Source organism: Struthio camelus, chromosome 9, assembly GCF_040807025.1.
Source record: "Struthio camelus isolate bStrCam1 chromosome 9, bStrCam1.hap1, whole genome shotgun sequence".
Classification (NCBI taxonomy): domain Eukaryota; kingdom Metazoa; phylum Chordata; class Aves; order Struthioniformes; family Struthionidae; genus Struthio; species Struthio camelus.
In genome coordinates, this window is record NC_090950.1 from 5301408 (window position 1) to 5872136 (window position 570729).

At 43.4% G+C, this 570729-nt stretch overlaps 13 protein-coding genes, 1 long non-coding RNA gene and 44 other non-coding genes across 110 annotated transcripts in view; 5 read left to right on the forward strand and 53 right to left on the reverse strand.

Moving 5' to 3' along the window:
* Positions 1-221: 221 nt before the first annotated feature.
* On the reverse strand, positions 222-86281 carry VPS8 (VPS8 subunit of CORVET complex). 3 transcript variants are annotated; one of them, XM_068955027.1, is made up of 45 exons: positions 86061-86281; positions 84786-84854; positions 83618-83748; positions 81743-81836; positions 80771-80803; positions 80403-80457; positions 72212-72336; positions 70502-70588; positions 69403-69470; positions 68621-68774; positions 68463-68522; positions 67548-67655; positions 65991-66071; positions 64772-64942; positions 62062-62136; positions 61013-61048; positions 59025-59094; positions 57843-57889; positions 56858-56947; positions 55112-55158; positions 54447-54669; positions 53405-53494; positions 51718-51769; positions 51452-51494; positions 50542-50614; positions 45765-45884; positions 45048-45119; positions 42740-42859; positions 41962-42018; positions 41443-41525; positions 39675-39759; positions 39339-39437; positions 35248-35337; positions 34708-34754; positions 29628-29769; positions 28781-28870; positions 28320-28362; positions 27449-27552; positions 25950-26028; positions 24448-24530; positions 16882-16962; positions 15346-15515; positions 14242-14410; positions 3112-3192; positions 222-1638 (listed from the first exon to the last, which is right to left on the reverse strand). In XM_068955027.1, the coding sequence occupies exons 1-45, from the start codon at positions 86211-86213 to the stop codon at positions 1489-1491; spliced, it is 4200 nt and encodes a 1399-aa protein (XP_068811128.1). In that variant the 5' UTR covers positions 86214-86281; the 3' UTR covers positions 222-1488. The 3 variants fall into 3 exon arrangements, with proteins under 3 accessions (XP_068811128.1, XP_068811127.1, XP_068811129.1); XM_068955026.1 differs by having other exon boundaries at positions 59004-59094; XM_068955028.1 differs by lacking the exon at positions 86061-86281 and adding an exon at positions 85466-85756 and having other exon boundaries at positions 59004-59094.
* A 387-nt stretch (positions 86282-86668) lies between these two features.
* Positions 86669-95995, reverse strand: NME9 (NME/NM23 family member 9). 2 transcript variants are annotated; one of them, XM_068954353.1, is made up of 6 exons: positions 95915-95995; positions 95456-95580; positions 91732-91789; positions 90765-90868; positions 88534-88605; positions 86669-87762 (listed from the first exon to the last, which is right to left on the reverse strand). In XM_068954353.1, the coding sequence occupies exons 2-6, from the start codon at positions 95486-95488 to the stop codon at positions 87631-87633; spliced, it is 399 nt and encodes a 132-aa protein (XP_068810454.1). In that variant the 5' UTR covers positions 95489-95580; positions 95915-95995; the 3' UTR covers positions 86669-87630. The 2 variants fall into 2 exon arrangements, with proteins under 2 accessions (XP_068810454.1, XP_009688777.2); XM_009690482.2 differs by lacking the exon at positions 95915-95995 and having other exon boundaries at positions 95456-95653.
* A 1788-nt stretch (positions 95996-97783) lies between these two features.
* Positions 97784-174486, reverse strand: ARMC8 (armadillo repeat containing 8). 14 transcript variants are annotated; one of them, XM_068955241.1, is made up of 23 exons: positions 174201-174364; positions 172168-172244; positions 156565-156636; positions 144737-144970; positions 139432-139574; positions 139233-139330; positions 133972-134064; positions 129236-129316; positions 126332-126407; positions 126149-126239; positions 123466-123526; positions 118536-118736; positions 115566-115661; positions 113922-114004; positions 113511-113592; positions 110014-110100; positions 107680-107772; positions 107043-107192; positions 105096-105191; positions 102773-102868; positions 102205-102277; positions 100843-100936; positions 97784-100386 (listed from the first exon to the last, which is right to left on the reverse strand). In XM_068955241.1, the coding sequence occupies exons 4-23, from the start codon at positions 144811-144813 to the stop codon at positions 100353-100355; spliced, it is 1905 nt and encodes a 634-aa protein (XP_068811342.1). In that variant the 5' UTR covers positions 144814-144970; positions 156565-156636; positions 172168-172244; positions 174201-174364; the 3' UTR covers positions 97784-100352. The 14 variants fall into 14 exon arrangements, with proteins under 14 accessions (XP_068811342.1, XP_068811329.1, XP_068811328.1 ...); XM_068955228.1 differs by lacking the exon at positions 144737-144970 and adding an exon at positions 130586-130645 and having other exon boundaries at positions 174201-174342; XM_068955227.1 differs by lacking the exons at positions 144737-144970; positions 174201-174364 and adding exons at positions 130586-130645; positions 172745-172955.
* A 984-nt stretch (positions 174487-175470) lies between these two features.
* DBR1 (debranching RNA lariats 1) lies at positions 175471-187006 on the reverse strand. Of its 2 annotated transcripts, none has more exons than XM_068955242.1 (8): positions 186732-187006; positions 186514-186638; positions 186325-186405; positions 184501-184586; positions 183040-183264; positions 182079-182159; positions 179598-179743; positions 175471-179041 (listed from the first exon to the last, which is right to left on the reverse strand). In XM_068955242.1, the coding sequence occupies exons 1-8, from the start codon at positions 186926-186928 to the stop codon at positions 178363-178365; spliced, it is 1620 nt and encodes a 539-aa protein (XP_068811343.1). In that variant the 5' UTR covers positions 186929-187006; the 3' UTR covers positions 175471-178362. The 2 variants fall into 2 exon arrangements, with proteins under 2 accessions (XP_068811343.1, XP_068811344.1); XM_068955243.1 differs by having other exon boundaries at positions 186543-186638; positions 186732-186994.
* Positions 187007-187065: 59 nt separating this feature from the next.
* Positions 187066-245313, forward strand: LOC104154201 (serine/threonine-protein phosphatase 2A regulatory subunit B'' subunit alpha). Of its 8 annotated transcripts, XM_068954121.1 has the most exons (16): positions 187066-188790; positions 198256-198456; positions 200988-201056; positions 203006-205463; positions 220120-220380; positions 220979-221082; positions 223608-223710; positions 225580-225654; positions 231546-231632; positions 234058-234214; positions 235917-235965; positions 236535-236624; positions 237977-238152; positions 238531-238649; positions 240364-240470; positions 244902-245305. In XM_068954121.1, exons 4-16 carry the CDS (start codon positions 203472-203474, stop codon positions 244996-244998), a joined length of 3417 nt encoding a protein of 1138 aa, XP_068810222.1. In that variant the 5' UTR covers positions 187066-188790; positions 198256-198456; positions 200988-201056; positions 203006-203471; the 3' UTR covers positions 244999-245305. The 8 variants fall into 8 exon arrangements, 6 of the variants coding, with proteins under 6 accessions (XP_068810222.1, XP_068810219.1, XP_068810220.1 ...); XM_068954118.1 differs by lacking the exons at positions 187066-188790; positions 198256-198456 and adding an exon at positions 190553-190636 and having other exon boundaries at positions 200988-201152; positions 244902-245313; XM_068954120.1 differs by lacking the exons at positions 187066-188790; positions 198256-198456 and adding an exon at positions 190562-190636.
* On the reverse strand, positions 187194-189825 carry LOC104154202 (uncharacterized). The gene is made up of 3 exons (XR_696401.2): positions 189745-189825; positions 188482-188588; positions 187194-187301 (listed from the first exon to the last, which is right to left on the reverse strand). It is a non-coding gene; the product is annotated as an uncharacterized lncRNA (long non-coding RNA).
* A 6888-nt stretch (positions 245314-252201) lies between the features above and the next one.
* Positions 252202-271752, reverse strand: MSL2 (MSL complex subunit 2). Of its 2 annotated transcripts, XM_068954514.1 has the most exons (3): positions 271347-271485; positions 258262-258333; positions 252202-256339 (listed from the first exon to the last, which is right to left on the reverse strand). In XM_068954514.1, the coding sequence occupies exon 3, from the start codon at positions 256257-256259 to the stop codon at positions 254742-254744; it is 1518 nt and encodes a 505-aa protein (XP_068810615.1). In that variant the 5' UTR covers positions 256260-256339; positions 258262-258333; positions 271347-271485; the 3' UTR covers positions 252202-254741. The 2 variants fall into 2 exon arrangements, with proteins under 2 accessions (XP_068810615.1, XP_068810614.1); XM_068954513.1 differs by lacking the exon at positions 258262-258333 and having other exon boundaries at positions 271347-271752.
* A 12534-nt stretch (positions 271753-284286) lies between these two features.
* On the forward strand, positions 284287-316013 carry PCCB (propionyl-CoA carboxylase subunit beta). 2 transcript variants are annotated; one of them, XM_068954522.1, is made up of 15 exons: positions 284287-284477; positions 286244-286363; positions 288763-288831; positions 290771-290827; positions 293549-293662; positions 298056-298166; positions 299594-299702; positions 300812-300932; positions 304884-304965; positions 307017-307140; positions 308656-308763; positions 312910-313010; positions 314368-314466; positions 314703-314796; positions 315731-316013. In XM_068954522.1, the coding sequence occupies exons 1-15, from the start codon at positions 284313-284315 to the stop codon at positions 315850-315852; spliced, it is 1596 nt and encodes a 531-aa protein (XP_068810623.1). In that variant the 5' UTR covers positions 284287-284312; the 3' UTR covers positions 315853-316013. The 2 variants fall into 2 exon arrangements, with proteins under 2 accessions (XP_068810623.1, XP_068810624.1); XM_068954523.1 differs by lacking the exon at positions 314703-314796 and having other exon boundaries at positions 284289-284477.
* Positions 316014-319281: 3268 nt separating this feature from the next.
* STAG1 (STAG1 cohesin complex component) lies at positions 319282-518917 on the reverse strand. Of its 9 annotated transcripts, none has more exons than XM_068954517.1 (35): positions 518828-518845; positions 510251-510619; positions 476146-476279; positions 469793-469897; positions 457891-458068; positions 443515-443611; positions 416038-416114; positions 409609-409813; positions 406520-406671; positions 401751-401824; positions 391928-392051; positions 384933-385031; positions 379764-379843; positions 377181-377288; positions 374898-375012; positions 371857-371974; positions 370722-370825; positions 367598-367690; positions 367388-367477; positions 366996-367199; positions 362894-362964; positions 357683-357770; positions 356044-356124; positions 347620-347712; positions 344356-344530; positions 340501-340640; positions 338551-338652; positions 336878-337026; positions 333640-333768; positions 328991-329196; positions 327347-327518; positions 324088-324198; positions 322983-323097; positions 321112-321192; positions 319282-321016 (listed from the first exon to the last, which is right to left on the reverse strand). In XM_068954517.1, the coding sequence occupies exons 3-35, from the start codon at positions 476172-476174 to the stop codon at positions 320993-320995; spliced, it is 3789 nt and encodes a 1262-aa protein (XP_068810618.1). In that variant the 5' UTR covers positions 476175-476279; positions 510251-510619; positions 518828-518845; the 3' UTR covers positions 319282-320992. The 9 variants fall into 9 exon arrangements, with proteins under 9 accessions (XP_068810618.1, XP_068810616.1, XP_068810620.1 ...); XM_068954515.1 differs by lacking the exon at positions 518828-518845 and adding an exon at positions 517561-518202; XM_068954519.1 differs by lacking the exon at positions 510251-510619 and having other exon boundaries at positions 457891-458055; positions 469795-469897; positions 518828-518917.
* Positions 518918-519292: 375 nt separating this feature from the next.
* Positions 519293-527529, forward strand: SLC35G2 (solute carrier family 35 member G2). 2 transcript variants are annotated; one of them, XM_068954528.1, is made up of 3 exons: positions 519293-519520; positions 519950-520160; positions 525725-527529. In XM_068954528.1, exons 2-3 carry the CDS (start codon positions 520087-520089, stop codon positions 526980-526982), a joined length of 1332 nt encoding a protein of 443 aa, XP_068810629.1. In that variant the 5' UTR covers positions 519293-519520; positions 519950-520086; the 3' UTR covers positions 526983-527529. The 2 variants fall into 2 exon arrangements, with proteins under 2 accessions (XP_068810629.1, XP_068810630.1); XM_068954529.1 differs by lacking the exon at positions 519950-520160 and having other exon boundaries at positions 519330-519520.
* On the reverse strand, positions 526895-535603 carry LOC104154196 (coiled-coil domain-containing protein 81-like). Its single transcript, XM_009690462.2, has 10 exons — positions 534733-535603; positions 534136-534227; positions 533452-533573; positions 532520-532616; positions 532159-532270; positions 531555-531692; positions 530810-530917; positions 530130-530290; positions 528195-529536; positions 526895-527279 (listed from the first exon to the last, which is right to left on the reverse strand). The coding sequence occupies exons 1-9, from the start codon at positions 534979-534981 to the stop codon at positions 529461-529463; spliced, it is 1155 nt and encodes a 384-aa protein (XP_009688757.2). The 5' UTR covers positions 534982-535603; the 3' UTR covers positions 526895-527279; positions 528195-529460.
* An 18-nt stretch (positions 535604-535621) lies between these two features.
* Positions 535622-545594, reverse strand: SCLY (selenocysteine lyase). 14 transcript variants are annotated; one of them, XR_011142856.1, is made up of 14 exons: positions 544858-545246; positions 544539-544654; positions 543866-543966; positions 543423-543606; positions 542918-543045; positions 542607-542771; positions 541510-541616; positions 541382-541418; positions 540948-541031; positions 540272-540374; positions 539976-540051; positions 539099-539290; positions 535913-535974; positions 535622-535777 (listed from the first exon to the last, which is right to left on the reverse strand). XR_011142856.1 is itself a non-coding variant. In XM_068954531.1 (13 exons), exons 1-12 carry the CDS (start codon positions 544878-544880, stop codon positions 539131-539133), a joined length of 1284 nt encoding a protein of 427 aa, XP_068810632.1. In that variant the 5' UTR covers positions 544881-545310; the 3' UTR covers positions 537853-538113; positions 539099-539130. The 14 variants fall into 14 exon arrangements, 13 of the variants coding, with proteins under 13 accessions (XP_068810632.1, XP_068810634.1, XP_068810639.1 ...); XM_068954531.1 differs by lacking the exons at positions 535622-535777; positions 535913-535974 and adding an exon at positions 537853-538113 and having other exon boundaries at positions 544858-545310; XM_068954533.1 differs by lacking the exons at positions 535622-535777; positions 535913-535974 and adding an exon at positions 537853-538113 and having other exon boundaries at positions 544539-544651.
* On the forward strand, positions 545478-549870 carry LOC104154193 (uncharacterized). 2 transcript variants are annotated; one of them, XM_068954544.1, is made up of 2 exons: positions 545478-545651; positions 546225-549870. In XM_068954544.1, exon 2 carries the CDS (start codon positions 546258-546260, stop codon positions 547122-547124), a length of 867 nt encoding a protein of 288 aa, XP_068810645.1. In that variant the 5' UTR covers positions 545478-545651; positions 546225-546257; the 3' UTR covers positions 547125-549870. The 2 variants fall into 2 exon arrangements, with proteins under 2 accessions (XP_068810645.1, XP_068810644.1); XM_068954543.1 differs by having other exon boundaries at positions 545644-545832.
* Positions 549871-552046: 2176 nt separating this feature from the next.
* Positions 552047-555177, forward strand: AIRE (autoimmune regulator). 4 transcript variants are annotated; one of them, XM_068954526.1, is made up of 11 exons: positions 552047-552190; positions 552289-552463; positions 552570-552722; positions 552816-552887; positions 553155-553246; positions 553325-553437; positions 553552-553642; positions 553774-553898; positions 554046-554142; positions 554584-554649; positions 554788-555177. In XM_068954526.1, the coding sequence occupies exons 1-11, from the start codon at positions 552050-552052 to the stop codon at positions 554866-554868; spliced, it is 1206 nt and encodes a 401-aa protein (XP_068810627.1). In that variant the 5' UTR covers positions 552047-552049; the 3' UTR covers positions 554869-555177. The 4 variants fall into 4 exon arrangements, with proteins under 4 accessions (XP_068810627.1, XP_068810628.1, XP_068810625.1 ...); XM_068954527.1 differs by having other exon boundaries at positions 553777-553898; XM_068954524.1 differs by having other exon boundaries at positions 554584-555177.
* Positions 555178-555269: 92 nt separating this feature from the next.
* LOC138068346 (5S ribosomal RNA) lies at positions 555270-555388 on the reverse strand. The gene has a single exon (XR_011143077.1). It is a non-coding gene; the product is annotated as a 5S ribosomal RNA (ribosomal RNA).
* A 241-nt stretch (positions 555389-555629) lies between these two features.
* On the reverse strand, positions 555630-555748 carry LOC138068250 (5S ribosomal RNA). The gene has a single exon (XR_011142979.1). It is a non-coding gene; the product is annotated as a 5S ribosomal RNA (ribosomal RNA).
* Positions 555749-555989: 241 nt separating this feature from the next.
* Positions 555990-556108, reverse strand: LOC138068272 (5S ribosomal RNA). The gene has a single exon (XR_011143001.1). It is a non-coding gene; the product is annotated as a 5S ribosomal RNA (ribosomal RNA).
* Positions 556109-556351: 243 nt separating this feature from the next.
* On the reverse strand, positions 556352-556470 carry LOC138068300 (5S ribosomal RNA). The gene has a single exon (XR_011143030.1). It is a non-coding gene; the product is annotated as a 5S ribosomal RNA (ribosomal RNA).
* Positions 556471-556711: 241 nt separating this feature from the next.
* LOC138068233 (5S ribosomal RNA) lies at positions 556712-556830 on the reverse strand. The gene has a single exon (XR_011142961.1). It is a non-coding gene; the product is annotated as a 5S ribosomal RNA (ribosomal RNA).
* Positions 556831-557069: 239 nt separating this feature from the next.
* LOC138068283 (5S ribosomal RNA) lies at positions 557070-557188 on the reverse strand. Its single transcript, XR_011143012.1, has one exon. It is a non-coding gene; the product is annotated as a 5S ribosomal RNA (ribosomal RNA).
* A 241-nt stretch (positions 557189-557429) lies between these two features.
* LOC138068294 (5S ribosomal RNA) lies at positions 557430-557548 on the reverse strand. The gene has a single exon (XR_011143024.1). It is a non-coding gene; the product is annotated as a 5S ribosomal RNA (ribosomal RNA).
* Positions 557549-557789: 241 nt separating this feature from the next.
* On the reverse strand, positions 557790-557908 carry LOC138068261 (5S ribosomal RNA). Its single transcript, XR_011142990.1, has one exon. It is a non-coding gene; the product is annotated as a 5S ribosomal RNA (ribosomal RNA).
* A 240-nt stretch (positions 557909-558148) lies between these two features.
* LOC138068305 (5S ribosomal RNA) lies at positions 558149-558267 on the reverse strand. The gene has a single exon (XR_011143035.1). It is a non-coding gene; the product is annotated as a 5S ribosomal RNA (ribosomal RNA).
* Positions 558268-558508: 241 nt separating this feature from the next.
* LOC138068316 (5S ribosomal RNA) lies at positions 558509-558627 on the reverse strand. The gene has a single exon (XR_011143046.1). It is a non-coding gene; the product is annotated as a 5S ribosomal RNA (ribosomal RNA).
* Positions 558628-558868: 241 nt separating this feature from the next.
* LOC138068327 (5S ribosomal RNA) lies at positions 558869-558987 on the reverse strand. Its single transcript, XR_011143058.1, has one exon. It is a non-coding gene; the product is annotated as a 5S ribosomal RNA (ribosomal RNA).
* A 240-nt stretch (positions 558988-559227) lies between these two features.
* On the reverse strand, positions 559228-559346 carry LOC138068334 (5S ribosomal RNA). The gene has a single exon (XR_011143065.1). It is a non-coding gene; the product is annotated as a 5S ribosomal RNA (ribosomal RNA).
* Positions 559347-559585: 239 nt separating this feature from the next.
* LOC138068312 (5S ribosomal RNA) lies at positions 559586-559704 on the reverse strand. The gene has a single exon (XR_011143042.1). It is a non-coding gene; the product is annotated as a 5S ribosomal RNA (ribosomal RNA).
* A 240-nt stretch (positions 559705-559944) lies between these two features.
* Positions 559945-560063, reverse strand: LOC138068336 (5S ribosomal RNA). Its single transcript, XR_011143067.1, has one exon. It is a non-coding gene; the product is annotated as a 5S ribosomal RNA (ribosomal RNA).
* A 241-nt stretch (positions 560064-560304) lies between these two features.
* Positions 560305-560423, reverse strand: LOC138068337 (5S ribosomal RNA). Its single transcript, XR_011143068.1, has one exon. It is a non-coding gene; the product is annotated as a 5S ribosomal RNA (ribosomal RNA).
* Positions 560424-560663: 240 nt separating this feature from the next.
* Positions 560664-560782, reverse strand: LOC138068338 (5S ribosomal RNA). Its single transcript, XR_011143069.1, has one exon. It is a non-coding gene; the product is annotated as a 5S ribosomal RNA (ribosomal RNA).
* Positions 560783-561023: 241 nt separating this feature from the next.
* Positions 561024-561142, reverse strand: LOC138068339 (5S ribosomal RNA). The gene has a single exon (XR_011143070.1). It is a non-coding gene; the product is annotated as a 5S ribosomal RNA (ribosomal RNA).
* Positions 561143-561382: 240 nt separating this feature from the next.
* On the reverse strand, positions 561383-561501 carry LOC138068340 (5S ribosomal RNA). Its single transcript, XR_011143071.1, has one exon. It is a non-coding gene; the product is annotated as a 5S ribosomal RNA (ribosomal RNA).
* A 240-nt stretch (positions 561502-561741) lies between these two features.
* On the reverse strand, positions 561742-561860 carry LOC138068341 (5S ribosomal RNA). Its single transcript, XR_011143072.1, has one exon. It is a non-coding gene; the product is annotated as a 5S ribosomal RNA (ribosomal RNA).
* A 240-nt stretch (positions 561861-562100) lies between these two features.
* Positions 562101-562219, reverse strand: LOC138068342 (5S ribosomal RNA). The gene has a single exon (XR_011143073.1). It is a non-coding gene; the product is annotated as a 5S ribosomal RNA (ribosomal RNA).
* A 240-nt stretch (positions 562220-562459) lies between these two features.
* On the reverse strand, positions 562460-562578 carry LOC138068343 (5S ribosomal RNA). Its single transcript, XR_011143074.1, has one exon. It is a non-coding gene; the product is annotated as a 5S ribosomal RNA (ribosomal RNA).
* A 240-nt stretch (positions 562579-562818) lies between these two features.
* Positions 562819-562937, reverse strand: LOC138068313 (5S ribosomal RNA). Its single transcript, XR_011143043.1, has one exon. It is a non-coding gene; the product is annotated as a 5S ribosomal RNA (ribosomal RNA).
* A 240-nt stretch (positions 562938-563177) lies between these two features.
* LOC138068344 (5S ribosomal RNA) lies at positions 563178-563296 on the reverse strand. Its single transcript, XR_011143075.1, has one exon. It is a non-coding gene; the product is annotated as a 5S ribosomal RNA (ribosomal RNA).
* A 240-nt stretch (positions 563297-563536) lies between these two features.
* On the reverse strand, positions 563537-563655 carry LOC138068345 (5S ribosomal RNA). Its single transcript, XR_011143076.1, has one exon. It is a non-coding gene; the product is annotated as a 5S ribosomal RNA (ribosomal RNA).
* Positions 563656-563896: 241 nt separating this feature from the next.
* On the reverse strand, positions 563897-564015 carry LOC138068347 (5S ribosomal RNA). Its single transcript, XR_011143078.1, has one exon. It is a non-coding gene; the product is annotated as a 5S ribosomal RNA (ribosomal RNA).
* Positions 564016-564254: 239 nt separating this feature from the next.
* LOC138068348 (5S ribosomal RNA) lies at positions 564255-564373 on the reverse strand. The gene has a single exon (XR_011143079.1). It is a non-coding gene; the product is annotated as a 5S ribosomal RNA (ribosomal RNA).
* A 239-nt stretch (positions 564374-564612) lies between these two features.
* LOC138068349 (5S ribosomal RNA) lies at positions 564613-564731 on the reverse strand. Its single transcript, XR_011143080.1, has one exon. It is a non-coding gene; the product is annotated as a 5S ribosomal RNA (ribosomal RNA).
* Positions 564732-564973: 242 nt separating this feature from the next.
* LOC138068311 (5S ribosomal RNA) lies at positions 564974-565092 on the reverse strand. Its single transcript, XR_011143041.1, has one exon. It is a non-coding gene; the product is annotated as a 5S ribosomal RNA (ribosomal RNA).
* A 240-nt stretch (positions 565093-565332) lies between these two features.
* On the reverse strand, positions 565333-565451 carry LOC138068314 (5S ribosomal RNA). Its single transcript, XR_011143044.1, has one exon. It is a non-coding gene; the product is annotated as a 5S ribosomal RNA (ribosomal RNA).
* Positions 565452-565692: 241 nt separating this feature from the next.
* LOC138068350 (5S ribosomal RNA) lies at positions 565693-565811 on the reverse strand. The gene has a single exon (XR_011143081.1). It is a non-coding gene; the product is annotated as a 5S ribosomal RNA (ribosomal RNA).
* A 240-nt stretch (positions 565812-566051) lies between these two features.
* On the reverse strand, positions 566052-566170 carry LOC138068315 (5S ribosomal RNA). The gene has a single exon (XR_011143045.1). It is a non-coding gene; the product is annotated as a 5S ribosomal RNA (ribosomal RNA).
* Positions 566171-566411: 241 nt separating this feature from the next.
* On the reverse strand, positions 566412-566530 carry LOC138068351 (5S ribosomal RNA). The gene has a single exon (XR_011143082.1). It is a non-coding gene; the product is annotated as a 5S ribosomal RNA (ribosomal RNA).
* Positions 566531-566770: 240 nt separating this feature from the next.
* LOC138068352 (5S ribosomal RNA) lies at positions 566771-566889 on the reverse strand. The gene has a single exon (XR_011143083.1). It is a non-coding gene; the product is annotated as a 5S ribosomal RNA (ribosomal RNA).
* A 241-nt stretch (positions 566890-567130) lies between these two features.
* LOC138068353 (5S ribosomal RNA) lies at positions 567131-567249 on the reverse strand. The gene has a single exon (XR_011143084.1). It is a non-coding gene; the product is annotated as a 5S ribosomal RNA (ribosomal RNA).
* A 240-nt stretch (positions 567250-567489) lies between these two features.
* Positions 567490-567608, reverse strand: LOC138068354 (5S ribosomal RNA). The gene has a single exon (XR_011143085.1). It is a non-coding gene; the product is annotated as a 5S ribosomal RNA (ribosomal RNA).
* A 240-nt stretch (positions 567609-567848) lies between these two features.
* LOC138068355 (5S ribosomal RNA) lies at positions 567849-567967 on the reverse strand. The gene has a single exon (XR_011143086.1). It is a non-coding gene; the product is annotated as a 5S ribosomal RNA (ribosomal RNA).
* Positions 567968-568207: 240 nt separating this feature from the next.
* On the reverse strand, positions 568208-568326 carry LOC138068356 (5S ribosomal RNA). Its single transcript, XR_011143087.1, has one exon. It is a non-coding gene; the product is annotated as a 5S ribosomal RNA (ribosomal RNA).
* Positions 568327-568566: 240 nt separating this feature from the next.
* On the reverse strand, positions 568567-568685 carry LOC138068358 (5S ribosomal RNA). The gene has a single exon (XR_011143089.1). It is a non-coding gene; the product is annotated as a 5S ribosomal RNA (ribosomal RNA).
* Positions 568686-568925: 240 nt separating this feature from the next.
* LOC138068359 (5S ribosomal RNA) lies at positions 568926-569044 on the reverse strand. The gene has a single exon (XR_011143090.1). It is a non-coding gene; the product is annotated as a 5S ribosomal RNA (ribosomal RNA).
* A 240-nt stretch (positions 569045-569284) lies between these two features.
* On the reverse strand, positions 569285-569403 carry LOC138068360 (5S ribosomal RNA). The gene has a single exon (XR_011143091.1). It is a non-coding gene; the product is annotated as a 5S ribosomal RNA (ribosomal RNA).
* A 241-nt stretch (positions 569404-569644) lies between these two features.
* LOC138068361 (5S ribosomal RNA) lies at positions 569645-569763 on the reverse strand. The gene has a single exon (XR_011143092.1). It is a non-coding gene; the product is annotated as a 5S ribosomal RNA (ribosomal RNA).
* A 240-nt stretch (positions 569764-570003) lies between these two features.
* LOC138068362 (5S ribosomal RNA) lies at positions 570004-570122 on the reverse strand. Its single transcript, XR_011143093.1, has one exon. It is a non-coding gene; the product is annotated as a 5S ribosomal RNA (ribosomal RNA).
* Positions 570123-570362: 240 nt separating this feature from the next.
* LOC138068363 (5S ribosomal RNA) lies at positions 570363-570481 on the reverse strand. The gene has a single exon (XR_011143094.1). It is a non-coding gene; the product is annotated as a 5S ribosomal RNA (ribosomal RNA).
* Positions 570482-570721: 240 nt separating this feature from the next.
* Positions 570722-570729, reverse strand: part of LOC138068364 (5S ribosomal RNA) — a 119-nt gene continuing 111 nt past the window's right edge. The window contains exon 1 of the ribosomal RNA XR_011143095.1: positions 570722-570729. This exon is cut by the window's right edge and continues 111 nt beyond it. This is a non-coding gene — a ribosomal RNA (5S ribosomal RNA).

Here is a 570729-nt window from a genome sequence, read left to right on the forward strand (position 1 = left end):
CGCATGGAAAGCGCCACCCACCTGGTGCTGCGCTAGTCCTGCCCAAAGCACTGGCTTTGGGACCACTTTGGAAAAGAGAGGGGAGGCAGTTGGGCCAAGCTGCAAGGTATTTTGAAGAGCTTTTTGCAGCTCATATGAGTGTGCTGGTTGGGACCCTGAGGGTATCGTACCCCAAAACATCCAAGAGCTCGTGCCAAAACAAACATGGGAAAGAGATGAGATAACGATTACCAAAGCAGTAACACACATTGTTCACAAGCCAGAGATGACATTATAAAAACATTTGTCACTGTTGCTATTAGGTTGCAGTTCTGCGAGTTAGTCTGCTAAAGGTACTAGATGGGGAAGAGCATACTGAGTCTTGCTCTTTGGCAATCCCTAGTTTGGTAGCGCAAAACAGCGAATTGAGCTTAGTAGTGGCAAACCTCTTTGACCGCCAGCACCAATGAGGCCGGTCCTCTACCCCCTGCAGCCCCCAAGAGCCTGCAAAGCCCTGCGGATGATCCGGACTGCGCCAAACCATCCCCGCTGTCCTTTTGGACCAGCCAGGGCTGCAGCAGTGCAAAAGGCAGAAGCCAAAGGTGTTCAGCAGGGCTTGTAGGTCTTGCTTTGTGACTGGTGGCTCCTGTGCCACTTTTACCCCCGCCCCCAGAACTAGCATGTGTACAACCATGGGAGGGAGGGGGAGGTTTGTGCTTCATCCACAGGGAAAAGACATATCCTTTCGCTACCAGAATTCAGTGGCAGCGGTACCAAAAAATGGCAGCCAGCAATGCTGCCAGACCAGCAGCCCTCTTACCACTGTCTTTGCGCACAAGCTCATACAGCCAAATTCAACCAAGGGCCCTTTTTAATGAAAGTTTGTAGGAACACACTGCCCAGGTTAGCTTGCTCACGCTACCCTTGTCTTATTTCATTTTCTTGCATTCTTCAGCCTTTTCCAGGTCCAACCATTCCATGCCATCAAACCACCCACGGCTCGCTCTGTAAGGCAGTGGGCCAGGCCCTGGCAAAATGACAGCTTTTACTTGTGCTAAAATTAAACCTCAAGTATGGTACCCATCAGCAAACTCAACACAGCGTTTTGAGACACACAGGCGCTGGGCACACGCAAGCTGCACTCCTCTAGCCTGCGGAGGAGGCTCCAGTTATTTGGCAAAGTTACCCCTGCTGCCATTAGCTTCAGGGTTAGTGCAGGTAGCCCACAGCGCTGCATGTTGCTTCTGCAAATGAGCTTGGACACCAGAGTTGACAACTTCCAGTCCCACCAGCTACCCTGCAGTTGCTGTTCTGTTCAGTAAGAAGTGGCAGCAGAGCTGGAAAAGTAACTGCTGCTACAAACCTAGAACTACCCAACACGGCAAAGGGTTCTGGGAAAGGCGCGGAGGAAGAGAAGAAAAAGTCCAGTGTCATCATGGAGAAGCTTCCCAGCACCAAGACCTAAAACCAACCATGGTTCCTTGCAGCCAGGGCAGAAGGGAAGAAGCATTAGTCTTCAGCGAGTGGAGGGGGGACCAGATGGAGCTGGAAATTCTCGTTCTGGAAGACGCTGCTCGTGGCAGGGTCACCGTGGGAAATGCTGAGCAGCCCATGCTTTTCACCGCCGTGGTTGCGAGACAGTTCAGTCAGGAGAGCTAACTGCAAGACAAAACCCACACAGCTCACCATCCTGAGGCCTGGGCAGACCGCCTAGAAGCATTTAACGTAAAGTGCCGAAGGACCTGGAGAGCTCATACAGAGCTCTTCTTCCCGCAGCAATTAGAAAAGCCTTAACATATGTAAAGGAAAGGAAGTACCATGTGCAGTGAGCTTACAGAACTCACTGCCGCAGGACAGTCCTGAACTGAAACAACTCCTCAAGTTTCTTTCAGTTGTTTTTAAAATTACATGATTAAAAAACATACCCAGAAAGAACTGAAAAGTTGCAGTAACAGCTGCAGCCAGAACAGGCAGGAGGCACAAGGTCAACACAGACAACAGTAGGAGCTATGCTCTCCTTAGGACAAGCAGTGCTGCCAGGGCAGCATGGAGGGACAGGGGGTCCTCTGTGCAAGCACAGGCACCACATAGTGTTTGGAACAGAAATTATTTGCAAAAGTAAAAAGAAATTGAGAAAAGTCTTAGAAAACAGAGCGACTTCTCTGAATGGAGTACAGGGACTGCGGCTACACTGGCAGGCAGTCAGCAGCTCGCAGCGGGTGGGCTCTGGCCCAGCCGGCCTTTCCCTACCTTTTGCTGTTAGCATGTACAGCCACACACGGGCATTTGTTCTCGCTGCCCTCCATCTGCCTGCTTGGTCCCAGAGCCACTGGTGTCCCTCACCTCCAGTCTGACTGCTACTCAAGGACCAGGAGAGCGCCAGCAGGCAGCCATGCCTCCAGGCTGGGCTGAAGCAGCCACTGTATCGATCCTGTCCTCAGCCACCTCGGAGGTGTGAGACACCAGAGAAGCATGCGCTGAGAAAGTGCCACCCCTGCTACAGCTTCACTCTGAACACGCTGACGGAGCCTGAAGGCCCACGTTAGCCCTGCACCCAGCACCCTGCTAAGGATCTGCCCGCAATAACATCTTCCTCTTCTCTCACCAGCACCACCAGGGCTCTGGTTTGCTGCGTTATTTATATTCCACTAAAATTATGTTTGTACGTTGCGAAGAATGCAAGTAACGGGGACTATGTCCTCCCAGGCCCTCTCTGAAAGGTGCCAGCCCCACCACCACCACCACCCTAGCAAAGCCATCAGCAGGTCATCTGACTGAGGCTACCTGGGGAAGCTGTAAAAACAGCAAAGAGGTTTCTGGGAAAAAAATCTCTCTTCTTTTTTTTTTTGCCCCACCCTGAGCAGTTTTCAGGCTCAGCCTCAGAGAGCCAGAGGCATTTCCACTGTTTCACTGCCAGTGAATTCCCCCAGCTCTGTCAGAAGCCAGAAGCAGCATGGCCACCTCGTGATGTGATACAGCCAGCTCTACGCATAGCAAATTGCCACTGAACAAAACCCAACAGAAAAGTCAAAGCCCCCTCTGCCAGTTCTAGTGCCTGGCCTGGCCTGGCCCGGCCCCAAGTAAAATCGCTTTTACCAATTTAAAGCCAGAACGAAAACAAGCGGTACATACCCTGGAGGTTCCTCGGTTGAGTCGGCAGAGCTGGTCAAAAGCTTGGATTTGCTGAGGATCCAACGGAGACTCTGAACCTGCCTGATAAAGAGAGTAAGAAGGTTACAGAAACAACATACAGGATTAAGTGAGAGTCAAGTTGATCTACCTAGAAGTTCATCTGTGCTCCTGAGAGCGTGCCTGGAGCAGTCAGTGTGCAGTCTGGTAAGAGGAGAAAAAGGCCATCTTTCCTCTGGCTTAAGTCACTCTCCTGCGCACTCTGTAGGGAAGGGAAAACTCTCTCCTGCGACCAGCTGGGAAGAAAAGCGATGAGGCTCGCCCAGTGAGCTGCCTCTCCTGGGCTCGTCTCCAGGACAGCAGCTCAGGCTTCCACCAGCACTCTTCCCCGTGATTCCTTGATGGTTTCCCCAGGCCCTGCTCAGTCTCCCTACTGGCTTATGACACAGCGCTGATTGCAGCATGCTGTGATCAGGCACAGATGGCTCATGGCTATTACTGGGGAATGCTTACTATTTAATTACAATTATCTACTAATGTTATCTCCTAAGGTCTAATTTTTTCCCCACAGTACAAAGTTATAAACTAAAAGTTAGGAAGTGATAGGTGAAAAGGATAGAGGAGAAAGGGCAATTCACACATCAGTGGCAATCACATCCCATGAGAAACCGGGCAAGACAGACATAGCGCTATTGCCCAACAGTTTCAACGCTGGCGGCTGTGAGGCCACGGAAGAGCAGGATGGATACAAGGGTAAAAGCACCACCCCAGCTGCTCAGAGGTGCTGTTAAAGAGCTGCAAGTGAAAGGCAACAGAATTGCAAAAAGAAGGCCCTTAGCATTACAAAGGTTAAGGCACTATGCAGCAAAAGCTTTACTACAACAAGGGCTTGATACATACTCAAACTGCTTGCAAAGGAATTATTTAAATATGCCAGGGAGGGAGGATAAAGTATCACATTCTTGTAGGTTTGATCCATTTTATCACATCACAATATTTCTATTTTGAATGTTTCTGCTCATATTCCAAGACAAAAGCATCATGAAGAAACTGCATCAGGAGCCAGGGAGAACAGCCTCACTCATGAGCAGCAATCTGGCATCTGCGGTCTCTGGGGATCTATTTTTAAGGGAACGCTCAATATTCGTTCTTAAACATTTTCTCAAAAAGACATTTCCCAAGGGCTGTTAACCCAAAACGTTACAGTCCTACAACAAGTGGTTGCTTATTGAAGTTGAATTTACCTCAGCTCTCTTTGGCTGTGGATCAAGCCCAATTAGAAGAACTAGTATCACTGCCTTCAAGGAGTGCGTCAACTGGCATGAAGAATGAAATCCTGGCCTTGCAAATACAAAAGCAGTTCCAGCCCTGGTTTGGAGTTAGAGTCGCCTCCTTTTGGGATTGTTACCAGTTAGGCACAAACTTGTCACCCACTGTGGCTGTTACAAGCAGCAACCAGCAGCAAGGCCCTTCTCCCCAGGGAGGCGTTCTCCTCCTTTGGCGTTACAGCGCGTTCAACGCAACGTGAGGCTTGATTTGTATTTCTAATACTTTTCTGTCTTTAAAGAACACGTTTAAAAATTTAGGAAGATGACTTCCAGCGCTACTTGGGAAAACAAGCACATGCTGCTGTGGCATGGTACTGTGCCTACACGTGGCTGTGTGGGGCACAGCCCTTTGGCGGCTCCTGCTCCCAAGCTTCCCTCCTGCTCCAACTACACTTGTCTCCAGAAGAGCGCGCTGCCAGGTCTTCACGCAGTCAGTAAGTCGCGGCAAACACCCTAGAAAGCACAGGTTGTTCGCCTTGTCACAAACACAGCACCCTGGGCTCGTGGTTGCAGCCCGTGGGCTGCCCAAGTGGGCCTGCATTAGAGCTCTGGCTTCACGGCCCCAGAGAAGCCCCCGTGCCCCTGCAAAGCAAAGGGCCTTTCAGGCCTGTAGGGGATGATGGGAGGGTCCGGGGATGGAGGCATGGGGAGAATGACGTTTTACCAGAGATCACATATCATCTTAGTCTCTGACTCAATTTTCAATCGCTACCCAAGGAAAGAGGGAAATTGTGCTGGCAACTGTGCAATGAAAATTGCTTTCGAGACATTCATCAAGCAGTCAGAAAGGAATGTCCAGAGCGCAGATCGCTCATGCTAGGCGCAGATGCTGACACGTACTTCTTCCCCCTCCAAGATATTATTTATATTGTAAATACCTATTTGCTAGTCACCGATCAAGGGGCCAAATGCCTGTATCCACTGCACACGCTGCACAGGCTTTGAACCAGGAAGCCTAAGACAGTGAGGGTCACATACCTGCTGCTGACAGGTAAGACAGACATTTCCAAGGGACCCCCGAGGTCATTCTCACTTGGAAAAAACTGAGAAACAAGGAAAAACTGCCCTCCACAGTTGCTGTGGCCGCAGGCATTCAAGGACAAGGAAAACGCAACATAATTGGCCTGCCCTCTTCTGCTCTCTCTCTACTGCACGTACGTAACCATCAATCAGATTGTTCTCCAGGCTGATGAGCTGAAATATTGCAGGCAAGTCTCTCTGTCGTCATGGCAACAACTGCTGTCAGGCCTTTTCCTTTTTTAACCGTGTCACTAAAGGCATGTTTTCATTCAGGAGCTACAGGCGGGCTCTCGGAGCCCGGCATCGGCGCCCAGGCGTTAGGGGAACCTACGGGGCCCGCTCGCTCACCTCGCACCACAACCGCTGCCTCCGGTGCCGCGGGAGGGCCGCCCAGCCCGGTATCGTCTACATCGGTACGAATCGTTTCAGCACCTCAGAGCCACTTCCAGCCAAATCCTCCCAGCCCTTTAAAAAGGTTTCAGACTAGATGCAGAGTCCAACAGACTCGATTTATCCCCTGGAGAACGTGGGCCAGCAACGAGAAAGCTTCCTTTACTTTTTTTTTACAGTTCTCATCGATCCCACCGTTACAATGCTAATTTCTGTAGCACGTTTCGCTTGCATGTATTCCACCCCCCTCTGGTGGTCACCACACCACCCTCTGAAGCCTGCAATTATCTTTAATTTCACAGCTACAAACTCCATCATCAGCCGGAGCCTAAGCAAAGCAGATCATGCAGCAGTTGGAAGCAGAGGCACTTTCAACAGTCACACCAAGAGATTCGTTTAAATGCTGCCTCTCAGAGCCATACGTACCTTCCACGAAGGATACGGCTACATCACGTAAGCAGTGTGTCACAGCACCACGTTACCCACTTTGAGTTAGGTGCTCCATAACACAGGGCAGCCGCAGCCACAAGCCCGGGGGGAGGTTTGGGGATCCCGAGGAACAAAAGCGACACCCTCCTTCCTCATTTAAAGAGCTGAATGCACAGGTATCGGCACAAAGTCCAGCTTCTGCCGTTCCTCTCCGGCAGCCTGCTGCAGCTGGCCACACATTCGACCACAGCATAAGTAGCCTTCCAGAAAGACATTCTCCTTTCAGTTTTGCAATGTGGTCGAAGCCAGTTCGGGCAAAATAAGTAAATCTACCTCTCTTCCCCTGGATTAGGGCCCACGGTGCTCCCAAGAACATGGAAGAATCAACCCAAAAAGGAGCAAAGCGGCTGCTCTGACCCACAGACACTAGAGTGACACTAACATGAAAATATGGTTAATGAATTTCAGAAAACCTCAGGACGTCCCTCCTAGAACAGAAGTCGGCTGCTGCTGATCACTGCAGCTGGATGCACTACCATAGGGGAGGGACACACAGCCCAGCTGATCCTCACAAAATAGGATACGTAGTCTTCGCAAGCCGCGCCGGGCATGGCCGCGGCAAGCAAACCATTGCTGGGAGGAAGTCCCAGAGTGACACAGCTATGCTATGGAGGCGGCAGAACCCGCTGCTTCAAGACCAGCGGCCACAGCGTTCCGCGTTTAGCCTTTCGCCAGCGCACACAGTGGACTGAAACCGCTGGCAGCGGGCCAGGACCAGCCTTGCTCCTGTTTGGAGGCAGCAGCAGCCAGCCCCACTCGGGCTGGCAGCGACAGGCAAACCAGTACCCGCCGTCTGCAAGTAAACGGAGAAGCACTGACTCGCCATTGCCCATCTCGGAGCAACCTCTCCTGGGCACTGGTGCTGCAGAAGCAACCTGTCACGCAGTTCTTCACTAGGGCTCTGTCCTTCCCTGATCTCTTCAGGAACAGGATGGAAAAGGTCCCCCCCCCCCCAGTTCCATTTAGTAGAACCTAAAGAGCAAACCTCCCACTCAAGGCAAGGGAGAGCATGGGCTTCTTTCTGCTGTAATGGACCCACCGCTGCAGCAATGTGAGATACTGCAAGGACTGAGGAGAGAGGAGGAAGAACTGTCTGTATGAAACATCTAAAAGCACACTGGCAGTTCTCCATTCTCCCTCTGCTAGCTGATCTGTTTAGCAGCTGGTGGTCACACTGGGCACTGCTGAAATATTTCCTTGGACCTCTGCTGCTGCCTTGAGCCAAAAGAGCAATAGTGCTGTCCAGGATTCATTAGATAAACCCCAAAACCCACTATCTTCACCATGAGCATCCTCGCTGGACACTAAGCCAAGCGGAGGAGATATCTATTTATAACGCAGCAGGCTTTGAGGGATGCATGGCAGGCACATGGATTAAACATTACATAAAGATAATACAGAACAGGCCTGCGCTCAAGCTCATCTCCGTTCCGTGCCTGAACCCAAGATGACAGAAGCATCACACATGAAAACAAATAATTCATTTTCTGAACATGAGTTAAGGAGGCTGCTAAACAGCATCCCACAAAAGCTAACCACAGAAGACAAAAGAGGTACAGCATTCTCCAAAGGCCAGGACTTTGAGGCGAGAGAGAGAACGTAAAGACATGCAGAAGAAGTAAGAAGTCCTACTTGGTGAACCCAAACATAAGCTATCAGAGATGCTACGATCTTAGTGTTCCTCTGTGAGGAGGACTAGTGACCCTCCAGTCACATACTCATTCCTAATGTGACCCCAGACCTCTCGGAAAACCCAAGCAGGGGCGTCTGCCAATTGTTCCCTTTGTAGCTCCCCGCACCCATGCAGCACCCATGCCCTGCTGCTTACAAGGTGCTTATAACATGTTTAGGAACAACGCTGGTCCTGGGAGCTGGGTGGCAGCTGTGCAAACCTTTCTATGCTCAAGTCACACATGAGACAACAAAAATGCTGTTTCTATTGTGTAACATGAGGGCAAAAGGAATGGGGAGAAAGGTGGGACATGGAAACTGCAGCTTTCCATTTGAGGGACTTACAAGCGACAGATGCTCGTCTGCCACCTGCCCTTCTGAAAGCTGCTCTGCAGAGCAGCCAGCGATGCCATCAGTTACAGCAGTCACCGCTGAACAAGCCACAGTTCCATCCCATCTGGGGACTAGAAACGGAAAAAAAGAAACCTGCTTCTACTTATTTTGCTCCCCTCCTCCAGAGTGGCATCTGGAGAAAAAAAAAAAAAAAAAAAAAGGACATTTTTCTTAACCCTTTTGGTCATTTCTCAGCTTGGAACGAGTACAAACCCTGGAGGGGAGCGGCAGATGCCCTCTCCAGCACCACCAGCAGAGCGGCAACTACAGCACCACAAACCAAAGCTTATTCACAGCGCCAGCTGAGCTGCACACACAGCGTGCTGAATCCCCAGCCTGGATCGTGCCTGCAAAACGAGCCAGCGCAGCCTCTGCTAGCAGATGGAAAGGCACACTGAGTTTCTTTCCTGCCTATGCTTCAAGGCAGATCTGCAAAGATAGACTGAAAGACTGCAATTTCACACTGAAGACGTATGTAACGAGCGGTGCTGGTTCCTTGGAGATCAGAGATGTGACTGTCAAGCCCGGTGCTAAACTACACATAACTCCTGGCAACTGGGACTGAGGCAGTTTGCGAAACTACCAACAGGTTGCAACAGGCCAGCATCTGTCACTGTATTTGAATAAGTCTGCTGTTCCACAGATCCTCCTAGATCTGAAGTGTTTTATTAAAAGGGAACAATTTTCATCTATCCACAGGAATATTTTGAATGAAGGAGAGATTTAAAGTAAAGCAAAAAAGGAGACTGAAGAACCAACAATCAAAGAAACTAAACCCCCCAGTAAGAAAGGTCCAAGCAAACATTCAGTTATGATTTAAAAGCTGCTAAAGGATAACAGCCAATTTCAAAAACACAGGTTATAACTTAAATCTGCCTTTAATTTTTGGCTTTAACTTTGTCGTCACCCCTCTAGCTACTAGTTAAGACTCAGTTTTCTTCTTACTAGATCACTTCTGTTCCCAAAATACTGCAAGAAATCTTAAAATGCACATGTTTTGCTGATGAGAAGCCAATGGTACCAAGTGGCTCCAATTCCTTCCTCGCATGGATTTCACTCCTTCAGCAAGGGGGAGGAAGGACTCTACCACCAGAACCAACTCCAGAGCTAAGGGACTGGGCATTTTCCCAGTTAATACTGTCTGTGAGAGCATTTGCTACATAGCAGAACGCACAATCTTGTAACTATATAAAACGTTAATTACCTGCTTGGTGACATTTGGGGGAAAAAAAAAAAAAAAATCAAGCCTGGATATTTTCAAAGTTATAAAGCCCTCGGGAAGCTCTGGCATTGCTGGGAGTGGGAGTCAAGATAATAACTCATGGCCACTGTTACACCGAATACAGTAAAATTCACCGTCTATTGATTGACAGAGGTCACACAACACTTGTCTAGCTCTAAAAAAAAGCATTGAGGAAAAAATGTTCTAGTCCTCATCGTTACCCCACAGAAAGCACACAGAACTGTTGCAGAGGAACGTCTACCATCTCTGGCTGAACGATACAGCGTGGTACCACCGCCTCGTCAGGCAGAAGTCAAGAGCCTCCGGGTCGGGGGGAAGGAAGCACGGCAAAGAGGGGCGCTGGCGGCAGGCTGGGCTGCAGGAGCGGGTAGAGGTGGGCTCCAGAGCTCAGACGGAGCGTCGATCAAACTGCATTAACTACAGGTCACGCTCACTGTCCGTCCTAGCATGACTTGACAGGATTAAAGACCTGAATAAAACATGTTTGCCATCTGGACAGCTCTAACAGTAGTGTCCTTAGAATATGCCTTCTCAACCATGGAATTACCAGAGCGTTTCAGCTGGAGGGTTTCGTGGTGTTTGCTGCAGAATTGATGCCCCAGGAACCAAGACTGCACTGTGCTCCCCGACCCCTAGTATGTAGGCTGGCAGATTAATTGGAAAGTATTTTAAAAAAGCTATGGAAGATTTGAAGACCAATGACTAAGATATCAAGAGTAACTATTTCACTTAGGTAAGGCCAGCTATTGTGCCAGCTATTACCTAGCCTGCCTCAGTTAACTCCCATCACAACACAAGAAAACCACCGCAAGTCTTAAAGCAGCGAACACACACACACACACAACACACTTTCATTCCTTCTAACGTTCATTTATGGAAGGCTGTAAGGTAAGGAGAACAGGAAAGACGATCGTTCTGGACACAGAGGATGACCCTTGGGAAGACAGCAAGGGTCTGTCTTTAGGGGACAACACAGACAACACAAACTTTTGATAACAAAATCGGAGGAAAGAGACCCTTCTCTTCGTATTCCCCTTAGCCAGGGGCAGAGCGTCTCAAGCTCGCACCACAGTAAGGCTCCCTTTAAGTAAGTGCTATCACCAGATTCGATAATGGTTCAGTGTTGCTTCGTGGCATGCCTCCACCTCCCTCCCTCCAACTTCAAGGCAATTGCTATAGGAGCCATGCATGCAAAGCAGGAACAGAAAAAAACACTGTCTGTTGGGCTGTCGTTTCGCATATAAATCTCAACAGCGTTGCAAAATTCAAACTGACAGCCTTTGTTTCAGCAGAGCAGAATTGGTACTAGGAAATGCACTCCAGATGCTCAGTGGCATTTGTCAGTATGACCTATTCCTAATTCAAAGCTTGCTAAAAAAAAAAAAAAAAAAAAAAAAAAACCACACTAAACTGAAGATTTCGCCATGGGAAAAAAACAGCACTAGACTGCACCAAGAGACAGAATAAGTATTCAGGGTCTTCAAAACGGTTACAAAGAAATACCTGGGAACAGCTCTCCACAGATCTATAAGCTGAAGAGCTAGCTCTCCAGGGTCTAGAGAAGGCAGAGCTGAAAGCAGCACCTGTATTACTGTAGCCTCCTCCTTGGATTTCCTGTTCATTATCTGCGCAAATGCCAGGCGTGGAGAAGCAAGAACAGGAGGAAGAACAGCTTGACCAGCCCAGGCCTCCCAGGCTGCCTGGTGCCAGCTGAGTTAAGAGGAAACGCAGAGAACCGCGGTGCCAGAAAGCTGAGCGGACCTCGTGGCAAACACAGGAGTCAGCCTTCTCCCGGCCGGGGGGTCACCCCACAGACCAGTGACCACGGCCATCTCGGACCCAAGGCTGAGAAGGCCTCATGGGAACGCGTGGCCGTGGCTGAAGGGGCCAACCGCGCGGGTCTCTCCTTTCGGTCCCTTTGCGTGGCCTCACCTCCTCTCTCCAACACCTTGCAGGGCAGGCCAGGCTCCGGACTTTTGCCGCGGACAGGACACGTGACACGAGTTAAATAACTAGCTGAGACAAAAACGCCACAGCTCTTCCCGTAGCTGGAACCTCTCTACGCTCCCAGCACCAGACAAGTTATAACACACACATATGCATGTGTGTTATACACATTATGAACATGCCTGTACGAACACGAGCCAACGGCGGCTGGCAGGCCGCTGGGGAAAACGCACCTTTCTGACAAGCAAGGATTCTGCACAGAGCGACGTCGCGTCAAAACGAGCGCGGGGATCACGTGCCGCTGAGTTAAGAATTAAGCCGTTTTCGTGCTTAATTCCCTAAGAACCTCTGCTTCAGTTCACTTGAGGCTGCGCGAGACCCAAACCTGCAGGACCGGCGCGCGCCAGGCTGCCTCCAGCGCGAGCCTCTGCGCTCCCGGTAACCCTCCTTGCCCTTCCTGCTTCTGGCTGCCCTGGAGGCCAGCGAACAGGGACAACCGCGCATTGCCAGGATTTCCCCCAGAGAAACAAGCGGTCTGCTCTGCAACTCAGACTACCGGCTGGCCAGACGAACCGTTGCCTCGCAGGGTTAATTAACACTACTGAGCGAGAATCGTTAAGCAAACAAGCTTCCTGGAGGAGCTAGAGATTTTACAGCCTTTTGGCAAGTCTAAATATACGCAGCTTTTTAAAGCTCTGGCTGCGCAACAGCAAGTACAACAGTTAAATATTATAATTTAAATACAGGACGAACATCACAAACTTGGAGCGGATCTGGGACATCAGGAGCAGGAGGCGGGGGGGCTCGAAGCAGCGCTTGGGCTCGGAGGAGCCGGAGCCAAACTCTGCCGGGCCGGGCTGCGCGTGAACAGGAAGCACCGGGTCTCCCTGCCAAGAGCACATGACTGAGGCAGCGGGGAAGCATCCGACGCTCTCGCATCACCTGCCACGTACGTTTTCCAGCTGGCACTAGACGATCCTTGCCGTAACCCCTTTTCCTCCCCGCTCAGTCCCTCCGCACGTCTCCCTTGAAGGCCTGAGCCCCAGCCAGCCCCTCGCTTCTGAGCACACATCAGTTAAATTCCGGGTAGCACACTCTCCTCCACGCTCCGATCACTCCCTTGTCATCTGGACCACTTTCTACCTCCTTCTGCCAGTGGGTACGTCCAGACTGGTATTCAAGGGAAGGAAAAGAAGTTCTCTGACTGCCTAGCTGCTTGCTGAGAAGCCCAGCGATAATCAGATCGCAAGGCACTGCTATAAAGTACCAGGCACTTTAACGACTACCATCTTTTTAGTACTTAGTTTTGCTGTTAGCTTCTGAAGCTAAACCTGGCCTGTCGCCCTCAGTTGAACACATTCCTTCAGATCAGAAGTTTGGAGGCTAAAACTGTGGGCTGTCGATCCTGCCTAACTCTAGAGCCAGTATTAGTATTTCATTACAACAGGGCGGTACATGAAACGCAGAGAATTTGTAAGTAGAAAGGCTGGACCATAGTTGATTCACGATCTCCACTGGGGAAGCTTTTCTTTCTGTCATCATATATGAAACTAATACAATTTGACTGCAAAGATTGCATTGTGCTCCAAACGGTCCTCAGAGATTACTTTTCTCCAAAGTCTCCCTTCAAGCAGGAAGCTTCTTTTTTGGTTAATACAGAAGCTGATTGAAGTTGACTAATGCTGTTAGCTATCTTTTGATCAGAATTGATTTGATAGAAATTGAAATAATCTACTGGAAGAGCACTGAAGCAATACTATAAAAATACACTCCAAGACTGGCTGACTTTTGCTTTCAGAAGTGGAAATGCTTTACATCGCACACATGTGGGTGGTGACAAATGCACAAAGTGAGGAACGTAGGAGCAGACCCTCATCAGTGACCACCTCCTCTGAAACACGCTACAGCAGACTTCAGTTCCCCCAGGAGCAACATTCCTAGAAGACATCCCAACAAGCTGCCCTTTATTGTCGCTTACAATTCCTAGTACCACGCCAGTGACAAGACAGAAGCATGCATATTGAGCTTGGACCCCTGTTTGAATTAAGGATGGTAAAGCTTCTTGCACACTAACACGGACAATAAAATATAAACCAACAATCTGTTCTTTCCCCCTCTGTCCAGCTGTAGTCGCCTTGTTTACATGCAAGCTCCTTAAAGCATTTCACTAGCATTTAGCAAGTCAAGTCCATTTCGGATCTTTTACCCAGAGCCAGGCTATCTGCTAGGAAGGTAGAACGGAGAATCTATGATCCGGCCAAGAGAAAACACCAGCTTTTACTACAAGTTTTGTATAAAGCACAGCTACATATAATTTGAATGTAGCCACCCCCAGAGGCCCTGTCACAAGCAACACAGAGCAGTGGATGCATCTAACAGGCATGCAGCTACAAGCACCCAGCTTCCTTTCACACAGGTGAGCAGTTCCAAGACCTTTGGGATGAAAATACCCCATTTCTTGCACAGCTCTGAATATCCACACCAAAACAAAATGACATTCATAACTTTGACTAGTTAACTGCAGATACTGTTTGAGAGCTACTGATCATGGCCCTGTCCAGAAGCAAAATAAGACGACGTGAGAACAAAGTGACGGAACTCATGAGCGCTTAGCTGAGTTCACTTGGAGAGAAACCGTCTCACAAACCTTACCTGTGCCAAGGATGTTCCACTTCCTTTTTTCAGCTCTGAGAAGTTCTCACTCAGTTTTCCTCCCTTGTTGCCTGAGTTGCACTTATAGCACGTCCATCTCATCAGGCCTTTGGTTACTAACCCACACTCTTTACTCAGCAGACACAGGGAATGGTACAAGTGGCCACAGCTGCAAAGACGAGAGAAGAATTCTGCTAGATGCTTGAAGGCAGGCTAATGCAGCCCACAGCATTACACTTCAGAAGGGAAATCTCTGGTCAGTGGAAAATAAGGCTGCTCATCTGTAACTACACATCAGCAGCGCGTACACTCCCGTCATACCTTCGCGCTCTCCGACAGTATTTCTAGACTTCCAAAAACAACAGCAGATGCCCAGCTGCTGACACAGCTACAGATCACAATACCAAGTAACAATGATCTCGTCCTCTTATTTTACAGCCACCTGCCCACAGATAGGAGTAGCAGAGATGTCAATAGGGTATGTAGCCAGGGCCGCAATAGACTTGAGAAGTACAAGTACAGTCAAATAACCCCAGGATGCTGAGATTGTCTATTGGGGCTTGATGGATATCTGCTATCCCAAACTTCACCAACCCAAAGCACTGTATTTGGGACAGACCGAACAGTGCGTCAGCTGGCAGCAAGACAAAGTGCTTCTACTTGTACTTGCTGCATCCAGTTTCCAGCCCATTTAAGCTTCACGAAGCTCCATAAAGAGCTTCCATTGTTCCAGACTTGCAGTGTCGTTTAGCAAGGGCGCTTAGGCAGCTAAGGGCATCAGTTAGGACTATGCTGTCCAATTCCACCAGGGAATCACCTTCTGCTAATTCAGGCATTGCTGGGAAAGATGACAGACAAACTGAGAGCTTACTGAACTGCTCTCTCAAAATTGCCAGACAACCCTTTTCTGCTGAGACAGAGCTGGCTGCATGCAAAGAAAGCCAGCTCCTATCAGTTTGATTAGCCAGTCCATTTATACTGCAAAGCAGCAGGAATACTTGATTACCGACATATAGACGATTACTTGTGTAAGCCAAAGACTAGTATTTTTCTTTTTTAGACTACTAACACGATCACACTCGTGAGCCTGCCCCTTCACTTTACCTGAAAATGATGATTTCATCAGCAGTTTCTTGCCTTCTTTTGTACTGCTGTAGACAAATGCAGCAGTAATCCTGCTTTGGGGTAAGCCCTCTAGTGACAGAAGCTCTTAGGTTACACAGGGACCAGTGGAGATCGTGGTTTAAAAGATTCGTAGTTGTCTCTAAAAGGGTCTGTGTGAAAGACAATACACAGAATAACCAGGTCATTTTGTCATCTCCAGACTGCAGAAATTCCACCCTGATCAATTCATCATAACAAGCAGCTTAGCAGATTACTAAAAGCAAAAACAAAGAAAATCGATTCTCTTTATGTTTTGTAGCCACTACCTCAAAATACTTATCCTTTTATCATACATTAACGGAGACAGTATCTCTTCACTCTTAAATAAGCACTTCATTGATTTTTGTCCAAGAGCACTAAAAGAGATGTGGTAGGCTCATTTTGTGGTCTTCCATACTTCTGATTCCCCTTGTTGTCTCTACCTGCTAAGCTGCTGCCTATTTCCCCCATTTTACCAGATATGGGCAGATAAAAATCAAAGCCCAAATGCACTATCACAATTAAACTATGGCGGGGTAGGGGGAACCAACCCTCTCATTTGCTAGTTCTCCCCAGCTGAGATTTCGTTTCTGAAAAGGCAAAAGTGGAATCTCTTTAGTTCGTAGAGGTTACTGCTTCCTTCAGCAGCAACAGAACAGGCAATAGGGATAAATGCTCTGGTCCATGACTGCTTACGGCAATTTTCAGAGGTTGCACCTGTGGTTCCTTAGAAAGGCAAAGACCAAAGGGCACAGCCTGGTCCAGATATGACATGCAGCCTGTACCAGACAACCGCTAGGCCAGATCTAGACAGACTAGAGGGCTGTGCTGCTAAAAGCAAACCTTCCCCAAGAGCCCAAAAGACAGATGACCTCTCTTTACATTCAACCCTCTACAATAAAGCTATTTTCCATTTTATTTCTAAATTGGATGATGATGCCACACTGAGTCCTGAGCAGCAGCCAAGATGGCAGCGCCATATGGTAGGAAGAGTTGAGGAAGGGTTTGGAGAAAGACTATGTATTCTGTTTTAGGAATAAGGAGTTTAGAAAACAGCTGAAGGTGCCACCATCAGGTGGCAAAGTATAGCATTACTATGGGGAAGTAGCAGAACAGCATAATTTAAAATATACTTATTTAAAATCTTGTAAAAAGGCAAACCATTATTGTTTTTGTGCCTTTGAATCCCTAACTGGAAGATGAGTTGGAGAAAAACCAGGTGTTTATGCTTGCAGCGCATGTTAGCGTAAAACTCAACTACAGAGGTGTCCACATCACGATGTACCTGCCAATCCCTTCACCTGCAATCTTGTGAGTAATACAGACTCATCCTCCCTTTTGCCCATGTCTTCCTGATCACATGAATATATATCACCTGCATGTCCATTTACTTTGCTGTGCAGAGAGAAATGGCAAATGAGAGAAGGCAGAAATCTAGATAGCTAAAAATAATCTCTTTATGCCGCAGCGGACAGCAAAGAAATGCATGCAACTTACTTGTTCATAATTAAAAGTGTCCAACATGCCCAGGACAAGTCCTTGAATTTCTCCAAGTTTCCCTTTTCCATAAATGGGATCCTGTGCAAAGAAATGAAAAGTTGTAGGTGAATCACACATGACCATACATTCTGGCTTTTTAATTTGCAGATGGGCATCACAAATTTAAGTCATGATTCCAGATTTAAAGACATGCTGTACATGCACAAGGACAGCAGAATAATCCTACGTATTGGTGGGAAAAACAGTAATTAGCAAATACGATTAGCTGACAACATCAACGCTAATGACTGCGTTTGGGTCACGAGACTTCAAAAGTGACCTTGTAAACTTCACTTAGAAGATGCAAGAGCTGAATGGAGAACACATTTGAGGAATATCAAAGGACACAGCAAAAGGAACCCTTGCAGCAACGGAGGAGATCTCAGCCCTGGCCACGTTGCCACCTGACACTGAGTGCTAAGGGCATCTGCTGGTTAGCGGGCTCCGGGGCGCCTGGTAGGGCCCCGGCCCCACACTGCGAGTACACCCTTGTCTGAGTCAGTCAGTCATCCACTCCTGCATCTCCGCTCATCCACAGATCACCCCCAAACTCATTCAACACCCGCTCCGCTGCAGGTTGTAAGAACACAGATCCAACAGGCAGTGCTTGGTGTTCAGGAATCTTGGGCAATTTTTGGTCTCATATCATAAAAGGCAGAAAATTTAGGGAACACAGGGCCGCTGAAGGGGCGCAGGGCTTTTTTCCTGCTGCAGGGATGGTTTCTGCGTGCCCCAGTAGCCCATCTCCGTGTCCCAGCAGCAGGAGCAAAGGGTTGTGGTACAAGTCGTTGCCCTGGTACAGCTCAATTAGCTTCTTCAGGCCTGCTCCAAAACCAAGCATCCCCTTCTCTTCCCTGGCACCCTCAGAGGCGCCGCTCAGCACAGGACAGGAATCCTGCTCAAGGGTGCAGCTCTCTTTGCCTGGGGTGAACTTGGTAAGCTGCCCTTTGGGAGCTGCTCTCCATGACAGGATGCAGCCCCTCAAGCAGACAGAGAGGGGCAAGGCGCTGGAGGAGGGGAGAGCTTCTGCAGCACCCTCCTGGCCTGCCAGGCCCCGCTGCACAAAGGGAGAGCGAGCTCTGACTTGGCATCATCCCTGCCCTGCTCACGGGCAACTGCACCAAGCCAGGAGATCCCTCTGCGCAACCACCAGTTGGCTGACAGCTCCTAGTGGCCACAAGCATTAGCACCCACTTGGACTAGTGTCTCCTGGGCAAAACCGGCCCTGAACGGCCTCTCCACACAGCTGCATGGGTGCCTACCCCTACCAACACGCAACCCAGCACCACTTCCGGCACGCACCCGCCAGGAACGCAACCTCCTCCTGCTCCTCTTTGCAGCAGCAACGCCATCAGACTAAAACACAACACAGTGATATTTTTGCTAAAGAACAGGCCCTACAAGCTGCTGGCTAAGCAGCCCAGTAAACGTAAAGGGGAAGCAAGAAAGAGCAGGCAGGTTAGTAGCAGGATCTACCGCTGCAGTGGTGCGATCCGTTTGGTGCAGCCTGACTTCGTTTCTGTCTCTTTGGCCCAGGCAGTCTGATCCGCAAAAGAGCGAACCCAGCCCCAGCCTCCACGCACACACATGCCAACCACTTGGCACCAGCGGGGCTCACAACGCGCCTGTAAGCAGAAGAAGCAAGGATGCAGCAGTGGTCAGGGGCATCCGTTCTGTATAGCATACGGATCCCAGAGACTGACAGTCATTGAACCGGACCTAGAGAAAAGCATTTTGCCTTGCCTAACAGAAGGCACACGGGGGAAACCCTGCTGAAAGCACCAAGTAGAGGCTGACTGGTGGAATGGGCATGAGACCAGCAAAAAAAATAGGGAAGATGGCAAGATGTGAGCAGGAAACTAACCCAGACACTGGAAAAGTGAGGGAGGCCCAATGGAAACAGGAGTGGAAGGAGCTGGATAAGCAAACTCAGGCTAAGATGAATGAAAAAGGAGAAGGGTCAAGGTTGACTCAATGCTGGGACTGAGAGTGAAGGAGAGAAAGAAGAATCAACAGGTAAAAAGTCAGCCAGCAAAGAAGGGTAAAGGAGCAAGGAAGTTACACGGTGAGATACCTAGAGAGCTCACCAAAACTGCTACAGAAAGCAGGTCAGGCAATTATGAACAGCAACCACCTCACTAAATGCGACAGGCAGAAATGCCAATGTTCAGGCCCAAATAAAAACAGCAGTGAGTAATATCACTTGAGTCAGAAACAGCTGTAGATTTGGAATACACAGAAGAGCTCAAGATGCTGCCAAAGCTACTTTTTTTGCTCAAAAGACACTAAGTTTTCTTTCTGTATGCATAATTTAAAAGCAACCGCATGGAAAGGACACTACACTGAGTCACCGCATGAATTATAGGGAGCAACAGGGAACTCAGGACTTCCAGCACGGCTTATGCGTGAGCCACGACATACAGCAAGTTATTTTTGTATGCACCAGCTATTCACTTTTCTAAAGCACTTAAGTATACAGACAGGTAACTCGCAAACTACAGATGCAACCGTTTATATACAGCAAGTCAGGCTTTCCAAAGCTGTGAGTAAAGATTTTCAATGCAACTCGTTTCCTCTGTTGGTAAGAGCAGAAGAGGAAGAGAAGACAGGAAGGAGAGAGAGGAATGAGCCACCTACAGCTGGGCAGATAAGGAACGTGAGTCCGAGGGCCAACTTCCAGTTGTTCAGTCTTTCTCACGTCATGTTTGACAATCTCTAAAAAAAATGGCAGGCAGGAAGAGCCTTATCTCCACCAGGGAGCTGTTTGTTTCAGTAAAGCCTAATACCTAGTCTAGCAGTCAAGCGCAAGTGGTGAAGTTCATCCACGTTTCCTGTTGGCAGCCACAAAACACAGTGCTGCACCAGCCTGCATTGCAGTTGTTTACCTGCCTTGAGTATGAAACGCAGAGCTATACCTTCAGGTTTCTGGCAAGTTATAATCCTCTCTGCCAGTTTGCTGGTTTCAACCCCCACAAAAATCTACAGTCACAAGAGCCTTTCGGGATCAGGTGTTTTTTCATGGAGGAATATGTTTCATTAATTCCACCTTATAACATTTGTCTTCGTTTGTGACTTATGCATGCTCCAAATACACTGTACTGGATGGCACATTAATACAGTAAGATGCACCAAGTCAAGAACAGATCACAGCTACTGTTTCAGGGCTGATCTTTCCCTGGATACATGGGAACCCTCAGCATGGCGCGCCAAAGCCACATCAGCTGCCCAGCACGGCTACTGACAAACACGTCAGGAAAAGCTGGCAAGCATCCACATCCAAGCCAGAGCTGCACGTGCAGCCTTCCAGCCAGCTCTGCCTCCTTCTTTGCTAATCGGTTTGGATGGAGGTCCCTCAGCCCTCGCAGAGCTGTGCTCATAAATGCATTACGAACCCGGAAGATGCATCGCTTGCAGCTGAAGCTCCATCCCATTTGCAAGGGGAGAGAGCAACTATTGGACATAAGCTAATCCCAATCCTAATCCTGCACTTTCAGTAGAAAAGAAAAAAAGAGGCAAGAGGCGAGAGCAGAGAGCCAGGAAGAGAGGGGAAAACAGGAAGAAGGCAGAACCCCAGGCAGGGATGGAGAAAATTCAAGCAGAGCCTTTTTGGTCTTTTTGCTTCTACTTTGTGGCAACTTGTAGAGATTCCTTCCTTCCTTCCTTCCTTCCCCCCCCAGTTTGGGGGTCCTACTGGTAGAATTTAAATTTCCACCTTCTCCAGTTCTTCATTTTGTAGGAGGCATCAGCTGCATCTGCTTACAAAACACTCATGAAGGATCACAACTTTCTAAGGGAATGAACACTCAGTCTTTCCACCCTTTTCAGACAGTATTCACATCCTTAATGACACGACATTTCTCTTTATGCTCAAGGGGATTCCTCTAGTATCTCTCCCAATCCAGTTATTTCAGACTTCCTATTTAACAAATAATCTTCTAGCATTATAAAGGACAAGCAAGAACATAAATATATCAATCATTATTTCATAAAATTTCAATTATATAAAGTTGAGTCAACGTGCGATAAGAAGCAGATGCCAAGAACCTACCTACTTCCTGTGACAGCAGCAGAGTCTGGTTGTAGCCCTTTGCAAGGTGCCCTTGAGCACAGCATTCTGCTTGCAAACCAAAGTTAACATTTGCATAAGGTATAATCTCTGAGCAGTTAAGCCCAGAAGAGGAAGAAAAACAGTCCACTAAAATTGGAATACTCTAATTCCTTTTCCGAAAAAGGAAGATAATCTACCTCAGTTTATTGATGTCATTCACCTTAACAAATAAAAAAAAAAAAAACCCAGTTAATTCCTGGGCAGCTGTTCTACTTTCCAGACCCGCAGCTCCAGTGCATCTATGCTCTACCACAAGGACTTGACCTCTGCTGGAACAGCTTTTGAGGGCATTTCTGAGACTTCTCAGGCACCCCTGCTAATTTGGAGTTTCACAGAAATGGGTTCAAAATGGGTTTCACACGGGTTCAAAAAGCAAGCACGCAACTTTGCAGAAGGGGTGCCTGCCCAGGGCTAATAAGAGAGAGACGCCAACGTCTAGCTCAGAAAGCTGCTCAGAAGAGCCATTCAGCAGAGCGTTCTGGGGAACGCCGCCGCGTATGCGTGCCACGTTGTCACTCTTCCCCGCAGGGCGCTCAAACGGCACTCCCAGATAATCCAAAGGAGCAGATGACAGGTCACGCTACACAGGAAGGTAAGAAGCCCACAGTGCTCCCTGCTGCCTGACACATGCGAAGTTTCTTTCCTGATCCGAAACACGGCAAGCGTTCAGAACCCATCACCCTTCCCAACATCCTCTTCCAAGCTGAATTCAAAGCAACCTTCTTCCAAGGGCCAAGCTACACACCAAAAGAAAACTGTCCCACAGGCAGCCAGTACAAGCCCTGGAGCAGGAGTTTAATGCAATGCAGCTACAACACAAGCAAAAATGACCCAAAGTAGCGTTGTCTTTCAGTTGTATGCAACCCCATCTAGAGACTTGCAGCAAAAATAAAAGCTGGTATAAACACAGTGCGAGTGGAAACGTATGTTTTCTAAGTGCAAGAAACAGCAGAAAAAAGGGTTAAAAGAATGGTCTGCACTCGTAACAAAGGACACTGTTCCCAGCAGCAAAGCTGAGGAAGGTGCTGTGTCAAGCACAGAAGCTCCAGGCTGGTAAGACCCCAGCACAAACAAGTTATCAGTGGAAGAGCCTAGATCCCAACGTGAGGAGAACAGCAGGGCTGCATATCACACAGAGCATCTCCCTTTCTGTTAGCCCAGCAAGAGGACTGACTACAGACATGTATTTCAAACCCATATTCCAAACGAGGTAAAACAGAAAACGGCAGCGATCCGGCCTGTGATTTACGGCAGCCAAAGTAAGCTAGATTCCGAGGCAAAAACCACCCTGTAACAGCCAGCAACTTCTGAAGGATGCAACTAACCCGTCCAAAACTAATCTGCCATCACAAATCAGAGGAATTCCAGAGATGCGGTGAGGAGTTGACAGCTGACATCCTTTGTCCTCTGTGCTACACACAAACGATCCTGGTGAGATCACTTGTTCGCATGCATCTTGGTGCTTGCAAATATGCAAGTGCGTGAATGATTGAATGAAATCTAGAGAGAGTAAGTGTTAGGAGGCAAAATCAACTTTTTTTAGAGATTTTGTAAATAAATATCACCTTCCCCTTCCATAAGGGCTTGTACTGAGTTTTATTACACTTACTTCCCTACACCTGTTTCCAAACTACAAGGTACCAATTACTACTTCTGTTTTGTGAAGTTCTGGTACTAGTATTCTTTACCTTGAATTCACTCTTTCTCCCCAAATGCATTTATAAGAAGTCATCATCTCTCCCCATCTCTCGCACTTGTAAAAAAACGTTTACTTTAACAATCTCTGTTTTGTCAGACCAAATCTGTCAGGCTGACCAGGGAAACAGAATGAGTAAGGGTAATTCCCCTCCCGCAGCACAGACGGCCAGAGCTGCACGTGCTACTTTAAATGATGCCTTGCGCATTTCTGTCCCTAGTAAAAGCCCTTCAGCTCACGCACCTTAAGGCATCCCATTCTCCTTTGCAACAGTGCCATCACACCTACCAGTTAACGCCACAACTGACAAATACTTTTCACTCTTCTACTGCCTCCAGGACATGAATGTTGGCCTCTAGCAAAGGGATTTTTTGTATTACTGCCTAAGAGAGTGACTTTGTAATAACAGAAAAGGGATGAAATATTTGAAGACTGCAAAGAAGAGCTTTTAAATCTTCCCAAGAGCGAATGAGGTCTTCCTCCACATTGTAATACCTCTCAGCTATGTTATCGTCACTGTAGTCACTGGTTTGCCTCCCTCCTCATTCTGGTAATTCTCAGTCTAACCCAGGAAAGCCCCTCTCTTTCAGCCCCCCCCCCCCCCCCCCCAAATTATCCCTTCACAACTTCTGTAGCATTTCCTGCCTATGGGAAGCTTCAAACAAAGCTAGAGGAAACTGTATCTAATGCCACAGTTAAAACTAGATGAAATTGGTTATTGAAGAGTCATTAAGCTTGCTCAACACTTTGCACTTTTGATAAAACCATATTTCATTTGATCTCACTTCCTACCCACTCATTTACAACATCATTCAATGTCCTTAATCATATTTTTTCTAAAATCCAAGAGCGTACATAATATTAAGATCAAACTAATACGCTGCTAGAGGTGTTTGTTCACCCCGAGAAGTCCGTAGCCCTTCTCTGCTATTTTTCTCCTCTCATTTGGCATAGAAACTCTAAGGAGTAACTCAACGCCTTCTCAAGCTTGCGATCCTTCCACCCTAAAATTCAGACAATTTCTAGAACTCATTTTTTGCTTTTCTCAGGGGGTGTGCTTTACTCCCAACCTCACCTTTTGTCTGTTTTGCAACTTAACAAATGAAACCTGCTTGTGATCACTTGACCTGAGACCCCTTTCTTAAGTCATCTCTTTTACAAGATGCTTCCTACTCACTAAAACACTCTAAAATAATATATCACCTGATCAATCAAAACGGTCCAGTCTTGACTTCTGTCCCCAAAGCCTACAAACTTTGATTTGGTCTTTCCACAGCCTTAGCTACACGGCTTTCAACAAATTTAGTTCAAAGTTGTGAGAAATTTGTCATGGTTTGACCTCTGCAGCAGCCTCCAGAACAGCTAGGTTTCAGCTCCAAGTAATTGCATCCTTTGAGATAATATTATATTTGGTTTGCAGAAATTACCTCAATTTTACTCACTGTACTCACTCAATTACTTCAAATTACTCACAAGTCCAGGCGTTCCCACACGTCTCCTCAGAGAGACAAATCTTACAGGTCATTCTGTAGGCTTTTCCAAACTACAGCTCGACAACTCAACGTTCACTGAAATGCTTGGAACTACACAGTTAGCTAATCTGGTCTTCAATTACATGGAAATTGCTATTAAATCAAGAACGCGTTCAGCTCTACTCAATAACTGAAAGACAGTTTGGTAAAAGTTTGTCTGTAATGTTTTCTCCTCTTCAGAGACTCACCTGTAGAATTCGCTGCAGGATTGAAGGAAGAGCAATAAACGCAGCCATGTTGTTCAGCACTTGCATGGTCAAACTCTTCAAAGCTGAAATATCAAGTGTAAGAATCACCAGCAGCTTGTTTGGATTTGAGGAGTAAAGAGAGGCTCATCTTTCAAATTAGGACAGTTTCATTTTACTTCATGTTTTCTCATTTGAAAACCATTTTAGAAATTCTTTCTTCTGTCCATCTTTTACACTAAGCACAGATAGCTTTTTGGTATCAGGAAGCAGATTTAAAAGATTTCAATGTCAGGATGCTTCTCCCCACTCCTCCTTCTCCCTGCCCGCATTAAATTTTCTCACATTTTGCGACTGTCTTGGTAGCATCATCATTCACTTTTCTTATTGCTACCAAAAGCCAATCTGCAGCCCTTGCTCATGTCATAGTCACGACTAAAGCACCTAGAATTAACCTTTGCATGCTACTTTTTTCCCTTCATTCCCAACATTAAGAGCCTATATTCACCTACATTCAACTCACACACCCCAGCAACTCAACTTCCTCATAGGGACAATTAGGGTTGCTTGGGAAGTATGCATGATCCAAGTGTATTATACTCTGTTATACCGTTACATCATCATTTCTGGTATCACTTAAGATAATCACTTCTCTGCAGGCATCAGATAATCTACTAGATTATCTATAGATAGATCATCTAGATAATCTAGATAATCTGAGTTTAGAGGAAAAGATGAGTTGAAGAAAGAGGGGCGATGTTTGGATTTGGGTTACTGATCTCTGCAATACTATTCCCACGAGTCCGGGTACAGTTACCAGTTATTGGAGGGAGAGAAGTAGAGGGAGGCCAGACAGAATGTTAACCATAGCACTTTCTTGAAATTTGTTGTGATCCTTAATCATGCAAAACTACCATCACTGTGGAAAACAGGCCTGGAACAGACTTTAACTGCTCTTAAGTCTCTCAAAATGGGAGGCCAATGGGAGGATTCCAGATACGCTACTGTCACCCACACAGATTCAGTGGGATGGAGCTAGAGTGGAGAGCTTAGCTGGCGTATTTGACTTCTACCAATTTTACATATAATAGATAGATGCAGGGATAAGAGTACAAAAAGGCTAGACATGCAAGATGATAGCGTATTATGTCAGAAGTTCCCAGAGCGCAGACTGCAACCTACTTACAGCCCGGAACGCCTTTGTACATGCTGTGCATACTGGCTTTTTAACTGAGACCATTCTCAGTGGACCCCGTTGAGCAGAGGAGACTGTGGTAGGGCATCTCTTCCACTGAAGATCAGAAAAAGTACCTGGCTGACAGCTGCAGCCTACCAAAAGCCCAGCTTGAGCTCTTAGTCCTGTAACCACTACGGTTCAGATCTACAGCAGCGAATTTAGGACTCGAGTGACAAAACTGCTTTCTGCCTCTGCGATCAGTAGAGAAGGAGAGACAGCACGCAGATTTTGATTAGTATTTGGGGCCACAAAATGTCAAAATACTTACATTCGGAGTATCGACACTGTGAAGAACCAGACAGTTTCTGTGGGGACATCATAGCCTCCAGCAGAGGAAACCAGAGGGCCTAAAGTAATCGAACACAGCACAAAAGCAGTTTAAAAAAAAAAAAAAAAAAGCAAAACTAAAAATCAGGTGTGACCAATATCACAGTTTGACTTCCAAAGACTCACTTTCATATACTGAAAAACAGAATTACATTTCTCACATTATGACTGCAGTGGAAACGACCTGAAGCACGTTAAAACAGTCTCAGAGCAAAGCATTCCTGGATCTGCTTTCAGTCTAACTCACTCATATTTTAGACCAACATACCACTTGACTGGGATCAGAGCATAGGGGAACTTTGGCTCCTGCTGTCCCCCCCCCAATTTCTCCTTCATTTAAGATGCAAACTTTCTGGGGTGGAAACTACCTATATAAAAGACAGCACAGCGAATGGATCCTGACTTGAATAGAGCATCTAAATTCTCCAGGAAGTATGCATGTCTACGATACAGAAGTCAAGTAAATAAAAAACATCATGTAATTAGTTCAATGCATGTACCAAACTAGGGGAGTTGTGAAAAATCGTATGTTATTGTACTTGGGAAGCTCATCCTTCACCTGGCGGCCAGAGTCAAATCTTATCTGGGCATCGACAAAGCAATTAGCCATCAGGTGGAACAGGGACCAGAGTGACAGCAAACACCAGTTCAAACCTACCCAATTAGGCAGGCTGGCCATAAGCACTCTGTGTGTGCATGTAGATACCTCCTCTTTGATAAAACACAGTAACCGTCTGTAGCACAGCAAAATCCTCTGAGAAAAGAACCTGAGCTGGTCACCTTGTACACTGGACAGCGCCCAGAAGAAATTACAGATTTTTTGACTTCTAGCCATGCTGCCTCTTCAGATACACGAACACTGTTCTTGGTTTGAGTTCAGCTATGTAAGCTATGTGTAACCGTAGGAGTAACGATGCCTTCAATGTCACTGACACTGGCAAAATGCAAACACAGCCTCAATACAACGCAGTAAGTTCTCTGCAAGAACTCAAGCAAGCTGTATTGTCTCTACCTCTCAAAGACTAGGCTGACGTTAAACTCAATTCGGAATAGCAAAATTCTCCAGCTGCAGCGACAGTAACACCTAACTATGTCAGCTGCTTAATGCAAGGGTACAAAGTTGGGACCCATTGCCTTCTTTAGCGTCTGATGGACATTCAAGCCAAAAATTTCAACTGAAGCTAAGAACGGAGGAAAGGATGTTGTCTCAGCTGCTTCTCCACTGCTGATACGCGCTTCATTCTGTACCTCGCTCTTATGAGTGAGCACACGCTAGAGAATTTCTCTCTTATGGGGTTAAAACCTTGACCTTTGCGAGAAGAACATGAGGCAGAGCAACATAATGACTGATAGATGGGGAAAGGAAGGGGCATGAGAGGAGAGTTTCTAGGGATGCAGAGACCTTCGTTAGTTCTAATGACATGCTTTTTATTCCCTTACCTCTCGTTGTTGCTGGTTTAAACTGTGTGAATTCCTCTGGCAAAGAGCAATTGTTTTCATTAAGGTATCTTCGATATTTTCTAGCAGGGGGAGTTCTGCTGAACCTAAGTTTCGGGGGGAAAAAACAAACTGTAATTATAAAAAAGATTAGATATATTAACTCCCAATCATCCTGCAAAATAAAATGACACTTTTCATCTGTTCCCTACAGCATGCAACTACACTCTAAAGACAGGCCCTGATTTTTGGCATTTTTCCTGACTAATAGAATAAATTGAGCCTATAAAACATTTCACACAATCTAATAAGGAAGATCTTAGTTGTGGTATAGGATATAGCTAAGCAACAAATATGACCACTGCATTTGAGTAGGTGCCCTTAAGTCCTGGTGCTAGCACACGGGGCAGGCATGCATATGCTCACTTTCTGTAGGCAGAATAGTATCACTTCTCTGAGATTTTTGCTTCAGAGAAGCTACTTTCAGATGCCTCTCATCACTGTTTCATATATGACTGATAAAGCTCTGTAACGAGTCTGAACGGATTCTAACAAGGGAAACATTTCTGGTAAGCCAGTAAGAGTAACAGTCACAACCAAAAGAACTAACAACAGGCCGGGTTACCAAACACAGACAATCCATCATATAAAGTTTGTTTGCAAGCCTTGCTAGAGATCCGAGCAGCAGAGTGAGGCAGTCTCATTGCAATTACTGCCACAGCCACGTGAATATAAAAAATGTCACTGTAATACCTAGAAACCTGAATCATGAAAGAGGATCTCATTATGCCAAGTGTCAAACATACACATTTTACATTCTTGTATTTGCTGCTTCTTTTTAATAGAAAATGGAATCTAAATTTATAACTCTTACTTTCATCATCTTGCGTAAGCTTCAGCAACTTGCTCTGCAATCGCTAAAACAAAAGAGAGAATCCAGAACGTTAAACCTGAAGAATCTTGATGTGTTTTTAAAAGGTATGTTTACAAAGGCTCTCCCTCATTTAGTTCCTCAATATGAACAACGCAGTACAAATTCCTTTCCAAATACAGAAAGGAAAACAAAAGCTCAAAAACGGATTGTGTTTTAAGAAAAATTCCAGCATCTATCTGTTATGCTTGGAAAGACAATCTTCAAATCATGCCAGAAAAACATACTGATGTGCTGAGTCTGCAGACAACCTAAAACATAGCTCTCTGACAGAAGGTAAATGCTTCCATGCGTTCAAGTGGGAAACAAACTGAGAAGCAGTGACAGTATCAAGCCTTAGCACAAGCCATCATGCTGATGAGGAGCCTGGCAAAAATGCCACATTCAGGATCTCCGCACCATACCTCGAGCATAACCAGAAAGGCGCCATGGATATCTCCCTTCTTCTCCAGTAAATACGAGGATGCTTCATGGAGCTGATGCTTCTGCGTTATCTGAGTTAAAATAAAAAGTGAATTTCTATCTTAAGAAATTGGCCAGCATTTGCTTTGTTTACTTGATAAGACAATGACAACTGGATGGTCAGAGAGGATTTGTCCCCACATGTTTACAGATACACGTCACCCAGTCCGAGCACCCCTACTTTTCCCCATACAGGCTACATTGCATTTGTTTCTAAATATTATTGCTACCACCAGCATCTTAAAATATATATACAAATCAAGATCAAGGACAGGCTATTAGTCAAAATTTTTGTAAACACAAGAGACAGGCAAGCCTCCAGCACGAGTCAAATTTTGGTGGTGTTTTCCAAAAAAACTGGTTCCTATCATTTCAGATGCCTTCAACACATCAACCAACATTCCCAGCACAATAAGGAACTCTAATCCTGTATTCTAATCAAATCGGAAAGCATGGTTTTCTTTTCCTATGCACCTGTTTTCATACAAAACAAAACCATCAGAAGCCAATCTGTATTCTGCAGTTACTCAGTAGATTCAGTACATTAATGGCCTTTTCTTATTAGCCCCGAGACTAAATTTTGAATCAGTATATTAAGTATAGCTAACCATGCTGCAAGAGAGCAGTTTTGGAGCTTGAGAGGACCAGCAGTGTTGGAATTGGATTTGGAGAGCATCTAGGAAGTAACCCACACCCTAAGCTAAAACTACTTTTACAGTACTTTAAAGAGGTGGGAGCTGATTTGAAGGCTTTCCCTATAGCCTCTGTCCTCATTCATCTCCCTCCTACCTGGATGGTTTCTTCCAGCCTGCAGAATTCCAAAACTTTCAGCGTCTCCAAAACCTGGTCTGGGCTGTAGTGACACAGCAGCTCAACAAACTGCTCCGTGATGCAGGGCGGTAAGTGTATCAGGTCCTGATTTATGCCTTCTCTGGAATACAAAAGGCATAGGAGACCCGTGTCAAACTCTACCCTGGCCAGAAGCCTGGCTGAAAAGCAGAGTTTCTTATTGAGCTCTACTTTGTCTTTCACACTTAATACAGAGGGGGGGGGGGGGGGGGGAACAGTGCTTTTAAGGGAAAAATTATGCTGTCTCCACTAGGTACTGGAAATCAGTTAATAGGCATTCTGTTTGTTCCACGACAACTTCCACTGATTCCTCAGTATTACCCAAGACCCTGGGAAGAAACATTCCAGCCCAGACGCTGCTCCAGCAATTCTATGGAAAACAGATGCAAGGAATTCACCTAGTTCTTTGCTGCAGCCTTAAGGCGGCTGAATGGTCTTTTTAGATTCTGATCATCTGTTTGTCCTGCAGACCTGCCCTGCATGTGTTTGAAGAAAAAGTTTGTTGATTTTTGCTCATTAATCCTGAAGCTCTTCTTTGACCTGCTTCATCCTTTTTTAATGTCTCATCTGCTAGAATACAATCCCTTGTATCGACTTCATTTAGATACGACTTTGTGCTTTTTTCTGGAAACAGCCTCATTTATTTAGTTCCCCCTTCTCAAACTGAACAAAACTGTGGTGAAGTGGTTTCTGTTCTTGCAGAGACAATGACTCTATGCACATTATGATCATTAGTTCAGCAGATCTCCAGCTGAAAGGTTTTGAACCAGGTGCTGCGTATTGCTCAGGACCAAGCCAAAGGCTGCATCCTCTCAAGGGTTTGCAACCAGCTGCGCCATTTGTTTCCAATTAGAACCAAAAATGTCCGTCTTGTCTCTCATCACATAACCTGCTCATTCAATATGGGTAGGTGAAGTCTCCAATCTCTGCTGTGTTTCCAGCCCTTGCTGTCTCCCTGACCCCCTCTGGCTTGACACAAGCAACGCTGCCAGGCTAGTCAGAGGCACTCAGCAGCGCAGACATGACATTATTCTCTTCTGCTTAAGGCCGTGGCTGATGCTGCTTGGCATGAGCTCCTCCGAAGGCCAGACTAGGGTTTCCCTTCTGATTTTAGGCTATGCGATTTCTGCAGGTGAAGCTCCAAATACAAGTAATAAATTCATTTAATAAAGGTGTACTTTAAAAAGGATTCTTCCAGGTCCTTTCCAGTAACAGCTGTTGGCACTACAATATTCTGCGCAGTGGCCATTTTCCAGTCCCTTGGCTTATTAAATATCCTTCTAATGTGGCAGCAGAACTCACAGCACAACTGTGCACTGTGCCTGTCACTAGCCATGTGTACTGATTGCTTTCCACTCATCTTGTTTCTAAGAGCAACCACAAAGCATGAGATTTCCAAGATTTAGGATAACGAGGATGACCCTTTCCTGGAGAGAGGGATAACACCTACAACCCTGCAAACTGAACAGCAATTCATGACCACTGTAGATTAAATTCCTCGTGCGGAGAAAGAGCAAAAGTTCATCTTCCGTAGGAAACAGGGCTCTTAAGCCTATTCTGAAGCCATAGCCAGAAAAGAAAACAGACCAAGGTATATATTTAGTTCTCTTACCTTTCTGAACAGAAATTCCTAATCAGGAGGTGATATGTTGATGGGCAAACCGTACAGCCATGGCATGGAAGAGGTCTAATATACAATCCGAAACTATCATCTTCTGGGAGCTACAAAGGCTACCAGGATTATTATCCAATAAAGGGCAGCAGAGCACTGAGCCCCTAGCACACCAGAAGCAGCTTATCATGATTACAGTGTGAATTGCTTGATTATAAATGATATTTGCCTAGAAATGAAAGCCTCGCAGGTACCGATGAGAGTGTCCAAAGTATCCAAAGTGTCCAAAGACTTTTGCAGGGCCAAATAAACAACCCTAAAACCTAAAGAAATCAGCTACCCTCCTGCATTTACCATCCACTCCCACAAATCAAATCCTAAACTCCACCCACACATAGAAGGGAGCAAGCGTTCTCCTTTTTGGTACTAGACCAAAAAAAAAAAGTGCTTTCTGTCTTAAATGTCCGTCTACTCAAATAAATTTCTGTCTACTCAAATATAAAAAATGGCCAGTCTTACATTTTTAATATGAGAACAAAGATTTAGTGTGGGAATAACCCTGTCACCTAAAATTCATGGCTTCATGGGCAAGCCAACCTTTTCCTTAACTGTTTCACTTAAGACATCCAGAGAAGAAAGAAAGGAAAAATTGCTGAACTTCAAGAATGTCAAAAACTAACCAAGAGCCTTGAGACTTGCAGGTCCTGCTCAGTTCAATGTGATCAAGAACCTCTTCAACATAGCCACGCCAGACATCTCCCCTGCCATAACCTACAGACTCTTTTCAGGAAGGAAGAGATCATTACTGACTTCTCACAAACCCTGGCACAGGGGAGTTTTGCCATGCCATGGCTAGCTGATCAATCAGAAGAGCCACTGTAACAGAACCTAAAAGTTTAGGCATCTGTTAATATGTGTATAGACCCAAAACACCATGTTGCTAAATACATTAATATTGTGGGAACACAACTCACAAATTATATTGCAAACACATACGTTTCAATGCATTGGTTTACGGAGGAAAAAACTGAGAAAGAGTTTAAAAATGAAAACAAAGCAAAGGCTATGATGAATGAACCTCAGTTCATTGCGTACGTGACATACGCGTTGGCATATGCTACATTCTCCGCTTTCTGTGGCTGTTTATAAGATATGGACATACGGACATTTGGTTTTAATTTCCCTAGACGGTTTCTATTAACCCTGTTCCCTCTCTTCCTTACCCCCCCCCTCCTGCCTTCACTTCTTTCCAATGCCTTTAAAATAAATCTCTAGCTAAATTAAATGGGCCAAAATAATCCCTAACGCAATTCCACCGAATCAGTACAGTTACACTAGCATCATGAGTCTTGTTCCCCATGTGATCAAGCAGTCCTTCGTATCCGAGACATTAAAAGATCATTTGCTACACCAAGAGTCCCTCTCTTTATAAGAACTTTGCTCAGAAAAAGCCTATAAACATTTTAACTAATTGAAAAGAGACAGATGTTTTCAGAAAAACCTAATCATAATTTTATGTATTGATACACTACAAAGTATAGGTACATCTGCGGATTAGGCCTTGCACAGTAAGATTTCTCCCTCCTCCTTCCCTCTGGACATTGTTCAGCTCATTTTCATATGTCTCAGAAGGAGACAACCTTATTGCACTGGTAACAGACCACAGGATCTTGGCTGCTACAAAGAAGTCATTCCAGTCATCTGGCATCCCTACAGAGCACTTCTTACCGCAGTTTAATATTGACAGGTTAAACCTTGGGCTTCTAGTCCTTTTGCTTTAAGGGCAATCACTGCTACAAGGGAATTCAAAGTATTCAGTAGTACTTGTTTCATTTTTCTGCACAAAAGCCCCACTTATCTTTTATTTATTGAGTAGTCTGGGATCTGCAATCCAGTCAGTATGAGGTTTACCTTCTTTACTGGGGATGCTGAAAATCATACTGCAGTGCAGAGAACTGCTGGACTTTGGAACACAGAATAGCAACTGTTCACATAAACTTTGCTACAACGCACAGGGCACGACAAGACAAGCCACGCAGCCTGATGCAGCTTGCTGAATGTCAGCCTTGGAGGGAAGAGCAGAGATCTTTTTAAAGATCAGATACAGAAAGTTGTTTCCTTTTGCTGGTTTGAACATCTGATGCGTTGCTTTTGATTAGAAGACAACTACATGAGAAATGGCTGCATTTGGCTCTAATTATGGTGGAGCTAGATTAGATAGGTTCATTACTCAGAGATTATGGAAGACATTCTATGCGTAAGATTAAAATCCAGGTTAATTGCTACCTTCATCGGGTCTCACTTGCTGTAAATGAAGTGATATCATAGCATAAACAACAGTCCTACTTAACATCCAGCTTGATATAATTTCTGCTTAACTAAATCATACAATTTCTCTACCTACAAAACCCAACCAGGATATTTGCTTGTCAAAATTCTGATTTTATATTCTGACTTCTAAGAAACATGATACATGTGAGAGCTAACCCCTTCCATACCAACATGATTCTAACACTTCGGGAAATAGCAAGGTAAGTCTTTTTTTTTTTTTTTTATTTACATCCTAACAAAACTCAAAAGAGTGATTATTCCCAAGTTCTAGCTTCCGAAACATGTTTTTTTTCATTCAATTCAAATTAGAACCAAAACATTGACACTTGAGTTTAGATAATATTACCTTTTCTTACTACTCCTCCTGATAAAGCACAATAATTAATTTGTAGCTAATTGATAAAACAAGATCTCTCCAGAAAAATCTTAAAGTGAATTGCATTAACAATTGCTGGAGGGCAACTGGAGCTGTGCAGATATAAATCTCTTACAAAATAAATAAGTAAAATCAGGGGCTTGTAGCATTTGAAACTGATTCAACAGAAAGAGAACACTCAGTGCTGAAATACTGAAAGAACAGGAGCAGATGGAGCAAACAACTAGTTAAAGAGAAGTTTGCAATGAAATATGGCAGCAGATCTGAAATTAGAGATAAATGAAAAATGCCAATAGACCAAAGCATCTTTCTATTTATGTTAAATTTTGGGCACCTCAGTGAAGTAATTAAACCAGTGGGTGCCTGAGAACAGAAACGGCAGATCAGTCACAGGGTAACCATTTCACAGCCTTCCCAAAAGAGCTGGTGCTGCAATGCCCAAACTCCCACCAACGTGGGGGAAGCATCACACTGCACGTCCTGGAACCCACACCACTTCCCATTTAGGAAACCAGACGTGGGCTCTGCTCAAGAATGCGCCACAGAGCAGCGTTATTTTTCCTTTCCTTGGGCAGTTTGAAGGGCAAGTCTCCTTTTCTAAGCCCTAAACTTGCATGTAGACCACATACTGTTTCAGAGGAATATATTTTAACTCGTATTTTAAAGCAACGGTTTATAAATGGTCCAATTTTCTTACGTACCTTGGGTCAAGAAGACTCCTCAGAAACTGGAAGAGTAAGAACTGGTCCTACATAATAGGAGGAGACAAAGCATTACTACTTTAAGCAGCGTGTTATAAACCAGCGATTCCTGCACTATATCTATTGAAGGAAATACTGTTCATGGCTGGCGTTCGCTCAAGAAGTCGGTTTAGGCACTTGCCTTAAGTAAACCCTTATACACCACTTTCTTTGAGAATCTGTTTGCTGACACCGGGTCTGCCCGACCTCTGCGCGCAAGCCATACTGCACTCCAAACTGAAAACTGCGCTATCAAGTGACACAATTAGCAACTTGGTGATCATACATTTTTATGGCCAGACCTTCCCAAACAGGCCAAATAATTTAACACAGCAATTCTTGCAGCTGAATAGCTATAAACCTAGTTTATGACACAGTGGCAAACTCACCACTACTCTTGGCAACCTGGGAAGAGAATGAATGCACCAAAGGGTGTCACGTGTCTCTTACAAGCATGGCAACCCCACTGCAAAGAAGCACCAAAGAACTTTTACACTTTACCTGAAGGTTTGTAATGATGCGCTCAATCTGCTCACTGAAGTGAATGGCTACCAAGTCGGCTGCTTTACATGGGCTCAGCGACAACAACTCCTTTGGAGGGAATCACAACAAAAATGATTACCATTAGTTTTATAGGCGATGTAACTACATAGCCTCACTGAGTCCATTCATATTGAAGTCCATGCATACCAACTGCATCTTTACCTAGATGAAAGCTCTAAAATAATAAACACCGTCACCCAAAAAAGGATTTGGAAAAAAAAAATTAGAAGGAAGGCAGTTTGGAAAAAGACACTTTTGAAAGTCAATGATTTAAGTCTGCAACAGTAAGAACGCAAAACTCTTCACACCAGTCAGACAGCATCTCTGTCCTAAGGCAAGGGAATGATTTCATGAGGTTTTCTGACAATGGCCTTTACTCCGTGCTGACGGGACCAGCTAGTGCCAGCTGGGAAGAGTGCCCAGCGGTAAAGAGGAAACAAAGCCATCAGCTGACTCTACAGGGCATTTCTCAGTCAAATGGAAACAGTTTTTAAAGACTACTGGCCTGAACTAAACTGTAATCAAAGGTTTAGAACAAGTTTCCTGAAATTGCTAATTCCCCTGATATCCGTCCAGAACTGAAAAAGCATCCTTGAATAATCTCTTTACTGTCATCAAAGGAAAAAGAAAAACTTTAAGATGCCTGTTGTTCGTCTCCTGCCAAGCTTGATCTAAAAGATCGTACAAGATTACACAAGTTCACACAGCTCAGAATGAGTTTTCAGCTCCTAATGCTTTCGTACTTCCAATTGAGAAGCAACTGCTTCAAACATATTTTTGGTAAACAATAACCCTTCCCAAAACCCCCTGCTAAGCCTACAAAGGAGAAAGTATTGCCTTACAAAACAAAAACAACTGTTAAAAAGTGATACAGAAAGAAAAGCTTCATAAACACATAACGGAAAGAAGAAATTTCTGGAAAAGCTCCCTAGCAGTAACTTGGTCTCCAAACACATGTTGCAGCCACCGATTCAGCTGGTAAGAGTACCAGACCAGGGTGAAGGGAAGTAAGGAAGCAACAAGGCAAAGTGTTACTGTTCTTTTCCAAGGTGAAGGACCTAGCCACAAGCTCTCTAAAGAAGATATACATCAGAAGAGGTATTCTGTGAATTTGGCAAAGGAAAATTTGCTCGTTGTATGTAACCCAGAACATGAGAACATGGAACTACACCGCTTCTAGAGTAGGCAAGACAAAGCAGATCTGCAGTGTTTGACCCCAGAGCTTTACTGCATGAGCCACAGCTCTTCATTGTTTCCTTAGTACCAAGGAGCATGACTCATTCACCTAACAAGCCAAGGAAATACCATGGATGCAAAAGGTCTCAATAACAGCAGCACAGTTAGAGGAACACAGGAAGGATGTAGTGGTCACTGCCTTAAGTTGCCTGGACAGTGGCTGGAGTCAGATGGACCAGCCTCCCTATGACTGTCACTTCTGGATCAGCGGTGAGCTTCACAGCCTCCTCCACGCAAACTGTCTTGGAGCTTGGGTTCTCATCTTAACCCAGGCTTGAATAATTTGCAAATATAGTACTTCTTGAGCAGACAGCCCTCGAGGAGGCAGTAGTAACACAAGGCACGTGGGTCTGAGGATAGAAAGTGACCCTCACAAACAACATTATGATTGAAAAGCAGCTTTAGACTTTACTTTGAAGATGATAAACATCAAAGAACCATCACTGTGTAGAATGATGGAGAGAATAAGAAATGGCATTGACCACAAACTCTACTGTGTGTGTCATACGTCCACCAGGAAGAACACTGCTAGTTCCCACTGAAAAGGCTGCTTTCCTGTTTTCATACCTCAGCAGATGAAAGGACAGTTGTTCAAAGCCCTGAAATCACAGCATCACTCCAGTAAAACTCTATTGTTTTAAGTCTTGTGAAAGTTTGAGAGCAGGATTAATACACTGGAAGAGAACAAAAGCCAATGAGTTGCTAAGCCACATGACATTGCACAATACTGTTCATTGATGCTGCAAAAGGAAATATGCCAAAAGGAAAGAGGAAGTTGATCTCAGTGACAGCACTCAAAAAAGGTGACCTACAGAACTGGTCATCTTCCCAGTAGCTTTTCCAGGGAAAGCAGCAAAAACCAGCAGAGATAAAAGTAGCAGGCTCCTTTCGGCAAAGATAGTGGGACAGTGCAAGAAATCTTATGTCTAAGGATGACCATGGACAAGTTGAGAGGAAGATCTGCAATGCTGCCATTGCTTGTCAGCATCAGAAAAATATGCAGCTCTGACAAGCAGGACACTGGGCAATAATCAAGAAGTGGCTCCATCAGACTGGGGAAAACAAAAACAAACAACACAATATGAAAACTTGGCAATCTTGGCCTATGATAACCTTATCAAAACTGGTGCAACACAACGAGAGACATCAGGAAGGGCAACCCAGGACACTTCTGATCTGTCCTGAGACACCAAAGCATGGAGCAGCAATTGTCAAAGCCCTCAGGCCGAAGACACCCAGCAAGCAGACACATCTGTGACTTGAAAAAGAGACAAACTAGCGCTTACCAAGTGAGACTTACTCAGCCATAAGGCCAACCAACTTGGGCTGTATATACCAATACAAGCAGAGGCAAGCGTATTCAGCAGGAGAGAAGAACCAGACAGACACAAGGAAGCAGCAAAGGGGACAACACACTGTGCTCAACTCAGAAAGGCCAGCATGGAAGCACAGTTGTTCTGATGAGGCAGTAATGAGTCAGATCTGTTCAGACAAAGCACAGCCATCGCCACCACCAGCAGCACTTTTTGTAGGCTCCACAAGTCACCTGGAAAGTGGATGTGAGCTCAGCAAGGTGCATGTCATACAGCTGAATTCAGAGTAATTTTTTGTTTACTGTCTTTTGAATCATCTTCCTCTTGGTGCAGTTTCCCATTAGCCATCTGCTACTTTCAGATACTAGCAGAGACCGGAAGTATTCCGCATCTTTCAAATGGTCCCTAGTACTTCTTTGTCCACCTTGCAGGATATGGATTTCTGTGGCTGTTTCTGGGCAGGTGTATGACTGCTTGCTTTATAGACAAAACTATTTTCCTGGCTCATCCGGGAGGAGGATGACACCACCTTGAAAAAAACTAAACGTAATGGATTCCTCAGGTCTGACCGGACAATTATTTTAGATACATCTTCATCTCCTGAAGCAGAGGAAGACTGAGGAGATGGGAAAGATTATTAAACAGAGAAATTTAGCAACAGTTGTGTCTCAGGGTAGAAGTTAGGTCTCCATCTTCCTGCAGGATGGAAGTGCCCAGGGTACCAATACTGAATGTTACTAACACAGTAGTACGCCTTCACAGATATCACAGATTGTGAGGCCAGCGATGTCAGTGTCCTGACCTTGCTGCTGCAGGCTCAGGAGATGAAAGATCTGCTAATAGATCACTTCCCTATTATACAGTGTGCGCTAGCCATCACCTCCTGATACGGTTGCAATATCCAAAGAGCAATGCTTAAAACCAAGGAAAAACCAGCCTGAATCCATGAGACACACTTTCACTAACGTATGACATTACTAAAACCATACAAGCATGCTGAAAAAAGTCAGAGCAAGCTGCTTTGTTCAAACCAAAGGCTCAACAGAAATAACAACAAGTTTTGCCCTTTGTATTCCAAGATTTTCAAGATCCTGCTAACTGGAGGTCCAAGCTAAGACCCGTTAAGCACACAGATGCATACTGAAGGATTTCTTGAGCAGTTATCTGATTTTGTCAGCCATGTTCTGAGCAGTTCTGACTTAACCTTTGCTTGCCTCAGTTTCTCCATCAAGGCACTCCCCTCCACACAAGACAAAAGCAACCAGCACTCTGTGCAGAGTGAAGTGAGAGTAAACGTGTGCTAGACATCACCCACTGTAAGGCAACGTTTGTAGCTATTTTTGACTTCCTGTTTGTAACAATACCAAAATCTCCTTTTCTTAAGGCTTACCAAACAGCTGTCACTCAACATAGAGACACTTCTGCTTACAGAGCAACACTAGGCAGATCCAGGATGAGTTAGCAGTAGCTCAGATACGCTGGGTTTAGGCCACATTGTACCTCTATATGGTCCAAAGCTTTCTGCCACACTGACTGCTTCTCTTCAGCACTGTACCCAGGCATAGACAGGATGTTGTGTATGTAGTTGTATACTTCTTCCTGTACGGCATAAAGACATAAACGGTAAAGTATGTTCCACACCCACATTAACAGCATTAGGTTTTATCAAGGCGTTTCACACACGCACACGAGAAGCCTTGACTACAGCTAAGAAAAGGCAGGACGGTCTTAAGGTAGAAAACTAAAGACCAGAGTTGCTGTGCCCATTCACACCCATCACCAGCAGGGTGGACTGCACTGCTGTGAAGCAAGGTCAGAAGCACCAAATTTACTCACCTTCCTTACTGGATCACGCAGGTAACAGCCAATGATTTTGTCATAGCGAAGCTCTCGTTCATACATGAACTCACAAATCTGATAGCTAAAACGAAAAAGATATTTTCTGCATTAGGAAAAACACGCTCACTCAGCTGGCTCAGCAGAATGCAAGCACATAGGCCAGACACAACACAGGCTGGCAGGATACCTCTGACTGTGATGCCCCAATAGATCTATGCAAAATCCCAGAGGAACATTCCTCCACGTTAGCTCTTCCAGAAGCTCTCTCACATCCTCTGGACACGTTCTAGTCCTTAGCCACCATCTTTATGATGCTCCCCCAATCATTTTTTAGTTTCAACAAGGACCAGAAGATTTAACTCCGTAACTGTTGCTGCAAGACCAGCACTTAAGAGAACATACAGCATGTTTTACAAAAAGCATTCAGAAGTGTCTTATATTAAGGCTTTTAGTTTTGTAAAAATCACACAGGTTAATACAGGAGCTCCCCTCCCCAAATAAGCATCTCCTTGGGGGCTCCTACTTACATATCCCACTTAATATCAGCCGCAGGCCAACCAGCTTATGACCTCCCCCTTTTTGGGAAGTCATCCTACAGAACAGAGAGACCAGCATTTTTAAGGTGAGAGGCAAGGGACACATGACAAAAATCTTTAAAGAAATCAGGTTTCACGGGTTCACAGATCACCTTGCTTATTTCCATAACACATTCAGCTCTAAGCTAGGCCAACGTACAATACTAGCTCCAAGAAATACACTGAACATGGCTCAGCAGTGTCTTATGACACAGTAGGCTAGCTTCAATTCTTAAGAAACATCTTTAATATTTTGAACCAGGAAGATATCAGATAAAAACAGCGTGTGACTGAAGCAAAACAAGTCAAAAATCTGCTAAATAACTTCACACCGCAAGTCTTTTAGCTCTGACAGCAGTGGCTGAACTGGTGCTGCTGCCTGTCATACTCTCTCAAGCAAGGAGAAAAAAAATCCATACGGATAGTTACGTGATCAACGTGCTTGTGACTCTGGTTCTCAGGTACTTGTGATGCGTTTCTAAGTCCTACTGGGGCTGAAAAATTTGGTCGAGTAATTCCTTCTAGGACACACAGGAAAACAGGCAAGGCACGCCTCATCCTTTCGCTTCTATCCCTCTAGTCCTTTGTAGCACGATGGTAACTCACATAACATCCAAATTCAAGACTTGGATGAAGATGCCCGGGCTGACTCAGTCCAGGCATGACAGACACTTTCCAGAAAGGTAAAGCAGCTAAAGGAGATGGTGGAAATTTTCAGTTTTTTCCAGACACTGCATTTGTCTCTCCTACTCAATTCTAAAATGAGTAGCATGGGGGTGGCTCCAGACCCTAGCGTGCTTATAAATCCACCTGTTGGCCTCACCCCAACCAATCACCTCCATCTGTCAGTGGTAGAGCATTCGAAAAATACAACTGCACCTTTGAGCAAAGCCTTGGCTCTAGGATAGGAAGTGCCAAAGCTCATCAAGCTCCACAAAGTTTCACTCTAAAAGGTTCCCACAACTCTACACAAGCATCGTTAAGGTAAGAGGAGGTGTGAACACCCAGTGAGACAAAAGAGAGAGACTGGAACAGATTAAATATGAACTGATAAATGACACACACATGAACGCACAGGGAAAATAATCCCAATCACTACCGCAAAACAGGAACAGGATATCTGGGGGAAAAAAAGCTTTGGAAAAACTTTTAAAGGCAATATTTATATACTGTGCACACACACAACTTACAATTCAGCTTTTTCTGCCATTTGGATAAGGCGGTTCTCTTCAAACTGTACTATCCCTCCTGCCTGGAGCAACTCTAAAAGGACCTGCAGATATTGAAAAACAGTTAATTATATAGCACTGATACCTGGACAGCCAATGCTGTTTTAGAGCACATTGCTCCTGCTCCAAAGAACTTTGTATTAACATGGGGTTTATTTTACTTTTTTTTTTTTTTTTTTTTTTAAATCAGTTGTCCACTGTGAAGGTCATTGGTTTCCCCAGGACTTTTTCTGCCTCTGTTCTTAGCACTGTCAAACCTCTCCTACAGGCAGTGGGAGGAAGGACCCCGCTCCACTCTTGCTGCACACAGCACTGCCCAAGTTTTCCACGCTGACCACCACTCCTATGCTAGGCGACTGCTTTGGCAGACGATCTTCACTGTGCCTTTCAGCCAGCACCCATTCCTCAATGAGGCTGAACTCAGCTCTAGAGTCTGGCCATTCAACGTACCTAAAGAAATGTTCCTTTAAAGGCCGTTACCTGTTGCCTCTCCGAATGGCGAGAGTCATCATCAGGACTGCACAGAAATTCAAGGACCTGTGCAAGGATGCAGAAGTTAGCATGAGCTAGGCCTAGTTAGCATAACCGTTGCTCTAAGCCCGTGAGCTTTAACCCACTTTTTGCTGTAGCATAAGTAGACAATATATGATCAACCACCTGTCCCAAATAAGAGAATAGTTTCAGTGTGCTTAAAGGAAATAGATAGGCAAACTATGCAAACAACCTCTTCATCATCAAGAAGTGCAAAAGTGCCCAGAGGTGTCAGGAACAAGTAAATCGTGAGCACTAACAGCAAGAGCAAATCAGAACATGAGCACACAATTTGCATGGACTATTCATCAACAAGGTATTCTCTTTTGAATTCTATAACTAAGGACACCTAAGAATACTGGGGTAAACAAGAGGTCCCAAAAGATTCTGGGGAGGGACATGGCACAGTCCTGCAACAGGAGTGACCAAAGGAACCTGCCTTTGCATGGAGAAGTGCTTTAATGCTGGTGGCTCTCTCCATCCCCTGGGACCTGATCCCATTTCTCACACAATTCCAACAAGCAGGCTGAAAAAAGGGCCTTATTGTGCTTCTGTGGTCTCTCCTATACCCCTGTTCTGAAGTCACACCACAGTCCTAGCAAGACGCTTCTAGTCATATGACGCACTAATTCTTCCAGAATTGCTTGGGTTTACAGCACCAGCCACGCTTTCTGTGGCACAGCACTCTATCTAGATTTTTTTCTGTTCCTGGCAAAGAAACACTTGCCTGGTCGAAAAGCGTCCTGTTCACAAACAACGTGTTGTTGGGCTTGGCGAGCTGACGGGCAAGGAAGGTAAAGAGACAGCCAACCTGCGACGGGGTGAAGTCGGAATTCTCTACCATGACCTGAGAAGCATGAGGGAGAAAGGACAGAAATAAAACCAACACAAATTATTCATTCTGCAGTTGCCTTTGGGATAACAATCAGGATGCTGCAACAAGAAATCACTGTATGGCCATCATGCCTCCTCCTACCCGAGACACCTACGCAGTCTCTGTTGCAAGTTCATCCAGTAAGTCAAAATAAGATCCACCCTCTCTGATACTCATCTCTGGCCTGAAGACACAGACAGCAAGTATATCCTGCTCTAAAGCTGAAGAGATAGGGCTTCTCTTCTCTATACTGAAGGGAAGTGCTCTGACTTTGGGGGGTAAAGGGGCCCAAACAGCAGTGAGGAAACCTATGCTTATCTCCATCTCTGTAGTCTGTGCTGATGACTGGACATGCAACAGTGCTCCTGAGCAGAGAAATATCATCACAGGAGGAAAAAAGACAAAATGAATAACTGTGGGAGGAAAAAATAAATTTGACTTGTTGACTTCAAGCCCCAGGCACTGACCACTTCAACTGTGGTACACAGAAGAACTGATCAAACGACTAAGTAATAATTGTGGGTTTGGCAAAAAGTTTGTTTTCTCACATTCAATTAGCTGCAAGTTTATGAATAGTTTGAGAAACCTATAGCTGTGCTGATTTGACTTCAAGTTACAGAAAAGCTAAATATCTAAGAGTTACCACAAAAGAGGTTTGAAACCTGAGGAGCACTTGTCACCTGTCTGGCATGTTTAAAAAAAAAAAAAAAAAAAGGAAAAAAGAAAAAACAGAAAGAGTATGATGTCTCCCAACTTGATGGTCTTAGGCTTCTAAATAGACTAAAATAAAAAACTGCTCCCAAACACTTAGAGAACGTGAAATGCCCCTGCTTGGAGAATCCCCTGTAAGAGCAAGGGGCTTCAACCAGCGTTAGTGGAAGGTCTGCATCAGCCAGGCCACTGTAAGCATACGGCTATTTTCTAAATGCTTTTATTGCCAACGATAAGTTTCTTTTAAATAAAAAGCTCCAAGATTTTTTAATTCTTATTCAAAAAGAGAGCAGATTCAAGACCATTTCTTGAATGGTCTTGAGCCGTTCATGACCAGAATTCTCATAGCACTGAATCCTTTGCCTGCAGATGCATCTAATGCTGCAGCATTTCTCACAGTCACCATCCTTTTCCCCTCCAAGAGCAGGGCTGAGTTGGGTTGCAGGTGGACAGAACTTGCTTGCCGTGCGGCCAGCAGCACATAGTAGAGCTGCTAACCAGGTAGATACAACCTAAGCTTGCCCCAGGAACACATCCCACAGCAGCTCCAGAAGAGCGTGACGCCTCCTGCTGGCAAGCAGCTACAGACGCAACGAGCACGCAACCCAGCACAGGGTTAACTAACATCGTTACAGCAAAGTCTGACTCAACCAGACTAGCAAAGGTTCCCCCACAGTGGCATTATCTCAGCCCCCCACTGCAGCCTACTGCAGCAGCTCTGTCACCGAATTCACTCGCTGGTGCCCTTGCTCTCATCTATCAAGGATGACAGTGACAGGGGAACACTACTTATGATATGTTTATGTATAAACAGCTTCCAAGTGGAGTTACTCATTATTAATGCTGACAGCTTTAAAGAGGAAAGCGAACGGCATTTGGCAGCAAGAACTTTTAATGAGAACATTGTTAAGGAACACGGTCTCCAAATGACAAGTGATTTCTAGAGCACCAGAATGACAGCTCTGACACTCCTCTTTTCTCCCATCTACTAAAGATAGGCCTGTCGATCGGGGTATGTTACATCCCAAACACAGCATTTACAGACACAGGAGCAGGGTTTAAGCAGAAGAACGCTGGCATCCTGCCAAGCCCTATGTTCCCAGGATGGTTTTCTGCTGAGATGGAAACAAGGAGTAGAACGGATGAGAAGCAGACAAAAAAGGAACTTAACAGGGCAGAAAGGAGGAATTTGACATCAAAGTACAAAGCAGGTGAAATCACAGAAACAGAGACCTCGCTATCTCCATGCTTTACGTGCACGAAACTTTGCTTCTAAATATTCAACTGACTGCCTGGGCTGAGGTGAATCCAGGCTCCAGCACATCATCTCAGAGGTGGCATCCAGCACAGGACTGGAAACACCTCACCTAAATTACAGGCTTTACTGCACAGTGATACATATAATCACAGTCAGACACATATACGGAGGCTAATTTTTAGGCATACTCACTTTCAGAAGTATGTCCACAATTCTCTGCTGATATTCCACAGCTTGCTTGTCATTCTTAAAATCTTCAAAAGTCTGCAGGAGGCAAAACACTGACACTTTGAGAAGAATGCCCTCCAGCCCTAGCTCCAGGAATAAAAGAAAACATGAGCAAGCAGCCATATCACAAGGCTGACAACCCTTTAAAGTCCTTTCTGTGCATGTTACCTAAGCCAGGTTCCAAGACAACAATCTGCTCTTTTGTAACTACCAGAACAGTTCTTACATATCCAGGTAAAAGTAGCAGGTCCCAAACAGACAGAGGAAATTGCAGAAACTTAGAAAGAAAGAAAGGAAGATGCCTCTTTACGCAGAAAAGAGATGCAGGTATTGAAACACACTCTACAAGCATGCTATTATTTTATCTGTGCTTTTAAAGATGGACTCTGTTAACAGAGCATTCTACTGCATAATGGCACATGTTCATCAACTTATACTGATTGCCCTATATAAGGTCATAAGGTCAATTTATGACCTTTTATACGGTCATAAAGGACCGTTATGATCTCCTCTGATATCTTATAAGACACAGGTCAAAACTGTTCCTGCATCAAGCCAGTAACCACTGGTTTAGCTACAGCATGAACCTTTAAAGGCATCTTGGAGGCCACACAACCATGACACCCTGATGAAGCAACTGGTGCTGCATTTTTCTCTTGGAGGAGTTTAATGGCTTCTTACCAGAGCAAGAACATTAAGGAATTCCCGAGTGTCAAAGTGCAGCAAGGTACGAACATAAGGATACACCTCTTCATCCACAGATCCCTCGGTTGAATGCAGCCGGATGAGAAATTCGAAAACCTACAATGAACATTCAAACAAACATAGCAGATTTCCTACAGGTTTCAGATAACTGAGAGCACAAGCACATGCGAAAGCAGTATCACGACCTGCTTTGCGTTAAGTTTTAAAACATCTCAGGAGTTCATCAGCGTTCTAACATGAGTGATGTTTCTTGCGGCTTACTGGTAGTAGAAAAATCTTCCCCTCAAGGCGCTCTAACCAATTTCAGATCAATGAATGATCAATGACGGCTGGTAAGACTTGCCAGCTGGAAGATGAAGAGTTAGTCTGGCCTCAAAAGTGCTGAAGGACCCTCAGATGGATGGGAAGCAAGAAGGGTCCCACTGGAGAGATGTCTCAACAAGTCCAGGCTATTCCGACTTCACAGATATGGTCATGGAAAAAGTGATCAAACCCAAACCCAAGAGAGATCTCTAGAAAAGAGCTGGCTCTGTAAACTATGACCATGAATAATACCATCCCAGCACTGGAGACTGAAGGGTCAAAAATGTACCCTAGTCACACCTAGGGAAAAGGAGAGGGAAGGGCAAGGGCATTTCTGCTGCACATGTAGTCTTACAGTAAAAATAAACAGCTGGGAAAACCTCCCCTGGATGCCATCCTGGTGGATGAAGACAAAGGACGCGGTGCTAAACTAAACAGGGCAAGTATTGAAAATCCTTTTTCTCCTCCTGTTATCTCAGTCAGTACAAACATAGAAATCATTGCCATGGACTGGCCAAGAAAGGACCACTCACCATACAAACTGTGAACCAGTAGTCAGGGAGCTTCTTCAGATGCTCCTCGCTGCAGACCCTACCAAACGCGCTGTTGCTGGTACCTCCGAGATGTGAGATGACCCACAGTCAGCTCTCCTCAGAGAGCTATCCAGGGCACAGCTCTTCCGCTTGTCAGTAGTTCGCTTGGGAAGAGCCAGTCAAACTGCTCCAGCACTCTGAGGCACAAAATCCCCACAGCTGCTGGCTCTGCAGAGATTGATTTAAGTGCTACTCAACTCTGCAGCTCCTCCGCTGACTTTCTACCCTCTGAAAGTTGAGCAGGTCTTTCAAAATGAAAGCAACTCCCTTTACTGAGCCACTGACAGGGAAGTCCAGGCCTTCCCAGTGCAAAGAACAGGGCACTGCGCCAGCTGTCTCAGATGTGCTGTTGTCAAAGCTCACAACAGATCTGGCTTCCAGAAGACAGACTGCAGACTGGTGCAGCGAAGGTACTAGCTAGCACTTGCGAGGATGTGTTAAGACACACAGTGGGCTTCCGTGGAGAGCTGAGTGACAGGCAATATGCTCTCCGAGGACAGACCAAATATCCCACCCTCAGGAAATGCCACGTTCTCTCACTTACTCCTATTCCGAGTTAATTTTCCTCTCACCACAGCGGTGATGAAGCCAGGAGGAGTTAGCAGCTTGACTCTCAGATCCACAGCCCCCTTCGGCCTGATCCCCACCTGCCAGCCTGCAACTCGTAAAGCCAGATTGTAACCAGCGTGCTGGATTCAAGTTTCCAGACAGACAGGTGTTATTTAAACCAAACTCAAAGGCTACATTATCAGAGATCACAACAAGGAGATGCTGATGGCTCCTCTCCAGCGCTACTATTGCTGATTATACTTTCATGCTGCCTCAGACCTTGAGCTGCATGCTGTTGCTGTGCCAGTTCTAGAGTGTGTGCAGGAGACAAATGGATTAGGACTGTGGGAGAGGGCAGCAATCCAGTGCTTGACCCAGCACAGGGGAGCAAACCGGTTCGCACGCCCTATGAGGAAAGGCTTCCAAACCACCCAGAGCTACCACATACCTTTACTGCTACGAGCTTTGGATTGGCAACAAAAACCATCTGCTCCTCTGTACTGCACAGAGAAAGCATGAAAAGGAAAGCATTGTCTCTTAGAACCCGAAAACAAAAGTGAAATGCTAGAGACCAAAGGGAAAATGATTTTAGCAGCAGAACTAGCTAGAAACTCAGGAAGGAAAGTTTTTTTATGAGCACAAAGCCATGACCAGCAGCAACTGCCACTTTAAAACAGTCTAGGAGATGTCACCAAAGGGGTTAAGCCTTGCCTTAGGTGAAGCTCCTTAAATAGAAAGGAATAAACATCTTGAAGGCTGATAGAAATAAAGAATAAGGAAAAGAGGTTTATTTGGCAGTGACAAAGCTAACTGTCAGGACATGCAACCTGTGTGTCCAGTCACACTTTTGGGCATAAATTCACTGTGATTTTGGCTAGGCACTCTCTGCCTTTGAAGAAAGCATCACGATACGCTCACACCTGCGCCTCGTACAAATGTGACAATATACGTGCAATGGCACTTGCTGCCTTGACACAGCCTGCTGACCTCTTGAGCAATCCCTGCGGAAGAGGCCATGTCTTCATATCTGAAAGCTACATTCACAGGCTCAGAAGAACGTGACGAATCTGGTCAGCCAGAGATGATCCACTGGATGAGGCTGCAGAGATGCAGCTAGAATCAACCTCGCCCCTAAGGAGGAAAGTAAGATAAGCCTGCACTCTCATGCCACCAAGATCTGCCCAGGATAAGAGCAGCACTTAGAAGTCTTGAGGCAGCAACTGCTGTTTCTAAAGTGCCCTGGGAATATGACCTGGATGTTAGGTGACACAGCTCTTCCTACAGGGACCAGGCAGAAGAGCAAAAGACTGAGAGTACGTTTGTGTTTAGCTCAGGGCGCGAAAACAAGCGGGTGATCCTTGAGAGCCCATAAACAGAGTTTTCTGAAGCATCTAAGAACCTGTCCTATAAACAGGATGGCAGGCCCTGCTCAGGCACAACTCTCTAAAACTAAGGCTGGACAAGACAGGTGGGTCAAGAGAAATGTAGTGCCAGCCCAGTGCCTCCTAGCCAGAGCTTAAACAGACCGAGTAAGCAGACAGTCTTAACAGACTATGGCACAGCCTTCCTCAGGGAAGAGCCACGACAAGGCTGGAGAATATCCACAAGCCACGAGTTGCTTTGGCCTCTTTCCTCAAGAGAAGGAAGAAACCGGCATACCTTTTAAGGTCTCTCAAAGCAACACTGACCATTGGGAAAGGGAGAATGTCTTCCTAGACATCATCATCCCACTGTCGAACAGCGGGTCAGGAAAGCCTCTTCCCTTCGGTGTTGCGGGCAGGGCAAAGTAATAAGGCCATGAGGGAAGGAGCTGTCAGACAGCCTGAATCACAGACCTCAGAACTATCACAGATTCATCTCAGCTCCAAACCTTGGATACAGTCATAGACACTAGCGATAAAAGGAAAGTAAGCCATAGGCGAGACCAATTCGCCCCCTGAAAAAACAGGGGATCACATTAACTGGAACCAAATGCTAGGGTACAGAAGTTTAAGTTCAGAACTGACTACATCCTCTTTTCTTTCCAAGTACCAAAATGCATCTAATGTTAAGTGTTTTCCCAGTTCTGTGACTCCCCAGAACCTCCTTCCTGCAAGCTCTCAAGAGGAGTTCCTGAGATATGCCCAAGGAGAGATGCACTGCAGCGTGTTAAATCTGTTAAGCAGCGGTGGCAAACAATTTCTCAAATATCCTTGTGTGGAGTCAGACGGGTAGCCATCGTTGAGACCGGTAGCTAGTCAACCCCACGGGCCAAGGGTACAACGATGCAGTTAGGAGCACTTGATTAAAATGTGTTCTTCACCATAGTGGAATACTTGCAGTTTCCACAAGGCTGGAAAACTATCTTCAGGAAACACAAGGTCTGGACGAGCAGAGGCGAGCACAAATGCACACTACTATAATTATGACCAAGAAATCAAAAGCCTCAGAGAAACCTGCAACCAAGACCTACACTGCAGAGACATTTCTACCTACTGAACACTACCTAACACCGTCTGCAGTCAGGGCATACTCCACCTCATCCACCCATATACTAAGTATCTGTGGATATGACAGAAGCTAAAGGGTGATCCAGTTTTAAGTGACAGGGCAGAAATGCTCACCCTGCACATGAGAACTATAGCTAAAGGACAGACACATGGCTGTCTTGAATAACTGAGGCTGGATAAACCTCAGTGGTGAAAACATGGTAACAGCACACTAGGATAAGAGCTGACAGAAATGTATCTAACAGGATCTTCATCAGGGAAAATGACCACACTGAAAATGTAATGCTCAGCTGTGCAGCAGAGAGGTCTGGGGAGATAAACGTAGTATCTGACAGTATATAGTATCTGTCCGACACAAACTGATGCTTTAGTAACAGCGAAACAGTAGAAGGAATATTCAAGTGCCACGTTCTTAGACGTTATTTCAGATTCTACTCCGATCAACCTTGCGTTACATTTGAGAATACAGAAAATGTGTATTTGACACGTTTTATGTAATCAAGTTTAGAAAGAAGAGGCAGCAACACATCTCTAGCAACTCTGTCATAAAGAATAAGTTGCCAAAAATAAAAAATAAAAAAAAAAATCAAAATCTGTGCCTTTAAGAACTGCATGCTCCCACCCCACAACTTACAAATGAAGGACATCCATGATTTCATTTTTTAAGCATTTCTTTAGTATTTGCAGTGGCATATATTCATATTGCAAGGATACAGCTATCAGATCGTTAATAGTTTTCTACAAGAAATCCATGAAATGAATACAGGGTTTCTTGCAAAAGCCTCAGATGGGAAAGGGTCCTTCCAAAAGGCTGCTCACCTGATTTTTAACCAAAGGTACCAGATCTTCAGGAATATCACCCAACGGATACGCACGGCCTGCCAAGCAGCAGCTGTGGAAAAGCAGGGGAGAGGCATTTTTTAAATACAGTCTGACATTAAATGGATTGAGGCAAATATTTTATTTTCTGAGCTAGTTTTCAGGATGCTTTTAAAACAGGTCCAATCAATTTATTTCGTAAATAGCAAATCACTTGAGAGTAGGTAAGCAAACACTGCCGACAGCAATGCTGTTAATACACGATAAGACAATGCACTGCATGAATTTGCATGCAAAGTATGCCAGTTCTGCAGCAGAAATGCAACAGGGGAAACTCAGGATTTCTCACAAACATGCATTTTAGGAATCAGGAGTAACGCAGATTCTAACGTCCGCAATCTTGAATAGATTCCAGAAAGAGGAATTTGCTAAATAATCACATTAAATAAAATATTTTATTTTCTGAGCTAGTTTTCAGGATGCAATCTAAGTATGACCTCCTGCAAATGAGAGGCGATACAGTAAGCAACAACTGAGTACAGCTATCCCAAAAGGCATTACAGAAAGGATTAAAATACAGCTTTTCACACTACTGAGTCCTTGGCCAAGGCGCACTGTGTTGCGGATTAGGATGGAGAAGGAACTCTAATCAAATTCTAAAGACAAAAACGTGGTCTTGGGGAATCAGCTGCAACCCGAGCTATGAATATCCAAGTTTATCCTGCCTATCCACTCACACGATGTATAACAACAAGCCATTGTAACATTAAGTCAGTTGTACAAAGCAGTCATTGCTGTTTTACATACTCTTAGACCTTAAAATATGCTGTAAGTTTTTGCAACTCTAATGAAATAAAATCTGATGCCACCATTAGGAAGCACCACACATACCCTTGCTGAAGTACCTTACCTTATATATACAAGCAGCTTGTTGCCCATTACCACCTGCTCATCTACAAAACAAAAATCCTTTATCAGATTTTCTTCACAATATCTCATTTGACGTGTGTGTGTGCAGTTGCACACAAAGTAGTAATAAAGCACTTTTCTGTTCTCCAAGATCCTTATATTTGGGGCATATATTTCCCTTTCACCTCCCTTTGTTGGAAGGGACCAGGAATGTTTGAAACATCAAATATCAAAATTAGAAATCCCTAAAAAGAAAGAATTCTGTACCTGTGAGAGATTTCCCAGCATTCAGTGGAGGAGCAATGGCTTTGAACAGTTTCTGTAACAATAAAGAGAGTAAAGTTGCTGTCTCTGCTTGTGAACACCTTTCAGCACTATGCCAAGAAGAGGCAGTACTGCACACACTAGCCAAGGGAACTCCTGAACTCCTTTCTGCTTGTCACCTCTATAGTGCAGGGCTCAAGCAGTTGTAAAAACTCAAAGCAAAGATTCTGTTCGGTTTTAAAACAGAGATCACTGGAGCGTATTCCCCACAGAAACTCTGCTTTCTCACCATATCTTAAAACTAGTAGGAGCAGAGTACATCCAGATGTGGCAAAAGATACTTTCCCCAGCTGATGTTACGGCATACAAGAAAACAGCTTTAGTCCATCCAGATCTAACCCCAGGCGAGGGCCATGCTTACTGAAGCAACAGTTAGTGCACAACTGACCAGCCCCATTTCCTATTCCTGCGTCTTCTGCCATCGGATTTTGCAAACCTTCACGCTGTCCTACCTACTAGCAGGCTCACCAGCAAGCCTCTGGTTCAGGAACCTAGAGTGAAGACTACTTTGACTTTTGAGCTCCAGAAAGCAGAAAACAAAATGATCTGTGCTTATATAGTTAGGTTTCCAGAAGTCCTTCCTAAAATCACTGACACCTAAAAAGTCTCCTTTCTGAGATAATCAACCTAGATTATAACTTGTATAAATTGGACAATATAAGATTCACATTCAAAAGGATACAGCTCTCAATTTTAGAATGGCGATGTAAACGCAAGCAGTTCCTCCACAGTGAAATGTTTTTGCATTACAGCTTTAGGCTTCAAAAGAATTTGAGGTATCAAGCACATCTTCAGGCTTAGCAGCAGCAACGACCGAACCTTCAGTCACAACACTCTATGGAGCCCTATGCTCACACTGTTGATACATCTTGCCCAAGTGCTACGAATAAGGCCTGCCTCAACATGGGAACAGCTTCTCTCCCTTTCTTCCCAAGTCCTCTACACAGCTAAGTTCATTCTTTCTTTCCACTGTTCTCCAATATGTATTAATACAGTACTGTGCCAGCAGACGAAGGACCTCATGAAAGGAAAAAAGCATGAGATGCTCACAGAATATCTCACTCCTACACCGGCGTTAAGCTCACTGTGCAAAAAGCTGATACCTTCTCAGCACCCCATCTGGTATAGGCTAGACCAGCCATCAGCAACAGGCTTTTAGCAGACAGTTTTACAATGCAGTTTCCTTAATCTATCAAATGTTATTCTCTTCTGCTGCTTTTATTTTACATTTTCTATTAAAAGGACTTTAAATTTCCTGCCCTAACTTTGCAGAGCATTGCTACTTAAACTTCCCTTTGACAATTTGGCTGATGTTCTAAAGAGTACAGCAATTATAAATCACTTTTCTCCTCTACTGCAGCTAGTCAAATAAACTGCATATATCATACGTTATTTCCCCCTCAGAATCAAAAGAACAAACAGCATATAAACATCGAATGAGAAGATAATGTGTCATTTTCAAATGCTGATTCTCAGAAAGGCTGTCTGCCGAACATGCAAACAGTATCTCAGTGCACTTCAGTGACAGCATTCATACTGTTCAAGTTCTGCAGAAAGTGTGGCAATACCTACCAAAGGAAAGGGTTAAGAGCAACTTGGTACCATGACACACCACGAGCATCTTTCCTACCTCCATGGGACTAATGAAGTCATTCATCCCACTGTTGTACACATAAATCATGGCATCGTAGAGATGGTTTTCCCAGCACAGAAGAACTACCTGCACAGAAACAGCACAATGTAGATACACAGCTCTTCTCAGCCCACTATTTTTTTTTTGTTCCTCCTCCTTTTCTCAAATACAATCTCTGTTCTTGCACTTGCATCATCCGACAGGATAACTTAAAGTAGACTAAGAATTTCCATTAGCAGAACTACATGCCCTACAAGGACCCCAAATCCCCAAAGGGAGCATCTAGTTTATTGCTCACGGACCACACATGAAATCTAAATGTCTAGATTCTAGCCTTCCTAACCTGCATAAAGTTACAAAATAAAAATACAGCTCTTCAAAACCCTTGACTGCACTAGCTTGTCTTTTGTCTGGGCTAGTGAATCATTCTGTCAAGTTTGCAAGCAGCTCCCTCCTTGGGATGGGAAGCCAAGCTGAGGGATAAAAACTGGCTAAGGAAAACAGGACTACCTAGGGGGAAACATATACTTGCTCCACTAATTTTGCTATGCAAGAGCAAGCACCTGGGCAGAGCAGGCTGGCAGGCACTGAATTGGTAAACTCAACTCTAATTTTTTGTGTCCCTGCAGTCTTTAATGCTAGGTAAGGTACTGAAAACAGGAAAGACTTTAGCCTAACCAACCCTGACTGCCTGGTATTTTCCAACATATCCAGCTGTTGATACACAATTTATTCTGGGACACAAACTGGGGGACTGACACATGTTTAGAGGAGTACGCGCCTAACAAGTTGGACCCAGCCACTCTGATCAACGCCTATATTTGGGGAATTTGATTCCAGAGAGGCAGGGCTAAGTTCTGTTACAAATTAGTGACCAAAAGGCAGCAATGGTTTGGGCTACATAAGTTTTGTCCATTGAAAGGTGGCCCTTTATTTTCCACATGCTATGCTGTGCTTAAAAGCACAAGAAGCTTGCCTCAATGACTAGGGGATGTTGCCACTTATTCAGAGGAGCTCAATGCTGTTGTTAGCAGCTCACCTGCTGTATGTCTAAGCTGGTGATATCCATATGCACAATGCAGGCTTCCATATTTTCCAATCTGTTCTTGTCTTGGAAGTGAAGGAGCAAGTCTTTCATCACTTGAGCTGTGATTCCCATCAACTTATCACTTAAGATGTATGGCTCCAAGCACTCCAGAAAGATGCCTTTAGCCACAGAATTCTCACTCATCTTATCATATATCTGGCTAAATAATAGATCCCTGGGAAGGAAAGAAGTTTTAGTTATCAAATAATCTTACTCACATTGAAATCTTACTTATCTACTTTCTAAGGGCTTCAAATTAAACTTCATTTTCTCAGCAGCCAAATGCCCTGTTCAGCTCGTACGCTGATGCAGGTTACAGGCAGCTTCACAGGGTTTGTTGCAGTAAAAAAAATTGCTGTTAGAGGAGAAACAATGAGGACGAAATCTGTCAAAACACCTTCTCTGTTCAGGGGACAGCAGGGGGAAAGGGTTTGAATTAAACTTTTATTCCTCAATACATTAGTGAAAATTTCTTAGAGTACCAAGTACCCTGACTTCAGTATCATTTTTTAAGCCTTCCTCTAACCTAACTGCCTGTGATATTAAAGGAGATAGCACTCAGGACTACATGGGTTAGTGGTCTGCCTTGGGGGACAGGCTTGCAAACTCAGACTTACGTGCGCTGGAGTAAGAGACAGTAGTCAACTATGACAGGCACCATGTCCTGCGGAAGAACCATAAAAGAGCTTTAGGAACTGGCAAAGATCCTGCCAAACAGCACATCCTCCACAGCACAAAATGAAGCGTGGCCAATGCAGCGCAGAATCAGCGAGTTACTCGAGTCAGCTGGTAGTTGGCACAGTTACAGCTTTTCCACAAACCAGAGTTCACTGGGAAAGGGGAGCAAAGCCACTTACAGACTTGTCACTTCCACACCCAGCACATAAGCCTCTCCCCACTCCACCATATGAATTCTGATCAAGACCAAGTGGTACAGTTACAGGTCAAAGCTGTGTCCTACTGGACAGCCCAAGCATCACAAATCTGAGTGGAAGAACCACAAGCAAACATAAGCTTTTCAGCAAAGAAAAAGTGATAACAGGAGCTCATCCACGATCTCTGGGCCATTCTGTTCAAATTCAGGACTTCTTAGGATCTCTCTTAGAGGTAGGGCCAGAGACAGAAATGTGTGTTTTACCACGTCCAGCAGCACAAGCAGGTAAGGGGAAGAAGTCTCCCAGCTCTGTGCAAATGCTTTGGGGCACTCCATTTTCTTTACTCCTTAGAAAGACTTTCCCCCTTTTTCACCTACAGCTAACAAAGCAACACTTTCCCAGGCCTGGGACAAAAAGACCAAAAGAATTTTGACCCCTAGGGCTGTTGCAGCACTCAACAGTCCAGATAAAGCAACGGTATGTGAGGAAAAACTACACTTAGTCTCATGCAATTGTGTGAGCAAACTAGATCTATCAAGGGCTCTGAAACTTTTAGTTTTAGTAAAGATCTATTTCACAGCATCGTAATGTCTAAAGAAACACGTTGGATGCAAAGACAAAAGACAGCCTACTCTAATTTTCTTTCCACCAGATTTAAGCTTTCAAAAGGTTCTTGTAGTCAATGGTAATTTAAGCCTCCAAGGCTCTGTCGCCACCATCCTGAAGAGCACGCAGTCACCGCTGGCTACATTACACTTCATTTGTCTAGCTCGAACAGGGTGAAGGGATCATTATGTCACTGCTCAGAGGTTTCTGACCAGCACGCAGAAGTTAAGAGCTCTGAAGACAAACTTGAACAAAGGCTTCCAAAAGCAGTGACAGCTCACGATATGCAAACAGGCACACTGTGAGGTATGTCACCACTCCTGCAAATCCTAGGGGCACAGATCTCAGATCCAGCATGCAGTGCGAGTTAAACAAGGTACATTAGGGAAACTGAATATGGCTTTCAGAAAGGGAAATACTATTTCACATCTACTATAGGCCTGTGAAGCAGTGAGGTCTATGGACAAGGGAAAGCTAGTCAACAGATAACTCAGTTTCCAAAATGCACATGACAAGGAACACCCATGCCCAAACATAGACACACACAAAAAACAGAAGAAAGAAAGAAGGCTCCTAAAAAGTTAGGCAGCCACAAAGGCAGGCAGATACTGGAGTAAGTCATCTTTGGTCTGAATGAGTATGCTGGTTCATATCAGAAGATCTCTAGTCCCACTTCTGCAGAGAACAGAGGGGATACAGGTTCTGCTCTGCCACCTAGGAGCAACTACATCCTTATTTTAACAACGCACACAAGGTAGGCGAGAGTTCAGTAGCCCTGCAGCACAAGCTTCCAAAAATACACAAGTAACTTGCACAGCAACGCAAACGTTTGGTTCAAAACTTCAAAAGATCTGTACATCAGAGTCCTCTGAAGCACCATACCTGAAAATGTTGCTCCATAACCTGGATTTTCCCTTGGTCAGGGCATTTCTTCAAAGTCCGATCAGCATAATGGAGAAGGATTTCAACCATCTGAATTGCAATAAACAAGAAAATGCACTCACATGCTACACTGCAGGCTCTACTAGCACATTTTGTAGGCTGACTTGGGTGGTTGGCAGCACTGCAAACTCTGTTGTCTCAGTTTGGATATGAACTACCAAGGGCAGGAGGAAGAAGAGGCGGGAAGAGGGTACCAAGAGCACTCAGAACAGAGCTGCCAAGAGATAAATGCATGACACGGCACAGAGGTGATTAAGATTAATCACCACACACAATATTGCAGGCCTACGCTAACTTTAACCGACTGAGACGTTGGGCAGCCAATTTGACAGCAAATTTTTAGGCAGATGAACACATCCTGAACATAAGTCTCATGTGGGCCATGTTTTTACCCAAGGCTTAAGTTTTAGTGTCTTAAATAGCAAAATGTATTTACCTGCAAATAAAACATGCATAAAGAACAAAGTATGGCCAAATAATTATTGCAATAATTACGTATTTTAAACACACCTTTGCCAGAATACAGGTTCTGGTGACAACTGAACATCAACAGCCAAAGAGTTTATTCTACGTGTAGAACAGTTGGCATGTTACGTACTGATGGGTGTCTGCCAGCCAAAGGGTGGAAACTCAAGAGTTGGCTACAGAATAGGTTTCTGTCCACTATGAGGGGGCCAGAGACTGGACTGAGAGATCTGTTGCATGTTTTGCTACTGCTGCAGATTTTATCCCCACCTCTATCTGAAAGGTATTTCCAAGTCTCTGCTAGAATTTTGTTCACAATATTAGCAAGTGAGGCAACACATACACTTTCTAGAGTTAGTTGGACTAACTTCTGGAGGACAGAAGCCACTCCTTTCAGCAATACAGCTAGCATCACAGTAGTATGCATGAAAATTCAGCTAGGAAGAAATCAGCGACTCACTCTGTCCGCAATGACTGCTTTCCGCTTGCTTGTGTCCCCAGACAAGCCTAGAAAGAATGAGGAAAAAAAAGAAAGCTTTTCTCATCCAAGCTACAAGCGGAAGTATAAAGGACATTATAAATCCCACAATTGAGAGGCTAGCACCGTTACCCCTGGAGGTGCAGAGGTTAAGATATCTAAATACATGACCTCATGAAATATTTTTAGGCCACTCTTCTGAAGAGCTCATTCTCTCAATGTAATGGCTGTTCCAGCACAACAGCAATGGAAAGACTTGCTCTGAGTGCTGCTTGACAGAAGAGAATGAGTTCAGAGAAATGCTAACGAAGGGCTATCACAGACTGTGTATATGGGACTAATTGCTGGAGGATGCCCTGATGCAAAGGAGCTGAATTTAGTGCACTATAAGGGAGAAAAGCTCTTAAATGCCAATTCAAAAATAAAGCAGTTCTCTTGAATACTACCTACTGGCTAAAGTGTATTATATCCATATGTTAAAACAAGACACATCTTCATATACTGATTATTCCACAGCAGGAGGATCTTATCCTGAGGACTTGAGAGTCATCTGTCAAAATCATCAAAAGTTATTTGCTGCAAAGTGTCCAGTCCAAATTAGTTCAAGTGGCAGTTTCTGGCACGATTAACAAGCTTTCTCACTGCTCATCCTTCTGCACAGGAAACATGGTGCAAAAAGCTAGCAGGTCTTTCGATCAGTTGTAAAAATCAGAGGAGACCTCAGTGAAAGTACCTACTTGGCAGAGCTGACAGAGTATCGCACTGAGGATTATCTTGACCTTCTCATGAAGGTGCAGCTGACCTACAGCCTATAGGTCAAGCACGGCCCACCAGAATATTCTAGCAGACTAGTTATTCAACATCTGTATCCATCTCTTTTGTGGCCAAGTGATAGCAGGTAGCAGTCAAAACACAGACCAGGTCTGATTTTCACTTGAAAATAGCAAGCTGCTAAAGGCGCTATGACTCTAAAAAAAAGCTAAATCAACCTAAAAAGAGCATTGTTTCTGCCAAGCCCAAAGCAGCACACCCTCCTTTCCCTTCTTCAATAAAATGGTCTTCCATTTTTTCTGGAACAGTGATTTCAGTACACGCATAGGTTTAAAACCTTTCCTTGTGGTTTCAATAAAAAAGAAAACTTACCTACTACAGCCTTTGCTTTACCTTCATAAAAAGACCAAGCTAGAGCCAAGGCATCAGTGAGACGCTCTTGTTTCAGAAGGTGGTCAACTCTCTAAAACAACAAGTAATACTGAACTTTAGCATTCCAGAAGACATGATGCCCCACCTGTTTAAGACCAGCATTCCCCCATTAGTTGGTTGCGACTCCTGACAGCCAGGGGACAGAGGAACCTCAAAAGCTCTCAAAACATTGCAATTAAGGATATTAACTCACAAAGATTCTCCCATATGCAAATTTACTCCTGGACAGTTAGAAGGGACAAGAAACGTCAGGCCTCAGTACACCAAGTCCCTGTGGACTCCTCTGTAGGTTAAATGCTTGATGAATGGAGACTCACAGCACCAGGGAGTGTTGGCAAACACAAAGAATCAAAGTTTTCCATCCCCTATCCTTGCCTCATAATTTAAAACACAGTAAAATTCTGCCATGTTTTCAACGTACAGACATGCTCATTCCGCTTTTTATTTTCCTTTAAGCTCAAAATCAACAAAGACTGAAGTAGGTCACAAGTATTTTCTATTTAAAGGAACCGCCAACACAAAAGGTCAGGCAACATTAGTCTGGATCTGCTAGGTCAAACATTTTCATAAGTGTTGCTTGAGAGAAGGGAGATTCTGCAGCTCAGACCAGTATTCTGTACTGCAGCCAAGAACTAACTCCCAGATTCACGTCTTAATACCTCACGGACTTGATAACTCTCAAGTAAATCCTACAATAAAGGAACATCATCCTATCATCTAGCATGAGAGCAGCTATACAGCAATTTAGGAGGAACTTGGCTCAGAGCATGCCAGTTGTGACCGACTTCCGAATTCTAGGAAAACTAGTACATGAAATCATAGGTTAAAGCAAAACTTTTCATTAACAGTTTACCAAACCAGAGGCGTTAGTAAATGGCTGGAAGGAAAACTAGGCAAAGGAAAGTGATCTTGGTAGCCAAAAGCAGAGACTGTTCCAGACAAAGTTTAGTAGAGCTGAACTGTTTATAGTTCATTAAAGACCTTGATACAGATTGCATGAAGGAGCTTGTAATCATGGATGAGTATAAGAGTCCTAAAGCAGGTAAGGGGAAAAATGACGACCGTCATTGCTTAAAAGAGAAGCATGAGACTGAAGGGAAGCGACTATTGGAATTCCTTGAAGATCAGCCTTGAAGATCCCTCTCACATAACGATTTGATACAAGTAGAGTTTATTAATGAAGTTTGCTGATGACCAAGCTGGCAGAGGAAAGGAACGGAAAGCTAATCTTTTAAGAGGGTGATGAAAGAGCTTTGCTTAGCCTTGCAAAACAAAGTCTGGAAGAGAATATGCTTAAACTGAATAACCATATTGAGAAGTCAGCATTTTTTGCTTTCTAGATGATATTTAACTCAAGTGAAAAGAACAGAATGGGAACAGATGGACATAAACAGATCATAACAATTTTAGGATGGAAGCTGATAGGGCTTCAGCTGTTAGAGAAACAATGTTCTGAAACAGCTTCCAGCAACAGAAAAAAGGGTTTAAAATCCAATGAGCTTTCTAGGTAGGTAGGTAGCCTTTGATAAATTTTATCAGGTAGCTGCCTGCAGTAGCTGAAGATAAAATACAGTGAAATAGGTTTCCTTCCATTCTTGTGTCCTTATCTGGCTGATAGAAGGCTTACGTTTATACAGTCCTCAGCAGCTGTTCGGTGCAGTAACTACGCCTTGTTAGCAGAAGCTGAAACATGGTGGGACGTTGTGTCTTGGTTGAGCAGATAAGGTAGAGAACAAGTTCCCTATTTAGTCTTCAAGTTTATGCAACAGCATCTCACTGTGGAAAGCAGTGTACCTACAGTGCTGACAGTGTGTAGCAATTACAAGTCCTGAACACAGGGCTCAGAACATGCTTCACAAGTGCTGTAGGCCCAGAGCTCCCTCCCTCCTATCGAGCTATATTTGAGCAACTCAAGTTTACTAAGCTGTACCTGTTTCCTTTCAACCTACCTCTCTCCAGCTCCTCAACGTCATGACATGAACAGACTAGAAAAGGAAAAAAAAAGAGGTTACTCATTTACTGGCAATTGCTCACGCAGCCTGTGGAATCCCACAGGCCCATCAGAATATTCTGGTATAGATGAAGCTAAATAAAATAACCCTCAAGTTTGGCAGGGCAGAAATAACGTGACTATTTTGCATGGCCTTATAATCCTTCTGCTCCAAGATACAATCCCTACACTTCATACCCTAAATCCCAAATGACACCCTATAACCCACCTCTCTCTCTTTCCCTTTCCACACCGTCATCACTGGACTTCTTTGAGTGTAGGTCTCTGTACAACTGCATGACAAATAGCTGCTAAAGCTGGCTCATTGCAGTCAAAGCTCTAGCAACGGTCACAGATGTGTTACACTCCCATCCTTAGCATCCTCCCTAGGAGGCTATAGTTCCTCCAGCTGGAAGCAGGCCCCAGAAATGCTGTCTCTACTCATGCTTCTTTCAAGACCATCAAATATCAGTGGCCAAGCAAGGCCAGTAGATCAGAGCCAGGCAAAAAGTCCACTGACACAGGCAGAATTTCAGACAAAATCAATATATGACTTAAAAACTGAATATCTTTCTTAGATTTGGATCATGATATTAGCACTAAGCGCAAAAAAAAGGCTACAGTTACACTCCAAGAAAATAGAAATGTGTCTCACAGAAGTCCCTACACAGGTCTAGTCGGCCCTCTTATTTCTTTCCGTTTACTCACTAGCACATTTAGGACAGGGGAACTGATGGTTAGCACGGAGCAGATGTCAGTAAATTAATGTTACATTTACCCTGCAGCAGTATGAACCAGGAAACCGTGAAATTATGACAGTACCTTACTTAGCCCATACCTCGGCTAGAATTAGATTGCTGCATGTTTCTTTAATCCAATAACATAAAGGCACAAAGAGTCCATCCTTGGTCTACATCTCCATAGAATAAAAACTTGCCTTTATCCAGAAGATGTGCTACCAACAACAATGGATGCCCTGTATTTCCATTAAAAGCTCCCCACATTTACCTTAGTTCCAAGGTAAAAGATCTGACCACCACAACTGCTGATGGACTGATAACAAGCCTTCTCTCCAACCAATGCCTACAGGGAGCAAAAAAAGACATGTACATCAAACTGCTTTTTGTTTTTGTAAAACATCCCAGGAAACATATCTACACTCGCACTTTAGAGACACTTTGTAATTGAGAAATTAAAATGAGAACTGGGAGAGAAGAGCACAGACCGCTGGGCAGCAGTAAGTAACAAAATACTGCCTTCAGGCATTCCTGCTTATGGAATGCAACTTCAAGCGCTGCTGAGCCCAGAAAACACGAAGGAGTCGTGAAAACCCACAAGCAGTGCTCTGCATCTGTCCTCGGATGCAAACAAGCTACAGTGACTCTATCCTTCCCTTCTGCTCCCTCACAGATCTTTTCCAAGAGGAAATGTGCAGAAGGGACAGATGGAAGCAATGCTGTTGAAGTGAGAGTTGCTACAGCAGAAATTTGAATGCCAGTTACTGGTGCTCAAAAGGCTAGCTATAGGCACATTCACAACTGTGGGAGATGGAGCATCACACTCAAAATTAGAGATGTTACCCCTACCAGAACGCACAGGCAGTGCTTGCTTGCCACTCTGCTCCACAGTTATACAGGGCAGAGCTGTTTGTCCTCTACTTCTTTCAGTTTGGCCAGATAGACAAGCTTCCCTCTACTGAAAAATGCATCCACCCCAGGGAGTGCTGCAAGAAGAGCAACACTCCAACCTGTTCAGCACAAAACCTAAGGCTGAAATAGCAGATGCTCCCTGCATCTTTCTTTAGATGCTGCAGCAGGAGAATGGGGCCTGCCATCCTCAGCCACAATCCAGGCATCTCTGCAACCAGAATATTCCTCACAGGAGCAGCAGCCTTAGCGATGATTTGCCTTCTAGAGCATCTGGGGAACTAACACAGGGAGAAGTATCTTCCTGACCCTCTGAGCCATGAAAACAAAGCTCCCCATTAGAAGTGGTCCTTGCCTCAGAATTGCTCTGGAATAGATGTTCTCATAATTCCTATTGAAATGCAAAGAAAGGGACTGACTACTGTATCCATAGTCTCTTAAAATGGCAATAATAGACTTGAGCTCTCATCTCCCTCTCATAGCCTTGTGAATTAAGTAGAGGTCTTTTCTAGAACCACAGTAGCATTTTAATATACAGAATCTATTTAGGCCCAGCAGTTTCAGTCTACATACCTCTGGCTTTAACTGCAATCATCAGACATCTCCATGAGACCATGAAGAATCTCTGGAATTGAGTGAAAGGCCCTAAATAGTAACAAAGCCTAGCAAGAAGAGCTCGGATACCACCTTAGTGCCAGTCTCTAGCTACATTTGGCGAGGTTGTGTTCGGCAATTCCAAATCACGTGGCCTGCAGCACGTGAGCTAACTTCTAAGGCTACATTTCCCACTCTTCCTTCCTCAGCAGACACCTGCTGCGGAAAGAATGACAGCAACACTAGCAGCATGAAGTAGATACAGTAAAGAAAGCTAGTTCAGCAGCAGTTATATAGATCCAAAGGCAGTAAAGATCTTAATAGCATCTGGCTAGTCAGGCTGAAAGAAGCACTCTGCTCTTTGGTGCTCAAAGGAAACTAGGACAGATAGGTTTCTTGTGAAACCCTGCTATCCTGCACGGAAGGTGCTTCTCCTTGGGATTCCGGAGCCGAGTCATGACTGTTATGCTGGGCTTGGAATTGGGAATCCAAACTGTAGACCCACAAGAGCCTTCTAATAGCTGTTTGGGCAGCAAGTCTCAGAGGGCTATAGCAGAAGCTGGATAACAGAAACAGTGGCTCTGTGAACTTTCAGAGCCACTGGACTATCTCTGGCACAGCATAGGGAGGCTACAGTCCTCCCAATGCTGGGATATACCATAGCTGTCTTCAGTGCAAGCATGGACACAAGGTCCTCTCCTCTGCATGCTCTTGGATAACTGCTTCAAAAACAGAGAAACTGACTTCCTACTGAAAGCAATACCTTCTCCCACAGCCATAGCTTTAAAAAAACCTCCACAGCACTAAGGCAACACAAATACCGCATCAAAGTGTGTCTTCTGCAGAAGGCATAGATAGATTACAGGAGCCATCTGGAGCCACTGAAATTAACATGCACTTCGTGAATAAAACAGCCACATGCCCAGACACCACATGGGCTAGTGTCTAACAAAAATAAGTCACAGTCACGAAAGTAATAAAATCAAAATAAAGTCAGATAAAGAAAAGAGGGAAAGTAGAAAGTGCAATGGTGTATGTGTTGCAACTTCCATTAGCGTTTTTCTTACTTCAGGCAAGAAAGGGTACAAGTATGTGTGCTACTCTCTAACCATCCACAAGAACCCATCCGAGAAGGGTGGGGGGAATGCACATATCGTACAGGTACTGCTTCGGCAGAGTACCCATAGCATACAATTGCCCAAAGCAGAAATGCCTTTACGAATCTCTCGAAGAGTAAAGTTAGTAAGTTTTTTCCTGTACAGAATATTCCGAAGCTCAGCAACTTAAGAGCAGTCCCCAATAACAGTCATGCACAAAAGAAAACATGATCTATCTGTTATGTGGCTAAAACAACATCACATATGATACTTGAGATACTTCATAAAAGCCTTTTTTCCAAAGCTCCAGGCTCCCCCGACTATGGCATGTTTGAAACAAAGTCAGCTAACACAAGCAGGCTACAGGTCATTTGTGTCTACCAGTGCTTCGCTGACATTGCCCCCCGTTGCCAGCGATTTGAAGTGGCTGCTGTTGTAGACTAGCTGAACTTCTGAGATCTCTACGGTCTCCAGTTCCTCTTGCGTCTGGCGATCTATCACATGCAGCTTCTCCACACTGTCCAGAAGCACTGCTGTCCGTGAGTTTATCCACTGAAAAGGCAACAAATGGCAGATTTCAGCCCTGCACACACGATTAGAGGCTGACTGAACATTCCGGAGTACCCATATCTTAAGTTCTAGGACGGCTAGTAGCTTTGTTACTATGCATGATCACTTCACAGCAGCAGCCATGCATAACTGCAAAGGTAAAGACAGGAGACTCCTCCTGGAATATCAGCTTAACACTGGGAAATATCATAAGGAATCTTCTTCACACAAAAACACACACAAATGGTAATCCACCAGAGTTGTTCTTTTGGTGCACTATTTATGCTCTAGCACACCTTTTATTAAAGGTCTCAAAAACTTGACAACTACACCAATCTGTTCTCAAATCCTTTAAGAGGTAAATATGGCATCAAGAGACATGCTGGCATTAAAGTACATCTAAGTATAACTCAAAGCCTGTCACGCATATTCTATAATTTACATTTTCATGACCAAAGCACTGCAAACAGAAAAGCTTTTTCCCTTTTCTTTCAGATTTTTTTTAAACACTCAAACACATTTGTTAACAATCTTCAAATTCCAGCTAAGGTGGATGTTCACCTTTGCATTTTGGCCTTCAACGTTTTATTATCTGTATTCTTTAACTGTGTTTCAGAAGTAGCAAACAGAACGATCGTGGTTTAGCAGGCACACACCTATGGAAACATACTAGAATTTTACTGAGACAATGACACAAAAGTTTGCATTCTTTTAGTAAGGACTTAGAATAAAAATCTTTCTTACCAGATTCTCTCCGGCTCTTGAAAACAATTTCCTTAATAAGGGTCCTCCTATCCCAAGGAAGGCCAGTAGGTTGCCTACACGCTACATGTTTCACTCAGTAGATACTACTTACCTTGTTATTTCACTTATGCTAGTTTTCCACTGAGTCCCAGTTTAAGATTATTTTCAATTAGTGAACTCCAGATAAATATAACCAGTTCTTACGCCAGATGTGTAAAGCTAATAGTATAGAACTAAGGGCTATTAAGATCCATTTACCAGCAAGTCAGCACAAAAAATTTAATCATTCAATAGCATTGAGACTTACAGAAAAATTGATGAGGTCATAGTGCAGATGAAGCTGCTTCTGCTTTGTGACGTGTATTGCACCAGTATCATCTCTCTTTACCTAAAAGAGAAATCAGACAAGACCAACTGAAGTTCAAAGACTTTTTTTCTTAACTCAAGCTCTGTTCCCAGAGGGCATATCACACCAACTCCAGGATTCGGCGCTCTCCTCAGACAAGCAGGCTGAGCGGGCACTAGCAGGGCATGTGGTTCCGTTCTGACACAGAACGCAATTCCCTCACTTTCAAAGGCAGTAATACAAGTGAGAAAGCAGCAGAGGACTGGCTCTGAGCAAGGGGAAAAAAATACATATCCTCTGTTGGATTAACTTTTAATCATTTATTTGCACTACAGCAGCTGCAGGAGATAAATGTCACAAGCAGGCACCATGTGTTCAAGGAATTCTTTCTTTTCCCTCTGCGTATTATGTAAGGCAATTCAGTTTCCAGGAGAGATGCAAACCTTCAGCACTCAGAGGGCCCCGAAGGAGGACTGATTTTTATTCACCGACCCTCCAGGGGCCGAACTGAAGGGAGATGCTGCAAGACAACTCTCAGTCAAGGGCCCTTTTTTTCCTGTACTCTTTGCTCGTAAAAGTCAGCGCAACAGAACGCTAATGCTAAACTGGCTTTGATTCATCCTCTGGAAAAATAAAATATTTCACAACAAAAAATAAGGTTTTTTACACTTGGACAATTTGAAACATAGCAAGAGGGTTCTGAATTTGCGTAACATGGCTGTTGTTTAATAGCCTATAAGTAGGGCCACACCAATGGCCGCAGCTGAGCACAGTGCACAGGCCTGGTGATACTGTGCACACGCACATCTCCAGCAAGACAGGTTCCACTTAAATATGCATCCTTTTCTTTCTCCCCAAGAGTATCATGAGAGAGAATATAGATGAGAAAGAGGATTTAATCGCATTGTACAGAGAGAAACCTGAAATCAGACAGGACAGGACAGTGTCTGGGTGCTTGAGTACAGCTCAAGGTCCAAGACTATAGCAGAGCTGGGAACTAAACCCAGCGCTCCAAAGCCAAAACGCTAGATTTTCTGAAGCCTATGCACTTGTTCTCATACTGAAATCAGACATGAACACCTACAAACAACTTTGTGTGCGTGAATAACTTCTACAGGTCTAAACAGGAAGAAGGGCATGCTTAAAGTCACATGCCAGCAGGACTTCCCAGCAGTTGCTTCTTAGTGGTTTATACAAGTTCTCCAGACCTACAGGTTAAAAGGAAAAATAAAATAACATCTCAAATTCAGGTGCTCTCTTGGAAATAATCTAGCTTCTTCCAGCTCCAGTGGAAATCAGATGAGCCCCAGATCAACACTTCCCTCATGAACACAAAGTCCAAGCCTCTAGATTCTCACGGAAGGGCACCAGTGTTTGCTAAAGGGCAATGACCAACCAGTTTCTTTTCCCAAGTCAGTCACAAGCTGCAGAGGTCCCTAGCATTCAGGTACAGTTCCATTGAGCCAAAGGCTCAATGAACTGAATATCTGAAAAGCAGCAGATAACGTCCAAGCTTACCAGAAGAAAATGAACAACATCTCCTCGACAAAAGGCAAGCATGGGGTTCACGGAGTTCTGCACAGCCACAAAGTGCCACGCCAGAAGCGGGACACTAGAAGGGTCCATCTGAAAGACGAAAAGCACAGATTGTATTTAAGGCAGGTAGGACGGAGCCTTAGTTCCAGGACATGTGTTGCTCATCAGCTTCTACTCACCAACTTTGCTATGTACACACAGGCCATAAAACAATTTCTTGGACTGTTGGCATTTGAGCTGTAGCTTGTGCTGCTTGGTCCCACCACACGGTTTAGAGGCAACATGTGTCTCTTGGCAAAGTGGCCTGGCTACTTAAAGTGGATCCAGCCTCACGTGGCTGGATGGACCGTTACAAGCTGCAACTTGCTAACAGTGCCCGCTCCTCCATTCTCCCACTCTAACATAGCCCATGCTTCCCCTTGCTGCTTTTCTCTCAGGAATTTTATCAGTTAATAGAGCTCAGAAGATAGGTTTAGTGCTCTAACTCTAGCACTAACTCCACTCCGCTTCCGTCCATACAATCAGGGGTTTTATTATTTATTATTATTTATATATGTGGCAATTGCGGCCACATCCAGGTCAACGTCCCATCTGTGGGAGCTTCAAGGCCACAACAGGGAAGGGGTGAAGCTGAGGGGCTCCTGAGTTCCTCTCTCCCTACTTACTGGAAGAAGTCAGCATCGCTGCAGAGGTACAACTTAAAGTAGCCTTTTCACCTCCTCTCCGTTCACAGTCTGAGCACATCAGATTATCCCCGCGATCCCACAATGCTAAGTTTACCGTGTGCTGACAAAAAGTAGCAACATCTAACTCCTGGTCCTAATCTCATCCTCTTCACTGTAAAAATTGTTTGTGGCTGTAACCCAAAAAAAGCAAGCACTTGGCTTCATTACTCACACGACCATAGGGGAAAGTCATCCACACTTTCAGAGATGGCTTCAAGCCAATGACTAGTATCTTCAAGAAAAACAAAAAGGCAAAATAAAATATTTGAGTATATGCCAGAAAACTTCTCCTTTTTAACTCCTCAAAGCCCTCCGCAAGCTACAAATTACCTTTGTCAGGGAAGCCATGGCCAGCAGTGAATACTGGGTAATAGGGTGGTCTCTCAGCTCAACTTTCGCATGTAGTGGTTCAATACAGCAAACTTCTCCCTTTGAGCCGCTGAAGAGACATCGAGATTCACACGTCCTCACTCCCATTACCCTTCTGGAAAGGAGGCAAATCATCTTGGTGACCAGCTATCGAGAGGAGATCAGCCTGACAGTCTCAAGAAATCTGAAGCATGATCCTTCCTAAATATTATTTTTAAAAAGTCCTTGTCATTAGAGGCAGTCCAAAACAGCTTCAGGTACAGACAGGTACAAACAAGAACTCCTTAGAATTTTATTCAACAATAAACTCTTGACCATTCCTGGACATGATTAGTTTTCTTAGACTGTCAGGACCAATCCTTCCTCCTTGTCCCACATCCTCCTCTTCCTGAAGAGGCTCAAGAAGAGAACAAGCAGTTACTGCAGGACAGCTCTCACTAATGAAAAATATGGGAAAACTAAGAGGCAGCACTTTTATGACAACCACCTGGAGCCAACAAGGAATGCCAAGATCCTGGACCAATACATATATACCTTAATAACTTTGGCTATTCTTTGACTTACACAGGCAGACAGCATCTTGCTTCAGCTGTGAAATTATACTGCAGCCCTAAACTATATATTCAACATTCAGACAGTAGCTTTATTGGTTCAAATACTTTTTTGTTTTGGCTTTAGAACCTATGACCCAGCACTAGCTGCTTGTATTGCCACTTTCTACGAGTTAAGAGTTATTGCCTTACTTAAATGACAGTTCAAACACGGAGCCTCCGCTGTCATTGCAAATTGCAAGCGTCGGGTCATCTGTAAACTGAGCACATAATTAGATTAAAATTTGCACGATGAAATAACTACCATAAAAAATATCTAGAAGAAGGTATGCTTTTGCACTATTAACAGAACACAAATTTACATTCCTTGTATCTACCATAAAAACACCTTTAACGTGTATCGTGGAGACAATTATCGGCTTTTTTATTTTGTGGAAGAGATGCAAGGCTTTGTGTTTTACCCTCGTACCTCCAACAGGCTTTATTGCTAGATTTTATTACCAAAGTCCTATTACTTTCTAGTCCAGCTCAGAACTATAGCATACAAAAACCTGTGTTACCACTAGAGTAGCTCAACTCTCTGATGGGAGGGGTCCACACAAAGCAAAGCCACACGCAAAATCAGAAATGAGTAAATACTCATTTCTAGGTGAAAACAATATTATGGTGAACAAGAAGTCATACGAAGAGAAGATGAGTGTTGACTTACACTAAGTGTAGATACCCAGCGCTCATTTGCTGGCTTATCTTGAGTTGGTGAGAACGAATGCATCTGCCTTGTGTTGTTAAGCAGAGTCTTGCATTTCACGATTGCCATCTATCACTCCATACCTAATAGACGAATTCTCTTTCGGCTCAAACCCTCCCCAAAAAGTTATTTGAAAAACTGCAGAAAGAAGCTACTTTATACACTTCATACTCACTTAACTCTAAGGTGGTCAAGCCAAGTATCCAGTTCAAATCACTGCAAGTTTTAGAGAAATGATACTTTAAAGTAACTAATTCTTCATAGATTTTTGGCATGCGAGAGGGGAGTTACAACAAACTCGGTTGTCCCCTATAACTCACAGCCAATACTGTGATTTCAGCTCTCGAAGCATTCAGTTTCTTTTCTTAAACAGAATTTCTGTTAATTTTTCTCACCTCTGGATATTACGGCCATATAGGTCCCAGGTAGCTGTTCTTATCTGTAAATCTAAAAGTACTTTACAAAAAAGAGTAATAAATCTGACAGAACACAAGCCATTGAAAAGAAAAAAGGGCTAGTCAAGGAGTACACAGTGTTTGTTACCTTGATGTGCAAAATGGCTGTTCCTGGGGGATGAGCATCTGTTATTGATCGCAGCAGCTTCCCACTGGCCAGATCCCACATTGTGATCTGCAAATAGATTTTTCTCCATACAAATGTTTGCTGCCAAGAAGTTCTCTCCATCACCTTGTGCACTGGCACAGTAGTAAGTTCCTATATCCTCAACAATATCCTCAACATCCTCCTGGCTTTGTGGGTCTTCACATCAAAGAAAAGTGATCTGTGACTTGTCCCTAACTTATGTTTATAAGCTATTTATTTTGCCTGCCTGTACTCTCATTGAGAAACCATCTCAGCTCTGAATTACAACAGCTCTGAATTACTTCCTTTTGTCAAAGCTCTCAGCATCTGCCCAAGCATATTCGCTTCATAGCCATTTGTCTGAGAACCCAATTAAAGAGCGCAGGATAACTTTGCCACAGCATACCACCGTTCAAAGCGGTTCAACATATTTTTTTTTCCTCTCAGAAGCAGTGAACAATTAAACATTCCGTGCTAATAACCATTAGTGACGCTCAAGCATCTCCAAGGCTACCACGAACCTGTGAACCCTCTGCTCCTGCATTTGCTCAGCATGACAGGTTATCAGGAGTATACAACCTGGTTTTCTTGGCTTGCTCTTAGAAATTAAATCCAAGCAATTTCTTAGTTAAGAAGCAAGAAGCCCCAAACTACTTATTGCAGTACTGAGGAATATTTGGCCCAGAAAAGTTGAAATTACAATTTGAATCAAACTTTTTACTGGAAATATCATTTCATATGGTTCCATGAATTATCTGTGAAAGTGTCACAGACCAGCCAGTTCAGAACTGTTGCTCTAAAATATTTTATCTGAGTACCATTTTAAAGTGGCCACTGACTGCCCTGCTTGGATCAAATCTGTATTTCTACATGCGCTAGAGCAGTCTGTCATTTAGCCCTATCACAGGCACTGGAGTGTGTTTTATCCAATATAAAAGTGAAAGCTGAAGGAGCAAAGGGAAATGAAACTAGAAAGAAACATGAAGCAGCCTTCTTTCTATTTCATGGATCTAAATTTTACCAAGTTAACTTCTATCCAGTTGGTTTTAGTCCCATAACTTTTGTTCAGGAATTGCTATCTTTCTTTAGGTCCAGAGAAGGGGCATAAAATGATAACAGAATATTCAAACTCTTTTTCCTGAAGTTCAATAAGCTACATTGCTTCACTAATACAAAAGAATTAAGGTTTCAGTAGCCTTGAACTTTGGAGCTAGATCTGAACTTGAATAAATGCCTTTCAAGTCATCACTACAGTAAAAATTAGCTTTAATTATAAAGCATAGATCTTATAAACTGATCTAGAAAGACTAAGGTGGTTGTACCGATGGGAACGTTTTATTTTATCAGGAGCGGGACTTTGTTATGCCATGACCAGCAATGACCAATTAATTCCTTCACCCCATTCTGTATCACCCTCTTCCTTCACAGAAACCTACCCTAACCCATTTATTCGGTCAGCTCGCTGTATGCAGGAATCAACTGGCCAAAAAAGCCCTGGGCAGGTCAAGACATGCACGCTGCTTCTCAGCACGAAAATAATCACCAAAGAGCCACATACTGTGCGCACTCAGCTTGGCTCTGTTGTCACCTCTGGACCATATATAGATAATCCCCCAGTAGGATTCTGCAGAAGGACACAGCACGAGATAAGTCTCATCCTCTAGGAATTACCTGTCCTTTTGCAAAGCCACACAGCAGCCTCGAACAGTCATTGTTGATACTGAGAGCAGAGATAGCCCCGTACTGAGCCCCAATAGCAGTGCTGCCCAGACAAAGTCGAAGAGCCTGGTTTTGATCTAGAATAGAAGAATTAGTGAGAAATTAAGGAGAAAGAAAGAGTAACGATTAAAACCAGTAATATGCAGTGATTTGCAGATACAATTCACTTGGGGTACATTTACTATTCATAGGCTTACAGTCAAGCTCCTAAAGAAGAGTTTGCAGGATCAGGGAACAAATTAGCACAGAGATAGTGTGACACTGTCTCATGTGGAAGTAAAAAATTAGTTTAGAAAATACAAAACAGGCATAGGGAATATGGAAACACAGGGGCATTACACACTGAATGAGAAACTGCTATAAAAAACATCAAAGCAATATCTAGCTTTCCTTTTACTATTCTACAGTGGCGCTTATTTAAGTGGTAGCAAGGAAGACAACAACAAATTAATTCTACTTTCGAAGTCTTGTACTTCTTTATGTTGATTTGAACATCACCTGCAGATTCCCAACACAGGGTTTGGGTAAGTACAGCTTTATATAACTTTTATTTCTTGGGTTCGCTGAAAAAGCTGGAGTGAAAATGGAACTAGTGTCCCCAAAGCAATGGCACAGTTAAAACACTCTACCGGTTCTGGTTCATATACTTCTTATTTTAAAAGGAAACAGCAATGACCAACACAGTGACAAAACTTCCTTGTATGAGACACAAGCTACTGCAAACCAGGTGGTAGTGCCTGCCGAGACTCCTATGAGACAGGAATGCTGCAAGGAGACATATCCCGTCTGCCACGGTGCACAAGAGGCACCTCTGTTCTCAACTATTAAAACCTCACCACAAGGGACTGAAAATGGCTTTGTACAAACATTACACTTAAGATACTATAAATGATAATAATCCTTTGGCACACTGCTCGTGAACAGCTCAGAAAACAAACACTCAAGAGCTGCTTTTCCACACCTCTTTTCATTTTCTTGCTGCTTTTGAGTGGCCGAGGAAGGAGAGAAGATGCTTTGTGAGCACGCCTGCAATATGAACCAGGAAAAGGAACACATTTTGGAAGCATCATCATAACACTGGGTGCATGCATTGCACCTCGAGCATGGAAGGGGAATGACAGAGCCCAGGGGAACAGACAGCGGTTGAAGAGCAGAAATCCCCTGGAGGAAGTGCCCAAGGCAGGGAGCACACTTCTCCATAGAAGTTGCAGCTTGGTTAGCAACATGCAAGATGTGAAACAGAGGACATAGGTATCTCCTATTTTCTCAATACAGATGCATTTCTGTAGAACGGACAAACTCATGGCTGAACACACAGCAGGGTTCACCTTTACAATTCTGACAGCATCAAGAGACACTAGCGGGAACGATGAAAGAAACCTTGGCAAGAAGAGGAGTATCTGAACCCAAGGACTGTTGAGGAGAAACAAGCTAGGGCCAATGTAAAATACTTTTTCCACTCTTTTCCTTGTTTTTCTTTATCCATCTTGATAAACTTCTCTGATGTACTAAGTACTAGAGCACAGAAGAAAGAAAAAAAATTATCTTATCCTGCAAAATCTAGATAGTGGTAGCAGAGGGGTGGGAACAGAAAGGGCGTAACAAACAGCACTCATTCTGCACACCAAATGAGACATGCTTCTGTAGCAGAGACAGAAACACCCTGCTCTGTGCTGCAAATGCAAAAGGAAGGCTCAAATATGGAAAACAATGCTAGCTTTGATTTAAAACATGATGAAAGTAGTGGTCAGGAGGATACCATACGTTAGAGGTGCTCAGAGGCATCAGTATTGTTGCAATTTCTGAAGAACTCTACTCTTGAAATCTGAGGGAGGAAAAGAAAGGGGTCTTTGCTTGACGATATCAATGAGAACTGTCATTTTCTCATCAGATGACAGCCCAGGCAGTTCTGGGAGAGGCCATCTGTCCTACAAGCACTCCTGCCCTGCTGAGGCCCTCAGCAAGCTTACCAGCATGGCAGCTGATGCTGCAAGGAGAGGGGGAGCACCTCCCCCTTCTTCCTTCACAATGTGGCTTATGCCAAACACAGAGCAAGGGGCTTCCGTTTTCAAATGGGAACAGGCATTTGCTTGTTTGGGCTTAAAAGCCTTCCATAAAGATACCACTTCTGCTGCAAGAAATATTCAGTTAAGTTACAGGTCGGTGAAGATTTTTCACAGTCAGTCAGAAACTATGTAAAATACTACTTTTCATCAGCTTTCCAAATTAACATGACATTCTTAAGACAAAGTCCTCTGGAAGCCGAACAACACGTGAGGGTTCAGGCTGGCTGTTCATGCGTGTACAGAAGCAGCCCCGGAAGCTGTGACAGTCACACGTGTCACTGTTTAAACAGATCTAAGTTTTACAAGCCTTAACACTGACGTTTAATTAGGCAAAAGACATAGACAATTCAAGGGACTATATCGCTCACTACTGCCCTCGTTAAAAACGTAAGAAGAATATGGAGCCAAAACTACTTCAGTATCACTACAGTGAGAAATTACAGGAGAAGGATGTAACTCATTACACCTGCCACTCAAGCACAATGCAGAGCCATCCCAGGGGCCAGTCTAACACTACGGAGCCACTGCAACCCAAAACTCCTTCTCCAGGGGGCCTGGTGTACTCACTCCTTCAGCCACCACCTATCTTAGAAAGCACAAGGCATTGTAAACACTTCAAAGACAAGACCATTGCTCTGCATGCAGTTCTCCTTATTGGGATAAGATGAAAGCAAGAGCCACGTGATGGAAACGAAAATCATCTTTTGCCATATTAGTAGAAAATGCCTTGACACTACTGTGATAAAGACATACACGGAACAGAGTAGAACAGGTAAAGAAGCTCATGGAAGATCTCTGTGGAAGCTCAGAGAGTACAGAGCTACAGCGGCAAAACAAACTCCCCAGAGAAATATGCTCCAAATGGCTCCAATCTTTCCAGCCCCAAAGAAATACTTCTGTTCCAAGAGCAGATATCTAAGTGGTACTGCGCGAGGTCTGGAAATACAGTTTGTTTATAAACAGACCACCTACCAACCATAGAAATATATATATACATATATGTACATATGTGTGTATAGATATATATGTATGTGAAAAGTTGAATACTGCAGCTCTTGTTATTAAGTGTGAATTGGATTCTCTTCCCTCCAATTCACCATAATGACAGAGATACAGTCAGTAAATTAGCACATTTTATATTTGGTTAATGAATCAACAACCTCTTTCTTGTAAGACAGAAGAAAGGAGCATCTTTCACAGCTTTCTCTCTGAAAAGGGCAGGAGCTCCAGAATCACTACTACTTTCAATCCAACCTTGCATCTTTGCATGCACGCCACAAGAACTTTCAAATCCACTTTCTTCTTCCCTCCCCCACGATATAAATTAAATTAAACAAGATACACATACGCACAATGCTTTGTATGACTCTAGTTACTCTTTCCTAAGGAGGAAGTGCCCATTGTATTCCTGAGCTGCATTTTCAGAGTGGAGAAATAACAACTTGGGAAGCTAACCCCAGAGAAACATGTGCCAATACTTATTCATGTTTATAGCCAGTGAAGAGATGATGCACACTCAGGAGTGGTTAGATTTTTTTTTTTGAAACTACCTACAAATAAGATCAGATGAAATTGCTTCCGAAGACAAAGCAGGGTGCCTGAATCAATCAGCTCCCATTAATGAGATGGTAGAGCGATAAAAACAAATTAAGGAAAAAGGCTATAAATGCTTCACTGAGGATTTTCAAGACTAATATCATCAGCTTTGAATTAAGGCACATTTAGGATTAAACATAAAATATTGGGGCACATACTTGAAACTTGGGTGGCTATCAGTTATCAGAAAATATGTTTAAATTTGTGACTTAACTAAAACAGTTCCTCATCTTTAAAATTTCCAGCTGTAACTACTGGCGTTACGCTCAACGGTCTGAAGGTAAAACTAGCTGGCATTGTGATATAGCTCTACCAAAAAAGAATAAAATCAAGTACATGAATAAGTCACCTCTACAGAATAACAGAACACTGGAGCAACCATAACAGTCCAGAAGTGATTACTTCTTTGCAAAAGTGTTATCCCACACTAAATTGTAAGAACCACTATATATCGTTTGAATGGGCTCTAAAACATCTACTTTTAAGTCCTTTATTCAAAGCAAGGCAGAGGTAGGCACACATGCCAATACTGAAGTTTTCTTCCAGATTACTTTCTTAAATCAAGGTATTCCTGAATTTAAAATACTTGCTGTATTTCCTGCAGAACTGCTCAAATATTACAGTGTTTAAGATTAAAGCCTTTCCTCCCACCTATATTAAACATAGCAGTAGTGAACACTCTCCCAGGAAGCACGCTCCTTTGCGCCTGGGGAATAGACAACAGACAGCACCCAGCCACAGGGAGCTAATGGATCAGGCTACAGAGGCCATCACTCTCAGTAACAGAACAGCTGTCCCCAAACCAGGGCTTGCTGAACCTCCGCCCTAGCCCTGCCCTCAGGTTGAGCCAGCAGAAGTGATTACTCAGAGCCAGGGTTAAGTCATACCACCTGCAGCCATCCGTAACAGAAACCCCCTGCTCCCTCCTCAGATGCAGGACTGGGACACAAGCAGGGATTTCAGAAGCATGCTGTCTACTTGCAGGGGTCTCCCAGAGTTTCTGGCCCATGGCGCTCTGAACTGGTATCTCTCGCCAGGCTGAAGAATCACGTTGCTCCTCTGCAACGCGATTATTTTTCAGCTCTCAGGGAGAGATAGCTGGATGCTGATCTCATGGAAAAGCCTTACTTTGTCCTGCCCTGAAACATCACCTTTGCAAATAGCTACACAGCTGTCCTGCCCTAAAACATTATAAACAGCATATTTACCTGTTCCTCTGCTGTCCTGGCAGGAGAATTTGGAAGAGTATAGTATATGTGCATTCAAAAACCAATTCCCAGATTGGTCAGCGCTGTTTATTCATTCACTGGTTACAGCACAGCACTGCCTCACAGGCTGCCTATCTGGCATCTTCAGCTCGGACAGAGTAACCTAGCACATCAACATGCAAACTGGGCAAGACAAGAGCTGCTCATGCAGGGGACGTGCACAGTGCAGTATTACTGTACCTTTTCCTTTTCAGTCCACACAGAAAGGGTCAAAAGAGAAAAGAAAAAGGCAGAAATCAATATAAAGGAAAGGAATCAAGAACGGCACATGTAATAATCTTCAAAGTCCAAGAGAATCTCCAGATTTTGCTGACAGTGTTTTCTTTTGTTAACACTTCATCTTTTGATTTATTCAAGCAACTGAGAGAATGCTGTGAGAGCTATCATTGTAAAAACAAGCAGTTTAAAAAGTGTATCGAGTCACCACAGAAAAATGAGTTTTTACATTTTGACCTCATTGTACTGAAGACAAAAAAAAAAAAAAAAAAAAGAGGAAACAATACTGGAAGTCTACAGTGACACAGCTAGTACAATTATTGTCAACAGTTGTCACTAGACAGACAGCCAATTCCACGTTAACTTTAAAAAACATCAGTGACAACGGTCCCCAAAATTGAGTTTTAATGATAACATTAGGTACCTACAGTACCCATTTTCTCAAGATATCATGCTATCCCTCCACCCTTACAAAGACTCAGGACACTAACCATAAGCTTTAAGGTGAACAGAGAAAATAAATGGTTCACACTAATCAAAAACAAGTTTAGCTATACAGAAATTTTCTGTCCAGAAGGTAAAATATCCATGCAGAGTGGTACATTTCAGTGCGTTCTGTCTAAGGGCTAGGTTTCGAGTAGGGTAACGTCCCCTTAGGTCTTCTAGAAAGATGGAGGAAAAACAGTCTAAACAAATTCTAAACGTTATTTGCTTATTGTTACACACTTGCTAGGAAGAGCACTTCTCACACTCTAGCTATTAAGGCTCAAAGAAAAGTCATGGCATAGATTAACTGTTCAATTTCATCATATTCAACCTCCAAATATGGTTTCTCTCATTTATATAAGTAATCCTCCAAATGAGTATAGTAATGAGCTAACGGTCATGTTCCTAAGGCACAGAAAACTGCCGCTACCCCAATGTGCTAACAAAGCATGAAGCAGAATTAAAGTACCTGAAAGAGAGGTAAAAGACAAGAGAGCCAAACTCCCCTCAGAAATGCCACGTGATCAATATAATATGGATTATATTGATCAGGGCAAATACCACAAACTGCAAATCGAGGTGTTTAGACAGGCTGCTGGGAAAATCTTCTCCCCCCAAAAGGTTGTGCAGACCTGAAACAGATTACCAGCAGAGCGTGTGCATGCCCATGCGTGTGTTGGGGGATGTTTCCCATCCTCATGAGCTTTTCAAGATTTGGTAGACAAAGCCAGGGCTGCCCTGCTCCAGTGTTGGTGATAGTCCTGCTCTGAACAGGAGGTGTGACTGGAGACCTCCAGACATCCCTTCTCATCAGCAATCCCTTCCTGAAAGGAATGGGATTCCTTTCTGAATGCATTCATGATAACACAACCCAGTACATAGTTGTATAAGCATTATCTTTATATATTTCAATAGATCAGAAAGCTTCAAGTCCCTGTTGCAAGTACTCAGAGAAGAGCTTCAAAGCATTCACATTTATTTTAATAAAAGCCATGGAACTTTCAAATACGGAAAAGCTGGCATTGCGTCAAACTTCTAACAGCGTAAGATGAACTGGGTAACTACAGGCTATACAGCCTAAAAGAGGCCAGAACAATAGCAAATCCAAAACTAACCAACAGTGTCACAGAGAAAATTGTGTTTAAACACGCCTGTGTTCTGCAATTAAAAAATAACTTTTTAAAACTTTACAAAATGCATCAACTGACATATAGAATATTAAGCATCTTGGACATGTAGGCATTCAGTTGCCTATCCTCTTAAGCTGGGCTTGATGCAGACAAACATCACTCCATAAAGACCATTAAGAATGATCTCAAGACGTATACATTTCCCTTTACATGTTCATGCAGATTCCTGGAGCCCCTTCTGGAGCAGAAAATACTAAAACAATACCTGTTTAGTATGACACTTGCAGAGAACAGTTCAAAAGCATACAAACTTCTTTAAGTGTCTGCATATAAAGACATCAACGTGAAATCTTAATCGTTGCAAAAATGTGTTTTAAAGATATCTCCACATATTGGACAAATCTTAGAAAAAGCACAAAGGTCTACCAGTAACAAAATCAGTAAGATCATTAGTTGACTGTAGCAGATAAGAACTTATCTATATTCAGATTTAGCACATCCTGTCAATATTTCAACACCGGAGTGAGCAAATGCCAGGAAATAGTTTAATATCTAGGTTCTGTGGAAGTGAGGCTTACACTGTCAGGCCTTCCCATTCTTCTGCTGTGCCCTCTCACTCCATAACTTTTGGTCTGTTGAATAACTTTAGCCAACTTTGAGAGAAAACTGAAGACGATAATGAAGTTTCTAAAACTGTTACAAACTCGTTAGAGCATAGACAAAAGGGACACAAACTAGATGCTCATGGGAGCACTCCAAGAGCAGTTCTCATGAAGTGGGTTAGCCAGACAATCAGATGACAGAGGCATAGCTCAAAAACTTTTTAAAGGTAGTTTGGTGATACAGGAAAAAGAAAAGAATAACGGGGTGAAGGGACATGCAAGTGATTGGGGCAGCGGAGGGCCAGGGAAGAAGAAACCTATGATCGAAGGCCACAGGCAGCCATGCTTCAGAAGTTCTGCTTCCCAAGAAACACATTTTAATTCAACTAATCCTTATAGCTATTAGGGCAGAGGGAGGAAGACTGTTAACACTGTACAAGATGAACGAATACTGATTCTGGTTTCTGCTACATGAAAACAAAGTAGTTTATATTTAAACACAGAAAGGCCTCTCTGTATGACTGCCAATGAGGTATGGATCATTTCAAAAGGGCTAAATTTCTTCATATCCACGTGCCAAACTCCAACAAAGCAGAAGTAAAAACTACACAAATAAGAACAACTGAAACTATTTGTTGCACTTAACTTTCTTACTGAAACAAAATCACATTTAGTGCAAACAGAGTATTTTAAAAACCCATCCTGAAGCTCTTTCTTTAGCTATTTTTTTTTAAAAGACCATTAAAATGCAAAACCTAAAACCTTTTTTTGTTACTTACCAAAAATTAGTGCTAATCCATGGGAAGTCCCCACTGCTATCAGATTTGATGCTGCCTTAAAAAGTCAAGCAGAAAGATTCAAAGTTTAGAAATGTCAGTCACAAATCCACCATTGAAACTCTCTCAGTACATTCACCCAAAGATTCCAGAAGTGGAAGATTTAGGTGGTTATACATATAACCATGTTCTCTGCCCCCAGAAGCCAGATTTTTCATGCTGCTCCTCCCACCCTTCATAACTGAAGATTCTTAGCGAGGACAAGAAGAGAGACGCGTTTATCAGCTGTATTACATTATTGCTTAAACAAGTTTAAACATACTTAGATGAAGACTAACTATATAATATTTGAAAATTGTCTGAGTACTTACTATTGCAGTGGGCAAGCCTGCATCCACTTTGTCCTAGAAAGACAGGACAAGTTATGAGGAAGAAGGACAAGTTACAAGTAAGAGAGGCAGAGTTCCCAGGTCTCTAATAATTAGAGCTACAAAATGCAAAAAAAAAAAAAACAAACAACACAAGTGGCATTTTAACAGTTTCACCAGGAACAGAAAGTACAGAGGGAACTGCTGACTAGAAACACCCAGATGAGATGAGAAAGTACACAGAAATAGAGAAGTAATAACAGTCTTCAGTGTTTGCTGTACATAGCACAGACACCTAACACAACTACTTTGCTCTTCTCCCCTCTCAAGCATACCTCATCACCTTTCCATTCCAGTGGCTCACCCGCACCTCCAACAACACAATTAACAACTAACTACAGCACAGTAACTTTTAGACTACAGTCATATAACCATCATAGAAACACTCACTGATGAGTCACTTCCATTTTATTTTAACAAATGTGCCTTGCATGCTTTGGAAATCACATGCTTTAGAAATCCTCACCTTAACTCTGACAGTCAGTGTCCCCCTGGCAGTACAATCTACAGACAGGCTCTATTCTATTCTCATTCCATGTCAGAGTCACAGATCCAGGCCTGTGCAAGCATGGTTCCCACTGAGCTCAGAAGGATGGATTTCCTCTATACCTGATGCAGGCATTAGACAAACTTGTTTCCAGCATCTTTAAGTAAGCAGACCAATAGCACTGTTGTTATTTTATATTAATATTTCCCACCAAGTTTAATGATATTTAACTGCTGCAAGAAGCCAGCTAATACTTGAGTCACTGCTAGTTAGAGATCATTAGTAGCAAGTAGGTTATGTAACATGCTAATGTGAACCAGAACTAATAGCAGGGGGAGGGAAATCACACAGACACACACACCCCCCTCCACACCACAACACGTACAGATTTTACTTAATGAACACGACCGGGAAATAGAGACACTTACTGCTGCAGATACTATTTGGGCAGAAATTCCTTTCAGAAGTGAGAGCCGTATAACTGATCCATGGAGAGAGAGAGAATCAGGGAGTTTTTTCTTTCTAAGGAAAGAAAATAAACCAGACACATTAGAGCAGAATAAAAGTTTAGAACCTTGTTTAAACCACAGCTAAACCAGAAAGTAAATTCTGCAGGCACCCATATAACCCACACAGCTTCTGTTCTTCTGCCTGAGGCCCACATACATAGAGCCAAGTAGGGACATGAAATTATTAGCAGTCTGCTATGCACCAAACTCCTTCTTTGGGGGGGGGGGGGGGATGGGGGGGAGAAACAGTCCTTCAAACAAATTGTCAGTTTCAAGCATGTATCTGCAAACCTTAGAGTTTATTAATAAAGTCTGGGGTAGTCTTATTAATAAAGTCTGAAAGCAATACTTCTGCTCATTAATTCATCCTCCAGCAAGTCAGGAAGTTTCAGCCTTTATAAGTGAAAGTCTAAGGAAAACACGCAATTGAACAAGGCTTGTTAGCAGAACACAGAGCACTGGGAAAACTACAGACGTTTACTTAAGAATAACATTTAATTAAAACACAGCTGATTTGATACAAAAATTAAATGCTTCCATTTATGGAGAAAATGCCTTTAAAAAATGAACTAGTGTCCAGGGGGCAGTTACTCTTTTAAAAAAAAAAAAAAAAAAAAAAGTATATTGTATATTGTAGCACAGACACAGTAGAGGGAAATTTCCCAGGGAAACTGCAATTTTCTTGCCAAGTACACAGCACCAGAAAGCCAAATTTGCAAAACAGTGAGAATCATTTGGTTCCTATCTCCACAGGCACACAAATATGTGCTTCACATAGAGGCTGCAAGAACATGTCATTCACAGTTTGTACTATGGCTAAGGACCCATAAACACCGCCACTAGCTTCACCCAAACATGACAACAATATGTCCTGGTTTCTCTGACCCCTCTGTACAAAAGCCTGGAGAACACTCCAATGACCCCAGGTTACATTTCATTCAACATAAACCATCTTATTTGAAAAAGAAAGGGCAGTGGGTCTGTACACCATCATATGCCAACATACACTGTCACACTTAGAGTGCGTTATATCCTATGCAATTACTCATGACAAAACAATCGCAGCTTAAGAGATGCCAAAGGCCACTCATAGCACAAAAAAGGCCATGGGAGAGCTCAGAGCGTAGGATCAGGTCACAGTTTGAGTAACTAATGAGACGAGTCAGCAGCATTAAGGCTAACTACCAGGTTCCAGGCTGCTTTTAAATTAGAAGACTCAAATTCCATTTACAGGAACGACAGCAATTCACGTGCCTTTTAAAAACACTATCAACTGCTTGCAGGCTCTTGAAGTCATCAGATACATCTCTGAAAAATTTTCTTAAAGCCAATCTGGTTCAGGGTTTTAAAGACCCCATTAAAAAAAAAAATAGAGAAATTTTAATAACACTTCCCCCTGAAACGCACTTATTGCTCCAACAGGCTAGCCTTCCGTGCAAAAATGAATCCCATCTTTGTCTACTTGGTCCTACAGAAATAAACATTGTTCTATCAAAAGCAGCTTCACTGGAGTCCCTGCAGAATCCCCCTTGAACTCCAGCGCTGTGATGTAACAGAGGGAGATAAAATCCACATGCACAACGAGAGCATTGCTGCTCAGGTGACAACAGACTGCACGCTCGGAGGAAAGCTCAGGGAGAAGGGAGTAGAAGGTTGCCTTAACAGGAGTTTCAACTGTTCTTGACTTTGGATGGTCCCTTTACCCACTCAAAATAGGAGATTTCCTTTTTAACCTCTATAAAGAGACCTTCTTCAGAAATCATCTAGCCTCCTAGGGTATCAGTCCTGTGGTACCTTTTCAGGTGTGTCCGGTCCCCACTATCAGAGCTTGCTACAGAAGATGTGTCGTAGGAGTGTGTATCTGTGTTATCAATGTTCAAGAGAAAGGGATCCTCCAAAATGAAAGACTCTTCTTCGTCATCAGTCTGAAGGAAGAGAACCACCACAGCTTGCTAAGCAGTCACATTACACAACACCCTAACTGAAACATTAGCAAAACAGTGTATCAGGAAAACAGAATAATCAAGAGGGGGAGGACAAAGAGATAGTCTCAAATACCAAAATAGAACTATTTACTACTTTACTGAACTGCTACCGTGGAAAATCTAGAACTCACAATAATCACAGAAGTACGTTGGAAGGAAAGTTACTCAATCAATCTTTCTTTGCCAGATATGATCTATTTTTATCATACCTTTAACAGACCTCTATCTAAGGTGTTCTCAAAGTCTACTCAAAAGTCTACTGTCAAGAGAAGGCATAGAATTTTTATTATCTACTCCAGCACTTTGCTAAATGGTGGCTAAGGGTCTAGCAGTTCCTCATGCTGCTATGTGAGACCACACTAGCCTCAGCTCAGGAGAATGCTGCTAACAGGAGGGCTGATTGTGCTCTTCTCCAAGGCTGACTTCTTCTGACGGATTTTCCTCTCCTCGGACTTTTCCTAGATTTGTTTTTATGTTTCTGAACAGTCACTCTCCCTGCTATCTTCTGAATTCAGTACAATTCACATTTTCATTGAAGCACAGAGCCAGAGAGGGAAAACACAATACTCCACCTAACACCAAGCGTGCGGAGAATAGAGCAGATGCAGCTCACTGCCTTACAGGTGGCAGTCCCATGTGCATTAACTGTGTTTTCTTCGGTACAATAGTACGCACTCTTGGCTCAGTTAGGCTATGATCCACTAAAATTCTTTTCTGAAGGTGTTTAGCCAGTCATTCCCATCCAGTACTCACCAAGATGAGCAGCACTAGAGTAAGTATTTGTCTGCACTGAACTGCATTTTCTTCAGATTGCCTCTCCAGTTTAAGACTCCCAGGATTCTACACTCGCCCTCTAACGTGGATCCGATCACACCTCCTCCCAGTTTGATCTCACTCAAACTTAGTAAGTTCACTCTACCTTCAACCGAGGCACCAGAAGCAGGACGTACCCAAATACATCAGCATAGGCCACTCACCTCATTTAAGATGCTTTCCAGCGTTGGTGGGGTATCAACTTGAGGAATGTCAAACTCTTTGTCATCGATCTGGACAACAAAAACCATAGACTGAACTTAGGCTCCCTACCCCGCCTTCCAAACTTCTTTCTAACTAAAGAAAAAAGCAACTACGTGCATACTCCTTCCAAACTACCCTCTTACCCAAAAGTTACCACTATATACTAAAGGTTCTCTTATTCAAAACATGTCCTCTGAAATTTGACATTGCAAGAGAGAACAAGAGGTGTAAGCTTCGAAAACATAAAATGGTTCCTTGACCTCCACCCAGACCTGATGTTTCAAACGCCTTTTTTTATTTTCAAGAAAGATCCCTGCAATTAATATTACATTGCCTTTCTAATACAGACAGGCATCAATACGCTAGATCTTCTCTCTGAATGGTTAGTAGTAGGAGAAAAAAAACAGGTTTCTTAAACGTAAAGGTACTTTTATCTGACATGTGCATTATCTGAACTCTGATTTTATTATAGTAGAAATGCCGGTCTCAGCACTTCAGTCCTAACTGCTTAAGTAACTACCACTTATTCCGTCCCCATGTGTCTTAGGTAACCCAACTGCTTTAGAAACTGGCAGAGTACACGACTAACACCTGATATGGTATCTTCCAAAAATTAGATTATTTTAACTTCTTAACTTACCTGCTGCTGCAGCAATTTATAGTACGAGCTTTATTGTTGCTTGTTTTTTGCCCAACACCAAGCGTTGCGTGTCTGCGATTTCTTAACCGTGAATTAAACTCAGGGAAAGCGCCCTCTAAAATTAATTTCCAGCAATAAGCGCTCCTTACACCCGGCCTAACTCCCGGGCGGGGGGGCACACACGCAATTTAGCCGCGTCGCCAAACTGCAAACGCATGCCGGCTGGCTGAACCGCCTTCCTTCGGCCACCACGGCTTGCAGCCCCCAACCTAGCCCCCCTCCCGACGACGACGGCGGCTGCGCGAGGGGGTTTTACCTCACGTTCACGCCGCGGACACCGGCAGCGGCACCAACGGTCGCCGCGCGAGGGCGCCAACGGTCGCCGCGCGCGCCCGCCCCGCCGCGGCGCTGAGGGGAGGCGCTCGCCCCGGCGGGGTTGGGGGGGGGGGGGGAGTCCGCCGCGGGCCCCACCCGTTTCGGTGCCCCACCTGAAGGCACCGAGCCCCACGGAGCGGGCCCGGCGCCGCAGTACGCTGAGGAAGGACTTGGGGGGGGGGGGCGGGGACACACGGCCGCACCGAGGCTCGCCACGCACCAGCTCGCTGCGGGAGTCCAGCTCGCGGTCGAGCTCCGCCGCGCTCAGCCTGGGCGCGGGCGGCTCCGGGCACAGCACTTTGCTCAGCTCGGCCTCCGCCCCTTGCGCGGGGCAGGCTGCCTGCTCCGCCGCCGCCGCCGCCGCCGCCTCCATCGCGGCAGCCGGAGCAGGCCAGCAGCACCGGGACTCGAACCGGCGGCCGGCGACGGCCCCGCCCCTTGCGCGCAGGCGCGGTGCGGCGGCGGCGCCACGGCGGCGCCCCCTGGTGGCGCGGCGCGGGGCAGCGCAGCGCGGGGCCCGGCCGCTGCAAGGGCCCGGCCGCCCCGGGAGGGCAGCGCTGAGCGGCAAAGGAGACACAGCGGGGGCCGCGATGGGTTCTTCTTTTTTCCACCCCCCCCCCGCTTGCTTCGATATTGCTGGGCTGAACCTGGTGGCGGGAGCAGCCCTTCGCTCCTGCGCTCAGACAGAGCCCTCGGGAAAAGGCTGCACCTGCCCAGCCGCAGCCCGGAGAAGGCGGCAGCCATCCCGAGCTACCAAAAGCTCCCAGCCGCTTCGGGGAAGGGCAGCGGGGGGCTCAATACTGAGAAATGCAGAAAAACAAAACCACACACCGGGAAGAAACACGTTTACAGATGTCCAAACGACCCTGGTCTGCCAGCTCCTACGGGTGCCAACCTACTGGGAGCCCTGGGAGCCTGGGGGAAAAGGCCGTGTTGTGACCCCTTGGGAGGGGGTGCAGCAGCTCAAGCGCTCAGGGGGCCAGTTTTGACCCAGACGTGCACAAAGAGCATCCTACAGCCGCGCCTGCCTTACCCCTTTGGCCTTCCTGTTCTGCTTCGGGAGCAGCAGGCGCGTTTTGCCTCCTCTGGGGAGCAGGCTCCGTCCCGCACCTAGCAGCGGGAACACGAGGAAGAGCCGGGACCACGCGGCCCTAAGGGTCCCGTTGGCGCCCGGTGAGCGTCTGCCAGGCGGGTCCCCGCTTTGCGCCCCCCCACCTGCGCGGGAACGACGGTTCTTCCCGCTGTCCTTGGGGCCCAACTCAGCTCAGCGGTGACAAGAAAGATGACGCACGGCTCTGGAAGGGGCTCTAGGCAGAAAGAGTCCAGCCACTGAATCAATCATTGCGAGGGACAAAAACGACCAAGATCACCGCGGACTGTCCAGCCTCAGAGAAATGCCATCACAAACAGGGGCCTGCTAGAGATCCTGCACTTACAAGTTGAGCAGGAAGGTAGGTTTAAAAAAAAATAAAAGCTTGGGGTGGGCAAACAGGTGAAGAGAAAGCACAGTAGTTCCTCTTTCATCAAGCAGGGCAGGATACCTTGTGCCACTTTTCCTCTTTCCCAGCGGACAGAGGTTTTGAGGAACACAAACACCCTCCTCTCCAGTTTTTCTCCTTCTAGGTAGGCTCTGTGGCCCTATGGATGCTTACGTGGTGCATTAACCAGGCTTGAGAGTCACTCAGGTGGAAGGACAGAATTTTTGCAAGGAATGAACCTGCTGTAGAAGCGCGTTGGCACTGGGGAGCTGAACCTTTCCTCTGGCACGCACTCCTCCAGTAGCTAGGGGTTCAGCGCCCGATCACCACCGCGCGCTCTCCTCCACGTTCCAAAGCCTCCTTTTCCGCTGCCAGCCGTTCCAGGATGGTTTTCTGCAGCAACGGTGCATTTGCTCCTCTTACAACAGCGACTAGTTCTCCTCTCTGAAAGTTATGAGACGCGAGTCAGTCAGTAAGTTCTCAGGTGGGCCTCTCAAAATCACCAGAGCAGCACATGCCTGTGACAGCAGCGAGCTCCTGCAGTAGCAGGAGGCTGAACCTGAAGACCCTGCAGGACAACACGTACGCCCACATGGTGGGAACACTATTCACATGGACTCACCTGTCACAAGACCCTGTGGGCACGCGTGTGTTTCAGTATGCCACAGGGATCCCTGAGCGCAATCACGGATTTTCATGACTAGGACACTGGCTCAGGGAGGGGAAAAGGTCCAAGAAATACAGCCCTCCAACAGAGGCTACACAGACTTGCCCACAGACAAAGAAAACAAAACAAACAAAAAAAAAAAACCCAAACCCATTTGACAACCTCTAGTTGGAGAAAGCCTTCCTGTAACTTTGTGCCTTCTGCCTGCCTTTCATCCACCTGTGCAGTTACCTTAAATTACTTTACTTCATCCATATGGTGTATCTTCATCTCTCCCTTGTTATTTATTAATAAAGCAAAGTCATATAATAAAGCAAAGTTCTTGTTGCCTGGGGGCAAGGCAGAAGGTATTTAAAGATAAAGCCTGGCTGTACATTCTTATGCACGCAGCACTTGACCACCAGCAGATACTAGCAGATATTGGCAGATACAAATACAGAGCAAACAACACTGGTGAAAACATGAAAAGAGCATCTAAGAGGACAATCGTTCCCATGGGCAGGTCAGGCTTATTGCTATACAACTATTGTAAAAGCATTTTCACTCACTGCGTAAAACAGGAAGACAGGCTCGCATTTTCCTCTGTATTTCTCCAGAGCATCAATGGAATCAACTTCAGCCTAAAAGGAATGTAAAATTAAAAAAAGTGTTTCTAGAAAAATGATTCTGCTTCAGAGGAATATATATACATGTGAAATGGCATGAAGAAATATCAGATGTGGTTGGCTTTGTTCATTTGAAGGTTTGGAAAGGGTTTTTGACCTTTTTTTTTTAATTATACGTCACCATTAGTGACGTTAAAGTGGCAAGACTGTAACATGCATAAGCTGGGCCCTAGACATAGGTAGCTGCTGTGGGCAGCAGATCTGCTGCAGAAGAGCTGCAGGCCTCTGGCCTGGCTCACACCTCCGTCCTGGCGAAACACCACTTGGTTTGACTTGAGCCTGTGTATGTGTATGAGTAGGCATAGCCTGTATTCTTCGCCCTTAACGAGCCAGGGTTGAGCAGCGTCACTGCAAAATGGTGTCTTGCACCCGTGCAACCAAACCCCCAAAAGCCTGATTTAAATTACTTCGAAACACTGATGGCTGGAGGAGAGTTGCGGACGGGCAGAGCTGTCTCAGCGCGTCGCTGGCACGCCTGTGCTTGGATGGTAGAAGTACTGTGGTGGCCCTAGGACAGCTAACAGCCCCCCCGGCCCCTAGTGATAGCTTTGTCCCCACATTGCCTCCACCCTTGCAAGCCTCTGCTCTGCCAGAGGGACCAGGAGTTAGGCCAGTCAGCCGGGAGATGTTGCATCCACGGTCGGGATGAGCAGATGACCTGCTGCCTTGTGGTCAGTTGTTTCATACGGCCAGGCAAGCTTTCTTGTCCTATTATGGCCCAGGTTAGCTTTAGCAGCCACATTTCTACAGTCTCAAACAGGAGAGTGACATGCTGTTATCACTGATGCTACTGCCTAAGTGGGAGGCCAGGAAAGCCTGTTGTTCTCATGTATCCAAGACACGGACAGTGACGGGCCCAACTCATCCAACTTCTTCTACAGCTTCCTCCTGGGGTGAGAGATGACCTCAAAGACAAAAGGCAGGTGTAGCATGGGAGTCTTCCCCCTTCCTCAAAGTCATTGGGGCAGAACTAGCATCTGGCAACATACAGGGAACACGACGCACAAAACAACGTAAGATACCAGGTAGCACACAGAGGCTTACGGGAGTCCAGATTCACTGCTATTTGATCTTGCTGATTCGGAGGCTGACATCTCTTCCAGCAGGCGATCGGTGTCACCGCTCATTAATTCAGACCCCATTTTCAAAGACTGATACTTTTTCTGACAGGCCTCCGCTAGAAACCTCACTGCCCACAGCTCATTTAGCAATTGCCCTTCGAGAGCTGGCATTCAGCCTGCTAAGGCATTTAGCACAGAATCACAGCATGACTGAAGTAGGAAGGGACCTCCGAAGGGCTCTAGGCCAAGCCTCTGCCCAAGCAGGGCTAGCCTCAGTGTTACAGGAGGTTGCTCAAGGCTGTGCGCAATTGAGTTCTGAACGTCTCCAAGAATCAATATTTCAGTGTCTGGGAACCTCTTCCAGTTTTTGACCACTGTTGGTGAACACTTTTTCCCTTATATCTACCTGGAATTTTCCTTGCTGCAACTTGTGCCTGTTGTCTCTTGTTGTTCTGCTGTGCACCACTGAGAAGAGTCTGGCTCTGTGTTGTCTATAACCCCCCGTAAGACAGTTGAAGACAGCAATTAGAGCTGCCCCTTAGTCTTCTCTTCCCCTGGCCAAACAAACCCATCTCCTTCAGCCTTTTCCTGTACATGAGATGAGCACGTGTGCTGCAGCTTAGATAGTTTGCTGAATGCTGCAGAAACAAATACCTTGAAAAAGTTTGTGTCACTGAACGCACATCTGCCAACAAACTTGTCATCTTGCCAAAGAACAAGAACCAGTTTATGGCAGGGTTAGAGCAAGATCTGGAACGTGGTAAAATAGGAAACAAATGAAGAACAATGATCAGTTGTCTTCAAACCTCCTCTTTGGAGAAGGAAACTGAAAAGTGCAGAAAAATACAAGCCAAAAAATTCTCACTGATATCAGCTCTGTCTTACCCCAGTAACTAACTGCCTGCCTGCGTTCAGCAGGCTTACTCGCACAAGCTTTAAGTCCTAGCTTGTTACCATTTTGGCTCAATATTGTAAAGATAAATGACTTCAACCTTTAGTTACCCGCTATTTCAGGGGAAAGGATATTTGAAGCAGTGCCACATTTTATCTTACCACAGCAAAATGCAGGAGGTCACTGCCAACTTCATTCCTTATTTTTTGGAAAAGGTCCACCACTGTTTTGCATGGACCACACCAGGCTTGAAATGCATCAACAACTGCAAACAGGAAAATCAGTAAGAACAAGGTTAACACGGTTCAGCGTAGAGATTATATTCCAATAGGTTAGTTTGTGCAGTTTTCCACTTTGCAACCTAACCATTTGGAAGGGGACTGCAAAAGGCTGTTAGTGCAATAACAGGAATCGCCAAAACCTTTAAGGACTGAGACCCCTCTTCTCTGGAGACCTGTGGTCTGGAGACCCAGTGCTGCACCATCCTCCTGGGGAAAGAGATTTTCCTAATGCCCAGCCTGAACCTCCCAAGCTGCAACCTGTGGCTGTTGCCCCATAGATCTGTTTGAAGTACGGCACAGTTCTTGTTGAACACCGAAAAGTGCTACGGATTCAATTCTGAAGTACAAACTGTCATATTCTTTCAAAGTTTCAGTCACTAGATCACGGAGGGTGAAATCACATGGCACATAACAAGGTAATAACAACACTATGGAGGAGCCTTTGGAAGAAACATTTACACTGCTGTGACCTCGGGAGCATCAGATCTTCTAGGGAAAATTGCTGCACAGAGGAAGAGCGCTTGTGGCCTACTTAGTCATCCCTCCATCCTTGAGAGCCAGGGCTCTTCCCTGCACTGGGGACAGTCCTGCTCTGAGCAGGTGGCTGGACTAGAGACTCCTCCAACAGCACTGCTGTGACCGTTTGATAACTGTCCTGCGTAAGCCAGGAAGACAGTGGGACTTCCAGCTAGTCTCTCCTCTGCTAGGATGTTTCCTATTTCCATTCAGGGCAAGAGGAATGGAAGGACCAACTGAACCTTCATGTCAGCAGCAACCGATTCCTAACAGCACTGGAGTCCTCTTAACATCGAACAAAAGCAATCTCATATGCTGGCCCAACCCTTACCAATGAGTCCTTTGAGACACAGCATTTCTTCCCAAAGCTCCTGGTTATTGATGTTAATCTGTGTGAAAATTAAAAAACAGAGTAAGAGCAACAGTGAGTCATTAGGTTATCCAGTTGCTGTAAAGAAACGTGCATCGAGCTGAACTCAGGGAGCCCCCACACCCGAGCTCTCGCTCCTTCCCTCCCTCCCACAGGCTCTTACTCCTCCCCGACGCCAGCTCTCTCACAGAGACCCACCGGCGAGCCAGCTAACTCTGAAGAAAAGTCTAGTGGATTAGGACTTGGTTAGGCTCACAAGAAGCTAGGGAAGGCATACGGAAAGAGCAAGCCTTCCCCTTTTTAGTAGCTGCGACTGTTTGGACAGCCCAGCTGCTTGGGGACCCCAGCCCCAGTTCGCAGAGAGACTGAATTCTTCTGAGTGGGGTGACTGGGTAGTTGGCCCCCTGCATCTTAGCAGGCCATCAATGTCACGGCTGACTGGCCAGAGTCCTCGCTGAACCCACCAGTCCGTGCTGGGTATGGTGCAAGAGGGAAGACCGGCGAAACACCCCTACAACCTCAGGTTTTTCCTGGCGCCCTCCTGCAGTTATGGCAACACAACTCCTTCTGGGGCTATGCAGCAATAGCAGAGAGCAGGGAAAGCTCCAGCTGTTCCTCCTGTGCCTCGACTGAGCTTGCAGCCTGGTAGCTGTGTCAGCACTGGAAACAGCAGCAGGGATGAATGACTGAGGGACCCTGAGCCCCCTACCTCACACTCTTGCCACAGAAGAGACGCAAAGAATTTCTTTGCTGTGACCTAAATGGGAGTCTGTGATCTACAAAAGGTGTCTTAACACAGTCTTACAGCCAGAAGCAGTAGGAGCTGCTGGCAGATGACTGACCGGTCCTCCACAGGCTGCTCGATCACAGTGCGAGAACTGTGGACTTGGAGGACACAAGCACACCCCCTGCGAGGCCACAGCACAGTGTTGTTCCCATGGGCTTCTTCCCCATCAGTGCAACCTTGTGGCTCAAAAGCAGCAGTGAGAAGGTAGCCATTCAGTACTCCTTTCGATCTTAGTGGGACAAAAGATGGCTTGCCAGCCAAACTAAAGCCCTGGACACATTGCCTAACAAATGACTAGTGAAATACCCACCTTTCCAGGCCAGGCACTCCCTCTGCTTGCCCTGGTCTGGTCCTGGCTCTCATCAGGGCTCCTCCGTGAGCTGATCTAACTCACTAGTCCAGAGGAAAAATATCCCAGAAAAAGCCCTGAGTAGTTTTTCCCCAGCGTAAGTAAGTTATTTAAATGACCGATTACAATTGACAATATTGCTTCGTTATTGCTACGCTATTGCTACTGAGATAGAAGCTGTGGTTTGTAATACTAGAAACGATTCGATTCTTGTGCTCTTTGCAGGCCTGCGTGATCTAGGAGGCTCCAGGATGACTCTGTGCACCCTCAACGTTTCTCTGCCTGGTCTGGAGCGTGGGCTGAACTTCCAGCATCCCGTGTGCTGCTTCAACGTGCTTGCTTCCAGCACGCCTTCTCCATTCCGTGCTCCTATTTTGGACCTGGGCCTCATCAAATTTATAAGCCAGATGGTTCCCCACCAGCATTTTCTCAATGTGCCTCCATACAAGCTACACTACTTTGTTGAGATGTTTGAGCCTTGAAGCAAAAAACAACTAGTAAATACATGACTTTGGTCTTCCTGGTGTCTGGGCGCTAGAGGGTAGGCAGAGCGCAGGACATCCTTACCTGAATTTGAAGCCAGTGGCTATTTAAAGACTCCCAAAGCATAGCAAACAAAGATCTAGGTTGGAAGGGATCTCTGGAGCCTCTAGTCCAAACCCCTCCTCAAAGGTCAGCATTGTATCAGGTTGCTCAGGGCACTGTCCAGTCAAAGATGTCCTAGACAATTCCTTATGCTGGGCTAAGTACTATTTTTATCCTACAGTTCCTATGCTGTTATTAGAAATGAGAAAATCTTTGGTCTTCTCCCCAGCTTACAGCACTTACCCCTCAGCTTGCACTCAGAAATACAAAGTGCAAGAGAAGGCTTCTCAAAACATTTAAGATCCATTTGGTTCATCCTGAGCAATGAAGATTCGTAATAGCTTTCCCAATTGATATAATTAATCCTAATTGCATGTAGTCCACACTGAAAGACAGTAAGTTGCAATAAGGCTAGCTATTATTCAATAGCTATTAACACCAACATGCATTAAGGACTGCTAAAATTGCAAAGTCAGGATTTCCCAAGACTGGAAATTCCAGTGCAAACTTAACCGCCTTTCTTACAGATTCTCTTTCAGAAATGTCACTGGAGATCATATAGTACAGTTTCTCCAGGACCTTGCCTCATTTAGAGAGCGAGGAGTTATTAAAACGCCTCCATCTGTTTTCCTGTTCAGCACGTAACCCCCAGCCTAATTTCTTCCAGAGAACACCTGCAGAATTAAGACATTTATTTCAGGTGTTCCTGGTGCTAGGACCACCCTAGGAGTGTTTCACAAAAGCTTAATCAGTGTTCACTGATTTATGACGATGATAATTTGTGATAATGAGTTCAGCTGGGAGTTCAACTGATGGACTCAAAGTAATGCCTACACTGATCAAAGTGCTCTGCTAATTTGGATGCCCAGAGGCAGCTGGGACCTGGCTTTTCTCTCACATTCCCAGAACTTTTCGCATCACCTTCTTCATGAGGCTCAGCTTTCATCTGCACCTGCAAACAGTCACCCTTTTGCAGATCTAGACCCAGCCCTCCCATACTGGGTGCACACTTAGTTGCCAAAGGTGCAAATTCTGCTTGAATCAACTTTCCCATCAAACGGGGACATAGTGGGATGTGCAGCAGCAGAAAGGCATTTCTACCTTAACAAAGCGACCATCTTTCTCTTCTTACACAAACGTTCACCTTTTTCACCCCATGCTTTCCAATTTTTGCAGTGAACGACCAGGGTCATAGAACCAAGAATCACCTTCAGTGTTTTTCTCTCTTGAGAAGACTGGACTTGTTTCAAAATTTGATGCAAGCTTCCATGACCTACTTTGGCTTTTTTGCTTCTGCTTATTGACTCTCCCTGTTAGCCACTTGCATCTTGTTTTCAATTTGTTTAACTTCAATCAATTTTTTTGCTTACTAAACTGCCTTCAGAAATCCTTTCCCTATGCAGGTAGTTATAAGGCACCATCAAGTCACGTCCATGATGTAAATAGAGGAAAATCCCTATGAAATAGTTTTTTCAGCCTTTTAATTGTTTTTGCATCTCAAACTTTCTCCAACTTCCCAGTGACCTTTCTTAAGTATTTGAACTGGTCAGATACATTCCATGACAGGCATCAAATTTTCAGGAGCAAGCCCCCAGATCCCTACACTTCTAAATGTCCTCTGAACAAGTCTCTTGTGAAACACGGGTGGCATTTTGATTTCTGAAAACAGCCAGACCACGTGACAGTACCAGCATGTAACACCTCCGAGATCAGAGTTTGCCTAGAAGTAAACTCTGCACCCTTGATTCTGACTTTGGCAAAGCATCGCTTCTAGGGACAGGTTTGACCTGCCAGGTCTTCCCATGCTTCCTACCTGCCTTCAGGAGCACATTTCCAGCACTGGCACCTCTCAGTAGAGCTTGACCAGCAGAGTGTGGGACACCCAGAGTTTTATTCTTTGCACTTGTTGTAAGTTTAAAAGACGCTTTAAAAGGCACTTCCCACCACAGCTGGTTCCTACTGACCTGAAGCACCACCTCCTTTCTCTTTGCAGCCATTCCTCCCCAGCAACGGGGTCCTTCGAGCAGCAGTCCCGAACCCAAAACACGTCAGTCCTCTTCTACCTACGTGAATCCAACTGCTGGCCGACCTGCACCACAGAGAGAGTCTTCTTACCCCTCTTTCCTCCTCCATCCGGCACCGACCACCTTGGGCAGGTCCCTGCCTGTCGGAGGGAACGGTATTGGTTTGGCAGGACCCGAGGCCCACCTGTGGCCCTGCTCAGGTCCTTTTTACGGAGACAGGGGGCTACGGCGGGGCCTGAAACGCGGCACGCTTCCAGAAACGCAGCAGCCCCGGCTGGAAGATGCCCTCGTGCCTCCCTCGGGCTGGCGCAGCTGGACCCTAGAGGCAGCGAGGGAACGGCTGGGTGACCCGAGAGGCCCCCAGCCCTCCGAGGAGCCGGGGCCCGGTGCCAGCAGTACCTACACGGCGCCGGCAGCCCCAGCGCGGCCCTGGCAACGGCGGGGCGGAGCGGCCGCCGGCCGGCCCCGCTCCCCTTTCCCGGAGCCTCCCCGCCGCCGCGGGAGTTCGGCTCCATCGCCTTTGTGACTCCCCTTTCCAGCAGCTGCAGCCAGGGCCCCTCCGCCTCCTCTTCGCCGCCCAAACCAGCCCTCCCGGCTCTCTGGAGCTGGGGGCCTGGAGCAGGGTGCAGGATCCGGACACGGTCTCCCCAGCACCAAGTGGAGGGAGACCCGCTGGCCCCACTCCAAGCAGCCCAATTTTAAAGATTTTGTGTTGTTTCCCTTGCTTACTTGCAACGAGGACGCGCTGCTAGCTCGCGTTCAGCCGGTGCCACCACCCCCCCAGGCTGGTGCCACTCACCCCGTCCGCCCCCCGTGCTCAGAGTCACCCCGACGCTGGCGCCTCTCCTTGCCGTGCCATGCTGGCTGGTCACGGTCCCTCCTGGCTGAGCATCTGGCACTCAGCCCACTGCTGACCTGCCGGCGGGGACGCTGCCCGGTGGCAGGACAGGGCCAGGGCAGGGGCTCCCCCAGGCACCCCAGCAGCCTGCTCTGGGAGCAGGGCCCGACCAAGTCAAAGCTCTGACTCAAAGACACCGCAAGGATTTTTGGTTTGGACAGCACAGCTTTACACTGAACTTGTCAGCATTTACCTTCCTGCTCAGATCCTCTCCTTTGGCTGGCGGAGCAGCTCCCTGGCATCTCCGTCTAGGCAGCCTGGCTTGAGCTGCTGCGTTTGCTCTCAGCTTCTGCAGGGAGTTCTCAACTACAGGAAAAGCACAGGCTACCAACCCACCCTGCCAGCTCCACGCTTTGGCTTTTAACTTCCTCCCTCCTACTCAATTCACCACTGTGGAATTGAGGGAGCTTATACTAAAGCATTGTATACAGAAAGAAAAAAAAATATTTTTAAATTCAAAAGCTAAAACATTCAATATTTTGTAAAAATAAGCCTTCGGTAAAGTCTTGAAAATTTTAACCAAAACTCGAGTTTTGCACGTTTACACTCATCACGTGCTTACAAATTTTAGGCTTGCTAGAAACAGTCTCGTTAGTAAGCCCATTTTTTTATGTCTTTCTTCAAGCACTCCATCTCACGCACCTTGAATGAACAATGATTCTGCCGCCTGCTGCTTCACTGTTTCAGCAGAGTTTCACGGAGGCGCAGCATCTACTACATGGCTGAAGTCTTAGGCTCAGGACTAAAACTTCTGCAGGCTGAAAAGGGCTGTAAATACCTAAGAAATAAATATCTGAAATCTAAAAACAACAGATGCTTCCCTAAGAATACAGTGACATGACATGCTTTTGAGCAGGTCACGTAGTTCCTTTCACTACACGATATGAATCTGTGATTGTCACAACAGCCAAATTGTAAGTCTTATTCGACTTTCAGAGTGGGAGAAACTACACTAAGCGTGGCGGGGAGGGAGAGCAACCAGGGCACCAGTCGTCTGATAACTAGCATGCCGAACTCCACGCCATAGCCGATCACTTTTTGGCACATGTAACCTTCGAAAGAAAGGCCACCGTTACTGAACACTCTGATTAGAAGTACAGAGTGGAGCTATTTACCAAAATGGATTAGGACTGGTTTTCATAGAGAGGACAGAAGAAATCCTGATGATCACGTCCAAACAAGTCAACATATGCTTTTGTTCTGAAGGCAACTCTATAATTTACAAGACACCTCTACCCAAATAAAGCTTGTAAAGATGTGATCGGCCAGCAAACGAGTTTGTTCCCACCGTAAATCTCAGACTAGAAACTGTTGGTCTGTACAGAAATGGTACAAAAAATTTCTCCATGAAGTTCAGTAAAACCTAGATGTTCTGGTAAAGTTCTTTTTATTTACAGTATTCACTGTCTTCTTTTTGTACATACCTATAGCAACATCAAAAATTATTCACAAAGCTTAACTGAACGTAAAAATGCTCTCATCCAACAGTCTGTCCTATCAACGTATTATCTGCGGAAAATGCCACCTGTTCTCACGCAGCAACCAGATTGTCTGAGCATTTTTTTTTTTTTCGTTTTTCTGGTAGGATTTTAGGCAGCAACCCTCAAAACACGTATACAGGAATTTACTCACCTTTTTCGGAGCACTTTTAGGCACAAAAGTTTTTTAGGATAAAATTCAGATTTGATTTTAGAAACGTGAATTGGGAGGCAGGGGGCAGAAGAGATATGTAAAAACTTGAACTCCTAAGGTACACAGCAGGAATACAAATTTAGAAGCCAGATGCAGACTACAGGCAGTTTTATTTTTATGATACTTGCCTCAGAAGCCTTTCCTCAATTCAAGCAAAAGTACAGTTGATTGAATTCTATAAGAAAGACTTCACTTCTGAGGTACTGATATTTATCAAGTCCTCACATATTTTTACTTTCCTTTTTGTTCAGCCCCCAAAATCCATCCTGAAAAAACTTGCAGAAGGACATTAAAAAATGGCCAGTCGCTTACTGCAATGCCTGGGGAAAAAGTGTCAGGTGCTCACTTTTATTTGTCTTTCAAGATTGGAAGCAGTTACATTTAATGTATATATTCTCCTTTGCAACCAAGTGATAGCAGTTATCTGATACACAGAACATTCAAATTCCAGGCCAAACTGTGGTCACATTTTCTGACACAAGGAGTTACCTTTGAAATAAAGTAAGGCTATCACAATTTGACCCTCCGATTAGAAATAAAAGATTAAGATACTTATCAAAATTGGTTAGCAAAGTTACAGACCTCTCTTCTTGCTGCAGCCTTCCTGAAGCTCAATGTAACAAAAGGAAGATTTGGTTTTAAGACAGCGGCTGCAGTCTTTAGTGTGCCTGTTAGTGCTAGTAAATATAGTGTTTGGAGAGTCCGACTGTTAAAACTATGCTCTAAACTGAAATCAGAGAGACGACACACAAAGAAAGCAAGAACCCTGAACTGCATGAAGGAGAGCTCCCTGCTGCTCTCTCTTGTTTCTATGCATATTTGACTCCTGAAGCCCCTGGCATCTTACTTTCCAGCCTAACCTTACACAGTCGTCTTCATCTGTAGCCACACTTTTTCCTCCACAATTACAGGCACAATCTCAGGAACTTGGGCTAGGGACAACGTGTGGACAACCCAGGCCTCTGAATACAGTAAAATCCCATCTCTGTTATCCAGGCGTCCAAATCCACGCAAGTGCGTGTATGCGCACAGACACGCACACAAAGTTGGTAGCGACATTACTGAGAAGAAATCCTAACAATTTTTCATCCCTCCCCCGACCTAATGTAGCCAGCTGATCTTTCATGGAAATATTCTGCGAGCTGCTTAACTATTACCTGCAGGTAAAAGGTGCAAAACTAAAGCAGTCCCTTAACCACTGCTTGTCAGGTCCTTCTGGTCTCTTGAAAGCATACATTTTGCAACGTACTGTTTGCTCTATTGGTATTAAGTGATTAACAAATACTTATCAGTGAAATAAGCTAATCCCTCAGCAATTATCTGAGTAAGTTCTTGGCTTCTAAAGCAATAGGCATATGCTTGCTGATATCGCAGCCATTTGTTCCTTTCCAGAAAAGGCAACAGTCATACTAACTCAAGTACGACCCTTTCCTCTCAAAAACGTACAGAAGCCCAAAACAATCCAGCTGACCCTTTCTAGGGAGTTGCGTAGGTCATCAGTACCAGCTGACCTTGTTTGGCAGTAAAATGCTAACTCTTGGATCGTCTCACAGTACAGAATAAGCTGCTTATAATTTTGGGTCTACTGTCTCCCTCTACTTTCCTCTTTAAAAATGAAGTATAATGTAAGTTAAGCTGAAGTTCAGAAATGCATATATTTTACTTAAAAACATTCATCTGTTCAAAATTCAAAATAAACTTTATGGGATACAACAGTTTGGTTTTCTTTTTAAATAACATTTCATTCAAACTGTATATAATTCATTGAAGTATTCGTACAGCAAACAATGGTTAACCCTTGAAAACCTGTAGAAAAAGATTTTCACACAAAAAAAAGGAAAAACAAAATTGAGGTATCACACCCACACACATACACCCAAGCACGCGCACACACCCAAGCACACACACATCCACACACGCAGGCTGCAGCAAAAGCAGAAAATTGTATGCCCAAAGGAAAATGATGACTGATTGTTCTATTCAAAAGTCCAGGTAGCTCAGGAAAAAAAAAAAAACCCAAAAAAAACAAAACAACCCCCCAAGAGTCCTCTGAGTAAAGAAACTACCTCAAGAAAATTCTCAAGTGCACTGGAGACCTGATCATTTAAACTGTTTCTGCAAAGCAGCTCCCTGCACCTGAGAAAAATGCAGCCCAAGGTGACTTGTGCAAATATAAGGAGTCAGGAGTATCTCCTGCTTTTCCTTAAGTAGACATGAGGGGTGTCCATAGATTCAATTAGTCTTTGATCATGCAAGATACTGCTGGAGTGCTGTCTTCGCCCTGCAATAAAGCAGCAACTGGTTAATTGTTGTTGTTTTTTAAATCATCAACAGCTTTGTATGTACAAGGCTCTACACACAATTCCAGCTAGAGAGAGAGGACAAACTAGTGAGGTTAAAAGCAGCAGGGGTAAAAAGTTCCAGAGGACTGGAACAACTATAAAGTCATGTAACACTATGAATTAGAAAGATTAAACAGGGTCTCCACTGTTGTTAATTTTTAGCATTGAGAACTTAAGTATAAATTGTTATTCCTAGGCAATACATAGGACCTGTTACTCAAATAAGCGTACATTACAACTTCCTTATGCACACAGTAGTACTCAGTGCAATTGTAGACGGTTTTTCTCAGATGGAGATATTTAAATAACCAAAAGGTTATTAAAAAGATGCACTGTTATGAGCAAAGAATTCCCTCTAATCTTGTTTGTGGCTTTTTTTTTTTTTTAATACTCACTTGTCACACAGATTTGGATCTGATGACTGACTCAATTTATGTAGAATATCTACTATTCCCATGTCTCGTAGTTTATCTTGTCGTTCTTGTGAACCTACAAAAATAAATCATATTGTTGGGAATACCACCAAAAATAAATGCATTGAGAGCAGAAGAAAGGAGTGGCAGCAAAAACTACCCTGAAGAGGGGTATGGAACACGGTTTGGCTAAAAAAACAACACTGCAGAACTCCCTCACTTATGGCTATTTCACAAGGCACCTTGAGTTTCTTTTTTTGGATTTTAGTGGGCACATGTTTCAAGAACAGAAAATTTAAAAGGCAGAATTCTAAACACGTTTTATCCCAAAGAAAGAAGCTTAACTTTACTTGCTTTGTTCTCATCTCTCTTTGATTTGGAGGCAGAGAACATTTAACTGGAGGTTTGTGCTCGAGTCTGACTTGTAGCACTCCCCATAAAACGCATGTGAACAGGAAAGCATCAAGAGCACAACCAAGTGTCATAGGCTGAATGCAGTTTTGGGATCTGAAATAAGTTACACAGTAGGAGGAGGGGGGGGAAAAAAAAAAACCCTACAGACACTCTTCTCTTTGCTGAAGGGCAGCACGGTTAATCTGAAGACTTGTAAACAATCCATACAAAAAAGCTCGTGTCCCAGTCCCACTGTTCCTCAAAGCACACCACCTCCCAGCCCTTCCCATGTCACTCCTTCCAGCTCCACACTGCTGCCTCTATCTGCCCTCTCCACCACTCGGCTCTGCTACATGCACACACACACTTTTCTGTGCTGCAGCATCCTTCAGCTCCCTCCCAGTTAGCTTCCATTGTTCCAGCCCACAGCTTTTCTTACTGAATGCCTTCCCTGTTCCTTCCAGCTCAACCCACAAGTCCTTCCACTCGATTCAAACTCCTCCTGTCCAACCCATTCAAGCCCTCCGTGCTGGGGAAACTTTCTTTGCAATAATTTCACTTTCTAACCCTTTGCCATTTTTGCCTTTCTGATGAACCTGTTCCCTCCAATGATGTTTCCAAAACCTCCTTAGACTTGGAAGCCCTCTTATTAGGATTTTCTTTTACTCCAATTTTTTCACGTTTTGCAGGTACGTCGCAGGTGGAAACTCCCACTGTGCGACTCATCAACTTCTCTGCTTTACAGACGCAGTCTTCCCACGCCTCCCCTTCCCGCCCCAGAACAGTCTCCTCCTGACCACAATCGCTTGTTCCATCTTATGCCTATATGGAAGTCTCCCTTTATGCTTTGGATCCCAACGTGCTGTGCGCTGCGAATATTGATTACTCCGTAACATTAGTCTTTTGACTGGGTAATAACTTGTCTATATGTTAATAATGAGGCTTCCTTACCTTCTTCTTCATTCCATATGAGATTAGATATGCAGAACATGGCAGCAAGCTGAAGTTTAGCATTTGAATGACTCTAAATATAGAAAAATAGTACTCAGATTTAGAAGAGAAGATTCAGAATTTTCTCAGACTTACATTTTGGCATTCATCCTGTAATAAGTGAGGCAGTGAAGTCAGGACCAGTTCTTATCTACAGCTTCTCTCACAGACAATAGCATAATATAAGGCACTTGAGTACAATGTTCAATTTCTTCCAAACATTTAGTAAAAGGTCTACAAAAAAAGTCCCTTTCCTAAGGGAAAGCATGAAACTTTTTCCAAGTAGGACTGTCACATGCATTGCTTAATTCACAGTACAATTCTTATGCAAAGTAACCTTTTAAGCAGATCCTCAACCTCACCATACCACCGCCATACAGAACTGCAATGCGTGCTTTCTTAACTCCTGTGCATCCACTTATGTTTAAGTGCATGATTCTGAATAATAATTTACATAAAATATGCTAGAGAAACCTCTTTCATTTCTACAAATGACCAAAATAAGACCTTTAAGAGAAATTCCCCATACCATGTAGTATTTGATTTTCTGCAGGATGTCATCATTGGTCATAATTAATTCTTTTGCTGTCGTTCCATCTGCTATATTGGCAAGTATACATAATGTCTGAAAGAGAGAAACACTGTTAGTTATTTGGCTACAGATCACATTCCATGAATTACACACTTTTCCTGACAGCTTTGAGCTTCTGACAAACAATTTCTTTAATTAGTTTTAATAACAGTAATCTAGAGTTTGTAGCTTGCTTACAACTGGGGCCAATGCCAAAGAGTTAACAACTGTGGCTGAACCGCTCTGTCAAAAAAACAGTCATTGCCATTTTAAAATAAAAGCAACATTAATTCATGTCAATGTGTAAAGTCTGAAGTCTTTCATGGAAACATGCAGCATATAGACAAGGTTAAATACACTGGAAAAATAAAGCAGTCTATTCAGTATCAGCAGCTAGAAAAAAAGCCTATCCACCTACGTCAAGTCAGGAAAGGAAGAGACTGAGGCCCATCTGCTGATCTGACAGAGATATAACATTTTTTCCACAAGTCTAATCACACATCTTACTTGCAGAGGTAACTGAAATTACTCAACTACATCTGGTTATTTCTTGCAAGTTAGAGAAGCCATCCTACAAAATAACCTTGAAGCAACTAAGCCCCTGTTGGCACTACACGTATGTGGCTTCAAGAGTTGCAGAGGCAACTCTCCTAGTTCTCAGGAAGCACAGGGAGATGCCCGAAGAATTCTTTCCCAACTAGCTGTGGAAGGACTCATCTGTCTTTTCTGGACACGCAGGGAGGACTACAGGAGGACACTGGAGAAGGATCAGCAGCTGCATGTTCCCTGTGTCTAAGCTGCACAGCACTCATATTAGCAGGCGCAGAGATTTATTACTTCCAAGTTGCTGATTACATACTGATGTGACAGCTAAAAGCATTGTCCTGCTAGAAGTACAGGCTCTTGTGTATAGATACAGTACTGGATGCATGATCTGATTCTCAAATGAAAAACAACCTGTTCACCTCCTCATAGGTAAGAAGAAAGTACACTGTACATGAAGGCTCCAAATCTTAAAAGCTCTGTTCTCCAGCCCTTTCTGAGAGTACTTCCCAGGTACATTGATTCTTCTCCAGACGACTTCTTAGCAGGCTTGGAGATCTAAATAAGCTATTATTGTAATGAGGACCATTCCAGTGACCGGTGGTTTACCAAGAGACAGCTGGTTATCCTCAGCTGTTTCAGAATCATGGTGTCACTAGACTTCTGTTCTACCTATCTATTCTATCTCTTCCCTCCCACACACCATTCTGCTCAAAGCTTGTTTGCCTTCAGCCCATTCTTCGCTGAAGAGAGATACAGACCCATCAGGATTTAACTATATCGCTACAGCCATTTGTCATGCTGCTTTGCCACCAGTTTGCCAATCTGCTCCGAAGCAACGTCAATGCTCTGGCACCTTCCACATCTTCTTGCTGCCCCTGTTCTTCCTCACCGCGGACCCTGCGTGAGGAACAAACATTGCTCTCCGAGAAACCTTGCCTCCCCTGTCGCACCAGCTCATCAACCAGATCTAACCCATCACTCTGAGGGGACTGTCCATCTACCCTCTTCTGCTGCAGCATCCCTCCAGCAAGCATATCCATATCCTGACCCCCTAACGCTATCACAAAGACAGAGATGCTTTCCCTAGTGGCCATCTCATTTTTCCTTTTCCCTACCTTTTCTTAAAGCTGTAATTGTTCAGCACATGACCCTTATCACCTTTTCCTGGGCTAGCCCAACATGCTCTTTTTCCCTGCTACTGCCTCCCCTCCTCTAATCACCACTGGCTCCCAAGAACAGGTGAGATACCATATCTCCCAGCAGAACAGTCGCCAGTGCAGGTAATCAACACGTACTTCTACCAGCAAGGAAAGCGATGATGATATTCTTAGTATTCTTCATTACTGACTGCTCCTGTGGCAGCCATGACAACAAATAATCACGAAGCTTCTCCCAGTGTGAAATACTAGCTTCTTCCTGTTCTCTTATTCCCGCTGTCCCCTTTCTGCCTTCCCATAGCCTGAGATTCAATTATTCTGCTGTCCTGTAAAGCGTCTTTATCTTTGCCACACATACATTTGAAAACATTTTGAATTCAGTTCAAACATGTTTGTAATAGTCCGTAGGCTTAGAAAATGGAGCATTCCTGTAGGTACTAGAGTTGTTAATCTGACAGATCTCTTAGTAAAATATTCACAGCACAATATAATCCTAAACAAAGCTGACACGTTGAGAAGAGTAAGCACTCTCAGCTATTGCTTTATTCTGCCATGACAACATGAAACAAAAAAGGTACCTGCTCTTTGACTTCTATATTGTGCTCCCCTTCCAAAATGAGGGTCACTGCTTGCATGATTTGCTTCCCGTGAGTGCTCATTATATGGTCTATGTGCTGCCAAAACAATGATGAAAAAGTCAGTGTAATTTTCCAGACAAAGAAGCAGCATTCCTAATTGAATTACTGCAAATAAAGAATAGCAACACTGCACAAAGACCCTAGCCTCTAGAGAGGTCTCCCAAACCCACAAATCCACCACAGCTGAAACTCTTTGTATTATTCCCCTTCATCTGAAGCCTGGTCTTGTTCGAGAGAGCATCACAGGCCTTGCTTTTAACTTGTCTAAAGCCTGTAAGAGAGATACTGGTTTCCCATTCGCGTGGAGGCCACAGGGTGAAGACTGGATCCCGTGGACACAGGCTCTCAGTACGATGCTGCACTTAGAACCACTTTCTCTCCTCCTCTGTTAACAGGAGGATATCGGAGATGGGTAAGAAGAGTGAGGTCTCTTATCATTTGGAACTTTCGTGACTCTTACTGGAACACTGTAACCACAGGTCTGACATCCACACTTCAAAAGTCAGAGAGAGTTCAGAGAGAGAAGTCGTATAAATTACTTGTAGTCTAGGAAACCTCTCTCAAGGTAAGACACTTGCAGGCAAGAGGTCATTTGATCATGGACTATAAACGCCTACACCAGAATATACTTGATAATGAGGAACAACAGATAAAAATGGGAAACAAGGTCTACAGCATAAACTGATGTCAAAACTCAAGAGTGACAGTAAACAGCCACCAGGGGAGATTACCAACACACGGCAAGCTCTACAATTATTTAAGATGCTAGAGTTTCTTCAAAAGAGATTTCTCCTAAATTGCTAGCAATGAGACTTCATTCAAAAGCTGCTGGAGTAAATTTGGAGTAAGTTATTCTGGAGTAAGTTTGGAGTATAGAATTAAAATGGCTGGTTCTGGCTCTGCAATGTACTAAAAGTAGGTGAAACTGGGGAAAAGCTTCAGCTGAGAAGCACCTTAGTGATATTAGACGGCTGTAAGAGCTCACGGTGAATTTACATGACTGGTTGTTAAAATATTTTTTTGCCCTAAGACAGAGCTAATTTTCTAGGAAGCTTATTGAGATTCAATGTGTATAAGAATCGGAAGATTTTTTGCGGTGACCTTTTTATGGTAGAAGCACAATATGTGATATATGCACTGTAGAGGCTTTGTGTTCCCCCCACAACACACACGCACCCACACACAAATCCAGCTGCCAAGTGTTTCATCGTCTTTTCCCTGTTCTTCACAGGGGATTACCCCTTGTTCTTCCTTCACCAGTTATCTTAAGCTCTTTCTCCCTGTTAAAAGCAATTCATGGGCTTACGTTTTTAAACGATTTTATTTCACTAGGTAAAATGAACGTATGCATTTTGTAAGCACACAATCTCAAAGTCAAATTCAGAAAGCCAATACTCTCTATATAGTTGGAGAAGAACTCAAGTATTTCAGATGTTAAGAAATACAGGTATCCTCAAGACATGCACCTTTCTACAGGCTGACTCAAAAGTGAAACCCTCTTATTCAGTGTCCTTGACAAGTTTCACAGAAAGCCCATTATCTTTCAGCAAAAAATATTTTCCAAAACGCAATGGAACTGAACACCAAACATAACTCCTAGCTCTATTTTTGTGTGAAAATAATTACCATGTTTCAACGCAGAATTCTTTTAAACTTTTTCTTACAACAACTTGTACGTTTCATTACAGATACCTGGATAAAAGCATATAGCAGAGGCCTCAGTTTTGGCAATATATCAAACAGCAATCTCAAATGGAAAAATAAGTTGCATTCTCAGCCAAAACCTTTGTCCTACTAGAAAGTGTAACAATCAGTTTGTATTTCCAGTGTACCGTCTGCATGCTTGATCAGCCTTCCGAAAAAAAGTCTGTTTGCAGCTCTACTTACTGGGCGAGTAGAGAGGAGGTTCCTGAGCAGTCCCAAAGTTTTCATCAGAACATTTACATCTGAATCAGAAAGTAACTGGAATAACTGCTCTGTACTCAGACCTCGTAAGATATCAGATTTGATCTTCTGTTCTGCTTGAAAAGCCATATTCTGAAAGACAGAAAACTTTTGCTCAATTTTTAACCTTAAACTTGGTTTTTTGTTCTCTTAGCAGACTGACTACTACTACCTACAAGCATATAGCCTTGCTAAATTAATCCTGCAAACAATACAATCTATGAGGAACTGCTATGCAGTAGTTTAACTTTCCTCACAGTCTTGCGACTGACCTGATTATTATCTGTTTTTAGAGTCCCCAGCCATGCTAGTGACATTGCTTAACTGTTTCCCAAGCGATCAGAGCAACCACAATTGATATGCGAATTGAGGCTTCTTTTCTCTCCCCCTCTCAATTTTTATCAACTAAGTGATAAAATGCTCCAGGTTGATCCTTTTTCTCCTGTGGTTAAGTGGAAAGGCAAGCCAGATTTTATCTGTGTTACTCATAACAATTGACAATTTCTTAAAGCTACATTTGCAAACTCCTTCTCTTTAAGGAGTGCAACTGCAAATAGGATTTCACCAGTGTTTTACTTACCATTAAAGCCCAAATGCCGTTCACTCGCAAGGCAAGATTTTCACTCTGTGTTAAACTACATAGAAGTTCTATGGCTCCCGATTCTAAAATAGGCTACAACCAACAGGGGAAAAAAAATCTTTAAAATACTGCACAGAATAATTAGATATATATACAAATATAATATGACAATACAATACAAATATAATACATTAAAAGTGGTGCTTATGTCTTATTCTCGTATTTACAAGATGTCTAGTCCACTCAGAAGAACCGTCCAAGCCTTACCCTATTTTCACGAGCACTTAAAGGCAGGTTCTTATGAAGAAAATCTCAGGTCAACGTGACATTATTCTTGTGTGCCTCTGCGTACGTGTGTATACATATATACACACATAGGAATACACACATACTGCTGATACTATACATGCGTCTGCCATAGACATACAAGCAAATGTTTTCCCCAACAACTTTCAGTTTGAGACTCCTCTCTGAAAACACCATCTTCCTTTGAGCAACCAATTTTTGTTTGGGATCAAGTAGGACACGCGATCTTTACAAAAGAGGTTATGGACAATGAAAGCTATGTAATGTTGTTCTTTACATTTAATCTTATTTGCTAATGAGACCAAACTAAAATGCAACAGGAAAACTTTGGCACAAAAGTGTGTCGCCTTTTAGCGCAATAAAGAAAATTTAAGATTGCCCTTGACATGTAAAACCTTCTAATATCACTTCAATAAGTGACAGGAAAAGTACCAATACACGCACTTTTTCTTTCAAACTAATTGATTAATGTAATGCAAGTTCAATTTGGAACTGCTTTCAGCCTGGACTGAATTTTAAGGTTACTAGCTTTAAGACCAGACGAGCTCATGCGCTAGAAGGATGTAGCTGATGCTATAGGCTGCTCTAATACATGAGGTATTTCTTTCTTCCTGAAGGTTCTACTTTAGCAGCTGTGAATAATTTAACATATCTGAGCTTTTGGGTAGTTCTGCTCCCCTCTGCCCCCCCAAGATCCCATTTTTATCAGAAAACAGAATTGCGCGGAAGGGACTGTGCTCTGTAGGAACAGGTCTGTCTCACCGAACAGCAGGGAGGCTGTACCAGAACTGGGGAAGAGCTTGTGCCAAAGCTCACCCGGCCCCAGGAGCTTGGGCACTGCAATAAGCCGCCAGGGAACTGTGATTTCTCAGGGTACCAGGGAGCGGGCCGACTCCTAGGGACTTCTCCGCAGAGGCAACAGAGAGAGTCCATTTCAAAATTGTTTTGTATTCAGCTAGAGACTTTTTTTTTTTTTTTTTGGCAGGGAATATAGAGCTGTTCAGCTTGGCTAAAAGCGGGGCAGGGGGCTTGTTTTGTTTTGGTTGGTTGTTTTAACAAGACTGGCATTTTTGATACAATTTTCAAAATACAACGAAGAATCAAAATACAGTGCATCAAATTAAAAAAAATCAGATTGTCTATTGTTTTCAAATCTAACGTTTCAAATAGCTCTTCATTTTTCACAAGCGTTATTTTGTTTTGGCAACGGTATTTTTGTGCAAGATGTGTCCTGATAGAAAATGCAGTATTTCAATCCAACTTAAAGTGAAGACACTACACTGGCTGTGGCTGAATAAGAAAGTGTATGGGCCAATGAACTCTCTGATTTTATTTCAGTTAATTTGCCACCCCAGACATGACTAAAAGTAGTAAGGTCAAATGATCGAAACAGAGCCGCACAAACTGCCCCGTATGAGCCCTCTTATACCATATACTTGCTCTTGCAAACATTTTCTGTAATTTAGAAGGATTTAAGACTGAGAGAATTATTCTATTTATATAAAGTACTGATACGTATGTATGAACTGTATGAAACAGAAGTATATCGAAGGGCTCAAGGACAGCCATCCTACATCAGTCAGCCAAGAATGATTTAAAAAAAAGAATACAGGAAAAGAGCTTGAGCTTGAGCTATGCCAGCATTTTCAAGATTATAGCAGTAATTCTGTAAGGTAACAGATCATATTGCCTACAATGACCAGTCTGTTTTCTTGTTGTTTCTGAGTCTTTTAGATATAATAATCATGTTTTACAAGTATAAATGCAATGTCTGCATTTCTTTTTAAAAAAATTTTAGAAACTACATTTAACTATTTGACTACATCTTACTCTCACAGCACTGTAAATAGTTTTTTTTTTTTTTTTTTTAATTTATAGACTATCAAGTGATTACATTCTGCCAAACGTTACAGCTATAATGCTTCCCAAGGAGTGGCTACTAATTAAGTTACCTTTATGCTTCCTGAAGTATTTGCATAATGCAGCTTTTATCCAAAAGTAAGAAGAGATAACAGACAAAATACTGACCTCTTTGCTTGGAGAGAATTCCAGAAGAAGATTGCATAGTGTGGAAGATGCTACTACTAGGATCTCATTTGGAGCGTTCTGTAAAACCTGCAGTGACAAAGGGAAGAGCGAGGAATCCCTGTTAGCTAGTAGGATTAAGAAGGGACCGTTTCGAAACGACATACTTGTAATTACGTCTGTTCTTGATGCTCTGTACATTCGGAGTTGTTCTGATGCTAGCAAGGTAGATCCAGACAGTACTTACTCAATTCAATGTGATGGTACAGAATTCACGATAAGCTGCAGCAATGCAGTTATTTCACAAAAACCAAGTTTAAGAACTTTCAGGTCAGGCTTAACAAAAGAAATCTGTGGGAACAGAGCCCTGTAACGCAAAGCATGGATGTGCTGGCAATTGTAAATCAGCTCAATGGCCGTTCTGACAATATAGAACAGGCTGCTTATTGCAGCACAGCTCTTGTGATGTGCTCTTCAGGAAAGAGGCCGACTCCATGGGGAGCCCCCTCAATACTTTTGTACCTTGTTCAAAGCACACGGCAGCAAGTTTCCCCCGATTGTTGATTCAGGGAAGCAAGCAGCCTTGCTGACCAAGTTACACCCTCTTCTCTGTGCCTGGCATCCCAGGCGAGAACAATCCATGCTGTCCTGAAAGAGACCACATCTGCCTTGCATACTCTGAAAAGCTCAGCAAGGAAATAGGCATGGAGGATGCAAGCACTCCTCCAGCCAGGAAAGGTGGAAAGGAGGGGTTGTTCTGTACCACCTTCTCTTTTTGTTAGCTGTCATCTAACAACTATAGCATTTACAGAGGGTTGCGCAAAAGCATGGTCATGTAAGTCCTGGAGATTTAAACATTCTTCTTCAGTGCTTACAAAAACGCACGTGCTAGACGAGAGAGAAAGGATATCTAAATGTAGTCAGTATTAACCTAGACTGAAAATTGTCTTCTCTTTATTAAATATTACTTTTATTTTTCTCTTAAGATAATTCCAGGTGCTTTGGCATGAATACACAACTTTCTGATTACAGCTTATTTAATAAAATTGCAATGAACAACCGCCAAAGTTGTATTTATGTAGAAGTCTCTGACAATCTTCATTAACTTCATCACATGGTTCTCCTATGATACTAGCTATGTTTCTTCAAAACAGTTAGAAATGTAAACCACAGAAATGACAGGACTGCTTGATGTTTGTCCTTTCACAAACTCTTAAAACGTTCAAACCATTCTCTACAAGCCCCTTCAGGTGAAGATCAGGAGTCCTGGATCATAGAATTATTACACTATAGTGATAGTACAAAACTTGGGTGATCAAATCCCCCCCCCCCCCCACCTTGACCTCCCAGTAAGACTAATAAATTAGACATCCATGGATTAATAGCACAACTCACGCTCCCAGTTCAAGTATCAATGCTTAGCATGCTGTAAGTATATTGTATATGCCGACAGAAGATAATTTCCCCATCATTTCTATTGCGAAACTGTAGAAAGAGAGGGCCCGTACTCCATGGCCACTGCTTTACACAAACATGAATAGCTGAGAAAGTTCCTTGGCCTGCAGCCAAAAAGGTGGCCAGAGAGCACAGGGACACTAGTGAATCAGAAATTTTCTGTAGCCCATGACTTCTGCTAATTAGAATATAAGCAAAATAGTGGAATTCAGGCCTGAATATAATGTCAGAGAAGCATGTCCAGCAGACATCTTTCTTGTATTAAAAAATCTGGACCACTAGAAATATCTGAAGGCTTTATTTTTCCCTTTTCTGGTAATGATTTCCTGTTTTTCTGAGGTTCATTGGTAATACTGAATTGCTTTTTGGGATACAGTCCAGCTTCTGGAAAGATATCAGATCTAGAAAGCATATACAATATCTTTGTCCAAATAATCTCTCACTGTCAGACCAACACTGAAGAGCTGACAACTGTTGAACAGCGGACCTCTTCTCCGCTTTCACTTCAAGTGAGAGAACAGAATTCCCCAGTGCAAAATGAAGCCTGGCAGCTATTGGACACGTTGGATACACTGTCGCACAGATTTTAGAATAGGTTTAGCTCTCTTCCAACTTTCTGCTCAGTTGGGTTTAGCTTCCCTTTTCCCATCCTAAATCTCCTAGATAACTGAGCCTACCAAATCAGTCACTGCATCAGGAGTGCTCAATAACTTGTATTCCCTGGCTGTTACATCAGAGAAATCCATTCTTTTAAGATGGGAATCTTAAAAGATTCTGCCCCCTCGGCCCCTGAGGATTATATTACCAATCAATCCAGTGAAAGAGAGTCTGTTCCGACCAACTTTTTGCGACTTCGGCATCTCTGCAGGCCCCACAGCCATGCACTGCTTGGAAGTAAGTTCTCAGAAAATGCTCAACTTTACTGTCTGCTTATGACTCACTCACAACCCGTGAACCTTTACTCTCTCCAGGGTCTGGAGTGAAGCTCTGGACACTCAACTCACATTACTGTGCCTCGTCACCAGGTTCACCTCCTCATCTTTGTTGACGAGGCTTCCTCCGGTCTGGCTACTTCATTTCTGAAGAGGGAGCTGGGCTCATTTCAGGTGATTCTTTTGCTGATTCTTATGGACATCTATATCGCCTAAGCTTGTAGGTTTCTTGCTGTCAGACTTGCAGAATCACAGAACAGCTGCGGTTGGAAGGGACCTCTGGAGATCATCCAGTCCAACCCCGCTGCTCAAGCAGGGTCCTCTAGAGCACATTGCCCAGGACCGTGTCCAGATGGCTTTTGAGTATCTCCAGCAAAGGAGACTCCACAACCTCTCTGGGCAACCTGTCCCAGTGCTCAGTCACCCTTACAGTAACAAAGTCTTTCCTCATGTTCAGAGGGAACTTCCTGTGTTTCAGATCGTGCTTGTTGCCTCTTGTCCTATCACTGGGCACCACGGAAAAGAGTCTGGCCCCTTCCTCTGGGGCCAGACTCCTCCCACACTCTGCCTGCTCCCCATTTTTAAGGCCTCAAAGACATTGAAACTGAGACAGTGGTTCATTTATCTGCACTTAGTGACAGTCATATCACAAGACATGAGATGCTATATATTTATACGTTGTGATCCCATTTAATTTTGCTCTGGATAACTGCATTCTATAAAAATGTGTCTTTTAAAAATCTTTCGTTTCAGTTATAATATCTGCAATGAGATTTAGAAAGTGGAGGACTACAGAAATAAACGTAAATATAAATTCCCTCATAGGGCTTAGGGTCGAAGTCTGAACCATGCCACCTAATTTGAGCTAAAAAGTAAAGGAGGAGACATAGTCCCCCTAATGTCCACCAAGAACGGACCACAGCGTTCTTCATACTGCTTGGTTTTGTTCATTTATGACTCTTAAGAAAAGGTCGTGAAGTTTTGATTTCTAGGTAATTTCTATTATGATTCTACCGAAAGATATGCAAACTGAACAGACTTCATACCCTTGCTGTTACTATTTTAACTGACCGGAACACCTTAGAAACTGAAACTTGACGTTTCTTTACTTACCTTCATTAAAGGTTTCCATACAGCATGATCCTGAAAACTTGTCCTGAGCTGCTGTACAGAACGGGACAAACTGTGCAAACATCTATAATGGAAAAGAAGCCATCACTGTAAAATATACGTATATGTATGTGTATATACACACACACATACATACACTTATATGCTTCTATAACATACACATTGCTTCTACACATACAGAAACAGGTTATAATTTGATAATTAATAGCCTGTAAATAGCAAGAGGAGAACATTCTACTAGTCCAAAATATTTTTTTCCCCAATACATTTTCCAACAGTGGAAAAGGCTTCAAATTTGTTTTAGCTTTTGAAAGATTAGCAGAAGTTCTATCAAGTGCAGCATCAGACTTCAGCATGACAGAACTATTTGTACACATCAGAAAAGCCTCCTACCTGACTGCAGCTAATCGCACCTTGATACTAGATTCAGACAAGCCATTAACAATACGGTCCATCATATTTTCAGTCTCAATGATCTGGAGCAAAAAGGAATTAACGTTATAAGAATAAAACAGTATAGGCATTTATGAGCTGTTGGGTTTTTTGCCTGTAACATTTTAAACGCTGCATATAAAAAAAACTCTATGAAAAAAACTCCATCAAGCTGCGTTATCTTCCCAGACTGAGTGGAATGAAGTGTGTAACCGTATATCATTTAGAAAACAACATCTACACGCTTTGCTCAACTACTGCTTTTAAAATTGTTTTATTAATCATCAGACAAGACGACAGTTATGTATATGCTTTACCCTTAATGCCATACCAAAATAAAAGACAGCATGTTCAAGTGCACACAGTATATACAATACAGATTGGAGGCATGCTGTGAAACCATCTGGAAAAAACACACAGCAGTTCATCTTCCACATTTAGACATGGCCAGCCCCAGCATTTAAGACTAGAATAAAAGGCAGTTAATATCAGGGTGAAAGATGGCTTTTCCGTAATAAATGAACCCCCCCCCCCCCCCCAAATACACACCGTCACTTGGTGAAAGAAATATGCTTTAGTTAGGAGTCACTGTTATTCTGAATTTCTGCTAGCCCTTACTCCTCCTTTTAGTAGTAATTGGATATAGAAGTAAGGGTGGCCCTATTATTAACTAAAGAAGTTCATTCTGCAGCAAAAGATAAATTTATGGATTTGAATTTGGGAGATCCTGAATCATTCCCCACTGATAAATCCTCCTGCTAGTCGTCTTTTCTGTGTCATGTTTTCCTGCCTCCTTTCTGTTGATATCTTTCTTCCTTCTGTTTTTCCCCTTTAACCAGCAAGTAAACTCAAAAAGTTCTCCTGCCTCCCGATCCTGCTATTTGTTTGATACAGCAACTCCACGCTTCTTTTAAAATAATGTTTCTGATCATTAATTTCGCTCCACTTCTCACAGAGGTCAAGTTCTTAACTACACGAGAGCACCAACCATCCACGCAGACCCTCTCCTGCGCTGTTTGAGTAGAATTTGTTCTCCTTCAGCTCAATCGCTGATTTGTTCCTACAGCGCAAGTCAAGCCCCACAGTCACTTCAGAATCATGGAGCAAACTATGATTCTCTTTGTCAATATGATTACAGTTTCCAGGGTTTATTTTCAAGAAAAGGTTTGGTTTATGGAAGGATACATGACAACATAGGTATATTCCGTGTCTCAGAACACAGGCTTCAGAAATGTTAAGACTCACGCACCACAACAATATCGCTGCACAGTTATGTGCAGAAAAAACATGTTAAAAACACAGTACATTGCAATAACCTAGCTCAATCATCACTGTGAAGATTTATACATAAACTTCAATCTTATGTATTTTGTTACGTTAATTTTCTTTTAGATCCCATACAAGAATTGCAATGCAAAAGTCTATATGAACATAACTGAAAGAAAGCTTTGTCATTTCAACTTAATTTATACCACAGTGAAGAAAAAGGCCGGGGGGGGGGGAGGGGGGGAGCACACAACACATGCGTCCAAACTCTGGCACTGCCCTTCAGCACAGCTTTCAGCTGTGTCTTTGCATGACTGCTAATGCTTTTCACAGGCTCACCTTTTTCCGGATATCTTCATCATTTGCTCCAAGGGAGGCATAGAGCTTGAAAGCAGCCTGGCGCAGCTCATGAGCATGCTTCAAGTCATGGTCGAGCTATTTAAATAAAGCATAAATATCAAATTTATAAACTTTAGAAAAACTACAAGTGATATTTTCTTAATAGTTGTAAGCTAGTGCACGTTCACTGGGAGGTCAAGAGGGATTTGATCATACACATTTTGTGCTGCCACAACATTTTTGAACTGATAAAATAGAAGGTGACTGGGAACAGCCAGCATGGATTTATCAAGGGTAAGTTCAGGCCTGACCAACTTGAGTACCTTCCCATAATAAAATGACTCTTCTGTAGATGAGGGCAGAACAGCAGATGTCACCTACCTTGACTTTAGGAAGGCTTTCAGCATGGTCCCCCACAGCATCCCTGCACTCAGTTTGAAACTTTATGGTCAGGATAGGTGAAAAACTAAGCTGGACCATCAGGGTCAGAGGGCAGCGGTTAATGGTTCACACTACTTACAGATGCACTACAAGCAGAGTTCCTTGTGCCTTATTCTGGGACCTATTCTGTTTAATATCTTTAACAATGACCTGGAGGAGATGGAGTGCACCCTGATCAAGCTTGTGGATGACACCAATTTGGGGGGGGGAGGGGGGGGAGGGTTTGCAGTCAGTAATCTTGAGGGCAGGGCTGCCATTCAGAGCAATCTTCACAGGCTGGAGGAATGGGCCATCAGGAACCCCAACAAGGAGAAACGCAGAGACCTGCACCTACCCTCTGCAATGGTACAGGCTCTGCTGAAAAGGACCTGGGGGTAAGCTAAACATGAGCCAGCAGTTGGCTGGAAGCCAAGAAGGCTAACAGCATCCTTGGCTGTAACTAACAGGAGTGCAGCCAGTAGATCAGAGCAAGCGAATACTCTCCTTTACCTGACGTTCATTAGACCACACCTGGAAAACTGTGCCCAGGTTTGCCCTCTCTCCAACCCCCAAGCACAAAAAGCACGTTGATGAACTTGAACAAGTCTAGTAGAGGGTCATCAAGACGGTCAGAGGGCTGGAGCACCTGCCCTGCGAGGAGAGCCTGAGGGAGCTGGGCTTATTCAGCCGAGAGAGGAGAAGGCTGAGGGGGGACCTGAGAGCAGCCCTTCAATACCTATAACAAGACTACGAAGAACGTAGTCTTCGTAGGAGGAGACTCCTCATGGAGTTGCACAGCTAGGAGAAGGAGAGACAGCAGTCAAATTGAAAGGGGAGAGATTATCACTGGATATAAGGAAAATTTTTCACCCAGAAGAGAATCAAATATTGGAACAGATTACTTTGATTGTTTAATCTCCATTCCTAGCAGTTTTCAAGAGCAAGCTGGAAAAGCAACCTTGAGCAATCTCAGCTCAGCTCAGCATTGACCCTGCTTTGAACCGAAGAGTAGGACTACAGACCTCCTAATGTCCCTTCCACTCAGACTTGTTCCAGGATTCTAACTGCCCTCAAAACTCTGTATCAAAGGGAACCATAAAATGAAGTGATATTTAAATTCTACATAAAACGTTTGCCAGAAAAATAAAAGTATTATACAGCAAAGTGCTGAAATAAAAGATCTGTCAAAAGTTAAGCTGTACGAGTAATTCTTTGGTGCAGCTATATTAAAACAAAATGTATTATGTCGTTGTTGAAAATATTTGAAACAGAAGACCATAATCTATTCAGCAGCGTCCTCACTTATCTAGTTTTTACCTTATAGGGTGTAATTCAATGCATTTCTTACAAGGTAAGCACCCTGGCTTCACAGCTGACTATTTTTAGAGACTTTTTGAACACTCAAAGCAATGTCATAATATTTATAGCTGTTCCACTCATGCTTGGAACCTAATGCCGCTCTGCATGCTATAGCCAATGACCATTACTTCCCAACCAGCTACTAAACTTCCTTCTGCTTATGTAGTTTTATGCTGCAACTAACAGTTTTTTATACTTCATCTGCATTTTTATATAGAATTTCAATCATCGGTATAAGCACAATCAATCCCATTCTACAGAAGCCCAAGGAGCAAGTCTCTCTCTCAAGTTAGCCCAAGGAGCAAAGAAAAAAAAAAAAAGAAAGAAAGAAAAAAAGGCTCTTTAAGGCAGGTCTTTGGGATACTTCCAAAAAATCAGCAGACTCTGTGACAGTGGAAGGGAATAGACAATGGATGCTTTCCATGTGGACTATCAAAAGCAATCTTGCTTCTGAAGTTGACTGATCCAGCAGCGCTTTGGAAACCATATGCAAATCTGGAAACAGGTTCACAGATGAAAGCTCTGCATATGACACCTACAGAAGTAATAGTCTCTGATATCTATTTGGTCTCTGTTTATCCAATCCGCTTGCAAGTGCGGATAACTTGTAACATGAAACACTACATGACATCCAGATGTTTTTCTGCTTAACCAAACAGAACAGTCTCTGAACTTAATATTTTTCACAAACCTGACCTAAGAACTGAAATCAGTCTCTCATCACATGGGCTATTATCTCTTATGAAGCTGAAATGCACTGGTTCCTGAAGATAAGCCTTTTAATCTCTGCAAAGGAGAAACATGACAGGTGTCTCAGTCTGGTACCTTCTTACTATCTCTGGAAAACGTCATGAAACTCCTATAGTAAAGCTATGTTAAAGAAGCCAGAGCCCATCTCCCTATGTTTGGCAAAGAAGAACAGCAGTATCCTGCTTACAGGATGGGAAGACCAGCTTTACACAAAGATCTTAGCTTGGATATTACAGGCTCCAGAAAGAGCAATGAGCGGGGAAAGACCTGGGGACTACGTGCATCAGGAACCCAGTCCTGCTGGACCTTTGTCACCTTTCTGATGAGGAACTTGGATGCTAGGTTTACAAAGAATAACATCCTGGGCGTTTAAGTCATCGTTTGTTAATGCCATTGTTTTTGCACACTTTCAGAGGTTTCAAACCAGATGAGGAAACATACCCTTTTGATATCAGTGATTGCACTCACTGAGCTGGGATATTTGAAGTAGTCAGCAAGCATGACAATGAGGTGGTCGGTAATGCTGGCAATCCTCTGGAGTTCCACATCTGTTTCAATCAGATAGGCCAGTGTTTCTGCTCCTTCTACTCGCTCCTCGAGCAGTCTCTCCTTACTACACATCCGAACCAAACATGGCAGAGTCTAAAAAAGTTTAAAAAAAAAAAAGTTAAAAAAAAAAAAAACACACTCCACTTTTTTTTAGTGCAACTATGATCAGAAAGATGCTCACAAACTCAAATAGAAATCCTAGCAATTTTCACCAATGTTTAAATTGGTACCTTCAGAAAAAAATGTTTTTAAAGACTACAGACAGAAACTGCTCAGATATTAAGGATATTGCGGGCTACTTTTATCCAACTTCTTATATGATCAAAATAGTCCATATGAAAGTCATGTTTCAAAGTGACCACGGTCAGAAGTTTAATAAAACTTAAAAAAACCCACCACTTGATAACTGATATTTGCACAGGTTTATTAAACAAAAAACACAAAAGTACCCGAGTTGCCATCAGGAAGTACTCAATGCCTCCTGCCATTTTATGATCAGGGACTGAGTGAAGACAGCCTAGCCAAGAACAATTTCAATGCTTCTTTGACCCACACTGGCTGCCAAGAGCCCTAAGAAGTAGTTTTGAAAAACCAGAAGTGAGGCCCACTTGGAATTCAGGTCCATTATTCTGCCTTAGCCCTGACATACCTCCTACCTTGGTTACAGTCACATGGCAACATTTTTGTCATACCTTCTCTACTGTAAACTCTAAAAATAATAAAATATTTCTTTGTGTGAAACTCAGGGAAAGACACTTAACTCCATAAAGACCAATTCGCCAATGGTTGGGACTCAACTTTGCTCACTCGACCCTCACCGCATAAAAGTATTAAAAAATTTTTCATGAAAGCCCATCGGGAATAATAGAGCCAAGGCTTTTGCTTGTATAACTCCACTAACTTCAACAGAATTATACTAGCAGTGAAACTTTTTCAGAGTTATGTTTTTGGGGACTGAAACAACATTCATCAGCAACTGTTCAAATGATTAAATAAATATCTTCTCTTCATTCCGCAGATAAAGAAACAGTTAGGTGACTTGCCTGCATTTATTTCAGTGTTACCACAAGGATTACCGTTCATATTGTGAATCTTCTAGCTAATCCAATGAACCAAAACACCTCCTCTTTGCATAGCTTTCACTGAGGATATCACATAACCAAGATGAAGAGTTTAAGCCTAAAGAGTTAAAAATCAAGTCTAATAACACAAGCACACCTAAGGCCCTTCTATATCCTTAGCAAATTAGTCAGAACTCTTTAAAATAGAGGAGACAGTTGCTGAGGACTGCAAGATTTAGACAGCCCTCAAACATCACCTCCTTTCCAGGAGTGAGATTTCTAGGACCTCCGCGAGCTTGTTCCAAGCCCTTCAAGTCTTCAGGCGTTGCATTATTATGCTACTTTGTCTGTACCAATTCAGAACTGCACCATAATGATTCAATATCATTAGTTTCAATTACCAAGCTGGCATAAGGGATGTTAAAAACTAAGTCTGGCATAAACATAATAATAAAAGCTGATTGATTATGATGAACATAAGCTTTCATCACAAGCAACATTCAGGTTGACTGAAAAAAGAATAGAAGCGTAATTCCATTATAGATTGAACCAGAAAGGTATCATATTTCCCAATTCTCTCTGATATCTAATAGTTTGAAAGGAACAATTCTTATTCCTTAAAAACTGTTAATGCCCAAGAGATAACGAGGAAAGGCAACAGTATTTAAGTAGACACTCCACAATACACTTTCAAACTATGTCATAAGCATGTATGAAGAAAGATGAAGACGGTAACAAAACAGAAGTTAAGCCACTGAAAGCAAAACCTCCTTTGGAATCCAAATGCTTGATATTGCTCAGTCACGGGCTACAAGCACCCAAGAAACATGAATCTCAATACCTTTCAACTTCGCACAATGCCATCAGTTTAAAATTAAGCAAAATCAGGAATTGCAAAGAATGCATTAACTGTTGCATTAGACCAAAAGGGCTGTACAACATAATTAACGTAGAGGACTATGTTAGCGGTGTAAGAGGAACAGTCGTAAAGCACACCTGACCTTTCCTGGCCACCAGATAAAGTCTGAAAGGATGTCTGAAAACAGACTGTAAAGACGGAACGTTTAATTCACACAGTCTCACTGGGATGAGTCATGGTATCCGGACAGATGGTCACTTCCATTATTAGGATTTCAGAGAAATAACTTCCATTCCAAGCAAATCTCCATTAATGATCAACCATCTTCTTGCTCCCCTCCTCACCCCAACAGACTTGTTTATCCACGTTTTACAGGCGCAACCCACTACTCAGAAACTGAGCAATGAAAAATATATCAAACCCAATTTGGGAACACATATGCCTCATCTTTCTGCAACTGAAGAAGTTTTGATTGCAAAGGGTCAAAATTCTCTTCAGCAATTTCTGAAAACTAAAGGAGGCATTTTTTGTTGTAGTTCACAGGAGGTCAAACAATTTGCGACTGGATTTACCACAGACTGAGACAAAGTGGTACTCTCAAAGTATGAGCTTCTAGAATGACCACCAGAGGGGAAAGGGGAATTAAATAAGCTATTTGAACAATCAGAATAAGAGGATAAGGTTCTGTGCCCTCCTTCTTTCCCCACTCTTCCACCTACTCTCACATTTTTCAGCAATTTTTAGTCCAAAGTTCAAAATGTTTATTCGTGCAGAAGACGTTTCCACAAAAAAAGAAAATTTCCCTATTGCTGTGGAGCAAAAGTCTATAAACTGGCAGGGAAAGCAACTCAGAATGGTTTGCACAGACTGCAGTTACCAGTCCTGCCTATGTGGCATAACATATGGAGCTCCATGCAGATATTTAGTGGTCAACTATCAGCAGTAATTTGCCTTTGCCTACAGGAGTAGTCCCCTATTTCTTCCCCCCAGAGGAGAGCAGTTCTGCAGTCCATATTTCCTCATCAGGATACAGCACCGGGGTTAAACATGCAGCGGGGGATTTCTGAAGGGAAGAAATTATTGAAGGAGAAGTTAAGAACGACGCTTGTGAGAGAGAGAGAGAGCGTGCGCCAGGCTGGAAGCATGAAGTTGTGACCTCTGTACTTATGTTGTAGGGGAAGGGAAGAGGGACTGGAAAGGTGTTAGGTTTGAGAACGAGGGAGAGCAGTGCAGCTGGGCTTTCCCATTCAAGGTCAGACCACACACCTGTGCAAAACAGATGCTGCTGTCCCCACTAGCTGGAGTAACTGCGCTCTGGACCTCCTTGCTTAAAAAGGCTAGAGGGAGGGGCTTTTGACTCAGCCGACAGGGGTTTTCATCTGTATGACGTTATCTGGAATGACGGACACCAAAATCCCACTAATGCAAGCTTTAGATATGTCAGACTCTGCTGCTACTATCATTGAAAGGGGAAAAAATACATTTTCTCACCACAGTATCTTACCTACAACCTACTCCTTTGCCAACATTTCCTGAAAGTGGGCCTTAGGGACAGTTTTAGACAGACACTTTGGTGACAGTTCTCCAGTTTAAAGTGTAAGCTTGCAGGAGCCTTCAGGAGTTTGCACCAAACCACAATCAGAAGACACTCATCAGTATTTTCTGTAGCCTTTAGCAGTGAGAACTATTTGTTGCTTTAAGCAGCAAGCGCAGCTATCTGCAGTGCCATGGCCTCGCAGCACACTTATCGGCTGTCTGTTCGCATGAGAACTGAACACCATAGAGAAGCCTTCACAGCCAAAGACAAATGACTGCTGTCAAAAATGACTGGGTTTCAGATCTCAGATCACCAAATACTGTCAGTAACTGCTTTGCTGACTGCTGGTTAGACCCTTCAGTTGCTAGATTCATTCCAGGAACACGTTACCTTACCCATTTCAGAATAGCGGCACATACGGAGAAAAAAAATTTAGCTTTCATGCATTTAAACTGTGTTTTTAACTCTGCACTGTGTATTACTCTCTGGAACAATGGCTTCTAAAAAACATACTGACGAAAGCTTCGAGTCTGCCAGCCTCCTCTTCGGTAACTACTGAAGGAAGCGAACATCTTTTCTTACTTTAGTATTACAGTAATATTTCAATATAACATGGAGAAACAAGCAGTGCTAGTGTTTTCTGATCTCTGGCTGATATGTTTGCTCAACAGCAGCTTTTTCTGACCAGCTATAGAAGTATGACTATCAAGGGAAATATGACATTCCGATGGTGCTTAATGAAGTTAACTTTATGAGGAAGTTAATTAAGAAAAATAAGAGTATACAAACCAAATCCACTCTTTCAGCGTGAGAGTGTTCTTTTTTGTTTATAAGAAATTTAGCCAAAGTAGCCAAAGTATGAAGCAACAATGCCCAGATAAATCTACAAAAATATTGTGAAAGCTGAGACATCATCTGCCCATATGACAGACTCCATTTATAGATTGTGCAAGCATTATGACTAATCCTGTGAAATAAACTGGTGAAAGACAAATTAGTGCTCCATCTGTACACAGAGACCAAGCCAGTAATGTTGTTTCCAGGTTACTTGCATATGACGACTGATGCAACTACAAACATCAAATGGGGGTGTGTGTCAAACGCTGGGATATTTATACCTGGATACAGACTTCCTAGTACGATTCTTAAAGTTTCTTAAAAGAGCCATATTGCTGTAAAAGCTCAAAGACGAAGGGAAATTAGGGATCTGATTTTTGCATAAACATCTGGAGAACTTGGTGCATTTGAAATCTGCAGTATAACAAACTTTTTTGTAACTTTTTATACGGGACATACAAATAAAAGCAAGGACAGACCCACAAGAGAGTTTTCTATGTTACACAGAAAACTGTTTTACCTACTCACCTTGAGAACGATGCAGGAATCGTCTGTTCGTATTGCTCCAGCTCTGCACATGGAAGTAAGGCTGCAACAGGATAATAAAATATGCATTCACCTGTCACCTTTTTATGCACTTCAGAAAGACACTGCAAAATAAATGACTGTACCAGTGAAGCGCACTTCACTGTTCTACTGTTCAATACATTTATGCTTACTAGACTTAGGATTTGGGCACACGAACAAATTTCTACATGCACACTTTTAAGCAAATTTATAGTACGGTACATCTTGCTGGATCGCTGATCGATACATCCACTGCAAACTGGTCAAAACAGGTCTCACCAGCAAACCTCACTGATACAAAACAAAGCAAACAACCTTCGTTAAGATACAGGTGCAGTATACACCAGCCTGTCCTTTGCTGCACACAGGGCAGGCCAGCACTTATATGGTAAGGAGCTGACGGATATAGGGTTGGAAGCTGACAACAGAGCTCAGTCAGAAACTGTGCAAGCTTTGCGCTAGCCTAGGATTTGTGGTTTTGTTCTAATACTTTTCCACAGGTGTGTCTTAAAACCCTGTTGGAATGAGCACATCCTTGCTAACGATGCAGCTGATTGAGCCTCTACCACCGAACCAAACCTATGGTTGTTCTTTGTTAGACGTTTGTGGTAAAGTTACAGACAGTGAATATGACAACTCCAGAGTCTCAGACTACAATGTTGATACACACAGCAGACAAGTACATTAGTAGCTTTGGGTAACTCCCTGTGCAAGTAGATCATCCACCAATAAAGGTATAGTTAAGTGGTGTATATTTATATTTTAGGATGCAAGTAGGTTACCTCTGTCAAAGCCAGGAGAAAACAGTTCACTGGACTGTTACCTGCTCAGCTGCGAGGAAGCAGAATGAGGCTGGAGGATGACTGCTCTACACTCAGTGCAGAAACACAGCCAAGTACCTTTTCTTGTAGCATTTGAACTAAGCCATTGTATCTGGCGTTTAGCATGCCCAGTCGTGAGGTTTAAAAAACAAAACTACTCCACTGAATTTCCGTGAAGGTGACTTCAAACTAACATGTTTCAACTCTCAGCTGGATAGGTTAAAAGCACACACAGGGTCGATTATAATTGCTCAGTTAAAGAGCAGAAATATGCTAATATGCCATAACCACATCCTCTTTCACTGCATTCCTGTGCTCTTTCCAAGTGCCTAAGGAGAGTGCTTTCACCCATAAGAACATAACATCAATCCTGTTCCAAACACCTACCAATGACAGACCCAGCTAAAATCCCTTAATCAAAAATCTTTTTACGTTCTTTCTCAGAAGTGAACAGATGAGACTTGATCATTAGCCCAGAGATCGTTCTGTGAACGTTACTGTCCAGTCCTTGGGAGTGACAGTAGGAGATGCTCATTTTCATGCCTGAACAATCAGGAGGAAAGCACCAGTCTGGCAGCTGACATTTAGTCCAGTTAGACCTGTCTACCAGACAGTGTTGTGATTTAAGCATGAAATAAGTTAAAGTAGTTTTTCTTTACTGAACGCAAAAAAAACATTCCTGACTTATCAACTGCCTCATATGTTGAGATCAGCAGAAAAGATGCATCTCTACTAGTTTTATTTTTATTTTTAATTCTAATTCTCCATCTCTTCTCTGGATTGTCAAAGAAACACATAATCAACCAAAACTGAGAATGCAGAATCTCAGGACTGCGTTGGCAAGTGTCAGAGAAATTGTTTGGTGAACTGAATCAGAGAATTGATCCAGATCAAAAATAAGCCAGCAAAATCTAAAAGGAGAGTCTTAAATGCAGAGAATTAAATTAAAGGAGTCTAAATCAATCAATACATTAGTGATCATCATCTTGAGTTATGCTCGATTATAGCAGTTTATAGTGACAGATTATTTTTTTCCTTCTTCAACCATCTGAAGTCATTTATTCCACCATTATCAACACAACAGAAGGAAAGAGGCCTTAAAAGGAGTCAGCTCCTAGCTTATGAAATCAATAACCCTAGTGTTACTGTCATGGAACGTGGTCACACTGTCACGTATTAGGTATGTGCCCATGCCAAAACGTGTGCGTACTAAAAGGCAAAGTCCTAACTGAACTATAATATTATTTAGCAACATTAATTCTACTGTACCAACACAAGAAGCTTAAATAATAATCTATTTTAATTCAAAATCTTGGGCAGAAAGTCTAGCTCTTCTCCCTGTTCTCACCTTGGTGCACACAACACTCAACACATCCCAGCCCACGTCCACGAAGTGAGTCCTTGGGATGCTGCTTTAACAATGACGTTATCTTATGTTACAAGATAATATTTTATTGTTTGACTCGTTAAGAACATAAATTTGCCCATAACCTTTTCACAGTTAAACTTGTCATAAAATCCAAGATATTACTGAAAGCTGCAGTTCAGCTTATGAAAATCCACATGGTTGAGTACACATTCCTGAAAAAATTGCTGCCCAGCAATATTTTTACCTGTTTATGTATAGAAAAGAGTGAACGTTATGCTCTGAAGACTATTAGGCAAGAATCATTTCTTCAAGAATTTAGATAATGCAGATAATATCTTTCTTCTTAAGGTTTTAGATCATATTTATATTAATTTACAACAAGAAAAAAAGGAAACGGTTAAAAAAGAAGTAAGAAACCGCAAGGTATTTCATCCTAACTCCTGATGAAAATTACCATTTGGCTGATGTGAGCTGCATTTCAATAGGCTTGTCCCTTTGTAACATCTTCACAAAAATTTGTGGTAACAATTCTCCATCAACCAACACTGCAAACAATGAAAGAGAATTCAGAAGATAATTCTAATTCAACCAGTCAATAAAATGAATGTCAAATCAGCAACCATAGCTTTATGCTTACCATTTACAAGAGTCATTGATACCTGTGGGTTTTCAAAGGCTAGAACTGAGAAGCATTTCAATGCTTGCATTCGAACCTGTGTGAAAACATAACACAGGTGAAGCAGAAATGTAAATACTGCAAATTAAAAGCAATCAGATCAGACCACTGTATAGGCATATAGAAAGTAATTCTGTACAATCAATAAGAAATTTAGAAGACAGTTAAAAGGCAGGTGCTGATGCTGCCCAGCTCCTCTGATCTCCCTGCTAGAACTGCCCTTCTACACCGCACGCTGTTAACTACTTGTGAAAAAGAGAAAGCGAGGAACAGCAGGTAGGAACCAGAGGTTCAGAGATACCAGTCTCATTTGCGATACTTCACAGACTTGCCAACAGCAACGGCAATGGGAGTATCACAACCGTAATACATATTATTGCAAGGAGCGTCTCAAAGCATCCAGGGGAATCAAAAACTCGGGCCATTGGGACCTACACTTTAGAAGTCTTTAAAGGTTAGTTTAATAAAACGTCTAATGAGAACAATCTAGCCGAACTGATTCCAAGCTAATCTTACAAGGAATAGATACTATAAACCTCACTGCAACTATGCAGCCTCTGCTATCACCTACACACAAACAACTCAACTCTCTTCATGCTGGATCTTCCTCCTCCAGGCCAAAATGACACGCTAGTTTGTCTGACAAACTTTCATGGTTGCCTAGCCAACCTAGGCTATGAAGTCTACGTAATGTCTTTTTTGATGCAGGGAAGAGCGTTATCATCTTCCCAGCTACAGAATCTAATTCAGTTCAGATATCGGTCTTCGACCTCCTCCTCTGTAATTCCACATATGTAAACTGCGTCCATGTCTTCTCACATTTCTGCTACCACTATGCTTTTGGTGTGACAGGAAAGTAAAATGAGCAAATTTTTAACCTAAAATACCTGTCTCTGAAGAAAACACTTGATGTCACTGTAAGCTAGGTTTAGGTCCCCTGCCTATAAAGTCCAAGGGTAGACAATAACTATAAAGATCAAACTTCTGTTTATTAATTCTATATCATAGCTGTGATTAGATATTAAGTTCTCTCTCATCAGTAGCAATGAAGTCTTAGTCAGGAGAAACGGACAGCAGGCCATCTGGCTTCGGAACCAAAAAATTCTCATTTGACAACTCCTCCATTTACTTTTCACGCAAGATCTAATGAATTTAGTGTACTTTTCAAAGCAACAGAAAGCAGAGATTCTATATTGAAAAGCACAGAAAAGAGTCAAACCACAGCTGAAGAGCTACATTCCTGCCAGAAGTAAGCAAGCTGGGAGGAGAGTGGGATAAGGGCAAAAATTTTCTAATGAGAACAACTGAAGTCTAGCTATCTATGTCTAGCTATGAAGTCTAGTTAACTATTTTAAAAGACATTGTTCTAGTAATGGCAGTTATGAGAATTACTAAGGTGACTACTTTCTTTGCTGGCACTGTCCTGGTACTGGTACTTTATTGAGCTCCGACTTCTTTATTTTAAAATAGCTGTTCAAAAAATTAGGAAAGGTTTAAACTGACACCTGGTTTGGAAAATTCACCTTACAGCACAAGTTGGAAAAGGTCAGCTACTTTGCTAAAGGAAGAAAGAACAGGATGTTGCCTGATCATTATAAAAAAAAAAAAAAAAAACTTGCTAATACAGGAAAATAAAAACCAGAAATCAGTCTCGCCGACAAAATGCTGAGGACATCCTACTTTCTATTGGATGCTTCCCTCTCTGCCAAACCATGAAGATAACTACCCACTGGAACAGAGTACCAGACTTCCCTTCACTTGAAATGCTCATTTAAAGACTAGCTTTTGTTCTGTAAGATATTCTAATTATCAAGAATGTTCTTCATTAAGCAGAAGATCAAACTAGACAAGCACAATTATCTCATCTAGTCTTAACCAACCAGTGAACAGCCTATTTTCAAGAAAATAAAAAAGTACAAAAACATATATTAGCTATATTAGACTTTGTATTAGGTATTGCAAGAAAAGTAATTCAGAATAAGATAAGTTTTGATATTTTAAGATGTTTCTTATTTTCAGAATGATGACATTCATACTTTTGAGGGGATAATATAGGAAAGTCCATGAAAGCTCAACTGCTTGTGGTCACAGGTTTGGCTTCAGACAGATTTGAAAAAGCTTTTTGCACTTTTGTTAGCCCCAAATAACCAACTACACAGAAGAGCGTCAGAAAGGACATGCACTTTTTTACGTGCTCAAACATTTTAACAGTTAATTTACAGAAGACTCCTAAGGGTCTGCTTAGGATCTGGAATTTTGGCCTTAACGCTGAAGAGAGCTAGCTGACCCTCCTTGCCACCAAGTTATACATACAATACAGTGCTTTTTCAGAGGTGGTACTTGGAGAGAGCGCTACATTAGAGAAGGCCTTTTTCCTGATGGTACCCTACCCGTCCAGAAGGGGCTTCCAAAACATAACACAGGATGGAGCCGAGACTCAGAAAATTCAGTGAGCACACTACACCAGTAGCTGGCTGCCTCCCCACATGCCACCATCCAGGTTTTCAAAAGTTTGACTTCTGTTTAGGACATCTCCCCTTTGCTTCTTTTCTGCTCAATTTCTTTTTATCATGTATTTTTCAACAAATTAGACCATTTTTATTGGTTTGTCAGGTGTTTGTTCTCGTTTAGATTAATGAATACCAGTTCTATTTTAATTAACGGTGTTTTGACTTTACAAAACACTCCTAAACAGTAAGTCTCATTTTGATAAAAAAATCATACGGCACATAAAAACCGGTTGGTATTCTAGAAATATACACTACGCAGATCTACAATTTTAGTCCATACACATAGTTTCTATCACCTTCATTTAGATCACTCTCATAAACTGACATAAAACACCAAATAATTTGAATGCCTTACTTTGTAGGAGGTGGAGACTAACAGATGGGCGATATTCTGAACTGCGCCGTGGTTAAACAAGATTGTCTGGTGATCTGGACCCTACAAAGGAAAATATACAAGGTGATTTTTTTTTTTTTTTTAAGAACATGTAAAGATTCCACTACCTCTAATTTTTATAAGTACTAACAGGTAGATGTAATTACCTTTTTGTTTTTACAAACTACCTTTGCTTTTACTAACAACTACTTTTGCAATCAGTTGGCATACTTTTTTTTTTTTTTTAAATAAGGACATCCAACTATGTTATTTTTAGAGCATATGTTGTTTTCTGGTAACCATTTTCACTCTTTTTCTCAACAGGAAACTATGGAGCAGGAGTAGGTAGATCAGCAATAGAATGAGTGAAATTAGTTTTCACAAAGGAAGGAACACTGATAGAGTGCCTAAGTTTCTATTCTCCATATTGGAGGCAATTACTGGAAAAGTCCCAATTTTCTCTGCAAATCATGTAAAAGATGCCCAGTGATTTTAATGCCTTTTTCATTTCAACAACCCTAGCTCCAAAAGGGAGACAATAAATTCTAAAATCGTTTCCAGACAGCATGTGACAGTGCTTTGAGAACAGATTCACATTTTCCTCCTACAGAGTATTTTGGTTTCAGATATATTTAACCATAAATCTAGTCAGCTATCACCCATTTATTGACTTTAAGATTTAATAAAACAATGTCTGATACGTCAGTATTTTTCAAAAAAAGCATTTGGAATCAACACAAATACTGAATTTTGCAGAAGAGAGGGCTCAGAGCTTCTATCGTATGACAAGGCTCCATGAGGTCAGAAAAAACACAGAAAATCCCAATGGGCCCTGCAACCCTCAATAGTCTTATGAGATCTGACCTGATCTTACTTACAAACATCGCTTTAGAAAGAGATTCATGACTCTAGTCCTTCTGGCACTAAAACATGGGCCACTTGCAATCTCTAAATTCAGCTTTTGGAATGCCACAGCATTAATCGCACCTTGATGCGTTTTCTTGACTAATCTGCAAGCAAAGAAAATATCTTTGCGCCTTAATTTTCTGCTCAAACCCAGCTGAGTCTATGGGCGACCCTAAACACCCTAGTATACATTACGTTGCTTTATTTTCACATTTCTGAGGTACAGCTGAAATCAGATTCCCTTTAAATTCAAAAGGACATCCATTGACCATTCTTTACCTCTACAGACCAAAAAAAGCATGAAAACTACTTTTAGCTGTAACATATCTGGTGCTTTAAGAGATGCTTCAGCTGCTACTGCCACCAAGAGCTTTCTACCAAAAAACGCAATTAAAATAGCATGGTTGAAGGAGGAAAACAACTTACATTGGCACACAGAAGTGGCTGAGGCAATGATTTAAAGCCGCAGCTATGCCAGTGTTGGAGCTGAAGAACAGATATTAAAATACGTGAAAAAAATGAATAAAATGAAAGTAAAAAAATCATTTTGACCTAGATTGTTTTAGTCATTCACAGATATTACTTAGCTAGACATTCAGGGCCAAATCTTCAATGAGATGCAAAGGGTATACTATGTGCAAAGAGCACAGAGGTGACGTTTGGGTGTACTCATACTGCATAACTAGAAGTACATACAAATATCCAGGCTGCACACACAAGTCCAGCTTGCTTATTATATGATCTGATTGAGAATTAACCCACAAATAGGGATAGCTTCAAATATAAAGACTTGAGAATATAATGCATCCTTCCTCGTCAATCCCAAATATCGCTGACACCGGTTAACAGCAAGGCATTTTGGTTTTGTTTTACTTCCGCTACATTGACAGAGTTCGAGGAGCCAGTTCTATTATAGTGACATTTTTCTCCAAAGGTGATTGAGAGCTGTAATACCTCAGGAAGAGAAATCACAGTTCTTGCATGATTTGCATCATAAGAAGCCCATTTTCAAGAAAGCAGTAGGATCGAAAAATGTAACGATTCATTCAGTAACGAGATTTTCAAAACAGATTTCTAAATACAAATGTACCTTTCTTCAGGCATCCAGCACCAGGCCTAGGATCACATACGAAAACTTTCTCAGAACAGGACTTAGGAGGAACTGCCTTGATTACAGGCTTTATCCTGGACCTTTCCCAGAAAGAAGTTTTTAATTTTCAGTTGGTGGTGAAAGTATTAGTTATGCAGAGATATCACCATATTCAAATATAATATCCAGCACTATCTCTGCAAATTATTCATACTACCGTTTGTTTCCAAATGCATGTCTCACCTTCTTAATTTGACTATTAAAATAGTAAAGCTTACCTACTCACGTCACTTTCTCTGGAAATAAGTCAACTGTGACAGAGAGAATCTTAAAAAGTAAATTTTGACTTGCATTTTAAAATGCATTGCACATTAACCTGATTTCAGTTTACTCAGTGTTGCTTATGGGGAGAGAGAGAGTCCTGGCTGGGTACATTATGAACTGCACCCACTTCCCCCGTAAATCACCACTTTTCCTTGCTTAGGCATGGCCCTTCTCCAGGGTCAACACTTTCCACCAGTCAACTTTAACTCTAAAAATGCAGGGAAAAGCAGTAAAAGCATGCAGTACAAACAGAAAGCAACAGTAAGATGCTAATAACTTGAATAAAGGATTTCCTAGCTGTGGAAAACAGGCTGAGGTTTTTCACTGAAATTCGAGCAGGAGAGAGAGAGAGAGAGAGAGAAAGAGAGAGAGAGAGAGAGAGAGAAAGAGAGAGAGAAAGGAACCCAAGAAGCCGAACCCAACCGAAACTCTCAGGCCAGGAAAAGAGAAAGTATATGCACAAGAACTAAGCAGAGAACAGTATGTAGGAATACTGCTCATTAGTTTAACGAAAAATCTATTCAGAGGAGGGAAAAGAAAATAAAAGCTTGCACACCTCCTATATGCTAAGGCTTACCTAAAAACTAAAACTTATAACCACCCATTTCTGCAGGAAAAAATCAGAAAGGTTCTCTCAGTCTTTTGAGGACAGAGTCTTCATTAAACGTGCTGTCAATACTGAAATTTTCAGGAGTATTTGTATGATAAAAATATAGTTTGTCTGAGATGTATTTTGTTATATCTGAACATATAGCAATTGACCTTTTGTTTTGGTTACCAGATCTGAAACCCCAAATTTAAGCAACATAAAGGAGGGGACATTTTAGGGTTTCTCTCAGCTACATTTGCCTGGAAAAGACAAAAACGAGTTCTTGATCAATTTTGGATTTCTGATGATATTTACTCAACCTCAAATATTTTTCTTTGCTTTGCTGCTAATACTTAGTCTATAAATGTAACTATTTCCTATTATTCAGATCCATGCAGTTTCCTTTTCCTGTGCATTCATGTTTCTGTCTGTTCACACTAGCAGTGCTTTTTTCCCCCCAGAAGTTTGCATTCCTCAAAACATTCACTGTAAATTTTCTTTGATGATGCAGGCGCTTAAGATAGCATCATGAGTTTGTAAGACCTTTCCTTTTTGCTCTCATTAAGCGAGCAGGCTTTTGTTTTGCTAACTATCTATTTCATACACAAGTCAGCAGGAGTTAATATAGCTACAAGGAAAAAGATAACAATATCCCTTTTCAGGTTGGGCGAGTTACCTGACGCAACTCAGCAGTTTCCATACAGCCAACCTGGTCCACACTGCCGCTGAGCTAGCCTCTAGTTGTAGAAACAGACTTCTAAACGTTTGTAGACCTCAGTCCTGTGTTATTTTTTTGTACACCAATATGGCCCAATTTTTCAACTGTTCAAGCTACCCAGCCTAATATGGAGATTATCAAAGGCCACACAAACATGAACAAATTGTTCTCATCAAGTTGTAGATGCTTATTTTATGCCTGTCGTGAGATCCCTGTAGGTTGTCACCAGGCAGGAAGGATTCACTCGTGTGTCAGAGAAGGAGAACACTAGGGAACAACCAGCCCAAACACCTGACTTGACTGTTTTCCCACTGCCTGCTCCACATCTTTACATCACCTCTCCTCATCCCAGGACATGGGCATGCTGGATGGACGACTCACGGAAATTAATGGAATTTTTCCTTTTTCAGTTACATCAGGTAATGAAACACAGCTTCAATGTCTTAGTCGCTTTAATTTTCAACTTAAAAAGAGGTCCTAGAGAAGTAGACAACGTTTTAATTCAAATCCCATTAGCTTTGCATTCTTCTTTATGATAATGCTGTTGGCATGAGACTTTGCATAAAATAGGGGGTTGCTGTTTTTAAATTAGAAAAAGTTTTCCCATATCAGGAGATTTGTGCTATATAGCAGGGATTTACACGTATCCGGATAAACCTGTGGAGTTGGACCGAGAAGAGCACTTTTCTCCCTCCTAACCTACAATACCTCTTAGAAAATATCCTCTGGGTTTAAAATAACTGGCTTGAAAGCAGATGCAAGATATCTGCAAAGACATGCTCAAACCATTCTGAGGCTTCCAAAGAAAAAATGAAGTCTTCCTAAAATTACACTGATAATAGTGAGGATTGATCTTTGCCTAGATTGTTGAGTCGGTTTAGCAGCCAAAGACATACACCCTATACAGTCATTTGCATATTTTGCTTTACTGTAGAGAAACTTCTCCCATCCCCAATAAAGCTGTCAGGAAATCCAGGACAATAACAATTCAATCATCACTGTCTTAATGTTCCAGCCACAAAAGGCAACATCATCTTACACAGTTTCTTATACACTGGAAACGCATAGGGAACAAGCATTCTCTTTCTTACTTTGCAGCAATGTGAGAAGATCTGACATATGTATTCTTGTGTATATCGAGACCTACTGAGCAGTGCCATGAGGTGGGAGATAACTGTAGCGTCCTGGAAACAAGTCAGAAAAGAAAACAAGATTAACGCTGTATTTCAGCGCAGTTTGTTAAGAGTTCGTTACTTAAAAGAGTACTCCCCATTCTGTGCTCCATATTCTTAGCAGAAAATGTGTTTCAGAATGAAATAGAGTTCTCCCTTCTACCGAGACTTGCATGGACACAGGACAAGACCATGAAAGTAGTGCAGGAGGGACTAAAAGAAGAAAGTGACAGTTCTGAGACCAACTCTCATGGAAAAAAAATCAATGCGAGTTAGGTACAGAACTTCAAGTTTTTGCCTCTGAAAGGCTTACTTCGTTAGAAAACAAAAACATGAAGAAAAACCTATACTAAATGCAAATGTGGTCACGGAAAGCAACGACTCAAGGAATTTCCTTAATATTTTCTTACTAGAATTGGGCTTTACTTACCTGCTCATTCATCTCAGAGCAGAAGGGATGAGGGAGGGGAGCAAGATGCCAGATGGCACAATGCACAGTCTGCCTTGAATCGGGTGGCACAACTTTCTAGCTGAGTAGGACAAGAGTTTCCCTTGTTTTTAAGTCAAATCCACACTGTTACAGTGTGTGACGCTAACCACAGAGAATGCAAAATAGAGAACAGCAGGAGAAACTCATTACACCATAGTTTCCTCATTACAGCATTTCCAGTTACTACTTAAGCTCCATGATAAGTTAGAAAAAGACAACATTTTAAAGCTTTCAGTTACTTTTAACAGTACACTTTAGTGGGAGCAACAGCAGTGCAGGGAAGGAACACTTGCAACTTTATCGAGTCTGGAAAGGCAGACAACTAAATTATTTACATGAGGCAAAGGGAGCTGAACAGAGGAGATCAAAAACTAAATGAATCTTCCTTTCCAAAGGACTTATGCTATATTGACAAACGTAAACCAGGTTGTTTAACCTGCAGGAGAACGGACGGATGAATTGCAATCCTCTTCTACAGAGAGGTGGCTACTTTTATGGTAGTGAAAGCAACAGCAGCCAGAGAGATGGACCTAATGACTACAGCTTCAGTGGTACGCAGCTTTTAATGAAAAATTTTATTTCTCCAATTAAAACATCACGCTTCATATATAAAAAAAAAATAAACATATGCCTAAGCCTCTCCTAGTCTATCTGTATCATTACATATAACATTTGAGATTAAGCAAAGCTAGTTAATATTTATAAATAGCTATGTTTGGACTATAGCGGACTTATTTTATAAGATTTTGGTGCCAACAATCCAGGCTTGTCCTTCTCAACAGAAAACAAAAGGGCCACAGAGCCAAGAATCACACTGAGAATTAAAAGCAACTTCTGTTTCTACTGCTCATTTTTCAGTCGCTGGAAAGGATCAACATGGAACAGACTCATTTGCCATTTCACAATCTTATAGAAAGTTACTTATTAGAAACTGGAGTTTTTCCAGATACATCGGCCATATGTACATGCTCGTTGCATGCCTATGTGCATAGGAAAAGTAAGGCTCAGAGACTGCATTTTAAGCAGTTTTCTTAGCATCTGGTCTGCAGGAGCTCCATCTGATCTCGTGCCTTTACACGTAGCATATATGCAAGTTGAGATTTCTTCTCAACTCCAGAAACCCAATGGTCTACAAGGAATCGGTTTGGTTGTAGGGCAATATTAGATATTAAATCCTCAAGTACATTGCGATAATGCTCATGGTCGTAATCATAAGGAAGGGTCACCTGATTCTCCACAACTCAGGTAAAACTTGCGGCATGTATTAAATTTCCATGAGAAACCAAACAGAAGCAGCAGATAGTCCAACCTTGCTCTCAAGAGAAATATATGTCACGATCCTAAAAAAAAACTCTGATTGTCAAAACTTCTGAGAGTCTCCTTCCTCAAGTCAAAGGCAAAACAAGGTGAGGTAACGCCCAGGATTCCTCAGTGGCTTAACATATTTGACCAGTTATAAGTATCTTGTCATTTTCCATTAGTCTTGGACAGCTGAAGATACCAAACCAGGTTGGCGCTCAACACAACATACATACACTGCATGCTAAGGGGCTTTTCAGTGATAAAGGATACCTTGCAGAAAACAGCCAAGAAGCCTTGGAGGGCCGGGGAGGATGATGATGAGGGCACCTCAGGAGGAGGCAGTACCGCTTAAAACAAACAAAGCTTCAAAACAAAAGATGCAAGACCTGAAGCCTCCTGCAGGGAGATCACTGACCAGGTAATGTGGCTCATTTTTAAAATTGCAACTAAAAGGATGCAAACGTTAGTCTAAACGTTAAAAAGGCTAATTACATCCATAGAGACACTGCTCTTGCCAGAGACTGGAGGTAAATCCACAGCTGAAGTGGGGGAATGAAGCTGAGAGGAAAATATCTGCATCTGTCATCTTAACAGGGGCCGGGACAGGACTCTGTTTTTGTAAAATTGTCAAAGAGAAACATAAATATCACCATTCCAAATAAGTGCTAACTATTCTCAAAACAACTTACACAATTATTAAATCAAATATAAATATCCACCTCCCATAACGTTACCCGTTTTGCAATTCTATTTGGGACGACATTCCACAAGTTGCACAATTAGTTTACATTTCTTTAATTTTGGGGTATATTACATAAATCAGAGACAACGCTGACCCTGCAGATAAGCTGGCTCCATCCCCATTCAGAACTCATAAACCCCCTCTATATTCTGAGTTTTATTTCCCTGCTGCAATAAGCACATATGAGGCAGAGGCCAGTATCAAGCCCGGCACCCCAACACATCAGAGGAGGAAGTAAAAACTGAAATAGGAAGGATATTGCACCTGTACTCTAATCCTTAGACGGGGGGAATCCCATGAGCCAAAAATATTATAACTGCCACAGTTAATAAAGTATAGACACTATGTTCCTTAATGTTACTAACGCGAACCACCGTTGCTCTAGAAAACCACCGAACACCACAAAGGTTTTGGGACTACAAGCCTGCAAGCAGAAAACCCAGATTTAACTGTTTTTTCTGGGTTTTCATTTGTCCTGTTATGTTCCCTTCTCCAAAGAGGTGGGATTTTAACTTACAAGCATCCACTGTTATATATTGCTTTATAACCATATTTTGCCCTTACCTCAAATTTGGTTTCCTTTCTGCTAACCAGGAAACTCTATGTAAGAATTTATAGATGTGAGTATCCATTCAGGTTCTTAAGGGCAAAAAAGAAAGCCAGAAGAGTAACAACTAATTTATTTGCCAGTTGATGGATGCTGGATGACCAGCTTACAACCATACCTAACCCTTGGGCAATCTTATGGTCTGCTTTGTGCAATTCTCTTTTCTTCAATCAGATATTTGCAGGAACAGATCTGCATTTTTGTCAAGCAATGACTACAACTCACTCGCATGATCCACCACCCCTATTGTGTGACTGATGCACATCTGGATACAGAATAACGCTGGGAAGTCTGAAGTGGTCCCATAAAAGGCTACATGACTTTCCCTGCTTCCCTCAATCTAGGTGAAAGGTTCTGCAGTATCTCTCTACTTGCATCTAACACAAGCAAAGGAATTACCATAAACTTTCATTTCATATCCTAGGCAGCGACCTAGCAATTCAGTAGTTCAGCTTTATCTGAACTTCAGCAACACAGACCACGCACATGAGCATTCTTCACCATAGTTTGGTAGACTGGAAAGTTTTGGCAAAGATGCAAGTAGACAGAAATTGAGCCCCTAACTGGAAGCTCTACCATATAAAAGAGATGGCTGTAGTATGATACACATAGCGATACTGACCCACACGGCACCACGGCCCAGAGGCAAGTTCTTGGATAAGAACGCGCTCATAGCGGATGATGAGAAACATTTTAATTCAGCATTTACGAGAGTGTGCTGTTCTGATTCGAAACACCCTGATAAGGCACTTGTAGAATCGCTGTGACCCTCGACTCTGCCAAAATATGTCTGTGATTTTTATAGTAATTTTGGCATGCTTATCAGAATCTAGGAAGCATATAATTATCTGTGGACATTATGGACCCCGAATTAAATGCTAATAACAACTATATGTGTCAGTATAAGTCTACATAATGTCATATTTTATATACATATATTTTTATATATTTTTAAGTGTACATATATACACAGATATATATAAATAACTTAGATGATCTTTCTAGCAACCGTAATAAGCCATGTTATCAAGTTTAAACTCATAATTTGCAGTTAAAACAATTAAAGATCCACCAATCCATTACAGCGTTGTCTATTTAGTGAGACATATTCAAGACAAATTTCTGACAAATATTTACACCACATTACACGTACTATTACAAAGTTGCTGCTCATCCAAACAGAATTCAGAAGGAAAGAATTAACAAATGGAGCTGCCTTCATCTACGTTACCACTTTGTAAACTGCCTGTTTCTAACAGCAACTGTTTGCAGCACTACTCTCAAAGTGACAGTTACTTTCCAAGGAAATGAGAGCTGTTAAATTAAGAATGCACTTGGATCCCAGTGCTTATCTATTTTCCTCATATTCCTTTTTAACTTTCAAATGATATCTGCAAGATCTATTTTTAAGATATTTCTTTGTAACAGGGGACTATATTCATTTTCCCAAGTTGGAACGGATATAAGAATATCAGCTCTCTAACTAACAACTTCAATTCTCATCCAAGCTTGCATGCTGCAAGCTGAACTAGAGACTATGGTAATGGTGGAGGACAATTTCTACCCTCCAGTCAGTTAACCGTAAACTACAGGTATATAACAAAAAGCAGAGAAATCTTGGAGGTGAAACTCTTCTACAGGAAGTAGAAAAAGCATTCTCACAGTTCGAGTGGGAAGACAGTGTTGGATAAAATTTTACATTTCAGTAACTTCTGTTAGTATAACCGTGATAACAGTAAATAAGATCTATAAATATAATTTAGAGACTATTATTTATTCCTTAAGCTTACATATATAAGCCTGTGCACTTTTGATGTGCTACCTTGTAGCTAGGATGACTTCATATCAAAAAATACTATAAACATTATGCGATGCAGATGCCTTAAATCTAGGCGAGAAACGCTCACATTGTTGGTCAAACAAGCTCTCATTACTACTACAAACTGACAGCAAGACCTTTCACTCCCACCCACTCTATAGGCTTTACTGCATAAACAGCAGTACAAATAAAAGGCCAGAATGATCTGCTTACAACTTACTGCGTATAGTAGATCCTCTGGAGTTACAGGACTGATGAAAATGGTACGGAGACATCGGAGGCAAGCTTCAATAAACTTCAAATCCGGCGACAGCAATCCTATGAATATATACCAAAAATACTATTCAGTTTTGTTATCTTTGCTTGTTTGCGTATTTTAGAAACATTTACTAAAATAGATTGCAATAAGTGAGAAGTACCTTGCAATAAGGCAGGGATAATATGACAGTCTAGTAGGGATTTGACATTGTTCTCTGTACCCATCGCAAGGCTCCCGAGGACCACTGCACATTCTGTTCTCAGTTCTGTGCTGGAGGTTTCTTGCTGAAGTAAGTACAGCAACCTGGAAACAAAATTATTTTTAGAGGAAAATTCAAATGGAAGAAAACCTGTCAGTCAAGTAAAGTAACCTTAAATCCTGCTATGTAAAGAGGATGAAGTCCTTAATCGAAGGACAGAGCCCAAACAAAAGAGAAAGATGAACATTTTTCTTCATAAGAACATGACTGCACAGGTTTGACTTACCATTACGATAAAAAAAAAAGATAACGCCACATTGATTTTTCTAGAAATGTAATATCACATTGCTGACATCCGGGAAGATGCCTTTCAGGGTACCTGGGAGATCCCAAATTTTAATTAAAGGAAATGAGTCTGCAGTCTGATGTCAAAGGGAAAGGGAACCTCATGCATCTCCCCTAACACCTAGGGGCACGATTACCACAACTGCGATGGCTGTTCTCTTTGGGAGTGACTTCTTCTGCATCAGGGCTGCAAAATAATTCCATCATCAAGCACAAACATAGGGCTGAGGGTGACCCGAGTTTTGAACACCGAGAAACAATCATACACTAACATTAAAAAAAAAAAAAAAAAAAACAGATAAGTTTTATGGGCAGGAAGGCAGCTGAATCGTAACTAAACAGGATCATTTCAAGCCTAAAAGAGGAAAAACCTTGCCAAATGCATGTCTTAGGTCTCAAAACTGATTCTTTATACAATATCAAGATGCCTAGGAACCCTTTTTGAACATACCTCAGATTACATCAGTAGCACCTCAATCACAGTAGATGTTACCAAACTTTTTCAGTCTAAACTTGAGTCACATGCAGAGCCCAGAGAGGAACCACGCACTATCTCTCGTAAGCGTATAGCTTAAGTAAGCGTATAGCTTATAACCCTAAGATGACAACCAACTAACTAAGGGCTCCCTAATTACAAGTCTCAGCAAAACCAGAACAGGTAAGATGACTTAGACATACACAACTTATACGTTTTCCTCGATTTTATTGAGCTGAGGTAGAAATATTCTCAATTTAGTAACTCATTACTTTGACTAGTGTAAATTGGTCTCTCTGAAAACCAGCCAATATACTCCAGCCTTCTTCTGGGAAGAAGAGCCAAAACTCAGTATCTAACCCATACCTGCAGGAGACAGCAGCGGAAGTTACTCAGATGAACAGATCACTGAAGTAGTTCACTTCAATCAAAGGAAAGTGAAAAAACAACATGAAACATAGGAGTTGAACACAGTTTAGGAACATGGAACTGGACAAGGCCACCAGGGGAAGTGTGAGCAGCCCCACCAACAGAGACATGGAAGAGTACACACAGCACACTCCAAATGCCTCCTGCTTACATAAGCCAGAAATTGTTCAACATCTCATAAGCTTGAAACCTAAAGTAAAAGGCCAATAGCCATAACTACAGCATGCCAGAGGAAGAGACCTGTGAGATCAAAGACTTCTCTCAATAGCTATAAGCAGGACATTAACTGAAATACACAGACTATCCCAGAAAGATAACAACGTCTTGAGCTCTGGGAGAAAGGCAAAATCATCCCCCAATATTCCTTATCAATTTATTTCAATGAAAAATTATCAAACCTGCAATAAAAAAAGCAACGTGCTGTGCTCTAAATGCACGATAGATGGCAACCAGACCCCTGAGGCGTTCTAGTATCACCTGAAGTGCAAGTTCATCCCTTTTCAGATGCAGCCATCTTCACGGTGGAAAAAAGCTCCAAAAGGTGAACCTATACTCAGGAGATGAAGAAATAATTCCTTCCTGAACACAAAACAGCTGCAGTCCGCTGGCATGAAATTAGTGCTTGTGACAAGTGACACACAAGGCACAGTTATCGTCTCTCCTTTCAACTTCCTTGGGATTGAGAGGTTCAGCAAGTTGATTGGCACAACTTTTCAGAATCATTTCTGTTCTCTTAGATCCCTCCTTCCACAAACGGATCAGGCATAAGGGCACAAAGGTTTCTTCTCCCTACTGTTTTATCTGGAAGGCCATTTTAGAAATTTAATCCTCTGATGTTTAGCAACTTCTAACTTCTAATATAAATCTAGTCCTGACTCACTTGCATCAGTTGGTCTTGTACATGTATTATCCTTCAATTTATATAAGCCTTCTCATTTCTTACAGCGACCACCTAACAGTTACTTCTCCTGAGACGCTCTGGTCCAGACTGTCCATGTGGTTCACTGGAGTTGATGTGCCACAGGCTTTTCATTTTACTGCCGGCCCCTTTCGCGTCGATGGAATAAAGTGCATAAAAAAGGCTCATATTACCAGATGTTCCATAAAAGCATACCTCGCGCATCACTTGTGCAAAATCAAAACTAACTGCACCTATATGATCTGCTTCTGGAAAAAGAACTAAAAATATACTTAAGGCAATTAAATTACATGTTTCTAAAGCTACAAATTCTGGTAGTGTCTCTTTGAAGTATCAGCTGCACTATGTTCAAAGTAACGATTAGTGCTGTTTCTGAAAGACTACAAGAGCAGCAAAACATATAATCAGTGTTATGCAAAATTATTATAAAGAAAAAAAGCACTTCCAATCCTAACGGGACAGAACCACCTTCCATTACTATTACTCATCCACAGAGAGCTGCTTTTGTTCTCTGCTTTCCAGATCAGGCAAGAAGGGACACAAAGCAGAAGCTTCTTCGGTAACGTACAAATGGATCAAGTGATCCTGGCTGAAGTCCATCCTTAAAAAGATGTTCTGCTTGCTTTTTTGGACACTGTGCTATTATATGGAAAGTGCAAGCCCCTCTTCTAACGCTGACTGATATTCGCAGCAAGTCTGTAAGAAAAGCCCCTTACTGTAGAAAATAATTCAACAAGCATTACCATGAGTATATCAGAAGAGAATTCACTTATTGCAGTATACTGTATACCTGTTTTGTCTCAACACCAAGCACTTGCCTTTACTTAATCCTTCTAATTTACGTTGCCCGTTTATGTTCTGTAAACTAACACATTCCAGAGCAGCTTCCAACCCATTCTAACTATACTGCTAGAAACAGTTATGCCTCTTTTGCATCGTGGAGTGTAGTGCTTTATGACACAATTTGGCAAATGTAAACGTTTTTTGCCGATCCTATTTAGAAAGCAAACTGAAAGATTTAACTTCACGCAGCTGGGAACTCAGAAAACATTCGGCTAACAACCCAGCCCAGCCAACGACAGAAACCAGTAACAGCATACACACAATGTTTGATCTCTGCAAAAGGGGTAAAGAATAACAAGAAAAAAGTCTGTTAACTGAAAACAGAGCGGCTTCAGGTATCACAATTTTATAAAGTATTACTTTTAACACTTATTTTAAATGATTCAATATATGAGATAATAATTGTAGTAGAAGTAAAACACTTAATTCCTGCTCTTTTCACCGGGCCTTCTCAATCTTCTCCTTCAAGTGCATTGGGTAGAACCAGTCACTGAATTTCTTTGGACATACCCAAGCTCATTTAGCCTGCACTGAGGTAGGCATATATATTTATAATGCTTGAAACACACAATTGACTCTCCTGTTTGTCTGTTCAGTAGATGCCAAATTCAACCATGCCATCAAGCAACATAAAACTTCTTCAAAAATGGGAATAAAAGCTCCATTCTCCTTAAATCCACAACCATACTTCAAAACAAAAGTTTTCACAGCATGTTTAAAGTTGGGTTCTGGATTTTATTTATTTATTTTTTTTTTCAGTGTAACGTCCTGAAAATCTGCTCTGAGATGCATTCTCCCTGAACATATCACACCAATAACATTTTTGAATTATTCAGGGCTTCGATAAATAACCTGTTCCTTGTATCCAGAAATGTTAAGTCAGGTCCTGAAAAATGTACTTTTTTTTTTTTTTTTTTTAAAAAAAAAGGAAGCTTTCATAAAATTCTAAAAGCATCCTAAATTTTAAAGGTTATTCTCTTCCAAAGAAAATAATTGCTGTTTTCTTTCCCTTTAACATGCAACACTTGGAACAAGATGTTACTGCTATGTTAATGCAGAAGAGTGAAAATGAAACACACTATAATCTACAATCTTTCTATACGTTTAAAATAGAAGTACTCAACTAAGCTTTATAATTAGCAAAGATGAAAACTCTTCAAGTTCAGTTTTACAGACAATAAGTTTCTGAAATATTCATAATATCCTTTTCTACATCTTTAAAATACGCTTGTGCATCAACCTAGCTTTTCCACAAAACCAGACAACTGCATTGTAACAGTTTTACTTTAATTTTCAATGTCATTTGATGTCCTTCACTCTGTAAGTTAAATGACAAACTATATGAAAAGTTAGAAGTGAGGAGAATCCATATAATTTTGACAAACATTACACTGTGCATAACTATTGTTAAACACTAAGAACAAAGACCACGTGCTTTTATTGCCACAAGAAACGCAGGGATCACACACTACCATATCTACTGGTTTAATGTTTCCAGAATCGGCATAGGCAAATTCAGCAGAGATCTGTGTGATACACTCCTTCCATGTATTAAAAGGGTAAAAGATAGAAGAATGCCATGTACATGCAGGGGAGAAAGAAAAAGGTTATCATTTGGAATTTGGAAATGTAGAAAAAAAGGGGAAAAAATTGGAAAAATACTAAGATCCTTGTTCAGAGCCTGCATTTAAGAACAAGATGCTCCTGATTAACCTGGCTCCCTTATCTCCGGCTCCAGGTGTTGGTAGAAAGCCTGTTCCGAACAGCTGTTGAAGTAGCTGGCCGTTCCGCTTCTACCATCACCGGAACGAGGCTTTGCTAGAACCACCAGAGCTCACCTTTGCAGAGCCTGGTAGCTTCAGAAAAACATCAAAAGCATAGAACAGAGAGTCTACAACAGCAAAAAAGTGCCAATGTTCTTGTTCGCTCACTCTTCAACCAGCAATCCTCCAGTAAAGCTTGTCACAATGGGACAGAAAATGAAATAAAGCCTAACAGCAAGATCTTGCAACATCTCCGTGAACACTAATCCAAGTGTAGGTAGTCTAGAAATGCAATATTTGGGCTCTTTCAAGCTTTTGGAAGGTTTCTTTACAAACAACTATGCCTAAAAACCACAAATAAGGTCAGCAGGAGACATTATGTATTTTGAACAACTGACAGGTGAACAACTGACAGGGCTTCAACAAGGAAAATCCTGTAATGCGCACTGAAGAGCAAAATTCAAGGCAAGTAGCTGCTGAACAAATACTAACCAGAGCAGCTTAGCAAGGAAGATAAGTAGTTTAGATTTTCCTTTCTTTTGAATATTGTTGAGGTGGGTGTGTTGCATCAGAGTTGTGCACTGTCAGAGAGACTTGTGATTTAGATCTCATCAATCTGGTCTGAACTTAGGCATCACATAGAAAAACAACGGAACTTCACTCTTTTTTTCGGCATTCCTTCCCACTTGAAAGTTGTCACAAAAATCTCTGAAGTTCTTAACCTACCTAGGGAGAGAGATGGTGAAACTCAGCTGTTAATAATGAATAACGGAGAGCACATTTTCAGGACTTCATCAAGCTCCATAATCAGGCATGGGGAAAAACACCTCAGGGTAACTGTTCAAATTATAGTACCTTGTACTCTGAGGTCTTCTGTTTCAAGTAACTGTTTACCACTGCTAGACTATTTCTGGTGAAGTGCCACTTTGGTAGCTTCTTAACATCATCCTTTGCAGATGTTTGGCTTCTGCAAACGGTCGTGATTACTTTGTCTTCATCCAGAAACTAAACAGTTGTCTTGTCCCACCTGATGATCTATCATTGCTCCATCTCAATTATAGATTGCTTGGACCTCCTTCACAAAACACCCCATAAGCTAAAAATGCTAAAGATCAGCTTTTGTTCCCATCTGCAAGTCAGCCAGCCCTGTAAAGCTACTGCAACGAGCAAGAAAAGGAAAGCTTAAAAACTGAGCAATTGGTTGCAACCTGTTCAAAGGTTCAACACTGATATATACCAAGGTATATAAATAGATAAGCACTTTAACTGAATTAAGATTAGCTGGAAATTTATTATTAACCTCCAATAAACAGATGGATGCATTGCTTGCTGGGATGACCATGACTCCTTATTCTACTTTGGAAGACACCTGTCTTCCAGTCCACTGCAAGAAGGCTTGATAACAATGCCATGGAATCATATGCAATGAATATACAGAGGAAGGTACTACTAAGGCGTAATATTTACTGTTTGCTTGCACAATATTGAATAATTAATGCATTTGTAGACATTGACCTCTGAACATGTGGAAAGTCCCAGCGAGAATCAGCCCCAAATTCTGAATTGAATTAAATCATAAGAATAAATGAAACAAGGGTAGAACAACATACAATATAATAAAACCAAAAACTACACCAACACCGCCACCACCACAAGCACAGCTTTCCAAGTGAAAAAGTACATGGAGCACTGGCAGAAACCAACATCCAGGTGCTTCTCTTTCCTCCAAGAGGTCAGAAACTGGTAGCTGTTGCCACAGCACATCCTGAAGCCAACACCAAGTCCCATGACTTATCTTCAGCAGACAAAAAATGAAAGCCACTACACTTTCATGGCTATAACATGTCCTCTTTATTGCCTAGACAGCAGCCAAATCTACTACATTTGCATGCAAAGTCAGACTGACAAGTCTGAATATTATGCTGAAATGTGAGTTCTCTGGTACCTTCTGAAACACTATTACAGGCCTATAAGAACTGTATATTAATCCTGCAATCGCTAACCAGCAACACTTTTCAAACAGCGTAATAGGAAGCAATCACTGACCACAGATTGTTCCAAGCAGAGAGCTAAGTATCAACTGTAAAAGTACATGAAATAATTTCAGTAAAGTGTCTGAAGTGACAAATGCAATTAAATATTTTTAGATTCTTGCACATAATGACTCAAAAGCACGAGCAATCTTTTTGACTTTAGTCAAAGAAATTAAATAGTGAAAACAACCTCTAAAAATCCTCAACCAATAAAGAGATTGCCAGCTCAGCTACATTCTAAGTTAGGGCAAGTCGCTCAGGGCCTAGTCCAGCTGAACTTTGAACGTCTCCAAGAATTGAGACTGCACAGCCCTTCTGGGTACCTGTCCCAGGACTACACCACTTGCATAGGCAAGAATTTTTTCCTCATGTTCAACCGGAAATTTTCCTGTTGCCTGTGACCTGTTGTCCGCTCACTGCACACCTCCGTGAAGAGCCTGCTTCCATCTTCCCTGTGACCCCCACCTTGTCCTTTCAGTAGCAGGAGACTGCAATTAGATGCCCTCTTAGTTTTCTTTTCCAGACTAAAACAAACTCTTAGCCTCCTTCATCAATTATTCTGTTGTCTGATATTCTGATGTCTCGATCTTACTTCTGAAAAAAAACTCAAGTTCAGAAATGTTACTCCAGTTTTCTTATTCTTACCTTTAAAACAATACATAAGCTTTAGGTGTTATGAAATAAAGTACAGATTTCAAGGATCCTCCTCTTATCTAGCATATTAGCCAAATTTAAATTGCAGCTTTAAAAATCGTGACCAATAATCAATGTAAAATTGTAAATGTTTTTCTCAGGCTTCAAGTTATTAAACACTTAAAACGCACATGAATCCTAAACGGAGATGTCACTATCTCCCTCCTGGAAGCGAGAGGTTAATTCAGAAATTCTAACACTGGTAGCCTGGGCTAAGACTACTGCCAAGCTGAAAAACTATGAAGAAAAGATGCAGCTTCTGAAAACATCATACAAAGCAAAAAGTACTCATGCAAGTGTAAATCAGGACCAGGATCAAGTTATTCTCACTCTTCTCTTTAATGATGACTTTCATTTCAAAAGTGATTCTTGCTCCTCTATGCTGAGCCAGTGCAGTTCTAATTCACCTTTTTATAACACGCAATACTTTTACTGAGCATATGTATCTCTGCTAAATCTCTTCCCAGTTCTTATCCCAAGATGCTACCAGTTCTCTACTGTTGTTTAGGTACAATGATTTTTTTTTTTTCCCTCAAAAGAGTAACTTGGGATTTCAAGTTACTATAACATGAGCTCTCCTCCTCTTTGCAAGTTAAAAAGCTTATGCTCAAGGGCTTTAACACTTCAAATCTGCAATCTGTATGAGCCAAATTTGCTCTGTGGCTCCCTTTCTTTTCTTTTTTTTCCTCTCCTAGACCACTCTGCAAGCCATTGATCAAAAGACTAACTACATCCTTTCTCTACAGCCATTTTAATGGTAGAAAACATGGGATCAATGTACAACCCTTGAAGCCCCATACAGATAAATTTATGGTAAGGGAACGCAGAGCTTTTTAAACTTACAGAGCAAATTATATTGATTCCATCTAGTATTATTTTCAATGTATGACACAGGCTCAAATATTTTACAGGACTAAGCCAGTTACTTTAATCAAAGTAACACAACGTTTGTGAGGTGAAACAAGCTTTTCGATTTATAAAAATTATGTTAATCGGCACTAGATAAGGGAGCGTCTTCATCCAGGCTTGCTTCAACCATTTTACTGCTTTGCCCAAGACTGACGTCTTGTGAACAAGCCTATTGTTGCCATGCTCATTCCACCTACTTTTTTTTAAAAAATCAGCGTGCAAACTTTATTCCAAATCTTCTAGAGATTCCTGTGTAGAAACATTTTTCAGTGTTAAAATATCAGTGATTCAGACAGTTTTATGAGCATCTGAAAAACTAGTAGTTACTTTGCTCAGATCAACCAAATTTAAAAGGTTTTTGTCTGAGGACACAAAGTGCCCATTATCATGGTTGAATTACATTCCCATATCACCACCCATCGTTTAGTATCTGCATATCATCCATGTGAAAGACACTGTCAAGAAAACATTTTTGAATACTTTTTGCAGCTTTTGACTCTTACAGCTCCTTAACTTCGAAATAACATAAAGTTATCTTCCGCATGACTTTTTTTAAATTGGAACTTAAAATGTTAACTGAAAAGCACAACTTAAAGGGTGGCATGAGAGGTACAACTCACATTTACTACTTCCTTTTTGTTAACGCAAATTGCGCTTCAGTGATAGGAGGCTGTACAGCTTTTAAACAAAAGTTGCTTTAACGCAGTTTTGCTGACTATGAATATTTGCCTTGATTCATGCGCGCATCCAAGCAGGTTTAGCAAAATACCTAGCTCCAGTAACACATAATCCTCATGGTGTTTCACAGAGAGAAGTATAATTACGTAGATAGGCTCCGATTCCTGAATTGCTTGGAAGAAAAAAGCAAGGACGTCAAGAGGAACCCTATTAAGGCCTCTACTCTCCACCTCTTTCACCACCCTGAGCAGCATCGTAGCCAAAGCTCCTTCACCCAGGTGCACAGGTCACTAGGACTGGGCACAGATCCCCACCTCGAGTCCTTTATGTGGAGTACATAACACACAAAACTGCAACACTACACACAACCAAGAACAGAACGAGGAATCTGGAAACAACAGTACCTTGCCCTTGTAAGGGTGTCCAAGAAGCGTGGACAAAACACCTTATTAATATATAGAACAGACCTAGTAATAATACAGCCAAACACACTGCCTGAGTTCTTGAAAGAAAGCCGATAACATACCGGAGATCACGAATGTTCTAAGAGATGTGCATAATTGATGCCTAGTACGCTTAATTTTACCACCACCATTGGTCCCGCAGCACAAGTTCATCTGAACACCCTGCAACTTCTGCACGGTCAGCAGGCCATTGCGGGGTGGGGGAATCAGGGCTGAAGGGAACCTTGAGAGATCGTCTGCTCACTGTCCTTGTTCCAAGGCAGGATCACAGATCATTTGAAAGTTACCATCTTGCCTCTTCTTTGATAATTTCACTGGGGGAGACTCATCATACTGCCACCCACAGCAGCCTTTCAGCGCTGAAAAGTGTAGAGGTACAGTACATTACTGCTACGGTGCAGTCTTGCTCTCTCCTATGTCCATGCTCATCTGTCACTCCAATTTATTTACTCAATAAAACAACATTTGCTTTTTGTGAAGGCTAGTTTTCCTGTCGTTAGTGAGCTGAAGCAGCTTCCTGCGCAGTCATACAAACATCAGGGCAAGAGAAGCAGGCGTAGGATATGAGCAGAAGCACAGAGGGTTGGTTCTGGGGGATAACCCTCTTTCAGCAGCAGAGACCTCTTAGGCCAGCTCAGCTTTTCAACTGCCCCCCCCGATATTCTGCCAGCATCAGAGCCACCAAAGACATTTTCGTTAGTACAAGAAAGTCCTATTCCCAAGGCAACAGAGGAAGGAGATGCAACAAGACACGAAAGCTGCATTTCTATTGACAAAGGAGATTTTGGACAAAGGAAGAGAAGAAAAAAGTTGCAACTGAGCACTGAGGGATTAGAGGCAAGGCCATCCACTAATATTAATTTCAGAGAAGAAAAATGCCAGGCAAAAAAGTAAGAAAGAGAAGCTCAAAACACAGGCATGAAGCACAAAGGCCCATTTTAACTTAAGCCGTCACCTCAGCAGATTACGTTTAAAATGGAGGGCAGCACTCAGGACAACGAGGTGCTAACACATACTCTGGACCGATGCCACCATAACGGGCAGGGTCTGTTAGGCAGTTCCAGCGCAGAGCAAAGCAGGCAGCTAAAATCATATCCATTTGATCCATGCTTCTTGTCAAGTTGCTGTAGGTCAGTATGTAGGAGAAGAATAGCAAATGCCACCTGCTGAGGAAGAGCACCCCCTCCTGTAGCCCTATCCGGCAACCCTCCTCTTAGAAATAAGCCAACCAAAAAAAAAAACTCAACTCCAACTCTGAGCAGACTTCGTGACACGTATCATGTTTATGTTGGGTAGCTAAATGGTTTCCCACTAAACCAAACCAAGTTTAAGAGGTGTCAACATTGTCTGGCAAACTGGAGGTCAGAACTTGAGTAGATCCTACTATTTCCTGGCTTTAGATACGGTCTTGCCAAAAATTACTTTATAAATGATGTAACAAGATAAAGGCTCATAAATATTTTTGTGCATCACTAAACAAACCTGGTCTCTCTTCCAGAGAAAACATAACTGCACAAAAAAGTGTAATGTGTAAGAGACATCTTCTAGCAAAAATAATTCCTATATAAAATTAGTGAGCTTATGGATTTGTTAAAACAATCAAACCAACACTTCTCCAGAAATATTAGTTTCTAGCTTCAAAATATTTTTTTGTTCCCTAGAAAATAAAGGCAAGGGCAGCTTAAGAGATTCCTATCCTTCTGCTACAATAGTGAAACTGCTTTTAAAGAAGATTTGGATCCAGTGATTTTTGGGCTGTTTTATCTATAAGTATTTAGAAGTCGGGGGGGGGGGGAGAAGCAAGAGAGAGTTAAAACTGCCAAATCTAATACTGAAAATTGGCTTAATTTTTTGAGCTTAAATTATTTAGCTTAGGAGCTAAATTCAGGAGCTTAAAATCATTTAAATGTTTTAAAATTTCATCTCCCCCCTCCCAGCTTGATTTCTTAACTCTGTTCATTCCTATTAGAAACAAAGATCCTATTAGACATATTAAGATAGGTTATCTGGTGTATGAAAATGTAATTTATCATTCAAAAAATATTAATATTGCCAGCTTCAATCTGCTGTTTCACTAACATTTCTGGAGTCAGCTTTTCTTTAGGCCTCTATCTGGCAATCTTTCTTCCTAGATGCGCAGGAGAGACTTGCAACACACATCATGTCCTCGTGCTTAAGAGCAGCTCAGACTTTTTTCCCCTCTTTCAGAAATGGTGTTGCATAAACAAAAGAGATGGGAAAGAGATGTAGTGTCTCTTTTCCGTAAATGGGGTAAACCTTCAGGGCTGAGATTTCTTCTCCCTCTTCCATCTCATGAAAGTAAGTGGCTGCTCAAAGTAGGGGAAGAAAAAAAAAAAACACCACTAGAAATCCCCCAAAGATGCATTTCTTTAACATGCAATATGTTTGCAAAGATATAATAAGGATATATTAATCAGAATTAGCAATCCTGCAACATTCTTCATCTTTTAGCAAGGAACACACTCCCCAACAAAAGAGGATTTCTTTTTTAATTCTTTGTTTAACAAAGAATTTGAGAAAACAAACTGTCAGATACAAAAAACAGCCAGCAGCATTTGACACCAATTATCATCAGGCATTCAGACACTGAAGAAAAGACAGAGTTCAATTATTCCCTATACCTGTTTCCACTATTCATTGGCCCTTTCCACTTTATAATATTAGAACTTTTCCAGTGAAAGAACTTCTCCTTTTTCGGTGGCTAATTTAAGATTAGAAACTAGAAAACATTCAAAAAAAATCAACTGCCAGCATTGCTAAACTTACTCGCCTAACGAAAAACTCTAAAATCTCTCTGGCAACCCAACCTGGGACAGTACTGAAAACCGAAGGTTAAGTTTGTTCTCTGAAGTAGTTCAATGGTTTTCCTGCCCTAGCTATACAGAAGAAAAAGTAATGCCAGGTCTATGCACATTAATTCCTAAACCACTGCTGTGTAATAAAGCTGTGTTTTCCCTTCTTTACTGAAATTTAGCAGTATCGGTCCGTGGATCTCAGCATACCTCAAAAAAGGGTTTAGAGAACCTTCACCTAAAATCATTTTGGGATAGCACTGGGTTCAAGACTTCTGTATCTAATCATAATCAGCCAATAATTAAACAGATTTATGTGACCACAAGATGTGACCACAAGAACCAAGTACAACATATCTTTGTGTGAATACATATTTCATTTATAATCCCAGCATATAAAATCATGAATTAAAGAATTAAGACTTCAATTGAAGCCATATCCATCATTCAGAAAAGAATGTTTCCTTATACTAGCTAATGATGGGTTTAGAGCTGAACACTCAGGCAAGTGCTAACCCATCCTGTCTGGGCAGGAGATGCTTCTGTCAAGCAGATAATCAGCATTCCTCCAGTTAAGGGATGCGCAATCCTTTAGGAGTTACGTTATCAGAAACACTGATTAGAAGAACTCCTAGAGCGAGCGCCTGAATTCAAGGAACTGAACATTATCTGATGTTTCTCCGAGTAACTCCAAGAAAAGCGGTGAGCCACAGAACGTGCTTTCACTACGCCGTTCTGCAACTACTCTCACAATGCTCGGCGTCCCAGGGCGAAAGTACTCAAGATGCAGAGGGTGCTCTTCTGCTAAGCTCCACACGGCAGGAAGTATCAGTGTCAGGGGTCACCCAGGAATTTGTAATAACATGCCTCTAAAGAAAGAATTCATCAGGATACTTGTGCAAGCCATGCAAAAGCATCCTGCCTAAATTTTATTTTTAAGTGTTGAAACAGGAGAAGGGAAAAAAAAACACACTCTTAAAGAGTTCAAATGCTATCACAGATACGCGATGTCCTGTACTTAAATTTATCAGTTCAATTCTAATTTTCCAGTATTTGCCAGCTGATACCTCATACAAAATCATCTTTTGAGACACTTTTCTTGGGTTTAAAGTAGACATTAGCCTATATATAATGCTTTTTCTTTGCTGACAGACTTTGGTACGTAACAGAATTTTCCAGTTATTAGATGCATCTTATCTTATTAGGTTACACAATTATCAAAAGAAGCAGTCTTATTTTTTGCAAACCCCAGAAGAACATTGCCTGAGCTGAAGGACCTTGATTATGTTTAGCAGTAAATTGAACAAAACGTCACAGGAATGAGTTCTTACTAGTTTTCACTTCCACAGACAATTTAACAGTGCTCCTCGCAGAGCTCACTAATTTCAAGCGGTGGAATGGATAAAAGATCATTAGCTGTCCAGATGTCACATAACTGTCCCACAAACAAATTTAGAAATCAACAATTAACCAGAACCCTGGATAAATGAGTTCGGGAAAGGTTAAGAGCAACTCTACAAAGTTTTCTGAGGTGCCCCTACATCGAGACAGGCCTTTAGCTTTGGGAAGAAGTACACTACCACATTACAGCTCCAAACAAGTGCTTTCTACTATAACACTCCAGAGAGCAACAGGGAGCTGGAAATTGGAACATTTTTGGTATGTGTAGAGAATGATTTAGTGTTTTTATTATCAGTACCGGATGATTAGGTTTAATATTTGACTTTAAAAATTCTGTCTTTGTTTGGAGTAAGGGAATGACTAAACTCAGTGAGGAACTAGCTCTGAAGTTTAACAGATTTTTAACATTAAACTTTCACTAATGATTAGATAAACAATAGCTTGATTCAGGTAACACTTTCGACAAAATAGTATAGGCCAGGGCTTTAATATGTAGCTACAAGGTGCTGGAAGACAAAGCTACATTCGTGACTCAAATGTAGCATTACTTTCTCTGCCCTCTACCATCGAGCAGAAAAAAAGAAGAGAAGAGGAAAAAATACACCAGAGACTTGCAAGGCCCAATTCTTAACTGGATTCCAAATCACTGAATGTCTTATCTTTCAGGGCATCAAAAGTTTAACTGCCCACTTCCTAGAAACCAAAGCCAAAAAATTGCATAGGATCTTCTGCAATATAGCAAAGCAGTCCAGAGGTTTGCAAAACCCTGAATTATCAAAATAACCTATTTTCATGGTCATTTATTTTAATGTTTTATCCAATTCCATCTCTGTACGCCACAGAGTTCAGATTCTTTGCTGTGGAATTCGACAGTACCCTAACCAGTTCATTAATTCAGTGGCCTTACATCTAGCTGCTATCCAGTTTGTAGGTAAGTATATCAGGGAGGCCACAACTTGCCACAGGGGCGGGAGAGAAGGACTACTCAGCTTCCAAAGCTATGTCAAAGAACAGCAAGAGATTCGGATGGCCCTGTTTACCTACTTAAGAGCGAATCTTCAGTTTCCCTATGCCTCAAGTTTTATTAAACTGGAAACGGATATGGGGACAATACGATGATCAGCCTGGAATCCACTGGAAGTTAATTTCTTTTTCCAGCCTCTTCACTCCACCAGAAAGGGGCTTTGATATAACGGGGGCCAGCAGACACTACGGACTGAATGCTACTAAGTGATTATTGTTTCACTGAAAGGCAAAAGTGGTATCAAGATGACTTAGAAAAAACAATCTACGTTTGAGTACTTGGGATTTAGACTTATTTTCTGTTAAGGAAGGAGAGAAAAGCAGCTGACAAAAAGCTTGAATAGGGAATTACGATTCTGAAGAGGTGCCCTATGTTGATAGGCACAAAAGCTGAAGTAGTTGTTTTTATAAAATTGTTAAGTGAAAGAGCACACCAATAATTGCCAGACTTCCTCAGTCTCCGCTGGCATTTACGTGGGGTAGAAGGAAAAAGAAAATTATAACAATTGAAGGACAGTGCAAGAAGTGAACTTTAGGGAAAGCTGACTTACTGTTTTAAGTCAGCCTCTCACTGGAATAACTTGACCTTGTGGTATTAAAATATATTTCGCTGAGCAGACTCAAAACAAAGGATGCTTGCCTACTCCTGCTCTTACGGGGGAAAGATTTGACATTGCAAACTGGAATTACAAAGGTGCTTGTACTCCTAAGGTTTCAGGGGCCATCTCCTGAATTAGAAGGTATGTCAAAAAAGCCAAAGAATTCCCCCCAGCTTGCTAGAGAACAACAGAAGGAGTTCTCCAGCGCAAACTATCTGTAATCTACTCAAGTCTGATTGCAGGAATTCTGAGGAAACTCTAGAGCCTTCAGAAAAGCACCTATGGGCACATGTTGCCACATAAGGTTTAGCCAGTGGGAACTGTCTTTTCTCACGACAACCCAGTCAATTTACCAACATCTGGTCTGAAAAGCATTGACATTAGGTTTCCTGTCATTTGAGGATAACTTGCATTGAAGACAAGCATGATCGTTTACCTTTCAAGATCCTCCCCATACAGTGATTTCTTGGCAGTTAGAGGTTAGCCATATAATTTACTCAGACAGCCAGAAGGTATTAACAGCAGAAAAAAAAAACCATCTGAATTCTCACAGTTGCGCACAGAACAAGTAACAGCAGAAAGCAGGATGAATGAAGGAGCATGAAGTCCTACAACATTTCAGAAAAGGTAGAATCAAGTATTTGGAAGCTAGAGATTCTCTGGCACTTTTAAAATGGAAATCACAAGGATCAATGGGAGTCAAAAATCTCTCTTCTGTTGTAGGAAAAAAAAAAATCTATAAATTCTGCATAAACTTGCAAATGTCCACTTCAATCTTTCAGTCTTAACTGAGGTCTTTTCTTTGTCCTGCTTACGTTTGGTCAGAACAGAAGATAATCCATCATATTTTGGAGGGTTCCCCTCTCCCCAGCTAATCCCTAGAGAATTTAGGTGATTAGCCTTGACACAGAGCTCAATTTGCCAATGAAAAGAAGATACGACCTGCAAGCAAAATGTATTTCTTGATAAGGCAGTAGAAGTTGCCCTCAGGCAGGACAATTTGGGACCAAGTTGCTATTTAAGCAAAAGGATCATGGTGAGGTCCCATACTGCTAATGCAAGTAATGGTCAATGTTTTCCCTTCTCCCTTGCTGCAAATTGTGGCTGAAGGAAAGCTGGAGAAGAGGGGTGAAATGAAAGCTTTACTGAGCAATCCAGTAGCTATAGTTACCTGTTAAATTTGTACTAGTGGAACCAGGATCCAGAAAATGTTAACATCAGCTGAAGCAATATTTCAGCAACAAAGTATGATCAATGATTTTTATCTTCTGAAGCAGGTGGAGAAAAGAAGCAGATTATCTCAGATGTTTATTAATGTTTTCCAATTAAACTTTTAACATAACCTTACACATTTGCACTTGTAAACTCACCAGGCAATTGGCTGGAGGATTAAGATACAACCACTGTCATCCATCATTAATACTGGTAATATTGGAAAATAGAATTCATTCCTGGGCTCATAAAGTTTAATACAAATCACCAAGACTACTTTAAAGAATTTCATGAAATTCCAAATTAAAAGCATTACTCAACAGCCTGTTCTGTAATATATGAGTTTAACAGATATTTCAAGTCTCTCAGTTACATTAAAGAAAGTAAGCAGCAAACTACAATTGTCAAAGATAAAACAGAAACGGCCTGTGATCTACGGATCACTATTCCAGGCCTGTTCTGAATCAGTGAAAAGGAGAGTAGCAAAGGACATACCTTGGAACTGCTCCCAAAACAATCAAGTTGGCTTTTTGTTTGTTGTTTCCAATTACAGCATTTTTCATATCTCTGTAAATCCAGAAAGAAAAACAAACCCTGGTAAATTATGCTGAGGTACTGAGGGCTTAATCTATAGAATTTACTATTTCCATGAAGGCTTATCAAGTAGTCTTTCACATCTCCATGCTGCACCTACAGGTCTGAATACTGCTTCCAGTCCATGGTTAAATATCCCACAACTTCCAGGATTACATTATGCCCCAGCTTATTCAAGTAAGGCAAAACCCAAGCTCTCTCCCATGCAACACTAGACATGAAGAAGTCTCACTACTGAGGAAAACCAGAGTGGTTCATTATGCCCATATATTCAATAGACTTCTAAAAGAAAAAAAAAAAATCCATTGGTTGGGGAATCAAATGCTGACAATATAAAGTATTAACTGAATACTCCAGTGGATGCAGGAAAAGACAAGTTAAAAGATAAAGAAGAACGAACAAGGAACTTTCTCCAGTTTCCAGGAACCAGGCGTTCATTCTCTTCTTCACCACAGGCTTCCTTTGTGATTTCAGGCAGGACACCAAAGCTTCTGTATCTCAGATGCCTTTGTTCCCACTTTATTCCTGGGTATTTTCCTATCTCAGAGTTACTGTAGGGGTAAATACATTAAAGGCATTCATACGCTGGTAACTGAACAAGGGGAGCATTTTGGAAAGAGAACAATGGTTCTACATACCACTAAGCTCTATTAAAATGCATGGTTTGCTATCTTATTGTTCATAAAATTGCTGCTGTATTCTAAAAAGCACCACCTTGCTTTTATTATTTTTTTATTCCAGTCATATTGAGCACATATGAATAACCAGGAAATCTGAAAGAAAACCAACAACTTGTGACCAGTTTCAGAAAATCAAGACGATATAGGAAATGCTCCAAGTTGTAAGAACCTTTATAAGGTTCAAGGAACAAAACCAGTTTGAAATCAGGTCATTTTTACCAATAAAAAACAAAAATACATGACCCTGATGAACTTACTAATTTCACAACTCTTAACAATATGATTGTTGGCCGTGTCCCTAATTTCTTCAAATCATTTAGGAACTGTAATATTTGCTTTAGTTGGTGTATTTTCTAATAACCATATGCAATTTGCCATTTCATCCCTTTCACCTGCTGTCTGCTTTTTCAAAGGTTCCCTTCATACCTAACATTACTTCTATATTTGTGTCTTTTCAACAGTTAAGATGAAAAACACATATTTTTCTAAGCTAAAGAAGAATGCTTTGAAAGCTCAAACTTGGGGTAAGATCCAGCTGCCCAAACATAAGTTTAGTAGCACTTCAGCTGCCCTAAGGTATCCAAGGGATTTGCAGAGAGCTAGCAAACTGATACAGGATCTATGGGGGGGATCTACATTTTTTTTGGAGCAGCTGTTGGAGATCAGATACAGTACCACAGGGAATTTAAAACACTACTAAATACTTATTTTAGGCAAATGAATCCTACCTTAAATATTTAATTCTAGTAAAAGGTTGGTCTCAACATAAAGACAAGCATCTGAAGTACAGCTCCTGATGCACTTCTTTGCCCATGTGCAATACACAATTTCCACTAAACTTGAGTTGTAACGTAATCCAGTTAATTCCTATAATTAAGAACGTCGATTTCTGTTCTTCTCTGCAAAGAAATTCAACCACATCACAACTGATGTTCATGCATCCTCTCTCCTTCATTTACCTCTCTCCCATTGAAACAGAGAAGAAAAAGTTATGAGCTCAGCTACCAGCTCCACTTTACAAGTTAGGTGGCCTAACATTTTCCATAATAAGATTTTTTGGTTATTTTTGGTCAAACTATCTACTTGGTAGTGTTTTTTAAAGCTAATTTTTGTAAAAAATAATTTGGACACTGTCTAGAATTGGTCAGCAATTTTCAAGAGCATAATGGAAATTAAATTTAAAGTAGCATTCACACACATACACCCCTCTCATTAAATAGCATTAGTACCTCTACATTCTGATGCACAGACTTGAAGTTCTAACACTCCTACCTTTGCCAACGTTGCATCTTTCTTTTCTTGTGAAAGCTTGCCCAAGTTTAGTTAATTATGAGCAAAAAAGGGCTTTAGTCTAGCAGTGCTGTTCTTTAAGACCCACCTGCCCTGCATAAACGTAATACTACGCAATTCTTACGCACTACTGAACGCACAAACTCCACTGTAACAAGCAGTTGACCCAAGCGTTTCACTCCAGCTATTAAGAAAATTTCTTAGGCAAGAAGGCAAGCAATATCTGGACTGATGCAGACCAGGACCTTCATAAACCTCAATCAGTAAAAGGTAATTGCCAGCTCTTCCTTACGTATTTTTCCAAGTGACTCACCCTCCAGTTGCATGCAGTTACCTAGCCACGGAAGGGTACTCTAGGGTTTTTAACTGAATAGCGCCTGGCTAATTCCACAAGTTTGGCTACAGATCTTAGAGCTCCAAGAAGGGAGCTCCATTAAAAGCAGACTGAATCCCAAACAGCAGTTCTGTGCATCTCTTAAGAGAGGCAGTCAGGAAGCCACTTGACAAGTCAAGTGATCCATTACTTGATAGGAATTTGCCTACTTAGCTCAGCAGTTTTAACAGCTGGATATCAGTAGAAAATGTGGGACCATCCTGTTATGCCTGCCCTAATTTTGGTGACTTTATATTGTGTAGACAGCACAAGACAGGAGGTACAGGAGAAAAATCAAGGTCAAAAGACTGGCTAAGCTGGAAATCCAAGAAAATGTAAGGAACGGACTTGAAAGTTTCACTAAACTCAGAAACTGTATTCTAGTGGTTTCTACACTGAAGACTGGATATAAAAATATCCCAGAAGTCTTAAAAGGTTGGCAAGATACAAGAGTTAGTCCAGGGGCTAAAACAGGGGCTGAAACAATGTTCTGGATGTTTCAAGGGAATGGAAATTGTACCAACAGGTGAGCTAGATGCAGGTATTGAACCACTCAGGCTACTCCAGGACTAGTAACAAGGCTACCTCTCTCCGTTATCCTCGGACTCCAGGTCTCAAAGTCATCAGAAAGGCAATGCCACGTCACAGAGACATGAAGGCAAGAAGGCATCTGATGAGAGTTCAGCCTTGTACCTCTTGAGAAACAAAAGAGGAGGCACTTGCAAAGCCCACTGAAGAATTAATGAAAGGTTTACGGTCATGTTTTAATGCTCTGCTCAGATGATTTTATACATTTAGACGTCGAAAGGACCTTTTGTGCCACCTGAACCAACTCCAAAATAGAACGGCTTCCTAACTTTATACCCATTTAATATGTGACAAGTACTGTCTATTAGAATTTGATTTCAAGATCCTTTTAGAAGTGGCAGAAACACAGTGAAGTTCCACAATACTCGAGTTGAGCGGCTTAGAGAGCAGGATCATGACCTCACTAAGGGATTCAGATGAACTTCTCCATCCTATTTCATAAAGTTCCTCAAAAAGATCACACTGCAAGCCATAGTGGCTTGCAAGCTTGAGACATTTGACAAATCCAACACAGACACATTCAAGCAGTTCAACTTACTGGTTAATATAATACCCTCAAATTGGTAAGCTGACCTGAGACGGTCAGACGTAGGACTCAGCAAGGATGTTTGTATGCACTACGGGTCTTGATACCCCATAGGTTCTGTGCCAAGGTTATCTCATCAGATTTGCCACTAACAGACAAGAACAGGACACAAGAGAATGCCAATGCACAGGACACAAGAGAATGTGGAAACCAAAAGTATCCCTGAAATTCTGTAATCTGAAGTTGAATAGTAGCGTTTTATTTGGTTTATTATGAAGTACTTGACAAAGAACAGAAAAAGTCTAATGATTCCACATCACATTTTATGGATTTTTTCCTGATCAACAGCTTGTGTGTGTAAGAAGTAAATAAGTGCCCTGTGGTGTCTTCAGCTACCAGGACCCTGCTAAATCATATACATTGAAAAAAGACAGGGCAACTCCCTTATTTGAAAACATCATCTCCCACAAGAAGTTTGTGCTTGACAGATTTCAGATCCAGGAAGACATGAGAGTTGGCCAAGGAGGAAAAAAATCAGTAAGGATCACTATTTCAGAAATATCAGAAATTCGTAGTGCCAAACTGGATACCCTTTTACTTCTGCACGTCATGCCCACTGCTCTCATTTTCTATAGTGAAAAGAGAGTCCCTGATACGAGGAAGAAGGAAATAGCAGCAAAAACACCATGAGGAAGAGATGAGAACTTCGAAAGAACCACAAGTCTATGGTGGTTCTAGGCCTGACCTCCACAAAGACAGTGATTCCAGAAGAGGGAGATGCATGGGTCCAGTTTTTCAATAATCAGTCCCAAGTTCCCAGGTAGGTTGCCAATCCTACTGCCAGGCAATGGCACAGCATAAGCATCTGCAGAAGAAAAATCTGGATCTTACACAGCTACCTAGTGCTACCTGTTTTCTCAGCATCATAAACGTAGCTTTCTACACAGCCAGAAGACAAACCATGAAGCTTCCCTACAGAGAGCGCTCTTAAGATGTTTCTTTGTGTTTTCTTTTAGCAGACAAATAACATTCTGTACATTAAAATGTGATTCAAATTAATTTCAAAGAAGTTTAACAAAATAACTTGAATTACTAGTCTTAAATTTAATGCACCAACTCAAAATCTGTTATCTGATATTTGTGCCTACATTTGTAGTAATGCAATAAAATAATTTACATAACAAACACTCAAGCAGGACATGTAGGTTGCCGACAGTGAAAAACGGAGAAGATATCCTAACCGAGCACTTGGAAATATGGTTTCCTGAAGTGCTAAACCAGCTTTTTTCCCATCTCTTATTGCTTTCTGAAGAAATAAGAATAGAGTCTCATTAGTTCCACCCTGTAACCATTCAGCTTAAAGTTATGAAACTCACTAGAAACCAGGAAGGCAGAAAGATTTATTTTCTTCTTCCAAACTCTAGATAGGGAGGGGAGAAAAGGTTATGAGCAAGTGAGGTTTACTAGCTCTAACAATCTTTTGGAACATAGTAATGCAGAAGCAATCAGTTCAATTATTTAGATATAAATATTGATTTTTAAAATGCAAGGCATGCTAGTTTTGCTAGAGTGTTAACACCATACGGATGCTTAAGAGAAAACATTTTAGAAATACACTTACAAATGCAGATGGACAAAAGTTACGAGACCATCTAACCAACTTTTTTTTTTTTTTTTAAAAACAAAGTTAATGTGCTTTTATTCTGACTCTTTGCACACATTTGTCTAAAAGTACCAGAAATAGCTCACTCTAGATAAGCAAGCAACAACATGAAATACAACAATTTGCAAGTAAAAAATGGTCTTTTAAGTTTTAATGATTCCTAGCCAACGAAAATGAATACTGTGAAAGGTACAAGTACTGAGAAAATGAGCATTTTGGTCTACCGATGTAAATTATTACTGTAGAAGCAATTTAAGTTGCCAAACCATGCCATAAGCAGAAAATAAAGTTCAACACCTTCATGAAGTTGAGTCTAAGTTTGGGATTCCTCTCACAAAAACACCAGAAGTGACCAGTAGTTAGTGTGCAGATCTCAGTACTGCCATGACCTCTTAGCTGAGAGACAGCAGACTTCTAAGCACTCCTAGCAAGCCCTGATATCTGCATCTCTTCTCCAAAACAGATCCTGAGAAAGTAACACGGACACACGGGCTCCTTAGTGAGATTCTATTTTTACTTATGTTTTTAAATATAGTAAACCAAGCACAAATGCAAGAAACTTCAAAAATCTGATAGGAAAGACTGGAGCTTCCCTAAGTCTCGTTCCAACAGCGCATCACAAAAGATCTTGGAACAAGATAGAGTGATGTCATGAGAAAGAAGCAGTAGGAATTACAGACAAGAGGAATGAACAGCCCGCAAGGTATTTTCTGATCTTAAGTCTTTTGAAAATAGAGTTGGCAACATATTTAAGAGGTTGCTACACAGGGAAGGATATCAAACATGAGATGAACAATCACGCGAGGAAAAGTAGTTCCAGACGCTTTAGGCCAGTTCTTTGACTTCGTAAGCCATAGTCACAAAAGACTGTGAGAGGCTTAAGCATGCAGAGAAAGCATCCAAAAAATGAACTGTCAGACTAGAACATTTATCTGTCAGAGGCTGATACAAAATATAAGAAGAAAACAAGACAAAGCATCACTCTGGAAAGGCTTTTAAAACCCAAATGCAAATATCTAAAAGGCTGAGGTAGTGATAACTGATGCAAGGGCATAGCTAAAACAAAAACTGAGTGTCCTGGCTTCTAAGTTTCAGTACCATACAAGCAAATGGTACCTGGAATGGCTGGACTTGAGTCCGAAGCTGATTGTACAGCTAAGGATTTGGCAACTATGCTTTCCATAGCTTTTGTCTCCTCTTCTTTTTCCCCTATTGCCCCTCTCCTGTTTTAATGCGCAGATGAAAAACAAAGCACAACAGGAATTAACTGAAAATGTTACATGTTAAAATATCTCCAGAGTAAGCGTCTTATGTGGACACTGGTACAGCCTTGAGTACATGTTAATTACCCCATATGGAAGGAGTTTTCTGTCCCTTTAGCAGGAAATATTTGTACTAATATGATTACTAATTATGTTCTGAAATGACTCACCAAATGAATGAAACGTTAAAAATTTTGCCAACTCAAGCAAACCACAGAAATAATAAATCAGCTTATTTTTAAAGTTAATCATCAAGTCTGGAAGAAAAGCTTCAAGACTTCTAATCATCCCTTTCAAGGTATCAGTGGATGTGAAGAAGATAATTCTACTAAGAACAAAGTAACAGATAAAGATAACGTACCGTTACTAACTTGCTTGAGCTTTAACACTTAAAGTGTTACAAAATTAATATACTGTGCAAACTAAAAAAAACACCTAACATTTCAACCAGGAACCCCCTAATCTATGCTTGTTCCCAATCTTAACTCTGCTATCTCCCCACTGCATAAAATGAAAGCGCTGTAGAAAACTAGCATATGTCTATGATTACATTTTACTGTGTTGCACAGCTGTAACGTAGATAACACAAAGTTATCATTTAATCTAACCTTCTTCGTATCACAATGCCACAGGGACTCCTTGAACTCCTGTCCGAACTGAAGTATCCCATTTGGGAAGGCAACCTACCTTGTCAGAAAGGTAAGCTGTTTCATAAATCCATACCTTTAGTTAGAAATATTCATACCCGATTCCTGCCCTGAATCTGTCCTCAGGTGCCAGCACTGAACTTGGTACATTTGTATGCAACAGAAGGAAGAGTCCTCTCACCTCAAATCTTTATTTCTATATAGATGTTTAAAGCAGTCCATTCACATGCTAGCCTTCTATATTAAACTTATATTGGAGGGCTTAAGCCCTCCAAGTCTTTGGTTGCAGTTTCAGCTCTTGCTCCTTCCAATTCTCTATGGTTTACTGCCAAAATGGAAGGTGCTGCTTTTCCCACCTATCTCAAGCTTGCTTTCTTTGTCCTTTGTGCAGGGTCTGGCAATTGTACTCCAAGTTGGATGCAATCACTAATCAGCAGAAAAATTGTCTACAGAACCTTAAGAACGACGTTCCACAAATCTCAGATGCTTGAATTCAGCAGAATAGAGAAGTTTAGCTATTTTTATTAGGTAAACATTTGAAACTAAAAAAAAAAAAATGGTTAGAGCTCTGCATCATCAGCATTTCAGCATCAATCTCCACTACTTAAATAATACTAGGTCATAACAGGAACAAATTAGAGAGAGGAATGGAGAAACTACTGCAAAAACCGACTGTTCAGTGGAACTCTTGGAAACTAAGAGATTTCTTACTTTACGAGGGAAGAACCAGAACAGCAAATTATTTTTTTCACAGCTATTCCAAAGCACCCAGACTATAAAAAAAGAATAGACTGTCCTTGTTGCTTCAGACAAATGACCCAGATCAAATGCAAGTATTTATGTCGCCCTTTTTTTGTCATCATCTTCCTCCCACCCCTCCAAGTATTTTTTTTCCAAGATGAAGCACTGCTAAAAACCGAAGGCGCTATCTCCCACAGTCTTTGCTTAATGAAATTTCATTTAGTTTTGCTAAGAGGTGTTTTGCAACACTACATCCTTCTAGCATGATTTTTCATTCATTGTCTCTAAATTCTAGTAATTAGTTCCAGGCCACTCTCCCATTTTAAACCCTCCATTCATTACCAAAAGGACTTTGTCCACCACGAGTCATTCACACAGGGAAACATTAAGTTCTATTGAGTACAGGAAAACACCTTAAAAAAGGCCTTGCAGCAGCTGCCTAGCTGTTCTCTGATGTGAACTCATAAATGGTATATGGCACTCTGTCCACACAAGCTTGGGCCAGCAGTCACTGAAGGAACATTGAAAGCTGTTTATCTGACATAACTACTATACATTAGGTTACAAAGTTTTCTCTATATGAAAGTAGAGCCTCAGATTTTTAGCTCCAAATAACTATCCACTGAGATGATGTACTGGCCTCCACGCTCCATAGTCATGCCTGAATTTCCTTCTTCAGAGCGCTCATTAGGACAAACTCTGTAATTTATCAATAGTCGAAACAACTCCCCCATTCTCTATATGGGAGAGAGTTACTGAAGATTTCAGACAATGCACGTCTGAAGTATGTTATAGTGAGTAATTTCACCATCTAGCCCTCCTGTCACCTTCCCATTCCCGAAGAAACTTAAATCTCTGTGAGATTTTTTGTGATCTGATCAGCTCTAGCAATTCAGTATACATATTGAAACTATTTTAAGCATGGAGTAGAGAAATAAACAGAAACAGAAATTAGTGCTTTGAATGTTACTAGAAACATTAAGCTTTCCCAGGGAGGTAGCTTAAAAGAATTAGCACCTAGCTCTATACTGCAAATTCAAAGTGAACTGGTTTTGAAAAGAAAGTAAGTAAACTTAATTTTTGTATGCTGATTCTGATCAGTTTGAACTGGCAGCTTAAAAAAAATAAATAAATAAAACTCTGAATATTAAGAATCACAGACTCAGTGGCATTACTGATTTTATGGCACACTATTCTCACAGGCCCAATCTCAATAACTCCCCCACTCCAACCATAACAACTATTTCTCCCTCCTCTGCCTGCTACATTCCTCTCTCCCTTAGAGAGAACAACCTCTCCTCCTCAGTTGTTTAACAGATTAACATATTAAATTCTGAATAACTGTTTTCAACCTGTGCTGAGCTTGAAGTTTGCTACCTCTATCAGACCTCAAGACCTGTGCGATCAATACTTTGCTTTTCTCCAGCTATGTCAGCCAGCCTGATAAAAGCTGTTTCTCCCTTCTTTATCCTGCTTACAGCCTGAAATAATCACAGTAACAGTATTACTACTCTGAAGCTGGCATCAGGACAAGGTTTTCAGAGAAAACTAGTTTCACAGCCTCCTGAAAAGAGGCACTAACAAACAATTTCATTAATTACCAAACCTCTGACTGTCACAGGCTCAGAGGGGAAACTGCAAGGCTTGAAGTATTAAACAATCCTATCAGCCTGAAGACTTCTAGCCAAATACAATAGGTATACCTCATTTCCTAAAACGTAGCCCCACCTCTAAATTTTAGTACGATACATATCGGTCTACTTGCAAAAGCAGTGTTATGCGTTTGTACCTTTTGCTGCATCATAAAGAAAGGGACAAAAGGGAGAGAAGTTCTGATTCTGTAACAGGAGTACACATTTATTTCTTCTCCTTCCTCTCTTCCCTCTGTATCTACTCTCTCTTCTTCTATCTTACTCTACAAAATCTATTATAATGAACATCACTCTTTACAGAGCAGTACCTGATTCTCTGATGATGTCTGAAGCCCCCAAATTTCACTTTCATTCTTTACCATTCTGAAATACTCATCTAGCTATTATGTTCCTCAGTTTACCTCTTGAAAGGGAGAAATCAAATACAGCACCACTCCCAGCTCCCTCTCAGCCTCACCTAAACCTGCTCAAATTCCTCTGTCAGATTCTCCAACCTGAAGAAAAGGCTTTCACTTTACAAGCCACAGAAAAGCCTATCCTGCAGCTCAAGAAGTATCACCAGGGAGAGAGTCAGGAGCCTCTGCCCTCAACACATGAATGATACTACACAAAAACAACACTTCAGTAAACTACATCACTTCTTAGCCAACTAGAACTGGAAATTCCCTATTGCATCTGAAAGACTATGTATTTACTAGGAAGTACCAAGCCTAGGAGGTAACAGAATGGATCAAAAATATACAAAGCGCAACAGCAACTATCCTCTAAAAACTGTTCTGTTTCCACAGGGCCCTTCTGGTGGAAGCTGAGACAAGGGAATAGTCTAAGAACAAGGCACGGCTCCTGCAGAAAATTTAGGTCTGTAAGTGTCCATTACAAGACTGAATATGTGACTGTAATGTTCTGGATGCATAATATGAAAACAAGTGCTGTTCATTATTTAGTCTTAAAGTAGGTTTGTTTGACAGGACACGAAGAACAAGAGGCAGAAGCAGCCTCTGTGTAACTGTCTGAAGGGGGTACCTGTTGCTCCATTAGAACTGAGATGGGAATTTCTCCTCTTCCCACTCCATGAAGCTGCCTCTTATATTTCACGCAGCTTTCCCTGCAGACATGTGTGGAACACTGCACTGATGCTCTCATTCCAATTGCCATAGCTGAGAAATACAAGATACTATTATACAATCATCTAAACATGAGCCTGGAACATTTTTTCAAATCCAAGATTACACAAATGAAAAAACTGCATGTAACAAATGCACACAGTTTGAGACGTTCCCAACTAATTTCAAAGCAACCAACTACAAAAGAGATACAAGATAAATGCTGGGAAAGTAGTTTACTACTTGAACACGAAAACATATTTTTTTCTCGTTTGTCACTACCCTTCTAGTATCGTCTATTTGAGGAAGACAGAAACCAGCAAGCAGCACAGAACATCCTCAGTCAAATGCAAGTACAAATTCATTGCCCCTTTAAAGAACTTTTAACACATACATAACTTCACATTCAAAACCTACAAAAGGATATCCTGTGAAGTCCCAATTCTATCTCGGCTGTACCAAAATATCATTTTCATTTTAAAAAGTTTTCAAAACACTTGAACATAACCACTGCAAAGCTGTCAATCTGAGTCTGCAGAGACTCTAAAACAGTAGCTGTCAGATGCTAAACGGTCCACATGTTCTGACCTATATTACTATTACACTATTACACTTTTCATATCAACATTAAATCTCAAACACTGAAAATCATAGAAAGCACATACAAAACAAATTAAGTGTACTGTATAGATCTATACCAGTATTCCCACCACAGCACTTGGGCACGCTCAGTGGGAAAAGGGAAAATGTAAACATATACTTTAAAATTGGTTCCTCGGTGACAAGTGCCATTTCTATAGGATGTGTCTTTCGTTTTCCTGAAAAAGAAAATAGCCTACCCACTTTTGGAAAATGCGGATCTAGTAACTCTAGCTGACTGGAGTAAGCTGATCCAAAAAGGACAGAAGCAACAGTAGCATGGGAATCCTCAGTGCACCATGATGCTGACTAATTGCAAGCCTTAAAAGATGACACCCTTTGACTGCTGAGGAACAGCATGATGAGAAGCAGTTGGGACCTTGTGCAAGCCAGATTTGTCTGGAAAAATACTCCTTTCAAAAACAGCCCTTGAGATGAAATTACATAGCTCTCTGTAAAGTGATAGATCACCTCTTGGAAGACACCAGGCTGACTGTAAGCCTGACAAACTGTCTCTCAAAAAAGCCTTCGACCAGCAAGTAAATTGGCAGACAAAAATAGGTATTGGTCTTGCATGTAAACAAAGTGGCCCTGAGCTTCAGGGCGTGTGGAAAGCAAATGGCAGTCTAAAGATCACCACCTAGAATTATTTAACAAAAAAAAAAAAAAAAATTACTGCTATGCTGCAAAACACAGGATTTTGTTGCAGCAACAAGCTTGGGATAGATTAAGCTTTTACAACACTAGATAAATTTACAAAGTTATTTATATTCTGTTCTTCTGCCAATAACTGCAAAACAATTAAGAGAACTTCTGAGAGAACACAGTATCTAATCCCCTACAATAGTCATATGAGGTAGTCTTCTATGCACTAGCAACACCGAATATATTCAATAGCCGCACACCTGACATTATTGCTGACCTTGCAGAGTGCAGTCTTCAAAGTGTATTTTGAGAAAATTTGAACTGTAGAACAGTATACGGAAGATGAAAGGTTTAGAAGCACACCTAGGTAGACACAAAGCACACTCGTAAGACCTCTCAAGTATAAGCATGATGTACCGTTTAGGTTTACAGAAGGAAACTATGACTACACGAAGCTAGCTCAATTACAAGGACAGTAAATAGAAAGATAGATATGCACACTTCCATACAGATGTGGAGATGCAGAAATGGCATACATTTTAAAGAGCTCTTAATCAGGTACAGTAAAAGCCAGTAGTCATCCTTCTAAGAATCTCAAAATTTCAAGATCTGAACTGAAATTAATCATTTACTGGTGGGTACAAGCACTTACTTCTTCCTTGTGTATCTACTACTAAAGCTCAAATGAATATGACGATAGAAATGATGTGAAAAGAAATACTGCAGGGAACTTGGGACTTTGAAAGAAGATCAGTGGAGCTACATACAGCAATACCAGCCAAAAAGGAAATGCTTTCTCAGTTTTCCTATAAGGAGGAAAAGGAAAAAGCTCCTCAGCAGGTAAGACTTCATTGTCTGGCAAAAGAAAAAGAGAAGGAAAGGAAATAAGAGATTTGATAATTCAGATCCTTTCAGCATATGTAACCCTGAGCTTTCTCAAGTTACAAAATGTCAACTGCATTGACATGATTTTCAAGTTCAAGAAATACTTAGCTCCATTTTACCTTTATCAAGCCTAATTCAGAAGTTAGATTTCATTAAAATGTACAAGAGTGCAATAAAAGAAAAGGCCCAAACTCAAGTTATTCTTCCAGGTTTCCTTAATACCAGGTGAAGAACAGAACTACTGCACCTGAAGACAATCTGCAGAAACAAACCCTCTCAAGACAGCCTATTTCCTGGTCCTCGATATTCATACAGTTCCATCAATCAAAATAAAAATCTAGGTCATCAGTATTTTCAGCCAAGATGCAGGAAAAACAGCACATCTTAGGAACCAAAGATTTTCAGTGAATTATGCAGAACACTTGGCAAAGCTTCTGACAGACACTTCTGATGGGACTTTAATCCCCTTCTCCCCACCTCCCCCTAGCATCAGTTCATTCCAGGTTGAATACCTTTTTCAGATACCCTGAAGTCAAAGGAAGAAGGGCAAAGTAGTTCTTGTCTGCCTGAGGAGAATCTTGGACTGACAGAATTTGTTAGAGACTATATACACTATTCTGAACTGGACTGTATCACATCCATCCACCCATATTCAGGAAAAAACAAATCCATCACGCAGGATTTGCTTAGTGTCAAGAAAGATAGATTCTCAGAATTAGGATCTTAGCCAGAGTGTCACGGATCGGTCCTGTAACTTTTTCCTCCTTTTCCCCTGTACCCTTCAGGGGCACTAATCCTGTCAGATCTGTAACTTTCAAAGGTCTGAGTCTAAAGGGAAGGCATCTTCTGTGCAACTCCTTCAGCAGTTTCAAAGTAGCAGCATCTGTTACTCCAACAACTAGAATAACTCGGATCCATTCTTAAAAGACACCTCCTTCTTCAAATCTGTTCTTACTCACACCCCTTATAATCTCTCCAAACCTCAGAGCATTTGTTTGAGAAGAAATGTCTCCTCCACCAAGCTCAGCCTCAAAGATACTGCCACATGGTCTTCATGGTAGCAAAATTCAAACGGTAGCAAGAGCAGAATCCAAAAGAAGTGGATCCAAAGTGGATCCGTAAAGGACATGTCCAAGTACCACAGGAAAAGGATGATCTGAAAAAGCTACATGATAAAACGACCAAAATAGTGAGCTACGAAAAATTCATGAGGCAAAGCAGCAAAACATCTCTTATATTGGAAGCCAGGAACCAAGCTGGCAAACAAAAAAGAAAGTTATTGTAAAATATATTGGTATTCTGTTGTCTTTAAATGGATAGCTTATGATCTCTAACTGCAGAGACATATTCTGCAGTTACATAGTTGCCCCTTATCAATTTATCTGTTCTTAGACCACATTAAAACTGAAAGGCAGCTCAGCATAAAATCAATTGACATTGCAGATGCTAGCTGAGACAAAGAGACCGCTTAAGATTTTTGTTTCTGGGAAAACTCTTTGCTTAAACTTCAGAAGATGCGAATAACAACTCAAAAGATAGGGAAGGGATTCCCAAGGGTTGGGGTTCCACAGTTCTTTGAAAAGAAAGGACCGCAGGGAGGGAGCACCACCCAGCGCTCAGAGCATCTGCCGAGGAGAAAAGAGGGGGCTCAGTCAGCCCACTTGCACACAGGATGAGACACATCCTTGCCCCTGGGAACATCCAACTCACTTTTGTGAGCAGTGGACTAAGAAGGCCAAGAAGCAGAAACAAAGCCAAACTTTTCCACAGGGAACAGTTAAGAACCTGTAAATATTTACACTGGAGGACCAGAAGGTTTTATACAGGTAACAAAAGGATATTTCAACAACAACAACAAAAAAATCCAAGATAGTTTTATACAGGCTGGGTTTTTCAGGCATTTCAAAGGGATACTTGACTCTGATATGTTCCCTACTCCCTCCCTGGGACGCTTTCCAGAGTGACTTTGCTCATCTGCTATTGGAAACACCTCAGACTGTCCATGAGCAATGAAACCCAACATTCTTGGCTTTTTCATCCACTTAGGGCTTCAATGTCTTCTAGCACTTTGCTAGTTAGCCACTGCTAGCAAGTTACACGTAAGCCTGAGAAAGCCTGGTTTCACCACTAAAAGTCAGTCCTAGGCAAGGACTTGTGTGCCACATCCCCGTGTGAATATAACGGAAAGCTTATAGCTCAAGGACAGTAAGGAAACAACTAGATCTTTGCACCAATTTTACTATGCGCTCACTAGCGAGAGTCTTCTACTGAATTTTTCAGCCATTACCTCCTGTCACTGGTATGCAACAGACATACTGAAACATAAGTTATATCTAAATTAATTTCTATAGAAGCATTTTCTTTCAGCTCTCAATTCCCTTTGATGAGACAGAAGTCATATCCAAAAAAATCAACACTCCAGGCATGATGGCAGGGGAAACAGCTGAAGAGGCAAGTATGCTGACTTGGCAGTGAAATAAGAGAAAAAATTCTCATCAGACCTGGAAACGGAACAAAAGGAAAAGGCCAGAAGGAAGAAAAGTATCAAAAATAAATTTGAATGCTCACAGAATGTTTTACCTCATTTCTAGCAACTGGGAGGCTGGGGTACTAACCCTATGCACCACAAAGTGATAGTATGCTAAAACAACATTCTCATGTTTGCAGGAAAATTCACATAGCGAGTTTTCCAACAAGATTTATCTAAAAAGATGGGAAGAATCTCTTTCCACTGACATATCACACTACTAGAATTCAAGCAAACTTAGCCTAGGTACAACAACAGTTTGAATTTGTTTCATATGACTTACATGACACCTTGCAGGACTTTCTGGGGATCGAGGTCAAATAATCTGTCAACATAGTGGCGGCTACTGGCCGTTACTTCCTGCAGAGAAATAAATATATATATATATATATTTTTTAATAATTTACATCAACTCATATAATGGCAGACAAAAAGGAATGACTAAAAAAGCAGCAAGTCTACAAAACCTACCAGGCAAGATATCAGCAAAAACACAGAATCATATTTACGTGCAGTATGTTACTGCTGGGCAACACCCACACAAGGAATTAACCTTGTGTTTAAATGTGATTTAAAGAATAAGATTTACCTAAATGTGGATATCCATGTTATGAGTCAAAGCAAGTTAATGGAGCACCTCCACGTATTTAAATATTTATGAATAGGTCATGCAAGAAGGGGTCTACTTGAGGCATCAGTCCTGTCTTCACTTCAATTTTATTGTGTGTAATTACTACATAAGCAGAAAATCCCTTACAGAAAAAGTTCTTAAGAACAGTTAACGTTGCTCAAGAAGCATACCCACAAGCGAACTCTCAAAAATAAGGAAGCTTGTATTGAGACATTTTTCTGAAACTTACCTTATTGGAAATATTTACATGTTTCAGAGACTCTGTCCTTCTATAAACTGGTCCCCACAATTCCAACACGGACAGCAGCACAACACCCTCCATAACATTCCCCTAGCTACTCTATAACACAAAGTGAACTAACTCTCCTCTCGGCAACAGGACCGTGCTTGCAAGTTAAACGCTTATGCACCAGTGATCTGTCATTCTCTCTGAGAAGCTCCAAAGTTGGAGAAGGAAAGCATTCCAGAAGAGAAGGGTGGGAAAAGGCAAGGGAATTTTCCCTCCAGGTTCTCATGAACACGTGCCAGAGCGCCTCTCCGCTGTCTCAGTTCTTTTTGCCTGCTCAACCTTCTACGAGCCTTCTCCTGTTTTCCCCTTACGAGTTTTCCTTGAAAGGAGCTATAAGGAAGCTGTAAAGTCCTCCTCGCTTTCGGGAGCATCTACACTTGGACTAAGCCTGCTCCTGCCTCCCCCTCCAGATGCTGGAGGTGCCAGCAGCTTCTTGCCTGTAGTCCCACACAAGTCTGAGAGAAAAAGAATCATCTAGAGACTGCAGGCGTCTTGCCTCCAAGAGTACTACTACGTTCTGCCAAATAAATTTGCTTTCAGTTCAGCTTTCACCACGTAACCAAGGACAGCGTTTTTGAGAACAGCAGCGGGCTTTCACCTGCCAGGTCTATATGTTTATACGCAAAAAAAATATTTTGGACTTCAGACCTCCTGCTTCTAACACATCCCGGCTTTCACCCTACTGACTATTAGATCTGTAGCCTGGTGAAGAAGGTCGGTCATATGCAGCCAAACAAGTTTTTCCAAAAAAAAAAAAAAAAGTATCGGGGAAAAAAGAAATTTATTGACGTTATCATAGTCTCAGGGTCCTCTTAGCTAGCAGCAAACCGCAGCCAGAGAAGCCCTTAAGCTCTCCGAGGAGCAGCCACGCTGCAGCCCTGGGCGCTGTGCCTCCCCGCGGCGCCGGCGGCCGTGGGAGGCGGGCACCGGGCACCGGCGCCCTCCCCGCAGCGGGGGCCGCGGCAGCGCGGCCAGGAGGGCACACGACCGGCGTTTCGGCCCCGGACAGCCCCCCGCCCCCCCACACCGCCGCCGTTCCCCCACGCGGCCGCTCGGCGCTGCGGCTCCGCTCGCCGGCCGCGAGTTGCCGCGGGCCCGGGAGGTTCACGGCGGGGCGCCTGCAGACGCCGAGCCGCCCCCCCCCCCACCCAAAAGGGAGGTGAAAACCCCTTCGTTAAAGGTTAAATCCGGGCGCGTTTCACTGTCAGACGAGCCGAACTCTCCAGGAAGCGGCCGGGGGCCGCCCCGGCAGGGCGGCACGGCAGCGGCCCGGGGGAAAGCCGCCCGCCCGGCCCGCGGCCCCCCCCTTCACCCCGCACACAAAGCGGGGCCGCCGCGAAGGCCAAGGTCAGGCCGGGCCCGGGGGCGGGGGCGGGGCGGGCCGCGCGGCACTCACCGAGAGGACGCTCATGCGGAGCGGCGCCTCCAGCACGCACGCCATCTTGGCGGACGCAGCAACTCCGGCGGCGGCGCCCTCAAGCCCGCGCGCGCGCCGCCGCTGCCGCCGCCACCACCGCCGCCGCCGGCGGGCACGGCCACATCGCGGAGCGCGGCGCCGCCGGGGCGGGGGGGGCGGGGGGGGGGGGAGAAGAGGGGAGGGGCGGGGCGCCGCGGACCTCGCGCCCAGCGAATCGGCCGACGCCGAAACCCCGCTACCTTCCGCGAGCCCGCGCCGCCGCGCCTGCGCCGCCAGCGCGCCACGGCAAGCCGCAGGGCGGGCACCTTCCCCCCGCCACACCTCCGCCCGCGCATGCGCCCGCCGCCGCCACCACAGCCGCCTCTCCCGCGCCGGCCCGTGAGTCAGGCGGGCGGAGCGCGCAGGCGCGGCGCGCCGTTACGGGGGCCCAAAGGAGGGGGAGAGGGGAGGGGCGGGCCCCGCGCAGCACGATAACGCCGGGCGAGAGGCGCTGCTGCAGCAGCTCGCCGGGGGCCTCGGTCCCGCAGCCGCTCAGCGCCAGGGCAAAGCTTACCTACCCGCCGAGCCGCTCGGGAAGGCACCTGGGCGGCAACGGGGGCCCTGCCGCTGCTCCTCCTCTCGCTGGGGGAGGCGGCGGCGGCTGAGCTCTTAGCTGAGGCAGCCCCCGCTGCCGTCTTCCTCATCCGCGGGGCAGGAACGGCAGCGGGACTTTCGAGGGAGCCCCTCGGTCTCCTCCTGCGCGGCCCTAAGGCCCCGAGGGCAACGCCAGCACTCGGCAGCCTGACTAAACCCCCGTCCTCGCTCCACGAGGGCCCAGGTAATCCGGTGAGGTGCCTTCCTGACTGCCGCCGCTCTGCAACAAGCAACGAGGCTTCGCTTTATCTGCCTCTGCTCTGACTGGCCTGGGGGAAAGTCATGGCTTCTTCTGACATAATCTTGTTGCGGTTTTGGGGGGGGGGGGGGGAGTTGTAGTGAAAACCTCAAGAAAAAGCAGGAATTTATCCAGTTTGGCTGTAGCTTTCCGTAAGAGCTGATATTTTGGTATTAGTCCTCCTGTATTTCGTTCCTTGAGATGTGGGGACGTCATTACTCCTGAAGACAGCACTGAATGGGGGCGGGAAGGTAAAACCACCCCAGGTCAGGGTTCACTTAAGTCTTCATTTTTGCTATTGTAAGGTAACTGTTAAACCCAAGTTTGCCAGCTGTTAGCAGAGATTCTGCAGAGGATAACAGGGGAGCACAATAAACGTTTTAAGATGCTTTCAGAAGTTAACTTTAATAGCAGCTGATGTTTGCTTTAACTTGAAAAATATTCCACTTCTCAAGAAAAAGTAGTTATACCCCTTTTCTTAGTTTGTTGCTCTTTGCGTAGATTTAATATAACATGCTCTGAACAAAATACTTGTGTTAGCCACTTTTCTCAAGCACTTTATAGATAACAGTAAAAACGTTTTCAAACTAAAGGCAAGTCTCATATACTGAACAATGTGATTATGGCCTGTACCACAGTCTCATGGAGATGAGCATTTTCCAGATATTTCTCACTAAAATCAAAGAGAGTCAAAAAATTGCAAAGACTTTTAAAACTTTTTAAAGAGGGATGAAGACTCTGGATCTTAAGAGCCAATTGAACTGATTATCAGCCTTTCCTACTCTTCTACATACTTGTTGGAATTTATGGTCGTCTTTACTGGAGAGGCTTCAAATTCAGTACTGCAATTGAGTTCTACATGCAGCAGAGAACCCTGCTGACAGGGAAAATCCATAGTGGATGAGAGCACAGTTAGAGATGGGTACTTTAAATTGCAAAGAGGATGCAACTGAAAGAAAGAGCATAGCAACTCTATAAAGATCAGACACAGGTTGTACTCCAACATTTTTTATGGTAAGTACATTTACCATCTGCACCCTGCTCAGTGGGTGCTGAAAAACTTCATTAAAAGAAAAATAAAATCTTTGAAGATTTAAAAACCAGCATTCTACCTTGGCAAAACCTCCTGCTTTCTAGAGAGCCAAAATACATTTATCAGAAAGGAAAAGACATTTACTTTAAAAATCATATGGAATCAGACTAAAAGTCTATCAAATATAACCAACATCTTCCACTCCAGTTCATGTAGAATTAGACAGTTGAATATCAGGCTCAGATTTTTTCAGAGGCTATTCAGGCTCCTTCCAGAATTTACGCTTAAAATTTCCTCTGCCCCCTCAGAAAGATGAAATAAAGTATTTCCATGATAGTCCCAGATCACGCGAAAACATAGGTATAGTTAAGATCTTAGGAACAGACCCAGGACCCTTAAAGATATCCCTCAGCTATCTTCAGTAACCTAGCTGACAGTTCACAGCTATTTGGGATAAGCTGAAGGTTATACTAAGTTTCCACTTTTTTTTTTTTTTTTTTTAAATCACATCTTACAACTCTTCAGTGAGTGTTCTGACAGATGAGCAGGTATAGAGAGATACAAGAGCAGTATTAACAAAGCCCAGCTAATCATTTAATACACAAGATAGTGTTCCCTGGAAAAAAAAAACAAACAAAAAACCCAGGATGCTAAAGCTGGTAATCAAGACTGTGGAGAACTTTAATTTTGGCATTTCCTAGCTCTTGAATACTTGTATGCATTTAGGTTTCATAGTTAAGTGCTGACAGGAGAGAAACAGAGGCTAGATGAATGCCAGAATCTGAAACTGATTCTGACCTGGACCTATGATCTAATAGGTTCTATTAGTTTCCCTGCTACAGCTCATTCTCACTAATCCGTGACAGTTGTGGCTCCTTGTCCAAATCCCTGTTCCAATAAAGATGCTATCTTCTCCACAGTGCCTAGGCCTTAGAGGGGTAAGAGCACATGGGAGTTGCTTCTTGTCTCAAAAGCAGACCTAGCAGCACAGTCATGAGGAAGGCCTGCTCTATCCAGACTCCTAGAAAGTGCAGCACAGACTGCCTGCAGAACTTGGCTGTAAGACTAATGACTATGACTACTTCTATGCTATACTTATTGAAAACATTGGCATGTTCATGAATTCGGCAAGTTTTATCATCTTAACAACCTTTTAGACCCAAAGGAGCGTAGTCTGCTTGCTAATAATTTGGGGCAAACAAGAAGAGTGAAAAGAACATTTGCTGCTTCAGAGAGGACCAGTTTCCTGGCAGCTCCTGTTCTCCTCAGCTGAAGTTTATGAAGATGCTTTAGGAGACTCCAGACCAAGTTATAAGAATTAGGCAAGTTATTCACCAGAGAAAAGTGAAACAGGCTAACGGTATCCATTGCTTTCTCAAGCAATTTATAAACATCAATCCTGTTATATGAAAATGGAACATAGCCCTACTTAGTAAGGATTGAGACAATGATGGTGTTCACATGTAAGAAGCTGTTCATCCTAACTAGTTACATTTTAGTTTTGAGAGATGTTTCTGAAGTTTTGAGACACGGCACACAAGTGAATTTTTAAGAGATGATTTCTTCCATGGTCCCAATAAAACTGTCATGCTTGGAATTAAGAGATTAGGTTTTCTGCCAGAACTGTAATTAAAAGCCAGTATTGGATATGCACTGTTGTTTATGATTCCTAAGTTTTTCTATGGCATATGGAATATCACCAGTTCCAGAGACAAAAACAAAAGAATTCTTCACTCTTCTTCTACTGCCATTTTGTTATCCCAAAAAGTCTACCTCCAAATTTAGTTCAGAGTCATTGCTTACGCTACTTGGTATTAAAACTTAGGTGTAAAACAAAAACAAAGGCAATAAAATAGACCATTCAGTCTCATAAGTCAGACATCCTCTCACTTCAACGTGACTTAGTTTAAAAGTTTTCCTCTTGTTAAAGAAATATGGTAAATCTTGTACTGCAGAAGTAGTAATATACACCAATAACCAAGAATTGAAGCAAAATCAACTGATTATACACAAGCTTTAAATCCTTTGACAAGGTACTTCGTTGGAAAAGGTTGCTTCCAACTTAGATGTTTAATCCAGCTAAGTATTCTTCCCTGCGAGAGGTACCTACAGCCCATTGCAGCTTAAAGTAACATGACTAAGATCAAATACTGTTAAAAGCATAAGAAGTTCACTGCAGCTCTCACCATCGTCCCATAAAAAGGGTAGGGAGAGAACTTAGTTATACAGCATATGAATTATTCTGTTTTATCTTCATCCTCTGCAGCATAGATAGCTTGATTCCTTCTCTTAATTTTTTTCATGCCACTGTTCCCATTTTCATTACAACCAATGCGCTTTAAAGATCTCTCATTCAAGCTCTTCTCTTCCATCTGCTTATTTGCCCCAGATTTCTCCAGTTCCTCGTTATTGGAGTCCATAGCATCATCAGATGATACCACCATGGAATCTGGCATGATCCTGATGTCAGAAAAACTTGCAGAGAAGTCAGGAGGATGATCAGGGGAAGGATCTACAGAACATGTACTCAAGTCCTCATCACCACCTTCTTCATCCAGCATTATTTCATCTGGGTTAATGGATGAAAGCCCAGAATTATCTGTATTATATTCGCTGGGTTCCTCTGCTGACCCAGTACTGTCCATCTCCTCCTCCTCCTCCTCCTCTTCATATTCTCCACGTACTGAGCCCTCTTCTTTCGCTTGCTGGATCCTGCCATTGATGTCAGTGAGGCCAAACTGGGCACAAAATTCAGTGGTCTGTGGATTGATGGTATGAACTGGTTCCATGTGTTTTTGGGGCTTACTGGGATCATAACAAGCAGCTGTCAGTGTGAAGTTGCAGGGAATTTTGAGGTTATGATTCAGCTCTTCTAACACTTCTTTGATGGCTTCTTCTGTCACACTGTAATCCCACCTAAATAAGTGTATGAAGTTACCACAAGTGCAGTTAGGCAATATTTTCTGTTCCTACTGCAAAGAGAAACTTTTATGACAGTGAATTCATCTAGCCACAGATACCAAACTCCTCAAGTGCTTTTTCAGGAACATATGTTACCTTTGGTTAATGCTGACATTTCCCTCTCCTCTAAGGATTTGTATATTATGTCAACATACCCAATAAACATTTACTATCCTAATCTAGGAATCCAGCCAGATTTTCAGCTCACAGTGCAACTGACAAGATTATCCACATATTTTTTTTAAATAACTGCAGCCACGTATTCCCCACTGCAAAATGGTCATATCCACTTTTTTTTTTTTTTTTTTTTTTTAGAAAAATGTAACTGCCCATACAGAGCAGTAAAGAAGTTTTATTCTCCAGAGTACAGCTCTTGTCACCAGCCCCTTTGTTTTCCAAGGCATTTGTCTAGTCCTGTAGACAGTCTGCAGAACAGACAAATATAACAATAAGATAAGCATAATTCCAGCCCAGGAAAAGCATATTTCACTCTACTTTGCCTCCTACTTACTTTGCATGGAGGCCATTATTTTCAGGCATATTCCAGGAACTCTGAGTCACGTTAATGAGACTGTTGGTAGCCTTGAGGACTGCAATCCACTCCGCATCATACTCAAGTGAGCCACTTGCATTAGGATCATGTTCTATGTCTATTATCTTTAAGGAAAAAAAAAGGCAAAACAGATGAAGTGAATTATTTTATCATTTCTGTCAAAAGAAAAGTTTGAAGTGCTACTTTCATGGTACAGTTTTAAGTAAGTTTGAGGTATACCGAGCTAATGGTCTCAAATAAGTCCTCTCAAGGCAGCTCTACATATAAATTTATAGCAATAATGGAATAAGGAAAGACAGTCAACAATGGTAAAAAAAAAAAAAAAAAAATGCAACCTCTGTAACCCTTCTGTACTTTAGCTTACAGCAATTAAAAAGCTGAACACCCTTCTCTTTCTGCTGACAAATACTGGACAGTTACTCAACTTAGAAAACAATTTGCTACCCATGAGTTCATTCCCTTTTCTTAAGCAGCAGCACATCAAGAACTGGTAGCAACACAGTTATTCCACTGTGTAAACACATGCTCTTAATATAGCAATGAGGATAAAATAAAATTATTTTAAACTCTTTCAGCAGCTGATGAACCAAATCACTGTCCTCAGTGACATTTACCCAATTCAACCTATTCAGATTAGCCACAACTGAGCTAGTCAGCTCTGATTTTAAAAAATTCATAAAGCAATTTAACCTTTTAAAGTAGTTTTTAAAAGTGTCCCAGACACAGTTTAAACCAGAGCTACAAAGTTGGATCACCATGCTGGTGGAAGGAAGAAAGGTAGCATTCCTCCAGGCCAGTTTCGCTACAGGATTTTAAATGCAGACCAGCACCCCAGCATATCTTTTCATAGCAAAGGTCTACCTTCAGACTCTCCCAACTTCAAAGACATCTAGGGCAAATGGATCCTACCACACATCCCAAAAAACAGATGATGAATCATCTTTCCTTTAAGTTGATAAATAAAAGCTACTTTAAAGGAAGACTACTAAAACGCTCAACAGCCTTTGAAGAATATGCTGCGTCAGCACCTCCCTCTTAAAGCAAAGGATGTTAATTTTAGCACCTTTACAGATGGCGGTGCAGGCAGCACATGCAGGCCATGCACATAAACACCGCTCTGCACTTGGCAAATCGTCTCCTAAGCCAGTTCCAGCTTCGGTTCACGTTCTTAACATAGCCTTTTTCAGAGCACATTAGAATAGCCTAACCTTGAAGCAAAGGCACAGCTAGTATACCCGACAGGCACATCCGAAAGGCCAGGCATCAACAGCAAGACATTTTTGGATCACTGCTGGTTTTGATCTTTCAATACCTGGACAAAAAACTGTAGACAACCTGACCTATGTTTTGGGGGTTACCATAATCCATACTAATTTGACCCTCAGGAGGCAGGAGCATTAGACTGCCTGGGACTTTATGGGTTGTTGAATCCAAACAGGCATTACTTGAGCTGATGAATTGGGCTGTGGGAAAGACTTTGCCATCTTACTGTTTCCAAATGTTATTCCTCACGGGTTAGGAGCTTCTGTCTTAACTTCTAGGCTAAAGCCTCATTCGCAACCTACCTTACCCATCCATTCTAGTCCTTTACTTGTACAGATTCCCTTCCCCTTGCATGCTGATGGCTTAATGCTTCCCATAAGTAAAACCTAAATAATGGCCTTCTGGCATTTGCAAAAGAAAGGCTCTTCCCCTTGTACACGTATCTCTCCTCTAGACCACCTCAAGCTTTAAATCCAGTCTCTTAAAGAGAACTGTGCAGTGTTTCACAAGGGGTCTCAGCCTGACCTTGTCTACGTGAAATTTCACCCGTCTCTCAGTCCCCACAGATTGACCTATGAATTGTTCTTCATCAGTGAAGATACCATAAGGACACACCCTTTGACACCTACCGTTGAAAATCCCCATAACCTAGATCTAGCCGCTGCCCTTCCTAGCCAAGATATACACCAAACAAGGAAGTATGGCCATGCTTCTAGGAAGTTGCATCAATTCCTGCTGGAATCCACAGGACTGAAAGCAAGTTATAGTACTCAACCCTATCTGAATCGGTCAGTCCAGATCCCTACGTGACCCTAAGTGGTATAGGAAAGGAGCAGAAGAGCCTCAAGACAGTCTTTCTTCTTAGATTTCTTCTTAGATACGTTTGTCAAAAGAGCTTGAGAGGAGATTCAGTTCAGGATAAAGTTGAGCTACTTCTCCAGTTAAGTCAGCTACTCGTTCTAAGGCAAAAGAAGATGGTAGGAATAAGCAAACACCACCCCTGCTTGGTTCAAGGCAATATTATAGAAAGACCATTCCACACGTGCACCATTCCTAGTTGCTTTCCAAATACCCCATTTATCAGAACCATTCCTCAGCTTTTATCTGAGCACACACTTTGCAGTCCAGACAAGTGAAGCACTTAGAAAGTAAAAACACACTGTACGTGGTCATCACCTGCAGAAAGTCTCTGTGAGGCAGACATTTATCCAGAGCAAGAAATTTTGTTGCTTTTGGTAGCTCTTCTTTGGAGGTTGCCTAGGAAACAAGCAGCATTAACACTGCCATTAATACTTATTGAAATATGTATAACTTGATTAAAATGGTCAGAGAGAATTAAAGGCATGATTTAGACAGAAAAAGAGCTTCTGAAGTAGAGAAGCATCATGTGATATTACAGAGGGATGAAGAGAAAGAGGAAAAGACTTCAGCAGCATTCTAAGAGGAAGTTGGATGTAGACGTTAACAAGATTAAGCAAGAGCCACAGGTCTCCCTCAACCAAGGCAGCTGAGCATACTTAACCTTGATGCCAAAAGAAAAGCTTTAACATAATTAGAAAAAGACTGGTTGCGTTAGGAAGGGCTAGAGTTACATTTTAGCAAATAAATAGCTTGCAAATAGGAGTAGCAGGTGATGCCACTTTCAGGAACAACTTAAATCAACCAAAAGAAGTCTGAACCTATGGGAGCTTTTTGGTTTTATCTAAATAGCCTGGATAACTTCATCTCCCAAGCTTTGTTTCAGGCACCCTCCCATTCCAGTTAACCCACTGTCTTCCTTTGAGTCACTTGCTGCCCTTCTCTATCACTTTACTTCAAAACTTGTCTCCTTTCCCAATAAAGCGTTTACAAGGGTACCTTTGCTATAAATTTAAAAATCAAGAAGTTTCAAGTTCAGCAGTTAGCCATTTCGTGCTGTCTCTGAAGATTAGGTAGTCACCCCACTGATTTAACACATCTGTTCTACTTACATAAGGTAGTAGTCTTAAGACTACTTAATGTCTTGGGGCTTACCTCAGCTGAGTTTTAATAACTGAGTGAAAACATTAAGAACAGTTACTTTTCTGGACATGACTACCTGCACTAGAATTCTTAAATGCACTTGGGATACATACTTTCTTGACTTTTTTCTCCTTACCTGGTGTTGCATGAAAGCTGCAAATTTCACATGAAGATGTGCTGAAAACCAATAGGTGGGTTTCAGATGCTGCAGAAGCTCTGAAGCAGCAGGGCTTCCTAGCGTGTTGCTCTCCACTTCTTGACGGAAGAAGGATTTCATTTTAAGAAGCTGTTTCTTGTTCCCATAGTGATATATGCTCCTTGGCCAATCATGTGACATAAATATATCCATTGGACGTTTTAACTATCAAGCCAAAAATGCATATAAGTAAAACACATATTTAGAACAAGTTTCAAATTTACACAGCACAAAATACCACTTGTGTAACAGCAGGTGTTCTATCTCAGATCAGATAGCTAACTGTGACTTACAGCCTCACTTTTTAAAGCAATGAAGTTACACCAGTAAGCACAATCTTCCAGGTGGCCTTTGAAGTTATCAAAGGACTCCAGTCCCCACAGTCTGCGCTACACTTTCTCAAGACAGCAAGCTGTGCTTTATATATACTGCCTTATAAGAGATACCAGAACATCTCTATACGTGTCAGACACTCAGAATAAACGCTTGAAATTACAGCTGTGGAGAAAGTTCTTGCCACACCAAAGTCGTCATCTTCCCCACAAAATTTAAGAGCTTTGTTTAAAAGGGATAATGGCTGTGTGTGATACTCCTCCTCAAAGGAAGCACCAGTCTCAATGAAACAAGTACATCTTGGTTCAATATTCAGCATATTTTCATCAGTTGTATCAGACCACACCTCTAGCAGAAACCTGAGTCCAGCTAGTATGAAACTCACAGAAAAACGCATCATATCCTTCACAGGAAGAGCAAACCTTTATCCTTGCATCTACTGAACAGGTAAGTGCACAACTGCAACCTGAAGAATCATTCACAAGATGCTTATAAAAGCATGCATTCACACCACAATCTCGGACAAACAGTGTGATCCCTTGTGACAAAGCAGGGAGTAGTCCATGGCTCAATAGTAAAGTTAATCTGGCCTTTGGGCTGCTAGCCCTGGGTCAAAAATGCTTTAACCACAGGAATTTGGCATCAGCTCACTCTACTGGTTCAACTTCTGCATATTTTGACTAGTTAACTTTGTACCAACCAGGCTTTAAGTTAGACAAGGTAGCACCCATCTTCCTACACCTAACATAAACCTAGAACAAATGCATGTAGCTGAAGCACCTCCCACACTGTGAGATTTGTTTTTTAATAGGTTAAAACAACAAAAAAAACGCACACATGCCGCCTGTGCCCGATTCGAATCAGATTTGTACTGCTAAGCAAAACAGTGGAGCAGACACGTAGCAGGAACAACTGCAGAATCACAGCCAGCATAAATGGGTCTGTCAACATTATATAATGTTGCAGAAGAGTCTCAGCTATATAATAGTATACTGTTCAGAATAGCTTTAATATCTATTTCTCAATTAATGAAAATCATTTTTTACTTTTGTTAAAATTTTCACTAACCTGCTTGAGTTTGAAGACTTCAATATTCCTCACGTGGTAAGCACTTCTTATTGTTTGCTGGTTGTAAGGTGGACACTCAAAGTGGCCTGAAACATAGAAGAAAGAATACTTGCCTGCATCAACAATTGCCTCCTAACACTGTTTGCAAGCTAACCTCTTGGGGTCATACAGACATCTAGAGCAACGTCAAACACAAGGCTCCTAGTCACTGAAGGAGATGCTGCATTTCCTCTACAGAAGGCTTACACCAACAGTCTGCTAACTCCTTTCATGCACGCAGCAAGTATATTCTAAAAATGTGTCCACAACAATGTACACTTCTTCCAGTCGCTCTCTTACTTTTCCAAATGTAGAGAATACAGTAATCTTGTTTCCACAACTGGAAGCTAGGAGTTTGACTCCAACGCTTAAAACTCAGGAACTGTCTGAAACAAGTAACTTCAGTAGAAAGACTCGAGTGCTTTATTCCTGAATGAGGCTTTGTACCACTCAGGTGAGATAACACCTCCCATTACTTCACCACAGCCCTTACCTTCACAGTTACGCCAGCATAGCCACATGCCATCGCGTATGTGGAGAGCTGTTCACTGCATAGCCACGCGACATAGATAGCTATTACTTGAGCCAGTTCCCATGGCCACACATCCCATGATACTGGCACAGCCAAAGAACATATGATGAACAAGAAAAAGACTGGCATTACCTTAGAGAAGGGACAGTGCACCTCTCTATAGGAGGGGTCAATAGGCAGAACATAGGTCACAAGAGTTTATTGAAAAGAGGTGTAAGCTAAAAAGGTCATGAGGCACTGCATCAGATCTGACTCCCAGACTCAGGCCACTGATGCTATGATTTCATGTGTTTCTTCAAGAACCAACTATGAAAGCACAGCTTGCCAGATTCAGCAGCAGCTTAGAGTGTCACGTCTGGTACTGTCCCAGGTACCGCAGACTCTGGAAAGGCAAAAATGTTCCCTTACCAAGGGGAATCTAGTCTACAAGAAAAATAAGTATCCGGCAGAGCTCCAACATAGTCTGAAGGATGAACAGCAGGATTACATTTTTAGTAGCTAGCACTATTACGAAAGAGCCTAATATCCCATGAGCAATATTCAGGTAAGCAAGCTGTCTGCTCGACAATGACATTTAATTAGCATTAATATATTAAACAGAATCATCAACTGTCTCAGAAGAGTAGTTTATTACTTTGCAGCATGAAAGCCACCTGCAAAGCTTCTCTGAAGCAGTATCTTATGAAAGACAGCATTCACAGTACAGTAATTACAAATAAGAAACCGTTATCCCATGTGTCAAGGGGATCAGAAAGACTAATCATCTTCTACCATTTGCTGACAGCACCTAACATTTGTGATCGGATCTCTGACCACCCAGGGAGACCCTTCAAGGGAGGGCTCTTGAATGCACATACACATATCTGGAGGAAACAATCTGACACTAAGCCTCAGCTCAGGACAGCACATTTGTATGATATCCCACTTATAAATTGCCTGTTTTACACAAGAAAAACCAAGAAGTCTTACATTAGATGCTAAAAGGGCCCTGCCAAGGAAGAATCAAGACTGTCCCAACCATAACACTCAAAGGGAGCGTTTGCTTCCTAACATGGTCAGCAGGCAGCTACCATAGTACCGCCCACCTCCAGAAAGCCACAGAAATCCACATGTAAAGCCAAGGGAGGCTTCCAGTGTCAGAAGTCAGTTCCCAAGTTATGAGGGGGGTGAGCCAGAGCCTCCTGCCGCGGCTGGGAGCTGCTTCTGTGGCCGCTCGTGCGCCGGGCCACTCCACCACGGCCTCCCCACTGTACCTTTCCGGTAGTCGTGAGACTTGAAGATGCCCGAGATGCCGCCGATCCTCACACCGCGGAACCGCACCACACCTGCGTAACCTAGGGGAGACGGGAGGGTAGCTCGTCACGACGGGGGCCAGCCGGGGCCCGGGCCAGGGGCAGGGGCGCCCGCGGCCAGCACGGCAGGAGCAGGCAGCCGAGCCCTACCGAGGTAGTAGATGTTGGGCGCCACCCACCCGCCGTACGGCAGCTCCTGCAGGTGGTTGGACGCCTCATGGTTGCCGCCGATGAAGATGGTGAGCACCGGGGCCTTCCTCTCGCCGGAGTAGTACCTGCGGGGAGAGGACACCGCTGGAGCGGGCGGGCCGGGCCAGGTGCAGCGGGGCGGGGCCGGGCCGGGCCGGGCCGGGCGCGGCGGCACTCACCGGTGGAAGGTCTGCATGTGGCGGTACTTGGCGGGCACGGCCATGCAGCGCAGGTCCGCCTCGTTGCGCACGGCCTGGAAGTCGCCGCAGCAGAGCAGCAGGTCGGGTCGCACGTTGTGCCGCCGCTGCAGCAGCTCCAACGTCTCGTACATCTTGTCCAGGGCGCCATGGCAGCAGCCAGCCACCGCCACCTTCATGGCGGCCGCTCCACCGTGCGCAGGCGCCGCGCGCGCCTTCCGCGTCACCGCGCGCCCGCCCGCCCTGCGGCGCCGAGCCCGCGCAGGCGCGCTGCGGGCCGCGGGGGCGGGGCGCGCGCGCCAGCGGGGCGGGCGGCGGCCCGGGGCTGCGCGGTGCGGCGGGGCGGCTGCGGGCGGCGGCGCGGGCTTCGCGCGCCGGCTGCCCGTGGGCCTGGGCACAGCTCGCGCGTGCAGTCACAGCCGCACATCCCGGCTGCGCCGAGCGCCTGAGGGGACGAGCCGCAGCGCTGAAAGCGACCGTGCTGCTAGCGGGGCACGCCGTTGCAGCGGGGATGTCTCGTGCCGTACGCGGTGGTCCTCCAGGGAGGGAAACCTTCGAGAGGGCAATGAATAAGCGAGGAAAAACTGAGAAATGCAACTGCAAGCATGCGTCCCGATAACTGGGTGTAACGTTGGGCCCTTTGGTAAAGGGATTATCTTTTCACCCAGTGTTTGTACAGCAGCTAGCACACTGGTCCCCAATAAAAAAAGGCCTATCTCCAAATAGGCAGTAGAGTTCTATGAAGTTTTGATGTCTTGTGCAGCGGGGCCCAGCAGAGGGTATGTAAACTGCGTAAGGGGATTCTACGCGCTCCCTGTACACCGCAGAGACCGTTAAGGTGCGTGTCTCCGTGGGCACAGCCAGAGCTAGTGCAGTACTGGCTTTGCCTCTTCCGCAAGCTTCGCGGCCTCAGCCAGGAAGCTGCAGAAGCTTTACTTGTTTCTCATTGTGTGGCACAAAGACTGCAAACTAAGCCACAGTGGAGCAGTTGTAGTACAGAAAGAGTAGTAGCTGTGCATGCTTTTGTATGATACTCATGCCAATAAAAGAGTGGCTATGGGTTTGCAAAGGACACATCAGCCCTACAGTAATACTTTTGTCCCACCAGTTCAGCGTCAAACAAGCATATTTTTAGCATATTCAAGCATTTGTTTCTCATACCTTCCTAAAAAGCAAGGACAGAAACAGACCGTGGCTTTTCCAGTACAACGGCATATGGGACATGGGGAAACCGGACCTCTGTCCTTTAACTTACAGAATGTCAGACGCCCTGCTTTGCAAAGCACCAATTTCCTCATTTTGAAGGGCTGCAAATTGGATCATAGGGTGGTATTTGCGTGTCATGTAATAAAACCACTCCAGACTTTTTCCACTGTTTTTTTTTAAGAGTCTTGAGGGATGGAACAAAATTACAACAACATAGTTAAACATTAACTTGCTACTACTTACCCTGTAATCATGAACTAAGCAGACATTCCCGTTCCCCTACAGTAGCAAGTATTACATAACGGCTTCTCTTTTGATACTAAGAAAATATGAGTATTCTGTAACGTATTTCATAATTTCACCATGTTGGATTACTGTGTATTTCTTGGGGCTTTCATCCAAGACCAGCTGAAGTCAAGGGAAAAGTTCCCCTGCCTTTAGATCCCCACAGGTCTTCAGAGTAGAAATGCACACAGAAGTATTCTTAGAAATAGTCAGCTCTTCCACTAACTTTGCTGAGACATACCTGAGCATACTGTGAGAATTCAGTTTGCCAAATCATCTCTTGGGAAGGTCTTCTACCGTCTGTGGGAAAGTGTAGCTGTCCCTGGCATCTGCCTTGCCTCAGACTTCCTGGAGGGGTGGGGATGGAAAACAGAGGCCCATGAGTCTCTAGAAGATCCCATCCTACCTTCTGGCCATCTTCGGTGGCTTTCCAAGACTGCCAGCAGCTGCCTCCTTGCTCTGCTTCTTCCAGCTGGCCAGGACTTCACTTTTTCCTTCCTGAGACAGCCGTACTGCTCCCCCCCCCAGCCAGCTTTGTCCCCAGAGTCAGGTAAGGTATGCTTGTACTGTAATTGTAAATCCTGGGCTTGTTTCGCACACCCCATGTGCCACTTATCCCTACTGGTGCACAGGTGAGGCTGTATGTTTTCTTTATGTTGTAGCATTTTAATATTTGTACGCTATTCATTATGTGTCTTCATATCCCTAATTTAACTGTGGGTGTTCACTGAGCTCTGAAAATCTGCTCTGAACTTTCCACAGCAGTCAGATCGCTAAGCCCCCGTGGAGGCAGCTGTGGTCTGTGATATGACCGACGTGCAGCTGTCTTCCAGCGCGTGACTAACGCACGTTTGGTCATTAATTGGGCTCTGTGGTCCCCAGTCCCTTGCTCTGATGTGCTTGTGCACGTCTGTGCATGTGACTGGATGCGCAGTCCTACAACAGGGGACCTGCACTTCTCTGAAGTGATTGAACGCACATCCTGTCCTTCGTGACAGGGGAAACAATCGTGAGGCCATGAAGGGAGGGAGAGTCTCAAGAAACAGGCTTGGATCAGTGGATTGTTCTGGTGGGAGGTATTTGGCCTTTTGGCTGTTGCCTGCCCAGTCCAATCAGTAAGGTTTTTTTCCTGATCTGACTGCGATAATGTATAGCCGTGGAAGTAGTTCAGTTTTTCTCTCCAGGGGAATGAAGAATGAAAGGCATCCTGGCTGAGGACGACTGGGTTGCTTCCCTCACCTCTGAAAATGGAATGAGAGAAGCTTTTGGTGACTTTTCCTGCCAAGTGCTTCCTGGCTCCCAAGGAGATGCTAAAATGAGGAGGAGCAGCAGAAGAGAGCCAGTGGGAAACATCTGTAGCTAACTTTTGGGGAGAGATGGAGTAGCTGAGAAGAGAGGTATAAGGGAGAAGTGGTGGAAAGTTTGTGAAGGAGGTGTGTTTGTAAGTGAGGTGTGAAGGACAAATCAAATGCGTCCAGCTGAGAGCTTGAATCACAAGACTCACCTGCAACTCGATGTTTTTGTGCCTCTGGGCACCTTCTCCCTCAGTTTCACGTCTGATAATTGCAGCACAAAAAAACAACCTGCAATGCAACAAAACATGCTCTGTCAATGTAAGGCCCGCTCCAGGCCTAGCTACAGTGGTCTGGCAGCCGCCTTCCCCCTCCCATTGCACTTTGGCTGTCCTCCCTCTCACTTTTTACCTTTTCCTGGAGGCGCCCATCACGCTGTTTTGCTGGAGGACGCTAACGGCCTTAACGCCCAAGAGGGCTGCAAACCTGCCAAAGCCAACAAGCGAGGCAACCTACCCGCCGAACTTCACGAGCGGCTGAGGAAAAACAAAAACCACCCTTCCCCCCCTCCAGAGACGCCGTGCGGTGAACCACAACCCCGCCGAGCCCGGCTGCAGCCCAGAACACGGTCAAGGACCCGCCAGCATTGCTTGTCCCCAGGACGCCTCGGGGCTGAAGCCGGACCTGGCCGGCCGCCGCCTCACGCCGCGGTCGCCTCAGAGCCGAGGGGGCGCGGCCGTTAGGGCGGGGCGCGGCCGTTGGGGCGGGGCGCGGCCGTTGGGGCGGGGCGCGGCGGCCGGCGCGGGTGGGGGGCGGGGCGGGCACGCGCGGCGGGCGCGCGCGGGGTCCTTCCCCCCCCCCCTTCCCCTCACACCTCCCACCCTTCCCCACACCGCGGGCAGCGCCATCGCGGCGGCCGTGGCCTCCCGCTCCGCTCCGAGCCGGGCCTCGAGCTGAGCGCCGCCGCCGCCGCGCTCGGCGGGGCGGGGCGCGGTGCGGCGCGGCGCGGAAGGGGCCGGCCGGCCGGCCGGGGCGGGCGGCAGTGCGCGGCCGGCGGCGGGAGCGGCGGCGGCGGCATGGCACGACGGGGCGCTGCCCCCGCGGGTAGGTGTGGCGCTACCCCGCGGCGGCGCTCGGGGCCGTTTTGGGGAGGGGGGGAGGCCCGCGGGGGCAGGTGCCGGGCGGGCGGCGGCGGCGCTGACAGGGCCCCGCGGCGGCGGCGGCTCCGGAGCGGCGGTTGCGGCACGGCCCTGCCTCCCCCTCCCCGCCGCCCGCCTTTGAGCTGTGAGGAGAGACCCGGGGGCCGCTGCGGGAGCGTGTGACGGGCCGGGGGGCGGTCGCAGCCTCGGAGGGCGGCGGTCTCGGGGGTCGGGGTGGCCCTGCTCCGTTGGCTGCCGTGAAACGGGAGGCTTGACGCTGGGCAAGGCTCACCCCGCGCTTGTCTCGCGTTCGTTATCCTTTCGGTGAACGCCAACCCCGGGCCCCGGGGGGAGCCGGAAACCTTTGGCCTTGCTCCATGCAGCTGCTCCTACCTTGTCGCGAAGGTAGGATACTTCTTTAGGAAGTGTTTCCTAGGTAGCCAGGGAACGTAAATTCCCAAGCAAGAGAGGGAACAGCTTTGGCTAGGCGATCTCCTTGTTTCGCTGGCAGGCAAACCCAAGATTAAGGTGGGCGTAAGCTTGTAAAACCGAGGTTGAATAGCTGATGGAATAACTTACTGAAGGACGTGTTTTACTGGAGCAAGTCCCTCTGAAGGTCATCACAGACTGTACTGGTATCGAGTAATGTAAATATTTTTTAGGCCCAGGACTAATTTTGCTACCTCTGTTCTTCGTACTGAAGGAGGAAGCCCTGGAAGAGGTGCTGTTTTATGCCACCGTCTTTCCTGTAACAGCAGGCTAGTGGAGCAAAGGGAAGATCTAAAGAGACGAGGCAGGTAGTCCCCAAGCTGTCTGCTGCTGAGGTGCTGCCTTTGGTGGTGGTCTCATGGCTTTGCCTTGTACGATCTGATGCCTGCTTCAGGAAATAAGTTTTCCAGTCATTTATGTAAAATAGCCTCCTCCTCTCTTGGCCATTCCCTGTGATTCTCTCAAACGTGGTAGGTCTGTTCTCACAGTTTAGGTAGAGAGAAAGAAAAGTTATTGGAGAGCTTTGAGGAGTTTGTCAGTACTGTTAGACTTCTCTCAGTTTTGTAAAAAACTTTTGGTGCCTGCTGGATTCTGAGGAGCTGCATCGAGAGACACTGTATTTGTTCTTTTTTTTTTTTTTTTAAATGTACCTGAATACAAGCTATTAACATTGCATGTAAGTTCAGATAATCTACGTTTCACGTTGCCATCAGGGAGCTTTAGCTTTATGATTTTATACCGAGAGTCTGTTTCCATTGCCTAGACCTCTGTAACCGCTGTCATGCGTGATACTATGTTGTACTTGTCGTTTGTACAAAGGTGCAGCATTAAAGGTAGCTATGGCTAGGGTGCCTTGAGTGCAAGTTGACTGACGCATGACCAATAAATACGTGAGAGCTTCTCTGGTAAAGCATCTGTTTCATCTCCCTCTGCTACAGCCTGCGGAGGAGCGGGTGATGAGTAGTGTTGCTCAGACAGTTCAGAGGTCTGTGTAGTGGAGCCCTGTGGTCTAACACTGTCGGTAGCCCCAGCGGTGTAAATAGATGCTGCGCAGTGCAATTTGTTTTTTCTCCAAAGTTATGTAAGGACCGTTCCCCATCCTTCCCGCAGTTGCCCTCTTTCTCCTCTTCCCTCTCCCCTGCAAATTGCACAGAACCGATAACTCGGCATCTATGATATCTTGGCACAGTACAGAGGTTGCTGTGCAGTCTTAATTCACTTCCTTGTGTACAAAGTTTTACAACACTGTCTTTACTTTAATTATTGTATGCTGCTCTTCCCCCATGAGGCTGGGTTTTCTCCTGTTACACAGGATTGAACTTTTTTTCTGGAATAAGAGCTTAGAACTGTGCTTCAGTTCTGTCAGAATTTGGCCAGTGAAGTGGGACTGTGGGAGTGAAGGAATCTTCTCATTCATAATTAAGGCAGTTAAGTCCGGTCTTACAGAAACAGGTTCCTGTGTGTTGCTAGGCAAGCCTCTTCCACCAGACTTTCCACTGTTGTATTTTCACGACTGCTTAGGTCCCCTCGATCAGATTTGCAGAATTTCTGACTAACAACTGGAAGGGAAGTGAGCAGGAGCTGTGCTTTGAGCATATAACCCGTTGTGTAACGTCACATACTTCAAAAAGTCAGGCCTCAGGCATTTCAAAATAGGCACCAAAAATTGAGATATTCTGTTCTTTTCTTTGCCACACCTCTTGACATGTAAAGTGAGGGTAACATCCCCTTGCTGATGGAAAGTTGTGGAAATAACTTAGACTTTAAGAGGCAATGTAAATGCTGTAGTAAAGGTGAAACTAATAATTCTAGTTTTAGAATAGTGTATGAATAGGATGCAGTAAGCAATATATGAGGTCACATGTTAACAACAAGCATGTTAAAGATGACTTCATTTTTTGGAATATTCATTTATATTTATGGCTATGAATATGAGCGGATTACTCTTGACTGAAATTAGGAACATATAGGAGACGTTACACTTGTGAGGATTTCTGCTTTGTGTGTGTATCACTTGTCATTTTAATCCACTTATGTTTAAATAAGTTGAGAAGGAAAAAGAAGTGAATGGATGTTCCTTCTTGTTTTGTGAAGTTCTCCGAGTTAGTAAAGATACAGCGAAAATAAACTTCCTCTTTCTTACTGAGATGTCAGGCTAAAACAGCCTTAATTTTCCTTGATGGAAGAAAGGGGATAGAAAAATTACCCCTCCTTAAATTGTTTGTTGCTTGGATCATACTGCTCACTTGGTGCTCTGGTGTGGTTTATCCGAGTCATAAGCAGGAGAAGCTGTAGCAATGCCAGACTCTCTGAATGCTAGAACATGCTGCACCTTTTGGCATAATTTGCTACATTTCAACAGCTGCTGGTCTCCAGAGCATGGGTTTGGAGCTGGCAGGAATGGGCTTGTGGAAGGTATGACTGGTGAAAATCCCTGCTCGCTTCTTACTGTGGTGATTATGCCTCAGAGGAGAGGATGGGCGCGCAGCTCAGAACTAGAGTCTCTCTCTCCAACTTGGCATTTTCACTGTTCTTATCACTGACCTGTATAACAGCTGGTGCTAGAGATTGGCTGGGAACTGCGACTGCCCTAGAGAAATGGACTCTCACCTTCGATAAATAGACAGTTACCTGAAATCCTGAACGCGTGAGAACTAGATGAGTAAGGAGCGGTGCAATACTGGTAAGACGTGAAGAAGTCATATTGGACAGTAATGATAAAACATACGAGCACTGAATAGTTGAGTAATGAAAGAAAATAATGAGTAAAAAGACCAAAAAAAAAAAAAATTCAAATTAGAAATTTGTTTTACCTGCGGATCACTAGCAGATGGCTGATCTGCTACAGAAGAAATTCTACTTAAGTTATAAGTACATTTCAAAGATGGTTTAAGAGAATCTGTGAACAGTAGCCTCAGTATCAACAAAGGTTAAGGACCGAGGGACTACCATCTCGGGCACAGCTCTTCCTTCATTATCTTAACACTATAATTGTATGAAGTAATTGGATACTGTTAACAGTAAATTAACGGATTCCGAGGTTAAAAAAAAAATGTATCTTGCTAATATGAAATTATCTCTTTCCATATAAGGTTAGGTAACGTGTCTCTTGGCTGTTTGTAATCAAGCTGGCTTTCTGACCTCTGCCCTGAGTCTCGTTCAATTTGTGCTTTTGAAACTTTCACCCACAGCGTTTTCTGGTTCATCGTCTTATTTTCTGTTAGCGTGACAAAGCTAAGTAGGGCTTGTGCTGCCTATGTGTTTTTTTTTTTTCCTCCACTCATGCTTTGTTAAGTTTTGACATGTTTGTTAATATATTGGGGCCTGCTAAATGAGCTGAGATTAAATAATGTTCTACGCAGGCTCAGGGCTGGAACAATAATTAGTTGGTAAATTATTTAGGCTTAACAGATTGGTGTTACACTGAAAAAATGTGTGATCTTTCATTCTCTTGCTGTCTCATCTGTATAACTGGAATCCAGTCTCTTGGGAAACATATTCCTGTCTGGTCGGCTTCAGTTCCAAGGCTCTGCCCAAAGGGGAAAAAAGGAAGAAAGATACTCCAGAAAAAGCTGAAAAGGATGAAATCTTTCTTTATATTAATACCTGCCCCCCACCCCGTACTGAGATCCCTAACTGCAAGCTTTGCAAGGCCCATGCATTGGTTCTCCCCAACAGAGATTCAAGTATACCGGTGTACAGGGACACTTAATACTCAAATTTGTGAAGGGCACAGCAGCAAAACAACGTTATATTAAAAGTATGACTTAACCTGAACGAATCACACTGAATGACACCATATTCACTCACTGCAAATCAGTATTTTAGAACAACAGTTTAGGTTTTAGTGCCAAATTTATTTTAAAAAGCAGTGTTGACTAGTCACTGGTATTAGCCCAAATCGTTTTGAAGGCTAGGCTTGCTTTACACTGCTGCTGTAAACGTGGAGAGGTTGCCTTTAAGTTTTCTTTAAGGGTAAATCTACTGAAACACAGATTTCCTGGTTTGAAGACTTCTCTAACTCCACACTGGCTGCAAAGTAGCACTTATCATCCTGTCACGGAAGGTGATTTTCAAGGTCATGTCTACTTGGAAGCCTGCCTTGATTTGTGCTCCCATTGCAGTGACCTTCATGGTTCACTGCGAGAATGCAGAAGTCCAGTCTCAGCTGGTAAAATAAGAGAGGCTGAAGTTATTTCATGAGATGGCACAAGATTTCTGCTGTTTCAAGGTTCTCAGAGAGTGTTTAACAAAGTTCCTCCTTAACTGTCCTTAAAGGAAATGAACTGCCATGGAGGTGGAGGGTAGTTTTTTCATTAATTGATACCTAGTTAAAGTGTAGGAAGACTTGTCAGCTTTTCTAGCAAAGGGTAATCACTAGTGAAATCCCAGGGGGATCTGTGTTCAGGCTTGTGTTGCTCAACATAGTTATAAGTGATCTGGAAGAGATTAAATAATGAAGTGACGCTATTTGCTGAGAATCGCAAAATTAGGGTAACTGGAAAAAAAAAAGGTGACTGGAGTTGCAAGAAGTTCTCACAGTACTTCATTGTAAGCAAGTGATGTTTGATACTAGTAGATATAAAATAACGTGCACAGTGAGAAACAACTAATTGTGTCTACACAGTGGTGAGCTCTGAAGAAACTGTGCCATTCAGGGAAGATAAAGCTCTGCGAAACTCACTCCTCAACAGTCAAAAAAATCAAGTAGAAATGATAGGAACTACTAGGAAAGGAAGGGGGAGCGAAACAGAGTGCCACAGTGCAAATTCATGGTATGCCCGTATAACGAATAACGTGCGCTCCTGGGTCTCCCCTCTCAAAAGAGTTATAGTGAGACTGGGGAAAAAATGCAGGAAAGCGCAAGTGGAAGTCTATAAATTCAGGAATGGTATAGACAATGTGAATACGGATCTAGTGCTTGCACTCTGTTTCAGTACAAGATCTTGGGGTGTTAAAGAAAGCTGGCAAGTGGCAGAATCAAAAGTGGGTGGTAAGTGGTTAATGCCTTGCCAAAGGATGTTGTGGCTACAAAAGTTTCTGTGGAATCCAGGAAACAGTGGACAATTATGTGAAGAAAAACCCTTTGAAGATTGTTAAATGCCCAGAAACCACATCCAGCTCCACGAGTCTCCTAAGCTGAAAACAGTTGGAGGCCAGGAGAGTACTCCTGCGAGGTATCACGCGTCTTTACCTTTTTCTAATGCTGTTCCTTGACCTTTGGCAAAAAGTCACTGTTGGAGACAAATACAGTTGTTTCTGTGTTCTGGTTTAATCAGAATTCATAGGGATGGGATGGGATTCATCTAATTCAAGTGTTGTCGTCTCAAAATTAGATTGGTTTTTAAGATCAGTAGGATCATCCGCCTTTTTGAAATGCATGCTTCGCTCCATTGCATACAGAGAGAAGCTAAATGCTTCACTTCCAGTTAGCTGACTTAAATTACATAAATCTCCTTTTTATTGTTCATATTTTTGTAAGAACACTGACAAATTATGGAAAGACTTCAGGAAAGAGCTACAGCAATGCCTTTGAAGACATCTTTCTTCCAGACTTAGGTGTCTCTGCCGTTCCTGGAAAAGGCGAATTGTAGTATGTCAGTACTTGTAGGTGAGGAAATCTCTCTTCCTGAAGGGTTCTTTAACTTTGCAGGAAGAAAGCCTGATGCTTCTTTGCTGGAACCTGATGTTGAACAGATTCTAACTGGAAATAATGACACCCCCTCCTCCCTTTTTTTTTTTTTTTTAAACAGTGAATAAATTAAGCATTGAAGTACTTGGGGGGAAAAAAACATATTAAGAGATGCGCTGTAGATCAGATAGGAGTTCTCAATTTGACTAGGTCCAAATCCTGTGACCTGGGTTATGAGGGAAGTCAGGATTTGTAGCCATAATGGTCCATTGTGGTCTCTAAAGCATGGAATGACTTGGTGCTAAAACCTCTTAAAACTAAATTCAGGATGTCTGGCCAGTGTAAGAGGTGTAAGCTCCTCTACTCCTAAAGCTTTGCAGACACAGTCACTAACATTTTTGATTATAGCTGAAGTCTGTGTATGGGTGTTGCATCTCCACTGGGCACGAGGATTGAAAATAGAGAACAACTGGCAGTTCTCATCTAAGTCCTGTGTATAGGGCTCACTATGCATGCTGTTAGGGCATCAGAATATGCCACTGGCTGTCAATGTAAGAAATTTAGGATAAAGGAGTCGCTCAAAGTGAGTTTCTTGGGTTTTTTTGTTTTGTTCTGTTTTTTCTTTCCTCCCCTACTTCTAGACTTGCTCAGCGCTGAAGGAAAAGTTACGGCTCTTTAGAGTCCTGTTCAAACTATTTTGGATGGTTATTTGTGCAAGTAATAGCAAATTGTAAATCAGATCTTTGTTGTGGGGTTCAAAATGGTTTACGTTAATGGTTCATTCTAGCATTTCTGCTGAATTCAACAGTGGATTTGGTGCAAGGGTTTCCTACCACAGCTACTGCTGGTGGAGTTGCACCATAGCTGGAGCATCTGCTGATGTTTTTAATACTGGATTTTCTAAGATTTTTCAGTGATTATATCTAATACTGTACAAAATGCCTAGTGGCCACGTGAACCTTGTCCATTCTGGTATTCCTACCATTCCTTACTACAAGGTCAACAGGCTTTTCATATATCAGATGAAGCTCACTATGTCAGGGGTCTCATTTATAGCCTAGCAAAAACATAACTCTAACTGGCAAAACACTGGGACAAGAAGTTTTGGAGAGTTGAGAGGAGCCACTGTCTACATCCATTAACTTCAAGCATGCATTTGGTGGTTTTAGTTGTAGATTTTGTTTGAATTTGGTTCTCACAGCTAGGGAACTTCATGTGCCAAGGTTAGTTAAACTGGCTTCTTTATATGTCTTGGAAGAAAAGACAAATCTGAAGCTAGTATCTTTGTACTTTGGAGAAAACCTTTTGCTCCAAACAGGAGCTGCCCGTGTGCCACGGTGGCATCTGCTCAAAACTCCAGATCTGAAACGACTGTCAAGGGTCAGCTGTGAGGGAGGAGCAGGTGATACGCGAGTACAATAACGGTGAAAGACTGAATCTTTTCATACATCTTCCTTTCATAGGTCCATTAGAAAATGCTGATGAAAAGTATCAAGAAAAAAGCAAGCTGGGTGTTAGGTGACCCAGCCACCGAAACAGCTGGTTGGGCCACTGGAGCAGCGCCTGCTCAGCTGTGTGATCAGAGACCCTTTGGCTTTCATGGGGCTCATTTGGCTTTCATGTCAGCTCCTTCAGGAGCTGCAGAACAGCTCTCTAACAACTGAGTGAGTTGTGTTATCTATTCTGATCTCCTTGTGCTTTTTAACCTTAAAGTTTACTGTATTCTGACTTGAGTCAGATAGTGAGAAAAATCATGATGCATTTCAGGATCTGATACTATTCTGTGCTGGTTTTTGGAATTAAAGCTCTTGTAAGAGTAGGAGAAGGATGCTCCCCCCCTGCCCCACGGCCTGTTACTGGATGAAATACTGAAGACTGGTTGAAAGATGTCTTTTACAAGAAAACATCACTTCTTTATTTACCTGCTTTTTTCTTGTATAATGAAATATAGCTTGTTCCCAAGTCCATTCTGTTCAGTGAACTATAAAACAAAAATCAAGCATTTCTAAATGATAAGAGAGTGCAAACAGTTACGTGCTGGTTTTTGGCACCTCCAGCTCCTCCAAGAGATTGGACCTGCTTCCGATTACATAGACACGATGATACTTCTGAAACCTCACTGATGTCTGTCCAATGGCAAAACTACTTTTGATTTTTTTTTCCTTCTTTCTTTGCCACTTGTGCAGAAATATCAAACTGAAGAGCTTATTCTACCATCTCTTTTACTAGAAACGAGTGTGGTTGCATAGTGGTTGAACAGGGTTGCATACTCTCGTGTTATGCTGGTGTAGCGAGGGCTAATTCATGCCCTACTGTATGCTATAGTGGTTTGTAATGTCCAATTATTATTAGTGCTAGCACTGGTGATAGGAATGCAAGAAGATCTTGTTGCTTAGTTTGAAGCTTTCAGAGGCAATAGAGGCCTGTCCTGTGGTTTTCTAGATCACAGCTTGCAAGTCAGTCAAGTGCTGGGTGACAGTCCCCATGCCAACAGGTTGTCATTGCTCAGTTATTTAACTCCAGCGTAATCTTGACATGAATAGAATTTCTTGTGTGTTTTATAGAATAACCTTTTATATTATTAGTATCTGCAATAATTTATTCCCTTGAAAAGCGATTCGTGTCTTGTAGCAGATAGGGAAAGAAATAAAGCATTATTCTGCAATCGCACAAGAAGCCCTATTCATTCACAGTTTATGCTGTGAAACCAATCCTGTATCCTCAGGGTTGGAGTTGGTTTCATGGCAGCAGTCCTAACTAGAAAGCCTGTCTACAGTGTATCTGAACTGGGGGCTGTTCTAGAGTCACAACTGGAAAGAAATGGCAGGCTGAAAAGGATGAAACAAGAATGTTTCCTCTTAATGCACTCAGTCTTTCCATTGTTACTATTCATAAACAGTAGGTTTTAGTCACCAGCAGAAAGTCGCAACAAAAGCCCATTCAAGCTAAGTTTGAGAACAGATTCCCAGATCTGGTAACAGAAAGACTCTTCTCTTAGGCTTTGTCTTGACTAGTTTTACGGGCTGGGTCATGTTTACTGGCTCATTCTAAAATTATACTCGGGCAAGCTGCAAGGTGAGCACATGCTACTCTGGTCAAGTGAAGCCAGTGGAGAAGGAAGAAAAACGGTTTCTACCCTGCATATGTGTGCACTTGTGCTGCCTATGCGTTTTTAATGTTTTTGTCCTACGTAGCTAGAGTCAAGTACTCTAGCACCTTGAATGACCTTTAGCACATTTTTGCGGATGGTGAAAATAAGGCGCGTAGTAAATAATCACTGAGGAGGCGCTAGTTAATCTGGCTGAAAGCAGGATATCTGTTTTCAGTATTGATTCTTTGATTGCTTCCTTCCTTGACGCAGCAGTAAAAGTGCCGAAGATATCTGAGCAGAGGCAGAAGGTAGTAATCCTGTGTTAGTTTTGACAAGTTTGTGTCTGGATTGTGTTGATACCTGGATGTAATAGTCCCAAAGAAGTACAGACAAATTGAAGGAGATTAGAGAATGCAGAAAATGCAGCTGGAGGGCCTGGCTTTTACTAAAGCGAAAGGGGCAGAATATTTGTAACGTGGCTGAGCAACCACTTAGGGCATAAGCACCGAAGTCTGGGAAGCGTAAAGTGGAGATGGCGAGAAGAGCTTCTTAAGTTGTTATTGGGGCATAGCTGGAAATACAAAGCTGAACTGAAAAAGAGACAATTCAGGATGAGAATCTGGGAAATGTCTTCATCAAAGAGCTCTTTGTGGAATAATCTTCTTAAGGACTCGAGAAGCTTCATTGTTTGAAGGTGACTTAAGCTATTGGAGAAAGTGATTCGGTCCCAGTGGAACGGGTACACATATAAGGAGAATTTACCCTAGGAGCAATATAGGAAAAGGAAACTGTGAGTCTAACACATTATTTCCCGAAGTAAGGAATAGCTTCCATCAAGATACAATTTTTAGTAAGTTACTTCCCAGATTAGGTATAACCCAGGCTGCTCTTTGGTGCCAAAATGATTGTGAGGTAAGCAAGTAAGAGGAGGGAGGACTTGAGTGACTGTGAAACAGCAGTCCCTCCTCGCTGTTTGTGACAGCGGGAGTAAGGAGCTCTGAGAACGAAAATCCTATGATTTTCAGAAGCAATATTAATTCTTGCTTTGGATCTGCTGTTCTATGACCTCCACTTTCTCTAAGTATTTTATAACTTTCATTTCAGGAAATGCCAGACAGTTTGTTTGTGGTTGGTGGAGACTCAGAAGAGGATAAGTGGCAGATCTGTTCCCCTGTAAGTGCTGGAGAGAAGACGCTGTCTGGAAGACCAGGGACGATCAGACTTTTTGGAGACAGGGAAGCATGGGTTTTCCTGTCTGAACAAAGCCCCGTAAGTCTTAGAAGATGAAGACGTTGGGGAGCCAATAGTAGTTTTTAAACCGTGGCTCTGATTCAGCAGAGCATTAAACACACCTGATAGTGAAGCCTGAGAGGCAGTGACTGGAGGGAGTGGAGTCTTATTACCTAGGTTTATGCCTGACGGTATAAGCGCCCCAGGGTTTACAAATGGTTCTGTATACGCCCTTTATCCCCTGGCACCCTGACTCACTGCTGTGGCTGGGGCACACCCTATACCTCTGAACATCCCTCTGGAAGGCCCTCCCTTGCCTGTGGGGCTTTGGGGTAGTGCCAGTGAGTGCAGAGGGATGCAGGAGGGGGTAGGCACAGAAATGTGCTGTGAAGCTGGCCCTGGTACAATGCTGAGCTTGGCCCATGGTGTTTGATAGGCAGGTGGCAGCCTGTCAGAGATACCAGCATGGGAGCTGGAGTTGTTGTTAGCGCTTCGCTTCAGATGCAGTCATTGCAGGGGTTTATATAATCCGAAGAACAAACCGGGAAGGGTTCTTTAGCGTGCTGTTCGGCCTAATTGCAATGAGTGGACATGAGACGTTGCGAATTTCCTCCAATAATCTTAAAATCGATGCTGGTCAACTGCTGAGAAAGGCTTTAAAACCTGTAAAACGTCAATGTTTGGCAGGGTTGTGCCATCTACAGTCCTTAATCACAGCAGCACCAATCTCTAAGGTACTCCCCTTTGTATGATACATTCAGGCTTGTGAGCTAAAATGCATGTGGCGCAGTCCTTTCAGCACATGCAGGTCTGGCCTTTCGCAAAGTGCTAGGTATTTACCTTTGAAAACAACACCAAACAAACCCGTGCTGCAGTGTGACTTAGCTGTGATGTAGGTGTGTTTTATGAAATGGATTTGTGTTTGTGCAGGAATTGAGGGTGCTCAGAATTTTCAGTGGGGGTGACTTCATTTGATTATTGAAGCATTTATGAAAGATGGAGTGATGTCCAAAACTTAAGACCCTTAAATCCAAGATTTCTTATCTTTTAATAATGAAGTTCAGCAACCTTTGTTCATATCTGGTGCAATTTTGACTATGTTGATAAGAAATGCAGGTAGAAGCTGCTGTGGCTAAGTGTCAAACTCTTTCCATTTTCAGTTTTCACAGGCTCAGCCTTTATGGAAATATTATTTTCTGCTCTTGATATCTACACCAACAGACTTATTAAATAAGTCTTCTGCAATTTATGGGTTTTAGGAGAATGAAAAACAGTTATTTCTCTTTAGAATATTTTGCTTCAGTCCCAGAGACCTTTTGTAAAAGGCTAATTGAAACCAATGTGGCCTTTGCTAAAGGCCATGTGTTCTTAGAGGCTTTGCTCTGGGCTGTTTGCAGTTTTTTGGGTTTTTTTTGTTTTGTGTGTGTGTGTGCGGTGTTTTTTTTGTTTGTTTGTTTTTAAAAGGATCTGGAGATCTTGGAAATCCTGAAAGTGCTTTCTTCTGTTGCTCTTTTCCTTCTCTTTAGAGAGTCTTGGAAAAAGAAAGCCAGAAATTCACAATGTGATCAAAATGTTTTTCTCCATTGAACAAAACATTATGTTTGATTCTATTTGGGTGGGGGGAAGTAAATCTGAAGAAAATTAATACGAGCGGTTGAAATAAATAGAGCCATTAAAATGGCAACACACAGGCAGCCCATGTATAAATATAGGCTAGCTCCTCAGCAGTGTTCTTACATGGTAGAACTGAGGAAAGGAACAATGTCAGCGTACTCTTACTCTCTAGAAGCATGAATGTTGGTTATAAAGGCTTAGTGTCATATACTTAGTATTAGACAAGGCTGTATATTGCATGGGCATGATAATGACTCTCACATTTTTTTTTCTTGCAGGGACCTACCTTACCAGCGTGAGAGGGGGATCATACAAGCGTACTGTGGATTCTTTGTACGTGCTACTTGATTGTGGTCTATTTCTTACTGACCCACCCAAAAAGAGAGAAGAAGAATCAAGTGAAAATCGTTGTCTTGCCACTTCTGCCTGAGAGCTGGCTGAATGTTTTGACGCCTGCTGGAGAAACTACCTGGGCTATTAGTAAGGGAGCAGCTGGCACTGCATCTCTGGTCAGCAAAGCTCTCTGCATGGAGTACAATGATCAAGTTGCCTTAAGTCAAACCATACGCAAGTTGCACTAATTGCTGTAACTGTGTTGCTAATACCACTCCAGACTTTACTAGAGCTTTCCAAGACAGTACTTTCTCATGTAGTTTGAATATTTTCAATTGACATTTGAATGTTTCTATTAAATCTGATGTGGCTGTGAAAAGTGGAGGGGGTGAATTTTTTCCTACTAAGTTCATGGTGAATTTTGAAGCCTTATTACCAAGTGGGATTCATGCTATGGCAGCAACCTACAGGCTTATGGTCACTACTGTGAACTGCTACAGCAGTGTGGTGATAGACCGTCACTTTCAGCACGCTGTGCATTACTGCACAGGGACTTGCCAGGTGTTTAAGCAAGGAGTCACGTGTTTAGTTGCTCATCACGGTGTTTGTGCGGAGCTCAATGTCCAAGATGCCAACCTAGACAATAAGCTTCCTGTTCCTGAAAATGGATTTGCCTTGCCTGGAAATGAGGACGATCACCAAATCCTCCCAAGTAATCCAAGGCTCAAAAAGGGCTCTGCAATGCAAGCCACTGGCAGTTTAAAAGACATTACTGGGGAGGCAATAAACCTTGCCAGTGGTAAAATAAAGGAGTTCTCCTTTGACAAGCTCAAAAACTCTTCCAGTCACGTGGCCTACAGAAAGGGAAGGAAAGTTCGATCAGAATCATTCAGCAGACGATCTTTTGATTTTGATTTGATTTATGGGCACTTCAACAATGATGAGAATTGCCCTCCGTGTGGCTTCTTGCAGAGCCCCTCACCTGGGGAGAAATGGCAGGAGAGCAATGACTCGCCAGAAGTCAGCATGAATTCCATGGCTCCCTTCTCCGAAGAAAACTTCATTACCCAAATTTTGGAAAAACACAAGCTGGACGGTTCTTCTGGTGGAGATATTAAGGTGTGCTTAGACATCCTGCTCAAGTGCTCAGAGGATCTGAAGAAGTGCACAGACATCATAAAGCATTGCATCAAGAAGAAGTCTGCAGATGGCGTTAGTGCGGGCAACAAAAGCGATCCCCTGGCTAATTCAGAAATAATATATATGAATCTGATGACAAGATTTTCTTCGTACCTAAAAAAGCTACCATTTGAGCTCAAGTCACCTGGGCACAAGGAAGCGAGTGACTTGGCAGACTTGGTTAACTGTTTTCATGACTTGCAGCAGACTCCCTTTTGCACAGTATTTGGAGATGAGCAACCACCTAGGTATGAAGATATTATCCAGCTGCCATCCTCAGGAGCAGTTCCTCTCGGACTACCAGGTGAGCAGTGTGAGGTGACAAGCACCACTCAATCCATCCAAACAAGTACTGTGAGCTTTACCTCAAACTCCCTTCACAGCATCACACAGGAGAGCGGCGCGAGGGCTGTGAAAGATGCTTGCGCTCTACCTCAGTTACCCACCACAAGCCCTTCTGACTGCACGTCTTCCACGGAGGCTCTGTACATTGAAGAAGAATCAGATGGGGAAAGAGCATTAGAGAAGGTAAAGAAGGCAGAAGAGAAAGGTGACTGGGAGAGTTTAGAGCACAGCTACCAGCCAACTGGCTGTTCAGATCTAACTGCAAATGTTAAAGCAGAACGTGCCAGAGTGGGAGCTGATAAACTCGCCCACACTTCTGAGAAAATTACTCTTTTAAAACCAGGTTTGGATACTGCTCTGGGTGGTTCCCAAGCTGGTGTCTCCAAAGGAGAACAGAAGTGCAGTAAAACGGACAGAGATGAGATAGACAAACTGCTGCTGGACTTGGAGTGCTTCTCACAGAAAATGGAGAGTACTTTGAGGGAATCATCTCTAAAGGAGAGTGAACCTGCCTCTTTGCAGGTGTTTGGCTGGCAGGGTAGGCAGGTACTACCTCTGGCTCTTGAACCCAAAAGCAAGCCCATTGATCCCACTAACTCTTTGTCAAAAATCATGGAAACCAACGGTCATAAAATGGAAGAAGATGACAAAGCCCTTTTACTGCGTATCCTGGAAAGCATTGAGGACTTTGCCCAGGAACTGGTGGAATTCCAAACGGGCAAGGGAAGCTTGTCCAAGGAGAAGGAAGTAATGCGGATTCTGCAGGAAACTTTAACAACTCCTTCACAGTCCCTCCTCACAGGGCAAAAAAGCTGTACTGGGGCTGCCTCCAGAGACTCTGTTCCAGCTTCGATTCAGCAGGCCCCAGAAGTGATAAAGGTAAGAGATCCAAGCCTTTGACTGCACATTGAGTAAAACAAGCATGGGAAAATGTTGGGGGGAAAAAAAATTGAAGTGCTAAGTGAGTCCTTGTGCTTTGGCTGCTGCAGTGTGGAATAACGCGCCAAATCTGGCAGAAATGTAGCATTTATTTAAAAAAACAAAAAAACAAAACTAAGAAAACAAAATATCCCTTGAAGTACAGTTTTATTGAGTTTGTCCCGTTCCTGCTGGGGATTCTGTCAGCTGAATTTGCGTGTAGTTCAAGTAGGTCCTATATAACAGGAGAGAGGCAAAGTGCCATATTTTCAGATACCAGCTCAATACCCACCCATCTTCGATGTGCACAGTAAGTATGAAGAGGGCTTCACTTTCCAAAGTTGAGCTTCCACTTGGGCACTTGGAAAAGTGTCCAGATTATCAGAGAGCTGTCAATGCCCCTTCCAGATGGAGCATGCTTTGTGTGTCTTTCAAACTATGGGCTTTCCTGAAAATACAAGTATTTGGTGTGATTTTGAAAGGAAGAAAAGGGTTTCTGGCCCTAAATGGCAGCGCTGAGACCTTTTTGGACTAGGCTCTCTCCAGGTATTTCTGATATTTCTCTGGACGTGTTTGCTTATGGAAAATGATGAGGGCTTCTCTTATGAGTTGCAACACAGCCCTCCCTTTGCTGTAGACACCTAGAGCCAAAGATCACGAAAGAGAATAATCGTCTTGGAGACACAGAGGAAATCCAGGAGGCCTTGAGGGGGGCCTGGGCCAAGCACTGCGCAGTGGTGGAGGTACAGAGGGAGTTAGCCCTTAGCAGAGTCAGTGCAAAACGTCTGAACTGCTGGCTCTACAGGTCAGAACTTACCCTGGGGTTGGGCTCCTTTTATAGTATAGATGTGGCCACACACTTGAGTAGGCCATTTCTAGCTATGGGATTTAGGAATAACTTCATCTTCCAGGATACCTTTGCATCTGTCTGGAGCCCCATGTGGATTCTGATTCAGTGTTGCGTGTGCATGCCTGAATAATATGTAAATTATTTGTTATAATTTCTTGGGACTTTTTAAACTGTTATCAAGTCCATGGACAAAAAACCCCCCACAGATCTATTAGTGATGAAAACACAGTGCAACTTTCACTTCTGAAGATTATGGCAGTTTTAATACCCCTCAAATCCCAAGCAATGAAAAAGGAAAGGGAAGGCCGCTTCAGAGCAGACCGCTGGCTGCGGTTAGCCTATCTGTGTTGAAATCTGTGCTAACTTATATCACCAAGATACTTTTCCTTTATCACAAAACCAATTATGATTCTCCACAGAACAATAGAATTACTTGCCTCTTCACTTTCAAAACCAAAATATTTAGAAACTAGGAAATGAATACTCAAAAAGCCCATCATTTTACCGAACACATAATGAGCGCATCACGCCTCTTTGAGGCAGGCCAGGAAGTATTGCATACTTTTAGACTGTCCAACACTTCCCATTCTGAGATCCAGTTTTCCGTTGCTTATCTCTAAACCTCCAACTATTTGTTTTAAAATTTCCTGTTCTGTGTGCTTTTTAGGCTGATTTCTTTTTTTTTTAATATGATGTTTTTAAAAGAAGTGTTTCAGTGAAAACAATGTAGCTGTCTGTGAAAACAAGGCTAGAGAAAACCCATATTTTTCTGAAACAATAAACAAATAGAGGGAGCGAGGTTTGTAGTGCAAGGTAGGGGTTTTGTTTTGTTTTTTATTTTTAAAACTTAACTGATATTACTGGAAAAAGTGAACCTGTTTTCAAGATTGAGAAGGGTTGGAAACCACCAAATAATATCTCTGGGCTTTCTGTCTACTCTTGCACTTCTTTGATCTGAGAAGGTGCCTTTTACACTGTCCTCGGAGGCGCAATGCAGAGGGCTGAACCCAGTGGGGGAAGCCAGGACCCCCTAGCTCCTCCATCTTTCGTGACCCTGCCACCCCTTGGTGCCTAGGGATGCAAGGGAAGATGTTAGCTGCAGGTGGAACAAGACCCCAGATCTGGGGTGCCCCCAGATGGGAGGGCAGTAAGGAGCAAAGCCTGGTTGGACTGGCAGATGAAAAGGGAATGGGAGGAAACAGCAAGAAAGGTAGAGATTGGGCCGAGAGAATGAAATTTTCTGGAGAGGAAAACCCAGAGTACATGCTAGCTTTCTATAATATTGTCTGTGTGCAGAAGTTGGGATTCTCTGATGTGGTTTGCAAAGTTACAAAGTGTCAGGGTTTTGGGAAGTCAAAAGGCAAATGCTGTCTCATGCGCAATCCTCTGAAAAGTTGGTGGTGCGTATTTTTGCCTTTAATCTCTCCATGCCCTTGGTTTGCTACCTGCAAAGGATGGCTAATTTGACAAAGTACTTCAAACTTACTTACTTAATGCTTGCAATTTTGTATTTGCTCAGTGCTCAAGTGAGAGAACCCTAGAAAAGTCTGTAAGAAACTTATCGATTCTGTTTTCAGAATCAAGTTTGAACAGTGCAGGGCTCTGTTCCAAGTCCTACTCATGCATTTTATTTTAAGAGCTCTTGGATGAAGTTTGTGAATAACTTGGGGAGCAGAGACGAGGGTTTGATGCAAAAAGAGGCCTCTCTCATGTGCTTCCTCTGTTGGGTGTCTCTTTCTCAGAAGATTACTCATGGTGCAGTGAGCCAGAAGAAGCAACCCTGCTTCTCGTTTCTTTCTTCCTCATGCCTCTGCTTCCTATTGCATGATTTTGAATCTTCTCTGATGCCTGTATATGAAATGTAAATTGAGGTTAAATTAGTTTTCTGCCAGATTAGCAAGTGGAATTGCTCACATTGGGTCAAATGGATGGAACAGCTGCCTCTGGACAGGGATTGTGGATGTGAGAGCAGAGGGTGGGGGAACAGGATGTTCCCTTTATAGTGACACTGGGTTGATAAAAGGTCTCAGACCGTCCTGTGTGACTGCATCCCATCTCTAGTGGTGGAGCCCTGATTCAGGCACCCTGAGGCCGGTCCCTGCTGCTTGGTGTTTCCTCTGGGTGACTCTAGGTAGCATCCACCCAAGCCTGACTGGCCGGTATGACTAGTGTGGAGGGGAAGGTGGACACCGCTGAGGCTTTTGGAAGTGTTCTTAACGTCTGTGCTCTGAATCATTGTCCTCGAGGCATGCACCTCACTTTTATGCGTCAAAATGTCTGTGTTGCGTACTTATAGTGGTTGGCCTGAAGATGGCTCCGAGTGGAATTAAAGACTGTTTCATAATCATGTAAAGTTGACTTGGCAGCAGCATAATTCTGCCCCTTCAGGATGCTGCTTCATAATTCGGAGCGCTTCATTGTGCGCCTTTAATGATATGCTTCTGAAGGAATTTGTGTGAGGCAATTAACTACGAAAAGTGTCTTCTCTAACATCGCAGTGGCTTTGACCTGAAACAATTGCTTTTTCTTAAAATACCTTCAAAATATAATAGAAAACTTTTCAGAAAAGTCAGTTTTCATATGCACGTACTCAAAATTGTTTTGATCAGATGTTGCTTATATCTGCCAATTAAGCTGCATATATATCTATGCTCTTTTCAAGCATCAATTGTTCATGCTTTCTAAACCCAAATGGTTTTAAAAAAGACAATTTTGTTTCATAGCAGTTATTAAAATAAATGAAAACAATAAATGAGTCTTGAAAAGTATCTCAGAATAAAAGACAATGGAAAAGAATGAAATTAGATTAATTAAAGAATTAAAAGAACTAATACTGAACACTTAGGGGGATGTTCATGGCCCATGGGTGCTCTCTGTGATCAAGGGAGATGCACAGGCTCTGCTTGCATGAAGTTGACTTATGTTAAAGTGAACATCAAAAAGTAGGTAAAACAAGGCCTACTGATACATGTTGAGTTGTTCAGCCTCATTGACTCTAAAACCAACAAAAAGTTGTGCTGTTGCTGGAGAAGTTAAATATGTTTTGGAAACAGTTGGAGCTGATGCCCTTCACAGCTGTACAGAGTGCATTGAATTGTTGCAGCCCGACTTTGGGGTACAGCTAAGTCCTGTGATGATAAATTATCCAAATCTTAATTGGACTAAGCCTCCTGCATTAGGTGCAGGTGAGATTCTTTCTATGTTTTGGTGGCCAAAGAAGGCAATCAGATACCTCTTTAGATGTGACATCTCTCACCTTCCCGCTTTAAAGGGGGTCACTTGTAGTGAAGAGTAATTTCTAAATTTGACTGTTTTGTTCAGTTGATCCGTAGGCTGTTGATCCAAGTTTTTTATGCTGCTGATTTTGTCCAGTTGACTCTGAAATTGTTGATATAAGCTGTCAATTTCTCACAGTACTGAATGTTTCTGTGTCTATGCATCCTGTCCTTGTGTGTTTTGGGGATCACAAGTAACATGCTTGGAACCTGCTATATTGCAAAAACTTGAAATTCGGATGTAGCAAGCCCAAGCTCCGGATCACTTATGTTTTTTGAGGTTACCAGTGCTCTTCCTCTACTTTAGGTACCCTGTTTAACTGCCCAAGAGCTCATCTGATAACACCTTTGAATACTGCATTCAGTTTTTTGTCCCCTCATTGTAAAAGAGTATGTTAGAGCTGGAAAAGATCCTGAGAAGGACGGTAAGGGTGAACAAAGCCACATAATGTCTTCCATACAAGGAAACTGGTAAAGTAAACTGGCAAAGTAAACTGGTGCTTGTCATCCTGGAAAGTCTTGGAAGGTCTATGATAGAATCATCAGTATCATAGAGGGGGTCAATAGGGGCTGATTATTCTCCTACTCTTGTGACGTAAGAATTAGGTGCTACCAAATGACGGTCGAGGAGCCAGGTTCAAAATAAATGAAGGGAGGATGTTCTTCATGCACCAGCTAGCCAACGCGTGGAAACCCTTGCTACAGGGTGCTGTGGATGCAAAAGGTGTGTGCTGCTGCAAAAGGAGACTGGACAAGTACTTGAGAGGTTAGTAAATGGATAAACCACATCAAATTCGGAAAACCCCGTCAGCTGCAGTAGTTGGAGGCTAGAAGAGTACTCAGAGGAAGTATCATCTAAGCTTGCCCTGTTCTTCCTCTTCTCCAGGCACTGGCTTGTAGCCGCTCTTGGAACCAAGGTGCTGGTCTAGGCGGACGCACGTTCTCAGTCTGAACCTCTGAGGCCCTTCGTATGTTTTCACATTATGTTTTTATGCCCTCAGAACTGAGTGCCAAGTGGCATGCCTGCAGCTTCTAGTTGACGGTGCTGCGCTGCTGCTGCTCAGAGGTCATCTTGTCACTCATTTCAGTACAGCTGTTCTGAGATACACAAATATTAACAGTAGCAGCTTTAGCTTTATATTGCACATTCTTGCACTACAAATGGTATGTTCCTGCCGAAGTGTTAAATTCGCATCGCGACCTCACTCGAGTCGCTGAGGCGATGCCAGCATACAGTCACTGATAATCTCAGCGAGTCGGTGGTCTGCCTCTGCACTGAGTTGTTGTGTAAGCTGTTTCATTTGAGGATTGTTTAAGAAAGTGTTCTGTGAATCTATGATGATAAGAGCATCCTTTTGGATAGGCTGTTTCTATGTCCGTCTGTAGCCCAGGGAGTTTCACAGCCTTTTTGGTCCCACACAAGATTTCTTTTGGTTTCAAATGGAGTATTTTAATAACAAGCCTGCTGGCTAGGAACCTGGTGTTGTTGTATGTTACTAGACTTGGAAAGTAAACTGGTAAAGTATCTGGGACTTCTACAGTCAAGCAGGGAAAGCAGACCATGGGATTAGGCTCTTGTTCATCTTGTAGAGTAAGAACTGGACATAGGCTGTTGTTAGGCTTACAGTTCAGCGCTGCTATCCTATTAGGAAAGGGAGAACACACTTTTAGCAAGCCTGGACAAAGTGAGCAAAAGTTTGAAGTCTGTCTGTTCAGGGTCCTGTAGAGACAGAATGGACTATTACCTGCTGAGAGTCACTTTGCGTTTGGCTTGTGGAGCAGCCTGGGTCTTGTGAGAGTTATGGGAAAAGTGAATAAAAAGGATGACGTGTTTTGGTGTCTTTATAAAACCATCTGATTAAGAACTGCTTCAGAATGCCTGAGTCTATTATACTTAAGGTCATCCTTAAGTGCTTGTTTGGTGTTAAAGGAACTAGATGATTTGCTTTTTCCAAGCAAGAAGGAAAAACTGAGGTTTTCTAAAAATTATAGCCTTTGATCTAGAGTGGAGTTAATGCTGCTCTTCTGCTTCATCACCTCAGAAGCAGGGACCTCAAGCCACTAACATCATACGCACACAGGCCTTGGCTGAAAGCATGTGGTTTAGCTGTGGCTGAGGCTGACTGATGCAAATTTGCACCTCAGGTTTCAGCACTGAAGCACATAAAGTAAGAGCTATTGGGGAAGATGGTATATTTAGCCACTTCTGCAGCATGTCTAATTTTAGCACTCTTGGTAGTGGTGGTGGGTGCTTCCTTTCCCATATTACCCCTGGCCTATTACAAGCCAAGGACAGATCGTCTGTCGTTTAGCCAGCAGGGAAATAGATTCTGTTGTAGATCATGTTTCTCAATTAAAGTGTTACAAGAAGGCAGAAGACCCTGGTGGTACTGAAAGATACTTTGAATATCAGTTTAAAAAAAGGAGGTCTGGTCTCAGGAATGAGATACAATCTTTAGATGCTCTCCTTGTGAGGAGAGAGAAGACATAGCATGTTTCTACATGAAGCCATTTGCCATTTTTTGCCTGTAAAAATCAAAACCAAGAAAGCAACCTACTGGGTTTGACGTGGTCTCCCACAGAGTCCCTGGTGCCTCTTCTGGAAGGGGAAAACATCTGCTTAGGAGCTCACCAGGATGATGATCAAGGAGAGTTCTCTGCGGAGGGACCCAGACTTAGGAGGGGAGCTAGCTTTCCTTGCAAAGGGCTGTGATTTTGTTCTTCCATCTCGATTCAAGAAGAGGCTGAAGTCATTCCAGCAGGCCCAGGTTTGAATGCGTGGTATTTCTTTTTCTTTTTCTATTGCTTTGTATTTTTTTTTTTTAATTGGATCGGAGAATCAAACTGTGTCCCCTCTAGGCGTTTCTATTTGCAGCAAGTTATTTGCAGCTAGATACCAGCAGGTTTAAAAATAAACTTTCCAGGCTTAGAGTGCAGAGTTAAAATGTCTTTGTAAACAAGGGAAAAAATTTAACAGCAAGGGCAGTGATTTAATAGGGAGAAATAGCTGAAGACTATTAGATCTTTACTGCGTTCTCTGTGAGAAAAACCCTATTTGTGTATGTTTCTTCTCTGCTCCGAATGTCTCGTGTTGTACGTAGAATGACCACAACGTTCAGCTGTATTGACTGGGTCACGCTCTCTGCTGTACAAATTTGTGTATAGACCAGCAACTTGGCTTTGGCAAGGCTTTTACCATCACAAGGTGCTTCTTTGTGCTATTTTCTAGACACTCTGAAGATGTGGCCAAAGCAATGGAAATTGTACCAAGGCTGTATTTCTTGGTGAAGCTGCTGTACCCACTGCCTGGGACAACTGGCAAAAGACTGGAGTGAGCTATGCTGGGGGCACCAAATGGGCTTGTAGCTGTCCCAGGTTTGCAGGGTTACAGCACGCTGAAATCCTCCCGTCTTGAGCTCTGCCGATATTTAAATAATCAATGACCCAGTATGGAAGTTTAAAAGTTGAAATTATCAGTGGTGCAGCTGTTTCCTGAGAAACAGCTATTAAAATAGCTCCAGAACGTATTGTAGCATGGAGTGCCTTTTGGTTTTATGCTTTCTGGTGACAGGTTAAAGTAGATGTACAAGGTTAATCTCTGGAACATGTCTTTTCACTCCCATGAGGAGAATTGCATGAAGTAATGATGTGTAGTAATAGCTTGGGTGGGGACCGTGAGCAATTTGGATGAGATTAACAAGAACCATGCAGCACAGCTAAGGAAGTTCACTATCCAGAGTTAGAATAGTTGTGTGTTAGCCGTGATTACCTAAGGATGTAATCAGGATATGTTTTGCAGCAAGAGGAAAGATCTCTTAGTAGTATTGAAAAAGTTGGGAAAAAATGATAAGCCTTTGGTATATAGGCCTTTGTCTGGCCTGAAGTAGGAGCAGTGACTTTCGCTGCTTAACACGTGTTGGGAGTAACTGCTTTGGGGCTGCACTTCCAAGGCAAGTGAACCGATGCAGTGTTGCCGCTCGAAAGAGGAGGTCTTGCTACCTTTTCTCTTTCTTCCATTGCTTGTTCCCTCTTGCTCCTTCCTCACCATGTGGTCATGCCTGCTCTCACTGGGACAGTATGGACCTTTCCGTGTGCTGGCTTAACATGCTAGAATATCAGCCCGTATATCGCAGCTCAGTTTTTCTGCCTTTCCAAGGGAGTTAACAGTTCACAGAGGGACTGGCAAGCTCCAGAGCTGGCCCTAGGTAAGCAGCAACAGCATGTGTGTTTGGGAGTGGAGGACAGGACGGGCAATTCTCCCTCTTGGCAGCAGTGAGCTGTTAATTTGTGTCTCTCACAGACCTATATCTTGTGCTTGAATATGTGTGTCAGTGAGATGACCTGAAAATAAAGGTAATTGGACTTGCTAAGTACAGAAAAAAGTGCAGGCAGGAGGAGTGGTAATGAGATGGTGATAGGGAAGAGAGGAGTGACAGGTAGTCCATGGAACACGTCGGTGTTAACCAGAAGGGAAGGGAGCAAGAAAGTGTTTTATAAAAGCAGTATCTCTTTTCAGAGTTGTGAATTTCAGTTCTCGTGCTCATCTTTTGCAGGGCTCTCTGTGGAAGGATCAGGAAGCCTTCCATGTTGGTGTTGGTTGGAAGGGACCTCTGGAGGTCTCTAATCCAACCTCCCGCTTAAAGGAAGACCGTTGTTAACGCGACGTCACGTCAGCTCTGGCTTTGTCTAGCTGAGTCTTGAAACCCCCCAAGGATGGGATTGCCCCAGCCCCTTTCCAGTGACTTCTTCCAGTGCTGTGCTACCCTCAGTTAACTTCTTCCTACTGTCCAAGCTGCAGCCTGTGCCTGTTGCCCTTTTCATATCACATACCACTACAGGGAGGAGTTTGGCTCCATCATCTCTGTAACTTCCTTTTCAATAGCTGCCGGCTGTGATTAGCACACCCCTTAGCTTCCTCTTTGCCGGGCTAAACGAGCCCAGACCCTGCAACCTCTCCTGCTGAGGCCACGTGCTCCTGACCCCTAGCTCTCTGAGTTGCTCTCTACAGATCCCCCTCTGATTTCTCCCCATCCCTCTGGAACTGAGGGCCCAAAACTGGTCACAGTATTCCAGAGGCAGCCTCACTAGTATCAGGCAAAGGGTACAATACCCTCCCTTGTTCTGCCGGCCCCATTCCTCCTAATGCCGCCTAGTATGCAATTTGTCATATTTGCAATGAGAGTACTCTGCTGGCTCATGTTCAACCTTGTGCCCACCATCTCCCCCGCATCCTTTTCAGCAGGGCTGTTGCTCAGCCAGTGGGTTCCCAGCCTGGACCGATGCTCAGGGTTGCTGTGCCCAGGTGCGGAACTTGGTGCTTTTCATCGTGGAAATTGTTGAATAGTTTGTCGAGGTCTTTTGTGCCTGAGGTTCTGCTTTTCATCATGTCAGCCTCCCCCCTAGGTAAGTGTCATCTGCAAATCAGAACAGATAAGAGACGCAACGGGGGCTCTCTTGAGGAGTGGGGTTTATGCCCGCTGTTGTCCCTCTGAATTAATTTGGATGTGTGCTGGTGGTTTTGTTTCATCTGTGTGGTTTTCAGGGAGACGTTTGAGGTGTGGGCTGAAGTGTATAGGTCCTGGGAAGTGAATGTGTAAGATCTGTGGGTCCATTTATCAGCAGCTATGGAGGCACGTGGGTTCTGTATTTTCACCAGTCAGCTGGACAAGACCCTGAGGAAGTAGAAATCTAGCCTTAAAGTTAGCCCTGTGTCCCTTCCCACCTAAATCCTTTTGTGACTCTCTTGCTCAGATAGGGTCTCTTTCATTTGTGCTTTGCTGTGTTGGGAGTTTACTTCTGCTGGTGAGTTTATAACTTATAATAGAAGCGATGCTATCCAGAAATACATTTTCTCATAACCTCTCTTCTTCACGTTGTCAGGGGGCCATGCGCATGTGAACCTCTGCGCTTCTCACTCTGCTTAGAGTTGGATGGTAGGCAGCAGAGAGGTATAATGATGGACGAAGAGCTTCACGGAAGGAAAGGAAGAGTGTTTTAGGCTGTTGATGCAAGCCAGCTCTGGAGAACTGGTGATCCTTGAGGGTGGCCTCAGTCCACTTATCAGACCTCAGCAGACAGGGACAAAGTGGAAGGAGCCGTTAAGTCAGCACTGTGGGCTGCTAGAAACTGGGTTGAGTTACTGTACCCTACAAAGGGAAGATGAGAGAATCTTGTTTGGAAGAAAACAAGAAACTGGTAAATTTAGCCTCTAGGATCCCGTGGAGATTGGGGCTGGGGGAAAAGAAAAGAAGGTATTGGAGCTTCTGATGTGATGCTGCTTCCTTCTCAGGAGTTTCCTGCAGGAGCTGGCGCTCTCAAGGCAGCTAGCAGGGTCCCTGAGAGACAACCTTGGATGGCAATTTTTTAGTCTCCATTCTTTATTTGTGTAACTATGAGGAGGCTGTAGTTCTATCTAGTTTATTTATAATGTGGATGTCACTATTTTAGTCTGTCCATAAATAAGCTGTATGACTGGCAAAAGGGGATGCACTTGACAGATTTTAGGTACGGTAATTTAAACCACGTCGTAGAGCAGTATTAAACTTTTTTTTTAATCTCGCTTTCCTTTTCAGGAAAAAACAAGAAGGTTGGCCTGTTAGCTATTGGTAGCAAAGCTAAAAGAGTTATTATAGCATTTGTAGTTTACTTCCTTAAATGTCCTCTCTGACAGTGCACATCCCTGTTGGAAAAAAGTGTGTTCTACTAAGCATATAGTGTTTAAAGATAACCTCTTTCAATAAGAAACAGTGCTTTTTTTCCTGCCAAGGAATTGCTAAGGAATTTTCCCTCATATCACTTCTTTATTTTTCACAAGTAGTTTCACATTTGTAACAAACTCCCTGCTGCCTTCACAGTGGCTGCCATCTCGTTATACCTGTCGTGGAAGGATCTTCTCAAAATGATGTGAACTTAAAATTAACTGGATAGATTGTTCTAGGAACAGTATTCTCATAAGCTAGCTTCCACTTGTTTTTTTTCTTCATGTCATTGTAAGCAGCTCACCTCTTAAATGAGGAGGAGTAAAACAAAGTTCAGAAAATGCTCTTTCTAGTCCTGCAGTAGGACCTTGTGGGAAAAAAGCCACCCAAGAGCTGTGCCTCTGCCTTGTTTGCCATGGACTGAGCAGGAGTTGGTGGCTTAGCCTGCCTAGGAGGGACGCAGCAGCAAACCTGCGTCTGAACTGGTTCCCTGCTTCTTTGAGGCTTAGCAGCATTCCCTGTATTTACACTGTAGATGTCTAACTTCTGTTTTGCCTTGGGGTTGAGCATCAGGAAATTACTGGAGGTTCTAGGGGCTTGACTTCTGGCTCATGTGAGCTGGGGTCAAGCCTTGCTGACTCTGGCAGTACCTGGGGGAAAATGAGTTGCCCCATTTTCAGAAGGTGGAGGCCTGGCCAGGCCTGGCTCTGGGGGAAAGTAGCTGAGCCGTGTTGCAGGATGTTCAACTCGGGTCCTGTGCTGTGTCGGGATGTGTGATGTGCAGAAGGGGACAAAAGAGGCACAGTGCTGTGGTATCCTTTGGGGATGTCTCTTTGCCCTCTGTCTGAACGATTTTATCGTTCTCTTGTGGTATTATAAGGGAGTGGGGGCATCTTTGTCAATTCAAATGTTAAAAAGAGTCAACATCCTTTAAACAAAACAGTATATTTCTTTGGTGTCTTTGGATTTGTGGACCTTTATACTGAATATGAGTCGTTTTTTTTTTTTTTCCTCTAGCTCTTCCTCGCAATCCTGGCAGCTAGGGGTGCATGTGTGCATGAGCAATAAACCCGTTCATTATTATAGGACTTAAGTGACTGAATTTGGCACCTCAGCGCCTGTTTCAGCTTGGTATTGTTTGTACGAGCGTAATGCTTTAAGACTCCAGCGGGGATTTTCCCCTCTGCTGGAGTCCTGGGAATAAAACTATTAGAGTTTGGTCATGGCTGGAAAACTCACTAGCTAGACAGGGCAGACGGGGGTGGGAGGATTGCAGAGGAAGAAATGATTTGCCCAAGTCCTCTTCAGAGCCAAATCACTAACTTGACTTGCAAGCCAAGGCCCGATTCGGTGACCAACTTCTCCGCTACCCGTGCGACCCTCCCAGGTCCCCTTCCTGCAGTGTCAAACAAAGTCCCCTCTTCAGAGTCAGACCTGCCTGCCCCAGTACCACAGCCGCACTGTTGTCTTCAGTGTCCACCGATGTTAACCTCTGGATCATCCCAGATTTTCCTGATGCGCTTTGCAGTGAGCGTGGGACCTAATCCTCTCACCTTCAGCTCCAGTCAGTACCAGCCCCAGTGTTAGCAGCAGCTCCGTTACTGTGTCCCACAGCTGTCTTCAGCCCCCGTAATATCTCCGTTTACTTTGAGCTTCAGACCCTTTGGCCCTCCCTCCTGGCCCCCTCTGAGCTCCAGCGTCACTCTGGATTAGACACAAAGAAATGCACCGTGTGGGAGAGCAGAAAAATGTCGAGGGAGATGGGCAGAAGAGCAGATGGCAGTAATCAGGCTTGCTCCTCGAAGACTGAGGGCACTATTGAGGACCATACTGACTCTGAGTACCAGGATTGATAGAATCAGGAATCCTGAAGGCTGAAAACGATCTTCAGCAGTTCCCGTGTTGCCAGATGTGAGAGAGGAGGAAGATTTAAAGAAACCCAGGCTCCAGGTTAATGCGTTGCATACAGAGCAGTTGCAGTATGGAAGTGAGCTCGAGCTGCCGTGTGTGCGAGCCCCCAGGCTCTTGCTCCTGAAAGGAGACAGCAAGCAGGAGAAGGAAGAGGTTCTCTCTGCTAAAAGAAAGAGGAGTGCAGCAAGTAGAAAATCCCCCCATCTCTTGTTTTACAGGTCCCTGAAAAACAGACTATAAGGTATTTTAAGCTGCAGAGAAAACAGGGCTTAAGGAAGCTTTCGCAGTTCTCACTACTTTACCTTTTGAAAGCAAACCAATAGCAAGTTGGTGTATTCAGCAAGTGTTACGAGAAAAGCTCCGAGCTTCTGGAAAATAATAAGGCAAAGAGTTTGATCGGGTTGTCATAATGTTCATCTGTATTTAGTGAACTTAGACTTGGCTGCTTCATCCTAAAATGATTTTGATTTGAACTATTAGGAGTAAATGTAACGAAGTTGTAGTTACTTGACTGCTTCCTTACTGGCCTCTTATCAGATACGTTATTATGTTATTAATAACTCTTGCACTTGAATCATTGTGCAATAGGCAAGCCTATTGCCTTTTCCCAAGAAAAGTGTGTGCGCACGGGGGAGTAGGGAATTCTTTGTTCCTGGACTTTCCAACATCTGTCTTCTGCTGCTTTTACTTTAACTACTTTTAAAGAGTTTAAAAAATATTGTTTTCCATGTCTGAAACATTATCTATTTTAGGATCTCATTACGTATGTGAGAAATACAAATAGCCTCCGAGCTATACTTTCCACTATCCTTTATGAAAAACATTCATGGACAAAATTAGATTCCAGAGGTCAGATAAAAAGATGATGTAGTTGGGGTTGCCATATCAACATTACATTCGCTATAGACAGGAGAGGAGTGATGGGGGGATGAGCTAATGAAAGAAGAGGGGGTGGGCGTGGGAGAAAAGATGGTCTTTGAACAGGCATGCAGAAGGTCTAGTTTCAGTTCCCGGTTTTCTGCCTGCTCTTCAGCAAATGACGTAGGTGCTGATTCGGGGAAACCTGTGGGTCTGAGCCTGCAAAAGGATTCTTTCCCAACTGGAGTTATAAACGGACCTGTTGTATGTTGTACCAACTGTGTGCGCTGTGTCATGTTGGGTGCCCAACAATTTTTAGCACCGCGGCCTGCTCGTAATTGCTAGTATAAAAGGCAGCATTGCTATAGTATAAATGCCAGCACTTTATCTCTAACGCAATCAGGTCTTGGATCTTGCAAGTTGGGTGCAGAATCACAGGTTTCCTGAAATTTAGAAGAGAGTCACGCAAATCGTGGTCTTAATTTCTCTATGAGGTGATACTGCATCTGGCAAAAGGAATGATATTCCCAGGAGGTGGAAAATGTTGGTGCTGTGAAAGTCAATTTGCTCATATATGAGGCAAGACACTTAGGTGAACAAGTGCTCTAAGGGGAAATAATTAACAAACAGATTTTGATGCTGTGCTCTTTATGGGCCAGGATGAAAAGACATGACCAACGTAAGAAGAAATACCAAACATCGTCCTCATTCTAGGGTACTGTTAAAATTGTAGTATGTGCGCTCCTGCAATTAAACAGTGTAACTTTATGTGGCTACGTACATAAACAGCACAGAAACTCCATACAAGTAGCTTTACGTGTGGCGTGTCCTGAATTTGCAGTGTTTGACATTGCAGTAATTTTTAAATTTGTCACTTAAGACATACATTTTTATATCTCTGTGCTATAACTTGATTGTTGATGAGTTTTAATTTTTTCCTAATCATTTAGAGCGCAAGTTATTTTCCTCTCTGCTCTATGTGCCATGCTGTTGAAAAGTATTTATGTAACTCCTTTTATTTTCAGGTTCAAAATAAACCAGAGAAGAAGCCTGGAACTTCATCCTCAGTCCCTTTGAACTCAGTGGTTAGCCCGTGTGCTCTTCTGCCTGTGAATAAAGCCACCAGCAGCACCCCTTTGCCCATAAACATTCCACGTTTCTACTTCCCCAAAGGACTTCCGAATGTCTGCACTAATCATGAGGAGGTCATTGCCAGGATTGAAGAAGCCTTTACAGAGTTTGAAGATGAGAAAGCTAACGTCTGTGAAATGGGGAAAATTGCTAAGGTAACTGCTGTCTGGGTTTCTCATCCTCTGGAGAGAGGGACAAAGACTGAAACTAAAACTAATAAAATAATTTACAGCTGTTCTAATTTTTAGTGGGGAAAAAAGAACCAATATGCTTTTATGCTGAATATTTTTATTTTTTAGATTAAGAAAATAGTAAACAAAAAGGAGCCCAGTTGAAGGCTCCCTGGGAGGAGATTGCTGTTGGTCACATCTGATGTGTGCTGCATCTTGCTCTGATTTGCAAAATGGTTCTTTCAGATTTCTTACCAAATACCAATTACATAACTAGGGAGGGACAGAAATATAGCTATGCTTGTAAGACAGCAGAAACCTAGGGTGCCTCTGTGGCTTCAGATTGTGCCGGTTACCTTCTTTGCGGTCACTTCTCCCGCTAATCTGGAGGTGACCTATGGATTCTCTTGCAGTGTTGCTTGAGGGGGCAATTTCCAACCGAAGGCAGTTCTTGGGCATAAACTGCTCATTACTATTGTTTTGCTTTCCCTATGCGAAAGTTTTGACAGTGAATTCAGTCTATAAACAAGCAGGCTCTTGTAACTGCTTTTGTATTCCTCTTTGTTCCTGTGTTTCACTACAGATATGTGGCTGCCCACTCTATTGGAAAGCACCTATGTTCACTGCATCCGGAGGAGAAAGGACAGGATGTGTATCTGTACACTCATTTGTAACCATGTGGAGAAAGTGAGTATAGCAGAATGCAAAACTTTCCTTCTAGAAGAAAAACAGCCTGCCCTACAAGTGTCTCTCTTCTTTTGTTTTTCTTCCACTAGACTTTTCAAATCATTGTCCTCCTTTAAAAGAAAATAAAAGGCTTAAAATCTCCATGAGCTAAATGTTTATTCTGTATAATTCCCTAAACACCTGTTTCCATGCTGCGTCAGCAGACTTTGCATCAATTATGTAGGTGATTAAACGTGTTGGTCTGGCTGGTGTATGGAATACACTAACCCACTCTCTAGAAAAATGTCAGCTATTCTGAAATAGCTGACAGACCCCAGTAGTGTTGGGCGACGTTTGTCTGAGGCCTGATTGCTACACTGCTGCACTGAATAAGTACTATTTGGGCCTGGGAATTGGGAGCATCTGATAATATATTAGGGCAGAAAGGAGTATAAAATAAAGAAGCAGAAGGTAGATAATATTACAAGGGGGCCAAACTCTGAGAGCTTTAATAGTTTTTATTACCTTTCTCTAGCACGATGCATAATAAATTTGTGGGATTTCAGTCGTTTCAGCACGCTGCTATTGAAGCTTCTTTTTGAAATCAAGAGCTCTGTATATATGAGGCTCAGTCAGAGGTATGAGATGGAACAGACCCATTCTCCTGCTTAATCTTTGTTCCCTCCAGGGTGATTCAGTCTTACTTTACTCTGTAGAACACCTGAACAATGTCTCCATCCCATATCTAGGGAGCGTTCTACTTTTTGACTTAAAGGTCACTCTTCAGATTCTTGAATAGCCTCTAACACTGAGTTTCCAAAGTGTTTCCTGTGATAATACTGTCCAAAAAGCTTCTAGTTACCCTGGCAAAATTGCAAAAAGGTTAGGGGTGACTGTGATTAGTAAATTCTTCTTGACAGACAACTTTTTTTCCTCCTTTAGGTTCTTCCAATTAGTCCTAATTAGTCCTTCATGTATGATACCACATAGTGTCACTCTCTCTGACTTGCACATCATTCAGATATTTGCAGACTGCGGTCATTCCCCTCTTCTGTCTTGTTTTAACCACAGCATTTCCAAGCCATTTTTGTAAGCTTTCCTCACTTTAATTGCTCTTTTAGAAAGTTTTCTTCCTTCCTCCTCTTGTCTGCCAGTTCCAGAATGCTTTCTGGAAATATGATAGTCAGAAATAAAAGCAGAGTTCTTCATAATGTTAGACTGCAACTTTTTGAACACAGCCATAATTTTAAAACAGGCGTCTTTAATCACTGAAGTCTATTTTTAAGCATCTTGGTAAGCAACCTGACTTTCCAAAATGCTGTGTGCTTGCTGATCTCATTTGAAGTTTGTGAGAGTTGCTGGATATGGAATACTTCTGAAAATCAGGTCCTTCATTTTGGTGCTAAAATGTGGACTTGGGATTCATCTTATATGTGCCTGATTTAAAACAACAAAAAAAAAGTTAGCACCTCTTTTCTGTGGCTGATTAAGAATTTATCTGTTAGTTGGTGTGTGTAGTGTCATGATGTGAATGTGCAGCTAATAGGATTGCTTGTCAATCACTTTTATCAAAAAGGTTTTATTTTTAGGGTCTTTTTTTTTTTTTCCTTTTTCCTGAAAGATTTATTAAAAAACAGTCTGCTATTGGTAAGGATAGAGGCCAGAATTAATGGCAGCTAGGGGCATTTCAGTAGTATGTTTCAGTATGATGAGCTCATACACTTTGAGGGAAGTAGCCACTAGAAGTACATAACGAACGGTGCATTTGCATTTTCACAGATATGCTTCCCTTACGCTGTATGAACAACTTGGTGTTTGATATATCCAAACGTTCTCTTCTATTGCAGCTGTTCGGTAGTGATTTGGTGAATGTCAAGGAATTTCTCATTTTCATGAGTATTTCTATTCCTAGTGAATTAAGTAATTGTGATACGTCTGACCAAGATACTGTTTTGTATTAGAGGAGGGCAGAGACAAGAATCAGGGTCACAGTGGCAACTGTCATCCTAAGGAATGGATTTACATGCCTCTGAATACTCAGCCCTGCTAATTCTGTGATTAGACGGTTCTTCACAACTTCCTGTGCACAGCAGCCAGCTGTGCTATGCTTAACAAGAGATGTCCTTTTTTTTTTTTGGGGGGGGGGGGGGGGATTTTTCTTCTCAAAAGTTTAGTCACTGCAGTTCTGCTACACTTCCGTATTTGAGGATATTACCAAAAATTAAACCAGAGAGCCTGTCTGTTGTGGCATCTCATTAGACTGATTAATTTTCTCTCTAAAGAATCAAAATGAGTGCAGTCTTCAGTGAGAAACACCTTGTTTACTGCAGCAATCTTAAAACAAAACTCCACTGGGCAGAAACACCTGGATGCTACTGAAAGATGCTGAAGAAGAAAATGGGTGCTAGTGTTATAAAGTCAACTGTGCATAATTCATGTTGTAAAGGTTTTGCATAACATGATAAGGCACTTTATAATCCAGTTGTGGTTTGTGATTGTTCTGTGGGATGCAAAGCAGTTGAACTAACTTCTCATCTCTCTTGCAGAGTCCTACATAACTGTCATGACGATGCATCCAGATTCACATACCTTTTAGCAAAGCCTGGCTGTGACTGCCTGGAGCAGGAGGACTTCATCCCGCTGCTCCAGGTACCTGCAGCCGCTCAGCAGCGAATGGGTGAGGGGAGGGAGCAATGTTCCTTCTGGAACTTTCTTATTCTCATGTTTTTAAATGTTCGCTAAGGCCGTGCAGACCTTTGGTTGGACAGCACATGGGTAGAGCTTATTTTGGAATGAAATAGAAATAAGCATTTTAAGTGAGCTACTTGGCATAAGTGCCAACCAGATGCACATCCTGTTAGAGTCACTGAGGAATGTCAAACTTTATTTAGTCTCTTGTGTCGTCTTAAGATTTGCACTTGCCAGGGCTGGATAACCAGGCTGAAATTCACCCCATTTCTCTAGATTGTTCTTGGGGAAAAATACATGGCACTGTTGATATTCAAGCACAACATAAAAGCTTATTAGAAAAGTTATTAAAAGTTGTTTGGAAGTATGATTATTATTGAGTTTGCCTAACAAGACTATCAGGTGCAACATCCCATAGAAACCTTTGCAAAGAATTTTGCAGTTCCTGTTGCTTTATATGCCACTAGACCTGTTGCTGTGTAAATCTCACTGTTTTTTTCCTAATATTCAGACTAAAACTTATACATCTTGATTTCATTTATTTTGTTTTATTCACATGTGGTGGTATCTTTACAAAGCAAGTGTAGAAACAAAGTATTGTTCTCTAACTGTGGCCATTTAGCCAGGCTCTGGATGAATTTAGCGCCTTTTTTTTTTTTTTTTTTTTTTAAATAATAGTCTCTCCATAAATCAGGTCCTTCTGACCATCTTTTGATGTTTTTTTCTGAGCTTTTCCACATATCCCTGGATTGCTCACTTTGCGTTGCCCACTGTGCAAAACCTCTGTGGAGATGCTTTACTGGAGAAAGATTTTTGTCTCTGTGCTGGACACTTCTCTCTCCTAAACAAACCTGGAACTGTGATGGGTAAAATTTCTCATGCTCCTTTTCATCTTTTCTCCACTGGGCACGCTGCCTTTCGTGGTTGTTAACAGCTCTGTTTTTTTGCTACTGGTGCAGTCAAAGGCATGTACAATCTTGTTTCTCAATTAATCAGAGACTGGCCATAGTGCACCATGATATTACACCATCATGTTAGCCATCATATTAGAATGGCCAAAATCTGGTCATATTACAGCTGTAAGGACACTGTATCTGCTCTGTCTCTTTGCCATGTCACGTTGTAGACAGGGCAAAGTTTTGAACACCACCTCTTTTAAAGCAGAGGTGTCAGGGAGCAGTTACAGAGAGATTCTGATTCATTCAGGATCTGAGATGATTCATTCAGGATCTGGGCAGTTTCTCCACATCTTTAGTCATGCATTTCTTGGCAGATTTGACTTTGTGAGCCAGTGTTTGGCTTGCAAAAAACTGATCTTGAAAGAGAAAAATCCCTCTGTATGCATTCTAAGGTTCACAAGAGCTTTCAATGTTGTGGAGGACATAAAAAAAAAAAAAAAAAACCCCGACTTCCTCAACGTTTCAAAAAGTTTTTATTTTGACACTTAGATCTAACTAATATTAATATCAATGTCTTCAGTGAATGCAAAAAAGGGTTTTGGAGAAGAGATAGTTGCATGGTCAACTAATTTTTTGTCTCATTCAGTAAAAATGCGTTTTCATCAACTCACTAACTCTCTTCCTTTGTTTTTCTGTCCCTAAGTAAATCAAAATGGCCCAGCAGGTGCGTATTGCCCAGAAAATGTATTCTACTTGTGCTTCTACAAGGTTCACTTTATAAATAAAAAGAAATCATTTTGGTTTTATCATTAATGCTGCAAATACAGTTTCAAAAGTAAGAGAAAGTGTTGGTTTGTGAACCCAATAACTTCTAAACATTAAATAAAAGGAGAAGAAAATCTATTTCATTGTATTTGGTCTTATCTTGCAGGATGTGGTGGAAACGCATCCTGGCCTGACCTTCCTGAAGGATGCTCCGGAGTTCCATTCCCGGTATATTACGACGGTACGCTCGTTCCTTTGATCTCCTGTATTGCTGCCCTAACAACCCTCTGTTTTCCATTGTTCCCATCAGCAAATTTTTCAGTTATTCCAAAAAAATTTGGTTTTGGTATTGCTAGTAATGAGTTATTTTAAGAATTACTTCCCCAGGGAAAATTAATCTGGCTGTGTGTACAAGAGGTCATTCAAAAAGATAATAGCAATCCTTTCTAGTCCTAAGCAAATCTAGAAAACCATTTTTGGCTTTTAATCCTGATGAAGGAAAACAAGAGTGGTCCTTTTTTTGGTCTTTGAGAGCTGTGAAGTTACTCCTAATTCTGCTGGGCTGCTGAGACATGGCAGGCTTTATATCTGAAGTTTTTTGTTGCTTGGAGAAAGTCACGCGTGGAGAGTCTGTGATTGCTCTGTGCTGCAAAGAGCATCCATTGCACAGATGGGTCTCCAGTTCAGCCCTCCTGCCTCTCACTCTTGCCAGCAAGCCTCTCTTGTCTTTCTCAGTCTGAGTTTTGTGACTATCTTTTGTTGGTTTTTTGTTGGTTGGATTTTTGTTGGTTTGTTTTGTTCTGTAGCTTTGTTCCACATTAGCAGTCAGGAGTTAGACTTGTGCTTTTTCACCCTTTAACTTGTCTCATATTGGGTATGAATCTGGAAAAAACGTATACATGTAGGATGTTTTTATCTCTGCAGAGGTAACAAATCCAAATAAGGAAAGGCTCATGGGAACTGCATCCCAAGAGGGTTCAGGGGCTTAGAAAGCGTTTCCTGTTCTGTTGCCAGGGCCTGCATGGGGGCCAGTTTTGCCAGATATTGGCAGCTGGGAGGTATCTTTTTTTGGCAGGCACAAACTTGTCCCTTTCCTGTAAGGAACAGATGGCAGAGAGACCCTCTGGTTGCTTTGGGCAAATCCTGGACGACTGCAGTAATGTTTTATGAAAATGTGTAACAAGAATCGATTTAAATGTTTAGATTCACTTGAATATGACTGTGAGCATCAGAGTATTATCAACACGTTCCTGTGGAGCAGGACAGCAGACATGTCATGCCTAGTAACTGGCCAGACTAGGCGTACCAATGTCCAGGAAGTTGTGGAGGCACATGAAAGGGTGAGTGTGGAAGGTGCCTGTAGCACATGTGCCCTAGCGTTTGGTGCTTAAGACAGATAGAGGGATGAGAACTGGTAGATTTAAGGCCGCTGGGTAGGGGTTGGGGTGCTGGGAGAATCTAGAGTAGGTAGTGAGCGGTGGATGTCTGATGCCATTTTGTGAGTGTGTAAAGGTAATGGTTATTGTTTTCTGAGCGTGTACGATCTGATGTTGTGGTTTCCTGGACTCTTCCTAGCACTTTCTTCTGCTCACCAGTGTCTGTGTCTGACTACAGTGTCAACCAGTTGTTCTTTGCCAGTGAGCCGATCTAGGTACAACCTGCAAGCGTCCTGGTGGGTGGTGACAAGGGCAGTTCTATGTGTCACCTGCCTTTATAGGTGACATTCTGCCCAAATCACATGCTGCCCCTGTATTTTTCAGGGCCTAGTGGAAAGAATAAAGGCAAGAAACAAACATCTTTGTAGATTAGGCCGCAGATGATGGCCCTTGGTGTCCCAAAGCAGCAACTGCAGCAATATCTGGACCTCAGCAGGGTGCTGTGTGCTTTCTGGTCTGGGAGGCCAGATATGTGAAGCTGAGTTTCCATGCTCTCTGAGCTAACTGAAGTGCAGGCTGCTACTGAAAAGGACAAGACCATCTTCTCTCCCTTTCCTGCAACCTCCCCCAGGGTGAGGTCCTGTGTGACTACATAGCAAGCCAGACCAGGGAACTCATATAGCTGAAATCTAACCTCTGAAATTAAAAAAAAAAAAAAATATATATATATATATATATATATATATATTTCACCTGGATCAAGTTCCTGATTGGATTGAGTGCATAACAGGAGGAGCATTCCCAAGGGTGGGAATGAGACCACTCTTTTAGTAGCTCTCTGCACTTGGGTCTACATAAAGTAGCAGAACTGGACCCTTCATGTGTACATGAAGTTTGTCTGTGCTTCTTAACTCCACTTGTCTCCATTGTGCTTTCCTACTTCAGTCTGAGCCTTTAGGCACCTTCATTCAGAGTACTGCGTCAGAGGTGGCTTCCTAGGCTTGCTCCCAGACAGCCAGGAAATGGTGGTGCTGGTGGTTGAGGTGAATGGTGTGTAGCGGAGAATCTTACAAAGCTGCGATATCCTTCACAGACTCCTCACGCTGACAGGACACTGCTGTTCTGGGCGTCTGTGCTGACAGACAAACTCCTCCTGAGCTTGGCCTTGGCTGGACCATTCTGTTGGAGCAGAGTCAAGACCTCAGGAGACAGTCCACTGGGTCAGGTTGTTCCCACTGGAAGTGGCAGTACTTGGCCCGCTGCAGCAGTGGCTCTCCTCTCTGACACCAGGAGTTTCTGCTCTCACGTTTCCTTTCACAGACAATTTGGCACTTCTCTCTCTTTAACGAAGTGTAGTATTTCCACCAGGAGGTAATGAAGGAAACAGCTTTGTCCCTGGATTTTGAGACTACTTGGATCCTTTTGATCCCTCCAAGGTAGAGTGCCTTATATCTACTTACAGCAACAGAGTGCCATATTTGCTGCAAGTGCAAAAATCACATTTTATTTCTGTGTTGCAGATGAGGGCCATAAGGAGACACTGGCTTTTGTGTTCATTGCTGGATACAGCATCACATGTTGAAATCACCTGGAGAGTAAGCTGACAGTCTAGTATGGATAAGATGTGTGTGCATGTTTTAAATTCTTCTTTGCCTCCATCTGCACCTTTTAGAGGTACCTTTTGGATACAATGGGCTGTACTAAAACCTGTAGCGGTATCTGTGAGCCATTGTATTGCCAGGATATTAAACTACCTGTATTTCTTTCAACAGAGACCAACTCCTAAAGCTGGTGAAGAGTATGCAGAACATCACATGGCATTTAATGTAAAAGCTTTAAAAGGTGGCTTCTCCCAGCGGGTGCAAGCAAGGCTGAACTAGCACCGCTCACTGTTGAAGAGCTGAGTCAAGGAGTCACCAACTAAAAACAACTTAGCAAAATGTATTGCTTGTAGAAAAATGCTTTGTCTTGTGCAGTGTTGCCAATGTGAAAGGGGACGATGCCCCACAGGGTTTAATAAAGCCGTTTTTATTATTTTCAGAAATTGTATTGTTCTTGTTCTTCCATGAGAAGACTGGGAAAAGGTCGGGAGCTGACCTATGACTGGTTTTGGTGTTGGAGGTAGATAACGTGAGGATGTTGGGGAAATAGGAAGGGGCCTCCACTTACAAAAAGGCTGATGTACCAAATTCAGAATAAATAGTTTCCGTGGTGGGAAAAATGGAGTCACAGTTATGGCTTTGAGCAGGGCCACGGCTGCTGAGCAAAAGTGCTTGTAGCAGCGTGTGCCTGAGACCACTTACTCACCTGGTTTCCAAGATGAGATCGTGCAGCTGGTGCCCTCACTGAGGGACACAAAGCAGGGAGACCACAGGAGTGAATTTTCTGTTATAGTTAGATACTAAGGCTGTGGCTTGAATAGTGCAAATCATCTCAGGCCATATAATGATGTTTTAGTATGTGTTTCCCAAATTCTTTTTTTGACAGCTTGACTTTACAACCTGAAAAGGATAGAAAAGCTTTGACACTCTATCCTGATAAATGCACTGCATACTATCCATTGAAACTGGAACTTGATTTGAATAATAAAGCCTGCACTCAGTGACTGGAGATGGGAAAGAAAATAGATGAAAAGAGATACCATTTTACCTCTATCTACCTGCTTTACTTCTACAGCTAGCTGAGGAGAGAGCAGAGCAAACATCTTTCCCTTTAGCAGTATGGTGTTACTTAGGAGCAGTTTCTTACAAGTCACAAATGGGGAGATGTTTTGTTGTCTTTTACCCTGCGGGCAGAGGAAAAGAAGTCAGCTGCCTGTCAGGGTCCTTGTTCTCTTTTGTGGGATTTTTATTTTTGAGCCTTTGGGATGGTGTGAAAACCCCATATCTTGAAGGATTGCTACGGAGTGAGCAGCTGTGGTAATGGGTTGTGTGAGGTGAGACCCACTTCAGTCTCAGAGTCAGTCTGCAACGTGGAAGCAAAGGCCAGAAATAGAGACCGGAATGGCAATGGCTGCCAGAGCTGTTAACCAAGAAATATGGATACAGCTTTTGCATGGTGTTTAAGACTATAAAAAGACCATTGTGATTACCTGGTCTGACCTCTTGTATTACACAGGCCACAGAACATTGCTCAGTGGTTGCTATAGTTGACTAGGGTTAACTTAGTGAGTCTATTATTTATTGAGTTGACAACCAGCTTTAGAAAGACAACCCTTCTTGACTGAAGTGTCTGGAATGATAAAGAGCCCTCAGTGTTGTTTTGGGGGTTGTCCCAGTGGTTGATCACTGACAGCATAAAAAACCTGCACTCTTGTCAGTCTGAATTGAACTCTTCAGCTTCCAGTTATGCACTTTATGGGAGGTGAAAAGTCCTGCTGCCTCACATCTCCCTGTGCAGGCTTTTAAGCACCAGGATAGCCACCAATAGGTGTCATGCCAAGTGTTCAGCCGAGTGGAATATAGTAGTTCGTTCTTTTCAGGATAGGCTTTGAGTCCCCGAATCTTTCTTGTTGCTGTTATTGAACCCTCAATAATAAATGCTGATGAGCACAAACTATGTTATCAATCTGTGTATCTAAGGCAGATTGTTAGGATCTGGAACAAAGTATACAATTTTTGCTATATGTTTTGGACTAAAAGCTGGCTCTTGTGTGACTGAGTCAAAGCACGGCCCTTAAACGGTGATTGCTCATGTGAAGCTATGTTCTAGCTTTGAAAGAAACCCATTCCAGTCTATCTGCTTTCCAGATTAATCCCTTATGATATCTGAACCGTTTTGTAATGTTGGAATAGAGTGCACTAGTAAGGTTTACCAAAATCCTAGTTTAATACATCAACGTGATGTCAGAGACTTAAAAGTTTGTTTGTATTAGGTTTGTTTGACAAGATTTATATTCTGTAGATTCAGTGCTCATAGCCATTAATTATACCTCTGATTTATCTCGTTGAAGACGTCATGTTGTTAGCGATGTTGGTTTGTTCTTTGCCCCATTAAGTTAATCCTTGCATGTGCTTGATCATGCATTTGGGTTTTCCCTGCCTAGCAGTGATACTTGATAAGCTACCACGGAGTGCACTAGGAGGGGTTCAGCCAGCACCTCTAGGTGCTCGGGAGAACGCAGTCTCATGCTATTACTTTTCCTCTTGAGATCTCAGAAGTGTGTGCGTTCCCCCACTGTACTTTTTATTCCCATTTCACCAGAGGCAGATCAGTAAAGAAGATGAATGACATAAACACTGGCCTAAGATAAGGGCGGACAGGTAATCTCTACCACTCACTTTGCAGTGGAGCCACCAAGAAGATGAGGCATTGTTGTAGTGGAACAGACGTTACTCATGGATTTCATTTGCGTGCCACGTTAGCTCTTCAAAAGTCCTGATTTCTTCCGAAGCACAGAACACTAAATCAATTGAGATCCATGTGGGCTGCAGTGCCCAAAGCTGGAAAAACTCAGTTTCAAAGTGATTTGGGGACACTTTGAACATGTTCCCTGACATGAATAATATAACTGCATACTCAAAGATGTGAAGTAAGAGCAGAGGGGAAGGGAATAACACTGTTTCAGGAAAATATACTACTTTCAAACTGCATAGTGGATTAAGGAAAACAGTATATACAAGAACGTTCACAAAACAACTTTCAGAAAGAAGTCCCCTTAGGATGAGTGAATAAACCAAATAAAGTTATTCTATGTAAATTCCCAAACTGGTACCCTTAAGCAGTTGATTTCAAGAAAACTGTTTGTGTCTTGCAGGTTATACAGAGAATATTCTACACAGTCAATCGATCCTGGTCTGGGAAGATCACTCTAACAGAGCTGAGGAAAAGCAACTTCTTGCAAGTATGTTGGTTTCTGCCTGAACAGGGAACAGAGCTTGTAGATGCATTTGTTCCTGTAGGTGTATACCATCTAGTGAGGGAATTGTGCCTGGGCTGGGGTGGTGTAGACCAAGTGCTGAGTGCCTGGGTAGGGCCAGAACTGGAGGCAGGAGTGAGTTAGGTGTCAGAGTCGCTAGGCGGGAAGACCGGGGCCCAGAGTGGACTGAGCAGAAGGTCGAGTCGTGAGTGCACGCGCTAGGGCTGAAGCTCCAGCAGGCAGGTTGGCTAGATCAGGAGCCAAAGTGCAGAGAAAGGGAAGTGGGACCCTGCAGGGTGCCCAAGGCAAGCAGCTCATTGAGCAGCCAAGAATAGCTGGTGGGCTGCCTGCAATCTGCGGTGGGTAGGACAGCCAATTTCCTGACTCCCAGCCAGCCACTGGCCTGTTGGTCAGCCTTGTGCAGTCCAGTTGCAAGGCAGCATGTCGCAGAAGCTGATTTCCAATTCTGCAGTAAACTTTTCCGGAAAGGCAATGAATGAAGCTTAGTACTTACTACAGTCCCTGTGATGTCTCCTTGTGTTGGGCAGAGATTTCAGGCTAGGAATCTCCCTGTTCTTTGTATGTTCTACCCAAAAAAGCACTAAGTTAAAACTGTCTAAGGTTGCTCAACTCCAGCCCAACCTAAGAAGCCAGAAAATCTTTAGGCTGAAAGGTCAAGGTGAGGACTTGGCTAAAACAGTGAGATTTCTCTACTTCATCCTGTTCTCCCCTCCAGACGTAGTGTGCTTTCTTCTTCTAAAACCTCAAGCATGAATTCATGTTCTTCGTCCTTTCAGATCTCTTCTATCCACTGGTCACATCAGCTAATCCAAAAACCAGCGCTCTCTTTGAGTGTCGCATGCTGGTCCAAGCCCTCTGATCTGTATTCCTGCCTACCCCACCTTGTTATAAACCAATCCTCCCAGCTTTCACCTGCATCTTTGATGACCCGTTTTCTCCCTTTATATATTCTTTCCCTCTCTGTCCTTGCATGCCTACTCTGCCTTTCATCTCCTGCAGCAGGGAAGTTCAGCTCCTGGACTGTAACTTTTGCTTGGGTTGCTATTTGCTGCACGTGCCTGTGCATGAAAAGAGTGTGAACGGCATATTTTGGCATGGGCTATAACAAAAATAGTAGTTATTGGGGGGGGGGGGGGGGGGGGGGAAATACTCCCCAAGTGAATATCAGCTGCAAAGAAAGGGAGGGAGGGAACCAAGAAGAGTCTGAGAGGCTGGTGAGTGACTGCTCAGAGGTCTTGCTTCAGCAAGTCAGGACAGTGCAGGTCTGGCAGTCCCATCCTGTTGTCCCTGCATGAAACTTCACTGAACCTAGCGGTTAGCAAGATGTAAGCTTTGTGCTGATGCAAATGGGTTCCTAAGATGTGGGGACAACTGAAAGTTGGCAGTGACCTATGGAATGACTGTATAGGGCATGACACCTGCTTTTATGCTTATGGATAGGAGGCCCACTAAGCCTACCTGCCCAGAGACATGACCCCAGGGGTAGGTCTTCACCTGCGCCTTACCCCTTCCCTTCCTGGAGGCTGAGAGAGCAGCCAGGACAGAGCCATAGCTCGCTTCAGTCTGCTGGCTTGAGTCTTTTGGTTCCTGAAGACCTGCTTCGTTAGGCTGAAAAGGGCTGTCTGGTGTCCCATGGCCTCAGCCCTAGGGGAAAGGTGAGCGGGGGTGGGCGGGGGGTGCTGGCAAACACGATGCAGATAGAGTGGAGAGGAGGGAAGGACGGAAATAGGTGTAGAAAGGGAACGAAACAAGGACATCGTTGCTAAATGTTTTTTAACAGGGTATGTTAAAAGAAGTCATGGTTAGAGATTTGCCCAAGCCTCCTAGTTAAACCGATTCCTGTCACCAACAGTGCAGGGAAATCAGTGTGATTGGCACGATCTGCCTGGATCCCTCCCTCCCCAGTCCAGGCATGAATCTGGAGCAAGACTCGATCTTGCACTTCGGGAGTCAAACAAGGTTGCGTGTTGTGTAAATATGCATTTCAGTTCCTACAGAGATCTGTGGACTTTCAGTGGTAAATGGCTCTGGGAGGCTCTTGTGCAGGTCAGAGATGTTTCACAAATAACGGACTGTAGCTGAGGCTGCTGTTGTCTTCCTGTGCCTCTGCCTTGCTCTTCGCTACAGCTGAACGTTCACAGGAATTGCCCACAGGACTGGGGGAGGTATTGTGCACATGCCACCAGGATAGCCAAGCCAGATACTGCACAATCTCCTGTTAAATGAAGAGGCGTGCAGCAACAACGTCTCCTACAGCGAGGAAAGGTTACACTTTGGGTTAGCTCACAGAGCTATGTTCACCCAGCTTCCACAGAGGTTGTAGGACTTGAACTGCTGGAGTGCCTCTCTGTCTAGATTTAACTTCCCACTTTTATCTGTACCATTTCAGACTCTTGCTCTCTTGGAAGAAGAGGATGACATAAATCAGATCACAGATTATTTCTCCTATGAGCATTTCTATGTCATATACTGTAAATTCTGGGAGCTGGATACTGACCATGATCTTTACATCAGCCAGAAGGATCTGGCTAGGTACAGTGATCAAGGTATGCTGCCTCCAAGCTGCTTCTTGAGCAGATGCTAAATGCATTCAGGGGGTTGAAGGGCCATGGATAAGTTAATGGCATACAAATCCATGAAGGGCTAAAAAATCCAAAGGCACTTCCTCTGGCTCAGGAAGTTCGTGCTCTGCAAATTGTTGAGCTGGGAAGTGTCGCTGTATATCACTGTTCTTACGGTGCGTATGCTGGGCTAGGTGGAGACACCCAGTCATATTGGCTGTTCTAGGATTATCCCTGTTCTCAGAGCACAATACGCCCACGAGCTTACCAATTAGAAATCATGATTCAAAGTCTTGGTCAAGAGCTTGGGCTATGGACCAGCATGTTTTAACCCTGAAGACAAAGCCTTCTTGAACTCCTTTGTATGGTTGCTTCATTTTTGGGGAAAGTTGGTCTAGGATAGAGAATTGAGCCTGGAGAAGTAGGGGATGTTTGGACACAAAATATGACTGGAGGTGCCAGGACGGGTGAAATGCATGGCGAGCTGCTGCAGTGTGTAGGGTTACAGGGATCTGAGGTGTGACAAGTTGTCAGGAATTGCTGGAGATCAGCAGGTGGGGACAACTTTTTTGTAGAGCCAAGATCCAAGTGGGTTGAAATGAGAAAGAAGGAAGAGGGTGTGAGGATGACAGTGCTGCCGGTACATGTGCATGTTGGAGCGGAGCAGTGGCCTCTGTGCCCTGAGTGCAGGCATTTATGGGAATGCTTGGGGGGGGGGGGGTGGTGAGTGTGGCAGTCACGGGGCTCGGAGGGCTGGATGGGGTAAGGATGAGAAGTGCCTGACTTTGGCTGGGTGATATGGGAGGCTTGGTCTCTGCTGGGAGGGCTGGAGAATGGGGCTGGAGCATTTGTAATGAGAGCGCCTGGGAGCACCGGGTGCTGAGGACGTAGAGCAGTGGCGCTGTGGGCAGGGTGAAAGGGAGACACAGTCAGTGCGATGTACAGGAGCCTGCCAGCCTGTGCTGGGGGATTTGAGGGGTGGTGTAGGACATGTCTGCCAGCAGGGAGGTATGCTGGGACCACAGAGGTGAGGGAGAATGGATAGAAGGAGCTAATGGGGGGGTCTAAAGGAAGTGTGTTAGCAGTCAGGTCAGTGTGGAAACCCTGCTTCAGGCTGGCACTTGCTGCTTGACCTGTGTGTCTCTACTGTACAATCTCTCCCACGTGTTTTCTGGCTGGCAAAGCCCTCCCGCTCACCTAAAGCAGGGCTCTTTTTTTCTTTTCATTGGTCTTTCCTGCAACGGGATCGCCATGGCTTGTACTCTGCTAAGAAGTGTCTTGCAGAGATTTTGGGAAGGCCTTGATTTGATGTGTAATTTTTGCTTGATGCCTGAACTCCTTTGCAACACACCATGAAGTAGAGCCTCCTTGTATCAGCAGGATTTGGTTTTGTGGCACGTCCTACTGCAGAAAAGTAGGAGTAGGATCGCCCAAGAATCCAGATCGTATACCGTTGCCATATTTTTTGTGAAATGCAATGCTGGGTAGGATGCAAAGGCGGACACAATGGGAGAATTGTCCTTTTCTGCTTCTCGAGGGCTTCCAAACAGCAACCAATAAAGTGGCTAGATAGAGAGCTTGCTTTTAGCAGTGGGAAATGGCTTTCTGTGCATTCAGCATGCAGAGCTGTATTTAGATATTCCTGTGACCTGTAGGTTCATTTTCTTCATGTTTTCTTTGTCTCCAGCTTTATCAAGCAGGATTATCGAGCGAATATTCAGCGGCGCTGTGGTGAGGTGAGGAATATCATACTGGCTGGGGGCGGAAGTGAGAGGAATTTCTGTCAGGCTGATTAGAAATGCAAGATAGTCCCAAAAACTTCCACTGGTCAGAATGGTTTCCAACATGGTGCTGTAGCTGGAGCTACCTGAATATGGAGGGGGACGTCCAGGTATCTTAAGAAAGCAAATCAAAAAATCCCACAGGATCATTATTTATAGACCTCATTGTAGAAGAAGCTGGGCATGGCAGGCGGGAACATGCAGGCACCGTGTGTGCGTGCCCCACAGCAGCACGACATTAGCTGGAAAGCTGAAAAATAAAACACCCCAGCACTTCTTGTGGGACGGGACGTGGTAGATGCGTTTCAGCTCTGCAGTGACAGCAGGGCAGCAAATGCAGTGCCTGCAGGGAATGGCACGAGGACTGGTGCTGTGGAGGGCAGGGAGAACAGGCCAAATGAGTGAAGATGTCCCATTTTCTCTCAGCAGTGATTTGGGGCTTTTTAAAAATATGTGTTTGGTAAGATTCTCAATATTTAGGAGCCTGTTTTTCTTTTGTTTTATTTATTTTGTGTGTCTTCCAGAGGAAATGAAGTTCAGAAGGAAGGCCGGATGAGCTATGCTGATTTTGTGTGGCTGCTAATTTCGGAGGAAGACAAAAGGAGTGCTACAAGGTCTGACTGACTCCAACATGCCCTAGTAAAAAAGTGGAGATAAGATTATAGAAACTTCTGTGACTTACTGCTTTCCACAACAGGCGGCAGCTTGGATTTCAGTCGTTGTTAGGAAGAAAGCAACTTAGGGTCAACTTTTGGCCCAGTCATTTGCCTTTCTTGAGGAACAATGGCTTAAAAGCAGAGTTTTATTTTAATGTTAAATGTCTTGGTAGTAATCAGTCGCTTTGGTTACCCCATGCCCATCAGGTTAGTGCTAGTTTCTTCCTGTGGGGAAGGGATCACAGTAGTGAGCTGTAATAAGAACTGACTTTGTTTGGTCTCCCCTCTTGCGAGGGCAGTCTTTGGCCCTTTATGCAGAGGCAGCCACAGAAACCATCTGCCAGCCCTGAGCCCCTGCTTCTCCGGGCAGAGTTCAGCTCAGACGGCTGCAGCTTTGTGACCAACTGCTCCACCACGCTGCGAGGGCACGCGCGTGTCGCTGGGTGCCCATGGTAGTAAAAGCAGGGGCTGCAGTTCTTGCCTGCCTTAGGTAAGCCGTGACACTGTAAGAGACGTGGGGTAGTGACAGCTTGACAAAACTGTTCTTCTGTCACCCCTTGGCTCCTGGAGCATCATCTCTTGGGTAAGCCCACGAGATGTTTTCAGAAAATAGACGTGTTCCCTTCATGCATGTAGCAAGTGCTAAGAAGGGTTTGTAGGTAAATCTCACTCAGTGTCATTTAGCAAAAGCTGCCCACATATGTAGTTTGTACAGCCAGCAGGCGACTGTTGTAGAGAAATGAACTAGATCAGTATGGGAGCATTAGGACAGGGAATTTCATGAGTAAAGATGAGAAGAACTCGTATAGTCAGGCTTGGACTACCCAGAGGTGAAGGGAGGGCATAAAGTGTAACTGCTTGAAATCATTGTCTTCTATATATATATATGGAGTACAGGAAATAAGTGCTTGCCATGCCTGCTTTGTCACTTGTCAGGGTCACTCGGGGATAGGCAATGATCTGGCTTCAGAGTTGGTTGCGTTTGGCCAGCTTTGCTGCTGTATCCAACAGGGAGCCCAAAACCTCTGAACTAGCTAAGCTGCAGCATAGCTAATAGTGGGCACTTGCTCCAGGTACCTGGTGAACCAGGGCATCGGTGTGGCTCTGCTCACAGGCTGTCTGGAAAGAGCCTAACAGGAGTTACTCTTGAGCATTGGCCTGTGCCCTCGCCCTTCCCAAAGGGTGGCCTTTGGCCAGAAGAAAATGCTAGGATGGGGCAAGGGGAGCGTTGCATTGCTGCGTGGCATCTCTGGTGCAGCCTCTGTGCTTTCACTAGTTTTGTTTCACAAGTTCTGTTTCTTTTTTCCTAGTATTGAATACTGGTTTCGGTGCATGGACCTGGATGGGGATGGGGTGCTCTCCATGTATGAACTGGAGTACTTTTATGAGGAGCAGTGTGAGCGGATGGAAGTGATGGGCATAGAACCACTGCCGTTTCATGACTTGCTATGTCAGATGCTTGACCTTGTTAAGCCAGAGAGGGATGGTAAGTCCTCTTTCATAGGTGTTTCCTATCTATAGTGGCTTGAGAAAGTATTGTTGCTGTGAAGCCCATCCATCTATAGGCAGAAGCTTGTAGAATTACAGAGCTGAAATTGCCATGGGACATGCTGACAGATCTAGACTGTGAAACTGTACAGTCTCTGTTCGTTCTTTCACATTCGTTCCTGGCTTCATCCATATGTACGCGAGGTTTAGGAATAATACTCTTGCCCATTTATTGAATAATTTTAAAATCCTTGATTGACTTGGGAAGAAATTTTGCAACATTGTTTGATTATGACTTTTATAAGAATGATCGGGAACAGTTCCAGTCTCTTGCTAATCAAGAACTTAGGAATGCAATAATGTGTTGTTTCTGCAGGAAGAGTAACCCTACGAGACCTGAAGAGGTGCAGAATGGCTCATGTATTCTACAACACCTTCTTCAATTTAGAGAAATACCTGGACAATGAGCAGAGGGATCCCTTTGCAGTGCAAAAGGTATAAAGCACCTGTACTCCTCAAACCCATCTTTGGAATGCAATTGGGTGGAGGGAAAATTCCCCTGGATAGAAGGAAGAACTTTTTCACAATTAGGACAGTCAAGCACTGCAACCGATGATTGCCTAGAGAGGTCGTGCAGCTTCCATCCTTGGAGGTTTGCAAGGCCCAACTGGACAAAGTCCTGAGCACCCGGGTCTGCCCCTATAGCTGACCCGGCTGTGAGCGGAAGGTGGGACTGGAGACCTCCTGGGTCTCTTCCAACCCAAATTATTCCATAATTCTATGATTCAGTTGCCTTCAATGACCCTGTTGCACCAGTACTGGCAGTGCAGTATGCGATTCTAAAGAGAATGAACTTCCTCAGCCTGCTGAGGTGCACTGATTCAGCCGGCTAAGGTGGGGGCTCACCTGCACTAGGAGCGAATCTAGTTCACTCGTTCTAGCAAGGAGCTGTGAGATTGAAAACTTCAGCTCCTGTGTGCTTCTTCCTGTCTCCCACACAGCTGTGGTCATAAAAAAGTAGGCTATATTGGAAGATTTATTAAGCTTCCAGGTTGGAGTCTGATCCTTACCAGGGGAAACAACACTAGCAATTCTCCAGCAGCCTGAACAGAACAGAAGAGAACACAGAACCCCTTTACAACACAGAAGCCAAGGCAGATGAGATGATAACTCTGTGATTGTGCCACGCTTGTGGTAGAGTAGTTGGAAGGTTTAGCTGTTGCAGATTGTGCCTGGTTATCAGCCTGGCTGTGCTTTCATTCACCATACTCTCTCCCCGCGCAGAGAAAATACAAGAGGAGGTTCTGGCTTTTGTATTTTCCCGTTGTTGCTCACCACTAGCAGTGGGGTCTTCTGAGACTCGCGTTTTGTCAGCTGCCAGTGTGAAGCACCTCACCTCTGGCTCCCCTTGCACATCCAGTGAAACTGCTGTGCCTCAGAAAGCGAGATGTGACTACAGCGTGATAACTAGCCCCCCAGGGGCCTCTTTCTTTGGTCAAACTACAGAAAAGCAGTGGGGCTACCGAACCCACTCTGGTTTCCTTCCAGCTGTTCCCACATAACCTGTAAGAGGAACTTTGTGGTTGTTCTTCTTGGTCTGTTCACAATTCTAAGCTTAAATTTATCTCATAAGGCAGAAAAATCCCCCTTCCCCCCTCCCCTTTTTCTTTTAGTGGCTCATCATAGAAGCAGTCAGGTGGGGCTAGGGGGATAATTTTCTCTCCCCCCCATCTTTTGATAATTGCTGAGGGTCAACTGTTTATAAGGATGTTATTTTGTAACCTTCTCTCAAACTGCCCCAAACTTAGCACTCTGTTAGAGTTGCTCAAGAGATCAATTACTATTAAGGATTAAATAAATCATTAAGTCCTTTAACCAATTACAAAGGGCGTCGATGCAGAGTATGCTGAGCCAGATCAGAGAAAAACGTGCTGTTATATTGGGGCTAGATGTGCTGGCAGCTCAGGTGGTACGCTGAGCTTTGCAGACTAAGGGATGTATTTTTTTCTTAGTCACCTATGTGCAAAATTCACAATTATTTTTCAACTATTTTAATTAAGACAATTTTTGACTAGCTGCGCCTGTGCAGTTGCTTACTATTTCAAGAATCTGTGTTTCACATGTGCATACGCTTGTATGACATTCATTCCTGTTGCAGTATTTGTACAGAGGTATGGGCTTGACGTGCTTGACTGTTTGATCTCTTTAGGACATTGAAAACGATGGCCCTGAACCCTCCGACTGGGACAGGTACGCTGCTGAAGAGTACGAGATCCTTGTGGCTGAGGAGTCTGGGAACGAACAGTTACAAGAAGGGTAAGCGTGGACGTTGCGCTGTGCTGGGGAACCACTAACTGGCTCCAGCGGAGGTGTAAAAAGAAAGGGATGAAGTGGGCACCCAGAACGCTCCCACTGGCAGAGGTGGTGGATTCACAGAGGTCTCATTTGGACTGCCGACACTGGAGCAAGCCCAAAACAGTTGCCCCAAAAGGTAGTACTGGGGTATTTGTCACAAAGCATTTGGGACATCCTGAATTCTTTTTGGGTAGCCATGTGAATAGGCTACATATGCTGAAGAAATGGAGACATCTGCGGAAAAAGGACAAAGCCTTTGTCTTTTTACAACCGTACAAAAAAAGGACAAATGACTTTTGCTAGTCCTGGCCAAGTATTGATCACGTCACGCTATCACGGACCTGAAGCTATATGCTCTGTTACATTTATGACGCGTAGCTTAGCTGGGTTGTATACTGAAGCTTTCTTTTAGGCAAATAATTTTACCTTCTGCCAAACTTCATGCCTATTCATCTGTGCTCTTCATAAGCTGTGTTTAAAGTTTTAATTCATTTACTAAGTTTGTTTAGACTTTTTCTTCAAAACTATTGGTTGCTGCGCTCATTTTTGCAGCCTTCTATAAAATTGTGGACAAACACTCCAGCTGTCCTTGCATGAATTAATTTATGTTGAGCAGTTAATCCGGGACTTAGCTCTGTGTGCCTGGGCATCCCACAGACACTCCTAATGGATCCTCACTGTAATTATCCTTTAGACTTGTGGCTGTGGTAGTATCTTCTTGAGAGTACTTCTCTGGAAGTCTCTTTGTGGGTGCTATAAGGAACAGTCATGGAATTACTACATGTTTAGACCATGCAAGTCTTCACATAATTCAGAACTTCATCAGTTCTTGAACAGCATTTGTAGACCCATTGAAGGAAAAGTCCTCAGAAGATTGCATAATTTTCAGAACTCCCCACACTGGAAATCGCTCAAGTAACAGCAGCCCCTACCAACTAGCCACAGAGAGGTGCCCAGCTGTTGACAGCTGTTTCCCTCTCTCCCTGTGCATGCAAACAGCTATGGGATGTTCCCTCACCTCCTTTGAGCTACCTTGCTTTTCTGTGACCCTAACAATAGAAGATGATGTGACAGGATGGAAGGTAAAAAAACACTCTATTCCCTGCGGCCATGCTGCTGTGCCTCTGTCCTCAGTACAGAGCAGAAATAGAAGTTTGCCATAAAAGCTTTGCAGGACTATTAATCAACAACTGAAAAAAAAAAAAAAGTGGCAGGTAATGCCACCTTTTTGAGGTGTGTGCAAAACAGCTCTGTGTCTTTCTGTAGCGAGCACTTCAGCAACCTTGCTGCTTGCTTTTAAGAGCTCCTGAAAAGCGCTGTAGTCATGACAGCAGGATAAGATCTCATTTGTGGAGCAGAGCAACAGACCGGGCAGGAAAAAAGGAAGGGAAAAAAGGAAAACAAAGAGCTGCATGCCCAGGCAAGCATGCCACAAAGAGGGATTGAGTTCTTGCACTTGCATCATTTCTGCTGCCCTTTGAGGATGACAGAAATGGGGAGCAGAGACAGATCCAAGGAGAGGATTTATGAGCTCTAAGAGGGTCTGGAAGATTTTTGGCCGTCAGCTGAAGCATTGAGGTGAGTCTGTATCTAGCAGTCTGCAGGCCTGCCCATGAGAGACTCCTGGAAGAGGCATCTTACCAAGAAATACTGGATACTCAGGGTGATTTCAAGGACGCTGTGGCTTTGGTGGGACTGGTCAGGTGCTGTCTCCATAACTTTGTAAGGTAGGAACATCTTGCAGTGTTTCTTCTGATCCCGAGTGGGAACTTCAGTGATTTGTAAACACTGCTGTGGTTGAGAATAGGACTTGCCTAGCACCTGCGGTGAAAAAAAACACAAGGCCAATATGATCTAAAGACTAGTTTAGGGGGGCTGTCACCAAAGGCAGATAGAAGAAAGGTGTCTTGTTGCTCAAGACAAAGGAGCATCTTGTTTTACTGGAAGCCTAAGATGACCTGAACTGTCCTCAGCCATGTCCCGCCTCATCCATCTGTGCGTGCATTTCAATGGAGAGCGTCTATTCCTTGGTGACGCCTGCGCACATCGTGTGAAGGCAGAAACAGCAATTGAAGCTGACTGAGCCAGGTAGACTCTTAATGCAAATATAAGCGTTGCTTTTGCAGAAATCCTTTCTCGCAGTCCAGGCTATGGCCTTCCTAGCAGAAGTGGGCACTACTTTGTTCGTTGCCCCAGACACTGAATTCTCCCAGCTGATGTACATGAAAGCCACAATTGCTCTCCTCAGAAGGGATCTTTCTCCACAGGACAGAAATTAAGGAGAAATAATCCATCTTTTATCAGCTGCTGCTAAGTGAAGCTCAAAGCAGGAAGGCATCCCCTTAGCCTGAGCAGACAAGGAGCTAGGGCGCACTATGGCGCAAGCCTGCTCTGAGGTGAAGAGGTGGGGCAAAGCAGTGACAAAGATGCAGGATCGGATGATCTTGTCTTGGGCACATTAGCTCTTTTTGTTGGCTTCGTCAAGTTGGTTGATGGCTCAGTTGCTTGCATTCGTGAACCCAGCAGCATAAGGAACGGCATGGGGGGGGGGAGGAGCGGTGTCATTGAACCACCCAGTGAAGGTGACAGAAAACGTGTGTGCGCATGAAGGAAAGCCAAACGGTTTGCTGAAGTCACTGACCTTGCCTAAACAAGCAAGTTGCCATGGTTGAGTCGTGTGGAATGGGTTTTTACTCTGGATGAGCCCATGTGTATTTATGGGACTGCAAGTTTTGAAACTGGGACAGAAGACGAGAAGGTTATTCTCTTTAGCGCTGATCTCATGGAGATCGTCCCCTTGGATGGTTCCTAGTCTTAATGGAGCTCCGAAGGCTGAAGAAAGGGACTGATACTGCCTGGTGCAGCCCCTGGCTGCATGTGATTACAAACAGTACCGGAAAGGGGCTCACGTTGCAGGCATAGAAGAAACAGAAGAAAAGTTGAACAGAAGTTGGTAAAATTGAAGGGAAAGGGGACATCAAAGGCGCATACTTAAGAACAGTATTTACATGGAAAAAAAAAAAATTTCCTCAGCTGTGTCACCCTAAGCCAAGGGGACATTAGAGAAACTGAGGCATATAGGAACATGCACAGCACATAGCCAGGTAGGGAGAGAAGGGAGGCAGGGCCATGCGGACTCCCTGCAGGTACTGCTTAAGCAAAAAGCCTGCTTATTGAGAACTTTTTTAGCATCCTTGAATGTGCAGTCAGAAGAGGCACGTGGATAAGTGCTCCCAATTAATGGCATGGGATGTAGACCATTGTGTCCCGTCTCTCACTTGTGCAAGGATCCAGAAGGTGAGAGAAGCACTACAGGGGCGCTTTCCCCGATGGATAAAAAGATGAAAATATTCTCCAGGAAGATCTCTATGCTGTTTTTCTCTTCTTTGACTGAGGAGAACAAGATTATATCAGCCTCCTCTCTTCAGCAGGATATATTGGCCAAAGGGGAAGCTGGGACCGACTGGCAGGCACCAGCGACTCCCAAAACTTCTTGGTGCCTGCATATGGGTCAGCAGACGAGGAACAGCAAGAGAAGCGATAGATACAATTCTTCCTTGGCACCATGCCCTCTGGGGCATCAGAGGAGTTCGCCTTCTGCAGCACAGCGTATCATTGAACAAGTTGCTGCTATTTCTGTGCTTGCTATTTGAAGACCTGCTACAAAAGGAAGAACTTGAGTTTCTTGGAAGCCCTGAGAGACTGACCTGTAGGGTGCAGAGACAGGGGTGGTGACAAGTCAAGATCTAAAAGCATCATTTCTCAGGCCTATGAACAGGATGAGAGCCCTGACGCGATATCTGCTGCGGCAGAGCCCAGAACCCAACCAGCCTGACTACTGCAAGTGGTCAGAGACAGGAACTCGCAGTCAAACCTCCCTGAGCTGTAAACAGTAAGACCTCGATATTAAACTTCAAACCAAATGAAGGAGGAACAGGATAGCATGATCACAGTTGTCCTTCTGTAGAGGTCAAAGCATATCCTAAGCCAGGAGAAGTTTTAGAGTCAAGGTGTTTCTAAACAAGTCGGAGCAAGCCAAAACTCCAGTAGGACCTGAGCTAGTGGCTGGGCAACTGTATTCCTATGCTGAAATATTAACAATTGTCTGTATCTTCCAGTAGTCTTACTGAAACTGTGTTCAAATTTTATAATGCTGAACATCACTTGAAAGTTGTTTCAGAACTTACTAGTGACGATGGGCAGGACTGCAAAGTCATGTCAGCTGTCAGAAAACTGATTACTGCCAGTCCTTATAAAATCCTCTTTCAGTTTAACATTTTGCATGTTACTGAATTTTACCCTAATGCTTTAGTAGCCACTGAAATAACTTACCTGAAAGTGCTCTCACCAAAGTAAATACGGCTTTTAAAGATGTAGTTTCTATCTTTGCAGATCATTTGAAGAAGACTATGACGCAGATGAAGTCTTATCTCCCCCTGAAACTGGAGACAAGTCAGACAAACTAGTTATCTCAGATCTCTCAGCATAGGGAAACGGAAGACATGTAATCAGTATCTGTCAAACTGGATAGCAATCAGTCCTAAGACACTTAAGGGATTTTTCTTAAATCCCTCATTGGAGCAATGTGCTTTATTTTGTACACTGTAAGTTGAGAACCCTTTTTCTCTTCCTGTGTAACTGCAGTAGGTAATTTCTATAAAAGGCTTTTTACAATGTGTTATTGTGCACGCTCATTAAAAATGGTGATTGTACCTTGTTTCCTTTATATCTTTCCATACAAATTCTGTTCTGTCCCTCTATGTGCAATAAATGCCAGCATCTCCTTATTAACCATAACAACCGCATGCAACGTCTGCAGTGGCAATTTCTGGTTCAGTTCAGTGCCACTGTGACCCTTTGGCTTTATACTAGCAGTGAAATCAGAGTTGCCAGATTAACTTGATTTAAATGAAAAACTAGAAGTCTTAAAACACAAGGCACAGTTAAGTTCTCATTTTTATTAGTTTCACCTTTTTTTCCCCCTGGAAAGCAAGGCAACATCCCTGAGCATGGGGAAAGTGAGGTCCCTTTTTGTGCGTTATGCCGCAAGATCTTCAATCGCTACTACGCGTATTTTACAGCACAGTACATGCTGCAGTGTTTCTCTGAGGATTTAAGATGAAGGTAGTGCTTCTGTATATCCTCCTTGCATGAGAAGATCTCCTTTATAAATACCAAGCAGGCAGGTCTTTAAGTCTTCTCTTGCACCTTTACGAGGAAGCAGACACACGCATGCTCAGGAGGTGCGCTCAGACTGCTGTGTTTCGCGCACGCCACTTCTGTCCGTGCCCTGTGCTCTTCCCAGCTCCTCTGTCGCTGATCTCTAGCCTTCTGCAAGCCGAGACTGAGCTGAGATCATGAGGAAGAGGGAAAAAACAAACCCTGACTCAGTATGCTAAGTTTTTAACAGAGGGATCCTTCATAACTTGTAAAGGAATTAATCAGGTACAGGACTGAAAATTTATTTTCCATCCATGAAATGAGCCCTAATCTCAGAGAGGAAACACTATAAAGCAAGAATTTGTTAGGGAGTTAAGTACAAAACGAACCTGACTTTCCCCATGGACTCACAACCAGTGTCTCCAGTAACAACGGCACATTGTCTATTGCTGGTGCTGTTCCTCCTATACAGCTAGGAGCTTCAGTTTGTGATTCAATTCAGAGGTGAGTATAACATGTTTTGACCAGTCCTCAGTTTTACTCATCATAGCTATACAAATAGATGTGGTACTTACCTTCTCCAGTTTGGGACAGGTTTCAGTTGCCAAAGCATACTTTTCCAACTTTTGTAACTGTCCAAATCTATACGATGTGGTTTTTATACACTGCTTTTCCTGTTTACCTCACTGGAGGACTATCAAACCGTGACTCCTCAGAACACGCTTGGGTGAAACCTTGCCGAAACACTCGAGAGCGCCCTGCACTGCCAGCGCGAGAAGCCGCTCTCCAAGCAGCCGCCTCCTTGCCTCCTCTACAGGCAGAGCCCACCCATTTAATAGCCCATTTTTATGTAGGCGCACTATTAGCTTGGCACATGTTGCGCGTGCAGATGCTAGCACAACGGAACATTTATCCCTAGATGATACTTCTGAACGGTACTATTACACAAATAACCAAGTAACTGGCTGTTCAGCACTCCAGCTTTTCTAGGAGTCTTTGAAGTGTCAGGCCTGCCTCCCCGTGCCCGGCTAGGATATATTGCTGCCTTATTGAGTTAGAAACTTTCTCATCAGGATCAAAAGCTGAAAGGGCGGGGAGGAGCTTTCAGTTACGTTGGGCTTGGAGAGCTATTCTGTTTTCCTTGAACAAAGCCTCTGTTTTCTTCAGATGCCTACGCACATGCCAGGATCCTGGCTTTTCAGGTATCTCGGAAACTTCTGGATGCTCCAAGTTCTCAGCAAAGGCACTTCCAGTTAAATTTCTTTCCATAATAAAAGATATCAACAGGGAACGCACGACTGAAACTGAGATAAGCCCCCTTTAATGCTCCTTTGAATGGAACAAGGGCAAAAGTTCGGCTCAACACCAGGACATGCCTGAAAAACAGAGCGAGGCACGCGTGGGGCCCTGCTGGAGCCCGTCCCAGGTTCACCACGGTGCCTTGCATTTTTATGAGCGCAGTAACTACGTTCCTCTCAGGCATGAGTCCTCAGACACCGATGTCAGAATTACATCTCCAGCATCACTACAGTCCCCAGGGGAAAAGCTAGCTTTATTGGGGATGATTCCGCAAATATTCCAGTGCAGAAGAAACCAGGAAATGATTGCAGAAACGAACACAGGACGGAAGTCACACAACCACCAATTGTCACTAGCGCTGTGCACTTCTTGCCCCGAAAAATCCTAGGCAAAGTGGCTCACCTCTTCTTGAATACCCAGTCTATAATGGCCTTTCACTCTTAGCTTGATACAGTTTTAAATCTCTCCAAAGCCAAAACCTCCTCAAAGGAGCAAGAAGAACCTGAACCCATTCTAGGCTGAAGTAGTTTCACCACTGTCTTGTCCTTCGTGTTACTTTTAAATCCATAAGCAGCAGCAGCAACTGGCATGCCCAGTTTGCCAGTGATTTAAAACCTCATTTCAGAATAACTTGGAGATTGTCTCTGTGAGACTTTAACCTGAGATAGCCTTGCACCTCCGAGAAAACTGAGCTCTTTCAGTACAGTCCAGACTAGTATAGGAGTTCAGGTCGGAAAGGGCCTCTTTAGGTCTCTAGTCCGACTCCCTGCTCAAAGGCAGGGCGGCTTCAAAGTTAGAGCAGGTTGCTCAGGATCTCGTCCAGCCAAGTTTTAAACATCTCCATGGATGGTGATTCCACAGCCTTTCTGAGCACCGTATTTCCTCCTCCTCGGGAGTTCAGAATAGCAACATCCTTCTCCAGGAAGGATGTATATTCCCAGGAACATACAATTGCTATTTCACCCAAGGAGGCAGTTAAACGAAGAACGCAGAAGGCTCTCCAGTTGAGCATGCGTCACCCTGTTCTGAGGCACCAGATGTACGTTGGGATGAAGGCACAGCCCACCACGGATCATGAGAAGCTGGGACCCGAGCAACCCTTGGTGCGTCACTCCTTCAGTTCCTGCTTCTGATCCACCACAAGATCTTTCATCTCTCTCATTTACACGCCATTGCAGAGGGGCTTCAACCTCAGCCCACCAGATCAGTTCAGACTTCCATCTCACACCAGTCTGCCTGAAGCAGCAGCTTTTTTAAAGGCGTTATTCCCCTGAGCCTGGTAGAACCGCCACCTCCTTCTTAAGGGTTGGCGTCGATAAATGCAGACAGAAGCTCCTAGCTGCTCCTCTGAGCCTTCGCACAGACGGAGAGGTTCATTGCTTTTATGACACAGTGATCCCAAACCCAGTTCATGCCTTCTAGTAGGTCAATGCAACGAGCTAATCCAAAGAAAAATACGGCAAATATTTTGCCTCACATGCAATGACAAGCTACAGAAGCCATTGTTAGCATGATCTCGGTGCAAGACGTGCAGTAATTTATATTATTTACTCCAGGAGCAGAAAGCCAGTTATCTACTAATTCAAGTGTATTTACTAATACACTTGAAAATAACCGTAATTCAGCAATTTCAGATGATTTCGTAAATGTGGTATTTTACACTAAATCTAGGACTTCGTCCTGTCACAGCTTACCTGGGTGGAAGGTTTCTAAAGCTGCAGCACAGAAACAAGGCAGATTTTGGAATTCCTATTCTACTTTTGTAGTTTTTCCTTTTGGGATAGTCAAAACATAAATAGATAAAGATGTTTATGAATACAGACACCAAAGTCTGCTAAGCAGTAACACGTACCAGTTTGAGAGGTCCCCAAGTTCTCTAGAATGAAGCAAGCCAACAGTTACAGCACCGAAAACTTGTAGGAACCCACTTCTCTCCAACTCTGCCTCCTGTCTCCAACTATCAATGCCACTTTAGATATTGCATAAAGAACATTTTTCATTGTAAATCCAGCTGAGACTGAAGTCCATTACGAGCTGGATTCCTTTCCCCCTACAAATAGTCAGAAAAGTGAGTAACATACAATTTTGCATGATAAAAAAAATGGTGCTTATTTATTCTCTACAGTCTGCTTTTTCCCAGCAGAATTAAGTCCTGTGCCCTTCCTTACAAAAACCTTGCTTTTTGTTTTCATATACAAAAATATTCTCTCTCAACAGTATTAAGATGAGAGATATGGCTAGATACAACCACATGCAATTACTACTGTAATGGTACCAGCTTGATTTTTTTCTTCTTTTTCTAAAATCTCAGTAGCAATTGCTACATTACAGCAGTCTTCTGCAAAACCCAGGCGGGAACATCATTCCGCTTCTGCTGGCCTGCCACCAAGCGGCGGTATTGCAAAGCAGACATGGACAGCACAAACATTTCCAGTCTCAGGTTTACAGAAAACATTGCAGAAAATCTTCCTGTTTTCCTAAGCAAACGGTTTAAGAGAGCTGGCTTGAGATACTCTAGCCAAGGTACTGTTCTTAGCGTCTGAAGTGAAATACGTCCAAAAGGCCAAAAAAAAAAAAAGTCACTGAAGTATCATTTTAATGGCATCTATTTTTGGAGTGCGGTGTTTCTAAATCACGGTATCTTAAGTTTGCGCAATCAAAAACGAACCTCAGTAAAAAGCATGAGCTACTGTAAGAAAAACAGGTAAACAACGCTTACCCTTTTATTGTAACTTTTTCTCTGTATCATTGGGCGATGGTTTTAGAAATTGAATATTTAATAAAGGTTCTGATGCTTTATAAAAGTAGTTTGGAGACACTTTGTGCTGGCATGGTTTTATCTTTGTATTTTTACTTTGTATTTTCTTTTTTTTTTGGCAAATAAAGGACTTCTGAATTGAAGTAGTAAGCTGCTTTGTACTGAGTGATGGGGTAGAAAGTTACTGTTCGCCTTATCTCCTGCTGCTGTCCCAGGATCACCGTCCTTGTCGTTACTGAGACCGCGCCGTCCAGGTACCGGCCAGCCAGCCTGGCGATGCCAAAACATCAGGCTTTCTTCTCAGAAGTGCTGAGGAAAGCAATGCTCCTAGCCCCTCTCTCCATCCCGTTTTCCTCAACGTGGAGCACAGCTGTCCCTGCGCTGGCTTACCGAAACAGCGAGGTCCCTCATTTTAATCTCTCCTTAAAACAGATGTCTCCTGGGTGCTCTGCAAGGGGAAGGAAAGGAAAGTCACGCTTTCTCTGACTGCAAAACGCACAAACACTCACGCAGAATCACTGCGTCCATCATCTCACTCCTGCGCCTGCCACACCGATGGGCCGCCGTTCCTGTGCTTGTCTAAGTCTGTACCTAGCACAGCCACTTTCTGGTGGGGACCTAGGGCTTTCTTTAAAATAGCAAAGACGCTTCAATTATAAAAATTAAATGGGTGAGTCCAGACAACCGAGAGGCATCTCTAACGTTATCAGTGCTACTTCAAACGATACTCTACCTTTGCGAGTGAAGTTCGTTAGCTGGGCCGCATACCTGAAATGCTTCTAGCGCTTACAAACTGCTCTTTTTTGTTGCCTTACTTCTCAGGAAGTTACTCTCGGCAATCAAAAAAGCTTTTTAGAAATGTAACTTGTATTTAAAAAAATACATAAATTTAAAAGTGTGCAGGGGGTGCTTCTTAGGTACGGTAAAAAAATGGTTTTCGTCTGGATCACACAATCTTTGCAAGATTCACGTGCCACATCTGTATGGTCCTTTTCTTGCAAGTCTGTAACAGGTTATCAACAAGCTGCCCGCTGTGCTCGAAGTGCTTGCCTTTGAAAGCAGGGCTTTCAGGTTTCATTTCAGCTTGCTGGTACGTGGCAACTCTACAGGGTTTTTTCCTGGCGATACAGAATTTTCTGGTGCTCGCAGGGGGGGGAAGAAGCTTCTTTCCTTTCTGCCCTGCGTAGTAAGGAACTCCACCATCACACAAATTGAGCCCGCTGCACAAGACGACACGTGTTAACCGCCTGCCCAGTTTGCAGGAAGGTTTTAAAACCCCTCTATACCTGCACGAACATCTGCGGGAGGTCCACCAGAAGCAAAAGCGTCTGCTGCGCCCCCGTCGCTCGTGCGCAGTGTAAGTTATCGTTAGACAAGCCAGAGAGCAAGCCCGTCACCGGCACGAACAAACTGCTAGAAAAGCAGTGAAGTCAACACAGATCTAGTCTTCAGCTCCAGTTTTGTTTCCCCCCTGCCCCTCCTCCCTCCGATATTTAATCGCAAGCAGGGATTTCACTGATTTATGGAAAGAGCCTTTCCATTTAAAAGTAAAAGTTTAAATGTCTTCTCTTTCTTGTAAGAACGTCCTCCGCCTGTTCAGGTCGTGAGCACTAGGCTGATTTTGTCCAGCGACACAGGCCAAGACAATCGCGAGTCCGCCCTTTCCACCAGGATTTCTGTTCTTGCAACCTCTGCGGCATGTCTTCGGGCAGGAAGACTCCTACAGCAAAACCACTTCATGACTTGCGGCTTTGTCTTTCTGATGCAGCTCTACGAAGGAGTTACCGCACCTGATGACAGTTCGGAAGTCTATCACTTTCCGTAAGAGGACTGGGTAGAAAGCTGACGGATCGCGCACTGCCTGTAGGAAAGGAAACCCCCCAGCAGCCTCCTCTACGCTGACGCTAAAGAAAGTTGCGCTACGGCACGGCGCCCCAGGCGCGGCGCAGGGCCCCCGGCCCCAACCAGCCAGGGCTAAGTTAAAGCTAAAACTACCACTGTGCCTGCTCTCACTCAGTCCTTCTCCAGCGTTTCTTCGCGGACGGCCAACAGGGAGCACGTGCCATGCTGTGGGCTACGCCGGGGTGGCCGAGTTTTAATTTAACTCCCTTTGACCACAACCAGCGCTGAAAGGTCCCACAGCAGCATGCTGCCCATACTGCTCTACAGCGGAAACCGAGGCTCTTGAAACTAGAACCACTGCAATTATTTTTCGGCAGCCTTATGATCCCTTCCGTTGCTCAATTTATTCAAGAACAACTAGCCAGGAGGTTAAAAAAGGGAAAAGAAAAAAAAAACAATAACAAGGAAAAAAAACCACCCCAAACTCAAACACAATCAAACAAAACAAACTCTAATTTAAACAATTACAAAATTAGTCATCTATGGACTAGGTAGCATTTAGACAATAAATGCATCATACACCACACTGATGCCCTTAGCAGTTGCAAAACAGGATTAAAAAACTAACATTCATTAAGTCAATTTGAATTTTAATACACATTTCAAGAACGTGGCATCATAAAAGGAAGCTTTAAAAAAAAAAAAACCCCAAAAATTACCAAAAAACCCCCTGAATCTAATTTCACGTTAATCATCAGGGCTCTCCTGCCAACGGCTCCAAAACACGCTCTACCTAAATCGCCAACTTTTGGTACCGTATTTAGTGCAGCAGCAAGATATTAAAGATTCCAAGTACTCCCACATTTATGGAGCAAAGGTACTATGAAAATAATTTAATAAAAATCTCAATAAACGTGCCATCAACAATCCCAGCAAAACTTAACAGCTCTGCAAAAGCGTTCGGAAACAACCCATGCTGCCAACCCATTTTACTCCCCTAAAGATCGGACTGTGGCTTGGCTACTTTTCTCTACGTGTAGTGGACTAATAAGCAGATTTACATTAGTAGGTCACAATCAAACCACCAAATTAGAGAACGGTAGGATCCTCTTGGGTCAACACAAAAATCACATACAAGTTTAACTAAATACACTTTAATAGGACAGCATTAACTCTCATGAGGGCTAAAAACCACAGATCTCAGGTGCTTGGGTTGGCAAAGAAAGACAAGAATACTAAGAAGCATTTTCCACCATTTACTCATTATCAAAAATATTTTTCAACTCTTCTTGCAAAACAAAAACAAAAAAGTACAGACTGGACACATACATCACATTTTTCTTCCTATGGCTTTAACCCCCCCACCCTACCCACCCCACAAAGAAGACGGGGGGAGAAACAAACCAAAACCAACAAAAAGATCTGACCACGTTCACAGAAAATGACACCATGGTACACTACAAAACAAAAGGAGGTGCCATTTGTGTCCAAAGGTTTTTTGCTTATTTCTTAGGTGAGTAACCATCATTGTACATGCTTTGTGCCAAATCAAAATAATATCCAACACTAAAGTGAGAAAGCACTGAGGATTTCGTTCAATGAAAGGAAAGATGGAAGCGGTAAAATAACGTGAAAAATTCAAATACTATTTAACATGCTGCCTTTTAAATGAGAAGGTAACGTTCTGTATTCTAGTCAGCCCACGCTTAATTTCTGCTGTTGCAAAGGGGAGAAATTTCTGCTTTCACAAAGTAGCCTGACTTTGCCAGGATGCCAATGAAGTCTTCAAACGCAAGACTCAAGTCTTCTGCTTGTACCCTCATTTAGGGACTAACCAGAAATAAACCTTTTTTGCATAAAGCTGAATTCCTACAAAGGCGCGTTCATTTTTAACACTTCTCGAGACAAGCTCTTTGACCAAACTTGTGCGGTTTTGCCAATCTAGGGCCTTTCAGCCCAGGTTGAAAAGCATCTGCCTTCTAAAACAACTTTCGACACATTACACAAAAATTAGAAGGATTCTGGGTGGAGTGAACTATATAGCATATTTTCTCTAATAAGCATCCAAAATATTTGACCTTAGTAGATAGCCATCAATTTTCTGAAAGATGAAACTGAAAAATGCCTGTTAACGGAGCAATGCCCTCGTGGGGACAGGTCCCAGGTATATTTTGGTACAAACGTAACAAAAACGAGGGTGGGGAGAAGCCAGCGGTGATAATCGCCGTGCAAGCCTCTCTGAATTGCAGGCACTGATTAACAGCAAAGAAACAAGGAGCCAACCAGCCGCAGAGTCTCCTCCGTAGCCCTCAGAAAAGCTCTCTTCTCCAGACACAACAGAACTCCCCAAAAAAACGAGGAGAAGGGTGTTAACAAAATTCGAGCCGTCCAAGTAGTTTTTCCTCCCCTACCAAAATAGTCAGTAACGTCAAACAAGCAGAGGTGGCACCCAGAGCATAACGGGTCAGGAACGTGACCTGCACAATTGGCAAGAAAACTGAAGTGAACGATGGTATTAACAGCCATGGCGCGTCGACAGTCAACAGCTTACCGCTGCTATCTAGCTGAGTGAATTTCCTGACCCTTTCTTGGAAACTGAGCTGCTTTTGGGGCTATTAGCTTTCTCAATATATTACTCATTTTTTTGAATTCAATATAGTGGATAACCAATTCCCACGATAAGAAGTTATCTATCTGCCACTCTGCCACTGCATTCCCCAGCTTAATGCTGCATTTTCTACAGGAATATTAGGTGATTTTCTAACAATAGTGACTGTAACTAACTGAGAATTACTCTTCTGCATCATCGTCTAGAGCAATTTAGATGGACTAACTAGATACCGCTTCTCTATGTTTAAGCAGAAGCTTTGACTGAGCACAAAGCATGAACGAGTACAATGAGGTTAACATATTCCTTGCCAAAGATCTTGTGATAAAAATCATTTACATCAGCAATCGATCTCAAACTATGAGGTGCTGTAAGAACTAAAAACAGTTTTAGGGTAACTCCTCCATTATCTGCAACTATTTCCCAGACACTAATACACATAACATAGCAATGAAAAACACTTGATACAAGTGATCTAAACGCAGGAGCTCCAGCAAGTTAAACAGAACCATAGCTGCCTTAAAACTGTAGCAGTTCCCCTACTAATGGCAGGGAAAAAGAAGATTCAACAGTCATATCTCATGTCTATAGCTTCATCCAAACTTTTATCATCGTGTGTACTGGCAGCTAAAAACGTAGTTACTGGTGACCCTGTCACATTGATTACACTGGTGCTTGTGCTGGCATTGCGCACAGCAATGCTTGTCACATTAATGCCCAAAGTAAGCCTAGTCTGCTCCAAGGCCTTTTCTGGCACCGCAAATGCCTCCAGCTTCTTCTCCCCGTTAGCCATATATGAGTTTTGGCAGCCACGGCATATGCAGTCAAGGCAGGCTTTGCGGTTAGAATAACAAGGGCAGCGTTGGCCACGGCATGTAAGAACACTTGGATTTTGGGTGGCACGACCACATTTACACCCTTTCTTTTCTTGTGGCTTTTTATACACAGTTTTTGTCGGGCTTCCCGGCATAACGTTACTGCTAGGAACTTTCTCCTTTGCTTTGTCTTTTGTTTTCAGCACTCCTGGTTTGGCTTTTGGATGAGATTTCTTAGGGGCATGTTCTAAGTTCTTTTTCATGCTTTTGTTAGACAGGAGCACAGTTTTACTGATTTTGGGAGTAGTGCCTCCATTAGGTACAGTTGCAATAGGCTGCAAAGACATTTTATTTTCCTGCTTCACTGTTACAGGAGCGGATGCTCCCAGTGTTGGGCCACAGATGATGCTGGAAATGGGGAGAGGTTGAACCTTTTCGCTGTCGCTTTCTGATCGAGATCGCTTTCTGTTTAACTTAACTACCTTAGGCGTTGCCGCTGTACACGAGATCCCGTGAGGAGAAGCATCTGTGGACATGAAAATGTTATGGCTAAGAGGTGGGGGAGAAAGCTGCAGAAAAGGGCCATTAGTCATGTTTGCTTCCAAGCTGGGCTGCAAATTAGAACCACAGACTTCAGTATTTGAAACTGTTTCTAAGCTCCGGAGAACTTCCTCAACGCTAAGGAGGAGCGATCCACCTGGTTTTATATCTTCACTGAAACTGCAGATGTCAATGCCCGTCGTACACAAGTCACTAGTAGACACTGTATCACACACAGGCTGCAGACTGCTAGAGATATCTTCAGTTTTTATATACTCTCCAGTACTACATACGTCAATTGTATTGGCGTGTTCAGGAGAAGGAATATTCACTCCAAGTTTATCTACTGAAAGCCCATTACAATTGGGCAACCCGTTGATAACGGAACCTCTTATATCGATATTGTGTGTGCTTTCGGGTACTGACGAAAAAGTCGCTGGAGGATCATTTGTAAGTTCTGAGGTCGAAGGTACTGGGGAATGTGTCAAACACAAAGCCAAGGTCGTATCGGAAGGCTTTTCCGTCTCTTCGTGGAGTGGTGACCCATCTTTGAGCAAAGCCAAAAGATCTGCAGAACAATCAACCGCTTGGATAATATCTCGTGCCAGTGGAGTTTGTGTTATGTATTCGCAGAGTTTCTTATAGCAGTTCACTAGAATGCTTAGCTGCTTGTTCTCCTCAAATTGTTCATAGTCTTTGCACCAGCTACATGACGGTTTCATCATCATCTTCTTGCCTTTACAAGTTTTGCAGACATAATGCTGGCATGTGGAGTTGGTAGGAGCAATAGGGTCTTGTAGCAAATTTCCTAAGAAAAAAAGAAAGAAAAAGATTACCACGGACTCAAGTCAAGCGTCCAGGATAACAAACGATGAATTTCTTGTAATACAAATCCTAAAAATTGCCTGAAAAAGTTCAATAGTTAAGCCGCAGAAAAACCAAACAAACCATCCAAACAGTAGTCTAGGAGCTTCTTACAGCTGCCATGACTGGTTTTATAACAAGGTTGAATTCAAAAAAAATAAAATAATAAAGAAAAAATATCACGCCAAAATTTGATGTGCTGCTGTAGCCTTTAGAAACAGTTTTAGCTAAAACAATTCCAGCCCGCTCCACCCTGCTCAACAGTTTCTTCAATTGAAAGTGACAAAACATACCAAGTTTATATGATTTTACCAAAAGCGGGGGGAAAAAAAGACGGGGGGAGGGGGTCTACTGCAGAAATTTTAATGAAACTGGGAAAACAAATGGAAACAGAACAGAGGGAGACCCTAAAAGGAATGAAAAAATGATGAACTATCAAGCCCAAAAGGAAAGCACACACAGTGGAGACTTTGTTTTACACTTCATCCAGTTGGAACTAAAAATAGCGCGCAGCTTTGTGACAGTCAATGCTATGAATAAAGCACAAAGTTTTTAACTTTGAGAGCAACCCAAACAGTTAAACGGGACCCGTGAATTCTTCTAAGCACTGAATGAAATACATAATAAAAATATATTTAAATAAAAATGAGGGGAAATGGTATTATTTGCTAACAGATTAGAGCTGTGCCAAAACAGAACGTGCAACAGGGAGACTATAGCATATCCTGAGGAGTGACAGCTCCCTGTTTTCCAACTCTCAGACACATATCAGTGAAATACTACTTAAAATAGTAGCAGTGCCGTAGCCACGATACTTAAATATTTACAAGATGCCAACAGCAATTCACATGTCCTGGGTAGGGGTGAGGAAATCAGAAGAAAGGATTTCCTCCAAAATCCTACTTAAAGAGAGAAAAAACAGCCAATAAAAAAGCAGCTGCTACCACGGAATCAACACACCTGAGAGCACAGGAGGTTTCAGGCACATGCCTTGCTTCCTGCGACTAGCAACTTAACTTTTCTGTGCTAATCTAATGAGAAAAAGAGCTGACTGTGGCTTCCAAAATCCCTACCAAGAAACACCAGTAGCAAACGCTCTTCAATTTAAACAGTGAAGACGTCAAGCTAACAAACGGAACCTGAAGTCAGACAATCCAACCTGCAGTAGAAATATATATACTTTTAAATTTAAGTTCTTTTTAACTGACTCCGCTTAAACAGCGATGCAGGCAGAAACGTCCATCAGGGTTCCAAGGCAGGATTTGGTTTTGTGAGAAAAGCTCCTAACTCCCACGGGGAGAAACAGAAGAGAGCTTGAAACCCCATCAACAAGTCTCAAAAGTCATATCCTTAAGTGAACACCTCTAATATCACTTGTTCATTTAATGCTCTGAGACTTCAGAAGTCATTAGGCCGCCCTAAACCACACACATCCACAGCACCTCCAGGAGCAAAAGCCCCCCAGGATTAAGACCCAATAGGATGTAAGGCTCAATCGCGTGGGTTCCAGGAATATCAAACATGTGCACAAGGCCCAAAACAGCTGCTCAAAGAAGTTACAAAAGCTTCTGTCCTTCATGAATGGCAAATCTAAGCTGCCTTCAGCTTTGCTAGAAACATTAAGATAGTCTCTCTCTCTCCCTCCCTCCCTCCCTCTCTCTCTCCCTCCCTCCCTCTCTCTCTCTGTGGTCTGCTACTCAAGCTATTAAAATAAAATAGGAAGCAAGCCAGCCTCTTCGGAATCCCTAAGGTTTTCCTTCCACTTTTAACTGTTCACAGTCTAACCCCAGAACCAGGCATTTACCAGTCTGGTCTCCTTCAAATCCAGAATCAGCTGCAAACAAAATATATGACTTAAAAGTATACCTTTGCAGTTCAGAAAGCACAAACTCAACCCGAGCTGAAGCCTTCAGAAGTTTTGTTTTCGTTCAGACAGGCCTAAAAAGGGAAATACACAGACTAAACGCGTCTTCTGGTGAGACAAGCCTCCAACCCAAAACTGAGGAAAACTGTAATAGCAATATCCAGGTTACACGTAAAACATTTTTTTCTAGTACACATCCTCACAAAAATTAGTAATTCCTATATTTAAGATTCTTGAAAAAGTCAGGAGAAATGCAACGCTCCTCTCCTCTTGGGAAGAGGAAAGTTTCTACCTTCCTCACGTTATTCTCCTTAGGAAGGATTGAACATTACAGAACAACAACATTTCTACTCTTTCTTCATCCACGGTAGGAAGGAGAAACCAGTATTGCCATATGCTTCTATTACACCCATCTTGATTCATCCCACAGCTACACAGTCACTGGAGAGGGCACAAGAGAAACAGCAAAGACAGCAGAAAGGAAATTGCACAGGACAACATAAACCAATGATGAAACCACACACGCAGTTAACGGTCTGCTCGCATGAATACTAACTCAGCATGTACCAAACGTGAATTAATTTTCTTGGAAGACTCCTTCACCAATTAAGTCATTCCCTGTCTGCATCTACACTGTGGAGCAGGTGAGCTGCATAACATGTTCCTGGATTGTCCAAAATCAAGTTACTGAGCCAAGTATGCTAGCTCCTTCCTCGCCCACAGGCTGTTGGAAATTGGTGTCACCCAGGTCTCATTCTAAGATGCTGTCAATAAGCCACAGCGTGCTCCTTGGTCCTTCCATTATATCTTAGGCTGTTCAATAAAGATAATACTATTTTGCTACTCAAGAGTAACAACAATCAATGCTTTACAGATTCTGAAGCACTACGATACTTCAATGATGGGATCAAACAAGCAATATACAATTGCAATTTAACTTTTAACAAGAGCTAGCAGAGGATAAAAAAAAAAAATGGAAAAAAAATCCAGAAGTTTTGTGGAAAAAGAGAGATGGACAGACAAGACAAAACACTAGTTATGCTCTCACTGAAAGAAGGATCACAGCAAGTTCTACCCTCAGTAAATGCCAGGCAACTTGCACGGAAAAGACATTATAAATGCCTTAGCCGTGGGAATATTTTCAGCTTGAGCTCACATCTCATTGAATATTCATTCTTTGGTCAAAGTTTCTTTCTTGTGTAGATACTGCAGTGCCTATCACCTTCCTCAGCTTTAGTATCATTAAGCTAAAATAAAGTCAAGCATGATACAGAAATCCACTGAAAATGAGGTTTAATTTGTTTTAATACTCAGGGAATGGTGTTAGTCAGAAATATCATCCCAAAAAGATGACACCTGAGCTCTGGAGGGTCTGAGCTTTGGGATGTTCTAACCTGTTGGGCTGTAGAGGCTCCCAAAGGCACAATGTTCGTTTGATGGTGTAAAGTACCAATCTTCCTAGATGAAGATTATAAACTCCACCAAGAACACAAAGCTGGGGAGGATTCTGATATGTTACTGAGCCCATCCTCAAACCCGTAAGACTGGCCATACTGAATTAGGGTAAAGAGCCGTCTAGCCCAGTAACCCATCTCACATAGTGGCCAAAAGCAGATGCCTAGGGCACAGAATAAGAACAAGGCAAACAAATATGACACTTCCCCTTAATATTTGCCCAGCCTTTAACCATTATTAGATGAAACACTTCTCAAGGTAGATGTGGTTTCCATGTACTTCGCAATCCTCAACAGACAAGTCTCCATACGCTTGCCTAACCCGTCAAACTATTTAAAATTTAATCAGTCACAGCCTTTGACAAGAAGTTCCCTGGTCAGTGATCTGTTGCACTGAGAACGTAACTAATTGCTTGTTTTGAACATTGTTGAACAGTTCTGCTATAATCTTTTTTTGAGACAGGGGGATCACAACTCCAATAGCATTTAATATATGGGTAAATTATAGCTTTTTGCTTTTTTTGACTGACACCCAGCACTGAGCTGAGGTTTTCATGGAGTTTTTTATCGCAAGGCTAAGATCTCACTTTTGGGTGGTAATCACCCATGCAGATAAAGATGATGGGCTTTGAGAAGTTACATATATTTTTCTCCATATTAAAGGTATCACTTAAGGTTTATCTAAACTGAATTTAATTAGCCATTTTATTGCACAGTCATTCATCCTTATAAGATCCTTCTACAATTGTTCAATGCAGATCTTCATTTGTACTACCCTAAATAGCTTGGTATTACTAAACTTTACCTCACCTTTACTCATCCTCTTTCAAAGGGGTATTTTTTTAATATGCCAAAAGCAAACTCACGTTTTTACAAAGCCTCCAGTAAGGGCTCCAAATTTTCCCTAAACAATATCAGCTCTTAACTCTCCTACTTGCAGAGAGGTTTTCCAAATATCTACTTTAATATGAGCACTTATATTTACTAAGATACATGCACAGAAGAAATCCTTTTAATATATAATTTACAAAACATCATGGCTGTCCTGGAAACGATGCTACCAGGAGGGAGGTCATTTAAACCACAAGGAATACTTCCTATTGTGTTCCTTAATGAGCATTACTTCACAGCTGCAGGAAGAGGGGAAGCATCTGCAAATTGGATCTCACAGACCAAAGGAAGAGAAGAACTGGGAATCTAACAAAATTAGGTTTATATCTAGAAAATATGCTCTGAATTGATGAAGCTTAAGAAGAAAGCCTTGAATCAAAACAGGTCATCTCCTTTCATCCTCATCTATCTAGAACAAAGGCAGAAAGACAATGCCCTAGAAAGGGAGTGGGGGAGTGTAAGGGTTAAGTCCTCAGTGTACGAATACTTTAAAGCTCCTGGAAAAGCCTATTGAAACATTATTTCTTGTTGTTTTTGACAACTCAAAAGTTTTAAGAATGATGTAACTATTGAAATACATCTGAATTTGATGAAGCGAACTGGAAAAAATTATGAAGTCAAAATTGGTTACAAATAAAAAAAGCATAAATAGCTGTTTCAGTGGGGTTAATCTCAAATATTTGTCTGCCAAAGCACAATCTTTACTCCTCAGTTGCATTCTTATCACCAGAAATAACTCTCATTTTATAGTGTGCAGCAAGCAAGTGGAAAGCTCAACAGCCATAGACCCCTACTGCTTTCACTGGTGCTCTACTTGATTGAAGTAGCATATCTGCTCCTTCATGAGAAGTAGGATTGATTAACATCCATAAACGTAAGAAGAAAGCATGCCCACATCAGTTAGGCTGGAAACACTGAACATTACAATGACCACGATGGCATTTTTAAACCAGACGTTACTGAAAGCCTCTGTGAACTATGGATAAATCGGGTAGAAATTCCGCAGCTCCGAGAATCTAGCAAATTAAAGAACAGGAACCCCACAGGTAATCTGTTCGATGGACCACACATTTACTTTTATGTTGTGCTTAAAATCAATATATGACAAGTGCCTCAAAGTAATAACCAGAAGCTGGAGATTCAGCTGTTGGACTGCTACATTTTCAATGTTTTTACTTCTGGAATAAGCGTGATTTGGTTGGTTCTACTGATATAACTAGCAATAGGCAGTTAATGCTAACAAATCGCTACATTCAAGTTTCAGAGTTAACCGCCTACTGAAGTAGAGAAGCTAGTTCTCACTGACCACCGATCCTGCTCAAGAGACTTTGTGAAGTTCGGACACCCTTCGATCGGCAGCTGAAGCAACAGCCACCGAAAGGGAAAGGCTTGTTCCCCTTCCCACCTTCCCTGCGCTGCTCCCTTCTTCACCCCACGCTGCGATACCCCACGTGGCAGCTCGGGCACCTGTCAGAGCCTTCCACGGGCTGATTTAACTCATTCATCTAGGAGAGACAAATTCTCTAGGAAAGAAAACGCAGGGATTAGGGGCTGGGGCTATTTGGCTGCATTTGTTTTCCCAAGGTTAGCAAGTTAATTCAGCTTACAAAGAGGCCTGTCATGTGCCAAGACCAGCACAAGAGAAGTGCGAACATGCAGACAGGAAGGAGGAAACAGGAATTCCCCCTTTTGAGAGTGATAAGCTGTTCAGTGGGTTCACTGCACCTCACGGGCCCATTCCCTTAGACTTTAGTTTCCCAGCTGGCAGCAGTGCTGCTAGAGCAGCCCCTTTCCCAACTCCTCCCTGGCTCTGTGTTTCCCCTTCGCATCACCTTCCACTGCCCTGGCACAGCTGGCGCAGCCCCAAGGTTCAACCATCAATGCAAAAATATACAGGACACATTCAACCTGCAGTAACTAGAAAAAACAAATACTGATGCTTTAGCCAAATTCTAGAAAGCTGAACAAAAATTAATCAAGCCAAATTTGAAGCTAAATCAGAATGTTATGGAGCTCCTCAGATAAGAGGATCATCTGTGCAAAAAAAGACAACAGTCAAGTACTTTGACTAAAGACACATAGATGGTTTTATAGGCATACAGATGGTCCAAGTAGCTGTGCCCTCTTTCAGTTACAAGAGGAATGATCAATCCCGCTTCATGATTAAATTTTTACTGTTTCATAAAATAAAGAGGCAACGCCTTGTTTTTTCCTCAATCTGAGCAAGGGATAAAAGCAAAACCTGACACCAACTCAAAAACACTCTTTCACATGTTAAGTATAAATGAACCAATGACCAACCTTTTCATTTATCAAATTATCATCTAGATCAGCCTGAAGAACGGGTAGCTCAATGATGCGTCAAAATAAAACATGCACACAAAAAACATGACAATAAAAGCAGTATCCAACAAACTTTTGGGGATGAGGCTCCTCCTGTTCCAAGCTTCCACCTTAGAACTTAAACTCCTTAGCTAGGTAGGTCTACTACCAAACCTACAAATAGACACAGAGCATTAGACTTCATGAAAACAGAGAAAACACTATCTGAAGATAAATGGACAGGCACCCATAGTGAAAGTGTCTGTTAACCATTTGCAGAGGGGGAAAAAATATGCAAGACTATATAAGAATATGTAAGATGTTATATATATGTAAAATATATAAAGGCGCAAGAGCTGGACACTTACTAGAAGAAAATTAAATACATTGAAAACTACAGAAACGTCAGAGACGAGTGCAAAGACCACTTGCCAGGGACAAGGCGATAGCAAAGGACTCCTTCCACAGACCCGAAGTCCTGACATAAAACCTGCCCAAACCGCAGACTCCAGATGGTGAACGCGAACCACGGCTTGGTTGGTCCAGTTCACAAATACAGCACCAAAGCGGAGAGGCAGATTCACCAGATGGAGCTTCATCCTACCACTGCCCTAACAAAGTGGTCTCAGTCAGAAAAACGTTTGGCAACTTTTCTTATCATGCAGAATCCTACTGGAGCACTTGGAGAGATACTTGGGACATCGCTCAGATATCCAACAGAGCCTTGCCAGAGTTCAGAAAAACACACGTGCGTTTGTAGCTACCACACTCGTGCTTGAGAGGCATGAAGATGTAAGGCACGTTTGCAATACTGCCAACACAAAGCACTGAAAGCTTTGTGTCCACAAGACACAGATTGTCATTGTGAATTCCTCTTATTCACAATACTAGAAATTGATTTATCCTTTCACGTTTTGGTAAGACAAGGTACTGCTGACAAACAAACAAAAACTTCTCCATATAAAACCATATTTCAGAACTTCATCAGAGGAAACTTTCTGCTGGCTACTATTTCAGACCATCTGTCAATAAACACCTACGAAAAGTCAACTACAGAAGTTATTATCCTCACATAGGAACGTTCCTGACTAAAGAACTAATGATGATATAACTTTTTGGAAAAATAACGACTGCACTATTTTTCTCTGAACACTATGGGAACCCAAACGAACCACAGTATGAATACAGAGAAATACAGCAAACCTCTCTAGCTAAAGTTCAAAAACAAACAAAAAAGCAAACCTAACAACAAATTGCATTTTAATGCCAAAAGGATTGCTTTGTTCTCTGACTTGACTCCTTTCATAATAAACAACAGAACTTCATTTATTGAGTGCTACAAAGTTATATTTCTGTCGAAAGTCTTTGTGTTTACAAAATTATGGACTAGAAAATTTCTAAATGTACTTGTAGCAAACAAGATGGCAATGCTCAAAATTTTTAAATGAGCAGGGTTAAAAAAAAACTGATAAATTCATCTTTTGCACTATCTAGCGCAAAATGTTTGTGTAACAATGTCTTCCAAAAGTCAAGGTTGCTGTATTTTAAGAGGCTTTAAATAATAAAGTTAACACTTCTACTACTGGTGTACAGAGGAATTTAACATGTTACTATACAACCTAAAGACTTTGAAGAGTTAAAACTTGCTTTGAAAGTTTTAGATCAAGTTAGTTATATTAATCGTGTTCTCTGAGCAAACAAGAAGTAATGAAAACTCACTTATTTTCACACACAAATTCTCATGTCATCAACATTAATCACACAATCTTCTTAGAGCAAGCTCTGCTTCTCAAGCCCCCTGGAGAAGGAGCAGCACTGTGCTGGGAGCACACGGCTCAGGAGACAGCGAATGATGAATCACAGCACTGAAAGGCTTCAAAGTGAATTCCTTTCTAAGGGCAGGAAAATCTTTTGCTATCGAAGAAGCAGAGCACTCGAGAAAAGTTGTGCCGTGCGTTATTTCTCAAGTTATGTAATAGAGGCAAAGAATCTTTTTTGGCCTCACACAGAACTCCAACATCATATTAAACTGCTTATTCCACATTTAGTCAAACTCATCTGTAAACCATAACACAGTAAGAAAACAAAGCCAAAGAAGGCTGTGTTTGGAGTCAGTATGTCCATAGACATGGGCAATTAAGTTGTCCCAATAAAGATGCCTGTTGGCAACATATTAACTTTTCTTTAAGCACCCTTAAATGTAATCAGTTTAATCAACATCCTCAGGCGACCATCAAAACCAGTCCATCATCTCCCATTGCCTCAATAAGAAACACACGCTCATCTCAAATCAAAGAGGACAATATCGTAATCTTCATTTTGCAACCTGCTTTTCAATTCCAGCATCAACCCGCTGTTAGGTGGAAACCACAGTTACTTCTCTTCCTGTCCTTCTTCGCAATTTTGCTATTAAGCCAGAGGAAATTTTTCTATTTAGAAAACTGATTTAAATTCAACTGGTACAACTTTGTGTAGTCCGAACTCAGACAGCACGATGTAGACAACCTCGGGAAATGCAGCTTTCCCAAGAATCACACAAAAGATTTAAAGCAGGAAAGGGAAAGAACAAATTTACACAAGGAGATTTTAAGAGGAACAGAAACCAACCAACACACTCTTGGCTAATAACTGGTGTTTTCAAAGACGCGCGAGTGGAAATTTTTATAGACCACCACCCATGCACATTATCGCCAGAAGAAGAAGAAAATGAATGCTTGCAACAGAAGATATTTTATCGGTACTTAGTCCCATATTCCACATCTCAGGATGGTTGTTTCACAGATTCTGGTTATTTTGCACATTCTTCCAAAAAAAAAAAGAAAGAAAGAAAAAAAAAGAAAAAGAAATATTTTGGCAATTATTCATGTGATTTTTAAGGAGAAAATAACATAATTTTAAAAACTACCTATATTTAATAGCTGGATAGCACTTTTCATCAGTGAAAATACTTGAAAAAATACACTAGTCTAGGTATTCTTTTCAAACACAAAAGGTAACTCTGCGATCTGACAGCACAAATCATGAATAAGCCTTCCATCAAAAAGTTTAAATACGTTTTTCTACTTCAAAACCAATAACCAGGGTTAACTCGCTTAGCAATGGCTCACATTGCAAGCAGAAAGTCAAGCAGCATGAATATAATTAAATTTTATCAATAGTGAGAGTTTGTTTCTCCCTTCTTCCACCTGTAGGACTGGAAACTTAACTTTCTATAAAGTTAACTTATCTTAGGAATCACATCACTGTCTGCTCATCTCTGAAGGACGTTACATAACAGCTGCGGGTCTCAGGTTGCCTCAGTACCACCAGCGAAAAAATACTTTGGTTACTCTAGAACCCCAATTCACTTGCATTCCACTTGCGTTTGGTGCTTCTTCCCTTAGATATTTGTATGAATTTTCATTGATGAAAATGTAATGAAGCTGTACAGTTAAAAAGGTCCAATTCAAATTTCCCAACGGCAAAGCATAGCCTAAAGTAATAAGCTCTACCTGCGATCGACATCAGTGCTACTAAGACCTACAGGCAAAGGGTCCAGAGGAGGTCACGCCAGGGACCGGGTAGCGGGGAGCAGTTAGGCTGCAGGGGCAGTGGAGACGAGCTGAGCGAGGGGTGAGGAAGAAGAGAAAGAGACATCACTGGTCTACCACTATGGACAAGATGGCACAGAGATGCAAGCTTTTTACACAACTCAATAATATATCACTGACTATAGAGAGGAATTTATGTAGCTAGCAGAATGAATTTCCTGAGATTCAACTTTTACCCTCAGGGCAAGAATTTCCAAAAACAAGTCAATACATTTACCCAAGAGCAGGACAGAAATAACATCTCTATACTGATCCTCAAATAGAAAAAAAACAGTCAACAAAATACTTTTGTATTTTATTTTTAATCCATGCCATTCCTCATGCTGGGGAGTTGCTTCCACAATGCTGCTTCACCGTTTATCCTTCAGACTTCCAGCCAAAATTCTCAACCGCTATGTCAAACCATCTGACAGTATCTGGGTAACATACTGGTCAGTACCGTCACATTGTTTCTTTGTTCCTTAATCTGTCTGAAGCCACATGCTGTCTCACATCCCATTACTTAGATTACAGGAGGTTTAAGGGAAGAACTATGTTCTCAGCCCTGCATTTCCATAGCACAAGCTCCAGCTGGGTTCCCCACGAAAGGTAAAGCCTTAGTTGAAAGCCGTGCAACCTCTCAAGCCCTCTCACCCTCCCAAACAGCAACAACAGTCTTTCAATCACCTTTAGCGTTTTCTAAAACACCTTTCACAGGTTTCAGGACAGAGTTTTTCCATGGATATAAAAGCTCAGTTGATCTGAATAGCAGTTTGTCTCTAACAAACATTTTAACTTAATTTCTAGTAAAAAATTTTAAATGATACACCAGTTTTGTTTTGTCTTTGTCAAAGACGACTTCTAGTTCCGAAGAGTCAACTGAATTTTTGAACGACCGCGCAGTAACCTATGCTGCATTCAAAACAGAAAGGGTCATTTTTGAAAAGACTATTTATACCAATAGGGAGCACTTTTCTAGCAGGAAAGTTTGTTGCATCCATCCCTATGAAGCTATTTTTAAATGAAACGCAATATTAATATGTAATTTAATAATAATCACTCTAGGCGAGGGACTAAAACTCAGATCTCATATACTCAAAACACATAGGCCACATAGCTATTGGCAAAAATAACTACTCCAAAGTTACTTTAAAGTTCTTAAATCTCTAGGACATGTTTTCTTACACATGCCTGTAAATGGCCTACACATTACCTACAACACCATCTAGGAAACTATCACGTGATCACACCTAAATCCTAGAAATGTACACTGCTGTATCATCAATATAATTTAACCTTTATAACCCGTTAGATAAGACAGAGACCTTAAACTCACCTAGAACAGATTTAGTTGACTAATTTGCAGTGGCATGCTGTGGCTTTTTACTGATGTAACTTCATATGTGCCAACTGGTATCTAAAATCAGAGCTTTAATTAGAATTTCATAATTATGTACAGCCAAAAACTTCTGCCACTATTACTATGTAAGCAGGCTTAAAAACCATCAGATCAGAAGAAGAGTTGGCTTATTTCTAGCGCACCGAAAAATAGTCAAAGCACAATAACATCAGCTGACCTACACGCCTGCCACTAATTTCTTTTAAAAACAATTCTGTAAAATTAAATGGAAAATCACGACTGCAGAATTAATACCTACAGAATAACAAAGCATAATAGAATGCATTCGGAGAGATTAAACACTGAGAAAAGGCAGATGATATGAGGAGTACTAATTTGGGGAATAATTTCCCAGGGAAGTGCTGGAAGTCCAGCACTTGGGGCTTGTTTTAACTTTACAAAGTGCAGGTTTTATGCATTACTGAAAATCTACACAGCAGTTCTCCAGCTGGGTATGATTTTTTAGAAGTTCACCATCAAGACCTCATTCCACTATGATCTGTGCAAGGAAAGTACCAGGCACTCAAACATACGTGGGCTCGCACCTAGCTATTTGGATCTCATGGCCTAAATGGACTACAAACAGCCAGAAGAACAGGGCAGAAAGAAGCAAGCATGTAAAAAGCTTTGAGAGATTTTTAAAAATGGACTGTGGGGGTTTTGAGTGGTCACGGCAACGACTCCTGTGATTTTAACATCTCACGGAGTAATCTTTACTTCGGTACTTAAACTTTACATTTTAAAATACCGTCTAAGCTACAAAGTTGTTGAAGGTTGAACAAAGGAATGCCAAAGTTAGGCTTGTAATACTTTGAAGTATGCTGCAGGTGCTCTTAGCACCAACTTGTACAAGAGAAAAAATATTTTAAAAGAATCATAGCAAGGTCAGAGAGCCAAAGAGAGAAAGAGGCACAGATATTCACCTGTGACAGAGGAGAGCGAGAGAGAGAGAAGGAACACAAAGAGCAAAGGAGAAAGAGAACATTGATTTACCTCTGTCAGTCTAAACTGAAGATTTATAACTGCTGGTCGACACCAGACCGGAGAGTTTTGTATTGGACAGGACCACTGTCCCATGCCTAACCGTTTGCAGGTTCAAGGAAGACACTTTACTATCTCTACAGGACAGAAATTGTATTTCACTACGTAGGAGCATAGCACCTAGCATCACAAAGAACCCGGTATTTACCGAGGCCTCTCTATGCTACCAGACCACAAGCAAAAGCCCAGACAAAGAGAGATAACGCTGAGGCATCACCAGCAGACAAAATATTTGAATCAAACAGCGACTACGGTTATCTAAAAATTAGCCGCGCTAGAAAGCAGTGAGCCAAGGCAGTAACCTTAAAATTCCAAGAAAATAAGGGATGAAGAGAGAAAGTTGAACCATCAAGCAGCAGTTTGCAAGTCGGTCAGAAAACCCAGGGAGGCGCAAGTTAATGGAAGAAAAACCTAAACTGCACAGACTGTGCAGTGAAAGATACAGAAAAGTCAAGCAAGAATAAGCTGGAGAAGGAGGGAAGAATAGCTCAGGAATTTGGGCAGGGACAAATTAAAGAAAGATGATTTCAACAGCACAAAGTGCAAAAATAAGATTGCAAAAGGCAAAGAAGGGAAGAAGTCAAGGCAAGGAGAATGAAAAACACATTTCAGGAGACTAGTCTTAAAGGGGAGAAGTCAGCACAAAGGTTAGAAGCACACGGTCCTTACAATAATATCTTTAAAAAAAAAAATCAGAAAAACATTGGTATGGGTTAAGGCAAAAGTAGCTTGATGATCGAGCAAAAGCAAGAAAGATTTATGGAAAACACATAAGGTCAGGGATTAGAGTTTGCAGGGCCTCAGGTAATAAGCAAGACTCAAGAAGAGCAGAGTTGCATTAATACTGACACCAGGGTTGAGAGAGAGGAAAAAAAAACTTAGCCTAATTATTTCAGGAAATGACAACGCAGGGATCCTGGGAACAGGCTCCCTCTTTTCCCAGTATGAACTGATCTCTATTTTCTAAGACTTTAAATGGGAGGAGCCAACAGCTGCAGGATAGGAAGCATCCAAGCCTAGTTTAGCAGCCTCAGCAGTTGAAGTCCTGATCCGCTCAAATAAATATTTAACTTTATAAACCTAGTAATTCAACTCAATTTTAATGAGACCACACACATTACTAAAGATAAACACATGAAAACATAATGGACGTACGCCCACTATGTCAAGAAAAGTCAAACACATGCAGGGCAAGGACTTAAATTACCAAAGTAAGAGAGAAGAATTAACAAAATGAATCAACTGAGAAGTCTAACAGTTCAGACTCCCTCTCCCAACAGTAGTCCGTGCTTCAAAGGAAAGTTCAAGAAAGGCTGACAGCTTATTCCAGACCTTCCTACCAGAAAAAGACATGTCTACAGTTCATAAACACAGCAGAAAGCAATCTCTCCCAAAGGTTCTCTAAAGGTTAATATTAAAATTCTGCACATCCACCTTTTCCAACAAAACACGGAATTCTCTTTTTTTTGGGGAAGGAGTGGGTAAGGATGGGCAAATCCTGGCAAACTTTCAGCCTATTTGCTCTTTATGGTAATGATTGTCACAGGACATGTATCTGCTACACACACACACAAAACCCCAGTGGTTTCAAGTTGAATGTCTTTTTGTCCTTGCATTTCACGAAAGGAAAATACAAAGTTATAGACCACGGGGTGGGGGGGGGGGCAAATACGTCGTTTTTCCCCTTGTATCGCCTTCGCTCTTATTCACCTCCTCTTTAAAGCGAGCGCTCCCAGCACGGTTTTCCAATCACCCCTAATAACGAGCGCGCCCCTGAGGAGACCGAGTGACCATAGGAAAGCGCGGCGTTCAGGGCAGAGCGCGCTCCCTCAACAAAACCAGCGCGGATCTTGCTCAGAAGCCGCCAGGCTATTCCACGCGCACGACCCAAACGCCCGTTTGTCTTTTTGACAAGTATTGCAAACCGCGGGGGGGGGGGTAAATCTCCCCCCTCCTTTTCCCTTCCCCACCTCGGGGCGGGGGGTATTTTCAGCCCAAGACTATTGGCACTCCTCCCTCCCCGACGTGCAAAACAAACACGCCGCCGCCTGCGCCCGCGCACCGCCCCGCGCCCCCCCGCGGGAGAAGCGCGCCCGCCCACGTGGGCGCCGCCCGCCCCACACCGCCGCGGGGCCGAGCGACGCCGCGCCGCGGCCCAGGGCGCTTCGCCTCTACGCTATTTCCAACTGGGGGGCGGGGATTTGCTATTATTATTTTTTTTTAAAGGAGCTGAGAAACTTTCCCGGGTTGAGCTATAAATTGGGGAGGGGAGGGGGGGGGGCCCCGCAGCACGGGATTCCCCCCCCGGGCGGCGAGGCGAGCCCGCGGGGCCCAGGGCGGCCAGCGCGGCTCCGGGCCACGCAGCCAGCCCCGGGGCCGCATTGTGCAGGGAACAAAAGAAAGATCCTCACCGCACACACAGCAGGAGAGGGACTGCCTGAAGTAGGGCAGGAGCTTGTTAATCTCGGTAAAGGACTGGGGGTCCCCCGGGTCGTAGTTGAGCACCAGGCGGCTCGCTGAAACGTAGAGAGCAGTGGCATTCACCGGGTTCATCGCAGCCGCTCGCACGCCGCCGGCTCCGGGGTGAGAAGAAAGCGCGGCGCCGAGTCCGTGCCGGCCGAGGGGGCAGGTGGCCCCGGGGCGGGGGCAGGCCGGGTGTCACCTTGGTCCGGGGCCACCTGGAGCCGCGCGGCGGCGGCGGCGGCAGCGCGGAGGCCGCGGCGGCCCGGCGGCCCTGTCACAGGGGCCGCGCTGGCTCCTCCTCCGCCTCCAGCGGGGCCTCGCTCCCGAGCAGCGGCCTCGGCCCGCCCGCAGCCGCACAGCGCAGGGAGGCGGCGGCGCTACTCCAGGCGGCGGGCCATGCCGGGCCGCCCGCCCCCGGGCCCTGCTCCTCCGCGAGCCGACGCTTCCTCGGCCGCTGCGGGCCGCGCCTCAGCGGCGGCCCGGCATGGCGGCGGCCGCAGGCAGGAACCGCGAAGCCAGCTCAGGGCGGCGGACCGGGCCGCGCTGCCCGATCCGGCAGCGGGGGAGGAGGAGGAGGAGGAGGGAGGCGGATGCACCTGGGCCTCAGCGCGGCCGCATCACCGCGCCGCCGCCGCCTCCTCCTCCGCGGGGCCGCTGGCTGCCGGCTGCGCGGCCGCTGGGCCGGCGCCGCTCGCCGGGCAGGGTCCGCCGCCCGATCCGCGCCGCAATGTCAATAGCAACCGTTAGATCCAACCGTCACTGCGGAGCCATCGCCGCTGCCGTCTGCCGCCCGGCACTGCGCATGCGCGCCCAGGCCGCTTCCCTCCCCGCAGCGGGGGCCCGTCCCGCGGCGGGGCGGGGGGGGGAGGGAAGGAAAGGGGAGGGGAAGGGAGGGAGGGAGGAGCCCGGCGCCCTCTAGCGGCGCCCGGCCGCGCCGCGGGGAGCCGGCTGCTGCTCTGCCGCCCGTGGCCTGGGCGCGGCGCCGAGCTGAGCCGCGCGCGGGCGCGCGCGCCTCGTAACGGCCGCCCCAACGGCCGCCTCAACGGCCGCGCGCGCGCCTCGTAACGGCCGCCCCAACGGCCGCCTCAACGGCCGCGCGCGCGCCTCGTAACGGCCGCCCCAACGGCCGCGGCCTGGTCGCCTCGCGGGCAGCGGCACGGAGCAGGTGGGCACGGGCGTTGCTCGGCCCTGGCGTCGCGGCCAGCCGCTTCGCTCGGCTCTGAGGCGGAGGAAAGGCGGCCGTGCCTCTCCGTAACCTGCCCTGAAAGTGGCTGCCAGGACTGAAAGAGCCACGAGGCCTCTGTCTGCGTTTGAGGCTCTGGGGCACCACAGGCCGTGCCGCCCCGCTGCCTGGCATGGAGCGGGCCAAACCTGTCTGCCTTCGGGGGGAGAAGGCTGCAGGGCGCCCGAGGTCCCTAGAAGATGTGGCACGGGAGCTGCGGGAGAACGCACCCCTCTCAGATGCAGCCTGGATGCCCCATGGGGCAGCAGCTGCCCGCACAGGGCTGCGTAGAGGGAGATTAGCCGCGTGAGTGTCGTCTTGCTGCACGTGGCTGCCACTGTGGAGACGGCGACAGTGGATCCGCAGGCTTGGGGCAGGTATGACCAAGGCATAGGCACAGGAGGGATTTTTGACCTCCTCCATGTTTCAGACCACTGGGGACATACAGAGAGTTTTTGATATTTCCATTGTGAGCACTACCGAAGGAATTAACCGTTCCACCCACCTCCAGATCCTGTGTTGCGCCACTGCCAGTGCCGTCAAGGCTCTCAGCAGTACTTTTTCTAACATCACCACCCAGCGCCCCACTACTGCCAGGACTCTGCCTCCTGCTCTTCCATGGTGCAGCCCTCCCCTTGCTTCTCTGCTGGCTCTTAGAGAAACTGCCTGATGGAACCTCTCCTTTTTCCCCACTTCCCCTGCTGCGTGTTCATCTATAGCTGCCCCGTGCTAAGCTAATCAGGGAGTTCCACAAAATGCTGGTATCTTTCTGTCCCCCGCTCTCTTCGTGAATCCCCCCAACTTTCCATCTGACTCAAAACCAGCGTGCGCACAAAATGTGTTGACTTCCATCTTGACTGTAGATATACATGTAGCACATCTGGTCCTCATCTTCACCATCAATTTGTACGGTTTCTTTCCCTGTCCTAATCCTGATTTTACACACAACACTTCACCCCCCTTACAGCCCTCATCTGCTCACTCAGTGCATCTCCCATACCAAGAGTATCATGCATATACCCCAAACACCCCACTCTCCCTTTTGACCTATCAGCAAGCACTTGATGTGTGTTATCTGGACCACAGCTCCTTGCACATGTTTGATCCTTAACCTGAATTCATTTCATCAGACAACATCCTCATCCTCACCAACTCTCAGCAGACCTGTATATTGCCTGTGAAGTGCCCAATTCCTCCTCCAGTTTACTTCCATAAGCATGGACCATGCCTCACACACCTGTATCTAGGGTCCTAGCGCCTGAACACATTCCTAAACAAACTGAAATAGCATGTGAGCAACTGTCTACCAAATAACACATTATCGTATACACCTCTATATCCCTTCCTCTGCCAGAGTGCTAAAGCACGTGCATGCAAGAGGGCCCTGGCACCAGACCTTTATACCAACACGTGTACTGTTGCCAGTCTTTAGTCCGCCCTCCAAGATATATCTCTTCTGCCTTACCCTCCAACACACACACACGCATATGTACAGTGTCCCAGGTGAGGGTCAAACCTCCAACTTAAGTCCAAACACTTTAGTCATTATCCCAATCGTTAGTATACGTTCAAAGCACATTCTTCCCAATCCCACCTGGGACACCGTTCCTCTGCTGTGGCCACAATCCCTAATACAAACCTACACTGTCCTGGATGCTCATCTCGGCCCGCCGCCCCAACTACATCGCAGTGCCCTACCTGTTTTCCCAGGAACTAACTCGACACGTGACATCCAGAGAGCTTACCGGTCTTGTCTAAATTTTGGGATATACTCCTTCCGGACATCATATACGAGCAAGATTCAGCAGTCACCATCCATAGTGTTCCAGGACCAAACCTCAACAGACAGTGCCCCATCCCCAACATTAACCTTAGAGTATACACTGCAGTGTTCTCACATTCCCTGATAGAGCTAAGTAAGCAGTTTTGGATTCCATCTAAGAAGTGTTTACAACTGCAGTCCTAGAAGGACAGATATATAAACTCTCTGTAGAACTCCAGGTAGATCTCACACTTGAAAAAATATGGTAAATATCTAATACGAAATTGTGAGAGTGGCAAGACTGACTAGATCATACTCTTGTGACCAGAGAAAGCTCATAATGCCTTTTTTCGCTATTGCTGGCTGATCTGCTGAATTCACCTTTTGTTCCGGTCACTCTTGAGTTGAGGGTTCAGGTTTCTCATAGTCCAAGAAGCAGGTATAATTTTGGCTGCCTCTGTTCTGTGTTTCTTCCAGTCTATCAGCATTACTGTTCTCTTCTTGGGAATTAGTCCCACTATCCAAACAGCCTGGGCTAGGTCCTCAGCTGTTTGTGATCACTAGTATAAATAGTATAGTAAGACTCTAAATATCAGGTGTGTACCAACAGGCTCTGCAACCTTTTCCTCCTGCCCTCAGGGGTCTGTCTGTCTGTGCTGAAGGCCAGCTCTGATGTGGTGCAGCTGTGTGACCTGGGATCAGACTGCTGTGAAAATAACTAAGCTGTGAGAAGCTTCAGCTGGGTCCCCTCTGGCTCGCCTTAGGGGTTGCCTCTGAGCTCAGGCCCTTACCCTTTCCTGAACTATGCTGTGTTTGGTCTGGTACCTTGCTGACCTGCTGACTTGACTTTGTGATCTGACCTTGGACCTGTCTCATCACTATGGAGGTCTGGCAATCACTGGGCTGTTGGCTGATCCTTGTTACTGTCACTGGACCTGTTCTAGTGTTCTTGTTCAGGTACAGTGGAAGTGTTGCTTCTTTGTCAGTGAGAATACTGCCCCTGCCTGCCTTGTTGTCATCCTCAGCTTCTGGCTCACCTTTCCCTGCGGAGCAGCTATACTTGCTGCTCCCTCATACTAAAAGTCTTGAGGCACAACTCATCTTCCTCTCCAGACAGTGGTATGTATTGAACAAGAAGCTCAATATTGAACAAGCCGCTGAAACATTCAGTGAGCTGTTTCACATATAAGTGGAAGTAGCCTTTGGTAGCTATCACCTTTCCTTTGCTGGGAGTGTAGCAGAAAGAGTGGCTTAATGTGTGATTGCTCTTATACTTCCAAACAGTGTGGTTTTATTTTTAGTTTCTTGCTGTGTCTTTCACCTCCCTAAACCCATATGCCTTTGGAGACCATTTTTACTAAGAGACATGTGCAACAGGCAAAGACTGTACTTCAAATAGTTGGAAAAAAAACAGTATTTCTGGAAGGGGGGATGAGTCCAAAAGAGGACAGGTTGGATATTTAGTCTTATCTAGAAAACTTATTGTTTTGGGCTATTACTGTGGATAATACTTAAAGAAAATAGGCAGAAAGCTTTACATGATTTCCTTGTTGTATCTGACAATCAGCTGAATGTTTCAAACCTAGTTCTGTCTCAACAGACCAAATTCCTTGGTCTTGGACAGCAAACAAGTGCCCTCTCCTCACAGGGGAGGTTATGGACTACCTATAAATTAACTTTGCAATTACAGACCTATCTGTGCCCTTCAGTAGAGCTGTCTGGCTGACTGGAGTATGTATCTTCCTGTACTTTTCAACCCTATTCACCTCAGATGATTGTGGTCATGGATCAATGTATTGTTCAGTTGTTTACAGTCTGAGTTTGTCTGCTAATGTTCTGATTTACATCCTTGCATTTTTTCAGTGGGGAAAGAAGCTGAATGAGATTAGAATAGGGTGTTATTTCCTTTCCGAGTTCCTTGCAAAGTTCTACCTATGGCTGCTTTTGGGAAGAACTGGTCAGTTCATTTAGATTAGGTTAGAATATGGACTGTGAACTCCGTCGAACACAAATATCTGCACTATTGTCCTAAGCTCTTGGGTGATGGTTTTAAAGTTGTGATTCTTTACTATGGCTCTTGAACAGAGTAATCATTTGATCTCAGTGGATGATTGTTTTTAAATATATTAAATAGAACAGGTGGTGATGAAGGAGCTCTCTTTATCAAGAGATCATTCTGTTGCAGAAGTGGGGTATCCCAAAGCAGATAATTCTTACAGCACTGTGTCTGTAAGGGAAAGTCATCAACTTAGTATGCCAGCTGAGAAGAAAAAAGTACTAGTCACCACAAATGCTACCTCTGAAAGCTTGGACCTGAAAATTTTTTTTTTTTTTCCTGGCCAAATAGGAGACCAATCTCAATGACAAACTTGCTTCTAATTACTTGCTTGTTTTTCTCTGTATCGTTACACTCTGGAGCATTATGAGAAGAGAGATAGGCCAAGGCTGGAGTGATTGTAACAGTTCTAACATAGTCGGGGTCCTCGTCTTTTTTGATTTGTTTTGGTAATTTGCTGATAACGTCAGCTCAAACACTCATGAACACTAAATTATAGTAACTACAGAAGAAAGGAGTGACAGCAAACCTCCCTATAGTCTCTAAAAAAGACCAAGACTTTGAATTTTGCCCAAAGGTAATGGGAAGGAACTGAAGATGGTTCACATTACCCTGCAAAGCCTGTGCTCCTTTCTGTTAAATGATCCGTGGCCACCTGTGCAACCTTGCTACTATCCCAATGAGATGCAGCTGCAGGGACCTCTCCGCAAGTAGCATGGTTTACTGTCTCTGGCCTTTTATTATTATTATTTTAATTATTCTCTTTGCATTTTGTCTCATATAAATGCCCTTTTAGTTTGGTTTTTGAAACCTTTGAATATTAAAGGGAGTTTAGAAACCATGACATCACTTCAGAATCTTGGTAAAACACACTATACTGGCACCCCCAGTCTGTTGGTTTTGCCCTATCTTTTACACAGGAATAAACTGTAGATTCTCCCAGTGCACCAATCCCTCCCCCTCCCCCCCCCACACGCTGTTCAGAAGTATTCTAACATGCTGTTCCACATGTGTGGCCACATTTTCCAAACGCTATTCCAGTTGTATGCTCTTCTGATATCAGGATCTCTCTCTGAGAATTGTTAGCTTCACTTTGAGAGGTTCGTTCCTACGGTAGCACATCTGATCCCCTGGTGGAGAAGGGACATCCAATTTTTATAAAGTATAGGAGGAGATGTGGTGGTTTTTTCTTTCAAGTACACATTCACATAGGAAGAACCCACTTGCTGTGGTTTTTTGTTTTTTTTCGGGGGCGGGGGGGGAAGCTGTGCTGTTGAGTAGCCTCCCAGGAAGGATATCTGCATTATGGAGCTTGAGATCTGGAACAGTGCAGTACAACTTGTACCTTTACTGGGGCACAAAAATTCCCAGTTCTAAGCAGAAAGTTTCTCAGACTGCTATTGAACGCTGAAATATACAACGCTATACAAACAGTTTGATGACAATATTTATCAGGTCCAATAGTTCTTGCAGCTATGGTTACTTTCTTTTACTATCTGCAGCTTTTCAGAAATATCCAGCAAATAAACAGGAGTCTGTTTCAGATTCACAAGGACTTGTGGAATAAATATTCTCCAATATATATTAAGGTCCATGGGATCTCAGAGTTAAAAGGAAAAAAAAAACCACCATCCACTAAGTCGTTATAGTTGTTATTTTTGCTTATTGTCCTCTACAAGCCAGTAATCCACAACTCATTCACTTCATTTGAGTGATCTCTTTAAAGGAAACTTTCATGGCTGGAATTTGTAGAACACGTTCCCTAGCATTTATTATTCAACCCAGTTTTCTTCTCTAGTGGATAACTGTATGTTCTCCCTGCGCTTTACTGATTTGAAACAGACTAGTGGGTGTAACTGCAATCTCTTTTCTCCAGCTGTGTGAGCATGCCTGGCCTAATAATTGTTCTATTTGAATTGACATCAAGTATGGTCATGCATTTTGCATATCATATTAAATCTTTGGTAATCAAGTTTATCCTGTTGTTATTAAATTGTGTAGGTATAACCAGAAGTCATGGAGTTGAGGCATGTAAATAAGTTTTGTCAGAAGAGACTGACTCCCCACCCCCACCCCAGAACTGGGCCCTGGCGCTTTCACTAGATGCTAAACATGTTCTGTGTTGAACTACCTTATACTTTGAAAGCACCCTTTTTGTTTAATTTTTTCACAGTACTGGTATTTACATGAACTATGCTTGCAGACTTTATATTGTGACTAATGTACAAACCAAATCTGTCTACCTAATCTTTCAAAAATATCACAAAACAGATTTCCAACATGCATGTTAAATGTGGAAGGGTATTGATAGTGTTCACAGCAGACCATCTCATCACTGAAGCTGTTTCCTTTTTTATTGTGTTGCCAAACAAAGAAATTCAAGTTCTTTTGGCCCTTTTTGAGGATATAGTCCCACCGATCCAAAATCAACTGTTGCTAGTTCAGACTGGGGGTTCTCCTTGTTTTCTGTAAAATGCCAGGAAAATTTCAAGTCCTCTATCAGTTAAGATGAAATACCACTTTACTAACGGTCTTGCTCTAGCTCTTAGGTGTATGTTAGCCAGCTGAAGATGATGACTTTTTCCAAATCACATAGCAAGAACTTGAAATCAGTTGGGACACCTTACTAACTTGTTATGTCTTCTGTAAGCAAATTCTACATAAGAGCGGGCCATTGATACTCGCTTCCAGGAGCGTCGTTCCCTTTCCCTCTGGTCATCTTCTCTACTGCTCACTGAACTGTGAGGCTGGAAAGTACTGAGGAAGCTTGCAGAGAGCCCCTCTTTCAAAAATACGTTGTGATTTTTGGCTTGTGCGTGTGTGGTTTTTTGGTTTTTATCATTATTATTTAAGCGGGGGTCATTCTGACCTCTCTCTTTGGGTCTTAGTTGCAAATGGGATAGAAAAACTGCTAGAAGACACTAGTCTTACTAGTTTCCTTGACTAACTCCTTGTCCAGGCAAATAAATATTTTTGAGACATCCTAAAGGTGACTTTTCAGATCCATATGTCCTATGTGCAGCTTATCTTTCATGAAAGCTTTGACCTTCTGTATTTAATGAAAAATCCTCTGTCTGATGACAGTTAGACTGCTAATGCCCTTGCTGCTTTTTCTTATTTTGAAGCTGGAAGAATACAGCTGCCTTTTTCAATAGATACTTTGTAGTTACTGCCCTGACAAACATTTTATCTTTAACCAAAAGTCTTCTGAGAGTGTCTTTTGAGAAACCAGTAGAGACTGATTATTTCACTGTGGCAGACAAAGACAGAATATAAAGTTCTAATCTTTAAACACAAGGGTGTTAATTGACTAAGGAACGCTGCGTCAAGAGCTGTGGTGGATTCTCCTCCAGGGACGATTGTAAAACCAATATTTGATAGTTGAAAAAATATTATACAGTTCAGAAAATAACTTATTGAAGCAATCTCATGTCACACAACATGTCTGACATGATCATAGCAGTCACTTCTGGCTTTAATATGTGTAAGACCAGTTTTGGCTTTGTATCGTCTCTGAGGTCTGCTTGCTTTTGCAGTTCTGCAGCTCATCAGTAGGTTCAGCACCGGGGCTTCCAGGAGAGCAAGGGCTTTGTCAGAACAGGACTTTCACTTCAGTTCAGTGTGAAATGAAGTCAGTTCTACTGTACCGAAACCACTTTAAGATCTGGGACAGCACAAAGCAAGCGGAGATGCTCTGGGGATTAACACTAAATATTTAAGCTTATTCTGAGCCAAACTGCTAGTGTAGAAACACTAGTTCAGCTCTGCATATATTCCACCGTTTCATTTAGGTTTACTGAGAATACTGCCCTATGTAGTTTTCTAGGATCAAGAATCTGCTTGCTACACACCCAGGTTTCCCCTCTGACTTGACAAATCAGTCAACATTGATTACTTTTGGTTGTTTCTTATAGACAAGTTGATTGCGAAACTGGTATTTTGTTTGACCGCTTTCATTTACCAAAATATGCACAAATTACTCTTTGCCTGAATATGGAGAAATTGAATAGCAGGAGACAGTTTTCTCATGGTTTAAAGTGCTCTCATAACTAGGTTCGACCCGAGAATTCTTTCTCTTCTGTCACTGGATTGCACTGCATGGGCTTCTTGAGAAACTGCCGGGAGCATTCTTGCTTCTGTCTGTATGCGTAACTGACCTTTGTCACATCTCTGAGACAATATCTAACCCACACAATCCTAACAATATAGGCCTGTAAGAATGATTGTGTCAGAACTCAGTCCAGTAACCTGTTTCTAAAAGCAGCCAATGACTGATACATAGGGACAGTTATTTATAGTGCAAGCATATGGTGTTTCTGTCCTAGCATAGCCTCCCAACTTCAAGCAATTTGTGCCTCGGAGACCTCCTAAGCCAGGAGTGGTGTTTTATAGTCTTTCGTGGTGGTGGTGGTTGTTTTTTCTTCCACTGATTTGTTCAGGTGCCTTCCAAACCCTTTTGGCATATGCGGTAGCCCAGTGTAAGTTGCTCATTAGTTCAGCTGTGTGTGGAGTGAAGAAGTACCTCTTAGTTTTTAATGGCCCTTCCACCTGCCTGTTTCAGCTGACTCTCCTAATGCTGGTGTTGGAAGAGATGGTGAATGATCGATTCCCCAGCCACCCCTTTCATGCCGATCCTGATTTTGTAGGTGTCTGTCATTCTCCCTCAGCTATCCCTTTTCCAGGTTGAGGAGTATTCATTTGCTCCTCTTACAGAAGTCACTTTACACACTAGATAATTGTATTGTTCTTTTCTCTATACTCTCTAGTTTTCCTATATCATTTTTGTGGGTGGGGTGCAAAGGGGGATGAAAGACCAGAACTGCACACAGTGTTAGAGATTCAGACTTACAATGAAGGTATAATTATGTCTTCTCTTTCGATCTCTGTTTAAAATCGTTACTAACACTCAATTGGTTTTTTGACTACGATTGGAAACTGAACTGACGTTTTTGTAGAGGTATTAGGAATTTGTTCCTTTTGGTAACAGTCAACTGTTGTTCAAGGTTCTGCCGTATATGCGCATTTAGGATTGTTTTTTCCCCAGTGCATCACTTGACATCTACTTTGGATTTTACCTCTCTGTGCTGTGAGGTCCTTCTGTGATTCTTCAATCAAATGTCTAAAGCGTCATTAACTGAGTGACTTTGTCTCTTCAGGAAACTGCATCTTACTAAGTCCCTTTTCTGGTCTTTTATAGTTGTGATGAACAGAATGGGTCCTCAGCTCGGAGTCCTGTGGGACTCTACTGGTGAACTCCTTTTACTGCGAAAACTGTTTACTCTTAATCTTTGTTTCCTAAACAACTGTTCCTTCATGAGAGGACCTTCCTTTTTATGCCATGATAGCTAAGTTTCAAGAGCTTCTAATGAGGGACGTTTTCAAAAGCCTTTTGGAAATCCTGGTAATTATATCAACAGGATCTCCCTGGTCCACATCTTTTGGCTTTTTAAAATAACTCTGCCAGATCTGTAGCACATGAGTTTCCTGTATGAAACTTGTGCCAGCTCCTCCCCAGTATGTCCTATTTATCTACATGTTCATTATGTGTGGGGTTTTTTTGTTTGTATTTTTGTTGTTGCTAATTTGCATCATAATCCACACTGGATTTGCAGGTTTATAGTTGTCTTAAATCCTATCTAAAAAAAGCCTGCCTCAAGAACTGGCATTGCAATAGCTATCTGCCAGATCTCTGTACCAAAGGATTTTTTACCAAGAGACTTGATATTTAAGCTAGTTAATCTTTGAATTATCTTATAACATTTAAGTGCAAACAATCTGGTCCTGGAGATTTGTTAGTATTTGTGATAACGATTTGTTCTATAGCTTAATCTCCTGACTGTTCAATGTGAGATGGAACTTCCAGTGTATCCCTCCAATAAATAAAAAGAAAGTTTTGTGGCACAAACCTCCTCAAGTTCCTTTGCACTGAATTCAAATTAAAAAAAAAAAAGACAACACTCCTTTTTCTTTTTCTTTTTTTTTTCCCCTGTAATTGTTTTACGTTCTCTTAATGTTCCCTTTAATCTCTGGCTCACTTCCTACTTTTTATGTGTTTGAAAAAGGATTTACTTGTTTTCATGTTTTCTGAAAGTTGTTCCTAAAAGTCTCTTTTGGCCTTTTCACTGTGTTTTTTACATGTATCCTGCAACAGTTTAATTCTTCTACTGGGCAGAACTCAACTGTTTGAAGGATATCTTTTTGCTTCTAGTTAACCCCCCTTTGCCATGCTGTTGAGGCATGCCAACTTTCTCTTCCAAGACCGTGTCTTTTTGAAATCTCTCCGTTCCCAGAATACAAATTCCTAATCTTCCTTGCATCTGACCCATGTTCTAGACAGTGGTTATCTTAACTTCTAAAGCTGCAGAACTGCTCTTTACAGTTTTCCTTCAAGGAGAAGCTATTGCAGCCAGCCTGAATGGTACTTAACCAACCTGCAGCCTAGCAAGTATTTATCACTGACTGATAGTGGTGGCTCCTGGCAGCTCTGGAGGTTTCTGCTTCATACATCTGGCTATTCCCTGGCTGGGCAATTTCCTAATTAGGGAGAACCTATGCTTCTCAGTTTTTGACAGATTCCTAATCAAGGAGTGTCATGTACCTCTTCAGCTGCTGTTGAGAAGCCACTATTTTACTACTAGATAGGAGTGCAGCTAAGAGACCTTGCAGTTATTGTGGCAGGGGTGTGTGTGTTGGGGGGAGGGGGGGGGCCTAGAAATCTTACTAGCTAGTGTGGACTGACGTACCCGGTGCTTTCCTTGTCTCATTCTTCACGGGCAAGGTCTCCAGGCCTTTGTACCCAGAGACAGGGTTCAAGGAGGAGAACTGAGTCAGCAATTACTGAGAAAGCTCAACACACACAAGTCTGTGGGACCAGACAAATGTATCTGAGGGTGCTGAGAGAGCTGGCTGGTGTCATAACGAGGCCCCTCAAACCTCTTTGAAAGCTCATGGAGATCAGGGGAAGCGGACTTTCAAGATTCAACTGGAAAAGCCCTGAGAAACCTGGTCTGAGTTCAGTGTTGTCTGTTTTGAGTAGGAGGTTGGACAGGAGTCTGAGGGCTCTCCCAACTAGAATTACTATATGACAGTTTGCATATGCTATGTAATTCAGGAATTTGCACTCTTGGAGACTGTTCTTCATACACTTACTCTTGTGATATTTATAGGGCCATCCTCATGTCCTTCCTCATGCTTGTGTGGACATGAAAGACAATATTCACTTAGCGCTATTTCAGTTCTTTTCAACTGACCGGTTGAGTTCTTGGTGGTCAGCATCCGAGGTACGCTACCGTGGCAACAATTAAATTATCTGGCGAACAGCAGAGTTTGAAATCCAGATAACCTCTTGGGAGCAGATGACATCAAGTCTCTGGATTGTGGCCACGCTGCAGCCAGGACGCTCGGTCTGTGCCCGTCGCGTTCCCCAAACACCCTAACCCACTTCCTTCCTAGCGGCCCTTATTTTCTTCTCCTTTACGACAGCACATGCTGACAAGAGCCAGATTCCCTGCTCCAGGAAGGAGGCAGAGAACCGGTCATCACAAGGACAGTGTTTTCAGAGCAGATACTTCCTAGTACTCAGCTGACGAGGGGGAGTGCAGCTCATCTTGAACACCTTTGCTTATAGCCCCCCTCCGCTTGTGCAGTGCAAGCTTCCCCCAGCCCTAGCGCAGCCAAAGCGTTACGTCACAGAACAGGAGAGGAAGAAAAGGGAAGCGTTAATGAATTTTCACGTCAGGCTTGTCGAAACGCTACCCCGCGCGGAGGCACCCCCCGCGTCCTGGCGCCTCGCCGCGCCGAGCGGAGCGGAGCGGGGCGGGCCGGGGCCGGGGCGGGCGGCGCGCAGGCGCCGTGGCCGCGGGCTGGCCTCCGACATGGCGGCGGCGCTGCGCGTGCTGCGGCGGGCGGCGGTGGCGGGGCGGCTGTGCCGGGCCGCCTCGGGGGGCCGCCCGCGCTCCGTGCCCGAGCGCATCGAGGAGAAGCGCCGCTCCGCGCTGCTCGGCGGCGGCCAGAGCCGCATCGACGCGCAGCACAAGCGGGTGAGCCGCGGCGGGGGGGAAGAGCTCTTTCCTGGGGCGCCGCCGCGGCCTCTCGCACCGGCCCCGGGGCCGGCTTCGGCTTCGGCCACGGCAGGCGGGAGCTTGGCTTAGGCAGCCGCCCGCGGCGAAGTCGCTGCAAGCCTGGGCACCTCTGCGCAACCCGCAGCCGTGCTGCGCTCCAGTTGCAGAGGCTCTTCTTCAGGGCAGCTTTACTGAAGTGGCGGTAAAGACTGCACTAGCTGGCGCCCCGCGGGGGAAAAAAGCAATAATTCAAACGCGTCAGCTGGGTCAACGAGGCTGGTTTTAAGGCACACGTATGAGGGGCGGCATGGGCAACGGTTGTGACTTCTGTCTCTCTTGTGCTGTTGTTTAACTTCTAGGTCAACGCTTCCTTAGACTTGGAGGCGCGCTATCCAGGACAGCTTCGTCTTCCATACTGTTCTACATTGCTGCTCTAATATAAGCTGATCTGAGAGATGAGAGCAGAGAGCTAGAAAGGAGTGGAAATAAGGCAGAGGAAAAGACAGATGGGAGGATGGCAGCTGTTGGATTTTTAGTCTTCTGTCTCTGTTGTTCAGGATTTAGGCAATGCTGAGGGGGGTGGCGATATAAATTTCCTGTTTGTATTTCCTATTTCTTGTTGGGATATCTTTTCTGCTTTGAGTGAGGGCCTAGTGGTACCGTGATGGGTTGCAGGAGTCGAGGTAGCAATAAGCCATTCACGTGAAGACATTCAACTCGCTTCTCAGCAGTCTCCCTCCCCCAGTCATACAACATCTGAGAAGATGCACGTCCTCACTGAGTTACGTTTAGGATACTGACACATCAACATAGAAGCATTTCTGCTTGTTTAGGGGCCTCAGACGTCATATGTCGTGTTTTATGTAAATTAAACCTACCTGTGGCTTACGTTAGTCTTTCCTGCGTTTGTTGACTTCTGTAAACTTTTTAACCTACTAGTCAGAAGCCGTGCAGAGTACCCTGGCTGTGTTTTAACATCGCATTGAGGTAGGGGCGTGCTGTCCCCAAAAGAGGGCAGGCCAGGTGCACAGGCCTTATTTCACAGTAAGAGCCCTGACCTGTGTAGGTGGATGCTCAGCTGGGCTGGAAATAACACATTTGCTTGGAAGGCTAAGACAAAAAGAACTCTGCAGTCGTTCATTATTACATGGCATCATTAGTACTTAAAGAAGGAACATACATATCTGGTCAACTAATTAGGTTCTTGATCCTTATTATACTTTTGCCTATATCAGTGTGTGAAGAAAAGAGAACAAAAGGAATCTGTGAGAAAATCCAGAGAGGCCACAGATTTCCTTTTTCTTCTCGTTTTTCTGCAGTTTCAAATATCACCCAATGTGGTAAATGCCTTGACCTGGTGAGGACTGGTTTAGTTATGAAAGGATTCCATGTTTAAGAATCAAACAAAAGGCCTTAATAGCAGTGTTCAAATGTATAAGCAAAAATAGCTGTGATGCTATTATATCGGGTTGAAAGGACTTCTTTTTGAGATTATGATCCCTCTATCTTGTGGAGGTGCTCCAGTAGTCAGCCTTCTTTTCAAAGTCTGCCTTGCATTGTGTTTGTTTTTAAGGAGGATAATCGCCACATAGGCTGTTTTCAGCTTTAGGTCATACAGTTCCTTAGTAGGGGCAAATATAGCAGAACAAGTAACGAAACACTTGACTAAACAGTATCCGCAAGTGGTTAGTAAACAGAGCCAGAACCACCTGATAACTCTATTATTGTTGCTTGCTCCATTTCAGGGAAAGCTGACAGCAAGAGAGCGAATTCTTCTGTTGTTGGACCCTGACAGCTTTGATGAATATGACATGTTTGTGGAACATAGATGTTCTGATTTTGGGATGGACTCTGATAAGAATAAGGTATTTTTATTTCGCGTGACTCTTGTTTCATTTTCCTTCACTGTTCAGCCAACCAAGTAATTTGAAAATAGAATCTTGTGTTTACACATCGTTTATTTGGGGTTTTCTGGTTTGCAGATTTTCTTTTGATACTGTTAATTTCAATTTAACCATTTACATGGTTTGCTTCTTTTCCATTGTCTAAGCTTGATATATATATATATATATATATTTTTTTTTTTAAATAAGGTCACCTTTTTGTTTCAAATACATCCCTGTATATTGTCTTAGATTTTTCTTTTAAATAATGCAAAAGTGCTACAGAGCTCTATCGTTACTACTTTTGACAGTTGAGTCACATGTGAAACACAAATACAGGTAGATACTTCTGCCCCTCTACAGGCAATATTGGTGTTATTGGTCGAAATGACTTGGAACTATTTTTATGCCTGTCAAACTAGAGAGTCATAAAAGCCACTAGGTTGTTAAGCCTTTAGGGCCTTAGAATCTGATATATTTGGGAATTGAAGCAGTTACCATTCTGGTCAGTTAGCGAGTTGCAATCTATTTCACTTGAGCAATTTTCAGATATGTAGCCGTATATTATAAACCAACATGGCACGTGATGTATATGATGTGATTAAAAAAAAAAAATCTATGATTCCCCAAAGTCTCCCACTGTAACATTGGTGTGCCTGATAAATTAACTACATCGGGGGGAAAAATTGTGTTGCAACTTGATACAGACGTGACCAACAAACATGCTAGGATGTGCAGGTGCCTAGTGTGAACGTGCCTGTTCAATGCAAATCTTCCTATAGCGGAAAGACCCTATTTCCTATGGAATACTCTGGCTTGGGGTGTGGTGAGGAGCTGCTCCTTTTGTGCCACTGCCCCTTGCTGAGTACAAGGACTGCAACTTCTGTTTGTGTGGTTATTAACCCAGTTCATCAATCTCCAGTCCTCTTAAGTTGCTGGGCTGCGTTCTGTGAACGAAACAGGGATCATCAGGCTTCCACCGTGGGAAGCTGGGACATTGGAAACCAGCAAAGATGAAGGATTTATTTTTGTTTTCAGCAGCCAGGAGGCTGATGGGACCGAGTGCTGGGAAGGATGTTGTATTAGATCTGTCCTTCCTTCTTAGTGAAAGTAGGAGCAGATGCCTTTTCTTCTTTAAGTTATTTCTTACTCCTTTCCCTAGCAAATGGAAATAAGTGCTGTGTAGCCTCTCATCATAGCACTCAACACTGCATCCCACAGCACTAATAACAAATTGTTGTTTCTGAAGATAAGACGAGCAGTCAAGTCCTGTGAGTGACCACAGGGTTAACTTTTTTTTCTCACCCTTTAGGATTCACCTTTTGGTGAGCTGCAGATCGTGTTTACAGAACAGTTTCACAACAGATGACCTAATTGTGGCCAGTGAGCTGGAATAGTATGTTAGCACTGAATTTTTCTAGATTCCTGGAAGTTTCTGAAGGTAGGGTGAGACTTGTGCTTGCATCCAGGGCAGCGTACGGGCTGTGTGCGCTATCAGGAGGTGTCTTTGTAGTAGGATGGCTGGAACCAGAGGTGCGATTCCTACTGCTCTGTGTGCTGAGGCTGACTTTGAGATCCAAGAGTTGTTAGCAGTGCTGTCTGCACAGCCAGGGAAAAGTCCCCAATGTGGAATGACATTCCTGAGAACAGATCACGTTGAGCGTAAATGGGCCTTGTAACAGTGGACCCTGCACTATTTATTTATTTATTTGTTGTTTCCCCTATGCGAAACAGCAACAGTGAAAAGCATTTGAATGCCTGGAATTCCTTTATGCCGATACAGTAAAGTTGTTTTTCTGTTGCTGTCTTGAAAGACAGCTGTGTTATTTCCTGTACTCAGAAGTGAGACAATGTAGGTGAGTGGATTTTAAGATTCTCAGGCTCTCTTTCCTCTTCCAACTCTCTCCTCTTCACTTATTTACAGAGTGAAAAATGGGACAGGTGGAGTTGAAGGGTGATTGTGATCTTTCCAGGGTTGTTGATTTTTCTTTATCAAAACCTCAAGAAAAGTTTGTATGCTGTAACTGTTTCTTTCAAAAACATCAGTTGGTCCTAATAAAATATATGTCCTGCCTCTAAATATGTGATTTGCCTTAACCCCAGATCGTCTGAATTTTTTTTTGAGGAGAAACTGCAGAATCTGCTAATACTTCACACTAATACATAAATAATATGTGGTATTACCTTCAGTTGTACTTCTCAGGGGTAGGGGAAGTCTTTCTGGAGCCTCCACTGCAAACGTGAAAGACCAGTCCTCTCCAAGTACCAGTTTTCGCTGTGGCCTGGTACTCATTATAGGGTTTCTTTTAGTGAATGTCATTGTGACTTTGTTTTTTTCTTATTATTTTTAACTTTTTTTTTTTTTCCTTTTTGTAACGCAGTATCCTGGAGACAGTGTGGTGACTGGCCGGGGCCGAATTAATGGGAGACTGGCTTATGTTTTCAGTCAGGTATGTTTTTGCTTGTTGTTTTTTAAGTATCATAAACTCATCCTTTGAAATTCACACTGTTTCAGTGTGGCCATGTAGGAATTTACCTGTTTGTCTTCTACCTGCAAGCATGAAGTAGGCATAACATCCAGTGGGAGAAAGCAGGGTACTTTCAGACAACAAGAGGCCAAAAAACATTTCTAAAGCTTTGTTGGGTGAGAGATGCAGTTGTGGAATGGTGAGAATTTGTTCATGAAGGTGAAGCAAGTGATGTTTGTGAACGTAGAGCCAGTGGGAATGTTTTGAAATAGGGAGCTGTTATTACTTCAGTGTAATACCACTGAGGTGTTGCTATGCTGAGAGGCTGGAGGAGTCCCCCCCCCCCCCCCAAAATGCAGTTTCGAGAACCAAGGAGTGAGTTAACGGAGAAATCACTGAGCATTGTCTGCTGGAAGCCCTTGCAAACTTTGACTCTGTCCCTGCAGTTGGATGTGTGTGGATGGACTCCTGCAGCTGTGTGGAGTCCTGTGAGTGTCAGTGGTGTGCTTCGCAAATTTGGTGGACCGTCTTCAGGGATTCAAGCTGCAGAATTGGGGCTGTTTCCTAGAGATCTTAACTGGAACTACAATGACTTGAACTCACACTAGAGAGTACCTGAGCAACCTTGAATTGCTTTTGAAGTTAGAACTCTCAGATTAGTTGAAGAGATTGTGACAGATAGGATATAAGTAGATAGATAAAATGGATGTTTTATATTAAAATAAAAATATTTTAGAGGGAACACTATAGGTAGAAATTTGTCCTGACTGAGTCTCAACACAGTGAAAGAAGAGCTTTCTTTCAGATCGTTGCTAACTGCCCATCTCTTCTGGGCCACAAAGTAGCCTTTGTTCAAATTGCTACCACAGCCAGAATGATGGTTGCTGTGTGACCTTGGAGCAAGTCTTACACCCAGCTTTTTTTGTCTTGGGTATGTAGTCCTTCCAAGGAAGGACACTGTGTTATTTCCATGTGGGCCTGAACATAGATAGTTGAGCTGAGCGGAGGCCTTGATTTTAGAACACAAGTCAAGGGCAGTTTTTATATTAAAATAAATTAAATGTACCCCCTCATGGTACAGCTTCTTTTAGCATCTTATCTCCCTCCCAGTGCAGCTGCCACCTGAGGTGTTACCTCCTTTTTGGTGTAAGGGCTAGCCCTGCTGTTCTCTGTCAACATGTTTGTTAGGTCTCCTCTGCGTGAAAGACTCGGTGGGAACGCACTGGTGAAGCTCATCAGAAGTTGGCTCTGGGCTCCACTGGTGCCAATGTCCATTTTCTCTTTTGGATCAGATGTTCCCTGTTCCCTTGTCCCTCCTGGGACATCATGTTGCTATTTCAAGATCTTGCTGCTCAGAACTAGAGGTAGCACCAGCAAGTCAGTCTTGGCTGATGTCACCCTTGCAACACCCATAAAATAATAATTGATGTTTAGAGTGAAACTCATGAATATAGAACAATTGGATATTTTCGATTCTTAATTTCTACATGTTTGTGTGTCAGACTATATGTTACATGCATATCCATCCCACTGCTGCCCGCTGCAGTGGGACCTTCCTCACAGTTGAAGTTTCTCCAGACTACTGCAGTATGGATAGTGTCTATAAAAGAGGAAAATATGTTAGTGTGAAGAATAAAAAGCAAAGGAGATACAGTAAATTTGTGATCTTAATGTAGAATCCACTGGCAAGTATCTGTAAAAGATCTTTTTACTTGTAGAGAAGGCATGGGTTGAACAGGATTGATCTGCAGGCTCTCCTAGGGAGGCAGGATGAACTGGAGCAGCACTCCCAGTATAGAGCATTGCAGGATTATACTGTTTACTTGCAACATTTTATTATCAGGATCAGTTATTGGGATTCATTTGACTGTTTGTTATTGAAATGCTTCTTTCCTTAGTCTCAATATTGTTTTTCTTTCAGGATTTTACTGTATTTGGAGGTAGTTTATCGGGAGCTCATGCCCAGAAGATCTGCAAGGTAATATCTCACAGGAGAAAACAAACAAAAAAAAATATCAGCTTCCCCCTCCCCAGTCTCTTGTACTAATGCACGTGATTTGTGACTGACTTTAAGTGGACTTTGATGCATGTCACTGGCAAGCTGGAAAAGTGTATCTTCTCCTGTTGGTGAAGGTGTAAAAGCACAGGTTGGCAGAGAGGTGCCCTTCGTAAGCTTTTCAAGCACAACAAGACTTTTCTGGTTAATACATGTTTTATTTGAATCAAGTTACCTGTTGCACTGTACTAACAAGAGACAAGAGAGACTTGCAAAGTATGGGATGAGGATTAACTAGCCATTGTCCACTGCAGAAAAGTGAAATGATTTGGGAGAAATTTTGCTATAAACAGTGTTACCTGAAAGTTTAATATTTATAAAAAAAAGCAAATGGAATAAGTAAACAATCTGAAGATAAACAACTTTACAACTTGGAGGTCACTTTGATCCTCCGAGCTTCTGTTATCGGTCACTTTTGTATCATTGGAAAAGCTGATGTTTGAACCCCACGGGCGTGGAGGACAGGATTTTTTTCATGCGTGGGTGATCAGTGGCATGGTCTGGTGAAAACTGCCTGATTTTTGTCACTATGAAATTAGAAGCAAGGCATATGGAGCTCAGGGCCTTTTCTCCTAATGGGAATGTTACTTTCTGGCATAGATTCCTGAGCAGTAGGGAGATAAAAAACTAGACCATACAAAGACTTTGGACTGGATAGTAACTTTCTTGGCTTTTCCAAGTTTTGATATTTGGAAAAAGGCATTTGTATCACCCTTACACAGCGGAGCTTTGCAGTGTCTCTTTATATTGGATATGGATGTAATGGGACTGGAAAGATGAGATGCTTTCTGCTGGGTTGTTTTTTTTTTTTTTTTTTGATCTCTTATTTCTGAAGAAGCAGGGAGAGCCCTGGTAGCAGAACCACTCTGGAGCCTACCACTGACGTTGACACTTACGCCAACTGTTTTCAGTATTCTGAATGTACATATGGATGAGTGCCTGAGTATCTGGAAAAACCTTGAAACAAATAATTAATCCATATGTAAGGCCCTGGAAGAGAACAATGTGTCAGTGAACTTATTTCGTTAACCTGTCTTTTTTGTAGTAGGATAACAGGCCTTCTAGGAAGAGGCGATAAATGGCAACTCACTGATTTCTTCAAAGGCATTTGATAATGTCTTGCATAACATTCACGTAAGCAAAGAAGGCCTTTCGTGGCTCATGGAGCCTCTGTTTGCAAACCACATAGACGATTTTTAAATCTGGGATTGTATTTAAATTGCAAATTCATTCTGTGTGTCTGTCACAGTGGTGTTCCAACTTTCAAATGGACATCCATGCACAAAGCATGAAGAACCACTATTTTACATTAAATGATAGGGAGAAGTAGGGATAAGGCCACTTGAGAACTGTATGGAGATAGTTGTCACTGATTCATGTTCAGGCTGGAATTTTGGTACAGTTAAGATACTGTTGATTTGAACGGGATAGAGTATACGTACTGTGTTTCTAGGCAATATAAACTTCAAGGTTGATCCTGCAAGCTCTCTGAAAGATAGGACTGAAGTTTTAAAAATCCTGATAAGTTAAAGATTGTCTGAAATAAGCTATAATTCAGTAGCAATGATTGCAAGGGCTAATTTCAGGGAGGAGAAAGCAACTGCAAAATTCAAAATGGGGATTGACTGACAATGTGTAGTTTTTACAGAAAATGATCTAGGAGTTAAATCGGATCTTAACGTAATATGCCAGTGTTGTAATGTTACAAAAATGGCTGACGGTGTAGTGGGATCTAATAAGCGGGAATATTTTAAATAACATGTAAGGAGTTCAATCCTCCCACTTAAGCCTCTGCTGAAGGATTATGTTTGGTTTTGGGCATAACTCTTGAAGAAAGATAAGGAACCATTGTGAAGAGTCTTGAGACAGATAGTCAAAATAATCAGAGGGCTAGAGAATAGGATTGAGAAAGAACAGTGTGAGCAAATTGATGGTGCTTAGTCTAGAAATATGAAGGGTAGTATGAAGACTGAAGAGAGATTTGAGGTCCTTGAATGTTTGTGAAGACTGCAGCAAAGAAAGTAATAAGTTGTTCTCCATGTCTACTGTATATTGAGAAAGAAGTAAAGGTTCTGAATTTCAGAAGGAAAGATTGAGTTTAGTCTTCTCAAAGAACTTCTAACAAGAAGGGTAATCAAATATTGGAGTATACTGCTTAGGAAGATTACACTATCACCACTGCAATAAACTTTTAAGATCAGATTGGACATATATGTGAAAATGTTTCAGGTGCAATTTAGATTTCCTTATGAACAGAGACAGAGTGGTCCTTTCTGGCCCGAGCTTCTCTGATGTGCGTGTTAGCACAGGGTTTGGAGAATACAGTATGAGTATGGAGATGCACAGCTAGTGTGGCAGGTAAATATTAAAGGGCAAGACAGGGATTAAATGTGTATCTCTTAATCTCCGGTCTAAAAGAGTCGAGACATGATACATCAGTAAGCAGTTAGTGACTGTGGTACAAGTAGAGGTGAAGGTGAGTGCTACAGGGCAGTTCAAACAATTCTAGCCTGTGTGATTTTTTTTTTTTTTTTTTCCTAGGGGCAGACATTTTCTGAGCGGGTGAAGGGTGTTTGTTTGTCTTTTTGCTTTTGAATTTTAGCTTAGCTAGGATAATAATGAGGAGTTTGTATTCATCACCAGATCATGGATCAAGCTGCCTTGGTTGGCGCACCAGTGATTGGGCTGAATGACTCTGGAGGAGCCCGTATCCAGGAGGGAGTGGAGTCTTTGGCTGGCTATGCAGATATATTTTTGGTAAGTAGGCTGCTGGATGACCAGGAAGATTGCCATCCACAAAGGTGGAAGACTTCTCCTTTACCTAAGTTAGTGCCTGTAAGTAAACTTTGAGGATGTCATCGTCCTATTTGAGCCAGCGTTACCTGGCGGATAAAGCTGATGTAAGGCTTGTGAGAACTGCGCTTTCTCTCTCTTGGCTCCCTTACTAGCTTTGGGCAAATTACTTTACCTCTTAGTTCCATTTACCCATCTGTTAAACAAGGATAATACTGAGCCTTGTAAAATGCTGTGATCCAATGAAAAGCTTTTTAGGAGATTTACTGTATTGTTAGCTTTGTCAGAAGGATGGAAGAATAAGCAATTTACTTAATCATAAGAAAAACCCAAACAACTATTTAACTTTCTGATTCACGCTAAAGTATAGATTCTCCGTGCTGGGGTGTAATTTCTCTAAAGAGTGTTTATCTGTTTGTCAGAGATAGGTGAGCGTACCCTAGTTTAGAGGGTGTTCTGTTAGGTGATTGATGGGGATGATCCACCACAAGCGGTCCTTGTGTCTGCTGTGAAATACAGGCATGTTAAGAGTTTCGTACAGCAGAATTGCTCCCAAGAGTGCTGATACCCAGCTGATATCCCACTGCAGAAAGAGGGACTTAAAGTAAATCAAGCACTCTGCGCTTGAAGGTAACTTGAGAAACTCAGATCAGAAGCACCAGGTGCCTGTTTTCTCAAGATGGTAGGTCAGTGAAAATAAGTTTAAAAAATAGGAAATGGATGCAAGTCACAAACTTCTGTACAAAGAACGGTATGTTTTACAATGGAACTTGTTAATCTGACCATTTGGGGGCATCCGATACTGGTTGGACTGGTGGAAGTTTTGTTTCTACAGTATTTTTGTGACTAATGCAAGAATTTTCTCTAGACACAATACTCTTTGTGTCCACTGAAATAGCCTTTTTTCATTTGGCTATCAAAACATACCGCTTTAAAGTAAGTGCACAGAGCACAAACGTGATTATGCCCTCTGTAGGAATGGGAGCAGATGGGATGACACGTTAGTCAGATGCTAACGTCATTTGGATTAGCATAATCTGGGGTGGTATAGTTGAACATGAAGTTTCGGAAGTCGGTTGTAATCCAGCTATGCTCGCTTCTGCCCTCTGAGGCATAGCCTACCTACGTGTTCCAACTTCAGACGCATACACTTCTCATCGCTCAAGGTTCAGTGAATTTTTTTCCTTTTAACATCTATTGAGGGTCACGTGTTCCACCTTCCTTTGCAGTCATTGCATGGTATATAAAATCAAATGTAAATGTAGCCCTTTGTGTTTCATTTTTGCCTGAATGGCTGTTAGAAACTTTTGGGCGCTTTGCTGGTAGTTGTTATGAAACTGCTAATTCTTTACAACTTTTGCTATTTAGTAGTATTTTCAAACCCACTGATCCTCAGCTCATTTCTCATGTGATAGGTTGCACATTGATAACCTCTTCTTGGGTTAGGTTTTGGCCATGTGCTGTTTGTGATATCTAGGATATATTGGTTGCTTCTCTTATCTTAGCAAAATCGCATATCAGAGAAATATTCACGCTGTATGGCTTTTGTGCCACAGGCCCATAGGGACAGTGAATTAAGATGTAATCTGTCAGGTACAGTTTCCAATATACATAGTCTTCATTCCGCTCAGGACATGTATTGATAAAGGTATCTGGTATGAATGTGTTCTCCGAACAAGCCCCTGAAACAGTTTTGTCTGTGCTGCTCAGCTTTTCAGTTCCAGCCCACTATACCAAGACATTCTGGCCCCTTAGGTTTACCATGTAGCTCAAAGGGCTTTCTCCTAAATTTCTGAAGCCACGTCACTAAGATGCCTCTGCGCTGGTGTTGCTGCAGACAGTGGGTTAAGTCCAAATCTGTGGCACTGAGTTTATTTCCCATACCGGTACTGGCTTCTCGCATGCTATCAGGAGACCTGAGGTTATAGTTTTAGCTGCTATTCCATCCACCACGGTACGCAATTGTATGAGTTCTTGACCTTGACCTCAGCATCCAAGCCTGCTCCTTTCCAAATGATGCTGGCAGCAGATAAGATCAGAAAAATAAGTGGTGCGGTCACACCAAAAATCCATCTTCCTTAGTCTCTTGTCTCTGGCAACGGATTAGTGACAGGTGTTTAGGGGAAAAGTGTAGGGAGTGGCTTTATGAACCAGATATTGCGTTAAATGCGTGTTTGAATTTAGTATACTTTGACAAATCTTTCTTCTTGGTATCTAACTGTTTTCTTTGAACCCGTTCTTTGAACCTGTGTAGACTTTCGGTATGCGCTGCACTTCATGGCAGAGTCCCATGTGCTGAGGGGAAAAAAAAATGCATCCTTTTCTTTCATTTTGATGCTTCCTAGTTTTTTCATTGTATGAAACAATGCTCATTTCCCATTAACCTGCTTCATACTGCTTACAGTTTTAGACCTAAGTCATATTTCCTTCTCTCTTTTCTGAGCTGAGGAAGCATAAAGTATAGTTATGCTATACATATAGCAGGCTAATGTATAGTTGATGCTATTGCCAAAGCAATAGTGACTTGTCTGGAGTAAAGTCATAGATCAGAACTGCGTCTGCACAAGGAACAGAAAAAACACGAAGTTGGGTGATGTCTTTTGTAGTGAAGATACTCAAAGTTTTACTGACAGAAACATCATTAACTACAGATGATAGGAAATGTGTTAATCATAAGCACTGTGGTGGTGACATAGACTTATAACTGTTTTGAAAAGCAAGTGATGGAAAGCTCCTGAGAATCATCAGTCATCTTACTGACAGTTTCATTTTTACTTTAGTTTTGCCTGTGTGTGGTTTTGGTGCTTTTTAAATTCTTTTTCTTCTCTCCTTTTTTTTAACCTAGTGGCAACTGCATGAGTCAATGCCGTATGACATTTGTAGCGCTCACCCAGAGAACAAAGTTCAGACTATTTCTAGTTGTTTGTTCTTTTTTTTTTTTTTTTCCCACCCACAATCATGTGGTATGTTTGGGGTGGTAGACTTTTTAAGAACTTATTTTCTCTTTTTGTCTGGATTAATTTCTGTCCATGATCCCCATCAACTGTCAGCATTACTGCTTTGGAGTGGAATTATAGAACAATTGAGGTCAGAAGGGACCTCTGGAGGTCCATAGTACAGCCCCTGTTCAAATCGTGGCCAATTTCTAAGCTAAACCAGGTTGCTTAGGGCCTTGCTCAATCAAGTTTTGAGTATCTCCAAGGATCAAGATTTCACAGCCTGGGCACTGTTCCGGTGCTTAACCATCCTGCTTGTGAGATGCTTTTTTTCTTGTATCTCGTTGGAATTTCCCTTGCTGTGACTTGTGCCAGCTGCTTCTCATCCATTTACTGTGCCTTTCCAAGAAGTGGCTCGCTCTTCTCTATAAGCATGCATTAGACAACTGAAGGCAGCAATAAGCTGCCTCTGTGCCTTTTCTTCTCTAGGCTGAACAAACCCCATTCCCTCAGCCTCTAATTTGCTCCAGTCCTCTGACAATCTTGGAGGCCTCCCCTGGATGTGGTAGAGTGTGTCAATCTCTCTCATACTGAGGGGCCCAAAACAGGATGCAATACTGTAGGTACAGCCATGAGTAGTCAGGCAGTCTTGCTTTGAAGGGCATTATACGGGCCTCCATTTCTACTTTTAAGGTTTGGTGCTTCCTCAAAAAACTGTGAGATGCAGAAAACCAAATGTTAGCTGATGCTTTAAGCGTATCAGTTCTGGTTAATGCTCCACGTTACTCTCGTTCATTTTACACAGATTCAGCGTTCCAGGGGTTTTAGTGTCCAGAAGGCGTTAGCATGTTTCTGGTCCCTCTGGACCTTTACTCCTCCAGCGTAGAGTTGGCAGTGATGCACACAAAGGTTAAATTCGTTGCAACTTGGAAAAACAGGCAAGGTGATTCCATGCTTAGGATGTTTCTTTGCAATATTGTGTAATGGGTTTGTTGTTAGGATGGGGTGCAGTGGCCCCCTCCTGTCTAATTAATGAAGATGTACAATGCTGCAGCTGTTTTGGGAAGTGAACACAATTTAATTCTCTTGTCATAAGAGTTAGTGTAAGAGGGTTAGCGTAAGGACGAGAGTGGTTCAGGTAATGACTTGAAACAGTAGGGTCCGTATGGTGTGGTGACCTCCTTTTGCCTGTTGATGGGTTATACCTTTGTACTGGGAACAGAAAGAAGAGATCGAGTAGCAACAAAATTATTTCGCTTCTGTTTGCATCAGGAAGTTTTGTCCAGATATTTCTTTCCCTGTATATAAGGCAAGCTGTTCTCCCCTGTTTGTGATGGGGAATTCTTGTGGGAACGCTGCACAGATTTAAAAATACAGAGATTTTCTGATAAAACCAGACATCTTTGTTTTTTCTGTTGCAGAGGAATGTTCTGTGTTCTGGGGTAGTTCCACAGATCTCCCTCATTATGGGTCCTTGTGCTGGTGGAGCTGTATATTCGCCTGCTCTAACTGATTTCACGTTCATGGTGAAGGTAAGGATGAAGTAGATGCTGACCTGCTGCTGGTAACGTTGATCAGTGACAACCGGACCCTGGATCAAGTTTTATTTGGAGATGATCTCCTGCTATGGAACAGTGAAGGCCTGGAATTTACTGCAGGAATGTCATTAACGTCATTGTAATGTTACTGGTTTTTCGAGTCATTAATTATCAGTAATATCATTGATAGCAAGACTAAAATGGTCCCGTGCCAGTATTTGGCACGTAGGATTGTTGAAGGGGTCATGAATTTTTCTTAAAAAGCACTTTCGATCAAGTGCTTATTTAAAAAAGAGGCAAAGCTGTGTAGTTCAGTTTTAAGCTTCAGTCTTGAAGAAAACAAGTCTTAAGTGTTTAATGTAAGACAGGGAGCCAACTCTAAAAGGCTTTAAAATTTCACTATGCATTACAAAGTTGGATGGAATGCAAAGGTAGCAAGTTCGGTACGATCAAGTAGCATGGTGAACGTATGACCTGGTTTTGAAAAAGTATTTTGAAAACTAGAGCCACTTCTTCATTATGGAAACTAGTTGCTGTGGGGTGTTATGCTGCTGGCAGGTATTGGTTGCAACTAGGACATGGCAGCTACTGCTTGAGGCACAGCTAGGAAAATGTTGGAAAAAAAAAATCTTACATGATTTTTAGAAAAAGAATCATGCCTGTAAAGAGCTTCATAAGGAATTTTGTTACTGAGTTTTGTAACATCTTAAATCAGTGGTTAATGGTGGGGTGAGAAAAACATTGCACCTAGATTTACTTTTTGGCATTTTGTGGTAGTGCTTTGACTGCATGCAAGAGCTAGAATTGCTTTCTTCTTTTCTTTTTTTATTTCCTGTTTCCCCTCCTCCCCCCCCCCCCCCCCCTTTTTTCTCCCCTCTTTTTGGCTTTTTTTTTTCCTCTTTCGCAGTTTCAAGTTCTGTGGTCACCCACCTTCTTCAACTTTTCTTCCTGCAAGTGTCTCCTAGTGCGAACAAGGCCTGCCTTTTGTTTAGTTTGGCATAGGAAATAGCTGCACTGTTCATACTGTTGTCTTTGCGTTACAATTCATCTTTGTCTTAAATTATTTTTCTGCCTTAACTGATACTGTAGATAGGCACTAAAACAGAAATTTAAAATAAAAGATGCATAAGAATGCCAAAACATGCCTCCATATTGAGGTTATATTAAATTAAACTGGTGTCAGTTTATTCTTTATGGAAAGCTAAGAATAATGTTTTAAAATAACCTGTGGATAATTAAATTTTCTGTAGATTTTTAGTATAATACATCCTTTTGATTTAGGAATCAAAATAATGTTTATGAAATTCTTCCCTGTGTTGTACTGCTTTCTTATTCTAGTGAACGTCTCTAGAGAGTTTGACTGTTCCTTAAGTGCTCCTGCAGCTTGGATCTAGCATTTACTGTCTCTTCCTCCTCTCCAGGATACATCCTACCTATTCATTACTGGCCCGGATGTAGTTAAGTCTGTTACCAATGAAGATGTCACACAAGAGCAGCTTGGGGGTGCAAAGACGCACACTGCTGTATCTGGTGAGAGCTGGCTATGTTACTTTAATGTACTACTTATTCTCTAAAGTAAATGACATAGTTGTTCTAACTAAGCAGCTGATTACCTAGTACAGATGTTTATGCTTCTGGGTGTCGCTTGATGCTAAGGAATAAAACTCTACTTAAGGGGAGGATCTTACTGTGCCTAGAGCTCTCTTACCAGCCCTTTTCAGTATTGGGAGACAAAACAGGAGAGGTGGGAGTGTGGGAGAGTTCTGGGATTTTGAAGAGAAAGTAGGAAATCCACATACGATTCTGGAAGTGGAAAGGTTGTAGGAGTGCGGGGTTTAGCAAGGCAGGTTTGGGTTTTGTTTTCTTGTTTTTTTTTTTTTTGAGGAAATTTACATAGGTTGAAAGATTCTTAACGGTCTATTGTTTGCCTACTTACCTCAGTGATTAAACTTCTTAACTATAAGCACGGTGGCAATTTGAGATAAAGCTCTATTCCTGCAGCACTCCAGGGCGACTTGGTGACACATTACTTGTCTGGGGGCTAAAAATGGCTGTGGGACCTCAAATTCTATGTGAGCTGGACTGATGATGAATGAAAAAGACACATACAAGCACTGCTCAGATCCTGCCTTTAAGTACAAGACAGTAACCTGGGTTGGATTCCAGAAGGTCAGGATCCAGCTAGGTTTATGACAGCTGATAAACCTATTTTATTATTTTGAAATATAAAATCAACAATCCAGATTTGCTAAGAAGGAAGGCTGACACAGCCAGGCATTTTCTAAATGTTTTCAGAGGTCAAGTTTAGTGGTTGAAAATTCCTCATTGTTAATACTTGGGTTTAAAAAAATTCTGTTAAAACTTCTTTGTGCCTGTGCTGATACATACTGTGAGGGTGACTGAGCGCTGGAACGGGTTGCCCAGAGAGGCTGTGGAGTCTCCTTTGCTGGAGATGTTCAAAACCCGCCTGGATGCGATCCTGGGCAACATGCTCTAGAGGACCCTGCTTGAGCAGGGGGGTTGGACTAGATGACCTCCAGAGGTCCCTTCCAACCTCAACCGTTCTGGGATTCTGTGACATACTTGAAAATGAAACGTTGCAAAATAATTTCAGTAATTGTTTAACTGTTTCCTTCCAGGAGTTGCACACAGAGCCTTTGAGAATGATATAGATGCTTTACTTAATCTCCGGGAGTTCTTTAATTATTTACCTCTTAGCAACCGTGATCCAGCCCCAGTTTGTGAATGCCATGATCCCAGGTAAGAGGAGACAGGCTGAGATCTATGATATCTGATCATTGAATTTCATGGCTTCTCTGGCTCAATGAGTGTAAAGAAATGAGTGTTTTTTTGTGTCTAGGCTCTTGGCTGATGAATTCTGTGTTACAGCATGAGACTACGGGAAGTGTTTCAATATGCATGTGTACAGACATGTTAGTTCTGTTTAATTTTTTTTTTTTTTTATTGTCTGAAATCAATGTTATGCTGGCTGTGTGCAGAATATGGGGAAAAGTAATTTCTGTCTTGATGGGCTGTCACAGTCCCTTGAAACAAGCAAGTGAAGCGGAAGATAGCGCACTGAACAAAAGTGGGGAGAACTTGCCCTGCTTTGTCAATTCTGGCCTGCTGGGTAAGTTTTGTTCATTAAGGTTAGAGGTGGGGAAATGACAAGGAGGGAAAGGAGGCAAGAAGTTTTATGCATTAGGTAGCCATCCATCAGGGCTCGTTATGTGACTGACAGTGTAAACTTGAGTCATATCAAGAAGGGAAGAATGGTGACTGTCTGGATCTTTATCAGAATTTTTTCCGAGAGATAGAGGGACAGCCAGAGAGCAGCACAGGACTGAGTAGACAGGCTTGCTAGCGGTATTAAAGACTGAGAATGTCAATGGAGTAAAAGCATTTTGGCCTGACATCTGGCTGCACCCTAGTTCAGCCCTTTCTGTAGGGAAACCATAAGAGGTCAGTGCCTTCTCCTGAACCCCTCCTGAATTTGCTCTTCCTTTCAGTTCAAAGATGTGTGATATATGTCTTGTGGTTCTTATATACATGAAGATTTTAACATGTGAATCAGAAAGGTGAGCCTGGCTTCATGTTTAACTGTTTGTTTTGCAGAGTCTTTAAAACAACTTATTTGGATTAATTTTACAAATCACCACTACTCTGCTACCTGAAATACTGTTCATTAGTACAGAAAAGAATTTGCTAATTGTTGTTTGGAGACTATTCAGACAGGTTAATTACTTACTGCTCCTAACTTTTTCTAAGATGTTTCTTCTTAGAGGTTTGTTTCACTAGAAGACTGTTCTGTCTTGATGGTGACAAACTAAAGCAAATCTCTTACAGTATTTGGTAAACATTAAGGTTAGCGTGTTCTTTCTGAGCAACCATCAAATGTTCCTGGGATATCTACCATCTGTGGCATTTGGATGTGATATTTTAATTTCGTTACAGAAACAACAGCCTTTCAGTGTATCTTGTAATGGAGGTTTTGTTTTCCTGTGAGAAGCTGTCAGTTACCATGTAGCTGCTAATGGATAAGAGATTAATTTTTTATTTTCTTAAGGGAGGCAATCTGCTGGTAGCACCATCCATGTTATTAGAGGATCACAGTTTAATACTCAATAATTTGCATTAAAAACTGTAATTTACTGTCTTTATGCATGTGAAGATTATTTGTTAAATTTAGCTTTTATGGCAGCATCTCCAACCGTTTTCCCATTTGTGGTGTTAATACTTACATTGTGACGTTTCATTGGGATATCCTGACATCTGAATGGACTCCTTCTGCTTTGAATTGATGTGGTTGATCCTTATCACTGCTCCAGTCAAAGCCCATCCTTCTGGAGTGATTTCTTTCTTATTGCATCATTTTTATGCCAGGAAGAATAGTCACCAGTAATGCAAATTAAATGCTTTATGTATGTGTATTTTTTTCATCAAGTCCAGAAGCTGTTCTTTTTCCTCTCTGAGTAGGTTTTTTATGGTGTTGAAAAATACCAGGTTTGATTGGTGATACTCCTGTTGGTCGGAGGTTTTGATTTCAATGGCTTGGATTCTAAAACACTAGAATGCTCCTTATAGTACAAAGTTGACTACTTGTAAATATGTCCTCTACCTTTGAAGAGTGTCTAGTTCATTGCATCTAGTTTATTGTGTTGTGATTTAACTTTCTGTGTCTCTGACTATTTAAAAAAAAAAAAAAAAAAGTTTCCTCCAAAGCTCAAAATTTCTGGAGGGGGTAATTACTGGTACCCTAGGTACGTTTTCATTTTTGTACTAAATGAAAACCAGTATCGATTTGGATGATGGTTCCTCAGGCTGTTGCAGTCTTCAGATGACTGCTTTGGTGATGAACAACAGATCTCTCCTGACAAATGAGATCTGTAAGAAACACCACTTTCAACTGCCTTTTAAACCCAGTGACTCCAATAGCAAGCTCCAGATGTCCTTCATTTTATGTGATGATTTGAAGGAGATTTTTAAACTTACGATATCCTGGATAACGTGTTTGTTTTGGTGGTGGTTTTTCACTTCGATGCCTTATAATTTCCCTTAACATAGCACTGTAAATTTACAGAGCAATAATTTGATACTTTGTTTTCCTTACCTAATCCTTATCCTTTGGGTTACCTGAGAACAAAATCCATAAGTAATCAGCAGAACTTAATGCACATTCATCGTTACTTTACAGATAAGTAAAAGTTTTTAGAATCTGTTGTAGGTTGGGGCTTAGTATGTTAAAATTAGTTGCTTTCATCGATTAAGATTTCATGATATTGTTTTATAAAAATATAAAATTATCAGGCATGTGGAAAAAAAATACTTGAAGTGTTGCTGTGAGTTTTATTCTATAAATAAATATATCTATTATTCTCTGGGCAAAGAGATATGGCTGTCTATTCCCCTGAATGTGAGCACAGAGACAGCTGTGGGCTTTGCATTATTACTTTTTGCCTGATTTTGAAAAACTGCAGATCATTTACTTCAGTTTTAAAGTGGATATCTAGAGCCTTGTATTGACAGAGTTTTAACTGTACTAAATCATGGCATTGTTAAAATAGTAGCTCAATAAGAACTCCACAAAAAGGCCATTTATAGCGTATATGAATCGGTATTTTTATGGAGTAGTACAAACGTAATACCATCCAAAATCTTTTCAGTGATGACTCATAAAAATTGACGTCTCTGGCCCCTGCCGTGGAAGTATGAATGAGTCCACAGACCCAGCGAGTGCTGTCTAACACTCGTATGTCCTTGATGAAGCCGCTATGATCTGATGACAGAGAGAACTGATGGCTTGAGTTGTAAACACAGAGGCAGCGTTTTTGTTGAAAGTTCAAGCTCCGCACGAAGTGCATCACTGTTGAGTAAAACGGAATAGTGGTAAAAAGTCTTTAAACACAACCATTCAACTGAAGAAGCTAAGAGTGGTCATGTCTTTCCCACCCACGAATCTCAGCTTGTTTGTCAGGAGAAACACAGATGGAAGGGTTTCTTACAGTTAAGTTTCCTTAAATCACAAGTGTTCAGCTTACGGCCTGAGGGCCACATATAGGCAGGGAAAGCATCAGAGTTGTAAATGTGCAGCTCCTGAATTCTGTGCGCGCAGGGGACTCAGGTAGGTGACCGGCAACCTTGCTCTGCCATTGGGAAGGACCGTTTTACCCATCTAGCTATAAAGACTGTGGCTGCTGGATAAGCAGACTGTTCTGTTTGTGCCACCTCACACTCTGTTCTACCAAATCCTCTTCCCCCTGCTCTACTGTGCCTACGTGCTTTATCCGACATGCCTCCAGTGCCCCCTGCAGACTGCCATTTGTAGCATTCACCTGCTGTGATGTTAGCAGCACATGTAATTTTAGGCCCTTCTAGTCAAAGAAGGGAAATGGTATTTCTGGGAGATGATTTCATAAGCAGAGATGCCTGTAAAAGAGATGTCTCCTTCAGGCAGACATCAGTCTGACTCCTCTCCTTTGACCCCAGGAGGAGCTCAGAACAGCAGACGCTCAAAGTGGGTGAGGTTGAATTGTGCCCTCAGTGGCCTGAGGTGCAACGGGCTAAGGTGAAGAAGAGTGACTGTTTCTGTTCTCCACATTTGAGAAGTAGTTTCCTCGAAATCTCAGATAGGTGGAATTGTATGTCCATGTTTCTTGTCTTGACGTTCATCTGATCTGCAAATATTGTCACATACACTTTTATTTTCTGCAGTAACCGTTTGGTTCCTGAGCTGGAGACAGTCGTCCCGATCGAATCTACTAAAGCCTATGATATGCTGGATATCATACACTCTGTAAGTCTGCTAGTTTGAGCACTGCTGAGAAAAATCTGATTATTAAATAACGAAAACAAATCAATATAATGCCCCTGAAGACTACTTTTTTTTAAGTGAGCTTGTCTTCACAAGTTTTTTTCCCCTGTGTTGTGGCCATGAAGCAAGAGACAGGTGAAAGGAATCTTATGATTTGTTCTCCTGCTTCATTTTCTCATGCTTAATGCATAATTGATCAGATGGAGGATGCTCTAATTCAGTTCTCTCTTAGGGGTCAGAAAAATCCTCTTGTTACTACTGTCTTGAATTTTATTATTATTATCTTTTTAATAGAAGGCAATAAACTACAAAGAATACATTAATGGATCTACCCCTTTTCTATTTACGATTTTGTACAAATTTGTTCCCCTGAGTGAGGCAGATATCCTGAGGGAATGGAGGGGAAGGAAGCGCGCGCGCGCGTGTGTGTGTGTTTGTGTGTGAGAGAGAGAGAGATATTTTTTAATCTAAAAAACCCTGTATTGTAATGTATAAATAATAAGGGTTTTACTGAAGCAGCTTAGGCAATGCTGATAATTCCCTTGCCTAACTTTGAATACTTCATTTTTTCAATTGTAACAACTTATTACATTTTAAAAGTTTGCGAGAAGAAAATGGTTGTAAAACAAGTTTTATTATGTGAAACTGTTAGAGCCCCCTGTAGAGCACCTCAAGAGTCTGAATTCTGAACATTCAAATTTCCAGCTGCTTCCTTTGCCACTTGGATGTTGAATGGGAGATGACCTAGGACTCAGAGAGGTGCATGGGTGAAGCGAGGAATGACTCCGTTTCACAGACAGCGTTACAAGTGGTGGTAGTGGTGGTGGAGCTCAGCTCTCTTTGAAGGATCTTTTGAAATTTCTGCCTTTTACTATTTTATTTGATTGGCTCTCCTCACACACTCATTCAGCTAATACTTTTCAGTTTGCAACTGGCTGCATTTAGATTCATCTTAGAGAAAAAAGAAAAGCTCAGGATGTGTTTTTTGATCTGAGGATCTTCTGTTCTGAAGTTTGGTATTATCTGTTGCAAGTCAAAAGGTGGACTTTAACAAATTTTAAGCTAATTGGAGGAGGGGGAAAAAAAAAACCTTCCACAGACTTTGAGAAGTAATAAGGAAATAAATAAAGTTATTTTAAACAGTACTTGCATTTTTTGCTGCTTTTTATTTGCCTCATTCTCAGAAATGACTGGCAAACTGCAGCCTGCATAGGCAAAGTTGTCACAAACAGTTGACAACAAGGAGTTATAGTGGAAAACACCAGGCATCCATGTATAGGTGTCGCTACTGCTCCATGTATAATTATGGTCTCTTTTGAACATGTGAATTTTGGTACTGCTTTATACACTAGTAGATGTCACTTTGCAGAGCGCACATGGGAACGTCAACCCCAGGGAAGGGCCGCTACAAAGGAGTCTTGGTTCCAGTTAGATACACATGACAGCATGTATTCCCTCTACAGTGGATAAAGGGATTTCTCCATTCTCCTCTCTCATATGCAACTTAGGAGATGTACGCAGATCATCTGCCACAGCAGAGCGTGATATGTTGGTCTCTCTTAATAAAGTGCTCTGCATTTACAAAGAATTGCAATATACATCAACTGAATAATGGAAAGATTCCAAGTTCCAAGAAGTATTATTTGTTTTTCTTATCGCGGTACACTTTTCTTTTAAAGTGAAGTCTGCCAATATTTAAGTTACAAGAAAGAAGTTATAAACCCCTGATTTGAAGTTTTAATTTGTTACAAGCTAGGAAAAAAGGCTTACTACAGAGAAAACATCATAAAGACTTTCTCTGATGGAATGCTTAAGCGGCAGTTTTGATAGTAAATGCAGCACTAGTTATTTCCTGGAATAAAGACTGCAAAGAAGAGTAAAAGGTTTCTTTTCTCCTTTTATATTTTTTTGAATTCTGCAAATTCTGAAACTTAAAAAAAAAAAAAATCTGATACTAGCATAGCTGGTTTGTGTTTGTCGGTATTATGTATACATGTCCTCATAAGGGCTCCGCCTAACTCTTATTCTTGCAGATTGTTGATGAAAGGGAATTCTTTGAGATCATGCCCTCCTACGCCAGAAACATCGTTGTTGGATTTGCCAGGATGAATGGAAGAACTGTTGGGATAGTGGGCAACCAACCCAAAGTAGCATCAGGTTGGAGTGGGCTGTATGTTGTGCTGCGAAACTTGCAAATAGCATGCCTCCTAATTGAGTTGTGGTTTTTTGCACTCCCTGTAAGGCTATCTGGCTATGAGATTAACTGCTCGTAGCTCAAAGCATAGGTTATACTTTGTATGGGCTCCAGTCCTTCTCCGTGTTTTCTTACCACTTTCTTTGTCTCGAATCTCATTGTCATGCAGCTGCATTGTGACTTAGAACAGCCGGTGATCTGTTGTAAAAATACCAGGAAAAAAGGTGAATTTCTGTACTGGATCAGTAAGGTGGTTTGGCTTACCTGTTAAATGATTGCTGTAGTCAGTACAAGAGGAGTTGTAGGAACAAAGAACCAGGGCGGGCAGAAGACCACCACTTGCTCTAGCAGCAGCCTGCAATTAATTGGATTACGCATAATATGGAAGCTATATACTTACTGCCACAGCAAGATGGACTAAGATGCCTAAAACACTTCTGTAGGGAGAGGTAACTTTTAGTAGGCTACTTGCTACAGCTAGAAAAATGCTAAGCTTCAGGCCTACAAGTATGGGGCTCTTGACCTCAAATAACTTAGATATGAAGGTACAAGCATGTAGCTATGGCTAAGATCACCTTCATTTTATGAATGTTGAGGGATTTTGCTTTCTCTCCTTCTTAGATAATTTCTGAAGTGAGTCACACAAATTGCAAGTTTCTGTTTTGCTCCGTTCTAAGTTTTGTGCCTTTCTGTATGACGAATTAGTTTGGGAAAAATCAGATGACCCAGTATGATGGTTTTCTTCTTTGGATAATCATGCCGAGATAGGCCTATCAAACTCCTAGACAGTCAGCAGGCTTTACTATTACTTTAGTCTTCGTTTGATGTTTTTAATTTTAACAGAGATTTTTGATGTTTCAGATAGGTGCTTTTATATGCCTTTTGTATAGGCTTAATATAGTAGAAGGTAACGATATTCTAAAAGGCACCAAAACAGCAGAAACACTTTGCAACATGTTTAGCAAAAAGGCTGGTCTGTCTTAGTATATTAGTAGGAACATTTGAGTTTTTTTTATGGAGAACTCTGTAAGGTTTCAGTCTGAACTGATGTGAAAAATATCAGTGAAGAGAAAGTTATAGAAAAATATTTTAAATTACATTAGTATATTTTCAAATGCTACTTTTTGGAAACAAACGATATTATCTGTACAGCAGTAATCACTAAACGATGTTGAAATCTATAGATTATATTGCAAAAAAATGAGTGTTTGTTGAATATATCTTGTACTCTAATCTTAGTGCTAAAACAGCAAAACTTCAGGGTAGATTATCCCAACATTATCTACAGATAAGATTTTTTTTTTTTTTAAATGACTGTCACTTTTGTTAAAACGTCAGAAAAAAATGGGTTTGGTTTGTTTGCTTTTCAAAGAGAATATAGCTATAATATAGACTGTAATTTTTGATGTTGCTTTGAATTACTGCCATTAGAAGATCACTGGAATTGCTACCACCTAACCATGTTTTCTTAACTTCAGGGTGCTTAGACATAAATTCTTCTGTGAAAGGAGCCCGCTTTGTTCGGTTCTGTGATGCTTTCAACATACCTCTCATTACTTTTGTGGATGTTCCTGGATTTTTGCCAGGTACGGGCTGCTATTATATTTCAGTCAGTTGGGAGGAGAGGTGGTTTAATAGAGTAAAAACATATTTTAAAAAAACTACCTAGGAAGACTGTTTACAGTACTAGACCTAAATAAGCCAGATTGTGACCTCAGAACACACTGATAGCAGTTATCAAAGCTTTGCGGGATTTCAAAACATACACTGAAAAAAGGACCCATTCATGCAGCAAGTTACTGCTGAACTCTCTGGCTAGAGCTATTGGGATGACCAGTTTGCCAGGGTTGGATGTGGGGAATGAAGGTATGTCCCATTGTCTGGGCCCAATTGCAAAGCTGTTAACTGTGGTCCGTCCAGAAAAAAGATGACTGCATTCTCTCAAAGATACTGTCCTTGTCATAGATGAGATGGATGCTACACTGTTTCTATTATCAGGAAACTTCATGTCCCTTTAAGGACTAGCTGCTTTATTGATACGCTGCATCGCACTGGGATGGTATGCGGGACCACAGTGTCCTGCAAAGACTGTGGCTTCATGAGATAACAGTGGAAGGCAATGCCACGTACCCTTTAGGGGTTCCCTCTCAGCCCTCTAGGTAGAATTAGATGTGAGAATACAGAGGCCACTGGTTAAAGCAGCTGTAGGTGTGACAGCCACGGTTTAAAAACTGGGCAGTGCACTTGTTGAGAGCACCTTCAAGACGTATTCCAAGCAAAATCTGCTCATCCGTGGATATGCCAATCTAATAGAAGCCCAGGCTGCTACCCAAGCTTTGTTGCAGCAAGAGAAACTGTCTACCTTTTCTGACAACTTCTGTCTACTGTACTTAATACCATAATGCATACGAGGATGAGGTTATATGAAAAAAGGATGTCCCTGGTGGCTGTTGATCCAATCATACATGTCCCCTTCCCTTAGTTTCTTAGCTGTTTCAGGTTAATTTAAGCTCCACAGTAACTTGGTAGACAAAAATGTCCATGAGTTAGGAGAATGTCCATGAGTTAGGAGAAGCTTTGAGCAAATCCGTAAGGAAAGGCCTGAGCTTAGACTTTTTGTCTGTATGTATTATAATTAATGTTAAAATGCCCTATTAGGAAAACAGGCTGTGTAACCTATGCTGATGAATATAAAATATTTATTAGCATAACATATAAGTGTTTCCTACACTTGACTATGATGTTGACACTGTGATATAAAAACTTTCAAGGTTTACCTCAGGGTAAACAAACATATTCCAGTTCTTATTTTGATACAATGTATTTTGCATGTTTTAGCAAGGGGGCAATACAGAAGGTGTTAAGAGAACCTTCCCCTTCCCTCTTGCACCCTCTTCTTTCTCCCCTGCAGTAGAAGCACACTTCTATTCTGTTTTTTTGGATCAAGAAGTGAGTTACTTCTCATTGGCGCTTCAGGGACTGCTGTAGGAATCTAGATTTGGAAAGTTATTCAAAAATTCAAGCACGAAGCTATTTGTATATAGCCAATCAAAAGCACTAAGTTAGTATTACGTAACAGAATGTCAGTAAGAAAAAAAAAAAAACAGATAAATGGACAAATAAAATCAGCACTACAGAGAGGAAAATGTGAGGCTGTTATAGTGATCCTAAAATGTTTTTTATGGAGTTTTAAAAGATTAGTTATCTTATCATTAGCAATTTCAGTTTAAAGAATATATTCTGGGTGTGGTCACCATTTTCCTTCCCTGTTCAGTAGAGAAGAATTTGTCATATTGGCTCACTGAGGTGAGCAAAACGCCTAACGACATTAGTGACCAAACACCTTAAAGAGCCTCCAAATTAAGAGGTGTGCACACAGGTGATGTTTAAGCTTTTCCTAACCTGAAGCTGGATAAAAAAAGAACAAATTTGGGAATAAATCTATAGCCGAGACAGGCGTGTTATAGATACTAATTGGCCATGGGTGACAGTGTAAACAGTTCAAATAACAGTTGAATTGAGCTTACGCTTGAAACGTTTTTGAGTGAGTGACTGGTTACTCCGTTTTTACATCTGAATTAGAAACTGAGGCTATAACTATACTGCACAGACTGTGATTGCTTCCCAGTTTCTGGGTCTAGTTTGAGTATCTCAGCTGTCTTGGGATGAGACCTGGCTTTTCCGGTGTATGCTGCTGGGAAGAAGATTTTTGTGGGCTTGACAAGTTCCACTGTCTGGAGGGAAATATAAGAACCAAAATTGAAATTAGAGTTGAGAACAGACATTTTTAAGTGTAGGCATAAATTACTAGACGCTCAATTTTCACTTGAGTGAAAGTTAAAGTCAAGTCACCAAACAGACTACCAAATAATTAAAAAAAAAAAAAAAACCTCACAAAAGAATCTTTTACTTAAAATCTTCTATTGAAATAAGTTTTCCATTCCAGTGATCCCAGATTACTGTAAGAGGTTATGCTAGGTGCTAAAAGAAAATAATAATGTTAGTAGGTTGATTAAACTGCTAGGAAGTAATTGTAGAGTTAGTTATATACAGTGCTCTGAAAGTCAGACATCCTAGAAATAAAGTACAAGTGACTGCTGTTCTCAAGTGCCAGTCCTCATGCATGGTTCATGCAGTGCATGCATGTCCTACTGCTGGCACCTGGAAGATTTTTCCCATCATGGCAGACAGGTAAATGTGCTGAGGCACTGCCCTCTTGTGTTTGGTCCATGGGTACACAAGGGAGAGCAATATCCAGGATGCCTCTTGTTCTTTTGGTAATGATGTAGCAGTCTTCCTTTCTTGCTGCATATGCTGTTTTACTTTGTGGCTTCAGATTCTGTAAAAGGCTTTTCCAAAGTTACTTACCCAATCATAACGCCTCTTAACATGGTCATGTTCCCTCAACTAGCTGTCGTAGCTTGTGCTTTTAGTGCTCAGGTCAGAATTTTCACTGCGCTATTAAGAATGAAAACAGTTGCTGCAGGACTTCTTCCTCAGGAAGGGCACAGAGTTAGTCTTGGGGAGTAAGAGATTAAGAGCTTGAGACTACGTGAAAAGTCTTCTCAAAGGTGCGTTACGGCTTCTCAAGAGCTGAGGTCATGCACAGTTCACGAGGCTTCCCCCCCCCCCCAACTTGTGTTAATAGAAAGCAATCAAGTTTATCTTTGAAGCTCTGACTGAAGCAAGGTCTACAAGCCAGTTTGGCCATTGGTATACCTATTTTCATTTTTGCATTCAAATATCTCAGTTTTTGCCCATCATTGCATATTTGTGTTTGGGAACCTTGTGCACTTTTTGCTTGTTAGACCTTTTGGTTTGACCCTTTCCTTCTGTGATTCCTGTAGCGTAAGCAAATATGAAAACCAGAACCAAGTCTTTCCATCTCCTGTGCTTCTTAGTTAGTTACTAGTTACTGCACTATTGACTTTGCAGTACAGTGATTCTGTATTACCTAGTGCCACATATATAACTGTAACCAAGAAAGTCCAAGATAGGTTCATTCATTTATGGCCTTTTTTTTTAAACGCACTGATTTGTTGGAACTAGGCCTTGACAAAAATCTGCAGTTGCTGAATATTCTCATCAGCTCTTCAGAGAAGCCATGATCCTGGCAGGACTGTTAGCTATGCCTGTGGTTGGGGCAAAACTTTGTAGAACATCCTATACAATGGATGACTTGTATTCATATTTGCTGGACGACATCATTCTCCAGAGCTACTTGCTATGAGACGCCTTATAGAGGAACTTATGCTCTGTCTTTTAAGGTCCATTATCTTGGGCTTGCTTGGAAGAAGACTAGCCTAGGTTTTTGGTATGGTAGCCAACCTGCCTTTTAATTTGGTCAAGAAAAAAGTATTTTAAAAGACCATGGATTCCTGGAGAAGTGAATCTAGGTTACCTTTTTGTTTGCTAGTCACATTTGGAGTCTTGAAAATTATGTAACTGTAGTTTCTGCTTAGGAAGATACCATCTGGTGAGTGTTACAGTCCTGTGACCTTATATATGAAGCTGCTTATACTTTATGCCTCTTTTGGTGACATATTTTTTCATACAGCTGTTCAGCATCATATGGAGAATACTGGCTGGATGTTAACTGCACCTAGTTATTAACACGGCTCTGGTTGCTGTTGTTAGCTTTGCTGCTGGTAGTGGATGATGACAGTTGCCCAACTAGGTTTTTTTTTTTTTTTAATTTTCTAGGCTGAAAAAATTATTTCTGTCACTTGTAGGTACATCTCAGGAGTATGGTGGAATTATACGTCATGGTGCAAAACTACTCTTTGCCTTTGCAGAAGCAACTGTGCCTAAAATTACTATCATCACCAGAAAGGTAAGTTGGCATAATTGCAGGGTGTTATTTTAGAGTTCCTGTTTTCACGCGTAGCAATTTTCGTTGCGTGGATCTTTGTCCTTCTTTGTCCTTCTGTTCCCCTCTTCTGTTTTCTCTCATTGTCACATCTCCGTTTGTCCCATCTGATACTATCTCTTTCTCTCAAGTTACAAGAGCCATTTCTTCTATTCTCAGAATATTACTACAGATCCTTTGTTCCTTTTGTCTCCACAATCCTCTGAAATACCATGTTTCTGCTCTTTGCTTTCCCCCTTGAATGCCCTTCAGTCAAATGTTTGTCTTCTGTTACCCAGCTTGTCTCACTAAGGACATGTCACCTGTTCTGCCCAGATGCAGTCCCTGTGATCCTCTTTCTATATTCTTGCCACTTTGGTCTCCTTCTTCAAAAGCAGTGCCGATTTTATCTTTTTTCTGCTTTGTCTGCAGCTTTAATGCTTGTGTGGTTTCTCTTCTTCAAGATGCTTCTCTTATACTGTCCTTAATTTGCAGCTTTTTTCTTTTTTTTATAAGGTACCTGACACCATGCTGCCCTAAACTCTGGACCAAAAAGGGTCCAAAAAAGGCTTAGCTAAACATCTCTCTGCTTTTTCTGTTCTGGTCAGTCCTCCCTACTTTTTTTTTGTTGTTGTTGTTTTGATAAGCTTCTGACATGGCATGGCAAAAAGAAAAAAAACTTTTCATCTTTCTACCTCTTAGCCTTCTCTGATTGTTGTGAGTATTACCACCCTTTACCTCCTAAGCTTGCATGCTTGCTGTAGTTCTCAGTAATGCTGTGAAACATATTCTTCTGCAGTATCTGCTCATCATTGCTGTTTGGAGAACTTCCAGCACCAGGGTGGAACATTGCAGGTTCCAAAAGCACCCGTTTTGATTTGTTTGTTTCCAAGTGTACCGTGCAAGTCAGGGGCTAGTGTCCCAAGTATACACCAATTCCTCTTTAACTGCCAACAGTGATGTTCTTAGATGGAGCCTCCTTTCATGCTCTTTTGGGGTTCTAGTTTTAGTGGTCCAGTCTTAAGAGGTTGTTGTAGTGAAATTTTTATAATTCCTAATTATTTTGACCAGAGAAGCGGAAATGCCTTGAACGTGTGTTTGTAGAAGCCAAGAGTACAGTACTGGTGTGTCAGTTGTTGCTGACCCAACCACAGCTTCCTTCTAGGGCTGCATGATCAAGGAACCACCTATCAAGGTTAGCAAAAGGGAGACACTTGTGTTCTCTTACAGGTAAAAATTTAGCCCTGCTTGCTTGTCTTTGGAAAGGGAAGAGCTGCAGGAGGAATGTAGGCTGTTGCTGCTATGAGATCACGTCACACTAATCCTCTGTTTTTTGTTTCAGGCCTATGGGGGTGCCTATGATGTGATGAGTTCAAAGCATTTACGAGGAGATGCAAACTATGCCTGGCCTACTGCAGAGGTGGCAGTGATGGGCGCAAAGGTAAATCCAGGCTGACTTTCACATTGGTGTGCAGGCCAATTCACCGTCTCTCTGGTAGCAGAGGCAGCCTAACAAGACGAATACCCCCGATGTAACTTCTTTCAGAGGCATATTTGATCGCACATGTTTGTATACATGTTTGTGGTGGGCAGAAGGGAGCAGGTAAATCAGATAGCCTAAAGGTGAGTGATAGTAATTTCAGCCTATAGAGAGGAAAGCTATGTTTGTCTTCCTAGGGGGCTGTCCAGATAATTTTCAGAGGAAAAGAGACAGACGCGGAAGCAGAATATGTGGATAAGTTTGCAAACCCCTTTCCCGCAGCCATGAGAGGTATGGTTATCCGGCACATTGTGTCCCTTTTTTGAATTTGCCATTGCCCACAGGTAAATTTGAAGCTGTTGAGTAGACTTTTTGCTAGTGGATAGGGTATTTGGGCAAGACACAGAAAGGTGGCATTTAACCATAACTTGTGCATATGAAAGAAAATGCATCTAGCCACAAACAAACTATGAAATGATTCAGATGACTTCACTGAAAAGCATATTTTCAATTTTTAGACAGTAGAAGCTTCTCAAAAGCTGTCCTTAAAATTGCAGGTGGTTTGACAATCCACCTGGCAGTTCCAGGTGCAGACCTTCAGAAAGGGTCAGAGTCTGTTTCAGTTTAGTGAGGCTCCACAGGACTCCAAGCTTGGAGTGAATGTTTCCACTGTTTTTAAAGGGGTTTTATTTCTAGCTTTAAAATGAAATTGTGCTCCAAAAAGCAGTTCTGCAGATCTTGTAATTTGCTCTCTACACATTTCCAGTAATGATAGCTTATATTGATTGTTTTTGTACTACTTCATTTAAATCCTGTTAATAGTGCCACAGAGCTGGGAAGACTTGAGGCTGTTTTCTGCCACAGCTAATATCTACGCTATTGCTCCTTCCAGTTTTGCAGTAGACCATTACTGCTGTTTGAGCAAGAATAAAACAGACTCCTGCAAATGCAAAGTTACAGGTTCAGAGTTGTTGGTTAGAAGAGAAATCATTTAAATCAAACTAATCGATTGGAGGAGACAGTATGGCTAAAACTTTGCAGTAGCAGGTGCAGTACTCAGTGAGTAAAGCCCCCTTTAAATTTCTTTGCTTGCTAACTGTTGCCTTTTTTAAAAAAAAGCAAGTGTGTCTAATTTAAAAACTATTGATTTTTGCAAACTGAAATTACAACCTAGATACAGAAGGTTGAGAGGCAAACTCGTTATATGTGGTTGCTTTTTCTACAGGGTTTGTTGATGATATCATCCAGCCTTCAACCACCCGCAAGCGCATCTGCCATGACCTAGATGTGCTGGCTAGTAAAGCACAGTCCAGTCCCTGGAAGAAACATGCTAATATCCCACTCTGAGAGTGAGAAGGGACTTGCCATGCTGCAAGACGTGGCAGCGTTCTGAATACAAACACTCTCTGTTTAAGTGGAGTTCTACTATGCAGTAGAAATACTTTTCTTCATTTTGATTTTGCTAATAACAATCATCAATAAATCGTAGTATGTATTATCTCGTTTAATCTGGGATCATATCAGTTCATCTTTATAAACAACACAACTGGCAATGCCTGCTGCAATGGAGCTGTTACTAATTGCTCAAGTTCAAACGCTCCCTTGGTGTACTTTGTTCCTTTGGCCTGGAAGGTGGCTCAGACAGACAGGCAGGGCTGCAGTGACTTCTCACCACTGAGGGGTTCAGGCATTTTTTGAGTTAAAATCTAGCCCTAGATCCACTTTTGCAGTCTGGCTCTGCTTCCTGCACCACAGGACCACAGCCTCAACCCAAGAAAAATGTTGGGCTTGGATTGTAGTGCACTGGGATCTGAACTTTGCAGATCTCTAATTTGTTCTGTTCCTGTGCTGGCCTTTTCTGAGTTGCAACTTTTACGTGATGGTTGAAGCAACACTGGCTCTCAGGTTGGTATCAAGTTACCTTTAGGCTGCAGGCATATGGGAGATATAGAGAAGATAGAGACAGACTCCTCTTGAAGGACAACAGGCAATGCGCCCAACTTCGAAAAAGGTCAGTCAAAAGTCTTCTCCCTGATCGTGGGGCACCCAAGGAACTTGGAAGTTAGCCCTTCAGCAGGGGGTTGGAATGGAGAGCGCCAGAGGTCCTTTCCAACCTAAATTTTTCTGTGATTCTTTGCCAGACTTGCAAGGAACAACAGCTGATCAGCCCTGGGTCCTGTGCTCACTCTGCTCGTTACAAGCTGCATTGTAACTACAGCCTCAGAAGCCAGAGAGTCGTGGCTATCATCATGTTTAGCACTACTGCAAACAACTACCAAGCAAGCGAAGTCCTGCAATGACCTGTCTGTTTTGAGTACCTCAGTAATTAATGGCACTATGTTATAAGACAGAGAACCACCATACCTGCATACCACAGCTGCTTCTGTCTACTCCCCAAGCATGTGTCTGAAGCGGAAGAAAAAGAGAAGATGGGGCTTCCAGGTAACACTTCTTCCCAGGTAGGTGCACTGGTGCACTAGTGGCTACAGCCACAGAGCCTGGAGACTGTATCCACAAAAAAAAGAAGAAGAAAAAAAGCAACAACTAAAAATCATCCGAAAAGCAGTACAGGAGGAGTGTTTCATATCTGAATCACAGCGCCACACGTTTCTGTGATAGCTAGAGGCAATGGATTTGGGTTACAGTTAAACGGTCTGTCCTGGCTGCAAAGACATTTAAGGTGGCTGCATGAATGTTCCTGGTTGCATCTCAGCAGACAAACTCTCTGAGCATGGATGTCTGCACCCACTGCCCCAGGGAACAGAGAACATGCTGCAACAACAAGGCAAGGTAAACCAAAACATAATTATGTTGGGGGGTCATGCTATGAAGTGAGTTCTTAGCTGTGACGGAAAGTGTAGTTTAAGCTCATAGGAGTTGCTCAAGGACCAAGGTGATTTTTCAAGGCATGAAAGGCAAGCCCCCAAGTTGTGAGGCAAAAGTTTTCACAAAAAGAGTTATGCACATAGGTTCTTCAGCCTGACCAGAGTCAAAAAGAGACACTGAGAACCCCAACGGCAGTGGCACAAAGAAAAAGTACAACCTTTCTTAATGGTTTCCTAACCTCATTAGTTACAGCCTTCATCTTCTCTTCTGCCTCTTGCCAGCACAAGAACGTGGCTTCTATATCCAGTTGATTTCCAAGCACTCAGCCGCTCTACCAGCACACCACTTTGGAAGCACACTGGAAGGCTGCTCTCGCCACACTACTCCAGCTTCTTTTGAATGCCAGTCACCTGCAGAAACAATAGATTTAGAATAAAAACCCTTTCAACAAAGAGCACTCCTGAACCTAAAAGTAGAACAAGCTACTATTGTGTTCCATTTTGCATCAAGAGTTGAGCATAACTTACAAGTGGTTGGAGATACAACATTCAGGCTCTGTGTCTCAGGAGTAGACCTAGAGTGCAGTCCAGACCTTGAATCCTAGCCCAGTTCCTCACCTGCTGGATCTTGTTGCTTTTTCTGTATCAGATGATTTTTCTTTAGGAAGCAGGCCTAGATGATAAATAAGTCAATTTTCTCTAGTGCTTCAGAAGTGAAATCATTCATGAGAAAAATTGTACAACTTTCTCTCAGACAGAGGAATAACAAAAGGATGTTTACTTTGGTGAAGCTGTAAAACTTCATTTAGCCCAGCTGGGTTGTTAGACCTTCCACACTTTACCACTTCCATTTCTGCTTATGTGGTCCGGCGCACTCGTGACTTCCATGACGAAGAGTGAATTTTTCTCAAAGTGTGTGATAGTTCAAGCAATTATAAGCGTTTCAGTACAGGAAAGAAATAACTCTGCAATTTTTTTTTTTTTTCAACAAGGCAAATCGCCAACTCACATGATGATGACTTTCCAGATTTACAGCAAGCGCGCAATAGAATGCCCCAGGCCAACCAAAACCACACTGCAGTGGGGCAGGGGGAAGACCAGCTATGGTTTTTCCTTTCTCTAAGGCTGAATGTGAGAGAGAGCTATAACGAAGCTTGTGAAGCCTGGACTATGTGAGAACTACCTTTCAGTAGGTCCTCTGGATACTATTGAATGGAATGACAAGATGTGATGGCCCAAACTACTAATTTAAAAGGATGTTATAGTGAAGAGGGTGCTCATCATACTCATGATTTTGAATAGTTTATTAAATGAAAGGTGAAGCATCAGTTTTAAATTGTACAAAAGGAAAAAAAAAAAAAACCTCATATTGTAAATGTACAATTTACAGAATTACTAGCAAAACCAATCAAGGAGACACTCATAATACAAAAAAAAAACCTGTTGACTGCAAACTGAACTGGAAACCCATTGCAGGTACCGTGATAATAAATGTTTGTTATACAGTATTCTACAATGTTAAATTAGGAATCAGTTTTCCATACAGAGGACTGTGAAGCACAAGGTTTGTCTGAGACTGTGACTCAAACCAGGCAGCATTTATTATGCTACTATGCTCACAGAAGTATCGTACTGACAGCTTAATACAGCCGTTCCTACCTACCCCCTAATCCCTTTGGGGGTGGACAGAAGAGGAAGGGATGTAACCTGTTACAAAGCAATGTTCCAGCTACTTCTCAGGCTTTTTACGTTACCCAACCAACATCTGCTAAGGAATGGCTGAATTAGCTAGTCAAACATTTTTGGCAACCATGTCTGTCTGAGAACTGTATATGTGCTAAGAAACAAACCTCAGCTGAGTGAAATGCTGATTTGTTTTTAAAATTAGGTTCGTTTCCCTCCCAGCCAGTAAGCACTGGGTATTAATGTTGTTTTGTTTTTAAATAAGCTTAATAAGCTTGTAAAATGGAGAGAGAGAGAGAGAGAGAGAGAGAGAGAGAGAGAGAAAAACCCAAAAACAAACCCCAAACCTCCATGATTATTTTGCAGTTGCTTTAAAAAAAATTAAAAAAAAAAAAAAGCACCTCTAAAACAGCTGTGCTCCAAGTGGGTCAATCTGCTTTGTAGCTCAAATGCTAATATTAGAATGCAGAAAGGAAGATTAACATTTTGGGCTGAGTTCTTAGAGATACTAGAGTCAGTGCAAGTCATGGATGGCCAGCACCTCTGATATCAGGCCAGTTTTAACTACAGTAGCAGCTACTTGGCAGAGTCATAAAACTGAAGCATAATGAAATTCCAAATTATTGAAGACATTGAAAAAAAAAAAAAAACTCTTATTACAATGAATTAGCTGAGAATGTTTTGGGTTTTCTGTTTTTTTGATGTTTTTTAGTTTTTTGAAAAATCATATTTTTTTTTTCCAAAGAATTATTCTTAATATGCACAGTTAACACTGAAAATGTAGCTGTATTCCATTGTAAGCTTAAGAACCTCACCATCTAAGCACAAATTTCTATGCAGCACATACAGTACTTCTAACTGGCAAAATTAATTTACAAAAATAGCGCAAAAGGGTATTTACGGCATGGAAAGTAGACTCTTTTTTTTTTTTTTTTTAATGGTACAGTTAAAATTGCTTTTAGTATGCTAAAGTGATTCCTTTCCCCCACCCTTGAATTGTTTGTTTTAATAGGAAAGTTGCTGTTTATGTACCTTGGGTTGGCAGGGCTTGAAGTAGGTAGTAAAAACAGCAAAGTGATTACTTGAGAACCGTTTGTGTGTTTTACTGAGAATACTTTATTTGCTGGTATAAGTTGCTAAAAATGCACAGAGCAAGTACCAATAGAAAATTTACTGTTTTTGTGTCCCCATGTGCTATATAAAATGAATGTTACACAGCATCTGTTGGAAAAGTGGCTTCATGGACATCTCTTTCTTTATGTCCCATTATAAATAAAAATAAATCTTCTCAAGAGTATAAAATCTGGGTTTATCATATCAGAATCTGAAATTTTTTGGCAGAGATGCACGTCATTAGAATTCTAACCTCTTCTACAAGAGTGTTCTTCTCAATGCCTATGAGAGGATATAAGCGTACCATAATGTTAATCAAATCCAGTGTGTTCAAAAACACGTTTCTGTAGCCAGAATGACCTGCTTATAGCATCATTGCTAGTCAATGGCTGATAGGCATAGGTTTAATAAAAATGGCTAGCTTTTAAAACATAAAAAGGCAAATGTTAAAACTGTTTTAAATTGTACAGCAGAAAAATAAAGTTAAAAAGTTCTGTTTTCACTCAATGTTGTTTTCAGAAAACATATGTAGAACAGTGTTTATTTTGACAGCTGTCTTAACAATTTAAAACTTCCTCCTCATCCAGGAAAAAAAAAAAAATCTGTATTAGGACAGTCAAGAACAGGGATACAAATGATTTTTTAGGTCAGCCTTTCTGAGGTGACGGGATTGGCCAACATTCCTTTGTGTCATTAAGAAGTTCCTCTTCTTTCGCTCACTACAAAAAAGGATTGACCTTAATCATTTGGATAAAAATCAAACCGTATCACATCAAAAATGTGGTTTTCATACAAGCTATCACAGTATATAGGCCTCTAGCTCTAAACAATAGAGTTCCAAATTTGTAAAATGTCTTCACCAGACTTCAGAACATAGGCATTCCAAATCCCTAGAAAAATGATTTAAAAGACAGTAATTAATTAGATGTAATAATAATAGAAGAGAACCTCAGATAAATAGCAAGCAGGGTGAGTAAAGTCTTACTGAATCATCCTCGATGATAGCTGCGGAGTCGAAGAAGTCTGGCCTCAGTTCAGCCCGTTCCCGTCGGTTTCTTGAAGGTGGCTAAAATGATGAGTCAGCTATTTTAGTACAGCGTATCAGCTATCTGGATAGAAATGATTGGTATGACTCTGCAGCTAATGCATGCAAACATTTACCGCTTCCTTTACAGAGCAGCTTTGCGTGGCTTTCCATAAAAGCTAAGACACAGGCCCTGACACAGGCGAACGCTTCTTCAATTCAGCTTTTATTTAGGGATGGGGGGGGTTAAAGCTGATGGATTCTAAAGTAATCTAAGTCTGGGCTTACAGCTAAGGACTTACTTTAAGGCTCCTGCTGACTTAAGGATGTTCTTATATTAGGACTATAGGTAGGAACCACATAAAACTTTCTGCCGTACGCTTTTACATTCATGCTGAAACTCCAGCTCTGGCAGGATCAAAAAAATTGATTTAAAAAAAAAAAAAGGCACTTAAGATGTCATAATATTGCTCAGGCCTAAGCCCTTTGTGTTGTCCTCCCCTAGGAACATTAGGGTAAATCTGAGTTTCGTGGGCTTGATCTGTTCCTTCATTTCCTTCTCCTTGGCTTACCAGTAAAAGAGAGGTTTTTTTTTTCTTTTTTTTCTTTTTTTTTTTTTTTACTTACTTGATACTCATTTGCATGCTAGCAATAATCTCAGTATTCAGCAGCAGCAACTGAATTATTGCCTACATTGTTCTTTCCAAGATATTATAGCCCAGGCCTAAAACAACCTATACCTTGTAGTATGAATATGAGAGGAGAAATATGAAAGCATGAGAGGAAAAAAAAAAAATCCAGCAAACTGATCCTCTTTCCCATTTTACAAGAAAAGTATTCATTCAAAACAGAGATGCTAGTAACACTGTAATCTTTACAAAAGAAATCATGCCTGTAGTCAGTACGTTACCATGAAAGGACCTAAGTTGCAGACCGACAGACATCGTTACCTGTTTGGGAGCAGGACCAATGTAAAGTATTGCCAACTCATGGCCACCCAGTACTGCCGGCTCTTCCTTCTGTTGTGCCAGCACAACTCTGTGCGGCTGTAAACTGGCCTGGCCCTTGATTAAGGACACCCTTCCCTCCCTCCCCCTCCAAGAGGAACCAGAAGCAACTCAGCTGGATCAGTCAAGACTGCAGCGTGGCTGCACAAAGAGCTGTGCCAGCCAGAAAATGAAGAATGGGTGTTAACAGTGGCACAGGGAAGAAAACAACACCTGAAATACTCTTAGGTGTTTCTGTTTCTAGACTCTTCAAAACATCAAACCACAACCTGAAACAAACATTGTAACTGCGTTTTAGAGAGGCCATTTCTACTCGTGATGGTGAGGATGCACCTTCATGTAGTATTTGACCAATATGATAAGCTGGTCTCACCTCTGTCCCCACCAGCACGCCTAGCCTTGCCTGGATTTAGCACTTGTCTGACTGTGCAGTGAGTGAGACTGGCTACATCTTTAGCTCTCCCTAGAGAGGTCTGAACGATGCACCTGATAGGCTATAAATCATGTCCTAACTTCTGTATGTAGACAAGTTCCAGGTGCGTGATGGTGCTTTAGGCATCAGGTACACGTTACTGCCTGAGTCCAGACTGTTAGAGAGGAAGAGTGCTAAGCATGCTTGTGTTTCTATGAACAGAAAATCGATTGGGCATAGGTTTGCAGTGTTAGGCTCTAGGGAGCCTCCGTTCTGGTTATTTCCACTTTTTTTTTTTTTTTTTTTGATATTCAGACAACAGGAAGTCAGGCTTGTAACTCTGTTTTTTTTTTGTTTGCACTTTTAAAATTCCTTTTAAACTATCCTTCTCCATTTTATCAAGATCTACTGACCAGATCAATGACCATTGTGTCCTCAAATTCTTCGTTCATATCCTCTAGCTGACCTCGTGAGGACATCATGACATCTTCAAAGATGGGCTCAGCATCATCTTCCATTAAACCTCGTCTGATTAGAGAAAGGAATAAAAGTCATCATCCAGGCATTTAACTCTCTCAACCTTGAGTTTTGTCATTAAAAACAAAGCACAAATACTATTCCTTTACCTCTTCACAAAAAAACCCTCTGCTGAGAACAAAACCAACATGCTTTCTGTAATATTAACTGGAATAAAATCTCATGTTAAAAACAAACCTACCACTTGAAGAGGCTGAAGCAGGAAGTCCAGTGTAGTATCATAAACTAAACAGTTTAAACTAAGCAGTTAAATCTGTCCCTAACAAGAAAAGGGCAATAACCTTACTGTATTTGCTTGCCTTTTAACAAGCTGGGAAGGGAGGAGGGGGTCACAGTTTGCCAAGGTCATTGGTAAGTCCCTAGGAATCCACCAATGAGTCCAAGACCAGTTTCTAATGCTGTAAGGACTTGAGCTCGCTACAGACTGGTGCCTGTCCTGAAAAGTACTTATGTGCTGAAAGACTTGGTTGGATCAGCACCAGAGCACATAGCACCTCGTAGAGCAAGGCGTCAGTGTTCACCCCAGTGTGTTCCCTCCATTAGCTGCCCAGTGGGACACGCTTTGGCAAAGGATGACGTGGATGAAAGAAGCTTACACAGGCTCAAGGGAAGACTGGACAGCTACTTGGAAGAGAAGTTCATTGTGAATTACTTAATAGACAAATCACAGTGCTTCAAGGAAATCCCCTGAAATGAAAATAGTTGGAAGGCTGGGGAAGGATTAGGGGGAAGCGTACCATATATGTCTGCCCTGTTCACTAGGCACCTGCTTACGGTCGCTGCTGGACGCAGAACACTGGGCTAGAGGGCCACATGTTCCAGAGTCCATCCCAGCATTGCAAAGCTGTTACTCTGCCTTTAGTAAGAAGAGTTAAATGTCACAGAAATTACTAGCAATTACCCCAAGACGTATAATTTAAAATGAGGCGTTGTCAGCTAAAACAGTTCTGATCTAGAGATGACGATGCTCTGAACACTTACACTGCATGCCTGACACCAGTTCTCCCTTTCATGTAGTTCATTCCTGTCCTGTCCTTTCGATTTAAATCTTCTAGCTTCTGTTGGCCCAACCAAGATATCTGCATCTGGGGACTAACAAACATAAAGCAGCATTATGACTGAGAACACTAACAACTTTGAGTTGGCTACTTTGAGACAGTATCTCCTCAAGTTTTGTGTCTGGGCATGCTTCAGATGAAAATATTTAGATCACATCCATCATTGCACACGACTTCTGGATTCCCTTCTGCAACTTGTCTCCTCTCACTGCATGTGCACAAAAAATCCATTAAGTGTTGTAATAAAAATGGCTACATAACATGCTAACATTACTCATTCATTAATGTGGCATGCATCTGGAGGAGGAGCACTTTAAAAATTCATTTTATTAAATCCTACTTCACTGCCTCAGATCAGGCAAAATAGGAATAAGAACAGATCCAAATTAATAACTGACATACATACATTTTAAAAGACATAAAAATGTCACAGGAAGTGAAAAAACAAACTGCTTTTAAAAATACAGCCCTGATAAACTTAAGTGTCCAGTAACTTATCCATACCTGAAAGGCTGGACTTTCAGGAACACCTAAATCCAACAGTAGACAGCAATGCATTATGATGTGATGTGTATATTGCAGCACAAACAGAGATAACAGTAAAGTAAGTGCAAATCTTCAAAAGCAACGCCAGTTTTTATTCCTTTTAGGTATCTCGGACCCTAGCAAGACGTGACGCAATAAACTGGGGTAACCATACCGATGTGAAAACAAACCAAAACAAAATACTCTCCTGGACACGATTAACCTCTTTTGTTCAGAAACTGACTGCTCTGTATTTATTTTGGATCCTCATTTTCAGAGGCATTCAGTGCCTGGTGTTAGATGCCTATACACAATCAAGCCTCTAGTTCTAAGTGACTTTCAGTAGGACACCCAGGATCCTTGGGCTCAAGTCACATGAGGATTGAGGGTCAGCACGATCCAGCCTTATAGCTACCTTGAGGCTCATATGAGACAGTATGTTGAATAGGAAGCTAAGCTGACCTGTAGGAAACGTGTGGAAGAACAGTTAATTCTAGTCGGAAAGGACGTGATTCTCCATTGTCAGTTCAGACCGTGAACTTGCATTGGGGATCCAACTCTTTGAAATAGCAGAGAGGAGAGTGCCTTTACTCAATATTTCTGTGGCTGCAGCATTCGTCTGAGATCACAGAAACAGGTTTAAACCCAGGATTTAAGGGGAAGGAATCTGGTTACACAAAGGATGTGAACTCAGTTCTCCCACATCTCAAGGCAGTGCCTACTCATCAGGCTCCGGGAGGTGTAACACACTGGGAATGGAAACTGTCTCACTTTCTGTAGCTACTTAAACGTTCACAGAGAGGGACAGATTTAGCTTAGTGGTCAGCGCACTCAGGCGAGACAAGAGAGGGTCAGGAGCAAGGCTCTGCTTCAGCAGCTTTCCTTTGTTTTTAATGCAGACTAGAAAAACTTCAAGGAGAAACCAAGAGCCACATGAGTCTTCCTTATAACCTAGCTGTTACGGCAACTTCTGGGGAGGCAGGAGAATGGGAAGCAAATCCTTGACCCCAGTAAGGCAGGTAAGAGATATGAAGCCAGATCTCCCACCCTGTAGGTATAAGGGAAAAAAAGATACCTTGAGATTGACATGACCTGGGGCTCACTCCCAGCTGTGCTTTGTATGTGGCCAACAGGGATTTTCTACCAGACTGAACTGCATAGGGGGAAAAAATCCAAGCCCAGGCTTGCCTTGTGTTCACGTGGTTTACATGCCAGACCACGGTCCTTCCAGACAGCACGAGGTGGGAAAACTTGAGCCCAAGCTAGCCCTTTGCACTGGAGCGCACAAATCCCTGCTTGCAGTGTAGACCACTCAGGCCAGCCCTACCATCCCACCTCACACTGTCTTGTGGTGATGTCACATGGCAGGACTTATTTATAGAAGGGCCAGATACTATGAGCTACAAAAATTAATGGGTATTTGTAGCCAGCTGAGCTGCAGGTTCTCTCTTGTAGGGAGCACTGAGTCATGGATCGCATCAAGGTTTAATTTGTTGCACTGCTGATGCCTGCGCGTACACGTTAAACACACAAGCAAGGGAGAAGAATATGTTATCCTTTTGGAAGAGTACAATTCTTTAGAAGTTGCTCAGACTTTATGTGAGCCTGTGGTCACAAACGGGCAAACTTTAGTAGCTTACATGTACCACACAGCGGTCTATGCATACCCTAGTCATCCAAGCCTGGAGAACATTTTTACTTTAATCATTATTAATAATGATTGCTATATGGTAAATACTATCATTAGAGAACTCAGGATGAAGCAGTAAAGTTTAGGATGGAGGAGGGTAAGTGCACATTCAGGAAGAACGGGGAAACTGGTGCAATGTGTTTCAAGAAAAGCTTGATGCACAAAAGCTGGGAGAAATCCAAGACACACAACCTGGCTATTTCCTATTATACTACATCGGTAGAAACCTGATTCATCCGGCTAGTGTACTCTGCCTTTTTTTAATACAAATAAGCCAGATCAGTAAATCTGGCTATACAAGTTACAAAAATACTCTACAAAACAAATACTGTTATTCTGTAGCTTAAAATAAATAGAAATAGCCCATAAGAGCGTTCTCTGAAGACTTCTCTGTGTTCTTAAATGAACTACTGACAAATAGTAACCAAACCCCTTTTCCCCGAATGGATTTAAATGGAGTTGATAAAAATGGAGGTGAGTGACCAAAAGTACATATAATTTAGGGCAAAATAAATTGCCTGTGGGTAATTACCCCAGAAACAACAATTATTAACTCGGCAGCTAGAATAAGACTGAAGAGTTAACGTACGAGAAATTGTTAAGATATCTGCCAAACCTTAACTGCACTATGACATGGGGCAGAGGGAAAGAAAAGAGAACATCTAACAGGTCTTTAGAGAAACAGTTCAATCCCCCGGGGGCCACAAACACTAGGAAGATTTAACCATAACCATATGGCTATCCTATGAGATAATTTTAACTTAAGGAATTTCTGCCATGATTCCATTACGGCATACTTATCCTGGGAATTTAAAATAATCAACGTATGGCCAAGCTACAAGCAAGACATTTCCAGCTGTTTTTGCAAATAAACACTGCATATCTGGAGCCACAGACCATCTCTATAACTAATGTGTGGCTCCTTTGCTTGGCTTACTATATTTGATACTGAAATTCCAACACTTACTTGTGTAAAAAATCTTGTTCAGATCCCTGCTCTGACTCATGCTCCTGGATCTGCTCTCCCATTTGTCTAGTGTTCTCTCTCAAGACAGTTGAGGTGAGCTGCGGTGCTTGCAGTGTCCCTGGAGTATGTATGTTTTCATTCCTGTTCAGCCATGAGCCTTCTAGACTCTCATCTAGAGAAAAAAATATTTAAAATTACTGATACATTTCTGATAATACAGTGAATTTATGCAGCGCAGTATTAGGGTTGTTCAGAATTCATTTAGTCAACTCACTGAATGAATACCTCCCATCACTAATTTAGGCCTTCCATCTATTTCTACGCTTCAGTACGGTTTATTTCAGTGGCAGCACCTTCTGCAAATTTATATTTTTACTAGTTTAGTATCTTAAAAGACAAATGGGAATTTAAGAGGTCAACTAGATACACATGCAAAATGATCAATTTTTCAGCTCTAATTTAACTTTGTGTTCTTATGAGGCAGGATTACATCGTCTTATGCCAAAGAATTTCTGTTCAGCTACCAGTTATTCCTAGCAATAACAACAATTTAAAGAGGAAATATTTAACAAACAACAAAAATAACCAATACAAACAAATACCGTATTGCAGCACTGCCTAAATTGCCAGGTGTTAAATGCACACATTTAACAAAGATGATTCCCACATAATGAGTCTACAATCTAAATATAAGACAGTTAATCTCTCATGCATACAACAAACAAGTTAAACGCTAAGATGAAGGTAGAAATCTGGTCAACACAGATCTTTAGAAACTTTTGTGAGAGCCATTTAGAGTACAGTGGGGACGTTTTGGGTAAGAGGCGAGGTCTGGCTGGTGTGAACTACAGTGATTTCAGATTTACATCAGGGAAACTGGCATTAGATTGGTCACTGAGGATGGTAGATGCTGACATTGGGAAAATCCCTGAAATTTAAAGATCCCACTTATTCCTATGGTGTACTGAAACAGTAAATACATATTGAGATTAAAATGAACTACTTCCTGCAATTTCACACAGATTAGCCAGGTGCAGATGCCATCATAGTCAAATTCTTGATTAACACTCTTCAAGTCACAGAAACAGCAAATACAAACCCTGCATATCAATACCATTTTAAATTAAAAAATGTGTCTTTTTAGTGTTCTCCAACGTTCCTGCAGAAATACTGATCTGTATCAGAATTTCTGCTTTGGGTTTACTGTGACTGAACAACTGCTCCAGACTGAAACACAGGTAGAAAAACAGAAATCCATGACTGAGAAAGGTACAGCGCAAGTCACTCCACAACTGACTCCTGTCAATAACAGCTTTAAATATGCTTTATAATATTTATAAATCAATTATATTATTAATATTATTAATCAATTATTACATTATTGATTACTATAAATATAATATTTATAAATATTTAAATATGAATGTGCAAATCTCCATGTATATACACAAGAATGGGGACTTGCCCTGTTATTTCCCATAAAGAAGTGTTCCAAGTTCGGTAGGCATTTGCATTGTGTCTTGTTTTTACTACATACAGAATATACCTTACCTTTCAGCATTAACTGATAAACCATAAAGACTTCAAAGAAGGAAAGCAATAATTTATACAGAAAATGACAAGACAACGTAAAGCCATACAAACCTTCCACTCTCTTTTTGTGGAGCGGTGGTCGTCCTTTCTTATTTCTCACCGAAGAGGCTTTGCTGCTACTGCTTCCACTGTTAACAGACATTCTATCATCCTCGCCACCCGTAACTAGTGAGTTTCTATAGGAAATTAGCGGAAGCCATACGTCTTCTCTTCTTTCCATCATTTGCTCTGTCAGAAACTTCTCTAAGTAGGAGTGACTGAAAATAGGAGACAATGAATAGAGAGGTTCACAGCATATTGTTTCCTCTTTAATTAGTCTGCAGAGCCTCTTCATATCCTTGAGAGCTTTAAAGAAATCCCACATGGTGTTTCCTTATTTTAATTTTAAAACATATGCTGATAAGGCATCCTGTACCTCTGACTGAATAGGAATACATGTCATTCCTTCAAAGACAAGTAACATAGTTAATAGCGTAAAGGTTACTCATAGATAAATAATACAAAATGTTCTCTCTCACAGCATCCTCCTCCCACGTTTGTCTGCAGTCGTTTGCAGCACACTGTAATTAAATTCCTTTTCTATTTTGCATATCAAGAAAGCCACTTCTATGTATTGCTGCCATGTAAACAGACAGACCGAACTGGAACTACTATTATGGAAATGTAGGACGTTCTCTGGCATTTTGGAACAGGAAGAGAATGGTTTCCTCAAATGCAAGCACTTATTTTTCAGTGAAAAAAACTGGAGATCTGTTCAATTGCAGTGGAAGAGTCCAGTGCACATTTATTAACTTATGCACATTTACTGACTTAGGGGAGACATCAAACAACCTCCCTCTTGTATATGGTCCGGAGGGCATTTGAGTTGTTTTATTTTTCATTGGTTATTTGATTGCGCTATCAGAGGTAGTCCTCAAAATGAATATGAGAAGCCACATAAAAGTGATTCTAATGAGCGTTCTTCCAGCTTCAAAACTGAGCGTTCAGAAGTTAGGCAAGACAACTAAGGACACCCTTGCAGCATTTCTTCTATTCCTTTCGGCAAGCACACTATGCAGCCTTTAATCGTGATTTCATTCAACACCACATTGCCAGGTTGTCATCAGTAGGAGTCAAAACCACCAGCTCCGCATGGAAATGAACTCTGCCTCTCCCTATCACTCCGTTAACTCAAGGCAGGCTCAAACTTCTTGCACAGTCTGAGAACAGGATAAGGAGCCACACTATGTATGCCTGGGTAACAGTCGCATCCAATTTTTCAATGGGATTTTGTTTTGATTCAGTGAACAGGATGACTTTGCTATGGAAACAGCAGTTTTTATGACAACTGTTTTATTCAGCATTCTGACTGCTGCTTCTTTCTCCATTCTCTATCAGTCTGTCCATCTATATACTGAGAACCATCCAAACTTTGCACTGAACGAGGAATTCTTGGTTTAGTCTCTCTTCTACAGTGTCAAACATCACAACGTTTGAGTGCTTCATGAATTTAGAGAACTTATCTGCAGAATAATCTGGGAAATTAAGAAGTATTCCTGCATCCAGTTGATATTTACACAACCAGAGTGCACAGGTTATGCCCAAATAGTGAAGAAAGAAAAAAATACATCAATTGGGGGCTCCCTACTGACTAGGCGCCCAATTTCAGACAACTTTTGCTCAGCATTTTAGAGGAGTTGCGTACTGGTAGTTCCTACCATCTTCAACTGGGATACAAACTCTGACCTTCTGAAAGTAAGAACACCCTGCTGAGGCTCCATCTCATCTGACTTCAGACATCCAATAATTAAACTAAGCTGTCTCCATCTGAGTGAATGAAGTAAGTGCCTCCAGCGGGCAATTCACCTCCACTGTCTCAGATGAATTTCTCTGGACTTCCCTGCCTGTATCTGTCCTGTGTATTTACAACTTGGTTAGCGTTAAGTCTTTTTCTAGTAACAGTCTGGCACCCTAAATGCACCTTTTAAAATAAATCCATAGATTTTAATAAATTCATAAATTGCTATCACTAATTCTGGAGGTTAGTCATAAAATGAGAAGTCAGATAAATAAACAGGGCAGAAAAACTAAATTAAACCAGTGCTGCTGCCCTGCCCCCAAACTGAAAACATCTTCATTTTCCCCTCAAATAAAGGAACAGCAGTAAACCAGAAAGGAAGTAGAAGCCCTGCAAGAGAGTGGTGCTTACTACACTAACTGTGACAAGAACGGCATTTTGCACGAGGGCAGATGACATATGCAGATATATCAAGCAGTTAATTCATAGTTTTGAGGTAGGGAAGCCAAGCTGGAGGACTCTGGGAGACAGGCAGCTATGCTGATGAGACTTTCAGGGTTATCCTAGGGCACTGCTGCCTCCAGACTAACAAGCCCCTCGCTGAGTGTAGGACAGTCATTTGGCGGAAGGAGATCAAGCCAGGGAGGGAGGTAAATGATCCTGTACGCAGGACTTCTCCACCAGATGGTGGTCATGTACCTTCTTGTTCATAGGCCACCCCTTTGCAGGGAGGGGGAGAGGTCCCTGTGGATTGGAGGAGTCATGCTACTGAGAAAGGCAAATCAACTATCTAGAGTATAGCTGAGTGTGTAATGCCAGCGAAGCACTATGGGCAATGCATCCATTGCCTGATGGGTGCAAACACAACAGATCTCACAAGGGACTGAATGCAGATCTCTCCAACAGAAATCTTTACATATAAGCAAATTATCTTGATTTTTTGCATAGTCAACACAGCCAATGGAACCTAGCGCACGTCTGAACTCATCTTAAAGTAGTAATTTAGCACAGACCAGATAAATCATGCCCTAAAGGGCCCATTTCATTTCGCTGATCTTCAAATGCAGCTGAAGTAAATAGCTCAAATACAGAAGACTACAGTAAAGACAGCTAAGATTAGGAGAAGTGGATCCCGCTGCAGGAATGTTTGGAGTCCTGAGAAAGAACACCAATGAGCGAGGGGAGGAGGAGAGGCTTGGAGGAACGATTTTAAATGGTAAGGTAGAAGGCTAAAGAAAAAGATCTCCATGGTAATATTCCCTGAAATAATGAATTTCGTGCACTGGATCAGGTCAAATTAGGCTCTCAAGTAAACTGCATAGAACATGATACAACTCTATTAAATAGACACCGGAGAAACTTGTGGAATGGATGAAGACTGTACAGGAAGGAAAAGCTCCATCAAATTAGAATTAGGATACTGACACTTAAACTACCAGGTACAGGAGAACCTATGGTTCAGCTAGGAAGGTTGTCATAAAATCGGAGTATTCTTAAGTCCCGTCCTAAAGAACAGGACACAGGTTGGCAAAATTCAAGGATGCAAAAATGAAGAGCAGTCTGAAAAATTGAGTCCCAATCTAGCTCAACTGGATCATCGAATTCTCCAATTGGTTTAACCCTTGCTCTTATTGTTTTAGCCGAATTGGCAAATTATTGATACATGCTAAATTAATAAAAGATCAAATTGGTTTAGGTGTGTATACATTAACATTTATGCAAAGTTAACCAAGATGCAATTCTTAGAACAAGCCGAGAGCTATAATATTCACAATTGTTAACCCTATAGAAAAGCCCTTTAAAACAAATGACTTCATAGAAAAACTGCAGAGAAGTCTGACAGAAGGAGTCAACTGAGCTAGTTAGAGCAGATATGTATGACTTTAACCCACTGTGCTCAGAAAATCAACTGGAAAGATATCTATAAGCCTAAATTGGAAAGTCTGGCTATTGCATTTTTTTAAATGATCAGAAGTTTATTCAAACAGTTCAGTTCTACAGTGGGCACAAAGCTCTCGGATGATGCTTGACTGCACTCTCCTCCGTTTTTCCCTTACTGCTACTACTGCGCCATGGCCAAATCCTGGATATTTACTATACAGTGTATTAGAAATCTAGAGCTTCCTGCTCTAGATTTCCTTCTCTTCCTGCTGAGATGCTGACAGCACGTCTTTTCTACTAACTTGTGTTTACTAATTCAGTTTTCCTCTTGCCAGTTCTCTTGATATCCACCGTTCCCCTTGATAGTCCATTCAAATGTTGCTCTTAAAATAATATTTCTTGCTCTTTATTCAGATCTTAACAACAATGCCTCCAATTGATTTCATTTCCAGTATTCCATCTGCAGTCATTGTCTGCTCTATCAAATTCAGGCTTCTTGTTTTAGCCATTCAGGTCCCCACCACCCTGCTCTGTCCTAACCAATAAGAGTGACCTCTCTCATCCTGTTTCTCCATCCCACTGTGCCAATAACAGAAGCCTTGACAACTGTTTATTGCCCACTTTAACTCAACATATTAAAACAAGCAACAATTTTTTTTTTTTTTTACATTTTATGTAAATATCTAACCCAAACAGATGTTAGTGCAATGTTTACAGGCCTGTAGCAATTTCCTGTACAACTAACATTTTATTCATTTTTTGGTAATATGAAAAAAGATCTTTTTTTTATTTTCAGTGCTCCATGGGAAATTTTAAAGAACGTTGTTTTGTGAGGTCTCACCTAATCCGTGGATTTGATTCTCCTCCTCATTTGTTTTTATTACTTTAATATATAAAATGATGAATAACTATGTATGTAAAAAGTCTCACTGGGACTTTTATAACACCCACTAGATTGTGAAAACTTCCCAAACTCAGGGACACACTACAATGATTAACACAGCCCAGCAAAACGCACAGAAGAAAAGAGAGTATTACTTACACAGTCTTTTTGTCCTGTCGCAAGAGTTTAGAAGAAAATTCACTAAGCACTTCAAGGAAAGCAAGGTTAGGAGGTGGATAGTCTTGTCCTTTTTGATTCTGATATTTGAAGGCAAACTCTATGCCATCTCTGCAGTAAAGAAATATTAAAATTTTCAGAGGTTTGTAACAAATTAAAAAAAACATCCCAGCACCTCTAAATGCTGCCCAAAATCTGAACTAGGATAAAACTCTTTGCATCTCATCATTATTTTATTAATAGCAAAAAGCTGCTTTTGGATATGGAGTGTATCAAATGTTGCCTTGGAATGTGTAAGGATTGAATCTTGAAGACAAGATGTTGCCGGCCACATTTAGAAGGATCTAAACCACAAGATAAGAAATCTGGCAGGTGTTGAAAGCCACTGCCTTATCAGGAGTGGCCAACTGGCTCATTCTTGTTTCTGCATGAGGCAGAAGCTCCCAATAAGAATAATATGTAAGATATAAAAATATACAATTTGATACATCAAGAGTCAGGAAAGAGAATTTACTTATCAGTACATTCATACATGCAACTCTGCCTTATTTTTGCTTTATCATTTGAGACGAGAGGAAAAAAATTTACTTTCACACTACCCATAAAGGGCGCATGCATGCCTTAACCTCTCTGTTGCTTGGCACAGGAAAGTGTCTGGAAGCATTTTCATTTCCTTTCAGTCACAGAATCCTAGTTTGGAGGTAACCCAGGAAGAAGTGTGGGAGAGAGGCGAAGGAAAGTGCAGAATGGCTACAGATTTCAAAGAACTGTGGTTACTGGTAAAAAAACCTTTGTCTAGCATTGCATCTCAGATGTCTCCAGGCAAGCAGTAAGCCCCCCTAACTAGAGGTGTAACACCTAGGATGCCCACGTTCCTCAGAAAGACAAAGCTCCCTCTGGCCTTTCAGCAGATGTCAGGAATTGAGACCTTTCTCAGGAACATCAGCAGAACAGCGTGAGATCTGGTTCCCCTGGCAGAGGAATCCTCCAACTGAGCCATGATATGAAAGGTCTCGGCACAGCTGTTACTGAGTTAGACAGCCACAAAGACCTGTAAGCAACTGTGCTGCAGGGACGATGGCAGAGAAGTAGATGCAAAGCCAACCTAGTCTGCTCACGCTTCCTTTCATGGTCTGCTTGCCTTAAGGGCTGAATTGCTAGAGCATATGTATTTATGTTCCATGAGAAAAGCATTTACAGTAGCATAAAGAGCTCTCGAAAATGTACTTATCTAGCAAAACAGACAAAATTCTTGGTCTGGTGATTTTATCCATCTGTTTTCCCTTCTTTTCCTTATTTGCCCGCAGTTCCAATCACTGAACTATTTACTACAGCTAAAGAAACTTCTTTTCTCTCAGGGTGATTCAGGTTCACTGACTCTTCACCGGTATACTATGACATTCCCCTTGTATTCTGGAAGAGGAAATTTAGGCCAAGTGGCTAATGTGCCTGAGGCATGCTAAACAGCTGAGAAATTCCCCCGACAATGCTGTAGGAATTTGTTCCTAAAAGAATCCCAGGACATTCTGTAGGATGAGGAAAAGCTCTTTTCAATGTCCCTTTTGTTACCTAAGAGTAGGCTCTGGGAATGGATGACAGGCAAGCATTTCTTCTGGAACTTACTGCTAGGGAGTTTTATCACACAAAGAAACTAATGCCTCCCCTTACAGCTGGTGCTGAAAGGCTCACGGAACTTGCTACCTCAGTTCAGATGGAGGCAATGGCTTTGGCATTCAGTAACCTGTAGCTGAGATGATACCGAATGAATACTTCACCAGTTGCACTTTGGTGTGCTTTGCCCTCCTTGTCTGAAGGGAAATTCAAGAGATAATGAAGAACTGACAAACTGATTTGAGGATCGCCACCTACTCTTAGTTCTCTTTCAGTGAGACAGAACAACTAGACTGACACCAGGGATATCTCTTTAACAGACTCTTGAACTTTTCCAGTCCCCTGGAAAGTTATGAGGCAGACAGGGCTGAGAGGACTGAGACCAAGTCAGTCTCCTGGAATATCCTTTCAGGATCTCCACATTTTTTCAGTGGAGGTCTTCACTAGTACTAATGACAGTACCAGTGACCGTTGTCAATGTGGGAAGGAGCTGCCTCCTGACAGTGAACACTCGTTTTGAAAAAAACGGTGCAGATAGCCTCAGACCTGGGTGCTTAAGGAAGCAGCAAAAAATGATGGTGGGGACTGAGCATGATAGAAGATGTCTACCTGTTTATAGGTATCATGAAGATAAAAAAAAATTGCCTCAGAAGTGACCAACGTGAAGGCAGTATAAAGATGGTGCCGCCTTCAATGCAAAAGAGTGCTAAGATTAGCTTGAGATAAGAGGCAACTCATACTACTTTCTGGTCTAATATATGACACCTTTATTTTTTGCCCGTCGTGAGTATGACACACACCTTTTAACACCATGACCAGAATCATGAGATTTACCAACTTCATCTGTGTCATCTGGACTAAAGGAGTAACTGACAGCAGTAGTAAGATGACATCTTCTATTTGGACAAGCACTAGGACTTCCTGAGAGAGCTGTCCAGATAGCTGCTGGAAGCTTAACGTGGGCAAGCAGAATCTGGGATTTCAATCCGGACGTTGGAAGGAAGCGTAAACTAGCAGGCAGTAAGCACGTGGTAATCACAAGTGTAAACTTGTGATGTTCATTTCCAGATACCATGCTTTTTTCCTTATCTCCTCTAACCTTCTTCTGCACCAGTTATGTTTTTTTCCTGGTCTAATTCTTTATATTAGTCTCAGCCTTTCAGATACCAAGTCCTGATCACGCTTTGCTAGTCTCAGTGTTAATAGTCTCAGATAGCAAACTTTAATATTTTGACCTTTTTATGGCATGGGAAAGTCATCATTTAGATTTAGCAGCATCTTTCTTTACTTTCCTACACATCAGTTAGATAAAGAGCTTCAATCCACTTAAAAAAAAAAAAAATCTCCAAAATCTCTCTGGAATATTTTTTTATAAAATCCTTGGTGCCTACAGAATCCACAATGGTGTGGTACAAAGTACTATCACGCTTGTTGGATATAATCCACACAAGTGTATAATACCAGTGGCATTGCTTTTTCCACATAAATTAAGAGACAGAATATAATTACTGCATGACCCAGTAAGATTATGTACCTTTAGAAAAGGTATGCTGAGCAAAACTTTTAATCTGTAGGAATATGAAAATCTAGTGTATTTACCACCACTCACTTGTGTAGTGTGGCCACAGCCTCTCTTGTCTTGATCTGATCCAAGCCAAAAGTGAGAGCAAACCGGCGGGCCAGTTCCTTAATTCCACTAACATGGGCAGATGTCCTGTCCAAATTGGGACCTTGTTCCTGCACGAGCTCATTAAACAGCTAAAGAAAAAATTCAGTTGTTAAAAGCCGTGAACTAGAAAACATTTTTCTTAAGGAAGATGCTCACCTGTTAAGGCTAAGAGTGAACGTTACAATGACTTTTTCACACTGATATAACAAAGTTCACTTATATTCATCTTATGATCCGCTTCAGTTCCCAAACTTTCTTCTTTGTAAACTGCTGTTTGTCAGCTGTCCCCCATCTTGCACTCAGGCAGATGATAACTCTTAAACACAGCATTTTGCATTTACCTTTATTGATTTGCAATCTTATTATTTTGCCAATTCACCAAGATGATTCTGGATTCTCACCCTGTTTTCTAAAAGATCTGCATCACTTATCAGATCAGTATCATCTATCAATTCAGGAAGCAACATGTCTATTCCATCACTCAAGACAGTGAGTATTACTGGGTAGGCACCTTTAAAGCCTGCTTGGCAATACTCTTCCAGTAAAACAATGGCCTTCAGGTAACCACTTAGATCACATTTTCCCCAACCTGCTTTTGAGAACATCACAGTAGATGGTGTCAACAGCAATATTAAATCAAGTTGCATGAAATTTACCGTTTCTCCCCCAGTCCACAAGTTCTGTTCCCATATAATTAATGAAAACAGCTGGATTTGACATGATTTCTCCTTGACAAATTCATACTGGCTGTTACCTCTCACTTAGGCACTTGCAAATAGCTTGTCTAATTATTTGCTCTCCATGAAAAGATATCAGGCTGACTCATCTATGACTCCTAGCTTCTTCCTCTCTCCACTTTTGCAAGACACGAACTACTTTGATATGCTTCAGTTCTTCTGGAATTTCATCTATTCTTCTCAAGTGTTTTAAGATATCTGTCAGCTTTGAGATTGCAACAGCAAATTCCTTTATACTCTGGAATGAGCTTCGTGAGGCCCAGCTGATTTGAAAACATCTAATTTATGTAAGTAATTTCTCTGTGTAAATGGATATAGCCCCCTACTTCAAGGGACTAAATGGTATTCAGTGAAGCATACACGTTGTGCTGTCAGCAGAACAAGGATGGATTTCATCATCAAGCCAATAATTTATAGTTGATCTAAAGTAAGTTGTTTGGGGGAAAAAATATGTTTAATAATGTTGGAAGACTTATACAACTTGCTCAGTCTTTGAAAAAAATCCATCAGTATTTAGACAAAATATGAAGCAGAAGATGCATTACATTCAGCAAATTATATGGAGGAAAAAACCATCCTAATTCTTCTTGCTCACTAGGCACCAGTAAACAAACATGAACCAGGTTGGACCAAATTGCCTTCAAGGCTTTTCTCTTCCTTTCTTCCATTTTTATCTGACCAAAACTTTGCCTGGGTTAGCTTAGGGGGAACAGAGATTTTTAGAGGAAAATGAACGCTGACAGTCCAAACTGAGGAGCAAGAGAACCTCTTAACAGAAGTGTACTATTTTTCGCTTCATTGTAAAGGGCACCAGAGAAAAGTCATGCAGAGAATATTTTGGAACGAGACATCTGTAACAAAAATCAGTATTCTTACCTGTTGCAAACTGAGAATGAGCGTCTTTGCACACTGAATTTTATCAATTTGCCTTGTTTTGCTCAATGTTTCCTTAATGATATCTCCATAGTCATTGTAGTACTAGGAAAAAACGTGGGAAAAACTCTAAATCAAATCTCTTGCACAGTTTCTCATAGCTTTCCTGACAGATTATTTGTAATTCTTGTTTTGAAAAGGCAACAGTTTTCTAAAACAGCAATCTGAAATTACATTTTCTCTACGAGTGGGAGGCAGTGCTTCAGTATCAAAATTTAAACTGACCAGTAGCCTGCGTCCACCACTGACGAGATCAGGAACTTTATTCGTTCTTATCTTTTGAAACAAATAGGTTGTAAAATAAGCAAAACAGTATTTCCTCTGCTAAACCAAACATTTGCCAAAAGGGATTGGTGGTTGCAAATTCTAAAAAACAGTATCACATTAAACCAACATACCATTGTTAACAATCTAGGTGTAAGTGGACACTAACACACAGATGTGAAGCTCCACATAAAGTGCACGGTGAGTTAGATGGCTGAGAACGGAATTCACTGAAGCCAGAAAGCTGAGTAAGGAACTAGTCTGTAGAAAGTGCTGATTTTCTTTACGTTAGAAGAACGGTTGCTGAAAATCACAGCCTCTTGCACTGGCCGTTTAGGTAGAAAAGCCTGTATAATCAAAACCTGCTTCACTAAGACTTCCAGGCTGAGAATCTCAACAAAAAATTCCTTCCAATTAGTACTTTTTCAGCCTGATTAATCTTTCTGCATTTCCAATCATTCATTTTTTTCTTCCCTCTTAAAATATTGCTCCTGCCTTCTTTGGTACAGAGATCCTTCTAGTTTGTATTCTAATTTAAATTCAATTTCCCTCACTCTCACCCAATTTCAAGAGAAAAAAGGAAAGAGAGAAAAAGAACAAAAAAAAAAAAAAAAAGGAGAGAGAAGACTGACCTAGAGCAGCAGGGAGGAAACTAACCTGGAGTGTGACAGCTTCAGCTTGAAAATCCTGCTCTGGAGAAAAGACCTAAGCAAGACTAACCCTGAACTGGCTGATGGCTAGGTTGTACAATGGAGACATTATTGTGTTGCATGCTCCCAATGAACGGAGCAGGATTTGAAGTTAAATCCTTTACCTTTCATGCTGAACACAGGTCCATTGCAAAGGACCTTCTCTGCCCACTCTATCTACAAGTTTTTCCTCCTTGACTGTCTTTTGTGATGACTAATCTCTTACAGAGAGACAGGCAGGGCTATACCCAGTGTTTTGATAGAAGCCGAAGAGCTTCAAGTGGCTTGACAGTGTAACGAGGGCTAATGTGCACGTTCTCTGGCGGGTAAACTTGCAAAAACAGGGTTAAGTGGCAGCTAAGCAGTGAGTCTGTCTGAATAGCATTCAGACCTAAGTATTGTAGGGAAGCAGCTAAAGTGGTAAGACATTCAGTAAACACATACCCACTTCCAATGGCAGCATACAGAGCTTTCTTACCGCTTCCCTGTTTAAAACGTTCTTTTCCCACAGAAAAATCTACTTCCTTATTATGGCAAGTGCCAAGATGGGGAGATTGGACAATGAAATATGCAACATGTGACATTGAACAGACCACTGTTATTGCGGATTCTAGGAGCGAATTTGAGGAGTAGGATAAGAAATACACTTTAAACGTAAGGCACTCTGAAAATACTTAGCACCCTGTAGGATCAACTGTTGGTGCTGCCTTTAATAGGGCACTCCTACTACATCAGAAGGGATGTTCAGAGCTTACTGCATCTCAGTCACAGGAGTAATTTAAAAACAGGAAAATTATTACAGAAATCAAATCACATCAGCTGGAACAAGCTTTCAAAATTGTTCAACCTTTAACTACTGCATTGGGAAAAAGAGGAGCAGGTGACCTGACACTACAATTTCCACGTTCGGTTTGGAGGAGGAGAACACACAGAGCTGTACCTTCATGTAGTGTTTGAAGATATCTGCTGCTGCATGCATATCCACAATGTCATAAATTATCAGCTTGCTAAAGGCAGCCAACAGGTTCCTTCTCTTATGCAAAGCTTCTATTTTGTTAGCTTCATCTTCTTCATCTCCCTCTGAAAGCAGCAACAACAATAAAAATGCTTATAAATATCTGTTATGTTCTAAAGCAACATTACTTAAGTATAATAAAAGAGTAACTTTTAGAACAATTCAATTCATCAAAATGAAGCGAGGGTTGTTGCAAGAGAAGCTAAAATGAAAGGTGATAATTCTTGCATCCTGGCTGTGTTAGGGATTTCAGCAAAGTTTTGGAAGGTGACACACCATTGACCAAAGGTGCTGTAATCTTGAATGGGTACTGGACACAATCCACAGGGATACTAAATCATTTAATTTCTTTAACCTGGGAAAGGCCACAAGGAAGACTTGTTGAGTGCTTTTTGTTTAACCACTGTAATCAAAGGACATTTGGAGATGCTTCTTTAACGTGACTAAGCCAGAGATATTTCATACAAGAAGAATTAGAAGCAGCAACACTGCTACTGCATGGCTTGGATTTTCAGGCATGAAATTCCTGGCCCTAAAGCAGCAATAAAAAATAGGAGATATAATTCAGTTGTAAGAACTGTTAACATCGAGTGCTACTGTCATAAACATTAAGTCCCCGTAAAAGTCCCCACTCAGAATGAAAACAAAGCTATGTTCATAAAACATAATATCCTATAATAAAACCATATTCCACAACTTGTGTAAGAAAATGAAATGAGCTAGAAGAAGTGTGATGATAGTAAACATTCTGTGGTATTTAGAAGAACTCATCCTTGAAAGGAATCCAACCAGTTTGAAGAAATATAGACCGGGGGGGTCGGGGTGGAAGGATATAGCGCCACTGACAATCTCTTACTGCTGTCTTACTAAAGTTTCCACAGACCCACAGTGCCCAATTCATGAATTTGGTCATGAGAAATCTCTTAAAGACAGCAGAGCAGACTGTGGATATGTATGCATGTTTTAATCCCTAGATACTTTAACCCACAGTATTGAAATCCAGTAGCATCCCCTACATGGTTATAATTGACGTGCTCTGAATAACAAATGTCATAAACGGTCAGATCAACTTCATGGACTCAAAGCAGCATTAAGGAATAGAGATTACATATAGAAAGAAATCCCTTCATCCATCTTTATGCTGTCTTCACAGGCCCACTGCAGGAAGTTAGGGAGCAATGATCTTCTTGAAGAGCCCTAAGAATTAAGGCACCATCCTCCTAAAATCTACGCTTGACATATTAGTCTGAACACTGAATTCACATGGTATGATTAACTTGCACTGTGGATTTCTGATGAAGTTATGTTTCAAAAGGTATTCTTCCTAGGCCACAGGAATCCATAAAGAGATGCTCCACAAGGATATGAGCTAGTGAGAAGCAAGCGAGCTAGAGGACGGGAAATAAAATCCAGTCTGAGAGCACTCTTACAGCAAGAATACAACCTCTGAGAATTTACTTCTATTTACTAATGTCTTAAGAAATCTAATGTAGCACCTGTGTGCCAAGGTAACACACAAGTATCTGAGTTGAGTGAGACTTTGGAAAATGTGCCTAAAACAGCATTGCAGTATGCACCCAGCAGCACTGCCATACTGTCTGACTATCTGGGAATCCATTTCTTTTCCAAAGGCATTTAGGATTCAGAAACTGGATACCGCTGTATTTGCACTTAGGCATTTATAACATACACCAACAGCACTGACATATTTTTAAAAAACCCTAAATGACAAGCCTCCCTCTCCCCAAAAATCTCAAGTTATCCACATGAGGAGGCAGAGATGGGGCCATCTAAATCCCTTGTATATGACAGGAAGGATGATCCTGGTTTTGACTGAGAAGTCCTCTTATTCTAGCAATGGTATGTTTTGGTCACACTCATATTGGGCCTGAAAGTTGAAGGCAAAGGATACTTTTGGCCATTATCCCCATATCTCCCTGAAAACATAACACAGGACCACAATGATCACATTGGAAAAAATGGTAAAGGCACCATGGCAGTTTCCACTTTTTATGAGGTAGTGTAATCTTTTTCAGAGAAAGAGGAGGAGGAGTTGCTCTTGACCACTGCTCCTGAAGATCCTGGATCTAGGAAAGGACTGCTGAAGAAGGCATGCAATTAAGATGCTGTATGAATGGAGAAAAATACAGGAAGTGCAAGCAGAGTTGATGGTGTTTCCAGGCCCATTTAAACTATGAAGAGAGTCCATAACAAATATCAATTCCAAAGAAAGACAGATAACTTGGGGCATGACAAACAGGAACAGAAACACTGAAACCAAAGGCCAGGATAACACATGCTTTGTAGACCTACACCTCAGTCAATGACTGCTGAGGCCTCTTGTTCTCATGCTTCCTTGCTGGCACTGGTCCTACATTCAGCTGTTTGAAAGAAACTTTTTGGGATCTTGTGATTTTCAAAAGCACTACATGAAAAGACAGTATTTTTATTTTTATAATCAGCTCCAGAACTGAGCCTTTCCTCTAGACCAAGTTCTAAACTGCATCTCCAAGCTCCCCTTCTCCAGAGCAGTCTCTGTGAGGAGCAGTCCTTCCACTTGGGAACTCCAGAGCCAACGACAAACTCACCGACTTTGTCATACGGGGTCTCTACAAAGCCTTATCTGTGTTCTAGCTCAGGAGATGAGGGACCTTCAAATACCGTATGTCCTAGAACAAAGACACCCAAAGGACATAGAGTAGGAACTTAGCATGCTATGTGCTAGGCTGGCCACAGCTTAAATACCAAAGTTAAGGGGAAGGATGCTGTAAGACTGACTTAATAATCATATAGTTTTGCATTAAGAAAAATAAAATAAAGAATGATTTCCCACTAAGACCAGGGATTTCAGACAATAACAAGAACCCTAGATGGCAAAGGATCTGCCCAGTGAGGAGAGGCCAAGCCCTTGCCACATAAAACACACACACAGAAGAGTAACCTCAAAGAACTCTGCCAAAAAATAGAATAAAGGTATACAAGAAGGAAAAACAGGAATAAGAGAAAATCTCTCAGAGGATTTTCCATTTAAAAAAAAAAAGTCTGAGGTAAACGGAAGTGTGGCGGCAAAAGGAGAAAATGATGCTCCATTTAGAGTTTAGCGTGGTTGTACCAGCTCAGAGCAGGACCGCACATGGCCTCATATCCCCTCTCAAACAGGGGCCCACACAGATGCTTAGGAAACAGTAAGGAAGCAAGCATATGTGATACTTCCTCAAGTACTCTCCTACTCTCCAACTTTTTCAACTCAAGAATGTCCTGAGTTTGATTTGATTATTTGTGGCAGGGCGAGCAGAAGGGGTGTCTGTCTATTCAATAATATCAGAGTTTCTCAAGGCTTTCTTTGCCTAGATCTTTACTGGTGATGTTTGCCTTCAGGAATCCTAAAACTCCAGTAAGTCTAAGTACTGTTCTGTCATACTTCTTCCCTTGAAGCCACTTTAAATGAAGTCTGCTGCTGACTGTAGTGTTTGGAAAAAAATATTCTTAGGAAAAATATCCATCAGTAAAGGAAGAATAGTTTTGCACAGGCTTACAGCGCGAAGTTTACAGACCACTCCCATATCTTCTGAAAACACCTCTTTTTATGAAGTGAAATATGTTTTCTTGAATGCAGGTGATACAGAATATTTCATATCCACATTTACCCCTCCCCCCAAAACATAAAGAAGGAATAATTTTGAAAACATTTTGGTGAACTGATCTGAAACTTTTATTCGCTTCTTTCTTCTTGTGTTTCCTATGACAAAGCTAAGTAGAAAACATGAAAGCTAAACATACCCATGCTCTGATTCTCATCATCTTGGTCAATGAAGACATGGTCCATCACAAAACTGAGAAGTTCTGACTGGAGGCCTGAATCTGGATTAAACACCAAAGGCTGAAGACCTTCTCGACCTCCAGTCATCAGCTGATGACTAAAAATCATCAAGAGATCACAAAGCAGCATGAAAGCCTGAAAGGCAAGAGATAAATGCAGTCAGAAGCATAAGTCAAACAAGTAAAAAATAAAATACCCTCTATCTAATTTCCAGACATTCCCCCGGTATTAGTTATGAAACATCCTCCTTTAGCTGTTCATAGTCGTAGTAGTTTGCATGCTGTGAAAAGTGTCCATGAAAGTTTCCCTAAGCTACAAAATGTTATATCTTTCATTCCTATAGAAGGAACTGTGTTTACTGCCTCTTCAATGTCCAGGATGACCCATATTAAACTTCCATTTCTTTTCTATGGAAAGACTTCTGAATTTACCTCAGCTCCAAGGAATGGAGCCAAAGCAGTAGTCAAGAAAAACTACCTCTCTAGAAGAAGTTAGAAAAGTTAAACTGGCAAAAAAATTGAATTACGAGGGAATTGAATTATGAGGAAAAAGCCAAGCTGAGTCACTGTCATATCCTGAAAGCACAGAGAAGCAGCTATAACCAAAGAACTCCTTGCAGAATCTCAGCAACAATTCTCTGCAAAAGTAACGGAGTAATTCTACACAGCCTTCAAGTCTAAATAAAAATCGACACGGGCAGACTTTTCAAAGATGTATGCATGCTCCTGTTATACCCTTATTACTGGGAAAAGTGAAAGGAAGGTAGATATTAATAACTTTATTTCCTTCAAGGGGTTATCTGTATACTCTCATGCATGAGAGTAACACTGTTTTCCCTGGTGGCTTATGTCAGAGGCTCACAGCCAGCTGTGTTCATCTGCATTACATTCAACACCTAATAGTCTTTCAGAAAGTGCTTCTTTAATCACCCTAGTTTCTCTGTCTCTAACCTCAGGTTCTGAAAGTGGAGGGGAGGAAGCCTCAAAGTCTGAATGCGTAAAAGGACTCCTAGAAGATCTCCGCTTGAAAGTGCTGCCTCTTTCCCTGGGAGCCCGCAGGAGCCCCACTCAGGGCACTGTCAATCACAACTCCCAGGTAGGTGGTAGGCCAAAGGGGTTGGCAACTGAAGAGAGACTATAAAATAGCTCTGCCAGATACGTGAAATCCAGGGCTTCAATTCACCATTATAGTCCTACTCTATAAACAGATGGATTCATCTTTTATTAACTCTCATTGATTTATATTTTAGAGCGTCCTTAGATTAAGTGCTCTGGTGAACGAAAAGGTAATTAACTGTGTGTTTAAACATATTCTTGAACCGAGGCCTAGTGAAAAGTGAGTGAGACCGATCTGCTTTACAAACCTCCAAAGCAAAATCTGTGTGTTGAATGTCATAGCAGATCACTTATCTTTTGGAGTGTGTTATTAAATTAGAACAAGCTATGACTTGGACGAGAACAAAATGCTAATCACTTTAAACCATGACCTACTTAGACTTTGAAGACTGGTGCCAGTATTTGGGATTTTTCTCCTTAGAAACCAAAAAGATGGGATTCATCTCAGTGAAAGTAGATGATCGCATCTGCACAGGCATCCTAAACTCCTTTTATATTCGCTAGAATTTAAGGTGTGATTAGAAACATCCTAGTGTAGACCTCTAAAAAAGAGCATATGAATTATGCTCTGAAAACGTCTATTTCCGTCCAGTAGAGAGACAGCAATGGGCTGAGATAAGGACATGCCCGTATTGTGGTCGCATCTAGTCACAGGAGATTTATCGCACTCAAATAGTTTAGGAGACACCTCAGAGTCTTTACAAAATACATGGAGATCTCAGAGACTTTAATATTTATATTTACCACTTTTGGAACACAGTGGAAGTTCCAAGCAGAGCTTTCTTTCAAAAAAACACAACTACCTTTTAAAAAGTATTCTCTTTTAAAAAACGCTGGCAAACAGCTCTGTGCCAGTTAGCTTGTTACAGTCTTTGCAAAAATATTGGAAGGGCTGATAGAGAAATGCAATTTGTAAACAGCTAAAAGATGTCAACAGATCTTATATAAAATATATTCATAAAATATCAGCAAACAAACCTCCTGTTGTTTTTTCAGAGAATACAAATTATTTCAACATGCCTTTGGATTTCATTTTTTACATTACAATTTCTAAATACATATAACAGAAGCTTTCCGCTCCATGCAGTTTGGCTTCCCAAAAATCTAGAACAGAGTATTGGTTAACTGTTGGTTAACTGAACCAAAAGAAATCTGATTCCTACTGAGGTGGTCATATTTCACATACATACTTTTGGCACATGTGTGCACACATATATGCATGCAGAGAGATGCACGCTTTAGCCTATTAGTCGATAGGGAAGCATAGCAACCTAAGCGATAACGACTAAATTGATGAGAACTGGAAAAAAACCTCCAGAGCTTGATATCTGCATAATGAAGGCAGTGCGTAAATGGATACTTTACTCTGATTCTTCAAGGAGACCTAACTGTTTGTCGAAGGACAACTTTTGTGTATCGCCAGAGGACACTGCATTCCTAGTTGTTTTGCAGAGTATCTTTGTATAATTAATTAGCATTTCTTCTGCTAGGAAATATACAGTAGTATGACTTGTACTGCTGGAAGCCTTAAATTTCTCCCATTAGCCACCCATGGGAAACAGAGCCATAATATTTGCTAGAGACATAGTATTTGCTACCATATTTAACGGAGTTATTAGGATAACGACATACGAAATAGCATCATGGCTTAGATTTATCTGATCTAGCTTCTGGCATTTAACCTTGACAGGAAAGCAAGGACACTAGCCTCCTTAACAGTCACTATTAGGGAAAAGGCCTCATACATATACAGAGAGAGATTCAGGCCATCTACGGTCTGAATTATCCTCTAAAAGTGCCTATTTCTATCTATTAATATAATAACAGTCTAAAGAAATAGGCTTATATTTAAGGTGATTCAACTAGATGCCCGAACTTATGACAGCTGAATATAGGTCTTTGATTATGTTATATCAAAAATGAATTTGACATTAACCGCACTTTGAAGGTGCTTTTAATATAGCTTCTTTAATGGAATATTTGTTCAAGTTTTATTTAGACAGAAGGCACACACAATTTTACTGCAAGTTCAGTATAGTAAGTGTCTGAGTTTTACTAAAGTTTCATATTCACACTTTTACAAAAGCTTGTGACCATCATTTCCTTTACCTGTTCTTTGACTGGAGTGTTGACATTTGACAGACACTGCTGGCAGACGGCCAGAAAGGATTTCACAGTTTTCCTCAATACCAACAAGTCCTCCTGGAATAAACATGAAAAAGGGATACAATTTCAATATTAATAAGAGGTTGCTAGGAAAAAGCAAAATAAAAAGATGGTGATAATTTCACACATTCAATCCTATAAGCTAGCCAAACAAAAATGAAAAGGCAGTGAAAAATCTTCCTAAAATGAGTCATTGCTTTTCAGAGGAATGGCCCAAGGTTTTCCTGTAGTAAATAATAATAATAAAACAATACATTCATGAGTTAAAATTATCTATTTATTAAATTAGATGTGAATTATAAATGTTTCAGAACAAAAAGTTTAATACAACAAACTGCTTGGTGATTTATAAAGAATTCTGTATGCAGATAAACCAAAACAACCAAAAAAGTAAAATACCAATGAATGTCTCAAGTTCAATCAAAGCATCATCCTAACTGTCTGCACAGAGGGGAGATATGAAGGCAAATCACAGAAATCTCAGAAATCTAATGACTTACAGGAGAAGGAGGGAGGTTTGCTGATCTGAAGAAGGAAGGATTTTTAGGGGGGAAAGATAAATGAATGACTCTTTTTGGTCACCTGGATCTGAGAGAAAATCAACAAGTATTGTAAACGTGGGTACCAGAACTGGCAGCTTCAAGAGGAACGCTGTGTACTTTGACCTGGAAGAATTAATGCTCTACCATGCTGAATACTTATTTTCTAAGGGTAACAAAGTAAATATGTAAACTGTGGAAACAAATCAAAATAAAACATAAGATACTGGAGCATAATCATGAGAATACAACAAATAGCCACATGGAAGCAGGAAATCAATTACAGAAGAAAAGGAACCTTCCTGTGTGAAAAGCTGTGGCTGCCTCTACCTCATGACCCAGGAACTTGTTGAAAATGTACGTGGCTTCTTGGCCGTTCTTAGTTATTTTGTTTACATGAGGACCAAACCAAACACGGAGAAGAAAATGAGAACCACAGATCATTAGGACTTTGAGATAGCTTCAAGTTTTGTCAGTAGGACTATCTTTGCCAGCATCGATTTATGTATCCCGCACTTCCGTATCGCTCAGGCGATGCAAATAAGTGGTTCTGCCCTGTGTGCTCCTGCCCCGAGTCCCGAAGTACCTGCAGCAGCCATGCGTCTCCCAGCATCCAGCCCTGCTGCTCTCCCACCGGCATCCCAGCCAGCGCCCCATGGGGAAGGCAACATTTCCATCATAGGCCTGGGGCCACCGCTTAAAAGATCTTTCCCAGTTTCCACAGTAACAGGTTTTGTGCCAAGAAGGGATCATTATGCCCTTAAACCGCACATGGAGGCAGGCTGCCTACCCACTACTGCCCACCTCCCCTCCATGGTGCCTCTATCAACTTTTTGATGACAGACAGCGTCCTACAGAATGACCTCCAACCTAAATCTAAAGAATCTACATGGTGTATCTGCAACATTTTCCTCACTAAACTATTCCAATGTTTAATTATGCTGGCTGCTCGATGCAAGTGTCTCATTTCTAGTTTTAGCTTTTTTACTGCTTCCTATCATAAGATCTTGTTATTCTTTGTTTACAGAATAAGCCTTTTCGTGGTCCTTATGTTCTGCCTGTACTGGTTCACAACAGAAGGCATCTCTGCAAGTATGCTGAAACACCCCAAGTATTCCTAGATCTCTGAACCTCTTACAAATTGATTTTTTTTTTTTTTTTAGACTAAGCGTGGTTTTCTGACCTGGACAGTATTTCAGCCACAATCTTAAGCTCTGTGAGCTCTATCACCTTCTTATTCCTACTCAATTTACTCTGTTAATATAGCCAAAGATCATCATAGCCCTTTGTGCCACTGCATTACACTGCAATTACATGATCAGTAAAATTGCTACAGTGATCCCTTTCATCAGCTCTCTCCTGAGACACAATTTCCCAGCGATCAGCATCCTTGTTCCCAGATGTAAGTCTTCTATTTGGCTGCATTAAAATGCTTCTTTTTTTTTTTTTAAACTGCATATTGTTTATCAAGTGATCTATGCTGTCCACAATTGATCATTATTAATTTCTAGAACATTTTCTAAATAATTTCACTTTATCCTCCCTGATCATGGGCAAAAACAATGATCAGTTCTGAGAGGAGAACAGATCCCTCCTGGAACGCATCCGAAGCCGTTCCATTGCATGATGATTTCCCACTTGTATTTTTCCTCTAATAAATTACCCAGCTTTGAGCTACTGAATATGAATTTTATTAAATTCACATATTTAAATATTTAATTGAAATGCAATATGATACTAAGGTCTTACACAAATTGGTATGTCAAAGTAGTATCTTTTTCAGCCAAAAAAGCTACCTTCTCAAGAATGAGTTTATTTTTTCCTTGATGTCTTATTTGTTGGTCATGTTTTTTCTGTCCTTCAGCCTTGTACTGACTGTGTTTTCTATCAGCCTTTCCGAGATTTTAGCTAGGATTGAGGCCAGGCTTATCCATTCACTGTTACATAATCATCTGATTTATACTTTTAAACATTGGTATTACAATTACTTTAATAACCTATTTTTAGAGCAATTATTTCTATATAGATGTTAATGAATTCAATAGAGAAACTAAAATCTACAAAGAAATCCTATAAAAAGGTTAGAAAGTGAATGAGTATGTCTCCCATCTTTCTTTCTGTCTAAGAATGAATAACACCTAGGTATAAAGTTACTGATTATGATCTTCTCACTTGATAGCATTATAAATGTTAAATTTTGAAAAGTTATAGACAGCTCTGTTTACCCCGGTAAATAGAGCAACAGAGCCATCTGGAACTTTTCTACATTTGGAGAAATCCCCAGAATACTGTAGAGTGGTAATTTTTTTTTTTTTTTTTTTTACAAGAATAGAAAAAAAAATGAATTCGTTTTTTCGTCTTTTACCATTCTCAGGTGCACAGCCAAGGCTTTTGAAGTGTCCTTACATGATATGCTGGCTTCAGCTGAAAAACTGCTATAAAAAAATTCACCGTCTTTTTGGTTGTGAAGGTAAAACTGGGGTGTCGTACTGTGAACTGGATCACTGAACTGAGCCAGGTTAAAAATAACCCGTACTTAAGCTGTACAGCATAATATCTTAATGCATAACTAGTGCAAGTCAGTAACAAGAATGGGCAGCTAAGAGGCAAGAGCTTGCACTGGCTTTGGCAGCAACTGCAACTGAACAATAGCATTTGCGCGACTCCTGTCTAACCTCCTGTTCCATTATGGAGCTTGTTTTCCACTGAAGCCACGTAGAAATCCTGTGCTTCTGCAAAGATGGCTTCCCGAGCCCAGAGGCTTTTATTTGTATTTTTCCATTGTCCTTCCTCTAAACTACTTATTTGCAGCATTAACTTCCTTCTTGCAACTCCAGCTTTTTGACAAACTTCACGATGTTCAAGAGCCATTTCAACTCGACTGCGGAACACAACCCAGCTTTTTGTGTCTTGTGATCCTTTGCTTCCCCATCAGCATTCTGTGCTTTCTTTCATTGTGCCTCTATACATATGAAAAGTCACCAGGCCATTACATTGCTCTTTAAATCCCTCTTTAAATTTCCTCTACTAATTCCTCTGCCTACTAATCACTTCACGATAACGATGCCTTTGGCTGGGCTGGTTGCTGCTCATTCAGAACTCTTTCACCTTTGCCGTGCCTCTGAATGCTCGCTCCATCCACGTCTTTGGGCTAAGATGTTGGACTAAGGTCTTCTCCATATATTTCTTTTCAATTGTACACATGTACAGTGCATTGTATAATGGGCTCAGGCACCTGGCTTGTTGAGCACATGCAAAAATCTAGATGGAAAAAACTACTGTATAATCTAACCCCCAAATCTCCTATCTCAAGACTGTATTTTTGCCCCCCAGCTATATGGACAAGAGAGCTCTTGCTGAGAAATTGTCAGCTTCCTTTGAAGACAACCTCAAGGCCCTTTTCACCCGAACAGCAGGTTTTCTCTAGGATGCAACAGATTGCTTCCAGAAACTACACAGTATAAACCACTTCACCCCAGTCCTGTGCTATTTATCACAAACAGCACAGGTCTGTTTACCAACAACCCACTTACGGATGGCCTCACAACCTGCCATGAACATTTACAACAAGATGACCAATGGTTAGTGCATCGGACTATGGCTATTTCAAGGGTCATCCATTTCATCCTTACCTGCCACAACTTTACTTTCAGTAACTAATGCGTCCTTTCACATTTTAGGTGCTAAGATGACTCCACAATGTGCCATTTTTTTCATAGGCCATCTTTAAGAAGAGTTTTAAAATAACTGTTCCCCAACTCTATGCTTTACTTAAGATAGCTAGTGGCATCTTTGTCATTTGGCAGAGAACCTGGACTTTCTTACTAAATCAAATAATCATCCTTCTATCAAAATGTCTCTGAAATATTTTTATATGAACATTACTTAAGCGCTACAGTCAATGTAAGTCATAATCTACAAGCGCTGTTATGCAGCGTGGGGGAATCCCCAGAGCCTCCTCTTACTAACATGGCCTGGATAACAACAGCTGACATGATGAGTGCAGGTTAATTACGTGTCATTAATGAGTCGATAAGCCGCCCTGATCCGAATGTGATTTAAACCACGCGAGTGGAGCAATTTTTCCCTGTGACACATGTAAGGCCTACAGACCAACACAACTAGCATCACGAACAGTCAGCTGTAATCCAAAACGCGCCCAACAGCTGTACTATATAGAATCACACGGGGAACACTAAATGTGTCCTGAGCGCAGGCATGATGCCCACTGTGGTAATCTAAACAGGGCAGTTTCCAGACAAGGGCAATCCTCTTGGGAGAAAGATTCCTGTTTTTCCCATCTAGAGAAAGAATAACTTCATTCCTAAAAAGATTCTGCTCCCAATGGTACATCGCTGGATGTCACATATAACTCTTCCTCAGAACCAATACACAAAATCATTAGGCAATTATATGCTGTACTAGAAGAAGATACCACTTTGAAAGAAATCTTACCAGCATCCCCCATCCTACCCTCCAAATAGCCTCCCACATTCAAAGAACTTAATGTCAGAAGCAAACTCCCTGTAGTACAAAATAAACCTATGCAGAGCATAGCTGATTAAGAAATGTAAAACTTGCCAATATATTTCCACTACTACCAAAATAAATACTTCCTCCCACGGAAACGTTAACACTCTTGAATCCTGTACTCCCAATTCCAAAATTTTAATATACTTTATCTGTGCACTAAATGCCTACACGGTAACTGCGTAGGCGAAACAGAGTAACTACTATTTGCCAGCATGAACTCATACATATGACCCAGCTGGCAGTGGATAAACATTTAGAAATCAATCACTGTCTCTCTGATGTCTCAGTCTGGCTGCTCAAGGGAAATCTAAAAATCACCTTCTAAACATAAGCCTTGGGGGAAAAAAATCATAAATGTACTGGATACAGAAAAACAAGGACTCAGAGAGATTAGTTTTATGGCTTGTTATACATTCCCTTCTCCACATTAACCTTTTCATCTTTCATCCATCTTCCTTCCCCTCCCTGGTATCCACCCTCCTACTCACCTCCTGCGTTTTGCCACCCCTCCTTTCCCCCCACCCCCATGGGTACCAATAACCTGTTCCTTTTCTTTCAGAGACAGCTTACCTGATCTGCACCTAAATCGATTCTAAGCAATGGTTTGCAGCTTGTAATTTGCTTTGTAATCTTCGGCTTGTATTTCAGACCTGAAGGGCTTGTGTGCCCAAAAGCCTGTCTGATTTTTACAACTCTATCTATTGGTCTATTAGAGATACCACTTCGGCCTACAAACCATCGCCTTTGTACGTCCTCAGATAATCACAACTACAGCAAAGTACCACTGGAAAGATGGATGGACCTACATATCAAAATACGGTGTCAGAACTGTTGCTGTAAGAGCCTCAATGTCTCAAAAATGCTACTGAAATACACTGTTCTCCTTTGTGAGGTACTCTCATTAATAACTTTACCTTACCCATACATCATACATCTGAAGTCATTCCATAGGAGTGCCTGCCTAATTCTTAAGCTTAGCTCATGGCAAACAACTATGGGCAAAATGATCTCCTAAAGAATTAAAAACAGATATAGACTGGATTTATGTTCACAGTCAACAAACTAAAACGGAAATTTTGACAGAAAAACACACAGAAGAAAATGCTACAACCACATCAGGTTCATAGGATTTCTCTTTATCCTGTTTCTATTGTGGGAAAAGCTGGGGCTTCTGGCCAGCTATGAAGAGCTGAGGGGCATTAATGCAGTGCTCCTCTTGAACTAAACAATCAGAAGACTGAATATTTTTGTGGGAGGTGGAGGTGAAACCCCAAAATTAAAATAGTAAAAGGTCTATAGGCTATAATAATCATGATCTTTATCAGAGATTACAGAAGCAGAGCCGACTTGTACTTCAAATGGTCTTTCATATTTCTTTCCGTTTCTATGATCTATAGAATGAGTAATATGAATTAGAATATTATAAGAAATATATGAAAGCGCAAGGCTATTATGCACTCATCTCACATGACAATGTATCACAGATATGTATCCTGTTTTGAAAAAGTAGGCTAAAACACACAACTGCACTGAGCTTGCCTCCAAGAAAACCCCAGTAACTGGAATAAATAAAGGGCTCTTTCTCTTTCAGTTTAACTTGACCATCATGTTAACATTGCAAACAACAGTCCACATACTTTGGCTCCAAAATGCAAGCCTCCCGACCAGGTCCTGCGCAGACCGACACCGTATGTGTTGGCCGCTAGCTCTATTTTAGGGTAAGTATGTTTCCTTTGCTATAATTAGACACAAGAAAACATGAAACTTTTCTTCCAGCAATGCTGACAGCTGTCAATCAGCACCATTTCTGTTGTACTGCAGCATCTTACTGTGCTTAATTCAAAAAAAAAAAAAAAAAAAAGGAGAAAAGCAATAAAGGGAGATAAGACTCTTACTCAGTGCTCTGCGTATATGTGTATGCACCCAGAGCAGGGCACGACGGGACATCGCTGCTCACGGGGCCTCACAAGCAGGAGGACAGAGTTACTGGACACCTTCAGCAGTGGAGAAGCTGCCTAGCAATTCCCCAGCAGAGCATGTGGGGAGAACTTTAACAAAGCAGTTGAAGGCAGTGTCTCGGCTTGGCTAATTTGTTGCATCCGCTCAAAGTGCTTGGTTCCCCATACCCAAATCACTCGGTACACAGGTGATCAGCAACCCAGTTCTCCTTACTAGGGAAGCCTTAGATTTGGTGTGCTCGTTTTATGGACTTAAGGGTGGAAGGAAGGTGGAAGCCTCCTGAATTGACTTTAACTTATTTAGTTCTTTCGGTCAAAGTGGAATTTTCTCCCCAAGGACAGCAATACTGCTAGTCAGAAAGACTTCAGATTCTTTGACTGTGATAAGATTCTGAGTTCATTTAAAATAAACTGGATGCAAGGAGTCCAGATGTGCTACTGTACACTACCAGCAGGCTAAAGAGACAGAGCAAACACCTCTGAAAAGACAAGCGAGGGCAGTGTGAAGGAAAGCCTGAATAAAGAATAACAATGGATGGTTCTTATTTTCCACTAGCTATTTTTAAATATCAAATACATCAATATTCCAGAAAACTATTTACAATGCATTTTGCCATTTTTATGTACATTAAGTGCTTATTTTTATAGTACTTTACTTTTTTTGAAGCTGATGGGGAAGTACACATACTATTTCTGTTTTCATTGAGCTTTGATTTGATGCAGTACTTTCAAAATAGTCCTTAAAAGATATAATTTTGCCCCGTGATTGAGAAAAAGCTAAGAAAAGGCCCAGGAAAGGCTAAATATAATAAATTAGTTACATGTAATATTGTCCTTACCGCATTACAATTGCACGCGCTTACTTTTCATTAGTCACTGATAGCAACCTTACCTTTATATTTAGCAACATAAAAATGTCAGTAAAAGGTAAACACAGTAAACATGCATAAATATTAAGCTATCCACAGTGCACAAATCAACAGTATTGCTTGCAACTATTCGGTAAGCATTGTCAACATTACTTAACCATGCAAACTGCTGTACTCGCAACAAAACACATTAAGTATCTTCAGCAATAAAAACATAAAAATCAGCTAGTGTTAAATCCCGATACAGACAAGCTTTCACTGTTGTTCGTATAGCTTACTGAGGCAAATTCATGATGATAAAGAGATCTTAAAAATATTCAATAAATGAAACACCAACATTTTATATCTCCTTCACATTGGTATAAAATGACTGTACACTGGGTGAAGTGATAGAGAATCGGGTTTAACGCATATTTAGGCAAGTTCTGTCTCGCCAGTCAAACCTGTAGTGTTGGAATCCCTACTTACTTTGGAAGGGGAGCCTTCAGTGATTTTCACCAGCTGCCAGAGAATAGAGTAATGGGAACACTGCAGTGCCTGGACAACTATCTGTAACAGAGGGAACACAAAGAATCGCAGCACACCGGAAACATCAAGCACGTCACTAAAAGGTATGTAAAATTTATGATGCGTTTTGGGGAGAAAAAACAGGAACAGCTCTTCAACAGTACTTTTCGTTTTGAAGGATACGGTGTTATCCCTTAGTATGGGGCAGTAAGGAACCAGTGTACTATTGATGAAAAAATACTGTGTGTATATGCTCAGAAGCAAAACAAAGCAGAAAACTGTATTAGAATATAGTAAAAGATGATGGCACAACAGGAGAGAAGGAAAACCCAGCATCTGTGTATCTCTGTTTAAATACCTCTACACTGTAATTTGCTAATAAAAGAATCAGGATTTCTGTGCCATTATCAAATGAACATGTAGCCCAACTTCTAAAAAAAAGGAGAACATTCAAATTTTCTCATGAAGAAGACAGGGCTAATATTTGTGACACCCATAAAAGCATTCAGTGGTGCTTTTTTTAAATTTCAAATGCATATTAGATGTTAAAAATTTAGATTATGACCTCCTGGCAAAATCTTTTTGGCTTAAAGATGCTTCTAATAGTTTGTAGATCTATGTGGACCTGACCTGAAGTTAGGTTTGTAACAGATCCAACCACTTCACAAAATACTTGTTTTTGTAAAGATGCTGCTAAAGGCCAAACTATTCCCTTTCAGCAAACTCCTTCTAGTGGCCTAGGGAAAGAAATACTGAGGAGAGTTCAGCTTTTGGAACTTTTCTCCTAAGACCTTGCAAAACTGTTTGGGGAACCGTATCACTACCAAATCCAGAAGCTGAAAAGACGGCTGCTAGAAAATGCCTTATCTAGCACAACACCCTGCACCCCATGTCTCCCCTACGATCCTTTCCAGAAGACATTTTTACAGAATTTCTTGAGAGAAGAATTCTTTCCTAAATGAAACCAGGTTAGAATTAACAGCTGGCTTCTAATTCAAACCAACTTCTAACTTAAAATATGCTGAAAACTGGAGTAGGCAGTTTACATTTGAAACTGCAGGTGCATTCTGGGAGAATCAGAAATGGTCCCTGTGCTCATCCATGAGAAGACCAGAACAAAATTAGGAGGCAAAAGGTCTAAGATTAACGTCCACTAAAAGAGCTCCACTGGAAAAGCTGGCCAACATCCCTGCTATAGGTTTTTCTTAGTTCTTGGTTTTCATAAGCATCCATCTTACCTTCAGTACAAAATAATTGTGATAATTCCAACTGTAGACAAGTTCTGTAAATACTGGGTGTCAGCATAAACATCCTCACTTATGCAGTACAGCCAGGACCATAACTTTTTCTTTATTTTACAGAAGAGAAAGGTGAGGCAAGTAGCTTGGTCAAAATCACAGAGAGTAAAAGCAGAAACAGGAGCAGAATCCAAGATTTTTCACCTCTTGGGTGGCACTTCACTACAATAGTAATTTCATTCAAGACCCCCTAAATAACTGAAGTGTAGTGAGCTCTCTCTTAAAAAAACAAAAAACAAAAAAACCCAGTTCTTTAAAACTTGAGTCCCCAGGTGATGCAATGCACGCATGGCTAACTGTACCTGTTCCGGCATAGCTCCGTGTTCAATTCCAGTTCTCAGTAATCTGTAGCAGTTACTGAACAGATCCCATTTGGTGAGATCATGAGCGCTAGAATGAGAAGTAATAAAGAGAGATGAGCTGTGTTCCTCAAAACTCCAAATCACAGCAAGAATATAGTCTTTGCGCTGGCAGCTCAGTGCATTTTTGCAATCCTGAGACAACAGCGTGTGCTGCAAGGCAGCTACGCAAGTAGCTCCCACCATGTTAAACGCAAAAGTTATGCTTTTTGATAACAGAGCAAAAATATTTTACTACATGAGATTTTTGTAACGAGGAGATAAACTCGATGCATAGCACAGATCTGTAAAAGGTTGCTTAAGGGTAGTTACTAGCTCCTTCTCAGTGTTGCCTCTAAATCAGCTCCCCTTTTTGGCTCCATATATATCGACAGAGCTTCCAAAGGCATTTCCCTGGCATCGTAGCAGAACTATGACTGAACTCCAACAATAGATATTGAGTGGAAAAACTGCTTTAAGCAAAATAAGATTTACATAATTTCTGCCTTATTAGTTGGAGTAAAATAATATACGTTATCACTAAATATTAACTATCTTAATATTTCTAAAGTAAGACAGCATGATATGCAGGTATATGAGATGAATGGTAGCAACTGCCCCCCCCCCAGCGTTTCACAATGAAGTTATACTAATCTGATTCTCTAGCGAGATGAATATATTTGCAACATATATTCTGCAGTCTTATAGATCTCAACAGCTTAAGTTATAGCTTCATTTATACAGAACTGACAACTATTGAATAAATTATAAAACATGAGGTCGCCCGAAAGACAGGAATTCTATTCCACAGAAAAATTTGTTTAACATTTTTTTCCCATTCTGCAGTGGGATTAAACTGAGGTCCTTTGAAATTATTTATAAACATATACAAAAGGGCAAGCCACCTCAGAATCATCAGACATTTGGTGATAAGGATACTCACCTAGAATGAGAAGGGATGCTCAGACTGAATTGGCAAGTTAAATCAAATAAAGCAGTCTCTTGCATCTGACTCGCTTTCATCTGAGCACCTTGACTGCCAAGATACGCTCACTTTCCCACCCCTTTGCTCCTGCCCTGCATTGGAGCTGTCTGACTCTGTTTAACTACCTTGCTCAGCCATAGAGAATAATTCTCTATTTCTGAGACAGACAGGGGTTGAACTCAAGACTAGCAATGCCTAGATCCCACTGAAATCCCTATTATGAAATGCTTTCTAGTCTGGAGTGTGTTAGCCTCACTACCTGTGAGGAAAACCTCACAGGTAAAAGTTTTGCAGAAAACATAACAATTAATGCCCTTACGCTGAAAGCAAGTGAAGTATGCACGCTAAGCTTGTGCCATCAAGCCAAGGTACATCCCGACTTCTAATTAAAATCCATGAATAGAAGAAGAACAGGTTGGAAATCTTAAAAAAAAAAAAACAAAACAAAACTTTTTTTTTTTAAAGCAAACATACCTCCACACTTAAATTCTGGATGGTCATGGAAGTATGGAAATGAGAAGTTTTGTGGATAAATTATAGGCTCTCGGGGAGCTGCCTCTGACTACTAGTCACATTAGGCACACAGACCCTGCTCTGGCAAATCACAGAGCTGCTAGCAAGGCAGAGCTGCACCTCCTTAATTATAGCATTGTAATTAAAGCAGTAAAATCTCCTTGGTGTGCAGAGGCAGATATCGGCATAGATTATCCCACGGAGAACATGAAAGGAAAAACTGTCTTACCTCTGCCTTTTCATTTTAGACCCCTCCATGTCAGACAGCTGTCACCGTGGGGCATTCCCCCTGCCGTGACCGCTGGGGGCACCTTAGATCTTTGCTCTGAGCCTGGCCTTGGAAGCGTCCTCAGGAAGAGCTTTCCAAAGGGACAGCTTCCAAAGCTGAAAAATACCAACTACATACAAGTTTCATAGCGCTTTGCAGTATAAACTTCCTTTAAGATGAGCCTCCACATTAAATTTAGGGATAGTGTGGAACACCTGCGTCTCTTTGAACTACTTAACAATCAAAACAATAGCAAAAAAAAAGAAAAACGAAAAAAAAAAAGTTGGACGTAACACAATGCACCAGAGGTTCAGCTTGTCTGACGTAGAGATTCTTAGAATGAAAATTCATATTTAACACAGAATTTTCCTTCTCTTGGTCCCTTCCATGTGAGAACGTCTTCACAGTGGACTACAGAAAACAAGGTCCAACATTTCACGAAAGGAGGATTCTTTTCACTGCTGTGGCTAGCACTGTTCAGTGGGGCACGTGTTTCTACCAGACACTATGCGTGCTGAGGTAAAGATATCCATTCCACAGTGTTTCTGGAAGTGTGGAAAGAAGTAGCCTAGAAAACTCCTTATAAAAAGGTGATCTCCACCCACAAAACCGCTTCCTTTTAGAAGATGCACATAGTGACCCGAGCTGTACCTTAGGCTTCGAACAGCTCCGCTAGATACAGTCTTGTTTCTCTACTGAGGTTTCATTTATCTTCATTCCTACTTCTTCAGGATGTAACAAACATCCAAATAACTTAAGTCTGAAGGAATCTGATACGATGTATTGGTCAACTACTGGAAAAAGGTTAAGGAAAGGGTTCATAAAAAAGGAAAGGAAGACCTGCCTGCCTGACCATGAATTTACCTGTTTTGGAAGTGTCCCGACTGACCATGCTTATACTGATAAAAACACGGCTCTTCTATCTGCAAAGTTACTCTAGCCATTGCCAGGCTTGTGAAGTCAGCGTGGAGACAGGGAGGGCTACAAGGCAGTGATAGTAACCACCCTGATTTCTAAATGTGAAACAATGCTGTATATACAGGACAGCATCAAAAAGGCACATCCAAAGTAAAGGAGCTGAGTATATGACTTGCATTCGATTAACTGGCGCAAGCGAGTAACAAAGTTTGATGTGCTGCAGCATACAAACTGACACAGCACCAGTGTGTTGCATGTGAAAGTTCAGCTGAGTTGGGCTGGACACACAGCATGGAAAGATTGTCTCCGTGAACATAAAACCATTGAACAGGTTCCACTGTTCCAGCATGTAAGATGACGGACCTCTTCTAACACTGTGAGTGATTTCATTAACATTTGATTTACTTTAATTTAATTAGGAGGAAAACTGGGCAGCAAATATGATCTACAGGATATCTGTCCTTATTTTCTAAGGATCAATTTTTTGAGCTAATTCATTCCCAAATGAAGATCTACCATGAGATGCCCCTCTCAGAGGATTAGAAAGAGGGAAACCTCAGTATGGAAGCTTTTGGGTCTGGACAACTTTTCTAACTAATCCCTGCCTTGTTTTTCCCAACTCCCTGGAAAAAAAGGTTAGGGTTCCTTTTTCCTAGAACATGAGGCAACAACTTCCAAGGAAACAGAAGCACAGATAAGGTAGTTTGAAGGTTCCCTTACTGCAAGAGGGGAGGGATTTGTTTCTTTTTGAAACCTCAGCAGCTGCTTTTTCACTGCACTGCCTGAAGATCTGACAGATATCAGTTGTCATCCTACAGTTTCAACGTCTACTATTGATTTAATTTCTTTTGGCTCCCAGCTGATTACAGACAAGTACAGTATCAGGCAACAGCCGCTGTTCTTTGAGAAGAGAATACTCAATGCAAGTTTGGATTGAAGATCTTAGCTAAAGGTTTGGTAAAATTCTGTCTCAGATGGTACGATCCCCCTTTAACAAAGACACCACAGCAGGCTTAACATTCAGTGGAGTAATGAAAAGGATTTCAGTCCTTATATGCAGATATGAATCAGAAATTCCCACTGCAATATAATCATAAGTCACAAATCAAATGATACACAGCTATTCTTCAGCTCCACAAGATTTGATTCTTTTCTCTTTCCTTTTTTTTGAAGGTGACGTGAGATGTCCTTGACCCTGATTTGTGTTTCATTCTACACAGCCTTATCCAGAGTCTGAAATATCTCTATAGAGATTTGGAAGCCTAAAGGAAGAAAGTACATATGAGAGACTCTCCCAGGAAAGTCTTAAGATTTGTGCTGCTCTCCTGGATGTGAATTACAGCTTTCAGCAGTCCTGTCGGGGAAGGCAGGAGTAGCTCCCAAAGTGTTACCAGGGAGACTGAAAAACTACTTTGCACATGTATCGGCCTGCTTCACTGCAGAAATTAGTAACGATGTAATGAACTTTGTGGGATTGTTGTTGAATGGAAAGAAAGAAGAGATATTTCAGAACTACTTCATACAATGATCCAATACAAGATTTAGGATTAAGTGAGGACCAAGCACAGCACAGAGGGAGAAGTCGGTCACTAAAACCAAATATACTTATTGGTGGAGAAAAGGTTACAGAAGCAAGTACCTCTCACATCTTGTGGTAAGGAAGAAATGATTTGTGACTCTCAGCGGCATATGAAGCTTTCTTGCCTGCCGACCAAGAGCAATTACTTCCTACAGCTGATAGAGGAGGAACATAAGGTCTTTGTGTTATCCTCTGAAATTCAGGAGGTTCAAGTGAAAGGGTCCAGGTTGCTCTACAAGTTATGGGGTGCCTGTAGGTCTCTCAGAGAGCAGCAGGACCCAAAAAGCTTATGCCTGGTTCCTTTGCTCTGATGCACCCCATGGTTGGTGACGGGGGTTTCTGTGCAATCCACGCAGTTAAGACTTTGCCAACAACTCAGCTGAAAACTGTATTCCTGGCATTTCTGCAGGAAGAGAAACGCTGTCTTCCAAACTCTCATCATAAACTATTAATGATTATTATTACTACTACTCATTTTCATTATTCTGATGAGAAATATTTCAAAGGCATTCAGAAACTGAGAGAAACAACTTTTCCATGGCTTCCTAAGCTGAGGCTCAAAGCACAGATGTGGTTTGCATCCATTGGCGGTAGAGATACCAATTGTCCCTTATGCACAGACTGTCTGACATGCAGGGGAATATAGGTGCAACACCCCTAGGTATAAAAGCATTTAGCAAGGGATGGTATGCAATATGCATTTTCGTAACAAATCAAGTCTGTAAAAGTAATAAGTCATTAACTAAGCAAGGTTGCAGACTAATCCAAATAGTAAATACTCACAATGCCATCAGGCATTCATCATTTATGTTTTAGACCATAAATTTTCTCATTTCCTAACGCTAGACATCAACTGATATTTGCTGAAATGATAAAATTATCATAGTAAATTTTCCAGGGAAAATCACATACTTGTGAAAAGAGGTTAATCTCTTTAACGTGGAGAGCACATTGTATATGTCATCGTCATCAGCTTCTTCTCCCTGAAAATGAAAGGAAATCCATGAAGAGCAAAATCCATGAACTGAGAGTACATTACTGCATAGGGAGGAGCTGACTCATTTGAAAGTTTATGTTGACGCCAAAACTGACCTCAAATGTTACAATTACTTTTATCTTGGTTTCATAATAATAATATTTAAATACCCACTGCATAGCACTAGAAAATAAGCAAGATTATCTGATAATATTCAGCAGTATCACAGTAATAGTACTCAAACCAGTATCCTCTAGCAGTAGAAATCATTCCCCAAGAAAAAAAAACCCCGAGTTCTATCTCATTTTACAAAATTCTGAGTTTTATCTCTGCAATTTAACAATCAGCTGATGAACGAGCTACAAGAATAAACCCAAATGCTTCTCTTTTTCCTCATCAGAAAACTGCAGATGTCAATAGGAGGTTTTTACAATGATCAAAGGGAAAATTCCTTTCTTTTCATTTCCTTCATTGCTATTCAGTGTGTAACACGTTGTAATGCAAGACAGTCACATTGGGCAGTGTGACATATGTTCAGAACTGGCTGGCAAGGGGTTGTTTTTTTTTTTTTTTAGATTTTACAAATCTGAGAGAATCACGAATCCAAGAGTAAACATTGCACAACTCAATCAAAACTTTTAATTTCAATGTAATATTTTTTGACATTTTAAAATGTCATTATCCTAAAATTTTATGCAAACCGAGCAAAAAATTATCCTAGTGAACCACTGGAAAGAAGACACTTCCAAAACTTCCTTTTTTTCCAGGAACTTTCTGAAGTGGAAAATACACTTAAAGCAATTCTTCTCCATTTCATTTCATTTCGATCGATCAATTGCTTTCCAGCTAAAAGCCCAGGAATTGAACATTTCCTTGCCTTCAGATGCAACTGTCAATCAATGTTTCTCTCATTATCAACCTAGTAGGAAGCCTTAAAGCAGTGTGATGCTTGCTTGGGTACAGGTGTGTATGTCGCAGAATTTAAAATCTCTCTGTACTGATGAAATAGACTTAATAAAATTAATTGTTCCACAAAGCATCATCCAGTAAAGAAAATGAGAAAGGCCAAATTTTAAATTCCTTGCTATCTCACATTTTTTTCTTATTTTCGTCTCCCCATCCTTCTCCTTGTCATACGTCTGACCTCTGCCCTCCCTACTCCTTACGGCGCTAAAGCTCTTAATTCTTCATTTCTCATAGGACTCCCAGTCACGGCTTCTCTCTCAAATCCTCATCCATCTCTCATGCAGGTCCCCAAGCGAATACACACAAAGATCTTAAGCCCTTGCTCACATTTCTCTACCCCTCCCCAAAGCTGGCTGAAGGAAGGGGCTGCAGCAGAAGTATTTGCTACCACTGGCCCCCGCTCCTTCATCAGATCAGTCTTTGTCCAGTCATCTTAGTGCCTCCTTGAGGGCTTCTCTTGCTTGAGGGCTGCACAGAGAGAAGCAGCCTGCAAAGAGAAGGGAAGGGAAATGGAGTGGGAATAAGCCGTCATAGGCTTACCGACTCAACAGCAGTTCTAAGTTATAAAAGGAAAACTGCAGGAAAAAGCTTTCTCCTCGAGTGCATTTCTCCTGGGGAGAGTAGATGGAAGTGATTTATGAATCCTGGGATCCCACTACTCTCTCCTGATTCCCCTCGCGTAGAGGCGAGGTCAGAGCAGCGTCAGAAGGGAGAGGACAGTGCTGCAGGCCTGTACAGCGCACCTAAAGCACAGAGTGCATTTTCTGGATTCTCTCAACATTCATGTATCCATAGTCTAAAACACAACTGATCCTAAATGCATAAACTGGCATAACTGAACTGAAATATGGGCTGGGGGTGGAAGAGAGGCAGATTCCCAGTCTCCTTTCGTCTTTACTGCTTGTAGTGGCTGGAAAGTGGCTCCTTGTGCCCCAGAGACCATAATTCCTGCTGGTGAGGACTCCCTGAGAAAGGCTGCTGAATACGGTATAGACAGGGATTGCAAGGTGGCAGAGGTGAAACTAGGACTGGATATCCTCAAATCAGAAAATCCAAGAACAAGATGACTGATGCTACAGGAAACCAAACTCAACACTAATGGGACTGCTGGTTTCCAAAAGGGTATTGACAGAAGGGATGACAGAAAAGGAGGCAGCAGAGCTAGAGGGCTGGTTCTTGTCTCTGGGCTCCTCTTCAAAGCTGCCGTGTAGAAAAGAATGGGTAAATCAGAGAAACGACACCTGCTATACAGCCACAGGAGTTTTAAGCGTTCCTGCAGTAGTTAACTGAATCTGGGATTGTGGTCGGAAACATTATTTGTGGGTGTCCCAGCAACTCTGTTAAATTGGTGAGTCTCTAGAGAGAACAAATACAGCACTTGCTTTGCAGGAGTTCAGAGAAAAAATTAGGGGAAAAAGCTCAAAGGAGGCATCCTCATAATATCCTAAGACAATGAGTATAACAAAGATGGCAAGTCAGTGCAAAGAATTAAGATTCTGCTTTCTTCTGGGTCTGATTCTTGGAAAAAAACATAGGCCATAAGCACTCTCTTTAATTGCCGGGCAAGACAGTATGAATGATATGCTTTGTGCTGGTCTGAGTTTGGTTGTGAAAACAGACGCTGAACTTAAGAGTCTCCAAGACATAGGTCTGGAGAAGGAGCCTCAGAGGAGCCTTGTCCCTTGTCTCTGTATAAGGAGCCAGAACGAGTCTCGGATGCAATGACAGCAAAAACGCGTGGACCTCACCAGAGCTCTAAAACCGCTGTGAGCGGGTACTAGTGGAAATGGTGAAGATCATTATTTGCAGTAATCACTTCCTGGGCATCTGTATGGAAAACTTGGCTCCTTCTGAATTGGGTCTTTGGGTTGGCAGTCCAACTTTGGCCCTTTTTGCTACCCAAGTCAGCAATAGATTCCCCAAGGTTTTCTTCTCAGAGCTGTTGCTCCTGTTGGCCAGACGCGAGGAACTGCAAAGAATCTAGGGCTATTAAAACAATACGAATACAAACTTCTCCCAGACAGCTAAGATACGTGATGTAGCACTAGTTGAAAAGATGCACTTGCCACAGACGGGCAGGGATGAAGCATACATTTTGGAATGTCACTTTTCAGGTTGTGCGCAGAAGTTACTGAAAAGCTACAGGCGAAATGGCAGACAGGTAGACAGTAAAGTGAGTATGTTCTACTAAAGATCATATAGTGGTGCGCTAAGTATTTACTTACTCTAAATTAACAAGGCATACATATAGTATGTATGTATGTGGCATATTACTTAAAGATAGAGAAAAGCTTCTTTTCTTTGATATTCAAGTATAAAATATAGACTGTGGCTTAACTTCCTATACATGGGCATCAAAAATTAAGTGCATGTGCCCGCGCATGATGAAACTATAGGAAGTGAAGAAAAAGACCTATGCAGCTGCTAAGTTATGCTTAAAAAGCATGAGAATTAAACAAGTTAAATAGTGCTAAAAAAATTTACATAAAGCAAGAAGAAATTCAGTAGTTTCTGTCCTCATTTAATGTATTCTGTCTCTTATGCATTTTAAAGGATAAATTCTTGAAAGTAAATCCCAGATACCCCCAGGTTTCAGACCTATATCTTTATTTGCCTCTTTCCAGAACTCTCTCAGTAAACAATTACAAACGTTTTACTGAATCTTCTCTTCCATTCAAGACATAACCCAGTCTTGATTCTGCTTCCAGCATATATCCATTTGGGACTACTAGAATCACCACCAGCATTAATGCAAATTCATCTTTCTCTACATTTTTCACCAGCTTTCACCCATTCATCCATTTCATTTCCTATGTGAACCGTCTAACTACTACACTAAATTTGCAGAAGCAGGATGGTGCTGTGGTCTTTGTTTTGCAGCATCAATGCTTTGCAGGCTTAATGGCTAGGCTAGGGGATTTTCTACATGGAGAAATAGCTGCAAATAATTAGGAAATAGTTGTTGCTGCACTAAGTCGTCACATGGATAATTTCATGATGCAGTAAGAATGTTTTTCTGTGGTCTACCATAGTCTATTTTACATAATCTAAATTCATTTTAAGAAAACAAACCTCCTGCAGCAGATCCTCTACAGAATGGTTGAATCGATCCACAAATTCATCAATAAGTTGGCTGTGGGCTATGTCCACTCTGTTCTGGATGGTATATTCTTCACTGCAGAGGATGCTGTAGGTTTTGCTGCAGGCTTCGAGAACATCTGATTCCACATGCTTTTCCACAACAAACTTAATCTGTTTCAGTAAGGCATCCAGATGCTGTAGATCAGAAAAGAAGTTCAGCTTTCACATTACCTGAACAATGAAACTCAAAACAACACTCAGGCAAAAAATACACCAAATCACGGTAAGATTACTAATATTCAGAATGCAGGCACCGTACTATGTGACTACACTGGTAATCAGACACTTGAAAACAGGGAGAGTTCTTGCCCGATATACCATACCTTTTCCATTCTGCCTGTGCTGTAGATCTCCAGATCAAAATACTGAGGTATTTGCAGGAGATTTGCAACCTTCTCTGCATCAGCGGAATACTAGACGTCATTGAAACAAAACAAAAAGTGAAGTAATACTAAAAATCTATACCTCAGAATGAAAAAGTTTAAAGATGATTGTAAAAACCAGTAAACAATTTATGCTGTAGAAAAATGTACCTTTGATAGCAACATAGGAAGTGCAATAATGAAATGCTCAGTCAATTTATTTCTGTCATCTATCTGAGTTTTTCTTTCTTTTGCCGTTAAGACCTGCAAGCAATTAAAAATTACTACAGTGAATAAAGTTTCTGAATATAGCAGTCACTAATCTTTCTAAAGTTTCTATTACAAACAAAAACCCATGCAAGTATATTTAAAAAAAATCAAAATAGAAGCAAAAAACCCTAAAACGTGGATTGAAGAGTGATTACATGGGAGGATGATGTGTCCTAAGAAGCTTGAAAAGGAAAATGTCATTTCATCCAGCACGGTATCGTCTCTACACATCAACTTTTTTTTTTAGGATTGAAATTCAAATATAACCCAAGTGAGTGGAAGGTTTGCTATTACTTTCAAATGAATTGAGCTCTGGCTTTCACACGTTAGATGTAGCGTTAATGTAAGACATCAGGGTGAGCTGAAGTATAATTAAGAAAACCCAAACCAACCCACACTGTAGCAGTGATTTTTCATTAGCAGATTCATGGCCTCATCTCTAAACTGGAAGGTAATTCTCAGTGAGAACATACATTCAAGCTCACAGAACTCATTTTCAATTTGTAATGACAGATATATTGAAGCTGCAAAAGCTGTCACAGCAAAACCACCTTGAAACGGTGAAAAGATGGATAATAATCAAACTAGCATGCTCTGTAAAAGCTTAGTGCTGGCTTCTTGGCCTCAAAAAGGTAGAACAGTCATGAAGAATACTTCTGAAAGCAAATAAGGATAACAGAATATTCCAAGTTAGCTAAACATTTGCGTAGAGCAAAGCTGCTAGACTGTACAATAAGGGTTACAATCTCAAGTCAGAGGAGAAACTATTTTGCAAGAAAGGGAGGGCACAATTAGAAATCTGTTTCCATTTCAGCTCAGAGAAGATGCTAGTGAGATCATAAGAACACGACAAACCTCTACTGACAAGTCAGAGATCCCTGCCGCCACCACCCCAGAATTCATCACCTAACTGAAAACAAGCAAAAGCTAAAGGTCGTACCTACATCTCTCTCTAGGTGAGGATGAACAGCTGGAAACAAAATCACAAAGAAACTGAGGCGCACACCTATGTGATTGGATGACAGGTAGCCTGTTGTGCCAGCAGGGATCCAAAACAACAGTGCAAGTGGAGGGGAACAGCTAGAGATTTGTCACCAGAGATAAGAAGCCACTGCCACAGCATACGGCAGACGGCTGGACACCACAGCAGCACCTGCAAGTCTTGGACCAGCTCACAACCCAGCACCACCAGCGGCAGCAGAAGCAACCAGCGCACCAGAAGGGGCATCAGGGGAGTGGTCACGCCAGGCCCCCACCTCCTCACGACCTAGCCATAGTTGGGTGACTAAATATTACGAGGCAATGGTGCTATTAAGCAAGCTGGCTCCCTAGGACGATCTCGATGCTCTTTCGGTCACCCTTCAGAAGGTGAAGTTTATTTTACTGATGTGTTTTCTGTAGCTTCAAAGAAACACATAGAAAGCTAAGAATTAAGAAATGTGTTGAACCTAAGCGATCTGAACTGTAGATCTCCTGAGACAGAAAGATTACTCAGAAAGCCAATAGTGATATTATTTGGTGCTCCAGTCAGAAAATACAAACACAAAGTTTTTGTTAAATGTTTGCTTTGTCTGCCAGAATGGATGGAGGTAGAGACAAAACACAAGGTTAAGTTGTACTGATAATACAGAGCTGGGAACCCAGGAAAAGAAGTGCTCATGTAAATTGCAGCAAGTACTTTTGTAGATTGTCCCCCCCTCAATGTTTTAATTAATCAGGAATTTCTTAGAATATGCATTTACAAGGTAAAGTATAAAAAGCATGTTTAAACTGATGTTTAACTGAAGCATGTTTTCTTGGAGCTTTTCCCAGGGTGCTGTTTCTGGGCATAAGGCTAATATGCTTTCGGTCCATAAAAATTAAGAAGCTAAGTAACTGTTCTAGTTTAGCAATAAAGAATGGTAAGTCTGTCTCTAAATTTCCTTTGAAATAAGCCTGTGGCATTCTGTAATAATCTACTTATGATCATTCGGAACTGAATCTAACAAAAATACCAAATGTTCATATAGCTTTATTTAATTTTAGTCTAACCTATAGAAAAGAGGGGCACTACCAAAAATCAGGGAAATCTGTCTGCAAAGCCAAGACTTTTGAAACCTGGACACCGTATTTATGGAGAATATAAATGAAAGCCTGTTGATCACCCCGACCTCATGTCATCCAAATGACTTACAATGCAATCCTTAGAAGTCCATGCCCAGGCTTAGGAATGAAACCGAAAATTGATGTAGGTCTCTGAACAGTCACTATATAATAATAAATAAAAGATTTAGCACCCAAACCGCAATTTGGCCAGTATGTCAAATTCTGGGATGTTTATGGTACCCAGGGGAAAAGGCCGAAAAGGATGGATACATAAAATCACAGAATCATTCAGGTGGGAAGGGACCTCAGAAGGTCCCAGTCCCATCTCCTGTTCAAAGCAGAGGCAGCTCCGGGGTCACACCAGGGTGCTCGGGGCTTTGCCCAGTCAGGTCTTGAAAGCCTCCAAGGACAGAAACTGCACCACCTCCCTGTGCCTCTGTTCCAACGCTTAACTGCTCTCATGATGAGCCTACTGGTGGCTTCTTCTGCAAATATCACCTCCGTTTTAGAAGCATATTCCTTTTAATGGAAGACAATCAGAGGCAATCTTATTCTGCTCCTGAGCTCTACTCTCTCACTTCTAATCTAGATGAGCAGTGTGGGCTGTAGATGCTGGTAGACTCCAAGCCTAAGACAGGGGTATGATAAAAAGAAAATCTAAAAGTTGTAAAAAACAAAACAAAACAAAAAAAAGACTTTTTAGGCTGTAAATTCATATTAGTCAACACAGCAATGCAAAAACCAAAATGAAACAAAAAATTCAAACATGTCTAGAAATATAATTTATATTACTTTTCTTCAAAAATTTTTATATCAAACAGGAAAACTCAATTATAAAAATCCCATTTAAAGGTGTCACCATGTGGCACTGTAGACAAATATTTTTTGTTGCTAATAGTAACACACACAGGTCTGAACCACCTATTGCAATATAACTTACTCTTTTTCCAGTGCCTCTGCCTACTGGAGGATGTGCTTCAGCAGCTTGCCGGATTGTACACACCATCAACTCAATAAGAGCACTCTCCTGTCGGTCGGACATTGCTATGGAAGGAAAAGAAAAGGTAACATCAGTTTTGATGCTATGTACACACCATCGGTGAATGCAGCTTTAAAATAGTGGGAAGAGAGAACAAAACGAAAAACATCAATTTGGCTGGTGTATAAAATCACAGCTTGCTTGCTCGCTCTTTGAATTACCGTTACATCACCTCAAACTGGACATGGTAGAACTGAAAACAAGTTCAGAGCAGGGCAGCAAAGCTGATCAAATGTCTGGAGTGATGTTGTGGAAGTAACTAAATAGGTTGGAACCTCTCAGTCTGGAAACATGATGATTGAGGGGGAAAGTAACAAAGATCTACAAAATAATGAGTGGCATGGAGGACAGAGAGGGACTGACTGTTCACTGGCACTTCCTTACAAAATATTTTCCCAATCATGCACCCCATTATTATTGTTCTTTGGGAAATACTTCTGGTCACATCTAGAGGGCCAATAATATATAATAGGCTACACACAAAGAGAAAAACACAAAATGCCACCTGCTTTCCTAAGGAACTTGCCATAGAAATAAAGGACCACAATCATGAAAGGTGGATACTAGAAGGTCAGATGTTGAAACACTGAGACCATCGGCACATCATGCTAAGACGCAGTAAGAGTACATCAGCTTTTCAACTGCATAACCACTGTGAAGGTCCCTGAAGCAGGAAAATCCTGAAGGTTTGTTTCAAAATTCTATTATCTAATTTATTGAAGTATTCATGTATATACTAGTCCTTTAAGCATCCAGACAAGAAGACAAAAGTCACAGCCTTTAATTTCAAGCAACTGCACTAGAGCAGACATCACAAGATGAAAAATTTAATATTAAACTGCTAACTACATTCTTTCTGAAGTGAATCCATTAAAAAAGGATTAAGCTAAAATCTGCATTACCTACAATTCTTCAAATATGCTTGCTAAACATACCACAACATAAACACCTCTATGCCCCAAAGTGGAACAAACATTTTAAGGAATAATTAAAAATACTGTGTGATATCAATAAAGTACAGAGTTTAAACAAATACCTTCTTCTCCTTGGACTGGTTCCTCCAAGAGCAATTCTGTCATACATTCCCAGTCTTTCAGCAGTTCTTGAGAGCTCTCCCACAAACTGTCCACCAAATAAGCTGCATGTTCATGCAACTAGAAATTACAAAGCAACCATCAGTAAAGTGTTGTGGTACAAGCACTGGTTCTTCAACCCTCACAATCATTTGGGAATGGACAGCGTCCATAGGCACGGACTCTTGCAACAGTTGGATAGAAAATGAAGTTTGTAACAAACTTTGGAAAGTCTTCTTTCCAAAAAAAAAAAAAAAGGGGGGGGGGAGGGAGAGATTGTGGGACATGAGAATAAGGGGAAGCTATAACATATTCTTACTGAACAGGTATTTATTTTTCCTTCAAATAGCTTTTAATAATGGTGCATAACACAGATATGGAAATACTTGTTCATTTTAGTACAATATTCAGCTTTAGCTTGAACTTGACAGACAGTAACAAAATGAAAATTTGTCTAACGGTGTTCCTATTACACCTATACTTCTGAAAAAGGAAAACACGCTGGGCAGCTTTTATCGACATGTTTCAAACAAGAATACATGGAAAATTGAGCCAGAACATTCATATTTTTTTGGAACATGGTAATTACAAAATAAAATACTATAAAGTTTTTGTTAGGTTTACGTACATTTATGTTTCGAAACAATCATGTAATGATCCAAATTTGTCACTAAGTATAGCTTTGTGATCTGTCTATACAGTGGATAGAGATTCAAAAATGCTGGATATTGTCCTAATTCTGGTCTCTCAAAACAGTAGCAGAAATCCTAGCGCTTTCAGTGGGTGAAGAATTGATACTAATTTGTTTTTAATTGCAAAAAAAATGTTCTTTATGTGAAGTAACACAACTGTTATAAAGCGAGAAAAACAATCCATAGGCTTCTACTGATTTAGAAACCGATCTTTAGTCACTTTCAAAACACAACAAGCACCATATGCAGAGCTGACTCACTTGCCGGACATGGGACTGACTCCTAAATAGGAAAACATCTAAGAGCTTAAGGAAGGTGGTATCAGGACATGTATCTACTTTCTATTTCTGACAGCCCTTGGGGAAACTGTCGTGTGTCACAGAGCTTTCCGATGCTTGTCGCAGGGTTAACTATATCTCCTTCCAAATGCACACTCTCAGATGTCCGTGCTTACGTCATCTAGTCCTCTGCAGGTGCGGTCTCCCAATTCCCTAAGTCTTATTACAGCTGGAGTCGTAATAGTCACCTTTGCTTGTAATCGCTCTCTCAAAGATAGCAATAGCAAAAAGCTAGCCCTGAGGGAGAAGCGCTCGCAGGGAGCAGCCTGCGGTTTATGCAGCCAAGCACTTTGCTGGTCGTGGCTTTGGGACCAAAGTGGAGTTTCTTCACCAGTTCTCTCCTCTGGATGATGGACAAGATTCATTCTAGGTAACTCCCAACCACACACGCACTCAGATTCAAGGCACGAAGGATACTGGGCATGACAGTTCAGCACAGCTCCGACATCAACAGATCTAGCTGCTAGCTGGGAATACAATATATATAAATAGCAGCTGTGACAGAGAGGTCCAAAGATGTGGCAATTCACACATCTGCCCTAAGGAAGTAGGCAAATAAGCACATCTGCTTATGATCCATCTTCAGAGCGCGTTTTCCCGTCGGGCTGTGAATCAAGCTCTTAGGACAGGCTGCCCTTCTCATCCCCCAACTGCTACGGGCACATCTAAGGCCCTGCCTATGGCCGTTTGGTCTTCTCACTTTAAGACTTGCCACGGAGTGATCACACCAACTAGCAAAGCTTCAGCACCATTTCTTTCCATTTTCACCAGAAACTACGATGAAATACTACAATCTAATCTTTGATGAAGCTGTAAACGCAAATCCATTTGGATAGCGGATTGACAGCCCATGCAGGTAGTGGTGTTTCACCTGCCTTTACTTGTAGGTTTCTAGGGCGTTTCAAAAACGTTAACATTAACTAAACATTAACCTTGCACCTAAACGTCAACCTTCTTCTTTCTTGGCATCTCTATATTGTTTCTTTTCATTTTCGCAGTCAGGTCTCTTGCTCGAGCCTTCGTTACAATTAAAATCTCTGATTGTAATACCTTTCTCTTTGCTTTTTACACAAAACACGTTACTCTCCCTTTCGTATAGAAACATGTATGTAACTCCTTTCTCTCAATCTTCATTGGCCACTTACTGATTACTGAATTGAATTTATTATTTTTAAACCTTTCTGCCCTCAGTCTTCAGAGAATCCTGTACCTGCCAGTTTATCCCCTCTTTTCAAGTTTTCCTCCATTCAGCTGCCATTCCCAGCCTTAATTACTGTTGAGACCTCTACCATAAAAACTTCTTACGTGTGCTATCTCTGTGCACAATCTAACAGTCATGTTCATAAGCTTACCCTGTTCATATCTAAGCCCCTTATATGATCCAGGTCTTTTACACTTTTTACATTGAAATGAATTTCTATTTATTTTTATATACGTTTATTTGTAATTCCTTTCCCGTCTGTTAACTTCTATTAATTTGTCCCACAAAATCCTATCCTGGATGTGGCGGTCCAGCACTTAATACCATCATATATATGTTTGCAGTCTCCACCCTTGGCAGTTTTCAAGACCCAACTGGATAAAGCCCTGAGCAACCCGGTCCAATCTCAGAGATGACTCTGTTCAAATATATTTACTTCATGAAGAGTAACTCCAAAGGTAGACTGTTTAGTTGATTATCTTAAAGAAAGCACCAGTAACGTTTTTATATACTAGTGAATCCCGGGAGCCGCTATACTATCAGCAATACAGTATCAAGTACACTGGGGACAAATAGGAGCGAAATAAATCATACAGAAGATTTTGTCCTGAACTCACTTGATGGACAAGGTGATGGGATAAAGGGTATAGAGTATTTCTGAAATCATTTTTAAAAAGGAAAGAAAAAGACAACCTGTTACTGATGTTGATAAATCACTACTTAATTTCCAGGTTTTAGTAAACATGCAAAAATTAAAAATCAATTTTTGTTACCTCACTTTCAAGAAAGAAAAGAACCAACATTCTAATAAGGTTTCCATTTGGACTATTTCGCCCTCTCCTCTTCGCTAGAGCCTCTTCAGCTTGGGGATCATGTCTGCTGAACAGTCTAAAAATAAGCAAAAGGAGCTATCATGTTCATTGAAACAAATCTCATTTCTTCAATAATACGATGAGTATTCATTCTTGTTATAGCAGGTTTGTTCTTAAAATACAGTGAAAATATCCCAAGCTATTTCTTTCAAGGGAAAAAAAGGTACAAATTCATCCCGCCAGAAGAGATGATTTTATCTTCAGAGTCTTCAAGTTCATAGGCATGGAGGCATTGCACCCAAGGAAAAAATCTCTAAAACATTTACATTGAAGAAGTTTGCACAGTTTTATACATTTGCATGATTTATATAGTTTTGTATTTTTAATTTTTCAAGTTTTATGATGGTGGAAACGCTTATTCCACCAGTGCCATAAGAACTAAGGTTGTACCTTCACTGTGGCCAGGCTGACTGAGATGTGGCATAAACATATTTCATATCCCATTTATTCCAACCAAGCTCAGGTACCAGTAGCAGCATGAAAGACAGAGCAAGCTACCAGTCAAACATTTGGCTTTTTTTTTTTTTCCTCTCCAAGTGAATTATCCATTTTCCATCAAGCTCCCTGGCTAACTCCATACTGCTCTCAACACTCAAATGTGATAGCATAACATGATCTCAGATACGGTTTATGTTACACACAAACTTTATATTTTATTTCTCTGTTACAGACATCATCTTTTTTCCCCTGCTGATCTATTGAGTCACAGATTCACGTATAGAAATAAGCACCTCTGCAGCTGCTGAAATATCTTAAATATCCATCCCAGGGTTTAGTTAGTGGTCGCAGTATCTACTTTCCTTCGCTAACTATGGAGTCTAACGACCAGCTTACGCTTAGAAAGTGGCATTTAAATGTACAGTATTAGGTTGAGATCAATCCTATCCCAAATGCCTCAGGTAGACTCTAACTTACTTAAACTAGAATACCAGCTCTTAGGTGGTGGCAGGAGCCAAGAGAAAATGAGCGGTAGGCATGGGACGCTTTTTCTTCAATACTATTTACCTCAAGAGACATATTTACAGAATATAGCATAATATCTCATTGCAATGAAAAGCTAGGATAAAGTTTTGTCTTTTCACTAGGATACAGATTTGTCTTTGGAGAAATTCATTTACCTTTCAGCCACTTTTCCAGACTATTTTGTCACATGTTAATTAACAGAGGTATCTCAGTGTACAGTTCTTAAAAAAAGATCTAATCACTTCCTACAACTTGTATAGGAAACCAAATGTAAATGAATTTTGTAAATTAATTCCAAGAAACAGACAATGGCTGATCACAGAGATGGAATTTTGGAAATCCACTCGCAAAACCTGACAATTACCACCGTGGACTTCTAAATCACCAATAAACCAAGGAAAACGATAAGAACATTGACAAAGGAAAAGTGATATTTTAAAGTCATTTTTTCTTTCATCTGCATCTTGACATGAAATGACCTGCGTTCTGATATTAATGCTCTGTAGGTATATTAAAGAATTCCAATCCCTCAACTTAATCCCTCAACTCAAAAGGGGAAAAGAAAATTATTAAAGACTTTCAACTTGTAACTTCTTATCTAGCTAACACTTAAATTAGAAAATTAACTATTGTGATGTGGCAATGCCCTGTTGATAGTCACTGATGTAGTACGATTCGTGTCAGCGGAAAAGCTAGCCCGTTTCCTCTGGGATAGTGGTTTCATGAAATAGGTAGCCACACTGTAACACGTTTTTAAGGGAAGATAAGAGTTTAGAAACCAATTCATTAAAACGAAAAAAAAATTCTTAAAATTGGTAATTTGGAAATAAACTGACTTACAAGTTCTTAAAAGTGATGACTGCATATCAGGCAGACAAGCCAGGGATGTATAGGCTTTAAAATATCACAACAGTATTTCAACAAAGCGAGAAGATTCAAAACAACTTCAGCACAGACAGGGATAAGCAACCTTTTATGTTTAGCCCTTGAGAAATCAGTAACGTTTATCTGAATCCTGGAGCAAGAAAAATGTAAATCTAGTTTCTTTAAGTATTTAGGGCTTGAATTTAAGCAAGAGAGGAAGTCTGTGTTCCAAATTAAGTACCTGAAATAGTGCTAATTTGGGATATTTTGGTCTATTGCTTCTTTGCCTTTAGACCTTCTCACTACTAGGAAGCTATCATGCATCTGTTCTTATCCCAAGGATAACAGGTAACTTACTTTTTGTGAAGGAATTCCCCAGCTGCTACTGCAACAGGCCGGTGCGCTGAATACACCAAGTGATAAACATTCTCACAGTCTTCATTCGACAGAGCTTCTTCACTTCCACTGAAAGAGTCAGAAAGTAACACCTGAACTAAAACAAAGGCTTCCTTTCCGCTCCCTCACCTCCCACAACTTACTTTTGACAGCTACAAGGTCGATTCCCTTCATAAAAATCCTAAATGGAGGAACGCTGACTTCAAAGATCTTTGGCTCAGTTTCCAAATAAAGAGACATTTAAAGGGCTTGTAAGCCTGAACGTTTGTCTGATATCCTCTCCCCACTTATATCATTCTATATAATAACTTTAAGGAAAAAATATTACCGTTACTTACAAATCTTGTAAGTAGATTTACACTTAACCACTTAGACCATCACACTAACTACAATACTGATGCTAAAAGATACCAAACACTTAGCATCAAGCGTTATTAAGTTAAAACCCTAGAATATTACATGAGGAAAATGCTATTGCTTGCTTGAACTTACTTACTTTTGCGGCACTGTCTGTTTGCTTTTAAAACTTTTAATTCACAAAATGTTTTGAAATATCTGGGGCAGGGCAACCCTTTTTCTCCTTCAGTCTCTTGTCCTACTCCATTCTCAGGAGTCCGGGTCTCTGCAGGTGATGGTCCTGCTCTCGCACAGCACTGACAAGTGCTCTGGACATGGGCAGCAGAAAACTAAACCAGATCATGCCACATATGATGTCTCTGGGACACACAACTGACACTGTGGATACTCCAGTAAAATCAATGCCTAATGATTGTAGGACTGAATCACGTGCATTTAGAATTACGAGAATACTGACATCATAAACTGTCCATCACTCTTACAGTAGTTAATGCACTAACTTTATACAAATGCCCAGAGGTACATGGTCTGATTTTCAATGTCAAGGAATTGTATCTTATACCACCGTCTGCTGGATTTAAGATGTTAAAAAGTTTATTTTGTGTAATTATTTCTTGATCAGAGCAAGCCACCTCTTATCCTTGTCTTGGGCAAATTACCTAGTCGGGCCCTCTACAGTTTCTGAGCTTAAAGCAGATTTTGTGTGTGTTCTCTGAAATCATTTCTATTTTTCAGTATTATTCTTGAAGTATGCTATGCGTAATGGAACTACAATAATATTCCATCAATGACATCATCAATAGTGCCTACAGAAATAATGCGACTTCTCTCCTTCTTTAGGCAGTATTTAACAGATAAGTTTATTTAACAGGAATCTATCCATCTTTTGGCTTCAGACTACAAATAATTTTGAAGTCATCATTCCCCATCATGATTGTCCCTAACACCTTTCCATGGTTCCCACCTGCCAGAATATTGCCCTGTACTGTTAACTGCGACCCGTGTTTTTTTGGTCCTAAATGCATCAGCTTGTATTTAGCTGGATTTTCATCATTATGCAGCCAAAGAGAAAACAGGTCAGGGAAAAAAAAGAGAGGCACTGGACAAATTGCTAAAATCACCTAAAATCTTACTGTGTCCCCAAACATAGCTAATAGAGCAGGGAGCAGATATTTTCTACATCTCTTCCACGATCACAGTTTTTATATTTGCTTTAAAAATATCAGCAATATAAAAGTAGATATCAGATTCCCTTTCTTCCTAATACTCCAAGTTTAATATCTGTAAAGCAGGAAGACCGATAAATAAAAGCTGAAGTCAGACTTCTTCATTAACAGGAAGAGCTAGTCTAATCTTTCATCCAAATTCTGTGTGTCCAAAAATGCTCCTCAATGTTGAGCCTCTGGGTATAAAACTGTGAGGCAGAAACTCTACACATCTGTTTGTGGAACAGATTTTCTTTAACATATGGTTTAGAGAACATATGATAGAGCCTTAGCAGAACTTCTCCAGCAGCATCCTCATGAGACTACTGTGGCTGGATCCCAGTGTATTTAGATCCATGTGCCATTAAAAAGACATGTCGGTTCAAATAATCGGCCTGTGAAACGATTGCACGTGGCCTGAATCCTTGTCTCGGGGAAGGTGCCGGGGAAGCACATCTCCTCCTGCATCAGTGCATGGCCCAGAGTTTAAAACCACAAGCTACAGCTGCCACCTCCACATAAGCCAGAAGCGTGTCTTGAGGCTGGCAACGTTTTCCTGCTGACTTATTTGCTAGATGACCCTCTTTTCAGTCTTGTCAGCTAGCTAATGACCCTCTTTTCAGTCTTGTCAGCTAATCAAATCTTCTCATCCAGGATCTTCACTCAGTTACCAGTAGAGTTTTTTAGCAAATGCAACCCACACTCAGCTGTTTTGGGAAGGACAATACATTTTGCCCCGTTCTCATGTATAGTCAACAGTGGATGCACTAAAACTAATAGTCTCAATGAACTGTTTTTATATGTTGCCTGTTGAATTTTATGCAATCAAATACCTTGTTTTAGCTTCCTGACAATAATATTACACGTTCAGTCAAATTCATACCAAATGGACTTATTACCCAAGCGAAGAAATCAAGTCAATTAAATAGCACTGGCTAAGGTAATTTTCAGAGGGAACATACAGGTTTTGAAAAATACTCACTGAAGTATTAGCGTGACTAATCGAATGGCTTCCACAGCGACATCATATTCCTTATCAAGTGTCATTGATACAATGCGATCCTGAAAAGCAATTTTATTACAGTGACAAAACAAAAAAAAACCACAAAGAGCTATCAGCTGAAGAGTTCTGCAGATTACAAAACAAATAGTCTTGGTGGAAAGATCTTTCGACTAGATACATGAAGGCCCTTTGGTATCGTTCAAGCGCTTAAGGCGCATCTATGAGAGCTCTGTGCTATACGCAGCATGGAACAACTGACAAGTACACAGGAATGGGAACAGGCACTAAAGAAACATTGCTTATAGTTGTGTGTTTTGGAGGAAACAAGCAAGCAGACTGTGGAGGTGAAGTACCGTTCTGGACCGGTCTCTTTTAACACTTCTTTCCTGAAAAGGAAGATAAGTGGGTTGGACTACAGCACAAAAATGGCCCCATTTCATCCTCCTGAAAACAAACAGTTTGAGAGCAATGAATGCTGCATGTATGCACGTCCAGAAACACTATGCAGAAAATCTCGCCCGCATGTATGTACACTCTTGTTATTGCCTATAAGATCATGACTTGTATGCCTGGCTACATCTTAAGGTTATAAGCTGGTCTCAAGAATTACCCTACAGACTTTCCACAGGAAAGTGGGAAATTCAGTGGTATGACTTTATACTTTCCTACACTTTTTCTAGTACAGACACGTACACCGCTCTCCGATCAAACATAATGATTTTACAACTTCTAAGTAGTTATGCAGAAGTCCCCTAAGGATTTCTTTCTTTTTAGTTTCATTTTGCTAACTGTCATCCTAAGATGCAATTCATGTATATTGTCCTCCCTATCTGGAGAGGAATTCTATCCATCCATAAAAATGCAACACGTCTCGGCATTCTCCGCTTGACTGATCAAATTAATGAAAAGAAATGAGGCCATCTGAAATAAAATTTGATTTCTGTGGCTCGACCTGCGTCAGGATAGACTAGGTAGTATATGATATCTTGGGACGTGAAAGAATAGAAGTCAGAGACTGGAAAAGAAATAAAGAAAGTTCTAGGAAGCACCATTAAAAGTCACCAGGAACAAAGCAACACAAAATAAAAGTGCCCAACTCCTTTTTCTACTATTTTAGGCATTAACTCTTCTACTATTCTATTATTTCAGGCATTAAAAGGCTAACAGTAGACATCAAACAACAAGATGCTTATTTCGGCACTGAAATTTAGGAAAAGTATGTAAAGCGTTCAGGGCGTCTCCAGCATTACCTCTCAAACACCACAGGTCTGTAGAGTACTCCGTGTTGTTAAGACTGAACGTACCTCTGTTACCATGTAAATTCCTGGGAAATTTGATGCATCTAACTGTTTTGTCTAGATAGTCTGACAGACTGTGAGGAGTCCCGGGAGAGACTCAATCAGTGAAGTAACTTTCCAAATAGGAAATTCTGTGTGTGGAGAAGACACACCATTGCTGCCAATTTTCCTAAGATTTTGGCCAAGGAACAACAACGAAGAAAACATCAGGAAAAAGAACAGCAAGAGATATTGCTCCTAAAGCTTCAGCAGCATTTCATACAACCTCTCAAAGTCTATCCTGGATGCCAGGACACCATGGGGAACTCCTGGGAGCTGACAGAAGACAAGAGAAAACAAATTGCACACAAATGAGCAAGCACACAGGTATAAAACGCCTTTTAAACCTCCAAAGAAAGCCTGGAGTGGAAGGGATCTTCTCTTCTGCCTACAGAACAGGAGGTAACCCTCTGCCTTTGGAGTCCTCCTCGATCTTGGAAACTGCCTGATGTGACAATATTCTCTTATCCGATAAGGCTGTTCTTTCCTCTGAATTTTGCCAGAAACATCACGCGTCTCAGGCCTAAAATTGACAGTGCTGACGTGCAACATTTTCGTTTCTGTCGCAGTGCGAGCACCTCAGTGCGACAGCACCAGTCAGGATGCTTGAAAATGAGACCTGAACACCTAACGCCTCTGGAATGTTTAACTTCAGCGGTTTAGTAACTCATGAAGCCCAGCTGTTCAATCTGCTTTGATAGAAATTTCCTGTGCCACAGCGCAGCAGTAGAATAAGACATGTGCTTGCATCTTGGCCTGTATTTATAACTTAAAAATATTAATTCACACTGTTTATGAAGATCAGTTTGTGCTACTATATTAATTAGGCTGTGAACAAAGCTGGCTGAAGAGCAAATGTATCTCCTTCTGCCACTCATGCCACGGAGACAGCAGCCTCCAGCTGGAAAGGGTCAGGGCTGCAGATAATTTTGCTGGTGCCTCGACTCCGGCATGGACTGCAGAGGACCCAATTCCCATCTTTTCTATTCCCATCTATTCATCACCTATTTCTTCAATTAATGTTTGTATCCAACAGGACTTCTTGATGAAAAACAAAAGTCTCTTCTTTGACAGACAACACCTTTTTTTTTTTTTTTTTTTCCTTTTTAAGCTTAATTACTGGAGTATCATCTACTCCTAGAAACATTATCAGCAGTGGCTCATCCTCACACACTCAGAGATGCTGGAGAAGAACACACATCATTCCCTTCGAGGGGTGACATAACGAGTTCCTCTTCACAGCTCTCCGGAAGGTGGTAAAATATTAACATCCCAGTACAGGTCATTCTGGATCAAATTAATGTATGCTTTAAACAAGTAGGGGATCTCTAGAGAGATTTCTCTTGACAGTTTGAATGGATTGAGCTGAGTAACAGCTGAACTGCACAAGCTGATAAAAGTCAGGTGACAAAATACAAATAAGCAGCCATGGAAATGAGAATGGCAGTTAGGCTATTTGGGGGGGTGGGGGGGGCAGGGGGGCTGTGGTGCCAAGGACATTTAAGAAATGCATCACAGATTCAAAACATATTAATCTGAAACTTCTTCTCCACCCTGATGCCAAAGGGTGGAGATGCTTCCGGGCCAGCACGGCTGAAGCGATGTCCAGTCATTTGGGCAAAGCCAGCTTTTTGCTCTCTTGAATGTGGCTGGAAACAAACTGGTGAATCTTTACCATGTTAAACATATATATTGTCTAGGACCACATAGCCTTTGAACTTGCCTTTTCTCTAATTCATAATGATACAGATTTTTGTAATAAAAACAGATTTTTTTTATTGGAATAGAAGAAAGATAAAGATTCCTAACAGGATTCCCTATTCTCTGAATTTTTAGACAGAAATCACTTTGTGCCTTTCTAAAAGGAGAAGTAACAGAAAATGTACAGGCTAAGGTGTTTTCTTCTTTTAATAAATAAATGTATCTATACTCTGAAAAAATCAGGAGGAAGCGTTTAGAAGTTTCACGCTCCAGCAGTTTTTCAAAAGACGTTACAGAGCAATCATTTCTCCAAGTGCCTCCAACGGTCTTGGAAAGTTTTGCTGGGGGATGGAACAAGATTCAGACTCCAAGCAGAGTGTGTTCCCCTACAAATTAAATTATAGGAGGTTACGAGAGAAGCAATCAGCACATCTTCTGGCAAACAGAAGCAGATATGGGGACCATCAAAGTTTTAGAGGCCTATTTGGAAAGAAACCAAATTAGAGGAGCAGCAGGTTTAAGTAAATCTGTAAGTCTGCACAGAAGGAACAAGAAAAAGCAGCAAAGAGCTTTTGGGTTCATTTTTCTAGAGAGGTAACTAGCGTTTCCGGTTGTCCTGAGATGATAACTAAACCAGACTTATGGGGGGACCGGAGAAGTTGTCCAAGATCTGAAGATTCTGCCATCCCTGTTTGCCTGGTGCTCCTCCACGAGAGAAAATTTTGTCTTTGCTGCAATAGCCACAGAAACGGACATTAGAAAACTAGAAAACTATAGGCCCCGAAGAGGTCTCAGAAAACAATCTAGCTTCATCTCCTACTTGAAAGTCAACTGTACCTCCTTCATTCCTGACAGATATTTATTTAATCTGCCCTTAAAAACCACAAAAGGAGGAGATCCCACAACTTCTATAATACACCTGTTGCTTTGGACAGAAAGTTCAAGCAATTTCCATTTTCCCTCCCTCTCTCTAATGGATGTGGTGAAAGGCAATGTTTCTGTGAACCATTTCACATGTTTCTGTGAATCATTTACATATAGAGAGCATATCATACGTTTCCTATATTTTGTCTTCTTCTAAATCAAACTATTCTGAAGGAGTTAATAGTAATGGCAATGACAGATGAAACCAATGAAGCAGTACAAAATCTACAAGTGAGATGTTTTTCAGTCTGCTACACAGTAGTTATTTATGAGTAGAGAATTTAAATCTCCACCTCCTTTCTAAATAGCATTTTTCATCAGCACTGTATTCAGGACTTAAAGAAATTAAATTAATATTTCCTTGGGAAGGTAGTCTTTACCACAGTTAACGTGTTCTCCAAAACACAAAAGTGATGGTAAAAGGCACCAGCTGACGTGGTGACAGTGCCTGAAAGCTTTCTTCGCAGAGCATCCCAACAGCACCACGCCAGCATTTCTACGTAGACTCAGCTCTCCAGATACTTCACACGTGAAATAAAGTCGTCATGCCAAAAAGTGAATTAACAGCCACGTTTTCATTAAGATACTAAGCAAAAAGCCAGTGTGTTTGTGCTAGTCAAAAGTAACAAACTATATTTGTCCAGTACTCCCTCCTGAACAGGACAGTCACCCTCGGGGGGTTGTCTAAAAGTGCAATCTAACCTCCTGTTCTGGAGGAAGGCATTGGCAATGCAGTGCACTATGGAGCAGATCACAGCATCTCTTCCTTCAAACACAGACACAAATTCAGCTCAACAGCATCTCAGGAACCAGTCTTTTTCAGGCTGCTGCTTTCAGATATATTTTAGAATGTGTGAAGCAAGTCACTGCGCAAGTCCTTAAAATTCAGTAACTTTAAAATTAAATATGCACAAGCAGATTGAATAATGATAACGAACAAGCCACCAATAATACAAACAGATAAATAACCATCCTGGCCCAGCCTGACAATCCTTACAAGATAAAAAACTATAAAATGAATTTGTCTTACTCTCAGCATTCAGTAATACAGTTTTACTATTGTAGTTGCAAGATGAGTGACAAGCAGATGAGTTTGCATTCAATTTACATGGATCAAAGACCGCAACATGAGATGGACGATACTTATATTTTGTGTAGTCCTTCCAAAAATTATATTTCCTCTTACCTTGAATCTATTAGTGAACAGCTCCAGTTTGGGAAATAACTCTCTGTTGGTATATAGACTCTGAAGAGCTTTCAAACACTTCAACCTCACTTCACCTTGCTAAATAAAACACACTAAGATTAGCTGAAATAATACCCTAATCAAATGCACATGAATATTAAATAATATAATCTTGTAATTTGTTTAATGTACATTTAAAACTTTATGCAAATGAGTTACCAAAGCCAATTTGCAATTCAGCTAAAAACCAAAAACCACATGCAGCTGCCTACAAAACAAATGTTAAATTTTCTCCCTATTTGCATATACAAAGAATTTAAAACGCTATCAGTTAAATGTCTGTTACTGTTTCGTTCCTTTTCGAATAACTCCACAATGCAAGCTAGAGAAACAACGTGCTAAGTAAATGCAAAATAAAGACACATGATCTCAATGTACTTGGTGAGAAGACAGTGCAGCTGTTTATCTTCAGGAACGTGATTACAGGTAACTTTGCACAACAGCTAGGGTTTAAAATCAATGTACAGGTGTTCAAAATGATTGGGCCTGTGCAGTACACATCCCACTAAAACATTTCACCCCGCCATCTCCGAGCCACTGTCTTTCCTTTTTCCCCAAGATGAGATAGAGGGAACGCATGCTGGCTTCACTTCTCTGAAGTTATTTATTTTCTGCGGCTCATCTCTCGTCATATGACGCGTGCACCCCTAGGCAGTACCTACGGAGCAAGGTTTGTTGCCTAGCGGACACTGGTGATACCCTGGGCACGCGCACGTTATCTGGCTGGCTGCAAGGGTTCAGGCACACCTCACCTGCAGAGTCCTGCGATTCTCATTCAAAAATATTTGTAGGCAGCAAAAACGTTATCAACGCAAATCTGCTCAAATATAATACATATAGCTCACTGCAATGGCAAAGTACTTTATAAAAGTAAGTACATGCACTACCATGTGTGAGGCCTTAGGCTGATCAAAACAAAAAAAAACCCCAAATGATTGATCTTCATAAATAAAACTCCAAAAACTCCAAACCTACAGAACTTGAGTTGTTAGTCTGTCTAGTCTATAACCAACTCGGCATCTAAAAAGCTGCTCAGGAGGGAACCTGAAGGAACTTACAAACAGAAGTTTAAAAAAAATTTTTTTTCTTCTTCTTCTTCTTTTTTTTTTTTTTTTTTTTTTTTAAACAGAAGGCACAGAAAAATAGTTTCTTGAAAAACTTTATGTGGATGTGATCAATCACACAGAAGTATTCTACGTTAAACAAGTACAACTGCAGAGAGGCACTGTTTGTTATTTTGTCCGGGGCACCTATGTCGAGGCCCCAGAAACGGTGAGCTTGCTCTGCTGTGTGGCATTCAGAAGGGATAGCATCTACGAAGTCACCACTAATCCTCAGAAGATGTAAGCCTCTTATGGTCTTAACTTATTTAGCCCCATAGGATCAGTATCAGTATCACTTTTGGCATGTAATGAGCACAACGGAGAAGCAGCGAGGGGGTAGCTGGTTTAGTTACAGCTGTCTCAAGTTGCAATTGCATTGAAGACTGCCCTGCTCGAGCAGATGGTTTGTTATTCAGCCCGTGGTGTAGTCCCAAAAAGCAAACTCTCAATTGGTTAGAGACAGAAAAAAAAAATCAGTGCCAACAGGAACAAGAGTTGAGGCCTGTAAGGATAAGGTTGCACTCCTTGGTCTTGCAGTCACTGATGGCTCTTGTGGACTTCACCCAACATCATGGATCAGCAGTCTCACAGAGCTGAGTTCAGGCATGCTACTGAGGGTGCCCGTAGGTCATAAGTAGGCAAATCAAGCAAGGTAGATAGGAAGTACACTTGTGACCATCGGGTACTTGCATGGCCTACCAGGAGGCTGAAGCCAAGATGCTACCAAAAAAAAAAAAGCAGCCTGCTGCTGCTCATCTGCAGAGCCAAGGCAGAAGACAAATGACTGCAAGGCTCTGGGAGCAAGGATGGAAGAGAGATAGGTAGTGTCATGGCAGATCCTTCTAGCTGAAAGCAAAGGCCCAGGAGACACAGGTGCATCCTTGAAAATGACTCCCTTTCCTGGCAGACAAATGATAAAGAGGGACTTTTTCTGACAGCGAAAAGTCTGTTTTCTAAACCGCTGGTCAAGAATGGAATTCATCACCTCAGAAACAAAAGAGCATCAGCTTGCTAATCCCATTAAGAAGGCTTTAAAATAGAGTCAGCGGTGATTAGTGCCAGAAGCCCACAGGTAAGCGTCAACAGCAGTGACCTGGACAAGAGCCTGAGGGAGGCACAAGTGAAGGTGTATCCGTGCGCGCTGTGCTGAAGCCCAGAATGGAAAGAGCGGAAATGCGCCAAGGACCATCAACATACCAGACCGATGAGATAAGTAACTGTGAGAATCATCCAAAGTATAGAAAGTGAGCATTAACCCGAGCCTTTAACACCACAAGCATTTCTGGGGTAAAAAAAAAAAAAAAAAAAAAAAACACAGCAGGAATTTCCTGTCCAGCATGGAAGTGGGTGGGAATTAGTTTTATACACGCCTTTCTCTAGTCCAGTTATTCCTGTAATTCCTCTTCCCTCCAAAAGGTTTCAGATAATTATTTATTTTTATTGTGCTAATGTTAATTTAAATTCTTTTCATGAATATGAGAAATTGCCTTGTATTGTAATATCTAACTGCTAGTGCTTTCTTTTACAATTTGAAATTAGATCCTGCAATAAAAATAGCAAATATTTATCAATACTGCTAAATGACAGACGCTCCGTTTTCCCTGTTCTTGTTGATCCTTAGACCCCAGGAAGATGACTACTTCTGGAGCCCCACAAACACAATTCTTAAAAATTTTCTAACTGGGTGGGTGGTCAAGAGAGCCAGCAGCAACATTTCTCTCCTTTCGTACCTCACGTCTCTTTTTTGCATTTTTCCGATTCCTTTTTTTGGTGGCCAAGTGTACTGTGTTACTTATTTGCTTACAATGATTTAACAATAGATAATTATTTTGCTCAGATCTTTGCCACATCACATGTCCGTAGACTGTATTCCGTGTTTGTTTTCTCTCGTTTGTGTAGAAAATTGACCTAAATTGCTAGATACCTTCAACCCCATAGGGCATGGGATGAGCGTGCACGGGATGACTGTGCTTCAGTGTGCCGTATTTTAATGCTCTAGCATGGTGTACGGTGAGATGACCAGCCGATTCATAACAGGAAAAGCTACGCTGCCAGGGAGAAACAGACGTAAAAAGTTCTGGGGCACACAAGTACCTGCGGCAGGACATCTTCTGGGCAGGAGCACGAAGCGGTCGTGCACTGCCTGCACGAGCCCACTGAACACCGTATCACCTGATACGTTTTTGGTTTTCTCCACATCTCCAAAACACAAGGAAATTATGTACCAAGGAGGTTATGTAAAGTTAAGCACTCAGAAGCTTGGAAAAACTACAATTTCAGTTTCTATACAATTTTTGTATAAACAAGTTCAACTCTTTCATCTTTTTAAGTTAGGATGCCATCGCTATTAACTATTCAAATACCATCTGTTCCACAGGACCCTTGGTTCATTCTTTTCACAGAACAGACAACATGCAACATAGAGGTATGCAAAGAAAGAAAAGGCGTTTTCTTGGGCGCTAGGCATTGGTTTAGGAATGAGGACTGCCTGGATAGCCTAGAGACACCGTTATAGTTTCGAAACAGTTCCCTGCATGAGTGAGGCAGGAGAAAATTAGGACTGGACAATCTAATTTAACAAATTTTTAAAACAGGTGTTTTATATACAATTATATTAGTTTCATATAATTTTAATTCATCCTCTCAGATTCATGTTAATGAAAAAGAAGCATAAAAGGAGAGAAAGGTATAACTAGAAGCCCATATTTAAATAGGAACATAATCCCCTGTAAAAACAAAACAAAACAAAACCTATCATCTCAAATCCAGGAAAGGGACAGGATTAACATACAAAATAGAAAAATATTCCAAATTAGAGATCTAAAGTTCTGTATCCTACCTCTGAAAGACTACACTGGATCTACTACAAAGAAGTGTAAAAACTAGGTCTTCCCTGTGGTTTAATTTGTAAGTCTTAGGCAGAATACGAAACTCGTCATTATCTCCTGCGCTGCTGTCTCCTCTCTTTCTAGTAGCAGCAAGCTTCCAAAGCAGGTAATCGATTTGTTCACATGAAATGGAAATACCTTATGACTATTGCCTCAACGTTCAATTTTTCAATATCCTAAGTACTGATCTTAGCAAAAATTACCTCCTGGTCAAAGCAAACCAAAACCATGACCTGGGACTTGGCTACCGGCAGACAAGCTTTCCAGGCGCTGCCAGTGAAAACCACTCTATTAACAAATGATGGGATCTTACACTTTTGGATGGTTTTGCATTTCTTGACTTGCTCTTATTCCCCAAATCTCTCTCTCTCTCTCTCTCTCCTTCTCCCTTTTCATCCTTTCATACTTGATTCACCTGCCTCTGACTCTTCCCTTATTCTACTTACAATCCGTCTCATTCTACACATTAAACATATACTACAACATTAATAAAAAAAAAATTACACGGCATGCACATCAGTGTATGAGCGCTCAGATTAGTTACAGACAGAGAAACCCAGAGCACCTCTGAGGCCTGCAGCAACAACCGTTACAATCCAGCAGAGGAGGGAGAGCAGCCTGGCAGAATTCTGCTGTGTCTGGTCCAGATGTAAAGCTTCATTTTTTTAAACTATAATACTGCAACATAAACTTTATCTAATATGAAAGGAACATACTAGCTTTATTTTAGGACAGCTGAGGTAACATGTATGTTAGGGCTGCAGGCAGATGTCCAAGCCCTGGCCTGAGGTTAAGCTAACTGAACAAGATGTGAGAAACTACTGGATATGACATGAGAAATTGCTGGATGTGACAGATAACAGTATGAGAAGCTGACGGAAGTTACAGATAGCGCCAAGAGGAATGGCTGGATTTCACAGATGGTTAAAGGGGAGTTATGTGAGAAATGGCTGCACTTCACAGATACTAGAAGGGCGCTGAGAGCTGCAAGTGCAATACCGCTAGATCTGCTCTGCCATTGGAAGTGCTGCTCTGCAGAAATCTTCTGCTAGGATTAGTGTGCTCCAAAAAATCCACTGGTGAATCTAGGCATGCAGTCTCAAATACCTAGAACACCAGGAAAAATTGTGCTTATGGGTGAGGATGAAGTTTCAAGGGATAATCTATTTGTAATTTTCAGTTAAAAGTCTTTCTAAAATAAAGCCCTCCATCACACTTATAAACCTAATCCTCTAACCTGGGTTGACTTCCCCAGTGACTTGACAGCTTCAAGTAACGGTCACCAACTGATGTGACATGCCTACTAGCTAGCTGCACCAATGCTAAGAATGAGAGGCAAAGATGGGCAGCAGCTCTGCCCCTCAAAGCACTGGGATGACCATGTTTACGTGTCTAAGCCTTAATGTCAGGAAGCACAGTGGCTCTAGGGTACACAGCAGTCATGGAGTCATGCTTCCAGCGATAACTAAGATCTTCCTAATCAAGTTTTGTAACAAGGAGATCTAACATGGAAGTTGGGGAACCACAGGCTTTGAGAGGAAAGCCATCACAGATCTAGTCTTCAAAGCATACAGGCTAATATTAACAGGTAGATTGCTAGTCCAGACCAAGGAAGATGCAGATGCTTTGTCAGCTAGAGCTAAAGCAAAAGAACCAGAGGCAGCTCAATTTCTTTTGTCCTAAACAGGCCTTCTATTTGATCGCTTACTGACCTCAGCAAGAGCGACCAAGTCACGTCCTCAGTATGTTGTCCAAAGTTCTTGATCATTGTTTTAAGGCATCAGTTGTAAACTACTAATTGTACAAGTCATCATAATGAACTTTCAACCTTTTAATTTTTCCAGCTGCTCCATTAGAAAAAACAGTAGTCTGAACTACGATGTCGAAACATAATGAGTATTGCAACAGTATAGGTAGGTCTTGTCTGTTTTTCCTGGACACTGTTTAGGAAAACAGTTAATCAAATATTTCTAGTGGGTTTGATAACAGTGGGAGAATGGCTAGGCCCAGCTGATTCTTGCGGCAGAAAAAAACCCTAGAGGTAGCAGTGCAAAACTCTGTTCTATAAGCGTTAGGAAAGGGCTACTCTTGTTGCAGTAACTGAGCGGCACACAGGCCTGGTCACAGATGCCACCAGTGCTAAGAACAGTGGTCAGAAAAGAACATCCTGATACAAATCTTTTTGCTTCCACCTGACCTTTCAGCAATTTTTGCAGGAAAAAAAAGCCTTAGGGAACCTTGAAGAATCTCCCTCCTGCTAGAAAGGCCAGAGAGACGGCTGCTGGAGATGGCCACACTCCAAGACCAACTCCAATAACTGTCTGAGCTCTCCTGAGCTGGCACCAAGAGATGGACTTGATAAAGAGACATTCCTGCCAGACAAAATTGGGGAAGCTTTCAGGATATGGAGAAAGAAGTATCCTTTAAAGCAGGCTGGTGCTGAACGTCAATAAACCTAAAATAGCAAAGGGAAAATGAGATGACGATAACTCCACTGGTTGTGGTGCCAGTGATGCCTGCTTGGTTCATTCCGGGACCCAAAAAAGTTCTCTTTCCTTTAACTCCTGGGCAATGTAAATGTTCAACAGAAGACACATCTGGAAATCTCTTTTCCATTCTGTTTCAGACACAAACGTTCTCGAGGTGATCTCAGGAGACTTCTCTTTCTCTTGCACTCAGAAGAAAAGGAGCGTGGGAAAGATTTCTATTAAGATATTCCAGTGGAGACTGAACACAGAAAAAGCACATTAATCAGCATGCAGTTTGGGACTACCGTATCCTGATTTAAGTGCACGCACTGAAATAAGCTGGTCAAAAGGTAAATGCGGGCAAGAGAGAACAAGAATTTCTTTATAAATCAAAGATGATACACTAAACATGTCTTGGTTAATAGAACACCAGCTGTTTACAGTATACTCTATGTACAGTAATACACAATACTTACCCTGTCATGTAGTGTCCAACCAACATATTTTAAATAACTATCATTCAGGAAGGCATCACTGTACATTTTCATCCAGACACCAATTTCTTCAATACAGACAGCTCTAATCTCAGCAATAGCATCGCTATTAGGGAAAAAGAAGAAAAGTATTAACCAGATTATAGACACATACCATTTTCCTCTCATTCCCATTGCTCCAGTAATAATATTTTGCTTTTATTGCCATGTGATGAACTTCACTAGGTAGAAGCATGTCACTCCTCTCTCTTTTGCTGCCTCACTGATTTTCTCTTCCTGTATGTCCTCAAACTCACTGATCTATCTGTTCATCTCAATAGCTCTATGTTCAGATATGATGCTTCCATTATCTCAAAAAATTCTCACTCTATTCTGCTCAATCTAATACTCCATCTTTTTACTCTCGCTTTTCAAAGTTGCATTATGGATGCAAGTGCAACAAGCTTTTCTAGACAGCCATTTCCACAATTCCAAGGTGGAGAGAAATGCGGAAGGTGGCAAAGTCCCTTGGTTTAACCCTGGGCTGTGAGTGGCGATCTCCTGACGGACTAACGAAGCCTGGCAAAGGGCAGAATGGAATTTGGTTTGCTAACTGATCTTGTGACAGTATATGAAAGTCCTTATAACAAAATCCAGGAGAAAATTAACATTTCAGCACTGGTTTCTTCCCTTTTTCTTGCCTTTTCTACATTCTGGCTGTGGCAAATGATGGAAGAGGCAAAGCCAGATCTCAGACAGACTTGGCTACTGCTTGGTGAGGTGGGGCAGCAGCAACAGTCTGGAGCGATCACCTAAAGAGATCAAGGATGGAAATGACTTCAGTCTGATTGGCACTTTCCTGCCTGATTGACAGGGAGCACGGCATCTTTAATAATAATGAACGACAGTTAAACAATGAGAAAAGGGATGGGGGCCATCTGGCCCTTCAGTAATTTCATCTCTGAGACATCTGTTACTCTGAGAAATTGCTTGTGCAGCTCCAGCTGGCACCGCTTCCCACTTCCAACGTTTGGCTGTATGAAAAGGGAACGCACAGAGCCACGTTGGAGAGGAAGGGATTGTCCAGTGCTACGCTAACACTGGCCTTGCGCGTAATTGAGACCCTTGTTCTGTGTTATTTTCAAGTCTTTTTTGGAAAAGTAATCAGTTTCATTCTGAAACAGAACCATCAGAGCCCCAAAATGAAACTTCATTTAGGAAAAAAACCAAAACAAAACTATAAGCTTCAAGCAAGAGAATAACTGTAAAATAAGACAGAAATTCTTTTGTTCCTAAACCGTACAATTTTACAAAATGTAGATAAAACGTTCCCAGTCTTATGCTTAAGATCCTTATTGCATAAGTTCATACACAAAACAGTATAACAAAACTGATTACTCCACGCTGTAACTGCCTCTGTCCTTCCAACCCTCAAGCTAGTCCCTGTCAAGAGGTGCTAGTCTACCATATATAATACAATCTTCCAGACACCCAGGTGAAAAACGTGGTTCTTGCACGGACACTGCAAACAACCAGAGCATCACACGCGACTAGATGTGAGATTTCTGCCATCAAGTCTCTGTTTTTTCCTTCTACTTCACACCTCGTAAGGAGAGGACTGTATCAACATCACAGCATAAAACATACATTTGAAGTTAATGCATGAACATTAGAGGAAAATTTGTAGGAATCCCATCAAATCACTAGCATCGTTCCTTTTTGCCCACTCTGAAACACGCTTATTCTATCAACCTCTGAATGGAATAATTAAAACAGCAAACTCTGGCAAACTCTCACAAGACAGTTACTCCATAGCCTCAAAACAAAAGTAATTGCCGCGACTTAGATAATTATAAGCAGAGATATTAAATGAGCTGTCCTGCCAGGGATTTCACAAACAGGTGTTAAATACTGTAAGGATGAACGCACTAAAATGTTACATTAAAGGGTTTGTACTACAAAACTGCACTTGTTATGGGGAAGGTAAGCACAATAAAAAGAGATTTTAATCAAAACTATGAATATAGCCATATATTCTATCCATATATACGTCACACTAAACTAGGTCAGTAATTCTCCTATGAGGAATTATTTTAAAACTATTCATAAAATAAAATACTGGCAGAAGAAATGCAAGACTTAAAGAACAACCTGCAACATCGATAAGCATGAAGCAAAAAAGGGAGCCACATATGCAACGCTACAGATGATAGGGGATGACACCTTGAGGCCTGAGATCCAAGTAGGTTGTTTCACCTCCTCATGAATTTATTAACTGTGAAGTATTTGGAAGGATTTAATGGTCAATTCCAAAAAGGACCCAAGTGTCAACAGCTATTTAATCATGCAGCATCGCTGGCCAAAAATCAGGAAAATTTCTGTTCTTTAAGAATGCGTTCAAGCTTTCCTAGACGGTGAAAAACTGATTGTTGATTGAAAAGCTGCTCAGGGATCCCCAGGCACTATGGACAAATATTCACTCCAAGCTGCTATTCACAATAAAAAGAAAGAAAGAAAAATAAAAACCTATCCAACTAATTAGGAGGTTCAGCATAATGAAAACTTAACATTTTACTTTTATAGCTGAGGACGGGAAAGAATCATGATGCAAAATTAGTAAAATAGACTCAAGTAGCTGGCAAAACAGGAGAATTGGCAGAGACCAATTTTCTACTCATTTATCTCAGTAAACATCATTTTCCTTAATGTAACAAAGACTCAAGACTGATTAGGTTCAGTGGATGACAGTAAACCACACAACCAGGAGAATATTACATACAGGCGGCCTATCTGAATTAGTTTGCAGATATGCTCAGGATAGTAACACTGTAAAAAATGAAATGTCTTAAATAAAATTGTAAGAGTGTACATCAAGAAGGTGTCTGCAAAGTTGGACAAGTTTGGGGTTTTTTTTTGTTTTGTTTTTTTTTTTTTTAAGCTTTCTCAGTTTTCAGCCATAGTTGCGTGCGTGTGTCTGTGTGCGTGCGCCTGTGTGCGTGCGCATACATTTATACAAATTTAGGTCATATGTATAGTTATATATCTAGGAATATAAAGAAGGACGCATCTGAAACAATTCCTCTAGCACAAAGAATTTGCATAACAATATTCGAGTCTTTGATCTGACTCTTTTAGGTCATCTGACCAAACTACAGCAGGCTTGAAAGGGGAACGTGGTGAGATAAGTGCCTTCAAGTAAAACGTTTCCTTTATTGTAATCCTTTCTCATTATTCTTTGAACACTTAAATCCTCATTTTAAAGTGACTGAACAACCTTTACAAGCAATAGTACTGAAATCCTTGGACCTCAACGCTCTGGTCCATAGGTGATGAGAGACGTAAGAGAACACGGGTCTTTCACGGAGAGTGATCTGTTCTTAAGTTTCCGTTTTCCTGGGGAACATCTGGAACTAAGCCTTCCTAGAGTGACTAGAAACAGAACGCAACGCCATCGCTGTACATATTGTCTAGCAACCGTCTTATGATTGTCATTAAATTATAAGCAAATTAAACAGAAGACATAGGTAGCTTTTTATATAACTTTTTATAACTCTGGAAGCCTTATTCAAGTTAGTGAGCGCTGTCTGAGCCATGGAGTCCCAATGTGAAGTAGATCCACAAACAAATAACCACTGGGCCATCCTTTCCAGGGAGGAAGCAGTACTTAATGCAACAAAAAGCTGTCAAAAAGCCAAACGTAAGGTCATCCACCTGGGAATGGGGGACTGCATGCAACCAAGTAATGATTCTGAAAAGGTATCATTTTACCCTTGCACATCTGGGAAGACCATTATGGGAATACTGCACCTAGTTATTACTTCCGTTTTAAAACAGATATTTAAAAGGTTCCGAAAAGATCTGCAACAGCTACACAAAGCTAGGAAACCCTTCTTACAGCAAAAGATGTAGGACCGCATTCGAGGTAGTTTATCAAAGTCAAAATTAAGAAATAAATCAATCATTTTCTACCACCATCTAGACATGAAACTATCCCTCCAAGAAAGAGAGCTTCCACTATGTAGTAACCAAAGTCACAATATTATTCATATGCCATTTTTGACATATTAAAGATATGCCACGATGTAATACAGATTATCTAGAAAACCAGAAATCCACCACCATATACAGTTCTTAAAAGTATACTGACCATATTTCTAAAACACATTTCAAATAACTGTTGTACTACCGATAAACATCATTCTTCTCGCAGGGATCACTAAGCATGACTTCATGACCACATGGTCCCGTACCAAACACTGTCTAGCCAAAAAGCCTGTAAACCTCTGCTCTGTATCTGATCAGTTGCTTCTTATTATACTACAACTCTTTTCTTACAATTTTTATACTTAAATATACTTTAGCTTCTCATGATAGTGACTATTGTGTGTTTAGTTTTTGGAAAATGTACAGTATTTGAGGATGACACAAACAAATAAATATTAATCATAACACTAGTGGAAGCACTTTTGGAATATTTTCATGCATTATTCATTTTCAGAATTTTATGTTTGTGAGATAAACTTGTATTACTTGCCAAATGCTACTAGGAAAGAACAGAAACTAGTCCAGCACAGAAGCCAAAACTAAGGCTACATCCACAAATACTTGACATGAAATATATTTTAACCTTCTTCACAGCGCAAGCTCCAAAGTAATGTCTACATGGTGAATGGAAAACATTTTGTGGTCCACTGTGCATGGAAATTTTTGCTGCAACTGAAGTCAGCTGTGAAAGACCTGTCATTGGGTATGAATGTCTCAGATTTAGAAGGATAATACTGATTAATAAACATGGTTAGTGAGTGGTAGCATACAGCTGCATTGCTCTGGGAGCACATCAGCTGCAGAAGAGCACGATATTACTCAACACACTGACTTATATATGAACAGAAGAAAAAGATAGGATGTTTCAGACAACTCGGTGGGGATAAGAATTAGCCTATAAAAAGATTTTCTAAAAAGACAGAGATGAGGGTCTCTCACCCATCGCTGGAGTCCTTTGAGAGGGACTCTCCCTATTCCCACTCCAGGGCCATGAAATGGTGCAGCTCTCCGATGAACTGCCATTGCCAGCTGGAGCACACGCACACCTATGCCTGCTTCTTGGGCTGCTTGACCCTTTATAAACATTTTGTAGGTGTAGTTGGAAAGGGAATTGGACAAGCTGTCTTCTCTAGTTCTAAGTATGGCTCCTTCAGGTCCAGAGCTGAATTAGGACCCCCGAAAGGGAAGGAGGATGAGCAAGGTCCTCGCAGAGTTGGCCTCAAAGAGTTCTGGGGACGGTTCTCTGCATATGCCACCCGTGGGATGGGGTGGTGAGCAGCCTTCTCGTTTCTCAATAGTTCTGCACAGATTTCTACTTAAATAGCTATTTCAATAATGCGCTGCTAAGCTGATTATCCAGCCTTCTTGCCAGATGCAGGAACTGTGTGCTGTGAAGGCATGACTCGAATTCCAAGCTGAGCTCTACAGAGCTCTAAAACCAGGGATTGTCAAAAATTTGCCATACTAACACCTTTGTTTATACAAAGTATGATACATCGCTTTAGAGGAAAGGAATCAGTGTGTGTTTTTAAACGTTCCTTAATATTGAGGTCAAACTCATTAGAGAGAGCTGTGACTAAATGCAAAGAGAGATGTAATTAGAGGTATAACTACTTATCTGTTACTTCCTTAAGAGACCAATGATCTAGGTAATTTCTGTAAGTTTTTTCAGCATATGTAAGAATGCAATGCTCTTCCTTGCTATCTAAGACGTGTACTTCAGCTCCTTAAGATAACACATTTAGGGGAGGGAAAAGGGAATTTGCTATGGTTTTGTTTGGATTTGCATCTTCCTGTGCTGACTGGCTTCTTGCTCCTCTCACTCCCTTACCCTCTTCCTCACCAGGCTCCCCTCTCACATCTCCTATCCCTTTTTTCATGCAATGCTCTTGTTTTCTATAGTGGAACTAACATGCCACTTGCTACCATCATCCTATTTATTTACTATGAGAGAAAAGAGCTCCTTCCAAGGAGGCAAAGATGGCATCTACATTTGACAAGTTTTACCTTCGTTATCAGTATTGTCAGAAATCATATCTTGAGAAAGGTTCACTGCATTACATAAATTCACAAAATTATCCAGTGGTTATTATCCAATTATCATTGGTTTGAGGACCCCGGTTCAGGTCTGCCAGAATACGAAACTGTAATTGTTCTGCTTTGCTGGATATTCCCATTCTGGAAGAAGAGCTCTTTGAGAATTTAAAACAAAAAGAATTATTTGAATCTTAATCTTCCGGAAGGGAAACGTGTCTGGACACACACTGACAAGCCAAAAGCAGGTAATTAGCAACGACAAAATCTCGGCATCTTAGACAACTACCAAGAGTGATAGGCATTTCATAAATACTTGCACAGCTGAGAAGCTCTGTGGCACGACTCTCAGAAAGAATCACAGCCATTTCTGATATGCTGATATAAATGAAATCAAGAACTACGCCTCCTCCTTTTACATCTATCTGCCTACCTGCCTGCCTAGCTATCGACCTACCCCTCTCCATCCTGTAAGTGATTTCTAGCTGTTTAACCTCCGACAACAAAAGCTTCCTTTTGAGATCCCAGACCTACTGGTATATAGTACTACCACATACTAAATGTATTAGAATTACAGACTCAAAATAACTTAGATTATTTTGAGGTTAAGACTTCCAAACATCATCATATCTAAGCCTCTACTCACGCCTTGTGCAGCCAAGTTTTGAGTATCTGCAAGGGCAGATATTCCACAAACTCTCTGGGCAACCTGCTCCCATGCTTTATTCCCCTCATGGTGAATTACAGCCTATTTACTGCTCTGATACCATCTTTTATTCACCAACGTAAGCTCAGCAACTGAGTCTAACTGAATTTGCTCTTGCTTCTCTCATTTGTTGCCAAGGCTCAGTTTTGGAGATGATTTAAAAAAAAAAAAATCAATGTCCAACCAAGTATGTCATAAAGCACATAAAAATAGGCAGAAAACATGATTCAGGAAAGAGACAAGGGAACAAGCAATGAGGCAGAATCATCTCTTGGCACATGCTTATTAAGATTTTTTTTTTTTTTTGACCAAACTTGCTGTTAACACTAGACTAAAATGAAACCTAGGACATTTATTAGCAATTTCCGTGAATCCTTTTTAAAAAATGGGAGTAGTGAGTACTGAAACCTTCCAGTATAACCACATTTGATCAGAAACCAATCTACAGAAATCAGAAAGAAGATACAACCTCACTGCAATCCTAGCTTACTGGAAGGAAGACAGCTACATTTTGAGCAAAATAGTTGTTTTTCTTACTATTTTTTAGATCAAGGACTTGCTAGTTAGGTTTCAAAGGTCACTAAGCATGAATCACTGTAGCACAGTCTGAATCAAATGGTGGAAAGAAATTGTATCGAATTAATCTTCATTAAAATAACTTTCTTTTCCAACGATTACCACTTGTGTAGTGGTTAAGGGCTGTAAAAGGATGTCAAGTTTATATATCATTTAAACTGCTTGAGGGAAGCGACATTTAAGAATCATTCTGGAGGGAGGTAATAGTTTGAAATTCTTTCTTTTCTTTTTCTCTTGCTTTTGTCTTCAATTAGCTGTTTTTCATGCAGGTATTTTTTCCGTCTAAATTCCTGCGCAGCTGTGACTGCAGGAATTTAATCTGGGTTCTCTGTTGACTACAGATATTTGGGGATACGTTGTAATAGTTCTCCACAGAAGCTGAAGAAGCCCGAGAGATGACAACTCCTCACAAGCACACCCTTCAGGGGCAGACCTAGGAGCACCCATCTCTTTGGACCCTCTCTGCACCCTCACAGGAGTTGCATTACCCACGCTGCTCAGAGCCCACCACGACCCGACTGATTTCAGCCACTTCCTCAGCGGTCGAGCAGTGTCCGCCTGGACATCCTTTTTCAGGTCACAGAGAAGCACAACTTCAACTAGTGGGCTTCTCCTTTCCTACGACAGTATTAGCAAAATTGGGTCTGTCTTAACGTCAGGAAGGGATATGAAAGGAAAGCTGGGTTGCAAGAGGATTGAAAAAGAAAAAAGAAAGAGTATGTAGATCTTTAAAAGTAGAAGGTAGAGTGTTTTTCCAATATCGCAGGAGCATGGGTGACGAGGAAACATTTTAAAAACCAGTATTTAATAAAATACACTAACTTCTTATGGGGTAAAAGGCAAAGAGTTGTTCCACTTTAATTTCGTTATTAATTGTAGGCCATAAATGCTGCTTTTATAACAAAATGATCTGAACGCTATACTGAGCTAATAACCTAATTTACCTGGTGACTCTGTACAGCCACTCTTCTCTTTGCCAGGACCTCAGGACTTACTGACCTCTTCCTTTTCCCCTTAGACCTTTCAACTGCTCTCCGCGCACCATCCCTCCCTGGTGACTTCCTCACGTGGGAAGAGACAAATGGGTAGGAAGTGAAGCTGTGTCACAGGTGCGTGGGGCAGAATAAGGATATAGGGTTTGAAGAGCTTCTATAGCAAGTGATCAATATATTCAGGCCCTTGGTCTTTTTAGGAGACCCCTTCTGGCTGCTACTTCAGATCTCCTTGCGAGATGGCTCCAGTAGAAGTAGTATTGCCATGAACTTCCTTTCAAATATCACACGCTTGGGGACAGGTAACAAATGCTCCAACTCCACTGCGCTGTTTGCGTTTCTTAGTATAGGCCCCGTCTGTACAACACCTCCTCCTTCCAGGCTCCCTGCACACCTCTTTCCCCAGCTGCAGCAGTCCCTCTGCCCACCTGAACTCTGGGCTCCTCTCAACCTCTCTTCTCAAGAGCCAGGTTCTCAGACATCCTGTCCTCTTTCCTCCATTTGCCTCAAAGATTCCATAAATTACATAATTTTAAACTAGAATTTGAATCTGAAAGGTTAATTGCATAGTTTAGGAACCCTGAATTTTATCTTCTGACTCAGATAAGTCAATTAACATTTGAAGAGCTGGTTTTGCCAAGATGCTGCAGATGCTCCGAGGTATTCTGTGATGCAAAACAACCCTAAATCTACTTGAAAAGACTACTGCTCTCTGATAAACAATGCTCTGAAATAGCATGAAGCAGTCCAAACCCACTGGTTTGTGCAATCCTAAAATAAAAACAAGTGCATGCATATGGACATACACATGTGCACATGAAAGTACACAACCTGCTCTGTTTGTGCATGCACAAGACATAGCACATCAACCATTTACAAAAAATGGAATATGTGCTAACACCGTAATCACTTTTTAATGCTGATAAAAAAATCCAAAACAGTTAACAAGAAAAAAAAAAGTTAATTGGAATTAAGGCTTTTGAGTGCACTTATGTAATTTAAAGAGGAAAAAAATCTAAAATAAAGTTCAAATTGTAGCTAAAGCACATATTATGGAAACTTCAGAAACTCACTACTTAAGACATACAAAATGGAAATGCAGAGCGGAGGTACCCAACAAGGAAAACTCTGCCCTTTTATGTTATGCAGTGATTATATGGTTGTTAAAATAGCTGATGTTTGTGCTCCCACCTTAGATGACTGTTCTTTTTAAAAGACAAAGATTCAAATTCCATGTCTCCCACAACTCCTTAAAGCTGTTTCACTGAATTAAATTAAGGTTGTCTGGATAGCTCTACTGTATAATTAATGAAGGTTACACTTAGATTTTCTTCCACAACTTCACTGATTTTAAAACTGCTTTTGTGGCATCTAGAATATTACATCAGAAGAAAAATCAACACAGAAATTATCTTTGGCATAATTTAGGATTGCACGTAGCCAGCATGGCCTAGTGTAGCATACATTTTCTTACCGGTATCTATGCACAAATATACCCTTAAAAATAGAGTTCATCATATTTTCAATTTCATCTTGATTTTCTTGTAGCTGGAAAAAAAAAAAAGAGAGATAAAATAAATAAAAAGATCATTGCTCATTGTAATTTGACATTCTGTTATTCCTACCGGGAAACACTAGAAGAGTATGGAAGAGCACTTAAAGGTATTAGTTTCATCGTTTGCTCCTTCTCCAGCAGATGTGTAACACTGTGTATACATACATACGTGTGTGTGTGTGTATACATACATACACACACACATATATATATGCAATGCCTTAACGGAAGAAGGTTAACGTTCTCCACAAACATGAACGCTTTTAGCCTCGAAAGCCGTCCTTTGAGGTCACTGTCACCATTTTTTAGCTGGCAACATTTAGGACAGCAGGGGCCATGCGTTCAGGCCCCCAGGCGTGGTTACACGGACCGAAGCGTGACTCAACGGCAGCTGCAGAAACGAAGCCGGTTACTAAACGGACAAGACATGGATCAGGAAGCTTCGATGTCCTAATCGAGGGAAGTACGTAGGCACCTGCTCAGTGTTAAGCAGGAGCGCGAGTTCCTTTGAGCTCTGGGCCGGGACCCCTGGCAGGACAGCCGACATCCAGGCCGGGTGCCTTACGTTGCAGCTCAGTGGTTAAAGGAACAAAACAAAACCAAGCAAAATGAGGAATAAGAGTGTTTTCTTTTTTTAATCCACTTCGTCGCGCCTGTGTATTATGGGCACGTTTTATAACTACTAGGGAAAGTTGACTTTGTGACAATGAATCTGTTAATGCATCCTGAAGGAACAGCTTGGAATCAATTAAAACAAAGTATTCCCGTATTTTCATGTTTTGTTTGTTTTTTACTGAACTAAATAAATATGACTTAATCACATACAAACGCACTGTTTTGTTAAATGACAGGACGCCGAGTTTATACAACCCACTTTGGGAGCAGAAGTGCTACTGCACTCGAAGCCATCGTTCTTCCCTCAAGGTGTTTCTAAACGGCAAACCAGGATACCACAACAGGTACAAACGTTCGTTTTTCACATTTTCGGCACAAAAACCACAACAGAGCCTTGCTAGTACAGATTGCCCATAAGCATGAAATAATAAAAACTATATATTCATGGACATACACACTTAACAGATACAAGATCTTAAAGCCAGAGGCAGAATTATGATCAGCTGTTTTGACTTCCTGCGTAACAGGGGCCATAAACCCTTTCGCTTAAGGGTTTATATTTTTCAAGCAATGTTTATTTATAAATATTTCAATGGCATCTTCCAACTGAGATCTCAAGCAGTTTGCAATTAAAGCTCACAGCTCCCTAATACATAAGGAGGTGAGGGCTCCACTTTGCAAACGGGGAAACTGAGGCATGGAGGATTCTGGCCTAAAATGTCAAACCCCTCACAAGGAAATGAATTTCCTAGTAAAAGGGAAAAGCTGGGCGCATACCAGCACTGCATATACCAAAGGCTTGGCACACAAAACAAGCATCTGGTAGACAGAGCTTCAGGAGGAGGCACTATTTTCAGCATCGTGCCAACCCAAATAACACGTCAGAGAGGACAGGTAGGACAGAGTGATGTTTGAGAGCAACGAGAAGGTTAAGGTACTGAAGAAAAGCGTACTTTGACATTTGTTTAAACGGAAAACTGAGCACGAACCTACAAGACTACATGGCACAGATGAAAGGCACCACTGATAGCTTACTCCCCTTTTTTCTGCCTTTTCTACAGGGAATTCACAGCTGGCTATGAATGTTGTGTGCTATCAGCTCTAGTCCAAGCACAGCACCAGACTGCCATCCTCCGCAACTAGTGGTTTGGGACCTGGGTGTTGGGGCAAGTCTGGGGTAGGAGGAAAAAGAGTTTCAACTGGACCACGTGAGGCTCCTTCTACTTCAATGAGCCTAAAACTGCCCAAGAGATGCTGTTCTGAGCTATTTAAAGATGAAAAGTACTTTCTCAAGATTTGTGAATCATTTTCCGTCTCCCAACCGCAAACTAAGGCGCGGGTATGATAAATGAAAATCAGCGTCAGCATTATCCGTGTCAGTTCTTGTCAGCTCGGCTCCAAATGCGTCACCCGCATCACGAAGATAAGGTTAACTTCAACGGAGTTGGGATAGGTGGAGAAAACTCTCCATATGCCAGATTCTTGCTGAATCTTTCGTGAGTTAACATTTTTTAAAATACAATGCTTAAACGTATTTTAGTTTCAATAATCAAGTAACAACTTCCTCAGAAATTTGAATTTTTTCCAAAATCGGAATTGCTTTCTATACTTTCAACTTTTACAGATCATCTACCTATTGAGACTTGAAGTGCTTCAAGCTCCTTGAGAGGAAAATTCCGCCTTAGGATTCCTGCCCTTCCCAATGCAAAGGTAATATAACACCCTCCCACCCCTCAACCAGGTAAAAATAAGGGAAACATTCTCCTGGCGACTCTGCAAACACTGTGTGAAGCTCAAAAAGACATGTATGACAAGCATACAAAATTTGAATTAGTACTGGCAACAGCTAAAAGACAATATTCTCTATTTTGTGGCTGATGATTTTACATAAACCAACCAGTTTAGTTCAAAATGTCATTGACTGGAATAGAAGGCGGCTACGGAGGACCGTTCTCACATTAGATTTGTAGATGGTGACATGAGACTGAAACACTTCAGAGAGAACTTTCCATCTTTTCTTTTTAGGATTAATTTTCTATAGTTAGCTTGCAAACTATACCTATATAGCGCTATGAAGACAAATGCATGCTTGCCTATTAGCTTATGAGGGTTTATTACGGCACTACATCAAAAGAACCAACTAAAAATTAGGTGCCAGCATGGAATACTGTCGTAAATTCAGTATATTTAAACATGGGGAAAAACCAGCATTATGCTAGGGATTCTTATATAGAGCCATCACGCCCTCTAAACCTACTAAATCTACTCAGTACAGGTTCTTTACTGTGCTTAATGCCACGTATCTGAGGTCACATTTGATCATCACCATTCCTCTCTAGCTCATTCCTTTGCAACATTTTGATTAGCTTTAGTGAGCAATAATAGGAGAGGGACTGAGCAGGCATGTCAAGAGTTAAGATTTGCCAAATGCTCAATCTTTATTCTTCTTTTAGGGTTTCACAGCCCCATGCTAGCTTGGGCATACAATGCTTCAAAGTCTCCCCAGAGCAATTACAGAATCACAGAAGAGTTGATGTTGGAAGGGACCTCTGGAGATCATCTAGTCCAACCCCCCTGCTCAAGCAGGGTCCTCTAGAGCACTTTGCACAGCATCGCGTCCAGGCCGGTTTTGAACATCTCCAGCAAAGGAGACTCCACAACCTCTCTGAGCAACCTGCGCCAGGGCTCTGTCACCCTCACAGTCAAGAAGGTTTTCCTCACGTTCTGATGGAAACCCCTGTGTTCCAGTTTGTGGAACAAGCCCAGCTCTCTCAACCTTTCTTCATATGATTATACAGTTTATACACTGCATCTCCGAAAGACATCGAAAGAATAGCCGGAAGGAATAAGTATAGAAGATGTCCACAGACACAGAGACACAGGACCAAGTTCATTAGGGTAATTAGTGACTGGAAATTTCCTTCTCTGGAAATTCAAAGCAACAGCCAGCAAATCTGGAATAGTAACTGTGCTCTAGCTATTTTAACAAAGCAATCGTGCTTTTCTAAACGCTTTAATGCTTGATATTGGAGGTTAATAGCTCATTATAAATGTTTTCCTTGCAGTTTGGGCAGGAGAGATGGTTCTTGTTTTATAGTTTACCCTATTATTTTTAAGAATTGAAAAGTCCAAATAAAATTGTGTTTAAGGATCACAGTGGTAAAATGAGAATAAAAATACATCATTGCAATTATCCCCAGACAAAGACTGTATAGTCAAACAATTTAGGGTCAAAGCTATACCTAAAAGATTCCAAGGTGCATACATGTAAGGCACCCAGACACCCCTAATTTGCCATGGAGTAAGAGTGGTGGAGAAAATATATTGAAAAATAATATATTAAAAATAACAAATATATACTACCATTCTTTAATCAATCTTAGGATTTTTGCACGGTATCTTTACAGATTATGGCTATTTGGGTGTATTAATACATCCATTTTCTGCTTCTTGTCATCTTTAGATTACTTTTAAGTACAACTCTAAAACTGAATTTCCTGGGATATAATACTTTATTTAAGGATGATTACAGCAACCTTCTAACGGTTTTGTTCACCTAATGCCAGACTGGTACTTACTAAAAGCGACTGTAATGTCTCCCTAGCTTCTTCTCCCTGAGACCAAGTGCTATAGCCCCCACTCCAGTGTTTCTTGAAAGTAGCTACAAAAAGAAGTACTAATGAGACACTAGGTAATAACTGCGGTGATTAAGGGGAGGCACGGGCAGTGCAGTGAGGGACTACACGTGATTCCCTTTTCAAAACTTTCTTGCATAGCCGAAGCACGTTACTATGTATAACTTCAGGCTAATTTTCTTCCTGCCTGGTCATGTATATAAGGCTGAGAACCGAAATTACGCTGTGCGTGCAGAACAGCACACAAACTCAAAGGTATGTGATAATACAAGATGTTAAAATGCCGCCCAAAATAATGGGCTTGAGACCGCACAAATGCTACAGCAGAACTAATCTCCTGTTTCTCACTGCCGTACTTAAGTCACAGATCACCTTAGACTTTTTGTCGGAGGGGAGTGCACATGAACCAAGAAAAAAACCACTGATCTTTTCACTTGCCTCTTTTCTTTTCTGAAGCAGCAGCTCCAATCTTTCATTAGCTCTTTTGCCAATCATTTTGTTTCTCTCAGCTTCGTACTGCCTCTGTGTATTATCCTGATGAATGCTCAGGTTTAAGGCAACGTTCACAAGAGCAGTCATAAGCTTCATAGCTGTAAAAGCAAAAGACAAAAGATGACTATTCACCTGTAGTCAGTGCTCGAAAATACTGCCTCAGCAGATCCATTCTCCAAAAATAAACAACTCTTGACCCTGATACAGAACCATCTGGGAAGGCACTTCCCACCCAAGCAATACCCAGGCCTCTTCACTGGTCCAAAGATCAGAGATGATGGTAGATACCACACTGACTTTCCCATCTTCTCCAGAAAATCCTGCAATTTCTGAGTGCACAGGGTCAGAGAGCAAGCATGGGAATCTGCAGGGTCAATGCACACCACTAAGCCAGTTACTGTGGAGCTACGTATACGTTTCTCTGCTGAGAAGTATCTTTGTAGATGCCTCCCTATTAAGGAAAACTCTTAACTAATAATTATTGAAGATTATTCAATTTGAAACAAACCAGAGCATTGTTTCTCTGAAAGTAACTCTTGCCTGGCTCTAAAGTCAGGGGTATAGCTGTATAAAGATATGATTAGAACTTTATGTGTCACTTTAAATCGATTTTCAAAAGTGTTACATGTAATACTGTTCATGTATATTTTTTCATGTTACTTTAGATCTACAAAAACATTAATAAATGTCTTTCCTAGGTTCTGTGTGGTTACATGGCATATCACATTTTATGACACTGAAAAAGAGAGCAAAATAATGCAACAAACTATCACATCCACTCTGCTAAATCTGCAGCATCGTATTGTTAACAAAAACATTTCACCTGCAGAAGGAAGCCCTGTCTTCAAGGCAGAAGAGCAAGGATGCAAATAGAGACGAGAAGCTACTTGTAGGGTAACTCAATCTAATCTCGCTACTGCTCAAAGCCAGCAAGCCTAGAAGCACCCATAGGCACTTGTCCTAGCTCTTTGCAATAGTGAATCGTTTCTCATTCAGACTGGCTAGCACAGAGGAAAACTGCAAATAAAGACCTCAAGAACACTCCTCCAAGAACAAATGAAATTCCTAAAGTAAATTTTCATAATCGTTTTCAAGACTGAGCTCCATAGCATCACATTGACCTCTGCTCTGCAGGATAGCAACATAATCAAATGTGCAAAAAATCACCCGAAGGCAATTTGCAGCATCAAACAAAGCTCTCATGTTTGTTTAAGCAAATAAATAAAAAGGTACATAAAACGCATCTGGCATGTTAAATCTGAAAACTGGAAAATGCTGGAGATCTTCAGCAGCTCCTAACTCTAATTCATTAAAGTACGAGATATACACTATACCTAATACAATGAGCCAGCAGTGCTAGAAACCTTTAAACAACTGAAGTTAGCTGCAGTAAACCTAGGCCTTAGCATTTACTTATACTTGCTTGGAGTTTTTAGCTACGTAATCCATTGTGAATAATGGCAGCTACTTCTTCTACGTAGCACAGTTCTTGTGTCACATCTAACGCATGGTGCTGTTTGCTGCCTCTTCAGTCAACCCACTCAAACTTTCCAAACGTTACTTGTCCCAAACCATGATGAATCGATCAAAATAAAGAGATCAGAGCACATACATGGTTATCCTCACTCCATGATCTCTCTCCTATAAAACAACCCTTCACTAGCCACGTAAATCAGAATCACCTGGAACTGAAGATAGTATCAGCTGGAAAGGAATTCAGTTGCCATCTCAGTTTAAGTAATAGGCAGAAATGTCCAGTGAGTTATCCGCACATTAAACAGCGTTCACATTTGAAGACTGAATTTGCAGAGGCAAACTCTGAACATAGAAACTTATACCTGCATTATTCATGTTTTTTACCATCCCAAAGTACTGAATAAGGGAAAGAACACAAAGGGATAGGTTTCCAAAGGAGTTCAATTGTCATGAGCTGAGGGTTTTGTTTTTAAATTTTAAATCAAACTCCAATCATATCTGGAGTTGGTTTGGTGGTATCATTGGAAAGCTGCCTCTTACTTAGATTCACAGTGTGAGAAAAACTCTAAAAAAAAAAGAAAGAAAGAAATCTAATACAGATCAGATGAAATATGTTTTTCTAGCCTATTCCTATCTAAAAATATAACGAGCACCTTGCTCAGATGCAGGCAGGGGTGTAGAAGACGACAGTGAGCTCTAGAATTATGGCCTAGTGTTCCTGAGCCTAATGTTGCTCAGGAAGGAAGGCACAGATTTTCTTTTCTTTGGTGGACTAGAATTCTTTTCTAATACAATTCTGTTGACGCTTAATCAGAATAAATTTTTGACACAAAATTACAAAGATATTTTATACAAGAAATGAGCAATTCATAAAGAAACACAAGACATCAGCGTGCCGCTTCTGATTTACAGGATTCACTAGAGTCCTCCGGGCATGACAGCAATCTCTGAGACTAAGTGCCTGGGCACACTCAGATACAGTAAGCGGTATCTGAAACTACCTTTCATGATAATTGGCAATTAATACAGACATATAAACCTAACTTTCAAAAGTGTCTTCACTACCTAGCGCTTCACTCGCTGTGCTACTCGGCTACAGATAAGTGGTCCCAGTTTTTAGGACTGCAAAACAGATTTCACAAACACTAATTCATATACGCTTATTACCAATAAAGCATTCAGATGACATTAAAGTAACAAGCCCACAGAGTAAAGTCTGCAAATATAAACAATTCAAATAAAAATTACACAAATAAATCATCTCTATTGAATATTTGACTACATCACTGAATGATTACCTGCATGTGTGTATATACACATACATACATACATATGTATATTTATGTGTATACAAATATGTATACACATCTCGTATAAAAAGGAAAACTGTATTTTAAGTATAGATATACAATGTACGGTAGTTGGGTTTGAATACACGTTCTGGAGTTCCCAGTGTTGGTCAAATTCCTCAAAAATTACCGCTACCAAATGAGCGGTAATTTTAGGAGCAGCTAAACAATAACATCTCTTTTGAAAATCCTCCGTGCTAGGTTACTTACCAGCTAACGTACTAGTGTGCCTGAAAGCCCGCACCTGGGAATCTGACAAACCAGTCAGAAGAGAGATCACCGTGTCCATCATGTATTCATCGTAAATGATGCTGTACTGACACTGTCGAATGAGCACTCCAATGAACTCACAGAAGTTGGAGCGAAACTTTTTCCACTGTGGCCCAGGCATGGTAAGTGGATAATCACCGCTGTCCTGAAGAAAGAGAAAATGAATATACTAAGTATTAAAAGTCTCCCCATTTAATTTATTACCCACTTGCATTCGGGGCTCTGCACACTCCAAAATGCGCATCCAGACTTAATTCTCTTCCTCGAGTGCTGGGTCAGGAAGGGGGACAAAGCACAGGGAAGGAATAGTTCAAAGTCTTCAAGGTCAAGACCTAAAGGAAGGCTTGTGTGATGGCAGGTTTGTGTCCCTCTCGCCCCACTTCCATCCCATGTTAATATTCTAAACAATCGGTTAGGTCTCCCACAAACTTCGCTTTACTCAAATTACATTTACAATTGAGATCTTACCAGAAAGTAAAGGTTGCCCTTTTCTGATTTTATGGACTTACCCTTTTTCTAGTGATTACTTTCTGACTGAAGCACGGCAAATTTTTCTACAGATTCATATTCCCTGAGCAAGTTCACAGACCCCGTTTTCCAACGATTATTGCAAAATTGCAGCGAGCATGTGAACCGTCAATTCAATTAAACTTCACTCCCCTCCAGGACTACTGTCTCACTCTTCTTACCTCAAGCAAAACTGCCTTTCAGTGAGATTGCCCTTCCCCAATTACAAAATGCTTTTTTTCCTTCCCCTCTCCAATGAAAACCACTGTCTACAAGCTCCCCCTCCTCTGCTTTGTAAGCCAGCTCCGGACTCTCCAGAACCCCAAAGCAGTAGCGTTCCCTCCCGAGTCTCTCCCCCCATGATAAGCAGTCGGTAGCATAAAGGTCAATCCACTCGCACGTTTTTATTCTGCGTTTTTGTGAACAACGAGCAGTTCTGCTCTCTTGGGACTTAAAGCACAGATTGAACCACGTAAAGCCAGTAACTTAAGTGCAGAGGAGTTGCAATCAAACAACCTTTTATCTAAACTTCATCAAGCGTAGTCCCCTGCAGCAAAAACCTACCTAATTTAACTAAATCATACAGACATTTCAGTTATACTAACATAATGATTAAAGTTGCAGAGGCAAGCGCTCAAATGTTAGAAAAAGACAAAATTGCAAGACAGCCTTAATGACCTTACTGTCTCATTCATCACAATGGCTGAGCGGCATTATCTCAATGAGCAATATATTTTTTTTTTTTTATCTTTGTGTGCCCAATTTGAGACAAATATGAGGTTAAAAATTAAAAAAAATAATAAAAGAAGAGAATTTAGAGAGTTGTAAAGCTCTGGACACAGTTCAAGATACCTCCTCACACATTCAATTGTAGCTGTGAGTCCTGAGAACTTCTGCAAATCAGACCAAAGTGTTTCCTAGTAGAAACCCAGCTAAAAATAGAGTCTAAATTATGCAGTGCTGGACAGGACATTTCCCACAGAATGATGCTATCACATTTCCGGCACCCAAATAGCGAAGCTGTGAGGAAATTCCAAATAGTGGAATTCCCTGTCTCCAACTGAACCTTAGGCAGCAGTGAACAAAGTTATTTTCATCGCTTCCAAGTCCTGCACAACTGTCTTTCCACTGACGATGAAGAAAACTAATATACCAATCCCTACCACAGATGCTGAAATTAAGACCAACAGCCAGCTGATTACTGCAGCACTGAAAGAAGAACGCAACTATCTTGAAAACGTAGAGCGAGCAGCAAATCTGTGCATCTTCAATGGAAATCAAGATATTTTCTGGGCAGCACACCGGGCTAAAGAATACATGATGTAAGATTTTAACCCAGCTAGTGCTGTGCTTGTACTCCTTTTTCTTATTAGCTCTAGGCTTGTAGGAAAGATTTATTGTATCACAAATACGAAAATGGGTACTTTACACCATCTTCGCACACCAAGTGAGCACCAGTCCCTTTTCACCCTCATCTGACACAACAGTCCTGGAATTTTCAGTACATTTTGGTACAGGGCAGAAACTATCCCATTAAAGTGGATGCTCGCCATGGGAAAATGGCAAGTCTAAAGATCTAAAGTGAAGCTAGGTTGGGCTGGTAGACTGTCCTAATGATTTTGAAGAGAGCCCTATCACCTTTCTCACCCTCCTTCGCTCCCTCACCCTCAAGTAGGATCTTCTCATGTCTCTTATTTGTTGACTCTCTGCCTTCAGCCTTTGAATTGCGCTTGGATTGAAATGGGATCTCGGGGAGCGAGAAGACAGCAGAGCAAGGAAAAGGCTCTGGGAGCAAGAGTCTTAGGCAGCACCTTAGTCTCATGATGACGCGGTGGGGGATGAAATGAAGAACTGAGAGGCATGGTCCCCAAGCATGCAGAAAACGGTGTCACTTTACTGAGATAATGCACGATAAGCTGGCCCAGCCACTACTGTTGGCCCCTTTCTGGCTCCCTTTCCTTCACTGCTTACTACAGACTTAAAGAAAGAAAGAAAGGAAAAGAAAAAGAAGGCTGCAGTGGCAGGATGGATTCAAGGAGGCGGCCTAGTCAGTCTGCACGGGGTCGGGGGAGCACAGCCACCATCACGGCTGAAAGGAGGCAAGACATAGATCTCGCGGGCCTCTAATTTCCCTCTTTCTCCAGCAAGCTGGGAAGCCTCAAGAGGATCTGCCATATTTAGCTCGAGATGCCCCTACCCCAAAGGACTGGCACTGACAAGTGGTGCCTGCTACCAACAGCTCTCCCAGAACCACAGGATTCTGCTTCTGAATCTTGAAGGGGCGGCCACAAAACAGCGCGCTCAGAAGCGTACCAACGCAAAGCTCGTTGCAACTAATTTTAAAATCTGCTCAAGACTGAGAAAGATTACTTCATTTCATTATGCGTTTTACCCTGAACACTAACGTAACCTGCTCACGGTGCCTTTCCTAAACGTTTTTGGCAGGTCTCTTTTGTGATATACGATGTCCTGCTAGGCACAGAGCAATCTGAAATATTATGATTAGCAATACGAACAAATAGGTCACAAGCCAATGACAAACTCACCATGCTGTCACCACTGGATATAGGAACATCAATAGAAAGCCACATTAAAATGCCAAAATGTTTGCCACTGCCAACATGGCATGACGATTCCACATCTCAAAATATCTACAGGGTTGGGGATCTAAGACTAACAATTGTTAGTCACACCTTTGTGCTAAAACCCATAAACTCTTTCATAAATCTATTCAAGTATTAAGGCAGAAGGTAGCACAGAATCTTTCAAGAGAAATTTTAGGTAACGGAGAAAAAGTTTACACACTAGGAACTAGAATTTGTGGATATGTCTTGCTAACATGTACAGTCATACTGTGAAAAAGCACATTTGGAGGGGACTCCCCTCGCTTTTCTTTTGGGTCTGATATCTTTCCTTCCTGCCCTCCCAAGATGACTTTTTTTGGCAAAAATGACCAAGTCCTACACAAGCCAATAAAATTAATCACAGAATCACAGAAGAGTTGATGTTGGAAGGGACCTCTGGAGATCATCTAGTCCAACCCCCCTGCTCAAGCAGGGTCCTCTAGAGCACTTTGCACAGCATCGCGTCCAGGCCGGTTTTGAACATCTCCAGCAAAGGAGACTCCACAACCTCTCTGAGCAACCTGCGCCAGGGCTCTGTCACCCTCACAGTCAAGAAGGTTTTCCTCATGTTCTGATGGAAACTCCTGTGTTTCAGTTTGTGCCTGCTGCCTCTCGTCCTGTTGCTGGCCACCACCGAGAAGAGTTTGACCTCATCCTCTTGACATCCTCCCTTTAGATATTTGTACACATTGATGAGATCCCCTCTCAGTCTTCTCTTCTCCAGGCTAAGCAGGCCCAGCTCTCTCAGCCAAATCTATAATCTATAGATTAAAATTATAGATTAATCTATATTCTTTCCTAAACTTTCCAAGCTGTGCACTATGGATGACAGAAAGATCCTCTTTTTCTACACCAGCAACATGGGAGTTTTTATTACAGTCTTTTTACAGAGAGATACTAGGGAACAGCCATCACCACACAGGAACTAAATAACAGGAAAACTGGCTGCACAGGAACCTGATGCAAGAGCTCAAAGGTGTGTACTGATGCCCCAGTAGGGCCAATCCAGCTCTGCAGCGTCTCTGAGGAGTGTTTCTATTACCTGCTCGGCAAATACGTGGAGCTGTATTTCTGCCTTTATCGGACATTAAGCAATTGCAAAACCACACACAGTTGATGTGGTTATTTGGCAGAAGCAGCCTGATCCAACACAGCATGGTCTTATCTACATGGATGGGAGTATCTCTTGGAGCACCTATATTCACAGAACACAGCAAATCACGCCTCTGCAAGAGAAAGTTGCTTTTTTTTTTTTTTTTTTTTTTACAATATCAAAAGCAGGAGTTTCTTTTGAGGCATGTTGACTACATGTACATTTATGACTCTTTCCTCACAGCTTCTTTCAGGCTTCTTTTAAAAGCTTTAAAAGGCTTCTTCACTTTTGAACTGAAATGTTTGTAAATACACGCAGTCAAATTATATTGAATTCAGCGATCTGGCAGCTCGTTCACTTTATGTGATCCATCTCAGGCAAATACAGTGAAAGCACAGCTCGCATTCCGGGGAACTTGGGGACCACAGAAACCTTTATGGTACTGGAGACAACTTTGGGGACACGTCACAGCTGGCTTTTCCTATCACCCTAAATTTTCCAGCAACCAACTATCTCCATCAGTGCTTGATGGGGGGGATGTTGAGAAATACTGCCTTCTGTCAGCTGTGGGACAATTCTCCCTTGGGCAAAATTCACGTTCTTTGGCTTTCTCACAGTACCCTGCCCATCCAACTTTGCACAATGGGACTTGCTTAAAGGCACTGTCCAATGCTGCTTTCAAATTACATTAGTAAAAATTCACTGCATTTCATTAACCATTGTTGGGTGCTGTTTTAAGAAGCAAAAATAATTCAACCAGAATTCAGCACAAATTGATACAATCCCTTTTCCTTCACTGCAAACCTACACTTTATTCACTGCACCCTACCCGACCCTGTGCACAGTGGCTCTGACTCGCAGCTCCTCAGTGCAGCAAAAGGAGCATCTACACAGTCAAAGTTAAGCACATATTCCATGTTTTGCTGTTTAGGGCCACGAATTTCCATGAAGATGGAAATTCTGCAGAGCTTACTCCTGAAAGAGAGTAGCGTTCATATTTATGGTTTCCCTGATCACTTTTTGAATCACAGCCTTGGCCTCCCATTTAGAATTGGTCAGAAAAAGACACCGCAAACATGAGAAAATGCAGACATTTCAGTGTTTGTTTTCCTCGCTAAATAAAATGAAAACTCAGAATACTGAAGCTTTCTCATACATCAAAAAAATCAAAGAAATTACAGTTTGAAAATCTCAAAGCTAAATATCATTCATCATTAGGAACATTTTTATTTTGACGGAAGATGTCCAATCTGAACTGTAACATATTTATTTCAAGCAAAACGTTTACATCTGTTGAAAGAATATTATTTCCTGTAAGGTTGTTCCAAAATGGTAATTTTCATGTCAAGTTAATTTGTTTTAAATTGCCACTTCAAAAGAAAAAAAAAAGTACTAATTTGTACGCGGAAAACATCCCAGAGCGCCGCTAATGCCTAGCCACAGTCCTGTCTCGAGCATCTGCAGTTCTTTGCTGCGCGATGGCAGTTTCGAGGGGCCGACGGCAGAATCCAGACCGCCACCACCGATTTTGTAGGATGAGAAAGCTCTCTACCAATCTTCCTACCGCTTCCTCTTATTAATCTCTCTGATACAGTCAAGTGTGATACCTGGATAAGGACCGACAAGGATATCCCACGAACAACGCAAAGATATATGGGAGGGTTCACAAGGAGCCAGTCCAGGCCTAGCACGCACCTAGTCTGGTCCTTGCAGAGCCACCAGCTATCTTTGCACGGTATTTCTCAGACCTGGCCAGGCTCTCTTACCACACTGGATGTAGGCTTGCTCCATGCTGCTGTGTGATAACACACTTATGCTCTTAAACTGACTGGATCACAAAAAGTTCAGTACCAGTATTTCGGCATTCAGGGCCCACTCGCTCTTCCAACAGGAGCGGCTACGCTACCCTTTCAAAATAGTTCATGACTTTGTGTTTCCATTATTACTCTTTCCTCAAGCCCACGTCGGCTTGTTATTTCTCATCCAACAGTCTAAATTGCCACTTTGCTTGTTTACTCCGTCAGTGCAGTTTCTTTTACTGAGACACTGCTTATCCACTGGTTTCTTGCCCACTGCATTTTTATTAACACACACATATATTGTCATATATTTCATAATGTTTAAGGCACTGTTTATATACTATACCTCATCAAATTCTTCAGTCATTTTCCTTATGATTTCTGCGTTTTGCATGTTCCTGAACATTTCAATTCTTACAGTACCTGTGATATAACGAAGGAACAAAAGAAATTAACACAACTTGGTTTCGTTACGTCAAAATATCAATCTCTAAGTTTTTCTGCAGCCAAACTTACAGCGAAATACATATGAAAGAGCATATAATAGCAACAACACCAGAAACACTTCGAACAAGACTGTCTCTTGAAGAAACGGGCAAAAAAAAAAAAAAATCATTTGTCCTGTAAAGTGCTATCAGACTGGGAGTTAGTAAAATTTTCAGTCTTTTTACAGCTGAGCAGATGTGATCCGGAAGGAATCAAAAAGGAACGTAGCGCTCACGCCGTGTCGGCAGTTACTAAACGTTTTTAATTTTGTGTGTAAACTCGGATGCAGACCACCTCTCAGTTCTACAGCCGGTGCTGGCGATGCTCTGCTTTTGCTGATGGGCCAGCGGAGATGCACACAAACCGTGATCTCTGTGCGGAGACACAGGAGGGATTTTCCCACGGCTCGGCTCAGCTCCGGACCGGCACGGCTTATCGGCAGCAGCGCAGCACGGTGTGAACGGAGCTGCAGCACCCGGGGCCCCGAGCCAGCTCCGCCGCGGGCGGGCGCTGCGACGGTCAGCACGTCTCTCCAAAACCGAAGGCTCGCTCCAAAGGGCTCCGTCAAGACGTGAGCCAGGTCGCGACCAAAAGCAGCGATTGCGTTTATGTTATGTTTACGTTATGGATTAGCCCGTTTCCCCCATGTTGCCTAAACAGTGAAGTTGACAGGATTAAAGTTTCATTTTGAATTGGACAAAGCTACTAAAACGAACAGGTTAAAACGCGACAGCAGTAAACAAAAATTCGTGCTAACTTGATGCTAAATACCATCAGTATAAACAAATAAAATATTTTTACACCATGGTATTGCCTTTTCAACTAAACCTTGTCTAATCGCCCATCATATAACACAAGTCAGTACAGAGAACTTGCTTGATCTTCTTTTGCTAACGGAGGAAACGTAGAAAACGTAAGCAAATTACAGAGCTAAAAAAACCCCCAAACTACAGAGCTACAAACCTCACCCCAAACTTGCCAATATTACAAAGGACAGGCATCCTTGCTATTGCTAAAAATCCAGCTGGATTAGTGATCCACCATCTGGCTCCAGCATACAAACCATAACAGTAGAGGCTTAACAGCTAACGATATTGAATTAATTCCTGTAAAAAGGCTAAATCAAGACGGAGTTAAGTGTATTAAATATCATGGAAATGTTTTAATTCCTATATGTTATTCCTTCAAAAACAAGCATAAGAAACATATGCATTTCAAAATGAGCAAGCACAGTTACAGCTCACCAGATTTCTTTATCTTCACAGGGGTACTGTCTTACAACACAGCTTAAATCTTGATTTCTTGAATTGGTAGCGCTTCTTCACCAAGTGATATTCACTTGTTGCCTATTTCATACTAGGCTGTCAACCTCAATTCTAATAATGGTGTTTCAAGTTTGTGCATGGCAATTCCCATATTTTTTAATAAAGCACTAGTAATATGCTATGTTCATGTTAAAGAAACCCAAGACAACCCTCTTCCCCAGCTGGCCAAAGCACAATCCTGGCTGTTTTTCAAGGCAACTGATTTACCACTTTGTAAGCAAGCTGTAAAGATTCTCCTCAAAACGCATTTCACAGTATCATCACAACATTTCGGTGCTGCAATGGTCAACTCTGTTCAAATCATAATTAGGGGAAGGCTAATTCTTACTACAGTTAATGACATGAAAGGTTTGCCTTTTTTTATGATTACCGAAAAGCTAAACCCTCAGATTTTAAGGTGGATCCTAAAACACAACACAAGTTCTATAAAATACAATTAAAGGTGTGGAGTGCAAAGAAACAAAATTTATTCCTATGGCCTCTGCCTTATGCATAGTGCCATTAGTCTTCTATCCTTTCCTAAATTGAGTTATGTATAAAGCTTATACATATATATACACACATATATAAAATGAAGAGGATTTAAATTGTCTAAGTCCATTAACAAATTCAGCAGCCTATTCCACTTCAGCACGAAGCTCTCAGTTCAAGCTTATTCACACATTGTGTTTTAAAATGTCTTCTTGCTACCGAGACGTAGGTAGAAAGCATCCACTTCCTTAATGACAAAACTGAATATAACTTTCAGTTAAAGACAGATATCAATGTAATTGATCGATAATTAATCACGTCACCCAATTTGGCTTTTAGAAGCGTAAAGAAAAAAAATATACAGATGATGCGACATTATCTCAACTATGGAAGAGTGAGAAAGACTAAGAAGCCCATACAAAATTGTATTAATACACTGAAAAAAAAAAAAAAAGGCCACTGTATAAGTGGTATTTCACTACAATAGGACACAGTTAAATATTATTAATGAAAACAAACTACTCATAAGTTACTAGTAAAGGGACCCTTGAAATCTAAACTACTCCAGTTGGTACCAACTACAGACTGTGATCCATAAAGCCAGCTGCAGTCTCCGCTATTGGACCTTCAGTCGCATAAGCTACGCGGCCAATTTCAGCCCTTCTCTTTTGGATCTCCTGTCCAAACTCAGCAAGCTGCAAGGAGAGCAGTGGGAAAACGCAACTCAAGAGTCGACAGATATAAGGTAAGCCCACGGTCTCCTGCCAAATAAGTATTAATCCTATGAGACCTTAAACTCACGGTGACTGAGTCATCTCTCTCAATCATACTAATTGGAAAAATAGTAGGAAAGTGATTGGTAACCGGAAGAAAGATTTATAAAGGCATCAGGATGAAGACACTGGCAGGTTTGAACTGCAAAGTATAAAATGAAAAAAGGTAATATACTCTTCTGCATTAGTTGAAAGTTAAAAGTTGGGAGAGCACTGTGGAGTAATCTTTACATGACTGTTGACACTGTCGAGAGAGGGCAAGTTTCATAAAGAACCTGCAAAGACGGGTGATGATTACAGAACTGCTGCTGTCCCCGATATCATTCAATGTGCATTTCCTATACCTTTCCCCACACTTACTGTTTGGATCATATGAAAGAAAGAATTAATTTCCACAATGCCCATAAGTGCCATTTTTAATTGTCTCAGAAATGTTAATGACCTAATTTTTGCAGCAATTTTGTGTTGAATTCTCAGCGCCCAACTGTTTGGGGAAGAGAGCAGCCTGACACTAACAAGAAATCAGAAACCTGTAAAAAAGTTTACTTCATGCGACTAGCTCGCCACCACATAGGAGCATTAAAGCAGATCTTCCCTCATTGGAATCAGCAAGAATTAACCACTAATCTAAATGGAAGCAGTACAGGGCCAGCCGGACCACATTCAAATAGGCATGCAGGCTCCTGAATCCCATCAGGGCTCCTAAGACTCCACTGATTTCTGTGCATGAAAATAGAAATGCTTTACTGAAATCAGAAGTCGAGGTTCTAAAAAGAAATCTGCCTAAATATTTAGTTGAAATTGAAGCAGATGCCAGAATAGAAGACTTATTCCCCAGTTCTTCCTGTTGCACTTGCTCTGCATTGCCCAACCTCTGCCACAAATGAGACAGGTATTCAAAAGTCAGTATGTTCCTACAAAGCGCAGCCTCAGCTCCTCCTTGAACAGTTTCAGACTATGAGCTCTACTGAATGAATCCGTAAGAATCCCAAGGCAAAAAAAGAAGTACGGCCTCATGAGGTTAAAACCTTATCAACTGGACAATGATAGGAAACAACACTAAGAATTTGGGTGGCTCATCTGAGTCGATCCTCCCAACGAAGGCAGAACCAATTATACAATGGGCCAGTTCCTGAAACGTGTTCAAATGTGTTTTCTGAAATCCCTCTGCAGCGTTAACCCTTGACTGCTCATCTGACCCACAGTATACACAGAAAAAGTGTATTCTCTTCATTTTTCTGATCATCTATCGTGAATCTGAAGATGGTTAGCACATCTCCCATAAGTCTTCTCTTCTCCAGATCAAATAATCACAGTTCATAAAATCACAGAAACGTTTGCTGGAAGAGACCTCCAGAGATCTCTCGTCCAGCCTCTCGCTCAGAGCAGGACTGTTAGATGAAGGCAGCTGTGGCTTTCTCCAGCTGGGTCTTGAAAACCCGCAAGGATGGAGACCCCATCATGGCTCTTGGTACCTGATACAGTGCTGCACCACCCACCTGGGGAATATTTTCTTAATGCCCAGTCTGAGCCTCCCAAGTTGGAATTTGTGACTGATACTCCTCATTATATCATCTGCTACTAACGAGAACTCTCTCCATCATCTTTGCAGCTCCCCTTCAAATAACTGTAAGTCGCTATGAGAGGGCCTGTTGGCATCCTCTTTTCCAGAAAAACAAATGTGGCTCCTTCTAAAACATGAATATTAGACAAGACAAAGATTCAGCAGCAACCGTCTTTTCTTGAATTTTGAGATCTTGATTTTGCAACAAATTTGTCCATGTAATTTCCTTTTCCTTGAGTTAAACAAACAAAAAAGACAAAGACCAGAAATGTTACAGAGAACGGCATATATCCCAACGTGAGACTTAAGCAGTATTAGAAACATTATATGCACAGAGCCGACCTCCACCAGGCAGCAGAGAAGATGGCAAATAAAGTCATTAGTTATCTTGTCATCATGAACCGATACTTGAGCGTAGAGACACGCTTTACCATAGCAACACGATGTTAACCCGGAGAAAACCTGCAACCAAATCTAGGTTCCAGACTGGAGGAAACTTTGGTGGCTACAGTCCTTTCACCATTTCTACGGCCCTTTGGTACTTTCTCCTCCCACTGCCTGCCTGCCACCTGCAGTTCCTCCTCTGCGCTCATTAACGTACAACCATGGCACATACATATAGCATACAAAGTAATTAACTGAGATGGCAAGAGGCTCATTCAAAGGGACCACTACTGAAGCATTTCTAATCTCATCTCCTCCATAATACAAGGCACAGAAATTTGTTATTGTTCTGGTTGAAGAACTTAAAAATAAGCAAGAAAATATGTTTTTTTTCTTATTGCCATTCCAAAAAATAGCCAAACCGTTTCTGCTGAACTTTCAAAACCAAATTCAGCCTAAGGCAGACAGCCAGTATGGAAACCTCAATCTAAATCTGTTAAGGTTTAACTAAAATGGTAACTGACTTAAAAAAACCACATTAATAGTGCCTATAGCTATAAGCAGGATCAATAAGGGCCATCAAAAAATGCCAGTTCAGCTGGGAGGACTTACTAATCGTTTTGCCTACCGCAGAGCTCACTGCATAAAATGTTAGAATTCTTGTATCAAATCCTTGCAATTTCTTACACCCAAACTCAAGGACAGTTGTTTTATCTTTAGAGCCAACGCTTCCATATCACGCTGACAAGTTCAGAGTTCTGAATTGGATTAGAAAGTTGATAACCTTTTAAGATGATTGTTTTACATGATTTGAATTGCCCATCGCATTAAAAAAACAATATGAAATTTGATCCAAAAGACACCAGCGAAGGTGGTAATTCCCTCATTACAGGCATGGTCAGTTGTCAGAGTCGAACAAAGCTTTCAATAGATCTTTCTAAGGATCAGTGCTGCTATAAATACGCTACATAGCAGAGAGGAGTGCTCTGAATGATGGAGCTGAAAAAGTTTGCTGGTGACAAAACTATTTAGAACATCTAGAATTAAAGCTGACAGCTAACACTGCCAAAAGATTTCATAGTAATGAAAGTGATAAAACGGCAAATAATGCTCTTCAGGGAAAAGGCACACTAATTCCACAAACCAGGAGCAGGAAAAGAAGCAGGCCTGCATAATTTAATGGATCCAAAAATAGTACACGTCATGTACTCAAGTCTTAAAACGTTGATAAAGGAAACCCCCTCACTTCTGAGTTTAAGGTAGATAACATTGTTTTGGTATTGTTCTCCAGTTATCTGCATTTGGAAACAGTAAGCTGCTTGGCATCTTGACGTTAATACCCCTGACATTGAATAACAGAAGCCAAATAATTATCAACTAAGCCACTAAACTTGCGATGTAGTATGTGTACTGAAAGACTTCACAAAGTAGGTCTTTTCAGGCTTTGGTGGCTTGAAGTATGAATTCTCACCAGGCACACACACCTTTTTGTCAGATAACTGCACGCTTGAGTAAGTGACTTAAACAAGGAAAAGCCTTGGAGCCTCTGCTACCCTAAAGGCAGCGCTTTGTTCCTCGTAAGGTCTGAATGCATCTGCACGTTGAATGGTGTGTGGCCGCGGGGAGGCATATTCTTGAGGAGAGAGGGGAAACTTCTTTTTCAAAGAATAGTGAATGATTGTTCCTCTATTGGGTTTTTCCCTAATTCGGTATACACTTTTGGAAGTGGGATGACCAGAACTGCATTCAGTGCTCAAGATGCAGATGCAACATGAGCTTATGAAGTAGCCTGGTTTTGTTTTGTTTTGTTTTTTAGTATATATCGATACACACAAACATCTGTCCTTTATTTCTAATTCTTAACTTTGCCTTTCAGGGCACTGCTAAGCAAAAGAGGTGGTATTTTCAAATTATTCACAATGACAGCAGGGTCCAGGAGCAAAACTTCAGTAACCACAGCTTATCATTGCATATGTGGAATCCAACTTTGGCTTCATGCTGTTGGAGGTTGCTCAAATCCAGCAACAGAAACATAGGCAGTTTTGGGGGCAAGGCTGAAAGCAAGTGCAAGATATAACCATGTAAATATTTGAAATAGGTGCCTAAGTTCCTTCAGGTATACCTACTCTTTCAGAGTACTTTTATCAAAGACTGTTTTCAGATCTAGACTCACATCCATCATCTGCACTGTGAACACTCAAGCACATAAGCTTTTACTCATATGCAAGGGAGAGGCTGAGTAGAGCTGGCGTGTGAGCGTGGGCCAAAGCTCTTTCCCATTAAAACTGAATGGACAGTAGGAATGAAGGAGTCGAGCATACTGCGAGTCACACCAGCAACAAATACAATGAAAAAACACCCTCAGTGCAACGTGAGCATCTTAAGTCTGAGCTCGAGTCAAGCTCAGAACCAGCTGTTTGACTGGAAAGCGCATAGGTCGCAGGGCTGAAAACGCTAAATCCTGTTTAAAGCTCACTCTTCATTTTACAGTATGAACATGGCTACCGGTTTTGAAAAGGTAAACTTTGGACATAGGCACTTACTGCTTTATTAAGCAACTAAGTTCTTCTGTGGATTTTGCTCTGTCTTTCGTAGCTAAAGCAGAGCACTCAGAGAAACACAGGCATGCTAAGCCAGCTTTAACATAGCTTGTTCTCAACGCAAACATAAGCGCAGTAAGAGAGCATTAATGTGTAATAAGCATTTTTGTACCCATTGGCCCAGTAAAAATATTATTGCCATTGCTAACAACAGGCCACAGGCGTTATAACTGTGCTGCCTAGGTTAACCATGCGTGGCCCCATCCTGGCCTGTTATCAACGTGCTGTGAGATCTTGCTGTGTGAACTGAGCCTTGGTGCCACGTGTCTCTTCTTATGACATACAAGTACCGAATAATAAATAGCAAAGGCCTTAAAAATACGGGATCTGTCTGATTAACAGAATTCAACCAAGACCAATCACTTTGTCATCAGTACTTTGTCCTTAAAATGTACCACCACTCCCTCTGTGCCACCTACAAGATTTTGTCGCAAATACAATAAACCCCTGAGGAGTTTTGAAAATACTGACCAGTCCTGGAAAGAAAAAAAATGGATCTCTGTTCCACCACACTCACAGAGCCTTCATATACCACAGATTCCTTACTATGCTTTCTTCTGGATAGCTAAAAAACATTTTATTCCACTAATTTTGAAAGTAATAAGTAGATTACTTGATGTTTATTTAAAAACAGATGGTTAACTCCTGCTCTTTCCCATCTTTTCACCAAATGTTTGTCCACACAAGGACAAACTCACAGCCATTCATCTTCCTCTGAAGTCATAGGACGGCAGAACAATTTAGATTGGCAGGGATTCCTAGATGTCAGCTAGTCCAAACCCTTCCCAAAGCAGGGAAGCAGCTAGGACCAGGCTGCCCAGGGCCTTGTCCAGTTTTGTGTGTGAACTCTTGCCCTGTTACTATGAACCTGCAAGAAGAGTCTGGCTCCACCTTCTCCCTGCTCTGCCACTATTTGAAGATAGCAGCAAGACCTGCCGGTAACCTTCTCTTCTCTCAGTTCTCTCTGCTTCTCCTCAGCCCTGCGTGCAGGACTCCACTGAGGGCCTTCTGCAAATCCAGGTAAACTCCTTCAGCCCAGTCACCCCCATCCACATTTGCTGACTCCTTCAAAGAACCCCAAGCTCTCTTTCACAGAAACCATCTACCCAGGCCATTTATCCAGGTGTCCATTAACTCCATCCTTTGTTATACAGTCTGTGAATTTGCTTATGCAGAAGTTACACCAACAGGTTCACAGTGTCACGACAGCTCAGCAGCGACACACCAGACGTACTGTCAGCCTTCAACACCTTGTCATACATGTTTTTACCGAAGGGTATTTTCTTTGTAAGAGAAACAAATTTCTTGATAGTCAGTGTCTACGTTTTTCCCAGTACATAATGTAAAACTCCATAAAACTTGGCACCTCCACTTATCAGGAAGTTAGGAGGCAAAAGACAACCACAGGAGGATTATGGAGCCAGGCTCCACTCTCTTGCCCTCCATCCTTCTACTTCCCCTGATGAAGTACTGAGTCCTTAAGTTCTCTGTTGCTATTATTTCTAGACCTATTTCTCAGTTTTTTCTCACAAGTAGTAAAGAAGGGAGGATGAACGAGAAGTCCTAAAAGAAATTGCAAAAAGAGAAGTGACTGTCTAGAGATCTTCAACCGATGTGACAGGCTCCAGATTACATCAAAATAATATCTCAAAAGAAACAAAACAAGTGAGAAGAAGAGAATCCTTTAGAATTCCCTTCTTCTCTCAAAACAATGGGCCAGGTCTCTCTAGGGCTTTTGCCGTACCTGTGTGTTGGCCAAGCTCTTGACCGAAACTCAGCAGGGCCACCAGTCTCTGCAGCTGCTGAAGGACTACCACCCTCTGCCTCTTTTTCTTTGAGACAAATCATTTGCTTTTGTTTAGCTCAAGGGAACAGCTGTCAACTGCGTGAGAACTTTTCAAATATGGCCCCGAAGGAATAATCAGGGTACAGCTCCTCTACAACGTTACTTAAGTCATTTTGTAATCCAACAGAGGCAAGGAAAGTATAAGGCATTCAAGGCGTGCCTGCATTTGCAGTGCCTACACAGTGCCACAGTCTTACTAGTAACAGCACCAAACGGACTGAAATACCTCTAAGTTTTCCAGAGGCAATCCTTACTTCTTCAAATTTCCCCAGAGTCGTCATGCTGAGAGGCTCTAGGCAGGCAAATGCTAACAGCTATCTTCCCATATCGTTTACTTGGTGGAAAATATCAGCTATGTTAAAGAACACCTGCAAAATAGGCACACTGTAAGCACTGCAAAGAGTTACAGTAGAAAGCTAGAGCACTTCTTTTTAATCAATCTGAAGAAAGGAAATGAGGCTTCTACATGCATTTCTGTCTGTACGTATCCTGCTAAATAAATTCTTAACCGTTCAGTTTCAACCAAATCTGACAGATCTGTAGACCTTGGGTATAAAACGTTCCTATGAATTTTACAAAAGCAGGAAGTTGAGTAGAGGCCAAAGACGTTATTCAGGCACAGCACGAACCACAAGCTCAATCTCTGTTAAGACACCAAAAAATCCTCTGGCTGAGACTGGAGAAAGACCGGGACACTCGCATTGTGATGCTTCTTCACAAAAATGTTCAACTGGAACACACGAACCTCTTTCTCATCAGGGTTTGTCCATACAGCTTATTCAGTTTTTAAAAAGCTACAAGCTTCTACTAAAACTTTTTCAGTGAGTTACACGGCATTCAGAACGTCTTCTCCCATAACGAGTATCTAACGCTTACTGAGTACATTCAACAGCTTTTGTATAATTCAGTAAAGTCAGTCAGCACAGATATACTAGAAATCACTCTTCACTAGTTTTGCTTCTCATTATATCACTTGTTTAGAAAATATTAAAGACTACAGCATGTACTGACCATAATCTAGGAAACAACATCACAAAAATTACCAGAGCTGACTCAAATCACTGCCCTTACGTTCCTCTCTCCCCGTTTAAAAGAATGCAAGATAAAACAAACGTTCCTTTTTCAAATATTTTTTTCTTCCTTTACTAGGAAAAATCTATTTTTTCCTCATCTTTTGGCTCCCTTTAATGACCCTTTAAAAAAAAAATTCTGAATATGCATATGCAAGTTTTTCTTTGTCTAAGGAAATACAAAGTATTTGAGAAACCCCACGCAAAAAAATTACATAATCTGTGGACCTTGCAAAAACTAAAAATTAAACTCAAACTTATGATCCTCTGTGCAACCTTAATTCAGCCTCTCTGTATATAGACTTTGGTCAGTCATCAATTTACAAGGCCATCTACTATTTTGTCTAGCTTCATTAGGAACAGAGAATACAACTGTTTTGGAAGTGAATAGGAGTTGTTTAGGTGAAATTACTGTATCTAAGACTTGTGCAGCACTTGCTGCAACCAGTTAAATAGGCAGGGAACTGCAGAAAGAAATAGTACAGTCTTGTAAGAGGAACTGATTAGGATGCTGCAAGACTGCTGTTTTCTTTTACTGTAGAGTTCCTCTGAGAGTCTGGACATTTTATTTAAACTATTTCAAAGAAGGTCCATAACTGCACATCCTTCATCTTCCAGATGTCTACCTTGAAATCTCATGGCCCAATTCAAAGCAGTGCAGCAGAAAACAACTGTAACTGTGTATACACTAACTGTAACTCCTTCCCTTTGGGTGTGTAAAAAACTAAACTTAAGAAAAAGGAGAAAAGTCTGAGCTGGCCCTTCACTTACTGGAGAAGATACCAGTCTAAGGGCTTAGGCTGCAACCCAGCTTTTTCTTATTGCAAAAATATCCATTAAACAAAATTATGAACTTCAAGTTTTCATTTTGTGAACTTTAAGAAATCTTCTAGGTACTCTGAACCTAGTCATTAAATAATTTGAAGATGAGGCATAAGAGGTCAGTAAGGGCTGTGCTGTAAGTAAAATGTTTTCTGGAAAAAACTCCGACAGAGAATGGGACTAATATTATACTTGCTGCCTCAAAAAAGCTTTTTATGTCAATGACTCTGTGCCTCGATTAGCCAATTACAGAGCAGAGGTATTTTACCTTTATTTAGAAAGGATTTATGAAGAAAAATTAGTTGCGAATCTATAGAAAAAAGTCCTTGAGAAAAAACTTGCTTTTTGTTTTGGACTTGGCTACTATGAAAAAATGAGAGGAAGCATCATAATAAAAGTGAAGTTAAAGCAATGCAATGAGTAGTTGCTCATTCCATGAGTCTCAGCCATCACTGTTTACTGAATGAGGTTGCATCCACAAACAGTCCTAAATTATGATGAATGTCATCATAAGTAACCAAGAGTAATAATGCATACACAGAAGAGTCATTAGGGTTGCACAAGAAAGTCTAATTCTTCTGAACACAAATTTCCATTCTTCTGAAGTAGTTTATGTGATAAATTTTTTATTTGTATTTACAATTATTAAAAAGTTCTCAGCCAGAAATAGGCTTCATCACCACCACATGCCATCCCAAGCTATTCTCAACTGGCTGATGTGATTTCATTAAGTTGCAGAAGGTTTTCTGTTAGTAATGAAGTTATTTTTATTTAAATACCATACAGGATAACACTGATGACTAACGATGGGCTTCAGTTGCCGTCTTTTCCTCTGACTGTATGAACTAGTCTCTCTGATCTCTACAGCCTTTCCCTACAGCTGTGTATTTAGAAATACGTTGCAGAAAGGATTATGGCCTCACAGACCAACGCAAGGACCAGTGAAGAGATACCAGGCAAGTCACTAGGATGTGTTGTACTAACAAAACAGGAGGAACAAAAGAGGAGGTGAAACAGTAGGAGAACAGACAAGCAGAAAACGGCACTTGTCAAAGAGCGTTAAAGGCAAGAAACAAAAGCTTTGACTGGGAGTGGTGGAATGGAAATTTGATGGAGGGATTCAAACAATTCCCTGAACAAAAGAGAGATTATTTTAATAGCTGCCTTTTCTAAGGAATTTCAGGGTGGCTAATACAGCATGTTCAGGAGGCCAGAGAGGAGAAAAGAGAAGCTGCAGCTGCTCCACGCTGAGGCTTAGACGAGCCTGGCCGGTGCTCCCAACGCTGAGGGCAGGTTCGGGCCACCACACAGCCAACCCTGCAGACTCTGCAGCAAGCAGAAACACTCCTACTTTCCCATTTTAGCCAGTACAAACTCTCTCCTTCCTTCTCCAGGTAAGGAAAGGTATTCGTACCCCTGTGAGAGCGATGGCACAGCCACACCACCTGGGCAGAGCCAGCAGAAAGAGAGGGCAAAGGGCGGCAATTTGCCTAGTTACAGAGTGCCCAGAGGGAAGGTCTGACAATTTGGAGTCTACTGTTTGATGGCCACAGGAGTAGAGGCCACTACTACTACTACAGTAGTAGTAGTTTCGAGAAGAAACTCGAGTATGAAGAAATCTTCTGAGGTCAAAGGGAGCTAAGGAGAAACAAGGAACTGAGAGACTAGCACATAAAATGCTTTGGCATGTTGATATAAAGGTATTGGAGAAATATATTGGTAAGACAGCAAGTGGGCACACACTAGAGCCAAAAATCATTAAAGATCTGGATATGCTAGGAATAATATAATGCAATAGGGAGCTGTCACCTTTGAAGAGAGGAGACTTGGCAGCTCTCATGATAAGCTGGGAGAAACATGCAGCCAGGAGCTGGAAAAAGAGTAACTTCGATCAGCTCCAGCCGCTGCGGAAGGGCACTTGGGAGACGCAAACTGAAGACAGAGCTGCGAGCACACACAGAACAAGACAGTGCTGATGAGACAAAAACACAGGAGAATGCAGAAAGAGGAGCAGAAACCCAAGAAAGGTCAACACCTAATGTTTCTCAACAGTGGATATCTTGGATTCGCTAAGGAGCCTTCAAGAGCAGAAAAAAGAAAGAGATGCACCTACGTAAGGTTATGCAAAGTTTGCTTTTCTTGTATTAAAAGTGCGAAGCAGCGAGCAGTGAAGAGAGCGCTCAGAGACAAACAGTAATGAATAAAGGATGAAATGCAACAGGGAACGAAGAGTTTGAGTGGAGAAATAAAGAATGCTAATTAACACAAAGATGGTGGACTCAAGGGAAACATTAATCAAGTAGCACAAGGAAAAAAGGAAGAAAAAGGCAGAGGAACACAGAAAGTAAGGAATCTCTAATTTGAAAAATGACTTAAATCCTTATTCTCAGCCTTCTCTCAGACTGCTTTGGACCCCTCTTCCTTAAAAATATTAATATCAGAATTAGTTGAAACTGTGTGTTTTATTCGAATTAAAAATGGCACTGCAAATACATCAAGTATCATTATGTCAGTAATGCAAATCTTTGTAGATTTGCAAATGCAGAGCACAAGTCACTTAGGCAGTCACAGAATAAAGCAGCTGTCTTACTCCACTGGTTGCTTCTTACCAAATGGTGGAAATATGTTTAAAATGGGCAGATACAAAGCAATACTCAAGTAAAAGAAAAGAAATATTTAACATAACCTACACTTAATGTTTTATTTTGTAAAAAGCGTTCAGTTTTCTCAGTAGTTTGTAACAAACCACTCAATTCAGGTTAAAAAGCTCCCTTTTGGTTTTTTGAAGTATTTTAGGTAATTTTTTTTTTTTTTACGTTTCTCATTGCTCCCTCTCCCACACTGACAGTTTAAGAAGTCTGAAAATCTAATATCTGAATGTCTTTACCCTCGTGTGCTTGCTTTTCTACTAACTTTAATTGTAATAGTGAACTTTCTGTATAGTCCCCCCCCTTTTTTTTTTGGCATAGCTACCTTCTCAGCTAGAGCTCCACGTCAACATAGACTGTCTAGTAATTACTTTGTTGTCCTTCCTACCTGAATTTTTCCTTGAAACCTACAATAAAAAACACCAAAAGGCTAAGAGTATCCAAAAATTGAATTACCTTTTTAATTTATGGCTCTGTTCAGCAGTATAGGTCTGGCTGTATCATCCTGCAGCAGCTCAAAGCAGCCCCACAACATCCTCCTCAGCTGAAATGAGTTTACTGCAAATTTGGCCGTTGAAGCAGAGCAAAACCACCAGCATGAACACCTGTTCTCTGTCTTCTCCTGATTCCTAAGCTCATCTGTGTAGATATGCGCTCACAAAACACGTTTTTTTTCTTGCATCTCTTGCAATCCATAATTTCCTCCTTTTGCCTTACATTTCCCTGCATTTAAATTCACAAGTTTATTTTTTCCACTGTTACACAAAAGCATGAGATAGATGTTTCAGTCTTCCTTTCTCCTCAAGTTTTGCCTGTTAATGAGATCTTGTGCATGTAATTTGCAGAATTTTTAGGTACATTTTTGATGTTATTACAGGCTGATAAAGACAAAAAACAATGCCTTAAAAACTGCTCTTTTTCAAAATGCCTGCCATCTTATATCGTCCTCTTGATCAAAGTCTCAAAACACCTAAAGTCTAAATGCCTTTTTCAAAACGATGCAATGTCTGTCTTTGCTCCTGACCAGGATGAACTGCAAGTTTTGCCCAACACAGGCAGGCAGAGAGGACGCTCCCAGGGAGCAATGAGCGCAGATGGCTCTTCTCTGCTGAGAGCAGCTTGTTGCCCAGTCTTCCTTAAGAGCACGAGGAAACAATTTGGTTGAGTACTTCCCTGAAAGTAAGCTAGGGGATATCCACCTGTGCACTCACCTGGGCATGTTAAACCTAGATCCAAGCCCTGCAGTTTATCGGAAACTTTTTTCAAAACTTCACAGCTCAGATATTAAACCTGGTCCTTAATAGTGCTCTTGGTTTTATAACCTACCATGGTCAGAGCAAAGCCAAAGCAAGTGAGCTCGACTACTATTAATACTGTATACTACAATAAATATACTCTACTATTAATATGCTGTGCTATACTAATTATATTACTCAAGTAAATGGTTGAGATCAATTAACTTACTCACTCTGAATTTTTCCCTCCTGCTCCAACCTTCACTTTTTTTTTTATAAAAAAAACCCCGAACTATTAAATGCCTCTGTAATCATCGAGTGCAGTTTATTAAACTACTATTCAAGTCAAAACTGATTCCAACTTTAATTTTAAATCATTATTAAGGAGGTAAAAGAAAGTTTTGGCATTATTTACACAACATGCATTAGTTACGAAGTAACACTACAAAGTAATCACTGACCAAAGTTTCATGGACAATCAAAGCAGTCAAGTAATATACCACGTTAGACCAACTAATGCTTCTTCTAGGCCATCCATTCCTTCCTTCTCAGAACCAAAACGTTCATACCCAACAGCTACGACTGTACTCTGGTAACACCTTACGAACCGCTGAGCCCCATCACTGCCTCTTATCCGCAAACTGGTTACATCTAGGCTCCATCCGAATGCGGATATCCCAGAAACTTAGGAGGTAAGTTGGCTGTGTCAGTTGAGTTGGGAGGGAAGAACCGTGGGACCTACGACTGGGTCATGTAGAGCATATGACTGCAGTTTTACTCTTCAGTCTCAATAGAAACGCTTTTAATACAAACAGATAACTAGGGCGAAATGGAAAGAGTGGGAAAAAGAGGGTTATGAGCAATCTCTTGAGAACTGTGTGGGACAGAGAAGATATATAAGGATGTCTCAAAAAAATCCCAGGGAAGTAGCCAGTGAAATATCAGACAGCTAAATAAAGTGATTTCTCTATACAGCACATAACTGAAGTGTCATTCCTACTGCCACAGGGTACCATGGAAACCAGAAATATAAATGGGTTTAAAATTATGTATTAGACACATTTGAGAGTGAGAACATCCTTCACTGCTATTAAACAAAATGGTCTGCCTGGAATCTTCTTTTCAGGAAGACCCTAAAGTGCTTATTATTGGCACAGGGTAGCATCTTTCCTGCTTACAAGTTTCCTACATGCTTCTGTAAGCAGCTGCAGGTGGCCCAAAGAGACAGTGTATTTAGGGTGTTTGAAAATCTGCAGAGATCAAAAGTATTCACCCTCTCTCTCCAAAAAAAAAAAAAAAAAAAAAAAAGTTTGATAGTAGCATAAGTAACTCTAAAAGGACACACTGTAAATTACAGTTTAGGTCATGCATTTAGTTTCAAATTGTCAAAAAATATATTCAGGACTGAAATAGCAGATGATATAAACTGAGGAAGAAAAGCCTGTGTTTTGCACATTTCACTGAGAAATCAAATCTCTGCATCAAGTACAAAACGTCACTATCTTGGTGCTAGTACTAGCCCCAGAAGACTCCCCAGCAAAGAAACAGAACATTAAAAACACATAAGAACAAACAGCAAACTCATTCAGGTTTCCTGCACCATGACCATTGAGATCAAACCCTCTGCAACACAGACAAAGAGTTCAAGACAGTTTGACTCTCTTACTGTTCTTTCACCCATCAGGATTTAAAATTCCAGTATGTTTTACTGAAATACTCACAACTGGCACCAGAAACTGATTTGCATATATTTTCTTGTGTATAGTAACGGAAAGAATTGCATCTTCTGGAAACAAATCCACTGATGATTGGTTGGAAAGACTTACAGTACAACAGCTGCTTGGAAAACTCTAACACAAACTGCTCCCAATCCATAAACTTGATCTTCTCATAATTCAGAGTAAAAAGTTGTTCTATCACTAGTCATCTACCCATTGGCCAAATAACACAGCAAGATATGAAAATAAACTTACACCTCTCCTCTGAAGCTGCGAAGAACATGGCTTGTCATTGCTCTACCAATGCTGCCATGGCAGGATGAAATTGTAACTTTTAATTGAGTGCGGCAGTTGAATTTAGTCTTCTCTCTTCAAAAACAATTATGTTAGGCCATGGGTGTGATTTTCCTTTTTGGACTGCAGAGAGGGAGATGTCCGCTATTTGCCCAACAAGCCAGAAATTTTTTTCCAGACTTAGACCACTCTTGAAATAGAAAGATATTAACCAAAAGAATGGTCAAGAGCATTAAAAAATATTTTGACTAGAATCCGTCTTTCTTCTTCTTTCCCTGTCTCCCTTTCCCTTTTGTTAGCTCATAGTTTCAGAAGAACCCCCTCACTGCAGATCTGAAGTAACTCGTCTTCAAAGGCCTGAAAGATTCACGTTACGTTCCCCATTGAGGCCTGCTTCACGAGGAAGGAGACTCCCCAGCTGGCTCTAGTAAAACGTTAAGACATTCTCGTCAGGAGACTTGGTGGTAGAGCAGAAAGGAAACTTGGCAACCAGAGTGGCCAAACAGCTTGTTAGGTCCATAACTTTTAATAATTCACAGACCATCCAAGCTGACAAGACCGGAGAGGCTCATTTACAGTTACAGGTGTGATGACATGGGATTCGATGACTTTTTTGGTAGCCACAAAAGCCTGGAGGGAACAGTGTGAGGACTTGGGTTGAGATCATTTAAAACAAAACGGTCCCGTGAGCAATAACATCAGTACCAACGGAGCTCCCTACAACTACCCTGGAGCACTCACAGCTCCTTACTACAGTATACATTGAATGGCAACAAATATGCTCAAGTTGTCAAAATTCTCCTTTGCTTTGGGTTCGCGTCTTAAAAAAAGAAAAAGGGGACTTCTGAAAAACCCAGCTCTAACTGGAATAAATGACTCATGTTTTTACAGGGATCTGTACAAAAATATTTGACCTCATCTGTTTGTTAAATTTTGCATTTTCTCCTTTCTCAGGAAAAACTAACCGCTCTACAGAGGCGGCCAGTGAGAATACAGGACAACAGCAATCAATTTACCCTCAAAAGAAGCTTGTCTTGAAATACAGCTACCTCTTCTTCATCAATGACCAAAAAAGTCACCTTGAACGGCTAATTAAACTGCCTTGAAGGGTAGAAGCTGAAAACCAAAACAGTGGGACAAAAATGGTTTGAACCAACAGACCAGAAACTTGCCATGCACTTATGTTACTGCAACAATTCAAATTTTACTCTTACCACCAAACTCACACAACTATGTTCAGCTACGCTGTTTAGAAAACAGATTTATTTCCACCAGCAAATACATGTACAATCTCCTATTAAAGTCCTCAACGCATCAAAAAAAATGTTACTGAGCAGCACTGTTAGTTTCCTCTGAAATGTCCTCACTATACAATAGCATAATTAAAGTCATTTGCATGTTTTTCTATTCCCCTATAAAAACATGCAATGTACTTATTAATCAGCTCTGGTCTCCAGAAATGAAAATTTATTCCTTTCCTTCAATAGTTGACCTAACATATTTCTGCCTTTAATCCATGATAGTACGTTCTCTCTCAAATTATATGTTGTAATTTTCTTATGTTTTGTGTAGAAGTACTTTCTTTCCCACGTGAGTTTGTTCTCATGTTTAAAGGATGCCAGCGCACTATAGCAGCAGGGCTTTCTTTTACAGATGATGTAGTATCTTCCATTTTCTTCCAGGTATCTTATTTTATTCAGTAATTTTATCCACCTTACTCGGCTCTACGGTATTGTTCCCTCTTCTGCCCCCAGAGGCAAAATAAACCTACATAAAAACTCCGGTCTGTCCTCTCTCTGGAAGAATAACTGTCTTTAATGAAGACTACATACTTTTCCTGGCAGTTTAATCACTCTATTCTTAAGCGTTTTCCAAGTCTAGAGACATGATTTGATGAGTTTTTGATTTTTACTTCTTTAGTGTACTTCAGGATCCCCATTTGAGAGACCTGTAACACTACTTCCAACACAATTTTTACTACATGGGCAGGTCAATCTTTTTTGATAGCTTGGCGGAGGCGAGGCTGGTTTATGACACGGAAACTTCTGGTAAGAGGGACTCTGAGTATCCAGTTTGCCATCTTGCATAATTCTATAAACAGAAGCTCAACCGAATCTCTGAAATAAATCTGTAATTTTTGAGCTGCAGCATGCCATTTATAAATCAACAATCTTTCAGTCTCAGCTATCGCTGAAAGTATTTCCAAGCCCTCTTCCCATGATCATACTTTCCCACATCACGACAAATTACACGTTATCCCAAACGCACACTTCCCTAATGATTTCAACAGAACAAACAAAGGCATTTCAAAAGGCGACTTTGTAGCAGTTAACTTTGCTTCCACAGCAGATGATGCCTCTGAAACTCAGCAGATGTCTCCTGAGGAATAATCTGTCTAATTAGTCCAAGGTGTTTTAACCTCATAACTCCTAGGAGTTCCTCCTGTTAAGAAATCAGACAATTTCAAATGGAAATACCCAGGACCCAGCGCTACTGACGGAGGGTACAAATATCACTTATTCTAAGCTGAAATTTAGGTCAATGGTGGTCAACTGAAAGGTGTGCCAAACATTTCTGTTGCTGTGCCCGCTTCTCAGCTGATGACATTTATCCAAGAAGAACCGAGTTCAGCTTTCTTAGAGGCTCTCAGCTCCTTATCTGGATAAAAATACAAGCAGGTGGTGCTGGCAAGAGAGCTCTTCACTGCTCCTGAAAGATTTGGTAATACTTTTGCACAACTCCTGTTCCACCCCTCGTGGTACCCAGAAAACTTCCACCATGCTTCTTGCTGAACGCAAATAAAGAAAAGGAGACAACCTGGAGGTAAAGGCCATTAACAGCGGCCTTCTCTGTAATAGATTTGACCCTAGTAGCGCAGCAAAATGTCGTAACTTCCAGTTAAGAGAGACAGGTATTATGATCAGACTGACGTAAATATGGAATGCAAGCTAGCAGTACTGGAATGAAAGCAGGATTATATCCACTTCTTTAAGAGTCTGCTATTTATTCTCTCAAGTTTTTATGTACCTTCTTCGATACCCCAGCTGCTCCTTTTCTTTCTTTGTGCAGAAACAAGGCTGTTTCATTAGGCTGTAGACCTCATTAAACAAACCCCACCTTTTCCTCTTCAAAAGTAATTACTGAAGTGCGTACTAGCATTACACATAATAAAGTAAATCTATGGTTTCCTTAACACAAAAGAGAAAGAATCACCATTACAGTGTTTCCTTAGAGACCAAATCATTTTTGGAATTTAATTCCTGTCCTTGGTCTGAAAACAGTGTGAGTCAACCTTTGGCAGAGTTTGCATCTTTAGAAAGACAAAAGACATGAGGAGGCTCGCTCTTTGTAATCTAGTCAGAAACTGCTCAGATCTATTCGTATTTGATTACTTTTTATAGTTAGTTCCTACTACAGCCAAGATAAAGACATAAACCCAAATAAGGGCATAATTTCCTAGAAAGTTAGAGAGCAGTTCTGCCAAAAAAAAAATCAATCCAATGTTTTTTCTGACCTGTTTAGTACAGATGTGTCTCTCCCATGACAAATTCAGAATACAGAACACAAGCTAAGCGAAAAATAAATACCAAATGATATAAATCTGGCTAGAGAGACTGAGGCTGTTCTGAATCATTAACACCAGGAGCTATTTGTTGGCCTTCTCTTAAAAAAGACAGTAGCATTAAAGCACCATCACTGACGTTGGAAAGACTTCTCAAAATAGTAACTTTGTAGTCATGTGACTAGTAGTTTTCAAGATCAATATGTACATAATTAAATGAAGCAGAAAATAAGTAGCAATATTTAAAGGCCTTACACAATTTATTTCTAATGAGCAGTGTTCAAAATAATTTTACTAGCTGTGAATTTACTGAGAAGAATGCAGAATTTATTCTGCAGGAATAAAGAGCGCTTTCACTTCCAGCAGTGATTTGAACATACTATACAGCACTCGCAGTGCAGAACTTGCTCTTACGGCCATAATTTCAAAGGTAATTTGTCTGCTCTAAAACATCCCAGCATCGTAAGTTGTATCAGTTAATTGAATATATTTATTTTCAATTATTTGGAAGTCCAAGTTAATTTACATTCATAAAACTGGTTAATAACTGATTTAAAAACAGCTTATCTTTGTTCTGCTGCCATACTGGATATACGAATCATCCAATATATTCAGGGAGAAAATAATAAAAAATTGTGTGGTTAAAATGACTATCAGTCTTGATACAAATTCATACAGTGAAATCTGGGATTGATGACAAGACAGACTTCCAAGATAGCAGGTTTTGCATTCAGAGATTTTAAAATCACAGACCACTGTAGCCATCTCTCGTGCCTCCTGTACTGCGCAGTCAGGAGATTTCTGCACTTTTTTCCACTAGTTTCTGAAAGTAGTAGGATGCACCTTTTGGGAAAAACAGGCCATCAGTTCACTGACGGTTATAAAAACATAATGTTCTATTTCAAAATGTGGTCACTTTCAGAGCTGAATCCTTTTTTTTTTTTTTTTTTTTTTTTTTAAATTTTTCAAAGCTTCCCATCTCCAGAAGAGGTACAGAGCTGCAAAGCTTAAATAAAACCCATCTTGAGCCTGGAAACTATTCTTTCCCATAGCCAAAGAAGTTTTGAAGAGCTAAAGAACAGAAAAAAGTTGCAAGGAGGAAATAGTACATGAGAAGAAGAGTACAAATATCATTCAGCAGCAAACGGGGAGAAAGATTTAAAACCTTTTTTGATTTGAAAATCACCCACACTACGAAAGTAAAGCTTTGAGTTTCAAGAATTGCTGCAAAAATTCTCCATATGTACATTTTCACACACACACACAAAGTTTTTTCACATAACCGTGTTACTTCTCGAGTTTTTGATATGAACATTTCAACCTTAGCTATCTTCACTTAAAGAACTGAAGTGCTGCAACATTTAATGCATCTGTGGCAATCTAGTTTATCTTCCACACAATCCAACTTATAATTTGCATCTCATTTTCACTTGGAATTCCATAAGCTTTTCCTTCAAGATAGACGTATTTAACAATTACCTCAAGGCTCAGAATCAAGAAGTACAAAGTTCAGATCTAGTTCATCTGCACCATGCATGAAATTAAAATTAAAGTCAAGCCATTTCCATCTTTCAATCGTACTTTCCTATTTTTGACTGTGGTTAATAGCATGCTTGTAACTGAACTGTATAGGTTTGGGGGTTTGTTATGTATTTCTGTATATTGTGCATACAAAACATGATATAAATCCTTGACGTTTCTGTGACTTGAACCAGGCATAATTAAACATCAAGTTTTTTTTTTTTTTTTAAATGTGCATTAGTCCTTTTTTGGCAACTTCTCTCCCATATTCACATACTAGAAAAGGTTTTTATCGAGAAAATTGCAGGAACGCTTATTTTATGCCCCTAATAAAATGTAGACTCCAATGTAAAGAATAATGAATTTTCTAATTTGTTCCAAATACTGAATACGTTTCTAATATCGATTTCTGAATAACACCTAAATAACGGCAGAAATAAAGCTTTTTAACATATGTCAAAGCCAGCAGCATTTCTCACTAAAAATTTGCAGCTCCTCATGAAAGGACCATTTGTAGGAAATTATGTTTATGTTTATCAAGCATATTATTCCATCTATCACAAAACAAAATTGTGTGCAAATAACTAACTAGCAAAAGACTAATTTTTGAAACCAAAATATTATTTTATTTACAAAGTTATTAAACCGTTAAAACATTTTTCAAAGTAAATAATACTATTTCCTGGCTAATGAGCATTCTGAAATCCTGTCCAACGGCAAAGAAAGCGGCTGTTTCGTTCCTGTCTTTTGCCAGACCATGGAACGGCTGCTCGAGAGCGCTTGGTAAAACAGAACCGTATTAGCTTGTTCCCTGCCCTTAATTACGAGGATAGGTCATTAATAAAAATCAAAATGGAGCAAGCATCTTGGAGCAAGCTAGCTCATAAGTCCTGCACTTGTTGATTCAATTTGTGACTGTTCAGCCGCAGAATTGGCAGAAGATCTTATGAGCTGGGCGGTCAAGGCTCAAGGCAGACGAGAAGGTGAACCCCTAAGTGCCTGATTCATGAAGAAAAGGTCCACAAAGAAGCCTGCTTTAAGCATTGCACAAAAAACTTCACACACAGATTCTGGCTTACACACAATTAAAATAAGCCAACCCGCACTAGCAAGTGGCGGGGCGCACGTGGCCCTTGGAAAGTTTGTCCATTAACGTGTGATGTCACCCAACAAGAGCCACAGCTCAAGAGCTGAAGAGAAGAGTTTGAGGGGGAAAACGAGACGGGAGAAACCTCACGCACAGGAAATCCACCCGCTTCCTTGACCAACACTCCTCCTCCTCCTCAAAGCAACCTTTCATGCACCAAACCACAAAACTGCTCAAATGGGGAGACCCTTGCAAGCCTCAGAAGAGCGAGGACGATGCCAAGAATTTACCAGAGAGGCAGCTTCACCAGTTTTGCTTCTTCAACAACCAGCGTCTTAAAGCTGTCTAATACAGAGCGAAACCAGCAGCGGATGCAGAGCTCAAACCACTTTTGAAAAAAACTGACAAATTTAAGGCTTTCTGGCCTATCAGAAAAGAAAGGAGAGGAAAGGGGAGAGATGGGGGAGAGACCAGGAATATCTTCACTGTACGTTTAAAATATTCATGCAGTTCTCCCTCTTTAACTATGCAGCAGAGCTTTTCCTTCTACAAAAGCAAGCTTGGGTTGATTTGTCTTTCACAGCTCGGGAGACCTCCCCAACCACTAACTGCTTCTGGTGAGGAAAAAACCATATATATGTTTATTCTAGCAAGCGTGGTGCTCAGCCTGGGGAAGCCGAGCGGGCCTGAGCGCTCCTGGCGTTTCCCCTGTGCTGCCCATTACCAACAGAAGGCAAAAGGAGCCAGGGACGCAGATATCAAGGCAGCTCTCCAGCCACCGCAGCTCCGGCGATGCCACCACGCTGGTTGTCATAGCAGCGGCGTAGGGTACCTGCGCTAACGACTCGGGCGGAGAGGCAGAGCTAAGGAGCCCAGCCGCAGCATCACGCCCACACAGTCGCGCTCCTCCGGGACGCGGGCGCGCGTGCTGCCGACGGCAGGCGCTTCGGCTGGCTCACAGTCAGCTTGCGCTAACGTACTGCCTTTGCAAAGGAAGCAACGGATGAGAGCGGTAAAACTCCCCCCTTCGCCCCAGATAAGTAAGGAGGCAAATACACCACCTGCTTTACGGACTGTGAAGACAGTGGAATATGAACAACTATTACTAACAAGCCTTGTTTTTTCGAGGACTGAAAACAGCACTTAGGTGCTCTTTTTTCCAAGAAGAGTTATTCTACTGCTGGTCTCCAAGTCTTTCAGCTTTCTAAGGTGCCATCTAATACAAGAGCCTCCTTTTAGAAGAAGCGATGCTTTTTAAAAGGGCAGGAAACAAACATAAGCTGAACTTATCAGTGCTTGTTAGCCATTTTCCGGCCATCTCCATCTAACATCACGGAGAAAGACTACACAGACAAACTGTGCCAGACAGATTTTTCCTGCTGCTGTTAGGAAAAAAAATATAGCAAGATAAAGGCAAATCTCTTTAAGAAACTACTCTCACATCTTTGCATTCAAAATCAGCAAAGAGAAACGTGGACAGAACGAGCAGGCAAACTAGTAGAAAGATGGTGTAAAAGGTGATTTTATCCCAGCGCAAATTCAATTCTTGAACTGAGATGCTTTCGGTAGCTCAGGTAGGACAAACTTTGCATTTATACCGCATGATCGTTAGAAAACCTAGAAAGCTTATCAAAGTCAGTCTAAAAATAAAACTACCATGTTCTAATAGATATTACTGTATGAACCAGAATATATTATAAAAAAAAGTAACTGATTAAACAGCTGTTCAAAAGAGTTGACAAAAGACAGACAGATACTTCAATATTTGGTTAGCATTTATTCAGTTTTAATCTCACAGATCTTGTAAGTTAGCCTGAGAAATACATTAATTTTACAATTTTTAGTATTAATAATTTATATAACATGCCTGCTTATTCATATTTACAAGAGATCACTATTCCGTTCAGTGAAATCTCTGTGCGCAACTGGAGGATGCTAAGAGCTTCATTCAAGCGTATGTGCTGCCCAAGAGAATGCGATGAATACATAAAAATCAAATGTTTCTCTAAACAGAAAGGGATTGTTCTTAAGATCAATACTATAGCTAAATAAAACTATTAAGTTTGGTTCCTAAATGGTTTCTAACTGAGGATGGAAAACAGGCACACGCTCTTCATCTGTTGAAAGAAACGGCAAACCAAGTGCATTTTATATATGTTTAGATATTAAATACTTGTAAACAGTATTAAAACAGTAGATTTATTAAGCCTAGTGTGACTTTCAAAGCTCCCCGAAGAACCTCCTCATAACTGGTTGTTGTTCTCTCTCCCTTCATTCCCCAAGCTAATGATCACAAAGTAAGATATCTTCGTGGTAAAGAGTTAGTTCCAACACTGTGAAAGAAGGCTGAAGAATTCAACGTCAATTATAGTGGAGCAAACAGGAAATAAGAATTCTAAGGAAGATCATGTCATGACGAGCTGTTATTTATCCAAAATGGAAACAAACAAGAACATCAACAACATCTTTTAAGGGAAAGAAAACTGCCATAAAATAGATCATATATTCTTCCCATGAAAAAGAAGCTTTGGTCTTGTCCTCACAAAATATGTAAGATCCCCAGATTTTCCTACCTCATTTTCACTAAGGATAGGGTAAAATGCATCATGAGCACTAAGTGGACTACCACTGAAGTTTACTCTCTCCTGAAAAGGATTTTACTTCTTCTAGAAAACAGGCATGTTACTGGAAACGGGAAAGAGAAGAACTGTTACTACCCCTACCGCAAAAATTCAACAACACAGATAAACCCCCAAGATACACTACGAGCTCCGGGGAAAATGCCATTTTTACGTTCTTTTTCTACCACCGCTGTTTGGGAGCTGCAGGTCACTAAAGAAAGCTCAGCAAAAAGATATTGCTGTGGGTACAAGCAGAGTACTGAAAAGTCACCATGAGAAAAAATAAAGTAAATGACATCAGCCACTTGAAGCACTGCTGCTTCCCAGCCAGTAATGGAAAGTCTTCCTGGGAAGCAAACGCTCCCTCCAGCAGCATGTGGTTGGCAGTGGGCATTCAGCCTGTATCAGTCATTGACAAGAGGTTTAAACAAAATACGAATCTTTGGAGATTGCAAGAGCGCTGCTTTCTCCAACAAGCACAAAGAAAAGGAAGTAGAAATTAGCGGAGAGCAGTAGGGAAAAAGATGCATTTATGACATGCCCCCACCAAAAACCCGCATTGCCAAGAATATAAACGTATGTCCACGGATCCCTTTGGTTTAATACAGCCCAAATTCTTAAAAAGAAGATTTTATTACGTACAATTTTAGGAGAGTGCTTAAAAAAGCAAACAGAATAGAACTACTTTCACATAAGGTGCCAAACAGGTCTGAAAAATAGTTTAGGGAACCTGTGTGAACAGTATAGACATTGACGTAGGGGGTTATCTAAATCCGAAGCCTTGGCCCCTTCACAGAACGCTTCCACAGCTTCAGGCTTTCCCATCATCCATAAAATAAGGTTTTTTACCTTTTGCTACAACAAAGGTTTGCTGAAGGGGCTGAGGGCTCATATTTCTTTTCCTCTGACACTTTTAACTGAACTCAGGACTTCTCACACTTAAGAAGAAAGAAAAGGAACTTCTACTGAGATCATTTGATGGTCTAAAGGTATATTCCCATGTCAGTTATAAAATGAAGAAAAGCATTTCTGAATTGTGGGTTATTTTTGATCCTACTCAGGGCAAGTTATAGGAAGCATCAGAAAACAATAAATAGCTCAGTGCAGGGCAAAAAAGGCAGAGCAGAGCTCTGTCTTTTTTTATTTTCAACATTGAGTTAAAAAACAGAAAAAAGACATGTGAAAAATTCATTAAAACAGAACGCTAGAAAGACTGCCCCATGCGTGGTAATGAGAGACTGCTAAAATAGGGTAGAAAAAGGCTGGCCACTTGCTGCTGACTTGATACAGTATCAGAGAGAAAGAAAGAAGATTGCTGCTTCATCCAAAAGAAATCTTCTTTCTTACTAATCTGAAGGCAACTGAAGCTTGAATCCTTCCTCTTCAGTTTACAAAACCTCATTTTCCTACAGAGGAAGAAAAAACAGCAAAGTTAAAGTATAGCTACACCTATTACCTCTTGTAATAAAAAAGAATCGGGAAGGAAGAAAAAGGGGAAGATATGCCTACCTTGATTAATATATCTTTTGTCTCCTTTCGCTGATGAGTAGAGTACCTCTGCAAGGATTTGCACGCTTTAGGGTGACGACAGGAAAGTGAGGAAAAGAGAAGGTATGCCCTTGACAAACAAGCTTTAAATAAAATTATTCCAGAACGTAGACAATATTTCTATATAAACCATGCATACGAGGAGTACCAATCCATGTGCCTCCCACATCTTTACCAGCATTTGCAGTAATACACGTTTGCATGACCGTCAGATTTATTCTATACAACTTGTTTCCAACATTCTGTACCTCGACATCCTGAACACTGGATAAAGAAGTTGATTAAATCCAGAAGTGCTATGTCCCTGTCTTGCTTATATGATTCAATCCAGTCGTCCACCACAGACTGTCAAGAAAAAAAGAATACTTATCAGACACTCTTAAAAAGTGTTTTATTAAAGGCAAATGACTTATTCTTTTCAGAATTTAATTTTATAACTGAAAATTTATTTTGCAAAATTATATGTGTGTACAAATTCAGATATCTACACACCTTCTCTCAGGGTGGAGACAGAACAAATATTGCTAGAGAACAGAATTATACGCATTGTATTCTGCTATTATAATCGTATAAACCGAGGTTCAAAGGCAAATTCTTCTAATCTCTCAAAACTCTACTTGTAGTATTTATTCAGTTTCACAATTGTGTTAGGAAAAAAAGAAAAAAGCGTGATTCCTTACAGAATTACTAACATATATTCCCAGAAAACTGACAGGTAGCAACACTCTTTGGGATAAGAGCTGAATTTCCATTGCATAGCAAACATCTCAATATTTATATAGGTCAAAATAGTACGTCAATCATTCAGAAACACCACACACAGCTCAAGAAGACAGAACGCAACGAGGAGTATTTTGTAACTAATACAAAGTTTGGTCATTCTTACAGCGGCTGAGAAGCAATAAGCCACCTGAATGCTAGTACATGAAGCTGAGTCACAGTTTCCCACTGCACTCAGGACGGTAAGCAGCCAGGAGGTATTTTTATAATCACCGATACACACGTGTAGCGCATTGCCTGTCATTATTCTGAATAGTACGGGGGAGGAGGACAGAAAGCGTGCAGGTGTCGAGAAGGTTTGTCATCTGGCATACATTAATCTCTGGGGACAGAGAACGTGCTTCAGCGGCTTGATGAGAAAAGGCACCGAATGGATCGCATCCGTCCTCACGAAAGAGCAGTGAGAGAGGCGGAAGGAGTGAAGGGCAGGCATACGTCAGCTGAAGGGACGCACGGACACGCAGCGGCAAAGCGCCGCTGCTTCCCGCGCAGGCACTTTACCCCCCGCTTCGGACCAGACAGCTTCGTCAGGGCTGCGGAGACCGGGGGCTTTTAAAACACCTGACGTAGGTAAAATGAGGCAATGAGGACAAAGCAAACAAATCAGCTATGGAAATGCTTAAAACCTGTTCCGGAAAAGCAAAAAGAGGGAGGGTGAGGTCCTTTTTCAGCCTGCTTTATGCTTCTTAAGGAAGACAAGGATGGCTTCTTTTCACATCACTAAAACACTGTGTTATTTAAGCTCTCTATTCAGTCTTCCTCATGCATATAAACACAGAACGTCATCCACACTATGTATTCAATGAAACCAAGTACTATGTTTTATTTATTTTATGGGGGGGGGGGCCCCTACACTGTTCCAGATACGTGACAGCACTCATTAACAGAAGCCTGATTATACTTTTTGAGCGTACTTTGCAAATAGACTTATTTCGGAGAGTTCACGTTTGCGATGGATTTCTATAAAAGTTACTTAAAAAAAAAAAAATCCTAACTTGCCCTCAACCGATTTCTCAGCCTTGCCGAAAAGGAACAAGTAAGGAGGAGCGAATCCAAACAACTCCGTCTCTTAAGAGTAATTTTGCATCTATCTAAACTGCAAGCTGTAAGGACAGGATGCTGAAAAATTCACCTGCAACTTCTAGCTTATCCCAGGGCAAATTCCCCCGGCTGCCAGTGCAACCATAGCAAGCGTACGGGAAAAGGGAGGGAGCAAGAAGACAACGGTGTACGTACTAGAGACGACGGCCTCGGTGAAACGAGCCAAAGCGCTCGGTGCTGGATCCCACTGGGGATCACCACGCTCATTCGTAACCCAAGACAGGCTGAGACTCCCAGTACCACCGCGTTACTCAACAACCAGTGGGAATCTCTACACGTTTAAATCACTACGACGCTAAGCTTTCGGAGGTTTTGTCTACACACAAACATGCATGCAACAGTAGGAGAAGAAGTATTACAGTTACGTCCACCTGCTACTTATGATAAATTAAAAAGGAAGTCTTGGCCTCAAATTAGTCTTAATACAAGTTGGGAAAACATGAAGCAGCGGCACAAAACCGCTTGTCTAGAACGCTTCTCTGTTATTTCGCCATGAATTCAGACTTTTTCCTGCAACTATCGATCCTTCCCAGCGGGATTCTCCGCAGCACATAAAACCAAAAATGAGGCCAAACGTAAAAAATATTTACTATATCAAATATTGACAGAGTTTAAGGACCAGACTGCTAGTTTACTACTACCTTAAAGTATTTGTTTGAACAGCTACAGGAGTGTAGATATCAGAGCAACATACCACTGCCAGCAGCTAACTGATCACCGAAGAAAGCAGCCGGGGCGCTGGGTCAGCCTGGAGGCTCCCCTGGCCCAGCAGGGCTCCTTCGGGTAAGAAGGAGCAGGAGAACAGGACAGCAAATACTGACGCTTCCCAGTTACTCTCCCAGACCTGGCATTTGCAGCTCAGGGACTTCCTGGGCTGTGGTTAGGGTTCAACAGACCTTAGTGTCTTTTTGTTGCACGAATTTGCCTATCTCAACCCAGAAATTTTTACAGTCTACCCTCCCTTGCAGCAGTGTCTCTCACAGGTTAATTATGCACTGCAAAAAAAGAGTAACTGCTACGTTTCACACATGCCAACCGCTAGTTGTATTTGATGCCACCTAATTCTTATGGCAGAGGAGAAAATGAACCTCAATCCCTATTTACCTTCTCCACGCGTCCATCACATTCTCCGCCGGTCACACCTCTTTTCAGGCTGCAGGACCCTACTCTCTACCACTGTGGCTTGCACAGAAACGCTTCCCTATCTTCATCTTTGCTCATTCTTGTCACGTGTTTTAACGTTTTCTGAAGTCTACAATATTCTTTTCTGAGCTTGGGAAACCTCAGGTGTTTTTTCTGAGAGTTTGTAGCTAGTTCACAGTCGATCCTTGTGCGCTGTGCGCTGTCAAGTTGCATGTACAACATTCCCTGTAGAAGCCAGGCTGGCCTAAGAGACTGCTGTTCACACTCAGCCTTGTGCCGGTCCCCTCCTTGCAATATACCGCTTCTTCAGCTACACCAGTGCAACTGTTTCTGGATGTGCCAATGGGTTCCAAAAATAAAAGGGGTGGAAAAGATTTGGAGGAAGTGTTTTTTGTTTTTGTTTTGTTTTTAACAACTATTTGATTTTTGCAATCCTGCCCCAAAACTGTAACATCAACAGGAGCAAAGCCATGGAAACTAGAAGCACAGTGGCAGGAACCTCTCAAACCAGTTTTGCCATGTGAAAATATTAGATCTCGCCCATGTCTGCAATTAATTTTTTTTTTTTTTTAAACTATTCTTCCCCTTTAAGCACTCGTTTTTGGCATCATCCTAAAGGGGCAATACTTTACAGCCCAAGGGTGGGAGAGAGGGAATGTTATCTGCCAAAGAAATCTTTCAGCTTTTTTTGCTAACTTCTCCAAGTAAGAATCTTCCTAGATGGACAAAGCAGCATGAATACTGATCAGGCACAGCTGATCCACCTGCTGATTTTTTTTTTCTATCTCTTTTTATGAAAAGAAGCTGTGAAGGACATGCTACATCCTTGGGCAATAAAGGTCCACTCCTGCCTATCTAGTATAGTACTTACTTTTTCAATCCAGAACCATATGATACAATTCACAAAAAAATGAAGACAAGCACCTGAACGCAAGACTCATGTACAAGACCTGAGGCAACGCGCCAGGAGTAGATACAGAAGCCATTAAAATTAAAAGGAAGACGATGAACGAGGAAGTCAGATAAGGACTACCTCCTACATCATCTGGGGCCGGCACATGATCTACAGAAAGTTTTAACTAAAATTTTGCATGCTCCAGAAAAATTTTTGGATAAGATTCCTCTCACCTAACTAGATGTATGGCCCAACTCGTCACTCATGCGAGTCACTCCCTTTATACTCAATACAGACAATATATTCAGTGGAGCTGACAGTGTAATTCATCTGACCAGCACAGGCATCCACGGTAAGATGAGATGACTTCCACTTAACATCTCTAGTCATTACCCTAACTAGATCTCCACTGACTGTGTGGGGAGCCCAGGGTGACAAGCTCACGTACAGACACCCTGACCTGTGTGCATCCACACCTAATCACACAAATTGCATCTACTAATCCCTAAAAGCATGCAAAGTATTTTCAAAGTATGAAAATCCAACTAACGCACACAGACCAGTACGTAACCATGCAACTCTGTTCAGCCCCTCATGTGCGTTTGGCATGCTCGTTGATAAATTTTTTAGAGAGATTACAGTTTTAGGCAACAGGAGATAATGAAGCCAGACTACATATGCTACAACAGTTGGAACTTAATCAAACTGTTGACTTTTGATGTAACAGAAAAGAGCTATAAAAACTGAAAACATTAGGGTGGGAAAAAAAAAAAAAAGAGATACACATTAGACCTAAAATAGAGACAAATATCAACTGAAACAAGAAAAAAAAAGTCAAAAAAAAAAAAACAGAAAAAGGGACAAATATGAGGAAAAAAAAAAATCACACAACAGGCAATAGTGTAGCAAATGGTGCAATGAGCAATCACTGCCAGAAAAGGAATTATTTTGCATAAACTTGCATGAAGTATCCTTGTATAAAAACAAGGATTTCTGACCAACAATACACAGGTTAGAGCAGCCCTGGAGGGCTCTCCAGGATGATTTTATGTTGTTTGCAGCCTCCTTCCAGTCACCCTCTTTTCAAGAGCTCCTCAAACATAAGCAGAGAGCAAGCAGCAAATTACATTGATAAACCTTGTGGCAACAACCGACATTTGGTCCCCAGCTTGCGTAGATACATCCTGTCCTGCCTGGCCCCTTCCCTACCAGATATCCAAAAGGCAATACTGACATGACAGTAAAGGTACATTTGGGCAAAAGGAGGAGGGAAGGACCGGAGAGCTCTTTGGAAAGCTGTTAGATGCGAGTGGGCTGCATCCATCAGAGCTACTCATCCAGTCGAGAGACTTGTTGCCTACTTCTGAAAGAGAAACCTATGAAGCATGGGAGCCAGGAGTAGATGGCATGAAGTGCTGGGGTGGTATTCAAGTGCTGCCAGATGTTTTTACCTTCAGATGCAGTAGAGAGCATAGATTTACCATATGGAAATATGCACTTACATGCTGTGCATGACACACGCAATAAATTCAGCATTCCTGGGAAGCATTCCTCCTCTGCCCCATGAGATCGACTGGGCATGCACTGTATTTGCCCAGGTGCAGGAAGTCCATGCGCTGGGGGTTCACCAAATTCAATGCACATGCACAGTGAAAGGGCTCCCCTGACACCAAGGTTATGGAGTACAACTGAGAGATTGCAAAAACCTCTTTAACTTGTCATCTTCATTATCAAGCTAGAGTGAGGCAAGGGATATCGTAACTAAACTGTAAGCAAACTCAAAATTTATCTAGCTCAGTTATAGCGATAAAATCCAAAGTTTACTCCAATAACTCCCACATGACCCCCTCTCACCTGGCACTCTCAGAAAATAGCTATATCTATATCTCTATACATACATTTTATATGCGTCATATCTCTGGGTCAGCAGGTCAAGTCCCTACAAGTTCATGCTACTGAAACGAGACTTGAGGATTTAAAAAAAAAAAAAATCTGTAAGTGCTCGTGATTCTACTCTTAGGAGAACTGAGTGAAAAATTAGAATCTTCTGCAAACGGCAGATGATGTATAGCACAAATACGCAATCAGTACAAAGATTTCCAAACGCCTATAGCAGCTTCCAAGAGAATCTCACAGAATATAACTCTGCAGTGATCCTGCTTTAAGAAGTACCATGCAGGACCATTTGAAGACAAAATATAATATGCCAAATAGGCCACCTTATAGAAATAAGAGACTTAAAGAAAGTTAAGCAAGTGACAGAATGGACCCATAGTCTGAGTAGACAACTTGAAATCAATCACGTAGACTCTGCAGATATATTGACCTTTGCATCTCCAAGTCTGCTAAAAGATAAATAGAGACATTTTATAGCACTGAGAGAAATAACAGCTTGGATTGCCAGTAAAAGCAAAAGTCTGATTTAATGAATGAAATAATGAAACTAGTTATCCTATTACCTCCCAGAGGCTTTTCAGCTATGAATCCATTTCATACTCCTTCAGTGCAAGAACATGACTACACTTAGGAGCATTAAGCGCTGGAGGAACCAGAGGGACGAACTGCAGATGATACCTCGCCAACTCGTGTAAATTAGCACAGCCCCACTAGATGTTAATGAAAGTTGATTTCAATAAACCTATTTCACAATTTAAATGAAGTAGTAACTTGGCAGCAGTGCTGCTAACACCACGTGAAAGCAAACGACACCATATACAAAGTGCATGCTCAAGTATAAGATCCGAGTCAACCGTAAACCAAGGCAAATCAAGGAGAAATCATATTTAAGTAATTTGCCATTTCCTACAGCTGATCATGGACATGCTTCATCTACAGCGTATATGATGGAACAAAAAATGACTCTAGGATGTGTGTACTGTGTTTAAATTAAAAGTGGGGAAAAAGAAAGCAGTACAGCTTGTACCGATGTCTTCTGCCAAAACCCAAAATTACCCAAATGAAATTTGAAGCTTATTAAAATAAAGGCACAGTGAAATTAAAAGTTTCAATTATCTGTATAAAAGAGCAGCCTGAAGAGAAGATAAAAGCGTTAACAGACTGTGAGGAGGACTTAGGAGTACAGTGAAAATAAAAGCACAAAGAAAGAAATGGAAGCAGCAAAAGATGCATAATACTCCAAGTTTTTTTTAAGTGAATCTATGCAGTTAAGAATAAAAGTCTTTTAAGGTCAAATTTTGTGAAGAACGAAGTAATGATACAGACGGTTACTGAGGAGCAGGTAGTTCCTAACATGCAGAAGCACGTACAATTTAAGACTGCACTTCATGATAACTGCTTGGCTGCATGCCAAATTGCAGACACGAAATATAATATACACCCAGTGAAAAACCTAATATAAAGTTAATAAAAAAGAACTGCAGATCGAAAAGCTGCAATTTATCCTTTTTACTGTAAAGATAGTCATTTTAGATTATGAAAAAGTTCACCCTTCGCTAACACCTAGCAAGCATTTTCTGAAACAGCAAAGTGATTCTGTTTTTATTTTACTTCAGTGAAACAATATCTGTTTCTTGTATTTTTTTTCATCCAAGTAAAAATGGGAAACTCTGCTTTACACAGTTTCTACTACATAACTTTTTTCTTTCCTGAAGCAGAGAGAGGGAAAGAATAAATTCTTAAAAACATTTATTCCCAATAAAAATATGGGATCTATACTCTCCATGTAGAGATATCTGTGTCTGGCATTGCATGCAAATATGGAGTTATATGCAGTGGAATGGGCAGTAAATATCATTATGTGGGAAGATTAGCGTAACACATATGGAAACATTTGGGAGGAAAAAAAATACTATTGGAAATTAAAAATATTTAGTTCAACTGTTACAAGAGCATCAGAATGGCATAATTTAAGTGCAGAATTTGTGCAGGTGCTGATTTCTCGCAATTTACACGTTACACAATTTCCAAGGGGCTGTGGCTGTTAAATCTTGGCCAAACACGTGCATAAAAGATTTGGAGCTATTAAAATTACTTGTACACATCGTGCACGAGACTAGAAAATCTTTAAAGCAATACCAAAACAGAATCAAGTTATGCCAGTAGGAGACACCCTCCAATTCATTAAAAAAAAAAAAAAGAAACAAACAAACAAACAAAATAAAACAAACAAAAACACCCAGACTCAAGTTCTTTTGCTAGCAGAGTCTGGAAAGAGTTCACGGATCACCCTAAATACTCCAAAACAGGATGATGCTCTGGAGAGCAAAAGACTTGTCTGGCTTTTACTCTAGGGGGTGTGTTCAGATATAACGTCTTCGCATAACACACTGCTGCCATAAGAGTCCACCTGAACAGGGAAAAATCCTCCTGCATCCTATGAGGATCCTATCAGCCTACATCACAAGGAAAACGCAGTGGTATGTGACGACTGTGGAAAAATTAATTTGGTATTAAAGGATATCTCTTTGATCAATTGAGGTTTTGTCTGGTAGCTGAATTGTTACTAGCATAACAAGCATGAAAGCACGCACCACGCTGGTTTTTGTTTTTTTTTTTTAAAGCTAGTAGCACATAACCAAAAGTAAAAGAAGATGAGACTGCCGAATCAGTTCAAATGACCAAAACAACTGCAGTTATTTTATACTGTAAACTTTAGAGACTGCATCCTTAAACTCCCCAGGAGCTTCTGAGCCAGTTTACTTTGGTGAAACTCCAAATCATTATCCATCGTTCAAAGCCGGGAACGCTGCATTGTTAAAGGACGGTTAAACCGAAACATGCCTTTAACACAGAAGAAATATGGATAATACTTAGTCGCATATGTTTGTGCACGGTTAATCTTTGCCAAAAACCTTCACTCCCAGAAATGGCTGAGGCAGATGCAGAGCCACTATCAAGAGAAGAGAACTTCCATGGGGAGAACGGAGAAGTTCAGGGCAGGGAGATCCATTAAGGCTACTCAAAAACCAGAAACCACATTCACCCCACAACTCCCCGAACTGCAAACGGTCGGGGCAGGGAGAATTCCCCAAACACATCTCACCTTCTTACGCTCTTTCTTCTCTCCCAGAGACTGGATATTGGACCAATGATCCAGTTAGAGCTGCTCTTGTGTTTTTAAGCTCAAGTAGCAAGGCATACGTGTAAAATACAATCCTAAATAAGGCAGAAACGGTCATGGTTATACAGCCATTGTAGTCAACACTAAGTCTGGGCTGCTGCCAGAGGTGAACTGAATTGGGGAGCTGATCCAGCTGAAAAAAAATCTGACAAAGCTTCAGGTTTTAATTAAATCTGTTTCTTGGTGTGACTACAACACACACAAGAAAAGCGTCAAAAACACCAGCTGTAGCTGTGGGAGAAGCTGGGACCAATCTTTTCAACAGCAGCCTCAGTTTATGCTAGATTAAAGCAGGCACATAACGTTTTTTTCTTAATTAGAACCATTGGAAGGACAAAGGAACATAGGGATTATCTATGTCGTATAATAATTATGTGATTGAAATTACTTTGTGATAAAATTCCAGGGGGCTGAAAGAAGCAAGCGAAGCAGAGACTAATCCGCGCCGACTGTGCTATAAACCGAAGTGAAAGTTGTGCAGTCCCTGGGGCTCGCCCTACTGCTACCGGCTTTGTTCCCAGCAGAAGCCATCCCTGAAGGGCAGCCTTGCTCTTGGGGAGGGCACCGGAAGCCGCCTCCGCAGCCATCCCACCTCCTGGTTGCAACGGCCAAGCATGGACAGGTACCTGCCACCGCCAGGCCAGGGAGCAGCTTCTGCCGTGAGACTTGAGTGGGGAGGAGGAGATCCAACACTTGGGTTCAGCCTCTCCAGCTGCTACGGTTGAGCTACCCTAACTTCTAATTAGCTCAAAGTGATTACTATTATTACTCTAGAAAAGCTGGTGTTGCAGAAGCAGCTGTGGGCTTAATATAGAAATGAGTGAAATTCCGTGGCCTGAGTCATGCAGGCAGGTAGTATACAAGTCCATAACGGTCTATTTCTGCCCTAAATGCTATGAAAAGACAAAAAATGTTTAAGCAATATAGGATATGCAATATTTATAGGATGTGTAAAGCCATATCAGCACTACCTTTTTGCAAGATCTGACTATCTTGCACTTTTTGTACAGGTCAAACCTCAAAGTGATTACAAAAAAAAAAAAGATACTGGAGGTATGGGGAACTTCAGTCAAAAAATGATTTCAAATAGATACGCATGTTGATGACTAGTCATCTAAACCCGATACATTATGATAAAAGGACCTGGCAATCATTCAGCAAGATGCTAGAGAGACTAAAGACGACAAAAAGCATTGCTGAAAGTGGCCAGACTGTTTCATTCACCTCTTTCATATTACTTCCAACAGATGAAATATGTAATTATAAGGGATGCAAACCCTTTATTTTGGTATGTACTACTTTTCAATTGCACAGTCTGCAACAAAGACAGATGGACAAACATTAAAAATCAGTATCTTCAAAGATATCGTTAACATTTCAGAAATATTTTCACATTAATAGTACTGAGAGGTTTTTAAATCCTTTTGGATAGACAATTAAAAAAAAAAAAAAAAAAGAGGTCTCATGCTGTTCCTGCTCAGATACACTAACTTTCTAGCCAGTGTAGGATTGTGACAGAGTCATAGCTTGCCAAGCTGAGTCCAGGAGGTGAAAGAAGAAATAGTCTGGGAGGAATTAAAATATAAGAAACAAAGACAACTCCTTTTCGCTACACGGAAAGCAGCGCTACAAATGCAGCTCTACTCAAGTGGAGAGAGGACCTCAAAACACTCAAATCCATATGTGTCAAGGTGGACAGACAGAAAAGTGAGGAATCACGTATATTCTTGATTTATGGAGCAACAAAGAAGATCCGGTAACATAATGAAAAATCCCCTTTCAACATATTGGAAAGCTCTCTATGGATACGTACCCTAAAATGCTTTTTAGCATACAACGGAGCCATATTTACTCTGAGCCACGTCTCCTCGACACTGACATCTTCTATTAGCTGAGTGTAAGCAGAGAGGTCAACAGGTTCAAAACTCAGCAGCTAATTTGTTAGCAAACTGCTAACAACTCAATTGAGGATAACTGGCAATGCGCATAACGTTACAGAGTAATCCAGGCATCGATCTATTCAACTTCCGATATCAAATACCTTTCTTGACTCCTTATTATTCTCTCCAATTTTCTGGAGGAAAGGACAACGCCTCTCTGCTGCTTTGACCACCACAGAAGTACACGCTTAATTACAGCTAATCGGCCATAACTTGCTCGTAAGAAATTTTCAGATTGAGGCCTAAGCAAAATTTGAGATCATCACGTGGTCTTTACTTCCCTGCTGGCTTAATGCCGCGATCAGAGATCAATGCAGAAGCGCCTATGAAGATTTAAGCTCAGCTGTCCTGCCCACGTGCTGAACTGCCCTTCAACGCCGGCACTGTACAGTCAGGCAGTGCAGCACGTGAGAGACGACCACGGGGTCTGTTCCACCTCGAGGGGCTCGGGGGGGGGGGGAACCACCGCGTATAGCTGTATCCATCAGAAAGTCCAAGAAAAAGAAAAAGATACAAATGGCAAAAAGCAGAAGAGTATCATATTTGCCCCCAAAAGGGAAAACATGCATAACTAAGCTCTACGAATAGTCTAAATGGACTAATGAAACAGTACGTCGTGCCACTCTACGTACCAAGGTAGCTGCCAACAGAAAAACTTCTGAAGCGACTAACAGTACAAAAGGTCTCACAACAAATTAAGAAGCAGCGATAACAATCCAATACTAGCCTAATACGAGTATCAAATTGATTTACAGAGTTCAAGGAGACTTAATATGGACAGAACTCGCACTTCATCACAGGGGCAAGAGTGTATCTAGAGGCAAAGATTTATATGCAAAGAGCAGCACCAAAGTTACATATACTTGAGAAACAAAATATTAATGTAACTTTGTTTGCCTGGAAGAAACACAGGGCAATAAAGCCGAAGAGAAGAACTAAGTGAATCCTGCTGTCAGATCCAAAACAGAGGACAAACTTAAAAGAAGTGAGAACTGAATTCATCTAGACAATTTCATGAGTCGGCAAGACAAGGCCAGAAAAACCCAACAACTAAATTATATCCTGCGAGCAAACAGCAGGAGCAGACAGATCAAAAATAAAAGCACAAGAAGTGGCTAAGCACAAAAATTCCCAAGCAATCTCAGAATATATTAATTGGATTTTTCTGTTTGTCATTACTGAAAGCAAAGTTAAGAGTGTCACAGAAAAATGTAGGTTCATATTACAGGGAAATAACTAAACATTGAGAAAGAATAGGTTCTGACAAATGCAAATATATGGCGTTTTGTCTGAAAATTAGTAAGACTGAAAAAATTGCTAAAATTGGCCACAAAAAAAGAAAATCTCTGCAGAAACTATGAGAAACAAAATTGCCAAGCATTCTTAATTGGTGTATTAAAATCTTGGTTTATAAAATCTTGGTTTCATGTGGGATTATTATTTATCCAGAATTGCAAGTGAAAAAAAAATTAAATCACATTATAATTGCATCCTCTGTCCCAGTATGGGGCTTTTTCTTTCTTTCTTTTTGGAATAGTTTTTTTTACCAATAATAAAGTTTCCGTAAGTACATAAGGGATGCATACTCTTGAAATTAGGATTGGTGTTCCTAAATACGGCTTAAATCATTTATGCATATTTGCATCCCAAGCCTCCAAATAAACTTGCCTATCCCTTTACCCCCTTTATTTGTTTATCCTTACTCCACTGCAATAAGGAATAGCTTAAAACATGTCACCTACTTTCTTCTCAAATTGTGTGCACGTAGTATGCTGGGCACCTTTTAAGCATGTGTGTGTGTGTGTGTGTGTGTGCACGCGAATGTATATATGCGCAAAAGTCCACACACACACACACACACATATATACACATATGTGAACACAAATACTACATTTCCTAAAACAATTCCTTTGTATTTGAATCCCCAAAGCGTCTTAATGCATGAATACACACACACACACACAAAATTTCTGGAATTTCACTTGTAGAAGATTTCTGTTGGCGTCTCTTTAGAAATAGGAGAACTATATCAAAGACTGTTCCATGCACAGACGCAGATTCATCAAATATCAACTCAATCACCCATTCCTTTTCATTTGACTTCTGCATATATCAATAACTGTAAGATAAACATACTTCATGAAGCATACTGTATGTTCTGTACCACAGTAAAACCAGAAAATAGACTCCAGATGTTCCCTCAAATCCTGCCAAATACGAAATTTGAAAAAGTGTTGAAAATCAGGCAAAGCTGGAAGCCCTGATTTAAAACATATAGGAAGAAAAGTCACAAAGAATCTTTCTCTAGGTTTGTTAGGAGTAAATTTGTTCTGTCTTCACCTATTAGATAAGAAGGGTCAACCCTGTATAACTGCAAATGTATCATCTATGAAGAATGAAAATTCTGACTTTCTTCCCACTTATTACTACTTCAAAAAATACATCTCAGACCTTCCACAGATTTGAGACCGAGAGAAAATTTTCAATAGCTTTTACTCACTTGGAAGACTAGATTCTTTTGAGGGTTAATGAGCCCCAGGTTCCTAACTGCACTGGAAGTAATATTGAAAATGGGACTTGGCCCCTCATTTGCCTCATTTACAATTTTCCTCAGGTATAACTTTCCTCATGTTATATAAATACAGTGTATAAAAATACAATTGTTTCCTCATGCACAAAAATGTAACTGTTTACAAAGACATAGCATAGCCTGAACTCTTACAGTCACAATATATTGACTAGAGATGCTGTAACACATCATGTTCCCCAAAGTCAAAACATACTAATTGACAGTGCATGAAGTCCTGGTTCGTTGAAATGCAAAGTAAAGCAGGTTTGCTTAACAATCCTTCAGCAGGAACCATCTTTGGCTTTGCACGGCAACGGACGAACAGTGTTCTGGACCTGTTGTTTCTCCTTTGAGTGGCAATAACAAATAGCTGAAGGACAACTACTGACTAAAAGTATACAAGCACAATCACCTATAGAGGTTCTTGAGGCAGGACTCAGTTGGCCCAATTAATCCTCTAACCCCTCAATAACTGATCAAAACATAAAAGAGTAAGAAGCACCTCCAGAGGCAAGTCATTACAACTATCTCAGATATTTATCTCACAATGAGAAAAATCGCCTTCAGGATGTGTTCATCTCTGTCTCCCAATCACAGAGGAAGTTCAGGCAACCAATTTAGCCTTAACGTGCAGCTCTCTGATGGGTACAGCAAGAATATCGCAAGCTGCAGTGCAGTTTTCAAAAGTGCTTAAGTCAGGAGGAATTTTTGAAAAAAAAGCAACAGCAAAAAAAAAACCCTTTATGACTAATATCTTACACTTTTTCCTCCTGTAAAACTTACTACAAGATATCTTTTAATATACTGCCTAATATCAACATACATTTTCAGTTTGAAAGTAATTAACAAAATAATAGAGAATTTAACTGAAATACATGATTTTTGATGTCTCTTTTCTTTCAGAAGTATGTACGACAGCTCTCAGCTTGACCACAAAGCACATTCCATTCCTTACTTTATCACGTACAGACTAGGAAAATGTTAAGCATAAAGGTCTACTGAGCCAATACAGCTTATGAAAACATACAATTGATTACAAGGACAGAGCTTAGAGCAAACTCTTACAGTCACAATATACTGAGCAGACATGCTGTTAACACAGTTAGTTATTTTACCTGCATAGCACTCTTGCCCAGCTTGACGACCTCAAACAAAGTGACAGGGTCCCCTTCTCCATTCTGCTGAGGGTGACCATTAGCTCTTCCACGACTTGCTCCTCTAGCTCCAGATTCTGAACGACCCTTATCTCCTGGAGACTTCCGTGGTTTCTTAGTGGCAGACTGGGCAAATAAAACCAGCAGAACGAAAACCTATTATAGTTATGGCACCTGAAATCACTCAAAGTATCTTTACAAATCATAGAGAGATATTACATACACATTTACGCACTCACACAAATACAAACACACACACATCATAGTATAAGTCACATTAGAAGGGAACTTTGGAGGTCTCTAGACCAACTTCCCACTCAAAGTAAGGTCAACTACGAAATCAGATTAGGTAGCTTAGGGCTTTATGCATATAAATATATTTATATTTATTAGTGGTTATTGTGAAACAACTTAAAAGTCACTGGGAGTCTTTTAAGGTAAGTAGTGTCAAATTCCCAATGTTAAAGCATCAGTACATGTCAGTATCTGTACTAGTCTTATTCAATATAAAGAGATAGCTGACATCATGACTAAATTAGATAGATGGCAGCAAATTATAAACAGGACAAAGTGTTGTACAAAAGCATACAAAACATTACAAAAGTGTTGTAATTTGGCATACAAAATAAAGAATAACTGAGAATAGCTGAGGATCTTTGGAAGACAACAAAGAAGTTATTAAACATACATTTACCATGTTAATACTAGCTTTTATATTTAAACATTTTTCCCCCAAATCAACAAACAACTTTTATAAGAAACTACAACATAAGAAAGATTCAGCTGTTCAATTCCACTACAATTAAACAAATACATTTATACAGATTTAGTAGACCATCATAATGGCCCCTTTCTTGCTCGAAAAGCTGTGAGTGGAGTTAAGACATTTTGCCTGTGAATCTAAATTATTTAATGTAAATTCTTTCTAGATTCTTCAAGCTTATAATCAGAACCTATAAATAGCATTTCTGAGATGTCACCTACTGAACAGTTTGCTTTGAATGGAAGTCACTTTGTGAAAAAAATTCAGTTCCTGGGGGGAAAAAAGGTAAAATTCCTGACAAGATTTTACTTCCAAGGTCTGTAACTTCTCCCTACTTTGAGACAGACCAAGGCAAAAGCTGCTATTTTCTGCTGAAGAAAGAAGCTATTTTGAGGAATTATGTTAAAGAGAACGAGATGCATGCAACTCCAAGACTGCACCAAGGACAGTATCTCCATGGTACCATTCACCTTGAAAAGTACAGAAGTCATTTATTCATCTAGAACTGTAGAGGAAAATAGTACTCGGGTTACATCAAAGCTCTTAGAGGAGAACATGAAGTCAACATTTTTGGTTGCATCCTTTGGAGGATGCAAGCAAATGTAGATGCATTAAGAATTTTCCTGCAGATAAAGGAATCTCTTATCTGGAAGAAAGCTGGTAGAAGACAGCTGAGCTGTAGTCTATCCTTCCCTTAAAAGGGGTCACTATCGGTAGGGCCAAAGAGCTAAAGAAAAGCGTAAGGTACGGTGCAACCGCAGCCACCTCTTGCAAATATTCAATTAAAGATTGCATACAAATGCAAACTGGAAAGTTTGTAATAACAGTAGGATCTCTATGAAGAGATTTTTGGATAGCATCTGTACTTACAATCAGAAGAACATGAGAAGTTCTCCTTCACTGAATTTTTACACATTTGCCTAGCTGCCTTTATCATCAAGAAAATCATCAATGGACAAAACGTTAACCAACAAGCCCTGAAGAGACACATAATCACTATTTAAAAAACAATGAGGAATTACTAGTAAATGCACTATTTTGAGATGCATAATCCACGTATTCACTCAATTTGGGTGACTGCAAGCCGTAAGTACTTAAACTAGCCATGATTACTGCTAAATGAAAGCAGGATGGCAAGCTGACACCCTCTGCAGAAGCCATCACAGGCTAGAACAGGCCCCCTCTTATACTTAGTTTCTCTCAACATGTAATTCAAAGTGAGACATTAAATACTGAGGGGAAAGCAAGCAGGAGATGAACGGACATGTCAAATACACACAGAGATATCTTGTTACGGCAAAGCAATGAGAAATGCTGCCTGCATTGGCAACAGGACAATGAACTAGTGCACAAACACTCAAAATGAGCAATCACAAGAAGTGTAAATGCTAAGTTTAAACCTGAATTAAGTAAGGTATTCTTAGTGTGGGGGAAACTTTGGCCAAGACTCATAGCTTGGAATGGAAGGGTGAGAGCACCAGTGAACTCTCAAAAGAGGTGCAGAAATGATGAGCTGACACAATTCTGACAGAATTACTGGTCAAAGCCAGGTTCTACAAGCCCAAATATCTCAGGCTGGAAAGGATAAAGGCCTTTAGGGAAGACCTAGGACCTGAATTAACACCAGATCTAGTATTGAGTCTACTCGGATAAAGCTTTTCTCTCGTACAGATCTTTCTTTTGACAATTAGAACATCTCTCATGGTGGACAAACCAAGTCTTTCAGTTAACAAAAGCCATCCTACATCCAAGCCAGGGTAGCCCAATCCAGATGCAGGATCTGTGTCAAATCCTGCCTCAAGAGACACAACAGGCAGAGGAAGGATCCTCTGCTGAGGAACTGAAGAAAATCCAAAATTGTAACTTTCTGAGCTAGGTAGGGATCGACAGCATCTTTGGTAGGGGAGATACTAGAGGAAGGGTGACCACAAAACCTCCACTCCAGAGCACCAGCATAGGCATTTGACAAGAAGCCCAACCTCAAATCCACTTTGGAGTACAAAAACAGAAACAAGTCATATCTAGGTCCTAGAGGCACCAGAACTTCCCAGTATTTCTGCTAATACTGTACCAGAAATTACCCTGGTACAGTAATTATGAAGTTCAGCAACTACAAGGCACAGAAGCAAGGCACTTGGCTAATACGTAATAATATTATAATGCTGCTGTGAGATATTACTTGCTGAATTGACAGCAGGAAACCATGCAGGCCATCTTGACAGATGTGAGCTTTGTTATGCTACCCCAGGATGGAGATAACCAGCATCACAGACACCAATGAGGGAGAAGCATGGAATGGCATGCCATAGAAACGCAAAGAGGATTCCTCCGCTATAGGAGGAAAGGAATGACTATGGAGTATCTGCTGAACTAGTGTACTCTTGGAAGTTGAGTTGCAAAGCTAAGCTGGAAGATTAAGAAATTGTGTGTGACGTTGAGAATGCCAAGCACAGGTAGTCCAGCATCCTGAGACAGATGCCAGGGATAAACAATAACCTTCAAAAACTATCAGTGACAAGTACAAAATGGGACACTTTGTCAGATCAAGCAGAAGATGAAGCAGAGTAAACATGTAGTAAGTCCACTCTTGTGAGGATCCACCAACCAGTCATCAAGATACAGAGAAAAGAAACTCCCTGCTCTCTAACATGAGCCACAATAACAGTCGTTGCTCGCCCTGTCTAACCCTCCAGCCACTGTGAAAAGCCAGGGGACACTGAATAAAAACACATATGGGAATGCTATCACCTAAGGCCCCCTTAAGTTGATAGCCACCATTGTGGTTTGGTTGGATTTTGCTTTTTTTTTTTTTTTTTTAAAAAAGTACCAGTATGTCGGAATCCTATTTTTCTGAGGCGGGTAAGAACTGATCAGGTGTTTCCCAGAGTCAAAACTGACCTTTCTCTTGTTTACTACTGGTTTTACGAGAAGGCTGCCTGAAAAGCCATGGAGAAGGCAATTGGTTAGCAGTTCAGTATATAAATGTATTAATAAATCCTTGTAATGATTTTCATAATCCAAGTATCCACTGTAACGGCAGATCAGATGCTGCTGAGGTGAGTTAGGACTACCAGAGGGAGGAATAAATAAGCAATGTGGGAAAAAGAAGGTTTTCTATCACACGCAAAGAGATGCTGCTTGGAGTCGTGAGCCTGTAGCAGTTAAAACTGTGCTTTCACTCTGAGACTTGGGACAGCAGAATTGGACAGAGAGTGGGGTCAAAACGAACCGAGTTGTGTGAGATGCCAACCAGGGCTTCCTCCCAAATACCAGTTGAAAATCCTATCCAAGGGTCTGCAGGTATCTGGGTCCTTCAAACCATGTACCGTCTCCTCAATCAGAACATTTGGTGAAATGGTTTTCTCTTAAAACAAAGAGCCTGGAAACAACGCACCATAAGATGAGGACATCAGAGCAAAACAAACGTCCACCAGCAATGTCAGTACCGCACTAGACCATCTCCAAAACATATTACCACAAATCTTTTGGTATCAGGGCAAAAAGTCTGGTGATGGCTCACACTACACTCCATCCTTCCTGGAAAGGCTCTTTGCCTTCATTTCTATGTGGGCAAAGCCTTCTGACCTCCAAGCGGCAAGTAAAACATGACGTACAAAGCCTACGGCTCTTTCACTGGAGCCTGAAGTGGGCCAGATGAAGAAACTAAACAAAGAATTTCCGCTTGGGGAAAAAGAGCTCCAGCTTTGAATGCCACAATCATCCAGAGTATGAATTGATCTGAAACATTAAAGAAAGCGTTCTCTACTGTACATAAGATTTAGCTAGCTTGCCTTTTCTTTTTTAAGCTCTAAAGTATCCCATAAACACATTCTACAGCTCAAACTGTGCACAGAATGCTTAACATTGCAATGTTTATTTTTCCACCAAAATAATCACTAAGGATAAGAATATTTTCTTTCTCACAGACTTCAGCTGAGTTCATTCTGCTTTCACTCAAAAAAGAAAAAGTTCAAAGTAACACCTGGCAGAGAGATCAGCCTCAGAGAGGTGAAGGTCCCCAAATTACAGCCATATTAAAACAGAAATGCCTGATTATTTTTTAAATGTTCACATTAGATTAAACTGATCACAACTACAGCTGAGAATTTATACACATAAGCACTAGGAAATTCAGAAGTTAATGTTCCAGAAGCAAATCTAAAATGGTCATTTAGCTGACTACATAGTTTACCTGTTACTTTATGGTTTAAACTAAGGTAAACAGGCAGCAAAATATTTACCTTAACTATAATTAAACTAAGACGGTGAAAATTCATAATTTTACATTATGCATTAATAATAAACTAATTTAGGAAAAATCATCATCTTTTAATATCTTTAAAATTATTTTGAAGAAAAAAAATGGAAAACAACTTACATTTGTTTAAAAAAGAAAAGAAAAGAAAAAAAAAGGTAATGCAAACACAGTGGATTTAACTCACACACTGCAGAAAAAAAAAAAGGGAAGGTGGCTTGAGATTTTCATTTAAAATCCCCCAAATTGATCTGATGTACTTCAGGAAGAAATACAGACAGTTACCTGTAATTGCTTTGTTTTGTTTTGTTTTTTTTTTCTCTTTTGAGAAGTATTGGCCATATGCATGTTCACGCTATAGGTACACTCAGACATAAGCACTACCAGAATTTTTAATGTTAACAAGAGCTACAGGAGCTTTTCCAAGCTCACTTTCTCTGCGTGTAAAGCTTAAGCAACTAAAGATGGGATGTGATCTTGTCTTCTCCTCCCAGCTAGAGGGTGGGAGAACCTCTGAGGGAGGACAGGCAGATGGTTTGTGAACGCGGATATGTACCAGGCATCTTAAAGGGGAAAAAGTATTACAGGTCAGTAACTCCTTCACCTTCTAATTGATGGCCTAGATATGCATTCATACCATAAGCAACTTAAAGCAATATCCCATTTCTTAAGTTAGCTGGAAGAAGCTTTCCAAGCTTCCACTTGAAAGAGACTCCCAAAGGCATCATCTTGAGCGGCCTCTCCACCATAACATAGCGTTAAGTGAAAGAGGGAAGGAAGCATTTGAGCTCGGGCTGAATGAATCCTGATCAAAAAAGACGACCCCCACACACTTCACAACACTGTCAAAGTTTTCCTGTGAGAAGGTCTTTGATTCAAATTTTCAGTGTTTTCGACTTTTTCATCACAGCAACAAACAAGGCAGTCCTGGTGAACAGCCTCATGCTGCAACTAGAGACAGATAAAGGCCCCCTCACATCCAGGGCATGCAGAGCTGCTTCGGTCGTAGAGCATGCAGTTTAGAACACAAAAAGCTGATGCAGCGTTTGAGGGGTTTGCTCCTCTTCGTCCTTATTTACAAACCTAGCAAGCATCCTAAAAGCGATCTCAAAGAATCAAGAGAGTCTGCCATAAAGGCTTGAATCACTTCTATTCTCCTAGCTGAAGCAACTATTATCAGAAAAAGGCTACTTTCCCAGATAAATGAAGAATAGGATAGATTGCCAAAAAATACAAGGATCATCCCATCAAAAACTTAAAGAGAAACTGAAAATCTCATTAGGATTCCTCCAACAGGAAGCTACAAGCATCGAGGTAGAAGAACGCTGAGAAGTCTTCACACAGTATCTGTATGTGCACTGCATTTCCAGAAAGACTTAATTAAATATTTACTTCAGTTTTAAGGAACAGACCTAATGCATCAGGCAAGCAAGTTGAAACAAGACACTGATTTTCATCACACCAAACCACAAACCCCTACTACTACTACTACAAAAATAGCCCTCTTCCAAGAGGATTCCTCCCTACTATTAATTAAGAGGCGCATCATTGATAACTAGGAGGAAAGCTCAATCCCCAGGAGCATCTAACATCCATGCTAGAGGACTAAGTAAGGCTAAGAGTCTGCTGCAAAATTATAAATCCACGTAGGAAAGCAAAGATGAGGTATTGTGGTCTGTCTCCTCTATAACGAAAGACGCACAAGGACCTGAGAGCAAAACTGCCCGCTCAGTGTTGGGTCAGCATCAGAAGTGCCTTGCTCTGTCTTGCCTCAAAGAGGACTACGAGGGGAGGAGCTGGAGAAGGACATGCAGCAGCTTCCCCAACTACGGGATCAGGCATATAGCAGTAGACATATCAGCACAGCCACCTCTGCAACAGAAACACCGATATTTCTTCTTGTCCTCTGAGTCAAAGAGACTGATCTCTAGCTACTCCTACTTTAACATCCTGTAACTGAAACGTAGCCAGGGATGTCTCTCGGCCCCTCGACCCGTCACAGCTGAGGTTGTAAGCCGAACTATTCTGAGCTCCTGGGGAGGTAGGGCCAGGTAGGTTAACACAGAGAATGACGACAACATTAAACAGCACTCTCATGAGAGCGCTGATCCATGAGAGGAGGCAAGAAGTACACAATATATGACTGCTCTGAGCCCCAGCTCGCTAATGTGAAAGCTGCATTACATCACTAGCCCTTGGGCTTTCAAATCCCTAAGCTAGAACAGGAGAGAGCATCCATGCCCACGCACTTAGATAATGCGGCAGACAGAAAAGACATTCTGTGGCCAGGGTTACTCAGCAACTGTAACCAGAGGACTCTGTCATGGGTCACTCATTAAATACACACCACAGGGTTCACTAAATATAAATCCAGATGGTCCACTCACATACAGCACCATGTAAATACATGCATCAATATAGCCCACTGACTGGACGGATTTGTATCCTGACCAATTGCTCCACAGAGTGCTATCCTGCAAGACTCAGTCTAGAGAAGACCTGGGCAACAGCAAGGCCAGCCCCAGGCCCTGTAAACGTCTGAACAGGACATGGGGCAACTCCTGCTAAATTCACTGCAAGGCTCTGGGAATTCAGGACACGTGAGTTAGATCTGAGAGTTACTCTGACGGGACAACACGCTTAATCTCTTCACAAGTTTAGACTACACTCAGGCAAGCACTTGTTAGAAAAGTCTCTACACGGAAAGAGGAGGAGACTTGTAAAGTAGCATTTTCAGAACAGGAAGCAAAGTTTCCCCAAAACTCAAGTTCTGCATGAACTGAAAAGGTCTTTGCCACAAATGACAAATTTTCAACTAAGGACTATCTCCTTATGAAAGTAATATCCACAAGGAGGAGTGTCTGTTGTACTACACTGTACTGTTGTACAACACTGCCGGTGGCCCAGACAGTTCTCTCTGCGATGTTCAGAAACTCTGGAAAAAACATCTAGCGGTAGCTTACCTTTCTGATAAAGGGCCAGGGCCATTCTAAAATGCTACTGCAGAAAACTATTTAAAATAAATTCATATCTCCATATATTTGCTGTACTACACTGTGTGTAGCTTTGTAACAGAACCGTGCAGCTCAACAAACCAGACAGAAGAGTAAACTTTTCTCCCAAGAGAGGTCAGTGCATTTATGGCAGATGTGTCATCGTAGCTGTGATGGCTAAGGACACAGCAAGGCAAGGTTTGTGGGGAGAGATTAAGTCTTGTTAGACCATATTTCCATTGGGGGGAGGGGAAAAAAAGGAAAAGCTTTTGGGCACAAAAGCCTCTCTTTAAGTCTATAAAATAAATGAAAAATATTGAAGCTAAATACCAGTTGAGAAGAACAGCTATTAATTGTACTAAATATGTTAACCTCTCATATCTGAGAGAAAAGGTAGGTAGTACCTGCGAAGGAAAAAAAAGGATGTTAGCAGATGGTAGAGCAGAGGAGAAATGCAAGAGTTGCACCTTCTGCGAGAAACAGGCCGGTAATTCATCGCCTGTGGGAGATGGACAGCTTAGCAACATGGAGTAGCAGGAAAAGTGAAATTACAATGTTTACCGATACCTCTAGCAAATGCATGATTTTCAGTATTGAATAATGTTACAAATTTAAATGCCTAGTCTTTCCAAGACATCTGTATGTTTCCTCAAGGATATCAGAGATTGAATAGCTTTTTTTCAGTCATTGCTTGCAGAAGCGTTGTTTGCCTCTTTATTCCTTTCCATTCCTGTAGTATCAGCTAAGGAAGAAGAATTTGATTGTGCATTTAAATATATACGTTTAGTCAAGTCAACTGGAAAACCACAACAGAATGACTGGATTTGTGGATGAGAGGAGAGCAGTGGCCTGTGATTACTCTGGCAAGGCTTTCACCACTGTCTCCCACAACATTCTTGTATCCAAGTTGGGAAGCTGTGGTTTGGATGGCTGGACTAATAGGTGGGTGGATAACTCTTTGAACAGTTGAGCTCAGAGGATAGTGGTTAATGGATCATCCTCTAGCTGGAGGCTGGTGACGAGGAAGTACCAGAGATCTACACTAGAACCTGTCCTGTTTAACATCTTCATCAGCTACCTGGAGGGTGTGAGAGAGTGCACTCTTGTCAAGTTTGCAGATGACATCAAACTGGCAGGGAGCCCAGTCAATGATCTCAAGAGCATGGCTGCCATTGACAGACTGGACGGATGGGCCAACAGGAGCCTCATGAGATTCAACACGGACAAATGCAAAGATGGCAGGGAATAACCCCTTGCAACAACACAGGCTGAGGCCTGCCTGGATGGGAAAGACCTTTGTGGAAAAGGACCTTGGGGTCTCGGCAGACAGCAAGCTGGATATGAAACAGCAATGTGCCCTGGCAGCAAAGAAGGCCAGCACCACCCTGGGCTGTACAAAGAGGAACATAGCCAACAGACCAAGGAAAGCCATTACCTCCTTCTATTCAGCAACTGTTAGACTGTATCTGGAATACTGTGTCCGGTTTTGGTCCTCTCAACGCAAAAGAGCTATTGATAAAATAGAGCAAGTTCAGCAGAGGGCTACCAACATAGAGGGCTGGGAACACTTACCCTACGGGGCTTTTTATAGCAGTGCATGGTGGTAGGACAAGAGACAGTAGTCACAAACTGAAGCAAGAGAGGTTCCAACTCAATACAAGCAAAAAACAAAAAATAACATCAACAACAACAACAAAAAACTTCTCACCAGTCAAAGTCGAGTACTGGAACAGGTTGCTGAGAGAGGCCCTGCAGGACTGGATAAAGCCCTGAGTGACATGGCCTGACCCCAGAGCTGACCCTGCTTTGAGCAGGAGGTGGGACTGGGACGCCCCAGACTGAATGATTCCTTGACTCTATGATCTCCATTGCTGCTCTTATCTGAACCTTTTCTAGTCCTATTATATCCTTTTGAGATTCTTGGATGGGAGTGGAAGGGGGAAGAGAAACTGGATTTGTACAAAGTGTTCAAAGCATTGGCAAACTATGGATTTAAAGGACATTATTTGTTTTGTTCTCCATTCTTTTCCTCAGAATTCTAACATTGGATTTGCTTTTTTGACTCCTTTTGAACATTACAATGATGTTTTCACACAATCACCTATCATAACCCTACAGTCTTGCTCCTTAGTAGTAATGGTCAGCTCACAGCCCATCATTCTGTGTGAAGCTGTAACTTCTTCCCCTCCATATTCACCACTTCACACTTATGTACCCTTAATGAGCCTGGAGTTGTTCTAAGCAAAATAAGCATTTTGATCCTGCAGAACGGTTGATAGCAGGACTCGGAGAGTGCTTCAGGGAACAGTCCCATGGGAGCTATTAATAGGCTCAAGATAAAGGGATGAGGAATGCCTTTTATAGCATTCACCTTTTCTTTCCAGTGATTACGTGAGGGTACAAAATAGTACCAGTGGTTCTGTAAGTGAAATTCCTAGACTTTGTCAACTTTCTGGGGTGGCAGTCAGGTTGCACCATCCTTTTTCAATTAGATCTGCAAGAACTCATAGATTGATTCATCTCATAGACTCATAGGCTAATGAGATATTCTTAAGATGTTTCTCTTTTTGCCCTTGGCTTAAAGGCTGTGTAAGCAGATGACCTGTTCTTAACATGTTTCCTATTAAGATAAAGTCAGCAAACGCATCCATCTGATGAAGAAAATATGGCATCATAGGAAACTGTTATAAAAACTTTCAAAAAATGAAGAAAATTTGCTCAGAAAAGCCCAGGATTTAAAGTGCTGGCTCCTGAAATAAGTCCAGAAACCATGAAGCAAGTTGAAAATCAACACAGAGGTGTTTGCTCCGACTTGACCAGCATGCTTGAGAGGAACACGTGGTTCTGTCCTTTCTAATAGCCTCACTAGCCCATGCACAGGGAGCTAGACTTAGGAAAAAAAAATCTCCATCTACTAGTGCTATATATCTAGACATTCATACCAGCAATGTACCTGTAGATTAAGACTAGGAGAAGAATTAGAATGATTAGCAGCAAACAGAACTTCCCACCAAAAATCTTACTCCACAGTGTGTACTTCAGGTGATATATTCAAACAAGAGAAGCACATCTGAAGACCCTGAAGAACTAAAAAGAATGACCACACGACACAACAGAACTTCTGCGTTTGCCTATAAATTGAATACTGTTTTATAAAACGAATAAAAGAGAAAGCCTCCTTAATGCTATGTATAAGAGAGAAGTGCTTCTGCTTATTCCCACTCACGGGCAAAGACCGTTTCCCAGAAGAAGAAAGGGGTTCTGCTAACGAGTCTTATATAGCAGATATCAAAATTGTGGGTTAACTGCTGTGGTATGCTAGATAAAAAAAACTGAAGCTCCTTATCCATTTGCAGGACACAGTGTATATCAATTACATCAATTTTTAAAATGTGTTAATAGATCTTCTGCAGCATAAAGTTAATACTATGCTGCAACTCTTCCGTTCACATTACAAGATTACTGGTTACTAAAAGGATGGCTCAAGTGTCATTTGTCACTTTAAAAATCCATTAAAACGTTCAAAACAAACTGGTCATGCTTACTGAGATTACTCTCACGTCTGGAAGAACGTTGCAATATGACAATAACAACAGAACTGTAATGTTCATGTAAGCAACTAGTGAAAGAAAAAAATAGTAGCTATTACGAGCTCATTTTTATGTCCCTTTTTAATCATTCCAAACATTATTTATATATCAATCTGATAAATATTTCATACTAAAAGTCTTCATAAAGTTTGACATAGGGCTCATTAAAAGCCTATTTATGTGACCACAAGATGATTAGATGAAAAACAGTCTGCAGTCAATTTTAAATAGATGCATAACAAAACAAAACTAAATTACACATACTGGAGGCCTGCCAGGACGGCCCCTTTTTCTTTTTCCTTTGACTTCTGTTTCTTCAAGCTCACTGCCAGCATCTGAATGTGCAGTAGTTTCATTTGTAGAATCCCTAGGGGGGGAAAAATACTAGATAAATTAAAATGATTTGAAATTAACAAGTAATCTATAACGGACTGATTAAATATTTAGTCCTAAGCCAGAAAAAAAAAAAAAAAGTCAGCATTAAAAGGCTTGCCATATTTATTCTGCAAACTGAGGAACCAAGCATTGCTAGCCCTGGCAGAAAGCCTTACCTTTTTATGGGCTGGAATGTCATTTTATAGACTGAAAGTTATTTAAATTAACAGTTTCTTTTGAAACCAAGTTCCACTCGAAAAACTGGCTATATTAAACAGCACATTCTCAACATATCCATCCCACATAACGTATTCACTAGTATCAACTTTCTTTTACTATTATTAACTGCTTTTGAGCTGTATTTGCTTTCAAGGTCATGCGAAAGCAAACAGGAGTCTGATCAAGCTATCACATCATTACCATAGTTCTGCCAAGTTCCCACTCGGGTTAAAGCGTGTTTTTAGTTACAGTTAAAGACAACGCTATTGCACAGCTGTTTATACAGAAAGGATTAACGCTGATCATGAGGCACAAACCAGAAAACTCACTTTGATCTTCAGACATTTATGATTCTTCCAGGTAGCAAAATCTTTTCACTTGTACAATGAAAAAAAAACCTTGACGTCGTCGAAGGGCTATCAGCCCACAATATCATTTTTCAGTCAGTCCTGGTTTAGACTGAGACCACGCTAAGTAGGGAAAATCTGTTACCCCCAAAATTTCTTTTTCTTTTTTTTCCTCTCCTACAAGCCAGGTCCACAGGCACTACTCTGCCTTCAAAACAGGCCTGCTGCCTGAAGAAATTTAGCTTGTAAGTGATCTTCTGAGGCATGAGATTTTGCCCAAAAAGAACCCACAAGCAAAAGTATTTCTGTTACTGATGCGATTTAGTTTTAGTTTGCATGAAATCTCTGCACATTAAAAGAAAAAAAAAAAAAAAGCATTAACGTCCTGGATTACTTGAAGATGGGTCAAGCCTAGTTCTAATCAGAGATTTCTTTAAATTCAAAATAATTTCCTTGAAGTGAAAGGAGTTAAATTGCCATAAAATTTGTGCATGGGGAAGGGGAAGAAGAATCATGCCTATTCCATTATATTGTACAGCCTCAAGCATAAAGAGGGCATTGGCGATCTGGCTTATTGAAACCGAGAAGTTTCAGCACACCAAATACATGCTCTGCTCAGATCTCCCAGAACGTCTGATGTTAAATTTTGCATTTGGTTTTATAAATCAGGAACACTTCATAGATCTGTTGTATCACCAAGAAAACTATGTAGTAATGCAGAAAGATACAAACATCATTACATCAAAATCAAGAACGTGCTCATACATCTCCTTCGACATTTCTGTCATCTCTGAGGTGTGCTCTCGCTAGAATCATTTTGTGGAAGTATGAATTTCTAATGAATTCCTGATATCTTACGGCATTATTTTCCAACCTTTTCCAATTTGCAAACACAAAACTTTTGAAGGGCGCAGAGAATCCTCTCCAAGTTCCAGAAACCAGAACGCAGGAGAACATGAACGAATTTGCTCTTCTGAGAACCACTTCAATGGATCCTCTCAAAATACTCTACGCACCCCACAAATCCATGGGCCCCAGATTAAAAACAAATCGTATACAAATACATTTGAGTTCCCAAACTATGTGCTTGTAAAACAGGTTTTCTACAAAATACTTTTTAAATGTAGCTTTGCTGCCATGAAATTAAAGATAAATAAGTTCTCCTTTTCATAAGATAACAAATTTGGAAATTTGCATATTGAATTATGAATCTGAAAAAATAAAAGCAGTCAGAAAAAAAAAATCCAGAAGCCAAACCAAGAAAACAAACAACTCCACACACAGTTAAGAAAGCTTTGGTTAGATAGTACCACCCTGGGGAAAAGCAAAGCAGCAAACGCAGCCGGCGAGGTGGCCCGTAGGGCAATGGATGCGTCCGGCCTTGACTCCGAGGCCATCACGCTGCTCCTCAATTTGAGGAAAACTGCAGACTGCCTCACGAGTGACAGCCTTTTTTTCCTATAACTTCTGAACACAGACGTGGAAAACCCCACATAAAAACGTCTGCCGCTTTCCGTTGCTGCCCGGGGAAATTAAAGGCATGCTCTCGGTAGGGAAACCGTGTTTCTCTCTGATCTAGACAGATACTGAAAAATTGTTCGGCATGTTTTAGTCTAAGCAGCCTCCCCGGTTCTGGGGAAACCTCCGTAGCTTTGCTAGCTTATAAAACCACACGCCTAATATCATCAAGACAAAGATTTTTCTCTATGAAAACCAGGTTCAGCAGTCCTCCTCGGCAAACGGCTCAGACGTTTCCCTCGAAACACAGCAGCTATATAAATAAATTAATCGAAGCGTGCGATGATCTCGCTTGCATCCAGTTCACGGACGGTTTGATTTTGTTACAGCCTGTGTCTGGCTCTAGCACAACCTGCTGAGATGTGCGTAGTTAGTTCCGGAAATTTCCATAGCTTTGGCAAACTAAATATAGAAGGGACAGCTGCATAATTAACAACCTTCTCTTTGCCGTAAGCAGAGCGTTATCTTAACCTCACATCCCTGCTTCTCTAACGCTTTTCCTGGCAAAACATGTCGGGTTTGCTGGAAGCCTTTCTGGAGAGGCTCAATACGTCAGAGCTAAAGCGAGATGCATCTCAGCTAAATTTTAGATACCTACAATGCAGGTCTTAGAAAATTCGAAGGCACAACATCCTAAGGTCGGTGCCCAAAACAGGTCAGGCGGTTCGTGCTTTATAAATGTCCTTTTCTCACTAAGGTGATCTAGACAAGCAGTTCGGATATAAATGCCTAAAATTAAACAAGATGAATCTCACCCAGACAATGTGTGACGTGGCAAGGTTTCTTCCTGCAAAGAACATAAGCGTGTAAGGAGTACTGCCAAGGAGCAAGTGAAAGGGGAAACCGTAAGAAAATAGGTTCCCTTCAATACTCACGCTATCTGGAAAGGGGCGATACGATCGAGGACAGCGTACAGTCCGGGGCTGCTTTACCATTAACATAACCGCCTGCAGCACCTCGAGACACGGGGAATCCTTCGCCAGCCCCACCAGTCCTGCACGAAAAGGCCTTGCGCTGAGGCCCAGCGCTCCTTCTTGCTTCTGTTAAAACCCTACGTCTATTCTGGACACACACATGCCCTTTTTCTCCTTATTTCTGAACTCGGGACAAGGAGCGAAGCATCTCTTAACTGCTCACACTCCTGTCAGGTTTTTAACGCTGCCCAACATCCACCTCCCTCATTCCCTACACATCTCAGGGAACTGCTAGGAGTAATTTATCTAGTGGCAGTCATCCTCATCTTAATAGACCAGAATTATCCTGTTCCTATTTTGTGCATGTGTGACTTAGTCTCCTGAGGGGAAAACTTCGGCTTAGCCACAATTTACCATTTATCCTTCCTGAAGCTGCTGGGATGGAAAGCAATCAGGGCCTAAGGAGACCCCTCTCAGCAAAGGGGAGGGGAGGCAGTGGTGCCGAAGGCTAAACCTTTCCTCTCTAAGAGGCTTCTGATGCGGTAGAGACATAAGAGAATTTGGCAGTGTGTGAGGACACCTACAAGACTGGGGTGGACAGAGTAAAGTAGACAACTGATAACTCCTTAGAGGAACTCAATCTACTCCGCTCTTCTTTTCAGTTGCTGGGGTGACTAAGGTATCCTAGGAAAGTTGGCAATAACTCTAGGAGTCATCCGAGAAATTCCAGATACTTTTCTGAAGTTACAGTAACTAGCCCTTCAGACTAGCCTTATGGCAATGAAGACATTACAGATCACTGGACAGCTCTTTGCCATATCATGCTTCTGAAGAACAAGTTTCCATTGACAAAGTAAATGTCACATCTCTGTGAAATAAATCAATGGAAATAAGTTTGCCTTCCTCCTGCTATTACAGAAAGCCTTAACTATAGATCTCATACCACCCCCCTTGGAAACACCACACCATACACCTATATTCATTTATTAGTTTTACTAAATACTTCTATAAACATTTACCAATGTTGCTGAGGTGGCTTGACGTTCTGGCCATGATAAATTCAGTAATTGCTACCACCAGACTCAGCCTTCTGAAAAAATGCATTCATGAAGAAAAATGGCTAAATGCACAGGCTCATGAATGATGGATGAATCAGCTCTCATGGTTGATCTTCAAAATCTAAAGGGGAACATGCCTTGCAGCAAATATGAGTCATCCCATTAAGAGAAGACTCAGTCAGTCACCTAGATCAAATAAACCAGACAGGGGTTTTTCGCTACATTTAAAATACCAAAATGCAAAATCCTACCTTCACGGCGATCTGAAGCCACTTCTATAAATTCAGAAGGAGATTCTTTTTCTGAACTCCTCTCAGCTTCCCTCAACGCAGGGAAGAATTTGTGAAGGAATATTTGACAAGGTCCTAAGTGAAGTATATTAATACATCAAACTAACTTTAGGACCCTTTGTTTAAAGGGGATAGCCTAAAAGATTTAAAAGGGTATGAAAGAGTGGAAATAAGCCACATGAGTGCTACAAGATTACAATAATCCTTCAAAGCTGCTTATTTAAAAGATAGAAAGACAACCTTGCCTTTCTCTGTGTGAAACTGGATTGTGGCTTTTCAGATTTGAATGCATGAAGCTAATACCCCAAACTGAAGATTGCTTCAGATTTTCTCATCCTTAGTCAGATTCCTTTTTGATGACTGTCTGGTTGAGACCTACTGATTTAGCTGTTATCACTTTCTTCAAAACCTTGTTCACGCTAGACAATGTTTTGCACCCTGAGGCAAGTCCCAAAACCTTTACATTCAAATTCTGTTCTATTTTTGTAAAAAAAAAAAAAAAAAAAAGAAACATCTCGTATTGTTTACGAGCAATCAGAACTACATATCTTACTGGCGATGACATCTCACAAGCACTTGGCACAGTGGCATTAAATGAGCCCCAGCTCTACTGGAAAAAAACAAATGTATTACCTTTTATTTTTTACCGTTGCATAATATTGGTGACTCACTGTCATCTTCTGATTGAGCAATAGGCCAATCTTTAATGTCCCTCAGGTTTTTCAACTGGTGAGCACCAGAGTTACAGAACCCATTAATATTCATTTTTAACCTTAAAATCTATGCTATTTCATCCAGCTTCCTGAATTGGGAATGGGATTATCCCTTTCCCACTAGTACACTGACAGTATTCCCTATCTTTTTGTCCTTGGGGCATTTCACCAGCACACACTTACTTCTTGATCATGACACAACCACGAAAATACTAAATGAGAAAAGTTCCAAGATTACCCTCAAAGTTCACCAGCAACCTCCCTGCAGACTAACGGTTCCTTTCTCAGTGCTATCCACCATGACCGTCCCACTTTTCAGCTAATTGCTCACCCAAAAGAAAAAATTGCCATTTTTCATATGTTTTAAAGTCATTTTCAAAAAAAAAAAAAGTTAAAGCAGTGCATATTTAATTAAAGTCAGACAAATAATTTTGCAATTGTCCAAACATTCAGTTTCTTCAGTAAAGAGATTTCAAATCTTAGTTTTGGAAGAGAGCTCAAGTTTTAAACTGATGATTTTTACAAATACTGTGATAATTTCCATTTTCATATGTTCATTCCCAACAAAGAACTTAATTACCAAATAAAGCTCTATTTTGTTCCCATTTCTATCATTTCTTTTTCACTGGTGAAATCACTTCTTCTATTCAGCTGGTCTCTAGCACCCCTCATTATAGACTTCCACTCTGTTCTCTCCAGTAATTGACTTTATTCAGGTCCAGCGATGTACCCATTTGAATAAAGCTACTCATATTTGCCAGCAAAATCAAAACACACTACCACCACTTGCTCTCTTCAAATGCAGAAGCTGAAGGCTTTTTGCACAGTAAGTACAGCTCCCTATAGGAAAAAGCATGCATCAGGGATACATGAATACGGTCAACAATTGACTTCAATCCATTCACATTTCTGAAATCTTAAAAAACTCAGAAGCATAGAAGTGACAAAGGTTTTGTTTTGCTTTTTACAGCAAAGTTAAGTCTCCATATAACGAAAGAGATCCATTAGAAGTGTTTAATTTTTACACAGTTTTTCAGCATATGACCACACAGGAGGCCTGGAACAGTCACACTAACCTACACTGCTCTCAAGCTCTTGCCTTAACCACATGATCATCCTTCCGTTTATTTCTGCCCTTTGAAAGCTGAAAAATTCAAACATATAAAGACATGGATACTCACTGTAGTACTGGCAAATCTGAAGTAATCATTTTTGCAGCACTCTTGAAAGTAAAAGAGCTACATAGAAATTCTTCTCAAAGTTATTGTAAAACTACTTGGAAACCACTTTCATGAAAAGAATATCAAAGTCCAGCCTGTAAAAAAAAGAAAAAAAAGACATTAATTGTGATTCCAAAACAGTCAATATACCGACTAAGCTACTGTAAACAAAAATGGTCAGCTCTGAAGTATAATCACTATTAAATCACATAAAATTTAGAATGAATGCCTCCAGGACAGTTTAATCATATTCTTGCATTCCGTTTTTACAATTATGTCTAGGCAACCTTACATTTTTTTTGTAAACATACCCAAAATATTTGGTGTCGTCTCCCATATTTGTTTACAGTAATTCTAACAGCGTTCTGCTTGTTTTCATGCATTTCTGAGAAATGCTCAAACGAACTAGACACAAATACAGAAGCATAAGCAATCACTGAGAATTTGATGATCTACATTTAAGAAACCTAAGCCCACAATACACTAAACTTCCAAGACAAAAGTTTAATTACGTAAGAACGAACCTTTCTCAGTTCTGAATCAAGAGAGAAGATCTGCACCTACTATCATGCGAGTTTTGGTTTGGGTACAATGACAGAACGGGGAAAAGATAATATTCCCAATAATATTCCCTTTAATGGAACTACACCTCCTCCTCCGTCAGACTACCTGGCTCAGAGTTTTATACAACTGAATTTCACAGAAGAGCAGTCGGAAGCTGTAAAAGTGTCTAACTGCACTAGAAAGTATTTTAATCTAATGGATCCAGGCTTAAATTCAAACAACAAACTAGCTGTATCTGTGGTAACAATAAACTCGCTCGTAAAATCTCTCTGCCCAGGAGACTGATGCAGGAGTTGCCCAATGATAGCAATGGTGACTTTAACAGATGAAATAAAGGGACAAGGTGACAGATGTGCTACTCTTTGATGTAATATAATACACAGCTGCCATCCCATGCATCTAGAAAATGCAAGTTCAATGGAGAAACTAAAAGGATTTGTTTTCTTCTCCCCTTTTACAGAGTTTATGATAAAAATAAAGAGCTGCACAGAGTACCGCAGTTGAGTGAGGGCAACAAATACCAAGGACTTCTCAACTGCATGTTTTTACAACACTGGGTATTTTAAATCTCTGTTCTTTAAACATGTAATCTCTGCTCACTGGGCAGTCTTTTCTGTGCTCCAGTCACTTCGTACAAGGCAAAGGAGGAAGATCAAGCCAGCAAGAGGTGACATGGCTAGCCCCAAACGCATATCTAAGCAAAACTGCATGACTGCAAAACCATACAATATCTAAAATTTTCCATCCTGCTCTATATGTAAGCATTTATTCACCGAAACCATATCTGTACCAGGAAAACAGACCTTTTGCCTCTAGTTATGGCAGTGCTGATTAGGCTCACAGACTCATACAACTCTTCCTTGTAGTACCTAACTACATTGTGCTATCAACAATTTTACTTGGAGTATCACATCACCTCATTTAACTTTTCCATTTTTCTATACTGTCATATCATTGTTCACCTTTTCTACCATATCATCAACAAGCCACCTCAGTGCAAAACAAAGACAATACAGAAGTTTGTTTTGGAATGAAACTTCATGTTCTAGCATTACCAGTTGAAAAGAGGCATTTTCTACGGCCAATACACCAGGTTGGAGCAAGGCTTTCTAGTGTCACTCTAAGACACAAACCTGCTATCTGTACTTGAGCTCCTCACCAACAAAAACGTTACAAAAAATGCTGTGTGTGCTACTGGCATAACATCAACGTTTCTTCATTAACAACACTGGTCCTTCCTATATTTTAAAGGATGAGACTACTCTTAATGGCATAATGTGCCCATCCAACAATGTAAAGCAACTGGTTCAGACACTCATAAGAATTTATTGTAATAAACAGTGCTCCAGACTGAATTAAGTGTTGTATTGATTTCCCATATAAAGAAAAATTGGCAATGCTCACATCTCTGAAAGAGAGAGGAAAGCAGGTCACTAGAATCAGAAGAGCATGCACTCTGGCTGTCACTAAATACTAGCATTTACTTCTAACATAAGAAGAATACTTAATGAAATCCTAAAATAGAAGATGAAAGCATTTAACTAAGCTTCTGAAAATACTTGTTTCTTCCTACGTGACAATTAGATCTACACATTTGTGACTAGGCAATCAGCACTTTTTAGTAATACTTTCCCTTTGTTTAAAACAGAAGTAGTGTGTTTTTTGCACACGGACAAACAAACATACTCCCACACATGCACTCTCACACGTGCTAACTAGACTTTACGGGAAACCTATCAATCTTGGATCTTCAGTTCATCCTCATCTAATTCTAGCAGAATACTGCACATCATTTCACTTTTCAAAAGAGCTTTCAAAAAAAGATCATGAAAATTGGAGTGGGTTTCATGTGATATATTTTGCACAGTCATCCTGCACTTTTTCTAAGGCATCCTGGATGACTCTTATGTGGCATTTCCTTTTTTTTTTTTCTTTTTTAACCTAGTTATTACCCTTCACAGCTGATGCACTGTGCATGCTCACGGACAGTAACCAGCAGCACAGAACTACTCTAGAGAAGTGCTTTTGCATATAAGAAAAAGTATACTTACTCAGAAATAACTTATTTGAAAAGCAAAGGCCTGGCTTAAGAAGCAAGCGTGGAGAAAAGGGTATAAAGAGCCAGGAGAACAGATGAGCTCTTTCACTTAGAAGCAACTGAAGAAGCGAGAGTGCTTGCCACAGCAGTAATGGAAGGAGACACCTAGAAGACAAAGTTGTCCTTCTACTGTCCTATGCCAATTAAGGCAGTTAACAAGGGTTACCAGCGAACGCTTACATATAAGAACTGCCAGTACGGATGAGCAGGAAAGGGAACAGCTCAGAGCCCAAAGCCCAAAAAGGTAAGGCAAAATCTTGCCCGCTTCGTGGGACCAACAGGAGTTTTACAGTCTCACAGACTCTGTGGAGCCTTCTGTCGCATGGAATAAGGTCATGCCATCCCACAGTCCAAGTTAGCTGTTACGCCTCGTATTTACCCAAGAGAGCTGTGCTGGTTATTCTGTTCTGGGGTTCTGTTCTTTCTTCCTCGACCCAGCTACTCCACTGAAGTCAGGAAACCTTCCAGTTTTGGAAGAATTTTCTTGCAACTTGAGTCAATGGTAAAATGCCTCTAAGCTCAAAGAAACACCACCTGCTTCCAAACTGCAGGCTTAAATTATCACCTGTGCTGCTTAGGCTTGGTTTGGAAATGAAATATAGGTTACTATAATGACTAATGAAAAGCTGTATGTGTTTCGAACCGAGGTCTCAACTTAGTCATGGGAATAAAATAAGTTTGACAACTGTGGAAAAACCATCGATCATTACGGATTACGCTAAGGCAAACCTTTGCATTTTCTCTTTTTCTAATAAAGAGAACGAGACACTTCTTAAAGACAACATTCTCACAAACAAGAAGAATCAAACTCTCCTCCTTTTTGTCTTATTCAGCCCGAGAATAAAATCACTGACATGAAATCCTGAAAGCTTGAGACAGATTCCCAATTTGTCGCCTTTTTCCTACCATGTCAGGTGGAGAAGAGCAGGGGGAGGAACTCTTCATACTTTTGCCCTTTGGGATGTTTATTATAAACATGGCTGGGTTAAACGAGTCATTTAACTTGTGGCCAACTGCTTCTATTTGTAGCGGTTAAAAAAAAAAAGATCCAATGTTCTCCCTCAATCCCAGTTTTAATGATTTTAGCATGCTTGCAGCTTTTAAAATCTGCACATCTGTATTCTAAGATGACAAATTTATGCTGATGTAGTTAAAAATAACCTCTGAAAGAATACAAAGCAGGCAGTAAAACCGACCATCCAGCTGAAACACACTACAGGAAAATCAGTAAACTTTTTCTTTTCTTCTTCTACTTTTTAACAAGGCGCAGTAACCAGGGCCGGCAATGATTGTTATGTAAGGCTGTTTGTAAAAAAAAAAAAAAAAATCTTTTCCAACATGCTGTCAGTTTTATGGAAATTTTTCTTCAAGAGGCATCTTGTAAGGAGCTTAGCTTTAAGAAAAGACTACAGTTTTACAACAATAAATCTGATTACCCTGTTCTGTAGTTTCCACCAACATGAAAAGCTACCTATATTTTTTTGCAAAGTCCTTATATTTTTATTTGTTGAAGCAATCTAACCTTCTAGACAAAACTACAGAAATCAGCTAAGGAAGAGATTGACATGAACCTTAGTAACTACCTGGAAGTAAGGATCAAATCAAGCTCAACTAACCTTTTTATACACTAGGTACCTACATGCTACAAAGTTTAAGCCAAAACTTTAAACAACAACAAGTAATTACTAAATGTAGGAATAAGAGTTACCTCAGCATCAATCCTGGTGCTTAGTGGAACATACCATACACCCACAATAAAAGATAACTGGTACTGGACTGATTGACGTTTTCAAAAGCTTTTCCTTGTTGACCGAGTGATCCCATCTCACCCAAGTGCAAAATATTCAAATAATGGTTTATACTAGTAAAGCAATATCTTCTGCTTCTTAATTAGCAACGCCTATACGCCACAAATTCATTTTCCATACAAAATGGCTCTGCCTTCTGCCTCAGTGCTCCCTGTTACGCCTTTTTTTGCGAGATTAAAATTGATAAAGCAGGACACTTCTCAATTTCATTAAGGCCCAAGGGATATTTGAAATCTCCAAACCTATTCTTTGTGGAGATAAGAAGCTGTAACACATGATGGCACGCCACTTAAATCCTTCCAGAAGGAGAGGCTGAGAGCTGGGACTGCTGGGGCTTGAGAAGAAAAGGCTCAGGAGGGTCTTATCAACGTGTATAAATACCTGATGGGATGGTGTCAGAAAATGGAGCCAGACCCTTCTCAGTGGTGTCCAGTGAAAGGATAAGAGCTAACATGGAGAGAAGTTATATTCCATGCCTCTTCACATCAGCGGCAGGACCAAAGGAGGAAAGCCGGGAAGCCGAACCCTTCTCACAGCACTCTTTCCCAGTCGTGGCCTGCAGCTCAGAGGTGCAATGTTCTTGCTGTACTTTGGGCCTGTAAGACCCCACGTTGCACATCCAAGTAGCAGATGGTAACAGACACAAAACACGGACAAAGAGATTTTGGTCTATACCTCTTAGATCTTCATTTCTGAAAAATCTTTAAAAAAAAATAGATCTTTCTTTCTAAAAAAGACACACAACGGCTAAGGTCACTGAAGACTGTTGAATGCATTTCACTTTGCAGTAAAGGACCAGTTTTAAACAGTGTGACATATGGTTTGGCTAGGCGTCTTTTACAAAAAGGATGGAGTTGTCAGAATAGGAAGTTCAGGATGGACAATTTTTTCTTCCCCTCAGATAACCTCAATAACCACATAAAACAAAAAAAGGGAAGTGAGCTCACAGAGGTAATGTGTATAATACAAGAGAAAAAAAGACGCAAAGAACAAGAGAAGCAAGATACTACACGCAATTAAAGCATTTACCAGAAAACGTCCTTTATCATCAACTAAGGTGGGAGGGATTTTTTTATTCTTTAAAGATATTTCCAGGTGTGTTACATATATACGTGCACCTGTTGGACCAAAAATTAGCTGGCAGCAAACCCCAGCTGTCCATTTAGCTTTACCTTCACTTTTAGTCATCTCCTCAGTTTATCCACAGTTGCATCCATATGTGGAGCAGTCTCTAAACAACCGGCAAAACAGCTGTTGCTGCTTCCTCTCACCGAAGGCTTTTAGCCTAGAAAGGTCCTGTGCAGTCAGCCAGAAAAATAATCTGAAGTCTCACTTTCTACTGTGCAATATTGTGAATTCTGAGCGCTTCACAATTACAAATGCAAGACCTCACACTGGAAGGTTATGCAAATCACTTCTTGCAGAGCTGGGAAGAAAATTCTTAAACGACAAAAAGAAATCCAAGCATTAAATCATACTACCACACCTCTGTGCTTAGTTTTCTGTCTCTGAGAAAATGCAAACTGCAAAAAACAACCTGTTTTTCTGCATCTTCTGCTACTGTTTCTGGAAGGTAGCAGCTTAATTCCTGTACTGTGCACGTCGGTGCTGAGGCCCTGACACTCCAGTAAGATTACACAGCAAAGCTGATATAGTTTTTTAATCACGGTTATAACAATAGAGTTCACTCAAATATCATATCACTCAGACAATTTTATTTGATCACTTCCAGTGTTTACTTCAATAGTTCTTAATTATATTGTCATATACTGTTTTCTTCGAATGCCTTGGATGGATAATATTAAAGAAATTCATCAAACGCTCTGTGGCAAACGACTGCCTGTAGATATGGCTTGCTCAGGAACAGAAATTCCCTACCTTTTCCCATCTCTGGATCTTTTTTTTATTTATTTATTTTTTGGAACAGAGTTTGATGGTCAGAGGTTATGAAAACAGGCTAGCTTTCCTCTGTTGTTCTTGCAGACTCTTTAGACATAACTGCTCCTCACTCTGCGGACACCCAGTGAGATACTTGACCTGATTTTCTGCAGTACTGAGCATTCACAACTGCGACTGCGATCACTGGGGGCTACGTTCACTCCCTCTCTCAGATAGCAAATAACTACGGCCTGATTGCACAAGGCTCAGAATTAAAGGCAGCGAGTTCTAACGCTAGGCCAACGTCTGGATTGCTATGAGGTTTAAATTAACAATTTTCTCCTTGCCCTCTCACCTCCTACCTACCTGTATTGAACATAAAACACACATGATGAAAAAGGGCGCTGAAAAGTTAGGTTGTACGGTCCTCAAATTGTGAGCAAGGATTAGGTGGCTCCTTGAAGTCTTCAGCTTCTCTGCCCTTATATTCCAAAAACTCATAAGCAACACTGAGAAGACAAATTCACTGGCATTTAAAAAGATGCAAAAGCATTGAGAGCCAAAAAAGGCCACAGTACAAATTTAAAGGCGCAAGAGATTTTGGCTAGCGTATAGAAAGTAAGCAATGGAGCCATTCTCAAAAGGAAAGACTGACCCAGCGATGAAAACTTGCAAAAGACCGAATGACGTTTAGGATAGCATAGCTGCGCGCTGTACCGCAGGGTAACATTTAACAAGACAGCCAAGCTATCAAGACGTGAAATGCTTCCTCCAAAAAGGGCCATCCTGTTTGCTCGATTTCTGAGTGAGTCGATTCAGCTCACTACAATGGCATAAAACTCTTCCCTTTTTTTTTAATAGTTATTTTTAGGAAGCCAAGTCAGGCTTCCAGGAGAGTTAAAAATACCTGCGTGGAGGAAAGCAATGGGAGGGTAAAGTTGGAAGCAGACAAGACCAAAGGGAGACCACTTCGTTTTCAACATGAAGAAAAGCGTTGCAAAGAAAAAAGGGGGAGCTGGAAAAGGGAGAGCTGGTGGGGGAATAAACTCTCTCAGAGCAAGAGCAGGACAAATAGAGAATGTGAAGTTTTTGCTTGTTTAATAGATGGGTCACACTCGTCAGATATGCAAAACATAGCAAGGTTTGTGGGAAAAGGTTATTTTTAGGAGACTGATACAGCCAGAAAAAAAAAAAACAGACAAGGCTTTGGAAGCAACAGGGCCTTCCTGGGGCCTGAAAACATGATGCAACTATTTGTGCCTGCTGGATGGCAAAGGGAGCAAACTTGGTGAACCCTGAATAGTCTCTCTAACCTCCTCTCCCCTCCAGTTTCTTTTAACAGTATTGTGGCTTTATCCTCAATCAGGTCCATGTGTGAAAATGACTAAAATTAAACCCAGTTAAATTTGCACTCAAGCACTTTACTGGACTGACTGCTTATTCCCGCAAAAGAATCCACATCTAGAGGAAGGTAAGGGTCCCTGGTGTAGCCCGACATACTTGGCTGGCAACACAAGACTTCGGATTTGCATCTCTGCGCAGCACAACGCACAGTGGGCCAAGGCCACAGACCATCTACAGGCGCACCAGAAGCAGTGGTAACAGGCTTTTATGCTACCTCAGAAGAGTGTTTACTCATCTGTATTTTTCTCTGCAGTGGACATCTGGTGTGCTGTAATTCATTGCATCTGGAAAATTGCCAACGATAAAACCAATTTTCACAAAAAGCAGCAAAGCCTGACATGCAGAACACTGGGAGAAAGCAAAAAACAGCTCCCCGAATGATCCAAGTTTTTGTTCTTTGGGTGTTTGTTTTGTCTTCTCTTTATCTCAGGTGGGACTCCAATGACAAAAGCCAAGAATGTTTTGGCCAGACCATCAAAGAAAACATGCATTTTAAAGTCGCACAGAAATTAAAAACTCAGGGAAGTGAACAATTCTGGTACTCGTATGATCTTTAGGGGGATGTGCACAAAGGTTCAAGGAAAATAAGATCCCTAAAACAACCTCTCATCTCATGTAACTGCTAAAAGAAAGAACATTTAATGGTTAATACAGACTCTTGCATGCAACTAGTGGAAATAAGTCTAGATCCACCCTGAAGTGCAACATTCTGCTAATTTCCGGATCGGCACAGATCACCCTGGGGTATCAGCTTCTCCCAGGCCAGAAGCGCAGCAATGCTCCCACGACATGAGGCTACAGCTGCCTGCACTACTACGTTCCTGTTGACAGGTCGAAGGTTCAGCTCAGCCCTCAGCTTCATGTATCTGATTGGCATCTGCTTTACTAAGGTCTCTTTTGCGCTCAAGTGTAATCTGTGTGTGCATGTGCACCGGAGCGTGGTTTTTTTTTTTTTTTTTTTTTTTTTTTAAGATTATTAAATCCCTCGTGTTTTGAGCTCCTGAGAATAGAGGCTGCATTTAATAAGGGGCTTAGGGGACACAACCCTTAAATCTTGATATGTCAGATATCAAAGCAGCAGCTATAATAATCCCAAACCTTGACAGTCAGCAAAACTAGCTGACAACTCTGATTTCATTCCTCCTCACCTTAAAATTTGTTTCAAATCCTTCCCAATAGTCTACTTAACCCTGTTCTCCTATCCCAGGAACATTTTTATATGCTCCCCAAGTGTGACAAGCAAGAAACTTGGTAGGTCTTTAATCCAAATGCAATAGACAGAACACACATCAAAAACAAAACAAAACAATGCCCACAACCATCAGAATACACTAACATTTTCCCTCTTTGCTACTTAATAAGGCAGTTAGCTTCAAGACAAACCAAGCAGCATCTATAAACTACACAATTTAAACAATCTCTTCCTCAAAACCATCAGATGTCACCACTGAGGTCTCCAGTCTCTCATTGCTGATGCCAAAACATTTTGCCTTGAGAACCTACAAGAATAGTAACTCAAGAAGTACTGCTAAACACCTTCAACGCATCCTAACCTGCCTCGAGTCTAAAGGCGGTGAAGTAGCCCCCTCATACGCCGAAATCCTCACGAGCTTCCCTAAGGAAAGGGAGTATATAACAGTATGTACCAAGCATATTCTAAAATACACGAGTGACATCTATTTTCTAACCCAAACTCTCATATGCCTTCAAAGTCATCCAGTGCATGATACCAGCCTATCACTTTTCTACCAAACTGTCCCTACAACCTAGTGCCAGCAGTTTCCTACCAGACCAGCACACCTACTGTCACAAAGCCAACAACTGCCTGCAATTCAAACAAGCTCTAATGCCTGGCCAGAGTACCAAGAAGGTGAGCGAGCACCTGCTGTGGAAACGCTCATCGTGTTATGTCTCACTGCCCTACAGAGAACTTTTCCCCAAAAAACACTGCTACACAGAAGGGTATTGCACTTTGAACAAGCTGAACCAACATCACTCCAATATACTCCCACAATCACTCCTTCTGGTCACATGTCCTCGATTATTACCAATGGCACAGCCTACAGTTCATATCAGTTATACAGTTCAAAGCTCTACTGGAAAAGCATACCTTGAAATACTTCTCTCGCATCCCCCAGTCTGAAAGGAACCTGACCATCACACTAAATTTGGGAGCTGAAGCACATTTTTCCATGGATACATGTAACCATGCTAGACCTAAAAATACAAAACTTGCAAACATGTTTCCCCAGTGACCATAATAAATACCTCATACTGCAATTAACATTCAAACCCAATCCACAGCTCTCACAGAGGCACAACCTGGGCTAACCTAATTCACCAAAGCCCCAAGATGACTTCCCAAAAACTGCACAGGTGAAAACCAGCAGTAGTAGCAGCGTAACCTCAGAGATTATGATTTATCAGCAGAACATTTCTCACCGCACAAAATAACTCCACTTCTAAATTCTCAGTCCTGATCGTAAAGAGCCAGTAAAACACAAGGTTGGAAATTTAAAGTTCACATTCATTTTGAATAATTGACTCACAAGGGAAAGTGGCTTTATTGCACATTACAGTTTCCTCCCTCCCCAGGTAACGATCTCCATATTGCATAGTCAAGATAACTTGTCTCTTCACCCCAGAGGAAATACCAATTTTTAACATCCTTCTCCCTGCTGCAGCAGACCTCATTGCAATTGCCTTCCACCTGTACTGACCTTGAAGGCTGCAACTCTGTTTCAGAACTGTAGAGGTGTGATCCAAAAGCTTGTTTATTTTTTTCACAGCAGCGTAAGCTGACCTAAAAAATACACTATCTCTATGACAAGCCTTTCCTAATTCAGATTGCAACACGCTATGGCACTCGCGGGGGGGGGGGGGGGCCGTGGGGGGGGGGAGGAATCTAAGGACTCAATAAATTAAAGATCACCTATTAAAGGGGTTGGCTACCCACTAGCATCCTCTAACAACCTCCCTGACAAACCAATCACAGGAGATCCACGAAATGGTAACAACGCATATGAGAGAAGTTATTGAGTATTACCTAAAACTGGAAGTATTTCTGTAATAGTCTAAAATGCTAACATCCATGGGGATAAAGACAAATTAGCACATGGGGACCAGAGTCATTTTAGCTCAGTGAATAACGCTGGAGGAAAGCTTCTATCAAAACATGAGGATTCAGTGCTGAAATGAATTGCAGTTGGTCAGCAACCCTAGGAAGAATCAGTAGGTGTGAAACTGTCCTATTCTGTCCTGCTTAAAAATACCTTACACACCACAAAAAATCCACTACAAGGACAACTTTCTTGGGAATGAAGCTTGGAAATACTATCTCTTTTGCTACTTGTTCATTGCTCCAGATGAAGGAATGACGGCTGTGCAGATAAAAGAAGATAATCGCACTGGGCAAAAACAGTTGAGAGTCCATCTCCAAACCAGACAAACCAAAAGACCACAAAAGCTTCATCCAAAATACAAGGGAGGAGTCAAGACTAGAGCAGCCAAGGTGCAAGCATGACCAGAAGCGGATTTAGATTGGTTTCCCAAGGACTTCATACGCAAACAGGCTGTTTGTCCTCCATCTCCGACACAAATTCAAACAAGTTTGTCAGAAGGACAGATGTCTCAAAGATGATATTTGAAAATAAGCACGAGCCGCGCATAGTGCTCCTGTGAGGATGGGGCAGGAGCCTGCGTCTGCAGGGCTGCTACGCGAGTCCTGTGTTTCAACAAGCAGGACACAGCTCAGAGCCAGGCGCCTGCCTGTCCCGCTTGGCCCAGGCAAGGGACAGCGGCAGGAAGCTGAGGGCCCAGGAGCATGCAATACTACAGATGGGGTATTACACACTGTGCAGGGAGACTTCAGGGACACGGGTACACGGCGGGATTACTGCAGTAAGGTGTACAACAACAGGTCACAAACCCACATTTAAGTAGATTTCACTAATTCCACTGACAATGGAACAACTTGTTTTCTATTTCTTACCCTTCTTCCTCTCCCTTTCAAGACTGTTATTTCCTCCTGACTTAATATAAAAGCCTTTTTATTGAAAACAGGACCACATCCCAAACTGCAGAACCATCACTAATCTACCTGGATACCCAGACTCCAGTTGTAAAAATCAGTGCTGCTTCATTATATTTTGCATTGCTCAAAGAAATACGGGAATATCTTCTCTATTTCTGACCAGTTACTTTGACAACCAGGTGATGAAAACTGGGAAGAGCATGGCCACGTCTGAGCAAGCATCATTTATTTTTGTACACTGATCTGTGAGCTTTAAAGCCTTGTCAAATTTGCTTTCTCCCATTAAAGCGATATTTTAGTGCTAGTGGTCCACCCAAAAGGGAAGGAAGATTTTTTGATCTGGGAAATATTTATAACAAAAATCCCTAGCATTAATGCAATTGTTGGGCTTAATGAAATGAGTTGCTTAGCTAAAATGGACCACTTGAAAAGAAACAGAGGAAAGAAGAGATCTTGTCCCATTGGGAAAGGTTACCAACAGAGGAAAGCTGCTTCATGGCATTGGTAATAAAGTAATCAAGGGTTGCAGCATGAACTGGCAGAGTCATCTACTCAGCTAGAGATACCCAGACAGATAGAAAATCTTGTGGTACTCAGAAAGCTAGAATAAGGGCATCCCAGGCAGTAACCTTGTCCCCTTCCACAAAAAAAGGGCAAACAAACTTCCCCAAACCCTGATCTCCAAACATAATTGGCCTAGACTGTGAACTGAGAAAGGACATAGAAAATTAACTATAACCAGCAAAAAAAAAAAAAACAAAAACCCCAATAACAACCACCTCTCCACTGCACAGCCAGGTATTAAGGAGCCTAGGAATCTCTGGCTGGTTTCAGAGTCTGCGGAAGGTCACAGCTCTGATCAGGGGAAGAAAAGAATGACAAAATTAAGGTCAGCGTACAGAATATTGATCCCACTGTCCTGAACAACGGGAACAGGGAAACACTTGCTCCTCACAAAATTCTCTACTTAGTTACACTGATAGACTGTAATTTAGGTCTGCTAAGATCAAACTTTCTGCTTAGATATCGACAGACTCTTCCCCTGTGAAGAAGAAACTAAGGAGAGGAGAAATATTAATGGATGAGGAAAGAAAAATCGCTCTTGCCTAGAAAGGAAGAGAACTGTCCTACTTCTACCAAACACAAGACACTACAGTGGAAAAAAACCAATCTGTTTTCTGAGCACTGCTGGTAAAACTCAGTGAAATTTAACAGAAGCCCTGGAAGACAGAAAGTGCCATCACCGGAAGCTGAGGACCTCCAGCGAGAGAGCAAATCCCACCAGCTAAGCCTCGCAAGAGATTTTTTTTCTCCAACAGGCTCTGTTTTTGTGGAGAAGGGATCATAGTGTACAGTTTTAAATGGTGCAGAATTTGCACTTTCTTCGACACTTTGGAAAGATAGAAAACAGACTGCCAGCATCTTTCATGCAGTTACATATAATGGAAATCTTCATGAACTGGTATTTCAAACTCTCAGGCTGCAAGAGCGGGAATATTTTGAAGCATCTCCTCAAATACGGAATCTCCACTCCCAAGAGACAAGAACAAGATCTAACTGAAAGCTATAACCCCAGAAGGAGTTAAATAAGCAAAAAGTCCCTTTAGGAGCAACTCTTACAGAGAAGACAAGGAAGATAAAGGTGTTCCTATTTTCTTGTAACTGGCCCTATCTCTGTCTCCCTACAGAATATGCAAATAAATTTAAATATTAATCCATAAGTATTGCCTTTACTCTGAGGCAAAGTTAGAGTAAGCTTTTCCAGAGTACACAGTACACGCAATGAGGACATTTAGTAAAACTTTTGACAATCATTTAAATACCAAAAATGTGGAGAGATTTATTTTTCTCAGGGGTTAAAATCAATACCGAGCACTTCTGCAAGTCTAGTTCTCAAAATGCAGAGAATATTATTACACAGCAGGAAAAAAAAAATCCATGAAATAGATATTTACTTTTTCAGTAGAGCCTTAGGATGGGGATTCATAAGATGACTGAACCAATCTAATAGGTCTCCACTGCCAAAAGGGGCAACCCCTGCTCATTTTTCCTACCCCGGCCACATGTTCCTACTCCCTCCTTTACAGCAGCTTTTATACTTGTCTGACCCTCAGTGACTGATGAACAGAGAGACAGGAGACTCTGAAAAAGGAGAGAAGGGGACAAGCAGCCTCAGTCCTGTTGCCCTGCTCCTGCTCCTCACCATGGTCGCTCGCTGCTTCTGCCCACCCAGCAGACATGTTCTGCTGTATTGATTCAATCATAAATGAAGTATGGCTTGTTCATCGCTTTGGGAGAACAGTGTGGAACACAGTGGTAATTCAAATTGTTAAAACAGATAAAATATATATATCTTTTTAACCAACATTAGTGTAATTTGAACAAAAGCACAAACCATTGGACTACAGTATCACAAAACGCTTGCTACACTTGACAATATTTTGGTTTATTATCGTAAATGAAACATCTAGCATTCATTAAGGCAGTGTTACCTCCAGATTGAAAAGAATGGCCTGACTAAGTCGATCTCTCTAGAAGAGATACGTGAACAACCTCTAATTAGAGCAGTAGACAGTAGTACTTGGCTATTTAAAAAAAAAAAAACAGAAGAAACAGTTACAGACCTACTTCAAAGCATACAAATGGAAAAAATTAGGAAGAAGTCATCTGCACACTACTATTACTTAAGTTTCGAAACAAAGACGACCAGAAGTCAGTGGGAAATGGTGTGTTTTCAGCCCCTGTGAAAGTCCCAGCTGGTCCCTACCGTATACACCAACCTGACCCACTGCTGCAGCACGTCCCTCCTCCTCCTGCAGCTGTGCTGGCACTTGGCTTTCCGCCCATTTACACCATTTGGGAAGTGATCTAGCAATTTTTATTTGGTTTCAAGTTGTTCACGTCCGGATCAGCTCCCTGAACCGGCTCACCAGTTGTTTGCAGGTAGCACCAGGAGCGGGGCCAGGGAAGGGGCAGCAGCGGCTGCATGGCCTGGCGAGAGCGGGGCGCCAGAGGCACCCGTTCAGGTGGGCCTGAGTTGCTTCGGAAACATGTCACACCTTGCTGAAAGGAAGGTCTTAGAAGTGAGGAAGAAGAAATGGCTTCTCAAAATTCTCGATTCCCATACCTAAGGCAGCCCTGCTTGTTCTTAAAGAATGACCTTTAGGCTCAACAAATACTGCACGCTGCCCTCTGATCGACGGAAGCGCGTACGCCTTTCCTAACCAACTCCAAAGATGCCAGGGGAAAAGCAGCATGAGATTAAGGCAGCTTGTTTGTATAATCTCTGCATAAATAGAAAATATGTAATTATAGTAGATGATCGCCAATTTCTTGCCAATATGTACGATATCCTAACAAAGCCTTTTCCCCACAAAATTATTTTACCTAGTTTTTGAGGGGAAGAGGGGGAAGGGCTACCTTCTTTCCGACTCTTACATTCCTCATTTTTCTAACAGTATTAGTCTGCATTAACAGCCAAATCATACACATACACACACACTCACACACAACACTGCCAGTGACCTACTAGAAAGTTGCTATAGCAACGACTGCTTTCAGAAATACATGTTGTGCATTTTAAGTGCCATCATAGTGTAACTCATCTGTCAATTAATAACCCAGGTTCACAGTAACATAGCAGATACACCGAAAAGAAATTTTAAAAATAAACATTACGCCTTCATGCCTAAAAACAAAATATCTGGATATCCATTAGAGTTTCAGACTCATTACTAATAAAATTGATTGCATATTTAGCAGTGAGATGTAAACCTTGCACCATTAGATTAAAAAAAATTCATAAAGTATGAAAAAACTTCTCCATGGTTTTTAAGAGGGAAAATCACTGATATGTATCATTAAATTGTCTGAGCCACTTGTGAAGTCAGCTATAGGACCGCAAAGAAAAGTAATTTCTTCTAAGGTTCTGTTATTTGTTTTGGGTAAAATCCCTGTCATAAGAAAAATACAACATTTTATTTTAAAATATTTTGAGGAACCCCCAAATTAGGTACAGTTTCAATCTCACTAGACTTATGAAATCATTGGGGGAAGCTGATTTAAATTAGCCATCGGATCAAGCAAATAACACTTTCTCTGGACCTAAACAACAACCAATTTTTGCTCGATGCCTCTTAGTGTATTTGGTGATAACTATTATATACAAAGCCTAACAACAGTAAAGGAATATACATCTAAAATAATAATTAATTATTCTGGGAAAGAAAACTTTAGGAAAGCTCAATATCGCAATTCTAAAACCGGACAGCACTGCAGCACTAGCAATAGTATCTTACTGAGCGTCGTTTCCTCTCAAAGCCCTGCCTTATACTAGCCAGTCACTTTCACGTAAGTACATGTGCTAAATACCAAGTTTCTACCTTATTATCTCAGCTATGATCTAACTTCTGTTCATGGTCTATCCTTTCTGGCCTTTTGAAAGGTAAGTGCAGATTCAAGTGGAGAATATTCTCTCTCTATAAAACATAAATGCTAATCAGAGTTGTACAAAGACCCTGGATGATCAAGTGCCACGTCCATCAATGAGACGGAAACTGCAGTGGTTTCTGAACTCCAGTGTTACCTTGGAGAGTGCTCAAGTTTCCTTTCTCACAGCCTCTAAATCCAGTTTAAATCATTTTCTCATATGACAAAAAAATCAAAACGAACTTTCCCATTATATTTTCTGCTTCAGGATAAGCACCAAGTGCTCACGGTACTCAGTTTTTCAAAACAGCACAGTATCAATGCTAGCTGAAAACCTTCTGGAAGGTAACTATAGATATCAGAAAAGAAGCTCCACAGAGGCAGCTGCAGCACCTGAGCGCACGCCTAACTTCAGTGGGCAGCTCAGGCTCGTGTGATGGGCTGGTTACATGGAGGCAGCAAGCTCTCTCTACAGAAACTTCCCCCTACAGCCCGGTGCCATGGTAATTACCAGCTAACACCAGAAGCACAACCAATCCTTTCAGCTTGGATAAAAAAGACTAACTTTGAAAGTTTCATCCTATTATATCTCTTTCTCTATATACACACATATAAAGAATCCAGTTGTAAACTTGGGAAGAATTCAAGCATGCTTATATTACTGAGGACTTACTGCCTTTTTTTTTTTTTTTTTTAAATTCTTCTTCTTATGACACACCATACGCATATCAACACCTGGGATCAGAAAAAACAGGCAAATGTTCACCCTCTGCTCCAGCCAGGGCACTCCTTTCGATGCGCCCTCAAGCAGCACCAGCACCCAGGGGCGGCCCTGTGACTCACCTGCAGGCACCCGAGTGACTCCGTCAGGAGCGCCCAGACCCCAGGCGAGCAACCCCACCAGGCTCGTCGAGGCCGAGAGATAGGGACTCATGGACAACCCTTCCCCGCTGCCGCCCGGCAGTTAGCTCACACGCGAGAACACGAGCAAAGCAGGCACGTCCAGGAGCACGAGTAACCAGTGCTTCATTTCTAACTATAGGCAATCAAACATGCTGCAGAAGAGTGAGAAAACCAATGCAGTAAAAAGCCAGCCTTGACATCAAGACGGGAGAAAAGGTTTTCCTGCTGCCTGCAGACAGCTGGCAGAAGTCATGAGGCATATGACTAATTAAACAACTTTGTTTAGATTTGACAGTCAAATTTCCTTTAACCTGTTCAATGTGAAACCAGCGAAGGCAACTCCCAAGGTTCTGCATCTTTTTTTTTTAACCCAGAATTTAGCTGATCACAATTTCATGAACCAAACCTTTAAATAATTGAGAAAGAGACAAGATATCTTAATCTTGAAATTTATTCAAAAGGTGATTTTTTAAAATAATCTAAATAGATCTACTATCAGAAAAGCACCACACTGGGAGGAGGAAAGATCTGTAAAGACCAGTATCTGGACTGTGACCAAAAACAAAAGTCCAGAGTAAGGCATGAGACAACAGCAGGCACACAGTGACAGTCCCCCAGAATAGTCTCTGAATCTAGAGCTTCCCAACTGTTCATATTTACACACACTAGATTTTGTAGCAACATTACCCATCAACTTAATACTTACCACTGCCTAATATTTACCTTCTAAGTGTATTCTTATTAAAAAGGTAGCCATATTCCACCCTTACACACTCCTCTAGAATAAACAAACCAAGCTATCTTTCACTGCTGTGCTACAGTCTGTACTACAGCTGCTCCCATTTGCCTTCCAAATCTACCTCTTCCCTCCTCCCCGCCCCAGGCTTTTCTTTTATTCAGTATAAAATCCCCACTCATCTTCCTGACATCCCCTTGTGACCTCTAGGCATCAACTGAAACCCACAGCCAAGAGCGCCCAAGTTTTCCCGTAGCAGTCTGACTGCCACGAGCATCCTCCCCATCCATCCTTGCATCTGGGCTATGTCCAGGCCGCTCTGCTTCTCCTGCATGTCTTCAAGAAGGATAATTTCTCCCCATGTTCCCACTGCAAGAACCCCGATCGCTCAGATTCTGATTTCTGTAGTTTCCCCTCTTCCATTTTCAATGACCAGGACTCAGCTCCCTTGGATTCGGTCAGAAGTCCAACACCTCCCAGCCAGGCACCAGCTTCCCCCCCCCGTGCCCATCGCCTGCAGGGCCAAGAGAGGGTCTCTTCCCTCTAGCACTCTTCGCTCTGGTCTCCCCGCAATACCATCTCTGAACGCCTGCTTCTCCACTTCTGTCACAAACACGTCATGTATTTTCTTAAGCTTCCCCTTCTAAGTAGGGAGCACTTCCAGTCAAGAAATGATATATTCACAAACTTGGAATATATTCCCCTGAAAGCCAACCCTTCCTATGATGCAGACTAGGCTGACATCAGCTAGGAAGACTGAGTTGCAACTTCTGTTCTCACTAGCAGTAATTTGGGATTTGAATTCTTAATCTGCCTTGGCTCTTATACTGACCTGTCTCTTCTATTACATCTTCCTCTTGCACAGCAGGATCTACCTCTGCATACCTTTGTGCAATGACGAAATATTCTCCTATCACTGAAAACATTAAATTGTGACTAGCTGTTTCCAAGAAGTGTCCTGTCAGTGGCTGTCTTATGTTATTTGTGGATCCCTAGAAATTTTCTATTAAAAGTGCAGAGTTTGGCTTTAAGTCCACTGATAGCCTTGCTCTTCCAAGGACGCAACCTGACAACACGTGTTAAAAAAATCAAAAATGTAGGTCCCACTTGCCCCCATGATCCTGTCCACTCTTCTGTCTCATGTCTTAACATTCATGCAACCGTGTCTGATCAGATTACATGTTCAGCTGAAAAGTGTGTGCACGTGCACATGTTAGAGAGCTCCAACAGCTGAAGTCAGAAATAATGAGATCTACCACAAGGTAGACCTAAAAGAACAAGAAGTTTGGAAAATTAGGGGAAAAAAGATGAAGAAATTGGATACATTTTCAGCAGCATCCTGCAGTTAGTCTTCAATAAGAACACTGTTTAACTGCATTCTTACCGTTCATAAAACCTTCTAGAATTAGTTCAAAGACCCCAAATATTTAAATTCAAGTATTTTTTAAAAAAATCTACTGTTGTCTGACTATTTGGAGGAGACATATAAAGCCCTGGTGTTCAGGTAAAGATGATGCGTTTTACAACATTCCACTGTTTCATTTCCGCATGAGTTTGTCATTATAATTAAACATCTGAATTGTAACGACTCTCACTGAAAACTCATGTGCCCTTTTGCCTCCTGTATTTCCTTCAGATGGAGGCCAAAAGGCCACACTAAAACTAGCTTTGGTATCAGGAGCCCATGAACATAATCGTTTCTTACTAAATTAATTCATTATCACTAAGATGGAAAATTGATTATTTAAATGAATCCCTCATGGCTTTTTCCAATAACATTTTTGTCATGCAGATCATTCTCATACTTTTCATTTCATTCTCAAAAGCATTCTCTCTTACTAGAGATTCAGAGTTTGCGTTTTTTTAGCTTTTTTTTCTTTTAAACATTAAACTATGTGACGTGACATTTATTAGTAATCCAGCAATAATTCCCTGTTTGCCATTGGCACTGCGTAAAACTCAGTTTGCACTGAAGAGGCAGGTGTCAAACTTGACCTGAAACCTCAAACAAGCTGTGTTTTTCCCCAGTAAATGGATCACTGCTCCCAGCAAATGAGTCGCCTACTTTCAAGAGGTTATTCTTAAAGCAAATAAAGCACTTCTTAACTGAAAAGTAAAATATATTCGTCCGTGAAATTTAACACAATTTACCATGCACAAAGTAGAATAAAAACCATATTCCCTGCTACGCTGATCAACGTGCATTCTCATCCAGCAATCTCTTGCTGCCCGAGTATGACGAGTGCATTAATCCCTTTTCGTTAGGGAACAATAGTAACAACTACTAAAAAGAGTAAACAGTGATTCTATCTGCTCACCCAGACAATAGGAAAAATTAATCTAACAGTATTTTGCTCTTGCGCATGGATTTCTCTCTATGAATACAATAAGTAGATTATGGAACTTTGGAACAGCCAAGTCCAGTCCTACTAAATAAATAAATAAAATTTGCAAGAAGGCATATCTTAAGCCATCAAAAGCTTCTCAAGCTGAAGAACTACTTCATAGGGATTTCTGAGAAGGTATTGATACAGCACAAAGAACAGAAAAATGTCTTTCCTGAGAACTTATTTGTGCTGTATTGAACCGTACCCCAGCTTTCCTTCTAGAGTGAGAACGTTATTTTTGTTTTCAGAAATCATAGATTTATAAAAGTCTGTGCGGCCATCTTGATATACTTGAGTCTTCTTTTTAGTATGTCTGACTGAGACCATTGCATACTTATCCTTTCTTTGTGTTTGTCTTTTCCAGCAGTTTCATAAGCAGTGGAAACAACGCGGGCTGGCTCTCTATGGACTAGCGTGCTAAAACTGTGTGGCTCTCTAACACGCAACAACAATTTGAATCCTGCTACTGTTTTTACGTAGGGAAGGGAAGGAAGAAAAAGAAAAGGATGATAGTAACAGAGTAACTTCACCCAATTACCTACCTGCAGAAAAACTGCAGAAATTTGTCATTTAGACTCTCCCATCCTCCAAGTTTGATGAAAATTGGTCACTGTGTTCAAAAGATGCATGGGTAATATCAATCCTCTTTCTAATGCATTTACGTAACCTGTGGTGTCTTACCATAAAAACGTGCACCCTGCCCTCCTTTAAAAATAACTGAAGGGCAAAAAATAAAATGAAAGGGTCACAGACTGCTCCGTTTCTGCTCCCTTCCTGCAGGAGCATTCCCATCCCTCTTCCGTCCCATCTCCGCTGCTGTCTCCTACTGCACACCTTACTGTTCCAGCAAGGACATTAGTGACTGAACCAGTCAGTTGCAAAGCCTCGTTGCCTTAGAAAACCAAACTACAAATCATGAAATGCTCAAGTTCTTGTTTTTTCCATCCAAGCAGCATATTTGCCAGAAATCTTTCGGCCCTTTTGCTACCTTAAAAGCATTTGGAATACATAAGGATGATTAAATGTGTACTCAAGAAGTATTTTAGAATCGTATTTTAAGGGATTCGTTTGCTCTGTTTCCAAACCGCTGGACGTTCAAAAAGCCTGTTTCAAAAATCTCCCGCAATTCAACAGAATTCTAAGAGAAAGTATTTCAAATATCCCATAGCTATAATAGCACAGGATTCAACATTGATCATTTTACGCTTCTGGGTTGTTTGCATTTTTTCTTTTTTCCTGCCTTCCAGCAGGGGAAGCGAGAGCTCAAAAGTTAGGGAAAGGATCTCCTACAGACAACTGTTCTCACTTGACAAGCCTTTTTTGCTGGTAAGCATACTATTCTGCAACCTCAAGAAAGGTTGCGTTATGTAACGAGCTGACAGATCATGAAACAGAGTATGCAACCCTTCAAAAGGTTTAAAACAAGAAACATTTAACTTTAAGATGAGTTGATATAAATTCAAAATACATCTGATGAAATTGAAAGACCTTCTGCAATCATAGGCAATAATATAATCTCTGAACTTGGATATTCTTTTTCCGAGTGCAGTTTCCTAGGTAATATCTAACCCCACAAAACTACACTCCCTGAATAGGAAACATCTAGGAAGCCACGACAGAATACTAGTGACAAAATAGTACATGAAACATATCACCATGTGAAGGAGTACCTTCTAATAAAGGAATAATTGTTGAATTACTGTCAATAAATGTATCTTTTTCCTCCCAAAGAGTTTAACCCAGCTTGGCATATTTGCCAGTATTTGGGAGACCACTTTCTACCAGCGCCTAGACTTTCCGCAAGAAAAGCATAGCTCAACCTTCTAGGTTTAAAGAGACTACCACTGTCCAGATAAACGCCAAGAACATAGGATAGCTGTGCATGCAAAAAACACCTAAGTCTATCATACTCAATCTACCCTAACATAATTATGTTTTGAGTTTTGAAGTGATTTTCCAAGCTCTTCTCTAACCAGGACACTTAGAATTACTCCAAGTTTCATGTAAACAATACAATTATAAGTAGCTTTTAAGAAACCTTAAAATAATCTTGGAGGAGAGAAAATCATTAATAATGATTTCTTTGATAATAAAAAAAGCACTGGTATGAATAGATAACACCAATTAATGCAGATAGCTTAAATGACTACAAGGATTTAGGATGCAAGGCAACTTCCTGATCCACTTCAACTTGTTTTTGTCTCCTGAATGAACTAACAGCATCAACACTTCCGAAGAAGCATTTTTTTAATAACTTCTACATCTTAATATTCACCTTCTATCTAAATCTGAGTCTATCCTGAGAAACTACGAAGTACTCAATTGATTTCATTCCTGCTAAGAGAAACAGTAAAGAACACATTAATGTAAGCGCTAAAAAAGAGAGTGCTTCTAGGAGCTGACGTAGCACTGACACTATTTCATGGAGAACTTATGAGTAGTCAAGGTAACGTTCATTCATGGGTACAGCTATTTTTAACAAGAAAAGGGTACTTTCTCTTATAATCTGAGAGAAAGATCAAGTAAATCAACAGCTTTATTTTTCAGAAATACTTCTTGATGAAGATGCAGTGAGTATAAACTTAAGAGTGACTGAAAATAAATTGAAACATTTTCAGTAATGACACTCAAGACATTAATTCTCTTGCTTTGAGGTTCAACAAGGGTGAACGGACATGTTCAAACTCCACTCAGGGACTGCATTTTACATTAACAGTGAGCTAGAACAGCTCAGTTTGATACAGAGCTTCAAGTATTTGTCATTCTTGGAGAAAGGTGGTCATTAGTAGTCAATGATACTGATGCAAAGATTACTCATCACAGGTACACAGGTCATGGGTGGGCCTTTGGATGATTCTCTTCCTCAAACTTGGGCTGTTCTGTTTCAACAACATTCAAGACTGAAAAAACAATTTGGGAACGAGCAGGTTCCACACAAATAAGTTCTTGCGGTACTAAGTGCTGCCAAAACGCTTGGAGAAAAAAAGCTAGCCACCACTCCACTATCATCTACTACTAAAAAGGCTACAGAAACACAACTAGCAGTACCTTTTAGTCCTCTCATCAGTCAATATACTGTTCAACATTTTCCATACTTATCTTCCAAAATATAATATCTTCTCCTGCCTCACTTCTCAACCACTTAGCCAGTTCAGCAGGAAAGTTTGTTAAATTGGACTTCGTTAGAGGAGTGCTAGCACGTGTCTCGAGAGCTCTTTCTCTTTACCAGTAGGCAGTCTCTAACTTGAGCGCATAAACTGTATCAGCATGCCATGAGAGAACTTTAGTTGAAATTTAGGGCTTAAGGGGTACTTTCTGATAAGAAATAAAGGAGAAATCCTGATTATTATTAATCTCACTTGCTGTCATACAAAAGACGGAAATAATTACCTTACTGCACAGGATGACAGAGGATAGATGGCTCAAAAACACAGGTATGTAGACACTTCCGGAGTACTATCTTTCCAGGTGGCAAGGTATAACTCAGTATTCACAATAACCCACTACAAGTTCCGGTGGGCTTTTGAAGAAGTTTGTGAAATGGAGAATTTATTTGGCAAAGCACCTTCTTTCATTTCCCAGTAGCGTCTTGGCTACTGTTTGAGCTTACTGAAGGTTTGTAAAATGCATCAAAACGGGACTTAGCGTGGACCTTCTCTACAGTTCGAAGCACCAAAAGGGACACCTGGAGCCACCTTCTATAAATACAGAGCTTCTCCTAATTTTCTCTAGAGAGCTGCAGTTATGTAAGTAGTAGTAGCCTGATGGCTATAGTGAAGATAGCTTGAGAACAGGGTGTCAAAATCTTTTACCAAGTGAGGAAGCCGCTTGATTAAGCGAAAACAAGTATAGTCTTTATTTCAACCATGATCTCAGAACCACGCAAATGGAAAAATCTTCAAAATTAGAGAGGAAACAGAAAAAAAAAAAAATTTCACAATGTAGTTTCTAATTCTCCATCAACTGAAGTATATAATTAGAAAAACATGCCATGGACTATCTTCTCCAATTTGAGCTAGGACATGGGAATACCCCAAACCCATACATATGGGAACAGTCCAGTATATTAAGTTTCATAGTTATTTAACTAAATTCAATAGGGAGACAATATAAAGAATTTCAAAGCAGATTTTTCTTCAATACTTTCCCTCACAGACTGCAGCAGAATTTTTCTTTGTTCAGCTTTAATGAATTTCACACATTAAAATAATGCTTTTAATTACTGCTCAGAGCTTTCATAAATTTTCAACATTCAACTTTTATTGCAGTCATTTTCATACTCTTAATGAGCTCAAATTTTTAATGTCAAATATTCTAAATTACTGAACCTCCCCTACCGTTCCAGAGCTTTCTAATACTAAGGCAGTGTTTTAACGTTACAGACGTGAGCTCACCGCACTGAATGGGAAAAACTGTCACCTCCCTACTTCATTATACAGTTCATATGCTACACAGTCCAAACCACCAGCGGCTCTTTTCATCATTAATTACATATTTCAAGTCCCATACTGCTCCAATCAATTCTGAGTGTGTGACCAGGAGGAGAGATGAGAGGAATCTCACCTTTTATTCTTTAACTCAGCAGGGTCTACTCTATTGTTATTACTGTATTCTTCCTTTATCTGTCATGCCTTGCCTTCTAAATAATGCTTTTCAATAAGGGTATGCTTCATTAAAGCACATTTGTAAAACACATTTGTAAAATTTCTAGCAGAACAATGTACCAGTGTAACCTCCAGACACTTCCAACACCAAAAAACATGTGCTAGAATTGCCAACTGGCCTTCTCATACCTGGCTGAAAGGGACAAGACAGACACGTGTCCTTCGAGAGGGTGTGCAACTCTGGAGCAATTTTCACCACCCATTTTTAGATGTCCTTATCAAAAATGTTATAAATCTGGTCTTAAGGCTGCTAAGGAGAGAAAATGGAACAAAATGCCTTTCCATCGCAACTCCTTTAAGTTTATTGCTCTTTTCCAGGAACACTAGAAACCGCTTTTGCTTTTCCTATGGAAAGCACCTGTCTTATCTTCAGCGTTAAACCTGCACTTTGCTGTATGCTTAAAGCATGTGTTCAGTGTTTTAAAATATATATGTTGAAAATAGCATAATCTGCAAAAGTATAAAAGCTCTTGAATATAGAATTCTCAGAGAATTTACAATTAACTGCCAATTTAATAAATTTAGCTAAGAGACACCCAGTCTGCTAGGTTTTACTGCTTTTGAACTTTGTATGCCTGTTCTTCCTCTTTACGTATTTTCAGTTAAAAAAAAAAAAAAAAGTGTGAAGTTGATTTATGGCTAAAACTTCATATTTTAGCAGGTACCATTCAGAAACAGAATTGTTAAAACGACTTAACCTTGTAGACGGGAGTATCATGAGCAGATCTGGCACAATATGCAACTGTAATACAATGTCACTTTTCTTCAGTGGTGTAACTAAAAATTTACATACCTCTGCATTTTTTGCCAAGGAAACTGTTTCTCTTAACTACAGTTTCCTTACAGATTTTATGCTCCAAGATGATGCCACATCTAGCACACAGCACTGATACAGAACAGATTCAGTCTTCCCCCTCATACCAGGCTAACCCTTATTCTACCTGTGTTTAAGCAGAAACACCCAAACCCTTCACAGTAACACTACTTAATAGGTATAGCAAATAGATAAGGTCAAGAAAAAAGTTAAAGCTCCTAATACTACATGCTCTATCTGCTCTTCTATCACATTCCCTAGTCCACACTAACTGCTGTAATTAACTTGCCATTTCATGGTAATAAGATAGAAACCACTTCTTTGCTTGCAGAAGATTTATGAAGACATCCGAGAAGTATAAATTGATGCAAGCTTACTTTTCTCAAAGGCTCGTTCCTACGGGATAGAACTTAGGGTCACTGCAGCTTTCAGAGAAAAATCTGCCAACTGTTTGAACAATGCTAGTAAAGCCCAACAACACTCAGCACCATCTCAAATCTTGACCCTTCTTTCGCAGTCAGAATTTTGGGAACTCTTCAAAACTTTTATGACCATGTTTTATTCATAAATTAATTGCTGTCACTATGGCTGCCTTTCCATTTCAGATATACTGGACAGATTAACAGAATGCAAAATGAGCCAATTATTAGCTATGTCAAAATTTCCCATAATGAAGCTAAAGACATCTCACCAGCATTCAGAACACACTGCTAAGGGACAGAGCTAACAAACTCCATGTTTTCTTTGCCTGAAGACAGAAGTTACTTCTTGAATATGAAAATGCAGCACGGTAGCCACACCTGAAAAAAGGCTGCAGTTTTGAGTGGCTCTTGATCTTACTCAAACACCAAGAGAACGGTATGGGAGAACCAGATACCAGATGAACTGTCGAAGCAGGAAGAAAGAAAATTGAATATGAGACTTTTTAGTTCACTAGGAAAAAAGGGAACCTGAAAATATTTTACAGTAGCATGTGTACTAGAAGGGGTTTTGACATTTCTTTTTAAACGAGAACATTTAAAAGGATGTTTGTTATTGATTGTTCTCTATTGCAAATTTCAATTTCTAATCTGCCGACAAACCCCCAGGCTGAAGACTTAGATAAGCTTGGGCTGAGTTACAGGAAGATGGAAGATAAAACATGGAGTATGGTAGTTAAATTTTGGCTTGCAACTATAAAATGGTTTCCCAACTTCAACAATCAATTGTCATTTCGAGCCAAAAGCAACAATCTCAGATGGAAAAAAACATTTAAAAACTACAAACTCTTTTCTGAGCAGAGTTTACGTGTCTTCACCCAAAGCTTAACCCCATCCTCACGTTAATGGGGGAAAATGAATCCTGTCCTTAAGATCAGACAATTCCTACCCACAGCAGACGAACCTGAGGACAAATCATTTTGCCAGCTAGCTGGTGAGATCCCTGCCCCTAACGCTGAAACTTCTAGTGCTTTGCTGTCAAAGGTGAGAAATAGCAATTCAGTTAATACCCGTATTTCAGACTTTCAGCTTCTCCTTCCAACTGGCTCTCGTTCTGCTCTTATGACTTTTCTTCTTCCTAAATTCCTTACTTTGTTTCAGATAAGGAAGGGCTAAAAGTCTGAGACAAAAATACAAATTATTTGTTTGCTTTAAATCACCAAAACCACTATCTTTCCAAGTCTGTCTATTGAGTACTCTTACACAGCCTCTATGAAAAATCCCTGTACACTACCAGGCTGCCCAAGACAGACAAGGATTCTTGAGAAGATTCACGCATTAAAAAGCCCTAACCGAACAGGCTGCAAGAGAAAAGGGCACTGGAATTGTGCACTATACTCTTGAAACCAGAGGAAAAGATCCAGTAAGACTGAATGGATTTTGAAGTAAACACACGAAGCTCAGGCACCTCTTACACCCACAGCGCCACTCTCTCAAGAAATCACAGATCTGGTGACTTTTTTTTGCACCTCAGATATGAGAGTTCTTGGAAGGGAAAGTGAACGGGAGATGGATGATCTTGCAGGTTCTTCCTAGTCTATGAAAGAGAGTGATACACTGGCAAGACAAGTCATACAATCGTGAAGGATGTGAGTTTCTCTGGGTGGTATATTTGAAGAAGAATAAAGTTACTGATGGCCTCCCAGTTGCAATGACAGGGGAATAAACACACATTCTCAAAGCTAGCTGGGTTAGTTAAGAAATCGTTTACTGCTGTAGCATATGCTGTCACACCCAGTAAAAACGGTCAATTCCTGAACAAAGCATGCTCCATGAAGCTGAGAGCCACAAGAAGAAACGCGGTTGCCACCAAAGCATAGACTCAAACAGGCAAGTACTTTCCACCCCAGACAAACCTCAGTGTCACAATTATTATACATTAGACCACAAACTAAACGCTAACCTGTACAGATACCTGTCTTCCAACATGCCTTTACTAACAAGCACTTCCAAACAAATTGTACTGGAAAATACAGCTAACGCTGTTGGGGAACTGTAGCTTAATGAAGAGAGGACATACGGAAGGGAAAGAAGGTTGTTGAATCACCATCACCTTAGATTTTCATCACTGAAAGACTTGTTCATCTGCTTACAAATTGCTAGCAAATTATAGATACATTTTGTGCTTCCAAAAAAACCTAGACAAAAGTCAGAGGGCAAATAATCATTTGCCAAACGCAGACAGTATCGTAGCAGCCAAGTGATACATATGCAATCCTCTGTTTCACTCAAAGCGCTTGTTCCCCACCGGAGGGCTGACCAAAGCCCTGCCGGGCACAGCCTCGCACCACGAATGGTGGCCAAACCGCCCATGGAGGAAGCAGCAGCAAGGCTGCAGGCAACACAGGCGGATCAGCCAAAAGCAGGGGCTCGGGCATGACAGGAGAGCAGCAGACTAGGTGACAGCAGATTAGCTTGTAGAGCACATTTCAGAGACAGAGCTTCAGAATAAGCAAAAAAAAAAAAAGTCTCAAATTATCATGTATTTAAAAATAGTATAGCATCAATTCAAATACTTGTCTGAAGTTACTCACTGAAGATTACATATTTATAGAAAATATGACTACTGTTGCTCATCTGAGGAAGTCTGGACCCAAATAATTACTAAACAAATGTTGCTAATGAAGTCATAACTAAAAAGATTGGTTTCAAGGCTCAAAACAATCCCTACTCAGTACCAAAGTAAACCTACAGTCTAGAAGAAAGTCAGTGCTGGAAAAGGGATTGTTTCTTAAGCATATTTTAGAGGAAGACTGTAAAAACCAGAGACTACACTCAAAGCAAATTTATCCCCTTTTCCACTTTGCTAGCATAATTTTTTTCGGTTTCTTTCCCATCTTTTTCGTTGCTGCTTTTTCCTGAAAGTTACTGTTATACTTTTACCACAAAAAAGCAAACCCTTTCTGTATTGTCAGAGGTAGTCATGAAGATTTGTACCGTTTTATAGCAACAAAAAACGGCATTTGAAATCAAAAGCTGCGGAGAAAACGATGTTCCACGTATGCTTTCAACAGCTTAACACTGAACAAACAAGGCAGCCTTTCTTCACTACTCTTCATGAATATTGAAGACTCCAGCTAATCAAATGACACCAGACAACTGTATCAGACAGCAACATCAAAAAGGAAAGTCCTGATTCTCCTACACAAGAGGAGGTAAGAAAGCCCCAGCTGCTGCTTGATCAAATAATATCAGCCGAGACACTAGTAAAATGTTTATATTATACATCTTGCTACCCTCGCTGTTTTTACCAAAGGACAAATATCAATTTGTTTCCCCAAGGACGATCGTTTTCCGTGCTGGTCCCCAACCTTCTTTTTGCTCCGCAATTTGGGAGGACGACGAACGTGCCTCTCTGATCAAAAGAGAGCAACGGTGAATCCAGATATGCAGCCAAGTCCTAGAGGCTCATGCAGAACACCTCAATCATCAGAATTACTTGCAAAGGCTTACTATGAACAAAAGGATAACTATAGAGCAACGGAGCCTTGGGAAGAGCTCTTCCAAATAAATAAAGGAGAGCAATCCATTTAGCGCTAGTAAATCTTCAATGCTAAAGCACGGTGGCCAATTTGGGGTTCCTGGCTTCAAGATATGAACTGTTAGGAGAAAGTCCAGAAAGCAGTGAGTTAGATAAGAACACTAGAAAATAAGATCTTTGGGGAAAAACCAGGACAACTGGAATAAAAAGACATGCAGTTTGTGTTAGAGAAGAGATCAAGGGGAAAAACGATAAATCAAACACATCAAAACATATTAAAAAAAAACTGGATAGTACCAAACAACAATTGAAGTTTACTGTAAAATATGTCAGTTAAACATTAGAAAAAGCAAGCAGTAAGAATATAAAGCACTGGAATAAGCTGCTTAAGAAATGCCGTGGAATTTCCATCGTTAGCAATTAAGAGATTAGACAAGCATCTGTCAAGAATACCGTAACTGATCTTCCCTCAAGACAAAAGGATTAGCTCAAGGTCTCTCTTCATCGTTTTTTTTCTTCAGTATTCTTCCAGGAACAAAGAAAGGCCAGGCAGAGCCACAGAAGTAAATGTAAATAAATAACCATTCTAGCACAACTCCTTTCTACAGTGAGACATCCGACAGAATAGAGAGATTTCAGGATGCTACAATTTTAATATCCCTTAGTGGCTGTAAAGCATGACTTTGGTTTTAGAGTTATGCTGCTATAATTCTGGCAATGCACCAAAAAAAAAAAAAATCAGTGAAAAAATTAAAAGTAAAATAATTAGGTATATGCACATTTTAATAGTCTCCCTAATCCCAGTTCTCTCATTAGACAAAGTTTCAAAAGTAAAAAACTTCATTGCATATATTTCCACACTAGAACATACCCTACTTAGAGGATGAGGAGCCATTCCTAAATGATAAATGCTTTGCAATTGTTCAAAAATAAGCTACTGTTTTTAAAGGAAAATAAGCATAAGACAAAACAATAGCTTTTCTCTATGCGCAAGCCAGGTCCTAGAAGACTACAAAGCTGACATTACATGAAACTTTTAACCACTTCAGCGTTTCGGGTAGCACAAAACAACCACAAAGCAGTCATCAGGCAAAAATTCTGCATGCTTAAACCTGAGTTAGCAATGCAGGAAAATCCTTATGAGACGGCAAATAAGGAAAGAAAGACTGCGAGAAAGAACATGCGTGCGGGAGTCTTCACTTTTCTCATCCATCTAAATCAGGATGCTTAGAACTAAGAAAAGGAAAAAGAAATGGCATTTGAGCCACCGGGTTCCACCAGTGAAAGCACTGCTGGCCACCATACCAAAACAACAAATTAAGTCTTCAAATTGCTCCCCAGAAGAGTAGTATTTCATTTGGGCAGCAGACATATCACAGCAAAATTGGGAAGTTCTATATGTGGACACTTTTGTTCACCTTTAAATGCACTTTGAAGCCTTAATGATTCTGATCTCAGCATCTCCAGTTAGCTCTTGGTGAGGTCAAAAGCAGTTTACATTGCTCCTTTACTTCACATTCCACCATAAGTTGCCCAAGCACAGAAATGCTGTTATATCCTGCTAGTTATTCTAATTTCCTCATGTTGGAGTCAAAAATCTTTTAAGTTGCTCTGGGAAATTTCAGCCAAAACAAATGCTCCTTCCTAAGCAAAAGTTAGGAAAAACACATTTGTTCATTATTTGAGTTTTCAATAACTTGCGCGCTTTGGAGGAAATATGAATATAGCACCAAGGAAACACAGCTGGCAAGATCTGCCTTTTACCAACTTAATGACAATAGATAAAAGATTTGAAACCTAGCTATCAAACCCTGGGAAGTTATGCTTAAGATAGTCTGGTGTTTGGGGAATGACTTGTGTTTACATAGTAACAGACTGCTGTCTGTCAAACTCCTGTCCTTCTCGACAAAGTTGGAAGGACGCATGTAGGTTACTCTCAGTGTGGCATATGCAATCTGTTCCCTATGTAAAACCCGCACAGTAGCGGAATATGCTAAGTGCAGATCCACTCTGAAAAATGTACCTCCTAGTCTCTACCAAGCTGCTATTTACTATTTTGCAGATGCTTATAAACCGGTCAATCTACATGGATTTTTCTGAAAGTAACAACTTACAGCTATCACGTTAAAGCCAGAGAACAGTTCAATTTCCTTCCAGTCTTTACTCTAAATAAGAAAAACTCAACAGGAGCTCCCCATCAAAATCCTTAGAAAAAACGTACTTACCATGGCCAAAAACTTTTCCTTATTCTCATATTCAGGGATGAATTTGAATATATTTTGTTAGACTGATTCTTTTTGCTATGTTCTACAGCTAAAAATCTAATACAGGATTTTCCAGTCTGGATGGTTTGTTTGTCAGAGGCATATATTCCTGGAAACAAGATCTGAATAACTGCCTAACAATACCCATCTCAACCACAGACATTCTCATCTGAGCCACCTATAGCAATTTAATACCCAAAGCTCCCCTTTAGAGTTTAAAAAAAAAAAAAAAAATCCCAACAACTAAGTTGCTGACTGCCTGAACTCATACCTAAGGGAAAACAAACAAACAAACAAGGCTGCTCTTTATGTCTTAAAATTTTGGTCTTTGATCCTGTAAACAAGGAAAGACCAGTAAAAGTAAGACCATCTCTAACCTACCAATATGTTCTTCCCCTTCTTCACCACAACTTTTTGTCTTCTCAACATAAGCCTCCAACTTCAGGGAGCTCTGCCAATAACGCCAGATGCAGGAGCTCGCAGGAAGACCGGAACGGTTCTTAAACTAACCTGAGAGACACATTATTCTTCTTTGGAATCATCTCTGAAAGAGTCTGACATGCAAGGAGTATTAGCAATAACTTAAAGAACAGAAAGATTTAAAAGGCTAGGAATTTTTTTTTTTTTAAAAGAGCACACTACTTCAAAGTAACATAGGGAGTAGCAGAAGCTTTCGTTACTTTGCACAACATTTCCTCTATTAGCAGCCACCAACATGTGATGGGAACAATCTCGTTCCCGTGTTTTGTCCAGAGGAGGTCACAGTACAATTATATCATACAGCCAGCCCTAAATCAACATTTTTGTATAATCCCATGCCCTTCAATTATGCGTTTGTCACATCAGAGATCCCATAAGCTTTTCCCTGTGTCATGCTCACCTCACCAGGAAGAGTGAACCTGCAAACACATTCGGGAGTCAAACAATATAAATAAAACCAACCCTATTTCATAACATTTGGCAAAGGCGTTACTCGCCATTTCCCAGTCTTCTAGAGAAAGAGATGAGAAACAGGGAACTACAAATCAGTATTGGTCTATAATGCATGCTGGCTGCTTTTTGTGATTACTGTCACAGTAGGTCACTTTGAGGTAAGCTTGGATACAAGCGTGACTTACAAAGGGGCAACACGTTGCCTTCAGAACAGAGGCAGGCACAAGAGTTAAACTTTAGATGTGGGTGTTATCAAAGCACGACTTTAGGTCAAGGAAGTTGTTTGAGGGAAAGACATTACAGAGAAGAGCTGACTGCCAAAACGTTATGAGCAAGTAAGATCTGAAAGGGTTATTCTTAGCTGCCTATTTCACAATCAAACGAACTGTATCAGTGACACACAGACGAGCCACACTTCAGAATTTACTACAGAAAATACAGGTGGCATATCCTGGCATTATACTGAGGGAGACTCCAAATCCTCCAAGAATGCTATAGCTGCTGCTGGTGAACGTCAACATGCTTGCAAAACGGCTGCCCTTCTTCACTGGGGAAATCCCGGCAGGGTTTTCAGAGAAATCATACTGAACGTTTTGAAAAGAATACATTTTCAAGTTTTAGCAGCTTTATAACAGCACCTTTGAACAGGGAAAACAAAGTATCTAGGAAGTAATAGTAGCCACCACTGACAATCTTTTTTTATTGTAAATGTGACATTCTCCTTCCCTTGATTCCTACTCCTCACTAATGCCCTTGTCTTTTCCCTCTAAACTTTCTACCTGGACACAGACATGTTCTAAATCAGCAAACAGCAATGAGAAAGCAGAAAAGTAAGGCATAGCAATAAAAAGAGTTTGTTTCATCAACTTTAATGGCTATGGCATTAACAAACATTTCGACTCAAGGACATGAAATTCACAGTTCAACAGTCACCTCGGGCAATAAAAACCTACATATAACAAACAGGAGTATTTTCAATTCATAATGCCAGTCCTCTATAAGTTAGCGCACCAACAGAAACACAGCAAAGTAAAAATTTTCCTTCGGAAAGCAAAAGACATACACAGCTCTTCCGGTTTCTTTTAGGGAGAAACGTTACAGTATGGTACTGAAACATACATCTAAGAAAAATGCCAGAAGTAAGGCACTTCATTCCCGTTTGTTTTCTGACAGCGCGAGTAACAGATTATACCTGAAAAATTGGCTAACTTCATTTCTTGTGTTCTTCCTGTCATTTAAAATACTGCAACACAGGAAGCAAATCTTCAAGGTATCGGGCAGGCTGCAGAGACCGGGGACTCAACCCTCTTTCCATTCCACTCGGGCAGTTCCACTTGTTACATTTGAACGTGCTGGATACTGGATAAGACCTGACTGCAAGCTCCCACTGTCATCCAACCAACTGTCCTTTCTTCCACCTTTGCAAAGGTTCAGCACTGCAATAATTCAGGGCGGCCATCTCATGAAATAATACAGCATTCAGCATGTCTCTTCCTCTTCAGGCTCTGAATGCGTCCACCATCTTGCACAATAGCACAATAATTAGTATTTTTCAAATTACCTAAAACATATTAAGAGGTAAATAAAATTTCAACTCCGTTTTACCATTTTCGCAGAGAAAACTGTTCCAAATGAAGCTTACGGATACCATATATTAAACATTAAAAACTGCCCATGTGACTGGGGAAGGAAAGAGAAATGCACAACTCCAAAGAAATTATGCCAGTTTCTTCTGAATCACTATACAGATCCATTTTAGGGAGATGAGAAAGGATGCATTACAGAAATCAAACAAAACTCATCTATAAATATAATTAGAACAATCAGCTAGAGCTAAAGTATAAAAAAAAACTTGAAGAGCTGAAGCAAAACACTGGAACTACGGAATAGAAAGGAGATGAAGAATAAGCAAACCATGATCTGTAACTGAAAGGGCAGAGGACTGGAAACGTCACTATCTTTCATCAAAGTGCTTCAAAAGACTCGGCAGTTATCCTTATCATTTTAATCCTCTATCTTCACTCACACTTTCATTCTCAAAACATTATATACACGGGAACACAAGTGTCAGGGGTCTCGGAGCACAGTTTGGAAGCAGTCAGAGGAAAGCAGTCTGTTAAACCCCATCTCCGTGAGTAAGGATGATCTTTATGGCAGAGACTTCCACTCCTCGTACTATATTGTTTGTTTTACAGCACCATAATTTTGTGGGGCGTTTTAAACTCAGGATCATATATATGTATATATTTATGTGTGAGTCTATACATCCTCAGTATCCTACACCCTATCACAGTATTCTCTGTGTGCATATCCTTCTCTCTTTCTGTCCTTTTCTCTTATTCCCACTATCAATAATTTTCCATCCCTGGAACAATTTTCACTGAACTCAGCAAAACATCACAGATCCCACAATATATACATTCCTGTGTATTTCAAAAGTATTTATTTCTTAGAGGAGAGACTCCATTCCTCTCCCCCAAGTAGTGTCCCTATTAAAAGGCGGCTGCAGGAAAAACACAATTACATTATGGGACACCAAAGAAGCCATATAAGAGTGAATCAAGAGAAAACAGCCTTCAAACATTCTGCTGCTTGGAGCGTTGCTTACTCTTCAGCACAACTTGCAACTGTGTTTACTCTCTCACTTAACACTTAGTGATGCTACAGCCTAGCAAGCCTAACGAGCCAGTTAGCAGAAGCTATTTTAAAAACTACATCAGTAGACAGCTAAATAAGTGACAGCTGTGGGGGTGGGTAGGAAGGGGGAAGCGACCCCACTTTTGTGAAGGGAAGCCAAGTTTCATGAGCCTACAGGAACTCTCTAAAAGATCTCCCGTAACCACGTGCCTATTGACTCTAATTGATAAAGCCTGCTTTAATTTCCAAGAGACATTTAACAAGATTCTTCACAAAAGGCTCTTAAAGAAACTAAGCTGCCATGGCAATAAAAGTCCTTGCATGGATAAGTTATCTGGTTAAAAGACAGGAAACAAAGAGCAAATGGTCACTTCTGACAACAGTGTAAGGCCACCAGTGAAGCCCCTCAGGAATATGAGCTGGAGCCCATACTGCTCGAGACATTCTTGCATCTGGAAAAAAAGGGGTGAACGCTGAAGTGACGATTTGCTGCTGACACTAAGTTATTCAGGGTAGCGGAGACAGGCCCAACCGCACAGAACTGCGGAACAAACAGAGGCCACGTGTGGAACAATGGCCAACGCTGCCTGCTGGAGTTCAGTGTAGATACAAGCGTTATTCACAGGGATCTGGAGGGATCCTAGTTTTAAATGGGCTCCAAGCTGGACATTGCCGCCTGGGCTGAACTTACACTGCTGAGTCAATCTTCCACCTAAAGAAGGAAGGGTCTCAAAATCCAGAACCGTTTTCCCACAAAAAATTCTTGCCACTGACCTTGCATCAGTTCTAGTGACAGTTTACTTTGATGATCTGATTCAATTTATTCAGTTGGTAGAAAAATACCCCCTCCCACGCAGAGGGTTTTAGCCAGGTAGTGAATTCAGCCGGCTCAGGGAAAGGTCAAACGAGCAGCAGCACCGGCACAAAGAGAAGGGAAGAACTGTGCAGGTGTGGAGAAGGATTTCCTCTTTCAGTTATGGCAGACTGTCCGATCAGCTCAACTATCTTGTGCAACTTCACTGGTAGGAACAACTTATTGGGGGTCTAGTGAAAAGATCTAAGCAAACATCAGTTGAGTGCTCAATAGCGATAAGAAAAAAAGCTAATCAAGGTTAACAGTTATTAGTAAAGGAACAAATTTGAGAATATCACTCCGTACATCCCTGGTACATATCCCACCTAGAACACCATGCACGGCTCTGGTGCTCCCAAACTCAAAAAAGGGATAGACTAGAACTGGAAAAGAGACAAAGACAGGGGAAAAGGTCAGTCACAGACATGGAATTGCTTCCTGTAAGATATATCTGCATAAGACCAGGACTCTCCAGTCTGGAAAAGAACAAGTATTGAGGGAACTTACGATGCTGTCCCATAAAATCAGGGGTGGTAGGCAGAAGATAGATAGAGGCCACTGTTCAATTGTTCTTCCAACACAAAAGGTACAAGATATTCAGTGAAACTAGCAGGTGACAGGTTGAAAAATCAAAGAACCTGCTCTTTGCTGTATATGTACTTAAGTTACAACGTTTTCCATGTGAAGTTGTGGGCAATGTAAGTGTACAGGGGTTACAGAGGATAAAATTAAGTTAGAAAGGTATTAAAGATTGTCAAATACAAAGAAAGCATTTCTAGCTTGGAATTCCCTAAGCTAAGAGTGGCCAGAGGCAAGGGATGTGCATGCTATGCACTTGTCTTACGTTTCCCTAAGTATCCATTATTGGCTACTGCTGGAGACCTCTTTGGGCTGACCGAGGGTGCACGTTTTTATGTTCTTACACAATAAGTCATTACAGCTTCTCAACATAACAGATTGTCAACTAATAAACTGATGTTTTGCTTTGCATATTTATCTCACGCTACTATAGAAACCACCAATAGAGAGATCAGTGATGCTTGCCCGATCATTTTGCAGACTGAGATCAACAATGGTATGGTGCAACTTGAACCAACCTATTCCAAATGAAAGCTGAAAGTCTCTCAGCAGCCAAATTAGCTACTACTAAATGAAAAAAGAAAAAAAAAAAAGGACAAAAGGAAAGTACTGGCATATTAACTACTCATTTGAGATGGCATTCATTACCCGTTTGCAAATGAAGTCTTATTTTCTGCTTATAAACAATGACATAGGTATCTTAATGGAGTTCTATGGGATTCTAGACCTAAAAAGGAGGCAGAAACCCTCATGGGTGTGAGGGCAAACAGATTTTGCTTATTATTTGATATTTCTCTCTCAGAAAACATCACATGCTATTCTCTTGTATAAAAAAACGAATTCTCATTTTTATTATTTTATTGAAGAAAAATGCTCAACATTTAGAAACATCTCTGACACACAAGTCTGTCCCTATGTAACTCTATGAAGAAATATTTTTTTTCCTATGAGCTGCACAATCTGTCACTCCTGACCATTTTCACTCATCTAACCTGCCAATATACGTTGGCAATGTGGAGAGTTAAGAATATAGACTCATTTGATTTATTTATAGAATAAATAGCATTTATTCTGGTGAACTGCGCAGCAAGAAACAGTTGGCTGGATGTTGCCTCATGCTGCTTTCTAGTAAAACATTGCTTTTAGTAACCACCAGGAACAACCTGCCTTTCAGTTGAGGGAGGGCCAGCTTAAGAATTCAACCTCTTGCTCTTAATTCTCTAAGAAACTACTATTAATTGAGTGACTGTAATTCAGAACACACTTCCACATCAAACTCCTGAGTCCAATACTGCGGGCAACTGTGGTTGAAATGCCTGTGCCACCAAATGATGCTGTACAACCAGTGCCTTTCGGCATGTTTTAAGACTGAGAATACAGAACCCTCCCGGGCAGTATTAATACCATAATAATGGAATTAGTGTTTGGCATATACATATATATACATACACATACATACACATACAGTTTGTGGTAAGCCATTAGCCTTCATCTTTGGATACATAGAGTTTCACATCTCAAAGCTGGGAGACCTGAATGCTTGGGGGGGGGGGGGGGGGCAGACATATTCCTATCATTTCAATATGGTATTTCCCATATTTATAAAAGAACATTCTCTTCCAAAATAAGGGTGGCTTTGAGATTGCCTAATATGAAAGTAGAGTTGAAAATGTATCCATTTTATTTTGAACTTATGTCTTACACAGCTTGTTGGGCTCAGTAAAGACATCCTGATGAATCTATTGTCCAAGGCATCCTGTTTTCTCAAGCATAATGTTATTACTCAAAGACATTTTCCTAAATACTCAAATGCCTGCAGAAATGCAAGTGATAAATAACCTTGTTTGGGGAAAATTATCAAAAACAGAAGGGCAGTTCCTTCTAACTCTACTGAAAGGACCGAAGTTACTGGGTATTCTCTTGCAACTCGTATTAGCCAATGCAGAAGACTAAGAGAAGGTTCCCTTTAAAACCCCTTTTCTTCAGCTCTTTCAGCCAGCTGAAGATGGTGTCTGCCTTAAAAAAAAGATTAGTAGGGAACTTCCTAACATAACGTGTTTTTGGAAGCGTATTTCAGACTGAAAAGTTGCAACAGAGTCACAATAATTTTCCCTCAACTCTTATTTTCTAGAGGAACTAAGAAATACATCTTTATACTCTGATCACATATTCAACACTCGAAGCAAGGAAGTAAAATCAGTTTGGAAATGCAAAATATTGCAACAAGTAAAACATATTTCTAGATGTCCCGAGTAGAAATAATGAAATAATTATCTGCTGGTGATGTTCAGATACCAGAAGCTGTCACAGGAAGAAGAGCTAGCTATAAAAAATACGTAAGCTTTGTAACATCCTTCTCTTCCTTCCAAGAGAGGAAATCAACTCTACTCTCTCCTATTTTTAGCCAACAGACATAGCACCGTGGCACTGCAAGTGAAGGGAAGATGGCAATTTGGAATGGGAGACTGAGTTCCACATGACAAATTTGGGTGACCACAACAAGTAAAACCTCAAAACTTTAAAAATTATTTACAGATTCTGGATGACATTTCAAATCCTAAAGCCAGTAGGTCAAATTTGGGTACGATGCATCCTTATCTCAGTGCAAGAGTAGACTTTTGGTTTTAGCTCCAGGAATCAGAAGTCAGAGCCTTAGAAGAACGCTCAGGCACTTCAAGGTACGGAATGGGGAGAGACAAATCTTCCTGAGGCCAACCATCTGTTCAATAATAGCATTGCATCAAAACTTACTCTTTAGCCTCCCGCACAATTTAAGCGGATGAGAAGGCAAATTTGTTTCTTCCAGCATGTCTTATCTGAACAACTAGCATTTTCAAATTTTCAGCGGGGTATCCGAGTCTTCTATACATTTCATTAGCAAACAATTTGCAAATGTTACAATAAAGACATGTTCTTATCCCAATAATAGGACTTTTCTCAGTAAGAAGTCATGATTAAACGTTCCTCTCCCACGGCATCCTTGCATTTCTACAGGCTCACTCAGCTACTAAAACAATAGTTAAAATGCCAACGTCTGGCCATCTCGTATCAGGGTGAGTCTTTGTAAGAAAGGGAAAAAGCAAGAAAAGAGCGTATCCAAGTCATCAGTGCAAACTCGAGTTATATGTTCTTCCTTAGGAAAGGATTCTTCGAAACCAAAAACATTTGCCTTTTGAGTTCCTAAACATCCCAAGTAATTCATTTTGTCAAAGCATCTAAATATTACAACCTTTCTCAACTATCAAAAGGTGCACCACAGTTTCAGCAGATGTCACACAAGAATTTGCACAATACAAAGGGCAGACTATGGATAGAGATAGCAGCTTATCTCCCGAGAAGATCAGAGTCATAACACTCTAGCCTCTGAGATCTCAGCTGCCCTCACAACTTCTCTGCATAGCGCATCCTGTGTGCAAGTTTGGCCACAAATGCTGTCTCTCATAGTGGATTTATTAACTTCAGCACGATTCTAAGATGTCAGGAAGCACCAGCGATCATGAGCTTTCAACTGCCACGTGCTCCGGTTCTTAAACACAGGGGTTCTCGAAGATGTGCTCTGAACTTCCACAGCTGGTGTTAGCTGTTCACTCAGCTTCAGAAAAGTACCACTTTTTACTAACGCCCTCTAACTGCTATAAACCCACCAGCATGCTCATTTATGGTAGTAACTAAGAATTTCAAGCGAGCTGTTGGTGTTGAGCAGCCAGAAGAGAGTATTTCTTATGAGATTAATCGCAATACTTGAGTTAGCCTCTCCAACGACCTGCTCACCAGTAAATCACAGTGCATCACCACACTGTGGCATTGGTTGGCTTGCCATTTCACAAACCTTTGCACCAAGGAAGTGCACCGGCACGGGCTGTCCAGCAAGAACTCATGACAGAAGGGTCAGAAGGAAAGAAAGAATAAACTTGCTTCTTGCTCCACAAAGCAAGAATGTCTATCCGTAGCCAGGACAGCTATAGATAAACAACGTATAGACTTCTGGTCTAGTGATTTCTTTGTATCGCTTGATGGATTACACTGTAGAAACATTCGTTGAATGACCTCGCTATCTACAGATGAATGAAAAAACCTCACTAGACAAGGCAAACTTGCTCTGGATCCAGAAAATCTGGAATAATCCTTCTCTTCTACCACCCCTATCACAAATAAACAGGGCAATAACATGGGAAAGGGAAGCAAGTCTTAGACATGCGTGAATCCAAACACTAACGTCACCCATCATACCAAACACATGACAATTTAAAAACACTTGCGTTAGCGCTGTGGTCTGGAGAGGGACTTTTCCTCCCTCTGTAACTTAGTAAATGCTACTACTAGGTCAACACAAGAACAAGAAGTACCATTAAATTCACTTGTAGAACACAACTGAAATCATGAATGCTTATAAAACAGCTCAACGTATTGCAATTAAATCCACGCTCTCTTACCAGAAACTAAGTTCTTTGGTGCTGGCAGGCACGTCTCCTTAGTTTGCGCCATCGAGACTACCGCCTTCCTTCCCCCCAAGTCACACCTCATCCCAACTATTGCTCACGCTCTCTGCTCTGCCCCCAGAGCATACAGAAAGCAAAGAGTGGCTGCCCGGCGCTTCTCAACGTGGGCCGGTCACCAAGTCACCAGCACCCATCACAGAAGTCTCTCTGCCTGCCAAGCAAAGCCCTCGTTATTTCGGCCGTCCGACATCGCAGGACCTCGGCCCGGCGTTTCCGCCTCTGTCTGGTCTCCGTGGCACTGGCCACGGGGCATCGGCTTCACCACGCTCCTCTGCCGAGGAGCCACGGTTCCCAGCTCCGGTACCACCAGTCGGTCCACCTAACGTGCCAGCCAGCCTAACGCGCCGCTGGATCCCGCTGCTTTCCCAACCCGTTGGCCCCAAAGGTCAAGGAAACACCACAACCGCGTTAACGCCTCCCGCGCAAGCCCGAAAGCCACCGCCGGCCCCAGGGCCGCCGCCGCCGCCGCCACCACCACCACCACCACCCCGGTGCCACGGCAGTAACAAGTTGCTGAGGAGCAACAGGAGCGGCGGGGGCGGCCCGAGAGCCCCAGCGCCGGGCCCCAACCCTGCACCCGGCGGGGGCCGCGGCTCCCGCCGACCGGGCCCAGGCGGCGGGCCAGGCCGCGCCGTGCCGGGCCGAACCGGGGCCGGCTGACGGCGGGCAGAGCCTCCCGCAACTTCCCCCCGCCACCGCCGCCGCCGCCCGAACCGGGACCGGGGCCGCCGTGGCCCGCGCGGCGGAAGCGCCACCCCCGCTCCGCCCGAGCATCCCCGCCGCCGCCCGGGCCGCGGAGCCTCCCCGCCGGGCCGGGCCGGGCCGGGCCGCGCAGCGGGAGCGGGGCGCAGGCCCAGCCGCGGGGGAGGCCGCCGAGCCGAGCCCGGCCCGGCCCGCCGCCCCCGGCAGCCCCGGCGGGGACAATGAGATGGCGGCGAAGAGCGCCGCGCCCGGGGGACCCGTTGCTCCGGCAGGAGCCGCCCCGCCCCGCGCCGCCTCCTCTTCCCTCCCCTCCCCTTCTCCTCTCTCCTCGCACGGGCAGCGCCCGCTCCCGGCCCGGCCGCCGCGGAGACCGAGCGAGGCAGCGAGAGAGCGAGCGAGCGAGAGAGCGAGCGAGCGGCCCCGGCCGGCTGCCCCCGCCCCTCGCGCCTCCATCTTGGATCGGCGCCTCAGCGCCGTCCCTCCCCCGCGCCCCGCTCACCTCGGGCCGGGCCGGGCCGGGCCGGGCCGGGCCGCACCCCGGGAGCCTGCGGAGCGGCTGGCGCGCGGGGTCCGGGCGGGTGCGGGCCGGGGCCGGGGCGGCGGCGGCGCTGGCGGGGGCCGCGCTCACCGGAGCCGCAATCCTAAACCGCCATCTGGCGGCATTTCCGACCCGCCAATGGCGCAGCCGCCGCCGCGCGCCGGACCCCCAGCGCCCCCTGGCGCCCGCGCGCCGCCACCGCGCTGCCTCACCGCCGCCGCGGGGGGGGAGGGGGGAGGGGGGAGGGGGGAGGGGGGAGCGGGGCGGGGGGGCGGGGGGGACGCCGCGGCGGCCCCGCCCGGCGCGCGCCGCGCAGCACGCGGGCGCCGCAAACGTCTTTCGCGCGAAAAACGCCGCGCATGCGCGCGCGCCCGCCCGCCCGCCAGGCGGAAGGCGGCCGTTAGCGCCGCGGGGCGGGGCGTCGCCCGGGGAGACAGGAAACCAGCGGCGCCCGGCTGTGGGCGGGGGGCGGCGCGGCGCCTGTCGCGACAAAGCGCGGGGGGGGACGGACGGCGGTGGCGGTAGCGTCTTCCATCCCTCCCTCCCTCTCCACCCCCTTGCGCGGCTGTGGCGGCGATGCGGCCGGCGGGCTGAGGGGGGCGGCGGCGGCGGCTGCGCGGGAGCGACGCGGCGGTTGCTGCTGTGGCGGCGGCGGTAAGTGCTTCGGGGCGCCGCCAGCCGCGCTGGGCTGCTGCTGCTGCTTTCAGGGATTTTTGTCTTTTTTTTTTTTTTTTTTAAAACCTTACCGACCGCGTTGTCTGTATTCACCGCCCTCTGTGAGGTGCCCCCTTGGCGAGCGTGCGTTGCCCCCGCGGCTCCCGGCCCCCCCCCCCCCCGCCCCGCCGCCGGCTCCGGTGCGAGTTACGTGGGGGACGCCGAAAGCAGCAAGCAAAACATGGTGCCCTCAACCTTAACCTGCGCTGGTATATCCCCACGTGCCTTCTCGGGCTCTCTTTCAGCCCTGTGTAACGTACTGCCTAAGGTCTCGCTTCCGGCCCGCTGAGCGGTTTTCTTATCTCTTTGACGAATATATTTAAGGTCTGATGTGCTCTCTGTTGCTTCCCCCCCGCCCCGTTCCTGCAGTTCCAGTCTAAAGGCGTTTGTCCGCGTTAGGGCTTTTTTGGACTGCGAAGTCCGCAGGCAAAGCGGGTTCTTCCTTCAAAGTCACTTAACGCTGTTATTGCTACTGTGGAGACGGTGGGTGCAGCAGGCAACGCTGAATGCAGAAATTAGAGAAGAGTATTTTTACGTGGAGCCTGGACACGCTTGGGATCCCTCTGCAGCAAGAGAATAGGTCAGTGGAAGTGAAGGAAATGAAAGATGTCACATATATATAATCCTATTGAAGTCGCATGTGGCAACCTTAATGAGCTAATGCAAATAATGCTCTGTGGCCAGCAAAATACCATGGGGAATGTACTGGTAATTCATAGGGTTTTCAAGCGTTGGGTTTATGTTTGAACTCTGTGAAGGGCGTATTGGCTCTACCTCACTTCAGTCAAAGCCATTGGACGTGACTTGAGCCGTATGAAGTCATGGCATACCGGTCTGTTGGTTTGTACATAATAAACGTTGTTGCGCGTAAGTACTAAAAACTCCTTTGACATAATTGCTGTTTCCATTTTCTTAAATATTTTTTATCATTCACTTGGTTTTAAGAAGGGCTTAAGTTTTTTTCTTTGCATATATCTGATTTTAAAAAAAATTGTGATTGATATAGTCGGACCATCCGGGTAAAAAAATCAATGCGCTCTGACTTTCTAGCGTGCACCTTATCAAGTAGTTTAAAAGCATAGCAGAAACGTAGGCCGTTTCAGTCGTGCCAATATTTAATTGCCTGCTGCGCACCTTCTGTCTTCTCTTCCTCCCACTTACTTTGTTCATGTTATATTACACTAGTCACACGTCGGATGAGCGTAGATCCCTTGGCATGTGCAGTTGCCTGAACTGTCAAGCACCAAAGAATCACCAGCATTCCCACATCTTGAATAATCTGCAGGCTAAGGTAGTTTAACAGAGAGGATGCTGAAGCCAGAACTTAGAAGATTTTCCTGTGCCACCTAAGGAACTGAAAGAAGTCAGTGCGCTGTCTTCACGCAGAGGTCCTTTGTGAAGATGGCACATGTTCAGTTAATTAAAGGGAGCTGTGGAAGGATGGAGTGTGTCTATTGTACATGTAATATTCAGGGAATATTACTAGCCTGTAATTATCCTATAAAGTTTGTTACAATCCTCTAATAAACTCAGTTCCATTTGGTCAGGTTTTGGGGTTTTCACAGAAGTGGCAAAGGAACATCACTCCTAAGCTGACGTTTCAAAGGATGGGGACGTACAACTTCGTGCTCTTTCACTTCCTAAGGAATTGCAATTACCGCGTCTGCAAATCTTTCATAATAGTAACATTTCAGTTGGCTGACTGATTTTGACCAAATCGGGCAGAAGACAGAATATTTTTCTGTGCGTTTAGTGAAAATTGGTGGGTAGAATCACCAGTCAGACCTGGAATTAAGCCTGGAATGGCTTAATTCCTTCAAGCAAGGCAGGAATGAGAGCTCAGCCTTTATTGGGGTGGGGCAGCGGGGGGAAGAGGAGGGCAGTAGTGAAGTGGCATATATTCACGCATTTCCAGCTTGCTAATCAGAGTATGCAGAGCTTTAAAAAAAATCACAGTGCATATCTTATTGATGAGCTATGATAGCATTATTGAATCCATTGGGATTAATTGTTTACTACTGGGAATATAGGGTTCACATGTGATCACGTCAGTGACTTCCGAAAGTTAGTAATTTGAATGGGCGTCCCAGATCGTCATCTGAATTAGGAATGTTTGTTTTGTTATATGACATTAGTATTTTGCATGGTACTTAATCTTCAGCCTTGTGTTAAACTTGATTCAAAAGCAAATTGTATTGTTCATAGAAAGTGAAAATAAACTGTCTTCTATTTCCAGATACGAAGGAAAATAATGACTTCCAGTGATCTCTGCAAATGCCTTTTGCAGAGAAAGCAAAGTAGCAAGTTTTCAGCATAGGCTCTGCCGATTTCCATTTGTTTTAAATTTGTGTCTGGGACAAAGATAATGGATTTGGGATATACAGTAATTTCAAGTCTCTATTGAAATTCTTTCTGGTTAAGCAAAGCAAGCTCACCAAAGAGTAAAAATAAATGTGCTATGTTAGAGTTGGCATAATATTTGTTTGTCATAAGCACAATATTTAGCTGAGTAAATAAATTTTGATTGAAGTACTCCGGTTATTTTTATTCTTTGTTGTTTCTCATTTCTTACCTTTCTCATTTCTCATCCATTTCCTCTTCCAGTTTCCAGACCTTCCAACGGTTAAAACTCTTAGTGCTATAGACTACTGAAGGAAATACCGAGTCTCTATAGGACAGCCATTTTGAGTTACACGCTCTTGATCTGTTGTTTTCCTCCAGAGAAATCTTTGAATACATTACGTAGGTCCAATACTAAATTTGCAAAAGCATTTTGTCTCTTTTTCTCTACCTTTTCCTATATTTGCTGGAAGAAAATGTAATTTAAACTCAGAAGGAAAAAGATACAATTACATGCTAATGATAAGAAATTAGTTATTTTGTTTTTGTTTTCATGTATCAATGGTTGCAGCATGTAGTCAGCTGTTCCCTAATGAGATGACTGAGGTTATATAGGCTAGATCTCCCTTAGTTGTAATAATTGCCTGCTATATGCACCATTCGTCGTCTTTTCTTCCCACTTACTTTGTTCCCCATCCATATATTGTGTTTTAAATTCAGAAGATCATTATTTTTAAAGATGTGGGGAGGGCAAGGCAGAATTGTGGATTTAAAACACAATGAAAATGCTAAGTAGGAGAAGATGTGCTTATTAGAAGCACTACCTTTGACTTATTTGGTTAGTTTTGCATTTTCATGTTAAAAGAATCTGAAATTAACATGTTATCTGAAGAAAATGAGCAAGTAGCAGACAGTGAGACTGCGGTAGCTTTCTAATGGGGTGTTTTTTAGACGCTTGATGGATTGTTCAGACTGCCCACCTAGTGCAGCTGATACCCAGCTCTTACTCTCTTTGTAATACTATATGTGGCATTTCAGCTGTTTCTCCTCTAGTTTCTTGCATTAACGCTGTACGTTAATGACAACTCTTGAGTACTCCTCAACTATTTAGCAGTGTGCTGGGTATGCTTTGATTTTTTTTTTTTTTTTTTTCTTTTGGGGGAGGGGGGGGGGCTGAGTTGTGCTGAGCTGTGCTGAAAATGGGTTGGCACCAGATATGTGGACAGGAGGAGCGCTAACACAGAGTCTCCTGCATAGACAGAGGCATTTCTTGTCCTCAAACCCTCTGACTTATACTGATCTCTGCTTCAGTGAGTTATCTTGAGGCCAAGAGTGTAGACTGCCAAAGCGCGAGGAAGGCAGTGCCCCAGGATACCTCGCTTATGTGTACAAGTCCAAACTGGCGCTGCTACCATCCTCCTGCCTCATATCCTTCCAGAGCTGGGACCAGTGCCAGCCCCTCTCCCCGTTCCCGTTCACTGCAGTCGCTACCAGGGGAGTCACTCTGCCTGCTATAGCCTGGTATAGTAACGGGTTCAGTAACCCCTAAACCTCTGAGGAAAAAAGAAGAATGTCCCATTCTTAGGTAAATTATTTTTGCCAGCGAGATGCAGGCAATACTTGGCTGTCACGAATTATTGATGGAGAAAATGCAAAGGGTGTACCTGGCCATGGTTTTTTTTGAAATATTTCTGTGAAGAGCTATTGCACCTGCTCTTCCATTGCCTTTTGGCCTGTAGTTCTGCCTGTGCGTCTCCCTGACAAATTGCCATTGTGCCCTTCTCCCTGATTGTCCACTCAGTTGTGATCTTGCACCTGCAGGACCTACCTGGTCTTGTGCTTTGGTAGTCCATATGGACAAGCACTTCAGTGCTGTCCACGTCTGTCCCCTACGACAGGCAAGAGGTGTAGCAATGCCCTCCACGCCTGTTCCCTATAGACACTGCAGAGCTGCCGCAACGCCCTCCACACTCGTCTCCTACAGCCACCGCAGAGCTGTAGCAATGCCCTCCATGCCTGTCCCCTACAGCCACTGCAGAGATGGAGCAGTGCCCCCCATGCTCACCCCTACAGCCACCACGGAGATGGAGCGGTGCCCTCCGCACCTGTCTTCCCAGAGCCACTGCAGCAATGGAGCCGGTTCATTCTTTGGACTAGGCTTGTTCAGTCAATAATTCTGACATGGCTAAGGACTTGTCTTAGCAAGATTACACTGGTTGCTTTTTCTCCCTCTATAGTTTTGGGGGTTTGTTTTCAGAATGAGGCACCTAAAGTTGCCAGTTCCCGAGGAGTGTGGCTTCACAGGCTTGCTAATACATCTCAAACGTCCACCTTGTGAACAACAAGTAGAACGTTTCCCGCCAACTTTGCGTATGGCTTTCTGTGCTGAGATCGTTGTAACCTTTTCTATTTGATACCTGCTTAGTCTTTCTGTTTAGACATCTTGACAAAGATGTAGGTGACAGAGAGAGAGGTGTTTTCCCGCTCTAGCTTGTGATTAAAGCCCTTAATAGCATGTAAAGTGTGAACATATTTATTTGCTGGGGCACAGTGATACCTGTAGAGGACAGGAAAGGTTGCATTTCCCCTGCTGCGACTTTTATTTGGAAGGCCTCTTTGCACAGATGGTGGAGGGCACTGCAGACAGCGAAGTAATCCTGACGATGCCCCTATGCCTTGTATTAAATTGACCCAGTGCTGCAATATTGGGCCTTGAGACAATGATGGCACACTCGCTGCAGGGCTGGAGGGAAGTAAGGACACACGTGGGCTCCCTGGGGGCCCTGTGGTCCTCAGACAGGGCATCACGCGTCTGACAGCAAACGCTAAGCAGCATTTGTGCCGGTGAAGGCCGGCGCCCTGAGCGCCGCTGTGTCCCAGGAGGAGATCACTGGCTTGCCTTGGGAGGCAGCTGCTGCCGTTCTGACACGCGCAGCTCCCCGTGTGCTGCCATGCACGTCTCATCGGTGTGCACAGATCACAGGCGCTGAGGGCAGAGCTCGCGCTGTTCACGCAGGGTGAAATGGACCCTCAGTAGGAGGCAGAAAGGGGGGGGGTTAAATCCCCCCTTCCCGTGTCTGCGTTGCCTGCCATTAGAAGGCCAGGTTAGTAGTTTGGACAAACCCTTCTGAATTTTTTTCTTTTTAAAACAATTTTGAATTTGGTTTGAAAAACCAATCTGTTGCAATGTCAATCACTGCAAATAAAAAGATGCAAAAAAGAAGAGGGAATTTTTGACACCATCAAAATATTGTTCAAAAACGTGTTCCTTAATCATATACTAACTGTGCTGACTTACTCAGGGATACTCTGTATTTTCCTATGTTGCTGCCTGTCAGTTTACAAACAAGATTATCATCTCTGCCTGCCAAATTTCTGCTGTAATCTTGTAACATAAGCAAACAAGTACAAATAAGCATAATTAATAACGACAGAGTATTTACTGTCCAAAAAGCTTCAGCAAGAGACCCTTCTCACTAGAATATGAATATAATAGAATATATTGTATATTCTACACTACACATAGTAAGAACATATGTCATTTTCAAAAATTAGTCACTAAAGTTAAGTTACCTAGCTGTCTTTTTAAGCAGATCCAAATGGCCTGACTATCAAAGGTGTTTAGCAATATCTCACGGGAAAATTAAAATCAAATCAAGCAAAACCAAGAAACCAAGAAAAAAATCTAGTAGCCTGGCTCATGAAAATAGCTCGTAAACACTCACAGCATTTAAATACTAATGAATCTCTCACTATTGATTAAATAAAAAATAACAGTGCATCCTTTCTTTTTGTTTTCTTAAGATCAGGACGTTTCTCTGAGGAAATGGATATGTCTTCTCAAAAATACCCAGTCAAAAAACGAGTGAAAATCCATCCCAACACAGTAACAGTGAAATATACTTCTCATTATCCCCAGCCAGGAGAAGAGGGATATGAGGATGGTAATGAAGATACTGGAGTATTTATGGAGGAGAATCCTAAGAAAAGATTACTGCATGATGGGAAAAAGAGAGAAAGGACCTTTTTTGGTACAATAGACACCCAGCTTCAGCCAGCACAACTGCCAAAACGCAATGAGACTGGGCGATTCCAGAATTTTCCTGAAGGAAGTATCCTGCAGTCGAGGAAAACTTGGGTAGTCCTTTTTGGATCTGCTGTGGCTCACGGATGTGTGGCTCTAATAACACGATTAATTTCCGATCGTTCCAAAGTGCCATCCCTAGAGTTAATTTTCATCCGTTCAGTCTTACAGGTGCTGTCTGTTACAGTTGTGTGTTATTACCATGAGCCTCCCTTTGGCCCCAAAGGGTACAGACTGCGGCTCTTCTTCTATGGTGTCTGCAATGTTATCTCCATTACCTGCGCTTATACCGCCTTCTCTATAGTTCCCCCCAGTAACGGGACCATTATGTGGAGGGCTACCACTACAGTGTTCAGTGCCATTTTGGCTTTTTTATTGCTAGATGAAGGAATGGCTTACATTGACATAATTACTGTAGTTGGCAGCGTGTTTGGTGTTTGTCTGGTCATGATCCCCAACATCGTGAGTGAGGAAAACTCCTTGCTGAGCACCTGGAAGGAAGCTTTTGGCTATACCATGACCGTGATGGCAGGTTTGACCACTGCCCTCTCCATGATAGTCTACAGGTCAATCAAAGATAATATCAGCATGTGGACAGCCCTGTTCACCTTTAGTTGGACGGGAACAGTGTGGGGGGCATCCACCATGTTTTTCCTTCAAGAGCCAATCGTCCCACTGGATGGAGAAACCTGGAGCTATCTCCTTGCCATCTGCCTGTGCTCCACAGCAGCCTTCCTGGGGGTCTACTATGCCCTAAGCAAGTTCCACCCCGCTCTGGTCAGCACTGTGCAACACCTGGAGATAGTCATCGCTATGGTGCTGCAGCTTGTCGTGCTGCGAATCTTTCCAGGTGCTTATGATCTTGTCGGTGGAGCAGTTATTTTGGTTAGTGTTTTTTTCCTGGCGTGTTATAAATTGTCCTGGAAGAATTTAGGAAGAGAAGATTATCAGGAGATTCTGGATTCTTCCATTAAATGAATTCCAGTTTTGCTGTCCGATCCTGGCTGTGTGGCCACGTGAGAGTATTATTTCAACTCTGTCCTAGTGTAGTCGTCAGGTTCTGTCTCTACTGTTTAAATTCACAGCTGATGTAGCAATGTTGGTATTTCCAGAGTTGCATGACAGGTGAATTTGTTCTAGTGTGTAAAATCCCTGACATTTTTTGACATATGAGTGAAGTATATATGTCTCCAGCATATAGGGTATGTGAGCAAAAGCGTAGGCTAGCCTACAGAAGTGCAGGCCAGGTCATAGGCGTTTTCCTCCTCACCTTCCCTGGATTAGACAATACAGAGACAGAGGGATTCACTAGTGACTCTCATTCCCATGTACTGTGATAGTAGGAAAATGAACAGTAAAAGCATTAAAACAATGAACCAGAGTTTTCAGATCCCATGTAACACTTCCTATGCATTGACTGCAATATTTTAAATGAAGTAATGCTAGTATTTCTGTGGTTTTAACTTGCATTTCCTGTGTGTATACAAAGAAAAGAATAAATCAGTAAAGCTTTTTGTGCGCTATAGTTAAATTTCTATCTGAACCTAGATCGCCTGCAAGGGGAAAAGCTCCAAAAAGTGGAATGGTGGCTGAAGGACAGTTCACCACAGCTGGGAGAAAGGTCCCTGAGAACTAGAAGATCTAGCAGGCAGGCAGCCGTCAGCTCTGCAGACCGTAGGAGGACCGTACTGCCAGCAATCACCCAGAGGCTGCGTCGTGTTGTGTGGAGCACTAGGTAGGAGGAACTTGTACAAAACAGAAGCAAAGATCCCTTCTAATAATAGATTGCAAGGACGCTAACTTCAACCACTTTCCCCAGAATGGTTTGAAAAGTCCCCACCTGGCCTTGATGGAGATGTTTCGTTTTCAATTCAGAGTAGGATCACAGAAAGGTTTAAAGCCGCCCAGAATTTGAGAAAGGCTGACAGGATTGTCAAAACAGACTTGAGATGACTTTCCCTAAAGATTCTTTCCAATGTAGAAAATAGTAGTTTCCTATAAAACTCTCTAAAAAAACACCATCAACCAGATGCTTAAAATAATTTGCTGTAACAAACCTCTGGATAGGAATAAGCATGAGACTAGTTTATCTCCTCCACATTAGACCTGTCATCTTAATTAGAGGAAGGAGACAGCTAAAAGAAATAGGATTAAGTGTCTCCACTCTCCATTGTCAAGAATGTATCTTACCTCTCGCTGAAGACTCTGTAGTGCTCCAAAATACTCATCTGCAACCTTGATTTGGCCCACGACAGCAGTTGCAAAGTGGAAGAAGAGTCCCAGAATATTTCTCTTAACTGCTTTTCATCCAATAAAAATGAAATACAGACTCCCTCAAGCTTGAGCCCTACCAGCACTTCATAAGAGAAAAAGGGGAAAGTACCCTGTTTATATCAGCCCAGGAAACGCTAAGCCCACGCCCAGGAGAGCTGTGCACGTAGAGGGCACAGGCTGTTAGCTCTAGAGACATGTGCCTACAGAACAGCCCAAGGGGATTTACTGGGGTGTTGGCAAAGAGCAGCCCTGCTTTACCCCACAGCAGGGTTACAGACCCAACCCTATTCCCAGAAGGCAGAGAGAAGTAAGGCAGGCTCCGTTTCCAGTAGGTTGTTTTTCAAGGAGAGAACAGGGAAAGCAGCAGCTCCTCCAACTTTCTTTGGGGATAAAGAGTGCCTCTCTCCACCTGGAAAAGGATAGCCAGAGGTGGGGGCTTTACAACATCAAAGATGTTGTTTCAGCTATCTGATCTCAGTACAGTACCCTCAGCCAGAGTGGGTTGGAGGTGGGGTACCAGGGAGCTCAGATATGCCATGATATAGACATAGATCTATAGGGAGAGGAAATTCCAGCTCTACAGATAAATAAAGCTTATCCAGAGAGCTGCCTGTCTGTAGGGAGAGAGAGACAGATAGGCAGTTAGGCATGTAGAGGGAGACAGGTATGTAGGCAGGTAGAGACTTAGGTAGATAGGCGAGTGGGTATATAAAGAAGTGGATGGATAGGCAGATACCTGGGGAGTAGGCAGATGAGGGGGTGATAGGGCAAATGGGTAGGTAGGTCGATAGGTGGGTGGGCAGACAGATCATGTGTGCTGCATATCTTGGGAGAGAGCTGCCCTAGGAGCAGAGATCAAAGCATAAGCCCATCTGCCGGCTGTCCTTTCCCTGCCCCTCCACAGCTCGCTCACTGCAGAACTTTCACCCTCTGGAGGAAAGATTCACGCCAATTTGGGAATGTGATCGAATTCAAGAGAATTATGGAACTCTATTGCAAAGATTAATTGTCATTGGATGATGATCAAGAGATTTGCAGGCACGTGATTGCAGTGAGAGAGTCAAAAGAATGAACGGCCTTGCAAAGGAAAAAAAAAAAAAAAAGGTGGAAGTTTATCCAGACTGTGCCAGGATCTGGAGGCGCATGTAGTGTCTGAAAGGGCATTGGATGCTCCAGGGTTGTTCATATCTCATTTGCAGAGCTTGCCATCCCGATACCTTTCACCACCCAGTCTCGTAGCTGGATCATCTCCAAAAGGCTACAGAGTTAAAAGAAAGCTGTTCAGTTTTACAGACAGGGAGAGGGGCAGAGGAATAGCGCAGACCTCTGTCAGGCTGTACAGCTTTGGGTGTCCTTGTGACAAAGCTTCAGGGGTCTCTGTGATGTGATGTGCTATGTGATCCACATCCTTTGTGCCCCGCAGGGGCATCCATGCAGCCAGTGTCCCTAGGGCCAAGTCCTCCCCATCCTGCCGTCCCCTTCTCTCCCCCCTTGCCCCTGCGCTTCCCGCGCACCCATACACAGTGCTGCCTCTCGCACAGCTCGTTGAGCTGGTGGGGAAATGCAGCTGTAACAGCAGTGAGAAAGACCTTCCGGCACCGTGGCTGTGACCCTGTCAGCCTCTCCCTCCCCAGCCACGGCCCTGTTTGTACCCACAGCCTTCGCCAAGATGAGTCTTAGGCATTTGCTTGGAGCTGCTGAGAGGCACTGAAAGTATGGGTCTAACCCAGCTCATTCTCCTGCCATAAGAAATTAAGCACTGTCTAGCTCTGGGGTTGGGATCCCTGACAGGACAACAAGTGGCTGCCACACAGGCATCCCAGGTGTTGGCTGGAGCTGGCAGGCACTTACTCCTCTGGCAGTAACTTCAGCTGGTTTAGTTCTTTCTGCTTCTCTGCTGACTTAGGGTTCTCATCTTTTCCCCACTTCTGCTTAATCTTCTCCTTCAGCCCTTGGTCATATGCCTTTCTCCTGATGAGGGTGGGTGTACTCTCCCCAAGAGAGTAGGGTTTCTGCAGGGCAGAGAGACTCTTATGCACAGCACCGCAGCTCGACAGTGCTGCTTTCTCCAGTGCAGACCCCACAGGTGACTCTGGCAAGGGACACCGCAGTAGCAGCTGGACAACCAAAAGTGTCACCTCACCACCGCCCCTGGTGGGGTGGGGTGGTCTGGCCACAGTTTCACTGCAATTCCCAGCCAGCCCCTCTACCTCAGCCTGCCATCCTGTACAAGAGGAGGCAACTGCCATTTGTAGGAGCTAAGAGGAATCCTCTAGTGGGGTTTGGCAAGCCAGACCAACTGATCCTAACGATCCCTTCTGGCCTCCAGGTGCAACATTAGCATTAGTGTTCAAATCCACCACTTGCTTCTCCAACAACTGACACCCTATACATGTCTTTCGATCATGAGGAGACCCAGTTTTAGATGTTGCTTTGCCTGCCCTGTATACTTCTGGACATCATGTCTCCAGCTTTGACAAGGAAGTGACCAGGGTGGGAATTCATTTTTCCTCTCAGAAAAGCTTTCTTACCAAATGTTCTGTGCTCTGTAAAAGCTTCCTCCATCTTTTGATGTCAGCCAGCCCTGGAGTATAGCCATATTCTCCCTCTGGAACCACTTCTTCTAAAAGAGGTTTCAACTATTATGCAAGATAAAAAAAAAAAAAAATAGATTGCATTTGAGACTGAGGTGTGAGCAGTGAAGAAATCACCAAACAGCCTAACAGGCATCTAGTGACTGTAAAGCCATTCTCAGGACAGTCAGCCCTAAATTCTTCTTTCTTCCAATGGAAACACTGAAGGCGTAGTCTCCTGTCCTCTGGAGGCAACAGTTTTTTTAAGTCTGTGTGCTTGGGTCCTAGCCCTTTAGTTAAAAATTAGATTGACAAAACCCTCCAGGGTTTATGATTACAAACAGTATTCCTGGTCATGTCAATATATAGCTAGTAAAGAGGAAGATCAGCGGGAGCTGTGTCCCTGCAGGCAGTCGGGATATGGCTGGCTCAAGCCACTTGGCTGGGAAAGCTTGTGTCCAGCCTCCAGTGTGGGCACCACAGGCAGAAACTGCCTCAGTTGAAGGCAGGGACAATCCCCCATGTCCTCTCCCCAGCAGACCGTGAGTTTTGTCCTGTGGCACACGTGGCAGACAGCTGTCAGCACCCTGCTGCCTTGCGGAAGTAGCGCTACTGTGGCTTGGGGAGTTGAGATACTTTCAAATCACAGCCCTCAGCTGAGAGAAAAGCTATTTTTCTGTGTACTTTAAAATGCTGCTAGTACCTTGGCCATCCACTGCTCTTCTTTTTCTCTCCTAGCTAGTACAGCTGCCAGGTCTGCCCTTTCTTTCTTGCGCCTGTCTTCGTCCCAGGTTGCCCAGCGATTTCTTTGGTCCCATGGGGTAGGCAGGTATTGTACCTCCTGGAGGGCCACAGAGACACACCAGCATGCAGAATCAGCTCCTCTGCTGGGACTTGGTTTCTCTCTCACCCTCTCCCGCCCCTTGCCTCGAGCCTTTCTGTCAGCAACGTTTAGCTCCCAGGCTGTTACAAGCCCAAGAGAAGGACCATCCTCTGCTGAGCAATCATCTAAATAATCCATGACCTGAAAAGAAACTCCATTTTCAATCTCACAAAAGCCTAACAGGTAACGTTTCTGTGATAAACGGTGCCCAATACATCTGTTTCACGAGGCCACAGAAGCGCATCCTATACTGCAAAAAAGAGAGAGTAACTTTCATCTTTTCAAGTAACACCCAAAAGGAGCAATTTAATGTTCACGTGAACGCATACCAAAGGGTCTTTTAAGAACCAATGTCCATGACTGTGCTTTTCTGCAATTAACTGCAACACAGTGATTGCACCAATCCCTATCGTGCAATCCCTACCTTTCCTGCTCTAGTGTGACCTTCACTAACAGTTTGAGGTTGGTCATCAGGAGTGTGTTCGCTCTCAACTTTCTCGTCCTTCTGGGAGCTCTCCATCATTGCTGGCGGCTGGCTAAAGAGACACACCAGGATGAGTTTGTCTGAGCACGTGATGGGTTAGTTCTGTATCCCGTCCTCATCAGCCATGTGCCTGTTTGCGCAGCAGAGGCGACTCTGCTGGAGAGCCACGTTGAGTCCGATTGCTGAGCTCAAATAAAAATTAATCCATGTTAATCCATCCAGAGAGCCAGAAGTCCACAAGGACTCACCCACAAACCCAAGAGCACAGCATCCCCCTCCACTGTTTCACCAAGAGACTCACCTGACAGGAGGCTCTTTTCTCTCCTCCCTTTTTTCCTCCGTCAGCTTGATTGAAGAAATCCTCTCCTGGCCAAGGAGGTGCTTTCCAATAAGGCTCCCTGTAAGCAGAAACTGGGCAGCCTCAGCAGAGCAGCACATTTGTGATGATTCAGACAAGAAGGACATGCAGAACTGCTCAGGCCTCTTCTGAAAATGCCCAGGCCAACTCGGCTTCTCTGGTGGCCCTGTCTCCTAGGGGGCCCTGGACCCTTTCTGACGTTGGCTCTCATTCAGTCCTTCATTTCTGCAGCGCAAACTTCTTCCCTGCAGCGTTATTTCTTGACTGCTTTCCTCACCCTTATTCTGAAGTGGGGAGCTAGCTAGGAGATGTTGGTGACCCAAGAGAGTCTCTTTTGGACCAGTAATTTCACAGGAGGAGAATGGTTTCTTAGATCCTTGCCCTGATAGCATATCCACAAATGTCCTTTGGCACATTGCTCCCAAAGACATGCTTTTGGTGAAGCTGATGAATCGTTAAAAGAGAAGAGTTGGAATTCTGACTTCCAAAATGAAATTAAGCTTTGGTGCAGTTTAGATCTAGATGATTTTTCTCATCCGATTAAAAGAAATCGGTTCCGTGAACTATGCCAACTCCTCTGTTTCTTACAGCTCAAGGTAGAATTTGCTATGCGGTCTGCGGAGCGACTTTCTGCGCCTGTGACACTGGAGCTCAGTAAGTGTAACTCAGAGGTACCAACTGCCTGTGGAGTGCTGGGCTGTCCTGAGATCTTGCTGCCTAAGGAATCACTGCAGGTTGACCATCATGGGTAAACAGAGTTACAAGAGGCACATGCCACTGTACCCTGCACTGCACTGCAACCTCAGCTCTCATCCCCCAGCAGAACAGATGAAAGGAAAACCTACCGCTCTGTCAGCAGTCAGCTCTTACTTTACCTTTCCTGGCAATCCTCTCATCAACCATTTCTTTCTCCGCCTTCTTTCCCTGGGTGAGCTTCACAATTCTTTTTCTGTGAGTTTTCCAGAATGGTGGTCTACATACCCTCTTTATCTCCAACCTGGAAAGGAGAAGGCGGCACCATTTGGAATAAAGGGCACCACATTCCCTTTGCAGCTTGCGCTAATCATCAGGAGACAGAGGTGTGCTGGGGCTTCTCAAAAGGCCACAGCACAGGCAGCATCCTCAGGGCCAAGGAGTCTCCATCAGTCTGTTCCAGCGCATTGCCAGCCTTTTGGGGAGAAAGTTTACCCTAACACAAATCCTCCTTGGGGTTCATCTGTTGTCTTTTAGTAAGAGTGGGGAACAGACTCTTGTGTTTTTTCCCCCTCTACTTTTCCAAGATCATTTTGACAGAGCTCTGCAGACCCTCATGGACGCAGGCTTCCACTTTGAGAAGTCACTCCCATAATTTACTCAGGTCTCACAGAAGACAGGGAAATGTCACAAATGCATGACTTGTATGGATCTGGTCTTTGATCCACCTTCTGAGAGACGCTCTCCATCCTTCATCCATACATCCTCCAACCTCAGCACACAGGGAACATCTCCATCGCCACCACAAAGGGACTAAAACACTGTTCGACGGGTCAGCCGCAGGTGACAAAAGCGAACATACTCACCTTGGAAACACGAAGATACCTGCATCGCTGTCATCACTTTGAGGAACAAGGGCTTCCCTGTCCGTTATGACCGAATCCTTTGTCACTGGATCCTGCAGTGGTGACAGTGACATGTGAGATGGTGCCAAGGACGCGATCCTTCTGCTCACAGAGGCAGGCAGCCTTTCCACTATTCAGAGATGAGACTAGCCCCCAGAGGGTGGCCCCTCTAACTCAGGACTTTTCCATCAACTGAAAAGAGAGGGAGTTCTGACGAGGAGATGCTGCACAGCAAAGGAGTTGATAGTGGGTAATAAACTGCCAGGCTTTCTGCCAAGGCAAGAATCAAAACGCTCAGCCAGGAGAGCAGTTCTTCACTAATGGAGAAACCCTCAGAAGCCAACGCAGGGGAGGTGGTGGATTAGCCAGGTTTGACTCTTCTCAGCGTCACTGGGACACCGAGCAGTGGGAAGAGCGCTATGGAGACTTTGCAGTGTTTTAGCCCACGTGATTGCGCAGGTCACAGCTGGCCAAGAGAGACCAGTTCACCAGAAATGCAATAGCATTTCTACGGATTTCAAATGCAGAGAAGTAGCAGAAAAAAATCAAAAAACTTACAGAGAGAAGAGCTTCTACCAGGGTCCCGGTTTGATCTAGAGTTTCAAGGAACTCTCTGTAAAATCTCATCCGCACTCTCATTTCTCGGATAACGAGAACACCAATGTCTCTGAAAACAAAGTCCACATCGCATGCGTATTCAAGAAGGCGAGACAGACAGATCAGGGTCTCCTCCATGCACCGCTCCACTGTCCTCTTGCGAAAGAAAGGCTCCAAGCGCATCTTGTGGTGGTACACTGGCAGAATCATCACGTCCCCTGGGGCACCCCAAGAGAGCAAGAGTCACGTACCCCACCACAGAGCAGACTAACAGGAAGTTTTGGCAGCTCCAGGCCCCCAGGTAACGTGTTGCTGCACTGCTGGCATCATTGGTGCCACACTACAGCTGCGGGATTGGCAGCTTTGACCAGAAACCAGAGCTAACTTGATCAACGGTGGTGTTTTGTACCAGCTCTCACCTCCAGCTCTGTTCTGAGGCTGTCTCCAACTGATGGCAACCCCTTTTGAACTAGACTGAGTCAGTAAAAGCCAGCCTGATCTCCGATGTTTGCCTGCACATGGTCTGGTGTGGCATAAACATGGATCAGCTTTAAATTTCCATTAGCCGGCAATCAGCACAACACTGACCAGGCCTGAGTGGCACAGAGCTGCTCATTAGAAGCCTTTCAGAGAGAGGGAGTTTAATCTTACAGAGCGTTATTAAAAATTTATTCTGAAAGGGTCCTTTTTGGACACTGCTACTTGGTGGGCTGCTTGATTCGGATGAGCTGAAATTGGTCACAGATGTCAGGAAGGAAATCTGTGCTTGTAACCATCACCTAGGAGCAGCTCCTAGCACCCAGCCCTGAGGTGGCCCAAGGGGAAGCCAGGGTTTTCATCACTCCTTACCAGGAATTTCTCTATTAGTGTATTTGATCTGGTGAACCGCTGCAACAGTCACAGATAGATTAAATACAGGTTTCTGAACAGGAAGAAGGTCATTGTTCCTTGTTGGTAAATATTGTCTAACAACAAAGAATGTCCCGAGTCCATTGATTTTCACCCCCTAAAAATAGAACAACAAAAAGAAAAAAAAAATCACAGTGCTTTTTCAGATGGAAAACCTGATCCATCGCACTCAGTGGCCAAGGGACTGCTGAAGTCATTGGGGTGGTTGGGAGGAACGTGGTGCAAGCCTTACCCTGTTCAGCAGTAGTTGTCGTTGAATGTACTCAGCCACACCGCTCCAAATACTGATAATATCTGGAAAGCAAGCGAGAGGCAGGTCATGCTGTGCATCAGCGAGCTCACACCCCTGACTGGGGAGGTGGCAGATGCAAGGGTAATCACCTCCCCAGCCCCCTGAATTGAGGTGCAGTGCTGAGTCTTGGACTTCCAACTGTCAGTTATTATTGAGAGCCCAGTCGCGGTCTGGAGCTGAAACAGGGATGTGAGATGTGTTTTGGCCAAGGGGATCCTGTGGCTGATATCCAAAACAGGAAGGTATTTAGAGTTCAGAGCTATGCTGACAGTTGGGAGGTGCAAGAAGTCGCAGCCGGAAGAGCCTAGAGACAGTGGCTGGGCTGCCGGCAGAGATGGAAACTGCAGTAGATGAACATTCAAAGGCTTCATTCCTATCATTGGGCTCCCAGGCAGTCTCTCTGCAGCCCAGGAGTTGCAGGACACCTTGGCCTTCTGGAAACAGGCTCGAGATGCCCACATCTCCCCATGTTTTGTTTGGCCTTTGCACACAGCCTGGACACTGCCAGGTGAGCACCTCCAGCTCCTTCCAGCCTGGAGCTCAGCGTGGGCAAAACCTCTCCTCGAGGCAAGCATGAGTCCCGGGCACCCAGAGCCCCCTTCTGGGTGGTGCCGCAGCAAGGCAGGGGCCTTACCCTCCTGCTGGAGCTCCATGAGCACCGGGTACTGGTGCAGCTGGTACCGCCTGAAGAGAGCATCCCAGTGCATTGCCATCGCTGCTCCACGCTCCCTTGCTCAGGAGTGGTGCCTGCAGCTGGGAGTGACCAAGGACTCCCCTCTCCTCCTGCCCCAACCACCCCCAGCAGGCCCCAGTCCCGCTGCCCTGCTCCTGGCCTGCAGCCCCTCCAGCGTGCCGTAGGGTGGAGCTGCGCTCGCCCAGGCCTCGTGGGACACGCGGAGAGGGCTGGGGGCACTGCAGACCAGGGGGCCATCACCATGGCAAGGGAACATCCCATTGTGACCCCCACTGGCTGACAGCCGTGGCCACATACAGCAGAGGGGGAGCCCTAGGGGTACTGCTGTTCAGCGTCACCAATATGGGGTGACCGTGCTGCTTTAGAAAACGGTGCTCACCCTGGCCGTGGTTGGAGTGTGTGGCTCAGCAACGTCATAGCACTAGAAGAGCCCCTCCGCTGCTTGGGACGAGCAGTACGCGCTCTAATTCTGTCATTTCATTCCAAGCAATGCTGAGCACACAGCAAAACTAGTGGTAGTGGTGGTGGTGGGTGTCACAGAGGTGCAATCCTGCAGCTGCTGCCTCACACTGGGGAGCATCCCTCTTGCAGAGCCTCTGGCCAGCTGTGCAGGACAGACCTTCTCTGGCCCTCACTGCCAAGAAGGTGTGAGGAACACCAGGGCCTGAGGGCAAGGGAGCAACCAGAGTTTGCACATCAGTCCTCACAGATGAGCAGGACCTTTTCAAATCTACTGGGCTACTTTTCCCCTCTCCCTTCTCCACTTGCTTTTTGCTTTCAGTCTGGCATTGCATGTAAACCCAAATCACACAAACCCTTGCTCTGCACTATAAGTGAGCCCCCTGCACCACATCAGCAGAACAGATGGAGAGTCAAAGACAGAAATCCTGCCAGCAAAGGCACCAGCTGCCTGCTTTTGCCTTACAAAACCACCTGGACCGTCTCTAACAGAGGTGCCACTGGAGCTAGGAGGAAAGGCTCCAGATTGCAGATATAATGGGGCCCACAAGCTGGGTTTGGCTCTATCCCACATGCCAGCCAGGCGCTATGGACATCTCCCCGCTCCAGCGGACTTGAAGCCTGCAGAGAGCCTCTATTCTGAGGCATGAGCATTTTCTGAGGGAAAAAGCATCCTTCAAATGATCCCAACCAGTCCTGCTTCCCCCAAAAGAGCATGTGAAAGGCATTTTACTTTGGAAAAAGCCACAGCAGCAGCAATCTCTTTTATTCCTATGAATACCCAGGGAGACCAGGTTCCCCAACGTCAGCCCAGCCAGCAACGCTCCTAACGCACGTAGCGCTTGAATTCTCCTATGTCAGTGATCAGAGCGACTGCCTTGGCCACGCAGGTGCAACACGTTTCCTCAGATGTTGTGGGGGCAGTCCTAACAGTGTGCCAACTCTTTTCTTTAGGGACACCTGCAGTTTGCGACAGGAGCTCCGCTCACTATAGGAAGGACAGGAGGAAGAGGAGCAGGTAAGGCAACACAGCGCTGGGAAAACCATGCCCAGTACCTTTCCAGCCAACAAATCCGTGGTAGCTTAGGGCCTTGTCAGGGGGAGGGCAGTTCCCAGCCCAGCTCCTTACTATACTACTATAAACTCATTTGCCACTGGGAGAGATCATCTTTCTTCCTCGGAGTGACAAGACAGCAGGCAAACTTGCTTTGTGGAAAACAATCAGGGCAAAAAGCTCCATCTCCCACAGCCTGGAAGGCCTGTTATCCTCTGGAGAGAGTCAAACATTGAGACCCTGTTGTGTCCACACACACACACACGCAAACACGCCCACGTGCGGCAGCTGCGTTATGTGCGAAGAAACAGGGAGCAGCCTGGCAGCAAGGTTCCCCAAATGCCTACGCCATGCAGTGGGGATAAGAGTCCTCAGCAAGCCCGTGATGCACTGCCCCATCACCAAAACAGCACAGCTGCCTCCTTGGCACAGCACCCCATCACCCTGCGCCTGAAATAGCTTCTCTGCTGGAGCGGCACAGGCTGTGGAGACATGCCAGCCCCCTCTACGATCCCTGCGAGGGCAAGCTGAAACATAGCTAAGCTGGCCTAACAGCACGTTGCTGCTGAAACGGGTGATGCTGCTTCCTCCTCCTGCCACCACCAGCCACCGCTTCCCTGACGTCCGGTCCAGGATCACAAACTGCAGACTGGGTCAATTCAGCTGGGTGATCAGGCAGAAATTGAATCCTGCCAAAAATATTCAGCCAGAATCAACTCAGTCTGCCGCCACATGGTTCCTACATCGGAGGTAGGGTTCGAGGGGCCTGTCCTGTTGGCAGTGGCTTGCTGTTAGCTTGGCTCCTGTCTTGCCCCCCTGCAGCCAGCATGAAGTGGACAGCTGCTCTAACCGGGTTGTTTTGGTCTCTGTTTTGCATGGAGGCAGCCAGCACCCAGGGGCACAATCCCGTCTCAAGAACCTGGCTGACAGCCGGGGAGCGATTCCCTAGGTTTAAGGGGCGTTGTCCTGGTCCAGCTGCGCCACGGCCTGCACGAGGTCCTGCACAACCAGATCCACGTCTGCCCGGGTGGTGTCTCGCCCCACGCTCAGCCGCAAGGCGTTTTGCGCCACGTCGTAGGGGATCCCACAGCTGAGCAAAATCGAGGAGGGCCTGAAACACAGACACAGAGGTGAGCAGGGTTTAACTCAAGGGTTGAGGAAGCATACGCATCACCTGAAAGCTTCACGGAAGGCATAAAATGGAGCACATCTGTCCAGACGCACTCCAGACCAAACCTGTCTCCCACACAGCAACCTGCCTGCTTTCTGAAGGCACCTGCTCCTGCTGGGCTCATTGCCCGTCAGTGGGTCTGGCCCCTTCCCCTCAGGTAGGGATCTCCTCAGTGTCCATGGGTTGGCAGCTCTGCCATGTCTGTGTGGCATTTGCTCTAGACCAGCTCAAAAGCACCTGCTGTCCCCACACACACTCCGAAAGGAGCTCTCTGAAGAGACCCCATGTGGGCGTCAGTGGGTGAGCTAAGCCTACACAAACCTAAGGCAGGCTCTCTTCTAGCAGTACCAGGAGTTGAGGAGCACCTCCAAGCTTATCTGGCTCACCAGAGCCAGAAGGGCTTCCTTCCCAGCAGGATAGCTGTGGTCAGGCATTTCAGCTGTCTTCCCTGCAGTAACCCTCCCTTCCTTTGCTGCCCTTCAGCCCCTCTGAAAAGCTTTACACCTCCCTTGCTCCATACAACACTGCCCATGGCCACCCAGGGTCCCTTTCCCTTTGCTGTTCCCCCCTCCCCACGGCTCTCCTCTTGGGAAAGGACCTGGGCCTGGCAAAGCTGGCTGCTTACCGCTCCCCCTTCTCAGAGTGGCAGGCAGCCCCAACGCTGGCGAGAAGCGTCTTACAGTGCGACAGCACCCTTCGCCCTGCAGCACACACAAGCACAGGTCTCCCAGCGCCCAGGCTAGCTCCAAGGGCAGCCCGTGGTGCGCTGCCTGCCTCTATCTCCATGCCCAAGCTGCAGCCGGGTGCCTGCATTGTCTCAGGCCTGCAGCAGACGGTGTGAGGCAGGCGCTTGGCTCCATGGGGATCACCATGGGGCAGTGGTAGGGTGAGGGCATGCGGGAGATGCATGAGCAGAACTACCTTGAAGGCCTGGGCCCAGGATGGAGAAGTTACAGGTGTTACAGAGACGCTTGGAGCCTGTAAACTGGCTGTTGAGGTGGATCCTCTGCTTCCTGAAGGAGGCCTGGAGAGATCAGAGGGCTGTGAACCACTCTGGGAATGCGAGCAGCTCCATTTCTGTGAGGAGGCAGCTGGGCCAGAGGGTCATGCTCACCCTGATTCAAGGCCCTAGGGAAAACACACCTGGTTCTCGCCTTGCGGACATCTGTGTTGCCCTGCTGACTACCCCTAGAGTCCCAGGCGAGACAGGCAACAGCCCAAGGGAGAGACTAAAGTCTGCCATAGTCCCCCAGCCCCAGCAAGGAGATGGGGTGAGCAGCTGCCAGGACCACATACAGAGGAGATGGGAGCCACAGAGCTGGGCTCGTAGCACCAGGCTGAAGGAGGGACAGGCTGTGACTTCTTCCCACCCTAATGCTGGAGTGGACGAGGGATGGCAGAAGGAAGATAGGTCTAAACGTCTCCCTTACCTGGTTCCCCAGCTCTTACCTGGCCTGGACTCGAGCACCTTTAGCCAGTTTTCTCCTCTCTCATCCTTCGCTACCACCTGTGTCTCTCTTGCCCCTCTCATTTGCCTGCCACTCTGCAAGCTGAGATCCAGGGAGGGGAGAAACGAATGGGAATCAGGTGTGCTCACCTCCAGCCTGGCCTCCAGGTAATCCCGAACATCCTGCATGTGTGCCTCATAGGCCTCCCAGTTTCTGCTCACCAGCTCTGCAGCCTGAGGAGAGAAAACCCAGACAGGCTCCATCAGCCAACTCCCTCTGTGCGCAGCCTCCTGGCATGCCAGTCCAGCCCAGGAAGAGCCTCTGCAATCGCCAGGTCACCCACAAGGCCCCTGGCAGGCTGTAGGTGCCCTGCTGCAGGGAGGATACGTGGCACAGCCTGCGCTCAGTGCTTCAAAGCACTTCCTTTGATGCTGGAAACTCCTGTCTCCTTTCCTTGGAGTTTGTGTGTCCTCCTGCACCCATGGTCTGTCACTTCTAGAGCGTAACATGCTGGTTCCACCAGGCAGCAGCCCGAGGGAAACGCTCACGTCCCCCTGCTCACCCTTCACCGTCACCAACTCACTTTGCCAAGGCCAGCGATCATCGGGGTGTTCTCGGTGCTGGAAGGGAAGAGGGAGCAGTGACTTGTCATTTCTCTGGACCCACAGACAGCACAGCCCACCCCTCTGGCCCACCAAGCAGCCACCTTACCCTGGACGGAAATTCCTCTCCTGTCCCCCTCCAAAGAGCATGGGGTGCAGTGGGACGGTGGTGCCGGGGCCACGCACATACAGCGCGCCAATCCGTGGAGCATAGAACTACGGGGACAAACAGCCACCCTGAACCAGGGCCTGGAGTCTCGGTGCCCCTTTGCTGTGAGCATACCCAAATCCAAGGGCCCTCCAGCGCTGACCCCAGCCCGTCTCACTAGCACAAGCTCCACGGCTGTCTCGGCCTCCTCTGCATGCTCCATGATGGAAGTCTTGCCTCCCGCCCAGGCAGCCCCAGCTTCTTGCCCGGTGCTGCCAAACAGATCTCCCCCGACCTGCAGGAGCCATCTCACCCATCTTTGCCCAGGAGCAGCCTCAGGGTCCAGAGGACTCACAGCTCCATGCTTGCACCCCACCATACTCTCGTGACGGACACCATAAGCGCGTGGCTATTCCAAACACCCCAAGTGTCACCTTGACATGCCTGTGGCTGCCATGGCCCAGCTCTGCTCTCATCTCCACATCCTCCCTCCAGAGCTGGGGCAGTGCTGCATGCAGAGCACCTCAGCCCCAGCACTGGAAAAAGGAAGAGCTGAGTGGTGGCACCTCCCAAAGTCCCACCAAAGTGCTGGGGCAGAGCTGGGATCAGTGGGTCTGAGGGCAGTGGGCAAGAGAGGAGCAGGAGGTGCTGGGGAAAATGATCCCCGAGAGGAAGTAAGGGTCAGGCCCCGCCTCAGAGAGCAGTGATCAGATGAGGGTCGGGGTGAGAGCCACCCCTTCCCTTGTGGGTGCCATTCACAGGGAGATGGACCCAAATCCCTTGCTCCCATCTCTCACAGGTAAGAGACTCCTGCTCCACAGCCAGAGCAGGGCCAGGCCAGGATCCCAGTGCCCTGAACGAAGCCGGTGGAGGGATGTGCTCTAGCCCACGTGCTTCTTGTCCAGAGACAGCTGGTCTTCTCCGCTCTCGCCCTTTGCCACTGCATTTCCCACAGCTGCCCCGATATAGCCTCACTGCAACATAACCCAGGGGTGCCCCAGCAGAGGGGATGTCCTGCAGGGAGAACGGCTCGCCGGGCCACACGAGGAGGGCTGTACCTTGTGTCCCACGATGGTGAGGTAATCCACCCCCAGCTCCTGCACGTCCACACGCCCCTTGCCGATCATCTGCGCCGCGTCTGTGTGCACCAGGATCCTGGGCAACAGCGCAGGTGTTCTCTTCCGGTTGAGGGCACGGATGCGCTGGCTCAGCTCTGAGATGGGCTGGCAGGAAGGAAGAGGGTCTGCATCTGAGCGACCATTTGTTCCCCCTTATCACACCCTTTTGCAAGGATGTCTCCCAGACACCTTCCTGCACGGTGCATGACCTTGTCTCATCCCACTTGCTGCTCCGTAGGTCACCAACTCACCATGATGACGCCAGTCTCGTTATTGGCCAACATGATGGAAACTAGGCAGGTGGTTGGCCGGACCGCAGCAAGGATGTCGTCCACTTCAGCCTGCCCGCTTCGCACGGACACAGGCACGAAGGTAGCCTCTGCAAGCCAAGAGAAGAGCCCCAAGGATTAATAGAAAGCCTGACAGAGCCCAGGACAGGCCAGCGAGCATGCACGAAGAGAGCACTCTGGCTCTTGGGGCACCAGCATCGGATGCCAATGGGATGATGTACCCAGCTTGTGGGAATGGGAGCGCCGCACAGGGTGTTAGTACCCTTCAGAGTTAAAAAGGGGAACATCATGGAGCAAGTAGGTCCCCGTCCTCTTGTGCCTTTCACATCTAGCACAGCAAAAATGCTAATAGGCAAAATCCCCCTCTTCTACAACCGCAAACTTGAGCCTGCGGCCAGATACCACCACCTCTCTACCCTGCTGCCAGTGACCTCCCTCCAGCCCTCTCCTGGGCACCCACGCTCACCTGCCAGGCCCTCTTTCACCAGGTGCTCCAGTGGCAGGCGCACAGAGTCGTGCTCCACGCTTGACGTGATGATGTGCGGAGCGGTCCCTGCTGCTCGCGGGCCACTGTCCCCAGGCCCGTCTTGGCTCTGCTCCCAGCTCTCTCGGAAGTGCCCCAAGGCAGTGTGGATCACCAGGTTGTTGGCCTGGGGGAGACAAAGGCAGAAGGAACATCAAGGCACAGAGCCAACACAGCACCCTTCCTCTCCATTGCTCGCTTGCTTGAAAGGAAACAAAGGGCACCAATGAGCTGATCACAGCCAGATGCCCAGCACCTGCTGCCACCCACACCTTCAGCCAGGGTGGAAAGCTGAGGCACTGCCCCCACTCTTGGGGACAGCAGGGAGGCTGCGTGCCCCTCTCTTTACAGAAAAGATGGCCAGTCACCTTCCCGGGTGCTCTCACCTCTGTGCCCCCTGAAGTAAAGACGATATCCTCCGGCCTTCCTCCCACCATCCTCGCCAAGCTCTCCCGGGCATTGGTGATGATCTCCTTGGCCTTCCTACCTGTGAGACAAGGTGCAACGAGTTCTGTTATGTGTCTGATGGAGAGGAGCTAAAAGGCAGTTGTGCTGCAGGAGTTTGGTCCTGAACCAGAGAAGGCCGTAGGGCCTTTATTAGGGGTATTTAGAGTCCTTAAGGCCCTTGGGAATCTGGACCCAAACAGACTTCCAGCAGGCAGCCTGGGATTTTGCATGTGAGGTGGGGTTTTCCTCTATGTTTCCCACAGTCCTCTGCATGAGTCTAGGTTGCAGCATGGGGAGAAGAGTGGAATCAGGTGACCACAGCAGCAGGCAGCCACAGCCACTTGCAGGTGACACACAGCCTCAACTGCCACAGACAGTGCACAGATGCACAGCGAAAAGTTGCCACCAAAGAGCAGGCAGGAAATCCAGGCCCAGAAGCGTTACTCCAACCCAGCATTCGCACACTGACCGCAAGAGCCAACCTCAAACCCAGGAACCGCTTGTCCCAAATCACCCCCGAGGTTTCCAGCCACAGGGGTGCTGCGTTCAGCCCGGCCAGAGCTGCGAGCCCCGTTCTGCATTGTCCTCCCCAGCCCCCGGCTTCCCCACTACCTGCTATATAGGAACTGCTGGGATTGCCCCAGGCATCCCGCATGGCCTCCGACACAGCCTCGATCACCTCCAGGGCCAGGGGCGTAGTGGCATTGTAGTCCATATACACCTTCCTGCTGGGGGGGGAAGCAGCAGTGAGCCGGAGGGGAGGAGAGCCCCACTCACCTGTGCTGTCTTGGCAGGCGCTGCCAGGCCCAGGCCCACCAACCGCTCAGAGGTTTTAAGCAGGGCTCCTGCAGCAGCCCCACAGCAGCAGGCGAGGCGGGGGGCTCCCATCTCTCCCCACCGCACCGCTCGAAAAGGGGCAGCCAACACTCACCTCTCCGCCGAGCCATTCTCCATCTCCCCGCGGCCCTTCCCCACACCCCGCGGCTGCCCGGCTCTCCTGGCCACGGGCCCAGCCGTTAGACAAGGCCCAAGCACCACAGGAGAGGCCAGCAGAGGCTCAGAGGGACCCTTCACCCACCTCCCTCGAGGGCGGGTATTTATGGAGGGCTGGGGGCGGGGGGGGGGGGGCTCCCCGGGGCGACACTGGCCGCGTCGCTTCGCCGCTTCTCGGCCCGGCCAAGCCCAGCCCGCGGCGGCAAGAGAAGCCGCTGGATGCACCCCGGGTGCTGCCCAATCAGCGCCCTCCCCGCCTCAACCGCAGCACCCGGGCACCCGCCAATCAGCTCCCTGCTGCCTGGCCGCCCCCCATTCCCCCCCCCCCACTGCCATTGGCCTCCCCCGCGGGGAACAGGCGGGCGGCGCCCAATCAGCTCCCGCCAGCCTCGCTTCCTCTCCACTCCCTCCCTCCCCCTCGCTGCGCCTGGCGATTGGCCCAAGGGCTCCAGCCCCGCCCCCCACCTCGGGGGCTGCCATTGGCCCCCGGCGGGCCGCGCCCGCGCCGCGGCCAATCGGCTCCCGCCTCGGTGTCTCGCGCAGGCGGCCCCCGCCCACCTGCGCCTGCGCCGCCCGCCCGCCGCGGGGCGCTGTGGGCCGAGGACGGCGACGGCGACGGCGACACCTCCTCGCGCCGCCGCCCTCACGCGCCGCTTCCTGCTTTGGGCGCGGGCCAATCGGAAAGAGACGGGGGAGCGGCGCCGGCGGAGTTCCGCTTCCTACCATAGAGAGGCGAGCGGCTAGAGGGGCGCGCGCGGGGTTGGGGGGGGGAGGCGGCCTTCCGGGGAAGGGCAGGCGGGCGGGAGCCGCGGCGGCGGTGCTGCTGCCCCTCTCCAAGATGGCGGCGGCAACCTCGTCCTGTCCCCCCCGCTCCTTCCTGCGCAGGCTCCGCAGACCCCCCTCCAAGATGGCGGTGAGCCCCGGGGAGGGGAGGGGAGGGGCCGGGCCGGGGGCAGGGCGCGCTAGGCCCCGCCGACCCCCGCCCGCGGCTCGCAGCAGGCCTCGGGCCGGATTGAGGGAGGGACGGGGGGGGGCGGGCGGTGCCCGGGGCTCCCGGGGCTCCCCCCCCCCCCCCGTCCGCCGGCGCCGCGGCCCCGCTCGGCCCCGCTGCCCCCCGGTGCCCCTGGCGGAGGGGGCCCGGTGCCTTGTAACCCTCCCCCCTTCCCCGGTCTTACCGGCCTGGGCGCGTTTCGTCTCTGCCCTCTGTGCATCTTCGCTGCGGGAAAAGAAAAGCAACGCACTTTGCTTCACACACTCATATATATATATATATATATATATTTTTTTTTTTTTTCTGTCTTTCAGATTATGGCATAACTACGAGATAAACGAGCAGTGATGGAATCACTGGACACCGAGGTGAAAGTAAGGAAGACTCTAGGGACTGTTGAGTATGTAGAGTCCTCTGGTTTTGCCCAGGGAATGCTGCCCACGAAGAAGGATGTGGTTCAGAACATGCTGTATTTGCTACAGCCCAAAAGAGCTGGCCAAGCCCAGCGGTCCAAAGAGGATGCGGCCCAGTTGCTCGCCGAACACCTGCAAGAGCACTGGTTGTTTTGCAACTTGCATACCATTGCAACAAAAAACATAAAGAAAATTATCCTCAAAATGTATGAGGAGTTCACCAAATTGTATCAGACCAGAAAGCAGAGACAAAACGAGGCTTTTACAGAGAGAGCAGACAGATTCAACGAGAGTTCGGATAAGCTCTTTGACATATTTTGTACAGACACACCGACAAGAAATAAACTGGAGGAGTACAGTGGGATAAAAATGACTGGCACTGAGTGGAAATTTCTTGAAGATCAAAGAAGTGAAAGAAAAATGTACTATGAAGATTGCACAGACAAGCAAGAATTGCAGATGATGGAAAGAAGACGGAAGATACAATGCTTAGAGCACTTCAGAAAACTCGCCAAGGAGGAAAAGGAAGGAAACAAAGCAAAGGAAACGACGTATAAATGCGATGAGCAGTCCGACGAAGGCACGAGTGTGGACGAATCCTATCCTGCGGAGGAAGAGAACGGAGGGGCTCCAGGCTTTTCGCTGAGGAGCAGAAGAAAGCGCCGGTGCACCGCGTGGTCCTCCAGTCCAGCGACTCCTGCTAGCGATGCCATGCCCCTGGAGTGCCAGCATATACGGATGAGCATAAGGAGAGTTAGGCCTGGGTTCTACGAAACTGTGGACAAGGTCAAAAACTGCTAGCGCATGCCGTCGTCGGCAAGCAGAGCTGCTGGAGTACGAGGTGGCGATACACACTTTAGGCAAGTTTGAAACCCCACAATCGATTGGAAGTGATTGCTGTAGATCCCCAGCCAGAGCTCAGGAACGTCCTGCCTCCGGGGAAGAGCGCTGGGATGACAGCAGCGGTGGCAAGGACTAAAACACACGAACTCAGAAGGCTAAGTGGTCATCAGCTAATGATTTGAAGGCTCAAACACAGCCGATGATCTAAGGTTATGTAGCGTGTAAGCCTCTTCACCCAAGGTTCTGTCTACGCGAGTGTGTTTTCAGAAGTCTCTCACCATTTCTGAGCCAGTGGTGGCCTAATACTATAAAACAGGACTCTCTTTTACTGCAGGGAAATAACTTGGACTTGTTGCTAATGTAAAATTCATGTACTGAAGAGCCATTAACTCCAGCTAATTTCACTGGGAGTGAAAGGTGTTCAGCCCCTTTCAGAATTTGCTGTTTCTGTGAGGAAGAAAGCTAGTTTTTTAGCTTGCATTACCCAGTCTTGGAGATGCATTCTGTGATTTTTGTTAATGGATTGCTCTCTTGCTTGCGGAGGGAGAAATGGGAGAGAGAGAGAGAGAGAGAGAGATGAGATGAGATGAGATGTTTGAGTGCTTTGGCTGTAAAAGTGTTGCTGATTCCGAATGTTTTATTTTGCGCAGTGACGTTTCCTTGATCAGGATAAACCCTCCCATAACCTGATGATTCTTAACGTGAAATCTGTAATCTAGGAACTGAGAGGTGTGAACCCTAAATGAAGTGGTCATGTTTTATTTGCCATGGGGGTAAGGTGGATGGAGGGATGCAAATGGCGTTGTTTAGTCTGGAATGGGAAGAACTTTATAAGCCATTATCCTGCCTTCTTAGGATATAGGGAAGAAAAAGCCTTCCCAAGAATGAGTAGCTGAGGTGTTTGCAGCAAGAGGCTTCTAAATCTGGGCTTGCCTTTCCACCCCGTGTAGGTCCATTCAGACAGCAGGTAGTTTTCCAGCAGGAGTTTGTTTGAGCAGAGTGTAACCCTCTTGCCCTTGTATGTACTTAACCAGTGGCATGTCTGTGACTTTAGATCCGTGCAGCACAAGGGTATCTGCCATGTTTAGTTAGAGTTGCTTTACTGGTCTTTAAAGATGAGAGACTTGAACTTTCTGTGAAAGCCAGTGCTGGAGATCTCTCTGGTGAGCTTCCCAAACCTTGCCAGAGTACACTAGAAATAAATAAAGCAAGTCTCTAGTTGTCCCTAGAGGTACTCTGGTAGAAAGAGCTCAAACTTGCCTAGTTTTCCAATTTACCTTTCAGTGTGAACATTGGTTTCCCCACTCCAGTATCTCAGCTCCTCCCTGTTTCTTACCTCTACACATCCTGCATATCATTTTACTGACATTAACTTGTGCTGTTTCATTCTTTGGCTTTTGCTCCCTTTAACAATAAATGCATGTACAAATAATTTTGACAGCTCCTGTAACTTTAATGAATCAGTTCTTGGACCGCTTTGAAGTCCTATGCCAAAGGAGGAATGAAACGCAAAGTAGCTGCTGTTCAAATTCAGATGAAACAGAGCTAGCAAGCACAGGAGGCAGCAGCCCCGGCCTCGCTGCTTAGTCAGGCTCCAGCGTATCTCCCTGCTGTCCCTCCGCCTAAGGACTGATCTGTCCGGCCCTGAGCGAAACATCGGCCTCCCAGCGAACTTGCTCATAAGTAATTGCTGGGATCCTTGTTCTGTGTCACTGAGAAGTTCTTCATGGTAAGTTGCTCCAAAATATTTAGTGTGTTCTGCATCACTCTTACTTAGTGTCGTTTCAGGTTTAATAAGACGCACCCCCGTTCTGCAACACCCTTCAACCTCCTCTGCTTGAGAGTTCACAGCCCTCTTCTCTCCTCCTCTCTCTGACACGCTTCACTGACTTCCCCTTGCAAATTATGTCACGTTTAAACTATTTGCCTTCCAGCCCTGAGATGCTGGACTTGAGCCTCTCACTGGGCTTTTACACCAGCAGCTCTGTTTCCGCAGGGAATATAGCCAAGCTCCGACCTCGCAGAAGTAGAATTTTTTAATAACTGCTGTAAAATCCCCTTTGTATTGCAAATATAGCTGACGATATAAATGCTAGTGTGCAAAGTAAATCCGGCAGGATTGACTAGAATATGGAACACAGCTGTGCCGTGCTTTATGATATTCAGGGATTCAGGGAATTTAAGGTTGTCAGATCTGACTTCCTGTGCACCGCAGGCAATTACATTTCATTCAGCAGCCCCATGCTCAGCCTAGTAGTTTCATTTTAGCAGACGTGCATCTTACAGAAAGTCTTGAGCTGAAGATGTCAGAAGCCGGGCAGTCTGCTGTCTTCCTCAGTTAAGCACTTAATGGTTTGTCACCTTTGTTGTTTTAAGAGAAATTGTGACCATCTTTCAGGCTGTGGTTCTTTTTATGCCATCCTGTACAGGCTGAGCAGTGTTTGTTGCGTTTAAATCATGTTTTGTTTTTTTGTTTTATTTTTTAACCGGGTTTGATGACTGTGGATAGAGCCACAGCCTGGCTCCGTTTCTGCTGCAACAGGGGGAAAATTTCTAAATGATGTATTCTGATTGCTCTTCTTTGGGACCATGGTGCCTTTTTAATCAGGACAGTAAAACTTGTCCCAGGACTCTGTACTTTTGTACGTTAACAGTTGTTGACTTTCCTTTTTCGGTGTGTCCCAAATAAATTAATATAACATACCTCCAGGCTTTTGTTTCTTCTTTTCTTTCTAATGGGGGAGGAAAGAGGAAACTGAAGCTAAACTAAATCTTCCCTACTTCAGCTCTTGCTCCTGTGCTCTTACAGGAGCAGCTGTGAAGCGTGCGGGTGGACGTGCGTTCGTCTGGACTGTGCGGGGCAGTGGGAGGAAAACGTCTAGAAACTGGAGCGAAAGTCTAGAATTTAGGCCTCCCCCCTTCCCCCCCCCCCCCCCCACGGAGCCCTTTTACAAGAAAGGCTGGAGCCTGGAGCAGCCAAAGGTAAGGAGAGAGGGCTGAAACCGCGGTGTCTGGTGGCAGCGTTTCAGCTCGGCTGCCTCTGTGCGTCAGGCACGGCGAGCTCGGCGTCGGGGATCTAACGACGGCGGACAGAGAGCCGTTCCTTTCTGGCAGCGTTGCTGTCATCCTGCCCGGCTGGCCGGTTCCCCCTCCTTTTGCTGCTCTTTCCTGACTCTGATTCAGGGAAGCGCTGGGGCGGTTGCGTTTTGAGGGGGAAAGAATTAAAAGAAGGGATCTGAATCAATTTAAATATTGATGTTCTTATTTTCTGATTTTTTTGTGTGTGTGTTTTATCTAGCCCGTAAGAAGTTACCAAAGCTGAACGTGTGCAGCAGAGCTAGAAGCATGGAAACAGAGGGCACCCGGAAAGCTGAGCGGGGCCTCGGCTCCCCTTGGCCCTCTCGCGGCCAGGCAGGGCTCACGCCAGCCGGGGGCTGCGTTTTACGCTCTTCCTGCAAGGCACAGCTGACTCTTCAAGGCCGTTACCAATACCTTGCAGACACCGCGCTCTCCTCTTAAGCGAGGTGTTAACGCAGACGCGCATCCGATCGTCCAAGTCTGTACACGCTCTTCAAATAGCGCCCGGCAGCCACTGCTCGGCCTCGCGCCTGGCGTTGCATAAAAGGGAAGGACCGACACAAGCAAATTATTGCTCTGCTGGCTGGGCCGGATGTGGAGAGCGCTCGCCGTCCGCCACTCAAAGCACAGAAGCGCTCGCCCAGCTGGACGTTAAGACAAGTCCCATCAAGCCCAAGGAGCAAAGCGCCACGGGAGCGCGGCTCGCGGCCGTTCCTCGGCGCCGGGCAGGAACGAGGAACCTGCCCGGTTTACGGCCCGCGGGTCGGGGCTGGGGCGGGAGGAAAGCGGTCTGCGCTGGGAGGGTGAAGCCGGCCTGCCGAGCTGTGTCACGGACGCGCTTGTGCTCGGAGCCCGTGGCTGGGCTCGAAGGGAGACCAACCTCCCTGGTCGCCCGAGGGCCGTGGCTGACCGCCAAGCTCAGCTTCGGTCGCTCGCAAGCCTCCGGTAAGACATGCTTGGAGAGAACGGGGGGGGGGGGAAAAAGGTGTCGTGCCGGAGCGAGTCTGGGCGAACCCTGCCGGAAAGTGTTGCAGCGTTGGGGCGGCTGCCAAATCGTGGCTGTCGGCAGCGCCAAAACCCGTGTCCTCCTTCCCGTTCCTGCTGCCTGCCTGCGTCACCTCCCAGCCTTGGCCCCGGGCGGGAGTTACGGGGCTTTGAGACGTTGCAGCAGGTATTTTGCCTCTTCCCCTAGTTTTCCCCCCCGCCCCAAGGTCACGCCGGAGCTGTCGCGCCCTGTTTTAAGAGGGGCGTGTGCGGGGTGTCTCGCCGAAGGCCGCCAACCCACTGCGCTTCAGCCGGGGGTGAGCGATCCGCTTTCCTTCGCTTTCCAACTCTCGTTTTTAAAACGGGTGACTTTTTTTTTTTTTTTTTTCCCTTTTCCAGCTCCAAAAGAAGCGGCGCGCCGCTGCCCGGTTGTCAGGCAGCTGCAAAAACCGCGGCGGCAGAGATGGCCGTTTTCCCCGGCTGGGCGCCGCGGCCGAGTTTCTGGATGAGCGAAGCGGGCGAGCTGGAAAGTCCACAAATTTTTAGGGGCTCGCGGGGACGCCGGGGCTGGGCCGCTCCGCCTGGGGTGATGCGGGGGGGGTGGATGGATTAGCGGCAAGCGGCTGTATCGGGGCAGGGCCGTCGCGGCAGCGGGAGGATGGATTTCGGGTGACGCAGGGAGCGTGACGAGGTTCCTGGTTTCGGGGGTCGGCGGGCGGGCGCCCGGCCCGGCGACTATTAAAGCTCCCGCTCGAGGCGAGAGGTCGCCGCCGGCCGACCGGCCGGGGTTGGAGGGGGTCCGTCTCGCGGCCGAGGCGGGCATGGCCGGCGGGGCGGGCGAGGGCGACCTGCGGCGCCTGCTGAAGCTGCACCGCACCGAGATCGCCATGGCCGTGGACGACGTCTTCCCGCTGCTGCACGGCTTGGCCGACCACGACGTGGTGCCCGAGCACATGTTCAAGGTGAGGGCGCGGAGACGGGCTGGAGATGGCGGCGTTGGGCGGGGGGGGGGAGAGCATCATTTTGGGCACCGTTGACGGCTGGCTGCCGGCGCCGGCAGGAGACGCTGAGCCGGACGGAGCGGGAGGGCTGCCACCGGGCTTTCCACGCCTTGCTCACCTGGCTCCTGGGCCGCGACGCCGGCGCCATCCGCGACTTTTGGGGCGTCCTCTTCAAGGACTACAACCTGGAGCGCTACGCCGGCCTCCAGCCCATCCGCGGCGGCTTCCCTCCGGGTAGGCGCGCGAGCCCGGCCGCCCCGATCGCCGGTTGTGCCCTCGCCTCCCCCCCTCCCCGCCCCCCTCCCGGCCCCAAAACCACCACCCGTCACCCCTTCGGCAGAGGTGGACCCCGGGCAGCAACGCCGGGCCGGGCGGCCGCCCCTCAGCCCCACGGCGCCGACCCCGCACCAGCCCCACGGCAAGAGGAAAGCGCCCGAAGAGCGAGACGGCTCCCGGGTCACCCGGCTTTCGCCTCGCCGTCTCGCCAGCCCCGGTACGGAGACCGGAGATTTGGGGGGGGGGGCACCGAAACGTTGTCCCCCACCCCCACCACCCCAACGCCCCCCACCACCCCATAACCCCGCAGGACCCCCGGCAAAGGCGAGGGCCGCCAAGAGGCCGGAGAGCGCCGAAAGCCACCGCTCGCCCCGCGCTGGCGGTGAGTGCCGTCCTTGCCCACACCGCCGCCGTGGGGCAGAGCCCCTCGCCCGGCCGCCCCCGCGGCCTCAGCCGCCCCCCACCCCTGGACCCGCAGGCGTTCAGGCCGCGGCCGCCTCGGCGCGGGGGGCCGGCGCGGTGCCGCCCGTCCGAGGCGTCCGGGCCCAGCAAGCCTCCAAAGCAGGTAGGCCTCTCCCCCCCCCGCCAAAACCCCCCCCCACCCCCCCTCGGCGGTCCCCGGCGGGCGCCCTGCCGCCCTCTCTTCCAGGCGACGCCAAAAAGCGCCAGGAGCCCGGCGGACGGGGTGAAAGCCGTAGCCCGAAACCCACCCGGTGTGGCCTGGACCCGGTGCCCCACCAGGTGAGGGCGGCCCCCCCACCGCCCCTTGCGCCGGGCCGGGGGCCGCCGCCGCCGCCGCCGACCTCCCTCCACCAGCAGAACGAGGACGAATGCGCCGTGTGCAGCGACGGCGGCGAGCTCATCTGCTGCGACGGCTGCCCCAAGGCTTTCCACCTGGCCTGCCTGGCGCCCCCGCTGACGGAGATCCCCAGGTGCGCCACGGCTCTGCTCCCCCCCACCCAAACGACCCTCCCCAAAAACCTTCCACCTCCCCCGCCGCCTCCCCAACCCCAAAACGTCCCTCACACCGCCTCCGCCGCGCGCAGCGGGACGTGGCGGTGCGTCTCCTGCGCGCCGAGGACGCCCCAGCCGGACGGGCACCCGGACCCGCGCCGGGAGATACACGCCGAAATCCAGGTAGTTTTCCCCACCACCTCGGCCCCAAATCCCCGCCGCCGCGGCCCGCTGTCCCCCGCCGGGGCCGGCAACGCGGGCCGGGCCGGGCCAGGCCGGGGCTGAGCCGGTTCCTCTCCCCCCGCCCCGGGCAGAAGATGGCGGCGGGCGACACGCGCGGCCACGGAGGAGACGTGAGCTACTGCGGCCGGTGCCTGGCGGCCTTCCCCGCGCCCTGCCGCTTCCCCGGGCTCGGCGGTGGCAGCGGCGGCCCCCCAGGGTAAGCCCCTTGGGTCCCCCACCACCGCCACCACCTCTGCCGCGGGGCCGACTCTGCTGCCAGGACACACGCACACACACACGCACACACACACACGCACACCCGGCTCCGCACTACACCCTGACGCTTTCTGCTATGCTGTCGCAGGGGGCTCTTGCTATGCAAGTCCTGCGCGGCCAGCCCGGAAACGGCCAACCTGGAGGGAGTCACAGTCATTGGAGACCACCCGCTACAGGCGGCGAAGGTGAGTACCACCACCACGGCCACAGCATTGCCCAGGGCGGGGTGGGGATGGCGGAGGGCACGCAGGCAGCGAGGCGCAGTGCCCCGACAGATGTACAGACGAGCTTAGCCGGAGTACAAGCGATTCGAGGCAACCAACAGCCCAACGATCGAGACAAGGAACAACCGGCAGGGTGGTGGTGGGGGATGAGCCCCTGGTGGCCACAAAGCAGTCACCAAAGTTGTGCCACGCTGGAAAGACATGGCCCCCAGGGACGGGGAGACGCGGGGCACGAGCCGCACGTTTGGGCTGTGCCTGGGTTGGGGGTTGTGCCCTGCACGTACAAGCGCCAAGGACAGTCGCAGGAGCATGGCCAGAAGGCTAGAAAAGACAGCCCGCGAAAGGGGCAGGACCCCGGCTGCCGGTCCCAAAGCGGCGGTACCCACTGCCCTCTCTCCCCAGGCGAGCGATGACGCTGGTGTCGACCCAGTCCTGAGCAGGGAGGAGCTGGACTCGCTACTGGGCGAGGTAAATCACCGAGGGGGGCTGTGCCTGACCAAAACAGGCACCGGCGCACAGCCCACGTGGGACAAGCAACCCCAGCGCGGCGGAAGGGTGCTGGCCATGAAGAGAGGCAAAACAGCGATGCTTGGGTGCTACCCACAGAGCTCCTGGGACGGGATCCTGCAGTGGGCACTGCAGACCATGACACGGCCCCGTACAGATGCCCATGGGCTCTTCGCTTAGCAACACCCAGGACGGCGGCAGGAAAAGGACAGGGTCTGTGCCCCACGCTCACCTCAGCCCTAGGAAAAATGAAAAAGGGAACAGTACAGCACTCTGCAATGACACAACACAGCGTGCAGGAGGGGAGGTCCTGAAAAGGCCTAAAAGAGAGCACAGACACGCTGTATGGTGAAAACAGTTATGAAAAAAAATAAACAAAAACCAAGACAGAATACAGCATGATCAGTCACTGTCGAAAAATGATATCAAAACAAAAAGAAAAAGAAGCAAACCAAAAAAAAAACTTCCTGGAAGACAACACTGGGCCAAAAAATAAGATTTATACTACGTAAAAACATCACAGCCAAATGAACCATGTCAATCCGACAAAAACATATGCCCTGCTGCTCCCCACCCGCAAAAGCCTACAGCACCCGGTATTCCCAGGCGGTCTCCCATCCAAGTACTAACCGGGCCCGACCCTGCTTAGCTTCCGAGATCAGATGAGATCGGGCGTTCTCAGGGTGGTATGGCCGTAGGCAACACCCTCCCCCACGCACACCCCCTTCACAACACCCCCCACCTCCCGCACATCTCACGCCCCCTCGCCCAACACCCGCCCCGCACACCAGCCACCCTCCCCACCCACCTCCGCCACACTCCCCCCTACACAACACCCACCAACACCCACACGCAACAACACCCCACACAGCCTCCCGCAACTCCCCCCCCCCACAAAACACACGCCCCCGAGCCACGCCCCGCTGCTCCCCACCCGCAAAAGCCTACAGCACCCGGTATTCCCAGGTGGTCTCCCATCCAAGTACTAACCGGGCCCGACCCTGCTTAGCTTCCGAGATCAGACGAGATCGGGCGTTCTCAGGGTGGTATGGCCGTAGGCAACACCCTCCCCCACGCACACCCCCTTCACAACACCCCCCACCTCCCGCACATCTCACGCCCCCTCGCCCAACACCCGCCCCGCACACCAGCCACCCTCCCCACCCACCTCCGCCACACTCCCCCCTACACAACACCCACCAACACCCACACGCAACAACACCCCACACAGCCTCCCGCAACTCCCCCCCCCCCACAAAACACACGCCCCGAGCCACGCCCCGCTGCTCCCCACCCGCAAAAGCCTACAGCACCCGGTATTCCCAGGCGGTCTCCCATCCAAGTACTAACCGGGCCCGACCCTGCTTAGCTTCCGAGATCAGACGAGATCGGGCGTTCTCAGGGTGGTATGGCCGTAGGCAACACCCTCCCCCACGCACACCCCCTTCACAACACCCCCCACCTCCCGCACATCTCACGCCCCCTCGCCCAACACCCGCCCCGCACACCAGCCACCCTCCCCACCCACCCACCTCCGCCACACTCCCCCCTACACAACACCCACCAACACCCACACGCAACAACACCCCACACAGCCTCCCGCAACTCCCCCCCCCACAAAACACACGCCCCGAGCCACGCCCCGCTGCTCCCCACCCGCAAAAGCCTACAGCACCCGGTATTCCCGGGCGGTCTCCCATCCAAGTACTAACCGGGCCCGACCCTGCTTAGCTTCCGAGATCAGACGAGATCGGGCGTTCTCAGGGTGGTATGGCCGTAGGCAACACCCTCCCCCACGCACACCCCCTTCACAACACCCCCCACCTCCCGCACATCTCACGCCCCCTCGCCCAACACCCGCCCCGCACACCAGCCACCCTCCCCACCCACCTCCGCCACACTCCCCCCTACACAACACCCACCAACACCCACACGCAACAACACCCCACACAGCCTCCCGCAACTCCCCCCCCCCACAAAACACACGCCCCCGAGCAACGCCCCGCTGCTCCCCACCCGCAAAAGCCTACAGCACCCGGTATTCCCAGGTGGTCTCCCATCCAAGTACTAACCGGGCCCGACCCTGCTTAGCTTCCGAGATCAGACGAGATCGGGTGTTCTCAGGGTGGTATGGCCGTAGGCAACACCCTCCCCCACGCACACCCCCTTCACAACACCCCCCACCTCCCGCACATATCACGCCCCCTCGCCCAACACCCGCCCCGCACACCAGCCACCCTCCCCACCCACCTCCGCCACACTCCCCCCTACACAACACCCACCAACACCCACACGCAACAACACCCCACACAGCCTCCCGCAACTCCCCCCCCCACAAAACACACGCCCCGAGCCACGCCCCGCTGCTCCCCACCCGCAAAAGCCTACAGCACCCGGTATTCCCAGGCGGTCTCCCATCCAAGTACTAACCGGGCCCGACCCTGCTTAGCTTCCGAGATCAGACGAGATCGGGCGTTCTCAGGGTGGTATGGCCGTAGGCAACACCCTCCCCCACACACACCCCCTTCACAACACCCCCCACCTCCCGCACATCTCACGCCCCCTCGCCCAACACCCGCCCCGCACACCAGCCACCCTCCCCACCCACCTCCGCCACACTCCCCCCTACACAACACCCACCAACACCCACACGCAACAACACCCCACACAGCCTCCCGCAACTCCCACCCCCCACAAAACACACGCCCCCGAGCCACGCCCCGCTGCTCCCCACCCGCAAAAGCCTACAGCACCCGGTATTCCCAGGCGGTCTCCCATCCAAGTACTAACCGGGCCCGACCCTGCTTAGCTTCCGAGATCAGACGAGATCGGGCGTTCTCAGGGTGGTATGGCCGTAGGCAACACCCTCCCCCACGCACACCCCCTTCACAACACCCCCCACCTCCCGCACATCTCACGCCCCCTCGCCCAACACCCGCCCCGCACACCAGCCACCCTCCCCACCCACCTCCGCCACACTCCCCCCTACACAACACCCACCAACACCCACACGCAACAACACCCCACACAGCCTCCCGCAACTCCCCCCCCCCACAAAACACACGCCCCCGAGCAACGCCCCGCTGCTCCCCACCCGCAAAAGCCTACAGCACCCGGTATTCCCAGGTGGTCTCCCATCCAAGTACTAACCGGGCCCGACCCTGCTTAGCTTCCGAGATCAGACGAGATCGGGCGTTCTCAGGGTGGTATGGCCGTAGGCAACACCCTCCCCCACGCACACCCCCTTCACAACACCCCCCACCTCCCGCACATCTCACGCCCCCTCGCCCAACACCCGCCCCGCACACCAGCCACCCTCCCCACCCACCTCCGCCACACTCCCCCCTACACAACACCCACCAACACCCACACGCAACAACACCCCACACAGCCTCCCGCAACTCCCCCCCCCCACAAAACACACGCCCCGAGCCACGCCCCGCTGCTCCCCACCCGCAAAAGCCTACAGCACCCGGTATTCCCAGGCGGTCTCCCATCCAAGTACTAACCGGGCCCGACCCTGCTTAGCTTCCGAGATCAGACGAGATCGGGCGTTCTCAGGGTGGTATGGCCGTAGGCAACACCCTCCCCCACGCACACCCCCTTCACAACACCCCCCACCTCCCGCACATCTCACGCCCCCTCGCCCAACACCCGCCCCGCACACCAGCCACCCTCCCCACCCACCTCCGCCACACTCCCCCCTACACAACACCCACCAACACCCACACGCAACAACACCCCACACAGCCTCCCGCAACTCCCCCCCCCCCCAAAACACATGCCCCCGAGCCACGCCCCGCTGCTCCCCACCCGCAAAAGCCTACAGCACCCGGTATTCCCAGGCGGTCTCCCATCCAAGTACTAACCGGGCCCGACCCTGCTTAGCTTCCGAGATCAGACGAGATCGGGCGTTCTCAGGGTGGTATGGCCGTAGGCAACACCCTCCCCCACGCACACCCCCTTCACAACACCCCCCACCTCCCGCACATCTCACGCCCCCTCGCCCAACACCCGCCCCGCACACCAGCCACCCTCCCCACCCACCTCCGCCACACTCCCCCCTACACAACACCCACCAACACCCACACGCAACAACACCCCACACAGCCTCCCGCAACTCCCCCCCCCCACAAAACACACGCCCCCGAGCCACGCCCCGCTGCTCCCCACCCGCAAAAGCCTACAGCACCCGGTATTCCCAGGCGGTCTCCCATCCAAGTACTAACCGGGCCCGACCCTGCTTAGCTTCCGAGATCAGACGAGATCGGGCGTTCTCAGGGTGGTATGGCCGTAGGCAACACCCTCCCCCACGCACACCCCCTTCACAACACCCCCCACCTCCCGCACATCTCACGCCCCCTCGCCCAACACCCGCCCCGCACACCAGCCACCCTCCCCACCCACCTCCGCCACACTCCCCCCTACACAACACCCACCAACACCCACACGCAACAACACCCCACACAGCCTCCCGCAACTCCCCCCCCCACAAAACACACGCCCCCGAGCAACGCCCCGCTGCTCCCCACCCGCAAAAGCCTACAGCACCCGGTATTCCCAGGCGGTCTCCCATCCAAGTACTAACCGGGCCCGACCCTGCTTAGCTTCCGAGATCAGACGAGATCGGGCGTTCTCAGGGTGGTATGGCCGTAGGCAACACTCTCCCCCACGCACACCCCCTTCACAACACCCCCCACCTCCCGCACATCTCACGCCCCCTCGCCCAACACCCGCCCCGCACACCAGCCACCCTCCCCACCCACCTCCGCCACACTCCCCCCTACACAACACCCACCAACACCCACACGCAACAACACCCCACACAGCCTCCCGCAACTCCCCCCCCCACAAAACACACGCCCCGAGCCACGCCCCGCTGCTCCCCACCCGCAAAAGCCTACAGCACCCGGTATTCCCAGGCGGTCTCCCATCCAAGTACTAACTGGGCCCGACCCTGCTTAGCTTCCGAGATCAGACGAGATCGGGCGTTCTCAGGGTGGTATGGCCGTAGGCAACACCCTCCCCCACGCACACCCCCTTCACAACACCCCCCACCTCCCGCACATCTCACGCCCCCTCGCCCAACACCCGCCCCGCACACCAGCCACCCTCCCCACCCACCTCCGCCACACTCCCCCCTACACAACACCCACCAACACCCACACGCAACAACACCCCACACAGCCTCCCGCAACTCCCCCCCCCACAAAACACACGCCCCCGAGCAACGCCCCACTCCTCCCCACCCGCAAAAGCCTACAGCACCCGGTATTCCCAGGCGGTCTCCCATCCAAGTACTAACCGGGCCCGACCCTGCTTAGCTTCCGAGATCAGACGAGATCGGGCGTTCTCAGGGTGGTATGGCCGTAGGCAACACCCTCCCCCACGCACACCCCCTTCACAACACCCCCCACCTCCCGCACATCTCACGCCCTCTCGCCCAACACCCGCCCCGCACACCAGCCACCCTCCCCACCCACCTCCGCCACACTCCCCCCTACACAACACCCACCAACACCCACACGCAACAACACCCCACACAGCCTCCCGCAACTCCCCCCCCCCACAAAACACACGCCCCCGAGCCACGCCCCGCTGCTCCCCACCCGCAAAAGCCTACAGCACCCGGTATTCCCAGGCGGTCTCCCATCCAAGTACTAACCGGGCCCGACCCTGCTTAGCTTCCGAGATCAGACGAGATCGGGCGTTCTCAGGGTGGTATGGCCGTAGGCAACACCCTCCCCCACGCACACCCCCTTCACAACACCCCCCACCTCCCGCACATCTCACGCCCCCTCGCCCAACACCCGCCCCGCACACCAGCCACCCTCCCCACCCACCTCCGCCACACTCCCCCCTACACAACACCCACCAACACCCACACGCAACAACACCCCACACAGCCTCCCGCAACTCCCCCCCCCACAAAACACACGCCCCCGAGCCACGCCCCGCTGCTCCCCACCCGCAAAAGCCTACAGCACCCGGTATTCCCAGGCGGTCTCCCATCCAAGTACTAACCGGGCCCGACCCTGCTTAGCTTCCGAGATCAGACGAGATCGGGCGTTCTCAGGGTGGTATGGCCGTAGGCAACACTCTCCCCCACGCACACCCCCTTCACAACACCCCCCACCTCCCGCACATCTCACGCCCCCTCGCCCAACACCCGCCCCGCACACCAGCCACCCTCCCCACCCACCTCCGCCACACTCCCCCCTACACAACACCCACCAACACCCACACGCAACAACACCCCACACAGCCTCCTGCAACTCCCCCCCCCCACAAAACACACGCCCCCGAGCCACGCCCCGCTGCTCCCCACCCGCAAAAGCCTACAGCACCCGGTATTCCCAGGCGGTCTCCCATCCAAGTACTAACCGGGCCCGACCCTGCTTAGCTTCCGAGATCAGACGAGATCGGGCGTTCTCAGGGTGGTATGGCCGTAGGCAACACCCTCCCCCACGCACACCCCCTTCACAACACCCCCCACCTCCCGCACATCTCACGCCCTCTCGCCCAACACCCGCCCCGCACACCAGCCACCCTCCCCACCCACCTCCGCCACACTCCCCCCTACACAACACCCACCAACACCCACACGCAACAACACCCCACACAGCCTCCCGCAACTCCCCCCCCCACAAAACACACGCCCCCGAGCCACGCCCCGCTGCTCCCCACCCGCAAAAGCCTACAGCACCCGGTATTCCCAGGCGGTCTCCCATCCAAGTACTAACCGGGCCCGACCCTGCTTAGCTTCCGAGATCAGACGAGATCGGGCGTTCTCAGGGTGGTATGGCCGTAGGCAACACCCTCCCCCACGCACACCCCCTTCACAACACCCCCCACCTCCCACACATCTTACGCCCCCTCGCCCAACACCCGCCCCGCACACCAGCCACCCTCCCCACCCACCTCCGCCACACTCCCCCCTACACAACACCCACCAACACCCACACGCAACAACACCCCACACAGCCTCCCGCAACTCCCCCCCCCACAAAACACACGCCCCCGAGCCACGCCCCGCTGCTCCCCACCCGCAAAAGCCTACAGCACCCGGTATTCCCAGGCGGTCTCCCATCCAAGTACTAACCGGGCCCGACCCTGCTTAGCTTCCGAGATCAGACGAGATCGGGCGTTCTCAGGGTGGTATGGCCGTAGGCAACACCCTCCCCCACGCACACCCCCTTCACAACACCCCCCACCTCCCGCACATCTCACGCCCTCTCGCCCAACACCCGCCCCGCACACCAGCCACCCTCCCCACCCACCTCCGCCACACTCCCCCCTACACAACACCCACCAACACCCACACGCAACAACACCCCACACAGCCTCCCGCAACTCCCCCCCCCACAAAACACACGCCCCCGAGCCACGCCCCGCTGCTCCCCACCCGCAAAAGCCTACAGCACCCGGTATTCCCAGGCGGTCTCCCATCCAAGTACTAACCGGGCCCGACCCTGCTTAGCTTCCGAGATCAGACGAGATCGGGCGTTCTCAGGGTGGTATGGCCGTAGGCAACACCCTCCCCCACGCACACCCCCTTCACAACACCCCCCACCTCCCGCACATCTCACGCCCCCTCGCCCAACACCCGCCCCGCACACCAGCCACCCTCCCCACCCACCTCCGCCACACTCCCCCCTACACAACACCCACCAACACCCACACGCAACAACACCCCACACAGCCTCCCGCAACTCCCCCCCCCACAAAACACACGCCCCCGAGCAACGCCCCGCTGCTCCCCACCCGCAAAAGCCTACAGCACCCGGTATTCCCAGGCGGTCTCCCATCCAAGTACTAACCGGGCCCGACCCTGCTTAGCTTCCGAGATCAGACGAGATCGGGCGTTCTCAGGGTGGTATGGCCGTAGGCAACACCCTCCCCCACGCACACCCCCTTCACAACACCCCCCACCTCCCGCACATCTCACGCCCCCTCGCCCAACACCCGCCCCGCACACCAGCCACCCTCCCCACCCACCTCCGCCACACTCCCCCCTACACAACACCCACCAACACCCAAACGCAACAACACCCCACACAGCCTCCCGCAACTCCCCCCCCCCACAAAACACACGCCCCGAGCCACGCCCCGCTGCTCCCCACCCGCAAAAGCCTACAGCACCCGGTATTCCCAGGCGGTCTCCCATCCAAGTACTAACTGGGCCCGACCCTGCTTAGCTTCCGAGATCAGACGAGATCGGGCGTTCTCAGGGTGGTATGGCCGTAGGCAACACCCTCCCCCACGCACACCCCCTTCACAACACCCCCCACCTCCCGCACATCTCACGTCCCCTCGCCCAACACCCGCCCCGCACACCAGCCACCCTCCCCACCCACCTCCGCCACACTCCCCCCTACACAACACCCACCAACACCCACACGCAACAACACCCCACACAGCCTCCCGCAACTCCCCCCCCCACAAAACACACGCCCCCGAGCAACGCCCCACTCCTCCCCACCCGCAAAAGCCTACAGCACCCGGTATTCCCAGGCGGTCTCCCATCCAAGTACTAACCGGGCCCGACCCTGCTTAGCTTCCGAGATCAGACGAGATCGGGCGTTCTCAGGGTGGTATGGCCGTAGGCAACACCCTCCCCCACGCACACCCCCTTCACAACACCCCCCACCTCCCGCACATCTCACGCCCCCTCGCCCAACACCCGCCCCGCACACCAGCCACCCTCCCCACCCACCTCCGCCACACTCCCCCCTACACAACACCCACCAACACCCACACGCAACAACACCCCACACAGCCTCCCGCAACTCCCCCCCCCACAAAACACACGCCCCCGAGCCACGCCCCGCTGCTCCCCACCCGCAAAAGCCTACAGCACCCGGTATTCCCAGGCGGTCTCCCATCCAAGTACTAACCGGGCCCGACCCTGCTTAGCTTCCGAGATCAGACGAGATCGGGCGTTCTCAGGGTGGTATGGCCGTAGGCAACACTCTCCCCCACGCACACCCCCTTCACAACACCCCCCACCTCCCGCACATCTCACGCCCCCTCGCCCAACACCCGCCCCGCACACCAGCCACCCTCCCCACCCACCTCCGCCACACTCCCCCCTACACAACACCCACCAACACCCACACGCAACAACACCCCACACAGCCTCCTGCAACTCCCCCCCCCCACAAAACACACGCCCCCGAGCCACGCCCCGCTGCTCCCCACCCGCAAAAGCCTACAGCACCCGGTATTCCCAGGCGGTCTCCCATCCAAGTACTAACCGGGCCCGACCCTGCTTAGCTTCCGAGATCAGACGAGATCGGGCGTTCTCAGGGTGGTATGGCCGTAGGCAACACCCTCCCCCACGCACACCCCCTTCACAACACCCCCCACCTCCCGCACATCTCACGCCCTCTCGCCCAACACCCGCCCCGCACACCAGCCACCCTCCCCACCCACCTCCGCCACACTCCCCCCTACACAACACCCACCAACACCCACACGCAACAACACCCCACACAGCCTCCCGCAACTCCCCCCCCCACAAAACACACGCCCCGAGCCACGCCCCGCTGCTCCCCACCCGCAAAAGCCTACAGCACCCGGTATTCCCAGGCGGTCTCCCATCCAAGTACTAACCGGGCCCGACCCTGCTTAGCTTCCGAGATCAGACGAGATCGGGCGTTCTCAGGGTGGTATGGCCGTAGGCAACACCCTCCCCCACGCACACCCCCTTCACAACACCCCCCACCTCCCACACATCTTACGCCCCCTCGCCCAACACCCGCCCCGCACACCAGCCACCCTCCCCACCCACCTCCGCCACACTCCCCCCTACACAACACCCACCAACACCCACACGCAACAACACCCCACACAGCCTCCCGCAACTCCCCCCCCCACAAAACACACGCCCCGAGCCACGCCCCGCTGCTCCCCACCCGCAAAAGCCTACAGCACCCGGTATTCCCAGGCGGTCTCCCATCCAAGTACTAACCGGGCCCGACCCTGCTTAGCTTCCGAGATCAGACGAGATCGGGCGTTCTCAGGGTGGTATGGCCGTAGGCAACACCCTCCCCCACGCACACCCCCTTCACAACACCCCCCACCTCCCGCACATCTCACGCCCCCTCGCCCAACACCCGCCCCGCACACCAGCCACCCTCCCCACCCACCTCCGCCACACTCCCCCCTACACAACACCCACCAACACCCACACGCAACAACACCCCACACAGCCTCCCGCAACTCCCCCCCCCCCACAAAACACACGCCCCCGAGCAACGCCCCGCTCCTCCCCACCCGCAAAAGCCTACAGCACCCGGTATTCCCAGGCAGTCTCCCATCCAAGTACTAACCGGGCCCGACCCTGCTTAGCTTCCGAGATCAGACGAGATCGGGCGTTCTCAGGGTGGTATGGCCGTAGGCAACACCCTCCCCCACGCACACCCCCTTCACAACACCCCCCACCTCCCGCACATCTCACGCCCCCTCGCCCAACACCCGCCCCGCACACCAGCCACCCTCCCCACCCACCTCCGCCACACTCCCCCCTACACAACACCCACCAACACCCACACGCAACAACACCCCACACAGCCTCCCGCAACTCCCCCCCCCACAAAACACACGCCCCCGAGCCACGCCCCGCTGCTCCCCACCCGCAAAAGCCTACAGCACCCGGTATTCCCAGGCGGTCTCCCATCCAAGTACTAACTGGGCCCGACCCTGCTTAGCTTCCGAGATCAGACGAGATCGGGCGTTCTCAGGGTGGTATGGCCGTAGGCAACACCCTCCCCCACGCACACCCCCTTCACAACACCCCCCACCTCCCGCACATATCACGCCCCCTCGCCCAACACCTGCCCCGCACACCAGCCACCCTCCCCACCCACCTCCGCCACACTCCCCCCTACACAACACCCACCAACACCCACACGCAACAACACCCCACACAGCCTCCCGCAACTCCCCCCCCCCCCAAAACACATGCCCCCGAGCCACGCCCCGCTGCTCCCCACCCGCTAAAGCCTACAGCACCCGGTATTCCCAGGCGGTCTCCCATCCAAGTACTAACCGGGCCCGACCCTGCTTAGCTTCCGAGATCAGACGAGATCGGGCGTTCTCAGGGTGGTATGGCCGTAGGCAACACCCTCCCCCACGCACACCCCCTTCACAACACCCCCCACCTCCCGCACATCTCACGCCCCCTCGCCCAACACCCGCCCCGCACACCAGCCACCCTCCCCACCCACCTCCGCCACACTCCCCCCTACACAACACCCACCAACACCCAAACGCAACAACACCCCACACAGCCTCCCGCAACTCCCCCCCCCCACAAAACACACGCCCCGAGCCACGCCCCGCTGCTCCCCACCCGCAAAAGCCTACAGCACCCGGTATTCCCAGGCGGTCTCCCATCCAAGTACTAACTGGGCCCGACCCTGCTTAGCTTCCGAGATCAGACGAGATCGGGCGTTCTCAGGGTGGTATGGCCGTAGGCAACACCCTCCCCCACGCACACCCCCTTCACAACACCCCCCACCTCCCGCACATCTCACGCCCCCTCGCCCAACACCCGCCCCGCACACCAGCCACCCTCCCCACCCACCTCCGCCACACTCCCCCCTACACAACACCCACCAACACCCACACGCAACAACACCCCACACAGCCTCCCGCAACTCCCCCCCCCCCCAAAACACATGCCCCCGAGCCACGCCCCGCTGCTCCCCACCCGCTAAAGCCTACAGCACCCGGTATTCCCAGGCGGTCTCCCATCCAAGTACTAACCGGGCCCGACCCTGCTTAGCTTCCGAGATCAGACGAGATCGGGCGTTCTCAGGGTGGTATGGCCGTAGGCAACACCCTCCCCCACGCACACCCCCTTCACAACACCCCCCACCTCCCGCACATCTCACGCCCCCTCGCCCAACACCCGCCCCGCACACCAGCCACCCTCCCCACCCACCTCCGCCACACTCCCCCCTACACAACACCCACCAACACCCACACGCAACAACACCCCACACAGCCTCCCGCAACTCCCCCCCCCACAAAACACACGCCCCCGAGCCACGCCCCGCTGCTCCCCACCCGCAAAAGCCTACAGCACCCGGTATTCCCAGGCGGTCTCCCATCCAAGTACTAACCGGGCCCGACCCTGCTTAGCTTCCGAGATCAGACGAGATCGGGCGTTCTCAGGGTGGTATGGCCGTAGGCAACACCCTCCCCCACGCACACCCCCTTCACAACACCCCCCACCTCCCGCACATCTCACGCCCCCTCGCCCAACACCCGCCCCGCACACCAGCCACCCTCCCCACCCACCTCCGCCACACTCCCCCCTACACAACACCCACCAACACCCACACGCAACAACACCCCACACAGCCTTCCGCAACTCCCCCCCCCCACAAAACACACGCCCCCGAGCCACGCCCCGCTGCTCCCCACCCACAAAAGCCTACAGCACCCGGTATTCCCAGGCGGTCTCCCATCCAAGTACTAACCGGGCCCGACCCTGCTTAGCTTCCGAGATCAGACGAGATCGGGCGTTCTCAGGGTGGTATGGCCGTAGGCAACACCCTCCCCCACGCACACCCCCTTCACAACACCCCCCACCTCCCGCACATCTCACGCCCCCTCGCCCAACACCCGCCCCGCACACCAGCCACCCTCCCCACCCACCTCCGCCACACTCCCCCCTACACAACACCCACCAACACCCACACGCAACAACACCCCACACAGCCTCCCGCAACTCCCCCCCCCACAAAACACACGCCCCCGAGCCACGCCCCGCTGCTCCCCACCCGCAAAAGCCTACAGCACCCGGTATTCCCAGGCGGTCTCCCATCCAAGTACTAACCGGGCCCGACCCTGCTTAGCTTCCGAGATCAGACGAGATCGGGCGTTCTCAGGGTGGTATGGCCGTAGGCAACACCCTCCCCCACGCACACCCCCTTCACAACACCCCCCACCTCCCGCACATCTCACACCCCCTCGCCCAACACCCGCCCCGCACACCAGCCACCCTCCCCACCCACCTCTGCCACACTCCCCCCTACACAACACCCACCAACACCCACACGCAACAACACCCCACACAGCCTCCCGCAACTCCCCCCCCCACAAAACACACGCCCCCGAGCCACGCCCCGCTGCTCCCCACCCGCAAAAGCCTACAGCACCCGGTATTCCCAGGCGGTCTCCCATCCAAGTACTAACCGGGCCCGACCCTGCTTAGCTTCCGAGATCAGACGAGATCGGGCGTTCTCAGGGTGGTATGGCCGTAGGCAACACCCTCCCCCACGCACACCCCCTTCACAACACCCCCCACCTCCCGCACATCTCACGCCCCCTCGCCCAACACCCGCCCCGCACACCAGCCACCCTCCCCACCCACCTCCGCCACACTCCCCCCTACACAACACCCACCAACACCCACACGCAACAACACCCCACACAGCCTCCCGCAACTCCCCCCCCCACAAAACACACGCCCCCGAGCCACGCCCCGCTGCTCCCCACCCGCAAAAGCCTACAGCACCCGGTATTCCCAGGCGGTCTCCCATCCAAGTACTAACCGGGCCCGACCCTGCTTAGCTTCCGAGATCAGACGAGATCGGGCGTTCTCAGGGTGGTATGGCCGTAGGCAACACCCTCCCCCACGCACACCCCCTTCACAACACCCCCCACCTCCCGCACATCTCACGCCCCCTCGCCCAACACCCGCCCCGCACACCAGCCACCCTCCCCACCCACCTCTGCCACACTCCCCCCTACACAACACCCACCAACACCCACACGCAACAACACCCCACACAGCCTCCCGCAACTCCCCCCCCCACAAAACACACGCCCCCGAGCCACGCCCCGCTGCTCCCCACCCGCTAAAGCCTACAGCACCCGGTATTCCCAGGCGGTCTCCCATCCAAGTACTAACCGGGCCCGACCCTGCTTAGCTTCCGAGATCAGACGAGATCGGGCGTTCTCAGGGTGGTATGGCCGTAGGCAACACCCTCCCCCACGCACACCCCCTTCACAACACCCCCCACCTCCCGCACATCTCACGCCCCCTCGCCCAACACCCGCCCCGCACACCAGCCACCCTCCCCACCCACCTCCGCCACACTCCCCCCTACACAACACCCACCAACACCCACACGCAACAACACCCCACACAGCCTCCCGCAACTCCCCCCCCCACAAAACACACGCCCCCGAGCCACGCCCCACTCCTCCCCACCCGCAAAAGCCTACAGCACCCGGTATTCCCAGGCGGTCTCCCATCCAAGTACTAACCGGGCCCGACCCTGCTTAGCTTCCGAGATCAGACGAGATCGGGCGTTCTCAGGGTGGTATGGCCGTAGGCAACACCCTCCCCCACGCACACCCCCTTCACAACACCCCCCACCTCCCGCACATCTCACGCCCCCTCGCCCAACACCCGCCCCGCACACCAGCCACCCTCCCCACCCACCTCCGCCACACTCCCCCCTACACAACACCCACCAACACCCACACGCAACAACACCCCACACAGCCTCCCGCAACTCCCCCCCCCACAAAACACACGCCCCCGAGCCACGCCCCACTCCTCCCCACCCGCAAAAGCCTACAGCACCCGGTATTCCCAGGCGGTCTCCCATCCAAGTACTAACCGGGCCCGACCCTGCTTAGCTTCCGAGATCAGACGAGATCGGGCGTTCTCAGGGTGGTATGGCCGTAGGCAACACCCTCCCCCACGCACACCCCCTTCACAACACCCCCCACCTCCCGCACATCTCACGCCCCCTCGCCCAACACCCGCCCCGCACACCAGCCACCCTCCCCACCCACCTCCGCCACACTCCCCCCTACACAACACCCACCAACACCCACACGCAACAACACCCCACACAGCCTTCCGCAACTCCCCCCCCCCACAAAACACACGCCCCCGAGCCACGCCCCGCTGCTCCCCACCCGCAAAAGCCTACAGCACCCGGTATTCCCAGGCGGTCTCCCATCCAAGTACTAACCGGGCCCGACCCTGCTTAGCTTCCGAGATCAGACGAGATCGGGCGTTCTCAGGGTGGTATGGCCGTAGGCAACACCCTCCCCCACGCACACCCCCTTCACAACACCCCCCACCTCCCGCACATCTCACGCCCCCTCGCCCAACACCCGCCCCGCACACCAGCCACCCTCCCCACCCACCTCCGCCACACTCCCCCCTACACAACACCCACCAACACCCACACGCAACAACACCCCACACAGCCTCCCGCAACTCCCCCCCCCACAAAACACACGCCCCCGAGCCACGCCCCGCTGCTCCCCACCCGCAAAAGCCTACAGCACCCGGTATTCCCAGGCGGTCTCCCATCCAAGTACTAACCGGGCCCGACCCTGCTTAGCTTCCGAGATCAGACGAGATCGGGCGTTCTCAGGGTGGTATGGCCGTAGGCAACACCCTCCCCCACGCACACCCCCTTCACAACACCCCCCACCTCCCGCACATCTCACACCCCCTCGCCCAACACCCGCCCCGCACACCAGCCACCCTCCCCACCCACCTCTGCCACACTCCCCCCTACACAACACCCACCAACACCCACACGCAACAACACCCCACACAGCCTCCCGCAACTCCCCCCCCCACAAAACACACGCCCCCGAGCCACGCCCCGCTGCTCCCCACCCGCAAAAGCCTACAGCACCCGGTATTCCCAGGCGGTCTCCCATCCAAGTACTAACCGGGCCCGACCCTGCTTAGCTTCCGAGATCAGACGAGATCGGGCGTTCTCAGGGTGGTATGGCCGTAGGCAACACCCTCCCCCACGCACACCCCCTTCACAACACCCCCCACCTCCCGCACATCTCACGCCCCCTCGCCCAACACCCGCCCCGCACACCAGCCACCCTCCCCACCCACCTCCGCCACACTCCCCCCTACACAACACCCACCAACACCCACACGCAACAACACCCCACACAGCCTCCCGCAACTCCCCCCCCCACAAAACACACGCCCCCGAGCCACGCCCCGCTGCTCCCCACCCGCTAAAGCCTACA

What these genes read in the sequence shown, in the direction of transcription:
- VPS8 (XM_068955026.1), bottom strand. Translation starts at nt 86,213, where the DNA reads ATGGAGGCGGCGGCGGCGGCGGCGGCGGAGCAGGCAGCCTGCCCCGCG. An exon ending in TGGAAAGCATCTTAAATGAG is followed by an intron (nt 83,749 to 84,785) that starts GTGAGTGGCCTA and finishes CTCTTCCTTCAG; the next exon opens with ACTGATGACGAAGAAGAGTC. An exon ending in GCATCATTACAAACCTTCAG is followed by an intron (nt 34,755 to 35,247) that starts GTAAAGTGTAAA and finishes CCTATTATGTAG; the next exon opens with GACCAGTTCTTACTCTTCCA.
- NME9 (XM_068954353.1), bottom strand. Translation starts at nt 95,488, where the DNA reads ATGGCTGCAAAGAGAAAGGAGGTGGTGCTTCAG. An exon ending in GTGTCTCAAAGGACTCATTG is followed by an intron (nt 90,869 to 91,731) that starts GTAAGGGTTGGG and finishes TCCTGTTTGCAG; the next exon opens with TTGTTGATGCATTTCAAGCC. An exon ending in CTGTCTTCCTGTTTTACGCA is followed by an intron (nt 87,763 to 88,533) that starts GTGAGTGAAAAT and finishes CATAACTTTCAG; the next exon opens with AGAGGAGAACTAGTCGCTGT.
- ARMC8 (XM_068955227.1), bottom strand. Translation starts at nt 172,837, where the DNA reads ATGGAGGGTGTTGTGCTGCTGTCCGTGTTGGAATTGTGGGGACCAGTT. An exon ending in TATCCCTGCCTTATTGCAAG is followed by an intron (nt 139,331 to 139,431) that starts GTACTTCTCACT and finishes ATATATTCATAG; the next exon opens with GATTGCTGTCGCCGGATTTG. An exon ending in ACCTCCTCTCTACTCGCCCA is followed by an intron (nt 105,192 to 107,042) that starts GTAAGTAGAGCT and finishes TTGTTTTGGCAG; the next exon opens with CACATAGACCATATAATGAG.
- DBR1 (XM_068955242.1), bottom strand. Translation starts at nt 186,928, where the DNA reads ATGAAGGTGGCGGTGGCTGGCTGCTGCCATGGCGCCCTGGACAAGATG. An exon ending in CACATGCAGACCTTCCACCG is followed by an intron (nt 186,639 to 186,731) that starts GTGAGTGCCGCC and finishes CTCTCCCCGCAG; the next exon opens with GTACTACTCCGGCGAGAGGA. An exon ending in CAGCTTTCATGCAACACCAG is followed by an intron (nt 182,160 to 183,039) that starts GTAAGGAGAAAA and finishes CTTGTTTCCTAG; the next exon opens with GCAACCTCCAAAGAAGAGCT.
- LOC104154201 (XM_068954121.1), top strand. Translation starts at nt 203,472, where the DNA reads ATGGTGAATTTTGAAGCCTTATTACCAAGTGGGATTCATGCTATGGCA. An exon ending in TGTTAAGCCAGAGAGGGATG is followed by an intron (nt 238,153 to 238,530) that starts GTAAGTCCTCTT and finishes TTGTTTCTGCAG; the next exon opens with GAAGAGTAACCCTACGAGAC. An exon ending in ATCCCTTTGCAGTGCAAAAG is followed by an intron (nt 238,650 to 240,363) that starts GTATAAAGCACC and finishes TGATCTCTTTAG; the next exon opens with GACATTGAAAACGATGGCCC.
- MSL2 (XM_068954513.1), bottom strand. Translation starts at nt 271,488, where the DNA reads ATGAACCCGGTGAATGCCACTGCTCTCTACGTTTCAGCGAGCCGCCTG. An exon ending in CCTCTCCTGCTGTGTGTGCG is followed by an intron (nt 256,340 to 271,346) that starts GTGAGGATCTTT and finishes TTTTTTTCTTAG; the next exon opens with GAAATTTGCTACAAGACCCT.
- PCCB (XM_068954522.1), top strand. Translation starts at nt 284,313, where the DNA reads ATGGCGGCGGCGCTGCGCGTGCTGCGGCGGGCGGCGGTGGCGGGGCGG. An exon ending in TGGCAGTGATGGGCGCAAAG is followed by an intron (nt 314,467 to 314,702) that starts GTAAATCCAGGC and finishes TTGTCTTCCTAG; the next exon opens with GGGGCTGTCCAGATAATTTT. An exon ending in CTTTCCCGCAGCCATGAGAG is followed by an intron (nt 314,797 to 315,730) that starts GTATGGTTATCC and finishes CTTTTTCTACAG; the next exon opens with GGTTTGTTGATGATATCATC.
- STAG1 (XM_068954516.1), bottom strand. Translation starts at nt 476,174, where the DNA reads ATGATTACTTCAGATTTGCCAGTACTACA. An exon ending in TGACTGAAGAATTTGATGAG is followed by an intron (nt 409,814 to 416,037) that starts GTATAGTATATA and finishes CTCTTTCTTCAG; the next exon opens with GACAGCGGTGATTATCCACT. An exon ending in TCTTCAAACACTACATGAAG is followed by an intron (nt 338,653 to 340,500) that starts GTACAGCTCTGT and finishes GTTTTTTCCTAG; the next exon opens with TACTACAATGACTATGGAGA.
- SLC35G2 (XM_068954528.1), top strand. Translation starts at nt 520,087, where the DNA reads ATGCAGAAATTAGAGAAGAGTATTTTTACGTGGAGCCTGGACACGCTT. An exon ending in CCTCTGCAGCAAGAGAATAG is followed by an intron (nt 520,161 to 525,724) that starts GTCAGTGGAAGT and finishes TGTTTTCTTAAG; the next exon opens with ATCAGGACGTTTCTCTGAGG.
- LOC104154196 (XM_009690462.2), bottom strand. Translation starts at nt 534,981, where the DNA reads ATGATTCTGCCAGTGTACCACCACAAGATGCGCTTGGAGCCTTTCTTT. An exon ending in AAGAGCAGTGGATGGCCAAG is followed by an intron (nt 530,918 to 531,554) that starts GTACTAGCAGCA and finishes CTTGCATAATAG; the next exon opens with TTGAAACCTCTTTTAGAAGA. An exon ending in CTGAAGTTACTGCCAGAGGA is followed by an intron (nt 529,537 to 530,129) that starts GTAAGTGCCTGC and finishes TTAACTCTGTAG; the next exon opens with CCTTTTGGAGATGATCCAGC.
- SCLY (XM_068954531.1), bottom strand. Translation starts at nt 544,880, where the DNA reads ATGGAGAATGGCTCGGCGGAGAG. An exon ending in ACGAGACTGGCGTCATCATG is followed by an intron (nt 542,772 to 542,917) that starts GTGAGTTGGTGA and finishes CCTTCCTGCCAG; the next exon opens with CCCATCTCAGAGCTGAGCCA. An exon ending in GAGAGGAATTTCCGTCCAGG is followed by an intron (nt 541,419 to 541,509) that starts GTAAGGTGGCTG and finishes CTTCCCTTCCAG; the next exon opens with CACCGAGAACACCCCGATGA.
- LOC104154193 (XM_068954544.1), top strand. Translation starts at nt 546,258, where the DNA reads ATGGAATCACTGGACACCGAGGTGAAAGTAAGGAAGACTCTAGGGACT.
- AIRE (XM_068954524.1), top strand. Translation starts at nt 552,050, where the DNA reads ATGGCCGGCGGGGCGGGCGAGGGCGACCTGCGGCGCCTGCTGAAGCTG. An exon ending in AGATACACGCCGAAATCCAG is followed by an intron (nt 553,643 to 553,773) that starts GTAGTTTTCCCC and finishes CGCCCCGGGCAG; the next exon opens with AAGATGGCGGCGGGCGACAC. An exon ending in GGCAGCGGCGGCCCCCCAGG is followed by an intron (nt 553,899 to 554,045) that starts GTAAGCCCCTTG and finishes ATGCTGTCGCAG; the next exon opens with GGGGCTCTTGCTATGCAAGT.